At 38.9% G+C, this 539,878-nt stretch overlaps 5 protein-coding genes across 12 annotated transcripts in view; 1 reads left to right on the top strand and 4 right to left on the bottom strand.

The window, feature by feature from the left end:
* Positions 1–25,820: 25,820 nt before the first annotated feature.
* Positions 25,821–49,184, bottom strand: RAB38 (RAB38, member RAS oncogene family). The gene is made up of 3 exons (XM_021280140.2): positions 48,779–49,184; positions 41,563–41,843; positions 25,821–30,071 (listed from the first exon to the last, which is right to left on the bottom strand). The coding sequence occupies exons 1-3, from the start codon at positions 48,981–48,983 to the stop codon at positions 29,919–29,921; spliced, it is 639 nt and encodes a 212-aa protein (XP_021135815.1). The 5' UTR covers positions 48,984–49,184; the 3' UTR covers positions 25,821–29,918.
* A 20,472-nt stretch (positions 49,185–69,656) lies between these two features.
* Positions 69,657–87,201, bottom strand: CTSC (cathepsin C). The gene is made up of 7 exons (XM_065034762.1): positions 86,948–87,201; positions 85,720–85,865; positions 77,400–77,566; positions 76,821–76,976; positions 75,063–75,178; positions 71,527–71,658; positions 69,657–70,797 (listed from the first exon to the last, which is right to left on the bottom strand). Exons 1-7 carry the CDS (start codon positions 87,114–87,116, stop codon positions 70,295–70,297), a joined length of 1,389 nt encoding a protein of 462 aa, XP_064890834.1. The 5' UTR covers positions 87,117–87,201; the 3' UTR covers positions 69,657–70,294.
* A 49,183-nt stretch (positions 87,202–136,384) lies between these two features.
* On the bottom strand, positions 136,385–403,908 carry GRM5 (glutamate metabotropic receptor 5). 5 transcript variants are annotated; one of them, XM_065035055.1, is made up of 12 exons: positions 403,683–403,908; positions 403,155–403,316; positions 394,557–395,438; positions 288,146–288,395; positions 201,506–201,741; positions 187,153–187,399; positions 181,783–181,951; positions 178,136–178,262; positions 166,452–167,391; positions 151,538–151,633; positions 149,794–149,955; positions 136,385–144,019 (listed from the first exon to the last, which is right to left on the bottom strand). In XM_065035055.1, exons 3-12 carry the CDS (start codon positions 395,233–395,235, stop codon positions 143,197–143,199), a joined length of 3,729 nt encoding a protein of 1,242 aa, XP_064891127.1. In that variant the 5' UTR covers positions 395,236–395,438; positions 403,155–403,316; positions 403,683–403,908; the 3' UTR covers positions 136,385–143,196. The 5 variants fall into 5 exon arrangements, with proteins under 5 accessions (XP_064891127.1, XP_064891192.1, XP_005513000.2 ...); XM_065035120.1 differs by lacking the exon at positions 403,155–403,316; XM_005512943.3 differs by lacking the exon at positions 403,683–403,908 and having other exon boundaries at positions 403,155–403,676.
* A 31,443-nt stretch (positions 403,909–435,351) lies between these two features.
* Positions 435,352–485,985, top strand: TYR (tyrosinase). Its single transcript, XM_005512944.4, has 5 exons — positions 435,352–436,377; positions 446,205–446,421; positions 457,382–457,529; positions 476,699–476,880; positions 485,507–485,985. Exons 1-5 carry the CDS (start codon positions 435,535–435,537, stop codon positions 485,728–485,730), a joined length of 1,614 nt encoding a protein of 537 aa, XP_005513001.3. The 5' UTR covers positions 435,352–435,534; the 3' UTR covers positions 485,731–485,985.
* Positions 485,986–505,676: 19,691 nt separating this feature from the next.
* The window catches only part of NOX4 (NADPH oxidase 4), a 107,981-nt gene continuing 73,779 nt past the window's right edge, over positions 505,677–539,878 (bottom strand). For all 4 annotated transcript variants that reach the window (XM_065035531.1, XM_065035359.1, XM_065035443.1 and 1 more), the window contains 5 exons: positions 519,703–519,822; positions 515,544–515,652; positions 514,889–514,957; positions 512,720–512,820; positions 505,677–506,292 (listed from right to left, as the gene is read on the bottom strand). In XM_065035531.1, coding sequence (XP_064891603.1) covers positions 506,172–506,292; positions 512,720–512,820; positions 514,889–514,957; positions 515,544–515,652; positions 519,703–519,822 — 520 coding nt within the window. In that variant the 3' untranslated portion in view covers positions 505,677–506,171. The remainder of the gene's footprint in view (positions 506,293–512,719; positions 512,821–514,888; positions 514,958–515,543; positions 515,653–519,702; positions 519,823–539,878) is intronic.

Below are 539,878 nucleotides of genomic sequence, written 5' to 3' on the forward strand. Positions count from 1 at the left end.
CCGGTGACTTTGCGGAGTGCCTATTTCATTTGTTGACTCCAGGCAGTTACATATTACTGCATCAAAAGAACATAACTTCACACAAGAGCAAGCCTCACAACAAGAGCTGACTCATCACTGCTCAGCTAAAAGCTGATTTTTGACATCAGGAGAATACTTCAGGGAACTTGAAACTCTTCTTGGTGTTCAACCCAGTGCATAACTCTGCAGCAGTATGTCTTCTTTCCTCCTTTCTAGTTTTAATTTCTGTGTATAACAGAGAATATTTCTATGACATATACTAATAGTCAATACATGACATCCTAATGTGTATTCTGCAGTTTTCCACATGTCTGTGTATCTGTCAGACCATCCATCCATTCATCCATGCATCCATCCATTCATTCACACATCCATCTGTGGTGATGGAAGCAAATAGTTACATCTTGGAAAGAAAAAGCTGTGGTTTTCCCATGTTTACAGAATATTGTTGCATTTACATATGACTCTGACAGATATGAGTTCCCAACCACTCAAGATATTTCATATTGTATCACAAAAGATAAGTTATGAGTGGCATTTTTTAATCCACTACTCATACTCATACAATCATGCAGTTTTCATGTAGTGAAGGCTTTGTAATATGTTTGAAACAATAACAGTAAACTTAAAAGTAAAGACATGAACACCTGAAGTAGCTAGAACCTGAAACTGAAAAAATTAAGAATAGAAAAAGAAGGCAGAGAAGAAAAGAGTTAGGAAGGAATAATACATGAAGAATGGGAAGAACATATTTTGAAATTCTGTAATATTTCTTCCTCCTATTAATACTCCTGTTTTAGCAAGGTGAACCACTTATTCCAGGACCAAAATCTATTTGCTTTTCTATTGGCAAAACATATTCACAGTCTTTCAGTATAAATAACTTGAGATATTTTGTTCAAAGGAAACAACAGTAAAGAAAAAAGATAAACATCTGCAAGAGACCATAATAATGTATTTAATTTTGTAAGCCTCTTCGTGAAGCCTCCACATACAAGTACGTAATGCCTAGAAATGTAAAAGGTGACTAGAAAGGAAATAAAAATACCAAGTATAACTTCCTTACAGCAGCTAATGAAAAGAGTTGCTTCTGACTCAATAGGTTCAGGACAGGGAAGAGAATAAAGAGAGTGTAATATGAATGGCATTGATAGAACTGTAAATCCTTTAAAAGCAAACCAAGCTAGCACAGCCAGAAAAAAAAAAAAAAATGTTGCTGAAGTAGAAAGCCATTTCTAAAAGTAGAAATAACATTTTAGATCCTTACCAACCTAACCAAACCATTGTTCTGGCTTCCCTTAATTGTCATAGAGCAGAGTTGTTCTTCCAAAAGCTCGGATCTTTCCTCATATCCAGAGGTCTAAGAAAGGGTAAGGCAATGTGCCTAGCCTGAGGCTCCCAGAAAGCTGTTGTTGGTCCTAAGGTAATCCTTTTGCAAGTCTCAGCAAAGTTAGGATGAGGATCTAAACTCCTGCCAGCTGCTTGAATTTACTAGGGATGCTGCAATAGCCTTTAGCCCTCCAAAGCTAATATTATTGAAGTGTGATATCACTATTAACTAATTATATTCTCACCATCAGCCTGTGGCATACATAAGCAAACACGAGAGCCTTTGTTTTGTTGGAGGAAAACCAGACTGTAGGGGCATAATTGGCAGTCATAAGTTTAGATTTCAGGGCTTCACAGTGAGTATACCTATGTTTCTGCTAATTTACTGTTGCTACTAAAAAAAGAGAGAAAACAAACGTTCCACCTTCAGGTCAAACAGCTCGAGGCTTTTCACAGCCCTCCTGGAACTTTCTTTCCTGACTTGCAGCTGATGTCTGTCTCTGAGGCACAAAATGCTAAGTTCACTTGTAACTCCTCAGTCAGGTGGGTTCAGAATTCATTGGTGGCAATGACCAGCCCACGTTAACAAAAACATCCTATTGTTCCTTCCTACAGAGTTCAACGAGTTTTTAGAGATTTTTTTAAAGCAACAGGAGAAAAAGAAAAAAAAAAAGGGTTTTTTTATTGTTTCAGTGTTATCATGAACTTCCTGAGAGAACTGCAAGGACTTGAGACAAAGACCCACTTTACCTTTTGTTTTTCAACATCTTCTATTGTGTCTAAGCAGCTTCTAAAGCTTTGGGAAGATTAATGTTTTTTAATAAGTATTCATTTCTTCCTCTCAAGTGCTGTGTTGATAAGCTTTGTAGATAAGCAGATAATGTAAAGGACTTCAAAGGCTTATGCAGACATTCCCAGCTGTCTTCTGGAATACCGCTGGGAGTCAAACTAATTGGCAGTCTACAGTTTGGCAATTAGCCACAGGAAGAAGTAAAATGGAGACAGAGACCTAACATTATATATGCATAATTACTTGAATATGTGCTTTGTTTTTTGTGAGTGAAACTGCTATCAGAGCACTAAGATAGTTTTAATACACAAATAATCAAAATTCATCTAGAGAGGTGAAAGTACTGAACCCCCAGTTTGCATTTTTTAGGTAAAGTGGCCATCTAAGTTGTGTAGAAACTATTTTTTAAAAAGGCTGCATTTGCACAGCAGACTTCAAACTTAGTAAACTAGTAGTAAGCAAGGGGACTGTAGGAGGTCCTGATCTCTCTCACAGAGTAAAATTCGAAGTTCAAATGCCATCTCACTTCTTGCTAATACAAATCAGAAATTCCTTTCATAGCATCAGAAGTGAGATCAGCTCTTCTACTCCATCTGGAGAACAGCCCACTGGAGCCTGGAGCAGCAATTTTTCCTGTACTTAAGAACTACTGGAAAGAAAATTAACTATATCCCAGCTGAAACCAAGACAATAAATACATTTTTTCTGTGGTAGATACTTGCAGTAAGATAGCAGTACTGCTTCTTTCCTTTTTTCTTCCACCAAGACCACAGGGGTTGCAGCAAACACTCAAAGAGTAACATTCTTTTATAAATGTAAAAATGTAGTGGTGTCATTCAGTGTGAAAGATAAAAGGATTTGAAAAATGCCGTAAGAGTGAAAACATTTTCACATTATCACCAACATTTATTCATCATAATTGTTCTGTAGTCTTTGGGGAATTGCGCTGTGGTAATTTGTAATGAGAAAAAGGATAGCACTCATTGCTTGGAGACTGGACAGCGGAGTGATTGGACTCGTTACCCTGAATCATGTGGATTCAGCAAAACAAATCACCCTCAGGAAACATAATCTCAACTTGAGACCATTGCAGAGGCTCAAAGGAAAATATTTTTTTGACCACGGAGATTTTGTAGGACATAAGGAAACATCACTGCTATGCAAGCTGATTCCATGGTGCTCAATTGCTTCAGCTTCTCTGGAATAACATTACTGTTTATTATTAGTTATTTGTATTTTCCGTATAAAGAACTTTACATTTCGCTGGTAGGTGAGGTGCTTATTGTGTATGGTATGTACAGGGACTCATATGTATAACTTTCCATGAGACAGAGGAGAGTCCAAGGCTTTAAAGTAATTTTCATCAAAAGGAAGGAGACATCATTGAACCTTGACCATTAAGCAAAAAGGCTACAAATCCAGAAAAGGAACTTTGACAGTAGCCTACAGCTGGGAGTGTGAGGAACAAGGCTCTGCTCAGGGGGCTCAGTGCCAGAAGATCAGTAGTAAGAACTTCCTGCTTACTTATTGCTGAGTTATAAAGAGTATTTGCTGCTTCTCTTACAACTTTACAGTGGCTCACCTCCAAAAGAAGATTTTGTGTGAGCCAAATTCTACCTGTTTAGTAAATAGAAATATGTGGCTGAATATATGTTTCTAAGCACTGGGCTATAGTACGGAATAAGTTTGTTGCTGCTAATCTTCCCTCTCCTCCCACGCTAAGCTGAAATGAAGTACTCTTTTTGTCCTCTACCTTCAACCTCTTGGTCTCTCTGTGTGTACTTCAAGTATGTATTCTATCTCTACCTCTCTGAAAACGGTTTGGCATCTTAATACTATAAGTTTCCAAATGTTTTTAACTATCTAAAAAATAGCTGTTGTAACTAGTAGTGAATAAATTCATTTTTTAATTCACTTTGCCAGTTTAAGTGACAAAAAAATAGTAAAATAAACACAATGAAATGTGGTTGATGAAATTATGCACTACTTTATGGTGACAAGTGATATTATGAGCTTGTCATCACCAGGAGTTTAACTGGGTTCATTAGGTATTTTTCCACATTTGGTTTGGAATTGCTCTCAAGTGGCTACTGCATTCTGAAATCAAAGCAGTGTAAACCTGAAACAGTTGCCCTTCTCATTAAGTGGGTTTGTACATTTTTGAATTAATTACTTTTATTTCAAAGCAGAAAGCCTACAGGGGGATTACACAGAGAAGGCCAAGCTGGTTGCTTTCCACTATTTATCGTTAATACCCTCATTGCATTTTGCCACTCACTTTTCCCCCTTGAACTGTATTCCATCTGTTTAACAGGGTTGCTAGGGATGATTGGGAAATCTGGTAGAGTATTGGCATAGCCTTGCTGCCAAAAATAGGAAGTCATTCCTTCAAGTTGTGTTTTGTCCCATGGTGGACTAAACTTATCTAGAACAGGACAATTCAGGAGGAACACTGTGACAGGTCATCTGATGTAGATGTAGTGTCATTCTCAGAAAAGAAAATTAGTTTAAGAGTATAAAACTCTTTACTTATATTTGGCTCCAGAAACACAAAAAGTTCTTTGCAGGACATTATGACTACAAATTAAATTATGTCTCTCTTGGCAGCTGTTTGAGTTCGGGACAGGACCATGCAGACCAAAAGTTAAAATACTTTGGAGAAAAATCCTATGATAAAATAACAGAAAGAGTAGACAGGCAATGCTTTAATGAAACTAAGTTGGCACCATCACTATAGTTCTGAGGTACCTGCAGTTTAAGTCCTCCAATTTTGTCATTAAACACACAAGGAAGACATCAGCTCTGCCACTTCACTGGCTTTTCAACAGCAGTTCAAGGGTTCTGGTTCTCTAAGCTCAGACAGTTTTAGGCTTGTGAAGGAAACTTAAACTTTGAAACCTATGTACATTTTCTCAAATACCAGATCTTAATCACACAAAAGGCAATTTCTGCCTAGAATTTTCAGCCTGATGGGAAGGTGAAGATTGACAATTCTGGCAAAATTTGTTGTTCAAAAGGTAATCTCTAATCTCTCCACACATTCATGGCTTTTGTAACACTGAATTTGGCCTTTCTAGGTTTATGTTCCTCCTAAACTATCACTACAATATGTGTATCATCAGTATGTTACTATCTAAACCCACTCTACCAATCAGATAATTTCTCATTAGGTTTAACTTCATTTATTAAAAAGGCAAATATACTGTTTTCTTTGTGCCTTTGAAAATATTTTATTCTTCCCTGAACACAGATATGCCATATGTGGAGTTGTGCACATTAAAGGTTCAAATAGTAGATTAACTTGTGCTACATTTCCCCATTTAGCTTTTTAAATATTCGTTTGGATGTTTGTTTCTGCAGTGAACAGGATTTAAAATTATATAAACCCAATAATGAAGCAATAAAGTATTCCCCTGTGCAGAGTTCACACTGCATATAACTGGCACAATGGAGCACTTTATGGCAAGTATTCTTGGATGTGTGAAAGTTTACTGTTATTGTGCTGCAGATGTTTCTAGGTAACCTTTAATAAGAGTGGGAAATATAGAACTTTTAGATTGCTGCTTGTGTTTTATGACCATATTTTATAGAAATCTATAGAGGTCAGAATGACACAACATAATGGTAACATTATTGCCCAAGAGCAGGGCACCGTTAATGTGTCTCAAAGGGAGTTCCAATAAACCTCACAGTCTTGGTGCAGCTTAGTGTGAAAATCAAGTTTGACTTTTGCAGACATGGAGACTTGCAGGAAATCAGCAGAAGAAAAGCATATGAAAAAATTGACAGGCAAGGCTGGAAGAAGGAATACTGAAGCTAATTCATAGACAGGGTAAAAAATTTTTCATTTGATCTATCAGTGACTATTATTCTTGATTTTGTTATACATTTGAATCAAGATAAGATATGTATATTTTCTGCAGGACTAGAGAGGTCATTGTGTTTAAAATACTGTCTCCCTGCAATGACATCTACATTTCTGTTCCTAATTTGCATCTGGGAAGTTGAGTTAAATTTGCTACTGGAATCAGTCACGAAGGTGTGCCAGCATCTCTGCAGAGTAATTCAGGAGAGGATTCCTGAATGCATCCTAAATGGTCTTAAGTGTGGTGATGAACATGAAGCCGCACTCTTTTCCAATGTGCACAATGAAAGATAAGGAGCAAAAAACACAACTTTAAAAAAGGAAAATTTCAAAGTGAAGTGGTAGAATTGTCGTCCTTGAAAATTTTCAGACTTTGACTAGACGAGATGCGGAGGATCCTCCCCTAACTTTGCAATTTGACCTTCTTTGTGGAGGCAGTGGACTAAATAGGATGCAGAGGCCACCAAAATTACTCCAAGTAAGAATCCAAACCCTGACACAATGGAGATGTTTGCTTTAGTCTGGGTTAGGCTAATTACTTTCTTCTTATTATTATTCCCTTCAGAATTTCATAGACCTCCAAAGATATTGCAGTCTGAGAGACCTATGTGCCTACTTTGAGCATTATCATACAACTGTCATACAGATTTTTACCAAACAGTCCTGTTCTGCTAATTTTTCAAAGCTGTCATAGAAATAAGGAACTTTATTCCTTATAATATTCTATTCCTTTTCTCCAGTACTTTCCAAACGGAAAGTCTGTGAAAGGTTTTATACATATACGTTGCAATCACAAATTTGAATGTACAAGTCAATTAGAAAAGGGATTGAACAGGGTTATAGGTAGTAGGAAATAAATTTCCCTTAATAGAAACTACAGACATTCATTGCCTCAACATGTCAGGCTCGTTACTGAACCTCTTTCCTGTATTATTTTGGTTCTGCATGAACATGCACTAACGAGCTAGATCAACTCTGTGCTAAACATCATGGTTTAACATTCCTCCTTTTGTTTAAAAAGTTGAAGCATGCATTATTTCTGTCACTTAGACATTTGCAGTAGCTACCTTTGAAGAGTGAACAAGAATGAGTTGTTAAACATTGATGATTGACTCCCATAGCTTCAGCAATGAATGTTGTATTTTCTCCGATGCCTGTTTGTGTTTTATCTTGCTTTTCTCTCTCAGAGGTCAATTCATTCTCTCATGCTGAAGAATTTGTTATCCTAGGGTCTACAATATTGACACTGATTTTTTTTTTCCCCTTAAATCATTTAATGTACATTTGTTTTCCTGGGAAAAATTAGGCATTTTTAAATATAATTTTGTCTAGACTTTTGTTTGTTTGTTTGTTTTGTTTTGATTTGGTTTTGTTTGTTTGTTTTTTGTCATTGTTTTGGGGTTTCATTTGTTTTTGATTTTGTTTTTTGCTTTGCTTTGCAAATGGGCACATGCTATATTCAGTGAATACACTCTATGTATTCTACCTAGAATAGCATTTCAATCTGTCTGGCCAAGGACTGTGACTTGGAGGTAGGATCCCTGGGTGGGACTGACATTAATTAGATGTGACAGCGACCCAACACTCAGGCTCGGTGCAGATCCCGCAAGTGTCAGGAGCTCAGCACATTACAGCAGGAGCTTCTGTCCTTGACAACTGAGAGTGGTGAATACTAATCTAACATTCTTGAAAACGAGTTTGCAATATTCATTGCTTAAAATTTATGGGAGAAGTACCATTCATTAAGAGTGGGATTCTTTAATTGTTTCTTGCATTTTTAATGTGATAAGTAAGGCTCTTTCCCACAGTACAGCAAAAACACAGCAAGGTGAGGCAGGAGTGTCTGGCTCTGAGTCTGTCACACATCCAGCTATGCAGAACAGGCAAACTCAGCCAGATGTTAAAAATGCCTGTGCAGGAACACAGATACGAACACCTCAGCAGGAACTGCAGAGGAACTTACCCCAGCCCAGTAGACTTAATTCAATGAATTATTTGGGCATATGATGTCTGGGGATGTCTCCAAATTAAGCATCTGCTCTGGATCATCATAAAATAATTGAATTTTAAGCGTAACTTTTTGAGTAAACACATTTAAAGTCACTGAGAACAGGGTTTGGAAGGAATGAGAGGAGGAAATTAATGTCAGAGAGTATAAATCCTGGAATCTTGATTTAGGAGAATTTAAGCACAAGCCCAAAGCACTTTTCTGCACAGTATGTGTGGGATGAATCCATGCACTGCAAAGTATAGCATAATGCTTAGTAGAGTGTGAAATTATTAAGAGAACATTACTATTTCGCACTTGAAACAAGTGGTTTAATCTTTTAATTCCAGTATTACTAATGGCCTAAATCTTTGTAGGCTGGAGTGGTTCCTTGCACTTTAGACTCCTTTAGTTTTCTAACTTAAGCTAAGGAAAAAAAAAATGCTAAAGGGAAGACAGTAGCACACCTCCTCCTATTAACATTGGTCAAAGCATCTAATATTGTGTTAACAATCTTGATAAGAGTAAATATACATGAATAGTCAAGATCAAGCAGAAGACAGCACACAGTGTGCAAGTCCTTCATCTTCCCAAATGTCGGTTTAATCAACTTTATTTAATATTTATAAAAGGGGTAAAGTGTTTTATGTTTTTCATCTGTGACAACTGGTTTTGGAATTTAGGAAAACTTACCTTTAAGAAAGTTAGGAAGATTCAATACTGGATAATGAGAAGGGTTTTCTAGTCCATCACAGTGCAGACAGTTCCTTCCAGAAGAAGCTATCATGAAGGGGCGACAGTGCAGAACTGCTGGTTGTTTTTCCATCAAGCGATGCATGATTAGGCAAATAGAAGACTAGACCTGCACCTTCCTTTGAGATAAAAAATGGAGGATTTGGTTGATTTTGAATGGAAATGATTGTGTTTAGGAGCAAGAGTAAGACTGGGTATGAACAGCTGAACAGCTTTCCTTCCATATTGACTCCAGTTTTCTTTTGAGGAGGTCTAATCAATAAATGGTTCTTCTTTGGCAACAATGTCAATGTAAATTATCTCCTCTTTCCTCTACAATTTTTATCAATTTAATTATTTTTTTTTTAGCTTTGAGTCAATTACAACATTTCCAATTGAAGTTTTTAAGGGGGGAGGGGTGGTTTTTGGTTTGTTTTTCAACTACTGACAGTTTGGTGAGAAAAATGTTTTTGATTGCAGGTTACTTTCTATCACAAATTAGTTTCCAGGATTTTTTACCAGTTTTACTTCAGCAACTATGCTGCAATACTTTTGCTGACCATGTTTTCTCATTCTCTTCATAGACACACAGGAGGAAGAGAAGGGACATATGTTCATGTGTACTGTAGGAATAATGTGAAAGATGTATTCTGCATTTCTGCACCCAACTTCTGAAGCAGACTGAAAATTTTGTTTGTTGCTCAGACAACTGAATATAGATACTATCTTTCACCCAAGACTGCTGTGAGAAATCTTTGAGCTCCTTTGTAGAGGAAAGTGCTGCAAATATTGAGAAATCCTCCGTATGGACACGTATGTCCACTCAAATCAGAAAGCAATGCATGTTCACTGAGGAATTTTAATAATCCTGGAGAAGATCCTATGGTTCAACTTGCTTCAGGGTAGAATCTCTATGTGGATGGAAGGGAGGAGGTCTAGGAGGACTATACAGCCACGTCAACCACAGACACAGAAGGATAAGAAAAAAGACCTTGAGAAAAAGCTTGGATCTGGGGAACTGCCCAGATGAATTGATTTTGTCCTGTTTCTAAGACAACAGGAACTTAACCATGAACCAAAATATTCCTATTATCATCATTTCCTGCTAACCAGCACAGCTCACAATTTCTGTATTGCCACTTGGGCTTTTCAAAGGGCCTGGTGTGAAGCTCTGTGTTGGTATTCAGTGTAATGGAGCAATCACCCAGAAAGTGCTCCAGAATAAAAGCAGTGCATGGTTAGAGAGAGAAAAGTTCCCAGCAGTGTCCTTTGTGTCTGACTTATCATCTTTGATTGCAGACCAGCCTCAAGCTCCCAGGGCTGTTCACTGTGAAACTGTTCCTCTGCCAAACCAGATAAAAATGGAGGATACATGAAGATGACTAGTACTACACGGAACTAGTCTTTTGATTGTCTCTGTGATTAATTGCTATTTCCTTTTTTATTAGAAATACTGTAAGACCTGTCAATTCATGTGCAACATTTTTAGGGGGAGAAAGAAGCAAAATCTACTGGCAGATCCAGTTTGTCTTGGTTAAAGTGAGGTAGGATCTAACACACTAGGGATGATGCCTCTTGTGAAGTCTCTATTGGTTCTTCTGATACTGATGACTATATCACTAGGGGTATCTGTTGATCTGGGTAGCTATCCTTTTCCTCAGAAAGCTTGTCTCCAACCTTTGTTTCTTTCCTGAGAGGTTTATTGTCCCCTAAAATTCAAATATAACATGCCCACAGGAAGGCTCTTGTGGAAGTGTCAAAACTCAGATCTCAAAGCATTTGTGCTTGTTCCAACCCTTCCCCATGCAGCTCAGAGATAATGCAGTACAAGAAAAAAATACATTCAATTCATTGCAAAAATGAAATATTTCACTGCTTAAAACCTGTGGTGAACATAGGAGTGAGCTGAGCTCAGTGCTGCTATGTGTCGTAGAAAAATAGCTCTTGCATGCAAAAATATCCCTTTGCAGGAGTAAAAGGTGGGAAAATTGAAAGAGTTTTCTTTAAGACTTCACCCTAAACAGACATGGGCATTTAATTCTGTCACATAATGAGATTTGTCTGTCAAATCCATCTTGTGCTCTTCATGACCCAGTGGGAACCGGACAGAGTAAGTTGTGTGTGGGTGATCAAGGCACTTAATGAGGCAGCACCACCCTTTCCAGTTTAACGAGGGCAGAAAGGAAAACCTTACAAAGTAATCAATGTGATGGATGTAGTGAGAATATCTTTTTAAAAAAAACCCACAATATTTCTTGCTGCTAAGGCATCGTGGGAGTTAAAAATAAGCATTTCAATGTATCTTCGTAGATCATTTACAGTGTCAGCATTTCTTTGTGTATGCTCTGTATCAAGATGTTTTTCTGACACTATGCTTTTCATCTTTTTGAGAAAACCACTACGTTTTACAACAATGGGTTAGATTGATGACTTACCTAGGTGCACAAGTATTTCCAAAACCACATTTCATAACTTTTCTGATTTTCTACACACAGCATACACACATACAAGATATTTTATTATCAGAAAATGCACTGAACTAATGTTTTTTACCATCCTTAGGATTTTTGTAGGAAGAATAATAAAACCAAATAATTTCAGGGAATTATCCACAACACTTGCAAAAACATTTTTCCCAATCAGAAGGCTCGATAAAATGCTGAAATATTCATTTTCTTTCAAATGCCTCTGTAAGAGTAGCTCCATTATAAGACCTGCAATACACCAAGCAAGAACTGTTTATCTTAAGGACACTTATAATTGAAATAAATTAGATGTGTAAGCTTACTGCTGTCACACTTGTGTGGCCTCATACTTCAAGTACAGTCAGTAATTATACCACAAGTCCTTTTAGACGAGACCTATAACTTTTGATTAACACCTTTTAGGACTACCTCGGTTGTGTATAGATGAATAATATGAGAGATTTTAAGCCCACAACAGCAGGCCTTTGGTCCACCTGCTGAATAACACTGTTGTGTTTGTGCATGAGTAACTCTTGGATCTCTGGAAGATCAACAGATTTGTGAGCTTCGAAGTTTTATTGCAGAGAAATTCTTAAAATTACCCTAAATAAATCAATATTTTAGCCATTTCTTTCTAATTCACTTAACATCTGAATGGTGGAGTGTGATGGTAAAAAGGTGGCTTTCACTACCTATAACCCAGTTCTTTCCAAATCTCCCCTTAACGATACTACTTCTAGGATGCCTTGGCAGGCAGAACTCTGAGCATTGGAGAAGCCGCAAAGCAGCAAGATGCTAAATCCGAGTGAAGAAGTGGTGTTGAAATGCAGGATGAAGGCAGTGAGGTTCAATATTGTGCTAACTTGTCTATGTTTCTGTCAGGTACCTGAAGCATAAGGAACATCACATGTCTGCTGAGAGTGTAACTCACACACCTGAGCTGATATTTATTAATGTAGTGCAAGGACAACATATGACTTCTGCACTAATTATGAGATTAAGTGGTGCTGAGATTTTGTGTTGTTTTTGTGGGAAAGAGTGCATCCCAACTGGGATTTTCATATGCACTTGTCTTGAAGGCCTTATAAATCAGGCAGCTGCAGTACAGACCTATGAATCTGAAAGACAATCTACTTGCAAAAATAAGCAGTCATTACACTAAACTGTGGCATCACTACATATAAATTGTCAGAAAGCTAAGACAGGAAAATGTTGATATTCTTAACACAATTTACTGTTAATAAAAAGTCCAATAAAAAGAAGTCTGAATTGCTTCACATGTCCACACTGAAGACTTTTCTTTCTCGTTTCTATCTCATGGAATGAGAGGAGGCAAAAACATTTTCCAGGGTAAGGTGAAAACTGAGCACATTTTTTTTCACCTTGATAAATATTCCAGGTCATTATTAGCACATGGGAAAAGGAAGAATAATGAAGCTCTTCAAGCTTGCATGCCATTGTTCTATACTTCTGACTTCGAAAAAACTTACAATTCGCATAAAGATCTACTGTGTTCATTCCATCTGCCTGTGTTAAAATGAATGTTCTTTTGGCATGAAATGTTCATCTAATTTGGTTTTAACTTGGTGGAGGGGAAAAAAAAAAAAAAAGGGCTAATTCGCTAGAAATTAGGAGAAAAGAAATGGATTTTGGTGGCTAAGGCTTTAGCTGAACTGATTGTTCAAAGGAGATTAACATGTGGATATAACTTGCTAAAGGATTTCCCAGAAGGCTAATATGGTAAAAGAAGTCTGATGTGTTACATGATTAATACAGCTACTTTGTTATTGTAATTCAAGTGGTCATCGATTGAATCAGTGTAATGAGGTCAACTACAAACTGTCAAAACTATACAAAACACAAGAAGGACAACAAGTGAGACAAAGTGGGGGAAAAATAGAATGCAGCAAATGAAAACTTGCATCAGGTGTGGGCTGGTAGGCTGAATTATTATAGATTGACTAGCTAAAACCTCACAAATGAGTTGTGACAAGATTAATATGCTTACAGTAATTTAGAAGTGGTAGTACACCTTCTACTAAATGACCTGGAGAGAAACATTCACTGCAGCATGAAGATTAGCTAAAACTGGCTAAAATCTCAGACTGGAAAGGCAAAATTCATCTTCATCATCTGTTACTGACTTTGACAAAAGATAAAATATAGGAAAGTAAGATATAACCAAGAAACAGCCAACTAACTATTAACAAAAAAGAAGCACCAGTAAACAGATGCCTCATCTTGTTTTGTAGAAGGGCATCAGAGATGATGCAAGCAAGACAAACTATTTCAAATACCAAAAGATACTAGGAACATATTGACAAGAAAATGGAAATCTCAACTCCTCTGCTTCATCATCTCAACTCATCTGCTTCATCATCTCAACTCATCTGGGGAAAAGAAAGAGACAATCTCAAAATGCTAAAATATATGTATATATATGAAGTTTAAATGCCCTTATAGAAGTTACTGTTAATCTAAGATTATTACAAGGCACAAGATTTTTTTGTAGTAATATGTTATCTACTTTTCCAAATTTATACTGTACTCCTTACATTTTAAAACATTTGATAGTTAAACTTTTCTAGGTTTCAGTTTCATTTGTTGTAGGTAGGTTTATTAGAGCATGTGATAATGCACCTCATCTAAGTTTTTGTTTAAATGTCAGCCAGCCCTTTACACTGCTTTTATGTGCTTCTGCCACAGTCAATATCAAATCATACCCAAATACTGCTCATGACTCCCTAAGACAGATACCTAAACAAGTGAGATCTTCTCTTGAGATGTTTTTCTTCCTCTCCACAGTCTAATGACAAAAAAGAAAACAAGCTTGAATTAGAAGTCGACATCTTAGGAAACAAGAATCAGTTAAGATAAGTCCAACTGCTCATTGCAAGGGAAAAAGAAAATACAGCTTGAGCCACTTGTCATGTCAAAGACAGGTTTATAGGGTTTTGTGGCAAGGTTTTGGTAGCAGAAGGGTGCAGGAGTGGCTTCGGTGAGAAGATGTCAGGAGTTGTCCCCATGTTCGACAGATCCAATTCCAACCAGCTCCAAGACAGACCTGTCGCTGGCCAAAGCTGAGCCCACCAGTGATGCTGGTGGCACCTCTGGGATGGCATATTTAAGAAATGTTAAAAAAAGCTGAACAGCAGCTCTGAGAAGGGGGTGAGAATATGTGAGAGAAACAAATCTGCAGACATGAAGGTCAATGAAGAAGGAGGGCAGGAGGTGCTCCAAACACCAGAGCAGAGATTCCCCTGCAGACCATGGTGAAGATCATGGTGAGGCCGGCTGTCCCCTGCAGCACATGGAGGTCCATGGTGGAACAGATTTCCATCTGCAGCCCAGGAGGAACCCATGCTGGAGCAAGTGGATACCTGAGGGAGGCTGTGACATTGTGGAAAGCCCACACTGGAGCAGGCTTCTGCCAGGACCTGTGCCCCAAGGGAGAGAGGAGCCCACGCTGGAGCAGAATTCGTGTTTGCTGGCAGGACTTTTGATCCTGTGGGGACCCAGGCTGGAGCAGTCTGTGTCTGAAGGACTGCACCCCGTGGAAGAGACACATGCTGGAGCAGTTTGTGAAGAACTGCAGCCTGTGGGAAGGACCCATGTGGGAGAATTTCATGAAGGACTGTCTCCTGTGGGAAGGACTCCATGCTGGAGCAGGGGAAGAGTGTGAGGAGGAAGCACCAGCAGAGACAACGTGTAATGAACTGACCACAGCTCCTATTTCCCATCCCTCTGCTATGCTCAGGGGGACAAGGTAGGGAAATTGGGAGTGAAGTTGAGCCTGAGAAGAAGGGAGGGTTGGGAGGAAGGTGTTTTTAATTTCATTCTTTTTTCTCACTATCCTACTCTGTTATTAAGTGGCAATAAATTAAATTAATTTCCCTGAGATTAATCTGTTCTGTCTATGATGGTAACTGCTGGGTAATCTGCCTGTCTGTATGTTATAGATTGGATATTGGAAAAATTTCTTAACTGAAAGGGTTGTCAAGCACTGGAACAGGCTGACCAGGGAAGTGGTTGAGTCACTATCCTTGGAATTATTCAAATGATGTGTAGATGCGGCACTTAGGGACATGGTTTAGTAATGGAGCTGTCAGTGTTAAGTAATGATGACCTTAAAGGTGTTTTCAAAACTTAATGATTCTAGTTGCACCAGGGAAGGTTTTGATATTGACTCATGAGCTTTTTCATCATATTTTCTCCCACTGTTCTGTTGACAAGGGGAAGTGATAGAGCAGTTTGATGGGCATCTGGCAGCCAGCCAAGGTCAACATATCACAACATGTTGTGCAAAGGGACATTTTACATGAGGCTAAGAATTAAAATATAAATACTCAGGATGTCAAATTGCTTCACTCCAAGTGGTTACCGAAGAACAATTTTCCTAACACACGGTATGATTCTTGGCAGAACACACGCCAAAAATTTTCACATGATTACCCTGTCTATCTATTGAATAAAGGCCTGTAGACCCCCAAAAATTCTACATCTGACTTCATTTCACTTACCGTGTGATATAAAAAAGAGTCATCCTGATTCAGATCCAGTGCCCAATTTCCACAAATCATCAAAAGCAACAAGGGGAAAGCAGGAAGAGTGCAAGTCCTCAGCTACCAGCTATTCTTAACCGAAAAACACCTCAAGCTGCATGTGGTTCTTCAGGAGATTCCACTTCCACTAATTTGTCAGGTCTCTGAGTAGATACAAAGCTTTCCCTGCTTCTCACACAGTCCTGCTGGCCTGAGATTCTTGCTGTGTTAGGGAAAAGATCTGGGAAATGCTAGAAGAATGATCTGAGAAAAGCTTATTTTTGTTGTCATCGTTACAAACAAATGAAAAGATTTCTTATTAATGACTGCAATCTTAGACTGCCTAATGACTCACTTTATTGCAGCGATTTCTGTGGCTGCCAGGCCACCGCTGGTTTTAGTGAAGATTCCTGAGAGGCCAGTCATTTATCGGTGCCTTACATGGCCCAGCAAAAATAGGCACAAGAAAAGGTGAGAAAAGGGATTCAGCTGCTGGGTTGAAGTGTGGCCCCAAAGATAAGGAGATTTAAATACTATGCTGGAGATCTCTGAAGGAAGTGGTCCATGCGCTGCATGGTGGGTGCAGTTCAGTAGCTCAGCAGCTGAATCTTTTCCCTTGGTATTTCTATCTTCCTTACTGACAGAAGAAAAATACACTTGGGATTTAATCTAAGAGGATGGTTTTCTTTGATCTTCACCCTCCTAAGGGCATTTCTTTTGTATAACAGTCACCAAGAAACAGGAAAGAAATTATAAACCACCATTTCTGTAGCATGCTGAGACTGATAAATCCCAACAGATTACAATGAACTGTTCTTCTACACATTTTGTCAAGATACTTTAATCAGTGTGCTATAATGTAAAACACTAGCTTCCATTAATCCACCATATATCTGCTTTTCATTTTTGGGATCTGTCCTGGTTTTCTGCCTTTAGAGGTCTGTCTAGCTGACTTTAACAAGTGCAAACTTTTGCTAGGGATTTTTAAACCTGCCACAAGAATCACGCTACTAAAAGAAGCTAGGGAAGACAAAGCTTGGCTACCTTCTGTAGTCAGTGAAAGATCAGCAAGCACTGACCTACTGCAAGAGTGCAGAGCTGGGGATCGGGTCTACAGTGTGGGTGGTGGCTGTAGAACTGGGCAGAGCAGCAGAGGATACTGGTGCAATGGGCTGTAGTAAGGGCAGCACTGAGGGAAGAGGAGAAGTAGGAGGAATGAGGAAACTGTGATGTGAGGAAAGGTGAATACGAGGATTATTTGATTTGGGAATGTATTGGGCCTACGTGGCAAAGCTTTGGTAGCAGAAGGGCCTGCAGTGGTGCCTTGTGTGAGAAGACAACAGAGAATGTCCCTATGCCACATGGAACCAGTTCCAGCTGGCTCCAAGATGGACTCACCACTGGCCAAAGCTGAGCCCAACAGTGATGCTGGTGGCACCTCTGGGATGGCATATTTAAGAAATGTTAAAAAAAGCTGAACAGCAGCTCTGAGAAAGGGGTAGGAATATGTGAGAGAAACAACTCTGCAGACACCAGGGTTGGTGCAGAAGGAGGGCAGGAGGTGCTCCAGGTGCTGGAGCTGAGATTCCCCTGCAGCCCGTGGTGCAGCCCATGGTGAGGCCGGCTGTCACCTGCAGCCCATGGAGGTCCATGGTGGAGCAGACCTCCACCTGCAGCTCAGGGAGGATCCCATGCTGGAGCAGGTGGATGCCCAAAGGAGTCTGGGACCTCCAGCTCCCATGCTGGAGCAGGTTCCTGGCAGGACCTGTGGAGAGAGGAGCCCATGCTGAAGCAGGTTTGCTGGCAGAACTTTCTTTCCCTTTGGAAATTTATCAGCCATCTATCTACGGTTTCACACATATTTCTATCTCCTGCTATGTGTTGTAGTACTAAGTAAGCTGTATAGATGACATTGTCCATAAATTATATATACTATATGTATGTATAGTATTCTTTCTATAAATACTACCTGTATTGGACTATGTATTATACTAAACCCAGTATTTTCAGAAATGACAGTTTGGTTTGGACAGTCAATCAAAGGAGCTAATTAACACAAGTTAATGTCAATCCTTCTGCTGAGCTTTTTCAAGTTTGCAGTTTCTGGAATCACATGGGTCTGTGAAAATTTTGTCTTTCATTGTCTCTTTTAGAAAAATAATTATTCTAGATCTTGTTTGATGAGAAAAGCTGGGAGGAAAATTTTATGAAACCCTCAGTGTTCAGACATCAGAAAAGAAGGTTTTATTTGTGGTTTTTTTTTTTAATAATCATATGACTCTGAAACCAGCATGCTGTTATTTGGGGATGGATTTCCTCATGACCTTTGAATACTTGAAAAACATTGTTGTAAACTTTGTATTTCCTGTGTGTCCCTTGTATAGTGGACATACCCACTGAAAGTTCAGCGGGAACTGCAAATCTCCCATAGTTCCAGAATTCAATCTCTTTTGACTTGAATTCTTTGTTGTAGATACTTCATTATATCTATTCTGTGGTCATTAAGCATATACGAATCTGAGACCTGGTCTAAATACGTTTGATATTTGGTGTCATGTGCAATCCTGATTTCCCCTCTTATATAAATATCATACGCCTGCAGTAATTTGGTATCACTGATGTATCTTCACTTGATGTGTCAGAAGAGGGGCTACAATACTTTCTTTTTTTCATTGTGAATTTGCAATGTTGTCTTTCTTTCTGTTTAAACTGAAACAATTTTATCATTCTATTTCCTACTTTCCATGTTTTCTCTTAATTGTCTCAACACATTACTTCACCATGTTCTTGCTGACAACCTCATCTGTTTAACATGTACATTTATTCTGAATTGCATTTGATTACTCTATGAGAGTATTATTTTGTGAGTCTCCATTGCAAGATTATCTTTTATATCTTCCTTAACACTTAAAAGACATTTTGCAATTAATTTTTCCCTGTTTGCATTTTTTAATTTGCATTTTTTATTTCCCTCCTCAGTTTTTTGTTAGGTGATAAATCACATCACAGATGCATTTATTGTTATCAGAGCAGAAGATTGATGTGCATCAAGATATATTTATAACTTTTGTATCTCTCAAATCGAATCTGGCTTTACAGAAATGCAAATGAAGCTGTTTTGTTTCTATGCACAAAGTTTACCTGTAATGCATAAACACACAGGGGCAATATATAAAAATGACAAGAGACAGCTGTTGTAAAACCACAGAGGATATTTTTATAGATTTTATAGAACTTGCACCTCTAAATCTTAGACTTGATTCTTAGCTCTAGTTCCGCAACAGTCCCAAGATCACCAGGCCATGGGCTTCATGAGCTGATGTGTAAGACTTATAAAAGCTGTGATTAAGCTAATTCACTCCCCGTCAAACAGTTCAGGATTTATTAAGGCAAAGGAAAACTGTGGCAGTGTGGCTTTGTATCATGTTGGTTATTGAATCAAGCCAGGAAGTGGAGACATAAGAGTTCTGCTTTTTCTATTCATTAAGACAAAACAAAACAAATAAATCAATCAAACAAACAAACAAACAAACAAACAAACCAAAAAACCCAACATGAGCTAAAATGGATGAAATTGTGTTAAGCAGAGAAAGCAATTTAAGTCTTTGCACACCTTCCAAATGGGTGCTTTTTCTTCCGGAGTAGATAATCTTTTGACTAAGTCTAAACCCTGGTCCCCAAATCCTTTATTCTAGGCAGGCAACATTTCTACTGCTTGCTCCACCTCAGGGCAACATGAGATGGGGCTTTGAACCCCACCAGGAAGAGAAGGTTGAACATTTTAACTGGTGGGTTATTACACAGAAAAGAGGGTGGCAGTAACACTTTGAAGTTGTTGTTTAAAAATTCATAATGAGGAGCTGTGTAGTGGAGGAATACTGAGAAATAACTGGGTACGAAGCTGCTCAGCCTTATCACCACAGAGGAATCTGTGGGCACACCAGGAGCAGAGCTGAGGCACCTGGAGCACTGTGGCTGCCAGGAACTGCAGAGCTGGACATGGTGGGGCTGGCAGCTGCCTCTGTGTTCTGAGGACTGCAATTTTGGCTTTTGAAAGGTGTCCCCTGTTGAGTGCTTACGTCCTTTTTCAGATCTGGCTTTCTGTTCTTTAAAGAATTCAATCAGCGGTGGACAAGACTGCATTTAAAGTGATATGGGTCAGTGATAACAAAGCACAGGTGGGACTCCACAAGAGTTGTAAATTGCTGATGTGTGTGACATGTTGAACCCATTCCCATGTGCTGGCTCCAGCAGGAAACAGGAGTAATGTCCTCTTCAACTGCATGCTTGAGTTGAGGTTGTGTGGCATCTGTCCTTGTTCCCGCTTGCCAGGAACCCAAAGCACTGCCTGGGACTTGGATTTCCACTAAGAAAGACAGGAGATGAGCTACAGCACAGAGGATTTGCCACAACATCTTGAGGCCCCTGACTATCCCCAGACATGGTGTTTCTTGCTATGCTGCTCTGTCATCCCACACCAGACTGCAGCTTGTGGTGCAAAGATGGAGGGTGACTCAGGCAAATGGTGAAAATGAGTTTATTGAGATGGAAGTCCTAAAATGATGGTAATTTATATATAGTTAGATGAGTAAACATTGCAGGAACAGGCACATAAAATGAGTAGACAGACAAGTACATCTAATGTACATGACAAATATTCATCCAGATTTAGTAGCCTAGTCACAGAGTTCACTATATTTCCAGTCACTGTTGATACTTTTTCTAATGTTTAGGTTATAAGCCACTTTGAGACAGGGGATTTCACTTTGTTTTGTTAGTCTGACTTCTGTACTTGGATTGACATGGGGATATGAGGAAGAAGCATAGCTCTTGGCCTTGGACACCTTAGGACATGAAAGGCATATATTGTAATATCAGCTTCTTAATATTCTCAACTATGAGATCTGTGGAAGGGCAGACTTACTCCTACTTTGGCTATTTCCTCTATTTGTGTAGTTTTCTTTAATCTCAGGCAATCTCACTCAGCAATTTCCTTGAAAGCTTTCTACTGACTGTATTTGTTACCGTCTGGTGTACCCGAAACTGAGAGGTTTCTTGGGTAACAGTTTGTAGAGACTGGCTCACTTCCTTCTCTCAGCTCAGCTCCTTTCTGAATTTCATCAGCAAGGTCACTGGGAGAATTCCTCCCATTGCTGTTCCACTGTGTCTGTGTGTTGAGGGTGTCCCAAATTTGTCACCTCTCCCAGGCAGTGGTTTTCCGAAGCGAGTATTTTCTGATAGATGGAAGTTGAAAAGACAAGCAGAGGCATAGCCAGCAACCACTGTTGACACGGGACAATTGCTCAGAACCACTGATGCAAAATAAAAAAAAATTGATCAGTCTCTGAAACTATTTAGTACTGTGTGGACACTAAAAATGCAATGCAACAATTTCTCAGTGCATTAATATTTATCCAGCAAAAAGTCTGATGTTACTATTAAGTAAATATTAAAGACACCACTATGTTGTATATTTTTTTATTTTGTTGTCCTTTATTGTCTCTTTTTTTCTAACTGATCTGTGCCCCCAGATTTCCCCCAGCTCTCCTTTCTTTCCATATGCTAGTTCTCTTTCATAAAATTGTAGAATAATTCAGGTCAGAAAGGACATGAGAAAGTCTAGTCCAGTCTACCTTGCCTGTTTTCATTACCCTTGTCTGCCCCACTAGAGTGTCTTTTGATTACTGCTAAACCCTGTTGCCTTTTGGGAGTCCACATCATCCCTAAGCTCCCATGTCTTACTCCTATAATGTCCTCTCTTCTCCCACTGCCTACCTCCTGCCCTGCAGAAGAAGGGAGTTGAACTGTGTGAAGAATCCTAAATCACTCATCTTCCAAACTATCACTATCAACATGGCATTTTCTAGCCCTAAACGAGATGCTTGATAAGAGAGGGTACTGTCTTGTGTCACCATTGGACTTTTTCAGGTCTGCTATCTCAATATTAGCCCCACAAAGCAGTGTTCAAGGACCTGATGAGATCATATGAGACAAATCTAGGTTTGTCTTAGATAGTACATATTTTGAGACATCAGCAGCCAATGAAGCTAAAATACAAACCAGACTCTGAGGTTACGGTAAAAGGAAGCTGGAGTGCCATTCATGGAAGGGAGAAGCAGCATCCATCTGGAAAGATGTGCTCCATATATCCCTGTGCCTCTTTGCTCCTGGGATTAGGTGATTCAAGAATTCTGGATGGTGCTGGTAGAGTTGTCACTGCATCCAGACACCAAGGATGTGCCAGAACTCTGCCTCAGCATCTCTAATGAAGAACAACCCAGTCAGTACCACAGTGTTCATCCATGCTAGTCTGGAGGAAGAATGAACATCCACATCATGTCATAGTGAGGAATATAGATTGCTACATAGGATTGCTTCTACCTGTTAGACAGTTGCTGTACAAGCACAAAACTGAATAACTGAATTCCTGATGAACTTCAGCAGAGATGCTGCACTCCTGCAAACCTCCCAGAGCAACATCATCAACTGGGATGCAGCTGGAGGTGCCATCCTTCACCATGACCCTGACAGAAGTCTGACTGGACAGTCTGCCCCAGAATCGAACAAAACCTCTTTCTGTGCAGCCGGAGAATCTTGCAGGGCAGGCTGTCTCCTCTGCATCGGGCACACACAACACTTCCCGGCTGCATAAGCAGTAGCTGCCCATCAAGCAGACTGACAAAACAACTTCTTTTGACCTGTTAATTTCTCTATCCCCTTCAGCATTTGCTTTGATTTGCTTTTCATTGAAATTTCCCCTTCATTCCAAACATCGCTGATTCTGTTTACTTTGTATGTCTAAATAGCTGATATACTCACAGAGCCTCCAAGGACACCTTGATAATTTGTTTCATTTTAAAGTCACTTAGACCTAAACTGTGCCTGCCTAGCCTCCAGACAACCTTTGCACAGATGGAAGACATGCTTTATTATATTCTGCGTTTTCAGACTGGTAAAGAAATTGTGGAACTTTCATATTGTGTATAATGACAGAAGATTCACACTCTTATATGTTACAGAAAAGGTCTGTTACCAAGCACGTTTATTATTCATGCTGGCTACTTGCATAGTCCAAGGCTTGGGATTTTATCTGCCTAGGATGCATGTTTCACCCTGTATAACTTATGGATTACATACATCTTGTTTATAAAATATCTAAAGGGAATGGGATAATCTCATTGCTTATTAACCCCTCTTCCCACTACAATATTTAGGTGGAAAATACATTTTATCCTGGCCCATTTAACCAATTCAGGCTATCTTTTAGGAAGAGAAATTATTGCATTTGTCCATTAATGCTTCATAAAAAGCTATGCTTTATGAGCTAATTGACCAAATAAGCTAATAACAAATTTATTTAATGGGGAAAATAGTAGGTTGTAACTCCTGTAACTCTTCATCTAACCAATACAACTAAAGCAAAGTCAAAACTAAAACAAAATCTAAAGCAAAGTCCAAACTGTTTTTTCTCCAAAGCACAATAAGATACCAGGAGGAGTTTACTCCACTGTGGCAGATATAATAAGCCCCCATAGCTTCCCTTTCTGTCTTCATTAAAAATGGCTTCAGAATTCAAAACCATGTCTGCCCTAAATAGCTATGTAGTTTCTGTCACGTGTAGATTCTCCCACTGTATAATAAACAGATAACCATCAGCCAACAGGGAAATAAGGTGCTTTTTAACAATCAGCCAGTGGTTTGGCATGTCCTTCTGGGCTTCACAATATATGCTATAACTGGCCTCTCAGAGATTTACTTCTGTCTGGAAATAACACCTTTTATGCATGCGGTTCCCAGGGAAGACACAGGGTCCTGTCAAACAGTCCACTTCTGTCAATATATTGCTTTTGCCAAGAAAAATTGAAGAAATTTATAAAATAACACGTTATATTTAATACTGCTGCTTCCTTGCCCATGATGGCTGTGTGCTGTTTTTTCTGATCTCTACATCACCCTTAGGTGTGGAATCAAGGTTTTCCTCCCAGACTTAAAAACTCCAGTGTGAAATTGCCATGCTGGCCTGGCTCTGATGAAGCCTTAAATACCTGTTACATGTATATCACCCAGCAGCAGACATAAGCTTTCAGGCACAGTTATTGCCTTTGGGAAACTTTTCTTTTTAGCTTCTGTCAGGTTTCTAGCTTTTTCAGTTTATTCAAATCCCAGCTATGCTCAGACAAGGCAAATTATCATGCTTTGTCTGCATACTGGTTTATAGATGGTTTAAAGTACCTTTTGTCTTGATCAGCCACGTGTTGCAGGGCTATCAACTGTCACAGGTGGTCAGAAATGCTAATGTAGGATGACAAGAGGCCCTTGGAGGCATGATCTGGATGCAAGATGCATAAAGACTGCAGCATGAGCTTTAGTCCTAATGAGTCTGGTAACAGCTTCTCACCGAAGTGTCAAGACCAGGAGATGAGATGTCACCAAAGGCCAGAGAGAATTCCTGAACAAAATTAAGCATTTTTGTCAATGTAGCCAGTAAGGAAGCAAATTTCAAGGAACACAGGTAAATGCATAGCTCTTTGCTCCCTAGAAAATTCATAGATCTCTAAGTGTTAAAAGCTTAACACACTGCCAGGATTTCAATATGTCATTTCTGCATTTTGTTGATGAGGTTGTTAAGCATCTTTCACTGCCCTTGAGTGCTTCATGAATTGGTCCTGGCCCAGTCTCAGATGCTCTTGTCCACCCTGACTCCAGCTGTATTCCTTGCCTTCCTGTTCATTAGGTTTATCTCCTTTGCAGGACTTTGGATATGGCTGAAGCATCTGCTAAAAGAACATTTTGCAGTGGCCCTTTCCTTGCACGGTTTTGAAAGTCAAAGGTGTGAATTCACAAAACCAGAAGATGCATGGATAGATTAGCATGGGAGCTGGATACCCCAAATGACTTTTAATACACCTGAGAAAATATTTAGTCACCTCTGACTTCTAATCCTTTAAAAAAATACGCCATTTCTGAAAGAAATTGTAGCTTGTCTTTTAAAACTACCTAAACTCCATAGATGCCGGGTGCAAATATTACCAGTTGCTGTGGAATCGAGCTACTACGGCTTAAGTGAAAGCTCATTTCCTGGAAGAGAGCAGGCAAATATCACACTAGAACAACTTTCTTCCACTATTGACATGCAGAGAAGTCTACCAGGACATGTTCATTTGCTCAGCTTCTACTCTGGGGAGTTGTATGCTGTGGCTTTGCTCAGTTTAATATCTTATCTTTCTAAACTATTATTACTGCATTTGAAACATAAAATGTGGAAACTCCAATCTTAATTAGGCAGCTGATGCACTGCAATTGTAAATGAGATGATTTTCAGGAAATTAGTATTGCCGAATTGTGCAGTAAAAGATATTTCTTCATTATAATCTGCTGCAACAGCGTCACTAAATGCTGGGGATGCACCTCCAGCCACAGGGTGTGGGAATGTCTGGTTGCATTATGAAAAAAGGCAACAAAACTAGAAAATTTCTTTTGTTGTTGTAGAAAAGCTAAAAACTGTAAAATAAACACCAGACTCACACTGCAAGCACCTGCTTTTTTAATTAATACCACATGAAAGGTCACGTGTGTAACACTGCTGCAGGTAACAACTTGCCCTGATTGCTGAAGACAAATGCAGTTACTACACCCTAGACGTGCAGCTACTGATTTGCAAATGTAGGTCATTTGTTACCCACCCAGACTTGCAAGAATTGAACATGTGGTTAATAATGAGCCCCAAAGCTGAGGATGCATCTATTTGTAAGCCAAAAATTCTGCCTGTAAAAATCAGACTTTGAACTGAGGTTCTTTGAAGAGCTGAAGCCACAAAAGCTGCATCTGGAATTGCATATCAAATAGGATGATGAAGGGAGAAAAGGTGGAAAGTTCCCATCTCAGATATGTAACTCTTTAATCAATGTCAAACACTAACTTGGATAGTTTAAAAGAGGTTGTACAGAAAGAAAACAGTCTAAATTAAACTATTTATATATGTATATATATCAGAGATTGGCTACATATGAGGAAAGCTGAATTAACTTCTGGTTACTTGTGTGTGCATACTTTGGTTAATGAATTAATTTTACAAAACACTCATAGTCCATTTTTTTTTCAGAAAGATCATCTTTTATTACAATAGAGCCTGCGGTCACATGCATAAATATTGGTGCAGTAAAATATCTGTCGATTATTTCCTGGCAATTCACATAAAGTTGCATTTCCCACATGTATTTACCAATTTCACTTCATCCAGCTAGACAAGCTGTTTTAAGAAGTAAAACAAAACTGATGTTTAAGCATGCACCTTCTGCTACCCTCCCGCTTTTATATGGTCAGGTAGGTTAAAATAGAAGCCAAAAAAAAAAAAAGCCTGAAGATAAAATATTGATGTACAACAATTCAAACTGCATACACAAGGTACTGTTGGGAAAAACTATTCCTGAATAGAAAATTTAAATGAAAATATATGATCTAAAAAAATGGTGCATAAGAAAAACAAAGCCTTGTTTTCAGAGTTCAAATGGCTTTCTGTTGAAAGGTCAACTTGGGTGAATAAATTATGATATCTCTGGAATAACAGAGGAATATTTACCTTTCACTTCATCCATTTTCCTATTAGTACAATGCATATGCTTCCCCAGGTATTAAGGATCATGAGATTTTGTTTGTATGGAGTTTCAAAGATGGAAAATGAAAGACATCCAGTCATTACTGGTGGTGTGGCTGAATTGGTAAATGAAGCCTTGGGGTGGAGATGCTCAACTACCATTTTTCATGAGAGTTTCGGGCTGATTCCTCATGCCCAGCACCTCACCACCTCAGCCTGTGGTTCTAGACGCTGGGACACCCCGAGGAGAACCACAATGAAAATTAATTTTAAATTTGTTTTGCAGTATCTTTGCCCATTAGGAAAGCAATAGAGACTCATGTCTTTTATTACTTATTGCAAACAGAAGAGGAAAATGTTTCATTTTGAAATGGCCATGCAATTAAGATTCCTGGTCTCCAATGACCAGCAAAGAGGACATAGCACAGAGTGTATCAATAAAAAACAAGGAAATTCAACCTGTCAGGGACTGCCACAGTATAATTAAATTTTACATTTGTTCCTGAAAGGGTATTGGCACAAAATGAGCTCATTAATTCTTAATTAAAGTTTTTATTCTGGTCTGCCTACAACGACCCCTTCTAAAAATGCAGTTTGCTTCATACCCAGGTGGCATTCACACATTTATTGCATTACAGAAAGAGACTTGACAGCTTCTTATCACTACAGCACAAATAAAAATGAACATTTGGAATTATGTAACTTCCTAAGGAGGCCTGATTCTTCATGATACTGTTCTAATTCTTATGGTGTAAATATGTATGACTTTAGAACTTATACCTCATATAGTCTTTAGTCTAGAAATTGGCCAAATTCTGTGCACCGCCTACCAGAGGTGGAAAATCTGTCCAAGAACTGTGACTGCAATGAAACGTGACACAACGGAAACAAGGGGAACAGATGATGAGTTTGTAGTGCACAGGTTTATAAAATACTGTGAAACTAACAAACAAATAAACAAAAATGATCTATTAGTCCTTTGAGTGTGTTCTTTATGTGTAGGGTTTTTTTAAATTACTGTTATACTAGATCTTTAGCCATAAGTCTCAAATGTTTGTGAAAGCTACCATTGTGCTTAATGACTATTGGCAAGAAGCCACCAAAGACAAGTAATCTGAAGATAACTAAAATACATTAGCAACTGCTATGTTCCTTGCAAGTTGATCACAAAATATTTTTTGGAAGAAATGAGAACTTCCTCTGCTTCACCTGAGGCATCCAGGTTTATAAGGAAAGCATGAGGTTCACTTCGTATCTAGGTGCTTGTGTTCCCCACAGTGTTGGCTCAAGGTATGAATAGTTATCCTTAATAAGGCATCCATGTGACTTGACTTAAATAATGCTTTAAATTTGAAATAGCTGACCTGGCTCTAGTTCTGAATTGCAGCTTTGTTGCTGAGATTATTAAACTAGTAACATGACATCTGTGCAGCCACAGTTTCCATTTGCAACCCATCTGCATCTAATCTAATCATCCCATGCAGTCACATGTTGCTTTATAACCTCGCTGGGTTAACTGAGGTGGAGTAATTGAAGATAATTGTTGCAGCAGAGACAAGCCCTGGATAGATTTAGAACATCAAGGCATTACAGCACCATGTGTTTATGCTAGAGGGCACTCATATTTCATTCTGAGAAGTAATAGTGCTTGGCGTTTGCATAACATACATCTTCAAAGCACGGTGCCAATGGCAACTTTCAAGGAGTGCTGTGAGGTAGGTGTGTACATCAATCCCTATTTGACAGATGAGGAAACTGAGGCAGAAAGGTTAAGGTATTTGACCCAGATCACAGCAGGAGTTAAACGATGTGTGACACAGGTGTTAAAGGATAACACTGCTAACAAGATAACTTGAAAATTACTCTCCTCAAAAAAAAGCCGGTTCAAGATATATATGGATCCTTAGATCTATGTGTGTGTGAAGAATAATTTGGGATGTGGATTTTTATTTTTAAAACCACAGACCTTGCTTTCTTATTCTAGAATTCTGGGACAAAAATATATCAATTTAAGTCTTTACAAAGAACACGTGTAGAGCTATGTCTCTGTCCTTGGCTCTTTTCTCCTGTGCATATATAGTAACAGATAATTCAGTAACAGAATCATTATTTATTAGCCTTTGAGAATTTCACTCAGTCATTTCCAACTAAGTGTTTAGTGAAGTATTGTAGTGGTGTCTGCAAACACAAGACTTCATGAGATGCTGCCTCCTCCCCTTCACTGTCTTACACTTCTCTAAGGAAAAAGTCCCATCTCAGAAGACAGCTCCTGCCACTGAGAGTTCACAGCTTAGGAAGGAAAAGGCTGGGCAGGAACAGAAAATGAATAATTTGTCTATAGCAGGAGATAAGCAAAGTTTGCTTTGCAGGGTCGTGCGGCCGCATGTCAAGGCTATTTGTCTAGGCACACTTGTCTGAATGATTCCACCAACCTGCATATTTTGTGAGACGCTGAAAATCAACAATTTCACTCCCACAGTACAGCTCAAAAATTTTTGCACAGATTCCAAGAGTGTTTCCTAGGACTGTTTCATTTTGCTTGCCATGATCATTCATATGATTGTGGTTTTTAGAAGAATGTTCTCAGAAAGCAAGTACCTTCTTATTCAACACATACATTCCTGAAAAGTTCAGCCACTACATTATCATGTGGATAGTGAATTTTCACATGAGAATCAACATAATAGAGGGATGCATGCAAAGACTTACAGAATACACACGGTGTAAATACACAGGAACATCTGTGGCATGGAGAATGGAGAGGTAGGAACAAAATGAGTGAGTGCTTTTCAGAGGAAAAGCTGGCTTTACAGAATAGATAACCTTTCTGAAAACTCCCAGCTGCTTCACCTGTGAGACTGTACCCCTGATTACCTGTTTTGTCACTTCTCCCCCAAACTTGTTCCATTTTGCTTCATCTGAAGAAAATGCTAATAACCATAAGAATGTAACTCTTCAGAAAGTGATGGTCAATACTACATCAGGGTTCAGTCTCAGAAGCTGAGATCTTCTGAAGAACTGAATGATGTGAAAGGTTGCTTCATGTTCAATCCTACCACTTCATCCAAGAGACTGAACTTGCAATGGGAAGATTTTGCTGTGAGCACTCTTGTTATCTCTTTCTGAACAGCTATAATTTCATTATCATAATCTTCCTCATATGAAGCAAGATTGTTCACGTTTGAGGGATGAGAAAACAGTGTAATGATGATGGCTGCCTGGTCAAGTTATTGAGAAGACAGGCTGGAGGACCAATGGACAAGCTAGGTATTGCTGCAGTTACATCACAAATACGAGCTTTCAGAAACCACATTGCAAAGAAATAGGTTTTGATATAATTGGTGGTGGTACTCAACTGGAAAAACACAGCCATCACCATGAGTCTTATTTGACAAGTAGCCAAAGACAGCTTTGAATAATTGCTATCAATGAACAGCTCATAATAAATTCTAGCTGTCAAAAAATCTGTACAAATTTAAGTATATTTTTGAGAAAATATCAATCTGCTTACGGACAATCTGGGAAGTCTGGGTATGTTGGATAAAGTATAAATTGTGAATCATAGTTGTTCAGCTCTTGCTGTCTGGAAGTCTCTTACGATTTAAAGCAAGCTGAACAACTGACAATCTTGGAGGAATTCAAGTGTGGTTTTACAATATCTGGTTCAAGAGACTGAACTGGATCACTCTCACTAGCAATTATGTGTTTCACCAAGCATCTGGAAGCTTCATTGATGTTTATATTTTCCTGCAAGTGAAGGAGAAAGAGAAGTTGATTAGTCAATATTAATTACACCATGCTGCATATTTCCTGTGCATAATTAAACTTTTCTCTAGGCAACATCAAAAAGTTTACTTTCCTTAATAAACAGTCTTCAATAACTGACTATATTAAATAATGCTAATGCCTACTGTAGTTTTTAAGTTAGTTAAGTTTTATGCATATTATAATTCATATCTAAATTATCCACAGGGCTCACTTTAAATTACCTGAAACTCTTGGTAATTTGATTGCTTCAATAAACTAAACAAACAAATGCCAGAGGGATGTTAAAGACAGATGCCTGAAGTAAAGCTCCAGAGTCCGTATTTCACTGCTTGAATAACGGTTACTCTTATTTTCAAAATATAAATTACCTACTACCAATTACAGCCATAAATAACATTTATTTCTAAAGCCTTTACCACAGCTTCAATAAGATTTCTATATCCTACATGCACCATGAAATCTGTCATGAACCAGATTCATTGAATAAATGACACGATCTCAAGTTATTCACAAAACAGTCAAAAAACTTCTATGATGTCTTTCAGAGTCCTCACTTATTTTTTGTTGAGATTGACTTATCTCCAATGCACTGTTTCAGAACACTCATATCACCATTAGTTTCATTTGTGAGACAGAAATCCTCACTCTAGGGGTTTAAAAGGAAATGCAAAGCATGTCTTTTTCTATATGTGTCTTCAGCAGCACATTTGACTTGCAGCAACCCTTGCTCTGCCTGTAGAATAAGCAAAGCTGAAACAGCCTGATCAGTGAGACACAGCTCAGCATAGAATATAAAATAAGCAGTAATACGGAGTAAGGTTGGGGTTTTTTTTAATGACATGTTTGGAATGAAAAGTCAGGTTTGCTGGCATAAAAGATGTTGTTCTACTCTGACTATTGGCATTGATTACTTATTTTATATGACAGGAAACGGAAACCTCATTGTAGCTTCAATTTTCGGGGAAAATATATCACACACCCATATACATACAAATAGAAGTGCATACAAATATATATGTATTTAGTTACATATATGCACATCCTCCTCTTGCTCCATAAAGACTATGCTTTTCTTTGCAGTGGAAGTTTACCCAGGTTTCCAAGCTGAATCTGGAGCCTGTTGTACTGATACTATGAACACCCATGCACACAACATCATGAAATCTACCTTCAGCAAATGCCAGCATCAATTCAGCTTCTTTAATAAAATAACCTGTGAAGCATTTTTTTTTTCACGTGTATGTTCAAATAAAACTCAGATGAGATGTTTAAGTATGAAGTTCAGCTATGAAAGAAAACAAAGTACATGTATGTGTGTTTCAGTAGAGATGGTACAATTATCTGAAGATCAAAAGCTAAAGTAATGGATTCTGTGAGGCTGATTTCTAATCTCCTTGAAATTAACAGCAAAGCTCCACAAAGTCCATTGACCATCCCTTGGCACCAGAGTAAAGAGCTGAATTCTGCAAATCTAACTGAAAATGTTAATTAGTGCCAAGATTCCACAGGTTTCTTCAACTACACAAGTGTACTCAAATATTTGATCTTTGACCTGTAAAGAATATTGATTGGTTGTAAAAACCTCAAATCTTTAGACAAGTCATTTACATACTAACCCCCAGAAAGTAATACAGAGCTGGGAATCAGCTCTGTACTGAGATGTTAAAAAGTTACTGTATCACATGGGTCTCTCAGACCAGACAAGCAAATTCCTCAAGCCTGCAACAAAAGTCATTTTCAGAACACTGTGAAATTTTATTAGAAAAAGTAGACAAAGAAAAATATCTCTCAGTACTGCTCAGAAAGCTGGAGGTAAAACAGGATTGTTAAATGCACAAAAACATATGTGTAAAAATCTTTTGAATTGTATTTTCCTTTATTAATGGACTGATAAGCATTTTATTTACCCATGTGCTGATTCTCTCTTGGCATGGCAGCATGTCTTTTTTCAATAATGTCTTAGGGACTATCTGAGATTGTGCCTAAAATGATTGATGTTCCGATGTGGTAACAGAAACCCTCTTTGTCAGAGGCTTAAGATCAGCATTTTATAAGAGTGGGAAAGGGGGAAGGAACCCAAGCCCACAAAAGCATAAAATGGGCATAGGTTGACATTCCTCATCCCCACTGGTGATGGATGAAGTCCATGTGCCAGACCTGAGCCTAAAAGTTCAGAATAAAAGAAAAAAACTGCTAGTTTACTTTGTACAGAACTCAAACCAAAGTAAAATTTGATTATTAAACTTCTTTCTAAACCTCAATAGCTTTTTTTTGGGAAGAAAGCCAAATTTTAACATGAAAGTTTTGTTTTGACATAAGAAATCAAAATATTTAGTTTTGGGAATATGAAAATGAAAAGCTTATATTTTTCTGCATTGGCCTTTCTCCTTGCTAATGAAATTATTTACCAAATTTCACCCATATTCCTAATTACACTGTTAATTACATTTTAGATTGAGTTTGCTGTTTCCCTGCTAGGTGTCTGCCCACATCTACTGAATATCTGTGAAGCGGGATTATATACAGATAGATACCATCCCCAGCTCCAGCCATTCCACCTGAAAAGTCTTGTACTTTCAGTCCATACCCCCTTCCTCTCTGCCAGGGCACCATTCATTCAGATGTGTCTCCCAAAGTTTATGTGACTCAGCTCTTACTTCTTCAGGCAAAATGTGCAGGTTTGTGAGGATTCACTGTTTAAAGCTTTTGCACCCATGCAATTCAAATTCTGCCTTTTGTTCTGTGTAAGAGGAAGGGAATAAAAAGTCCTGTCAATAGCACGTGTTGGATCAGAGAGGTATTTTCTCATCCTGAACATTTATATGAACTTCTAAACTTTGTGGATGAAAATTTCTGCTGGACTACAAGGGGAGCGAGAGAGGAAGGGTGACCTTGTCAGACAGAACAGCTGTTTTTGAGTTTCTGTCTAGCTCCAGCCTTCTCCTGTGTTTCAGATGACAACTGGTGTGTGGTATGGATGAGAAGTGAAGTGTTAAGTTACTTGTTGCAAGGAGCCTGTGCTCATGTCAGCAAAGCAACTCCTGCCAGAACCTGAGGGAATGTCAAGAAGATGTGCCAGGGGAGGTTTAGATTGGACATGAGGAAAAGGTTCTCCACCCAGAGGGTGCTGGACACTGGAACAGGCTCCCCAGGGAGGACTGGACTAGATGATCTTTCAAAGTCCTTTCCAATCCCTAACATTCTGTGATTCTGTGATTCTGTGTGTGTATCATGGCCCCAAACCTGACAGTGTTCAAGAAGAGACTGAGCAACACCCTCAGACACACGGTGTGAACTGCAGGGTTGTCCTGTGCAGGGACAGAAGTTGGACTGACAATCCTTGTGGGCTCCTTGCAACTCAGAACATTCTGTGATTCTCTCCCAGCTCTGTGCCTTGACTGCTTTCTTTCTGACGCTACTGTTGCCTTTTGTTACAACCCTAATCCTGTGGTGTCTACTCCATGTCCTAGGTTTGCAGATCAGACATTGCTGTATTCTGGTCTGTCTAATGAAATATTGATTTCTGCACCTCTCCTCCTACAGTGTGTTTTGCAAAAGAAAAATCAATATTCTACCAGCAGCAAAGCAGCTGCAGATGGTAGAAGGTGATCTGCTATCCAAACACAGACACCCAGAGACTTGGTAATTTTAGAGAGCAGGAGGTGTTGAAAGGCAATCTGGGGAAGGACAGAGAAAAAGGAGCAGGTGAAAATCCATCTAACAAATACAAAGAAACCAACAACCAGAGTGAAAGATTGGACAGGCAAGAATAATCACAGACACCCTACTAATTGCACTGAAACATGGAAAAAGCCCAAGTTACACCTAAAAATGAAGTTAATTATGTTTCAAAGAAACATTTTCAAGAAAGAAAATGTGAGACAACAGAGTGGAGCAGAGTGGACAGCAGAGTGGAGCAATGTCTTTCATTGGGTCTCTATGTTGAAATGCCTTAAATGTCATCTCCCTTATGGCTTTTGTTGTGCACAAAACACCCCAGGAATTGTGATGACTGCTGAAGTTCAGACCTTTTTTTTTTTTTCTCTTTCCTTTGCCTCGCTTTGCCTCATCTTTTGCCTCCCCTCCCCTCTCCCCTCCCCTCCCCTCCCCTCCCCTCCCCTCCCCTCCCCTCCCCTCCCCTCCCCTCCCCTCCCCTCCCCTCCCCTCCCCTCCCCTCCCCCCTCCCCTCCCCATCTCTCCTCCCCCCTCCCCTCCCCATCTCTCCTCTCCCCATCTCTCCTCTCCTCTCCTCTCCTCTCCTCTCCTCTCCTCTCCTCTCCTCTCCTCTCCTCTCCTCTCCTCTCCTCTCCTCTCCTCTCCTCTCCTCTCCTCTCCTCTCCTCTCCTCTCCTCTCCTCTCCTCTCCTCTCCTCTCCTCTCCTCTCCTCTCCTCTCCTCTCCTCTCCTCTCCTCTCCTCTCGTTTGTTTTTGTTTTGTTTTGTTTGTTTTTACTAACTTCCTTTCATGTTTGGAGCAAATTCTTTAGGTCATACTGGCAGTCCTACTGTACCTCCTCGGTGGAGTTACTTCTGAAAATTAAGATGTTCAGTGTTTACCTCACTCTTGACATAGTACTAGGTGCACCTGTAGTGCTATAGCTTGATTTCCAGCCTCTTCTGAGGTCACTTTTGCCTTCAGTTCTTTCCAAACAAGAGGGATGGCCTGTTTACTGATACTACTACTTTTAAGGTTGCTGTTACTCATTATCACATTTTTGATGTGTTTATCTACACAGCACATTTCTGTGATAGGAAAGTGCTGCTATGGCCATTTATGAAATAGAGAAAAAGAAGAGTCCCAAACAGTGGAAGCTGCATGAAACCTGGTCCAGCACATGGTGGCTAGTTGGAAAGTGGAAGATGGCATAGTCTGAAGTTTTCTCATGATAATATGGGAGCACAACACCTTTCTTTCCCAAAGCTGGGGCAAGACTTTCTACTGCAAGACAAAAAAGAAGCATTTTTCCCATATTATGGTGCCTTTGTTGCTGTCGGGCCTCTCTTCCTGCTTTTGCTCTACTTCTCACATTAACATCCTGGTCTAGCTTTTGTGAAACCCTTTCTCAGGCATCTTCACTTGCCCTGTCCCCTGAAGTACCTAACCCATTTCTGTGATTTCTGTGCTTCAATAAGCCTCAGCACTTGAAAACACTATTGCAGTCAGCAATGCAAGAACTAAGTTGTTTATATGCCAAAGCCTGACAGAGCAAGAACATGAACCCAACTTCTGTGATGATATCTGGGTACTTGACTCTATCTTTCTCTTGACCCCATCAAGAAAGAATGAAAAAGTGAAAGTCAGAACATGCTGCTCTCTATTTTGTTACCAAACAAAGCAAGGCAAAGAAAATAACTCTGAGAAAGTTCTGAAAGCCAGAAAGGAACACTGAAAGACACAAACAAAATTACCGTTTGCTTTGTAGATCTGTTTCCTTCAAATGTATCTTTTCAAAGGGCAGTTTTATAGAAAGGATAGCAACTCAGGTCAGGGAAGGACAGCTGCATGATTTAAAACCTTTGAAATTATTGCTATGGGAAATAATGTCATTTTATTGTAATGCAACAGTCAACTGACAGGAAAATAAATGCTTTATTGAAAGTGTCTCAAAGCAGTACAGAAGTTCAGCAAGCTTCTTTGCATTCTGGATTACCTTTCTCCTTATCTGTCATCTCTAATGCAGATGCAGAACATTAGCATTTAGAGCATTCCATTTTAATATAGGAAATAAATCCTCTCAGACTACACTGGGTCTTAGCTCTTTACAGAAGAAAAAAGGCCTTTGCTGGTTTCATGGGCCTGTCTCACTTCCAGATGAAACATTTCTTTGATATGCAGATATCCTAGATTTGTCTGTCTTGTTTTCTGGTATAAAACTGCTCCATTTCTACATTTGGGTAGTTTCTTTCTCTGACTGAATGTGATGTTTCTGAGTCTTACCTTGAAAGTCAGGGTGAAGAACAACTTCTATGCAGGCACAGCTACCCAACATGGGCACTTGGGGATGTCTTAGCCAGCACCACTTAGCGACATGAGTCTACTACTGGACTTGAAGGAAGCTGACTTCCCTTAATATTTACAAATTCTGAACTATTCAAGTATTAGATGGGAATCTAGAGAAAATTGCATAGCTTCCACATTTTGTTTCTATAATGCACTAAAATCCAGGAGCAGGGAAATGACTTTAAGGGTGTTGTAACCTGCAATCCTCTGGAGCAAGCAATCTGTGGGAACAAGTCCAAACACTCCCTTAGCAGAGCTCCCTTGGAAACGGCTGGCAGTAGAGCCTTATTAAGATGTGCTGTACTGTTGTGGTTGTGTTTCTAGGAAAAAACAACCATACAGGTTAAAAGCCCTCTGGATGCACCAGCATGGAATTCATGGATGTGAACTACTATAACTACAACCCTTAGAATAAGATAATTCCTGTGATTTAACCAGTGATTTTCCAGCTTTTGGTCAGCACTAAATAATTTATTTCACAAAAGTGATCTGGAGAGCTATAGGATAGCTCTGATACCTCTAGGATAATCTGAAACAAGTCCTCTACTTTTAGTTACAGGAAACAAGCTCTGCAGAGGAGTCTGCACAGAGTGACTGTATATCTAAACTGAAAGCTTCTGCCTAGGTGTCAGCTCCTTTTCGTGGTGTATGGCAGAAGCTGAAATACTTTCTAAGGCTCTGTGCTGTGAGATTAGTTAGACTTTTTTTTTTTTTGGTAAATTAACAAGACAATATAGGGAGCCCTACATTCCTAACTGGTTCTGGCAGCCTTTGGTTTCAGTTACCAGATCAGCAGGTTAGTTGTAGTGTGTCAGCCTAATTCAAATACATGTCCAAACCTCATTTGTCTTTATGGAAAACAAAACCACATAACCTGTTCCTCTGCAAGTCTACCATATAGCTTGTTTTCTTTCAACTTTTGTAATATTTGTTGAGTCAGAAGATCTTAAGAATTCGTGATTTAAACAAGGGATAGTAGAGCTTGGTGTGTTCACAGAGCTCACAGAAGAATTGCTGTTCTTGCTTTGTGGAAGAAGAGGCTGGATCAGAGGAGAGTGACTTTATGAAGGTCAACCAGTAATTCAGTGGCAAAGAAGACTCCTGATTCCTAGTCCAGCATTTGGGCACTAATTCACACTGTTGACTGCCTGTCAGACAACAGCTGGAGAAAGGACAAGTTATTCACGCTTCTGAGAGGAAGAAAGATTCTATAACAAGCCCAGAGACTCAGTGCTCATTCAGTCTCCAGGCCATGATGATCAGCAGACAAGGAGCTGTGTATTGAGCCTAGATGGTTAAGGTTTTGAAAAGCACAGCTACCGGCCCTTCCTGGCAATTTGGACAAAACTTGAATGTCTTTTTATCTTATTCTATATTGCTGACAGCAGAATTTCCTCAAGGAAAAGAGAAACTCAGGCATAATCACAGCATGGCTATAGTCAATCATGAGGTATTTCAAGTTATTCCTGAAGCTGGTGTTTTCAAGCACATTTAGTTTTGCCTGACTTGTCTGTTTTGATGCACAAGTTCTGTTTACATTTTAAAGTGATAATAAGATTGAAATTTCTGCTTTTCTAATCCAAGTCAAAGCTCACCTTTTTGAATTAGGAGCGGTAGTGAAAAGAGTTCAAATGCTTTGAAATGTGAGTGGAGTGCTCAGCTACCCTGGCCACATGCTGGATGATCAAATGTGTGACAGGAAGAAGAAATTTCCTGCCTTCAAAAAAATGCATCTTTCACAATCGTTGTGGCCATGAAATTTATTAAAGAAATTACTACTAAGGATAATTTCATTATTATCTGGAGATGCATCTTTCACACTGCAATAAATACGAGCAAACTAAATATATTTACATAAAAGAGACCAGGCTCTCCAACAGATATATGGTGACATGTATAACTTGTGACTATACTTCCTGTTGCCCAACAAGACCTTTCTTACATGGCAAACTCTCAGAACAAATTATTCTTTCTTTGTAGGGAGTATAAAATTGGAACAGACTATTTCCTTTAGATTAATGTAAGAATAAAAAGAAATACATGTGAATGCATTAGGTGGCTCAAATAGTTTGTATTGAAGTTGTTAACAAAAACAGCACCAGTGAATAACAGTGATTTTTTTTTTTTTAATAACCTACCAGTGCTACAGACGAAAAATTCAAACTATTGACAGCTTGAAATATGGTAGGTACATATATAGCATGCTATTATACTTTCTGCAAGACAACCAGAACTAAAAGATGTATTTTTATAAGTAATCACCTTTGTTTTTCCAAAACACATAAATCATGTTCGGTTTGCTCTGAAGGTTTTAACATTTCCAAGCACATCTCCAAAAATCCTCTGGAGATCTAATTATTCCAAGATACTACAGAAAAAGAGTTATTACTTATTTGAACTGCTAAAAGTGCTGGCTGGTATACAATGACTTCTCTGTCAGTGTTATTCAGTTTCTGTTCTCTACAGCAAACATAGCTAGGTTTTTTATTTTCCCCAGACCTGGGTTCAATTATTTAGTATGCCCTAGGCTGAAAGAATACCAGGTACATTTAACATCTAATATTTTAAAATAGCAGTAATAATAACTTCTGTTTTTAAAAAAAGGCATAGATTTTAGTTCAGAACTTAGACCAAGTGAGAAAATTATTCCGATCTAACTTAGGCTCAGTGTTGTGATTCTATCATCTCTAGTGGATTTACTCTTCTTTGCATCATTTTAAAGTCAGGAGCCTCCAGTTCTAGATGGAAATGAGGTGTGGAGATTGTAGAATAGCAGATGCTAACCGTTAGTCTATAGCAGCAGAGAGCAGTCTGTTAACAGTCCTGTGTCCTCAGCTCTCATTGCTTCCTTCACACTGGCTGTTGAAGACAAGTTTTGTCAAAGCTGGATTTCTTTTTGTTCCCACATAATTGCTCTGGTAACCTGAGGACTGTTTGGGTTTCTGAGTTAAACAAAATAAGAAGAATCTAGATATTTCCTTTGTTTAAAATAACTCTTAATCTTAATTCTATGTGTCTCAGTGAAGCTTGGAAAACTTTTCCTCTGTTGTGACTTTTTTAAACTTCACATGTCCTTTGTACTTCCATAGTTCTGCCCAAGACTGGCTTCATCATCATTGTAAAACCTCACTGTGACATTCAAAATTGTTTGTACATTCGTTCTCTGACATGACCTGCAATGGCCCTTGGCACAATAAGTGTAGTTGTTCTTTTTAAGAAGTGGACAGGTGCTTGCTGGGGACTGATGTATGGAATTCATGGTACAGATTCCTTTCTCATGAAGAGCAGTGACTAACTGCATGAGTTCGTTAATCCAGACCTAAAATAATGAACCTATAGCTCTGTATCCTTTACGCAATAGTCAATCCTATTCCCTCTTGTTCTCCTTGAAAGTATTTTAGATGCATGTATTTTCAAACAATTTGTTATGCATTTCTCCACACATGATTTTTGTGGTGGTTTTGCACTCAGGCTTCAGTTTTCAGTGAATTAGTTCTTGTTTTCAGGAAATGTAGACTCAAATACATATCAGAAATGAAGAACAAGTAATTCTGAAGAAAACAGCCATACACGGTGTTACACATCACTGATTAAATGGATTCCAAAAATAGTCACAACCAGTTATTCCATGTTTGTGGCCTGACAGTTAGACACCTAATAGAATGTTGGAAAGGGCCAGAATATGTAATCCTTATAGAAATAAGAATAGTTTGTCCTGTAATAATCTTCTAACTCTCCATATCTACTACTGACAGCAGCTATTGCAAATGCTTCACTCTCTGTGTTTTCTGTTTCTTTGGTGTTTGTTGTTCATTTGATTCTTTGTTTTTCTGGAATAGTTAGCTTTCTGACACAATTCTTATGAAGAAATTGATGTAAGGGATCTTGACCTCTTTCTTAAACCAGAACTAGACATTATCTATAGTAAAATTTAGCTTATCCTAGAGAGGAACATTGGATTCTAGTGGCCTTGCCAGCACAAATCAGAAGAGAACCACAGACCTGAATTCAAATCTGGTCATGTGCATACAGGAATGGTAAGTGCCACGTTTGTAGAGCAAGATAATTTACAGACTGACCTAGACCAAAATGTGTCCCTAAAAATGGCATTTTGAAGAAACACTGCCTTGTTTTGGGACTCATTCAGCAGGAAAGCAAAGACACTGTTCGCAAAGAACAGTGCCCCAAGGATGGGGTATCTACCACCTCCCTGGGCAACCTGTGCCAGTGTTCCACCACCCTCATTGTAAAAACTTTCTTCTTTCTATCTAGTCTAAATCTATCTTTTTTATTTTAAAACCATTACTCCTTGTCCTCTCACAACAGGGCTACTAAAAATGTTGTCCCCATCTTTCTTATGAGCTCCCTTTGAGTATTGAAAGGCGGGAATCTCAGCCTGGAGTTCATGCAATGTTTGAGACAGTCTAGGACATGCTGCTAGTCACCTGTGTTACTTCTGCAGATTACAAGTGTGACCTCTTTTAAATATTAATGTTTAAATAATTATTCAGAAAAGTAAAATATATGTATACACTCCAAAGATTCTTCATAATGCATTTAAATTAAACAATTGAATGCAGCATTTTTTGCTTCAGTCTACTAACAATCTAGGTCAAACCAGAGCCAAACTGTTTACTAGAACATCCAAATGTTCCCCAGAGCTGTTAATGATGACACCAGCTTTCAGAATTAGAGAATACAATAAATACAATATCCATTGAAGCGTTGTGTTCAAATTAATATTTCACATGCCAGCTCCCCAAATCTTGCATGCACTGAGATTATCTGAGAAATCTGAAATTTATACACAGAACCACTGAACATTGGGTCTTTGTACTCTGAAAGTCCCTGTGCCCTTTCTTATTATTTTTTTTTTCTCAGTTTTCTTAAAGTCACACAGGAAATCTGTACCAAGGCAAGGAATTGAACCTCAGATCAGCTCATGTGGCACTTTGACCACTGATCTTTCCTTCTTCCCCAGATATGTGGTTTTTCTTGAAAAGGCTTTTGAGAATGTAAGCTTATAACAACAAGCATTGTACAAGCACTAAAATAGACCGACTTTTTCTCTGGAATCTAATACAATAAAGCTGTTGTCTCAAATCATCATTTCTCAGGCAAAGTGGGTATATAAATATTTAGAGATAAGATTCACTGTTAAGTATCATCCACAAGAGGCAGCTTTTGTGCTTTCTCAAAGGTCATCTTTCTCCCCAGGCTATTGTGCAGCAAGTTGTGACCAGTTACATACTTTATGCTGGCCTATCGTATTATTTCAGAATGTTGCATATATTTTGCTTTGCAATAAAAGGCATAAAAGAAACAGGAATGTATTAATTGACAAATTCACCTTTAACAAATCCCACCAAGGGAGGAGCTTTGCCAGGTACACATTTTGGCCAAGTTAAATATTTCAGGAACCAATTTTTCTGTATTTGAAGAAACATTTAAAAAGGAATGGAAACATTTACCTTAGCTGATGTTTCAAACCAGCCTACGAAGCCATTCTCTTTGCAGAACTGATCCATCTTGATGCCGTTGTTCATAAGAACATCTATTCCCTGGTCACACTTGTTTGCTAAGAGGACTGCTGGCACAGGTTTGCCATTTGGAAGAACCAACTTAGAGTCCAAATCCTCTTTCCATTTTGTCACTGCTTCAAACGTTGCAGGTCTTGTAATATCAAAGACAATAAATGCCCCCATGGCCTCTCTGTAATACACCCTGGTCATGTTTCCAAATCTCTCCTGACCTGTAATGAAGAAAGTAGGAGGGGAAAAAGTCACCACCTTATAAAAAGTTACTGTTTCCAATTGAGGTCAATATTTCAAATACCAGATTTGCTAAGAGACTATTACCAATGGTAGAACTTCATTTTTTAAGTCTCTGGAAAGCTACTCTCTGTCTAAATAATGATGAGTACCATACTCATTTGTATGAAAATGCAAAAGAGTATAGCATGAAAAAGAAGCTGTAAAGCAAATATCCAAGAAAGTTTAATAACTTCATGACAAGCTTGAACTTCAGTGTAGAGTCTTACGAAGCTGGCAGATTGATCTTGGTATACATTACAGGACTTTAAACTGGAATCAAAACAAATCCGTGTTCTAGATTGGAAGCTCCTTGATACTATGATACTTTGTGGGAAACATCTAATACAAGTGGTCTGCTCATGTATGAAGAGGATCCTGCATATTCTCATGCAAATAACATAAGTAAGCTCTGGAGCCATACTGGCAGTTAGAGTAATCATTAATTTACTTTTACTAGCAAACTAAAACACAGGAGTGAGAAAGGTGAGTTTAAAGCCTTGCAAACATGCAAAGTATTCTAAGAAATAGCCTATCAGTTATAATATGAAGAGCTGTATTGCTCCAGTAAAATTTTCTGGGAGAAGATGTTTCACATTAGATCTGTTCAGAAGCTTTATGGTTTTACTTGCTGAATTCAGAGTGTTTTCTGGGAAGTTATTTACAGTATTTTTGTAAGCTATGAATGACATATTGTTATATTCAAACATGAACATTTGTAATTATCTATCATTTTATATGTTTAAGATTGTAAAAAATTGACACATTGACATCAGGATGTGGTATGTTGACCAGCTGTGAGTTTGTTAATATATATGCTGTTTTCATGGGAACTTAGAAAAAAATGTTTCAAAGAATGGAAAAAAATTACACAGGATTTTTCTTGAAGTGAAAACAATATAATTTACATTGATGTCTACTGCTGAGCTGTGATCTGAAAATGAAGAATTATAAATTCCTGAAACATCTCACAATAACAGCAATCTTTAAGCAAGATAACTCTTGTATTTAATTATATCACTCCATAGCTGAGAAAAAGTGCTATGAAAGTAGAAAACATACAATGGAAACCTGTTCCTAGCCTTACTTTCTCAACGTGAATAGCTTTGAGTAGGTTAGGAAGACAAGAAGATTGCTAAGTCTGCCTTTGACCCCAGGAAGGTTACCTGTGGAGGTTTTATCTGATGGAAATTGTGCTGTCAAATGCAAGGTTGGGTTGAAAATTGAAGAGTGCTGATTACTGGGCTTCTAGACCATGTAGTTTCATTTAACGGAAATAGCATTGAATGCACTTATGGAGTCAAAACCATCTGTTTGTGATGTTTATCTTTGGTTTTATGCACTAGCTGTTGCAGCAAGGTGAAAGTCATTCACATGATACAGAAACCGAAAGTGTGTATCTGTCTTCTCCAAATTCATGTTAGATTTTTTTTTTTACTTTAAACAAGCACTGTGTCCCATTGAAGAAGCAAGATAGAAATTTATCATTTCTGAGAGATGAAAATTTCTAATGGTTGTGCTTTACTAAAATGTCTTATGATTCCTATCAGTGGGCTAATCAGATGAATGTCTAAGTCATGTGCTATTCAATAATCTCCTTGTTGAGAAATTATTTTTTCATCTGCAAGAAGGTGCCTTCAAACAAAAATCAAGGTCTGATTAGAAACTTAACAATGAGGCAAGCAGCAACATGTACAACTAGGTTTTAGTGCATATTCTGTGTTACTTTTTACTTATCCTGCAAAGTTATTGAGATGCTTGCACTGTAGCTCACATGTAGATGATGTAAGAACAGCTAAACTTGGGCCTTACACATATTAATTGAGACACAGATCTCTAAGATAGGTGGGCCATGTTGCAGAACATTAACTAAATTATTAATTTGCAGCATAAAATCATTCATCAGAAACTATCAAAGTTATTAGAGAAATAAAAGGCTCTTATGACGTGATCTTTTGGCTAGTAGTGGCCCACAAAGTTCTGACAAAGGGTATGACACCTCACTACAACCTCCTTTCAGGCAGTTGCAGACAGTGATAAGGTCTCCCCTCAGCCTCCTGTTCTCCAGCTAAACAGCCCCAGTTCCCTCAGCTGCTCCTCCTGAGATTAGCATGCCTTTGTCATCAGAGTTTGAGAAGAGATATCTAGAGGGCATCCTCTCAGCAAGGACAGATGTTCAAGAGTGGTCACACAAGCTTCATTATGGAGGTTTTAACCTTTGCCCTCAGGTCTCTGGTAAGCCCAGGGTGAGTAGTTTATACTCAGATGGTTCAGTACAAGATATTTAATTGTGAAACCAGATGAATCCTACCCCACTTTGAAGTGAACCCAGTGAGAGCAAGGTGCCAAAGCAAAAATATTTCCATGAAAGACAAGGACTCCCTGTCTGAATGGCACCTGCCTGTACAATTATCTTGACCTCAGTGGCACCTCTGCAGCATGGGAAGGTATCCTTTCATGGGCTTAAAGTAATGAACAGCTGAAATTTCATAGTTTATAAAAATGAACGCCACATAAATTTGACAACATGACTTGTAAGGAAATCTACTATTTTCACTAACCATTATAATCTCTGATGAAGTTATAAAAAACAATTATAAAGTGCTAAAACTCAGACAATTTCTATCATATCACCTACAGTATCTGCAATATAGTACAAGACAAAAAAAAGATTAAAACTTCTTAATGCCCAGTTTTACAATGGGCTTTACTTCTTGCCACCATCCCTTATCCTGAGAAGCAAAAGCTCCTGGCAACCACCATGCTTTACAAAGGGCCTTTAGCCAACACTGAGAAGTTTGAAATAGTGGAGAACATGGAAACATCTTTTACCTTTCACTTCAAAACATCTTTCAGGATTTTTACCCTTGAATTCACGTCATTGTCTTCATAGATTGAAACTTAAGCAAGCCTTGAGGTGCTATTCACCACTCCAGAATGTGGAATAGCTGACTATCAGCAGGATCAGGCCCATGCATCCCACCACAAATCAATACTGAAATAAACCCACCACAGCCAGGGACTTATTTATGTTTGCAGAACAGTAATTTCAGGGTAACTTAGCCTAGAAATCACCATGACTATCTTATTTATGCATATGTACTGCAATGCATAGCAGCCACTAAAAGCCTAAACCGCTGAGGATGTGCTGTGCCTGGCATTAGTGAACAGTCCATTTACTCCTTCTGGAAAATAACAGTCTTAAAAACTTCACAGCTGCAGTTTTGCCTATATCTGTGCAAAGATTGATGTTTCTGAAGGCAAAAGTTGCAGGGAAAGGAAATGAAACTGTTCTTTCACCACTGGTATGGTCTCCAATGCATTGGTCCATCTCTTTACGAGATGAGAACCAGACTGTAAAAGCAAATCAATGTATTTTTGGTAGCAGTGAATAATCCAGCCCACACATAGACAGCTGGAGGGATAAGGGTGATGCTGACAAGGCTGTGAAAAATTAGCAGGGAAGGGGGAAGGCTCTGAAGTGCTGCTCTCTGCCCTTCGCTGCGCTCGCAGAGATGCTCCCTGCAGTAAATCTGCAGCTCAGACTGGTCTTCAGAGAAATCTCAGCCTGTGCAGACATGAAACACGAGCAGTAACACTGAGAGCAGACTTGCAGAGATGTGAGTAGAAAAGACACACGGACCTGCAGGCTGCAATAGTTGGTTTCTTCAAAAGCAGCCCCAGCCTGCGTCTGCAGAGCCACCCCCACCACAACAGCCTTGTTCCAAATACGATTAAGAGTTTCTTTTAAAGCTTTCCTTATAACAATATGTAAATTAATTTCAGGAATACTCCTACAGAGGCAGCAGAAATATACGGAAACAAACAAAAAATTGACTGAGGAGTGAGATTTAAAGATGTGTGACACATCTGTATAGGTGATGGCACACTTAACAAGGACATGAACACCAAAACTGAAAATTTGGGACATTCGATGAAATAAAATGGAACTGTTGCAAGGAAATTAAAGACAGTGGGAGTTTTACCATGTATATCTCCTCCCAAGCAGAAGAGTGAAAATTCAGTCACTTGAAACATAGGCACTTCACTGAATCAGATGTAAATTCATAGATTTTAATGCCAGTGTGTTGTTACAGCTATCATAACATCATAAACCATGAAGCTTTGTCCAATTATTCCTGTCTAACACCCGTAGCTTCAGGAATATATTATCTGTTTAAAAATCCCTAGTCTTAATGTAATAATGTGATGCAGAACCTACCTTATCCCTGAATTAATTTTTCTAATGCTTAGTTATCCTTACTGCTCAGCATTATCTTTCATCTACATAAATACAGTTTCAGCATTTAGCTACTAGATCTTACTATAGTTTTGTTTACTAAATCAAAGAATAAAGAAAAATATGTTACAGATATATGAAATTAAATGGTGCTAGATGACATTTGCTTTTTCTTCCTATGTCTATAAGGGTAAACAAAGGTAAACTTCTTCGTCCTACCATGACCAGAGTATGTCACCCCTGCCATGAAGCCACCACATATGTCAATTCTACTAATAAGGTAGAGAAACTCAACACTAGTTTTACTCAAAACATTTTAATAAAGTTATTTCTAGATTGTTAAACTATTTACTACCCACTGATCCACATAGTGAAGTGCCAGGAAGAGTACATGTTACACTGAGTAGTAAGTTTACTTGCTGTATAATGGAGGGAGAGGAAAGGATGTAAGAGTTAAAATGAAACCTGATACACACACAAACACATATATATTAATATATTGATACATTTGTAGCATTTGCTTCAATTCCAGATGTCCTAAATGCTAAGCCAACATCCTACAGCTTGGTTAGAAACTGAAAATTTATTGTTTTTATCCCCAAAGTAAACATCACCAGAGATCCTACCAGAAGAGAGAGGATATTCTGAGACTAGAAATTTTATTTTCCTCATTCTTATCCTTTGTGTTTTGCAAGTGGTGGTATGTGACCAGCCACAGCCAGGATAAAACACTTCCATTCCTCCTACATTTCCAATCAGTTTTACTTCACCTTCATTTTTAAATATTTTTTTCTCACTAGTCAGATGCCTTATGGGTGACAACTTCTATGCCAGCAACACCCTGATCTGAATTCAGCGTGTTGCTCACAGAAATTATTTTCTGTGTATAGCCATCAGCAGCTAAAGCTCCTCACACAGAAGCCATTAAAACTGAGACAGCAACTCTTTTTATCACTGACCACTGTCTTGACCTTCACAGAGATGCTTTGAATTGAGCAATTCATATGAAATTTAGTACTACGCTGTAATTCTCTCCGTCATGTGTGATAACTCAGAAAGCATGCTAGTCATTCAGCACTACAACTTGGTGTAATTGCTTCTGCAGCCTGACTGAAAGCTACATCATATGATCTGCCAGCACATGATTAGTAGCGTAATAAATCTCTGAAACAAGGCATGCAAAATACATTCTTTAAGTCCCTGATGCATTCAGAATTTACTATTAAATGTTTTTTCTCACGCGGAAAACTTTTGCAGGATGTGTATGTATTTGTTGTTCTAATCAGTCACTGGTAAGCAATAATGCCAACGCTTTCCCCATTATTCCAACTTCATAAAGGAAACTGAACATGTATGTATTTAATAGCATAAATCCATGAGGCCATACTGATGTGTGAGAAAACTGAGGTTATGCACGTTTTGCATAAAGCAGTGTTGTTGCATAAATTTTAGTACCTTGGTGCCAAATTCGGAGCTCAGACATGAGGCAGCTCGGTGCAGAAGAAAGGCACTCCCTCCGCCAAGAAGAATGTCAAGAATTTTTTCATTTCACTTGTTTTACTGGGTGCTGTTCCAGACTAGATCACTGAACCCACAGCTCAGGCCACAAGCTGGCACAGTTACCTAACAGCTGATATTATGTTCACTGCTATTCAGTACTTAACGAATGTAACTTTTTAAATTAATTGAGTTTTGAAAACACCATCCTTTTTTCTGTATGCTATTGTGGTACAGCTGTACTTGGATTCCTATGTACGCTATATGAAAAATCATTACTTATAGCATGCAAACTATGCCTTCAAGATAAACTTCTATTTTGTGGACTGAGTAAAAAAGATTAATTCCTAGTAATGACAGCGGCAAAAATAAAAAGTTTTGGTTTTACTTGGAAAACAAATCTAAAAAATCCAAAGCAGTGAAAATGACAATGTCAAATACTGTGGTTTTAATTATGTAAGCATGCAATGATAGCTGAAATTCTTTATTCTTTTTCTCCCCTCACAGAGTAAATGATCTTTTTTTACTTGATATGGAATAAGGACAAGTCAACGTAAATAAATACATTTTAACAACCAGGATTATTGCCAAATGGAAACACTTCTCTTTTCAAAGCAGTCAGAAGTTGTTTACATTTCATTGGGCTGAAGGAAGGTAGGTAGGAAAGAGGAAGGAAAGGAAGAAGGACGATATTTTGATAAAGTACTTCAGTGATTTTTAAAAAATTTTTTTCTTATTTTTTAATTATAAAAATAATTTCAACTATCTTATTGAAACCCTCATCTCTGCCACCAAATTAAATAGATATAACTGGAAATTCTTGTCACTCTCCCTCCCGTCACAGAGATCTGTTAGTCTAATGAGGGAAGAACTGGGGCATTTGGAGAGAGGTGCCTGTGTCCCTACATGTATCTAAGTGCTTGAGAGAAAAAACAGACAGGGCAGGTTTCACTCTGACACCTCTTGTTTGGGGTTCTGCTGACTTTAGGGAAACTCCAAAATTTCAGTCTGTTTTCTCTCCTCAATCTCCTCTCACTCACTGCACAGGCACTGGTAGTTTCCAACTTAAAGATTAATACAGTTTGAGTCTATATTTTGCATTGTCTCTGGCTGAGTTATGGGGTTCTCCTCTTTACTCACCCGCAATATCCCAGAGCTGCAGCCGTACCACAGTCTCAGCATCCCAGCTCAGCACCTTCAAGGCAAAGTCCACCCCGATGGTGGCCCGGTAGTGGGGGGAGAAGTTCTGGTGGACATAACGTTTGATGATGCTGGTTTTGCCCACTCCCAGGTCCCCGATCACCAGCAGCTTGTAGAGGTGCTCCTTCTGGTTGTGCTTCTGCATCTTTCCTGTGGCTGCGGCTGCTCCCTGCAAACTGATTGCATGCTCTGCCCGAGGAATCCTGCCAGCCCAAGGGGGAGAGAGGGAGTGAGGAACTGGGGAGGGAAGGAGAGAAGGTAGGTGGAGGCTCTTTCCCTTTGTATGGAAGCAGGATCACCACGTTCAGCAGGCAGCGCTGCTGGGAGATGAAGTAAGCAAGGGACTGGGGGGGAAGAAAGTCTCCCAGAAAGTTTTGTGCGTAAGTGTGTAAAGGTCAGCACGAGGTGTGTCTGGGATTAGTCAGGCTGCTAAAGACTTTGCCGGAAAATTCATGCAACAGTCCTGTTCCCTGCTTTGGTCCTTGCTGGAAGGACAGTGTTTCTGTTGTGAACTAGTTTTACATACTTTTTTTAATCACTGTCTTCTTGGTGATAATTTGTCACTTTATGCTTGTTTCCAGACATCTTTAAAATGCCAGTCACTGCAAAAAAAGCAGAAATTGCCTTTCAGAGGTTTCATGCCTCCATTAAAGTGCACAAATGAAACCAGCATGAATTAAACTTTGGATGTGATTTGGTTTTAATCAACATAAGTCACTGTGAATGCAGTTAAATCACTAGAAGTGACAATTGTAGCAATATAATGCATCTTTACGTGTCAACTCTATGAGGGCTCTATGAATTTAATAATAATAACAGGTACATATTTTTAAATTTCATTAACATGCTCACACATGCTGAATGCAGCACACAGCTTCTTGGGTTTTTGGTGTATTTTTTTTTTAATACAACTGGACTCTAAAATGCAAAAAATCCAGATTTATCCCATGACTCCAATAATAAGAAGTTATGAAAGCATAACGGCGCTAGAGCATATGAATGCCAGTGTCTCAACAGTCCTCTGTTTTCCAAAATAAGTGATATAAAACTTGCAAAAAACTGAACATATTTGAGTAAATCATTCCACTAACATGATTGATCCTATATTTTAAATGGAGAACACAGTGAGTGTTTCAACTTGGCAGCGTAGCTGGAGACCACTATCTATTGCTTGGAGGTGTTTGATTCCTTTCATAGCTCTTTTAGTAAACCCCCAGAATTTTAATATTGTGTGAAAGTCATCTGTGAATGATTTTTACATTTATTGATGATCTTGATAAAATAAATTAAAAAAAACCCAACACATTATATACTTATTGAAATGTTATTTTGTGGAGTTCTTCTCCAACTGTGCACTGAAATGGTATTAGAAATTTGTCATCTATCCAAAAAGCTGGATTTTAGTAGACAAAGAATTCAGAACACTTCTGTTATGCAACCTTTTATAATGAGTCTTTAAACTCAAACTTTAGAGTTTGTATATATAAACACCCACAAAATGGAAATGGATGATTTGAAGAGGAAAATGCCTTATTTTCCTTAAAACACTTTATTTTTAATAAGAAACAAATTCTCTTTCCAAAAAACAACTATGCTTTGTATCCTTCTTTTTGGAGACAAAGATTTAAAGAGCTTACCCTTGTTAGTTATGGACATTATAAAAGACTGCAATTTGAGAAGTAAACCAGTTCACTCCATACTGTCTTCGCATGATTCAAGCTTATTATTGTTGCTACTGGTTGTGTATGGTCTGTGCATTTTTGGAGAGAACTGAGCACCCCAGCACTTCTAAGCACTCACAATTCCCCTCTGAAGTTGAAGATTTCCCATTTTAGAGATTTAAAAAAAAGAACAGGCTGAGACAATTTAGCAATTTAAGTAATGACAAAATTGGCGTTTTGGATAAGGTTGAAGTTATGTCTGATCTTTTATCCTTCTTTTATAATGGCCAATGCACAGAGAACGGTACATGGAAGATCACTGTAAGCAGATATTAGGTAACTGGAGGTCTTAGGCTCTTAGTAAGCGTAGTTAGAGATTGGCCTACACCCAGAAGCATGAGGCTTTACTTCTCTTCCAAAGTTTTTGTTAGCATTAGCTATAATAGCTCTGGATAATCGTGCTACTTGTTTCACTTTCCCATTCTTCTTTGAACCTGGCTAAATTCTTGACCCCAGCAACACCCTGGTACAATGAGTTCCAGATAGGCTTAATCAAGGTCACCCTAGCATAGTAGGGCTACAAACAAGGTGTTCAGTGAGGTGTTCAGATGTGGGGTGAGCACATAGGAGGCTTCTTTGCATTTAGCGGGATGATTTGCTGAGCTGAAGTGAAGCATGGACTGAAGCATCTTGGTGAGTGAAAGCCATACCCAGATCTCTGAACTCCACGGTGAACTGGCTTTTATAATCAACATCTTCTGAATGCTCCTGAGGTAGGAGAAAGCCATCAGCCATCCCTTGCTCCATCTTAGAATCACAGAGTGCCCTGATTTGGAAGGGACCCACAAGGATCATCGAGTCCAACTCCTGTCCCTGCACAGGACAACCCCGCAGTTCAGTTCACACCGTGTGTCTGAGGGTGTTGCCCAGTCTCTTCTTGAACACTGTCAGGCTTGGGGCCGTGACACCTCCCTGGGGAGCCTGTTCCAGTGTCCAGCACCCTCTGGGTGAAGAACCTTTTCCTAATGTCCAACCTAAACCTCCCCTGGCACATCTTCCTGCCATACCCTTGGGTTCTGTCATTGGTTGCCAAAGAGAAGAGCTCAGCCCTGCCCCTCCTCCTCCCCTTGTGAGGAAGCTGTAGCTGCCATGAGCTCTCCCCTCAGTCTCCTCCAGGCTGAACAAACCAAGTGAGTTTAGCCGCTCCTCATACAGTTTCCTCTCCAATCCCTTCGCCAACTTCATAGCCTCTTCTGGACACTCTCCAGTAGCTTTATATCCTGTTCATCCTGTGGCACCCAGACCTGCACACAGTGCTCCAGGTGAGTCTGCACCAGTGCAGAGCAGAGTGGGACAATCAGCTCCCTCAACTGGCTTTTTGGAGGTCTGTTCCCACATCCCGAGCTACGTGTCTGTACTGGTTTGGCTTCATCAGCACCTGAAGGCACCAGGGCAGGGAGGTGCAGATGTGTTGCTTATTTGCAGCTCTGCTGCAGGAACAGGCAACACTGCCATGGGGAAGGCAGATAATTTGGGCTGGTCATGTATTAAGCGATCACTGCAAGACTTGTTTGATGATGCCAGCTGATCCCTTCAGGCATACAACCAGGTCACTGTGACTCAGAGGTTTGCTCCAGACAGAGATGTCCAGGGAAGCGCCCTTAGCCTGGAGCTGTTGAATACAATCTGTCTTAGCTGAGACCATGGTTAAAGACAGCTACCATAAACCATATTAGTTTGCATTTGCCACCCCCAGGTAGGTAGTTAGCAAGGCTCAGCTGACACAGAGTAACTTGTTAAACTGGGAGGACCAGGTGATGTCTCTGAGCCTTTATTCTGCTGCTTCAGGTCCTTCAATAATGTCCAGGCAATAAGAACATGTAAACACGTCACCAATTTAGTTGATATTTCAGTTTTTATATGTTGTTTGTCTGTGTTTTCTCTGGTAAAGACATACATTTTGAACTTTATTAAATCAATGTAAATAGTAATTGAAATTCCACATAACATTATGCATATCTATGCTGTTTTATTTTGTATTTCCTGCCTATCCACTATGCTATTTGTGACAACAGTGTCACAAATATGATGCTTTGCTATTTCTATTTTAATACCTATACTAGTATTAATAGATTATATTAACACTCTATTTTAATTGGCAGGAATTAATACAAACTCTACACATCTCTCTTGTGAACAATAACATCTAAGAAAATTCCATCAAATTAAGGGATTACAGGCTGTGTTGGCCTCAGCATAAAAGTGAAACTCATTTTACAGTGATAGTTTTAATTATGTTGACAGGAATCAAGGACAGCATATCTACATTCTGGATTTTATCACTCCTCTTTGCATGGTACATATCACAGAAAAGGACATCAGTCCTGACTCAGCACCATGATTGGTACTAACATATCTTTTCAAATTATGTTTCCTGAGATGCTGAAAGCACAAGCTAATAATTCTTGTCCAAGGAAGCACATTCAGATTATTAGATATTTATGTACTTAAAGGACTGCTATCTAATTCTCTAGGGTTTTTATACAATAGCTGTTAATGTTCTACCTGGTAGCTTTGAATGAATTGAGGGGATTGGCCCATGCCATCATATTGGTCTTCCTGAATATTATATAATCTAAATGACATCATAAGCCAGATAAATGCTAAATACACATCTGTGTGTGGGTATGCATATATATGTATATACACACACACAAATTAATATGATATATTAGAAGATTATTTTATGTCCTGCTTTAAAAAGAATTCAAAACATTGACATTCTACAGAGGTTTTTTTTTTGCCAGGCTTCTCTATCCCAATTAATCCGGGATATGGAATAAATACTAAATTGTTAGCTACACAGAAGACTGTTCATCTTTTATTAATATATTGTCTTCCTCATTTCAGTCTTAGCATATTCTCTGACTTCGCTATGGGAATAGTCAATCATGGCAAGAATAATATTTTACAGAGAAATACATTGTTTTAACAAAATGTTGCATTTCCCCCAATTTTATTTTTAGACTAGAAAGACTTAATTAGTTTGGATTTTCCCTTCTTCCATTCCAACAGTTCCTGTGATTAAGACATTCAATTAAAAATTATTATGGGCTCATCAAACGTACCCATAGTGGAACAGTTATTGACTTGTCAAACACAGCTAGAGTTATCTTTTGATTAAATTACAATCTTAAGTTACAATTAACTTAGTGTAAAATATACTTTATCCGGAAAGATCCTTCAAGGAATATCTAAACAAATTTTCATGTAACCAATAGCTTTTATGGTCAGATGTCATGCTACTGTTCTGAAATGAGTTATAACTCCTGCACTCAATTTTTCTCACTCATTAAAGGTTCAGTCTACACCGGGGCTGAAAGCACTCTATCAGTAACATAATACCATGGATTTAACAGGTGTGCCCAAGTGTTACCTCTCAGGAATTATGCTCTAGCTGTCCTGCAAAACAAGATCTGGTTAGCAGGAACAGTCTATGGCAGTGTCTGTTTTATCTCAGAAACGACAATTCTCAAAAACAGCTAAAACCTTACAGCTATAGCCCTGTTATAAAAGTGTTAAACAGGAACAAGTTACTGGTTGAGGGTACAATTTTGCTCCTAGAGCAATGGATCTGTTTCTAGGGTTACAGATCCTGAAGATCAGACCCCAGGGCAAGATAGTATTCAGGGCAGAGAAACAGTGAAAACACAGGGAAAGAGATTCCAAATGTTAACGGCTTATGGGTACATGAATCATTGTATATAAGGAGTGAGAGTTTGTGACTCCCTCACAATTACAAACTTTAAGTCTTATAAAGGGACGCAGCTTGGCTCCTTATTCTACATTATTCTACATATACCTTTCATGTCGACCAGCCCTTAACAGAAGCCTCCAGACATCTCAGATGGTTTTGGTTACCTGTGTGAGCACAGTCAGTACTCAGATGCAAACATGTTTCTATTCCATCAGACTCAAAAAATAATAATGATTTTGTGTAATTCCCTTTCTAAAGGCTGATTTTATCAATTTTTTTAATAGATCCACACTGCCTAATAAAATCCAAGTTAATGTCTACCCTTTGGAGCCTGCGGTGAAATCTTAGATGGGTTGCAGTGTATTTTACACCAGTGCACTTCAACAGTCACCTGGGAATACATAAGAACAGTGCAACTCAAATAGCAATAAGAAGAAGGACCAGAATGTCTACCATAACTAAAATCTAATAACAAGGCATCAGTAATACTCTGGGAAAAGTAAAGTGGTTTGTCTCTGAAGCCAGATAGCAGTGGAAGCATCACACAGCACAGAATTAGATTGAAGTGTGCTGGTTCAAAATGAACATCATTATGTCTCATATTCAATAAGCAAAGTGTAAGAGGTTGTAGACTGACCCACCACTCATTGCAGGGTGGCTACTATGGAGCTCCCAATAAAAGCCTGGACCAAACTGACAGTGCAGCAGTTTTAGCCGTCTTCAGATACTGTGAATTATTTGTGTGATGAGCATCAAATAGTTACAGTGTTACAGATAGGCATGTTTAGAATCAAGCTAGAAAGTTTCTGATATTCAGTAATCTGTGTTACACCATCCCATGAGGCTCCATATGCCATCCGCCACAGAGAAAATCTTCTTATGAACAGGGCTGAATCACATCAGCAAAAGTTTTGTCTGATGTGTGGGGATTTAAGACTGATTCTTGGAGGCTATCAATCTTTAATGATGCTTCACCCAGCAGCATCAACTTCATTTGCAGGAACATTTTTTAAGAGTACATCCTAAATTAATATGCATTGGCCTAAATAATTTTCCTTGAAACTGCAAATTTAAACCATGGAACAACTATAAATGATAGTCCCTTTACCTCATAAAAGTTCATCAGGAGTATATTTTGTAAGCTGTATTCAGTAGAATTTACAATATCACAGAACCATTGAGGTGGGAAGGTACTTCAGGAGATCACTGAGTCCATCCCCCCCCGCTCAAAGCCAGGACAGTAAGAACAGGTTGCTCAGAGCCATGTAAAGTTAGGTGTTGAATGTCTTCAGGGACAAAGACTTCACAATTTCTCTGGGCAACATGTTCCAGTGTTTGATCACACACAGAGCAAAAAGATATTTTTTTTTATGTTTAAGCAGAATTTCCATCTTTTTTTTTCTGTCTTCTTTACTCAGCCCATCAAGCATACACATCTATAAGACCCTCATGAGCCTTATATTCTCCAGGTTGAACTATGCCAGCTCTCTTGGCCTCTCCTTGATGTTCCAAGCCCTTAATCATCTTTGTCGTCCTTTGATGGACACAGTTTTCCGTGTCTCTCATACTGGGGAGCCCAGCATTGGACACAGCACTCCAAGTGTATCTCCCCAGTGCTTAATTAGAGATGAAAGATCACCTTTCTCAATCTGCTGGTCATGTTCCATGTAATACAGCTCAGGAGAATGTTTGCTTTCTTTGCTGCAAGGCTGAGGTTCAACTTGTTTTCTACTAGCACCCCCCAGGTCCTTTTCTGCAAAACTCTTTCCAGGTGGTTAGTCTCCAACCTGCACTGATGCTTGGGGTTATTCCTCTCCAGCAACAGGATTTGGCACTTCCTCTTGTTGAACTTCATGAGATTCATCTGTGCCCAATTCTCCAGCCCATCAAAACCCCTCTGAATGGCAGCACACCCATACTGTGTATCAGTCACCTTGCGTCATCTGTAAACTTGCTGAGGGTACAGCCTGTCCCCTCATCCAAGTCATTAATAAAGACTTTGAACAGTATTTGTCCCAGTATTGATCCCTGGGATACACTTGTAGTCAGTGGCCTCCAGCTAGGCTTTGTGCAGCTGATCCCAACCTTTGAGCTTGGTAGTTCAGCTAGTTTTCAACCCATCTCACTGCTGATTCATCTAACCCTTACTTCATCAGTTTGCCTATGAAGATGTTATGGGAGACAGTGTGAAAAGCCTTGCCCATCTTCCACTGTTCTCCCCTTCCCCACACCCAATCATTACATCATAGGTAGCAGGCATGGTCAGGCACGATTCCCCCTTCATAAATCTCTGCGGACTACTCCAAATCACCTTCTTGTTCTTATGTTTTGAAATGGCTTCCAGGATTATTTGCTCCATCTCCTTTCCTGGGATCGAGGTGATGGTTACCAGCCTGTAGTTCTCTGGATTTTCCTTCTTGCTCTTCTTGAAGATAGCAGTGACATTTGCTTTCTTTCAGGAAACTCTTCTGCTCACCATGACCTCCCAAAGATAATCAAGACTGGTCTCATGGTGACATCAGCCAGCTCCCTCGGCACTTATGGGGGCACCCCTGCAAGCTCAGACAGTGAGTCTATATTATTCCCCAGTTATCTGTTCCTGGTTCCACCTCGTACATTTCTTTTTCATGTTTGAGTTTAGTTAGGAGCTCCTTGTTCATCCATGCAAGACTCCTGTTGCCTTTTTTTATTTCCTGCATGTAGGGATGGGCCATTCTTGAACATGGAGGAGGCAATTCTTTAATATCAATCAGCTCTCCTTGACTCCTCTTCTGTCCAGGGCCCCTCAGATAATTCTTCTAAGTAGATCCCTGAACAGGCTGAACTCTGCTTTCCTCAAGTCAAGGCTCACAACCCCACTTTTTGCTTTTTTCCCCTCTTCTCAGGATCCTGAACTCTACCCTCTCACAGTCATTTCAGCCAAAGCTGTCCTTAGTTTTCAAATTGCCATACAGTTCTTCCTGGTCACCTCAGTCACCTGTGTCAATGCACTTCAGAAACACCCCAAGTTGCTTGTGCCTTGTTGCACTGTCCCTGCAGCAGATATTGGGGTGACTGAAGTCCCCCATGAGGACCAGAGTCTGAGAACCTGAGGCTTCTTCCAGATGTCTGAGGAAGGCCATAATATGTAAGAATATTTCTAATACTAAGGAAAAAAAGATATTCAGGATTAGATTCAGTTTGAGGAGTGGGTCCCTCTAAATTATTTAGGTCATTACAGATTAGGAGCCTTACAGTAGTTATGAATTGTATGAGAAATCAACCAATTTATTCATACAGCACTGTCAGCTACAATCCTCTTTGCCTCATTTGTCTCCTGCTGCAGCTGTCTCAGAGGGGTTGGTGTGCAAAGCAAAGCTCCCAAGAGCTTTACTATACTAGAATAGGCTATAAAATAATGTTTGGCATGAAATAATTGATAGCCAAAGGGCCTGATCCTATGTGGTCCTGACTATTTCACTAAGAATCCACAGTACCTTGCCAAGTCAGAGAAATTAGAGACCTCAGGATATCTGAGAAGAAGAGCTCAGAGTCTTCTAATAGCTGACTGATACGCTGAATTAATCAGATTATTGGTGCAATGGGTTTATACACTAGTTCATATTGTAGTCAAGTCAAACTCGTACTTCGTTGTCAGTACTTTTTGAGTCTGAAGAGTCTGAAAAGCAGTCAGGCACAAGGAGATGCTTAATTATGAAATTCCTGTTCATGGACATGATGGTGAGCTGTGCAGTAGTACATGGGCTCTAAAACCCAATGGTATGCTGGGCAATTTATCTGTGCAAAATATCATTATCAGTAAATGACACATGCAGAGATGGTAAGGAATCACATACTGTTATGTTTGCAACAGTCCCTCCTCTGCTGTTTCTGATCTGTGTTTCTCTTTCTAATGTCTCTCTGTTGCAGACTACAAACAGGATTGCTAAATCCTTCAACAGCCAACAGATCATACCCTGAAACAGTCCTGTATGAAGGCTTTTGTTCAGTCTGAGCAAGTCTTTATTTTCAGTTGAAATTAAACACCAACTTGGGACTCAGGTGATGAGGAGAAGTGTGGTGGGTTGACCACTCTTGGTGCCCACCAAGCCACTCTGTCATTTCCCTCCTCAGCAGGACAGGGAGGGGAGAAAAAAAAGATGGAAAACAAAACAAAGCAAAACTTGTCAGTCAAGATAATGGCAGCTTAATAAAGAGAAAGCAAAGGATGAGTGCAGAAGCGAAGAAAATGAAATATTTATTCTTCCCATCATCACGTGATGTCCAGCCACTTGCCAGCAAGTGGGGCTTCAGTACATGTAGTGGTTGCTCCAGAAGATAAACATCATAATAACAAGAGCCCCTTCTCCTCCTCCTTTCTCTCAGCTTTTATTGCTGAGCAGATGTATGGAATACCCCTTTGGTCAGTTTGGGTCTTGCCCACCCCCAGCCTACTGGGTGAGGGAGAATGTTGGAGAGACAGCCTTGATGCTGAGTGAGCTCTGCTCAGCAGCAGCCAAAACACTTGTTTGTTATCAATGTCTTTCTAGTTACCAATACAAAGCACAGCACCATGAGGGTTGTTATGGGCAAAATTATCTCAGCCAGACCCAAAACAAGAAGAAAAACTGATATCCTCAGGTCTCATCTCAGCCACAGGTACTGCTATATCCAGCATAGCCGAGCTGTGGGAAAATGAGCAATGACTTCGGCTAGCTTGATAAAACTCGACAGCATCTAGCACTGGATGCGTTACATAGAAACCAGTGGCTAAAATGCCATCAGAGTTGCATCACTGGTGACAGGAACAGTGTCACCTTGATTACGAAAACAAGTTTGCAAGAACAGGGACAGGGAACTGCTGGAGAGAGTTCAGCGCAGGGCAACTAAGATGATGGAGTGGAGCATCTCCCGCATGAGGAAAGGCTGAGGGAGCTGGGGCTCTTTAGCTTGGAGAAGAGGAGACCGAGGGGTGACCTCATTAATGTTTATAAATATGTAAAGGGTGAGTGTCACGAGGATGGAGCCAGGCTCTTCTTGGTGACAACCAATAACAGGACAAGGGGTAATGGGTTCAAATTGGAACACCAAAGGTTCCACTTAAATTTGAGAAGAAACTTTTTCTCAGTGAGTGTGACAGACACTGGAACAGGCTGCCCAGAGGGGTTGTGGGGTCTCCTACTCTGGAGACATTCAAAACCCGCCTGTTAATTTCTGCTGCCTGTGACTATTTGTCTACCCAAAACTGGAGGGTAGATCCCACACTTACTCATAGAGATTGATGTTTTGTGGGCTGAACAGTTGTACTGAAATCATTGACATTGTTCAGGGGGTCAGGATTTGCTCACTGTAAGTAACATTTATCTGCCCAAGAATAAAGTACTTGAAAATTATGGATGATTTCTTGAACTTCCACCCTGTTTTCTCCCTTCCAGTGACAATTGAATATTTGTAGAAATTCACTCAATTTTATTGAAGAATTTTCCATGGTTCTTCAAGATTCAGAATCACAGGTGGACACAGTGGTACCCAGTCATTACCGATGCTTACTGTGTCTTATCAGAGACCAGCCCTCAATATTTAGGTGTAAGAGCATAACATGCACATGAAATGCAACATGAGTAACGATCCAGTTTAGAGAATTTCTAAATAAGCAGCAACCTCTCCCCCCGTTACTGATTGCAGAGAGGCAGAGACGTATTGAACTGCATACTTACTACCTTTCGGTGACACATCACGCTGCCATTCGAAGGAGCAGCAGAAACATTATTATTGCTCCCTTCCAGAGAAAGGTCAAGAAAGAAAGGAATTACTTTATACCTGCAGAGATGAGATTTGGGGCTTTTTTTTTTGGAAAATAAAGCTTTTTTTGTTCCCCTTTTTCTTCCTAAGAAAGTATAATGATTCTGGACATTTTGACACAGCAATATATTAGCACCTATTGTTAATAATAGTAAAAAATCATTTCACAAGGCACATTATAAATGCATTGCCACAGCATTTCACTTGCATGAGGAGCTTTGCCCAAGATCTGACTATATGTCCATACTGTTCCCAGTCACAGCAGCTTTTATTAATGACATAGCAAAGCCCAGAATCCTCATTTGTACACATTTCTAGACAGAACCAGGATCTCATTTTTCATCTATACAACAAAAGAACATAGTGTTTCCCTAGGCCTAACATCTCCTTGCCCCACACAGAGAGAAAAATGATCTGTTCTCACTGAAGACTTCTCCTGACTTCACGTGGTGATGACATTGCTGCAATGGCCAAATACTGCCCTCATGCAGCCCACACAAACCAAACTTGCAAAACATTGCCACAAATGTCAAACACCAAGAAAAGCCATATCCTGCTCAGAACAATCATTTTGTATAAAAGCGGTGGACGTTTTCACCCAATGAAAGATTTAACTGAGTGTGCTCTTCACCATAGAACCAGCTCCTCACCTGGTATGTCCCAGCCAGGCTACATCAGAGTTTCTGCCCCCAAAACTCTCTTTGCTTTCAGACATGTAATGGACTCAGTGGAGCATGTAGATCTGCATGTGCCTCCAAGAGCAGGACCAGGCACCGAGCTGATTATTGCATGGGACAGGACTCCTGCGTTTGCCACATCAGTCAACACAACTGCACCTTTTCTCAACCCACTGAAAGGAATTGTGGAAAGGAATTGGGATGTAAAAAGGCAGCTTTCAGTATAGGATGTTTCAAAAAGATAGACCCAATTGGAAATCACTATACCTCTGCAACCATGAACCACTCTTTAATGAAACTCCTTCCACTTGAAAGTGCGGGGCATAGAGTTTTCAAATCTGGGTGACCTCACAAACAGAATCACAACAGCAGTGACCTCAGTAGAAGACGACACTTTGAGAGGAGTTTGGGATGAACTCGACTATCATCTTGATGTTGTCTGTAAAGCAGGTGGAGGGAACATAGAGAATTTATTAAAAGGTTACTAAAACTTGATTACTCATTAAACCATAATTTTGTGTAATTGTAACATGTCACCATTGTGAAAGATACTGCTTTGAAATTGGGTCCATCTTTTTGAAAAATCCTGCACAACAGGATTTTGTGTGAGGCCATGGTTTTGGGATTTTAGAGAGATGAAAATACACCCACTGTCTACCTGCAGCACAGGTTCACATCCCTTTAATCTTGCTCACAGCAACTCATTGAGCTTTCCCCACTCTCAGCGACCTTCATGTAGACGCCTTGGGACACCAAGAGAAGACCTTTTCTTGCTGTCCTTCCTGATGCCTGGCTGTATTGGCCATGTTTTGCCCTTTTCATCAGACCCCTTCATCTTCCACACTCTCTATCACTTCTCCTTGTCACTCCCCTTGCCCACTACCCTTACTCGACCTCCAGAGAAGGAACTCATGTATCCTTCCAGAAGGAGCCACTTGACCCCAAAATAGCAGCTAGAAGGACACTTCTCTTTCCATTGCCCAGAGATAAGACTTTGGAAAGGTGATAAGACACAATAAAAGTGTTTATAAAGATAGTGATGGGCTTGAGTTCCTTCCAGATTTTATTGCTTGCAGCACAGCTCTTCAGGGGTCAACAAGAAAGGCTCCTGTGTGATGAACACTGCTCAGACTCTGGATGGTGGCTAGGCCAGGTCCTGGAAGCCTTATCTCAGCACGCAAGACAAGTGAACATTGGGGTAAGGAGGGTAAGTAACACTGCGTGGAGCTCAGGTGAAGGGTTTCCAGGCTGGGATATTTGGCCACATGCTGAACTGTAAAAAAGAGAGAGGAAAGAAAAATCCTCCCTATTTGTGTGCATATATCTATACACACACACACACACACTATATTCATTTTCTATATACAAAAGGAATGCCGGGACATGTTGCTGAGCAGCTGAAACTTAACATTTTTCTCAAATCTTCCCTTTCTGTAACTTTTTAAACACATTACAAAATAAGAAAAAAAATCACTAAGTAATTCAGAAATGCCAGGATAGGTTAGCTTTTTACATTTTTCACCAATATTATCCTTTGTTTTTTTGCACTCTGTTCAAACAATAACAAAAATACCCTACCCATTCTGGAAGTCACTTTAACAATGAGACAGCTGCCCTTTCCGTTGGGAACCAGAGTCCCAGCTACAAATTCTTACTTGATCCATAATACATGTAACAGGGCCACCACTTGTCATGGCAAAGGCAGCATTTCTTTTCTTTGTGGAAGTGGGTTTGCAGAGGAGGGTGTACGTGAATTAGAAGGCAAACATGAGCTTTGCCATACATAATTGTTCACAGGTTCGAAACAACACACAAGTTAATGCTGAGGAAGGGAACGGTACTTGGAGACCTGCAGTTGAACTCTTAAGCCAGAGATTTTTGTATTATAGTAATTAACATTGTTTCTCTCTAGCAGCACCGTAGCAAATCTAAATGCAAGAGCTATAGGAGGGGAAAATAATTTTACTTTATAATATACCGCAACACTCTCAGACCCACCTTCTTAAAAGTGCCAAGTTGGATGTTCAAATAGCCTCTACACCCATATACATCCTAGTGCTTTGGCCAGATTTCCTTGCAGCAATAGGAAGGAAAAGAGATGCCAGCTACCCAGCCCCCATTGTCTCCTCATCTATAGCTTAGGCTTCAGGCACTGGTTTTGGATGGGTCTTTCTTGTACAGTTTCAGATCTGAAAATCATGGTGATCTTTTGCCTCTCCATTCAGTCCCACTTCTGTGAAGTATTAGGACTTGCAAGTATGTAGTGGTTTTACTTGAATGCTACTGAAAAGGATCTGTCCTTTCCTTCTCAGCATCACCTCTTAATTGCATAGGTAGGTTGGTAGGTGATCTATCCTTTTTTTTTAAAAAAAAAATTCTCCTTTTAGGCTGTTCCTTTCTTTAGGTTGCCCCTTGGTAACTGTTCTGGGTGTCCTGGTGGACTTAATGCAGATGTGCTGGGAAGTTAATCTGCTGCTGCAAACCCAGGTGCCATTGGCACCTGCCTTTCCTACAGCCCATCTCCTGACATCCCTCCTGGTTCTTCCACACCCAGACAGTCCCTTTCATTGTCCTTTTGGAACAGTTTTAATGCTTCTATTACAAACCTCCGCCATCCTCATGGATAATATAGAGCTAACATCATGTTCTGTTTCAATGGCCTCTTTAATCAAAAAAGAAAAAATAATACCCTCTCAATGTCACAGCTGAAAAGTCAACCTCCAGCAATCAGGAAGATGCAATCGCCCTATTTCTGACTCTTTCTGCAGGGCATCCCACATGAAAAATTGATATGTTCTGTGAAAGGAGGCATTGCATTACTTCTATTTTATCATCCCACTGCTGAGTTTTATGTATTTGATTTGGCCTTTTAGTCAATTTATTGTAAGTGATTTTTTTTTCCCCACCACAATCAGGTGCAGTTTCCTGCAGTTGTTATCCTGCTGAAATTTAAACTTGTGCATGTGATCCCAAGGCTAATAGAGGGCTTCAGGAGGGAGGCAGAAACATAGCTGAGTCACAAAATTCACCACCTCAGCATCCTGATTAATGTATGAGATATAGAAGGAAATCTTTGCGTAAAGCTGTATTGGGTTTGCATGGCAAGGTTTTGGTAGCAGAAGGGCTACAGGGGTGGCTTCTGTGAGAAGCTGCCAGAAGCTTCCTCCATGTCCGGTAGAGCCAATGCCACCATCATCATGATGGACATGTTGCTGGCCAAGGCCGAGCCCGTCAGCCATGGTGGTAGCACCTCTGGGATAATGTATTAAAGAAGGGAAAAAAAATCCACTGTGGAACAGCACCCAGGAGAGAGGAATGTGAACATACGAGAGAAACAACTCTGCAGACACCAAGGTCAGTGCAGAAGGAGGGCAGGAGGTGCTCCAGGAGCAAGAAGAGAGATTCCCCTGCAGCCCGTGGTGCAGACCATGGCGAGGCCGGCTGTCCCCTGCAGCACATGGAGGTCCATGGTGAAGCAGATCTCCACCTGCAGCCCAGGGAGGACCCCACGCTGGAGCAGGTGGATGCCTGAAGGAGGCTGTGAGCCTGTGGGAAGCTCATGCTGGAGCAGGCTGAACTATCTGCCTAGTAAGATGCTACTGTGACAGAGAAAGATTAATTTACTTTGTGCATCTCATACTAAATGGCATCTGTAGGATCAAGTCAGTTGATCCAAATGAAGCGATGGCAGAAGTACATGTCAGTGTCTTTCCTCTTACAGATACAGACAAATTCTGCATATGCACATGCCTGTTTATCTAGAGCCTGTACAGAAAAGCTTCAACTTCTCCTCCTACCCCACCTGTCATTCAGAGAGAACAGATAAAAACTGATTCTCTGTTAATGTACTGCACCTGACCACCTCCTAATTTTGCAGGCCATTAATAACTTTCCAGCTGCCATTAAATGTTTCTTTTTTGGAAAACTGAACATACACACATACTCACACACTGTTTGATCTGACAGCACACACAGAAGCCATAGCAACCAGCAGAGAAGCCTCAGCTGGCTTGAGCTGCACCCCCCACACCTCCTGCTCATTGTACAAAATACTCTGACTCTCCTGAGCCTTTTCACTTAAAACCCGCTGTTCAGAAGGAGTAGCCAAGCGTTTTCTTATTCCATACTGTAGTCAGAGCTTCCACCTTTTCTTTGGATATCATGTGTTGCTCATATTGTTCAGGATATGGAAAGGAGTTGTGTTTTTTTTTTTTAATAGAATTGGGATCTCCCTCAAAATTTCAAATTCAAGGTTCAAATTGAGATCAACTCTTTTAAAACGTTTACAGATATGATGCACCATGGTAGGGGAAAACAGAGTTAGCTGTGACTCAGTCTGGGTAGATGGGTGTTAGCACCCACAAGCTTTCTGATCTGTCTAATACACTGTACTTCACAATTTGAATGTTATTTTGCTCTCAAAGTGGTGCGAATGAGGGCATCAGTAAGGCTGTGCTGTGGGACACTTGGCAGGCACAGGCACCTCTGCACAGCAGCTCAGGCCCCCTAAAGTCTGAACCCCACAGCTCCCACAGCACCCTGGCAGACCTGGGCACAGAGCCCCCCAAACCTCTGTCCCCACCTGTTGCTGCACCACATCCTTGAGATGCTCCAGGTGTTACACAGCGCTCTTCAGCACATTCTGGAGCCCACAACATATCCTAAATTATTTCAACCCAAAAGTGAGACACTCCCAGCTATATCAGGTGGCTCTATCCCTGCTGGTTGTCTAGAGCACAGTTGAGTGAAATCAATGATAGCTTTGATGTTTTACAGGGAATTTTAACACACCCCAAAAAAGCTTTTCTGAAGAAATTAATTAATTGGTAGGGAAAAGAAAACATACTATGGCATGTGGAAGGAGTGAGGAATGCAAAAGTGAAAACTGGAAATGTTGGTAAAGGATGCTGTTTTATAGACTGAAACTACTGAGTAAAACATTCCTTAGTTAATATTTTTTTTCTCCTGAAAAAAAAAACCAAACAAAACATACACCACAAAAAACCCAAAACAAAACAAAAAATCCCCACCACACCACAGCATTTGTCCCTTTTCAAATATGAAAATTAAGAACAAAAAGTTAAATAAGTTTTTCAAAATTCTCCATTTAACATATTTATCTATCCAATTAACAATACCTACAACCTTGTTTTAATCACGCCTTGAAAGTCAAGTAGTTGGGAAATAGAGATTAAGATCTTCTGAGGTGGTAGGTAGTCTGACATTAGCAGGAGAACCTTTTAAAGCAGTACAACAATATTAACTCCACTTTATTATACAATTAGTTCTAAGCCTCCAGCAATGGAGAGGGAAACAAAGGATGAGAGTGCAGCTCATTTGAAAAACAAAACAAAACCAACCAACAACAACAGAACACAACGAAAAAAGCAGCAAAGTATAGTATTCTCCCAGACTTGCTATTTCAATGATCTCATTGGTGCACACTGTGGTTTTCCCTGTCTTTCCAAGACCCCTGGACCATTACAACTCTAAAATTACTTAGTCCCAATTTCAGCAGTTTGAACAAATATAGGAAAATGCCTCTGCTGTCACTTTATATTCAGTTTACTGTGCAAAATTAGATTGACAACTTTGGAAGCTAAAAGTCATGTTGTGTTTCAAGCCCTCATATCACAGAGCAAGGAGTCATGATGATCCAGCCAGGTCTTCATAAACCAACCACAGGATTCCTCAAGCAACTCTTGTGCCAGGGGATGTGCTCAAAGCAGAAAATCACCCAACTCCAGTGATGGAGACTCCACCACAGTCCTTAATAGATTTTAAGGATTTATTACGCTCACTATTAAACAGCTATAGCTCATTTGTCCTCTGTATATATACATTTTTCGAAACACCGAACTTTCAATATCTCTGTTTGCTGGGCTGATGATCAGTTCTGTTTCCCCTGTAAGTGTTTATCAGCCGTGACATTATCTATTAACCTTCCCTGATAAATTAAATACATTGGGCTCCTACTCGTTCACTATAAGGCATATTTGCCAAACTTGTAATTACTTTCATGAGCGATAGCTTGTTTCCCATTTTAAGCTACTCCGGATAACTCCATCATTTATATAGGTAGAAGCCATCTCAGAAAACTACAGCCTCTTGAAAAAAAAAAGGTGAATTGAAGCTGTGGAGACCCACATCTCTATTCTATTTTATAGACAGTAGTATATTTCCAGTCTTCCCTACTCTTTACAGCCAAGCTTAGCCCTGCCCACAGAATCACGGAATGACAGAATGTCAGGGATTGGAAGGGACTTTGAAAGATCATCCAGTCCAATCCCCCTGCCAGAGCAGGATCACCCAGATGAGGTTACACTGGAACGTGTCCAGGTGGGTTTGAATGTCTGCAGAGAAGGAGACTCCACAACCTCCCTGGGCAGCCTGTTCCAGTGTCTGTCACCCTCACTGAGAAGAAGTTTCTTCTCATATTTCAGTGGAGCCTCCTGTGTTCCAGTTCATACCCATTGCCCCTTGTCCTATCATTGATTGTCACTGAGAAGAGCCTGGCTCCATCCTCCTGACACTCACCATTTAGATATTATAAACATTGATGAGGTCACTCCTCAGTCTCCTCTTCTTCAAGCTAAAGAGTCCCAGCTCCCTCAGCCTTTCCTCGCATGGGAGATGCTCCTCAACTTCCAAGAGCTGGCAGGATACCAGTGGATGAAGCTGCATCACAGGCTGCACCATCACAATGTGGAGTGGTACCTTCTCAGTTCTAAGGTTTACCGACTCTTGCAGTTGCATCCCGGATGGCCTGTGGAAACACTCTGGCTTCAGCCTGTGGCTCTCAAATGTACTTTCTGTACTTGGCCCACAACCCCAAATAAAACTTGAGAATATATATATATATATATATATATATGTCATGTCAGCTACTTAAGTAGCTCCGTCAGGCTGATCAACATTTCTCTGTGCAACTCAGAAATACAAAAAACAGGGACATTCTCATACTGCAGTCAGCCAGAGGCAAACAAGTACATCTGATGATAGTCACTGGAGGTGGTGACAGTGAGAGACTGCTCTGAGAATTCTCCCATCCTCACCTTAGCACCAGTGCAGCTACCACACACAAGCAGTGACAGATGGACACAGGAATTTCTAAGAAAACGCACAATCTTATGCAAAATACATGTAGCTAACATGATACCAGCCACAGTAAATAGCAAGTACTTTTATACCAGTAGTGCTATGTCTGTAGCAGTTTGGTGATAATAAATTGATTTCCTAACGGCTGAAGGATACTAAAAATAGTAATAAATACCCAACTTCTATATCCTTATTCTCAAGCTAATCTTGAGTACTACAGATGTTAATGAAATCAAAGAACCTAGCACATCCATATAGAGCCATAACTTCACGAAAATACTTCTTATTAAGTACTGACACTTCAAACTGCGTTGTATCTGTGCAGTGAAATCACAGACATGGGTGGCAGGACAAGCCTGCAGATCACCTACACAAAGACCTTCTTCTGCACCTCATGAGAGTTTATACTGGTGTCAACATGGCTGCTTGTGTAACAGAGCAGCTGTCACCCAAATTAGATCAAGTTGGGCAGCTGTAATACCAGCACAGTGGGAAGCTTGCTCCTGGCATCACGCTGCAGCCAACATCATCTTGTCTCCTACAATGAAAGCACAGGTGATGATTTCTTCCATCCTAGATTGTTTCAAGCAATTTTCAGCTTTAGCTTTATTACTATAATTCAAATCAATACCAGGAAAAAGGGTAGTGGGTGACCTACTGATAGCACATAAGCTATCACACCCCTATTACACCTGATAACAGAGCAAACACAAACCACACACAGATACTGTTGGGAGAAAGCAGCATTGCTTCTTCCACCCCCGTAAAACCTCCTCCAAAGTAAGCAGAAGTATGGGAAGAGAAGGGGAAGAAAGGGAGAAATGCTAGAGGAAAGGCATTTTGTGCACTTGGTTGTGTATTTCAGGCAAATAGGTGTGTGGGAGAATCGCAGCTGCTCTACCAAGGGATTATGTTCCCATGGGACTCTCAGTTTTGTATCAACCCCAAGTAATCCAAGCGGGAATGAACAAAGTGAAGCACCCTGCTCTCCCCTCAGCCAAAATGATCTAGTCCACAATATAAACTACTCTGGATGTTCTCAATCAAATACTACAAAACACAGGGTCTAAATTTCCAAACACGGTTCAATAGTTTTTAGCAGGGATTTCAAAAAAAAAAAAAAAAAGAACAGCCAAAACCATGAAATGATTCTGCCCCTGCCCTTCAGTTTGAGCAAACTAGAGCCAAGCAGTTCTTGTGAAATTCTGATACTAAAAAGGAAGTTTTCCCTTTGAAATTAAATGGGATATTTTGATTAAAAACAGACAACTTTTCCACTTTTCTGTATTATATGTTTCCATGTACCCTAGGAAAAAGCTTGTATTTTGTATATAAAAATACTAATTACTTTTGTCACATTATTTTAAACAGAAGATTACCAAAGAATTCATTTTCTACCCATGAAACTAGGACTTGCCTCTAAGCTACTCCAATCTATTCATGTGAAGAACAGCAGAGTGCTGCATTAACCAAGTCCTATGTTGCAGGTGAGTTACATTAAAAAAAATTCCAAGTCTTGCAATCCCCCCTCAACTCTATTTTTCTACCTTGTATATTTGAAAGGAATATGACAACAGATTAACAGAGAGAATTTAAGCAGGATTACTGGGGAATTATTCAATTTACTCAATGAACTGTCCCATAACCACAGCAAGGACTACTAGACTCCTGGACAACCTTGCTTGATCCTGTCATGAGAATCTTGGCCTGAGCTAGATGATTCCTCCTTCTTCTCCTCTCTTATCCTCCTCCTCCACCAGTTTAGATCCTGCTAAAATGTAAAGTTCTTGACAGAAAGTTCAAAATTTAGGACAAAATACTGAAATAATGAACCAACTACTTCCACAAGTACAAACTCCTATAGGAGCATGGTAACTTTTATTGAACTCTGAGATGATCAACTGCAAAGCGCAGCAATAAAATCCAAAACTGGAACATTTAATAACAGCCTGAAATATAAAATTGATTTTTATTGTCCTAAGTGTTTGACATGCAGTTTTTTCAGGACAGTTAAAGCTTTAAAATTTCCTTTTAATCAGTGTGATTGCCTATTGCCTCCCCAAAAGACAGTAATGTTCTAAATTGCAGTGACTTCCTGATTTCTGAGAAGTAAGGCACTACAGTGTCCTTTCATAGTTACAGATTATCAAAGCAGATGCTTCCCTCTGAGATCTGAAGTTCATGATGGTCCACAATAAAAAATTAACTGGTGAGTGAAGTTATTCCAGTGATGAATAACTATCACCATGATTACCAAAACTGCCATTGCATTCTCAGTGATCTATTGTCAGACTTGAGAGGAAGCTTTCAGTGCACAGAGCAAACAGTCTTCAACCTCTCACCTAGGGAAACTGTTCTGTTCTGGAAAATTTCATTAAAGCTCCCCTGTACAAGCTGGGGAAAGAATTTACCTGCAGTTTCTAAAAACCAGTATGTTCTTATGGCTGGGGACAAGGCACCGGATGGATGAAGACCTCTGCATTTATAATTTTGCAATAGGAGTTGCAGACACCGCAATACTTTCAATTGCACATTCATCAGTGCCCCGGCGGATTCGGAAGTATCCATTTTCTCCCCACAAGATGCCCCAGCTGTTCTTCACAATCCAGAACTTCTCGCCACTTTGTGGGTCTGTACCATAGCCCACCAGCAAGACAGCATGATTGGTCAATTCAAAAGGATTGAAGTCATCCCGCAGCCCGGTGTGATGGTAGATCCCCTCTTTATAATGGATGAAATCATTATAAACCTCAAAGGCAACAGCCATTGGCCCATGCAGAACAAGCTCAAGTTTCATTAGGGCTTCATTGCAGCCTCCATAAAAACCACCAACATAGTGGTACTCAGAAGTGTAGTAGTGGTAACAGCTGCGCTTGAACAAGCATGGAGAATCTTGGGCTGTGTAAGGGAAGCAGTCTTCTTCCACCACACCAAAGTCTTGGACATACTTTCCAGCAATGAGGTATGGGAAGCCACCATCGCAACCTAAACAAAAAAAAACCCAACCATCTATTTATTCCTTTGGAGAGTTATCTGAGGTGGGAGACTTTCCCACTCAAATCTTTCGGAATACTTCTAGATACAGTGTTGAACACAAACTGCAGGGACCCAGACAACACTAATATTTCCAGTTAGCTACAGCAGGCTTTCTGAAACACACAAGACAAAAATCACATTGGTGGGAGCTATACTGGGAACACTAATGCATGAACCACCTTCTCATCCAATTTCTCCTGATACTTCCCATCAGGAAAAACAATTAGTTATGTGCAGTAAAAAGACCTGTCCTAATGTGGGTACCGTCCTAGTAGAAAGCTTTAATGGCTGTTTTTGCTCATCTCCCTCTCCCAGTTGCACATCCTCCCTCTGAATATGCTTTTAAGAGGATATTTAGCCCCACACTTTCTATATGCATTGCAATTTAGCTTTATTTTTGCCCTATCCCTTAGATATTCCCCATCTCCCAGCTGGATCTAACTAAAATCCAACAACATCTTGAGCATCAGGCCACCTACTACTGGTTCAATCTGAACTCTGCAGTAAGGTGGGTTGACAGCTCTGGAATATTTTCTCCAATCTTACAAAAAAAGAAGTACTATAAAGATGAAGCTAAATGGTAGGTCATCAGGAAGACATGGAAGTTTTTAACATACAGTTTCCTTCTGCCACATGATCATTAGTGAAAGTTATGTTTGTATACACCAGCATACTTACCCTGAGAATACTGGCTGCAAGACACAACCTGCTGGGGACTAAAGATTGGTTTCTGAGTGTTGTTTGTGAGGATACGTATTCTTGCTTCCAGCATGCCCATGGAGGAAAATGCGTAACAGCTGCCACACGAGCCTGAGTAGAGGAGAAAAAGTAACCATGAAAAGCAGTCAATATATACACACATGGTAAGTCACCTGCATGTACAACTACTGCTAAAGAACACCAAAAAGAGTCAAAACCTACCAGACAGTGATTAGAAATTAAACACTGATAGAACAAAAACTTTAAATATACATTTGATTTTTAAACATGCAATTCAAAAAACAGTTCTAACAACTTCTGAAGGAACGCTGAACTTAGTCAAGAAAAGAGACAATATATTGCTCTTCAGTGTTCTCCAGTAGTATCATTTAAGAGCTAGGCTATTCCTTCAGAATGAACCTACAGGGACCACATTACCAGAGCTGAGAAGGCCGATAACCCGCTGCCTCAGACTATAACCCTTTATGGAGTACATGTGCTAAGGGGCAATGAACTATTTTAAGTGAATGATGACAATACTGTTCCAGACTATTTCAACTCACCAACATATTAACACTGGAATTTCCAGTTAAAAGATATTCTACCTTTAAAACTACCACTAAAATATGTGACTTTGGAGAGTCTAGCAGTATAAATAACAGGTTTCATATAGTAGATTAATCCCAGCTCCCCTTACTTCTCAAGGGCATGTAATTGTATGTTGTTTTTTCAGAGGCACCCTCCTGTTTCCTGGCAGAAAGATAAGTCTCCTAACTTTTGCATCAAAATTTAGCACTGCTTCTAGTTTTAGGCCTCTTCACTCCCTTGGAGCTTCCTGTGACACATTAAAAACCTCTGGAAGTGGTTTTTAATGCATCACAGGGAAGGACAATTACTTGCATGAGGTCCTATTTTATCTACTGATTGTCACCCTGGTGCCCAATTTCTTTTTGTTTCCTGACAGTGGGTAAGCCAAATATTGCAGAGCTATGAAAATGAGGGAGGCTTGAGGAACAAAACAAAATACACCTACACAGTTCAGAACAAAGTATAAAAGCTATTACAAAACCAAGACTTTGTGAAATTGCACCTTCACTCAGACGTATCTCTGAAGAGAAGGGACAAAAATCAGCCTGAACATGAATGCTCTTTACCCAGCAGGGAAAACTGAAGCAGTGAAAGGTGCCTCCCACTCACTGTACAGTCACGGCATCCAAGACAGGCCACGCTGCAGAACACTTTGTTGCATTTTATGTGCAAAAACATTAAAAAATATAATTAACACAACCATTTCAGTCTGAAGCCTCCTGTGGTGGTTGCTAAACTTCTTTCCTGCTACCACAGTGGTATTTGTGAGGTCCATGGCATGACAATCACACTACATCAGCAGAGAGCCCACAGCTGCAAGAATAGTAGTTACTCTTCTGAAACTTTCCACAAATTCTCTTCCAGAGTCAAAGCTTCAGCCACATCAAATTCCACTCACTCTACTGCAAAGGCTGTTACATTAGGAGGAATAAGCAGGAGGCACAGCACACCTAGTGAAGAATCAGCTGACCAGGCTTTTCATCTACTTTGATTTGCAGAAAAAGCTTGCAGAAAGAAGTCAGTAAGAAATTGGAACCATGCTCTAAGGCAGTTAAGAGTCTGAAATCTGTAGGTTTCCCTCTTCTCCTCATTGTAAAGTTGATAACAAGCAATGACAGGTCTGTCTTCAAAGACAACACATCTCTTGGCTCAAAGACAAAGATGCTCTATAAACAACCTGAGAACTCAATCTTCACTTTCTCGACTACAGCAAATGCTGGCAGGGATGCTTACATGCTGTCAGTATTACAGTCCAAGACAAATACAATTGCATGAAGCCTGCCATTCCTCATGGCATTCTACAGAGAATGCACACTTCTACCTTAAGTCTTCTCCACTTCAGATAACTTATTTTTTTCTCCTTAGCTAAAGCGCAGTGACTCCAGAAGCATGTGAGATCTGGGAATCTACGATCTTGTAATTCATACAATTCACTCTACATGTGCCAGACACTTTGCATCTTACTGCTTGCAGACTTCTCATCCATGGACTTTCCTAATTAATCATCTAATAAGCTTAATGATATACAACTAAGACTTTCTAATACCATCATTTTAATGAAGCACTGATATGCAGTGCCTCAAAAATCATACCAGCTATCATCAATAAGACTTATTTTGTGTGTCAGCACTATTTTGCAAAAGGTCATCCTCTTATTTTTTTTGTTTGTTTTGTTGTTTTTTTTTTTTTTTCCTTTTCTTTTTTCCCTTTTTAAAGCCTGAAAGCTATTTAAAAGAGCATAATGCATGTTCCACAGATACTTAACATACTCAGCATGGATTCTCAGATTACAGGAAAAGTGTAGGCAGCTTTATTATTGGAAGCAACAGACTAGTTCTCATTTACAGAAACTCTGAGGCAGCACAATGGAGAAAGGGTAAGTTTGTGACCAAGTGTTCAACTGCTTGGACAGCAAAAGAGCCCTTGGGATGATGACAGTTCACACCAGGAAAAAGTACAGGACTTGAACCTACATAGGATTGTATGGTTCCCTGTTGCCATCTTTCAGTGACACCATGGGTCAGTTTGTGAACTGAGACTCCCACAAGACTTCCTATGCTACTTCTGCTACCTGGAATCCAGCTGGCAGAATTAGGCAGAAGAACTAAGCGATAAATGAGGGACCAGTGATTTAAGTCATCCCTTCTTGACCTTGTGAATGTTATGTTCCCTTCCCCTCAAAGTTGCAACCAGATAACTCTCAGCAGATGCAAGTCTGTTTGGAAATGATGGAGCAGGGAAGGGACATTTCAACTGAGTCCACTCCTAGCCTCCAGTATGTAAACATCCAGTTCAGGTATCTTCAGCCACAGTGCTATAAAAGCACTCCCTATAGAATAAATATATACCAGAATGGTATACTGTTAAGTCTATTTTGAGCTAAAGACACTACCACAGGGGTAACAAAAAAAAATATACATGTAAAAACTATTATCAGTGTCTACAAGTTTCACAGTGACTAACTCCTCCTCTTGCAAATAACTTTAGGAGTTACCTAAATGGCTATCAGGGTGATAAGATTTGGAGGCCGTATAAACATTTTCATGGTTTTATTCATTAAAGCTGCACGGTAATTTGCCATCAGCAGGAATTAGGGAAATAATTAAAGGTACATCAGTTCTGTCAGCATGCAGAAAACCATGACTGAGACTGTTTGGACAAAACGTGACAGCTGTCTTTATGCAGGGCACTGTGGTAACTGGCCTGAACTCCAGCAAGAGACACTGCTGTTTGAATAAGCCAGCACCACTACCTATTTTGTCAGTGTTGTCAACCAGGGCTCCACCCAGTTTCTGCAGGTTATTCATAGCAAAGGTACCATCTGTCAGCTGCAAGACACTAGACAAAAATCTTGTTGTCAACAGCAAATTACAAAGTGCATCAAAAGAGCTCTAGAGCAATTCAGAGTTTTGATTAATTCTTTTTACCTTGATTCCGAATAGGGCTGACATAATTGACACCATTCACATTTCTCCAGTCCCAGGAATCTGGTAATCCTGAAACTTTCTTTAGTAACTCGGCTGTTAGAGGTGCAGGCTTCGGTCTAAAGAGAAGAAAATATTTCTGAGTAACACACCACACTCCAGGCAAGAAAACAATCATGTAACTCTCAGTTGTCATCTTCTGGCTTCTACTAGTTGCTCACACTTCATACTAAGTAGTTTGAAACAGCCTCCATTTAAGCTGAGTGGGTGCCAATCTCAAGAGATGAGTTTCAGCAGGATGGAAGACATACTCAAATCCCTCCCTGAGTGACCTATATTACAAAGTATCCACAATCTGGTGAGGTCAAATACTTTTGAACCAATCCAAAGTGCTGAAGTAACTCTCAGTGACTGTAGTAATGCAGTTCTACAATTGCTATTTTATGTCTTTATCATCACAAGGTATGCAGGATATTTGACTGCAGAAGGCACCTTGCCTTGGCAGCACACACTGACAGCAACTACAGACTGTTTAATTGCAGACACAGCTCACAACAGACGTTTCAATAACTGCAGTACCACTTGCCCTGGAGACTTCCCTGGAGCAAGTTTTTACTGTGACTATTGAAATAGTATTGAATGTTACTTGTCCTCATCTACCACTTGCAGTCAAGTGATGATCATGTATAAGCAAGCCAGGTTTTGTGCATTCCGCTTTCACATAACCTGATACTTGTCTCGTAAGTCACACACCAAGTGCCATTCACAAACACCAGACACTGGAATCTGTTCTGAGAGCACAAGAAGGCCAAAAAGTGTCATGGCACTGTATGGTGCAATAGAGCTTCCCAAAAGGTTACTGCATTTAAGATCATATGATTGTACGATTCTGTCTATAGGATAAAACCATGATAATCTGCACAATACCCATACAAATCAGAATTTTGATTGCATTGCAGAATCTTCCTCTACAAACAATTTTTATGGTTTGGAAAAATATGTGGCATTCCTATCCACAGGAGTATCAGAGTAGAAAAAAAATACAAAGGTAAAACACTTGTTAAGAGGGAAACTTCAGACCAAAGAACTCTAGTCCTCAAATTAATGCAGAGGACCACATGTCCATCCCATTACCATTTCTCTGCCATGTGATCTGCAGGACCCTGAAGGCACTCTCAGGGCTATTACATGCTGCTTCATTCTGCTCCTGGTTGCAGACATGGCAAATTATCGAAGTAATCAGGGAATTTCCTTAGAAAATCTTTATTATTCATTTTTAAGATCATAGAGTTAACATAACACATAACAAATAACATTCTGTTATTAAGGGTCCTTTCCAACCAAAATGATTCTATGTGGTTCACTGTTGTTTTTAATTGCAATTATGAAATAGCAGAACCAGGAAGACAGTCATGAAAAAGCTCATGACTACGGCAAGCAGTTGATGGGTAGACAGGAGAGTGAGATGACAACTGAGTCTGTCCAACTACTTCTCTGCACATATGAATTCAGCAGTGAGTTACTGGGCAAGATTAACAGGTAGATGATCCTATTTGTCTCAACCGCTTGAGACAACAGATGGTCAGAATAATAATTCAAATGAAGAAATACATTGGCACACAATGAAAATGAGATGGAAGTCCTGGAAACTCGATTAAACATATGAACTACCAGCCAAAACACAGCTAGGAAGAGCCAGGACAAATCCAAGCAGATTCTTTGAATCAGTGGGGTTGACAGCAAAACAAAATACCTCAGTACCTTGGAACTCTGGAATAGAGACCCCCAGATCTTCTTGTTAGTTCTTCCAGGGCAAAGTTCTCATACTCCTTGTATATTGTTGCTTTCCAGGACTTCTGGTGAGCATTGATAGCATTTACAAAGTCAAAGTTGTGCACATAACGTCTGCTTGAAAGACTGTAAACAAAAGCAACCAAATGAAACAGTATGAAAAGGACAGGGATTGAAAAATAGAAGTGTTCTCTATACCGAATATGGGAGAAACTAACTCTGGAACAGTCTTCTGGTAGGTACTGACAAAGAAACATGCAATTGTTGGATCAAGGCAAGGTTACTGAGATTTGAGGCTGACTAACTAGAAGGATATCACCACCTTTAGACATGCCAGTTTTGTAACTGGCCTTTACCACAGACTGAGAGAGCATCTGTGTGATGCAACTGGCACATCATCCTGTCTTTGTGCATTCAGGCTTATTCCCAGTGTTATCACTGGTATTGACTTTGCCCTCAGTCAGAACTGGTCCATAGGATTTTAGATGAAATCTGAAGCACAGTTAACAAATGGTTTACTTCAGTAAAAGGTCACTGTTTGTTCCTTACCTTCCTCTGGGCTTCTGGAGAGGCAGCTCATTTTTGTGAACATCTGAGGGAGATGAAGAAATCTTGCGTCCACTGAAACAAGCCCAATTGTGGCCAAGTACATCATGTACCCATCCTGGTAGAGTCTCGTTACAGTAGCTGGTTACGTTCTGGCCTTCCTTTTTGTACTGTAATGTGAAGAAGTTACGCACATGTTGAGTTGATGCATTTGTAAGCATTGAAATACTCCCTACGCACCCAGCTTCTTCCTGCCTGTGTTTCAGAGGAAGCGGTCAAGCTTACATTCCAAGCCAATCATTTTCATGTTTGACTTCAGGATAAAGAAGCACCAAGAAAACATTCAGCAGATGAAAGAAACAGATCTTTATCAAATTGCTAGAGGAAGACAAATGCACTGTGACTTGCACTCTTAGCAAGAGAGCACACATTAGTATCAACTAAGAGGTGTTAATTGGGTTCAATAGTTACTTCCTAGGCAAAATGTAGAAGACCTCCTAATACCAATCCTTCTCTTCAAGGCCCTGTGGCTTCTTGCACCAGATACCTGACTAGCTAAACTAACCCTGGACTGCTGCAGAAGTTTGAAAAACAGACGCGTGGCAGCCTGAAAAGCAAACACAGGGAGGACAGCAATTTTCTCACCCAGTGACCCCTCTGGGAGAATGGCACTACAGCATTTCTCTTTCAGAAGTCCAAACTGAAAACGAGCCATCCTGCAATTGGTTTAAGTCAGAGCTGCAGTGGAAAAACATCAAGAAACTATTTCACCTGAACTATCAAAATGAGACAATAAGAAAAGAGCCATCAAGAACAATGCATTTGGAGTTGGTAGTGAGCAGAGTGTTACTAAAGATTCAAATCCCAAATCCTAATAATTCCTTATTCAGCCACACAAGTCTTTGTTTTACCACTGAAGAAGACTAATAAATTCATCTATATTTAGTAAAATGTGTCTTCATACTACAATTAGCACTAACACTTTGTCCAGCTGCATTAAGTTTCCTGGATGAGCAATTCTTTCACAGTAGAATGTCCCAGGCATTTTAAGGTTAAAGTCTGTTTTGTATTATGCTACACAGGAGCCTGAAAACCTCACACAACAAATGCTTTAACTCTACTCTTTTCATCACACAGAACATCTAAATGGAATACAAGTTTCCAACAATACTTTACTAAATCCTATACCATTTGAGTTGCACATGTACAATGGTACAAGGGTTTTTCACTGTGTTTCAACAGAAATGCTGGCTCGGCCTCTTCACTGGAGAATGTGGTGGCTTACAGTGATGCCAGCGCCTCAAGATGGAAAACAAAGTAAATAAACGGACTAGGACATTTGTGACTATGTCAGCGCTCTGGGGAGAATTTGATGGGGAATACAGAGTGAAATAATTAAGTCTATCAATCAGAGGGATAAAATTAAAGGTTAATTCTCTGACTGTTTTAGAACAATAGGCATTTGCTTTGTACCCAGTCAGGAAGTTGCAGAGGCATCACATCTACACCCTTGCTTGTCTAGCAAGGCAAGCATGTTTGCTGACCAGAGCAGCATGGGGGCACTAGAAGGCTGAGCTATTACCTTGTTCTATTTCTCCTATCTTACTGTGCAAGATTGTGCAGCATGGGGAATAACTACACTTGGCCAAATACCAAGGGTAAGGTCCAGAGATGACTTGAGAAATGCCCTCTTCACACGACAATTGCTAGAAGTCTAGACACCGCCAAAAGCAACAAGTTACTCACTTTATCTCAGTAAATTACTGAGAGAGTGCTTTATTTGGCTCTATATGACAGTGTAAATTAATACCTACTCTTGTTTTCCACCTAAAAGCTGCCACAGATTATAACAAGACAACGCACAATTATTCTTGATAAGTACAGGCCTTCAATCTGAATACTTGAATACTCAAGGAAGAGACCTGCTTCCTGTAGCAATCAGATGCAGATCCTCATCAGCATGGATTATTGAACCAAAAAAATGGAACAGACTTGGAACTTCTCTTCATGGAAAAAAAGCAATGAGCTATCTGACTTTGCCTAGTGCCAAAATTTAGCCAAGCAACACTAATATTAGCAAGCTTCATGCACCTAAATTTCAAGGCTTGCTGTTAGATACCTGAACCTAGGTAAACTTCTTGATACAGTGAACTTTTAGTAAAGTCTTTGTGTTAGTCATCATGACATAGTGTAATTGCACATACCATTACAGTCCTAGTAAAAAAAAGTAATTGCTTAAAGCTTTTTTTATTTCTTTAATCTCCCTAAGAGGAAAGCAAGGACAGAGACCTTATTGGACACAGCACACTTTAACAGGGATTCAGCAGTGCTACATCAACAGGCTGCCATCCCATCCTCTTTTACACCTCCTGTTCTCAACTGAAGCAATGTTCAGGTAATAAGCCAACTCTAGCTCCAGGAGGCAGAACTACCCTATACATTAAGCCTGCTGGAAAGACTTAACTTGTTTGTCATCAAATTTACAAGTATGCATTTTAACACGGAAAGCACATTCTTAATTAGAACAGAATTGCAGACTTGCAGATGCCCTACTGTACAAAAACAAAGATGGTATTATCAGAACAAACCACTTCATCTTGCTAGCCAGTATAAAATGCAAGCAAATATCAACTACAGATGCATTTTCCTTCATCTAGGGAACATTCTGCAATTTAGAGATTTATGCTTTCAGATTTACACTTCAGGGAGGTGGCAGTTGCACACTGCCAGTTAAGTAAGCCCAACTAAGATAGAAATTAACTTTCAATTGATTTGCAGGATTATCAAACAGCAATAGCAACTCTAACACTTCTATTTTAGCAACACAGAATAAAATGCATATATTTTTTTTTTACTTTTTGAAATTAAAACATTAACTACTGTCACTTGTCTAGGCTGGCTATTTCAGAAACAAAGTCCTTGGTTTTAACCAAATTTGGGGGTATTGGGGAACAGGGGAAAAGATGTGACAAAGATGTCACGAAGTCAGATGGAAAAGATTAGTAATATGAGTAGCAGAATATCCTGTAGTCCATTTCTTTAATTTTGCTGAAGTAGCACTAATGTTTTCATATGAAAAAATGCCAGACTTCCCTTTTCTTGCCAGAGGACATCTCAAAAGTCACAAGCAGTACCACTTAGCTTAACAGACAGAGAGAATCTTATGTCACTGCCTCTCTTCAAAGTAGTAGTCTTAACATTAATAAATACCACAAAGCCACCAAATAATTGAAACAAGTTAGCCTCAACTTTCTTTCCAGCCTCACTCTAGCTTTTTTATGTTATGCTGTCCCTATCTCTTTTGCCATCTCTTGAAGAAAAAAAAAATCTAAGGCCTTATATCTTGCATAGCCCTACAGAATCATTATATTATCCAGCAGAAGCACATGCTCAAGCTTCTGCCAAGAGTCAGGACACTAACTTCACACCCATGTTCATTATAGGGATGTTTCAGCAGCACACATTAAATAAGAAGCAAGAGCATTCCCATGAACAAACAAGTTCTTTCGTGCTACAAACAAATCCCAGGCAGAGTAACTATGACTTGTAAGAATGCAGTAGAATGCTGCATTTAACTTGACGAACCTCAAGGGACAAGTCTACATACAATGATAGTTAGAAATGAAGCAGAGCATCTTTACTCAAGCTATTAAAGCAAACTGAGGAAAAAAGACATTGATAAACTCACACAATCCACTCCTTTGGTCACTTCCTCACAGTCCCCCGGTAAAAGAACAAATAACTTGTAAATGTAGCCAGGCCCTACAAAAGTTTTAGTGGGTGTTTGTTTAGTAAGCCACAGGAACAAAAGGCTATTAAAAGCCTCACTGAAACATGCATCATCCAACAAGCTGTGTCTATATCCACACACTACAGTAGCTCTGATAAAGCCAACATTTAGACAAGCCCATAGCTTCATTCTTCAACTTTAAGCAAAAATACCCTGCAATTCAATTAGCACCAGTTGCGCTTCTATGCTTGAAACGCATGAAGTCAGGTATTGGTTGAAATTCTGCTGTTCACTTTGCCCAGCAACTCCATCCTCTCCATGCAACAACAGAATGAGGAAATTATTAAAGCATCATAGCAGGTAAATCAGGATGCTTTATCTGCCCTGTAACCATGATGGGATCTTAGTGACAAAATTTAACTTTAGTGCAACATGAAAAGAACTTGAAATTTATGAGCAGACCTTAAGCAACAAAGATTTTCCTGACAAGCCCAAATCCACAGCTATGGAAGAAGATGTGCAAGACTCTGTGTTATGGCTGTATGCCTGTAAGCAATTTTCAGAAAAGCAGAACTCTTCAGCATGGTATGAGATCAACTTCAGAGTTTTCTGCCTCATTATTACATTATAACAACCAAAATATAAAAATGAATATTTTGAAGTGGAGACTAACGATTTTGCTCTGCTGATACAACACAACAGCATGAAATCTTTCTTCTGGAAACCATCACCACAAACTGCTGCATGAACCAAAAAAAATATAATTCCAGAATAAAGCTGTTAAGTCCTGAAGAGTGTTCACATTGGAAGGTTACTTCAGAGTGAAATTAGGTAATATTACCAAGTAGTAAAAACAATAGCCAATTACTCCATATTCCATACCTTCTTGCTGTAAAGCAAGAGATTGTCAGCAAAGATAATTACTCCTTCCCACGAATTCCACAGGGACTTAATCTAATGACTTCCCACATTCTCAATAGCAATCAGGGCTAAGCAATATTCTAAGAGATTAATTTTGTTTTTCTTTCTGCATTTCCATGGAGAAGGGGCCTCAACCGTCAGCACTCTGGTTTACTCTATTTTACTCCAAGGGCTTCTAGGTTATGACCAACACCAAGCAAATGAAGTCTATGTTTATGTTACTTTCAGGTGCAAATGGTAGGAATACTTTAAACAATAGAGAATCCTTCAAAACAACCTCTGAAGCATGTAGCAAGCAGAGTATATTACTTGTGTCCTAGAAACTTCAGAGTAGAAAATTAATGAATAAGTTCTGAAAGAGCCCAGAACTGCATTTGATAGAAGAAATCACATTTTTAGTTTATACCAGGATTAGATATTTTGTATTTCTATTTCATATGTAATGCAATATTTACTGGATTAAAAGTAAACAGATATGCATATGTAAATATGTTACAAGGTCAAGCAGCTCGTAGGGAACCAATTCTTCCCCACTGACAATTGTGAAATAACAGTTTTGCAGACAGACAGTATTGCAAGTTGTTGCCTAACAAAGTCAACTAGTTGTCTGCAGCAAAAAATGCACCTAGTAAGTGCTGTGGTATTTCCTTATGCTTCTCAGCCATTATACTTGCATCCTGGTAATCTCTTGTTTTCCACAGCAAAACCATAAAGAGGGTGAGCAAATCAGGCTCTAATTCTCTGTATAACATTAAAGTAAGGAAGCCTTTAACCACATCTTGTTGATGAAATCCCTACTAGTGACCGAGCCAAACAACATGTTTTTCAAATCCAAAAAGCAACTGCAAGCCTAACAATTAATCCATTTGCCTACAAAGGGCTAAGACACATTCATGACCATGAAATTCAAGGTATTGTGCATTGCTATGACTCAGGTGTATATTCAACTTATTTTGTTTTGAGCAGGAAGTTGGATCAGTTGACCTCCAGAAGCTCCTTACAGCCAACATTATTCTATAACACAGTTTTTGCATATTGTTTAAGAGTACTCTAGCAAACCAACACATTTACATTTTCATAAGCACAGAGGAATACACAAGGTCAGTGCTTGTGAGTCAACTGCTCATCTTTCAGGGATGTATTTTACAAGGTGTTGATAGCAGCAGTAGAGCCTTCAGTGACTCTCAACTATCTTCAAGTTGGTGCCTAACAGCTCCATTTACATTCCAGAGCAGGCCACTCACTGCTTCTATGATTAAATTCCTCACATTCAAAAAAGAGCTTGATAATCAATACTTGTTTCAACTGCTCTACCATACTGGTTCATAAGGTAACTCTGCATTTCTGGGTAAAATATCAGCTTAAGAATTCCAAGTCCACTAGTTCAACTATATTTCTCCTCAGATGAACCCACCAAGGCCAGTAATAACTGCTGGATTATACCTGTTAGAGATGACACCTCAGGCCTGAGTTCATGGACAATACTACCACAATACAGTGCTCCCCTGTCCTCAGGGAAGCTGCAATTCCTGCCCCTTTGGAGGCAGGCACTCCCACTGAGGTGTTCCTGCCTGAGAAGTTTCACACTAACTCTGCCCAGCTAGAGCACACTTCAGCCTGTAGTTTTTGCTGCATCACCTGCTGAACCTGTGATGAGTGTCCATCATGACAATGTAGTGTCACTACTCTGTACAGATGTGAGAATATCAATCAGGTATTTCTCTCTCACACTTTGCTTCTACATTAGACAGTCTTATACTTGAGCAAAAGCATTCTTAAAGTTCACAGTTACATGAGTTCACTAGTTTTGGCAGACAGTTAATTTTATTTGTAGTAACTCATATAGTGCCATGTTTTGGATTTGTGATGAAATCAGCATTTGTAACACAGGGGCATTTTATTCACAGAATCACAGAATGGTTGGGGTTGGAAGGGACTCTGGAGATCATCTAGTCCAACCCACTTGCTTAAGCAGGGTCACCTAGAGCAGATCACACAGGAATGTGTCCAGGCAGGTTTTGAATGTCTCCAGAGAAGGAACAGTGCTTACAAAGCATCAAGACCTCATCTGCTTCTCACACTGCCCCACGAGTGAGCAGGCTGGGACTGCATAAGAAGTTGGGAGGTGACACAGCTGGGCCAGCTGACCCCAACTGACCAAAGGGATATTCTATAACATGACTTCAGGCTCAGCTACAAAAGCTGAGGAAAGGAGAAAAGAAGGACATTCAGAGTCATAGTGCCTGCCTTCCTAAATAACAGTTACACAGGATGAAGCCCAGATTTCCTGGAGATGGCTGAACACCTGTCAGCCAATGGGAAGTGGTGAATGAATTCCTTGTATTGCTTTGCTTGTGTGCACATTTTTTACCTTACCTATTAAACTGTCATTACCTCAACCCATGAGTTTTTGCACTTTTACCCTTCTGATTCTCTCCCCCATCCCACCAGGGTGGAATGAGCAAGAGGCCATGTAACGCCTAGCTGACTACAGGGGTTAACTCACAAAGAGCATGCAAACAACTCCACCATTAGTCTTGTGAAACAACATACAGTCCTTTCCCTTAAGTGAGCTCCAGTCAACAGGAAAGAAGCAGCAGTTAAATCAGAGCCCCGTATGTCATTTCTGTTCAGTAAGGATCACAGTTCTCCTGGAAGAATGCATCACTCTTCTTAACATCTGAAAACACTGACTTAAAAATAGTTGCTGTGAAATAAACCATCTATAACAGCTCCCAGAAAGACAATTTAAAGCAAAAGTCATTTCTTCACCCTACTTACTGCTAGCCAAGGTTCAGAGATTTGATGCTTGGACAAGGCCTGGGTGTTTACTATTGACTCATGTGAAGCCAGACACAAGCTCTTGCTTTCTGAAACAACCAAGACACTTGTTCAATGTTCCTGCTGATGACTGCACTCATCACCTGAACATTCTTGCTGCACAAAACATCTGTCTCCCAGGTAGCAAAGTAGCAGAAATTAATCCAAGTCACCCTCCAGATTCACAATACCACTCATCAGGACAGCAGCAGAACATTCCTTAGCAAGTGCGTCTTCTGTCTGCCCCCTGCCTATAAGACTGTTTTCAGATTGATCTGAACAAATTAACACAAACTGGAGATAACAGTATTATTCCAAAAGAACAACTATAGGTAGCAGGAAAGTTCCTTAGATTTTAAAGCAGTATTCTGGAATAAAATGTAACGACCCTAGAAATCCTCCGCCAAGGAGAGCAGATGGCCTTTCTAAAGCTTTCATGCATTTGAAAATATCTTTAAGGAAAGATAAAAACAATTTGCTATTTCACTTGGGTCCAAGGTGTCAGAAAGAAAAATAAAAAAAATATATTTTCCAGGTCAGTGGGAGAGTTAGCTTAGTGAAGCTTTAAGCATGTCCAGAAGGAAAAGCAGCAGCATCAGTAACAGCTTTTCCAGATAATGCTCAGCGTGGAATACAAACATCTCTTCCCTCCCTCTGCTCAGTACTCAACCACTGATAACTGTTTCCTCATGTTAAAAAACATCCTGCATCAAATACTGCAGGCAAACCTTAGAGCTAAAGATAACCAAGTGTTCCCATGGCCCTCCTCTGGCACATACGGATTAAAAAGAAACCGAGGTACTGGTCATTTCAACCACAGCCAGTGATGTAGAACACACCAACTTCACTCACCTTAAAAAACGCAAACCACTTGTAGTCATTTATCACGAGTTCAAAGCCTTGATTGTAAATCAAAGTGAAGAAACCATAGTTGCCTAGACTGTCCTGAACCACATCTAACTTCTGAAAATTCACAAGCACCTTTCTTTCCACAGGCCCTGCAAGAAATACAAACATTATTGCATGATTATTGCGTGGAAGAGATCAAAATAAAAATTAGTATAAAGCATATTGTAATATTTATTTTATTCTAAATGACACTAAAATATACTTGTTGAATACAGACTGCAAAAAGGCATCCAGCAAGCACACTTCAGGAACTTCACCTATCTGTCAGTGGGTCTACATGCTCATTTTTTCCACTGCTAGACAGTACTTGCACATTTAATTAGCAACAGCACTGAACAGCTGTTACTGGGAAACATCAACTTATTTAAACATAAGTTACTATGCAGGTACACAGGAGCCAGAAGCTGTGTCACTGCATCTGCAACACATCTGGGACCAGGTATCAGTCACCCCACAGCCCTTCACACCACTGCTCTGACACCCTCCACCGCCAGCCTCATCGGATCAAAAAGCAGATGATTTGGAAAGATGCAAAGTATCAACTATTTTTTAAGTAATATTGACACACAATGATCAAGTAGTAACTTCCCACTACTATTATCCCCCCCGAGGGAAGCAGTATTTCTATTCCTCCTGATGCTATCAGGCCCCAGGCCTGGCAGCAAGCTCCCAAAGCTGGTGGCCTCCCAGGAGCTGTCCTGCTGTCACACAGAAGCACAACCACACTCTGCTGCTGGGAACAGCCGCTTTCAGACAGGCTGAGATGCGAGGAAAGGCAACTGCGAGGAAGGAAGAAGTGAACCGGCATGAGCCAGTGGTGCTCATAAAGAGGCCTAGTTGAGTCCAAAGACAAGCAAAAACCCCTGAACTGAAAGAGTAACAGGGCTGCCTGCAGTGATCACCCAGAGCTGGACTAAACCGAGTGTTTCGCGTTGTTTAATTCCAATTAACCCTTTTCTGCCCCAAGCCCAGCAGCACGGGTCGGACCCGCAGGTGCGGGGGCCGCTACGGCCCAGACAAGCACCGCTTCCCCGCCGCCCGCTTCGGCTTCAGGGCCTCAGAGCATGGAGCAGTCCCTGCCCCCGCCACACTCCTCCCTCACGGGAACCACCCCAGCGAGGCCGGGCCGACCCCGGGGAAGAGGAACGGGGCAGGGCCGCCGCGGTCTCACCCTCCTGGGAGCAGTTGCCGTGGCGGCCGCCGCTCGTTCGCCAAACGCGGAGCTCCCAGGCGCCCAGCAGGTCGGCGAAGGAGCAGTTGGCCGGTGTGTCGGCCCGCACCGCCGCGGGCAGCACCGCCAGCAGCACCAGCCCCGCGGCCCACAGCGCCCGCCCAGCCATGGCCGCCGTTCCCGCCGCCGGCCGCTGCCGCCGCTGAAATGGGCTCGGGCACCGCGGCCACCCCGCCCCGCCGCCTCCCCGCCCCCGGGCCCGGGCCCGCCCCGGGACGGCCGCGCAGCGCCGGGAGGGGCCGGGCCTCCGCACCTGTCCCGCTGAGGGTCCGAGCGGGGCCGGGGTAGTGGCGTGAGGGTCGGGATGTGACTGTGTGTGTGTGCGGTTGGACGTGCTCTCCGCTGTGTACGGCGGTGTCCCCTGCGGGCAGTGACAAGGAGGTGGGTCCTCGCCCAGCTCGCAGGGTTGTTCTCTTCCCCAGAGGGTGTCCTTCCTGAAGGGTGTCCTGCTGAGGGCATCTGCCTGCCCAAAGAAGGACTGGGCAGACAATCACAGGGTAATTTTGGCTGGAAGAGACCCTGAAGATCGAGTCCAACCATAACCTAACTCTAGCACTAAACCATGTCTCTAAGAACCTTTTCTAATCGCCTTTTTAAACAGCTCCAGGGATGGTGACTCCACTACTTTCCTGGGCAGCCTGTTCCAATGCCTGACAACCCTTTCCAGGAATATTTTTTCCTAGTATTCAATCTAAACCTCTCCTAGCACAACTTGAGTCCATTTCCTCTTGTCCTATCACTTGCTACTTGGGAGAAGAGATCAACCCCCTCCATGCTACAGCCTCCTTTCAGGTAGTTGCAGACAGTGATAAGGTCTCCCCTCAGCCTTCTTTTCTCCAGGCTGAACAGCCCAGTTCCCTCAAGAACCTGATGAAACTCAACAACGGCAAGTGTAGGGTCCTGCACCTGGGGAGGAATAACCCCAGGCACCAGTAAAGGTCAGGTGCGGACCTGCTGGAAAGCAGCATTTCAGAGGAGGACTTGGGAGTCCTGGTCAACAACAGGTTGACCATGAGTCAACAATGTGCCCTTGTGGCCAAGAAGGCCAATGGTACCTGGCGTGTATTAGGAAAAGTGTGACCAGCAGGTCGAGGGAGGTTGTTCCTCCCCCCTACTCTGCCCTGGTGAGGCTGCGTCTGGAGTACTGGGTCCAGTTTGGGGCTCCTCAGTTTAAGGACAAGGAATTACTGGAGGGAGTCCAGCAGAGAGCTATAAAGATGATTAGGGGTCTGGAGCATCTTTCTTCTGAGGAGAGACTGGGAGAGCTGGGTCTGTTCAGCCTGAAGAAGAGGAAGCTGAGAGGGGATCTCATCAGTGTTTATAAATATCTCAAGGGTGGGTGTCAAGAGGATGGACCAGACTCCTTTCAGTGGTGCCCAATAACAGGATGAGGGGCAATGGGCACAGACTGAAGCACAGGAGGTTCCATCTGAGTATGAGGATACTTTGAGGGTGCCAGAGCCCTGGAACAGGCTGCCCAGAGATGTTGTCAAGACATTTAAAACCTGCCTGGACACATTCCTGTGTGATCTGCTCTGGGTGAACCTGCTTTAGCAGGTGGGTTGGGGCTGGCCCCACATGTTATTTCAGGTGACCACTTTGCAGCTGTGGAGGATGAGGCCTCTTGTCCACCACGGGTTTTACCAGCAGAGAGTGACTCAGAGTTCCCTCAGCAGCCACATGTCACAGCCGGGAAAGCACACGCTGGCAGTCCCACATGGGGCGTAGACCCCAAAAACCTGCGCCCATTTTGAGGCCTTTTGTACTAAGCAGCAGTCAGCAGAAAATGCAGAAAATTCCCCCTGAAGATAGAAGCTTTAAGTGACATGAGAAATCTTGCATTGACCAGACTGTTTGCAGGGGATGTCGAAGGGCAGAGATGTCTCTATCGAAGCGTGAGCCTCCGAGTGCAGCCAAGTGCACAGCTGAGTGTGCAGGGAAGTGCTGCTTGTTCCACTGTCTCTCCAGATTCAAAATGTGCATGCTTTCACATCCTCAAAGTTACAAATGCAAACAAGAAAGCTAAAAGACTAACTGATGGGTAAATATACACTAACTAAAAAAAGTTGTCTAAAAAAAACCCTTTCAGAGGAACAATAAAGGTATATAGTACTATTTTAGCTGTGAAAAAGATGCACTAGCTTAACTATGGATATAAATTTAAAATAATTTTGTTAAACTGGTATAAATCTCCATGTAGATACTCTTACTACTGATTTCAACAGTTCAGCTGTAACGAACTCACTTATGAGCTAAACCAGGTTTAAACTATGAGTGTCCTATTTTTTTGTATTGGTTTAAATCAGATTAGGAATTACATCAGTAACTTTTAACTGGTTTAAGAAATCTGTTATCACCATCACTTTGCTTTTACACCATCTTCTCAGCCTTTTGGGGAAGGATTAATTTGACATTTTGTTTATGATTCTCAGAACAACCAGCTAATAGATGCTCTTACTCAGGCCGACAAAAAGATATTATATAACCATATTGCATTTGTTTTGGGACAGTCTTTTAAGGATTCTGAAGCACTGACTTGGTAGGAAAAGCAGAATTTCCTCCATGTTACAGGCAAGAAAATAAATGCTGTTTCATTTCACTAAGATTGTGTTGGCCAATAGTGTTGTTATAGGCATTAAAAAATAAAAAAGAGCTCTAGAGATTGTTTTTTTTCCCAAAGGCAGGTACATTTTTCTGGACTTGCCATACAAGTGTATGTGTCTTGCCATTCCTGATCAAGCCTGTCTAATGAAGTGTGACTCCACAGCATCATGCTTTCTCCTTTCTTTAATAATGAGATTTTCTTTTTGGCTCCACACTTTTCAAAAGCAACCCAAAAGTTCCCAGTTACCTTAGGAAACCATGTGTGTTACAGTTCTTCACATTTTATATGCAGGAGGAGAAAACATCTGTGGTATCTTCGCTTCATCCCTGTGGTGTTGGCTGAGTGATCCTGCCTCTTTGCATTCATACTGTGCTTTGAACCTCAATTTTCAGTTTCAGTTTGTAACCACTGCAGGCTATCATTGTAGAAAAACATAAGGGTTTCTCTTTAATTGACTTGGAGTCACAAAAGATTATTGCAGATAAGGTATATGATACATAATGGGGTTGTAAAACCGTCGCTGAGACCAGGCAGAGGTGGTCTGAATTCAGCCTGCCCTGTTGAGTTCACTCCAATTCTGTTCTTGAGCTGTAGTTTGCTTTGCTTGTTTAAGCAATGTAAAAATTCCCCATGTCTTGTCTCCAATAGTAGTTCTGAGTTAATTACTTCCATGGAAAAAACCCTCCCTGGTTCACAAGCACTGACAGACCTGGGTTTGTCAGTAAAATTCAGCTTTAGATTAGTCCCACTAAGCATGTGAGACCTCTGTGTTTGGTGACAGACTTATCCTTTATTGTTATGCTCAGGTAAGATGTTACCTGCTCTCTTGAAGCCAAAATGTTATCAAATCTCTTAGAAGACCCTGTGTTTTATCAGTGTTTTAAAAAACTCCTCAGACAGAGGGCAAAGTCACTCAAGGAAGAGCCAAGTCAATGTGGTGGTTTATTGTCTCCAAGGGACAGATAGCTTTCGTCTGCACTGGTCTCTTTCATCAGGTAATTGAAGCCTCTATGGTGGGGAGGGGAAACCCTCAAAAATAAACACTGAAAATCCTCCAGAAGGTGAATAGCTGTCTGCTGGTTTTGTGAGGTGAATCAGCACAGCAAAGGATCCAGCTCTCACCAGAGCGAGCTCAGGGATCGGCACAGCCAGCAGCAATTGCACGGGGAAAAATATTTTCCTTCAGTGTCAACAGATGTGAAGATTAGCTGTCAAATGCTTATAATGAGAATTTTGACAAATAATGCCAAATGAAGCATTTATTTCTCATCTGTCCCGATCCTGGCCACTTTGACCTGTCACTGCCCATACAAGTAGAAATGTTCTGTGACTATAGTGAAGTGATATGAGAAAATGATCTGACTGAAAATATCTCAGGAGCAAAACCCCAGGGGTAGTTGTTATTCAGTCAGGTCAGTTCCCCAGTCTGGGAGCTAACCATGACCCAAGTGGTAATGAGACATCCACAATTTTAAAGGAGACAACACAAAGCTTATGTATTCTGGAGTGCTTCACAAAAAGCTAATTTTAGGGAAAACTGAACTGCAAAAAGAAAGGATCCTTCTGCACAAAAGCTATCCACTTATTTCAGATGTATTAAATAAAAATATGGTGTCTCCTTAACAAACCTGCTTCACTTTCATCAGTGTTATCATCAGCCCTTCTGCTGATTAAGCTATCAGCACAGTATAACTGAACTAATTTTAAAAAATACAGAACCTAAGCATAACTGAGGACTGCCTTTTCCTGTGCTTGTTTTGGAAAGGTGCAAAAATAACATCATTTTTATGGTCATGTGCAGGCTCTGAAATTAACTCCTTACTGAGACAGTTGTTGCTGTTCTGCAGATGGCTGTCTTCAAGAGAAATGTCCTAATTACATGCCTTTAGAAAGTGAAGAGCTGTACTCAAAGACATTTTTCAGAGCATTAATTCATACATGATCATTATCTCACTATAAAATTTGATCTTTTGTTTTTTTTTACTACAGGGTACTTAAGACAGCTTAGCAGTATATGCTTTTATGCATGGCTGAGCTTGTCCTATTTACTTTGCAGTGAAACTTCAGAGCTTTGCTTCTGGAGGAAAATAATATGTATTCATCAGTTACACCTATAAACTTGGGGTTTTTTAAGGGAAGACACTTGCTATATTGAACAAACCATACAGTTGCTAGCAATTATGGGAAGTAATTTTGTGAACAGAACAAGGTTTCTCAACCATGTACATATAATGTGATGTACAGTACTTGACTTAGGACATATAAATTCACAACTGAAGCTTTTAGCTGTCTGGAAAAGAACTGTTTTTCAGAAAGCTGTTTGGCTTTGTTCCCTTGTTTTGTTTTTTTGGTAGTCCATGATTTATTCAAATGCAGGAATTAATAATAAAACAAACAGAAACAATGTGGAAAAAATTCTATTTAAATTATTCTTTTTAGAAATAGGCAATGTATTTCCTCAAATACTTCCAGTGTTATTTTATGATTTTCTTTATTGTCTCTAGCTGTCAAAAAGGTAGCTTTCTCAAGTGCTAACACTGTCCAAAACCTAAATAATAATAGTCATAGCAATAATAAATAATATTAGGGTGGCCTTTAAGCACAGTTTAAGCCTGTGTTTTAATAATCTGGTGGGTTCTCTGACCAAGAGCATCATTCCTCCTACATAAGACAACACACCTGTCTGTGATGAAGCACCGTGAAATGCACTGGGAAAACGATACAACTCTCTAAAAAACTTGCAAAAAAAAAGGAGAATGGGAGAATATCTTTAATTCAGATCAGTTGACTGAGTTGTACTTTAGCACTCCCCCAAATCAGTTGTGTTGGTCAATGTGAAAGACCATCTTGCTGAAGCACAGGGCTGGGAATATCTGGGGCTAGGGGGGAAGAAACTGTTCACTGCAGTTGCTGTGAAGCACCCAAATTGTAGAAGGACATTGGTGGAGGCTGATTTTTCCTACAGCACATTGCAAGGTTGGAAATTGTACTGGAATCTGATCCCATAAGTCAAATATAAATATCACCTTTCAGTTAGTTTGCCTGGCCTTTGTCCAGTGATGACTTATTTATTTCTGCCAATTTTTTCTGAAAGATGATACACAGAATACTTGACTGCATAGCCTCTGTGTGTGTGTACAAATATATATCCCTTGTTCCTAGAAAAACATGTCTTAATTTAAATGGTGTTGAATTTGCACTCCTGTTTAGAAAGTTAAGAAATGTGGGTGGAGGCTTCCTGGAAACAATTGCTTTGGTTATTGTAATTGCTATTAAAATAATGATGCTAATTCCATGTTGATTAAGACACTATTAAAATATCCAGCTAATGTTCCAATTAGGGCAGAATAACAGGAAATATTGCTGTAATTAAAATCAACATGAAAATCCCATTATCTTCAAAACTGCCAGAAGCTCAGTAAATTTTAATAGAGAGAAACTTGACTTTAAAATCTGCATTCTTTAAGGTATTTAAATCTGTAGAATATTACAGCCTCAAGGAATTAAGGAGTTGTCAGTCAGATGATTGGATGCAGTTTGGTGTAGCCACTCCCAGAAAGATTTGACTGAGCTGCTGAGAGCCCAGAAACATCTCCCCAGAGCACATCCAGCCTGTACTGGAAGTCATAGACTGGTACTGAGTAGATGGTGACCTCTTGGAGAGCCCTCCAGCTCTATGGTTCAGTGAAAGAAGGTAAAGAAGATCATAAAATTAAAGTGACCTCCTCAGAGCTGCCTTCACTGAAAGGAAATGCCATTTTTTCTGAACAGTTGCATCTCATATACAAACAGTTTTTTCTGTCTGAGTGCTTGGCACATAAGAGCATTGAAATCTTCAAAGGGTAAAGGGGTTTGAATACCTGAAATAATTTATCTACACAACCCCATAGGTAAACACTATTATGTTCAGTTAAGAACCAGGGGGGAAAAAGAGAAGTTAAATCAATCCAGTGCCCTGCAAGTTGGTGTTACAGTGTGTGGGTCAGGTGGGAAATTGAATGGCCATGAAAAGTAGGAATCCTGATAGCAATACAGCTGTACCGTGTTGAAATAAAACAGCAATAGTCCACCCCCTCCACGAAAATCCATTATATTTAGGCTTTCCAATCAACGTTCAGATAGGTAAATAGTGAAAATGATAACTCATTTCCCTTTCCTGGTGTTCGTCTGCAGTTTGATGTCATGCTTTAGCTGTTGTAATTGCAGGCTGCCGATGGAAAGAATGGTCCTCCTCTGCCTCTTCCTTCCTCCCTCTTTCTCCAGGCCCAGCAGGTGCTTTTTTGGCATCAGAGACTGAGCAGTCGCAGGTGAGCAAGGGGATCAGACAAAAAAAACTCTAACATGCCATCCCAAAAAAAGGAATAATTTTCCATTAAGTTGGCTCACTGAAACTCTCACTGAACCTGTGTCTGGACAGTCACCGGGTCTGATAAAAGGCAGGACAGGGGCAGGCAGGAGCTGGAGGAAGGCAACAGCAGCATCTCTTTTGCTACAGTCACAGCAGTGGATTTGTTGGAGTGCTGAACTGCACTCTGTAGTGGGACTAATTAATTCCTGATCTAACCCACTTCTCCCAGGCTTCTGGCACATTTTTGTATTCCGAGGTGCAAGTCATCATTTTGCTAAAAGCACTGCTTTGCACAACGATCTGCCTATTCCAGACAGAAAGATCATCCCTTCAATGCTGTCCTGAGATAGGTGGGGTTCATGTCCCAACTCCAGAGGCATCCCCTGCTGCCTGTTGCAAAACCAAATCAGTTTGTACGGTGGAGTTGAGCACTGCCTCAATCATGGTGATGCAAAATGTGGTCATAGAACACAGGTCCTCTGTGTCTGCACCCATGTGACTTCTGGGATCATCCAGGAGGCTGTTCCTGGTGCTTGTCCTGCCTGGGTGAGCTCCTTCAGAAATGGGCAACAAAGACACGTTCAGTGCAGCAAGGGGTGCTACGGTCTGTGGGGCACATTTACCTGGCAGGTGAAAGGTAGTTCCAATGCACCGTAGAACACTGCTCCCTGTCTGGAACTGGTGAACTAAAGGCACCATAACTCATTCCTGTGCTTTATCAAACTGCTAAACTGAGACTAAACAAGGTAAGCTCCCACTCAAATACCAATGCTTCTGTTTATCGTTGAATGTTTCTGCATGCAGACCATGAGAAACCTTCCAGTACTATATCAGGTATGCTCCTATTTGAGAAAGAATAAAAAAAGCAAAGGATATTTGCAATTACAAGTCCTTAGTGGACATCCTTTCTATTATTAGTACACATAACTCAGCTGAAGTCCTTTGTAGTTTTAAAACAGGGTTGCATTGGGTCAATACATATATGGAGCTGTATAGTGTGACCTCAAACCCAAATATCATTTAAACTCTGTGTGTAGCAAAGAACTATGTGCATATGTCAAATATTCATTATTGCTTTTATTGCTTTTCCACCCCGAGTTTTGAAAATGAACACTGGATGCTTTTTCCTTTTTTTTTTTTCTTTTATTTTGTATTTGTTACTCCAAGCTACCTTGTGGATTATACAACTGATGCATTTTAAAGTGTGTCAAGAGCTTGTCAGTTGGTAGCACTTTTTCTGAAATGCTGCCAACCGAAAACATTCAATTTTTCCATCAAACCTGAAGGCTGGCAGGGAAAAATGTCTTCTCCCAGAAAACTTTCTGTAATTGCCTTTCTGTTTATCACCAACTTGAGTCTCTTAATTGATTTTACTCCTTTGACACCAGGGCCACAAAAAATGGAGTCTGTCTTGGACTCTTTCACCTTGTTTAACATATGAAATTAAAAAGCTTTTTATCTAAGGCAGTTCCTCAGCTCTTTGGAGATGCAGATGCAATCAGACTTCAATCCAAATCACGGGTTTGCAAGTGCACTTTGGTCATCTCCATTTAAAGGAGATAAATAAGTTTATTATCATCTCTGCCATTCCCTCCTTGCATCCAGGCAGTTACGAAATGCAGGACACACCATTACTGGCTCTTCGTGCACTGCGGGCGGTGACACCAGATGCAAGGACCTGTGTAACCTGAAGCCAAATAGCTGCTGGTAGAGCAGCAAATGGGCACATACTGGCCAGGTCAATATTCAGTGTGGAAACCAGAAGGCAGTTCCTAACTTGGAAGCAGCTGGGTTATCCCAGAGAGGGGGGGAAGACTGGGAGTGCTCTTAGGGTGGAGCAGAGTGAGGGATTATGGCTGGACAGGGTACAGGGCCATCTTCTCTAGACCAGATGATCATTAAGGTCCCTTCCAAACTGGTATTCTATGATTCTATGATTACAAGGTGCCCATTTTCCACTGCCCAGGCTGAGCTCAGTGACCTGGAGGGACATCTCCAGTCCTACAATTCTGCAAGAATAAGTAGACACGTATAGAAAACATACTGAGAGCACTTTAAGGAGCTTCATTTAGACCCCTGTTTTGAGTTATTCTTTAAACAAACCTCTTCCTTCCTGTTGCCACTGTTTCCCACAGTAGGACCCTAAAGCAATTGCACTAATATATGCCACCAGTTTTAAAACTGACTATTTTATGAATGATGTGAAACTAAGAAGATAACAACACTTGGTTGCTCATTTTTGCTATTCAGTAGGGGAACATTTTCTTTCTTTAAAGAGACCAAAGTTTCTCTTTAGTGAAAATCTTAACAGAGTTAGTGCTGGCTTTAATATAATAGATTGAGTGTCAGAAGCTGCTGCTTCTGTTTTTAATCTATAAAGCTACTGAGTTACTTGTCTTGAGTCTAGCTCATCTTTAAACATGAGACTTTTAGCTATGAATACATTTGAGAAACTTGCACCAAGCCATTCAGTGCATATTCATTATTTTTTTTCTTAGAAAAAAATGAAATATTCCCATAATTTTCAAATGTAATTTTCTAATATATTGTTAACAAAAATGTTATGTCCAAGATGCTTACAAGGAATTTGGACCTATTTTGAGATGCCTTAAAACATGCCAATGCTCTGAGATTCTGTCACCACAGTCTTTGGAACATCAACATGCTAATACACAAAATTTTGGACATCATCCCCATGAACAGGGGATGTGCTTTAGCTTCTCTTAAATGTGAAATTACAAGAATGAGTTGTCTTGTGATACTCTGAATCGGCACACCTGCTTTGTATGCTCTGATGTAACTAAAAAGAGGCCAAGGTGGTTTGCTCTGACTGAAGTTGTCATAAACACAAGCACAAAAAGCCCGTCTGCTGAAATGAAGTGTTAATTAGTCAGGGGACAAGGGGACAAGCAGAGGAGGCTCCTAGGCTCCAAATTTTAACCTCTTCTCTATCTCCTGTCAAGTGCAAGCCAGTTCACATGGGTGGAAGTGGTACTATGCTGAATGCAGAATATACGTCTTAATCACCACAAAACAAATGTGTCACCCATGGCAAACTAGGTCTTCTCTGTCTTTTTTGCACTCATTTTTTAGAAACAAAGGTAAAAATTATGTTTTTTTGCATGTAATTTTCTGCCAGTAGTTGGAATCACATCAGAGCATTGTTTGAGCCTTCAGAATTATCAAACTATTGTCTCAATTTTTTCTCCCTCTTCTGCCCAGTGTATTTTTTCTTTTTTTTTTTTTTTTTAATATATATCTTCTTGTTCTCAGTTTTCACCTTCTTGTTTCTGTTTTGATTCTCCTCTGCTTGTTCCCTCTTGCAAGCAATTTTTACTTTATTGAAAGCAATATCAGGCCTGTTACAGAACTGCAGGGCTCACTTGCATTAACCTTAGGACTGCTTCACACCACTTTGGGTAAGAAGCTGAGGGCTAGTTTCTCATTATGTCTTTGTTTGTACTCCCCATCTATTGTCTCTAGTTATCGTCTCGTCTGGCACGTGGATAATCACAGGGGGACAGATCACAAGGGTTAGGAGCTGTCTCTTGATTCTGCTTTGTTGTTTTTATTCTGACTTATCTCAGTAGAGTCCTACAACTCCTAGGTACTGTTGCATTATAAACATTACATTGTTTAGTGCATTTGGTTCATTGGATAACCTTGTGCAAGTCTGCAAATGCCAAAGCAGGTAAAGGAGGCTTCTGAAAGACTGGAGATCCACATTTTGTCAAGCATTTAGTCCTGCAGACCTGACTGTTTTCATAGTAATAACATTCCTGTGTTGATTCACATTCAATAGAGACTTTGCGTGGTATCACACAGTGGAAACCTCAGCTGGATTCCTCTGGAGTCATGCACAATGATGCCTTCACAGAGAAGTTACCTTTATTTTCATTAACCATAGTTTCTAAGACAGCAGTGCTGAGATGTGAGGAGAGGAATGAAGCCTGAAGCACTGAGCTGCACCCCAGTGCATGAGTATAAACAGATGCATAAAGCTGCAATGAGGACCAGGGTCCAGCCCATCTGTTTCAGATGCTATATAAATCCATCTTCTCACCCTGCCTCACAGCACATGGACAGTTTGGATGATAAGTTAAAAACGCAGAATACATTCATGCAATTCTGAAGAAATTACCACGACCGAAACATGAGAAAGACACTGGAGAGGCTGTCTTCCAGGCTTTCATCAAATATGATGATGATGATGACATCTGTATGGTAATTCCAAGGTTGCATCCAATTTTGGCACACATGAATACAGTGGTGGAAACTGTTCCTTTCTGAATGCTGACACTATTTTATTTTTGCTTTGAGTACTGATGAAACCAAGCCTTTCTTAAATTACATGGACATCATTTCTAGTTTTGCACTGTGTGTATCAAAATACCCCTCTGGTCTCCTGGTCACTGGAGTAGTACAGAATTATTGTCATTCTCCTCAGATAGTACACAATATTGCTCAAAAAGCCTGCCCAGAGCACATGAGAACACCTTCCTTTTGTGGTGCTGAATGTCTATTGAAAGGGCACTTTCAGATTTTGATGTTATTTGGAATAATTTGGAAGCAAGCTAACACTCCTCAGATTGAGAGGGGAAACCTTGTGTCTTCCCTGACCTGCTAAATACTCCTTAGCACCTTCTCAAGGCAGTCTCAACACCTCTTCAAGGAGGTATCAATGAAACAGCAAAGATACTCGGTGTGCCAGAGCTCTGGGACATGCAGCCTGAAGTGTCGTCACTGTCTTGGACTCCTGCTTCACAGCAGCCAGGAGCCAGCACAGCCGACACACAGACTCACAGGGCTGGCGATCACACTGCTCCGCTCTGCAGCAGGTGAAGGCTGCCTTCTCACCTTTGCTCCTGTGATCCTACTGCAGTTATCTCATCTTACTTGTAGATTAGATGTCTGCCATTTCTTAGCATGGCAGACATAGAGCAATGGGGCCAATCTTTTCTAGTGTCCTCAGGTGATGGGCTGGCTACCTGATCATCCAATTCAAGACAATGGCTAGAAGTTCACATCCAACAGATGTAATTTCTCCCTTAAGCTGATGTGAAGCCTGATAGGATGTATTTAAGAAGTGACCATTTGAAGCTTTATTTGGGTTTTCCTCACTGGGTTTCACACTGTTGATACCACAGTTTATGGGTGTGATAATTCCAAAGAGCAATCAAGCTCTGCTCACAAATTATGTGCGTACAAGGAAGCACCTGCTTGCTAAACAGATGTATATTTACCATCTCAGAACAATTCTTACATTCTCATAGGGTAAGGATACACCTGTACTTTTTGCAGTTGTGGCCCAAAGCCCTTGCCATTTGTGGGAACAGTGAGTCTCTTTCCTAGGGAAACACAGAAAGCAAGGAGAAGTTACGATCCCCTCTTCTTCCTCTGAAAACTTCTGCAAACGTCTGCTGAATCTACTGGCTTGGTCAAAGTTGGCCTCTCCTTGTTCTCCCTTCTTTCCCAATGTATCAGACAAAATATATGTAAGCAGAGACTTCCCCAGCTTTATGCTTCAACACCATGGTCTCCATGTCAGATAAACAGGGAAGTCTTTAACAGCAGGTTCCTGCAGGAGCAGGAGAAAAAGTCCCTGCACAGGGATGCTCATGCTCTTGATCAACAGCATGGAGCAGGGAGAACTCAGGCTTCAATGAACAGCACTTGGGGACTTGTCCATCCCTCTTCAAAAGAAGAGGTCCAAAGTGTGTAGGATCATAGGATCAGTCAGGTTGGGAAGGACTTTGGCAATCACTACTCCAACATCCTGGCCAAAGCAGGAGAAGCTATGAATGAGGTCATGTTGCTGAGTGCTTTATCCGGATGGGTCTGGAAAACCTGCAAGGACAGAGTGCAGAAAATCTCCCTGTCCCACTCACTGCCTGACTGCCCTCATGGTGAAAAAAAAACCTTATTCCTAATATCCAATCTGAATATTCCCTGTTGTTTCTAGTCCTCGTACCATGCACCGTTGTGAGGAGTTTGGCTCTGCTTTCACAATGATACCACAGGGAAATCCTTACTATTTATCCCCTAATGAATGCATGTGGTATATGATGCTTGTCTGATTTGTAATTGCAGTCACCTCTTTGCCCCATATCCATGGTACATGGGCAGGTTGGATACAGAAAGAGACTGTGAGAGGTCTTGTGAGTTTTTAACAGCTCTGAAATATCCTGAGGACATGGGAAAGCAATCAGTCTGCCTTCACTGGTGGTGTCCTCTGGGCAGGAGAGATCTCTCTCCAGTGCTGGGAATGGAGCCAGCAGACACCCTGATGTCCACCTGTCCCGCTGGCTCGGCTCTCTTCCCTTTCTGGGCAGCGAGGAGTCCATCTTGCACCTGAAGCACAGCTCTTGGAAGGGAGGTAGTTTGGCTTGGTCTGGGTAAGTTGAGGTTCAGCTGAAAAACAGTGGCCTGTAGTTGTCAGAAGACAGCAGAGACGTGTGGTCAGCAGAAATGCTTCTGTTTTCTGGTATGTCCTGTCAGCCTGGTGGTATTATCTTGCATGTGCTGCTTTGCTCTTTGGTTGGCCTGAGGCCTTGAGGTGGAGGGGATGTTGTAAGGTTCACACTGCCAGGGTTTTCTGCATGACAGTGAGTGCTAGCAGCTTTGTGCAATTGAGAAAGGAAAGGTTAAACCTCCATGTGACACAGTTGTAAGAGGAAGAAAGAAACCCAGCAAGGAGGTTTGTACTGAGATCAGCAGCATCGTCAACTGTGAAACCACAGCATTTTTGCAAACAGAGCCCTGGTCTCTCAGCTCTGGGGCAATATTTCTGCTACAAGGTTGTTCTCCCCCATTCGCAGGAGAGACAAAGTGCAGTCCATGCTCTGAAGTCTCCAAAGGCTCGTTTATAGCAGAAGGGATAGAATATGGCTGAGTGCTTCATTTTACAAAAATAACTGACACTTCTGTTCAAAGTGTCAAGTGATCGTATCACTTTTTGCTTACCTGCAAAAGGAGTCAGAAGCGTTTACCAGTCTCTTTCCCAGTGTGAAGTGCCCATTCATTGCTTTTCACACCTTGCTCTTGTTTTGCTGCTTGTTTCTCTGCCTCCCGAGTTCACAATCTCTCTCACATCCTCTCCTCTCCCTGCCTGTGGAAGAGCGGTTGAACGCAGACTGAACGCTGCAGCAAAGAGCTCCCATTGCTGAGTGTGCAATGATATCAAATCCTATTGCAAACTGCAGGTTAACACAGAAACCCCAAAATAAGGTGTGCATATGTGAAATATTAGAATATTTAAGCATTCAAGCTTGCTTTTACAATCCTGTGATTGTTTCTTACGTAGCAGGAAGGATTTGTTAATCATTAACATTGAAAGCTAAAATCCGTGAAACCCAGCACTTGTCTCCATTTTAGAAAGATTGTAAAGGAATTTCTTAGCCAGTTGGACAAATACTAACTGAGCAAGAGCCTGTCTAGAAAAACAAGCATATTGCACATGGAGGACTTTCTCATAACTCATTTCACAATATATTTGATTTGTGTTCTACAGGATGACATTACATTTGGTGTTTTCACTTCACTTATTTCACAGCAGCTGGTTTTGTTCTGAGTTTTGCTTTAAAGCAAGCATGAAAAAACAAAATCAGAAGACACAGAAATATATTGTCAACACTAGATTAACTCCTGCTTTACTGGTCATCCATAATTTTGCTAGCTATAAACTTATGGTTGAGGTTTTGGCGTGCTGGTTGGGTTGCATCTCCTGCCTAAGTTGCCCGTGTAGAGATCTCACCACATTTCTCCAAGGAAGAGCTACTAAGTCAGTGTCTGAGTGGTTTCATGAGACACAAAATGAAGAAAAACAGGAAATTCCATACAGACAGAACAAGAGAGACCAGTAGTTTTAGACATACGCCTCAAAGAATTTTGAAGATTGGTTATTAAATTCTTGACAGAATCTGGAGGCTGCAGGCAAGCTGATGTGCTCAGATACCTCATTACCTGAAAAAACATTTGGGTCAAATAACAGGTGGGAGAAGAAAGGCAAAAGGTATAATGTAGGGCTCTGACAGATCTCACTGGTGGTAATGTTGCTGTCTCAGCTGAGCTGGCAGGACAGAACATGTAGAAATGTGTCCAACACATGCAATACAGCCTTGCTAGACCACAACCTGGCATAGGAGCTCAGGCTGACGCTGGAGGTGCAGAGGTAGGCTACCCAAGGCAGAAGGTTTGCCCTGAACATCTGGGAGGGTGGCTGTAGGTCTATTTTCATCAACACAAACCATGGTGTTCAGACAGACCAACTGCATGCTAAAATTTGCAGCTCATCAGCCTCTGGGATTAGTTTAGAGCTTCCAGATAGATGTGAACCCAAGCATGTTTCCATGGATACAGTGTTTAACATATCTTCTCCAGAAGGGGGGGGCTATGAGAGGTTTGTTATCTTAAAGCAGTCAATAAGAATGCTATGCATTTTTTTTCCTCCCTAAAAAACCTCTGTAGCATTAACTAAAATGCCAAAAAGTTACTGAATGATACTTGATATCTGAATTCCTGAGTTTTATGGACAAATTGCTGTGCAGCCATTGAGTAGCCTACTGATGTTTATGTGAGCAAAGGATTCCCCATGGTTTATGGGCTCCAGCTGAGGAGATGTTCTCCCTGCCTGACCTGGGCTGTACTGTTGCTCCCTCCTTTGCGAGAAGAGCCTGGCACATAAAACGCTAAAACTGAGTGCTGTGCCAAGCACTGTTCAAAGGTCTCAGGAAAAGCAGAGTGCATGGGGTTTAAAATACTGTCCTCTGACTGTGGAGAGAGCTGCTGTTGAAAGGGACTAAGCAACAATTCATCCTGTAACACCCACTTCTTTTGTGTTCTTGGCTTGCAAGAAGCAGCTGTCATTACGCAGCAGCCAGGCTGGACAAAGTCTGTTAGGTTAACATGAAGTTAACATTAATGATGTGTGTGGGTGGGAGAACAAGGGCTTGGAATCACTCATTACCACCGAGTGGATCTCACTATGAGGACTAATCCTGAAAGCCTTTTACTTTTTGTACACAGAAAAAATAATAATTCTGAAATAACATGAATTCTAAGAATCTTTGAATTTATTTCATGCAATCTTGCCAAAAGGTTTTCTGCTCAGATTGAATTTTGTCAGGATTGAATACAAACTTAGAAATGAAGCACACAAAGAAGAAGAATTTGGGCTATTTATGGTAGAACATCTGAACTCTTTCTAGTAGTACATGAAAGCATGTAATTAACCTCTTCCCTGAATTTTTGTTTCTCTTTCTAGTGATTCTTCTTCCTCTGGCATAAAGGCTAACAGTGGATGTTTGTTTTGGTAGAGTATTGGTTTATTTTATATGGAAAAATAGCACTTGTTCGGTAAAAAACTCTTGTTTTTTCCTTTTGCCAGTGGAGAAGGAATATGAAACACCAATCCAATGATATTTTATGCTACTATTGCTCAAAAGCACAACCAGAACACAACATGGGTATTGGATATCTGGTGCAAATGATCAGACTTTAAATTTCCTGTTGGTGCCCTGCTAATTTACATCCATCTCATTTTGGGAAGACTCAGAGAGCAGCGTGTTTGTGCGGCTCATGGACCTTGCTGAGGTCTCAGCGCCCTGTTTGTTGCTGGATCTTTGCCACATGGAGTTGGACTCAGATCACCAGCTGACTTCTGGGGTACTAACAACATGCAACTAGTCCCCAGGTACAACTGGGAAACACTGTTTTCAGTTTAATATATTTCACTGGTTTTATTTCAAAAAAATGAAAATGAACATATGTTTTTCTAAAGAATGGGCTGCCAACCAAGACTCTGATGACAAAATGATCTAGTTTTCAGATAAAACATGCAGTAATGAAACACAGAAAGAGTCATTTGGGTTTTTGGAAAACAAATTGGAGATAAAGCCTCAGGGGGTTTATTCTTCCTCTGTAGTACTCATGCAATTCACATTCACAGTAGTGAGAGCTACACGCACCTGGCAGGGAGATGTGTTTTGCAGAGCACAGCTTCCATGGCAACTTCGTATGTAGTGAAGTCACCTAATTAAGACGGGTAGAGGAAGTGGGTAGTGGAAGAAGTAAGTTTGGCTCAGCCACAGACTCAACATGTGACTTTGTGCAACTCATATATAAACACCCAAGTTCACCATCTGTGGAGCTGGGCAGTGCTTTAACATTTTGATTCATCAAGGGAGAAACAAGAGTAACTATCAAATAGAGATGTTCTTGCAGGTGGTTGCAAACAGAGGAAAATGATAGGGGAATGTGGTCTCTTCCTGTTGCTTGAGAGCCAAAATCTCCTCCAAAGATGTGTATTAATTTGTCAAAAGCATAGTCATCCAGCTGCAGTCCAGCCCATTACCTATACCTCCCAGAGACAACACTTAGCATGTATAGTTACAGCCAAAGAGCCAAGCTACACGCATTCATGGCATCTCCACTAGCCAACTCTGTTCAATACTTTTAATAGATTTTCATGAGCCATTGCCTATTTGTTTTTCGAGGAGTATTCAGCTGTTTTCTGACTGTGCTAACATAAAAGATGATGAAATTTACTCATTCACCAAGGCTTCATGCATATACACGAGCCTAGCTGCACATAAAATATTTCTTGGAACCTAACAACTGCCTTCACAGACATGTTGTAGTGTAATAATACAGAGTGGAAAAAGGAGCAAGGGGTAAGCTTTAAGCAGAAAATAAAGAACAGAGGTTTATTAAAGTAGCTTTGCGAAATGAGGGTTTAGTAACGAGCTGGGAAAAGAGGCAAGGTAATTGCAACCAGAGAGCAAATATAATAAATAGGTTAGTGTTTCTTTTTCAGATAGCTTTGCAGTTTTTGTTCAAAAAAGAAAAAAAATAGTGATGCATGCATTCTACAAACCCTACATTTATGATCAATAGATGTAATTACATTGAGCATTACTTCTCAAGTCAAAAGAGTTTGAGATAGGCAGTTAGCTAACTAGCAGCCAGGATTCAGAAAGGACCTCTGAGCTGAGGCATTCAAACCACAGCATAATGCCTCGTGACTTCAGGAGCATGATTAACTCTTGATTCACAGTTCTGAGAACAGCAGCCAGCAGCCACTTCCTCTTGAGCGGGGCTGATACGCCATGCGCTGCCTTCAGGCAGAAAGCGCGTCTTGTTTGTGCTTTCCCAGAAATTTTGCAAGTGCTTTCTGCTGTCCCTTGCACTGGTTCTGCTCATACATTTAGATTTAAGAAAGTCTTTCTTATGTTTATAGTAAGACACAAAACTGGCAGCTGGTTGCATATCCACTCCAGTGAATTTGCTGTCTATGAATGTGATGAACATCCATTAGCAAAATGGAGAGATACAGATACACTTTTGCTAGTCTATGCCTACAACATTATGAATGCCATATTCTAGGAAGCTATAAGTTTGTGTGCTTGAATGAGGTATGTAGGTTAGTAAAGTACATTCCTACCTTTTTTCAGGAGAAGAAACCATCAGATGACAACTCAAAACCTAGAATTCAGAGTTCATTATTGACCCCTGGGTAATCACATGCCTAACTTGAGTGCATAAATGAAACTGAACTGCTAAATCAATCATCAGTCATCAGTTGCTAAGACATTTTCACAATGTTTGGAGTTGGCCTTCTCTGTAGCAGATGTTTCCTGGGGAGAGGTGGATGGAATGGTCAAGAAAAAACCCAAACAAACAAACCAGGAAGAGAACTAACCAGCAGTTCATTATCCTATGGGACTGTGTCGTCCTTTGTCTAGGTGTAATGTTTGCAAGTAGGTCCGTTAAGGAGTTTCTTGCTTCTCATTGAACTCTGAAAATGGTGCTAATAAAAACAGGATGTTTCCATCCATCAGAGGTTTTCCAGGGTTTGTTCCAGGGGGATTTCTAGAACATTCCCTTCTAAAGTCTAAGTACAGTACTAGTTGTTCAGGTTAAGGAGATAACTTCGTGGGGCTAAATACTCTTTGACAGCCTGTGTGGGAAATGCAAAGGTGATACAGCCATTGTGTTGCCAAACCATGAAGAGCTTATGTCAGTCCTGAAGGTCTTATTACCTGATTATTGATCCTGCTACTGCAGGACCAGACAGCAAAACACTCCATGCAGTCATGCTTCAGCTGAATCAACCCAAAAGCTCTTTTCGATGACTTTTTTTCTTTTCTTTTAATGGTTTAGTCTGTGGAAGCCACACAGTAAGTAACTGGTAACATCATGATATTAGTGATGGATAGACGTGCACAGATGCCACTAAGAGCCTGCTGATACAACACTAGCCTACCAGTATTTTGTGAAGAAATTTTGTGAAGAAATGTGAAGCCTGAGGCCATGCTGGTTGTTGTCTGATAAGAGGAGTCTTATAGCTGTCTTCACGTGACCTCTAACAGCACTTCAAAGATAAAAAGAACAGAGAAGTGACACACAGTAAGAGAACAACAGAAGTCCTAATCAGTGGTTTTATGGTCAGGTTTTAAGTGATTTTATTGTTCACTGACTTTTTTTTTTTCTTACCAGTTTCCATCGCATGTTTTTCTCAGTTCTAAATCTTCGCCCTAAAAAGGACAAATTGCAGTTAAAATCTTATCTTCTGATGTCAGAGAGCTTTGCATCAGACTCTGTCTCATTTCTAAAGATTAACTTAGCTTTGACCCTCCGGAGAGGCCAAATTAGCCCTCTTTTTGTTGACTTTTAGAAATAGTTCCCCCCACTTGCTTCCTTTATCTTGAGTCCAATGCCTAGAAGCTGGTAATTCTTAATAGATGCATTTCAAGTCTTACACATTCTGGACTAAAAAAAACCCCAACCCAAACAAAAAGAAAACACTAAACATTAAGACACATCACTCTCAAGAAAGCCCCAGCAAAAATTATTTACAAAGTGAGCATATTCATTCTGTGTTAACAGTGCAAAACATATTGGTAAAAATCAGTTGCAAAGTGTGTTGACCTATTTTTCTCAACACCACAGGTACAGGTGATTCAGAGTTCAATTTGGCATGAAAAGAGTTTGCAGTTCTTGCTAGATTTCTAATTTGGCATGAAAAGAGTTTGCAGTCCTTGCTAGATTTCTAGCTCACTTGGCCAGAATCATGTCCTGTTGATGGCACAAGACAGTCTCATCTACTACTTGTAGCAGAGGATACCAGATGAGAACAGAAGAGGGTACTCAATGCTAATGGCATCAGCAGAACCTCACCCTTCATGAATCTTACCTTCCTGTACATTTTCGAATTGCTGAATGCCCAAATCAAGGAAACAACACAGTGATTAAACACCAGGATCTTGTGGATTCATTTCTGTCTTCCCTCCAAATCTTGTATGTCATTGCTTCAGATTCCCAGCTGTAAGATAAGGGAACAATCACTGATTAATTATGATGATGTGAAGCTGTGGCTCACAAATTGATTAACTTACAAGTAACATGCCAGGATCCAAAAGTCTTTTGGTAGGTGTGAAATTTTTCCCTTTCAAATAAAAACTTTTAAAATGAGCTGGAAAAGGACTAGGAGATGGGCACGTCTGCCTGAAGGAAACACTCATCCACAAATTCTCAAGAAGAATTTGCCTGTCATGTTTTGCGAGGAGAAGTACAGCTTTATCTTCTAGGTATGTGTATTTTACATTCATATATTATGGCCCAGAGATAAGTGTCACTTATGTTTGCCTCGTTGTCCTAATGACGGATGCAGAGACACTAGAGTAAAGAAAAATCCCAGACAGTGGCTTCTCCCAGCCACCTATGTCTGTACTGGATGACAAGGAGAACATTAATGTTTCAGGTAGAGTTAGCAAATGCTTTATTGGGAAGACTCTCTGACTTAGGAGTTCATTTGGAAACTCTTCCAGGATGCTGAGCTGGAAAAGAGAGAAAATTCTGTGACTTCTGGTGTCAGGAACTTGGTTGAATGTGCTTTCTGGCTTTATATATTTTTTTCCTTCATCTGACCTGTATTTATGAGCTGAGTTGTATTTATGAGGTGGAGAGAGTTTATCATAGCAAAACATTAATGGTTTAAATCCTGAACAGAGATGACTGAGGAAAAAAAAGAACTCTGTTCTGCATGAAATTCTGGTACTTTGAATCCTTTAAATCAAAAATTGGTACCAAAAATTGTTTCTACAAAATGAAAATTCTGAAGTCATTAATTTTCTGAATCACTGACATATATAAAATAAACTAAATACTAATTTAAATATATATTTTATAAACATTAAGAAAAAATAATATTTTTAGAATATTAGAGTAAGCAAAATAAGTCTTAGTTAAGAGGCACTTTCTAAATGTCGAGATAAAAATTGCAATAAGGGCCTCAATGGCCAAGGTCCTAGCTTTTTGAATATGTAATTTTGATCATGTGAAGGATAATCAAAAGTGCTCACAGCTATAATTATTTGGCTGACTTTTCATCTTTCCTGAACATCCCTCTAATGTCTATAGTCTGTAGTCACTTTGATTACAATCTGCCTACCCTGGAGGGTCACAGCTCACTTGGGAAGAAGTAACTTCACAAGATAGAACTTTTGCTACAGGCAGATCTGCTATTTTTGTTTCATGTGTCCGGATCGAATTATTCACAGTCACCTTGTATATTATCTGCAAACTCTGCATGAAGCATTTTCTATCAAGCATGGTTACCATATTGTTACTGTAACCAATGGATTCATTTCAGTGGAGTCCTTTTAAGCCTGAAATGCAATTCCTCTTTTTAAACCAAGTATTATAAGAGTTCCACTGTGCAAGCAGTATGAGTGCTCAAGATTTATACCAAATTATTCCTGCAGAGTAAAGAATCTGTGAAAAATTTTGGGAGGGTCTTTCAAACCTGAAACAGAAATAAAATTCAAATGATGAATCACTTAACTTGAAAATCTCGTAACAGAAAATGACCTCTAATTAATATTTGCAATGATTAAGGTAATTAATCAGTCCTGAATCCACTTAGAGTTGAATTCATTGCACCTGAGATCACCTACAGAAAATGTGTATGTCAATGTAAGCTCTTCTCAGAAGATTAATCAATGCCTCTTAGGGTACTGGTGTTGGGATCAAAACAAATCAGAATTGTCCATTTTTCTTCATTATGTCTGAAGAATTTACAGGAGTCACCTGGATTTAGCCCACTTTGATGACTTACTTCTGAGTATTTAAATTTAAGTGAAATGAGTATCACTCTTACTATAGTCATTTAACCTGTACATGTCAAGGTTATACAATAGTACTCTACACAGAAATCTACCTCCAGAATAATCTTTGTCCAAAAAAAAAGGTGATAAATAGTGAGAAAATTAATCCTGAAAACTGACTCTTCATCAATAAAAATGTCCCTGGTGAGGTGGGCAGGCTAATGACTAGACCCTGGTCTTAGGCTTAGCTAGCTGAACAGACCATGAGAAACTGCTGTATCTAACAATTTATAGGGTAAGAAGGTGACAAACATCATGGATAGCACCATGAGGGGTGAACAGATTTTACAGGTGTTTAAGGGTGAGTTGTGTGAGAAAGAGACAGACCCCACTGACACTAGGAGGGAGGCACTGTGGACCTCTGTGGAATGGAGGTGGCAAGGCCTGGGAAACCACTTCAGCAACACCAGGTAGGGCTGAGCTGATTGAGGTAACAGCATCAGCAAGACCAAGTTTGGGTAGAAAGATAGCAAAAGTGGGACCAAGAAGGAAAAATAAATGGCAAGTTTGTTTATTTGGGAGGATACAGGGCCAGAACAAGTGAGACATTGAGATGGACTGGGCAAGAACAAGCTTGGGTATATGTGAAATATTCATCAACTTCATTAGCTGGTGAATAGGATATGAGGTCTTGTCTGATTCTAAAGAACTGAAGATGTGAGCCTAAAGAAAAGGATGAGGTGAGTCAGCTAAGGTAAGACCTATAGACTGCTATCAAAAGGCAGCTCCTACTGCATATGGACTTTATGTTACACTGGGGGTGGCAGCCCCAGGGTGCCTGGATCACTCACATTGTTTTCTGGAGCTGAGTAGGCACTGTCTCCATTTTGAGTTCCTTAAAACATAGTGTACTACAACCTCAGTCAACTGAAAATTCAACTTTTGATTCTACCCATTCTTCAAAGTCTGGCTGTGCTTCTGAGAAAATCTGTTTTGTCAGGAAGTTCTGCACTTTCTCACGCTTTGGCCAATTCTGATCCAATAAATAACTTCTGTGAGTCATTGCGATTTAGGAATTTGTCTGTTCTGTGAAGTAAATGAGCTCTCATGACAGTAAAAGAACAACTGGAAAGACAGCGAAGTAATTTAAAGAATGAAAGGATCTCAGTCTGGGATGGAATAAAAGTTTAACAATTTATCTCAATATGTAGTCCTTTTTTTTTTTTTCTGGAATATGCAGGTTTGAGTCTGACCTTGAGAGAACTAAAGAAAAGCACAGAGGAAAACATGAAAGAGCACAGATGAAGTTTATAAGGAAACAGTGCCTCTATCCTAAGCCAGTTGTTTTCCAAGACAGCATCTTACCCTTTGGCTTCTTAAATAAAAAAGCCTATTGATGCAGCCAATGAACTATTTATTCTCTATGGGTTTATTTCACCAAAGCTCTTAAAAATACTTTGGAACTAATGGAACTAATTTTCCACTACATCCTGCATGCAGAGAGGTAGTACCTTTCAGAGGCTCTGTGTGGCCTTGGGCTCTTTAGAAAAAGAACAGGACTTGTGGATTGTTGCTGGATTGGGAAATTTATTTACCTCTTGAGGAGGTAACCCACTATGACTGAACTCTAAGCATTGACTCTAACTCATTATTTGGTCCAGCTTTTGACATATAAAATACATTTCAATTTCAGTGCATTGTGTTGTCCAGCACACAGGCCAGATTTACTTCACTGTAAAATTGATTTCAGAGACTTGAGATAAAGCCTTATAAAGATACTCCTAATTCACGTCAATGATTATACCACCAGCCTGGGACACAGGCATTCAAAATGCTCTGACTGTCTTTGACAGATATTTTTGTTGAAGCTTACAGCTAATACGCCATTGAGCAAAACAAACATCAACAGCAATCACTTCAATTAAACTGAATTTATAAAAGCAAGATGCTCTCTTATGTGTCAAGTCCATGTGGATACTGACATATTCCAGTGGGAGCAAGAAATACAAGGCACTTTCTTCCCAGTGCTTCATGTTTCAGCTGCAGACATGTCTTTTTAAATTTTCTCTTCAGATGATGCTCAGTTTGAAAAGAAAACACAGAATTGAAATAAAGTGGTTCTGGGTCATCTTGAGGGGTAGATATCTTGCCAAGAAATTAGGAAATGTGCATAACTAAATATGAAGGACAATGACAATTCGTGACAGATTTATTTGGTCTATGACAACTCAAGCAAATGAATCTCACTCTTTTGAAAGCATTCTTAAGTTGATGGCCTATTCACGTTTGAAAAGTCAAGGCACATAACAAGGAGACATCAGAACCTGTAAAAAACAAAGCCCTGTTTGATGAACGTTGGTAGGATTTTAGCTTTGGCCCAGGGTTTTCTCGTACAGGTAGACTGACTTAAGCACATCTGCTTAAGCACTGAAATACAAATGATCTGATACTCTGTGCTTACTTAGAACTCTCATTAACCTAAATGTGAGACCAAACAGACCATTTGTATGTTAGGGAAAAGTTCATGCTCTTTATGAGCTTTAATTTTAATGTGTCTCGGTTTCCTGTTGTCTGGTAGGACTTCTTACCCAGTTTTGTTTAATGTGTTGAATAAGTGGAGACTTTGTAGTGACTATCTTGTATTACAGATACCTAAAACTAATGAATCCCACCTATGGGGTCCAGGGCTTCTAGAATCACAGCCACCGTGATAATGTCCTGAAGAATTTACAATATAAGATGAACAACATGTGGACATAGCAGATGGGTAGAATGCAATGTGCCAATGAGATCAGTGTGTATTTCAGCTAAGTGAGATACAAAATGTTTCATATGTAGAGGTGACCTTTAGCAGAAAGCTTGCCACACTTCTGATGCTTTACAGAGAATTGATAGTACTTAGACTTCTAAAGTTCATGGTAAAATATTGAGGGTTTTCCTGTATATGTTAGCTTTAGAAACCAGACTTGCAATAATCATTCATCAAATGCATCTGTTCGCCATCAATATTTTTCTATCACATTCAGATTTCTTAATTAGTGGGACTGACTAGTAGAAGAGACAATATGTTTATATTGTTTTCCCCGAGGGCTACTTATCATCCCTTGATGAGCATGTAAAACTCTCATTGGTTTTTGCGATAGCCATTTCCTATCCAAGGGTGTAATTTAGCCCAGGGAATTTATCAGCTACAAAATAGACATTAGCAGCTCAGAAGAGGCATTAACACCATATTTTAACTCATCCCATTGTCATTATGCTTGATGAGCTATTTCGAAGTCTGTCACTAAGGGAAATATCATTAAAACAGAAAGGTTCCAGATGTTTGGAGCTGCTCTGTAAGATAACTTTAAAGAACTAAAACAGTCTAAGCATTATGGGGTGAAATTCTGTGGTACCTTTTTCAACAAAATTCTTAGTGAACCTGAAGACTTCCCCCCTCTCTCCCCCAATCTATCTGTGAAGAAAACTCACTGCTTCTGGCTTCATCAAAGAAGAGCCTACAGCTCAGACCCTGGAGCAGACAATGACACAGCACAGACACTCCCCTTGATTGCATCTGGCTGCAGTTCCTGTAAGCTCTGAACAAAGACAGTTGGAAACGCTAAAGCCAAACTTCTAGTCTTGCAGGTAACAAAAAGTAGAGAGTGATTTGGATACACTGCTGGGATCTAATGAACACAAAGAGAAAAAGACTTCTGCAGAAGTGTCAGTAAGCTGCCTAGGTAGTAGAAATGTATAGAAAATAAAGTGATTTCTCTATCAAATGAAACTGAGAGCGGGAATAACTGGTGTTAAAATAACCATGAGAGAGCCAACCTTTTTGGCTTCCTGGAGGTGCAGGTTCCAAAGTTCACCCAATCTGGAAAATCATCTACAACTCAAAAGAGCGTGTGTGGTTAAAAGAAGGTAAGCAAGGTATGAGAGCAATTGTGTTAGCTTGACAAACATCTATGGTACACAGAGAACAAAGACAAGGGTAAGAAAGTATATGTGGTTCATGATCGAGAGTCCCAGAAAGACCTTTTTTCATCTGCTTTTTTATGACCAAGAGCAAGATGATATGGAAAAGATTTTAAGGATGCTTTTGAAGGAAAATGGAAAGCTAAATCTGGGATAATCATTCAGTATAAAGAGCATTTTACTATACCTAAGACTTTAGGGAAGACTAAGAAAATAGAGTACAAGTGATGCAGTCATTAGTGAATAGTTAAATAGTGTGTAAGAACAACACAAACCAAAATATTCACTCTTGGCTGCTCAGTGTCTAGAACGGCACTTAGAAATCTGGTCAAAAAAAAGGTGAATTACTTCCTTTCAGAAATGCTAAGTTATGTCTTTCAAGGATGTTTCACCTCAAAGCCTGTTTTCGTTAGTGAGGGTGAAAGGGGTCTTTGTGTTTTTTCTACTCTACACACCTAAAATCAGAACAGTTGACATGGAAAGACACCTCTGTATATTGCCTAGTATAAATCCTTGCTCAAAGAAGGATCAGCTAAAGCTGGTGTCCCAGGGCCATGTCTAGTTGGGTTTTGAATATCTTCCATGATCAACACTCTACAACCTCTGTGGACAACCTGTGCCAGTGTTTGACCACACTCACTGTGAAACAGTTTTGTCTTCAATTAAGTGGTATCTCCTGTATTTCAATTTTTTCCCACTGCATCGTGTCCTGTCACTTGATGTTACTGAGAAGAATTTAGCTCCATTACTTCTCCCTTCACTCCACATATTTCTACACATTTACAGGATTCCCCCTGAGATTTCTCATCTTCAGGCTGACCAGTCACAGTTCTCTCAGCCTCTCCTCATATGTCAGATTCTCCAAGCCCTTCCTGGCTTTTTCCTGGACTCACTCCAGTATGCCCATGTCTCTTGAACTAGGGTGCCCAGCACTGGACACAGCACTGCAGATGTGTCTGACATGCCTTGTGACCTGCGGTGACCCTCTGCCTAATTCAGCCCAGGAGTCAGTTGACCTCCTTTGCTGCAAGGGTCCATTGCTGTCTCACGTACAACTTGGTGTCCGCCAGGATGCCCTGGTCCTTATCTGCAAAGCTGCTTTCCAGATGTCAGTCTCAGATTGCCCTGGTGCCCGGGGTTGCTTTTCACCATGAGAAGGACTTGACATTTCCCTTTCTTTGGTTTAATGAAGTTATTATTGGCCCAATGCTCCAGCTAGTAAGGTCCCTCTGAATGGCAGCATCAGCCACTCCTTCCAGTTTTGTATTGCCTGCAGACTTGCTGAGGGTGTGGCCTGCCCCATCATCTAAATCCTTAATTAAGATGTTAGGCAGTGTAGACCCAAATATGAACATCTGGGGTAAACCACTACTGACTGGTCTCCAGCTGGGCTTTGCACTGCTGATCACCACCCTTTGAGTCCAGCAGTTCAGACAATTTTCAGTCTACCTCACTGTTCACTTATGTAGTTCTTACTTCATCAGTTTGTCTATGAGGATGTTACGGGAGACGTGGTTGAAAGCCTTGCTAAACTCAAGGTAAGCAACATCCACTGTTCTCCTTGCCCATTGAACCAATCAGTTCAGCCACCTGAATTATTTATTTTTCCTTTGCAAAATACTGAGTCTTTCTAACTGACAATTAAATGGACTGGAAATTACAGTCAGATTTATGCATTCTCAGTTCCATTCCCACAGATGCTACTGTCAGGAAGAAACTTGATTTTGAGAAAGGCTACTTTACCTCCCACTGAAGACTGACAGTAAAAGTAATGCTGCTCCTGTAATTGTAGATGTCTAAAGATGAGTCTTTATACTAGTCATATATTTTTCCTGTTACATAGAATGACAGAGCATGAGATATCTCTGGACAACAGCTTTTCCTGACCTGGTATAAGTGTCTAAGCTGAGAGGAGAAAATTTCTTCTTAGAAGTAGTTGTCTATTTACATCGACCATCTATGGAGTCCAGATTAAATGATACTTATAGCTTTTATAAAGATTAAAAATGCTTTCATCATGCCCAAATCCTTAAGGCTTTACTGATGTAGAACACCACCATGCTCTACACATAGCCAGGGCAAATCGGGAGAAAGGGGTAAAATATCAGCCTGTGGAGACTTGATCCCAACCACTGGCATGGACTTCTGCTGCCATAAAGGAACTGTTTTTCATCCACGACTGACAGTATGGAGAATAATCCTTCCCTTTATACCTTGGCCCAGCCCTCTGCAGTGCATTGGAACAAAGCAGCAGCAGCAAAATGTCTCCTTGCAGGGCTGATTAAGAGCATCTACATTAGGGATGCTGCCAATGCAAGTGTAAGTGGCACGCTAGTGATGCTTCTATGTTAGCAGAACGACATCAGACAGCCTTCATCAACAGAGATGCTCTGTATATATTTGGATCCTTATCTGCTTGTTTTACTGCTTATTGCTCCCTCTTTTCTCCTCTGTCTTACTAAACTCAGGACTACCTCATCATAAACATGTTCTTCTCCGATGATATTCATGGTGCAGCACAATTGCACCAATTGCAGCATGATTATCATCAGAATTCAGCTCTGGCAGAGAAATGATGAGAGCCCTCACTGCAGTTAGATCAATTAATCTGCAAAGAAATGCTCACCCTGCAGACTGAGAATGGAATACATTAGCACAAAAGAGTCTGTAAGTTTTTGTCAATATAACATGTAATAGTTCATTATTCAGAGGAATTATAGAAAGGTTTTTACCAATTTCAAAAAATCCATTTATACTTTACATAAATGCATGAGATTGCATCTAGTGTCTGTTATAATAGGTCAGCATTATAGAAAATTTCTCCATTACAATAACGGTATGCCAGATCTGGAATATATTATTCTAGAATAGCCAAGACTGGAACACATTAATACATAAAGATGAAAGAAGGTATAATACCTAAGGTATTTCTATCTGCTGCAGAAATCTGTCTTCCATATAAAAAGTAATGAACCGTCTTTCCAATGTATTAGACTTTAACTGTCCTGCAAGAGATACTTTTCACAAGAGTGTTATATGGATGGCGGTGTCCACAGCACACTCCCCCTTGTAGCAGGAGTGATTTCTGATTCTGGTATTACAATTACTAGTTGCATTGCCTTAATTTAAAGTAATTACAGGATCTCCAGTTCCATAGACATGTAAACAAAATTTTGCAGTTTGATTGTCTGAATAGGACACTCGAGTCATGTTTTTGAGTGGACATATTCCATACATTGCTCTATGCCATGGGCCAAACATCACTTTTGAATATTTCAAATTTATCATGAGGTATTTCATAGACATCCAGTTATGTTTTTCTGTGCATTCTTGTAAAAAATATATTTACATTTAAAGTTTTTACTGTCCATTTTTTATATGTCTCAGGGCACTGCTGGCACCACAGTACCTTTTGTAATTTTATTGTTATCTTTCACTACCTACAGGCAAGTGAGTGCCTGATGATCTGAGTGTGAGCTACAGTCTCAATTACTCATAACTATAATAGTTTCAAATAGTCCAAAACAGTGAGGCAGTTACAGAATCACAGAACCACAGATTCACAGAATGTCAGGGATTGGAAGTAACCTCAAAAGATCATCCAGTCCAATCCCCCTGCCGGAGCAGGAACACTTAGATGAGGCTACATGGGAAGGAGTCCAAGCGGGTTCTGAATGTCTCCTGAGAAGGAGACTCCACAACCTCCCTGGGCAGCCTGTTCCAGTGTTCTGTCACCCTCACTGAGAAGTTTCTTATCAAATTTAAGTGGAACCTCTTGTGTTCCAATTTGAACCCATTACCCCTTGTCCTACCGTTGGTTGCCACCGAGAAGAGCCTGGCTCCATCCTCATGACACTCACCCTTTATATATTTGTAAACATTAATAAGGTCACCCCTCAGTCTCCTCTTCTCCAAGCTAAAGAGACCCAACTCTCTCAGCTTTTCCTCATAAGAGAGATGCTCCACTCCCTTAATCATCTTCGTTGTCCTGCGCTGGACTCTCTCCAGCAGTTTCCTGTCCTTCTGGAACTGAGTAGCCCAGAATAGGACACAATATTCCAGATGTGGTCTCACCAGGGCAGAGTAGAGGGGCAGGAAAACCTCTCTTGACCTATTAACCACCCCCCTTCTAATACACCCCAGGATGCCATTGGCCTTCTTGGCCACAAGGGGACAGTGCTGGCTCATGGTCATCCTGCTGGCCACCAGGACCCCCAAGTTCCTTTCCCCTACGGTGCTCTCTAATAAGTCATTCTCCAATTTATACTGCCCAGCCGGTATTGACCGGTATTGAATAATACCGGCCCCAGTACCGACCCTTGAGGCACTCCACTTGATAGAGGCCTCCAACTGGACTCTGCCCCATTGACCATGACTCTCTGGCTTCTTTCCTTCAGCCAGTTCACAATCCACCTCACTACCCAATCATCCAGACCACACTCCCTTAGTTTAGCTGTGAGGATACTGTGGGAGACTGTGTCAAATGCTTTACTGAAGTCAAGGTAGACCACATCCACCGCTCTGCCATCATCTATCTACCTCCTTGTGTCCTCATAAAAGGCGATGAGGTTGGTCAAGCATGACTTCCCTTTGGTGAAGCCATGTTGACTGCCTCTAATGACTCTCTTATCCCTGATATGCCTTGAGATGTCACCAAGGATAAGTCGTTCCATTACTTTCCCAGGGATGGAGATGAGGCTGACTGGTCTACAGTTACCCAGGTCCTCCTTCTTGCCCTTTTTGAACACTGGAGTGACATTTGCTTTCTTCCAGTCCTCAGGCACCTTGCCCGTCTCCCAATACTTGGCAAAGATGATGGAGAGCGGTCCAGCAATGGCTTCAGCCAGCTCCCTCAGCACCCACGGCTGCATCCCATTTGGACCCATGGATTTATGGATGTCCAGATTGCTTAATTGGTCTCTAATCCAGTCCTCATCAACTAAGGCAGACTCCTCCATTGTCCTGACTTCCTCTGGGGCCTCAGCGGTACGGGGCTCCTCAGGACAGCCTCCGACAGAGAAGACAAAGAAGTCATTCAGTATCTCTGCCTTCTCTGTATCTTCTGTCACCAGGGCACCCACGCCATTCATCAGTGGGCCTACATTGCCTCTGGTGTTAGTTTTATCTGCCATGTATTTGAAAAAGCTCTTTCTGTTGTCTTTGACTTCTCTCACCAGGTTTAATTCTAAGGAGGCCTTAGCTTTCCTAGTTGCCTCCCTGCACTCTCTGACAACAGCCTTATATTCCTCCCAAGTGGCCACTTCCTCCTTCCATGATCTGTAAACTCTCCTCTTCCACTTGAGCTTACCCAGCAGTTCCCTGTTTAACCACCCTGTGGGAAGAGATTGCTTTGCTGTTATCTGGACTGCAACTTCCACATGGACTTACTTTTTTAAATTCAATTGTTTACCTTGAGAAATACTGCTGTGAAATCATTGCCATTGGTATTGACCTTTATAGTAACCTACATTCTTAATTAAAGCTAAGAAATAGAGTGTAATTACATTTATTAGCCAGATATTTTAAAAAACATATTTTTCCTGACCTGAATCCACTGAGATTTTAGCTATCTAGTTCTACAGCCAGTCCATAGGAAGGAGAGTGTCAGCTGCACCAAGAATAGTAAATTTCAAAGTCCTTACAGTTTTTTTGCCATGCTGGGAATAAGTTATGTATTTTTACATATGCTGCATCCTTAAAGATGCAGTCATTTCAAAAGAATCAGATATTTAAATGTTGAACTCAATAAAAGATGAAAACACATCATCTTTTCGTTTTATAATTACTATTTTAGCAACCATAAAATACCACAACTCAGTAGTAAAGAATATTCTTCCTGGCTTGATGCTGGTTTTTACCCAAATTCAGATTTCTAAAGTTTTCCATGGAACAACTTATCCTTGGTGCCATCTCAAGGCATATCAAGGATAAGAGGGTCATTAGAGGCGGTCAACATGGCTTCACCAAGGGGAAGTCATGCTTGACCAACCTCGTAGCCTTTTATGAAGATATAACGAGGTGGATGGATGATGGCAGGGCAGTGGATATGGTCTACCTTGACTTCAGTAAAGCATTTGACACAGTCTCCCACAGCATTCTCATAGCTACACTGAGGAAGTGTGGTTTGGATGATCGGGTAGTGAGATGGACTGCGAACTGGCTGTAGGAAAGAAGCCAGAGAGTCGTGGTCAATGGGACAGAGTCCAGTTGGAGGCCTGTACCTAGTGGAGTGCCTCAAGGGTTGGTGCTGGGGCCAGTACTGTTCAATATATTCATCAACGACTTGGATGAGGGAATAGAGTATACTATCAGCAAGTTTGCTGATGACACGAAGCTGGGAGGAGTGGCTGACATGCCAGAGGCTGTGGTGCCATCCAGCGTGACAGGCTGGAGAGTTGGGCAGGGAAAAATTTAATGAAATATAACAAGGGCAAATGTAGAGTATTCCATCTGGGCAGGAACAACCCCAGGTTCCAGTATAAGTTGGGGAATGATCCATTAGAGAGCAGTGTAGGGGAGAGGGACCTGGGGATCCTGGTGGACAGCAGGATGACCATGAGGATGACCACAAGGGGTAATGGGTTCAAATTGGAACACAAGAGGTTCCACTTAAACTTGAGAAGAAACTTCTTCTCAGTGAGGGTATCAGAACACTGGAACAGGCTGCTCAGGGAGGTTGTGGACTCTCCTACTCTGGAGACATTCAGAACCCACCTGGACATGTTCCTGTGTAACCTCATCTGGGTGTTCCTGCTCCGGCAGGGGGATTGGACTAGATGGTCTTTCGAGGTCCCTTCCAATCCCTAGCATTCTATGATTCTATGATTCTATGAAAATTGTTAATTTTTATTTGCAACTGATATCTTTGTAGATTCCTAGGATGAGATAATTGGGCAGATGGCAGTACCTTATGGCACAATCAGATTCAGGTCCTGACTGAGTTAAATAAGAGTATTTCTGAAGAGTTAGGTTCTAATCGTGCTTTGTTCTTAAATGAGAAATTTTTCTGCTGTGATGGAGCTTTGGTCAATAGTTCATCACAAATTCTGACACAAACAGAAGCTGTGAAAAGGCCTCAGATTAGAAGGGGCAAGGTGCTGTGATCTCAACAGAATTTATAAATAAGCATTTAAAGTGGAGAAAAAAACACATTAGAGGGATCGCCAGGCAATTAATCTGCATGGCCATGGCAGGAACATTGACTGAAGCTGGCTGACTGTAAAAATAGACTTGTGGGTAGAGATTCAATTTTGGTTTACATGCTTGGAGTCCACATGTTAGTATTTATGCATGCACTCATGTATCCTGAACCTGATAATGAAAATAACCCGAAGAGAAGAAATGATCTAAAGTCAAAAGGGAACAACTGGAAATTGGTTAAGAAAAAGGCATAAAGGGACTCAGATTTCCAAATATGGTGGATTGCAACCCAAAGATGAAAAGGAAAAAAAAAAAACGAGAATTGAAACTATGTCATCCATGAACAAAAAATATGAAGTTAGAAAAGTTAGATTTTCTTTGTTTCATCAAAGAAACATGAGGAGTGGATGAAACTCTGCTGTCAAGAATAATGCATAACATGCTGGAAGAGCCAGAAAAGGTGACTAATGAGTATTGCAACCACATACATGTGAGGCTTTAGAGAAATTTAAAAAAAACCCAAACAACTAACCAAAAGCAAGCAGCAGAAAAGAGAATATATACCAGAGTGCAGAACTTCTGCATCCACATGTACCTTTGGGGGCATTCCATGTTATGGCAATAAGGCACAACCTTATTAGGGGCAGAATTATAGGCAAGGCAGTTGGTTCAAGGTTTTAGAACATGCTTTTGAGAGAAAGAGATAGAGGTCCAGAGAGACCTCACCCACTATCAAGGCCAGAATAATTTGTCCACTGAAAGACTGAAGACAGCCATAGTCAGAAGCTCAGAATAAGCTCACAGGACTAAGAAAAAGAGCCTTCTTTTTGGACAGGGACAAGAGCATCAGGAAGATAAATAGCACAATCCAGTCTATAAACCATACAAATCAACAGGAAAATGAAAGTAAAAATGCCTGAACTATGGCCCCTGAAGTAAATAGGGTTTGAAAAGAATCATTTAATGTCCCGTTCTAAGAAAGAAAGAAAAAAAGAAAGAAAGAAGGAATGAATGAATGAACGAATGAACGAATCTTGCTTTCTACAGTAACCACTAATGAAGGGAGCAAGCCTGGCAGATCCCAAGGTTCTCGCTGCACTGAAAAAGAAGGATGCTGCATTTTATATTCTGTTTTTACATTAAAGACCACTTTGTTTCTATCGATGGTGCAGCTGACCAAAATATCAACCCACTAAAATGATGAAAGGCAATGTTAGGCTACAAAAAATGTGGTCAAGTAAAGGGCATACACAACACAGGCAAGCTAAAGCTGTTAGTAAAAGAAACAAAGGGGACAAGCAATAAACTTCGTTCCTTGGAGTTCATAAGAACTGTAATGCAGGAGTATCATTGGACACAAACCTCAGCTTCAACTTATCTCCTTAGTAAACTTTCAGTGTAACTAAAATCCTGGTATGAGAGAAGAGGAAGAAAAGTTGTGGTGAACTTGATCACCATTTTAACAGATTATGTCCTTTAAGGAGGAAATTCAGAGACCAAAGAAAAAGTTAAAACTCCACAAAGTGTCACTGAGCTCACTCACATGCACAATTCCTTTAATTTTCAAGGAAAGCTTGAAGGTCACATTAATACACTTATTGAATTTAGCACTGAGCATGGTAGCCATGTAACTTGGCCAGGTTAGCTGCATTGATTGAAAGACATTTAGCATACAATATGAAAGAAGTCAATGCTTATAATGAGTGACTAAAGAAGTTCCACTAGATTTACCCAGGGTGAAAATCATGCAGTACTCTGAGTAACATAAGCTTCCTACTCCTCTGAAAATCTTTGAACGGGAATAGCTGGACGAAGTCTTTGGATCTCCTCTTCATTGCAGAGGTGGTCAGTGTAAACTGAGGGACACCCTCAGCTAGACAAAATCCTAAGTGCTGGGATTTTTATTGGTGGTACTTTTACCATCAGAAAATAAATGGCATGTTGCTGTGGAATGTAGCTGGCATCAGGAAACTGAAAGCATGCAGAGCAAGGACAAGCATATTCCAGCAATCCTAATGAAGCAGTGAGTCACAGAACCTACCACTCAATTCAAACTGTTCAACACCACATGGGAACATGAGGACAAGATGTCCTGTTCTGTGTACTCGCAAAGCGACATGGAAATGGCATTGATAGTAAAGTGACTGATGGCAATGGCAACACAGATAGGAATGAAGAAACAGTGTTGACTCATCTCTTAGGTTAGAAAACACAGAGAGTAGTTATGTGGTTGTCTGCTTCACATGATGGACTGTCTATTGCTGCCAAGGAGAGTTGGAGCCCCTGAGCACTGGGGATGACATCAAATAAAAACAAAATTCAAGAGCTGCCATCCAAATGCTGTGAGATGCACAGCAGATGAAGCAGAAGCAAATCAGGCAACAGTAGGGACAACACTGAAGATGGGGATTTCTGTCTGAAGATTGATTTTCAATTTTTTTAAACAAACAGAGTATTGACTAAATAGAAGATAAGGAGTTGAGCAAGACTACCACAGATGTGTTAGAAAGAAAGAGGCATATAAGTAAGGCTAACACTATAATTAAGGGGCTGTGAGTCTTAATAAGGGTTTGGAATTACCGTTAACTCACATCTCTTTTGTGTGACGTATCTTAGTGACTCCTGGCTTTCACAGTTCAGCTAGTGCTTGCACTGCTAACAAATCAACTGAGCTGTTACAAGAGAAAAGGCAATGATCTCTATAATATTTGGAAAGAAGGAAACAGACTACAAGAATGAACAGTCTGGAGGAAGGGCTAGAAAGTTTATACATGGCTTGAAAACATTCCTCAGTTGCAGCACTTCTATAAACAGTTCTCTTTACAAATGAGTTTACAAACAGTTCTTTATACAAACATTTACTGAAAGTGGTCTTTCAGTATTTAAATGGGGCTTATAACAAAATATGGGGACAAAATTTTTAGCAGAGCCTGTTGTGATAGGACAAGGGGTAATGGTTTTAAACTAAAAATGGGGAGATTCTAGACATGAGGAAGAAATTTTTTACAGTGAGGGTGGTGAAACCCTGTCCTAGGTTGCCCAGAGAGGTGGCGGATGCCCTATCCCTGGAGACATCCCAGGCCAGGCTGGACGGGGCTCTGAGCAATCTGATTTGGGTGAAGATGTCCCTGCTCATGACAGGGGTTGGACTGGATGAGCTTTGAAGGTCCATTCCAAACCAAACGCTTCTATGAATCTGGTTCTATGATTCTATGATAAGGTTGGTTTTGCAAACGCTGTATCCTGATATTATCCTGGATATACTATATGCAGTGTTGCAGATATTGCTTATAATAAATTTTAACTCATCAGCTGTGTCCACTGTAGTTTTTTTTTATGTTATCCTTTTTTGAGATGCCCATTACCACTAATTCAGAAGAGCTCATCAGCTTGATTATATACTCCAGAGCTGACTCTTGGAAGGTTTCAGTAAAGAAGACATGCTGCATTCATCTAATGTATGTTGAGCATATATCTTTCTTGCCTTCATCACTCTGGCAATGAAAACTTGTGTTGGCATGGTGCAGTGACTTCAAAAATCTTATGAGAGAAGGTCAGCACCTCTGATTCATTCTCAGTTTAAGAAGTGGTAATTGCATTAGAGTTTATTTAGGCATTGATTATGTATATCAGTGATTACTTGGAACAACATGCTAATTTGGAGAATATGTTTTAGCCAAACTTTCATCTTTTTCCACAGGAAAAAAAAAAGATCTTGGAGTCGTAGCAGAGAAAGACCAGAAAAATAGCATCAAGTTCTCCAGAGCATCTCCCTAGACAGAGAAGGAGGATACAAGGGGCAAGGAATTATGTCTAGTTTTGCAGCGTACAAGGCCTTTAAACTCTTTTAGATCAAATAAGGCTCACAGTGAAAGGTGTCTCGGATTACACCTGACTTGCTCTACACTAGCTCCCTCCCAGAGATAACCTACATTGCTTGCTAGTTCACCTGTGGCTTCGTAGCAGCCATTTGTACTTAAGAGAGGCCTATAAGAAAGATGGGGAAAGACTTTTTAGCAGGGCCTGTTGTGACAGGACAAGGGGTGATGGTTTTGAACTAAAAGAGGGTAGATCCATGAAGAAGAAATACTTTGCAAATGAGGGTGGTGAAACCCTGTCCCAGGTTGCCCAGAGGGGCAGTGGATGCCCCATTCCTGGAGACATCCTAGGCCAGGCTGGATGGGGCTCTGAGCAACTTGATCTGGTTGAAGATGTCCCTGCTCATGGCAGGGGGATGAACTTAAGTTCTCCTAAAATATTTTATTCTGTGTAAGGTTGCATGTAGCAGTGACATAATAGTGAAAAAATAGCCATTTTACAATGATATTCTCAAGCATATTGTCCTTTATGTTCATAATGTGATATACGTAAAAGCTGTCTTTCTTGTTCTTGGCAGTAGATATATGTAATTGCTTATACAAGTGTTTTCATCTGCAGAGTGTTTTCCAAACATCTTTGTAATGCCTTCTAAGGGTGGTAGATACATAGAATCATGGAATCATAGAATAGTTTTGGTTGAAAGGGACCTTTTGGAAATTAAGAAAAGAAGCTTTAGGATATAGGATTTTGAATTATAGAATCATAGAATCATTTTGGTTGAAAAAGACCAAACCATAACCTAACTCTGACACTAAACCGTGCCCCTAAGAACCTTATCTTTATGACTTTTAAACACCTCCACAGATGGTAACTCAACCACTGCCCTGGGCAGCCTGTTCCAGTGCTTCATAACCCTTTCTGTGAAGAAATTTTTCCTCACATCCAATCTAAACCTCCCCTGGTGCAACTTGAGGTCATTTCCGCAAGTCATATCACTTGTTAATTGGGAGAAGAGATCAAGACCCTCTGTGCTACAGTCTTCTTTCAGACAGTTGTACAGAATGAGAAGGTCTCCCCTCAGCTTCCTTTTCTCCAGGGTAAAAAGCACCTATTCCCTCAGACCATCCTCATAATACTTGTTCTCCAGACCCTTCACCAGCTCCGTTCCCTTCTCTGAACTCGCTCCAGCACCTCAAGATCTTTCTTGTTGTGAGGGACCCAAAACTGAACCCAGGATTCAAGGTTTGGCCTCATCAGTGTCCAGTGCAGGGGGCCGGTAACTGCCCTGGTCCTGCTGGCCACGCTATTCCTGCTACAAGCCAGGATGCTGTTGGCCTTTTTAGCCATTTGGGCACACTCTGGCTCGTGTTCAGCCACCGTCAGTCAACACTCTCAGATCCTTTTCCACTGGGCAGCTTTCCAGCCACTCTTCCCCAAGCTAGTAGTTTTTCTTGGTATTGATTATATTTGATGTGTAGTTTTAGTGAAGCATATTTAACCCAGGAGAACATGCTCCTTATCTCTCTTCCTTTAATTTAAATCCTCAATCAGTTACATTCTTGATTCTCCTAACATCTATGACTTACTTTATGACAGTATATACTATGCAATGTACGACCATGAATTTTCAGTTTGTTTTTCAATTACTTCATATTTCCTCGTTTGCAAGGAAGACATTAAATAAGCAACAGCCATCTGACTTCTCTCTTCGCTAGATTTCCTCATTTCTGAATATTTTTGATGACTGTTGTGAAAATTGTTAGTTGCCTAGTAGCGGAAATGAATAATTGCATTTGGTTTAATGATATGGAAGAAGAAAACAGAACCTGAAATCTGCTACAAATCTTTCTTCTTTTAATGGACAAACCCAACTCTTTCTTCTATACAGAAGTATTAGTGTCATGACATAAGGGATCACTTCTCAGATGGAAGGCATTAATTTCTAGGAACCAGAAAAAAGATGCAAGAATTGAGCCTTCTAGAATGCTTGAGCCTCAACAAGCATTCTTTGTTTATCAAAACCAGTTGAATTCCACACAATCCACATTATAGTTGAAGAAAAAATATATTGTAAGTTAATATTGTATCATAATCAATAGATACAATACTGAAACATTAACTTTTAGCAAATTTCCTGGCAGGTCACCACTTGCTTTCCCGCTCCTAAATAAAATAAGTATGTGAGCCAGCATGTTCTGCTTGGTTCCTGGATCACAGAGTGTTCTCTGAAGCTAAGAGAAACAGTATCTCTATATCTAAAGTGACAGAAACTCTGATGGGGTACATTGATTGCTTGATGATGATGCACAAACTTCTGGAAATTCTGAAAACTGCAAAGGCAAATTAAATGGGGCTCTTTCAATTTCTCTGTTAGTTTTAACAGACATTGTTATTAGAGGTCTGGGATCTACCCATATTATTTGTCAAAACACAATTGCTTTTTGTTTGCTTTTTTTTTTTTAGGCTTTGAAGGTGAAAGTGATAGTACATGTGCAAAACAGCAGATGGAGGTAATAAGATGTGAGATAACACGTTGTTGTGGATGAACTTATACATTTCTGTTGTTGCAGGGAAAAGAAGTGGCATGGAGAAATCTACAGCTGAAAAATTTTGGATAGCTCATATTGTTCAGGATTTTTTTTTATAATTGTGTTTAAAACCAAAAATGTAGCAGGTTGGAGAACAGTCTGCTTCTTGACATAGCAGCTGCTGTTGTGATTGGAATAGGAACTCACTGCTGGTGTTCAAGTATCTTGTTTTGTTAGGTGAGGGAGAATCTCCTTCAGATGAGCACTTGTGGTGCAGAAAAGGCAGGAAATCACACTTCAGTTTTTAAAGCTACTCAGACATCAGTGTTTGTTGCTGCTGAGGGGAAATAGACCCCACCTTATTTTAAAGTGCTAAGGTCCTGAGCCCTGTGCCTGTAGTTCTTGGTACTGTCACCACTGTACCCACAGTGAGGTGCAGATAAATCTGCCCTGGCCCTAAACCACCCAAGGTAGTTGTCAATACCATATGAGGCATAGCAATGAAAAACATGCCATAAGCTGATGTCTAAGTGTTAGCTAAGGTCACAGGTAGATCCTGTGGTACCTCTAGTGAACTGCTACCAGTCCACGTGCTGGATCATTTAAAGTGTTCTCAGATACAGCAACACCTTAATGCTGTGAGCAGTGTGGAGCCTTAGTGCTAAATGCAGCTCTGCTTTGTGGCAGTGGACACGTAACTTCCCTGGTCTGAGCTGTCTGTTTCTCCTCCTGACTTGCCCATTTATGTTTTACAGTCTTTCAATCAAGCTGGCTTAAAATAAATGAAAGTCAAGCTGTCTTTCACTAGGATTGTTAGCAAAATCGAGCTCACTTCCTCCTCCATTACCCAGCTGGTGTAAATCAATACAGCTCTGGTGAATTCAGTGGTACTTTATGCCAGTTGCTGTAGTTACAAACTCAGTCCAGGATCTTTCTGATAATGTCATGAATAAGAATAAAGAATATCAAAAAAACAGCATTGCAACTTGTATTTCTCCAGTGGAGAAGGTTTCCTTCTCAACAGTTTACATATATATATATATATATATATATATATATATATAAATTCATTTCTTTGCCCCATTCTATTGCACTGCAACTTATATGGAGAACAGTGATGTAATCTCCTGTTGTTACACTGGCCTTATGCAGAGTTATCCTCTGCTATCAAAGCAGTAAACTAAACAAGTTCCAGCAGCACTTGCTGCTTGATAACTGCAGAGGTTTGAGTAATGGTTTTAGACAAGAAGGAAAGAAAAGGCTCCTTGAATGCTAAATAGCTCCGTGTGGTTTGCCACCCACCCGCTCTGCTGAAATGTCCATTAACTCGGTAGGGCTGATGCAATTTGAAAAAGGGCATCAGTTCACAAAGCAGTCTGCGTCTGCCAATAATAACTTCACAGATGCTGGGAAAAGAAAAAAAAAAGTGGCACAACATGATGTTGTGCAGGAGTACTTCTAATTCACTCTGAGAAACATCTGATACTTAGCAGTGACTTTAAGGAGCAGATGTCTTCTGAGGTGCATATCGTAGCCTCTTCTGGACACCCTCCAGTAGCTTTTATATCCTTTTTATCCTGTGTTCCCCAGCCGTGCACACAGTGCTCCAGGTGAGGCCGCTCCAGTGCAGAGCAGAGCGGGACAATCCCCTCCCTGCCCGGCTGGCCATGCTGTGCTGGATGCACCAGGACACGGGTCCCTCTTGGCTGCCAGGGACGCTGTTGGCTCATACACAACCGCTTTAGTGGGACATTCAGTGATAGTTTCTAGCTGGCTCTACACCACCAGGAAGAGCCAAAGTATAACTGATTTATTGGGGTGAGGGAAGATATGTTAAAGATGTTGTCTAGAATTTGGGAATAGTTAGATTTTTTTTTCATCATAGATTTTATAGGGGATTTTGGAGAAATCACTTGCACTGTAGTATCTCATTAGAGGTTTGATTCAAAGACAGAGAGGAGTTGCTGAAGCTAAGGATCATCTGAGGCACAGAAAGGAACAGAGCAGGTTGGAATGAAGTGTATCACCTGAAAAATTTCCTGATATTTACAGCTTTCTCTACTCCATAATGTATTGTGGGGTTTATTTCATTTTTATATTTCCTGGTTTATAGCTTTTCATTTTCTTCATTCTTATGAAGTGAGTTCGGGGAAAAAATAATAGGATTATCTCTGATGTGACAAGACAGTAAAATCCACAGAGCTGACAGCCACCACCATTCATGCTCCTCCAAAGGGATTTCTGACATTGAGAAGTAGGGCTGTGCTAGACGGAAGGAAAACAGTGCTTAAATAACCCTATTTGGAAATGAAACCCTCAGGAAGATTTTTGCAAATATATTTTTTCCTTGCAGGCTTTTCTTGCAAATACTTTAACCAAGTGGAAGTTGAGATGGGAAGTGTAGAAATGGCAAAACTAAGGTTCTGTCTCTAAAATCTGTTGCATTGGATCAGAGTATTTGCCTGCAGAGCCTAAGCTGAATGAAGCTGTGCTGAGGTAGAAGGATGGATGAGAGGGTTTCAGACCTTTTAAGCTGACCATTAAATCCTTCCCATGACAGAACAAGACTCTTTTTACAAGTCATATAGATAATTAGCAAAATCCCACTGAGTACAAGGCATGAGGGATGGTTCACAGGGAGTCTTTGGGGTCAGCCTTAAATTATGCACCATGGATTGACCTTAGATTTGCTGAATGGCACAAAAAGCAGTCACTGCCTTGTCTTCACTAGGATTTTGCAATGCTAAATACGTCAGTGCAAAACAAAGTTTTATTATAATTTTTAAATGTGGAAACACAGGTAATGGAATTAGAAAAGCAGAAGTTACATACCATGTTTTTTTCATATATTTTTCTCATGCTTCAGTCTCTTTTACAGTGGATCAAAATTCTCTTCCTTTAGCAGAATCATTAGTTTGGAACTTGGTTCCTCTGTCAGCTTTCCATTATGCTGAATATTTAAAGACAGACAATTTTGTTTAGTTAAGGGAATACTAAGAAGAAGGGAATTTGGTTGTTTTGTTTTTTTTGGGGGGGATTGTCACGTACCACGCAGCTTTCTGGGTTACTGTATTTTGGCTGATGCATATCAAATCATTCATCTGCTTTAAGCTTGTCAAAAGTGAGGCAAATATTATATAGTTTAAAGTTCAGTGAAGAATGTTTGAAAAAGTACATTTTACCCCACAGTTGTATTAGGTCATCAACATACATTAATTTGGGTGACCACGGGCAACTGATTCAGTAACTCTGTGTATCGATGCCAATAATGAAGAGATCTCTCAAAGAAATGAACTGAACTGCATTATCCTTTCTGTCTTTATGACTGAGACATATTTTTAGTAAGGCAAAAATACTAAAATGATCCTAAAACAATTAAGTAAAATTTCCTTTCAAAGTCTGTAGCAGTTTGCCACAAGGGATCCACTTTTTGTGTCTCTCTACTTCTCATACAAAAGTATTTATTATTAAAAGTTATTCAGACACAATATGGATACAACTAGTCAGTGAAAATGCCAAACTCACTTGTTATAGATAGTGGCTATAGACACTAATTGTTATAGACAGTGGCTTTGAATATCAGAAACCTTATTATTGTCTGTCAAGTGTAAACTGACCACTAACAAACAGAAATATTTGAAGAACGAAACCATGTAATACAACCCATAATTACATTTGACCTGTTCTGTGAATTTTGCTTTGATGTGTGAGTAGAGGAAAAAAAAAACAGTCTTATTGCCTTGTGCAGGTAAAATACTTCACCTGTTGAGTGCTATGCAATGTGAGCTGACACACCACAGAAATACATCAGAGGTACCGATCTGCTCTGGAAGGAATTCGTAAAGAGAAAAAAGAAAACAGAGGCAATGAGCAATCAGAATATTTTTACTGCTGTCTAGTGTTAAAGAATTAATACATAAATGGCATCTTTAGAAAACACAAAGTGCTGTGAGAAAGAGTAGCCTTTATTAGTTGCTGACAACTGCATAAAATTCTACCTTAACCAGTCATGTACCAAACCTCCTAATGCGAAAAGCGTGTAATATATACAAAAAATACATGTTTATTATCTAGCCAGTGGGTATTAGGAATTAACGTGTTTAACTCAGCTAAATACCCTTCCACTGCCTGATAACTCCATTCAAACCATTTTCATCACCGAGAATGAGATTCAACCATTGGATTGATGACTAGGGTTTGATGTTCCAACAGCCATGTAGTAAAAACTATTTGGGGTTGGGTTTGCATATTGATTTGGAGCTCTTCCCCTGTAGAACAGAAGGAGAAATGAGACTTGACAGTTGTTAAATTCAGAAAGATTTCTATCACAAGGTGATCATTCTCTTCAGTTTTGATTTAATCGTGTTGACGTCTTAGCGTTACATCTTGATTTTTTTCATGTTTGAAGTCTGAATAAGTCCTAAAATAGAGATCATAACTTTATATCTGGTCTAGCCTAGTAAATTTAAGATGAATGGAAACATTTTCTGGCTCTGAGTCTGACTGGCATGATGCAGCCTTTGACTATCCCAGTGAACTTACTCTCCTAGAAAACTAGCTTTGTATCAAAGGTAATTGGTGTAGCATAAAACAGGATATTAGTCAGGAGGAAGTCCAGCTCTAGTCAGGAACTCTATTTCTGTGAACACGCAACCCCCTTCAGCTGTTATTTATCAGGAATGCTGCCATTCCTGATGGGTATTTTTATCAGCTCCAACACAAATAGGGTTAACAAGAAACTTATTCACTGGATAAGTAATTATATGACTGAATTCCCATTGCCTTAATTAGAACTGGGATTTGTTTTTCTGGGTTTTAGTTTAAGGAAAAAAATAACCAATACTGTCAGTCCTAATACAAAATTACCAAGGATTGATCAAAACTGCAAAAGTAAAAGGTTTTAGGAGATTTCCAATGGAATACAGGACACTTTTTTGTAGACAACTTTTTGAGAAAAATTCAAAGTAAATAAATTATTGAAAATTATCAAATATAGAAGGTGGGAAAACAGATACTAATTAACAAAAGCTTCACATTCTCTGGCAAACTTCTACTACGGAAGCAGTTTAAGAAAAAATAAATACAGCAACTATTACATTGCCAGTTACTCTGAACACAGCCTCAGCCCCTGATCTGTTAAAAACTCTTAAGTCTCATTCACACTCATCACCAGTATTTTCAGTGAAATTATTCAGGATTTATATTGCTGTAATCTGAGTCTTTATTTTTACCTTGTTTGGTAAAACGTATGTGGTGCTGTACTTCATTTAGCCAACTGCATGCTCCCTCTCAGCCAGTGTTGACTCATTGCTTGTATCTCCCAATCTATTTTGAAGACAACTGCTATCAATGCAGTATGAGGTGATTGAACATCCCCTAGAGGTTATAATGTTGTGAATTTGTTGTCTGCTTGGGGTAGTGGAAGGATAATGAAGGAATTAAAAACTCTATCCCATGGTCTGTCATCAGCAGATAAGAAAGGAATAATAGAGCAAAAGAGATTTCCTGTAATTTAATGTAATCCATCACAGCAGAGTTGGCCTTTTCTATGCAATAATTTATTTCCTTCCCCTTGGTATTCAGTCCATTATATCAAAGCTATAGACAAAGACAGTCCAGTGCAGGGTGACAAAGATGATGAAGGGAGTGGAACATCTCCCTTATGAGGAAAGGCTGAAGGAGCTGGGGCTCTTTATCTTGGAGAAGAGGAGACTGAGGGGTGACCTTATTAATGTTTACAAATATATAAAGGGTGAGTGTCATGAGGATGCAGCCAGGCTCTTCTCGGTGACAACCAACAGTAGGACAAGGGGCAATGGGTACAAACTGGAACACAAGAGGTTCCACTTAAATTTGAGAAGAAACTTCTTCTCAGTAAGGATGACAGAGCACTGGAACAGGCTGCCCAGGGGGGTTGTGGAGTCTCCTTCTCAGGAGACATTCAAAACCCTCCTGGATGCCTTCCTGTGTAACCTCATCTGGGTGTTCCTGCTCCTGCAGGGGGATTGGACTGGATGATCTTTCGAGGTCCCTTCCAATCCCTAACATTCTGTGATTCTGCATGGTACAAGGAACGTGTACCATTTGGACGGAATTCAAGCTGTCATTGCCTGATGAGCTATCTGTGGTTATGTGCAGCAGAAGCGACTTCTCTGTAGCTGTGTTGAGCTGTGGGTTTTTCTCTGTGGTTAGGGATTTTTAATTCACTGAAGACATACCTGCCTTATTATACCTGGGCTATCATTGTGCTTTTCCCCAGCCTCAACAGATGTTGTTTGCTGTTGGAGCAGCAGTGCAACCAAGAAGCATGGTATTTTTTAACCTAGTGAAATCATCACTCCAGTCCTTCCCGGGCTATTCGTAAGGCCGCTGGGATAAACTGTAAGTGTCACAAGCCAAGCACTCTTATATTGCTTTAAGATGGAGCTTGGTGAAGACTGCTGCTTGGCTGAATGGCTTAATGCTCTCCTGTCCACTTCATGGCAATGTGCTACTTAAAAGTTTTGACCGATCTAACTTCACAATGGCCTATTTAGTTGCTTCCTAAATTCATAGTGTGATAATTACTCTTCTAGTAATATCTCAGAAAGCACTTCTTGTAGAGTCTTGAATTTTGGGTTTTGATGTCTTTTTCCTTGTTTGTCTTAGTCAATTTATCTCAATATTCTACCTACTACTTTTATTCTTTCAAAGTAGATACAGGACATTTGTATGAGGTTCACAAGGCCAAGTGCTGGGTCCTGCACTTGGATCACAACAAGCCCAGGCAGCACTACAGGCTAGGGAAGAGTGGCTGCCTGGTGAAGGATCTGGGGATGTTGGTCAACAGCAGCTGAATATGAGCCAGCAGTGTGCCCAGGTGGCCAAGAAGGCCAACAGCATCCTGGCTTGTATCAGAAAGTGTGGCCAGTAGTACCAGGGCAGTGACCATTCCCCTGCACTGGATACTGATGAGGCCAAACCTTGAATCCTGGGTTCAGTTTTAGGCCTTTCACTAGAAGAAAGACCTTGAGGTACTGGAGAGAGTTCAGAGAAGGGAACAGAGGTGGCGAAGGGTCTAGAGAACAATTCTGATGAGAAGCGGCTGAGGGAACTGGGGCTGTTTATCCCAGAGGAAAGGAAGCTGAGGGGAGACCTTATCGCTGTCTACAACTACCTGAAAGGTTGTAATGGGGTGGGGGTTGATCTCTTCTCCCAAGTAACAGGATGGGAGGAAATGGCCTCAAGTTGCACCAGAGAAGATTTAGATTGGATATTAGGATAAACTTCTTCACTGAAATGGTTTTCAAGCATTGGAACTGGCTACCTAGGGCAGTGGTTGAGCCACCATCCCTGGAGCTATTTAAAAGATGCATAAGTGAGGTTCTTAGGGATGTGGTTATAGGTGGACTTGGCAATGCTAGGTTAACAGTTGGACTTGATCTTTAAGGCCTTTTCCAACCTAAATAATTCTATGCTTTTATGATGTCTCCTTCTCATATTTTGACTTGCTGGATTTTCTTTTATAAGCTTGTTGTTGACACCTTAGTTGGTGAACACCCTGTAGTGCTTTTTTGTTCTTGGAAGCCAGTCTTGTCCTCTCAGTCTTAAAATAATATTCTTAAGAGTCCATGTCCTCTCTGCATTTTCCTTTCCAGACTCATCAGTGCAGTATCTACACAGGCCACTGTGTGTTTAACACACTGCAGAAATCTTGTGACAAGCACTTGAACCTACTCTTTACCTTACCAAACAAGCACAAATCTGAAGTCTCACTCTTTTCATATACGTGTGAACACATATATGTTTACAACATATATGAGAAAGAAGAAGTTAAAAGTGGTAAGTTATGTGGAGGAAGTTTTGAATCCTTATTACAAAATTATAGTGAACAAGCATGCTGGTTGCTTTGTTTTAGCCTAAAAAAACCCCTAAATTCTAAGACCTGGCTTACAAGTAGACAAACAGATAAAAGCAGATGGTGGTTTCAAGCTGAACTTCCCTGAAATAAATGTAGGTAAATCACAAACCTCTCTATATATGTGAAAGAAACCTGGCCTAACCCTTTTGCTGTAACAAATGCCTCATGCACTCGACTGTGGTTTGGTCTTAAACACCTATGACAGGAAAACAAGTCATGAAACAGCCCCAGAACAAAGGCAGATTGCTATTCTTAAAATTCCAGCTTTGTTCCCAAGGTTCATCCTTGCTGAGAGCAGAAGTAGGATGGAAGAAGGAAAAGATGACCCAGTCCAGGTATTAGTTCAGCTAAGTAGGACCTAGAGGAGCCATGAACTTGCTTATCTCCTCTTGTCATGTTCTGCCTCCCTTTAGGACACTTTTAGATTATTGCTGCTTCATGACCTAGGTAGCTGAAATAGGGTGAATATGATCATGAGGGCTTTTTTGAAAAAGCGATCTTCTACACTGAAACCAGTGATATTTTTGTCTCTGTTATCAGGTAGCATTTATGGACCAAATGTGAAAGGAAGATCATACTCCAGACAGGCAGAGAAATTAGACTCCAAACTTTCCAAGAAATTGAGCTTTTACTTTTCTCACCATTAAGTGCCCTGATATTTCTGAAGGCATATAATGGAATTGTAAACCTTTCCTCTTATGTAAACCCTATTTTTTTATTAAATCTGGGTTTGGATTTATAAGTTTATTAGTTTCTGAAGGTCATCATACTGTAGTGATAATAGAAATTCAGAAGAAATACAGCTGAGAGGTACTGATAGACCACGGAATAAATTATTTTTTCTTGCAAACAAAAAAAATTGGATCCAATGTTCTAGAGAATGCTTTAAAAATATTCTGCAATGAAGCAAGCTATTGCATATTGTTTTCAAAATCCATGTCTCCAAAGTGCAATGTAATTGCACCCTTTCTTTTGCTAAAACTTTCTACATTTAGAACAATGCATTTTGCTGAAACGGCTGCCATGGAATTCTGCACTGAAAGAATTAACTTCAGGATATGGAGTTTTAGGTGGTTCAAAGATACAAGGTGAATTCCCATTATTTTTTGCTGGAAATGGGCACTTTACCTGCCACTGCATTATGAAGTTATTACCCTTAGTTTTTCAACAGGAAATAAAACAAATCTGCAGTCTTTAGAAGATGTGTTTAGAAGATCATGTGTGTGATAGTCTTTTATCTGAGGGCTGCAGTTCGCATTCTATTCTTCACTGCATGAAATGCAATTATTCCAGATTCATGCCAGTCCAAGTAAGACCTGATTTTGCAATGGGACGGAGACAATTTCTAAAAATGAAAGTGTGTTTTTTTGTTTGTTTGTATTGTTTTAGTTTTTGTGGGGTTTTTTTTTGAGGGTATTGCTGTTTTGTTTTGTTTTCCCATTTAGCAGGGAAAGTAAACCAAAATTAATTACCTGGAAACAGAATGTAGCCAGACTTGAGGTAAGGCATTGATTTCTAGTGGTGGCAATGGCAGACCACAAGAAACCATATTATTAAAGGATATAGAAAATTTTCTCAGATGTTCTGTTTGCAATTTGAGATTAGTTGTGAACCTGCAATGGTACAAGTAATGTGGTATCTTACAATATCTATGAAAATAATACTTTAATATCTGAATTCTCAGCTGAACAACTTTGTTTTCTGTTGTTCAAGACTAGGTTATTATACTATTTCCTCTTGACCTGAAAACCATCTATACCTCATCAATGAGACTGTGTTTGTTTCAAAAGACAATGATCAAACTAAACTAGAATGTATGTAACTGTTATTTATAGATGTAAAGTTAATTCTTTGAAGCAACAGAGAGAGAGGTACTATCATTGAAGAATTTGTGTATGAGCACACCAGGTTTGCAGAAAAAAAAGCACTGAAAACATAGCTCTAGGCATTTCAGAGAAAAAAAAAATCAATTTTTCAGTCATATCACAGAATTTTTTTAATACTGTTCAAAAAGTACCTGACTCTACATAAACACCAACTATAACATGATGTAGACAATCGAGAAACGAGCAAATGTATTTTTCAATGCTAAAATAAATTACATTTGTACAGGTAGAAAGCAAAACCAAAGCTGATGATAAAAATGTTAAATTTTATGAAAAATCATTTTCAGTTCACATCAAAAGAATAACTTTACATTCTCTATTTTTTTAATTGTATAAGCAGCAACAACATAAAAAGAACACTCACAGAATGTTTGAAACCAGTTGTTCATAAGTTATTAGCAAATTAAAAAAAATAATTACAAGCACTTTTAGCCCACACAAATCTTTTAGAATTGGCACCGTCTTTCTAAAACATCTATATTCTATATAGATTTCTAATTACAAATACCACCAGCAGCTGCCATATAATCCTATTAGTACATGTAATATACATAGTATCTTTGTTCCCATTTGGCAGAATGGAGTGACTTAATGATTACTGTTTGTTTTTACTGTCATTACTCAGATGAGACAAAACCAGCCACAAACACCAATTCTTCACCTAAATGAATTTACTTACCTTTATGCTTCACTGGTCTGTAAATTTTTTCCTTTTCACAGTATAAAATTGTAAGTGGCAATTGCAGAGATTTGAACAGAGGGTATAATAATAAACCATAGCAAAAAAGGTGAATTCAGATAATTCAACTGAAGCCTTTAATATGTGCAGTGCACACTGAAAGGAGTAGCAGATGAATTATTTTCTTGTTCATGGTGAGTATTGACTTCCTTTTATGAGATTGATGAAAACTTCCAGAAAACTGTGACCTGTTTCTTATTTTTGGACATGTTCTCTCACATCCCTTAACACATTTAGTCAAAGTAAGATTGTCCCATTGGGGTACCTGCTAGAGTAGCAATGATAAAGAATGGTGGGAAGGTACTATTCACCAAGCCTAGCAAGTAGCTTCAGGAGCTAACCTACTAAAACACATTTGCTCTTTGATTCGTAACAAAGCGGGAACAGCATCATGTCATTATCTTTCTCTGCTGAAGCAAACAACAAAGATCTAGGCTTGGTTGGCCAGTATGAAACTTTTATTTTCTTTACATGGATATTAATCTGGAGTGATTCCATTGACCTCACAAAGTTAAGGGCCACTGCCTGTAAAGGACTTAAGCACTTGAAATTGTGCAGTGTAATACCTATTTTTTAATACTCTTTGGTTCTACTGTGTAGTCCAGAACCCTTTATTAAATGCCTAACCTTACCGTGAACAAGGAAAGAAATGTCTGAGATTACTCAAGGCAGTGTGAAAATGCAGTGTGCAGAAAACACTAATTGTCATCTGGGACAGACTTCTTTTCATGGCCATACTTTTTCTCTCAAAGATAGGTCATCTTTGCAAAAGTTGGGTGGAGAAAAATGAAATTAGTACCTTTTTCTTTTCTGCAGCCTCAGAGAAGTGGGAACCCGAAGTTTAATTCCTTCACCTACCCAAGAAGACTCAGATTCCTCCTTTCTGTGGAGGGGCCTGAGAACTCCAGATGGAAGACAAGATGGTTGCAGACAAAGGGGTAAGGAAGGGCACATTCTCCCCTCTTGTCACTAAAGCACTTTTCAGGAAAGTATCAAGGGGTTTTTTGAACCACACATAGCACAGAAAAAATGTTGTCTCCACATCTTTATAGTTAAAATACTCACCTTGTCTCTGCTCCTGAGATTTTTAAAGTACTTTGTATCAAATGGTCATATACCATCCCTAATTATATCCAGTGTATGTCCTATCAGGGTGTAGAGTATCTGTTCCTTTTCTGCTCTGGAATTCTTTGTTTCTATCTTGTGAAGCTCTTAGTGAGATGAACAGAAGGTGCCCCAACACAGAGTCTTTAGAGTACTTTCCAGGCAGGAGGAAGATTTCAATCATCTCTGGCAATGGCTGGTCTGAATTTAGGTGCCTTATCTTTTACCTTTCTACTCTTAACCTCGAGGCTATTACAAAAACAGCAGTGTAACCAGACCTATAGCCTTAAAACAGATGATGGTTTCTACTTCATTTTGTAGGAAGTATGAGCCTGTTGGCCTATGTGCTGTGCACTGTTAGTACTCACTCATGGGGTATACAGAGGTTTAAAAGAGGAAATGCTCTTTTCTGGATCCCTCATCCTTTTTAGCATGAGTATAATGTGTCAAGATCAGGGGAGTTTTGAGCACATGCAGATGCCTGAGTAAAGTGACAGTTGAACAGTGGGTTTAAAATTGATTTTTAAAGGTAGGTATTAAATTCTGCTGAAACTCTAGGCACAAAAGTCTCTTTTTTGGGGGGGGGTCAGCCTTGACACTTATTTCCAATACAATAAAAAAGTCATGGTCACATTATTCATCCTGAACATAGCACTCTGATTTCCCCTAAGGACCCAACATTTTCTGTATGCTGTCTGTTACTATCATGTTTATTTCCTCTCACCTCATAAATGATGTGTTATAAAGAACAGCAAGGTTGCACACTATCCAATACAGAATTTACACCCGCAGCTATGCTCTCTCTCGGTTTGGACTTGGTTTCTCTGAAGAAAACATCCCCAGGTGAACTCTGCTATCATCCAGTGTTTAAACATGGACTAGCCCCCCCATTTACTCTTTTTGGAGGTCTTAGTGTCCCAGTTTTGTTCAAAAAGTTTTCCTTTTACAAACATAGCAACTGAATAAACATCCACACAAGCTAACATTATTTTTTTTGCTTTTAAAACCTTTGACAGTTCATTTTTAATTAACATTGAACTTTTATTTCACTTTTGTAGCTGGAAATCAATGGAAGAAGCCAGCACTTTGTGATCAGCCAGGCTCCCATGAAAGATCAGCAAGTGCTTTGTGGACCGTGGTCTAAAGATCTCTGGTCTAAGGTATCTGTATGAGTCTAGGCACCAAATGTTCAGATAGAAATACAAGGAAGCACATCTCCAGTCGTGCAATTATTCTTCAGAGCCAATTAAAATATACAGTTCTTCTTCAGTATTGCTAACACTTTTTCCCAACTGGCCTGCCAGAGTGATTTCAAAAGCACAGATTCCAGAGTGGTTACACCTTCATTCTTCAGGGTTGGCCTCATGCGCAAAAGAAACAAGTGATTTTCCGAGGTCCCTGTGGCCAAGAATGACAATAGTTTCAACTCCTTTAATTCCCTTTCTGGCAGCAGAACTGAATTGGAAGGCAATTTCAAGCCATTCAGTTGGTACTTGCACATTCTCCAGTTTGACTGGAAAGTGTTCATGATTGTAACCTTTGCTTTTATGGCTGAAAAACTCTGCTTTTACATCTTAATGTCCTAAACAGTGACTAGCACACAAACAGCAGAATGTCTGTCATTAATATATATATATATATTTATTTTTTCTTTTTTTCTTTTTTTTTTTTTCTGTACCAAACCCAATGGCAAAGTACTTTCCTGTCTTGGAAATCTCCCACTGGGCTCCTTTGAATTACTGCTACAGTCACTACATAATTGTTATCTTCTTCCCTAAAAAACCTTTCCTTCCTTTGATAAAATCCAAACCTATCATACAAAGGTGACACTGGTGCATTCCAGCCTGTACAATTAAAATGGATTTCGCCTTCTTTAAATGCCACTAAGGATATCTTTCATTAAAGACAGACCAACAACAGGGAGGTACAATCTCAGCAGGGTCTATCCTTTGTTCCTTGTGCAATTAAAATTTCTTCTGTAGCTAATGGATATACAAAAGATGCATGACTCCTCCCAAAGTGAGAGTGAGCAAAAGTATTTAAAATTTGCATTATGTCACATTAGTGTTTTAGCCTCTTAAAACTTGTATTCAGGTGTCAGACTGAGAGATTTTGGTCTGTGTGTGCATGCATGCACACACATATGTATATATCATCTTGGCAATCCAAATGGAAGATGCCAAGAAGCTCTGAGAAACAGCTGTGGCCAGGATTGTGCAGAATTGCAATTTGGGAGTAGAAGAAGTATATTTATGCTGAGTCATGGTTTGACAGTTTCTATTTCTCACTCCTTTTAAGTAATTTTATTTTTAAGGAGAAGTTTTTTATGTATGTCTCTATAATTTCCACTGTTGATTATTTCATAGTCTAGTGAAGCCCACAGATTTTAGCAGAAATATGTAAATATTAAGTGTCCACCAACGTAAGACAAGACTATGGAAATGGGAACCTAAAGGAGTAGGTAAAGATCAAGGTAGAGAATGTTCCAGTAAGGACATTGGCCAACAACTTAAAGAGACCAAATAGAATCCTTTTGAAATTCACACCAACTGTCCCACTACTCTCTGTATATATCAAAACAGTATTGCACTGATGGAAAACATATATTATGTCTTTCATGAACAACATTTAAGTGATCTAGACTCGCTAAATGAGAACATTTGTGTCACAGACTGGTTGGACATGCCCTTCCCTTAAATGTGGGCTTTAACCTGCGGAAGATGTTTTCCCCTAAAGATGTGGGCAGCCAGGGAATGATGAGACAGGCTAGTTCTGTGAACCAGGAGGGCAAAACCAAGCTCTCGTCTGGAAACCGTACAGCTGCACAGAACTGAGTTCACACTAATCAGTCATGCGAGGAGGCAAGAACTACATACAAGCAACAAGGACCTACAGTCATGACTTGGTGTATCTACCTGCCTTCTGGAGTAGAACTGTTTTGTGACCTGGCAGTTCATGCTATAGGCATAGCTAGTAAGCGACTGTACCTGGCAAAATAAGCATGCCCACAGACTGCACTTGGATAATGCTGCCTTGTGCAGGATGTACAGAGTCACTCGAGTAACTCTGTGAGGTGCTGGCCTGGATTCAGTCATCTGTTTTTGTAGTGTTGTTGAGCAACAAATTGGGGTGCAGCACATAATGGTGAAACTAGCTTCCTAAAGGAATAGCAAATGCTCTTGGCTAAAGTATGTGCATGTGCTTTCATAATTTTTTTGTTTGTCTGTTTGATCAAGTATTTGTTACTTTGGACATGGGGGAGAAAAAGTGGGTATGAATTTTAATTACAAAATATTTGTTATCTTTGAATAAATAAGATCTAGAGGTTTTGAAAATGAAACATAGCAGCCTTATTTCAAGGCTCACTTCCATGAGGCTGTCTTCTATATAAGGCTATATCAACTCAACTTTGAATTGAAGTACATCACTCACTACCTCATACTATCCTTGAATAAAATAAAACAAACCCATAAAAGTTTGGCACCTGAGGACAGCTATGTCATGAAGGAGAGAGCCAATACAGTGTGCGTTTAGGGCCTGACTTACAAGTTCTATGTAATTACACCTATCAAAAATTATTTATCTTCTATTTAAACTTTAAAACTCTTCCCTGCCTGTATTAAAAAAGTGCTGTGACAGTATGAAGTGCACTAATCTGTACTACCTTGATATAGGAAAAAAACATGAGGAATCCCCTTGCTTCTTCTGTGAGTTGCTAAGAAACAAAGAAAGACTCCGTTGGTTCATAACTCATCAGGTCTTCTCTGTTTTAACTTTTACTTTGTATTGCTTTGAAAGTATTTTTTTTGTCACAGTTCATAGCTGCAAGACATCAGCAGCTAAATAAAGTTAAAATTGTTGCTTATTAAAGAGTAACTAAATCACTTCTAAGCAGATTTTGACACAGAGTGTTTTTCCCTATAAATAAATTATGATTATGACAACCTTTCCACTGACAGTTTTCATCATAATCCAGATTGGTCTCCTAGAATACTGTCATTCAAAGTATGGAGAAAAACATTGGAGTTTTTACCTGATCCTTACAAGCAAATATTATGGGAGCCCAAATAAGTATTTTAATTGCTGTTAGCATGAGAACGTCCATAAAAATGTGTTAATTTCAGTAGGGAGTGCAGCTATAATATAGCTTCATAGTGCTGCTAGAAAGAGAATATTCACCTCAACAACTTGCCCTGATAAGGGAATTACAAAACAGTACTCCAGAAAATATTTTTTGCTACTTCATTATTAGTTGGCAACATGGTGAAATAGTCAGGAAATCTTCCTTGGGTTTTGTTGCTGTGAAGGTGAATCCAATGTCAGCAAATTGAATTTTTGATACTGATAGAAGAGAATTTCATAAAGAAATGTGTAGGTTCAGAAGTCATTTGTAAAGCCCTCCATATTGCAGTCACTCACTGCAAAGCCTCAGCTTAGTGTTATCCACGTGTAACGTATCACGGACACAATATGCTTCAGCATAAAGTTTGGTAGTTAGTGAACATACATTACTACTGTTTGAGATCTTCATAGAAAAAAAAAAAAAAAGAAAGCTTGACAGGTTGGTCCCAGATTTGAGTCTGTTAGAAAATGTACATTCAATGTTTGGTCTTCTATTCTTGATAAAAGATCAAGGTTCACTTCTGGGTAAGGAATCAGAGTAAACAAACAAACCATTGTACAGTTGTTTACAATCTAGTTTCCCCCCACCCCGTATATTGTACACACGGTTCATTGTAATACTAAAGCAAAGCACTTGGTATGTAACTGATTTAACAGACTCCTTATAAGCCCTCAAAAATAGATTCAGTGTTTCTGAAAAGCCCATGTTTTTTTAAGGCCACGATAATCTGCCAAGAGTCATTTTGTCTTTAGAACAGCATGATCAATCTGATGTTTCTGTTTATCAAGTAATTCCTCCTCTTCCTCTCTGTTTCTCACAAGATGACCCAATGCCTCTCTATCTGCGTAAACACTGGAGATCTTGAAGGCTCGGCTGTCCCCTTGCTTCTTGCTTGTAGTCATTGAGATCCAACATTGTCTTGAACTACATTCACAGCGAAGACGAACTTTGAGTATAATCTCTGATAAGGAGTGTGTCATACTTTGGGGAGGATGGCATACAGAGAGCTGATTCGGAAACTGGAGAGCTGGGAGATGCACTTCCAGAATCAATGGAGTCTCTAAAAGGAGAAGGAGGAGTTAAAGCTACCAACTCCTCAAGGTCTTGCTTGGCTGCTGGGGTCTCTGAAGTGCCTTCTTTGATGCTGCCACTTGAAGGTTTCCGAGCTGACTGCGAAGCGCCATTGACTTCAATGGCAGGAAGCGGTTGGACCTCTGCAAATGTGGTCATTGTCGTAGGGAGCTGGATTTCCCGTGGGATCAGGTATGAAGAGCAGAGAGGAGTGGCCACCATTGTCCCTGGAGTGGCTGTTGAAAGCATCATATTGTTCAGCTCACTGATGTTGGCTGTAAAGCGAGTAACCACACTACTGATCTGCTCCATAAGGGAACCTTGAGAGGAGCTACTTCTCTGAGGAGGCTCTGACTGGAAGGTAGGGGCGTCATCTTCTGTTCGGCTAACGGAGGCAGTTCTGTGGCTCAAGGTGCTGATAGGTGAGGGAGTCTGCGGTCGGTACTGAGCTGGGTATTGCTCTTCTGCTTCCGAAACATCGTAAAGTGTTTTGGCACTGGCCTCAGGAAATGTAGCACTGCTACTATGTCGGCTACTATCTGTGCTTTTAGAAAAAGGCTTGATCACTGCAGTTTGATTGGGGTTCTCTTTTTTGTTGATGTGAATTGACAGTCGCTGCCACAGGTGTGCTCCTCTGCTGCTTTTCTCATTCTGGGCCCAGGAAACTGATTTCCCATTAGAGCTGTAAACAGAAATGAGATAAGATGGTAACTTGCATCCAAGCTAAAAATATAATCACTGTAGCTATACCATGGGTATGTGGCATCCCAGAGCTTATATTGCTCATAAAGCTGACTGTAATTTCATCTATATCTGTGTGTATATCTACCTGCTGCAATATATCTGTCTTTTATATCTATATATTCTAGGAAAACAAGCAGAGTGTGCCAGCTCATTTCACAGAACATTTGTACATCCAGCCGTGACCTGCTCTGTGCTACCTGATGGGCACCACTGCTGCCTCTTGCTGCCCTCAGGACATGGGCAGTGTCCATCTTGGAGGAGGGAACAGCCTGATGGTTTCCCTTCTGTTGGATTGGTGTCAGGAAGGGGAGCTGTGGGACTGAGGGATGCATGGAGCAGTGAGGAAGAAGTACATGACTGAGGGGAATAGATAAGAGACCTGGACTGTTTGGGTTGCAGGGGGCAGGTATTTAGGCTGGCCTGGGAACATTCAGTGGTGCAGGGCTTGGTGTAGGGTGGTGGCCACGGATTCCCGGTATGGGGCAGGGAGTATAGACTGTGAGATGGAGAATTATAGTCTGTTATGGTTGGAGAAAAAAATATCTGTTTATATCCCAGTACTTGGAAGTACTGGAGCAATACTCAGAAAGGGGCTATACTTGTTGTGGGTAGAGAGATCCTTCTAATGTCTGATCTCTTCTTCATCAAGATACTTGGTAAATTAGCCACCACTAGCTTAAAGATTTTATTTTGTTTTGTTTTGTTTTGTTTAATTACAGGTCAGGTCAGAGGATAAAACTGTATTAGTAACAGGAAAGAAATAATGGACAAGCTATACAAGCAGCTCCTCATGGTGACCTGAGTTTGGAGACAGAAATAAACGTTTTGCTCCGCTCTCCTGTAAAATGAGTCCTCTTAGGGTAATTTATCTTCAGATCCCATCATATCTTGATCTCTATCAAAGTTGCTTCTTTTTCTACTCTTGCTACCTAAGGAAAGCCGACTGCAGCACTTATAAACGTAGATAATGAAACCACTTCTTTCACATCTTCCTTAGGCAGATGAGCTGGTATTTATATATATATATATTAACCTGTGGTTCTTGGGATTAAGAAAGACCATTAGAAATATTCCTTAGCTGAAACAGGCAGACTCTGAAATGATGTAAACAGGAAAAACATAGTCTCCACATACAAATAAGTGTGACTTATATACAAGATGCAACATAGCTTTAAACAATTCACTTTAGTTTCCAAAACATTTGCTACAGCCATTTAGGAATTTTGGAAAGACAACCATATTGGAGACCCTGGCAGAGTATCACAAATTTGCTGTTTATTTGTTTGCTTTTTAAAGCCTGAAATAGATATACTCACACATGTTAGCCTGCAGTGTAACAGTTTGCAAGACACATAGTTTACTAAACACAGATGACTTTATACCAGCCTTCACGTTCAGTTTAATAGCTCTTCTAGTCATCTAAAAACAAAGTTGTGTGCTAAGCATAAACAAAACCGTCTTGTCGGTTCACGTCCGTGACTACAGTACATGGAGCTGCAATGGATCATGTAACACAACAAATGCCAACAGCTTTCCCCTTCAAAAGCAGCATGACAGAATCCAGCAGACAAACACAACGTAAACCAGTGGGTATTTTAAGAGCGGCTAGACTGGGAGATGATCTCTATGAGCATATAAGGGCTCCACCTTTTCCTTGCGGTGATCACCAGGATTTTATCTGGATCTTGGAAGTTAACTACTATGCACCTACCCCCAAAATGCCAGGCAGAACAGAACAGCTGGTGGCTTGTAACCTGCTGTTCAGACAATCCCTTCCTTTTGCTGTACCTCAGAGCAAGGGGGAAAAGCAAAATCTAACCTGTTGCACTGATCAGTTTGGCTCTGTCAATGTGCTTCTCAGCTGAATGGAAGCTGGGACTAACCTCTTCCAGAGGTTGCCTCTGAGGATTGCATGCTCCTCTCACTGAAACACATACTAGGTGTGTGTTAAGAACTGTTTGAGAGTCCTGGACCCTTGGTCATGCTGAGTCTTGAGCTCAGTGGGAGCTCAATGCCAGCAACAGAAGCAGGCTTTGGATCCTTTGGGAGCTGAGATCTTGCCTCTAGTTCTGGTATGATGACTATGAGACCTTCTCCCAGCACTTACTGAGTTTGAGCTGGACCAGGAGGCTGGGTGACCTGGCACCCTCGACCTTGATCTGGCAGAAAGAGAGGACCTAGTTCCAGTCCTGGGTGTCCTACCTGGTGGGGTTTCTTAACTCCTGCTGAGTTCAGAGCTCAGAGGGGTCTGTGACAGACCTGCCTACCACAGAGGTAAAATAAATACCATTAAAATGAAGGATTAGCCCATGTAAATAGAAACGCTTGCCTGAAGAAGTAGGGATACTCTAGCACTTCTCCTAGCTTCAGGCATAGGCGTAGTACAGATGTTCAAACTCTGCAGCTTTAAGTGTGTACATGAACACTAGATGCATGTAGTCAAATTCAGTTGTTTGAAGGTCAGCTTGCAAAAGATTGTGAAGGGAACACGTTACTCCCTCCCTAGTCGCCATTCAGATGACAATTATAAAGCAGCGATATGAGGCTGAGGGAAAGGAAAAGGACGAAATCTGGGGATATGTCCTGCTCTGGGAAAGGACAGCTGGCAGTTAAATCTTCAGTGGAGCATCTGTCACCATTCCTCCTGAATTCCAGTTTAGTTTTGGGTCAGTCTTGGCTGATGCAGTCTTTTACTGCCTTTGTACTGTGCCCAAGAGTAATTGAGCTGCATGTGTGGCTCTCATAGAGATCCCAGGGCTTTAAATGAGATCCAGTGTCTATTTGATGTAAATTTGATGCAAAAGCTTGAAAGACTCAAGTATTATTCATTGCAAATTCCTTGATATAAAAAATTGAATAGGAAATAAGCAGCAATGTATCAGTAAGGAATAAACCCTATAGTTAAAAATCCTAGTAGTTTGCCCAGCAATAACTGGAATTGTTATTTCAGAAATGCATCATCCACTTTATCATGCTGCACCTACTTACTATAAAGTCAACACTCCGGACTGAGATGTGGATTAATTTATCACCTCTTTGAAAGGAGCACCACTTGTTTTTGATATATTGTTATGAAGCTGGGTTACTGGTAAATTCCTGTGATAGTACTTTACAATTCTGCTCTAATTGCATATTGCTACTCTGTCAACTGGAAACCACCGCAATGTGTGCAGTATAAAAATAGACAAATAAAGATAGACCAGAGACATAGACTATGATGTCTACTAATGGAATTGTTTACATTTATTATGCCCAGCCCTGCCATAACCCTTTGATGATGGGAAATCTTAGTTCAGCGAAATTTTAAGGTTTTCTTGCAAACAGATTTTGGCAGAATTACACTTTTGATCTCCCAAAGGAATCCCGCTATTAAGTTTGGTTGAATACACATATATTTTTTATCCCACTCTGCTTTTCTGCTGGCACATTGCACTGAGTAGAGCAGAGCAGAGTACAGGTCGTATCTAGAGAGAGGCAAACTCCAATCAGTGACATAATTTCCAAAACAAAATACTTTTTTTTTTTTTTCACTATAGGTTAGTTATGTTCAGTTTTATGTATGAAAAGGATTTCCTCAGAACAAGTAATACTAATTGTTTCTCCAGACTCTTTACTAAAAGCTGCTTTGATTTTGATAGCTAGGCTTTTTCCCAGCCTGCTAGACGCACAATGCAAGCACAGGTGCATGTGTGTTTTGTTTCCCTAGTCTTGTCACTTGAGTCAAGATCAGATCAATATGCACCTTGGTTGTGGTGACCCAAGTTCTTCAACCTTGGGAGAACAAAAGGCCTTGCAACATGCTAAAAACATTGAAATGAAATAAGAGGCTGAAGTGTAGAACTCCAGTTTACCTGTGTAAAAAAGTCATAGTTTCTCCTGGGATTGGTTAAAACAGATGTACAAGTCTAAGGTGTCTAAACTAGATCAGTTCTACCACTGTAATGGTTTATTTTGTTGCCATTTTGAATAGCTTTTAAGGAAACCTCTATGTGCCTCTGTAACTGTTTCCCTGGGTGAAAGCCAATTCTGTCACACAAATAGCTTGCTAGTGATATATCACTCAAGTCATTTAGTTTAAATTATTTCCATGTTGCTTGTTCTATGGAGATAAATAACAACAAAACACAAAAGAAGAATGATACCTTGCAAAAAATCATTTTGTCCTGTCCTGAGTTCTGGAAGTAAACAACATATTTTGCAATTATTATGCATAGAGAGTTGTTTTCTGTGAACATCAGCAAGGGCATTTATTTATATTACTCCACGAACTGTAATCTGTTGATATCTCCTTTCCTTATGAAAATCATAGCTGGCATTTATATGAATGACTTTAATCTATAAGGATGAAAGAAACTACAAAGTGAGAGAGAGCTGATGGACAGAAACTTTGCCAATGACCTCCCAGCACAGTCACCAGCGATGCTAATGCTGGCAGCTGTTTCAGCAGCATGCCTGGTTAGAATGGGAAATTAAGTGTCTGGTGTCTGAATGAAACATTTCCAGGATGCCTATTATCATGACCTACAATGCAAAAAATTATTTTGATACCAGATGTAACTTCTTTCCTCTATTCCTGTGACCTTATTGCAATTGTTAATTAAGGTAGCTAGTGCTGGGTTTTGCTTCTCATCTGAAAAATGTCAGTTCAAGCACCTCTGAGCACATCTCTGCTACACTGGAGCATCCTATTCACAGGATGGAGAGAGGACAATGCCACCTCTTGAACTGCGAGTTCTGCTTCCTGCTGCACAGAGCTTTAAGATGCTTTCAACATTGCTTAGTCAACATGTTTGTCAAAGGGTTGATTTGAATTCTTTTCTCTGAAAAGAGCGCACAATTGGAGGAATTTTAGGTGTTTGGCATGCCTGATAAATTATTACAGAGATATTTATGCACATGTGACTTATCAGCAGAAAAATTACTCTTGTGGATTATTGAGTAGTTTCTTATTCATTGCATTTAATCAAATCAGAAATGCAAATATGATGGAAGGAATGCAAAAACCCATGATGATGTGATGTCTACTTTGTGAAAGCCTCATGAAACATCCCATTCTAGGACTGATTTTATCAGATATATGTGAATGATGCTCACAAGTGATGCAAGATGTAATACCTTGTCTTAATCAGAAATAGCCTTTCAAAACATCACATAGTATACCCATCACTGCTATTTTATATCACTTTCCATCTTGAAAATTTCCAAACCTTTTGTGACACTAATATACAGAGATAGTTAGGCCTTAATGTGAAAAATATCCACGCCAGGTTTTCAACACAAAACCAATATTGTATGGGGGATCTGAAAACATGAGCTGAACAATATCCCCCAGTATGAAATGGCATAGCACTTTTTAGGCTGAAAGGATGTAAATAAGGTTTGGTCAGTACCACAAGACCACTTCATCCCAGGAGATGACGAGATTTTTTTATCATTCACAAATGATCAGACATCTGCATCTGTTGTTTTCCATCTGTGCTTCCTCCCAGTGACTTCTAGCACTGGTCTGATACTGAGACAGGAGAACGACACCTACTTCCCTTTCTGCAACTACTACACTGTCTTGGGGAGGTTGCCAGGCTATTCAGTGACAACTCTATGTAGCTCATGAGATTTGACAAGAACCACTGGCCAGGACACTGCGGCTGGAGACAACAAAACACAGCCATCAAATGCAATTGCACTCTCTGTTAAGCAGCAGGTGTTCTTAACTGTTTGAGTAGGTCTTGTAGCTGACAGTCTTGCTGTGGAACTATTAGACTGACACAGTTTCCAGTCTTTTTGACTGTTAGGGCATCCTCTTTAACAGGAAGCTTTTTCTCCTCTCTACTTGATTCAGATCGATTACAGTCTGGAATGCAAACAGATTCTTCACTGTGAAGATATAAAATATAAAAAATAAGTTTTTCAAGTGTATATATATATGGCCAGGCAAAACAGACCTGAATACTGTACAACAAAATACAGTTGTTTGACATTTACATGTACTTTTCTACTCTTCAGAATTCTCTTATGTAGTGACTCCAGATAGCTTTTAAATGAAGACTAAATATCACTGAAGGAAATGCAATGTAGTAAAAAAAAAATAAAATCTAGACAACACACAGACAAGAAACAGAATCCCAGCTGACAAAAAATAACAAGGGTGTATAAATTTTGTATGACACTCAGCAATGAATGTTCCTGATGTTACTTAAACAGCAGGAGTTCCCCAGGTGTGTGATATGTGGCGTTCTAGCTGATAGCCTTTTGTACATGAGTGAATGTTGTTGTACCCAAGGGGAAAGTAACACTGCACAAGTGTTTTACCAAACACCCTCCTACAATGATAAAATTCACCTGTGATGCAACACTTGGGAAAAGTAAAGGTATAATTTGGTCATGATGTGTTCTAAGGTTACACTTGTAAATACCTTACAGGGGTCAATAAGTAGATCTTTTAATAAACAATAAACAAAATGCTTTTAACTTGTAGCAGAGTGTAACATGATGATAAAATGCTTATTAAGAGTATTGTTTCATGGCAGATTTATAACCATCAGCTTTATAATATATGAGGCTTATTCATTTATTAATGGAGATGTCTGGAGAAATTGATTTTGTGCCCTATGGGAGAGTTCAACATTTGGAAATCTGACTGGACTCAAGATTAGATGAATACGTGAAATCTCCAAGTATTTCACAGAATTAAATAGTTTTAAATATTTCAATACAAAAACATATTGAAACAGTTCATCCCAGTGACACCCAAAAGATGTAATATTTGATATTCATTAAAATTGTAACATTGGTGTATAATGTCATGCAATATATAATAGCCAGAACAAAATTGAAAATAAATATATAAATTAAATTAAACTGAGAAAGCTATGAAAAAGATCTTCTGAAATCTATCTAAAATAAGTATGAAACCTTTCCTTAAAAACACTCTAAAACTCAACATTTTCCCCCAAGATATTTTGGTGGAGAACCAGCATTTTCATATTTAAAAAGTTTTCATCAGTTTCTCTCTTCATTTTGCAAAAGCTCTTTTTATTCTGAAAGCTTCTTTGGTTAGACCTACTGTAACCCTCTAATGTGTAGTGGGATCACCATTCTACAGGCATTCTGGAGCTGCTTACTCCAATTTTGAATGCTTTCCTGCTTCATCTGCTCTACTAGTTGAGTCAGGTGTAAGGCTTCTCCTACCCAAAGCACCATATTATGACAACATCAAACAGGACACGTGGTTTGGATCAATCGAATGAACATGGTGCAGGTTTTTTTTTTGGCAGTCAGATGGAACACAGAAATCAGCAGTGGCCATGTGTTTTCTTTTGCCTTTTTCTCTTCTAAGCACACTATATGGGATGCACAGGAATTACAGACAGAGGACCTGGCCTGGCATTGTCCCAGGGTTGCTCCTCTTGTTCACAGACATATCACACTGCCCTAAGGCCACTTGCTGTTTGCTTACCTGGTCATTGTAGCTCTCCCACCATTCCCCATACTCCCTTTTGGGGTGAAACACTCTATTTCCGACTTGTGCGGGGCCAGTCTCCTGCCTTTGTACCTAATAAATCACGACAACAACAGGAGCAAACAGAAAGAGGTGATTGTGTGCTCAGCTTTCTGTGACAGCTGCTGTGAAAAGGGCCATGCACATAAATGCTACCGTGGCAGTGGTGGGGTATAGTGCAAAGCAGCTGTGGGAGTGGTGGAATTACTGCATAAATCCCCAGACCTGTGCTAGAGCAAATGAGGCTATGCAGGAGAGGTGCTCACTGTTTTCTTTATATATATATATATATATACACATACATATATAGGAGGAGCTAAAAAAATCTACAGAATAAATAATATGCTAAATTTTTGTCTTCAATATTTTTTGGAGTTAGACCAAAATGTTTGGCTCAACAGTTTAAGGGAAACAACACTTAAAGTAAGGATCAGTGAGAAATCAGCTGGTAGCCACGTTCTCAATCCTAACTCAATCTCTTTCTCTGATTCCTCATTCCTGAAACAATTGACTTGTTCCTCTGCCTGTCAAAGCAAGAACCAATGTAGCTGATTGCCTGGATAAAATTTGTGTGGGCTAGCAGTTCATGTAATGAATGGGCCTTCCTCTCTCCACCAGCAATAAAAGGAGGCTAGATGACTTACTGAGAGATGCAGACATAAATTCCAGTTAAATCAATCCAAGTCCCAGAGCCCAGTGCAGTACTGTGAATGTTTTAAATTCCATACCTTGCACTTGGATGAAAAATTCACTTGGATAAATGGTTTAAATCTTGAGGATCTAACTAATCCCTGAATAGGATACCAGGATAAGACCTGGTCATTGTTTACTCTCTGAACAATTAATTGGGATGTGAGCATTGAAGAGGTCTTATGTTGGCTCTCTTCCCAATGGTGAATTTCACCCTAATTGTACAAATTATCCTGCTAGATATATATATTTAAATGTTTTAATGAAACTTGAGGAAAACGCCTACAGATGTCTTCTCAAAGTGTTTGTAGTATCCTATTCCCACATGCTGTGGGTTGCATTGTGGATATTGAACACAATTCTGTATGGAAGCTTGCACATTTTAAGACTGCTAACATCATGGAATAAATTACTTATTTATTGCTTGTCCATTAACCTGATCTAGATAGCAAAAGTTACCTTGAAGTGAACAGCCCTGTAAAAGAGAAATGACCTGAGTGCACACAAAGTGAGGCTGAACTTTGGATGCAGTTATAGCAGATTCTCGGAGGCAGTGTATATTGCATAAATAACTGAGGAAGAAGCTTAGTGAATCTGAGTGAACCAGACACAGTAAAATGAGGTGTGCTCAGTGCAAAGAAGTCCTTTAATTTACAAATTATAACCTTACTGAAAGGAGGAACAACAGGAGCTTTGCAGACTGGCTACCAAGGTTTCAGTGCAATCCAGAGTGCAGTATATGCAGTGCTCTCAGATAGGCATGAAGCTTGCACAGGGCACATAAATATTAAATAGAAGTCGATTCCTAGAGCAGAGGAAAAACTGGAGGAGCTTATAGAGCAGATGAATTAACTGGAAAATACAAAGGAAGTCAAACTGGATCATACAAATTCAACTGGGATAGACAGGGAGAAAAAGCAAAGAGAAAAGAATGTGTAGAAACTTCACAGGAAAGAAAAACAAGTTTGGGTGAAGGTGTTAGACATCAAGGAAAGTAGACTTTAGGAAAAGTAGGAAGGAGAGGGTTACGTTTAGACCCAAAAACCAAAAGAGATACTTTGCGCCCTGCAAGACAGAAGGAGAGTAAGACTAAGGGAAGGAATTTGGAGACTCTAAATGCTCACAATAAGAGGAGCACTGAAAAACAGCCAACAGAAGGAAACAAGAGGTGAGTGACCTTGGTAACTCCATCATGAAGAATCCCTGGTAAGGGTGCATGTGACCCAGGCAGAGAAACCCCTCAAATTGTCCATTCCCCAGTCATTAGCATAAATTTCACTGCCATGAATGTCAGCAGAGAGACTACTATGAATTTCCCAAGTTTTTCCATCCATTCAAGAGCAAATTCCACCATCAGAAATCATACGTTGCCACAGAACACCTCAAAGCTTTGAACCATAGTAACTGTTCCACTGCCATTAATTCAGTGCTAAATATCCATGTGATTATTAAAACAGTGACCTAACTCTAATCAATGATTCTAGTGTGCAAAGTGCATGTAACCAATGCATGGAATCTGCGGAGTTCTTTGGGTGACTATTCTGGAAGGAACACCAGAGATTCTGCAGAAAAAGGGCTTTCAGACCAGATGAAGGACATAATTTTGCTTCAGAATGTCTTGCATTAGAAGAATGTCCCCTTCCTGGTTGTTAAAATAAATTATTGTTTTAAAATATTTAATGTGAGGAAAAAAAAAACAAAACACTCTCAAACATTTCTTCACAGTTGCCACTAAAAATGCTAATGTGAAAATTAGTTTGTTTTTTCGGCTGGTGTATGGAGGAGACATAAAACACTACATTTGAGCAGCCTTTGCAAGAAAAGATTTCTCTTTGTCAATTCGAGGACTATACATTGGTTAGAAAAGAGAGACATTTCTGTACAGAAAGGCAGCTACTGAAGTCTGTTGAAGGATTTAAAAGATTTTGTGTCACTTTTAGTGTTTTTTTGGGGTCTTTGGGTGTGGCATTGTGGGCTATGTCATTTTTTTTGCACAGGGTGAGTTGTCTTAAGAAAAATGCTCAATATGTTTATTAAGTAGTGATCAGTGATAGGACATTTGGGAAGTAATCCCCAGTAATTCAATCACTGCAGTGCTTGTCCATTAGTCAAACACTGTGTCACATCACTGTCTTACACAGCAGCACCCTGCACTCTCCAGGGCATCAGTAGAGAGAAGGAAACTTAATCCTGCGCAGAGAGAAACCATGTCTGCACTTGATGTATATGTGATACATGGCAGGAAACACCAGTGGGACTGCTCGGGTTTGGAGGATTTTCCTTGCCTTCTCACCTTCCAACTAAACTCCTCTTGTAGACCAAAATTAATAGATGCTATGGGAAATAAAGGGGGAATATGGGAATCATCATCCTGAATGAGACCACGACAATGTTGTGGAAACCAGTTTTAACATGCAGATCTTTTTTCTTTTTTTTTTCCCTTTCATTGAAGGTGTGTGTCCCTGTTCTGACAAGAGCTTTAGATATGGATTTTATTGAATTATGCTTATACTTTAGAACCAGGAGCTGGTATCCTAGTGGTCCTTCTCACTCTAGCTTCATGTTAGAGTGAGACCCAAGTGTGCTCATGGCCCCTTCTGGTCCTGCTCTCTCCTGGTTTCCATGCAGAGGGTCCTGGATGCCTTGACCACCAGTCCATTCTATATGGCAGTAGATGTCCTATCTGGAGGATGTTGCTGGGCCAGACGTAGAAGATGTGCCATAGCCCACATTTCTATATAGTTTGGTCAAAACTTGGTCAAATCCTTGATAAATAGTCTATGGGTAGAATGTTGTAGTGGTACACAGTTCCTGTTAAAATGTCCACACTACACTGTCTGAGAAAGGCTGCCCAAAAGACAAATGGTTGCAATAGTGAAAAGTAGTTGCTTCAGACAGTCTGTCCTCTGAAAAAAAAATCTAGCAATAGGAAATTGACTTTTACTCTCAGGCATATTTTTTTAACTCTCCCCTTTTTCAGTACAAGTTTAAAAGATGTCTCAGAATACTCTTTTAAAAAAAAATACAGTGCAAAGCAAAGGTAATTTGCTGTGTTGAAGATGGAGAGCTGTCATCAATCCATATTTCAAACACAATCTCATACTGCATTGCAGAAATGTTATTAATTATTGAGCACCAAATGTGTGTTTCGCACTGCTAATCCCAGAGGAAGAGTGTAGCTCTAATCAACACGGGAGCAGTGTCCTAATGAAACTGCACCTTGCAAGGGAGGAAAAAGTGATGTTTCCACAGAAACACTTCAGGGGAGGGAGTTTTTACGGCCATATCTCATTGTAGGGCAATGGTTAATGGCATATTGGGAATATAAGTTCAGCATGACAGTGACTAATTCCTAAGATCCTTGTTAATTAATGGGACTCTAATTTTTGGTCTGAGATACTGAAAATGGTATTAAGTGTCTAAAACTCTGAATCAAGCTTTTTCCCGCAAGTTAACAATAATCAAAGCAGGTAATATCTATTACAGATTTCAACCCTGAACTTCTTATTTTGGCTATTTTGGAATAAACCTGAAACAAGAATTTTTTAAAGCCCTGAAAAATGAAATTAATGGAGGATAGAAAGGGAGAAGAGAGGAGACAAGAGGAGATGGGATTCAGAGCGGTTTACGGTGTAGTGAGGAAATACTGTCTTTTTGCTTTCCATGATTTTCACAGAGTGTTTTCAATGTGAATATGCCTGGAACTTGGACAGATGGCTGAACATTAAAAAGCCATTGATGTTTCTGGACCCAGTTAAATATTTTAATTATCAGATCTTACATACAAATAGTATTATTCACCTGCAATACTACTTGGTCTTGGTATAAAGAAATGATGAAGAACTTGCATTTCATAGCAGACGAGATAAGGCTGGATTTTAGACTGGGTAAGAAAAAATATGTATGAAAATTTCTGCATAAATAGTGAAGAAAGAAATAGGAAAAATATTTAGCACTGTAACTGTATGGGCTGTTTTGAACTGCAAAAATACCATGTTCATGAAAATGAGTTCTGTGAGACTGGTCACGCTCTCTTGACATTGCATCACGTCACACTGAATACTTTTAAAGGAGTCTCAGCTTATTGTGTGACTTTTTCCCATTTATATAATGGCTAAAATAAATTATATATTATTAAGCATGGCACTTTTTCTTCCTTTTAAAAAGAATCATCATAAAAACATTGTTTGCTTAATAGCACAATTTCAGCCAGCAAAATTATGATAAAGACCAACCTGCAATGGTTTTGTTTTTTTTTTTCAAGTGCAGCATAATATTTTCCTTTCTTTTTCTTTTTCTTTTTTTTTTTTTTTTTTTTTTACAGCTTATTCTAATTAGACAATAATATGTAATTGCAACTGCTGAATTAAAATGACATTGATGGAATTATATACAAAGCATCATACCATCTCAAGGGAAGATTAGATATGTAGCAAAATATTGTCAGAATGTTTATTTACCTTCTGCCAAAAAGAGTATTTCTGAAATGTTGGACAAACCATAGTATAGAATTTTTGTACATTAGGGTCTTGTTTACAAAACACTTATTGTTCTATACATTCTTTTCATTATACTGAAATTCTGTCCTCTCTTTTTCAGGTATATACAAATAGAGATGCCATAGGAAGATCTCATTATTTTATTCATTATGTTGAAAAGAGGAGCTACAGCTCATTTGCTCTGAAGCATTTTAAATGTTAGAAACTTCTCTAGGTTTGTGAAATGGATGGATAGGGGTCTGCTTTGCAATGCCTTACCTTGACATTGTTTTAACATGACATTTTTCAGTTTTGCTGGCTTACAAGAAAACTTTCTCTTTTCCAATGCTTTTTATTACCTGCATCTGTTACGCTATGCTGTATATTTAATATATTAACTCTTTTTTGTTTTCTAATGTTTTACATCTTTAGTGCTTGTCTATTAGATTTTTAACCTTTCTTTTTCTGCTACCTCAGTATTGCATTGTGGCCTGTAAAATTATTTGTTGTTGTTGTTGTTTTTACAATGTGTAATTGTATTATAAGTCATCAACTGACAGTAAACGGAAAATCACCACAATATATAATGCTATAATCAAAACTGCAGCAAGCTAATAGAGAGTTTTGTGTTTATGTGCTTTAAAGGACACCTGCCTTGAATTTCAGTCCCAGTTGTTAAAAAACATCTGTAACCAAATGCAGCTAAGTCAGCTGAAATTACAGCTCTACCAGTCCTCACGAACTTCCAGTATTCAAATACAAATACCATTCTTTATAATTCATACAGGTATTTCCATAGTGACAGCCTGACCCATGTCTTGTCTGGACCTCGGAAGGAGAGTGGATGCCCCAGGCTTCCTTTTGCCAAATTAATTAGAATGCCAGTTCTTGTCAAAGTTTATGCTGGAAAGAACCATAAGTTCCTTCAGTAGACAAACCTGGGCTCAGGTCTGATGACATTTTGCAACAGGATCTACATCAAGCATGTTAATGGACATCAGACTATCTTCACAGCTTGTCTGGGTGCCCTTCAGCATGACTGAAAAGAAAATATTGATGTAGTATATGGTGGCATTTATTTGTCACCAGAATTTTAGAAGACAGACTTGAAGATGAAAAAAAAAAGGTAAAAGGGGTAGACACTGTTATTAAAAAACACAAATTCCTCCTGAGGTCTTTATTCCCCTAAAAAACCAAACCAAAGCAAACCAAAGCAAACCAACCAACCAACCAACCAACCAACCAACCAAAAACAAAACCAGAAACAAACTGCCAGGTCCCTTCTTCACCATTCCTTCCTTTTCCTTTTCCTTTTTTCTTTTATTTTTTTTTCTTTTTTTTTTTCCTTTTTTTTTTGTAGTACACTAGCAAGACAGCATTTTGCAATCCAGATCATATTTGTGTAAGAGTAAGCAGGGAACTGTTTACAATGTAGTTTAATTTGTACAGTTCACCTACGATATTTAGTTCAAAATGATGGAGACACTGTTGTCTTAGTAATATAAATAATGGCAAAAATTAAGCTAGAATATTTGTGCTCAGTTAATGCAGCCAAACAATTTATATCAGTCAAACAGCATTTCACTTAAATTTGAGGGCAAAATTAAAAACAACAAGACTAGCACCGCACAGAAATTAAAAATCATTGTAATCAGGGCATTCAAGAATATCACTTCATTATACAGATGGAATGTTTTAACAGCAATTTATCAAAATCTTTCAGACTTTGTACCTTTCACTGAGTTTCATAAAATATTCTTCAGTCATTTCACAATACCTGAAGTTTAATTAATCACAGTATCAGGCGTGTCCAAAAAGACAGCAGGACTAATTTATTTAGGGAAAAATGAAGGACTCAAATTATTCAGTAATCTTGCAATCTAAATTTTTGTAGCATATTAGATTAAAATAGTTCTGAGTGATCCATTTGGGAACTGTTTCATTAATAAATGAAAACTAATCAGTCAAAAGGATAATGACTTCCTTTTAAAAGTCAAAGATATTTTCCTGCATGCATGAAAATTATTTTCTATCAAGGCTATGAAGCAAACCAATAATATCTTGTTGCGTCATTATGGATATCGCTTTTTTTAAATAAGAGCAATACCCTTTGATCCAAACTTAAATTGGTACCTGCTCTAACGAAATGACATTGTGTAAGAAACTTAACCCTCACTTTTTTGCCATTGTCTCATAGTACAAAGACATCTTAGCACTTCAGTGCAATTTGCAGTCAACGGTTCCCTTAAATAGCACCTGTAGAAATTAACATTTTTTGGGGTACATGATGATTTCTCAGTGACATATTTTGCCTTACAGTAATCTCTAATCTTGTTTTCTTCAACACTTTAAGTTTTCAGCTTTCACAGGAATTTCTTGCATTGAGATGAGCAATGTCTAGAAGCTGGTCACTGCTACAGTGCAAAGCTAATAATAAAGGCCTGGTGGATGAAGCACTTGTGGGTACAAGAGATGCAGGTTGGAATCTCTCATCTGCCATTATCTGGCATTAAAAGTCATTGTTCTTTTCACCAGGTTAGAAAATAACCCTCTGCCTTTTCCAATCAGTGTTCATTTTCTACAAGACAGAATGGCTCCACCAGGCTCCCTTAAGAAAGGAATCCATGCTGGCATAACTGACAGGCTGCTGATATAACTCTGTATGAGGGGTGATACAACAGTCCTGAGATCAGTATCGTGAGGTTATAACCTCTTCTATATTCAGTTTCATAATTCTATGAGTAAACCAATGCAACTACCTGCAGAAACTGCAGAACCAATGGTTTTTATGAAGTTTGTGACTGCCATCCTATAGAAAGTTGTGTTTTCCTTTGTTTTGCGAGGCAATGGACTGAATGGAGTGTTCTTAGTGTACTGTGTGACCATCAGATCAGTAGGGGTATCTTAGCCCCCTGGCTCTGAAAAGGGTGAATATGAACCTATAAACCATGCCCTGACAAAGTCTGGTAGGTAAAAAGTTTTAACAAATTAGTTTGGAAGAGGAGTATAGTGTTCTTTTATCATCGTTCAAAATGTGTCAAATAAATTGTTCAAGCTGCATAAAAGTTAAGTCAAAACTGGCACTTGTACTATAAGAAATGTGCCCCAGTAGAATATTCTGTAGCAGAAACTCATGATCAGTATCTTTCTCAATGGGCGTACATGTGAGGAATGTGAACCAGCTTCAGCTTTCCACAAAACTCCCCAGTTTTTCTTGTACTCCAACTTCTTTACAGGACTGAAAGCTTCGTGTTAAGTAAGAGCCCTTTTTCATCTCTCAGGCAACTTATCTTCCTGAGGCATAGGGAACTGGAGTCTCTCACATTTACACCTGAAATCCTCATGCTGATAACGTACAGGCATATTCGAAAAACATTTGATCATGACTTGATGGCCATGGATTAAAATTTATCCACTTATTCAAAGATGTGGCTTTCAACTGGTCAAAATTCGGTATCTGAGCAATAGGAATTTCATTAATTGCATCCTGGAGTCCCTTGGCATAGTGTGTGTAACAATGGCAGAGGTTTATTCTGATGGGGATTCCCATTTGTCTGGGAACTCAGTGTCTTCCTGGGGCTTTCTTAATAATGTAACATAGCAGTCATCAGGCCTTGAAGAAGCTGTTTAAACAGCTGAGATTATTCAAGCTCATTCAAGCCTGAAATTTTCAGTTCATTTAGTTTTTCAGTGCTTTAAATGGATTCCAATCAGATTCAGAATTAGGAATGTTTGAAAAATATTCCTGAGGAAAAAAAAAGGTGCTTGATTTTTTTTTTTTTTGAGAAATTTCAATTCAGGCTTCTGAAAAAAATGTTCTCAAAATTATGATGCTGACATATGACATGCTGATGTATGATATAATATTTAGACTGCAATATTTTTAAACCATGAATGGCAGCTTCTAGGCTGATCCAAGCATATTTTTCTTATTTTGTGGATCAAAATAGCTCCTGTTTGAATTGTAATGAAATAGATACAGTCATAAGAGAGAAAAAGAGAAGAGAGAAGGGGGAAAACCAGCTGTTCCTTGCAGAGAATAGAGTATACAGTGTGGTGATAGACACCTGTTTCCAAAATATTTCATTATGGCACAGTTTGGGTCTGTCTGATATAAACACTAATTTTAGCCACTGATGGTCTAGGGCTGGATCCAGTCTGGTGGAAAAATCTGCCTTACTTAACATGTTTTCTTTTCGTATGAAACAGAGGATGGTGTTTAACAGCACAAGAGCTTGGACACCTGAATGCTTTCTCTGATGCCTGAGCAAGGCAGACACTTGGTCCCTCAGGCTGCTATAACTGCACCAGTGCAGTGCTTGAAAGGGAGAAAAAATGCTCCCAAATGGCACCTGATTCTAAGGTGGATGTCTGAGCATCTTTGTCTAAGCTGAGTAAAGATAAACAAGACTAATGGTGATTTATGCAACAAAAATTCTGTGGTTCCCCTGAGGGTGAGTGTTGCATCACTAGTGCAGGGAATCCCCACTCCTGACTGAAAACTGTCAGTCCTATCACTTCTGTGGATGGATACATAGCAATGCCCAGTTCTGGAATCACACAGTGGCAGACAAACTTCTTAAGAAGCCAAATTAATACATTAAAACCAAAATGAGTAGTCCATTTGCTTTGATAGCCATAGTTTATGGTTAATTACTTAGGAAATACCACATCATGTAGTAAATCCAGGTGGAAGAAAGCACGGCTGCCACACTGAGCTATTAAACTTTAGTCTCAATGAGATTTGTTATTTCCTGTGAATAAGTGTCTATGATAAGGTGCAGAAATCTATGTCGACCTTTCTCTCTTTTGTCTAGTATTGCGGTTTTCACATCTGCACAGAGAAATTATATGCAGTACCACAAATATCCACTGTATCTTTAATATGGCTAACATTATCTGACTTTGCTGGTGATGTTTCTTTCCTGTTGAGTGATCATATCTACATGCCTGGGCAACATATTGAAAATACTGCTCAGTCCTTTTGCTTAAATTAAAAATGACTTTTAGCAATCTTAACTCATTTAGAAGATGATAATGTCTTATATTGTTTCAGGAGAGTACTTTTGCCTTGTACTGGGCACCTACCAGCTTCTGTCTTTTGAGAATGTCATAGAAGAAACCTGAATGCCTCCCACATCATCACAGGGACCATGGCCAACTGGCAGTTAAAAAAACATGCAGCTACCTAATTCCTTTCTTCTGCTTCTCACTGTCACTGAAAATATAAATAAATAGGAAAGCATATGAATTATATCCCTATTCTGCAAGCAGAGAGCCTTACCTGGGGATTGCAAGTATTATCTGACTGTGGGGGACTACGGTGGGTCCGAGGATTCCCTGACAGAGGACATGGGAACAGAAATTAGCCTTGAAGATATCAAGGCCTACCCGTGAGAAAGATGGGAGTAAAGGAGTATCCGGAGATGTTAAGGATGTACCCATGACAGAGAAGGGAGTAGAAGACTAACATTGATGATATCAAAATTAGCCAATGAGATGTTACTGCTGTAACTTGTAACCAATAATGAAGAGACACATTAATTGGTAAAACTGTATAAAAATGCACTTATGGCAATAAATGGCATCTACTACTTTCATCCTGGAAGAACTTGGTCTATGTCGTTTGTTCATCTCAACCACGACATCTAACCGCACTCTTCTTTCAGAGGTTCCTACCCCACTGCCTGAACAGCTCTGCTGTTTGTGTCCAGGTCACAGTTTGATATCTGGAACGATGCCAGGTTCCTTTTGTTTTTCCTATGCCATGTTACAGCCTAAAACAGTGCAGAATTTGCTGCTGAAGCAACTGAACAATGCTGAAGGTGGGTTAGGGACCTCTGAAAAAGCAGCTAATGGCAGAAACCGTTGTGGCATCCATGACCAACAGTGACTTGAGAGGAATTTAAAGGATTTGTAGGATTTTTTAAGACTTCTTAGTACATATATGTGGGAGAGACAGAGTATTTAGGGTTGTTTTTAACACTTTACTGATTGCTCAGAACAGTTAATTATCTACCTTAAAGGGAAGCTAACTTTTCTATAGCTAGGTAGAGGGAGATGAATGTACTCAAGGAGTCAGTATATGTAAGCTTGGGAAACAGAGCATGTATGGTTTAGGCCATTTAAAGACATGTCCCAGAAAAGATAAACACCTACAGTTGTTAAATTCCTGTATGGAATCCAGGGCTAAGATATTAAAAATGAAAAATAAACTTTGGAACACCTGTTGTATCTCCCAGGCCAAGTTTAGCATGACTGAGACTTTTTCATGTGCTGTTCTGGCTAGAAATATCATAGTAGCAGCAGGTATTGTAGCAGAAATATACAGTCCTTATCTTACCTGGGATATAGAGTTGTTTGAGAATGAGGAAAGGATAAATTAGCTTTGTTTTGGACTCTTGCAAAAGGGCTGTGTAACATATATAATAATAGTTCCTAGGACATTAAGGTAAAATTTGCTCAATTTATTTATGACCTTATGAAACTATTTGGTAACATAACTGGGAACAGAAGGTCTAGATGCCTCTCTACTCAAGTTGTGTATTGTTGACTCCAGCTATGTAATGTTCAGAATTCTCGTCTGGTTTGGTAGACTTACTTTTAAATCAGGGTAGAAAATCTTTTGGTGAGTACTGCTGAATCACAGTAGCCTACGTGAAATGGTTTTCGTTTCACTAGGTAATTATTAGTTTTACTCTCTCTCTCTCCATATTTCAGTATGTGAAGATTCATTCCAACACATATCCAAAGCTTGCCTGAGTTTTATTAATTGAAGAACACCCCATACAAAATGTCTTTTAGGACCCTAACAGATGCATTGCTTTATTTAGGCAAAAGCAATCTTGTTATCTGTAATTTTGCAGCTGATGTGAAAGCTCTGAATGGAGCATTGGCATTATCTGTTTGACAATGATTTGATGCAATACTACACTGTGCTATAAATTAGTGTCAGGAAGCAAAATGCTAATGATAGGGGCTCTTCTATGCACTGGTGACTTAAATAGAATGTTTCTTTAAAATTCAGCAGTGACTCACTCTTTTAAATAAAACCTCTCTGAGCTATTTAAATAATATCATGTAGCTCTACTGCATATTTCCTTTGATTCTGAGTACTTCACTGTTTACTTGAATAACTATCCAAACAAAGTTTTAAGCATTTTACTAAATAATACCTCAAAATATATTGCTTTATGCTACACAACTTTTTAAAACAAATGTTTGAAATTTAAGTAAAATGGTCAGCCGCTGTTTGCTCATGCTCTACAGTGAGGAAGAATTGAAGCTGAATGTGGTTTTCTGTTCTTAGAGATGATATCAGACATAGGTGAAGTTCTTAGAAGCATTTTAAATTTACTCAGCAAATTTCAGGACTTTGTTTTGTTTTCTTTCATGCAACCAAATAAGCATTGATTAGAGAGACTTTCCCATGACTGATAGAACCAATTTGCTACTGGATTCACAAATCCTTCAGGCACACATTGACTGAGCACTGCTAAACTCACTGGCACCATCACAGTTTAACCAGCTGAGGATTCAGGAGTGTTTATGTTGCAGTTCTAAGTATTGATGAACACTACTGATGACATGAAAATGTTTTTCCAGGTTTCAAACAAAATGCTCTGGCTCTTTATATCTAGGCAAATAATGTCAGTGTATCAGCTTTGTGCTGCCTTTTCATTCCTACACACACATATTGGACACTTTCAGTGCTCTTAAGGATTGAAGACATTTCCAAGACAGTGCTATTGAAAAAGAAACCACTGTCGATGATGACTTCTTATGTTATGCTAATAACTCTCTACCACAGGTGTTATCTAGACATTCAGGGATATAAAGAAATGGAAACAGAATCCTCAATAAGAAGAAAATACACTTTGTCTTTTAGGCTATTTAATATCAGGGTACAGTCTTTATTCTCAGAACAAAACATAGAACTATATATTTAAAACTGGACCTTAACAGACGACTGACAAATCCTTCCCAAGCCCAAGATCCTCCTGTCATCTATAACTTCAACTTGTTCAGTAAAAAAGTTGTCAGATGGAAAATGATCTCTGCAGCAAAACTGAGGAATAATAATAATGTTCTAAAAGAAGAAGGATGCCCTCCTTTTGAGGACATAGGAAGAATGCCTCTTTCAGCTGGCCCAGAAATAGTTATAGGGCTTCTAACTTGAACATCCCAGGTTGTTCAGGCATACAGACAGAGGCTGCAGAAAGAGTCATTTCAGGTAACCATCTCTTAAAGTAGTATAGGATTTATCATTTTAAAATAGCATCCTACTCTGCACCTGGAAATGAACTGGAAGATACAATTATTAACAGATCACAGGTATAAAATATCTTGTAATAGGCTAGTAATTTCTGTACCAATTCAAAGTCACTTAAAGATGAGCATTAGCAATAATCTGACAGAAACAAATCATCACTTTGGCATAATCTGTCCTGTAGGTATTACTAATAAAGTCCTCCCTTGAGTCTAAATTGTGGTTCACACAAAATGGAAGTACAAATTTCCCTCATTCCATGCCAACTTCAGTTGTGAACAATGACATGTCTGGAAATAGTCATATTATGAATGCTAAAATCCATGCGCATTTCAGGGAGGAGCAAAATCTAGCTATTTGTCACAGAATCTAGCTACTTGTCACTTCCAGGCTAGACATATATAGCTGAGGAATGACAAAGCTCTTTCTCTGCACTTTCATATAGGCAGAATTATTTGTTTATGCCAGCAATTAAACAGCAATTAAATAACCCAAATCATCCCCGTAGCACAGTTATCAAAAGTAAAAGGGATCAAAAGATGAAAATGAACCATTGCACTGAGTGCACTTCTATGTGTTCTGTCTATGAAGGAAGACAGTATTTCCACTCCAGAGTTCTCCTTTCCCTTCAGTATTTGCTTACTGTAATTTTTATATACTGAGCATACAAGTTGTCTTCACGATCACTGAGTTCAAGTAATTCCTTGGGAAGAAACAAAGAAATATCTTGCAAGGAACTATCTGTTCAATGGCAGGAAGGAAAGCAGGAGCAGGGCCTGTGAGCTCCTGAATTTGATGGAGTTAGGACGATGAATACAGAAAAAGGTACCAAGAAAGGTAAAGAAGAGAAGATAGGTGAGGGTAAAAAGAAAGAAAGCAGGAAGAGATAATACAAGAAAGGAAAATCAAGGGAATAGGAGAGAAAAGTGTAACAGAAGAGTCATGTGAATTAAATCCTCAGATGCCTGAGAGTAGCTGCTCATGATGCCACTTGCGTTTATTACTCCATCTTGATTATGTAGCGCTAGCAGCAACCCTATTGTCTTACTGCTGTGACTAGAGGCAAAATACAGACACTGTGCGATTCATTCAGGGGGGAGAGCTTGTAAATAGGTGCATTTGGGACAAGGCAATGAGTTATATTTCTTGTTGTGTTGGGTTTTTTTCTGCTAAGATCTTGTTTTCCTCCCTGCATTAAGTGTACAGTTGACACAGCCAGTATTTACAGCCTTATAATTGTTTTCCCATTGCTCTGTCCCCAGTTTTTGCATGGCTTTTTAACTAAATCAAACCCGAAACTGTTACAGATGTGGGAGAGAGGAATCATTCTTCTCCTGGTGTGGAGAATCAATATATTTCCCTTTGTCCTTCCACTATTAGTAACTCTCAGAAGACCATACTCGCTTCCCCACACTCCCACATTAGCAAGCTTTACCTAAGGGTTTCGCCAGATGATCCCCTTCTTTTCCACAGGTTCACAAGGCTGCTTGAACGGCTTGCAGCTGAAGATGATTTTCCGTCCCCTACATGCATGCGGACCACAGTCGACGTGGTGAATGCACTGCGTACATTCCTTTCAGGCTTAGCAAGAATGATGTAGACCTTGGGCACAAACATACAGCCAAGGGCCACCGTGGCACTCAGACTCACTGAGAAACACATGGTGATTATCTTGTAGTTGCTTCCAAAATATATTGGCACAAAAGCCAGCCAAATGATGCAGGTTGTATACATTGTAAAGGCAATATACTTTGCTTCATTGAAATTAGCTGGGACATTTCTTGTCTTAAATGCATAAAAGGTGCAACTCAAAATTAATAATCCATTGTATCCAAGGGGAGTTACAACACCCAAGTTGGTGGTGTTACAAATCAGGTAGACTTCTCGGATGCTTGGGTAATCATGCATTATATCTGGTGGCTCCATTATAAAGAGGGCAACAATTATGCCTAACTGTATACATATCAAGATAAACGCAATAACCAGTTGGGCGCAGGCACTCATGAACCTAGGTTTCTTTGTACAAATTTTCTTCTTGCTTCCAGCCAGGATTCTTGCAATACGGTTGGTTTTAGTTACTAGAGCAGAATAACTCATAGCTGGAGAGAGGCCGATGCCAATTCGTTGAAGATAACAGTAAATCTGTTGAGGTTTTGCAATCAGGCAGAATGTGCACAAGTAACCCAAGCAAATGCCAGCTAGAATGATGTAGCAAAGTTCTCGGCTGGATGATTTGACTACTGGAGTATCGCGGTACATTATGAATATAGCTGTAACAAACAGGGTGGCCAACAGACCCAGACATGCAAAAACAACTGCTGCAATTGGTTCAGGATCACCCCATCTGAGATATTGGACTGGGATGAGGTCACAACCTACAGAAGAAGAAAAAAATAAGGTAAGCTGAAATGCATAGGAGTAAGATTATTTAATTATATAGTTACAGATTTTCCTGATGTTTCTCTTCTTTTTGTCTCTCAGGAAGGTGCCATTATAATGAGTGTAGGCTATAATTACATTAATATAATGTCACAATAAATACTTTTCTCTGACAGCTTATTTCAGTTATACGGTTTATCTGAAATATAGCATGCTGACTGAAAATATGGCCAAACCGATTATTATAAGTCACCTTTCTTCACAGTGAAATTTTATTTTAAAATTCTTTTAAATATAGTCATTTATGAACAATTTTCAGAATCAATTTACATTACCATGGTGCAAAATGCTTCAGAGTTGTCTGCATACTACAAGCACTTACAGAAGCAAATGTCAGTCCTACTAGTTATACTGTATACTATGAAGGATGTTGACACTTATTAAATAACTATGGAGGGGAATCATATAGATTCCAGCTGTCAAGAAAAACAGTACTTCTTTAACAGTCATGCTACCTTTTTTCTAAAAAAAAATTTCAAGGATCAGAGTTGCAAATGATTGGTAATTTGGGATGGTGCACCCTGCTGTCTTCTTTATCTGTCATTCATCCTTTTGGGACTTCTGAGGAATTAAAGCCTCATCTAACTCATGAAATCAAACTGGAGTCAATAAATTAGTGTCACAGTTCAACTAAAAGAGTGCAACCCCACCTAAGGACGCTTGTTTTTCAGTCTCTGTATAGATTTTAACAAACCATTCTATATAAGCATGTCATAGAAAGCCAAAGTAGCTTCTCATTTCACAGTGTGCAGATCAACAGACACAAGTAAAAGCTGGCAGAAAACTTGTTGCTGACCTCCCTCATCCATCCCTCCTTTCCTTTTGCACTGTAAAGACTGGATAGCTCTGGAAGCCAAAAAGAATAAGGAGAGAGGACCTTAACCCTCTGAACTGCAAGTTCATGACAATAGTAGACATGTTGGCATTGCTAGCCAGGGCAGGACTGTTGGAAGAAGATAAACAAAAAGGAGGAAATGCAACTATACTTGTATTAAGCTTGACTAACCTTGATGGCAAAATCAAAATGATTTCAAAATTTAGGACTGTTGTAATCAGGTTGCTGACTTCTGGGTAGGTGAGACAGAAGAGTGTCAACCTGACACAGGGTGAGTGGTGTCAACTCACCCTAGGGTGTTGGAGCACTGTGTTCTCATATCTGTATTTTCAGCAATGAGGGTAATCAGGATGAGGCACTGTCTGACGGGCATCTGGATGCCAAGCAATCCAAATTAATTAGGGAACCTGGGACCTCAATGACTTGATGAATGAGAGTAAGTGTAGACATCAGGACTATAATTTAGGAATTTCTACATGCAAGATCTACTCTTTGTCTTTTTCTTTATTTTAAGTAGAGTTTAATTTTTTTTTCCAAAGCTGTCACTGACATTCTTATTAGTAAAAATCATTCAATGAAACAGTATGGGTATATAGTAGGATTAGCTCCTCTCTTCTCCCAGTATTTCTGTATTCTGTATCTCTACATAATTAATATTATCGAAAATATAACACCTAAAATAAGGTGATATACTCAACAGAATGTGTGGCAAAAGTACAAGGCAGATAGTTTTGTATTCTTGCAGAAATATCAGAAAGGTTAGGGTCAACCAATCCTTGACATTAGTGCAGATAAAGAATACAAATTTTCAGTCACTCCAGTGTAAAGTAATTTTGCTCTTTGTTACTAAATGCAGATTAATTTGCCACCCATATTTTGACTGCTTTGGTGTGCAAAACTTTCTGTTGCAATAATAAAGTTATTGCCATGTCTAAATGTAAGGAAGACATTTAGATTTTTGTGTAACACTCTCGTTAGCATTAGTTGATTATACCTATTTGACTCCTGTTGGCTTTAAAGGGTTTACTTATTCAGTGTAAGGGAGACATGGTATTTCATTCTGACTTCATCAAGATTAATGTAACACAGGTATCACATTATTAAAATAAATATTTTATACTAATGAGAGTGGTGGAAGAAGAGTGTGTGGAGATATCCCCATGTGGGTTCTCCTCCAAGAACTTTTATGAGTAAGTGACTTCTAAATATATTTCTGATTTTACCAAAATGTATTGAATGTTTTGGGGCAAGTATAGATTCTTGGACAGGAAGTTTGAAGAGAAAAGGTCTTTATCTGACAGCTGGCCTTTACATGCAGACAGTGATATAGTGGCTGAATTTTGCTCAGGTGCTAATGTTGCAGAAGAGATGAATAGTAACCAAATATTTCTCATTATTTTCAGATTATTTTATGCCTTCATTGCTTTATTACTCTTTTTATATTCTCTTAATAAAATATCTGAAAAAAAGAGTTGAATACTTTTCCCTTTCCCCCCTCCATTGCTAGGTATATTTTACAAGGAATATGCTAAACTGGGCAATGATTTCTTCCTCCACTGAGATTTAAGGACTGAATAGTCTTCATAAATCAATGATTGATGAGGCTTTCATATAATAGTCTTCCAGCTAATGATTTTTGACGATGGCACTTTGCAGAAAGGGACAACTAGATCAAGTAGAAGAAATATGGTAAAACAGCACTGTGAGTGTTCAGGTTACGTTGATGGACAGAATTATACCAAGGCAGAAGCTAAAATATAGTTACACAAGATGAACTTATCCCTATCCCCTAAATATGTATATGTTCAATCATCATTCGGACAAGATCCTGCCCCACAGTCCACCTCTTACACTTCATCAACATCTCCAAGCACCTGGAAAGTCTTCTCTCCTAACTGGCTCTAGAAATCCAGGTGAAACAGAGCCAGCAGCCTTTCCTTGTGGTCCGTGCAGTGCAGTGAGGCAACCTTTGGCTTGTGGAAAGGCTGTTAGGAGCCAGTCCAATTTGGAGCAGGTGTACAATTGTTCTATTTTGTCCTCAAGAGTTCACTGTTTCTGGGACTGGAACCTCAGTAATATTGACATAAAACTGCTTCTCTGTTTTTCTGGCCAGAAACATAACCAACGGAAGGAAGGGACTAAATATCCAGGGGTTTAGCAAGATGATACAAAAAAAAAAAATCGGAGTCCCATTTGGCTTGTGGGTACTGGGGAAAAGATTTCTTAGAAGAGCATCAAAAATCATTAGAAAATTACAGATAAGGATGTACAAGGATTTTCTAGAAAAAAAATAAAAGTTCTGATATTTTGGAAAAACAATTGGCTGCTTCAGTGGTGGGCTAAATAGTGCCATATATGAGGAGATGAGAACTCTTGAGGCCTTGACCATTGTCATCAGTCTTTTAGTACCCTGTGCTCTTTATAGAGCTAAACTTGTAATTTATTTCTGATCTTTCATATTGCTTTAAAATTAGTTCTTTGGGAGAAAGAGTTCACAGATATGGAACACTGTATTATAGTCCATATTTTCTGAGGATATGATCATGGCACTGTTTTGCTATGATAGCCTTGACAAATAAGAGACCTTACCATGGCCTCAGCATCCATATAACTGTAGTAGTTTAGCACTGAAAATCCCTCTCATGGTAGGAAATATTAAATATATAATTAAACTAGTCCCAAAGGTAAACATAACAAACTAAGGCTTGTCGATAGGATGCGCTCTGGAGATGGAATTCAGTGAAATCTCTTAAGTCAACATCATGAGCTAAAGCTCACTGAATCTGAACACGGAAAATAAAACTGGGAGAAAATTACTGCTGGTTAAGTGAGTTCTAAATATTTTCCAGTGGGCCGTGGCATCCTGGGCAGCGATTTAAATCCCTTGAAAAAATATTTGGTAACTTTTCACAAACCTTTCAAAGAATAACAGGAGTCCAAACACCAGGACTGAAACTTAACCAACAACCACATCTTGGTTGTGAAGTGGACTCTCCCCATAGGATTTAGCCCACGTTATTCAAAGTATATTGATGCCATGCCATTAGATAGTTTTTTATTAATGCTCTGAATATTTCCCTATTTATAGTCCCAAAAGATGAGAGAAGGGATATCTTGACTAGTAATTTGGGTTTTCACATATGGAGAGCTGAGATGCAAAAATGTAGGAGTCAGAATAAAGATCTACAGGAAATCAGCAGGGTAGCTTTTATGATGACAATTTTATTCACTGTTTGGTTTTTGTTTGTGTTTTTCTGTTTGTTTATTGTTGTTGTTTGTATGGGTTTTTTTGGATGGCTGTATTTTATTTGTTTGTGTTTGTTTGTTTGTTTGTGTTTTAATGATTTTTTTTTTTTTTTAATTACCCAAACTTATAAGGCAAAAGTGAGGATTACAGTCTCCAGAGCCCTGGGTGGGAAAGCAGCCCTGTGACCTCCATGTGAAATGTGGACAAACTGAAGTAAGAGAGGACATCTTTAACATTTTGGTGCTAAGTTCTGTTTTTTTGATAAACTGTTATGGTCACCAATCCTTTCCCCTGTTCTGGTGAGACCTTCTATAGCTGCTACAATAGCAGCACATGTAGAGGTGACCATATGCTCATTTCTTAGCTGTTGTAGCTCCCAGGCTGACACATTTACTGAAACCATTCATGAAGGCAGGTGTGCACAATCGATGGATGCAGCTGAAGACTGTGTATGTCTTTGTTCTGCCACCTCTGCAGGTCAGGAGTTGGCATGGGTCACATCTTAAACTGTGAAAGCTGGGACATCTCTAGCTCAAGAACCTAAAACAGTTCCTAGTAACTCAAATATACTGATTTAGCTGTACATTGCAGTAAAAGACAAGGCCATGAATCTTGGAATAATACGTTAAAATTACTCTGTGACCACATGGGGAATGACTCCTTAATTACACAAATGCGCAGAATGACTGGAACAACTGATGAATTGGAGTAATTAAGTCCATCCTTATGTTAGCTCTAATGTTTTGATTTAAGTTTCACCAAGAAGTGCTGGCTCTGTGTGTTGTAAATGTTTTGTTCAGAATATGTTGTGTTCAGCAAACTTTCCATAATGTAAGGCACAATTATAATTGGATCCTTCTGGCTTTGTTGGCAAGTTCCCCTTCATCTAGCTCTGGAGCCTCCAAGAGCTGTTCATTGAACTCATCATTCTTAAACCAGCTCACTTGCGCCTGAGGCATGTGTGTCTCATGCTGAAGACTTGGGGTGTAAATGGACTGGAAACTTGAATCCAGGCCTTACCTGGAACAAGCAAAGGAGGGAAGAAAAGTCCACAAACCCAGTAACAAGGGAAGGGAGTAAATGACAGCCAGAGACCCTCGTCATAATATCACCACCTGAACCCTTAAGTCATCCTCATCTGCTAGTGTGAGAGTGACTTATGGAAGCGGTTAAATTTCATTTGGAATAAGAAATGAAAAGGAAAGAGAAATACAGGGCAGAGAAAGTCAGGGAGAAAATTGGACATTATGTCTGCTGAGGTGCATTTTTAACATTAAAAACAGCCAGATAAAAATTGTGTCCTTCTTCTACCCATGGTCTGAATTCCAGCCTTAACAATTATGGTCAAAAGGAAGATCCTAGCCATGTTTCAGCAGCAAAATCAATGTCAGCACAGGCTAAATTGTGTTCTGCCTTGTTCTCAAAACTGTCAGACAACTGCTGAAATTACCAATGGCTGTTACTTTATTGCAAGCAACAATACAAGAAAGCACTTTGATGGCAACAAGCAGTTACCGTTAGAAAATATTTCAGGCATGAAATGAATGATTTTTTTGCTTGGAGGGGTGGGGGTCAGGATCCAGTTTTATGAGACTCCTAAGCATCAGAGCCCCATGGCTTCTGCCACCACCCAGAGCACCACACTGCAGGGAGAGCCAACCAAGCCCCAGTAGGGATTCCTCAGGATGTGCTGTGGAACATCGCCTCTGCACTGACCTCCATGGGTGTTTTTCACTAACTGTGGCATTGTGTTGTCCCAGTTGGTGTCCAGAACCAGGACAGCAGCAGTTTCCATCACCATGTGCTCCCTGCAGCTCTCATGAAGAGCATAGGCAATGCCCTCGGGATGAGGGAGGCACTCATCCTCACTCCTAGTGAGGAAGCCAGATTGGCATTAGCCAAATGGGGTCCAGCATCAGTGTTGTCAGAACCCGTTCAAATGGCTGGTCTGTTACTTAGAGGTGGGGTGTCTTTTTTTCAGTCCTTTCCATTCAAGGGTTGTTTGGATACTCCAGCTCTTACCTGACAATTTCAGACATGCAGACAAGATCATGATGTCACTGTTCTGGGTTTACTGCCCTTTATTTGGTGAAAGCATTCTTGTAACTATAGTAAAAATATAGATTTCTGATATTTTACCTTATCCATGAATGGCAAATAAAACATTTCATCTGCTATAAATTAATTCAGCTCCTATTTTCTTTGGAATCCAATTAAGAAAATCAAATGGCCAGCATATTTGGAGTACATAGAGAATGAGAAAAATGTCAATACAGCCTGAAGAAAACCCTTCAATTAAATTAATATAATCTACTTTCCTTGCAGTCCCTGAGGTCACTAGACAAAACTTTGTTTCTGTTACTGTTGTATACTGCCCCTCAATCACAGAAAGAGGGAATAATTGCCTCTTTCCCACCTCAAAAATGTCCCTAAACAAGCACGAGGTATAGCTGTACCAAGATGTTCCTGCACCCACTGAAAAAGTTATGTGATGTTTCAAATGCATCCTTTTCAAATGCAGAGGCCATGTCCTCAAAGTTACTTGAGTTTCTTGAAGAATCAAAAAGCCACTCTCATCAAACTACTGACCAGTTCATTGCATTGAAGTTTGATCCTCAGTGTTAAGAAATACCCTTTATTTTTGTCTAAAAGTGCCTGGCATCTTTTACATTTCTCTTCCATCCACTGTGAATGTAATACAAAGAAAGGCTTTGAGGAAAAGTGGAGTTGTTGACATACACTTCTGGACTTCAACCCCTAAATTTCTCCTGCTCTAATTGAATATATGACTCAGCCACAATGGCCATACTATTGTGTGAAGTGTTACTGTGATATATGGATGTTGCTAATGCAATGCATGGGGAAGAGGAGGAGTTACAGTTACATCTTGTTACTAAAGCAGGAGGAAGAAAATTACTTGGGATGCATGTTGGGATGGTACAAATAAATTTGGAGAAAAGGAGGAGAACGACTATTTTTTTGTTCCAGGAGGAGCCTGGTTCCTGTGGAACGTTGTATGCACAAGCAATGAGGCTGAAATTTGTGAGGAAATAAAATATGGGCAGCTGAACATTCCCTTTCTCACCTCAGCTTTACTTCTAGATGGAGATATTTTCCAGTAACTGATTTAATAAAGAGAAACTCTTCTTCCCACTTGCCTTTCCCACTACCTTTGGACTTCCTGTGCCTTTCTGTACTTCAGATATCAATGTTATTTTTCTTTTCTTAGAATAACTTTGTTTTCCTACATATATTGCATCCCTTCTGTCTTCTCCTCTCCTGCATCTGAATTCTGATATTCCACAGGTGAGTCTCTCTTCCTTTCTCTGAACAACTTCCCTGCTGTTACACATTTTATATACTGAAGCTTGTGGCACAAAACTTATGCTGGTCATTGAACATAAGAAACATGGAGCAATGTTTTGTTGTATGAGCCAAGAAACGATTCCAAAAGTGTTTTTATCCAGTTTCAGATCTCTGGCAGACAGTGAGGTGCAGCTCCATGTTGAAAGCCTTCTCACGCACCTGGCTGATACATTTACAGCACTCTCATCTGAAGGTGATCAACCAAGGAAGAATTATTCCAATGAGGTTTTTTATATATCTAGCCTTGTGGAGCTGACATTACCTAAGACTTGGCTTTATCAAGCAGCAAAGAAACATTGGCTGCTGCAGTATCAGACTTAGGGATATTTCAAGGAGACTTTATAAAACTGAAGGGAAATTTCCTTGCCAGAATACAAAATACATCTCCCTCTCCTTACCTTTAATTCACATTTATTACCAAATCTTATGCTGTAAACAAGACCAAGAGGCAATTTCTTTACAAGCTACAAAAATTAGGACTACAAATATAATCATTAAAAATACAGCCCAAAATATTTTATGGATTAGCAAAAAATAGACTTTTTAAAATGTGCTTTTGATACAAAGCAAAATAAGACAAGATTCAACCATCATGTGAATGTTAGGTGCGGACAACACAGCTGTGAAGCTGTAGTGATGGGAGTTCTTTTTACCAGGAGTGCATATTGTAACAGCTGTGCTTATGGAGGCCAACGGTGGTTTCAGTTTCCAGATATCTGCCTGACATATTTGTGCCTGGCTGAGGAACAAGGGTTAGATCTCCTGAGGCACTTTGCTTGGAACTGATGTCAAGGGGTTGTTTTATGTTTACATCAGCTTTGGTCTCTATAAAGGCTTATATAATGCATGTCTAAAGCTAGATGAATTGTTCACAAATGTAGCAGCTCATGTACTAGACAAAGCAAATTGGGTTGACTAAAGACAGCTGCTGTCCTTTAAAACCATGAGAGCTGGGTGGAAAATCATTGACTCATCCTACAAGAGCTTTTGAGATGCCACCCATACCCGCTCTTCTGTCGTGAGAACAAAGTAAGACATTCAGAGGTTAAACCTCCCAGAAGCCCAGACTGACGCCCTTCATGAGGCACGGCAAGGCTCTGGGGCTGCTGGGGGGGCAGGGGCAGCCCAAAGCACAGAGCCCAAAGGCAGTTCTGGTGGCTGTTCGTTCCACTTTCCTTTATGTCGAATCATAGAATGTCCTGAGCTAGAAGAGACCCACAAGGATTATTGACTCCAACTCCTGTCCCTGCACAGGACAACCCCACAGTTCACACCATGTGTCTGAGGACATTGTCCAGTCTCTTCTTGAACACTGTCAGTCTTGGGGCCATGACACCTCCCTGGGGAGCCCATTCCAGTGCACCAGCACCCTCTGGGTGAAGAACCTTTTCCTAATGTCCAACCTAAACCTTCCTTGGCACATCTTCCTGCCTTTCCCTTGGGTTCTGTCACTGGTCACCAGAGAGAAGAGTTTGGTGCCTGTCCCTTCTCCTCCCCTTGTGAGGAAGCTGTAGCCGCCATGAGGTCTCTCTCCCCTCAGTCTCCTCCAGGCTGAACAAACCCAGTGAATTTAGCGGCTCCTTATACAGCTTCCACTCACATATGGTGCATACATTCTAATTACCCAAACTTCACCAGGTCAATAGGCATTTCCCATCACTGGTGTTTCAGAAGTCCTCTGTAGGTTGATGAGGCACTTGGAGCAAGTTCCCTCCTAACTGAGTCATGGCAGCTTCTTTTTCAACTGATCTACATTGAATAAGCTGTGATCTATCACAGACAAGACCCTTGGTGCTTAAAGAATTGACCATTTGCAGCAGTGACCTTCACAAACTGACCAGCCAGACATGGTGGCCTAGTCCCTGCAGTGTGAGTTTAGGAGGCTCCTGGATGGCCCAGGTGGGATGAGAACCTGAGCATGTACCAGACCCTCAGCACTCTGCTCTGGGGGAAGTGGACACATGGGACAGAGTCTCTTTTTCTCCCCTTTTTCTCCTGGCACAAGAAAGCTCTCCATGAAGTGAGAGGGCTTTGCTGGTTGATTGCTGAGTGCCCAGCGAGGCAAGGCTGGTGGAGCTGGGCTGGAGGAGCACTTGTACATCCATTTCATTGTTGTTTCTGTTTTCTCAGTTAAAAGGTTTGTTGTTTTTTTGGTTTTTTGTTGTTGTTTTTTTTTTTTTTTCTCAGGGAAAGTTTAATGTTTGACATTTTCTGAAAAATGCCCCATCAGTTTTGTGGCTAAATTGTATTTTTTCAGAATCAGGCAACCTAGCTCATGTATTATAGCAATGCAACACTCCTTAGCAGAAAGGATTAACTTTATATATATAATCTGTCTATAGGCCAAGCCTTACCTGACACAGTTTCACTTACACAAACTGTTTTCCTTTGGTCTTTCCTCTCTTTCGCCTCAGTCTTTTCTCCCCTCATCCAAATAAATTATACATAAACCAAGTTTGTGAGCTGTTTCGGAAAAAAACACCCTGTCTCTTCTTCCCTCATCTATACAGAGCCTGACACAATGAGAACCTGAACCCTGACCAGTGTTTTGAAGTGGTGTGTGCTCCGAGCATTTGAATACTTGAATTCTGTTTATTAGTCATAAAGAAGAGAGGTTGTGGGTTACAAGTGCTGCAGTAATTTGCCTGTAAAGATGCTGAATTGGTATTCTGCAAGAGCATAGAGATTTATGCTATGGCAAGGAGAAGAGGAATCCTATATTCTAGCAGACTCACTGGTGAACAAAAGATAATTGCAGACTTAAGTCCATTTGGAGCACTCATGCTTTTAGCAGCAGTAGCCACGACAACTAGTTCATATATTTTCAGATTAAAAAAGAAAGTATTGCATGACTCTTCTGTCTCTATTTGAGAGAAAAATAAAACTCTAAAATTTGATGTCCTGTAATAATTTATCTGACAAGGACTTAATTTCTCTGCCTGTTTAGGAAAGGACAAGATCTGCACTGCTGCTTAGATACTAGTACAAGGTTGAATACCAAATGAGGGCTACTTTTTAAAAAATTTCTAGGTCTAGTAACTCAGATCTTTAGAAAACAGCTGAATTACACCAAAAATTCCTGGATCAGGTTGCGGCGAGAAGACAAATACCAGCCTATCCCTGTGTTCAATATGACCCAAACAGTCCTCATACTCACTTATATCTGGCATTTGTTTCTTCAGCTCAGTGAATGAACATTGTCATTGACAACAAAAACATAGCCACAACTCACCTGTGAGGTCATCGTTGGGCCAGGAACCGAGCTGGCAGGCTTTGCATGTATATTCATCAAATACATATTCATTCTCTTTACAAGGAGTACAGGTCCAGCAGCAACTCACTTCTCCTTTACGGATCACCTGAGACAAAAATGGACATTTGACTTAGCAACATAAAAGTACATTCATGCTGCCAGTTTAATTTTTAATCATTTTTTTAAATAGAGGTCTTTATTATTATTATTTTATTTTATTTTAAAAGGATCTTCTTTTCATTTTGTTTGCTTTTACAAAATATGACCCAAGTTCTCAGTTCTCCCATCATGTACGTAGCAGAAGAAAGTAGCCATCAGCCCCACAGAATTATAAGTAGAGGTACAGAATGATGGTAAAATATTTTTTCACCTCTTAGAATGAACAAAACTCAATATTTCATAGATGGCAGTGTGCCTACAGAAGGCAGTGCGTGATATTCAAGGCATATAATTCACTCCATTGTGGTCCATACAGGGAATCATGTCAATGGCACTATATAATGATTCATTACTAAAGATTTTTGGGTGCTTATTTGTCATCCGCTTGTGAGTGATTTGTTAAAACTGATTTTTTCCAGACAGAAAAATGAATATGCCTTTTCCAGAATTATTTAATTACTGCAGTTCCAATTAACATTTAGGAGTGAGAATGTTATCTTTATAAATTTTGACATCTGACCTGATTTCTCATTTTATAATTTACTGTCAAATGTTATTGCAAGCTTATGATTGAGATGCAGATTTTTCAAGATCCTTATTTATCATCTCTGGGCACTGAAAACATCGGTGCTTCTTGTCAATATGTCTTTTTTTTTTTAATTTAACTGAAGTATTCCCAGTCTCTCTGCTCTTTTCAAATAATTTATAAGCAAATACTTCCAGTTATAGCATAGGAAGTAGGTTGACTTACGTATCTTTTGCAATGATGAATTAGAAAGTGGCTTCAAAATCAAATGTCTTAACTGTAATTTTAATAAATGAAATGTAAAGGAGTTTAACAAAAAAGAACTAGATTACTCTCTGCAGTGCCGCAGTGAATAAAGTATAAATTATACCATTTTCATCAGCAATATGGGAACTCAAAAACTTTAATTTTTGGTTTTGTTTTTTAAAATTGTAAAGTATGAAAAGAAAAAAAAAAAAACACTAATACATCTGAATATTTAAACTGGCAGAAAGGCCATGGAAGCTTATGTGATTTGCTCTACAAGTGTTAAGACTACAGCTAATTAAAAAAACTCCAGAAGAATTACCATATTTGGATTTCTTTCATTTTGAACCAGAATGAAAAGTTGAACAACTGGCAAAATTTCTTCTGTCTGGGAAAAACCATTCTTAGAAAGCTTGTGCCAGTTTTTAGACACACATTTTGGTAAACTTGATGTATTTTAAAAATCCATAATTTTACAGTGTACAAAACACTCAAGAAAATGAAATGCAAAACAGAAACCATATGTTATTATCAAAACACCTGAATCTTTTATCAAAACAATTCACTTACACTTTTCTGTTAAACTTTTCACCAAATCAACAGCTTCTATAAAATACTTGGAATTTGACAAGTCTGTCAGAAAACTGGTACACTGATTGTTTCTTATGTAACACTAATTGAATAATAATCTAGGAAGGATTCTGTATCCTTCCCTAGGAATCAAAATAATTGTTCTCCACTGCTCAGAATCAGGTGAGACTATTTTGTGTTTTTATTGCTTAGTCAGCTGTTTATTCATACTTTTATTTTTCATTTCTTGAACAATTGTTTGTTGTAGCACTTAGTTAAAAAATAATATTTTCTGTCCCTTTTAACAAAAATAACTGTTCTTAAAACAAAAATATTTTCTCTTCCCCTTGTCATCTGGGCAATCCTTTGAACCTGTATTTGTTTAAATAGATGTAAGTCTGCACTAATTTAAATGTATAGAGTTGGGCTGTGCTTGAATTTTATCATGTCCTTCAGATGGATGTACCAAATGTTGCTGAGTGTTGGATATCATCACAATGAATGTTTCAAATTCCTGCATAATAACTCAGCCCCACAGAATTCTGTAGGAAACCACCACAGAGGTTGGCAGAGTAAAGCTCTCTCGATCATCTGTGGAGACCATGAAGATAAAAGCCTGTGAAATAAACTGTGAGATTTATAATTAATAACCTAATGAAGAGCATAAATAATATTTCAGACACTGAACATCACGCATGTGTCTAAGTGAATTGGCTTCACAGTGAAGAATCCTCTTGGGAGAATCATGGAGAGGACGAGCAGAATGTGGAAGGAGACTTATTATTGAAGGTCACAAGATACTGCTATCACCTCTGTTATAGCAACAGACCATAAAGGAGCTCACAGTCACGCAGTTCTGAAATTATTATCTGTTTATCCATCTCTATCCTTTCACACGTATGACTTTGTGGCTGGAGCAGGCTAACATCAGACCCCTGTTTAGTTCCCATGGGAGCAATTCATCCCACTTTTATGTATCTACAGAAGGCATGTTCTCATCTGAACCAGCCGTCCTGACTGGGTGCCTTTTACCATCAGTGAAGAGAAACACGTGTTTCTATGTCATCTTAACAGTTGCCTCCTGATATGGAATAATATATTTATTTCCATTGACTATTAAAAAAGTTTGGAAATTTGACGTAATGGTATATGCTTGCACTGAAGATGTAAACATTTGGTCTGATGAAACTCACTGACTCTCCCAAAGACCAGTTAGTGAATATAAGACACTGACTGTGTCCTAAAACTCTGAAAAATTCAGACTGAAGAGTTTCATTCTGTCTTGCAGAGCATGGTCAGCTCCATCAGCCCCTTCCCGCAGCTGCTTTCCCGTTTTGCTGGCATGCCTTGTTAACACAGGGGAAAAGTGATCCCATTCGGGTGAGAAATGACAGAAATTACAGCTGTTTTTTTTTTCAATCTGAGCCACTCTGTTGTCCATGCCCATCCCCTCAGTCCACAGGCTTTTATTTAGATGACTGCAAAGTAAGCTGAGGATTTGCAGTATTTTAGCTGTTCTGTATTAAGTGTCAGGGGATGCTCAAGGATAATAGAGTACAATTAATATATGACAGATTAATCTACCATTCTTACTTACTGCAACACTGCAAGGGAGGAAGAAAAATACCTGGGAAACAAAGAAGCAATAAAACAGGGATGATTTAAAAAAAATATGTTACTTACATTTCCTGAAGTTCTAAGTAGCAGTAATTATCAGTGCTCTCTGATGATACCACAGACTTAAGGTCTGAGTAATAATGTTCCAGTTTAGTTATCTATGTCTAGCATTGAATTAGTAGCAATTATTATTTATAATTTATCTGCAATTGTACTGACATGTCCTAGTTAGGGATTTGCACTCCACTGAATCAAATGCTGTAAAAATATGCAGGGAAAAAAAACCAAACACCTGTCCTAAAGCATTTGAAATACAAGTGTAAAACAGTCAACAATCCACAGATACGGGACTACAAGAAAACAGCAATTTATGAAAATAGCAAGATAACTGACATGAGTAAGAACTAAATACATAAGTCTTTCTCCATGTAAGAGTAAGGAAAATCTTGCTTTCAAATGTCAAGGCTATGCATATTGCACAATTGAAGTAAATGGAGAAAATATTTACCTTTATCTGGCCTTTTTCACAGGGTTCACTGCACACAGATCTGATGATATTATTTTTCTCTGACCATATTTCGTCGTCATCCATTTTCAGCTCACCATTGTCCCAGCTGCCAACATTGATATAATCAAAGTAGTCCTTCCCCATTTTCTTGAAATTCATTATTTCATATCTTTGGAAACACAAAGAGGAGGCATAGCTGAGTTGAGGAGAACATCACAAAACATTTCAAACTAAAGGAACACTATACAGTTAAAATCAAGCTCGTTGAAATAAAGAAGTGAAATTTCAAGCATTATGCTTGCCCTGGAGTGTCTCCCAGTAATTTTTGTGATATCGTCATCTTTTTTTTCTTTTCTAATTTAATTTGTTTTCTTCAATCGCTATGAAATTTTCCTGATCACTTTGGGTTTAAGTGACTGAGCTTCTGAGCACGACAAGGACAACAGTGAAACGAGCCAGACAAGACTGATCCTGTGTAACTCCCAGGACTGAAGCCAACTGCATAGGGAACCTTAGCTGTCCTAGGCTCCCTCTATAGCAGATGCAGATAAATCTAAACCTATAATGCTGGTTCCCAATGCCAAGTGCTCCACACTGTCTGCAGGTGCTTATTCACTTCCTGAGGAAGCCTGAAGACTGCTGAGCTCCTACAGTGAGGTAGAAGCAACCTGGGCCTGTGGGATCAAAAGAAACTTCCTGTGCTGTAGGACTGGAAAATACAACTTAATGTGGCATCCAGAGAGGAGTCAGGCACAGACACCAGGGCTCTGGACTTACTGGAGGCTTCAGGGAGATCAAGAGACATCTTGTAGTCCAGGCATTTGAAGAATGAAGATGGCTTACTCTTTTTTTTTTTTTTCCTTTTTGCCTTTTTCTTTCACAGCATAGCAGCAGCAAATGCTGGTTTTGCCCATCCATACAACCCTCTTCATTTTTAAATAATTGCTCTGCAATCAGAACACATTTAATTCCTTGTATAGTATGGTGTGGAAGAGAAAGAGTATTTTTGCTGCAGTCCCAGGCTGCTTTTGAGTCAGATCATCTCATCATCTGGGAACAGAATCAATAAGAGCAGAGACAGAGCTGATCAGAGTTTTCAGGTTCGTATTCCTCCTTCTTCCTCCTACCATCTTTTTAACTCCCACAGAACACTGTAAAAAGTATATGGAGCTGTCTGGGACTCATCAGCCTCCTACTGGCATGTTCAATGCCAGGCCTGCTGTCTGCCTTACAACCCAGTTCTTTCAGCACTTATTTGTAAGGTGCACATCAGGCAGCTCCTTAAGTGCTGAAGTTATCTTTTCCTTTACCACCTTTTTAGTGGGTTTTGCAGTAATCTGATTAAGCAACATGAAATTCACCAATGAAAAATAAGCAAATGATATAGACTGAGAAGATGATGAACACAATCATAGTTTTAAAAATTGGCCTGGTTCATAAATGAGGAGCCAACTTTTTCCTGGCAGCAGGCACAAAATTAGTCCCCAAGGCAAAGTAAATGGACAGGGTAGGATAAAGAGTGATACTGTTAGAGTGTAATTTGTGAAGTACAATGAACAGATAAGTAAAAGAACCAGCTTATTGAATCAAACAATTTCTTAAGTAAGATACTAAAGCATCTCTCTTAGTTTTGAACAAACACTTTTAAGACTCAAGATCAGTTGCCATACTATGTGTAACATCAAGATTTTTCCAAGGCTGACGTAAAAAAATACGGTATAACTCTTTTAAGATATACTCCATCCATGGATATCAGTATGCTTTGCATGAGGAAACAGTCTAAATGTCCCAGTGGAGAAACTATGGTAGGGATTCAGTGCCAAAATCGCACACAGGTCAAGGTCAGGACTGCAAGCAACCTGTGAAAGAAAATTAAAGCGGAGCTTGACTGAATGGGAAATATGATCTTACCCCTATCGCATGATTCTTGAGTTTTTCCAAAAGAAGAAGAAATGACCAATGACACAGCTAGGAAGAAAAATTTATGGTAGTCCTAGATTTTGGAATATTTAACTTTCATTCTGTATAAAGGAAATGTCCATGGCTTTGAGGATGACCTCGTTGATGTTGGAGATGTGAATGCCAGACTGACCCAAATTAATTGAATCCAGACAATACACACACAAACCCAAATAAATAAGCTTTTATACATGATTATAAACCAAGGTGTTTGTTGTTGTTGTTGTTCTTTTGTTTTGTTTTTGTTTTGTTTCGTTTTGTTTTTCTGAGGTTCACAGGCATATTAAGAGTCTGTTCAAAGATTAAACAGACTAACCAAAAAGTTAGCCCAGAAGCCACTGTGGGGTCTTTATTCAGCATTATCGGGACATTGTAACACTCCTCTGATTATCGCTTTGTTAAAGCTGTCAATTCAGAATTTCATGGACAGATGAACAAAAGTACTCTCCATGCTTAACAGGCCATGGGAACTAGAACAATTGTCCCTCTAATAGTAATTCCATGCTTATATCCCAAGGAAAATACCGGAAAGAAACCTAACAAATTAAATTGACTTTAATTAAATAAACTTTTGCCTTAATATGTTTTGTCTTTCACAAGCTTCTTGTGCAGAGCAGCATTGGTAGACTGATAGTAATAGCCAGACTCAGTAAGTCCATTGCTATAGTGGAGGTTCATGAGTCACTGGTTCCCTGGAGCTTCCTTGAGATACCACAGGGATAGTTTGTCACTTTAGGAAATGAGAGCAGATGGTGTGATAGCACATTTCCAGCAGAGCCCTAATCACAGTGCAAACCCCTTGTTTCAAAACAGAAGTGCCATGAAGTTGCTGAGAATCCGTATTCTATTGGTAGCACAGCCAAAACATCAGCATCTTGTTTTTCTTGCATTTTCTTGCCTTCTCAATTTGTTCTTTGGAGTTTTGATAGTATTTACAGATAGTTGTTCTCTTCCTGAGAAAACGTGTCTGTCTCTTTCAGACTCATTTGGTTTTTCCTTGTCTTCTGTCTCACCTAAAACAAGCCTTCCACTAGACTGGTTATCTGCTTAAAGCTCAACATAAACATAAAGAACATTGGAATAGGGCCAGGATTCAAAGCGTCTTGTGGGATTAAACATGTGTTGTATAATATCAAAACCCTTTTGCTACACATCAAAATCCTGAGCTATCTAGGTCAGAAAGGCTTTTTATGTCCTGATTTCCTGCTTAAAACTAACGCCAACGTACAGCTGTGAGGATTTAAATTTGCATTTTATGAAGTGAAGATGCTGCTATCAATGCAAATGAACAGGGAGATGATTTGTTCCAGTACGACCACACCATCTCCCAGCTGTTGCAAATAGTGTCTGACAGTGCTCCAAAGACTATAAACTACTCAAAACCTTGGAGTTAGATATGGAACTCCATATAAACCTTTGACTCAAAGTTGGCTACTTTAAGCACATAGACTGGTTTTAATAATATGACTATTGTAGGAGTAAAAGGAACAAAGAACTATATTTCAAAAATAAATGATCTCTGGGAGCATTTTGTTATCACACACAGTCCATTAGTCTGAGCAGGCAGATCAATACTGTACCTCACACAAATCCAGTGAGGCTGGACTTTCTGAAAGTTGCATTTGCCAAGATGCACAATCAACATGGTGTCCCCATGGTCTTTGGTGAAACACTGATGTCCTACTCTGACTGAGCAAATGACTGCACGTCATGTAATTCCTTCATCATCTTTCTTAGAACTCAATTTTTAAAATGCTAAGATGTTCCGTTAAATTGCTTGCAACAAACAGTATTAAATCATTAGTGTTAAGCATGCCAGCATGAGGAAAAGTTAAAATTAAAGGTCTCTTTGCAACATTTAGATATTGTCATTAGTGTATTGTCATGCCACATATAATTTATTCATAGCAGACTTCAGTCTTTTTGAAAGAAATGAGTGAAACAGAAATTGGAATAAGGTAGGATGCAGTCCACTGCATCTGAGCACCATAAACCAAATGGAAATCCTTTAAGAGGAATCTGGGATGAGTCTTTTAAAAATAATTTGGTCAGAAAAATCCAGACTTACAATTTTTCTTCAGAATTCAGCTATTTGTAAAAATAGAAATGTTTGGTGGAAGACAGCCTTGCTCACCGAAGCAGTGTTAAAAATAAATTTTCATCTGAAATTTTCCTGGATTTCTGCCAGTTTGTATCTTAATTCTCTTACCAACTCACAGTGAACTTCCTTAGAGCCTAAGTCTGAAGAGTTCTAAAATTTGTGTCTCCAGAGACACAACCAGATTGCTTTGTAGGTGGCTGCCCCGCTGTCTTTTGGGAAGAATGCTGACTTTACAGGTTTTCAAATAAAAATTTATTTGGAAACTTCAGAAAGTTTTGGAAAAGTCAAAATATTCTGACTAATGGATTTACTTTACCTACACATCTCTACTCAGAAGTTAACATTTTCCTTTGAGTTCACATTAGTGGGAGAAGACAAAATTGAAATGAATGTGCAGGATGAACAATTTTCCCTCTAGTAATCTGTTTATATGTTGCCATCAGAAAGATGTTAAAACACTTCCCAATATTGTAGACAGAAAAGACTGTATCAGCCGGACTAGAGCAAAAGCAGGGAGTGAGGCAGGAATCTACCCACTGAAAAATAAGGAAAAATATACTTTGAATGCTATCACACTTGCTATTCATGTTCTGACAGTTCAGTAGACAGAAACCCGGAAAAAAACCTCATCACTCTTTGATGTGCATTTACATGAATACTGCATATATGTCTCAGAAAAAGAAAAAATTATCTTATATTTCATAGAAGTATGTATAAGCTAGCAGCAAAAGAAGCTTTGTTTAAATTCATTTTGGTTTATAGCAGCACAGTATGAATTAATGGCCTAGTCTGTTACAGAAGTGGAAAGTTTTTATTTGGAAAGTATGGAAGCACATTCTTCACAATTCTGGTGGAAAAAAAAATCCCAGAAAATTAATGCAATATTTTTGCTATTGTTTTACTTTTATTAACAAAAGAAACATGTCTACTATGATTGCCTATTGTTCAATCGAACACATGCACTTAAACTACCAAAGAGAGACATAGCAATACTGTGGTGGCCATCATGGTATATGAACATAAAGTTGGAGGTCTGGTGGTTTGTAGTGAGAAGTACCTTTTAATAGTACAGAAGAAGCAAATTAATACAGGAAGATTGTGTGCCTGAAAGTTCATGTCCTTTCTCATCACAAAAAATGCACATTAAAAAAAAAAAAAAAAAAAAAGTTATTTTGAAAAAATAAGCACAGAAAGTCAGGAAATGTGAAAATAAAAGTATGAGATATTACTTCTGATGTGAAGTCCGCATGTATCTACTGCGGTCAGTTAAGGTGTCTGGTACCAAATAGTTTGACACATGTTAACATTACCTTCCTGGTGAGTCGCCATTCTCATCAAACAAGATCATGTCCCCAGAGACGCCGGTAAAGTTAGTCTTCATGAGGGATTCCAGGAGCTTCCGACCATCTATGGGCTTCATGGCATCACAGAGGCCCACATAGCCTGGGCAGAGCGAGAGCTGCATGTTGTGGAGGCCGTACGCCATCGAGTATATTGCATTGATCACAAAGCCCATCTTGGAGTCCTGAACGTGTTGCGTCCTCAGGGTCATCTGGCCTGCCGGGGAACATGGCAGAGCAGGTGGTTAGTGCATGGGGCTGGAATACCATCAGCTCTTATGACATCTGTTGTTGGGTTGGTTGTTAGTGGTGGGAAAAGTATTTTTAAGTATTTTAAGCAGTATTTAAGTATTTAAGCATTTTAAGTATTTTAACATATGCTCTTACTGGTATGCACACTGACCACGTTAGAAAAAAAAAAAAGAAGAAAGAGATTAAAGAAGAGGTTCTCTTCAAATATTTTACAATCCAGTTGATGCCTTTCTCTGTGCGGCTCCACACCTCACAGACTTTGTTTTTCAACTACTTTTCCATGTGTCATGAGCATTATAATTTAGCATTTTGAAGAATCCAGGAACTTCTCCCCACCTGCAGAAATCTCTTCACATCCTCAGAAATGTTTTGTTGAGGTGTAAATGCTAACATGGGGTCTATTTTGTAGTGACCTTGTAGACAACACTTTTGTTTCAGAGACATGGGAACCAAACCAGTGCGAACAGACTGACCTAGGCACAACTCCTTTACTGTACCAAAAGCTTCCCGTGCTAATAACTCTCCTAACTTTATATCTCTTACTCCTCTCTGTTTACCAAGCAAGGATAATGATGCAATGCAGATAAATGCATTAAAGTGTCTGTGAACGGTTTGATGATGTGGGTTAAGCAAGAACTCTCTTCAGCAAAAACTGGTTAACCTTACTCTGTTCAGGTTTTAAAACATTATGTCTGGATTTCTATTTCCTATTTAAGTTTCTGTAAAATGCACAATAAAAATTCAGTTAGCAGCACCTTGAAAGTCTTTTTTTTTAATAGCACAGTTTTATTAATGGCATAGATTTGCTCTGCTGGCAGCACCAGTCCAGCTAAGGAAGAGTAGACTGGAGGTTTTCTGCCTCATATGTCATCAGCAAAGCTGCCAGCTGCACTCCAGCCACCCGAACTTTAGCACTGGGAAAGGAGAGGAATCAGAGATAAAGAAACTACGTCAGTGCTGCTGGGAATTAGTCAGACACCTTGGAAGGATTTGGCTCTGGAGGGAGAACAAACAAAGAGCTCTACTAGAATATTTGGTCCCCTTTTGTCAGTAAAGCAGCAGTCCTTAGGAGCTGGGGAGTCCCATGTGTGGGCAGCTAGGAGCAAAGAGAATGGAAATAACCCTCTCTGTCCACTCCATGGGAGTCTCCCATATGTGAGCCAACAGCTCACCTTTCAGGCTGTGAACAATATCACCACACAGTCTTAATCACTGAAACATTTTAGAGTACTGAAAACATCAGGAAGTGTAGCAAAAATATATAGTTTGAATTGAAAACCATGGTGTGGAGTTCAGTAAGTGAATGACAGTACTGAAAGATCCCTTTTTCCCTTCTGTGCTGGAACTGGTGCTCCCGGTTCTGCTCAGCCTCAGAAGCAGTGATTAACAGTTTGGATAGTTAAGTGATATGAGCTTGAAATGTCTGAAATAGAATAAAAATTTGGAAACAACACATAGTGTTGCTCATTTGTTCTGTTCTACTAAGGTATTGCTTTTTCCTAATTAAAAATAATAGGCACAAAAACTGCAACAGTAGAGTACACGCAAAACCCAGATTAATTGAAATTAAGTGGAAAATTGAACAAGCATATTACATTGCAATACACAAAACTTGGTTTAACTAATTATTCATCCTCAAAATTAACAGCTCACAAACCATACAGTTAATTATAGTAGCCATTAGAATGAATCAGATTCACATCAGCAATAGTATTTATTATGAAACGATACTTCAGCTGCTTTATTTTGTATGATTGCTTAAAATATAATAACTTAATTCTTACAGGAACACTCTCCACTGGGCTTTCTGCTTCAGTTTTATAGAATTATACTTTCTTTAAACATTGAATCTCATTCAGTTCACCTGATAATTTGTAATGAGGCTGCTTAGCTCTTCATAGAAGCTGCTGGCAATTGTCAGCGGAGTTGTGAGAGAATTAGCTGTTGTGAGAATTTCAATATACTTCCCGCTAGTGGAGAAAACAATTCCCTGAGATGTTAACGGTCTGAATTTGCTGTGTAGGGGAAAATCCAACCGGCCAAGTCTGACTGTCAGCATGTAGTACCTCAGAACTCTGTAGTTAAGGGGAACATCTCAAAAATTTAGACAAATATTTTGCTCTTTAATATACAGTGATATAGTCTTGAAAAATGCCAGTATTAAGGAAATAGTTGTCTGAAAGTGATTTTTAACCCATTTCACAGAGCAGTTAGGCACATCAGACTTGAAGCATCTAAGTAACCCTATTTAGTTCAGTGGTATTAAGATGTGATTTTTAAGGGAAGGGTGAATGCACAAACTAAAAGGCAGTCTTTCATGAAAAAAAAAAAAGAGAGAGAAAAGCATAAAAATATTTTAAATCTATCCCTGCAACAAGTATGATTTAGGTAGCCTTAAACACATTGTTCGCTCTTGCTGGAACTCAGATACATATTCTTAAATTCATCCACAAAGCGCCGTTTTCAGACAAGAACTTTTCCTGACACAGCGTCATCAAGAGATGGAGAGGTGGCAAAAGTGAATTTAATGATGATACCGCCAGTAATGTTCAATGGAATTGACCTTACTGATTAAAATCTCAATCAAGAATAATGAAAAAAAATTAATAAAGGTTGAGGTGCTACTACAGAATTACTGAGCAAAGAATAAATATCTATAGACTGTAACCCACATGCTTGTTTATGATATCCATAGTACAGCTTTTTTCTATTAGATTTTTTAAAAGCCCCTATCTATAAAAACCTGTTTTCCTCCATCTTGCACAGCCCCATATGAGAAAAATTTGCAAAGAAGGAAATAAGAATGTCTTGCTTTCCTGTGGGCTGGGAAAAGCCAGCGTGATGCCATTTAATGTTGGCATGTTGGATAAGCAGGACATATTCACATGAAAGTTTTAGTTCGGTTTAGGTGTGGGCTTTCAAAGCCAATCTCCAAATCATTCCTTCTCACTGTGCTTTGGTTTGGACTTGGTGTCACAGTTTTAGGGCAACATATCAAATTTGTTTTATTAATAAGAGACACTAAAACAGATCAAATGCCCTGGGAAGGCACCTAATGCATCATAACTGCAAATGGGTGTTCAAGCCTCAGGAGCAGACTGCAGCCAGTTTAGAGTAAACTTCCACTGAGCTGTGAATCTTTTGTGTCTCACAGAGTTTGCAGTCAGATTTAGCATCACTCCCAGGATGCTGCAGTCATCAGGAGTTGGAGATACAGAGGTGACAATGTGCCTGGGCCAGGTATAAATCTGCATTTCATATGTCTCCAGTCGATTCTTGTTGCAATTTTGACAGGCTTAAGTACCTTTTCTGTGGCAGGACTGAGCAATTTTTTCAGGACGTAGCTCATATTCCCACAAACATTGTTTGGAAAAATATCAACCTGTTTATTAATCTGTGCTGAATTTGGTGGTTATTTCCAAATTATTATAGAAAGTATTCTGTACTGCAGTACCTCAGGACCAATAAATATTAACACTGCATCATGATAATTGCTGCAGATATAAAAAATTCTGCCTCCTGCAATTAAGAAGGACAAGGCAATGGGAGAATGCAGGGTGAATCTAATCATACCTAAGGAGGAAAATGAGACAGTACTTGCAATCATAAGTGATCAAACATTGTTGAATTCTTTGAGAAAGCAGGGAATCTCAGTGCTTAGTGGATGTGCACAGATATCTCAGTTCTGTCCTGTTTATTCCCTTATCTTTCTTGTTCAAGTAATTTTGGTAAGTAAATAAGGGCTTAACCTATTATTTTCCAAGCTCTGAGATCACAAGGCAATTCCAGTTTCGAAGTCATATAGCCATTTCTGTCTACAAAATACTGTAGAGACAAATCCTATCCTTTTGGCAAATCAGATTACCCCTCCGTCTTTCAGTTTCCCATCTAATAATAGTTCCTTTCTACTACTTTTTATCTGCCATCTTTCTTTAGACTAAATATCACTCAGGAAGAGGACTACTTCACATTATCTTCCTGTTTGTCCTCTGCCTAATACAAGGGGCTGGTTATTTGCTGGATTATTTAGACGCTATCATGCTATCTCTGAAATGAAAGTAAAATTACCCTGTATTTCATGGGAAAGATAAGTATGCAAATATTTATTCTACAGAACATTTAGGAATCTATACATACAGGATTTAGGTGAGCCTTTGCAATATGGTTAAATGCACTAAATATCAGCTTAGGAATTTGCTGCCACTGGAGTAGGTGGTTAACATCCATGCTTTTTCCTACTTAAATATATATACTGTTTGTGTGGATTTATCTTTATGTTCCCAGGTTTATTATAAGACTGTGACTATACCAAAGGCAAGAAACAGTCTAAGCATGTTATAAACTGAGATCATCATAACATGCACCCTTTCTGGCCACAGTGCTGGGAGTGACCTAGTTTGGGACACTCCAGCAATATTGCAGCAGTAGATAAACATGGGCTATGCAGGGCGATCGCAGTCCAGCTCAGCTGCACTTCATGAAACAAGGCTTGGAGCCATGTGAAGGCAATTTCAGGGATGTCTACATCACAGCTATGGAATATGCACTGAGGCCTGTGACGTGAACCTGGGAGTTTCATAGAATCACAGAACAGTTTGCATTGGAAGGGACCTTCAAAGCTCATCCAGTCCCACCCCTGCCATGAGCAGGGACATCTTCTCCCAGATCAGGTTGCTCAGAGCCCCGTCCAGCCTGGCCTGGGATGTCTCCAGGGATGGGGCATCCACCACCTCTCTGGACAACCTGGGACAGGGTCTCACCACCCTCAGTGTAAAAAATTTCTTCCTCTGTCTCACCTGAATCTCTCCTCCTTCAGGTTTAAATCATTACCCCTTGTCCTATCATAACAGGCTCTGCTAAAAAGTCTGTCCCCATCTTTCTTTAGGACCCTTTTAAGTACTGAAAGGCTGCAATAAGGTCTCCCTCCATGGGGAGAAACCTTTTCTTCTTTCTATGGGGAGCTGGGCAGGGGTGGTTCTGAAAGGAGCCAAGAAAGATTAACCATGCAGAGACTGCACAGCCCTAAACTCCTGTTCCAAATTTGGTCTTTTCTGTTGTCACTTCTCCAAAACACAAATATGTAGATGATGGAAGAGAAACATGTTCTTTCACCAAAAATGTGATTCCAGCTGGCAACACTTCATTCCTTGGATCTATTTAAAAAACAATTAGTGTACTTATGGGCACTGAGCCAAGAAAGGACTTCAGGGCCCTCACAGTCCCAGTGCCAGGTGAGCTGGTTCTCGGCAGGGGCAATGCGGAGTTTTCCTCATGCCCCAGCATCACTCCAGCATTTCCCCCATATCCCCGAGCTCAGGCCACCCAGCGATGGCTCCACCAGCTGGAGACGGCTGGTAGCAGGACTGGCAGGAGCTGACTAAATAGCCCTCCTCAAACTGGCCCTCTTGTCCCCTAAACACGGAAAAAACAAAAAAACCCCTCTAACTTGAAGGAAATTCTGAAATATTACTTTTTTTTTTTTTTTTATCCTTTCCCTTCCTTACTTTTTATCCTCAAAGAATACGAAATACAATTTTTTCACTTTACCAGCTGGTAACGTTACAAAGCCGCATCAAACAGGGATGTTAAGGAGTGCAAAATTACCATGGTTCAATATCCTTTCTCTGCTTTCTAACTTTTCCAAAGCTGAGAATACTTTTAATTTTAAAGAATGGAGAAAGGATAAAAAGAGGAGTGAAAATACTTTACATTCCAGACAGCACCCCTCTTATTGCATTCTTAAGGAGAAACAAGAGAAAAAATATGAAACAGAATATGGGAAAACATTTTTTTTCAAAGTGCACGGCAGTTTACTATGCAATGGTTTTAGCACTGAAGTAAAGGGAAATTGGTAGTGTTTAATTTTGTTTTAATTTTAAATTTTCTCAGTGATCAAAAGGTTTTTTAAGACCAAATCCTAGGGGACATCACAGAGGAAACCAGAAATACAACTTACAGTCTCCAACTATCTCATGTTTCCTCATGACTAACTCACAAATTAGTTTCTATACAGTTTCCATGTATTTGTCATTGAAGATTTAATGAATTCTTCTTAGGTTATTTTGGTTTGGTTTGGTTTGTTTTTTTTGCTTTGTTTTTGTTTTGAGAGACAAGGGGCTAACGGAAGTGAGTTCTGGTTTTGCTAGCAAATACATCCCATGTTCACAGCACTTGAAGTTCAAGCAGACCAGCAAACGTGGGATTTTTTCTTTTTTTTTTCTTCTTTTTTTTTTTTTTTTTTTTTTTTTTTTTGTCTTTGCCTTAGTTAATAAAAAATCAGGACAACAGGCTAATCAGCTAATCTTTGCCACAAAGACATGGTAGTGCCTGTCTGCTCCAGAATATGGTGTAGGACTTCTTAGGTCTGTCCTGGGTCCATGCTGTCAAAATTGTGCTCCTTGGGAACACATCCGTAACATCCCTTGGACCTGCATGTTCTGCATGGTACATCACCAAGTCAGTCCTCCCAGAAACATGCATGTCTCTTCAGTGAAGCAATGAGTGGAATCTTATAAAATGGAGGAAAGTTGGTATATGTGAATCAAGTTAACGCATAGTGTTCATACCTAATTAAGTTAACATTGTTTAAAGACACAGAAATTACTTATTTTTATTATACTTATTACTTATTACAAAATCTGCCATCAGAGCTTTCTGTTAAACCAATGCTATTTGTAAGGTTCTGCATCTATTTTTTTCGTTTAAAAATTAAATGTAATTGTTTATTTATTATTATTTTCCCTAATTTTAGTTTCTTACAGGCTCTTGGACTGACAAAAATGATTTCTGCTCTATGGGAAATTTCATGTACTTCAAATGTCCTTTTCCATTCAAAATGAATATATAAACTCAAGATTGGATTTTATCTTTTCTGAAAAGGAAATTCAAAAGGAAAAAAAAAGAGATTGGGCAACACTTGAAAATGTCATTTTGATGCTGTGGCAAAAACCTGGCATAACACTGAAACAATGTTAAAGCAAATTATAAGCTTGAAACAAAACACTTCACTGTTATTGAAATGAGAAAACAAAAAAATTACTCATTTCAATGCTTTTCTTTCAAAGTGTGTGTCATTGAATCAACATGCTGCTATGGAACGCTTCGAATTTGAGAAGGAAATATCTTCCAGTACAATCCACTTGCTAAATGTTTTTCACCAATTCTAACTTTCACTTTTTGCACCTGAAAGCCAATAATAGCACCATTACACTTCATGTGGTGATTATCAATAAAATGTTAAATTTGAGAATGACTGAGGGACCAAATTCAGTGTCCCAAAATGCAAAGACATTCAACATTTTTTTTCAAGTATGTAGTTGACTTTGGTGTTTTATGTCTATTTAAGCCTACATAAGCAAGGCACATTTAGAGCTTTTACAAATCTGACTAGATGTTGACTTGCATCCTTGGGAGCCTATGTATTGGTGGTGGTCTGGCTTCAGTTGTCAAGTTCAGTAAAATCAGTGAAAAGAGTTTTAGTGACTGTAAGTCCTAGCAGAAGGTAAGTCAATGGATGATTTCTTCACACCATTCTCTTAACAACATTATTATCCTTTCACCTTTGACAGAATTCAATTTCTTTGGTCATAAATTGCAATGAAACAAAACCACTACAGATGCAAAAGCACATTAAATACTGGCATATATCTTTCTGTACTTGCAAGCACACATATATGAAGTATCTGAGTCTATGTAGGAAGCTGAACTGCTGAGAAAAAAGAATGACAGGAGCTACTCCAATTCATTAATCTAATAAGAACTGTATATAATCTGAATACATTTAGTGATAATTTGCTTTTGTTATTAAGCCTGAAGGGACATGGTATACCTGTAAAATGGTATTAATCTTCCACATAGTTTTCAAGGTTCAGAAATGCAGTGAGAAAAGGAATTATGATAAAAAGAACAAGGAATTATAATATAAAGAACAAAACCACAGTAGCACGGTATATACTCAAATATACCTAATATATAGAAGGAGGAAGGCAGGTAGCATAAAGTGAAAGAGACATAGCTTTGTAGTCAAATTTTGGAGGAATTTGAATTCCGTAACAGCACTGAGAATGAAGTTATTCAAGGGTTGAGTTACAGGTGTATTAAAATCAGGATCAATGTATATCAAAAAGTCTTTCAAGTAGATGTAACAGAGCATATAGCAGTTCTTAGTGTCACACTGCTTCTTCCTCTGTGTCAAAAAAATAGTGATGAGTCTGTGTAGGCTCCTGGCCCAGATTATATGGCTCCTAAAAAATTCAGATCTAGATCTTTGTCTTACAGCTGATCTGCCTTGGGAAATTTCTGGACCTGACCCAGCATCACTGTAAGAGTAGTGATAAACTGGTTTTGAGCTCCAGATCTGAAATGTGGCCCATAAAAATGAGAGCTGGACCATCACTCAGCTTGCCAGTGTCCAATTATAAGACATAGTATTTCAAGTGTATTGATATTATATTGATCAAGTATAGAAACTCAGCATTCCTACACTTTTGGTTTTAGATTGCAAATGAAAACAAAACAAATCAAGTTAAAATTATTTTCTATTTTTTAAACAGTAAATTAAAAGGCATTTTAATTCTCCTGAATACAACTTGTCTGTCGCCCAGTTCGATACTTGAAACCATAAAAACATAGAACAGTTTGGGTTGGAAGGGACTTTGGAGATCGTCTAGTTACAACCTCCTGCCATGGGCAGGATCACATTCTGCTAGATCAGGTTGCTCAAAGCCCCACACAGTGGAAGGTGTCAAGGTTTTACATTTACATTTTATGTGCCCTTCTGTACCATTAGCCATAAAACTTTTCTCAATTTTATCCCTAATCTCCTTTACCTCCCTTTCTGTAAATAAACTCTTTCACTCTTAATCCTATTCTTAATTGCTTGGAGATATATTAGTCATCCTTCTTCTAAGTTCACTTTTGTACCTTTGGAAAAGTGGTTTTATCTCAGAGAAGCCACATGGTTAAATCATGAATGGAAGATTTGGATTTCTGCATCCTGCTAAGACCCATCCAGAATGCTGCTGCAAATCTCATTTACCCTGTTCATAACCTTAAGTATGTTATTTTTTCCTATAAACCCTGCCACTGGCTTGTTTCTCCCAAATATGTCAGACATAAGTTTATTTCCTCGCTTTCAGTGCCCTCTATGTTCTGTCTGTGGTTGAACATTGTCTGTGATTACCCAGCCTCCATCATTTCCTTTTCTGTTTTCTACCTTCCTGCTTTGAAACATGGTATTTAATGTCTGGACCCTGCCGTAAATACCCGCACAATTCCCCCTTCACCTTCCTTTAGATTCTTTTTTCTGTTTTTCCTTTTCAAGAAACTACCACTTTTCTCTGAAGTCCCTAACCTCTGCCAGTCAAACTAAGATGTTGAACTGCTTCATCAGCATCAGCCTCAGTGAGACGCCACCTGCAGCTCTGCATCCATTTCTGGAGTCCCCAACAGAAGAAGGACATGGACCCTTTGGAACAAGTCCAGAGGAGAACCACAAAGATTATCAGGGGGCTGGAGCACCTCTCCTATGAGGAAAAGCTGAGAGAGCTGATGATGTTCAACCTGGAGAAGAGAAGGCTCTGGGGAGTCCTTAGAGCAGCCTTCCAGTACCAAAAGGGGACCTACAAGAAAGCTGGGGAAGGACTTTTTACAAAGGCATGTAGTGACAGGATGAGTGGTGATATCTTTAAACTGGAAGAGGGTAGATTTATATTACATATAACAAAGTCTTCCCCATGAGGGTGGTGAGGCACTGGAATAGGCTGCCCAGAGAGGCTGTGGATGCCCCATCCCTTGAAGTGTTCAAGGCCAGGATGGACAGGAATTTGAGCAACCTGGTCTAGCGGAAGTTGTCTCTGCCCATGGCAGGGGGATTAGAACCAAATTATCATTAAGGTCCCCTCCAACCCAAACCATTCTATGATTCTATGATTCTCTATTTATTTGCTCTTCCTTGTCTTACACTTAGATCACAGATACTTGCAATGTGTATGCTGGTTTTGCTCTGTGTTTAAGTAGCACCTCAAAAATACGGTTTCATCCATGTCTCTGGCTTTTACACAACATGGCAAAAGTAATATAATTTAGCAGCAGGGGCAAAAGAATTCATTTAACAGACCGGTAATTGTAATTATTCTGGTTGTGCCCCAATGACCTTGAAGACTTGACTTTTCCACTAATGTTGGTTAGGCCAGAGTTTCACAACATGTTTCACTTGCATTGGGTTTTGCTTCTGCTCTGTCTTAAAAACACATTTGTAAAACAGCCTCACTAAGAGGAAAAAGGACCAGGAATTTGAGTTCTGGTGGTGACACTTGTCTGTAAAACAGCAAGTACATACACACTTGGTCTTCAAAGGTCCCAAGGCAAACAATACCGAAGGACTGGATTAGCCTTTTACGACCTGAAGATTGTCATTGAGTGGAGTTACTAATTTGAATCAACTTGTACACATAGTTACAAACTTTGCTGAATTGTGTCCTTAGATAATAAAAAAAATATCTCACTGGTGCCAGAGGGGAAACCAAATCCAATTTTTGTAAAATCCCTAGTGTTTGAAGGCCATTACATGTCTTTTTAAAGATGTGTTTAAAATTCTTTGTTCTGACTCTTGGTGTTCAGAGGTGGTTTGTAGCGGCTCTCCTGTGGCATGGAACTGATTAAATTGAAAATCAAGTCAGATAAGTCTGCAAACTTCTTACTTTCTGTGTTGCTCCAGCTGGGCAGAAAAATCAATGAATTTAGCAACAGCAGTGACACCCATTTAGATTAAGTAAGTATGTTCAAATCTGCAAACGAAAAGTGGGCTTGATGCTAAAATGTTCATCTGAGTGTGAACTAAGTCTATGGGAAGGGATGGAGACCTTTTAGTACTTAGAAATGAATGAAGAAAAAATATTTTTGATTGCTTTTCACATTCTCTTTATTCCACAGTTTTATTGTGCATATCTTATTAAGTCATGTCTTCATTTCATGATAATACGTGCTTGGCACGGCCTATGGATAACTGATATTAAAAAATGAAAGTAAAAAACCTGCAAGTCACTGGAGCTCTCTTCATTTCTTTATGACTTAATGTATTTTCTGTCACAAAAGTAAATGTAGACTACCATTTTACTAGGCAGGGATCAGCAAAGCAAACACAACGGTTTAAACAACTAAATTCATACTTGTGGCACCGGTGAAGTCAATTATATATTCAGATTTCAGCCCTATCTCCTTGTGCTTATTTTCTTGCTGTTTAAATAAGCTGTTCATACTGTTAACCATTGTTTATTTTTTCATGATAGTACAACCAGGTTGCGGAGAATAATCAATTTTTTCCGCTGGTTATTGCTCTCTGTATAGATACCTTCATTTAATAATGACCGCATCTATCAACACTAATCAGCTTTATGTTTATCTTTTTATCATTATCCCAAGAAGTAAAGAATGGCTTGCCTTTTGGTGCAAAAACAGATTTTTATTTCACTCCAGCGTTTCTCAATAAACTCAATCTCTTTAATTGGAACACTGAGAAACACCCTTAGTGCTTTTTTTTTTTTTTTCCCCCTTTTTATGCAGCTGCTGGGGAAGACAATGCATTCAATTAGATTAACTAAAGGGCACTGTCCTGTTTCCTTATCAGGATAAATCTGAAGCAGCACTATTATATTCATCATTGTGCAGAAATTGTCAAGGCAGTCTATGAAATGGTTCTGACCATGAAGGGCAAGTATTATCTTTACAACTGAGGGAATCTAAGACTCAAAACTTTGAGTTCTTGAAGTTAAGAAACCAAATATAAATGTAAGAATCAATAGAAAGACACAATTTTCAAAGTCATATGGAAGACAGGAAATGAGGTAGAGGCAAAAACTACCATTACAGTCTCAAAAATTAGTTTTAATTTTAAAGTTAAACTCCCAGCATCAAAATCTCTCAGTCTTTTAATTCTCAGAGAATAAATTTATGTCTTTCCAGATGGTAAATCCACAAAGTTGTCCAAGTTTAATATTTCTTCACTTTATCATACACCCTTGCCTAGTTTTGGGGCTATTATGAGAAAAACAGTGTGTCTTTTCAATAATGACACACAAAAATGCCATTAAATAAATCTGCTTGTAGTCTTTTTGGCCAACCTTTCAGTTTCCTTTACATTAATTTTGACAGATGGTCTAAATCAAAATCAAGACTGTAAAACTGAGTAAAATGATGGCTAACAACTTACTGTGTCAAAAACCTGATTAACTGGGCAGTTTTAATTAATTGTTGTGTGTATTGTTGTTAATCTGGGCAACTCCACAACTGAAGCAACGTTTTCCACTCTATGGCAATGAGAAAGAATTAAAGCCATCATAATCTGGTTTTTGTTCTTTTACTATGGCCATCATGGCCCAGCACTGAATATAACAATAATGATGAAGGAAAAGTAATTAGAACAACCTGTTTGGGAAAGTAATCCTTCTCTCTGTTCATGGTTTGAAAATCAGCAGATTGTGATCCTTGCACATTTCTTTGTGTATTTGACATTCCTGAGTTTTAGGAACTTATTTGAGATGTAGCTCATTCAGGATCTCTTTGTTGGAAACCTTCCAGTGATATGTGCTATTCAAACCAAGCTAGTAAAGCTTTATGATTAAGTTGTCTCATATCCATGACTGGGTGACATCACATCTATCATAGCATCTCCCTGCACGCCCCGAGATATTTTTTGTTGTACTGGTGAATTGTATTTTGGGCGCTATAAAAGACTATAGGCACCTATATTTCGCAGTTCCCAATGTTTCATATAAAACAGAAACTAGATTCCCCCAGTGTTGGTAAAAAGTAAGTAAAAAAAGAAACCCAGAAAAGTCAAATTGAAATGTCATTGCTAATACAGCACATTGGTAGAAACCAAGTCTTTATTAGCCTGTATCCTGCTGTTCCCACTGTATTGACATCTCAGGAAAGAGAACTACATTATTGTGGGAAAATCAATGAAGTTTACTGTTCCATATGCTGTACCTGTCATTAGCTCAAATAAAACCTGTGTTGGAAGGATAGAAGAAGAAAAATAATGGAGATAAATCAGTTGAATATTAAAGATGTGCACTGAGATTTTGGGATTCCTAGATTCCATTTCTATCTCAGCCACAAACTTCCTCTATGACCTTGTCCAAATCAAAAGAAAGATTCAGAAACATTAAGTGGGACTTAGGTTGGGTTTTGTGTTGTGTAAATCTAAGACTTGTATCCTTAAAGCCATTTTTAAGTCTCATGTGTGTGTAAAAGATTTTGACATTTTAGGGAGGGAAGGTCCCTTTGGGCTTAGAGCTGTGGTTGGGCTAATGCTCAGCACAGCACCACCTTATGCCCCAGCCCCAGCAGGACGTCCACAGTCTTAGTACTTCTTGATATCTCATATAATAAAGAGTAATTAACAGAAGCAATAAAAATTAATAATAATAATTAAAAAAAAAAAAAAAAGAGAGAGAAAACTGTACCAAATCTTTCTGGGAAAAAGGGTTTTGCCACTGTTTTACTAAACTGACAAAATGTTGTGGCAGCTTTGCTAAAATCAGTACAATTTAATGAAAAAGATCAGCTCAAAATGGCATTTTCTGAAATGACTCATGGTTGAAAGAAAACCTAATGAAATCTTTCAAACCAGTCAGTCTTCTATCTTAAGTACACAAATAATCACCATTAACATATGGACTTCAGATGACTTTTAGCATATTAACTCTCTCATTGCTCCTGTGAGCTAGAGCAATATCATTTTCACTGTTTCAGAAAAGAAGCATTGAATTTTTGCCTTACAACATTTTTTGAAGTGTTTAGTTGCCTGTGGAGGTAGAGTAGAATCAAGTTTTTCAAATATAGAGAGGAATTAGGTACTGAGGCACTGTTTGTTTCTTTAGAGATGTGAATACTTTTAAAATTGTGGTTGTCGTCATTTTGGAAAGAGCAAGGATTGCAATTCCAGCCTCTTTCCTTCCAATCCTACTCATTACTCCACCAGACCAGGCTGCGTCAGTCCAACATGAGGTGTTTACACCAGACATTCAGTCACACTGGTTTATACAGCAGAAGTAATAAATTCACTTACTTGTGCAAGTCTTGTTATATTTTGGATTCTCTTGAGGAAAGCCTTCCAACCGACATTGGAACCTGTGCTGCCAAAATTCCTGAAACCATGGATTTCGGTGATTGGTTTCTGGGCGAAGCTGTAGGTAGTAATCATCAAACCATTTAACGTCAGGAGACTGGAGCTTGATTGTTATTCCACCGACAGCTTCACGCTGGTACCCGTCTGTCACGTCATACCTGTCTGCCCAGCCATCACTGTAAGGATAAATGAAATGGAGACAACATTAACCATTCAACAGAATAAGAAAAGAACTTCCTTAATAGTAAAATTTGAAGCCTAAGTGCACATGCTCACACCTGTGATTCTGAGTGGAGTTTAGTAAAACATCCGTAATACTTATAGCAGAAGAACTAAGTATTTTCCTTTTCCTTTTTTTTTGCTTGTCACTGGCACCTTCTGCTTAGATGATATATTCTTCATCCTCCACTTCAGGTAATTGAAACAATATTAAAAATCACAGATCCTAAAATCTGCATTGTATAAGCACATCTCTGCATCACATTAAGCCTCACTGTGCTTTAGGGAGAAAATCCTGGATTCAGTGTTTTACTGACACCTGGGTGATACTACTCTTACCTGAAAGGAGGTGACATTGATGACAGGACCTCTTACAGTGTGAAGGGCAAGGCTGTGTTGCACACCATGCCTAGACTATACAATGGACAAAGAGACAGAAGCAAATTTTGAATGGACTGACACTGTTCAAGCAGATATACCAGCTCGGAGCTCAGATGCGTTACATCTGAAGCAATAGATTCTCTCTACAGACATGGCTAATTGTCCTGGTTTTGCTAAAAACAAGTTTCTCTTTTAGTGAATTTTGCCTGTCAGCTAAAGCCTTCATATTAACTGCATTTTCCTGGAGAACCAGACACATGTTTTGGTAAACCTAGCAATGGAATGCAAACTTATTGATAAGCACGGATGGACATCTCGCGAGAGGGGCGATGAGAAAAAAGTGACCAAGAAACTGACCAACTGTGTATAACATCCCATTCACGTGAATACTTCATATAAAGTGGGAGATCACGAGGATCTTGTCCCTTTGCCCTTTTTCCTTCTGCTTATGGCTGACATTAGGAGAGGACCTTGCTAGTCGTCCCTGCAAACTGAGGCCTAGTGAGAGACTGAATCCAGCTCCGATTGGCTGCAGAGTCTAATCCAGGACTTCAGGTGCCGGCTCTGCAGTTGCTGGGACTTTCAAGATTGGTTTTGTATATTTTATATTATTTTCTCTATTCTTATTAGTAGCATTAGTAAAACATCTTTAATTTTTTCCAACTCTCTTCACTCTGTCCTTCTTTTCCTCCCAATCGCCTCTCCTTAGTGGAAAGGGGGAAGAGGGAGGGGGAAGTGGGGGGGGGGGGGGGGGGGGGGAGAGGGGGTTAACAATACATCTGCCAGGGTTTTATTGTCACCCCGCAATCTTAACCCTCGACACTAATGAAGCTGGGTGAAGCATCATATAGATCCATGTGTAGCTTCTGTTTCTTGGTTGCTGATGGCCGGAGTATTACAATCTTGTGTGACACTGCACCACATGCAGAATTTTAACCCCCTTCTGTTAACCTTTCTGCTTGCAACAATCTGACCACAAGTATCCAAAAGTGACTGAAAACCCAAATCAAACAAAATTTCACAAACCTCTAGAGGTAATTCCCCTCTCCCCAGTTTCATAATGGATTTTTTTGGAAATACTGGCATTTATAAAGTTTCACTCCACTCCACTAGAAATGTATATATCTCATTAGAGCATTGCAGACTGTTGTATTATAAACATTATACTTCAGTTTTTCAAAAGCCCCAGGTTACAGAACTGTATAGGAATTTCAGATTGGTTTTTCTCGTCCTCTAAAAAAGCACTGATGTTAATGACTGTAGAGAGAACCTTTAAATCCTAGAGGTCGAATAACTGAAGGAGGAAAAATAAGCTTAATTTGTCTTCTTTTAAAACTTCATGAGTTGTTTAAAGCTAGCCCTAACAATTTTAAGTCAGTCATAGTGTAGCGGATACATGTGACCTTTATCTGTGTGGTTCTGTTGCTCTTTTTTGATCATCTTATGTCTGCTTTAAATGCAGCAGATTCCCTGTTCTCTACAGGGGGACTCAGCTGTCCTCACACAGTGCAGAAGTCAAGACCTCAGACAGTAATTCCTTCTGCACAAGACATTGTTTTCCTTGAAGCCTTGACTACATCTTAGCACAGCTGCAATGTCAATAAATACAAGCTTTGCCAGTGGCAAAAATAATATTCAGTGTCTGGGGTGAAAATGAAGGGACCATTAAACATGCTTTGGATTTCAAATGCATTGATTTACTCAGCACAAAAGATTAAAAATATACATTAATGGAAGGAGAAAGATAAGCATTAATGTTCAGCTTAAATACAGCACTTGGAAAATTTACCTTCAAGCTTAGATCCAATTAGGGATGAACACGGGTGTTAATGCTCCCAACCGCACTCAGGAGGATCAGTACAGGTAAACACTCCCCACCTTCCACCACTACCATGTACTGGCCGAAGAGTTAGAAGCATTTATGGCTTGTTTTGTGATTAAAGCTGCATAAGGGTTTTTTTTAAATTTATGATTGATTTAACCTTTTATTTGCAAGATTTGTCTTAATCTTTGGCAAGTTTTAAAGCAGTTTTATCCATCCTCATAAAATATAAAAGGTTTTATGAATGCAGGCTGTGATAGATTTGCTGTAGTGTGTTTTGTTGGTTTGTTGTTGTTGTTGTTTTTGTTTTTTAAACTGAATAGAATTTAACAGAATTGCAGTTGTGCTGTCAGTATCCCAGCTTTATTGATTCTCTCATAAACAACTTAGAAAGAAACTGTTTTCTTGTAATTAATTTCTTCATAATTTTTCAGAGGAACAGTTTTGTAGATCTAATCAAGCAGACTGCTGTAAAATGTATAGTATTAGTTTATAAATAGCTATCCCCTTTAAGAAGGCTTGCAACAGAGATGTGATTTTAAAACTTTAAGTCATTTTAAAAGATAGAAATAACCACTTCATATTACATAACCCTTCTTCTCAACTTTTTCACAGAAGGCCTTCTTAATTCGAAAGAGCTTCTTTTAATTCAGATAAGTATTTCAGCTTAGCTTCTTGGGCAAAAGGTTTTTAGGAGTGTTATGTAAAAGATGTACTCAAAGTGTGTATTATAGAGACAACAATATAGAGATAAAAAAGCCTTGGATAGACAAGGTGGCAAAGCAAATGTTAAACTAAAATTCAAAGGCCAGTGAAAGTGGAGTAGCAAAAAAGTTTTGCTAGATACAAAAAAGCTTCACTGGTGTGTGATATTTGAATTATGCACCCACAGTAGAGTAACGATACTTATGGGTAGTCAATGACAAGCTGATATAATGTATTTGGGATACTAGACCTCTGTCATCCTCTGAACTGAGTAAGGGGTGGGAAGGTGAGGGAGAAGTGGACAGACAGGGAGATAACTGCTTAATTTTGTAGTCTTCCCTGTCCCTCCTTAGACTTTCTTTCTTGTCTTAATTTTACTGCAGTAGCTGGCAGTATCTTTGTTCTCCATTGGTTGTTGCATTATGAAAGCTTCCAAATGGTATTGCCCATTGTTAGAATCTACTGGTTCAACTGACAAAAGGTGCTTTGGTACAAGAAATTGGGTGTAACAAACAGCTCCAACAGAAGTTCAGAATGGTCTCCACTCTCATCCACAGAAGTGGTGAGGTGCATAGGCTACCACAAATGCAACACAGGACTGAGTGACGGTGAAAGAGATGGTTCTTCATGTTAGCAGTAGAGTGTACAGGATATTTCAGTGAACAAGTGGTTAAGAACAGCTTCCTCACAGGTAGTAAAAGAAATCCAAGTGAACAGTATTTCAGCAACAGTTATGAAAGAGCTCAAACAGATTAAATGGGACATGGATATCCTTAACAGATCACTACACAAGTTCATTTTTTCTCCCTTGTGTGGACACTGTGCTTTCCAATGTTATTCTGATAAGTGATTGCGTGATTTTGATTACTAGAAATAGGTGGTGTTGCTTTTTAACAAATGGAAAAATGTCCTTAGAGTGATCCCACAAAGACTTATATAAAGACAGAGTTGCACATGGAGAAACCTTGCTGTGAAAGAAAGCAGTAGTTGCACAGCTGCAGCATCAAAAGTAAAAGCCCCTTGTTGAGATATCTATCTGTTATATGCAGCAAAGCATATATCTCATTCATAAGCAAGCCAAGGTAAGAGGACTATGACGTGCAGTTCTGGCTGCCTTCAATATTACACTCAAATTCAACACATTGGAGAACTGTCTTTCAGGATCGTGATGTTTTTTATCCACATCCAGTTCTTTTGTGTTAATATTCTTGGCTGTCACAGGCTGGCTATATGATATAGGATAATGTTCATACAGTATCAAACAAAATATATAATTGTTAATGACATTTCTTTAAAATAAAAAAAAAAGACATTTCAGAAAATTCTTGCACATCAAAGAAAATAAGGAATGACAGGAGGAAGGAAAAAGGGCCGAATGGATACATGGGTTTTATGGTTGCAGCACTAACAAGAGATGAACTTGAAATAAGAGGGCCATTATCATAATGTTCTCTATCTGTTATTAGATATTATGCACATGTGTACATTGTCCCAGATACCACTTTTTGTAGGATATGCCAGGGTGATGGACATTTTAGTTGAAAAAATATCCTTCAGCAAACAAAGGGGAAGAGTTCTGCTGCTTTCTTGAAGGTGTGTTTAGTTTACTCACAGTAAATCACAACAGTTTAACAGAAAGGCTTCAAAAAATGACACGACAGAGCCACAACATTTATAACATTTCTAATGAATAAAGACAACAATTAATGAATGACTATAAATACACTAACCTAATTCAATTGTGTAGATCACAACTGTACATACAATTACTTTTAAAAATCTCAACAGAAAAGTGGAGTCAAAAGAGACCCTCTTTAAATTATTGTGTTGCACAACTCTGATCACAGATAGTGAGTACTCTGCTCCTTCCTCTCCCACAACCCTGGATACTAATGGTAGTAGTAGGGAATGAGTCTTCAGAATTCTGTAACTCAGCATACCTGAACAAATAGGACTGTCCCTGTAGGACCAGTATGTACTGTTACACTGTATGTAAACATATAGATAGAGCTGCAGACTTTTTAGGATTATATTTGCAACCTTAAAATGTGAGAAACATGAATATGGATTCCTGGATTTTCTATGTTTTGTCCTTTCCCACCTTTCCTATCTTTCATATGAAATAGCAAGCACCAATAAGAGCTTCTCCAGATGGGTGGCACTGATGTGCCAGTTTCAGTCCACATTGCCTATTATATGCAGGGATTGTGGGAGGAAGGAAGAGCAATCTTTGACAAGAAAGTGTTGATCTCCAAGAAAGATGAGATGCAGGATTGCATCTCTTTTAAAGAAATCTCCACCTGTTTGAATGAGGTCTTTTTGTTTCTTCTGGGAAGAATCATCATGGAGTTAAGAGAACATTCAGGTGAGGAGCAGCACAGGAGCAAGCTCATGCTTGAAGCATTATGAAGAGGTCATCAAAAAGACACTTAATGAATATAAAGATCATTCAATATGCATGATGGTGATGGCTGCTTTGGGCTCATGCAGTGCAGTCAAGAAATTGCTAGCCCTCCTGAAAAACATTTACAGAAAGGTAAAGTTAGTCAATCCCTGTCAACAATGACTTAAGCATTTAATTCCACAAAATATCTTCAAAAATACAAGACAGACATTTCCCTGAGAGTACTCCACATCTACTTGGTAAGTAGCATGACAATCAACAGCATGGAGAATGCTACTGATGTCAATCTACTTGTCAGGGATAACAAAGATTTGCAGAGCTGATTGACACCTGCTACAGGACTAGCAAATGATTAGAGTTGGACATCACTGTAAACAGGACAAAGGAAGAGAACTATTGTCAACTTAAATTAGGTAAGAGAATGTGGAAAACTTTAATTTCATGGTAAGATATGTGTGAGACAACAGTTGCTCAGAAGAGATCATTAAGCACACATAAATAAGTAGACAAAAGAAGATTAAATGGGTTCAGGAAAAGCAGGGAAATGGAGGGGGAAGGAGGTGTTGCATCAATCATCAAGGTCTCTTTTATGTGTTCAGAGATGTATATGGAAGGAATTAGGTCTATTGACTACTGATCATGCTTACAGGTGATAAGTATTTGGTCCTTCATGTGATAAGTGTTGATTAATGCTGTCAAATCTGGAAGATGATATGGAGAAAGCTTTTTGTGAGCTGCTACCAAATAATTCTCCAAAGAACAGTAGTTTGTCTATCAAGTTCTTGGAAAGCTTAGGTTGCATTACTTGGATACAGGCTATACCTAGTGACAAGACAGAGGAGGCTTTTCTATAGGTGTTCGGTCAGTAGGTGGGGACTGTTTGAGAAGGTTAAGATGAAAGGCAAATAAGGTGGGAACAAACACAAAAAAAATAGCATTTGTGACTTTTAAAAGAGTAAAGAGCAAAAATAGCAGACTTCATTAAGCCTACAAAATTTTATGGTTAGATCTGTTGTAAGGAGTGTCTAAGGAATTGAAGAACTTAAAAGTACTTAATTAAGAGGTACCATGCAGAGGAAAGACAGAAAATATGGTAAGACATTCATGTAATCATCTCAAAGTTGGAAATATATGAAAAGAAGAAGCAAGCTCAGATTATCAAATATCAACATGACAGAAAAGCATTAGACAGAGAGAAAATTTGAAAGGTCAAGGCACAAAACACATTGCAGTAAGCAAGGGACATTGGAAGTAACACAAAGCTATTCTCTAACTACTTTATTATGAGAAGAATAAAGAACATGTCAGCCTGCAGCTCACTATTGGGAGAAAGCTACTAAAGACAAATTCAGAAGTTTTTAGTATGAGACTTCACAAAAGGGAAAACCTGTGGTTAGCAACAGAGGTAAACTGTCAACCAAAAAGTTGGAAGAGGATCTAGAAAGCAGGCTTGATGGAGTTAACTGAAGAACCAAACACAATACTAGGGGATAGATGTGATAACTTCCTTCAGCTAGATAAAAAGCTGCAGTGAAAAAAGATCATAATTTGTTTATCATGTTGATGTAAGCATTCACGACTTAAACTGGAAGTAGAAAGAATCATTTTAAATACCAGGAAAATATTCCTCACAGTAAAGAGTATAAGGAGTTAGAATAGCTTCGAGACTCTTGGAGGTGTCAAACCACAAGTTAGACAAATATCCAGCTGATATAGATGACCCTGCCTTGGCAAAGGGAGGGCAGTAGGCTACCTGACTTCTTGACATCCACTCTGCCTTGTATTTGTACTAGCTTATGTCGTGGTATGACATATGTCTAGGAATGATGATTGTATAAAACCCAACGGACTAGAGAAAGAATGCAAAGAAAGTTGAAATAATACCCTTCCCTCATGATTTCCCCAGCTTCTCATGATGTTTTACCTTGCTTCTTTTCTCGTTATTGCATTTTTCTCCCTCTGCAGTCATTATGGGACACATCGACAAACAACAGAAATTGATTTAGGATTAATTATGTGTTTGACTGTACACACAGCTAATTCTAATGATGTAGCTGGAGTACGTAGAGGTGTGCAGTGGGTCACATACCCAGCAGAATCAGTATTCCTGTTCTAGAGGGGAATCATTAAAATGAAACACGCAGAAAAACACTTCTCCATGCACAAGAGGAAAGAAATAGGTGAAAAAAAAAGTCTCCTAATTAGAGCTAGCTAACATTTTACAAAATCAACATATTTTAAATGAAAAAACTTTTTTTTCTTATCTGCACTAGAAATGCTTGTTTCTGTTACTTTTTAAATTCTCAGACTTCTCAAAATTACCCTAAATGAAAATGATACTAGGTTTTATATATATATATTTTTTTCCTGTGTGTGAAAGAAAGGGTTTTAGATAAATAAATCTCTCTGCATAGTTAAGACAGTATTTTGTGTTTTTAAAACAGAAAAGAAATTTTAGGTTCCTTAATTCAGACATTTTGGCCAACAGTCTGAAGTAAACATAGGTTTGGCAATTTAAGGCCACCCAGATTTGAATACCCATAGCAGCAATTCTGTATTACCGTGCCTACACATAAAATCTGTTGCTTTTGTAGGCTAAATCACCTCAGACGCAGGAACCGAAAGCCAATCGGTCAATGACAACGCATTGTATCTGAACAACAGCAAAGTGATTGCACAAGTTGACATGCCTACATACAAAATGGATGCAGGTTTTAGTTTAAATGTTACAAGCTTTTTATACTGCTTAAGATATTTCTTAAATCTCAACTATAGGTTTCAGATCTTTCTTTATGACCTTGACTTTAATGAATGTTTTCAGATTCTTGAGAAGCCTTCCAAAGAAGCAGGGAAAGTCTGCAACTTTTGAAGCATGTGATATTTGGAAATAATTTATGTACTTTTTTTTTGCTCTGCATCACTGGAATGGCTCTAGGAATTTTCTTTTTTTTTTTTTTTTTTTTTTGGGGGGGAAAAAGGCACATAGCATTTCTGACAAACCCAAATTCCACTTAGATTCCACATTTCTTGGTTTTAAAGCTAAGATTCCTTTTGATACCTCCCTTTTGATACCATTTGATTTTGATTTTACTTACCTAGGATGGTAGAGTGTCCTTTTCTCAGCTGCTTCTAAGCCTGAGTGGGAGAGGGGAGCAGGGAGAGGACTAATGCTAAACCCACTACAACTAGGTAGGTGCACACCTGCACTGCCAAACAGAAGAGATGTTCCTACAACAGCTCCTCACCATGTTACACATTTTCTCTACAGTCAACATGATGGATGCTCTGTCTTTTTACACCAGTGGGATGCAGCATAGAAAGCTGGAGACATGTCCACTAGTTCAGACCATTAGGTAACTCATTATACTAAAATTAACTTTCCAGTTATTGCCTCTGGACAAATTGTGATCACAGAAATTTCTTGAGTCAGTAACAGTGAGATGGGGAATGAAGCTTTTGGATCCCTGTGTTCTAAAGCACTATTTCTTAGATTAGACAAACTGCTAAGAGATACATGTATACAAAAAAATAAAAAAAAAAGAAATTGACTCCCCACTCTCCCCTTTGCAAACAGTTGCACTTATTTTCTAAATTGAAAATGCAGTAGTATCTTGGGATCAGTTGAGCTGATTTCTTTTTCTCTGAAGTCCCTCCTGCTTCAATCTGTAGCTAAAACTATTACAGTTAATGAGTGCATTCATTAGGCTCTGGAGTGGTCTTCTTTTGTTATGCAAAAATCTGTTTGTGGGCCACATAATGATGATGGAAACTGCAGTTCTGCCTACGTGTAATCACATCTCTGCCAAAAATCTGACCGATAGCATTTGAGTATTTATTTGAGAATTTTTCTCCAGCTGTGTAGGAGTTTGTTAACTGCCATTGGTTGTCTTTAGTTTTTCTTTCATTGTATTTATCTGCTATTTCAGTTTTATTTTTTTTTCCTGTATCTTAAAAGATCTAAAAATATTTAAAAGTCCTCAAGCTCTTCTGCAAAGTGCTGCCAGTCTTGCAAAGGTAAATTTGTTTGGTTGTTAATGGGGGGCTGGAATTGCTTTTGGTGAGCAGCTGTAAATTGTCGCATTTAGATGAGTTCATTTTATAATGAACATATGTGTATGTGTGAATGGCGATTCTTGTCTTGCTGCCTGGCTTTTTTTAGATTGCAATTCCTCATCTTTGTCTTCTTTTTTATGCGTATTGTAAAGCTAAATGAATTTAGGGGGTAATTCAAAGGAAAGACATGAACTAATTATTTTTAGGCAGTATGACACACTGTTTTCACAAGATGGTACCTAGAAGTGGTTATGCAGTGAATTTGGCAGATACCTTGCACAGGGGATTACTGGTACTAATTACTTGCAAAGTATCCAAACTTCCCCAAGCTGAGAAAGGTTGTGATGGCAATTTGAGAGATTGGTAGTCTATAGCAACATCTAATTTGCACGAAAAAAGAGTTTTGTTGCTGTCTGCATCTGTAGTTCAGAGCTGCAAAACAATTCAGCCTGACTGTAGTCCAGTCTACAACAAAACATAGTCTATTAATATGATAAAATATAGTTTCCAACGTGTGATGCCCCCTCTTCACACTTGAAATCTCTCACAGCTAATCAGACTAATTGGAGGAAGTTATATCTATACATATAAATTTTGTGGGCTGTCCCCTGAATTGAAGGGAAATTTGACTGAATATTACCCCTTAAAACTCCAAAGATATTCAACTCATGCAGCATTCTCTCTTGATTCCCCAATAATTCTTTAGTAAGGAAAAGATAAATATTCAACATATTATGAGGAAGGAAGACATTTTGGATGCCTAGGCAAATTTATAAGGTCTTAAGTTGTTTTTCGTAAGACGCAATGTAAATCTGTGCTACAATTTAAGTCCCTCACTTGTTAACTACCTTCATTTCAGAGCAATCATTTGCATAGATTTTTATATTTTTCTAGACTAAATAAACCCGGTTGTTTCCAACTTTACTTTTGAGAGCTGTTCTCTAGACTAGACTAGACTAGACACTCTAGACTGCTGTCATTCTGAATCTCATTCTTCCTCGAAGTGCCGAGCTGGTCTCTGCAGACTCCGTGCTATCTTGGGACGTTCTGAAAGCACTGACAAATAGTGTCAAGGATGTGACCGTGGTGTAGCTGCCAGTGACCACCAAAATGACAACTCTGGTCTAAAGATGAGAGGGCAGTGATGGACTGTCCTGACGTAGGGTTATTTTGTCCAAGCTGGGGACCCTGTCATGTTTGTCCACATTCCCACATGGAAGTCCGCAGGCAGTTCGCACATTGTCTGCAGTCTTCTCCCTGTAGTTATCAGGAGAAACTGCTGAGCTTTTAATAAAGGGGTTGAAAGAAGAAAAATTGATAATCGTTTATTTTCATGAAAACATGTTTGGGAAAACTGGAGCAGGAATCATTTTTTTCCAGGTTTTGCATTACATAAGGACTGCCAAAAGAGAGACTAGAACAGAAGGATTGCACGTGTACTGTAGAAAAACATAAATTTATTTGAGAAACATCAGAACTGCTTCCGTCACTGCTTTGTTGTAGGGTAGAAAGATTACTTCACATCCTAAAAGCATATTTTCCAAATATGGCAGTTTTTCTTTTCAACAGTATTAATGTTGTTGACTCATATTTATAATTCATTCTAAGCTCCTCAAACTGCAAACTTCTCATAATGACAGCCTAAAAAACACCCGTTACATAATGTCAGCAATAGCAGAAAAACAGGAAAGAAAAAAGCAGTTCGCCTCTAAAACATTTCAATCAAATATGTATTTTCACTGTGAAACTACTGATTTTTATCTTCTCCAGAATGCCTGCCTTCAGTATAGCCTCTCAGACACTAAAATGTAATGTACATTGCAATGCAATGCTGTATACCTTCTAAGCCTATACAAGCAAATACCAAAGAAAAAAAAAAGTCGTGTACAGAAGTCAGGTCTTGGCAGAAATTATAAGCAAAAACCTATGGGTGAATAAGCAAAAATCTACTGGTGATCATCAAGTCCAACTCCTCATAGGTGTCTTCCAACTTGGGACATTTGACATTCTATAATTTTATGATACTGTCTGGAAACACTATCACAAAGCTATTTTCTGTGTGTCCCATTCACCTGAAATGGAATCATCTCTGGGATGACCCTGAGTGCAGGAGGATCCTCTATTCTACAGCAGCATAATGTGCCTGTAAATACAAGCAAATGCTATTTTTCTACTCACAATTGACTTGTTTGCACTGATTGAGAGAATTGTTCATTATTTCAAATCCATTGGGAGAAAAATAGCTTATTCTGAATCAGAATTATCTTGTATCAATGATTTACTGGGGTTGCCAGTAATGAAATTATTCTCCGTAAGATATCCAGGCATCGCCCTCATGGATATGCAACATCAATGTTTATGAAAAATGCAAACATAGTCATATGGATGACCAGATAACTGAGATAGCCTTACTACTTGAAAAATACTTCTGAAGTGGGTAGAAAAACTGGCATAAGTGAAACCATTCACTTACTTGACAGAAAATGAAATACACGCAAGCATACATATACACATATATGTATGTATCTATATATGTATGCATAAATATATCTTTATTTTCTATGGCTATATATTTATAATATTTGTAGCCTGAAAAAAATAACATGTAATAGAAATTATCATATGTCTATATGCCAGCTATTGCGTGCTTTTTTGTATATATTTGTGAAATTATTAAACCTATTGTACCACTATGAAATATAATTCAAAACAACATTTGACATGTTGTATCTTATTTTTCCTGTAGAAGAATACTTTTAATCATAAATAATATACTTAAACTTTGGATGTATAAACAAGAAAACTATGAGTAAATCAGTATATATGGACATATCTAGGTATTCTAAGGAGGTGCAAACGTTAAACAAAGTGAGTTAAAAAGTCAGACAACAAAAAATTATATTTAAATAAGCACAAATACATGTCATATTTCAGCAGTTATTTTTAATAATAACGCATATCTTAATGTTAAACTTTATTGCTCTGTAGAGAATTTGTTAGTTTATGACAAATCATAAGCTTTGGGGTGAAATTTTAGTATTGTATTCACACACAAAAAACCTGAACATGGAACAAAAAGATGAGGCTATGTTAACAATATTATTTGTATTTTTACTTCATATATTAAAACCAAACATACCTACAAAAGTTCCTTTGGTCTAACAGTACAGAGTTAAGCAGAATCTTACTTTTTTTGGTGATCAGAAACACAAGTCTTAAATCACCAGACTTCAGTGTATGTTCTACAGTAATTCTAGGCAGACTAGTATAAAATTTGTAGTTGTACAAAGGACAGAAAATTCTATGTGTGCAAAGATTTTAAAGTGACAGATGTTATTTAGGGTCTTCTCAGAGAAAGAAAAAGTAATTTCAGCCAATAATTGCAACAATTAGCATACGATCAAAAATATTCATAATTAATTAATATTCACAGTCTCCCAGGGAATCAGTAATGTCAGTAACTTTTAAAAAGTCCTATTCAGCAAACTGAGCCAAATACAAAAAAAGAAACCAAGTTAGACCTAGAATAATGACCCAAGCAGGGTAAATACACTAAAATCCTCCTCCTGCTGAAATCAGATGAAGCTTTGCCCCTGATAACAGTCAGAATTGCCTTCCTAGCTCTTTACTCAGATCAAGACATATCTCTCTAATTATAATAATTCAGTGCCTGCCTTCAGATAATATAATGTGTGATGGCTAACTCATCCCTTGCGCTCATGCTGATATTACCCGTAGATGTCCACAGAAATGAACTGTAGAACAGCTTTATAAGCACTTCATCTTCTAAAACTCAGTTAAGAATAATTCAGGTGTCATAGAATATAAACATGAAGTTCTTTCAGTCAACCGTTTGTGGAGGTAGACACACTTTAATGATTATCAGAGGAGGGACATCACTAGAAAGGTTTGTTGTCATCAGAAGGAAAAAATTGTATCAAAGACCTTGCAGCCTGATGATTTCATCACTTGCTCTACAGCATTCAAAGCCAGCTTCTTCTTGATAATACTGTGCTGTAATGAATGTGCTGAAATGACAGACCTAATCTATAATATATACATCGCAAGATTTAAGAAGTCTGGACTAAAGGATTGTTTGCTGCAGCAAATCACAAATCTCTTACAAGACTAGAGCAGGTGTCTTGGTTTAGCCTCAGCCAGCAACTAGGGCTACATGGCTGCTCACTCATTAATGTGAAAACACAGAGTGATTTCCTTCACTGTATTTCTTTCGCTGAAGCAGCTTTTCATTTACACAGAAAACAGATTTAGAAGCATCATTTTCGAAAGAGAATGCATGTCTATGCACTCAATTCATTTTAAATCAACTACCTGAGATCACCAGTGTTTGGAGTTAGACATTTTAAGTGGCTATAATTCCCACAGTGAGGCATTTCCTCGATTTCTGTGTTTATGTCCACACAAGCATGACAGATTTAGTATCGTAAATATACAGAGCTTGCTTTACTACACTGAAACAAAAACTCACCAAACCCAGCGTTCTCTCCCTCATGGTGTTCAGTACAAAATTCTTATACTTGGTCGAGACCCAAAGTGGAATTCGAATGCGTTTAGCAAACACCAGCTCACATGTTCTGCCATTTTAATTGGTGAGGATTTATGTCAGTAACAGAAGCCTGATCTGAAGTGGTCTTTAAACATAAGGGATCATTCCAATTTTGGTGAAGTTAAGAATGCAAGTCATACAACTTTTTCCTAAAACACTTCCAAAACATAATAGTACATGAAATCTTAAAAAAATGTGCAGCCAGTGGCTTCTTTACCATCTTTTGGTGTTTTGGTATGTCACCAAACTAAACCAAAAAAGCCAACAATAGCAACAACAACAAAACTTCCCTCATCATTCCCTGTGGAGAAGGAATTTTAAAATAACATGAGAAAACTCCCAGTTACAATGACCAGAAGAAGCCACTAGATCAGGATCATTATATTTTTGCTAGTTTCTCTGCTCAAGCTGGTCTGATTCTCAGTGAGTAGCATTTTTATGGCTCCTCTATTGTACTGAGGTGGCAGAGATTTGCCTTAACAAAAATAAGAACAAGGCCCAGGGATGGATGATCTGCACCCTAGGTGTGTAATTGTCTTCTGTATAAGAAATATACTTAAAAATGGAAGTAGCCAATGTATAAAGTTGAAACCAAATGCAAAGCTGAAGAGAGAAGAAGCATAAAGATACAATGAGAGGATCATGCTTTAAGTAAAAATGTGTCGTTTAACACATTATCTATATCTAACTGTAAGACTGCAGAGAAGAAAGGGTTAGGATTGGACTCTTAAGCCAGTTTGGGTGAAACTACTGAAAACAATGCTTATATGCATGCAAAGCCCTTAAGATATCGTAATCAGGCTTTAGGTTTCAGACCTGTGGCTATGGTTAACACGATGGAATACTGCATGTGAAATTTGTCAGCATCTGTATGTTTGTCTCTGCAAACACAGGTCTATCATTAAAACCACACATTCATCTACAAATGAGGTAATGTTTGGAGTTTTTTGGCTATAAATCCAGTGTAAAAGGCTTTGAAAATAAATGAATGTTAATGTCATACAAAAAAAAAACAAATAGCATTTAGGGGTTATCTAGAAAACTTAAATATCTGTTCTAGGTTGTTATTTGACAAGATCTTTCAAAAAATTGCACTGCAAAATACATTCCAAAGTGAAATTATACACAGATGAACATGGATGACGTAAATTTTAGGTAACAGTGATGAAAAACCAACACACAATTCTCTTTTGTAAAACAAATTGTAACTTCATGAAATGCATGCTCCTCTGTCTTGCAGTCATATTTCATAGAGGTTGTTTGATAGGTGACATTTGAGAAATATCTTGTTAACCTTTCAAAGTGATATACATGACATAGGGCAAGGCAGTATGATTCCATCTGGGATCTGTTATTACTTTTTTTGGTGTATCCAGGCCTTTGATGTCTTAAACCAATGATAGATTAAGATACTGGAGCATAACTTATCACGATTTATTAGTTAACCCACAGCAAGGCCCTTCTCTGTCGCATCTTGGCAATTGAAATGTCTCCAAATAAAATGGTAAATTATGTGGCTCCTGTATGCTGATATATTTTCTAACTAATACTTTGTAAAAGGCACAATAATTATATAGATAGATCCCTTATTTAAAATGTTATATATACATTTCCATTTAATATCCTCTCATTCAGGGTTTATAGTGAAGCAAAGGGTAACACTTTTAATGACTTCCAATATTTATCACTAGCTTCATGGGCAACAAAACCAATGCTTATTGCTGGGGGTAGCTTAATGAATTAGAGTGTATTTGAATGAAACCCTAATCTTAATATTCCAGGTACTGGAAAACTGAATCCACACTTTATGGATAGAGAGTATATGTTTCAGAAATTTGATTGGTATTGATCAACATGAACTAAGAGCAATATAGGCTGTAACTATATGCTTAGTTTTTCTACATGTTAATATTTAGTCCCATAATTTAGATACATAATTTAGTTCCCTAATTTTAGTTCAGCGTCTACAATATTCCAGATATTTCCGGCAGGGGGATTGGACTAGATGATCTTTTGCGGTCCCTTCCAATCCCTAACATTCTGTGATTCTGTGATTCTATTTCATAAAAGTTTATGGGAACATTTGTGTAACGTTACAAATACTGGGGAAATCAATCAATTTGTCAAATGAAAAGTAATCTTTCAAACTACTTACAGTATAATCTGCTGAATTCATATCTATGTTGCCAAGCAACAGTTCACAACCAAGAAAATGTAAATATAAAAGGAAATGTTAGAATCAAGATGAGATCTATTCCATGAAATATCACTGAGGCATGTTGAGGATTGAAAATACTTTATTGAATGAGAGTGTCAAGAGATATTCTTCTTTTTCCGTGGCATAAAAGAGATAATTAATGACATAGATTTTCCTTCCTAACTACAAGAAGCATGAGAAAAGGTAAAGTGAGAAGTAACTATGAAAAGGGCTAAAATTAGTAAGGTTATAGTGCCTAAGTGACTTTGGAATACAATAACAAATAAGTGCCATGGGAACTTTTAGTCATGATGGCAAATCTCAATAGTATCTTTTCTCAGCACCGTTATGTCATTTAAAAATTGTGATAACAGGCTGGCTGATGCTCTATATAAAATAGAATTATTCTAAGGAAAAAGAGGAAAAAAAGAACCTTTTAATATGATTTAGTTTGTTTATTATGCTTACACATCCTTTCTGCCATGAACTAATGCTAAATCGCTTGGAGTCTTCAGAGGTACCTGACATTTTCCTCATATTCAGATGGAACCTCCTGTGCTTCAGTCTGTGCCTGTTGCCCCTCATCCTATCACTGGGCATCACTGAAAGGAGTCTGGTCCATCCTCTTGACACCCACCTTGAGATATTTATAAACGTTGATGAGATCCACTCTCAGCTTCTCCAGGCTGAACAGACCCAGCTCTCTCAGTCTCTCCTCATAAGAAAGATGCTTCAGACCCTTAATCATCTTTATAGCCCACTGCTGGACTTCCTCCAGTAATTCCTTGTCCTTCTTAAACTGGGGAGCCCAGAACTGGGCGCACTGCTCCAATGGACTTACTTGACCTTCTCAAATAAAGCACACAAGAACTTTTCAAGAATACTCCATATAGTCCAATTCTGTCCCGACTGAAGTCAATACTAGCATTTTCAGTGACTTCAAGAGGAGCAGAGGAAATTAAGCAATGTGAAGAAAAAAAAAATCTTCCCAATTGTTCACATTGAGGAGCATTTAAAAGTTTAGTAGAAAGAACCTGCATGCCAATTTTAATTCATTTTCATTTCAAAGTCTGTTGGAATATGTTTTCTGGGTCATTTAGTCCTGCACATTCTTGACAAACCAGAGTAAGTTCCCTTGTTAGCTTCAGGTCAAAGCTTGAGCACCTTAACAAAGGATGCCGAATTTTAATTGGATAGTGAATCTTAATATTATTGTAGTCATCATCCTGGCATGAATATTTGTTTATACTCCTTAATAAAATGAATAAATATTAATGACCAGATTTCTCTTGGCATTCCTTTTCCTATAAGTAACATGTTGGTATTGTTTTTTAATAAAACGCTGCCTGAAGTAATTTATTAATTGGGCTAGAAACTGTGAATGGACATGACTAAACAGTTTGATGATTAGACCATTAAACTGGGAGATGAGCAATTTAGAGAACATTTCAGTAATTTCTATGTAGTAGAATGGAAGTAGTGAGCAGGCTGGGACTTAAGCAGCTCAGAATAATTTCTGAGGAACTTATTGACAGCTCAGTTTAATTTATATCCTGAGTAGTCAGAAAGAGAAGCTGAACATGCTTTCCACGAAGGGTCTGCAAGTCGGGCATGATAAAGGGTGGTGCAAGCACAGTCTCATGAATCCTGGTTTGTTACAGGTGAAAAGAACATTCTACTGCAAATGGTTATTTAGCATGTTTCTCCAAATATGTATGTTTCTTACTATTAGGTATTCAGTCCATCTATCCCTCCCCACTCAGTAATATCTTGTGAATCTGTTGACTTGTATCAAGCAAACACAACACACCTGTAATGGTCTCAAAGACATGAAGTTTGAACAAACATTTTGAAAAGGAGCTGTCTGAGAGCGGAAAGCAGGTATTTGTTCTGAATATACTATACAAGGAAACACCATTGCCACTGAGCTGCTTATGTGGTCTGTGAGAGGATAGTTACCCAGAGCTAACCGCAGTGTTTGCTGACACTTGCCCTGCAAAGAATGCATATTCATAGGAAAACTATCTTCTCCAGAGCAGTGGGATAGAAATTCAGCAGTTGTATTTGCTTGGGGGTGGTTTTGGTTTTCTTGGGGCTTTGGTAAGGACAGGAAAGAAAAGAGGAAAATGCTGTTGGTTAAATGACAAGTATAAAAAGCTCAGCTTGAAAAAAATATTGTGTTTGAAAAGAACCACAGTTCATGTTTTGAAGATGGGTAGGTAGAGACCATGGTGTGTGGACTGCAGGGTACCCAACATAGAGGAGTGGCTGTTGGAAACACAGCTTCTTCATTCTGTAACACGTAAATACCAGAAGTGGACAGAAGAGAACTATAATTGAGTCAAACTAGTTATGGTGCATGAGGTAAAATTAGGTCCACATGGCAATACGACCAGTGAAGGCAGAATGTTGGTGTAAGAAAGCAGCAACAATTTTGGATCTGAATATATCAGCAGAACATTTTCCTTAAATGAGTAGGCCACATACTGTATTATTTCCCTCTTTTTTACATCTCTTAAGAAGTGAAACTCTACATAAGAAACACAGCATGAGAAAATGGAAGATAAATGTGCAATTAATACTGTGACAAACAAAAGACAAGTGATTGCAGACATAGAGGTTTTCAGGAAAAAAAATAGTGATCCACAGAATAGTCTGACTTTGATACCTTCACAGTGTTTAGGCAGACCACGTTTCATGGGAAGGGTTTTATAATTTGGGAGGAAATACCCTAATACAAAACACTATCAATTACAAAGCACAATCAGAAGTGGTCTGAAGAGCCATCATGCAGATGGCTCCATCCAGCATTCAGGCAAATGAAAACAAGAAGCTGCTCGTCCTCCTACAGGTTACACAAATACTTGGGTTTTTTTCTGTGTTTCTGACAATAAAGAAGAGTATCCATAAGACTGGACTAGTCTAGGGTGTTAGAACTGCCTGTCTACCCACACGGCACTGACGTAACAGAGAGTGTGAACTATAACTCCAGTGAAGCAAAAATAAAGCAAGTTGTGCTGATAATTTCATAGCTCTTGAAAGTTTTGAAATTTATCAATATTCCTATGCTGGATGCTAAAATATTATTATCTTATCACCATATTTTGGGACACTTGAGTTTTTTTGAGCTCATATTCTTAAAACCTCTGCTATGCTGTGGATCATCCAGCCTTATATATATTTGGAAGAATGAGATTCTAATTAGTTTTAGCTGGATAATACATTTGATATATTTAATGAGAAAGTTAATTAGAGACAGCGATGATCAGAGGACACTTAGGATTAAGGAACTGAAGTCTGAAGTCTTTGTAGTCTAAGGATCCAAGACTCATGCTTGTCTGTATTTGTCAAACAACTGTGTTTATATCCATCTCTGTTTTTATAAGTGGTTTAACCACTTGAAGATGAAAGATGAGGAAGAGATGTGGGGAGGTGAAGAGGCAAAGCTGCCTTAACCAGCACCTTCGGGGGAAAAATAAAAAGAAATCAGAAGTCCTTTTCTAGTAGGACCTTTCAAGATAGACTCAGCAGACACAGATAAAGATTTCTTACCCTTTGATCTTTTATAGCCCAGACTTCCTTCTAAAGATCTGCCAAAAAGATTGCAAAGGAAATTTAAGTAATTGGTGTAAGTAAGGATTGCACAACTCAGAAAGACTTCTAAAATATAGCCACTACATTGTCTAATTAGCCTGCAATAGTCACAGAAAATTTAGACTCATAAATCTGTTTTTGCAATAAGGTGCCAATGTGAGGAGGAAGAATTAGGCAACAACAATTAAAACATACACACAAACAAACATTACAAGACAAATAAACATAGTTCCTCAAAATAAAAATATAACTTTAATTAATAGAACCCCCCCAGCTTAATTATCTGAAATTTATAAAGAAAAAAAGAATACTAGATTTCCATACTCAGTGTAATTAAAAGTTCCAAAGGTTTTAATTGCTTTTAAATTAGAAAATGAAGGGAATGTTAATATGATGAACTGTTATAAAAATGAGGGGGAATAAAAGACATGAAAATAAATGAATAGATGTCATTTTCTTAATCTAGGGTAGGGGTTCCCAAACCACTTAGGTAAGAGCCAAATATGTGGACAGAACCCAAACCAATAAATTCTACTGAAGTACACTATCTCAGTGGGATCTATTCTGGGTGGTATGAAATTGGGCTTATAACAACTGGAGGTTATTGATTCAGAACATTGCATGTACAACATCTGCATGTTACTCAGAAAGCTGTACTTCATTTTGCTATAGCAACAATATTCATTGGAAAAAAAAAAAAAACAACCAGCAAACGAACTTCTGACAGAAAAATCAAACACACGGCTTTGATCACAGCTAGTGTGATAGGGAAAAGACAGAGGGCATCTGGAATGCAGGGAAGATTTTATTTTGATTCTCTTCTGTTAATGTTTTTCTTATTATTTTCTAGCAGAATGCTATCAGCTGTCTCGAGAGTCTTTCATGGGACTGTGTTTGGCAGTAAAGACTTGGATCATCCTCTGAGCAAAATTAACATTTTAAGTTATAGTTTTTACTCAACCAACCAAACTAATACAACCCATAATATCTCCTGCTCCAAGGTCTCTGCTTTGGCTCAAAGCACAGCACTGCCAGTGGCTTATAGGAAGACAGCAGAGGATTCTCTTTTCATTTTAATTTAAGGTTTGCTGATCTTCAAAGTATTTCTGCAGGGAAGGAGGTCTTGGCTGTAATAACACATGTATGAAAGTGAATTTAATAATAGAGCAAGAGTGCATCGCAGTGCCAGACTAAAAAGAGTATAACTCGGGAACTGTCCAACCTGGAATATAAACCGCATATGTAACATCAATGAAAATAGGAAGGAAGTAATGACTGAAGACTGCAACAACAGAAAACAATAGGGACCCCTCTCTCTCTCTCTCCCTTCCCTGCCTCTTTGGTTGTGGAACGTGCATGCACACCCCCACCCTCTTCCCCAACACCTCCTGCCTCTCCTGCTATGGGGCAAGTTAACAGCCCCTTTTGTTTAACCATCTGTGGGCTAGCTAGGAGAGGGGAAGAAACATCAGAGAGTTGGGAAGTTTCTGGGTGCCCACAGCCAGAGTGGGGCAGCAGAGAAGCTTCTAGAATCCCACAGCCAGATCTGACATGACTATAAAATGGGACTACCCACCAAGGCTGCCTTGCGTGTGTATCCTCTCCGAGCAGTGGGCCAAGAACGCTGTCATCAAGAGCCCTCCCGTTAGGCAGTATTGCCACCTGAGGTAATCTCCTGGGACTGGGACTGTCTCACCGCACTGTGTGGGTGAGTGATAACTTACTAGATAATTCCTCTCCAGAGAAGTGAGTGTATTAAATAAATCCTTGCTGCTTGCGTGAGTGTTTTTTCTTCACTCTACAAGTGAGTGTATTTTTCCTGGGGTCAAGGATGGTTCTGGCGATTGTTTTTAGTGAGCCATGCGTATGCACACTGTGGATCTCCATTGTTATTATTTGCTACACCCCAATAATTCCCTCAACTGATTCTCGAACCTGTATTTATGTTATCGGAGGGCTAACTGATTGTATAAACCCTGTTTCTAATTGGTTGTTTTCCTGGACTTTCCTGAAGAAAATAAAAGTTTGTTTTGCACTTTGTTGTCTGCCTAGAACTAACTTCGGGGTCCCTCCGTGACACATGTAACTGCCAAATGACAGCAGAAAAACATTCTGGCACAGAGGCAGCAGTGGTGCCAACTCCGAATCTAAAAGGCAACATTACAGAAGTGCTATTTGTATTAGCAGATACATGGTGGAGGATCAGTGCTCAAGAAACAGAGGGTTTGGATAGGTAACTATAGTCACTGAGCACCATTCAAGTGACAGTCTCCTGTGTTTTACCTTCCTTTAACATTATATCTTTTACTAACATTTATTGCTTTTGCAATAGGCATCTATTCTGCCATGAAACAGCATGGTGCCATCATGCCATCTCTTTGATCCAGTGCCCTTTCCCAGCAAAACATGTCAGGTTTTGTATGATGCGTTTTGTTTTCACGCTTCCTTGATGTTTCCTTGATTAAAGCCTGGGCTATTAAAATGGAGCTCTCAGTGATGCTGGACATTCCTTGAATTTCAGAACTCCCTGCACTTGAGACTTATAATGAAGCAGTTGGGTTTTTTGTTTCTTTTCAAAGATTCATTCTTGAAAGACAAAGATTCCTACTGATGTACGTACAGGTGTGCCGTGTAAGATTCTGATTCATTAGAACCAACTGTAAAAGTACTATGAATTTGATTTAAATGTCTTTTATATAACAATTGTAATTCCATTAATCTGTTTTAAATTGAAGGGTAATTAGAACTGCCTACTTTATTATAACTTAATTCAGAGTATGCAAACTAAACTTCTTGTCCTAATATTTTATAAAGAATAAAGTGTTAAATTTATTCTATTCTATTCTATTCTATTCTATTCTATTCTATTCTATTCTATTCTATTCTATTCTATTCTATTCTATTCTATGAAACATTTACTGTAAATGGATAGAGCGATGGATAGTGAAAACAATTGGGTGAACCCAAATAATATTTTTTCTGTACATAGCAGTGTGTTTTCAGAACTTAAATTAAAAATTTATCAGAAGTACATTTACTTTTTCCTTTTATTCAAAAAAAAAAGGTGAAAGGTGTCTAGACTGAAGTATGTAGATCTCACTTGCACTGAAATAGATGTCAGGGAGTAAATCTCTGTCTCATTTTATCAAAAGACTTGAGATTCTGTGAACTTTGTGACAGACAATTTCATTTCCTTTCAAAAGACAGACAGTCCTATTGGTTTGTGTTTTGCTGCAGGGTACAGTGAAGTATCAGTTCATGACTGTGGCCTCTAAGGCATGAAATAATTAATAGCTGTCTACAGTATTGAAGAGTGAGACTACAACCTTCTATGAGACAAATTCAGAAACATCTTTAATTTCTGCATTTCTGTCTAGCTTACTTTTGCCCTGTTCTTATTTTTTGTAACTAGAAGTAGATCCAGAATGGAATTTTATGAAGAATCACTCACTATGAAGAAAGAAGATGGCTGTTCCCTGGTCTTTCCTTTGACAACTGTCTCACGTAAATTACAACTTCAACCCTGCCAGTAGTGCCAAAAATCCAGCCAACATACTTTTGTATTCTCTCCAGGCACCCTTTCCACTGGGGGTTTAATGTTCTCTCCCCATCTCAGTGTAGTCTGTACATCTGACAGGATGTACACCAGACTAGATGAAGGAGGCGTAATGAAATCCTCTTAATGTTTTTTTTCAAATCTAGCTCAGGTTTATGATATTTTCTTGAGAAACATAATTCCAGTCTACCTTGGACTGTGGAGAGCCCAGAAGGCAGGCTTCCTCTCTCCTTACCAAGTGCTGTAAACATTAAGCCATTACACGAAAGGTAAGTATTGTTTCTGACTATCTGCCTCAGCAGAAGTCATAATGGTGACTGTTTTTTGGAGGACCAGTCCTGTAACTGTTGGATTTTCTATATCATGTTGCCTAGTTAAACCTGTGAGAGGACTGAGACACATGAACATCTAGCTTGCAAATCCCTGTTTGGGCATGGGCTGTCATGATTGTGTTCAGATCTGTGGAAGTGGAATGATGTGCCCTCAAGAAGCCTCATGGCACAGATGTGGGCCTCTCTGATCTCTCGAGTCAGTGGTCAGATAGAGCATGGATGACAACAAAGTGAGTAGCAAGTGCCTAACTCTGCTTGCAACCCCCTGAGATCTGAAGGACTTCAGTCAGCTTGAAGTCACAGGAACCATTGTGCAATAGGACAGGACCAGAACAGAGGTGATTAAGAGAATATTACTTGCTCACTATATATAGATAAGGACAATTACAACTTAAGACTCTGATTCACTCCTATACTGGGCTTCTCCATGCTACTCTGCTGATATTTAGGGACTTTCCATGCACAGCTTAATGAACTGACTTAATCAAATCTGCTAGGATTCCTCCTGTGAAAAGCAGTCTGTAATCAATATGAAATCATCATACCAGCTCTGTTCTGTTCTCCATTTTGGCCATATGAAAGAAAACAGCGAGCAATGCAAAAAGAAAGAATAGCATCAACTTCTGCAAAAAAACAAATACATTATTAATTTAGCAGTGATGCCTGGGGAACGTAAATAGAGTTAAAATCACTGCTCACATTGGAGTTGTGCATCCAGGAAATTCAAACAGCAAGTATGATCTGAAGTCCTTGTAGTGAGTTCAGCTTCATTTCACTCGACATTTCTGAAAACTGCAGTATGAAGCATAGTCATCATGGCTAGGGTTTAACTCAGCTAATTCTCCTCATCTAACATGAGGAAACTCGGGTTTACATCTCTGTGCAACATAGCAGAAAGCTTGTTAATTTTACTGTTGAAGATTTCACCTCAGATGTGAATGAGCCTGTGACATTCAGCAGACCTGTGAAATACAATAACAGGTAAACACCTGTTATAAGAGAAGTAAAATAACTTCCATAAAATCTGTGGTTTGTAAGCAGATTTCTTTAACCTCCTGTGTACAGTGACATGATATAGCAACTTAAAATCCCACCCTGATTCAGTTATTGGACCTGCAGTCACAGCCTGGAAGCAAGGTGCCAGAGCTGTAAAGTAAACAGTGATTTTAAGGAATATTGCATTTACTATAGGCACCGACTACAATACCTGGCCAGACACTCAAAAATGAGTAGTGACAGCATGTGTTGCTGGAAGCCCTAGAGTAAGGATGGTTTTAAAGTTGATTGTTACAAAAAGAGCATTAGGATGAGAAAAGAACAACGCTGGTTCCAAATAATATCACACAGTCCCAGAACAGCCCATTCCAAAATAAGACAACTTAAACTCCCACTACAAATTAAGCAACAGGAGCTAAAAATGGAGACCAGAAACTGCAAGATGTATACAAGACACCCATCTCAAGGAGAACTCACCATGTAGGGAGTATGATAAGAAAAACATTGACATGTCACTTATGGTTTGGACAAAATGCAGGTAAAGATAAAGAGGGTTCCTACTCAGGATTTTGAAAAAACAAAACAAAAATGTCCCAGCTCAAAGAAACTAATGGAATAGCATTTAATTGTATTGCTCAGCAGGTTGGTAAGCAGCACCTTCAGATGCATGGAGTAGTGGCAGTGATTGAGTTAAACCAGTAATTCTGTGAAATGGTAAAAGATGCTGCTCACCAGAGAGCAGCCTTCAAATCCCCATCACAGGGTACAAGAATGCCAGCAACTGACCAGAGCTGTGGTGTGCTAAGTACTACACTACTGATGAATAAAAATAAAGTCCTTGTCTCAGACTATCTATGACAGGAAGAGAGAAGATTTTTAAAAAGGTGAGAAAACAGTTACAGAGACCATTTGACATGCTGTCTCAGAATGGACAGCAATGTAATATTGCCACCACGTATGAAATCCCTTCCAAGGTAAGGTTGTTTCAGGTATGCAACTTAGTGATGCTTTTGAAGAGGCTGCTAAATGATCTTCTGGAAAGAATAGTGGGCCGGTGTGAAGAAGTAGATATTATGAAGATATATAATGGCAACTGAGTTTGGAAAATGTCCTTTTTGTAGCTTAGCTACATGCCAATAGCCATTCTGGTGCATTGCAGATTATTAAAAGACCAAAGACCAGGCCCCACTACTTCTGCAAAATCACTTACTTGGGAGCTGTAATTTTGATTTCACTCAGACTCACCACATCAGTCAACTTGTCTCCTTTTTCTTAATTCAGGAATCAGACCTAATTCTTTTAAGGTATGGATCTGTTAAAGTAATACTGCATTAACTAGGAGGACAAAGAAGCAATTAGTCCTTCAGGTAGCTGTAATAAATTAGATGGTACCCTATAGCTTAGTTTTCCATATTTAAACATTGAAAAAGCAAAGGACAGCAAACAAAGAGACTAAATTTGTTTTTCTGTCAGTCTCTTGATGCAATATATCAACTTCAACTCAACAAATTTAGAAACAAAACATTTTTTTTAAATACAAAATCTTGATAAGCTATTTGCCAAATCGTCTTATAAAACTTATAAAGGATATCCCCATTTGAAGCATTTACATGACAATTTGACTGAATAAGTACCAAGTAACTCATGCTCCAAGTTCTATCTGCATTCAATTGAACTTGATTCTTATAGTTTCCTGATATTTGATTAAATAGTTTAACACTATTTTAACCTCTGAGAAATAATATTTTGAACCTGAGTTGTCAAATAGAGAATACTGCAAGCTATGTAAACATAGTTATTATCAGCAAACATATTCTTTATCCCTCAGGATAAAACTGCATCAGCTGAAAGTTTTACTCAGTAAAGAAAAAAAGCAAAACAAAAGAAAACAACAACTGAACACAAAACTAATTACATGAAAAGATTTATTTATTTATAAAATGTAGACAACAACAGCTAATTGAAATTACACTGCATTAAACTCTTGAGTCTATTATTATGTGCATTGAAGGCCATCTAGAAAGTTTGTTTGTTTAAATATAGGGCCGAACAATAGTTGTTCTGAATAAAAGATTTACCAATTTTATTTAAATGCATCCTGGAAGATTATCAAAATACTTATAATCTACGCGAAAAAACCTGCATCAAGAAGACCTCTAGTCTCTCTGGCAAGATCCCTGGGAAGCTAAGATAATAACCGATTTAGGGATTTTATCAGAAAATAATAATAATAATAACAATTTTAAAAGTAACTTCTACAAATAACTATAAACATGTTACTGTGCAGACTAGCCTAGTACCATAAAATGAAGATAGCTCCTGTCACTGCTACTGATGGATTGGAAACCCCTTTGCAACACCACCATGGTAGCTGGCTGTATCCAGCTTCCAAAGTCTAGTTCCCTACTGGAAAATCTGCAGTTTTAGCAAAATACCTAGTTAAATTACTAGGAATACAAAACCTAAAGAATACATTTTTACTCCTAAAATGTTCTGAAGCCATTCCCTTACACTGCTGACAAACAGCACTGTGAAACTTGCCAAACACTACGTGTTTTCTTTCTCTGTCTCCCCTCAGCAAGATGGTCTCATCCATATTGCCCGCAGAGAACAATTTATGTGTGTTATTTCACCAACTATGCTCCTGTACAGGGAAGTGTTGCTGAGTTCAGTCCACCATCATGCCTGGGAGTGTGCTAATCATGTAACACTTGGGACAATGATGAATTTGTGTTAAGCTCCATGTCCTTAAGCACTTTCTTAACTAGTGCAAAAACACATGAAAGCACCTTCTGGGTTATCATATTCAGCTGCCTTTCTCATGGGCAACAGCTCCCTGTAGCTGAACACAAGCTCCATCCTTAAATTACTTGTGTTTTCCTGATTATTCTTCTCTGGGTGACTGCTCCAGAACCTTAGAGTTTTTATTATTCGGAAAAATTCTGATTTGTAGCTCTTCTTTACTCATACCTAACAGACAATAATTTCTTCTATTTTTTTTTTTTTTTTAATAAATTGTTCTTTCCTTATGATTTTTATTTAGAATCATAGAATAGTTTGTGTTCAAAGGGACCTTCAAGGCTCATCCAGTCCAACCCCTGCCATGAGCAGGGACATCTTCACCCAGACCAGGTTGCTCAGAGCCCCGTCCAGCCTGGCCTGGAATGTCTCCAGGGATGGGGCATCCACCACCTCTTTGGGCAACCTGGGACAGGGTTTCACCACCCTCATTGTAGAAAAATTTCTTCCTCATGTCTGACCTGAATCTCCCTCCTTCTACTTTAAAACCCTTACCCCTTGTCCTGTCATAACATGCCTTTCTAAAAAGTCTGTTCCCATGTTTCTTATAGGCCCCTTTTGATTATTGAAAGGCTGCAATAAGGTGTCCCCAGAGCCTTCTCTTCTCCAGGCTGAACAACCCCAGCTCTCTCAGCCTGTCCTCACAGCAGAGCTGTTCCAGCCCTCTGACCACTTTTGTGGCTCCTCTGGACCCTCTCCAACAGGTCCATGTCTTTCTTAGACTTTTCTTCTTTCCTATCACTCCCACTCAACCCTTGGTCTCACTCTTTCAGAGGGAAAAATTTGACACTCTCCCAGTCTGTCAACTCAACAGAATGATTTCATCTAGCCTCCCTATAATACAGGATCTTCATTTTTTACTTAATAAGCTTTTCCAATTTAAATCATCTTTGTGGAACCAAGTAGCAGAGTATGAACTACTACCCAGAACTTTGTACATCAGTATTTTCCTGGTCATAGGAAAAACATGTATTTGAGGTGACCTGACTCTTCTCTGATGCTCATTCAAATCCAATCAAAGTCAATAGAAAGAATGCAATTGGCTTCAGGAGTAGCTACAGTCTAGTCTTCCGTGAATTGTGGTCTTTTCAGAATGGTTGCTTTAAAACTGGTGATAGTCTAAAATTAATTATTTTACAATTTATTTCATCACTGAATAAATTGTTTTAAAATTCCATTGTCGGAAAGTGAATTCCTGTGTAATGACTCTTGCTGTTTATGACAAATTATGTGGAAGATTCTTTTGTGAGTATAAACATTATATCCTTCTCAGTGCTAGCAAGCATGGGCAGTACCTAGATGTGGAAGAGCTATGTTGAGGATCTCCCTTCATAGAACACCTTGTTTTGCTCAACACCATTCATCTTGTCTGCATGGCACTATGACATTTGTTTGGATAGATTTAAAGGGTATGAGATGTATTTGCAGCCAAGAATGCTGTCACAAACTTCTCTGGAAGGAAGACAAGGAGGCTTGTTCACACACTCCTTTTCACCATATGTTCCCATCAGTTTGATTCATTCCCTGTGTCAACAAGCCTTCATGGATTTGGAACTGACACTACTTTTATTATGTTGTATAATGTCACTTCTTGTAATTGGGTTTCTTCTGGATTGGATGAAAGGATTCAGCAGTTCCATTTTGAATGGATTCCAAGTGAGAATTGCTCTCTGATACTTTCCTGCTACCCTCAGATCAGAGCTAGCTGAGTTGCACATCCAGGTTTCATATATCACTTTCTTCCCCTATTAAGCCAGCCAGTTCATTGTAAATTAAACATGATATATATCCTTAGAATAACAAGTTTATGCATGCTGCTCTATGCCAGTTATTGGAAATAGCACATACACTGAAACACTTATTTTGAATTCTCCTTGCACAGTAATTCATACATCAAAAAAAAAAAAAAAAAAAAAAAAAAGAATTATTTATAAGTTATATTGCTTGACATCCCACAAAAGGAGATTTTTTTTTTAGTAGCCTCCCATTATTATCTCAATTCCTTGATAAATTTGATCTATCTGGAGAAAGAACTTAGAACTAAATTAAAATCAAAAGCTCTATTTTCTCAACTGCCTCTCAGTGATAGCTATGTTTCAGAAACAGTAACTCTCCCCTTCTGATCAGCAGATAAGCCATAATATTTTTCTGCCTTCTAGACATCTGAATCTACTCAAGCTCAAACCTGCTTTGCTGACTAAGGGGAAAATTCTGGGTATTTGGAATATTTTTTCATTCTCATAAGACAGGTTTTCAGGTCTTCACCTGCCTGATTTTCTTCTACCACATCAGCTATAGGAAGTTCAAAGAGATGTGAAGGTTTCGATAAACACATTCTAATGTGATAGGGTCTCACCAATAACCTTGAGAAATTACCAGTATTTCTAACTACTCATAACTCTGCACACAGAGAGTCACTCTATCTGACCAGACCAGTTTCTCCATAAAGTAAAACATCTTATCTTAAACTGTTCTGAGTAACACAAGGGACTAATTTCTCTGCCCTGCTCTAACTTCTTTCCTTCTGCTTTCTTCTCTTGAGCCACCAGCCATTCCTGTCCCAGTTTCTGTTGGTATCGGAGTGGGGTCATAGGAAGTGATTTCTGTGTCTGGGACGGTTTCTTCTGCTACAGGAGGTCCTCCTCCTGGTTAACATGTCCAGGAAACACATAGGTTCTCACTGGGGAATTTGTATCCATTGTCTTTACTTTCCACTCTTTCTTCAGGTCTCAAGCCCCCCCTTTTTTTTTTTTTTTTTCTTTTAAAGTTTGACTTATATTACTGGACAAGGTCCTGACCAACTTGATTGAAGTTGACCTTGTGGTTGGGAGGTTTGGATCAACTGATCTTACAGAGGTCCATTCCATCCTGTATTATTCTCTGATTCCATGTCTACAACCATCCAATACAGCTATACGACAAATGATTTGCATATATTTCATACCTTTGAAATCTTCCATGCCTGTCTCTCTAATGATCTTTTTTTGGTGTATAACATCAAAACACTCTGTCTACAAAATGGGATGTTGTGATCTATACAGACTTGTCCTATTTTTAAAAATATTTTTTGTGAAGAAATCCCAGATACTTCCTGGTGAAACTGAAGTACCCGTGGGTCTTTTACATGTCTAAATCATAAAATTAGACAACTTGAAAAAAATAATTCCTTTATCTGGAATAGAAATACTCTGCCTATTGGTTCTTCGCACTTAATAACAGAAGACGTTCATGAAGTCCTGTACAAAAGGATATGTTGTTGGAAGTTTTCTCAGAAAATCAGTGAGCTTTCTGGCATTGATTAATATACAAATTTCAGATGAGACACTTGCATATCATAATTGTAATTGATACTCAGACTGAAACAGATATGACTGTAGCTGTAGTGCTTGAAAATTTACCTTTCAGTAAAATAAGATATAGGAAAATGATAAAAAATCATGCAATGATTTCTGTATTTAGATTTTTTTTTTAAAAAATAGTAATATCAAATCAGGATAATTCTTGATCTTCTTGCTTTATATACTAAATCTCATCTTTCTGGTGTTATTTATATGTGACAAATATTTTTGTTGTTTTAATATACTTTCTGGGGATATCTTTCTTTAGAAGTTTTTGTTTCATTGGTTTTCTGTTTTGTGGTTTTGTTTGTTAGTTGTTATTGTTATATAGAAAAAATGCATGCCTCAGTCTTAAACATTGGGAATAAAACCTAATAGTTTATTTTTGGCAGATTCATACTTTCGAATCTAATTTCTGTGTTTTAAAAGGGCAAACACACTGAAACTGCAGGTATTCAAACACCTGTGACTTACTAACCTTGAAGTGTTACTTCAGTTAGGACATCATACTAGAAGCTTCCAATGTCTCAAAATGAGTTACAGAAGTATGGATTTTAAATTTTGCCATTGCAAAATATAGATTGTTGTTTTAAAGTATATTAGCTACAATTGAACACTTTAGGTTTTCTCCAATAATACTGATGGTCTGTAGTGATAATAATAGAAATAATTGTGGCAGTCATATTGCCAAGAAATGTTTTAGTAGAGCAAGTTTAGGAGGCCTGTGATTTCATAAACTAAGAGGAGTGAATAATTTGATTAGAAAGTACCAGTCAACACATATGGGAAACTGTACCAGAGTTCTGTGAGAAGATTTATATTATACAGAAAAGCAAATGCTTCATTTGTAATATTACTTGCAGCTTTGGTACCAAATGTGGTTTGATCAGGAACATGATAGTGTACAGAATATAGAGAACAATAGTGGTGATATTCAAGCGCAGTGGAAAGTGTATAGATTTAGGTTTCTCCATGTAAATGTCTATGTGTGAATTAGGCATTTAGATGACTGTTGTAATGAATCAACACCAAAGGGTTATCCAGTTGCTTAAGCATATGTATCTGGTGTTAGTTCAGGCACATGAAAAAATGACCAAAGAATGACTCTGGTTATGGGATTTCACTCAGTGTCTCATACATTGCAATATATGTCTTGTCTCAAGAGAACACAGTCAGGAACATCAGTTCAGCAACAGGAGGTGTGAAGTCATGTAACTGGGAAAGAACAACACCATGCACTAATATATGCTGGAAAGCTGCTTGGCAGAAAAGCACTTGGAGGTCCCATCAGACACCAGGTTGAGCATGAGCCAGCAATGGGTCTTTGTAGTAAAGAAAATGAATAGTACTTTTGTCTGCATTAGACAAAGTATTGCCAGTAGGTCCAGGGAGGTGATCCTCTCTAATCAGCACTGGTGAGGCCTCACCCAGAGTATTGTCTTCAGTTCTGGGCTCCCCAGCACAAGAGAGATGTGGGCATACTGGAGAAAGTCCAACAGAGAGTCACGAAGGTGAACAAGGGACTGGTGCATTTCTACTATGAGGAAAGACTGAGGGAGCTGAGTCTGCTCAGGCCAGAAAAGAGAAGGCTCAGGAAGGATCTTATTAGTGTATATAAATACCTGAAGGAAGGGTGCAAAGAGGATGGTCACAGGTTCTTTAGAGTAGTGCCCAATGCCAGGACCAGAGGCAAAGGGCACAAGCTGAAACACAGGAGATGTTGTCTGAACATCAGAAAACATTTTTTACTGTTATGGTGACTGAGCACTGGCACAAGTTGCCTAGAGAGATTGTGGAGTCTCCATCCTTGGAGGCATTCAAAAGCTGTGTGGACATGATCCTGGGCAACTGGCTCTAGGTAGCCCTGCTTGAGCAAGAGGTTGGACCAGCTGACCTCTGGAGGTCCCTTTCCCACTTCAAACATTCTGTGATGATGTGATCCAGTGATTAATGTAGTAAAATATATTAAAAGCTACATGATTCTTTTTATATGGCTCAGGTGTAAAGGCGGAGCCTGAGGTAAGAACACGGAGTTCATGAGCCTTCAGAGCACAGCAGATGGTAACATTTGCTCATAGGCAAGACACTCAACTCAAGATCTTTCTTTGCCCCGATGCAGTAGTAGGAGATGGAGGAAGAAGCAGATCAGAGAATTCAGGATACTGAGGTGTTGCTGAAGCTGTCTTAAACGTGCTGCAGAAGGCTGAAGGTTGTATTATGAGATGTGTCATGAGTTAAGAAAATTCATTCTAGAGGTAAGAAAAGCTTATTAAAATTAGGGATAAGTTGGACAGAAATAGGCACAAGAGTGTTGGCCAGACAGTGATATATAAAAAGCCAATCCATCCACTTATCTTATTTGTTAGTGAAGAATGTGTCAACCTGACACTGAAGCTGTGAATGCTGATGAAAAGAGTCTCAGCCAAGGATTGAGCTGTAAGTCAACTGTGTCCTTCAGCACTTTCCCTTAAGCCTCTAGAATCACTTCTGTCTTCTTGGCTTTGGACTTCTCTGGCTGACTGCTGTCCTCATCCTAACCTTGCCACAATACCGGGAAAGGCTCCCAGATGAACTCTCTCTATCAGATGAGACAGTGATAAAATGCTGGAAGACATGAATCAGCTAAAGACACTTCAACCTCCTTCCATCCTTCTCCCTAAGTCTCAAATCAGCCTTACAAACATTGAGAAACATAGGCAAAACAGATCAGTTTGACAAGAGATGTGATAGAACTCTTGGGGCTGCAGAACATCTTTCAGCGTTACTGGATAAGTTTTTAGGCAGGACCAAAATAAGCCCTGAGATAGCCCTGTTCATTCCCATTAGGGACTGTAAGTCTGTCAGCATCTCTGTGTCTGTCTGTATATGTGTTTTCATCCAATACCCAGTACATTATACTAATCTGTACTGCACGTGTCCATCAAATACAGGAATATAGGCTCTCTTGTCCACTACAATTTTGTCTTAGCACACAGAAACAAAGAATTCCAAGGGCACAGAAATGCACCCTGTTTATTCCCAGCACATAGACCTAGAACAGCAATAAAATTGCTCAACTTGAGTTGGAAGAGCATTATGGCTGTTGGCAAGCAGGGAGCACAGAAAATATCTTACTTCAACTCTAAAGTTCCCATATTCAGAGTGCCTATTTGCATACCAATAAGCAGAAAGCTGTTTCAACTTCTAAGAAAACTCAGGCTGTGCTTAAAAAAAAAAAGAGAGAAAGAAGAGCAAGTATCTAAAAACATAAGCACTAACGCAGTGGGTCAGAACAAAATTACATGGAGATCAGTATGCTGCCTCTGATGTTTGCTAGAAGTGGTTATAAGTACACAGTTATCTTTCCATTGCTAATTTATGTTTGTTTTCTTCTACTGGCAATTTAGCAGCTCCCTGAACCAGAAGTTGTATTTCGACCTACTGTACTCAATAATGACCAATGAGATTATGTTTCCTAAATGTATCTATTTTTTTTTTCCACCAGTTTAGGTTCAACTATCTTAACTCTCAGTGCTCTTATAGTGTTTCGATTGACCATGCAGGCAAAAAATGTGATTCTAACAATTTTCACTACCTTGTGGCTCTTAGTACCCGACTTTTTCTTATAGTGGCCAACACGTTATATTGGTATATTATGCTTATTTTCTAAATAATATCAAAGAAGGTCACTATTTTGGTATCTACATTTCCTTTTTCACATTTTTATGAAAGACATGCCAGGGATGATGTAAGTACTGACCACAGAATCAAACTTTGTGTTTAGAGGAAGAAAGTCAAAACAAATGATACTTCATGTTCATCCCATACTTCTTTACAAAACACTAACATTACAGTTAAGTGTAGATTAATAAAAGATGATTTTTACTATATCAAGTTCTTAAAAGCATGTTACAGTTTATGCGATTCTATGTGAGAAAATATCTGAAGCAGTCTCTACTTTACTTTCTATACAGTGCCAAAGAACCAATAAATTATTTGAACGCATTAAATCAGGAGAACTTGACCTACATCCCAGTTTGTTGTTTGTTATAAAGTCGTAAAATACTCATTCCATTGCTTCTTTGTTACATGGTGCTGGTTATAATAAATTAATCTGTGCTCCCCCAAGAATGATCTCAAAGAACATCAACTTTGTTCAGTATTGTAAGTATCAGAGACAAAGAAAATACAGAAAGTTGGTCCTGTGAAGACCTTTGCAGCAAAGAGAATAGCATGCTCAACATTAGCCTCTGCAGAAAGCAAATAATCAGAAATCTGTGGTTTTTGGGAACAACATTTTTGTTAACTTAATACAACTGCTAAAAGGCAACAAAATGCCAAAGATGAACTGGGAGATTTGTACAAAGGTAGTTAAAGGCAGCAAGAAAATCATGGCATATAATTTTCTATAATTTAGCTAGAAAATGCAGTACACACTATAAATGGACCAAAATAACCTTCACTTTAGGCAGCCTTCTTTTCAAAAAAGCAATTACAAATTGTTAGCCTCTGAATTTTCCTTCTCCTTAACAGTATTAAAAAGAACATATTTTTTTAGCTTCAGAGGTCTAAAATGTTTTATAGAAGCTTTGTTATAAGGTTGTTTCATGTGCCAAATGTCCGCTATCCAATTTTAGAAGAAAAAATTAAGCTCAGTGGTACATTTTTGATCTTTCATTTCCAACAGCGACATTCTTCATATCTTCTCTGTTCTTCTATATTGCATACACTAATATGATATATAATCATGTCTCAATTTTGCACTGCAATCTGTTATCACAGACCTTTATGCTGACACAGTCCTATCAACTTAAATGAAATTCTGCATGGATTGAAGTGACTTCTGTACTGAAGAAACAGATGCTAAGTTAGAAAGAGTAAGAATAACTTTCTCATACAACATGTGGAGGTTAGGGAGAGTTTGTAATGCACAGTTCTGCCTGGAATTTAATTCAATGGGTACTTGACAGGAACTTTTCTAACATCCAGAGGCCGCTCTTGTTTCTCATACGTTGACCAGACTGACATAAAACAATGACTCCAGAGATTAATGTGTAATTACGTGAAATAACAAGTGAGAATTTCAAAATAACAGGGAGTAGAACACAGTAAACAATCCAAAAAAGAACAGTTTTTCTGGGACATGTAGGGAACATTATCGATTTCCCCTTGCACAGATGGTTTGGATCACCCTTAATGGTTGGGCCATGACTTAACAGCTCTCGTGCAGATCTGTGAGACACATGCAATCTGAAATTCATCTTCACTGCACTTCTTAGTGTTAAGGGAGGTTTTAAACCCAATTATACCACTCTTAATTAAACCTGTTAAAGTGACTACAACCTTGACTAGGATATAGCCCTTTACTTTGTGGAGTTCTGCAGTCTTTTGTCCAAGTAAGTACCCATGAATTAGGATGGATGTTTATTCAGACCCTTTCTGAAGAACATTCTCATGCTCATTCTGCTTCTCCTTACAGCACAGCCCCTACACTCCTTCTCTGTATAGTTCAACACAGCCTGTCACTAACTTTAGGGTTGTTTTTCCCTTTGACTAGTGCTGTCTCCCAGATTTAGACAGTTTGCCTCCATCTTGGTGTGGTTGTCAGATTTGTTGATTGTGAGGTACTAAGTGCAGAGGAGGTGACAAAGCTGGTGAGGGGCTTGAAGCACAAGTCTGATGAGGAACAGTTGAGGGAACTGAGGCTGTTTAGCCTTGGAAAAGGAGGCTGAGGGGAGATCTTATTTCTGTCTACAGCTACCTGAAAGGAGGTTGTAGCATGGAGGTTGTTGGTCTCTTCTCCCACGTAGCAAGTGATAGGAAGAGAGGAAATGGCCTCAAGTTGTGCCAGAGGAGGTTCAGATCGGATATTAGGAAAAAATTCTTCACTGAAAGGGTTGTCAGGCATTGAAACAGGCTGCCCAGGACAGTGGTGGAGTCACCATCCCTGGAGGGGTTTAAAAGGCATTTAGAAGAGGTTCTTAGGGACATGGTTTAATGCTAGAGTTAGGTAAGGTTATGGTTGGACCTGATGATCCTGAGAGTCTCTTCCAACAGCAATGATTCTATGATTCTATGATTCTATTTCCAACCAATCCAGGACAGTTTATCTGTGGAAACATGCCTTTAGTCCTGACCTGGATAGTCCTGACCCACCACACTGTCACAGTCTACATGCTGCTCCAAAATTGAGTAGACAGAGCTGTGTGAAGCCCAGTTTGCTCAGTTATGGATGTAGAACTAACATTCCACCTTTGCACTGTCTGGCTAGCTGGCCACAGCTACTGATTGTTCTAGTGACCTCAGATGGGCACTAGCAGTCTGTATGACCAATTAATTTATTTTTCCCACAGATCAGACTCTTAATCTCAGATTCACTTTCTGTGTAACGACAGTGGAGCATAATCGCAGTCATAGTAGAGAATAAGCATGCTAATTTATAAATCGGAACCTAACTGTAGGTTAATATGCTTCCAGGTCGAATAATAAGTTAGGTGTGGCTGCCTTGTGTTTGCTAAATTGGAGACCTGTGGACCGTGACTACAGATTCAGTTGTCTCTATCAAAAGCTATATATATATGTATTTCCAAAGAACTGAAATGAAAGACAATAAACCTAGCAAGAATTGATGCTGTTCTTTATTCTGAAAAAAAAAGAAAAAAAAAAGAAAAAAAAAAAAGTGAAACAGTTGTCTTTATCACAGGCTACCTGTTTATTAAACATTCATTCCTTATCTCCTCATAGCAAAGGGAAGCAGGAGTTATTTAATGACAACAAGTGGTACAAAATCAGAAGTGTGCTGTTTTATTTTTACTGGACTGATGACCTCTTCTGATGTTAGAACTTCACAGAATCTCCTAAAAAGTGAGTGTAATCCAGTGCTTACCGTTGATGCATTATTCTGTTATCACCAAATTGGACACAAAGAACAGGCTGAGAAATCAGTGGCCAAGAGGAAGATCAGTGCTTGACACAGGAAACTGTGTAACACTGAAATACAGTTCACTTTTATGATGACACACCTCATCACTTTTACATTAGTTTTGTAAACAAACAAACAAAGAAACAAAACCAGATTGGGGTTTTATTGTATATATTGTCAACAACTGATACCTCATTATCGCAGACAGATCCTACTGGCTGAAGAGAACAGCTGGTCAACAGGCATTTCCAAAAACAGAAATGGTCTGAGGAAAATGGAGATGTAATGCCTTTAATGTGATGTAAATGTAAAAGTCTGTAAGTATGATTGGTTGCCCTTTTATAATGGAAACAAGAGAAAGAACAATACCAGAAAAGTGGTAGAATTCTGGTATTGTTTTCCTAAGCATAATTATATTCCTAGCCTTTTTTTTGTAGAAATGTGTTAGAGACCTAAAAGGTTGGATGCTTGACAGACATATTCTGCTGAACTGTTGAGATTAAAGTTTAGCTGCCAGGAATATCATCCTCATTTTAGTACATGCTCTACCAACCAGGAAAAAAAAAAAAAAAAGCAATCATTAAACAGACTTGTCAAATCTGTTGAATTCGACAGATTAAGACAGCACACTAAGGCATATGGTTAAGGAAATGAAAAGTGCATTTATATTTGGACAGGTACCTTCAAAAACTAATTTTATTTATTTTTCTCTCTCTTTTTTTTTTTTTTTTTTTTAGTTTTTCAACTGATTTAATTTCCTAGTAAAAGTGTTTTACCACACATCTACATTGTGAGTTGATATGATCTTTGTTACAGGTGTTCATCAACTGTAAAAGCAAACCACCAGCCAACAAGGGAAGAGGTCTTAAAATTTTGATTTTAACCTTCCAACAGTCTCCTATGAGGACAGGCTGAGAGAGCTGGAGTTGTTCAGCCTGGAGAAGAGAAGGTTCCAGGGAGACCTTATTGTGGCCTTTCTGTATGTAAAAGGAGCCTTATAAGAAAAATGCAGACAGATTATTCACAGGATGTTGTAACAGGACAAGAGGTAATGGTCTAAAACTAAAAGAGGGTAGATACAGGCTAGATGTGAGGAAGAAATTTTTTATTATGAGAGTGGTGAAACACTGCCCCAGGTTGCCCAGAGAGGTGGTAAATTCCCCATCCCTGGAGACACCCCAGGCCAGGCTGGACGGGGCTCTGAGCAACCTGATCTGGTGAAGATGTCCCTGCTCATGGCAGGGGTGCCACTGGATGAGCTTTGAAGGTCCCTTCCAACTCAAACTATTCTATGATTCTGATTAACCTGAATCAGAGATCTGCACTGCCTCTGCATCTGCTGTGCATAATATTCTGAGGAAGACACCTTCCTGACCGGGTACAACACATAGAACTGAGGCTGCTTGCTTGTCTGTGAAATACTGATACTCCCGATTCCTCCACTAAGGAGGGAAAGACTGCGGTAGTGCCGAGCTAAGGAGCGTGCATCTGGTATTGCCACCTGTGCTTGCATAAGTGCAGCCAATAGGATCTGAAGCAGGTTTTCATTCATGGAGAAGAGTACAAGTCCTGCCTATGCTTTGGAGGTGTGAGCAAAAGCTACTGGAAATGGCCTTTGTGCTTATGTTGAGGAGATGTTCAAGACTTTTGTTAGTGCCATGGACACTTTGATAACACCTCTTCCTTCTCGCTAAATCCCCACACATAACACACCTCTTTTCCCTCACAAAGGGTAGAAGTTGGATAGAGGCTCCTTAATGCTAGGTCATCACAACACTGTAAATATTTATGTTTCAAATATTAGGGGTCCTGCAGTTACTGCTTGACAAGCAGAATTTGTATTTGAAATAAAAAGAACATCTAGAAGCCACAAATGCTGCATAATTTTCCAGTAGATGTTGTTAATCCTCATTTCTTTTATGACTGTACTGATTTGAGTGGATTATGAGGACAGCTCACTCAGAGAAAGCTTAGCCCAGCTGGAAGTCTCATCGAAACAGAGCAGGCACAGGGAGACACAGCTTTCATGTTTTGAGCTGCAATGTTCAAAGGTATCATCAATTTTAAATCACATTTCTGTCTCAGATTGTTTTACTGGCTGCTATTATGAAAACACCTCGATTTATCAGAATTATAAACCATTATTCCTCAGAAAATTTTTATTTGCATTAGTTTGTGCATTTGACATCACATTGTGTCTAGCCTGCACTATTTCTCCTGTAAAATCAGGCTGCTACTGTGCTTTTCATTTGTTTTTACAGCTGAGATCTACAGATGTAGTTAAGTGTAGCTAACTGTTCCTGTCTATTTGCCAATGTTGTCTTGACATGCTGCTTCCAAAGCAAAGAGAAAGCAAAACAACCTTTATAAAAGATATGAAAAAATGACTGTAAAATAACTGTCTTTGGGCAACTGGTCATTGGTACACAGCTAAAACAGATTTCTACCTAAAACATCATTTTAAACTTTGCTTATGTTTCCTTAGTTTTCTTTTTTTATTCTTGTCCTATGGCCTTCAATATTTATATTATATGTACTCTAATAAATTGCCCACTTCTGTCTGTTATTTGAAGCGCTCTGACTTCATGTATTTTTGTACCTATGCACTAACTTCCATAATGGCTATTTTATAAGTACTAATTTAAGAATGCTGATAGAAAAGAGTGTTGTGTGTTAGCAGGGGATATGTAACCTCGTAAGAGTAAAGATAAGATAATCTTATGACCGCTGTTTGTGTGTTGGTCAGTAAACAGCAATTATAGAACTGAAATATAAAGCTTTTCTGTATCACTGCATTGATTTCACTTTGAAAGAACCACAAGAAGAATAAACAGATAAACAAAACAATGGCTAGCCTAATGACCATACTGATCTGAAAGATGCAAACACACTTTGTAAGAAAAACTTGCTGGAGACAGTCTGACTCGTCTGAATTTTTAAGATTTCAGAATCTTTTTTACCTCTGGAAGGCTGGCCACTGGTTATCCCTATCAGCATTCCCAGAGGGAGCAGAAAATATCAGTATGGGAAATGAGGCTACCTACCAAGATAATAATCTCATTTGCTATAGGAGGATAAGGTGCTTAGCAATTTTCCAGAAAAATTACATAGATGATTCATCAGAAGCGGGTATTCTTCAGGAAGTCTTTTCTGGTCAGAGTTTCAACAGGAAAGATTGGTCAGCTTCCAGTACTCAGGTCAGAGGAAAGAGAGCTCATTTTTTTGTCTTGAGACAACCAGTGTTAAGGGCACCCTCTTCAGATATGGAACAACATGGTTTAAGTCCCTATTCTTTTTTTTTTTTTTTTTTTTTTTTAATAGCAAATATGAATTCTCTGGCACCTGCATTGCAGTCTGTCTGAAGGTCATTATTTTTGGAATTGTTACACAAAAACTCTGTACATAATCATTGTCCCAAAAAGGGAAACTGAGTCAGGCCGATTTTAAATACAACCAATGTTTAATACTTTGTTAACAGAAATAACTCTTGCCAGAGAAATTGGTTATCCTCTGAACCTCTTCCATGGTAGTCAGCCAGTTTTATGATGCAGCGCTTGCCTGGGTCTGTTGGTGCAGTAACAGCCACTTGGAGGAAAATATGCTTCTCTCCTTTACATCATAAAAGGAAACTGAAAGTTTTATACAATCTCAACAGCTTTCACAATATAATAAATATATTCCTGACTAGTGCTGAGCAAGACTTGTCGATTTAGTGCCTCGCCTAATACTTGCAAGATTTCTGTCCAGAAAAAGGGCTGTGTTGGGAATACTCGACATAAATGTCTAGAGCCATTTCAAATGCTCTACAACCTATCTGCATAAGAGTGGCAAATACCACACAGGTAAGGTGGGAAATTTGTGCCAGTGAGGAATGACTGCAGGGGGTGGGGGAAGACAGGGTAATAAGAGATATCTGAAATAGAAGTAGAACTTTTGCGTCTAGGTCGTCCCTCAGTGACTGAAAAAGCTGGAGACTCATGCTGAGAGTCTAGGATGGATAAGCAGTAAAGCAGTGCCCTGAAACTCTTTAACTTTTCTTTCGTATTTTCCTACATAAATATCCACAGGGCAGGAGTCATTTGCATAATTACAAGCATCTAGTTCTATTTGTGATGCCCAAGGGTATCCCACCCATCTTCCAGCTGCTGCTTCAGTAGGAATCAGTAAATCCTGTGTCACATATTCCAGCTCTGTGAGGATGTCCTGGATATCTACAATAAACACATACACATTAACACACAAACCTAGGGTCTGGATGACTTACCAGTAGCTAAAGTCATAATCAGCCCATGAATTGCAGAACTCTAATTGACAGATGTGGGCAAAGGTATTATGTGGCAGCTTACATTAAATAATGCACATTTGCAATCTGATTCTGTCTTCTAGTGGCCAAATATTTATTCCATAAAATTTTCAACTTAATTTGAAACCGGCTTTAGCAGACACAAGGGAGAGATAAACATTTCTTTCTCAATCTTTCTTATTATTTGTTTAATATTTGCTGCATTACCCAAACTGTTGTTATTGGTGTTTGGAGATGTGATATTGTCCCATCAATGTCACTGAAATGGTGCTGATTAATAATTTTGGAGAATATTGTCTCTAGTGTCTAACTTTGTGTCTGACTCCATTAGGCCCTGTTCATGCAAGTAGTCATTCCAAGGATATCAGTGTAGACACATCAAAGAAAAAGTAAGTCAAGATTAACATGGCAAGTAATGTCTACAAAATAGATGTCAATGACTGACTAATGACTCCCTTACTAGTCGTTGGACAGAAATAGAAAAAATATCCAATCATAACAACTCTGAAAGAGCCTGCTGGGAACAATTCCACTAAAATAGAATATGATACCCTACATCTGGTCCAAGGGAACCAGCAGAATGCATCTCATTTCTAAGGCAGAGAAGATAAATCTACTTGTGACATCCACTTAAAGAATTTTTAGGACCTTGGATAATTTTGGAAGTCCTGTCAATCACAGTAATAATTCTTTAAAAATATTAAAGTACCTGAGTTTATCTTGAATTTCTCTACATGTATAACCACATATACCCTGTCTTCTAGAAGCACAAAAGTCAGTGATTCTGCTAAAGCCTTTGGCAACACTCCCAAAGTTTTACTCTTACATTACTTAAGAAGGGGGCTAATCATGTAGGTCATATAGCCCCTGTAACAAAACCTGTGACTCTGCCAGCTGTGTGTGCTGCTCTCTCCCTGTGCCTTGGTTGCTGGGAGAAGCTGTGTGAGATTGGTGAAAGAAGAAAAGATGACGGAGGCAGGGTAGCTTCCCCTCACTCCCTCATTCACAAGTATTTTCTTGACAAAACTGGTTAAGGTCATCAGCAGGAGAATGAGGGCAAAGCAGAGAAAGGATATGGTGGTTCATTATTGGTGGTGCAGAGCGCTCTTGAATAAAGCTTTTGTGTTAATGCAAGGTGTAATATTGCTTCCGACTACCGTGACCCCTGCACCCTCGCAGCTCAGAAAAAGAGAGCCAATTGTTTAAAATTTATATACAAATCACCCATATGTGTTGACATATGTAGATTTGGAATATTTTTCTTCAAATAAAATCCTATTTTAGAAAGAAAATTATTCTCTGTCTTGTGATTCCTGGAGTCAAACCCACCCCTTTCTTCCCCGAACCCACACGTTAAAAGCAAGAAACCACTATTATCTTTTTTATGTGACAAACAATCAACAATGCAATATTTTTTGATGTGTCAACCAGCCCATGATTTAACACTTTGCTTTTAATTATCCACGAAGTCATTCTAACAACTATGGCTTGCTGTACAACGGTGATTTTCACAGTATCGCAGTATTTTCAGGTGCTTTCTAAAGATCTACAGATTACTGTACTCAAAAAGTCTTCAAAACTAGGTTCTGCCCTGATTTCAGCTGGGATAGAGTTAATTTTTTTCTCAGTAGCTTTTATAGTGCTGTGTTCTGGATCTAGGATGAGAATAATATTGATAACGCATTAATGTTTATTCATTTTCTCTTCTGAAGTATTACTCAGTTCCAGATGCTCTTTTCCCAGATGAATCAAAAGCAAGGGACCTTGTACCGAACTCTCATTTTTCAAATAGAAGGTTCAGTTTTGATGTCATTGTGTTCTTGTTCTAAGGTTAAAAAATTGCTCATTTTGAGAATTACTTGTATAAACTCCAATCATCTTCTGTTCTTTCAGAGTTCCAAAAATTAATTCATTTATTTGGCTATCATCTTGTAAAAGAAGACAGAATAATGGTAAAAGTGACTATATTTTTTTAAAGAGAAAGCAAAGTTGTTATTCTATTTCAGCAGTGCACAAGGTGTTTCTGTTTTATTCTGCAAACACTCCTACAGATTTATACATATAAAGTAAGACATTTATAATGGTTGGTGTATATAGCAAAGCATTATAGCTAAGGTTATATTAAAAAATCTGCTGAATAACAATCTTCTTTCTCCATGTTAACTCAGTGCCTTCCATTTGTTTCCAACTCCTTTCTTAAATGGCACTTGACCAAACTTGAGTTCTGTCACAGCAGCACAGAAACATCCTGAAACTGTAAAAACTTAAGATGGTGCAGGAACTTGTAGTTTGCCTCATTAAACTTCCTGAGGTTCTCATGGGCCCACCTCTCAAGCATGTCAAGGTCCCTCTGGATGGCATCCTTTCCATTTGCTGAATCAGCAGGGAAAACAAAACTTGGAAAGGAAACTTGTTCTGCTTTAATGATCAAAGTGATTTCTGTTCAGGCTCCTGCAGGTTCAAATCAATGTGCAGCATCAGTAACTTGAACCTGAGCAGTCCAGTGGGCAAAATCCAGGGAAAACACTGTCTTGCTCAAATCTGTTCAGGAGGATGAGACAAGTCCCCAGATGGGAACATTTGTAGTTTTAAGGGACATTTTGCAACTGAATTTTTTTTCCTTTCTTATCTCACAGATGGTACAATGCCATTCAGTCATACACACCAAACTATCAGAGGGACATGGTTTGCTGTACAACACTTCTGTTCAGAAGTCAGAGCTACTGGTGAGCTGTTATACATTTGGTCAGGCTCCTGGAAATAACTCCCATTTACTTTCCATCTGCTAATAAAGAGAGAAAACCAAGCAACCTGCTTCTTCATATTCTTTCTGTAGGAGTAACGGCTTAGTAAATCCCTTTGAAGCAGATTACTTAGTCCTTTAAACTAGTGTCCTTAATAGTTCCAACAAGGGATGTTTTAGGTATGGAAGTTAATGAATTTCAAAGGAGAGAAACCATCACAGACTGGACTCCAAACACATTGTGGAGGGGGAATTCTAGGTTTGAGCATGATTGAGGGAGCATGAAGCAAAGTGGGAAGAGCTGTTTCTTGAGATGTTTATTTCCAAGTAGAGGTGACCACGGTAGAAAGAAGCAGGCAATACGAAAGTCAAGATGTAATGGGTACTGTGCATGTGAGATTTAGTCGACTGGATCCACATCCAGCACCACCCTCCTGAGACCATGAGCTGGGAGGACAAATTGTCACCTCTACATTTCTTCTTATCTTAGGACAAACATGTATTAACCATACCGCTGTCTGGAATTTGTGTGAGAAGTGAGAGAGGGCAAGAAGAAGGAGGAAGAAGAAACAAAAACAAGAAAGAGAAGTAAGAAAAGTAGAACAGAGGAGGCACAGAAAGAGATATAGCTGATGTCAAGCGATTAGATGGGACTGGCAAGAATGAAGAAGCATGTAGCGGCATATGGAGAAGTATCAATATACTTACAGCAACAGCAGTAATGTAACTGAATGAGATTTGGGTATGAGACTCACATGCTGGTGGTGTGTCAGTTTGACTTCTTACACGTAGCCAGTGAACCAAACTGCCTGCCCAAAACAGAATCAGGGCAACACAAGTCATACTACATCATATGTACATTAAAAAATGAAGAAACAACAATGAAAGAGCTCCTATTGTTCCTGCCTAGTGGAAGGGCAGATACATGACAAAAAATGCCAAACCATGTGAGCAATTTTCTTCCTCAAGTTCTACAGATCAGGATGATATTTCTGCTTCTATCTTTCACAAAATGACATTTTTAAATTGTTGCTTCTTTCATACCTCTCTATTGCTTTCCTGGAAAGTTTGGGTTGCAAGTATGGGACTCAAGCAGTAAAATTTTCAATGGGGTATCCAGTTGCCCAGGGAAATCGCTCTTTCTATGTTACTATTCTATGACATGTCAGGCAAAGCCTTTGTAAAAGCAGAGTAGTCACCTTGAGTCTTTCCTTAGCTCTTGTGCAGTGTTGACTAATTTAAAAGTTTACTAGTTTTTTTTTAAAAAGATAGATTTGTAAAAGGAAAAGCCTGCTGAAACAGAAGCATTCAAACCAGATGGAAAATACAGTAATTTGCCTTTGAGATGAAGAAAGAACGGCTATTACCATTCAAGTAATAAACCTTGTGGTGGGTCAATTTAACACAGTTTTCCTTTAAAAATATGTATTTATTTATTTATTACTTTAAAACACTGATGTAAGACTAAGTATAGGTAACATTACCATTTAGCTTCATGTAAATGGAAGTGAATTTATTTTAAACTGATAGAATGTGACACTATGAGCTTACTGGGAAATTGCGTACACTACAATGATAGAATCATAGAATCATAGAGTCATAGAATATTTTGAGTTGGAGGGTACCCACAAGGGCCATCAAGTCCAACTCCTGACTCTACACAGCGCAACCTAAAAGTTAAATCTTATATTTAAGAGTGTTGTCTAAACCCGTCTTGAACACAAACAGGCTTGGGGCTACAGACACTTCCCTGGGGAGCTTGTTGCAGTACGTGACCACTCTCACACTGAAGAACTTTTTCCTAATATCCAATATGAACTTCTCTAAATGCAGCTTTAAGCCATTCCCTCATGTCTTATTGAGTGACACCAGAAAGAAAAGATCAGCACCTCCCTATCAGCTTTCCCTCATGAGAAAGCTGTAGAGAACAATGAGGTCACCCCTCAGACAGTCTCCTCTTGTCTAAAGTGAACACACCTTCTATCCTCAGCTACTCCTCCTAACTTACACCTCTCTAGTCCTTTTACCATCTTTGTTGTCCTCCTTTGGACACATTCTAATATTTTTAGATCTTTCTTATATTTTGGAGCCAAACACTGCTCACTGTACTCAGGATGAGGCCACACCAATGCTGAGCATAGTGGGATAATGACATCTTCTGACCAATTAGCTATACTGTACTTAATGCCGGATACATTTGACCCTTTTAGCCACCACAGCATATTGTTGACTCATACTGAGTTTACCATCAACCAGAACCCCTAGATTTCTTTCTTTGGGGCTGAACTCCAGCTCCTTGTCCTGAGTCTTTACATACATCCAGGATTACACTGTACCAGGTACAAAATCCAGCACTTTTTCTTGTTAAATTTAATATGGTTGGTGATTATCCATCACTCGCCTTGGACTTGGTGGAGAAATTGAGGCACTTATGGCCTTTTGTAGTCATTTTTAGTTGTCTTTTATAGAATGAGGTTAGCCATATATTTTTCTAATTGCTGATATAAAGTAAATTTGGAGAACCAATTCAGATATAATGTCCTTATTGTGGATAATCTGCAGAAAGAAATACCACTTTAATGACAGCAAATTACTAAAAAAAAAACCTAATTCTACCCTACCCTATCCAACTACAGCCTGTCTACAAGAAATTTAAAATAAACAGCACTTTTTTAGGTTTTTAAGTATGTAATTAGGAAAAAACAAAAAAAAAAAAAAGATTCCATATCAGAGAAAGTAAATAAAAAATATTTATCAAAATTTTCAATTATTTTTTCAACTTAACACTGAAGCTGCTGCAATTTGTTTCCCTCGTTAGTCTCTTCAGCTTTCTCTCCCAGAAGCAGAACTTTGTCAAGTGTTCTCTGAAGCTGAAGAAGGCAACTTTTGCTGTGTACTCAGGAAATCCACCAATGCATATGTGGCCTTTCCAGTGTTTCCAAATTGACTTTTTCATTACCTGAGTTTTCTTTTTATGAACGAGTGTAGTATTTTGGTTTCCTATCACAATTTCAGTGAAAAACACAACAAACCAACCAACCAAAAACCTTATTGCAAATATTAACATTTTGCAAAGAACAGTAACAGATTTTTTTAGTTTATTTAATAATAATGTACTTAATAATCAGTGAATAGAGACTAAAATATAAGTTCTGAAATATTTTGTACTTCAGGGATATTTGTAAACAAAATATAGAACCAGAGCATTAATCTGCTAATTGATTCCAAACACACAATTGAACTGAAGAAAAATCCTTAATCTAGGGCCTCATCAAGATAAACTAAGTAAATCGAAGTAATAAGCTTTTCTCTAAGAGCAGTTGTTGATCAAGAACATCCATCAAAGTCAGAGTGCATATGCATATATTCATGAGAGGCCTATTTTATCACAGGTATTTTAACAACTGAAAGAACAGACTTCTGTCCCTATCTTCTCTCCAACCTGAGTTTCTTCTTCTAGCCTTTGGCATTCTCTACTAATCCCTCTCAGCTTCTTGCCTTTTGCTAACATCCTGGACATCTTCCCTTCCTAAGGAGTAGCAAGCTTAGACTTCGCTGTTTCCCTGAGAAGGATAAGGAACATAATACCATGACTACCTTAAAACAATATTTTTGGTTTAACAGCGTGCAGATCACAGTAATATGGAATATCTTTGGTATCATACCCCCAGTTTGATATTGCTTGAAGATGATTTTACTGCATGTGGCCTTTGACATTTTGTCATTTACACCTACTTCATCAACACGCAGAAGCCAAAGTCTGTAGATTTAACTTTTGTGGGTGCTACTGTGTCAGCAGCAACAAAGATTTAAACCACTTATTGCTTCTATTTCTTCACACCTGAGCAGCTCTTATAAACCTCATTCTTGTTCCTGGCAGAAGCATCTTGCTCAAAAGTCTTTTCTAAATAGGTGAAGTACTTTAAATATGTCCTTCATTGAAAAATATTTTTAAATACACTTCTCCTGACATCCAAAGAGGTTCTACCTTATGCCTTGATAATTCAGAGAAGGGGTCTGAAATGTCTCCTGTTGCTCTTAACAACCAAACAACCTTTCTCTACGATAATTAGAAGAACTGCTTCCAGAAGAATTTACTACTTTGTGTGAGTAAAAGCATCAGATTCTGTCCTTGATTAGTATCTCCATTTACAAAGTATCTGTCTTTCAGAAAAAAGATCTTCAGAAACCTAAGAAGTCAAGCACTATTGTTAGCAGAGAGAAGATAATTAAAATTATTAGTAGTTTCTTGGTGCTAGAAAGTGCCACTGTAGGCAGTGAAATAGGACAAGATGTTCAACTTCTGTTAATATATTCCTGCACTGTGGTTTCATGGACCTTTGCAAGATCTAATGCAAATTGTACCCTATAGGTCTGCCCCTGATGAGCACTTTCTGAGCTGGCACTGGGATTCCTTTGAAGTTTCATAGCTCAGCTGAAGGTGGTATCTATTTCTGTGCAACCAATATAAAACCTAGTGATAGATTCTAATTACTGAACAATTGTTGGTGTACATCCAGACGTAACTATCTTAAATGCTGTATAAATTCAGCTTTACAACTCTGCTAGTAAGCAAAGTTATCAGAGATTTGAATTTTGCTTTGTTTAAAAAAAAAAAATAAAAAAAAAAGAACAAAAGACAAAGGAAAAGGAAAAGGAAAAGGAAAAGGAAAAGGGAAAGAGAAAGAGAAAGAGAAAGAGAAAGAGAAAGAGAAAGAGGAAAAAGAAAAAGAAAAAGAAAAAGAAAAAGAAAAAGAAAAAGAAAAAGAAAAAGAAAAAGAAAAAGAAAAAGAAAAAGAAAAAGAAAAAGAAAAAGAAAAAGAAAAAGAAAAAGAAAAAGAAAAGCTTGCTGGTACTAATATTCATTAAAAAGTGAAGTAATTGGCAATTTGTACTTTTCTATGATATATTTGAACTCTAAACCTATTTCAGCTTATTTTCCTTCCTGTGACATGGTCTCAAAATCTTAGTTTGGTTTGCATTTAGAAGCTTTCCAAGATAATTTTGAAAGTTAGTCCTAATATATATGAAGGCAGCTGTATGTGAGCAGGTGGTGGGCCTTAGATGTACATCACAGAAAGGCAGGAAAATAGACAAATACAACAGACATTTGGCACCTTACTGGTTTATTCCATATTATCTTTTATTCACCTCTGTGGCAGATGCATTTTCTTCAACCCTGTTCAGTGTGCTGAGTGTTTGCAGTGGGACCTTCTCCAGCTGAGGCCAACTAAGGAGTAGTTTTCCACATAAACAACAGTAGCTTCTCCAGTAAAATAGCAGAGAAACTGGAGAATCACAGAGTCTTTCTAACATCTTTGTTGTTGCTATATGCTATCTCTATATGGCTACACCTATATGAGCTTTGAATCCTTGGGTACAAACTGGTCAGGTTAAGGATAGACAGCACTTGTTCCTGGGTCCTATCTGTGCTCCATGCTAGAGTGACTATGACATAAATATTATTTTTATCATCAGTAAGAGTCCTTTTACAAAATATCTAAATAACAAAATTTCCAACTTAAACACATCATTTAATGCTCTATTTCAGTAAGATAATTCCAAGTCATGGATATCCACTTTCTGAGAGGAAGCAAAGACGTTGCTATGCTGCAGGTGCAGATCAATAACAACTACATGACTACTATTAAATGACAGAAAGCAAGTCAATAAAATCATGCTCTCACAAGCCATTTAGAGGCAAACTTCAATGCACAGACAAGTCACAGCATTGTTAGTTAGGTTTATTAAAAAGCAAGAATTTGAAAGGGAGCTAGTTCACTCTGTAGGCTTTTATTGGGTTTTATCATTGCAGTTTCTAATGATCTAAGTTTCTCCTTCCCCTTACTATTACTCTATTTGCTACTATAATATTCCACTATATTTTCTTACTCAAAACGTGATTTTCACATATCTGTTCCTTAATTTCAAGTTGTGATACCACTAAATTGATGTGGTAACATTAAGAATCATGTTCAGGTGAATTGAAGGTTGAATCTTCTCTTCTTTGGTTTCTATCTTAATTTTAGAAAGGTCCCAAACACCCAGGAAAAAGTATTTTCTTTTGGCAGTATTTTTATGATGGTATGGTGTATAAAGCTACCTGTGATATCACAGTGGTGTTTAGAGTGATGTTCTGAGACAGAGAAAGTTCAAGTCTTCCAGTTCCAAAAATATCTAGGGTAGAAAAAACCTGCTCTGAATCAGAATTTGAGAACTTGTCTTCCAGGCTTCGAGTCTTTCCCACATTAAAGAAGTCAACATTTTGATCTGGAATCACTCAGCTGGACACACGTTCCACTTTCATAGGAAAATACATTTGTCTTGAGGATTATCACAGTGTGAAAAGATTAAAAAAAAATTGAAATTGGAAAATTTCTTGTAAGAAGCATTACATTTTCATCAGCTTGTTGCTTTTTCTCTGGCAGCAATATGGGTACAGGGCAGAAACATAAAAAAGTGATGAAATCTGAAAGAAGAGATCATTTTCTTCTATCTACCAAAAACACTATGGCCAGATTTACCACATGCTCTGGCAAAATCCAGGCCAAGAGCCCAGATACAGAAATTCTGCCAACTGTGGAGGAGGCAAAATGCCATTGTACTTTGCAACAGGTCTTCAGCCAAGCAGTGAAAAGAGTTGAAGTGCTTGGTGCTGGAATGGGATGGGATGCCCGGAAAATGTGTTGATTCAGAATGATTTACAAGAAAAAGCTCTTGAATAGCCCAAGGTGAGGCTTTAATGCCTCTCATGATGTCTCTGAGCGTTGTCTTAATTGCATTTTTAGCAGGCAGTTGGCTCAAATAATGCTTACATTGTTATTATATTGCTACCTTGTAGGGCCCTTGCTATGTCTGTAACATTCAGTCTTTAGAGCAGGTTGCACTGTTAGCTTTGTGATGCAAGTCATTCCAGAAGGAGCTGTTACAAGAAATAAATTTTAGCTTTCTACTCCATCTCAAGAGATGAAACACATTTTTGAGGTAAAATTTCTATCTTGGATTTTTCACTATTTTTTTAATCAGTCATGAGAAATATATATATTTTGTACTATGTATATCCACACTACTTTTGTATCCAAATCAAAGGGGGGCTTCATGTTATCATTCTTCACTCCTTGTGAAGAGTGAAGATAAAATTGCTCTTCATTATACTATGCAACTCTGGAAAGGAAGCATCTGTGCCTTTATGAAGCCGTGTCACCAAAAGCATAACTTGGCCTATGATTTGTTGTGTGTTTTGGAATAAGAATGATTATACAAATGTAAATTGTTTTTATTGCTATTGGCATTGGCAGTACTATTATGGCAACAAGAAAAAACAACAGTCTATGTATCCAACCTGTTTTCTAGTGGCATATGTTTCTTTCTATTCCAGCTCATGATTATTTCTGTTGCATTCATAGTTTTGCATGATGTTTTAATGAAGTACCAAAGGACAGGTCTGTACTCTGATGTCCGTTCTCATACTACTTATTTTTTATGATGGTTTAGGATAAAGCCTGCAATTATTTCAAGTGCAAAACCAAATAATAAATACAGTTGCTCCTGTAGGGCAGTGGTTTCTCATGTTTCAAAGGGTTAACTTCACTTTATTTTTATTTTTTTTTATTCTTTCCTGAATAAAAGACCTATAGAAGGTCAAAACTGGCCAGGAAAAGCCTGAAATATCTTACTCTCTGCTTCAGTGATCTTTAGTGATCATAGAACGTCCTCGGTTGGAAGAGACCCACAAGGATCATTAAGTCCACTGATATAAGCATTATTGTGTCTGTTAAGAACAACTAGCTCATGGCATTTCAATATTTAAGGAACTGATGAGTAACCCATGAGATACCACAAAAAAAGGGAGCCCAAAAGGCCAAGATAGCACCAGTGTATATGAAAAGAGATTTTAAACATGTGATGATTTTACCTTTGTGGCAGCCAAAAACCCAAATGACAATTTGAAGAAAGAAAAGATAACGATCATGAAATGCTATTTTTGAATAAATATAATTTTGCGTAACATGCTGGCAAGAGGATTTGCTTCAGACTCAAAATCTGACATTCACTTCATGCCGCTGAAATCCAGCTCTGATGGCAAAGTTTCTTGCTGGCAAAGGCATGACCCATTCCAGATCCAACAGAATGTGAGCTTATCTTGACTGTACAGAAATTCCTTATGAAACCATCAGAATGTAAGTCACAGACAATCCTCTCTATAATACACTTTTTTGACCTGCAGTGAGATTTCCTGTACTGAGGGAGTGCAATCGGTTTCCGATGGAATCAAATCAGTTCCTTCCACAAGGTTTTCCAGAACTTTAATACACCATAATGAAAGTGTCGGTTCTTCCTCTGCAGTAAGTTTGCTTCCCTTTACTACAAAGATGGATAATTCCTGTTTTACCACTCTAAGGAGGCAGAACATGAAAATCTATATTATTAGGTATTTCAGTGAGTTAAATCAGACATCCCTATGTGCTTCCCCTCCTCTTTCTCACTGCAGAGGTAAAGTACTATAAAGCACAGAACCAACTGCTGCTTGAGGAAGGGCTTCTCTACAGAAACCTACTATTAGTTGTAGCTAAGGGAGAAATTAATGCTATGGTAGATTTGCTAGGGTATTACATCCTTTGAGGAGATACTGTTCTATAACACAGAGTCACGAATGGGAGGGAGGAAGGGAATAACTGCAAATTAACAAAATTGCATGAGAAAAACACCCCAGAGAACCTGCATCACAGAGCTGAATGTCCATACAGGTTTGTATCTGTAGTTCATTCTGATAGAAGGTTGAATGAAAAGTAGACAACACAAGGTAAACTAGACAAGCATAACCTGATGGCAGGAAAGACACTTGTTTTCCTCCCAGGTGTTCAAATGACAGGAAAAGCAGCACAGCCATGGTGAAGTTTCAAATGGTTTTTACTCATCTGAATTAAATCCCACACTTGGTATTCCTCTCCTGTTTGGAGAATGTGACATGGAAACACGTGACGGATATCAAACTGGAGTAGGGACAATGCCATGGTCTGGCACGCATTTATCAGTAAAGATGTTATTCTTCAGTCTGAAGTGAAAACTGCCGCACCGATCAACAAGACCAAAAGTGTTTTGGCTTTTATTTGTGGATTATCTGCAACAGTTGGTTTTAACAGGTGTATGTCACAGTTCAGTCAAGAGCTGGAAGTGTGTTGTTATAACCTCTTAGCTCATATGGAAACTAAGACTGTTCTTGGCTACAGTGGTGGCAAGCACATTTGATACTTGCAGATGGTATCCTGGCTTCCTAAACTCATGTCTGTTTATGAGGCTGGTTGTGTGCTCCTATTCACTCAGCCTTTTTATTTCATGAGCATTATAGAAGATGCCAAGTGAACATGATCTGATATGGACAGCTTTGATGCAAATGAAATCTTTACTGCAAGGCAGCTCTTCCAACATTACCCTATGTCTCTGATGATGATACTTGTTGATACTGATGCCCACAAATAGCAATTTTTCACTTAGAATGGATGGAAAATACAGGGTGCCTGGGGACATCCTCCGTGGCCATCCTCGAGACCACATAACAACATCACTCTCAGAGGATGAGTGCTTAGTATTTTCTGAAAAACAACAGAGACACTTTTTAAGAATGCTGTTCTATTTGGTTCTAAAGTTTCAACTATACTGAAAATATAAATTAAAATTGTGTCTTACTGTTATACATAATTTAGAACAAAAATTCCCTTTTTTAAAACCAGTCATACCATATATTTTTCAGTTTCTTGTTTGACTCATCTTTGTGCCTCAAAGTCTTTACCACATACTGTTTTACTCATTTAGCAAACAGAAAGTGACTACAACTTAAAACATGAAAAGGAAGGGACTGTGTGTACTGGATATCAGGACACACTTCATAAAACTTTTATAGGAAAATAAGCCTTGATAGTAAAGACTTGTGAGACTATAAAAGTGAGACTACAATGCAGATAGGACTCTAATGAAATACTGTATTAGCAAACTGGCAGGAAATAGGTATCCTAGATTTCAAAAACTGTTGAACACTTTCTTGTATCTCTGAATGTTTTAATTCCTTGAAATTGAGGCCATTACATAAGTGTTTCTAAGTAAAAGGCTGTAACTTTAAAAAGTTTCTAATAATTTAGGATGGGATTGTCTCATATTATTTAAGCTGCATAAAAGCTAGCAATGATATTAATGGAGAGAGATGAATCACCCACCCATGAGACAGGCATTTAAGCCAGTATGTCCTGAGTCCTATGCAACTTTAAAGACTAAATGACCGTATTATACGAGACAGACAATATGTAGGCAAAGTGGGAAAAATCCTATCTTTAGGGTCTACAAATCTACAGAGATTACATACAAATGGCACATAAATTGTAGTTTAGGAGCTTGATGAGAACAGACTAGTGCTTTATGAATTGTCTTTTTAAAAAACTCAAAATCCTTGAGTAAATAATGGAAAGATTTAGTTCCTGAGGGATGAGATTAACCTGTTTTATTAAATTGTCACACTGAGTATTTTGATTATGAACATGGTCTATATATAAATGCAGCATAGCACATAGTGAAGACAGTGCAGACAGTATACTACAGAATAACAAGACCCTGGAAGAATTAAATTAGTTCTTTCGTAACAAAATGAAAGGCAGGACAAGATTATGAAAAAAAACAGGTTTTTCATACAGCAATTTAAATAACCACAAAACTTCCTGTTGAAGTTGTGAGACAATTTCAGGGTTAAAGAGAAGACAAGAAAGAACCTCATTAATTTTTAATCTTTGAAAAGTTGTCAGTCAAAGGGATTATGGATTCATTCTAATTATAATTTGTTAAATGTAAAAAAAAAAAAAAAAAAAAAATCCATTTATTTAGACTTCTTAATTCCCTTCTGGGTAATAAACAATTTCGATTATTAGATTTGTCTGGATGATTGCAAGGGAAGATCTTGGCCCTGAACACTTTTGAAAAATGCCAGATATTCTGAATTTAACATACTGTCTTTTCTCTAATTACTGGTGTGACTGGTCAACACATATGCTTTAAATTTGCAGACTTACATATTGTATAGGCTGTTGCCTAAAAATAGCCAAATAAATATCTTTAATGGGCTAAATTTAATGCTTTATTTCATGCCTTAATTATACTTAAATTTCTTTTTGTTGTTGTTGCAGATGTGAAATTGTACCAGAGTTAATCTTTATAGAAAACACAAAACTAGAAATTAAATCCTGAACAATAAAAAAAAAAAGAGATACCTACCCAGAGAAGAATCTAAATGACTGAATTAATAGTTCTTTATTTCAAATCCAACGGAAAAATACTCTTTTTAGTTATTTTCAAATCTTTTTCATCCATTCACGTCAGTCAATTACACCTCAGTTCAGCAAAGCACTTCAGCATCTGAAAAACTTAATGACTGTGAAAAGTGTCACCAAATATTTCCTGCAATCATCTTTTCCAATTGTATTCTAGTGTGTAACTTTGCTGATGCATTTAGAGGTCATCTAATTTATCCTCTAGCTATAACTTGTTATTCCCTACATTTTTTTTTTGCTTCATTTTATCTGATTTTTAATCTTTCAAATGCTAAGATTTCATAATTTTGTCTCATTTTACAATGGAAGAGTAACTGAGGTTGCAGAGAAGGGCCACATGCTCATAGTTAGGCAATGTGTCAGTGCAGGGAACATGGACAGATGTGTTTGAGTGTAACATGTCAACCTAAAAGCGAACTTGACTATGGTGGGTACTTGACAAGACATCCTTTCATAGGGAAGGGTTGTCATATCCTGTAGCAATGCCAAATGTAGCTCACTGGGACCATTATTGTCCATTGCCATATTTTGAGTGCTGTGAGGAGAGGAACTTTAGAAGATACAAATGTTAATTACATAGTTATGTGCTGTTGACTTTAAATGGTCAAACCTGCTAAAGACAAAACTGTCAATGTCAAAAAGATACTGTAAAATATGATGGTGTTACTATTATGGGTTTAGTCAATGCAATTTGCGTCAGATTTCTCTCTTCCATTGTGAAGCCTGTCCAGTTCTGCTTGAGGTCCTTCTTTGTAAAAGATCCTTTCCTCTTCAAACATTTTAATATCTTTGTCTATTGTATTTCCTAAGCAGTCAAGGTAGCTTGACAGAGTGCCTTTATTTTCTCACGGTAAGTATGGTCGAAACAACCTTAGAGCATTTGTGAGTATTTATCATCATTCTCCTTGAAAAGCATGAGTTCACATAGCTGCTTCTCATGGGATAATTAAGATGATTGTAAAACAATGACCATCCCCCAGTTCTGATGAAACCAAAGTCTCTGAAACTGTATTGGAAATGTACTTGAGTAAGCTTTTACTGTGGTCTCTGGCTTGCTCCTGCTGAGCTGCAAATAAGCAATTTAGAAGGCTTAGAAATATGAGTGTTCATGGCAAGTCTGTGACTCATTGCTGAACAGCCTCACTAGAAAAAAGCATCTTTTTCATTTTAACATCTCAAAACATAAGACTGGGAGGGTCATCAGGGAACTGGTCTTCCTTGCTCACTAAGATCAGTTCCCTGATGACACAGATATCATGTGTTATAATCCCTTTCATTAACTACTCAAATTGTCTCGGAAAACTTATTGGGTTTTGGAAGCTTGTTTTTTGCTGCCACTACTTTGTTGTAGAAAAAATGTGTAATAAATTGTTCAGACAGGAAAGCCCTGCACTGGACAGTCCAGTTATTTTTCACCATTACTGCTGGCAATGCTCTTCCTAGTGCCATCCAGAAAATTGTGGTCTTCTTTGCTCAAAGACCTATTGCTAGGTATTGTTGTTCTTGAGGAAAATCTCTCTGTCTTCAAGTTTTGCTGACATATTGTATTTATGCTGACATATTGTACTTACTGAGAGAATGTCATCTCTCTTCCTTCAAGGAGAAACACTGAACCAGTTTTCAGTCTTACAGTTCCCTGAAATGGTCTTTTAATGCCTCAGACCACACTACAGTACTTTTGCATGTGTGTTCCAATTCTACTGCACTTTTTATAAACACAGGGGATGCTATAGAACCTTCCAGATGAGACTGTAAGAATAATCATAGTGGATCAGAACAAAGGCTCTGACCTATCTATCCAAGTATCTCATCTCATCTCAGCTGTACCTTAGACACTGGCTCCATATATGGGAGCAGTGCTACCTGATCCCTGCTGGAAACACCATCAGCTCATTTGAAGATGAGGAGAGCACAGTCATAGAACATAGTCTTCTATGATTAATTACTATGTGCGCCTGTTTAAGTTTCTTATTAACTACATGCTTACAGTGAATGTCTTCATTGATGGCAAACAGCAGAAACACTCACTTCAGTCAAACTATCTAAAAATTAAATGGTATGGTGATGAACACTTTTGAAGATTGTAGCATTACATTTGTCTAATTTGAATTGCTACAGCCTTCTTTGCCTTCTCATGCAGTTTTCTGATTCTTATTTGTTTTGGCAGAGTGTCTCAATATTGACTTAACAACAACTTTCATTAATGCTCTTTTATTTTTTGTGCCATATGCCGATGTGAAAATAATAAAATTGTCCCCAAGACACATCTTTGCCTTTCCTCTATTGAAATCCTTTCTCTTTCAACAAAGCTAGTTGTCATGAAGTCTTGACCTTTTTTAAAATTTTTATTTTATTTTTCAAGATGTTTACACTTTGGTTTGTTCCAGCTAACATTTTTTTTTTCACTGGCGCTATACCAGCCACCGTACAGAAATTCAGGTGGTAGATGGAATACATTCAGTTCTGTCAGAGAGTTATATATCTTTGCAAAAGTTACCAGGTAATTTCTGTGCAATCTACCTTTGGTAAGTATGTTGAATTTTATTTAATTTTGTTCTATTTTCTGTTTAGCCCTGTATACTTTGGAGCAAAACTTACAATTTCTTCATTATCTGAAGGACATCTCCATTCTTAAATAAGGCATTTCATATAACAAGAAGCATTGTCACTACTCTGTCAACTTCATTTACCAATTTCAGCAATGTTTTGGGATGGAAAACTGCTAGTCTGCATCACTGGCTGCATTGGCTACATCTCAGTCAAACTGAAAGGGCAGCCTTCACAGTGGTAGTGTGAGCACTGTACTCCAAGTCCTCTCCATTCTCTACCTTAAGCTGCACCACACGACTGCTTTGTGCAAACACAAATAAGCCTTTACTGGCATGTCCAGCTGTTTGTTAATCCATTGAGCGTGTTCAGACATGTTTTCCTGTGCTCTGACCGTTGCACTTTGACCATTCAGGAGTCTGCAAATTTTCAGACTAACAGTCAGTGTAATCCAGACAGGATAATCTAGTCTTGACATAGTTCTAAGCACAATTTTTATCAAAAGGATTAAGATACAACCTCAGTTTTAGTCCCACCTCAGATGGTTGAGTTCCAGTTTCATATCCATTAAAATAATGGATGTCTGTTTTTCTGATATTTGGAAACCTTATTCTTACTGAAAGTGAGAGGAAAGTATTTAAACAGGTTTTGGACCGTAGCTAGATTACCTTCCATCACTGTTGCACTTCAACTGTATAACAACTTTACATCTAATTTCCTCAGGTTTCTTTTGCTTTATATGGTGGAGGGACCTTTCATTACATGTTTTCAATTGCACTAATACTTTTACAGCATTTTTTTTGCTTTATTGCTACACTTAGAGATATCAAAGTCCTAATTTATCTTGTTCATCTTTTTTGTCTACTCATTATTAAATCTCTGGATTTTGCCATTTTGGGTAGTTCTGTTGGGTCCAAAACAGCCTTCTACACATTTTGAGACACAGTTCTGTATAATTATCAGCCACTTTACCTAAAGCTCTTAGGTATAAAATGCTAAGCATCCTCCTTGTTTATTGCGAACAGGTCTAAAATAATTCACCTTTTATTGGCCAAGTGACAGCCGTGTGACAAAATCAGTTGCTTTCATTTGCAGCAGAATATAAAATGTGATTTAAATATAGGCATACACTTTTGTATATAAAAGAATGGCTTGCTGCTGCTGCTGTTAGTAAAAGTTAAAGATTGTATGATCATTAATTAGGGTTAATCTTACTAATCTTTTAGCAAATTGTTGTGATTTCTTCAGGCAGAACAAAAATAAACAACAAACAACCAAACAACAACAACAAAAACTTTAACTTCTGCCTCAGATTAAAGATTTTATTCATGAAGTTTACTAAAGTATTAGAAAAAATGAATCTTAGTCTTCCGAAAACTTCAACTAAATAAATCTGGGTTTCACTTTCCCCTTCAGAAGTATCTGAGAGTGTATATAAAACCAGGGAAGTCTAATGAAAACTCATTCCTTCCTGACTGTGAGATAAAGGCCACTCCTAAGTGTAAGCTAATCTATTCCTATGTGTTTAAACATCTAAGTTGTTGCTTCTACCATTTAATTTCTTTAGGTAAATTTATGACTTATTCTATTTCACCTCGTGTAGGTGGAAATTAATCATTATTTAAATTTAAATGATAAAACAGCAACATCTGTTACTTAGTAACACAAATGTATGATTATGTTCTGAGGTAATTAACTATTTTCATAAGCCCTTTTGAGCAAATTACATAGCTCATTAGATTTAGAGTCACCTGCACCCTATAAAGACTCTGTGCTAGTGCAAATTAGTACACAAATTGCCTTGGGGCATGTTTGCCCTAAGCTATGCCTGCTGGGCCTCATGTGACTGGAAAAGTGGTGGCACCTACGTGAACTGCTGCACCATGACATGTTACAGCTGGATGCAGGACACGTCTGCACATTGCAGCCTGCGATGCTACATTTGCTGTTGACGGAGATTCAGGCCTGAATGCCTGAAATATTTAGCCTTATAAGCAAGCGGATAATGAGGTGTCTTGGTTGAGGGAGAAATAGCTAGGTAACGAGAAGTTGGTAAAACACTGGGAATCCGTATGACATTTAAGAAGTGTGAGAAATACTTATTCATAGAAATATGGTCCTTTAAAAAAAAAGGAAAAGTAAATTTAGAGGGCTCCCTGGAGTAAAATAGTACCAAGAATTTGTGGAAAGATGGGACAAACAAGATAAACTCTTGATTAAATAGGTTTCTAGGCTCTATAAGAATGCTTACCTTTGCTGGACATACAGTGGCACATGGATGGCATTCCTACGTGGTTTGCAGCATTTCAAGTTGAATCATAAACCACTTGTTTCTTCTCCATTATAGCTGATGAGAATGATGACACTGGCTACATGAGGCTGAAGAACCATACACGAAGTGCATCACAAACCCCAAAAACACTGCATAACTGATTGCTGTACTCTCTGTGTTACAGATAGATGTGTAAAAAGAAGACAAGACCTGAAGTGATATGAGAATGAAGCAATTTATATCATTGCAGACCAGGAGTTGGATGTTGCCTTCTGAAAGAAGGTGTAAGCAGGAAGAGAATTACCATTTTGGGCCCTAGTGATTTATGTATGTTCTGTAAATTTTCATAACTTCTTTATCCTCTTCACTGTGTGCATGTGTTACCCACAGACATCCATTGCTGGCAGCAACATCTGAACACTGAAGTGCCAATGCATGCTGAAACATTGCAGAGTATTTATACAGAACCAACCACTGTTAAGATATTTCTGCCTATGATACTGTTTTCTGTTTGCTAGTGATATTTTTTCACCAATCTTTTCCTAAATGTTTTTAATTCACATCTTGGATTTAGAGCTTAATATCGAAGGTTGACATGGATAAACATAAAAAATATTGGAAGACTAACTGATGCAAGCTAAAAATAAAACACGGTCTCAGTTTTCCTTCTTGTGCTCTATTCTACAATTATTGTGCTCTATTCTATCAGGAAGTACTGCTAAGTCAAAACTATTTTGTCATATTGCAACAAGTAGAAGTATTTAAAAAAATCCTTTTTGAAGAGGCACCTTCTAAAAAATAGCCTCTTATTAATAATCATCTGTTAAAAACAAAGACAAAATAACATTTCCACTTAAAAACAAATCTCAGAAGAACTAACACTTTACCTTAATTTTGCATTTGACCTTCAGCTGATTAAAGTCCATTATAATCAAGATAAAGTGAGAGATAAATGACACTGAAAGTTTCTGTCCTCCTGTAGGCAAAACTCTCCTTAGCATGTATAAATATTTAAGGATAGGACACATTATATTATTTAGTGCAGCAAGGCCCCAATCTTCACTCTGTACTTACAGTCAACTCTAAATATTAAAATTTAAAAAATTAAACACATTTAACAGAAATATTTTATGTGATACACCTCAAAGTCACCAAAATATCTAGGGCCATAGAAACCATAGAGGGAAATCCATTCTGGGCCATAAGCAAACACAAGGACTCCCTACCACTCTCAAAAGATGTTTTATGAGTTACTTTATATGAGTTACTTTTTAACTCAGCATTATTGTAAAATATTTGAAATAAAGTATTCTAGTAAAAAAATCAGCAAGCGCTAGACATAGCTATCCTGTGATTAGACACTGAACAGACTGAGTGGCGTGTCTTGGAAAGCTCAGACTTGCCATCTGGCTGTGGCTTTTGTTTGTTTATTAATTAATGTTATGTTGTTCTTTTAATGGGCATATTTTAGAAATGTATAATAAGATCTTGTGAAGACATTTGACACTGTTCACAAAATGAGTACTGCACTGTCTCAAGAAAATGAAGGGCTCCATTAACCTGTGGCTGCCACACCTCCTGTGTGGACTACCCATGCACAGGAATGGGTTAGGCAGGCAGAATCAGACACTGAGATTAACCTCCCGTTGTTGTACTCAGTGGTGAAAAATGGACATTTGGTCAAGTGACTTGCCAGCAAGCTAAAAACATCAGTAATTGTTGCTTAAAACCCCTCAAACACAGTTTGAAGGTCCCTCAGCTCCTATCTACAATTAAAATTAGGCATATGCATAACATTTTTCAAAGTCTGTGTTTGAATTTCAAAAATGAAGATGAGTGTCAAAAATTTGGCTTAAATCATGTAAATGTTTAGAAATAAGTAACTGAATATATTCAAAATACTACCCATAACTCCTCAAGCCCACACATACACATAAGCTTTCCAAAAACTAGTTGTCACATACCTAAAATGTTTTCTAATATCTTCTTGAGCTATAGACTGAAAAATAAAAAAGCAGAGCAAATATTATATGCAAATAATCATATATATCAAGAATTCTTGGAAAATAAATTATAGAGTTGGCCACACATGATGGCCACTATTCCTGATGACTATATTCTTATACATTTTGCTAACAAACAAACATATATAAAATTTTATTGCTCGTTTCATGAAAAATGGAGTCACTTCTTGTATTAAAGCCACTGACGATTATGCAGCCATGTGGAAATGTATTTATTCACTATATTTTTTTTTAACTACTTGCCTACTGTTTTTCTGAGACTAGGCAAATTAACACCCATCCTGCTCATGCTAATCACATATCTAACCTGAGACTCAGGACTCAAACACTCGGTAAACAGATCCACCATGGAAAATTACAAAAATATATTAAAAAAAAGACCCATTACTAGGCTAGATGATAACTCTCCTGTATGAACTTCCTCCTGCATTCTTTTTCTACTTTATACTATGCTGTGTGCATTCCTACATACCTGGGACCACACAGTTTTTCTTTTAGTATCTATTTTACACAACATTCAGGAAAAAGAATTATCTGAATTTCTCTGATCATGAAGCTGACACTGTGCTTCTCTGAAATAGTGTTATGTTGAAGTAAGTTTTATTACTACTTTGCTGATTATTGCAGATCTACAGCTTCTTTTAGGGGACAGCAGGGAGAGTGAAATTCTCAAAACCTTAGGGGTGAGGTTAACTTTTTAACATTAAATCCCATGTAAGTGGTTTATTTAGCCAAATGTCATCAACTGCAATGTGATCCAGTTGCCTATATATGGCACTGTACCTTATAGTGTATGAGACATCTTCAAAAGACTAGCAGATACAAAACAAGACTTGAAGGATATCCATAGGCTTTTGCATCGGCAGCTATAGGCCAGACAGAGTAAGATATAACATCTGAATCTGACCAATTGGGTTTCTTCTATAAATGGTGGAGAAACAGAAGGAGTCTATTTTAGAGGATGAATTATCCTCCAGAAATGTCTTCTTCCATTTATGGTAGAGCAAAACCAATTAACCAGCTTGGGTCAGATCCCCAAAATTATGAAGTCCAGTCCCAAGGCATTCTCAGTGCCCTCACATACCTCTTCCAAGGATCAGACATATGTTTTACCTAGGTGAAACAGTTCTAGTATACATATCATGCATATAATATTGCCTCAATGGGTTGACTAAACTCTTTCCTCCTAACTTGTAAGTCTGTTTACTTTAGCTTATGCTACAGCTTTAGTTAAAGAATTGATTCAGCCATCTTCTTTGCATAACTTTCCACTAATATGAAAACTGCATCTTAAAAGTAATAGTTTTGTCTGGACCTGTTTCAAGTCACAAGGATGGTTTTAAACTCACATTTCTACAAAATTTGTGTGATGAGTGGTCTCTGGGAATTGTTAGTTTCAACAGTACCTAATGAATACTCGCATGCCTACACAAGTGGAAACTATATTCCAAACCACATCTCTTTTTGTCTTTGAGTCAAAATGTTTGTCTTGGCATAGGGATTACTACTCAGCACCAATTAAGACTTTTGGACACATTCATCATTATTTATTTTCTTCAAGTTAATGGAGAAAATTGATTGATAAAAAATGAAGTGGTATTATATTATTTTCAGGTAGCCTTTTACAGTGAATTTTTGAAATATTGTTCTGGTTAGATGAACAATTACATATTGAGAGTGCAAAATAAATGAGCTCTTCAGATTTATTCTTGGCTAGCAGAGGCACTTTGAGCCACCAGTTGAATTTGTGTGAGTCTTTGGGGTTATCATATAGATGTACAAAAAAGTCTGTCTTATTTGTCAATCCTCAATATATTTCCTTGGTGGAAGTAGGATGACGGGAATGGCCTAGAGGAGTGAGTTAAGGAAACTTTCACTTCCTGTTAAGGAAACTTTCTTTCCAAGTAGAGGCACAGCTGATGATCTGGTTCACTACCACAGTAGTTGTCTTGGTTCCTTAACATCATTTCTCTTCTGTACCTTCTTTTTCTTTTTTCCTTTCTATTCAGTTTAACATTGTTTACATTCTTCTCATTATATCAGTTTTTCCCTCTGTCTTCCAATATGCTATCATACTATGCCTTCCTCAATTTTCAGATACATTAGTTCCATTTATCCCATTTATCCATTTATCCCATTTATATTTTAGTTTATCCCTAAATATCAGAAGCTGTTATCCCTCATTATTCAGAGAATCAGTAACATCAACTTGATTTATCTGTGTAGTGGCATGTAACATCAGATCTCCCCATCATGTTTCTCTTTGATTTTTCTCCAAAGCTTTTGAGAACAAAAAGAAAATTGATGTGCTATTTAAATAAATTTTTACAAATCTTATTAGCTTTATTCATGTTAGCTGAATTCACACTTTAAAGTTCACACATTTTTAATATAAGTAATAACAATATTGTGTTCTTACTAGTTACTATGAGCAAGATTTTGCAAATGGTTGTAAATCTATTGTTGTAATTAATTATAGGATGAAGGATAAACCCCCAAACCTGGCATTTCTTTCAAATCAAAGAAGGGAAAAACAGTTTGATTGGACATTTTCAATGGGGAAGAAAAAGAGAAAAAGCTTTTGGATTCTTTTGCAGTTAGAAAAAATGTCACATACATAACTAATCTTTAGTGTTATTTTATTTATTATTGAGTCTAAATCTCCAAATGTCTTTTGAGCAATCCAGAGACATAAAATACAGCTGTTTTACTTACAGCATAAGTAAAAACAACTTAAGAGCATACTCATATTGTAGTAATTTCAGAGCAAATAAGCCCAGGTGCTTGACACAGCAGAAGAGATGGCACTGCCCCACCTGAAGCCTTCCAGCTGTCCCAGGACCCTATACATCAGACATGGACTCCCACATGAAAAGATAACACCTGGGACAGCTAGACATAGCGCAGAGAAGGCGACGAGGCTGATGAGGGACCTAGAGCACAAGTCTTATGGGGAGCAGTTGAGGGACCTGGGGCTGTTCAGCCTGGAGAACAGGAGGCTGAGGGGAGACCTTATCACTGTCTGCAACTGCCTGAAAGGAGATTGTAGCATGGAGGGGGTTGGTCTCTTCTCCCAAGTAACAAGTGATAGAACAAGAGGAAATGGACTCAAGATGCACCAGGGAGGTTTAGATTGGATATTAGGAAATATGTTTTCACAGAGAGGGTTGTGGGACAGTGGAACAGGCTGCCCAGGGCAGTGGTGGAGCCATCATCCCTGGAGGGGTTTAAAAGTCTTTTAGACAAGGTTCTTAGGGGTGTGGTTTAGTACCAGTGTTAGGTTAGGTTGTGGTTGGACTCAATGAACTTGAGGTCTCCCAACTGAAATTATTCTATCTGAAAAATCTTGCAGATTCAAAGAATGGGAGACCATGGCACAACAACAAAAAAACAAGCAAGCAAACAAACAAAACCAAATCCACAAAAAATAACAAAAAAAGATTAAAAAGAAACAACAAACAAACAAACCAAAAGGTATTCATAAAATTCAGCAACTTTTCCCACCCTGTTAACATGTTCATGTCCCTGCAAAATAGACAGCCAGCTCAAGATTTTCAGTTCAGAACAAGCGCCCCTCATTTCCCTTACAATGATACATCACACTTGCACAAAGCACTTTGGTATTTTTAACCTAGTGACTCTCCATTACTGGATTTTTCAGCCTACTTGAAACTTCCCTGTGCTGTGCATCTTGGCATGCTAGGAATTCAGCTGCCATAAGAAAATACACAATTTTAAAGAGCTTGTTTTTAAATTGGTGTCATCATGAGATATTCATTCGTAAAGTGCTTATTTATCATCTGACATAGATTTCCATGATAATTCTCAATTACTTCACTTATTGTTTTTACCGGATGATGAAGTCATCAGAGAGATGATGCACATAAACATAAAATCAAAGAAAAATGTCAAAAGTGAGAAAAAGTATGCAACACGTATATGCTTCGAGTATCCAAGAATAGCACTCTTATCAGGATTATACGATGGAAAAAAATCACTTTCACAATGGTTAGAACAAAAGATTTGGTTACTTCAATGAAATTTGTCCCTTAGGATCCATGGTCCAGGTTCTTTCTGAATGTGGAATTTTTTGTCTCATCAAAACTTGAAAACCTCCCCACTTTCCAAACAGAAGAGAAGTTGAATATTCCCACAACATGTTCCAGTACCTCTCAACTTCTGATGTAGCATGAAAAGCTTATTTTCATTTTTCTGATTTAATTTCAAATGATTACTGATATTTTGTAAAAAGAAAATACAATGTCAATATTGGAAAAATATTTCAAACACAAGTCTCTTCATCAAAATATAAGTGTGGAAATCTGAACTTTTAAAATATCTTTCAAAATACTGAGAGGAGATCAGAAGTAGGAAAATCAAAACAAAACAAAACAGATACATTCTTACAATAACTTTTTAATTTCAGCCTAGTGGATTTTTTCTTTGTTACTTTTTTCATTCTAGAAAGTCCTAATTGTTACTGAAAGTGACCCTCCAAGCTTTTTTCATACAAATCACATAGGACTGTTAAAGGAGGCTGTACAAATTGGTTTTGCTATTGAAGCACATAGCACACTTCGACTGCTTATTTAATGCATTTTAGTAGATCAAGTACAAGGGGATCCAGATTTTATTTTTAATATTATTCAGAAATACTGCCTTACTTCACTTGATCTTTTAAATTCTATAGTGCTTTCCATAATGATTTTAATGAGTGAAATGAAAGATCGATATAGAAAGAAATCAGATTTTTCTTTAAATGTTTTACATTATTATTCAGATAAATTAATATTAGTTCCTATTATTATTCAGGTACCTGTTGGTCTTAATAAAAGCGTGCATAACTAAAGTGAGTTTATTGATCATAATGACCTTCTGTGGACTTCTTGAAGAAATCCATGAATCTCATAGGTCTCCAAAGCACAGGCTGAAAATAGTGTGTATCACTGTACAGTCCTTAAAAATGTGGATGCTGTGAAGAAAGGCATGTAATCAACATCTGGAGACAAGAATTTAATAACTCAGTTTCACTTATGAATCTATGTTGTTGCAGTATGTCTTGATTCCCTTCTGTCTTTTCCCACTTGAGATTACTTTTGTTCCAGGTACCAAAATTAACTCAATTTCACAGAAGAAATTGAGTACTAGGTTTTTTAACTATGTAAGAATATATTATGGAGATCTCCAGCTTTCTCATTGATGTATGGTATTCGTGAATACAGTGTTTCAGGTTCATTTTCACTCTGTAAACACAGGGAATGAATTTGCTATTTACATCTTTTTACTGTGCATATTTAATTATCTCTGGGTTAGTGTTTGTGAACTTAAAGCTGGATGGAGGCAAAACAGTAAAATATCACAGTCCAACTGTTAACTAAAACCCAGTAATGAACAGTGTAAATAGTGTGTCCAAAATAGTAACTTTAAATATATGTTCAACACCAACAGAGCTATCTAACCTCAACACATTTTTAGAACATTGAAATTGAACTGTTAATTAATAAATGACAAATTCTTCCTAAACAGTCAGCAATAATCTGGCACAGTAATTAGTCTCTCTAACCTCCTACTTGAAGGGCATGTCATACAAGAAAGGTAAGCTGAATTGGTGGTGTAAAATATGCATAATTTTTCATTTCAGAAAACTAGTTTTAAGTAAAGACCAAGGAAAATGCAGCAAAATCATGTTTTTGCACAGCATTTAGTTTTAGGTAAAGATAAAACAAGGCCCCAGAGAAGTTTCCTTTATCAGCATTAAGCTAAACACAGAATGTGTTTCAAATGCAGAAGAAAAAAAACTTTATCAAGATACTTGTTTCAATTCAATGGATTTTTTTTTCAATAACCAGATCCACTAGGATACAAAATTCAATTTAGAAATCCATTTACTTTGTCTTAATTAAATACCAAAAACTGTTGGAACATTTTTTTTGAAGATATAATAACAAGATAACCAATTCAGATGTTAATTCTGAAATAAAAGACAGCTTGTGCCCTGTGATTTCCACAGCATCTCTGAGTTTTGGCATTGTTTATGTGAGTAGCTGAGAACAACCTGTGATTTAAATGACTCATTTACCTTTCTCTCCTGAATGCTCAATTTCTCCATGTCTTTTTAAGCAGGTGAGAAAGGTTTCACCTGTCAGACAGGAAGTAAATGGACTAAAATATTTTGATGCCTGAAAAAAATAGATGGGAAACTACTTAATTAGGAGCAGTGAGTAGAATCTATCGCTATTACTTTAAAACTTAAGATTCACAGACAGTCTAGGAGTCTGGGGTGTTAAGACCTTCGCAGGCACAGGCCACATAAAATCCTTCATGAAGGTAATATGACAGTTGATACTCTTAGTATGCTAACTATTTCCATGCTTTCAGAAGAAACAAAAATATCTGAACAGAGATTTAAAGGAGGATGAGACATTTTGTAGATCTTGATAGGAAGCAAATCCCATCTGTTAATAGGCTTCCAAGACAAAAAGTACCTTGCAGAAATCATATATCTCCCTGAAATACTCATGAATAGAAAATTAATTAATAAACATTACTTATTACAGTTCTTCATGGTTTGGCACAGAATAAGATAAGCATTTCATCTGATTTTTTTTTTTTTTTTTTAATTGAGGTGAAAAAAAATTAAAATAACAAAAAAGAACCACAACACAAAACATTCAAAGAAAAAAAATATTTATTGGTATTGCTTACCATTGCTGTGTTTGATTTGATAGTCAGTTTAAATGCTATTGTTAGAATAGCTATGACAACTACATCCCTAGTGTGATAGACCCATAATGAATCAAATCACAAGACAGTAGGGTAATATTCACCAAACAAAAAAAAAGCCTATAAAGGCAAAATTTTCTAGTTGCAAAGTTTTGTAACTGATACTGAAAATTATTTAATTTGCAGAACTCCAGAAAGTTGTTTTTTTTTCCACTCCTGGAGATATTTTTCAGTACTTTGAAAGAATAGGGCTATTAAACTGAGGACTTCTCTTATAAAAGTTATTTTCTATCAAAATAAAATCTTGCATTTTTTTTCTAAAGTGAATATTTTAATGAAAAATTGTTGGTAATAAACTTTCAATTAAAAATATGTAGTAATTTCATTAATGATCAGTAAATTTATTTAAAAAAAAATTTAAACACTCCAAATGATGTTTCCTAGTTCTTGACTACCAAAACAGATTATACAAACAAAAAAGCCATGTGCAACCTTGTAAAATTCAGTTTCAAAAGTCAGCAACTCAAAAAACATCCTTGCAGACAATTTGTAAGAGTCTAGAACTAATCTGAAAAGTAACGTTCCTTCTGATATTAAATAGTCACTTGCTATAAGCATATAAATTGTTAGATACGTTAGCACTGCATGAGACTGGGGATTCTGTCTTAAGAGTGCTGTGAGAGATGGTCACCATCATAGTTGCTACATACAGGGAACAGAGAACAATCTTAGAAGCTGTTTTTAAATTTTTTGCATCCAGATTCACCTTGGTCTGTCTCTGAAAACTTCCAGCCACACAAATCACTACAAATGCCAGCATGTATCATCCCCAGACAGAATCACTGCGGCTGAAATAAAAGCCAGAAATAAAATTTCTTCCTTAAAATTTATTTTTTGAGATCCATGAATTGTAAGCAATTTAAACTTTTGAAGTTTATACCCTCCAGGATAGGCCTGGATGGGAATTTGCAAAGCTTGAAAGATTTTCAGGCTCTTCATTCCTCAGTCAGTGAGAAAACATTTGGGCTGTGTTTAGTAGGCTCAGCTGTCCCTTGGCACATCTATCTGACAGCTCCTTTTCAAGGCAGAAGGGAGAAGAAGACACCAGAATCTGCCTCTGGGGGCAGTGAGAAGGTGCAGGAATGAGAATTTACTATACTGTTTCTGGAAAAAAAAAAAGGATCCAAGGTGAGTAATTCTCTTTCTTGGATGTAAGTTCCTTCCTTTGAGTAGACTCCCTCCATAGACCTCTCCCACTTTTGGAGGACGGGTGTTCATTAAACCTGGACCCAAGGAAACACTTCACATCTGTACATGCATTTGAAGAATAATGACACCCCTCTTTTCCCTAAAAGCTAGTATACCATCTTAATAAGGAGAAGTACCAGGAGAGAGGGATATATTTGTTGGTCAAGGTTTTTGCCTGATTCTCAGCACATGACAGATGCTTGGATGATTTCACCCCAGATCACCTTTACTGGGGACGGCAGAGGAAATTTTACCTTACTGAAGATCTGAATAATCTTGTATACATTCCTATACCTCTCCCCCAGCTAATTAAGTCAGCTGATAGCAGTTTAGCACTGGCCTTAGGTGAGATCAGTCTTACTCTTGTCCATCATTGTGACAAAATGTCCAGATAAAAATCTATGCAAATGAAGAATTAAATCATGATGTAAAACCATTACCCCTTTATTTTGAAGAGAAATAAGTCCTTTTCTCTGATAGGTATGACCAAAGATATTTTAAACAAATATCCATCTCAGAGAATCAAAGGAGCTTTCTCTGGGATGCATCCTGAGCTCCAGATGAGCATCATTATTTGAGAAATGTCTTCTGTAAGAAAGACTCAGAAAATAGCAACCGTTTCACTGTCTTGGATCTATAGGCTGTCGCTAGGTGGATTCCTGGGACTGTGTTAGAAACGCCTTGACAGCTTTCTGGTGAGTGTGACTTTCCATGCTTCTCAACTGAATTATTGTCGTTTAACGCAATGCAGACCCTGTAGTACCTGCTGCTGTTTGTTGCTGCTGTTGTTCCCAGGGTGCTTCTTTGTCTCTATTGTTTTCAGCTGGGAGAGAGGAGTTAATGCTTAGTGGAGTATGAATCATTTAGTCTTCTGGCTACAAGAGTACAACCAGAATGAAATAACAAATTGTCATGGAGCTTCTGGCTGTCAGTAGATGAAATTGTCATATTAAGTTCGAAGTAGTGTAAAATAATGGGGGGGAGATTATTATAAAACACTAATTACCTTTACCCAAGCCCTTGTACTGGGAGATCCCCCATGACAAGGACTTATGGAGCAGCAAGAAGTAATTAGATTCCTGTCAGAGCAATTGCTGTATAAGTAATTAAGTTATCTATTTTTTTATCATCACTACAACATCAGTTATATAGCTTGCAGTAAAAACCAAAAAAATATGTAAACCTTCTAATGTTTCAGCTAAGAGATAACAGCTTCAGAAGCAGGCCTGTCTTTGGTATATTTTTTAAAGAAAAAATCTAACTATATTCTTGACTGTCCTTCTGTGTAAGGCAATTTCAACTAACCAGTTATCTCCAAAACCAGATGAACAACCTGGAGTTAGTGTTTTCATTTCTGGACATTCACTTCTATGCAGGAGTTTCTAAATGTTTATACAAATATCAGTGGTCAGAGCAAGTAACTAAATTACACATTTTAGTATATTACTTTTGCTTAAACCCCTCAAAATCTCTATTAAGTGTACAGCTAACAGCAAGCCCTGCATTTTGTGACAGTCACTCTCCTCAAGACATTGCTGAGTTGACAATACTTTACAGTAAAATTGTCATCATGTCAGAAATGCTCAGGTAAAATCAGGGTTTAGGTGGTTAATATACACTTCTTGTTACTCAGACAACCTCCAGGTGATGCACATTTGGCTGTGAAAAGTGAACTGATTTAGCCAAACCCTGAAACCTTTTAAACACATGCATATTTTGGAAAATGACTCCAACAGAAACATATTTAACTTACTTGTTTTAACTGCTGGGATACAAAGAATAATTTTCCTTTTGGTATGTGTTGATAGAACTATATTAAAAATAATCTGAGTCAATCATGATTGAAAAGAGTCAGCATCCAACAATAACATTGATTTATACATATCAGCACTTAGACACAAAGAATGTTTAACAGTATACTAGTTAAATTGTATTAAACCACCGTGTATTATAAGTATATGTTTTCCCGAGACAGAGACGACTTACTCATTATGATTCAGCCAGTCTCTGATTCCTTCACAAAGGAATCAACACGAATGAAGGCTGAAGGATATGGGCCCTTAGTAAATATAGATTATATGTTATTAACTTTGCCTTCCTAATTAAAATATTGTTCATTTAATCTGTTCTGTTATTACAATGTTTCTAATTAATAGTAAAAAGATCAACAGAATTCAGCTTGAGCCTTATTCCTTGAAACAGTACAGGGCGTTCTTATCTGCTCCTCCTGAAAACAGTATCTTCTTGCCAAGATTTATTATGTCTTTTCAAGGCAGTAGTGAACTGAATTCCACCAGAATGAGGTTTAGAGAGTTTTGGTATTTCATCCACGTTATCAGTTGCCTTCAGCCTTAACCTCTGGAGACACAACAGCTTCACTAGAAACTATCAATTCAGCAATAGTGAGTGGAAAATGCGCTGCTGTGTGTGCTACTTTGTCATTTTAATAGAGTGATAGAAAAACGAATTACACCACAAGTTTACAAATCAGAAATTTTCATTAGTCCGGGTAAGATTCTTCCATAATCACTCGGCAGTGTTAGTGAAATGGGTTCCTTGGTATAAACCTCTTTCACATGGGTAACGTTTTTATGTTTTAAGTACTCTCAAACCAGCTCAGATGTGGAGTTAGATAAATCATCTCTCCTCCTTTCTGTTTCCCACTCTCTTTCTCTAATGAGAAATGGAGCACGCGTAACTATAGCCACAAAGCCAGGACAATTGGATTAATACAGTCCTAGTGATCAAGTATTTTTTTTACCTTTATCTGCCACACACTTTTCTTCTGTTTATCTACACACAGGACCTCTGTAAGATGTGAATAGAATTGATGGTAGATTTGTTGAGAGAAGAGACTGTTCCTGGACCACATGATTTGGAACAGATGTTCTTTATCAGGATATGGTAACATGGAGCTACAAACTCATGGGTCTTCCCTTCTCACAAACACCATCTCTGTATCCAGACGTGTGTGGTTTGTGTGTGTGCAGTAAATCACTATTCCTAGGTGTAAAGCCTGGGATGAAGCAGATAAATCACAAAAACAATGAGAAAAAAAGAAGGCATGGAAAATAACATACCCACACACTACAGAGGAAGATAATAGAAAAGACACAAACCTTAACCACTAATCAGTACCTTCCAGCAAACCTCTATTTGCTACAACATTAATTTTAAAGCAGCAGAAATAGGTTTGGGGATTTTTCGGACAAACATACGCCAAGCATTTAATGGAGTTCATTTTAGGCTCACTTAACTTTGTTAAAAAAAAGTGCACAGCTGTTCTATAGATTAGAAAATCTCAAGGATAATACTAACTTTCATCTGTTCTGAATACCTTTAAATCTTTCCAGCAATATATACTGGATCACAGGCTCAGTTTCAATGTTTTAAATACTTACCTTTTATTGTGTAGCCTAGTCAGAATGGTGGAATGACAATGCTGAAATTTAAGATCTTTGTTTCTTTTCACCTCTTGAATTCATGTTTTTGAGAAAAAAGCATCTCATATTTCCTCAAGCTTAAATAGAAAATATTTTCATTATTCCAATACTATTTTTAATCCATTTTCTTAGACTTGGAAGAGTCTCTTTCATCCTCAAAATAGCCTCACGTCACAAAATTCTCTGTGGGCATTGCCTATCACTCCCAGAAGACATATTTAAAGAGAATGATCTTAAGTGAGCCACCCGTAGACTTCTCCCATTCTGAGTTTTAATAAGCTGTTTGGTAGAGTAGAGCTTTAAAGTTAAAAATTAAAATCAGAAGCACATATTTCTTGTGGAAGAAGAGAGTTGCACCCAAAAATGGACACAATTTGCCAGCAATGCCACTGACTTTATTTCATGCAAAACTGCAACTATGGGCTGTTGGCAATACGGAGCTGGCTTTGAGGTTACACATAACGGTTACTTGGGAAGACAAACATCATCACTCTGAACATCCCACCTTCTTTCTTCTTCCTCCAAAATGTGTACTGAGCATGACATCGTATGATACGGGATATTCCTTTGGCCAGTTTGGATCAGCTGTCCTGGCCATGGCCCCTTCTAGCTTCTTGTGCATTTGGCACAGCGTGAGAAGCTGAACAGTCCTTGACTACTTGGCAACAACTAAATATCAATGTGCTATCAATATTATTCTCATATTAAATCCAAACCAGGGCACTGTACCAGCTACTGTGAAGAAAATTAAGTCTATCTGAGCTGAAACCAGGACAATCTCTTATTGACATAAATCGAAGGTGTGCTCACTTAATATGTGTACTAGGAAATTCTCTGACATTTGTTTGACACTGTGTTACACCTGTGGGTGTGCATTCCTGCAAGGCCAAAATGGAGGCATTCTTCCAAACATCCTTAGACCTTTACTCCCTTCTCCTATTACATCCATCCATATCAGTGACTGTGAAACTGGACTGAAAGATGCAATAGTTATTAGAAACAGGTCACATAGATTTTTAAAAATATAATAATTAAAAAAAAAATAAAGAGAGAAAAGAAGATTAAGAAAATTAGGTTCATTTATTTGTTTTCAGTGTAGATATTTGCCTTACTCGCCTCCCTGAAATCCTCAAATATAGCTTGTGAGGTCCTAACTTATGTTAATCTTTTGTGGTTCCTACCACAGATAGAAAATGATGCTACTATCAGTTATTACACAAAGTTCCTTGGCCAGTCACTCTTCTTCTGTCTGCAGCAGGACACAGTTGAGAGCTGCTATGGCTCACCTTGAGGGTCTCTGAGCTACAAGGCTGCCAGGTAAATGAAGACCACAAAGATCCTTTCCAATACGAAGTTATTCTTCACCCTCTAGTCTGCTTTACCTCTAAGGACACTGTTTGGACATTGGAGGGAAGACAGCTTTTCACTTCCCTAATCTATTTTACAGCTCTAGAAAAGCAAACCTTTGTTCTATTGTTCTCTGTCTTTTAGGTGACAACGAAGATTCTGACTTAATGCTGCTAATTACAGTGCATTCGAGGTCCCTTCCAATCCCTAACATGCTGTGATTCTGTGATTCTGTATAATATGGTTGCTGCTTCCTTTGGTTACTCGTTGAACCCTGAACAAGAGAACTGAGAGATAAATAAATGAGTGACAGTCGTGTCAGAGGAAACATCATTCACAGAATCACAGAATCACAGAATCGACTGGGTTGGAAGAGACCTCAGAGATCATCGAGTCCAACCCTTGGTCCAACTCCAGTCCGTTTACTAGATCATGGCACTAAGTGCCATGTCCAATCTCAGTTTAAAAACCTCCAGGGACGGCGAGTCCACTACCTCCCTGGGCAGGCCATTCCAATGCCTGATCACTCTCTCTGTAAAGAATTTCTTCCTAATATCCAGCCTAAATTTCCCCTGGTAGAGTTTAAGCCCATGCCCCCTTGTCCTATTGCTAACTGCCTGGGAGAAGAGACCAATCCCCACCTGGCTATAACTTCCCTTCAGGTAGTTATAGAGAGTGATGAGGTCACCTCTAAGCCTCCTCTTCTCTAGACTAAACAACCCCAGCTCCCTCAGCCTCTCCTCATAGGTCTTATGTTCAAGTCCCTTCACCAGTCGTGTTGCTCTTCTCTGGACCCGCTCCAGCACTTCAATGTCTTTCCTGAACTGAGGGGCCCAGAACTGAACACAATACTCCAGGTGTGGCCTCACCAATGCAGAGTACAGGGGAAGGATCACTTCCCTTGTTCTGCTGACCACGCTGTTTTTGATACAGGACAGGATACCGTTGGCCTTCTTGGCCACCTGGGCACACTGTTGGCTCATGTTGAGCTTCCTGTCAATTAGCACCCCCAGGTCCCTTTCTGTCTGACTGCTCTCCAGCCACTCTGCGCCCAGCCTGTAGCGCTGCAGGGGGTTGTTGTGACCAAAGTGCAGCACCCGGCATTTGGCCTTATTGAACTTCATCCCATTGGAATCAGCCCATTTTTCCAGTCTATCCAGATCCCTCTGCAGAGCCCTCCTGCCTTCCAGCAGGTCGACACTCCCTCCCAACTTGGTGTCATCAGCAAATTTGCTGATGATGGTCTCAATCCCCTCGTCTAAATCATCAATAAAGATGTTAAACAGGACTGGACCCAACACTGACCCCTGGGGAACACCACTAGTGACTGGCCGCCAGCTGGATGCAGCCCCATTCACCAGCACTCTCTGGGCCCGGCCCTCCAGCCAGTTCTTAACCCAGCGTAGAGTACACTTGTCCAAGCCATGGGCTACCAGCTTTTGCAAGAGTATATTATGGGAGACAGTGTCAAAGGCCTTGCTGAAGTCCAGATAGACCACATCCACAGCTTTCCCCTCATCCACCAGGTGAGTCACCTGATCATAGAAGGAGATCAGGTTGGTCAGACAGGACCTGCCCCTCCTAAACCCATGCTGGCTGGGTCTGATCGCTTGTCCATCCTGAAGGTGCTGTGTGATTCCATTCAGGATGATCTGCTCCATAACCCTGCCAGGCACCGAGGTCAGGCTGACAGGTCTGTAGTTGCCAGGGTCAGCTCTGCAGCCCTTTTTGTGGACTGGGGTAACGTTGGCCAATTTCCAATCATATGGGACCTCCCCAGTGAGCCAGGACTGTTGGAAGATGATGGAGAGCGGCTTGGCAAGTTCTTCTGCTAGCTCCCTCATCACCCTAGGATGGATCCCATCTGGTCCCATAGACTTGTGAGGATCCAGATGGCTCAGTAAATCACCAACTATGTCCTCCTGGAATACAAGGGGCCTATTTGGCTTCCTATCTCTGCCAACCACCTCCAGAGATGAGTTGTCCTGAGGGCCACCTGTATTACTGGTAAAAACTGAGGCAAAGTAGGTATTAAGTACCTCAGCTTTCTCCTCATCTTTGTTAACTATATTTCCTTCATAGTCCAACAGAGAATGGAGGTTTTCCTTGCCCCTCCTTTTGTTATTAACATATTTGAAGAAGGACTTTTTATTATCCCTGACAGAATTGGCCAAGTTAACTTCAAATTGCACTTTTGTTTCCCTGATCTTTTTTCTGCATGATCTAGCTATTTCCATAAATTCTTCATAAGTAGCCAGCCCTTTTTTCCACAGTCGGTAAAGTCTCTTTTTATTTCTGATTTCATTCAAAATCTCCCTGTTTAGCCAAGCCGGTTGTCTTCCCCGCCGGCTAGCCTTTCGGCACACTGGTATAGCCTGTTCCTGTGCACTCAAAACCACCTGCTTGAAGCATGTCCAACCCTCCTGGGCCCCCTTGTTTTTAAGCATTGTTTCCCAGGGTATGCTCTGAACTAGACTTCTGAATAGGCAAAAATCTGCCCTCCGGAAGTCCAGCGTAGAGGTTTTGTTAATGGTTCTCCCTGCATCTCTGAGTATTGAAAATTCTATTATTTCATGGTCGCTATGCCCCAGGCGGCCTCCAACCACCACATCTCCCACCAGCCCTTCTCTGTTTGTAAACAGTAGGTCTAGCGGGGTCTTGCCCCTGGTGGGCTCATTTACCAGCTGATGAAGGAAATTGTCCTCTATACACTCTAGGAACTTCCTAGACTGCCTCTTCTGTGCAGTATTGAGCTCCCAGCAGATATCTGGCAGGTTAAAGTCACCCACAAGAACAAGGGCCGTCGATTTTGAGACATCTGCCAGCTGCTTGTAGAATAATTCATCTCCTTCATCGTCCTGGTTGGGTGGTCTGTAACAGACACCCACGAGGATGTCAGCCTTGTTGGACTTCCCCCTGACTCTGGTCCACAGGCACTCAACCTTGTCACTGCTGACCTCAAGTTTAACAGAGTCGAGTGACTCTCTAACATATAAAGCCACCCCTCCACCTCTCCTACCCTGCCTATCTTTTCTGAAGAGCTTGTAGCCACACATAGCAGCACTCCAGTCATATGAGTCATCCCACCATGTTTCTGTGATGGCAATTATGTCATAGCTTTCCTGCTGCACGATGGCTTCCAGCTCCTCTTGTTTGTTGCCCATACTGCGTGCATTAGTGTACATGCACTTCAAGTGGGCTGCTGATTTCCCTCTTAATTTGGGCTTTCCATCCATAGGCTGATTTTTGGAGAGCCCAGTTTCAATCCCTTCCCCCTTCAAACCTAGTTTAAAGCCCTCCTGATCAGCCCTGCCAACTTATGGGCTATAGTCCTCTTGCTCCCCCTAGAAGGATGAAGCCCATCTGATTTGAGGAGACTGGGTACCACGAAGCTTGGCCCATGGTCAAAAAACCCAAAATTTTGACGGTGACACCAATCCTTAAGCCACCTGTTGATGAGATGGGCTTTTCTGCTCCTCTCTTTATTTAGTTCCTCATCCATCCCAGCTAGCACAGGAACTGAGGCAAATATCACTTGTGCTCCCGTCCCATGAACTGACTGACCCAGTGCTTTAAAGTCCTTCTTAATTATCTTGATACTTCTTCTGTTGATGTCCTCGCTGCCAGCTTGGACTACTAACAGGGGATAGTAGTCTGAGGGCTGAATTAGCTCCGGAAGTCTTCTATTAATGTCCCTCACCCTGGCCCCAGGAAGGCAGCAGACCTCCCTGTGGGATGGGTCTGGGCGACATATAGGGCCCTCTGTTCCCCTCAGAAGAGAGTCGCCGACTACTACCACTCTTCTTTTTTTTTTTCCTCTTACAGCTGCAGTTACGATTCTTTTTGTTGATGAGGTCCATCCAGAGGGCTCTCCAGGTGGATCTTCTTGGCTATCCTCTGCCTGATTTTCAGGGTCCAGGGCCTCATATCTATTTGTTAGGGGCACCAAGGGTGGTGATGGAGTTCGAGAGAGGGTTCTTTTACCTCTCCGATCAGGGACCTGTTTCCATTCCCCCTCATTAATTAGATCTGCTGTATCCGCCTTATGGCAGGAGGGACAAGGCTTTGCCATCTCCTGTTGCACACCCTTAGGAGTCAAAAGAGCCTGACCCCACCAGTCTATTTCTTTTTCACTCTCCCTAATGCTCCTTAGTCTCTCCACCTCTTCCTTAAGCTCTGCCACTAGGCACAGTAAGTCATTCACCTGGTCACATCGTACACAGGTGTCTCCCATACCATTCTCGGATACTAATGCCAGGCACAGACACTCTGCGCAGCCAGAAGCCTGGGTGGCTGCATCCTTCTTGGCAGGGAGTGTCTGTGTAGACACACTCTTTGTATTAACGGCAGCAACAGCTTTCCTTTTTCTAGAAACCATTGCTACCCTTAGCTAAATTGGGGACAAGAAAACAAATGTAACCCCGGACAAACTCACCTACAAGAGCTAGTTGTGTCCAGTCTACTTGCCCTGCCAGGTGAGTCTGTAGCAGGCTCCTATTCAGGTGAGTCTGTAGCAGGCTCCTATTCACTATGGACTGAGGCTAAAGGGAGCAGCCTGGGGTTGTATGATTGCACCCTGAAAGTATTTTTTCATCTGCTTATTTTGTCTCTAGAGAAGAGATCTGCACACTTATATTAAATTTAGCTTCCACAATTTTGTCAAAGGTTATCCGTTTAGAACTATTCTAGAGAGAAGAAATTTGGCTGATTAATTTTTCCCTGAAGCAGCAGAAATAACCAAAAATGAATTTAGAGTATATTTCAGGTCTGTAAAATATCATATTCTCATTTATTTCACAAGAATTCTGCCAGTTGGACTTGTACATACACAGAAAAAGGCATGTTAACCCATACCACACAGCATATTTTCAGAAGGGAAATTATTACATCCTTTGCAGTGAGATCTTTCTTCATCCAACAGACACTTCTACAAGTCTCACGAAAGATCTCTTTTTAAATTATTGAAAAGAACTCATTTCCCTTAGATCATCTGTCTTGCTTTAATTTTCCTTCAGCAATAGTTGTCTTTTTTGGTTTCTTCATATATTGCTGAGTTTTCTATCAGCTAAATTACTCTAGGGAGTTCCTGAAACCAATGGTCATCCAGATTTTATTGTCCCTACTTATCCTCATCTCTGCTACTTACCTTCTATTTCACCTCTTTTGCTGCAACATCTGTGAGACTCAGAATCGATAACAATTTCCTCCAATTTATCTCCTCAGAAGCTAAGCAGGTATCTTTTATTAGAAGAGGTGATTTATAAAAGTTAGAGAATAAATGTGCTGTTCTGGGAAGAAAGGGTGTTGTTTCACTGGGCCTTCTGCTCTCTTGCAGAGCCTTGCTTGAACCACTTGTGGTCATCACAGTGGGAGATCTGCTGTCCTTCCCTCTTCCACTTTCAGCTGGACATACTTTGCCAATGATGGCATGCTCAAGAGGGTTCCCTTTATCCTAAGGCATGGCCTTTTGAATAGCACAGAACAGAGCGAATTCTGAAAATCCAGTGTGTGATTATTAATCCTTTCAAGGACATTTAAGGACATAGTCATCAAGTTCTGATTGCACTTCAAGTAAGCACAGAAATTCTGGGCTGCTCTGTGGTTCTAGATTTCCCATCACTTTTCTCCAGGTATTGCAGCCAAGACACAGTTTTATATTGTTTCTGTAAATCCTTGAGTAAATAAGTGTCTAAGAACCATGCAGAGATTAAATCAGACTGATCAATTTCAGCCATTTTTCTCCAACTGGACAGCTGAGAATCAGAATCGGTACTAAAGCCTAAGGAAACACTTCCATTTCTGATAGTTTTTTTTCCTAGTTGTGTTTAATTTTGTCATTTTATGCAAATGAAGTCCAGATAATATTAATCAACTTCTCTTTAACCAAACAAGGTAGTTAATACCAGAGTAAATCTGACACACAACATGCACACAGGAACATGAAGCACATGGAAGTCTCAGTAATTCTTTGCAGATCAATACTGTCTATGGAGAAACTGAGCAAGTCATTTTATCTCTCTGTGTCTCTACTTTCCTGTCTCTGCTCCCTTCTCCTCTCCTTAAGGTAGGAGAAGTTTTACTCTCTTGCATGTGGAGTCACAAATCCTTGGCAAAGTTTCTGGTTTTTGCTCTGCAGGTTTGTACAATAACTACTTTTATATTATTAAATAAAACAAACCAGGGGCAGTTCTCTTGTCTGGAAGTAAAGAGTCATGCAAGATTTGTATTCATGTATGTTGACATTCTTCTACCACAAAACAGAATATCTTGGTACAATCCTTGACAGAGCTGTCACCAACATCATGCCCAAGTCCCATTCCCAAAGAGTTAGTTGCTAAAGAATAGAATAATACCACCAAGCAGAAAAATAAAATAATAAAAGTAAAGTAAAGTAAAGTAAAGTAAAGTAAAGTAAAGTAAAGTAAAGTAAAGTAAAGTAAATTAAAAAAAAATTATTCAGTACTGCAGTACTGTTGTCTGAACCCATATTATTTAGGACAGTTATAGTCAATTTCAGTTGTGGCTAATCATTTCATTGTATTATAAAAATCATTTGACCTGATATTAAAATACCTATTTATTCTGAGGGATGTTTTGGAATAATTGTAAATGAAAGGCATCAGATAAAATTATCACTAGAGGGAGTTATCACAGAGGTTTTATTGAAACATCAGAAATGAGAGTAGTCTAGAGAAGCACAATGAAGGTGTACATACCACATGAAAGAAAATTTCAGCTTTTGGGGCTGATTATTATGTAAAATGTGGAACAACTGAAAATCACCTACAACCTAATTGTTTTTATGTACACAATTAATACTCCGTATTTCTTTCTGAATGTGTTCCAAATTTATTCTGTTATGCAAATGTGTTATTTATTTTCTAATAAACTTCAGCGTTAAGGATATCTCCTGGTATATGACCTGTGGATGACAGAAGCAATAAGGACAAACAGATGAAGACTGGTGTCCACATCTCGATTAAGTTGGTTAAGGTTAGGTAAAAATAGCACTTTTTCATACTTGAAAGTCAGCACACTCACCTTTTCATTTGAGGTTAAGTCCAATTCCTCAAGGTGCATGAGGTAAATATTTGCTGAGCATTTAAAATGTTTTCCATGGATCCAAAAGCTCTGGAATGCTACAGTCACTAATGACTTGCTATCTTTCATTTCTGTTACAGACAGGCAATGCAATTTCAGGAGCTGCATAGTATGTTAAGAGTGGAATGTTTATTGAAGGATATCTTTTCTCTTCCCCTTGGGGCTCTAGAGGTGATTTATTTGATATTCACTCTCCTCGACCATTCAATTTTCTGTTTAGCTGAGCATAAAACAGGTGCTATGAAGAATCCATAGCTTCCAAAAGTCTCAGTATTTTTGCAGTGCTTCACATTGGAAATATTAGGGGTAAACTCAAATTAGAAAAGCAACAAAAAAGTTTAAGAGGAAATGGAAATGTTGATCACTTGTTGTTTCCCATAAAGATGCTGTGTGGTTTTGGGACTTCGGTGCTTTCTGTGCATTTGGAAATAAAATAGTTCCCCACTTCACAGAACAAGGTGGGGGGAAAAGCATTTATAGGGTAACAAATAAGCAAACATTTCTAGATGAATTTTTCCATGTGAGCGTTCCAGTGACAGGCACACTCTCTACAGTTGGATTATCCTTTTATGACCTTCACAGTCGAATGGGCAGCCCAGAGCAACTCCAGGATCAGAGCATGACTGAAAGTATAAATCTTATCCTAGTCCATTTTCCTTCATAGCTTCACAAAATAAATTAGTTGCATGAATCTTCTTTTATTTCAGATGTAGCTCTTTCCCCTTTGAGTGCTCTGAAGAATCTGTTCTTTTCAAAATCTTGCTAAATGCCTTTTCTACCCTATATAAATGATGCACAAAAAAAGTCCCCAACATAATCTGCTTGTAAGATTGGGTTTTGTCCTCTTGTGACATCCATCCCAGGTCAGTGCCTTAGGCTGTTCTCCATAGACTCAACCAATAAGCCTATCTTTGAACTAAAGCTTAAATATTCATAGCCACCAGAGACAAAGAGTTGAAACCAAGAGAGCACATGACACATCAAGGTTCTGGAAAGCAGAGCCCTGCAGGAACTCAGACCATCCATGGACAATGACATTATTGACTTGCATCCTATCTATGTGAAGAAGCCTTCCTGCAAGTTTCATGCTTTTTCTTTTGCTTTCTTCTTTCCCCTCTGCTGCAAAGCCTAGAGATTATCCCACAGCAGAAGAACATTTTTCTGGAACATAAGCTCTCCACAACATCCCATACTCTGCACATGAGTCTTGCTGCACTGCAGAGACGTAAAACCGTCCTCTCTCCTGACTAGGCGTGACTCAATGCCAAACAAATCCTCAGTAGGCAAAACTAGGTGTTTCATTTCCAGCGTATAGATGGTTTTAATATCAAATCTGACGCAAATCTATTGAAGGGAGGTGGGAGGCCCTTAGGTCCTTGGGATCTCTGAAGTGCAGAGCCAGATGTAGATAGACTGCATCACTCCAGCTGTCCTCAGCTGTCTCATACAGCCGTAAGAATGCTCTGGTTAGGTTGCAATTAGTTTACATCTGTCCCCAGTAGGTACTGGCTGTGTACCTATGTCTGAGTAGCCACTTATTAGCCATTACCTTGGAACCTTTGTTGGCAGATAGGATAGAAAAAAAAAATTGCTACACTTCTCTTTTTATTTCTTTGTAAACACTTGCAGTTCATGCTACATTTTTCACAAATAAATTGTATACTACTTCAACAGGCATGAATACACATAAATTGGTCTGGTAGAGTTAAGGATTTTTGTTTTAACTTCAAACAGCTTACAGTTTAAACTTATGAGAGAAGTTTTCCCTTTCAATTTACTGAATGGAAGTCATACACTGAATAACAACTTTCTTATAATTAGGCAAGACAACTCCCACTGCAGCTAGAAACAGGTACTTTTCACTTGAAAAAAAGCAAAGTCAGGCCTCTCTAGACCTTGTTTTTTTTTGAAGAGCTAAGCTGTATTGCTCCATTCTTATTCACAAGCACCGGTTCCTGAAGTCCTTATTTGTAAAAGCATGTCAGAGAGCTAAATTTAGCACTGCTGTGCATAAACAAATCCCATACAAAATTAAGTATGGTTTGGATTCTGGAGGAGTTAAGGGCTAACATGTCTTTTGGAAATGATGCTTATGTTCTTCTAAATTTGGGTGTTGCTGCATAGAATTTACAACTTCTTGTGTTTAGGATAAAAGAAGACAGCAAATGTCATGTGGCACCACATTCAGCTAGATATGGTGAATGTGACATTGGCTCCATTTTATTGTAAACAGCTGGTAAGTAGGTTTTTCCACCAAAGCTAGTCATCAAGAGAGTCTTTGTACAAGCCCTTTTCTAGAACATGATTTCTCTGAGTTACTTTAAATGTCCATATTACGTACAAGTGACCTAAGAAGGTCCTGTTCTCCTCCATTAACTATAGAGGGAACTGTGATGACCAGCCCACATAGAAGTATTTAAATTGTAAACATTTAAGTATGTTTAGATAAATCTCATCCTGAGGGCTGTGGTCCCTTTGGGTGGCAGTCCAGAAAATGATCAAGATGATCCATGCAAGAGCCTATAGATATAATATATTTGAAAGGAAGAGTAGGCACATTTGCCATAATACAGAGAAAATGACTAATGGGCTCACATCTGAAATGGCCAAAATGTGGGATGATGCCAAAGAGTAAGGGCAGAGGCAGGAGTCCCTCTTGTCATCTGTTTGCTTTCACCTTTGCCCCGGGGGGAATGGCACAGGGTAGACTGGGAACAGAGGCTGGTGTCCTACCAGTGGGACAGTGGCAATGTCCCAGGTTCTAAAACAGCTGGGCAGATCTGCAGTCCTTGCACGTGTCCCTGAGGGTCTCACCAGGACAGCTGGTTTCACTGATACCATTTTATTCATGTTACTGTACAGTTCATGCTTGGGACAGCATCAAGTCATCCTTTTAAGGATGCACTGGAAAGGCAGGAGGCCACATCAGCTAACTCCTGGTATGCACCATTTTGTGGTCAAGATGCCATTTTTCTCATCTCTTTCAGTGCCCAATTGATGAATATGTGACAAATACAAAATTCCCAGCAGGTTTACATCAATGTCTTTTACTTCTCTTCCTCCTAGCCCAGGGTCTTCTCCTGCTTGGTGAACACATCTGAGTGAGCTTTTCATTACCCCTTTGGTAGTTAGGGAAGGAACTACTGATATCATTGAGATCCACATAAGAGAAAGCTTTGCCTATACATTGCCTTTGGGACAGTAGGCACAGGTCAGCACAACAGCTCAAGAAAAAAAGGTGATGGTAAACAAACTGTTTTGGGAAGATCTATTTCATGTCCACCCAGAGGCCACATCAGTGATTCTTAACACAGTGTTACCTGAATGAGGCATAGTTCAGGTTGTATGTGTACACGGCACATTTAAAACTGCAGTGAACAAAATGGATTATACAAATCAAACATTTTTGTGTCAGCCTTCCCTTACACAATGTTACTAAGACTGGCCAAGCAGTCTTGTGGTTACCCGGCATGTCATGAGAATGATACATGTTTTTGTAGAGTATGTATCACTATGACGTGGTTGACGTTACTTTCTGTCTTTTACATATGCCCATGCGTAAGAAAGTGTTTTACACATGCTTGACTGGACTGTCCTATTTTTTTTACTCTAACCAGTAAAAAGGATGGCTATAATTGCATGGTATTACTCACCTGCCCAGCAGCAAAAATTCTCCAGCGAGTCCCAGGCGTCTCATGGCCATTAAGAGCCCTCTCACAGTCATGCCTTCACAGAAGCAGGCAACCACTCTTGCCTTGGGCAGGTGGCTCCGAAGCTTTCGCAGCAGCTTGTCAAAGCTCTGTTCACCAGCATTGCTATAGATCTTGTAGGAATGTGCAATGCAGATCCCTTCCTTGGCTGCGTTATCTTTGAAAGCTTCCATTCCACTTTCTCCATAGTTTCCTAAATACGAACAGAAACACATATGCATGTATTAAAATTTGCAGAAGATTTTCTTGCTTTGGAAACAGCAAATATTTTAAAGAATACAGAACATATCTGCACAAAAATCAGTACCAAACTTAACAAAATAACAGTAACACTTAATTCAGTCCATTTTTCAGGTCAAGATCAACAAATTTTCCTATAAACTTCACTTCTATCTAGGAGCCTGCATCTCTGCTGAAACCAAGGTCTGTTAGGTACTTCTATAGCTGTGAGGATCTGGCCCACAACATGTACAACAACATATATATGAAATTTAGTCTCTTCCGATTCTGATAAGTTGGCTGAATGTGGTTAAGTGCTCTGGGGCTTATTGCAGAAAATTTGAAAATATATGTTCAGAATAAATTTTGGGGTGTAGTATTTTTAATATAAGTAAAACAAAACCATGACTCGTAAGAACATGACTTTGTTCTTAAAGCAATCTGAAAAACAACAATTTTTTTAAAGTACACTGAAAGGTAAATCTTATCTTTTGAAGGAAGGAAGAACTTCTGGTGACTCAAGAAATTGAGTGGTATAACTGGATTGCCACCACAGAGATCACAGGATCACAGATGGATAACTAATTGTACTCATGTGATTTTTTTTTTTTAATTTTTTTAACAAAATATCTACCAACTGAACAGGAAAAACTTTGTATTTTCTTTCAATTTATTTTTCCCCTGTGGGATAAACTGATAATAATTATTAACAGATAGATATAATACATTTATTGTTATTTATTCTGTCTCACCATGGAAAAATTCCTCATTACCAGGCCTACACCAAATTAACAGTGCTTAAACAGTTGATGTACTGATGCCAGTGACAATCATCCTGACCAGGGCTGTCTCTGGTTCCCTGTGCTCGTCCTTCTTTTTGTCTAAATTTGTTTCATATCTCGTTCAAACAGGAAGGCTTTTGAGTCAGGAAATCTTTCTCCAAAGTCTTGCCTTAACCCCTCAGTAATATTCCACAGAAACATGGTCAGTACATTAATAAGACTGAGAGTGTTAAAGTAATGCTGTTGCAAGGAACTTCTGATCCTTCACTTATTTCTGTTACTTTGTAAATGGAAGAATCTGTAAGGAAAATGTTTTCTTTTACCACCACTGTACAAGAACATGAAAATCACTGTCTCCAGTTTGAATATCTTACCATTGAAACAGCCAAAAGAGATAAAGAGCAGGAGAGGAAACACCACCAGTTTCTTTTCACATTGGGAATGAATTATCAAGACCTTGGATTTTCCAAATGGCACCCAACCAGAACAGTAACCTGGATGCAGATCTCCTTACCTAATATGACTTTCTTTTTCCTCCCTGCTGTGATCAGGCCTGATGGAAAAGCCATTACTACACAAATTGTGCCTGAACAAAATGTCATAGGACTTTTAAACTCTGTTGTGGCAACACTTCCTGGGAGATGTAAATCAGGTGCCAAGTGCTTCCCCATGTGTTACACTCTTATGGCAAGCTCTGTTTCCTGTGATACGTGAGCATCAAGTAACTCTAATGAGATGCTGAGACAGTTCAGCTAGACATCGAAAATACGGTGCCTCATGAAAGATATTTTAGCCTCAGAATTCAGTCTGAAAGAAAAATGAGGGTCAATCACATATAACTCCCACCGAGCTCCAAGGCCATTTAAAATAAAATTAAGCTGTTTGACAGGAAATGCACAATTTCTTTTAAAATTATTATAATTTAGGTCAATCTGGATAAACAATAAATGTTCTGTTTCATTTCTCCTAACAGAAAATAAAAATTAAAAAAAAAAATCATATGAAACTTTGTCATAGAGTATAGAAGTTTGAGGAAAACTGTTCCACAGTATATTTCAAAGATATTGAAATTTGTAAGACTTCATTTTCTGTCAGAAAACTGTCAATGGGAAATTCACAGCCAGGTCTAATTGGCTTACAGAACTAGATCTCTTCAATGTTCCAGATACTACACTCTTTGTTTGTAAGTGTTATAAGTGTACAATCTATTAATCTGAGGCTTGCTATAAAGCTGAGAATAGGTTTAATTACGGTACTGAAAAATAGTAGGTCTTGCAATGAATGTGAATATGAATTCCAGTCAAATAAATGTTGCTCTCACACAAATGCCATGGACTCATCATGTATCAAGACAGAGTGACTTTGTGAAACCATGCAGAAAGCAAGGTGTCATCCAAAATGATAGTAAATATTAAACTATCAAGACCACTTAGCAAAATTCTACATTCTCAAAATTTAGACAAATAACATCCTAGTAGTCCAAACGTGATAGTGACTGAGTTGTCCAGCTGGGAAAACTGTAACTGTATGGCATGAGCTCGAGGGAGATTCGATGAAAATAGCAGCTTTGCTTCAAGACAGATACAGCAGTAGAGCTCTTGTCATGATCATTGCTGATTAAACTCAATTAATCATTCATAGTGAATTTCCCTGTAGTGCAAGAGGTTTGATGAGGTATGTATATTTAATTTGAGCTATACTGTGGGAATAATGAACACTCCTTGATGGAAAAATAAGTTGTCTTCTACTAAGCTCCTCTGAATCACATATTAAGATGAATTTCCTCTGATTTGTCTTTCTGTGGAAAACCTGTGCATGCATGAAGGTACACATCTGGCACTGAGCGAAAGGGACTGGGAGACTGGGGAAGTTACATTACATCATTTCCTTAGGGATGAGATGTGAGGTTCACAGTGGAAAAGCATCTCCATGCTTTATGTATGGAACTGGACCCCTCATGGACATCTGGTTCTTGAACTGTGGCACTTCAATAGTAATATGACTAAAACTGTCACAGCAAGAGAAAGTTTCCACTGACAGGGCAGTTTCTGCTCTTAGGCCATGTCTGTGACACAAGGAGAAAGATACAGGAACTTTAGGGCTTGCACACATGAATGGACAATGAGGAGTTTGTAGTTTCACTTTCAAGTGAAAACTAATTCAGAAACCCTACACTGGAACCATAGCAAAGCCATCTGTGAGTACTCTGTGATGGAAGCTTCCTACATCCTGGCAATTCATCTGTGGAGCTGTTTTGTTTCCACTTCTAAATTTTAAGAAAGTTGCTAAGGAAAAGTTAAACGGAAGGGAGAGATTGAGTTACTTCTGCTTGGTTAGTTCCACTCCAGCAGAAAAGGCTCAGCAAACAGAAGCTGGAAGTATGATCAATTTATAAGCATCTTCTCCTCCCCCACCAAACTCCATCTCCATTTCACTGTTTGGAAACCAGTACCTCTATATTGTGATTAGATATATTCAGAATATATATGTTTTGCTGGGGAAAGTATCACAATTTTTTACTGGATGTCCATCTCCTCTTGAAAGTTTGTCTGTTGGTGGCATAATCAGAGCTGCTAGATGGTGATGGCTTTTGTAAATACATCCTATACTCATGGCAACTGGCAGCAGGATTCTTTTAAAATGCCAGCCTGAATCCTGTATGTTGCCTACCTGAATGTCTGGCCTTAAGCCCAGTTCAAAAGCTATTCCCATATGTCACTGTATGTTTTAAAAAAAAATCTATTACATCATCATGTAAAAGACTTATCCCTGCTTTAGAGTTGGAAATTTGTTCGAAACTCAAGCATATGCATCCCCACCTACAGTCTAACTATAACAATCTGTCAGTTCCACTTCCAATGAATCAGTACTAGAAACTATTAAGAAGCTTAAAAAGAACAGATTGTGCTTTTTTCCAGATGAACCTTAATATAGTACAGTACATAATAATACTTCAATCTGATAGGAAAGGGTCAGGAAAACTACAAGCTGCTCTTGCTGCTCCTCCTGCACAGCAATTGAGCCAATTGAATATCTAAACATAAACCATTAAGATCTTATCTGCATTACACAGAAAAACAACGGTTTTAATCTTAAAATGCTAAACAAAATACGCTGACATCTACTGTATCACACTAAAGGCTATAAATATGAGATGAAAAGGATATAATGAACTATATTTCCTCTTGCCCAGGAATTTTTGGGATGCCACACATTTCTTTTTGAATGCAAGAGCTTTTTTATCATTAGCTGCACACACAAATTGTTATCAGGTAATTGGTTTACAAGAGAGTTTCAGTGAACACATATGGGAATCAACCTTTAGGAGAGTTCTATGACATAAAATTGCTTCAAGCAGGATGAAGTGAAAATTCACAAAATAAAAGGAGGCCCAAGTGAAATTGAAGAAACACATTATGTCATTCATTTAGCTGGTAATAATCCTACCTATCACAAAGCATGTTTATTCAAGCAGAAGTGCCACCATCATTTTTATAGTCGAAGAAGAGCAAAACACAGAATAATAGTCTATGCTGTATCTGAGACACAGAAAAGAAGCCAAGCCAGTTTCAAACTCTCAGTAGATTTTTGAAAGCAATATAGGGAATATAGAGCTTATTTTTTAATTAACTTTCATTGTCATCAATAGGATGAACTTTGCCAGAAATACCTAAAAAATCTAAGTAGGTATAATTTGAAAATGTTAGTGGGAATAATGGAAGATATTTAGGAAAGGTAACATGTTGATGATTAATAGGATGATCTTCCTGAAAGTCAGGGTTATGGGAGTGTAGAATAGTTTCCCAAATGGAAATGTTAGAAGTCTCTTTGAATGTTACAATTCAAATTAATCATGGTAAAACACCAACAATACCTAGTACTACTGGTACATAGTAGATATCGTCCACATTTAACTCCCGTGACTGTATAAGCCTTTTAGTTTCATTACTACTAAGAACAGGAACATAATACTAATTCTCTTAAGCAACTACAGCAACCACATGCCACTGATATAACATTATGAAAGTCGCAGCCATCCTGGTACAGTTATGCCAGCAAACAGAGGAGGACAATAGAGCCTTGTTTCATTCTGAAGGGTACAAACTAAAAGAAATCAAATCATACACGCCTGAAATACTGCTCTGGTGAAAGGACACCAACCCATAATAAGTCCCACTAGGCTTTCCTCAGCATGACACCATATTGTATCTCCAGCTCCATGTCTCCTTTGGAGCTGCATATTAAAATAGTCATTATGAATGTTCTTCATCGAGACACTGCAGAGCTGTGGAACAGCACAGTATAAAACCAAGAAAGACAACCTCTTGATGAAAATATGATCTGTTATATACAATTAGTTTTCACACAAGAGTTATTTTCCTATGATATTATGCTCTTTGGCAGGAGTTGTCAAGGTTTATCTGTTGCTTCTCATGCAGAACCAAATGATCATGTTGAGGAAAGGTTTCTCCGAAGAAAGGACTACTCAAGCAAAGCAGCCAGGCAATGTTGATTGGTCTTGGAGAAGTATCAGACAACTAGAAAACAGCAAAGGAGCAGCACAGGGCAAAAATTCCCTCTGTGATTAATTTAAGAGAAATACCTACTTTGTTCTTAAAACTGCTGTATCTGCTTTCCTTAGGCACAGAAAAACTCAGTGTGATTCAGAGTGCATGATCTGACAGCTGAGGCTTTATAAGGGACATAAAACACTGATAACTGCAGTTAGGACTCTGTCCTTAGCTACCTACATGATCATGGAGACCTCATATATCTATTTCCTTGGATGTTCAACTTTCTTATTCAATCCAAAAGCTCTTTGAACAGCACTTATCGATTGCTAAGTGTTCATAAAACTCAGACCCAAAAGGATTGTCGGTGGCTTGATCAATGAAGATAGTACGAGATGTGTCAATACAAAGAAGCTTTATTTATCATGACATCATACTGGCTATGAACTTAATTTCCTCTTCAGTTAACAGTTTTGAGATTTTCAGAGTTGTGCATTTGAGGACAACGAATGTTTTCATAATCTCAAAAACACTAACCAAGCAAAAAACCCCACTTCTAATCCTCTTAAAATTCAATTCAATCTGATTGAAATAATTTGTTTAAGTGATCTTATAATATTTAATTTCAATATTGACCATTTTAGATTTTTATATGTCTCAGATCTCCTTCTACAATGTAAAAAACAAACAAACAAACAACAAAATGTGTATTCTAAATCAGGAAATTTATTTTTGAGAAAACTCAAAAATAAATAATTGAAATATTTTGAAATTTTAAAATAAATTCAACATGCTTAGTTAAGAAAGTCTGGAGAAGAGGAGACTGAGGGGTGACCTTATTAATGTTTACAAATATATAAAGGGTGAGTGCCATGAGGATGGAGCCAGGCTCTTCTCAGTGACAACCAATGATAGGACAAGGGGTAATGGACTCAAACTAGAACACAAGAGGTTCCACTTAAATTTGAGAAGAAACTTCTTCTCAGTGAGGGTGACAGAGCCTGGAACAGGCTGCCCAGGGGGGTTGTGTAGTCTCCTACTCTGGAGACATTCAAAACCCGCCTGGACACCTTCCTGTGTAACCTCATCTGGGTGTTCCTGCTCCGGCAGGGGGATTGGACTGGATGAGCTTTTGAGGTCCCTTTCAGTCCCTGACATTCTGTGATTCTGTGATTCTGTGAGTGATTAAGCTCTTTTCTGTGAGTTTTATAAGTTTTAGCTACTAGGTGTTTTCTGACCGGAAGTTTTCATTTAAACACTTTTAGACCAACTCCATTTGTTATATTAATAAAAAAAAAAAAAGTCTAAATTAATTTTATGAGGTAATATGCAATGTACACAAAATATAACTGTTCTGAATTAAATGAAATATATAATTTACTATAACTTTATCTGAGAAAGCTCAGAAGTATCGCTTTGAAAGTGAAGTTTCTCTTGTCTTTCTCATTTTCTCTTGGCTATTTTGAAATAATAAATTAATTCCTCTTAAGAAAACTATGACCTAGTTTCACAGTTTAATGCACCTCAGTTCTGTTTATTTTTAAATCATCACTTCATAACTTTAAAAGAAAGATTCATTTAAACTTTGTTGTTATGTGAGAAGAGGGAACAGTCTGGAAGCAGCCTATTCTGTTTTCTTCCTTTGATCCATTCTGCTAACTGGCACACCTGCAACTCTGTGGCCTTGTCCACTGAGCAATGTTTGAAGTCCTCTGTGATGCTAATGTCTGCTAAAGGATTTGACAGCTTTTGCAGAAACATGTTGCCATGTCTGTCTGCTGTCCTTGTTTTCAGACTGGAGAGATTAAAAATTTTCCATACTTCTTGTTTATGAAATTGCTCTATCTACTTAAGAAATTTCCCTTAGATATTTCCTGTATTTCATAATTTCATTTCAAAATCAAATCATTAATAAAAGCACAGTTCCTAGTAGACGTCAGGGATACTCTACCTTTTATTTTCATTTAGGCATATACTTTTCAATTTTGTCCAATTTTCAGGTAGAAATGTAGACACATGAGACTCACAGTATTGGACTGTAGGTTGTTCCTTTCAGGAGATAAATGCTGTGTCAGAAAGGAGAGGTCTTTGTGGTGAGAAGACTTCAGTCTATGATCCTGCATCCTTCATTGTGGATTCCCAAGGAATGCAGCTTGTCTGGGGTTTCTTCACTGGTACTTGGATCCAGTCCCAGATCTGGTTTAGGTTATTAATTATTACGTTTCTCAAAAGACCTGGCCCATTCTACAAGTGAACAACATCACACTTCTGTATATTCATACCCTCATACATTCCTTCATATAATTTAAATTATTAACTCTGCTGTGGTATGCAACTGTTCTTTTCTGAAATACACTTGGTATCCTGTTCTGCTGCTGCAGCAGATGAGCTTTGCCAGAACTTATGCAGCAAAAAGAAGCATAATTCAGGGATTAGATAGACTCAGAAGGCTTTCAATTAATCTTTTGAGTTTTCTGGTAAATGTCTCTCTTTCTGCCCTATCTCCTCATATATGATGTGGAGGTAAAAACTTTGTCCTGATTGTGTTGTTAAAAAAATAGGTGTATTATATATTGAGAGAAACTCAGATAACTACAGAAATGAGGGCTACATTTGTGTTTAACAGACTGAATGAAAACTCACAGTTTCGCCTCACAAATCTCATATTTTTTTATTCAATACAATAACTACATTGCTTTTATTACAACAACAATCACCCTATATGTCTAATATATTTTTCAATAATAGCAACATCTAATATTTCCTACAATAATTGCAGATGATGGCAAGGTTGCTCCAAAGAGAGTACCTTAATTTCACTTTGACTGTGCACATTCATGTTCAGCATGTTCATTTGGGAGAAGAGCAGTGCTCATGACTCTACCGATCTGAACTCTGGGGACAGCGAGGTCCATCGGGAATCCATGAATATTTAGAGTAGTAACTGGAAGGCAGATCTATGACTTCATTTTCAAGATGTGCTTGTCAAAAGACTTCAAAGGAGATTATATTAAGTTTCCTGGGGCATATTAATCGTTCTTAAAGTATACTGTGTATAATGAGAAGGCCTATACTGTTTGACTGACTACTTTCTTGGAGATAGTCTCATTTTAGGATCATGTTGGATGATTGTTTCCTCTGGGCAGATAACAAAGATTGCATCTTAGAAGAATATTTGAAAAATACATTTGAATATGGTAGGGGTAGAGGTGGTTTTTGAATTGTAACTTCAGAGGGTATTACCAAGAAGGAAAAGATGGTCCTGAGCTTTAGAATGTAGAAACTGAAGAAGGAAACATAGTAATAGACCAGGATTGAAGGTAAGAGTAAAATCTCCTGAATTTGCCCCAGGGCAAAAGAATAGTTAGTTATCAGACAATTACAGAATATTTTTTCGTTTAGAAGCTCTTTATAACGGTGGAGATGTCATGGCTACCACGGAGAATCTGTCCCAAGCCAAACTAGTCTTTTCATGAGTTTCTTTTCCTAGCTCTTAATCTGTTCTTCTATGTTCTCTTTCAAGTTAACCTTAGTATTTCTTGTCCTACCAAATATGAGTGAAACTTCTCAATTTGATGTTTTCAGAAGTTCTTAACAGTTTTGAAGACAACCACCATGTCTCTACTTTTTTTTTTGTTAAGGCTAAACAAGTGCAGTTTTAATCTGATTATCCTGATTCCTGTACATCTTTTCATTTTTCTGGTTTTCATGTGGTTAATCTCCAATTAATTAATGCTGTCCATCCAGGATGATGTACAATTTTTCTGAAGATATGGTACTTTTTCATCTTGTACCTTGCCTGAGCAGCATAGAATTTAAAGAATCTTTAATATTTTTAGAACATATTACCTCTCTGTATACTTTCAGTATGATATTTACCTTTTACCACAATGGAATGACATTGTTGACTCAAGTTTAACTTGTGATCCATTTTAATCTTCTGAGTCTTGTTTTCTACAGAGCTGCTTCTCAATTGATCATTTCTCATTCAGTATTTAAGTGACATATTATTCTTTTATAGGAGCAGCTTCATCTAGCATGGTATTGTTTACAGATTTAATAACCATACTCTGTTTATCATAATACAAATCAGTGATGGAAATATCAATTTAAAATGGATTCAAGGAAGATTTCTAAGAAGGCTGTTGGAAAGCTAACAAGTTAGAAAAACAGTTTGGATAAAATTTTAAAGTCAGTTGTGCACCTAACACTGGGAAGTCTAGATTCAGATCTTCTTATAAGAATGTTCATATGCCATAATAAAAAAAAAAAAATGATTTTAAGATACGGTCACTCATTATTCAAACATGCTCTAGATTGGACACTAGATTGGCTTGATACTATTTTTTTTTTTTTTTAGAGAATACACATTGACTTTTATTTATGACACCAGGAGGAAATTATTCATTTCTTAAAAATAATTGTTTATCTGTTCAGAAGAGAAATTAGTTAGGCTGTGCTCTTTCCTGACTTTCTTTTTCAAGACAGGTAGTTTTAATCCATTTCAGTTTGTTAGAACCTTATACATATGCCAAATTTCTCCGGGAGAACCATTAAAGTCTTCAACACTCTTTCAATCAATTCAGCAAGGTAGATGAAACATACATTTTGAGAATTTTTCATTATCTAATCTGTATAAATTTCTGTAAATTTTGAATTCTTTTATACTTATTCTAGCATAACATAGAGTATAACAGGCAGAATTTAGGTACTTGAGAAAACCATAATCCTAAATTCCTTAAGCATCAGCTGCCTAGATCTGAAATTGTCACCATTTATCAAGTCTTCACATTCAAGTCTCCAAGTACACATAAAATGTATCTATGTCAAATGAGTCACACATCCTGAATTATTTTTTGACCAGAAAAATCACTTTATTAAGATGGATAGATTGTGGTCTCACTTCTTTTATATTTTGTCTTTTTCACCCTTTTCCAAGAAAAATAGGTTATACACTGAAGAATATAGAACATTTTTTGAAACTGAAGGATATGAGTTTGAACACACCCAGGTTAATGAGGGAATGAGACCTGAAATTTCAGTATGTCCTGGGAGCATATAGTAGGCTATGATGTGAAAAAGCTAGCCTCCTCCTCTACTGATGTTTTAAAAGAAAATAAAAGTCTGTTTCTGAGATAATGCTCCAGCTGGAAGCCAAGTGAACAGTAGTACTTAAAGATGATGTCATCTATATGTATCATGTTCTCTTGTGCATTCTTAACACAAAGATTTTCTGAACCACATGATTAAGCATCTTGGTCTATTCAGATATTAGACAGAGAGCTTGGGTACCAAACACAGAGTTAGGCTTTCCATGATGAGGATCAGGAACCTAAAAGCACAGACTTGGCAATATATGCTTCTGAGATAGATACATTCTTTAATGCATCTAGCCTGAAACCTTTCTGGAAAACAACAGCTGTAGCTGAACATACTTTGATCTTTTGGCAATTTAGGATTTTATTTGAGTCTCTGATCATCTGCTTATAACAATATCAGTCTCTAGCCTCCATTTTTATTTTTTTCCATACTTTTTTTTTTTTTTTGCGGGGGAGGAGGGAAGATGGGAATGCTTGTGTAATACATGACATAATAAACTGGAAAATAAACTACACAAATTATAGAAATTGTAGAATAAATACTCAGCTGGGGAAAAAATTGAGCTCGAATTCCTGAATATTATTTATATTTTTTTTTCATCTATAATATCTAATGTCTGATCCAATATCAGAGTAGCAAACATAGCACACTCATCTAATGAAAAGAAAACACTACTGAAAAAAGCCCAAACTGTTCTGCCTTCAGGCAGTGAAACAAGTGGGCAAACTAATCTATCTAGGCATGGAATGAAATAGCCAGGCTGTTTCACATGGACCATCAAATGATCATAAAGACATTCCTCCTCCAACCTTTACTACATATTACACTGTTATATTAGCAAGAGAACTAGAGACTCTATGTCTCTTCGTTCCCTTTTGCAATAGTATTTGCTTGAGCGTGTTTAGGAGTCATGTCACATTTTTCATCAGCAAATGTATTTTCTTCAAGAAGGTTCTCTGTAATCCGAATGCCAATTTTGGGAGCAGGGATGGAGAAAAAGGGAACAGATCCTATAGTATATTTGACATTGGATTGCAAGTTTCAGCATTTGCAGGATCAGCATTGGCACTTGGCATGGCAAATTATTGAGTGTTAAGAGCATTCAGGAAGATCAGTCTGTACTCATTTAGCTGGATCTCCCTTTCAAGTGCTCCTTAATTGGCATGATTTCAAGGGTGCCATTGACAGTAAAGGAAATGTGCTTTGGTCACCTGCTGTTGAGGCACATAATGCCATTGTTTGCCTAGATGTTGGAAGGAAAACCATCACCACAACGCTTACAGACAGCAACACTACAGGTGATAGGTTTTGTCTAGGGGAGGCATTTGAAAATATAGGAAGCTATTCTAGAGTGCTGGGCTCTCCTGGAAGGACAAGGAGTAGAACCCCTTTGGACAAAGATCTAATGGCAAAATGACCAGAGGACATTAAATTCTCTTTGACTGTGAAATGTTCAAGTGCAAAGATGATGGTGTCATGTGATGTGCTAAACACTGTCATCTATCATATTTAGCTTCTTCCTTAATGATCTGAAGTTTAATGAAACTTGCAAAACACTTTGAACTGCACCATGTTAAGAATTCCAGACAGGATACAGAAACATTGCAAAGGTTTCTAAATATATTGTTTACTTTGCTAGAAATTTAAGAAAATAAACAAGCTCACTTTGTCACACTTAAACTAAAAATTCTGGACTGGGTGGAAAGTAAAAGGCAATAGAGAAAACAGAAAGAAAATAAGGCATAATTTTACAATGAGTTATGATTAAGTAAACATGTAAGCAACATGTCTCTCTGTATATCATTTTAGTTTATTTTTTTTTAATTGTTCGCTCAGACTTTGGGGAAAAATGTGATTTCCATTAGCCCAAATTTTTTGCAAGACAGTTCATTTTTCTGAATGTTTTTACTCTGTAAAGATAAGCTAATTATTGAACCTTTATTCCCCAAACTGCCAGTAATGTTGTTTCATTAAGACCTTTAGAAAAGATGAAATGGAGAAACTGGCCACTCATGGCTTGAACAGGTGTACTCTTCGCTGGATAAAGAGCTGGCTGGATGGCTGGGCTCAAAGCGTTGTGGTGAATTGAGTTAAATCCATTTGTATGCTAGGCATGAGTGGTGTTCCCCAGGGATCAGTATTGGGGCCAGTTCTGTTTAATCTCTTTATCAATGATCTGGATCAGGGGATTGAGTGCACCCTCAGTTAATTTTCAGATGACACCTAGTTGGGTGGGAGTGTTGATCTTCTCAGGGGTAGGAAGGCTCTAGACAGGGATCTGGGCAGGCTGGATCAATGGACCGAGGATGATTATATGAAGCTTTACAAGGTCAAGTGCCGAGTCCTGCACTTGGGTCATGTCCTCATTTTGTTAAAAACAAGTTTCTCTTTTAGTGAATTTTCCTTTCAGCTGAAGTCTTCTTAGTAACTGTGCTTTTCTAAAGTAGGATACATGTTTTGGTAGACGTAACAATGGAATGCAAAGTCGCTGATAAGGATGCACATCCCATAAGTGAAGGGGCCAAGGAGGAGCAGGTGACTAAAACTGATCAACTAAGTATTCCATCCCATTCACGATACTACATATAAAAGTGGGAGCTCACAAGGGTCTAGTCCCTTTTTCCTCTTCTTCGACTGTGGCCGACATCTGGGAAGGACCCTGCCTTCCCTCCCTGTGAACTGAGGCATAGTGACAGATTGAATCCAGTTCCAATTTGCTTCAGAGTCCAATCCAGGACTTCTGGGTGCAGGTTCTGCTGCTGCTGGAGCAGTGCTGAACTTGCTGGGACTTTCAAGATTGGCAAGATTGGTTTTCTTTATTTTGTATTATTTTCTCTATTTTATTAGTAGCATTAGTAAAACTCTTTTTTTTTTTTTTTTTTTTTTTCCTTTTCCCCCCAACTCTCTCCCTCTGTCCTTCTTTGCCTTCCAATCACCTGTATTTAGTGGGATGGGGGTGAGGTGCTAAGAGGGGCTAGCAGGGAGATGGGGTTAACAAAACATCTGCCACAGTTTATTGTCGCCTTGCAATCAAACCTTGACAGGTCACAACAACCCCAGGCAGTGCTACAGGACCTGGGGATGTTGGTTGATAGCTGGATGACTATGAGCCAGCAATGTGCCCAGGTGGCTAAGAAAGTCAACAGCATCCTGGCTTGCATCAAGAATAGTGTGGCCAGCGGGACTAGAGAAGTGATCGTGACACTGTAATTGGCACTGGTGAGGCTGCACCTTGAATCTTGTGTTCAGTTTTGGGCTCCTCACTACAAGAAAGACTGGAGCGAATTCAGAAAACAGAGCTGGTGAAGGGTCTGGAGCACAAATCTTATAAGAAGTGGCTGAGGGACCTGGGGCTATTTAGCATGGAGAAAAGAAGGCTGAGGGGAGACCTTCTCTCTCTTTACAAGTACCTGAAAGGAGGTTGCAGCATTGAGGGTGTTGGTCTTTTCTCCCAAACAGCAAGTGATAGGACAAGAGAAGATGGTCTCAAGTTGCACCAGGAGAGGTTTAGACTGGATATTAGGAAAAAATTCTTCATGGAAAATGTTGTCGGGCATTGGAACAGGCTGCCCAGGGAAGTGGTTGACTCACCATCCCTGGAGGTGTTTAAAATATGCATAAATGAGGTTCTTAAGGACATAGTTTAGAGGTGGACTTGACAGTGTTAGGTTAATGGTTGGACTCGATGATCTTGAGAGTCTTTTCCAACCAAAATGATTCTATGATTCTACACTGGAAATACTCTTTCAGTTTGCTCTGACTGAGGATTATCTGATCTATATCTTTCACTGTCAGTAGCCTATGTACTTTCTGAAAACATAATCTGGGATGGGTTCTCTTAATCTTTTCTGAAGGCACTTCCTCATTTTTTATTTAAAATTATGTTTTTGCTTTGCGTGTCCCTAGAGTTGATCAGCAAAGCTGAATTTTGTGATCCAGAATTATCCCCATAACTTTTTCTAGAAAAACTGTATCAAACTTCTAACTTTGCACATGTAATCTGTTATAAACTACGGAATATGATACATAGGATGTTCACTCATAGCAGGCCAGAATCTGTCATAGAAGTTGATATGTTAAGTATCGGAATGAAAATTCAGAGCATAGAATACCATGCATTATCCAAAAAAGAAGGTACAAACGTAAATATTTTAAATATACAAATAACTTGAAAAAACATTGTGGCAACTACCAGCAGGAAAACAAAAATATAATTTCCAAGCTTGAAAGTAATATCTCCTACATGTATAAATCATAAAATACAACAAGGGTCTTAAGAGATATGAATTAAGGACAAAGTTTTGGTTTAACATTTGCATGGTATCTAGCTTAATAAGATCAGTGCAGGAGTAGTCATAAGTCCTGGAATAATAATAATAATAATAATAATAATAATAATAATAATAATAATAGGAAGAAGATGAAGAAGAAGAAGAAGAAGAAGAAGAAGAATGTAATCACTAGTAATAGTACTTAAAACAAGAAACAAGGAAAAATAAAGAACACTACTTAAATTGTTTGCAAACTACCTCTGAAATGCCTAAATTAAACATTTATTAAAAAAAAAAAAAAAAAACAACTGTAGTTTTTACCGTATATTAACTTTGACATCACTTTAAAAGGGAAAGTTAATCTTGTTGCATCAGAAATTTCAGCCTGTCCAATTTTGATTCATTTCCTTTAGACAAAAATAACATATAGGTTTTGTTGTGCATTATAATATATTATACATATTGCAGGCAAAAATAATTTAATTTCTAAAATATGTGTTCCTTTTCCATACAACTGAAATTAGATATGTTATAATTAGGTACAATTTACTTACTCCAAATTAACTGAAACATTCAAAATGATTCCATAAAACAAAACATTCATGTAATGTTAAAGCAAAATATTCTAATGGTTAGTAGTCTTTTCCTTTAAACAATTTTCTTCTGTTAAGGAATTAAAAAATTTTTCTTTTCCTTCAGAGCTGGAATTTAAAACAATAAGAAAATTAGGAATTTGATTCCCATCAACCTCTGATGCTAATTTTCATCTTAATTCCAGAACAGACATGTACGTTTTAGAAGGGTAGAAAGTTCTCTAGGTATACTCGAAGGTCAAAAGACCATGGCAGGAGACTTTCCCTGTGTGCATTTATTAATTAACCTGAAATCTAAACCTGCCAGGATTTAGTTTAATTTGAACTGTAACTAAGGAGCACACAGAAAGAAGACGCAGGGAGTAGTCTGAGGTATCATAGAGTTTTTTTTCTTTGTCCATATTTATAGCTTTCTCAGAGCTTCATTTTCATTTTTACCTTTTCAAAACCACTAACTCACAAGGCTTTTGCAAACTTCATAGACCTGTTTAAACACCTGATACTGAATTAGGTTACATTGTTCATCAACAATAAGCACTTCATTATAAAGTGCCTTTTATAGAAATCCCCAGGGTAAACCCCAGAAGGATGGAGAAATGAAATAAAATAAAATAAAAAATAATAAGAGAACAAAACAAAACCAGCCACAGTCTCTGTTTTCTTTTTAAGTACTGCATACAAAGAAACGATAGCATTCTTCAGGATTTCAGGCCCAGGTTAGATTTCATCTGTGCTCCCCATGAGACGCAAGGCTCAAGGCTGACTGGGGAAGTCAAAGTCCTTTTCATCTTGTATACACTCAGCACATTGTATTGATTTCAGATATTAATGGAGATCATAAAAATCAAGCCACACCACAGGAGAAATCAGTTTTCCGAATAGTCTGACCATGGTGCACTGTAACAGCAGGTGTACATTTGAGTTGATAATAAAAGGGAGCTTCTCAAAAGTACAAAGATTGCACAGATACGTAACAGAGAACAGAGAAAGAGGGAGACAAAAAGGATGGGGGAAACTTTTTGCTAATTACTTCATTGCTAAAACAATGTTAAGCATTTATATCCTTCAACTGCTTATCTTTAATTACTATTATTACAAATACAACTGCTAGTAAGTATTTATTGGAGACCCAGATAAGGTCTTGACCTCACCATGTCAAGCATGACACGAAGACAGGGTAAGAAAGTCTGTTTTCTAAAGCAGGTAATTTTAATCACATTGCTGGTTCATGTCCAGCTTTACATTCACCGATATCTCCAAATCCTTCTTTAAAACTGTTATTCAACACATGAAGGAAACAAGTGTTTAGGTTGCGGTTGTTCCTTCAGATCAGGCAGGGCTGTGCTCCTAACAAAAAAAAAGCCCATCAGGAAATGAGTTGAAGTATACCTTCTCCTGAATGATAAGTGATTTTGGGTTTACATTTTTTTGGGAAGAGAAGAGGGGTCTTCAGCCCAGATCTCCTGCTCAGCTGTTGAGTACCTTGACCACTGAAGCACTGACTAAAATTATACATCTGTCGTTCCCATTTGTTAATATAATTCCAAGAAAATCCTCCGTCTCCTCCTCATAGGGGAAAACTTCCTCATTTGCAATCTATTTTTGAACCAAATATGCCAAGTATTTTTGGAACTGAGAAAGATTGTTTCTCACCCTCAAAAATAAATTTCCAGCTCTAGTAAGAGCTTCATCAAGGAAATTATTTAGTCTCCCAATTAAGGCTAAGAAACTGAGCCAGATTGCAATCCCAACACTAGGTTCCGGAATTTTTAGACTAATAGGTTCCAGTAAAAGAACTGCATTATTTAGAACATCTTTGCTTATTTTGGGAAACCTCACCCATGTGAGTTTGCTTGTTTCCATTGGCTGATTGTGTGTTACATTAAAAAAAAAATAAAAAAGTCTTCTCATGGATATTTTGTAAAGAATAGGTGATAGACTACTGCTTCCTTTAACTTATTTTGGATGGCCCAGTACCAGCTCTGAAACTTTAATGAATTTATTATGGAGTGACTGGTATCCCCTGTTAAAGTTACAGCCAAAACTGTTGTTAATTGAATTTTGATTAATTGTTTAAGCTGAAGAAAAAAACAGATTTCCCAACTAGAAGTTATTTAGAATTATCAGTGGCAAGTAGACATGGAATAATTTTAAGTGAATGAGATTCTGTGTATTGCTTATTTGTGACTGGGTTTGATAAGGAGTGTATCAGATCAGATTTTCCCAACAAGTTTGTGTCAATAGATAAAGCTTTCAGGTGAGGTTATTCTTATCTACTAGGATTTCAATGCTATGTGGAACTCGTGTAAGCATCTAGTGCAAAGATGAATTTTTCATTGTTGATGCAGGTAATAAAAATGTTTGATTTGAAACATCACTGAAATACAGACACTACTCAACCCATAATTTGAAAAAAATTAGAACAAAGACATAGTTTCATCCTGGCATGTATCAGACACAGTGTGGCCAGCAGGACCAAGGAAGTGATGGCTCTCCTGTATTGGGCATTTGTGAGGCTGCACCTTGAATCCTGTGTTCAGTTTTGGGCCCCTCACTACAAGAAAGATCTTGAGGTGCTGGAGAGAGTTCAGAGAAGGGCAATGAAGCTGGTGAAGGGTCTGGAGCACAAGTCTGATGAGGGGCAGCTGAGGGACCTGGGGTTGTTCAGCCTGGAGAAAAGGAGGCTGAGGAGAGACCTTATTGCTGTCTACAACCTGAAAGGAGGTTGTAGCATGGAGAGTGTTGGTCTCTTCTCCCAAGTGACAAATGATAGGACAAGAGAAAATGGCCTCAAGTTATACCAGAGAGGTTTAGATTCGTTATCAGGAAAATTATGTTGTGGAAAAGGGTTGTCAGGCCCTGGAACACATTGCCCAGGAAAGTGGTTGAGTCACCATCCCTGGAGCTCTTTAAAAGATTGTATAGGTGAAGTTCTTAGGGACATGGTTTAGTGCCAGTGTTAGGTTAATGGTTGGACTCGATGATCCTGAGGGTCCCTTCCAGTCAAAATGATTCTATGCAATTTCCTTTCAGTACCCCTCCAAACAGTAAAGAAATATACTTCTTACTCTTCAACTGCCACTAAGTAACTGAACAACACTATTGACTTGTTGGACCATTGGTAGATATTATTTAATCCTTCATTATTGTAAACTTACAGACTAGGTTTTGTTTGTTTGTTTGTTTGTTTTAAGTAGCCAGGCCAATAATTATCCTCTTATTTCAGTATGATTTAGGTGCCTGTTGCCTTCATAGTCCTTTACATCCCTGTGTCCAGATCCTAAGCCTCTGTTAAACATTTCTCCTTTCAATTTACTCCATAATTGCAAAACTGATTGTAAACTATGTTATGCTGTTTAGACAAGTGTTCACTATAAAAGTAAAGACAGTATTTCCATATTTGAGGAGCGTAAGAGAATTTAATCCTGTATCTTTCCCTTGAGTCAGTTACATCTTTAGCTCATTTTCGATTCATATTTGAGGACATGAAGACCCTATTGCTTTATTTTGCAGTTTGCCCCCATAGTTATTAATCCTCAGACTTAATCAGGTATTTGTCCAATAGCTTTTACATTGTCTTCAAAATAAATTAGTATTTCTCTTGTCAAATTCAAAGAAATACTAGTTAAAAAACAGGGAAGTTCTTGTGACAAGCCTCTCTGATTTTTCAGACCTCTTCACTTTTCTAATTGCCTCATCAACTGTAATAGTGTGTTTACTTAAAAAAGGCCACAACAGTGTTGAATGTTGATGTTATGAAAGGTATTAGCATTTCAAACTGAGCAGACTGAGAGCTGAATACACCACAGCTGACTGCCCAAATGATATGAGAACTAATGGACCACAATGAGCAGGTATCACAGCATGTTAATTTCAGTGTAAAATAGATTTGAGTTTAAATAATGATGCTCCCACTTGGACCAGATTCCAAAATTAGTGCAGAAAGCAGCAAGCTTTCTGATCTGGTGCCAGGTCATCAAGCTCTGCCTTGAACAGATGTTCCCTATGGAATTTATTGTAGGAAAGAAAGAACACCAGTTAATCTGATTTACAAGGTTATGCATAATATTTCTGCACCACAGATTTCCAACTTGTTATAAGCAAACAGCTTTAATTCTCCAATAAATACATTTGAGAAGATTTGCACTGGGCTTTGTTGGTATGTATAGCAAGAGCTGCTTTGCATAGATCTGTATCCCCATTGCATGTAAAATGATTTGTAATTCTGAAAAGTACTTGAATAATGTGGGTAATTTTAACCAAAGGCTGCAATAATCTATATAAATTAGGTTCATAAGTAAAAATAACATTAACAAGGATGTCAGGTGGCAAACTTCTGAAATGATGCCTGCTGGCCTCCAAATAATTGCGTGAACACACAAATGTGTGTTCATGCCTGTTTGTCAGCTTATCTTTGCTATATATTGCAGCATGAATGACAATATTTTGCTTTTGGATATGGTTCCTGCATAAAATGTAATGATGTTATGTTTATTTCCTCTCAATATAAGCAGTTTAAGGCAGAAATTCCTGATTGAAATTCTGCAAACAAAATAAATCTGTCTTTACTGATTTTGTTTGTGGGGTACAAAAGAAAAAAATGAAATTCTATGTCTTTATCCAGGTGGAAAAGCAAATGTGATTTTGGTCCAACTCCATTTATTTAATGTTCCTCAAGAACCTTTGGTCCTTACTGATACTGCTTTGAGCATCAACAGAACTCTAAAAGGAACCTCAATAAAGCCAAGTGAAACTATAAAAATAAAATTAGAACACTCTTGAAGTGAAACAATAATAACTCAAACTGATAGAGGAAAAAAAATAACACCCAGAAACATGGGACTTGAACTAATTAAACCATGAAGAAAACAATACTAAATCTATTTCCCCAAATTGATAATAATTTATAGTAATAACGTTCACTTATACTGAATGAGTCACCCAAGGATTTCTAAGTGCTAGTTAAAAATGAATGTTAATTTTTCCTCATGCTCACTGCTTTGGAACCTGAGACACAATATGATTAAGTAAATCCTCCAAACTTTCTCTAAGCTGTTGACAGAATACAGAAACTGTCCCAGTCCACTGCTTCCAAGATCATTGCTCTGATCAGTTGTATGTTAGTGCTTTACAGAAAATCAGAGAAATCTTGGAGAATGATCATGCACATAAGCTACATAAATGTAGCATCAAGGCCAATGCAGTACCATATTTTGTATTTTTAGCAAATATGAAATGGTGCACAAAGTCCTGATTAAGTGGGGAACCCTCTCTTCAACTCTGCTGCCCTATGGCTTTGTATGAAATAAAGGTCTAGTCATTAATACGCATCAGAGAAGTTGGAGAAATAGAGGGGCAGAAATAGAGGGGCATGTGCTTATTCTAGTCACATAGCACCATGAAAAGCAAAGGGTAGCATTGTGGTTTCAGAAAACTGAAGATAATTGCTGCTTATTTCTGCTCATTATTCAGGTGAGACATGACTGGCCCTCAAAGGCCATTCCAAAATATCAGTTACAATAAGCCTTAAATAATTCATCAATCAACTGTATAATGCATATTAAACTAAGCTGTTTTGCAGTACAACAGAAAAAAAAAGAAGTGCCTGAAGAAAAGCCTAAGGGCTAATCTAACAGGAACTGCTGAAAACGCACACTTCAGTATGCATTCTCTTGTTCTGTACTTTAAGAGGAGAAAACAACTGCCTGACCAGAAAGACTATTTGAAAGTAGTCTTGTAGGGTTTTTTTTCTGATGTTTGGCCTTATTTACAAGCAAAGCTAATCCTGGTGAAATATCTTATTTCCTTAATTATAGATGAATGCAAATAGTGGATTTAGAAAGTCGAGCCTCTGTTGTATCATGTTAATGGCAAAACTCTTAAAATTTTGGGGTGGCTGAGTCATAGATGTGAGTTTGAAACAGGGCAAATATCCTTAGACTTTTTAACACCATCCTCTCAGAACAGGTTGTACCTTTGAGTACAAATTAATGTATCTGGAAACTTAGTCAATTTTATGAAATTGTGAAACTTTTTCTTAAGGGGCTAATGAATATTTTGTAGAATTTGGCAATAAACACAGAAAAGCTGGAAGAGCTGGGGTTGGACTAGATGATCTTTGAAGGTCTCTTCCAACCCAAACCATTTTATGATTCCATGATACTATGAATTAAACTAATTAGCCCCTAGGTATCTATATTAAACAGAACTACTCAGTCTTAAAATAAATATGCACACCCTCTTGTATTGCTTAATGCCCTGATTTTTTTTATTTACTCCATTACAAAAACATGAATTACATTGAAAAATGACCAGTTGTGACCATTATGGTCAATAGTCATTTATGACAGTCTAACAGTTTTGCATGTGGCTGGAATTTACTCATTTTTAGTAATTCATAAAACCATTGCCTTAAAATTTTGTCTAGCTAAATGTTTTTCCAAATGCACAACTTTAAATTATCTGTTCTTCACATAGTTCACCGTATCTGGCATGATGTGACTCAAGTTACACTGCATTTCTCTGTAGAAAAGGATATAGAGTTCAGATTTTGTGTGTAACAAACTTAGGCAAAATTAAGCTTCACTTCAAATGTCATCATTGAGTTTATGAAAATATATGGTAAAATTTCACTTAGGAAGTCTGAATACTGCTTTGGATAAAAAGTCTTCTAGAATTATAATTACATAACTATACACATGAGAATGTATAGAAAAATAGGTAACTTCGTATTAACCTGAAAATTCTTTGCATTCATTTCATACTGGAAATATGTTGAAACCATTGTTTGATACATTGTTGTACAGGGACTACTGGGAATTTATGAGATCACTGTATATTAATGTTGATGGGCTCACTGTTTATGGTCTGAGGTCTCTTCTGTACCATGAAACAGACAGAACGTCTCCTGCCTCCTCCCTTTCCCAAGGCTGTGACAAAGTCATATTGGTCTCCATTGCTTCATGGTTGTCCACAATACAAAAATAGAGCTAAAGAATCACAAAATGTGTTTTCCATTGGTCATTGTTATAAGTCAATTAAATCTAAAAATGCATTACTATTTCTAGACAACATTCGTATGTACCTGTAAGAACATATATGATGCCTTGCATTTAAAGCTATGAAAGTACTTAAAATATTCAGTATGCCTTTAAAACTCTATAAACCCCATATATCAGGTTTAAATCCATTTCACACACATCCTATAGAAACCCAAAAAAATAAATCTCTTCAAGGTCATATAAAACTATTTAATAAACAAGACAATCAATGCTGCAGTATAAAAGTCTAGATTACGTAGTCCATATAGATGTTTCTAATCGCTGGCCACCTTAGCAGCAAGAGTTCTAGAATAATAGACCACAAAGTAAATTCAGGACAGACTGTCAGCCTTCACACTGAATGAGCTGTCTTGCGTTACTGAGTCTGTCAAATCTCTGTTATTTGAGCTCAGCTTTTGTGGTTGCATATCCCTTTATTCTGTTATTTGTTAATATGTATTGGCAGGCGTCACCTTCTCAGATTTTGTCAGCCTCACTTCAGAACAGCTGCCAAGATAATACATCTAAGTCTGAGGGCATTTCATTGATGTGGACACACCATCCTCAAGGGAGTCTTCTCAGCAAAGATGCTGGTTATTAATGCAGACATGTCTTATATCTATCGTAGCTAAATGTATCTTTCCCTCTCTGGCATCAGAGAGATTTAGAAATGTTGACATTTTCCAGTAAGTGTCCTTTCCTGCAACAGAGAGATTCTGGAAGGACAGCTGGCCTTTTAGAAGTGCAAAAGAATACAGCAGAATTTAGAAATACAGGTTCCAAATACTAATAGATGTTCAGTAAGTAACTCTAACGAATTAAAAAGGAACTGTCATGTTCTTATTTTTTTAACTATTTCTTCCCCCCAACAACCCAGGAGAGTCCAGGTTCCTAATCCTTGTAGCTCCAAATTATCCAGGTATTCATGGATATGCTTAATTAAGGTAATTCCAGTAAAGTAAACTGGATTATTTGTTTTAACAGTTAAAGATGTACTTAACTACATATTTCCATTGACTCCCTACCAAATTACTTCTTTTCACTTCCAGTTGTTATCCCTTCCAAAGCTGCTAGCACTTCTCCTCACCTGCTCTATCATCTCTCGCTGCATCCTGAAACACCAGTTTCACTTCTGATCAGCCTGGGATGTCAACCTCCTTTACCTGCTTGTTACATTTTTAAATAGGCACTTCTGTGCAATCTGTCACTCCTGGGAGAAGACCTTCATAGATATCTTCAAGCTCACTCCATTGTTCTCTTTAAACTTCTTAAATACCATGACACACCCAAAGCTCAATAACGATTTGATTGCTGGAGCCCTGAGAATAAAGTATTGCCTGTCATGTTGTAAAGTCCCATTTTCTATGCGTGTACATGTTTTATACTTAGATTGTAACATACAAGCAGTTATTCAGGGAAGAAAACCTCATGTGCCATAGAGAGGAGTTCCCTCTGCGCTTCATGGTGTCTTTTGACTCTTGCCTAACCAACCCAAAAAAAGTGGAAAAGTGCTGTCAAGCCATTACCTGGCTAGGTGACAAGGACATATTTGGTGATATTTGAATGGATTCTAAGCAAACAAAAAAAAATATGGACGAAGATATTGAGTATGTCCTATGCTGACTTGTACTTTTGGTGGAACATGAAGCTCCTGCATGGTTTTCAGAGACTTTCACCTTCTTTATTCCATCCATAGCAAATAAAAAAGATCAGTGAAACATATGGACTAGATAGACTTTAAAAGTTTTGTGGCAGGGTTGGACTAGATAAACTTTAAAGGTTCCTTCCAACTGAAACTGCTCTATGATTCTGTGGATGTCCCATCCCTGGAAATATTCAAGGCCAGACTGGACGGTGCTCTTGGGCAACCTGATCTGGTTGCAGATGTCCTTATTCATTGCAGGGGAGCTGGACTAGATGACCTTTAAAAGTCCCTTCTGACCCAAACTATTCCCTGATTCCACATTCTATGACAGCTTGCTTCAGTATTTCAGAGGACCTTGCCTCTTTCTTTGAGTGTATAGGAGAATAGTGTATACGACTGTGTTGTCTTTTTTTTCAATTAGGAGCATAACAGGCCAGCTGCTCAATATTTCAATGCCGTTTTGCCCATTTGGGATATTTAAATCAAGCAGACTGGATTCTACAGTAATATTTTACAGTCTTTAGGACAAAACCATCTTTCAGCCCTGTGCTTGCACAGCTCCTAACAGCATAGAGTCTCATGTGCAAAAGAGTGCCATGTAAATGAGATATTCATAGTGTAAGTAAACAAAACATCATCTTTAATTTTCATTATACAACCAGCAAGTATATTATTTAGCCAGAGTGTGAGTCTGACTATGAATAATTCAATTAAACTTTTACTACTGTATTGGAAGAAGGATCAGGCCATTTAAATACAAACTTTTGGGATCATTTATGGGAACGCATCAACTTTCATTTGAAAAAAATAGCCCACTTTCTACTCTCAAGCTACTTGTGAATACAAACCAAATTATGAAAACAAGTATTTGAAACTGTTTGCTAAAGAATTAATGCAAAGTGATGTCATCTTTCATGAGGCTTAAACTTTTTCTGCTTATGAGATTGACACAAAGCACATGTATCTTCACTGAATCACACAAGTGAAATAGTACAAAAATATATGGAAGGGATAAATATAATTTAGGATATAATTGGACGAACTTGTCAGGATTCATGACAAGTTGCATGAACAGGCAGATGCCAAAACACATTTGAGGAAAGAGTGATACAATCACAAATAACTGACCTGAGCTGACCATATATTTACAAAAATGTTTCAAAAGTACATTTCTATAAATTCTTTATGATTGGTTTTTAATATTCTCTACAGCAAGATAGCAATTTTCAAACTGATAAGAAGGTCATTCAGAGTTTAAAATTTAAGGTGGATTTCTAAAAAAAATTGAAATTAATAAAAAAGCATAACTAATTACAGTTTCACTCCATTAGGAGTCATAGTAAATTTTTCAAATTAAAAACATGTGTCAAACTAACTAAACCACTTGACTGCTATTGAAGTGCATTCTCAGCTGTATATTCATGACAATCACAGAGGAAACTAAGTATTTTGTGTACCTGTCTTACTTTATTTACTTTCCTTTTATATTCCAATTTTTGTTTCAAAACAGTTTATTGACAGATTTAAAGTTTTAAAGCTCCATGCAAGAAATTTTGCATAAGTATTTGCCATACAAGCAATTTTGATGTCTTCTTTTGGAGGAGGAGATCTGAGTGTTTTCCTAACAGTAAACACAAATAAGGCCACATGGCTTAGTTTCTGTGTCATTTATAGACTCCTCAGAGTGGTGAAGGTAATTGGTCAGAAACTGAAACAGATGGCAGTGGTCAGAAGGAGATACAGATACAGATGGGCATGGGATTGACTGGAAATATAAGCCCCGTTATAACGGGATAAAATTTTCTGAACAGATCAACATTATGTGAGATAGGCTGGATGACATCTAAAAAGGACTCAAGAGATTTTCAAAAGCCCAGAATCCAAAGGAATTAGGAAAACCTAGCTGGAGGAGCATAGATAAGTGTATGAATAAGCACATCAACATACAAAAAAACCCAAAAAATGGCATTAAAGTGAGGCAACAGCTCAGTGTAAAAACCACCTACCACCTTTTTCTTGATAGCTGCATATTTCTTCCTGCCTCCACATTTAGGACATTTGAATGAAGGCTGGTACTGCATCTACATGACAGACACAGAGAATGGAGCAGTTCTCATCTTCTACATGTGCTGGCAAAAAAAAAAGCTGGGAAACGTTTTAAGTTAGAAATAGCCTTCATGGTCACTCCAAAACTATAATCCTGTCCCTATGGCTGCCAAAAAAATTGATAACATAAATTATGATAAAAGCTGACTTCAATATCATCATTTTCTTCTTTAAAATGGAACTAATTCATTTTGCTTACTCTGATTTTAAAACTCTTCCAACTTCATTCACTTAATTCTGAAGGTGAAAAAATAAATCCTGTTGTTTGGGTCGCATCTATCAAGATTTGTGTCGGAAGGTTTGCATGGTGACTGACTAATCACTGTCTTATATATCAGGATACAACATAAATCCAGTCCTGATATGGCAAAAAATATATTTTTTCAAAGAAGAATTTACTGTCAGACTGTCTGGAAAAAATGTCCCACTTAAAAAAATTGCATTTTTCTCATGTTTTCTATCCTCTTCTCAAGTGAGTCAGACAAGCTCCTGTTATACTGATAGCTGGAAAGACAAAATTTACTTCTGTTCTTCATTTTTAAAAATCTATTTCCTGTGAAAATATGTATATTGAAACATATTTTCCTATTGCCCCCCCTCCTTTTTTTTCCCCCAATAATTTCTTTAACTGTATTAACCCCAAATTTTATCATGAAACAGAAATTCAAATCTTCTAACAGCTTTATTTCTACTACATCAGTCTTGAGTAGTTTCTGAGAAAGGACAACCTGGCATAATTTTATCATCAGGTGAAGAAGTTAAATCAGCTGAGTAAGTTGTTTGTTGCAATTAGCTTTGAAATGCTTTCTTTTTAGCTTTCTTATATGATCAAAAGCAAGTCCAAGGAAACATCACGAAGTTGTTAATATATGTTATACATTTGAAAGACCTGTTAGGTTCTAAAAGATTCTCAGTTTACTCACACATCATTTAGCTGCAGCAAGCTCTGTTCCATAGATATCAGACATTAACTAGTATCCTGCTTTCTCCCTAGTATCTTTTTCTCTGTATGAAACTTAATGATCAAAGAATGCTGCAGTGACACCCACTAATAGGGAAAAAAAAAACAACAAAACAACTGTTAGCTCCATTATGAGTTACTTATGGTCATTGCCAGTCATGCCTTTTCACCTCCTTCCTTCTCTTTCACCTCCTTTTTCTATTTTAACCCTATTGTTAAAATATTATCTCACAGTTCTAGAAATGATCAGTGTTATTCCCTATTACACTGAGGAGACAACACCATTCAGGGAAACCTTAAAACAAGTTGGACCAGTCAGACCAAAGGATGTCACAGGAGCCCTTTGACAGCTTCCTTTCTACTTCACCTGGTGCTTTAAATAGCCCAAAATTCAGTTATCTGCTGAAGGGGTGCCTCTAGAGGCATATGAAAATGGAGGCATCTGAGGGTAAAAACTTCTTTAAATTATAAATTATTCCTGCTACACTGCTGATGCCTCACCCTAGAGCTAGTCCCTTTCCCATGCTGTAGATCTGAAATTCCCACTGCACTGCCACCACCTCAGCTGACAGAGAGTCATTGCGTTTCTCCCCCTTCCTCTGCTCCATAAAAAATTCTGATCAAGGGTCAACCTGACCCTCCCAGCTTCTGCCAAAAGCAACTTAACATCCAAGAAAATATTTTTAGATTGGCCCCTTCTGGGATGTGTCAGTTATCTTAACTTTATTGACTGAAAATGCTGCGCAAACAATCTTAGCAAAACATATTTTGTCGGCCTCTGAAACAAGTTTTTTCTCTTGGCAACAAGCCACTGCATGAACTGAGAATCAACAGGTCTGGACAAAAATTGCAATATTCAATATTTACGAGCTACCCTATTGAGAACCCATCATTGTTTTGGGCTTATTTAAACTGAAGTATTGTAGTAATACATAAACACCACAAATCAAATGGAATTAACGGACTTCATGCATTTTGCAGTACAAAACAATTTGCTACGTTTTTTTCCTTTTTAAGGGAGTCTCCATCTTCTTTCTTTAATGCTTAATTAATGATAATGAATTTAATGAGGGATTTTGATACAAAAATACTTTGAAGACATTATAGATAGCTCACATCCTCCTTTTAATGAATACACATTGTATCAATCAAATGCACCATGATAGAAAAAGAGACTGAATAAATAGGGACTTTTTTTATCATAGTTTCATTTAATCTCAGAATCTTCTCACCCTAATATATTTAATATCCTTCTCTGAATGGAAATAAAACTATTCTGCAATTTAATATCAGTGCTGTTCTTCTCTTGGTTCAGTAAATATCAATTCTGATTTTGACAGTGTTTATTGGACATACTTTTTACCATTTACACTTCCTGAAAAAATCAGCTGCAAAACTAAGAAAGGAAGCAGTTTTGTAGAAGATGAAAGTACAGTGCACATCTTCCTGTTGTTGTAGAAAATGAGAGAAAGACAAATACAGAAGTGTCTGGATATTGCTAAGAAAATATATCTCTCTTTTTATGAACAGAAATGTGATAGACAGCAGAACTCCAACAAAGAGTGTTGTAGAGTTCGAAAGTATTAATATGTATTGGGTTTACACAGCAAGGTTTTGGTAACAGTAGCGCTGCAGGAGTGGCTTCTTTGAGAAGACGCTAGAAGCTGCCCCCAAGTTGGACAGAGCCAGCTCCAGCCAACCCAAAGATGCACCTGACACTGGCCAAAGCTGAACCCATTGTGGATGTTGGTAGCACCTCTGGGATAACATATTTAAGAAAGGGGTAAAAACTGCTAGAGGAAAAGGCAGCAGCAAGAAGAAAGGTGTGAGAATATGTGAGGAAACAACTCTGCAGGCAACAAGGTCAGTGCAGAAGAAGGGCAGGAGGTGCTCCAGACACCAGAGCAGAGATTCTCTTGCAGCCTGTGGTGCAGCCCATGGTGAGGCCGGCTGTCCCTTGCAGCCCATGGAGGTCCACAGTGGAGCAGATCTCCACCTGCAGCCCAGGGAGGATGGAGCATGTGGATACCCAAAAGACGCTGTGACCCCATGGAGACCCTGCACTGGAACAGGCTCCTGGCAGGACTTGTGACCTCGTGGGTCAACCCATGACATCATGTAATTCAAGAATGAAAAAATAAATTAGATACATTAATGGAAGAAAAGGACTGGTTCACTAATAAGAAATAACTGCAGGACCAGGGGGTCCTAAGCAGAACTTTGCCAAAAGGTGAGAAAGTACAGGAAAGAGAGCATTGTTTGTCATGGAAGAGTATTTTGTGTTCTTTCCAAAAATATCTGACCATACTGAGAATAATAATACCAGTTAAAACAGATATTTCTCTGGTCTGCTGCAGCTATTTTTACACTCCAGTCAAGGTATTGCTGCTATTTCTGGCCATGACTGTGCAAACCCATCTGATTTTTTTAACCCACTACTACCCACAGTAGCCATGTTGAGCACATTAGGAAGAAGCTGCAGGATTGAGACCTTGTGAGTGGTTCTGCTCTCTTCACTAAGGATTTTTATACAAATTAAACACAAAATGCTTGCCAATCTATGCCCTAATAGTGAAAAGGTTGACTATTATTTCCTTGTCTGGAATCAAATTTCCAAAACCCGATGTTGCACATTCATGAAGTCAACCAGCCAGTTGTTTTTATTTGACTTCACAGAAACTTCACACGAGAAAATGATGATTTTTAAATTGGGTTTTAAAAAACCTAACTGGAACATTTTCATCTCAGCAAAACATTAATTGTGGCACTTTTGTAATGGAATTTCAATGTTCAGTCTGAAATGTAAAGTTGCACAAGTATACCACATTCTTTTATAGCATAGAAAATAGTAAACATACTGTGATACTGTGATAGAAAATGTCAGCAATGTGAACAATTTTTGATTGATCCAAAATAAATTGTTTTAGAAATTGCAACTTGTAGACTTTAAAAAAGGGTAATAATTTATTCTCTTTTGGAATGAAAATAAATATAGAAGTTGAAAAGACTCCTTTAAAATAAAACTTGGAGTTTTGTTATTCATGTGAATTATTTGCTTCATAGACATCACTGAACTACCCAAGTGCTTAGTCATTTTGTACAATTGGAGCTCTTTTGCTACACTGTTTTCAGTAAATCTTAAAATAACATAAAGTTTGTTAAAAACAAATTTAGGGAGATCTGAAATAATCTAGTTACACAACGTTATGACCTCACATTCTTATGCTCTTCTCTCTTCACCCCTCTTGCTTGTTAGATACTTGTACCAAACTACCTCCTACTACATTTATTCGTAAGTAAGTAAACTCAAATCTCTATGAAAGAGCTGGGTAGCACTGTGCTATAGCTAATAAATAGTAATCAGTAGGAAAGCTTGATTGCAATACACAAATAATCAAGGTTATCCTAGGTCACAAATACCCATCTGCAAAGTATCAGTTGAATCATATCATTATTTGACTACCCATTTAATGTATTTGTAGTTAGCTTTTGCCAAGATATGAAAACATCAGTTACTGCCTTCCAAAATACACAATATAAGAGTAAAGTTCATTTAATGAAACTAAATTGGTGGGAATAATTAAAGACCTTTCTTTTTCCAAATAAAAACATTGAGCAAATGTATTATTGATTCAATTGACTGTTCATGGTTTATATCCAAGAGAAAAAGGAACACTGCTGTGCAGTTTGTAATTTGGAACAGATTTTATTTTATTTGCAGTGTAGCTACTTGCAAGGAATATATCAAAGGTAATACAGAACACAGGGAAAAAAGGTCATATTTGAAGAGTAATTGTTAGGAAAAGGGATGAAGCTATCATAGAATGCTCACAAAAGATTGCTCAACAAAGATGAAGGATGGTGAGTGAGGTTGTGGGTCACTTGTAGGAACGTTTGGTTTCTTAACTTCCCTTTTTAGACACACTGCTCCCAATCCTTACTATTTCTGTGTTCAGTATGATAAAACCTGTAGTCCCAGCTTTGAAAAACTAGTGGTGCAAGGTGAAGGTCAGATGAAACCTGGAGGAATGGAAGAAGAAGTGCTGACTATTTGCTAATTACATCACACCTCTATCAGACTGTTAACTGGCTACTCAGGCTTTCATTCATGTTAATTCGTTTGAGATTAAACTTTTACTTCTACTCAGACCACTTTTCATTTATGAGTAGTGCATCTTTTAGACAGCTAGTGGAAAAAGCAGCTTCTTGAAACACAGACCTGTTAATGAACAGGTTTTTAATTCCTGACCAAAGCCCTCCCAAATGTAAGTGATGTGTGACCTTTGTGTTGTGACCCTTAAATGTTCAACCTCATTGATGAGCTTTCAGAAGGAACAGAAGAGAAAGGTCACCAATACATATTTAGCAGGTTCAGTTTCATCACTATGTACAGTGTTTTGATGTCATGCTGGATGTGATAACACAGAAGACAGCATCTACATTTTAATATGAGATTGGAGAAGAGTAAAGAAAAACACTCACTTATAATTAAGTTTGGTTTGACCTATTATAGCAGTAAAGACTATATTGTACCATCTAAACTTGGGCTTGAATGTGAAACATCCCTCAACATAAAAAAATTCAAGTTCAAGGTTTAGGTTCAGATCTTCATGTGGTATGAAATTGATTTTGAAATAGGACTCTTAACAGAATGCACACTTCCCAATTAGAACAAAAATACTTTATAGCCATTTCATATCAAATGAGACAGATTTTGATTCTCAGTGTTCTTATAAGAACAATTTCAAATTCCTTTTCACTTATTCTTGCCAGAAGTCTTGACTCTTAGAAGTACATTCAAGACAGTTGAGAGGAAGAAGGAAGTTGAAAAGGAATATTGTCTGTCTAGGAGAAAGAAAATGGCTTGGGATAAGATTTATATTTAATACTGAAATATTTTATACTGAAACAAATATATTTCATCTTCATTTAGCATAGTTATAGGCACCCTTCTGGTTTCAAATTATTATTATGTAGCAATGATGAACCCTCCAGTGAGGTGTCATTTCAGTAAGGTATTTTGGAATCACAGAATCACAGAATGTTAGGGATTGGAAGGGACCTCAGAAGATCATCTAGTCCAATTTCCCTGTCAGAGCAGGAACACCTAGATGAGGCTACACATTTAACACATCACTACTTTAATCCACCACCATCTACTGATGGGACATCAGAAAGATGACAGAAAATGAATTCCAATAGTGGAGAAAGCTCATTCAGGGGGATCCACCTGCAGCTTGTGTGGACCATCCTTGAAATATCCTTTAAAATCCAGGTAGGTTGTCTGAATTCTTAACTGGTCACACTCTACTGTTGGGAGTCTTGTAATAATTTCATAAGGCCACAGAATCATTAATGTGTCCTATGATGCAGTATTTGGCAATGAAAAATCTAAAGGAAGAGTTAATTATGCTCTCAAAAACTCAAAATGTAATTTGAATTAAGATTTAAAAAGGGATCATAATTCAAAAGTTGGGAAAGTAAGAATGTGGTAAATGGTAATAGGAGCACACAATATATTGATCATTGATGTAAATGGATATATGACTTCACAAGAAGATTGGGAAGTTTAATTTACATTTGATCTTCAGAAAAGAGTTCACCATTAACTGTGAAGTGTTATTGTCATTATCTATTATCATTGCTAATGTTAGCTCTAAGGATCAGTGATAGAAGGCCTGATAAACCCAGAAGGTATCTTAATAATTTAATTATGTAATTGTCTCTTTAAAAATAATTACTTTTAAGCTGTGAAGCTTCTTAAACAGAATGTTCATCAGTCTTCACACACTTACTTTACACTTACCCTCAAAACTTTTTGCTGAAGAGTCTATACTTTTTGGCACCGTGATTTTTGTAGTATTAGTCATCTTAAGACTCAGAAATATGGTGCTGAAAAGGAAATTCTGTCAGATAAAAAAACAAATACAGGATGGAACTCAACTGATCAAATACAGACTGTCATCTGAATTCTCTTCATGCTGGAATGATACCTGCACTACTAAGGTAAAATCCACCTCATTTTAAAGGTAACATTTTGTACTGGTTGGAGAAAATGTGGCATAAAATGCTTATTTCTCTGGACTTTTTAAAAGAATCTTGCAGAGGGTACAAACAGATGTCCTGTGTTTCAAGAACTTTTCAAAAAAAGAAGACGCATTAGGAAGGAGAGATATGACAATAATTATTAATGTATCTGGATAGCTGGAAAATCCAAAAAATATAAACTGCAGGTGAAGTTGAATTGCTAGCATAAAATAAATCATATGTATATTTGCATACTGATTTTGAAAATTCATTTATTTCAGCATTATTTTATCTCTACACACGCCATGCTAACTGGAGTGCTCACAGAGAACGGAGTAGAGTTCATTCAGTGTTGGTGGTGGCAGTGCTCACTCTTTCTATATTTGTATCTCACCTGAAATGCTTCTCTCAGAAGTGTGAGACTTAGATTTAATTTGGTCTGCAGCTACTGCCATTGAAGAGTGACAATGCTAGTTATCAGGTCATATGCTATCGTAGTTGGAAACATTCTCCTCTCTTGGTGAGACATATCAGTGGGTGTGAAAAGGACCAAGTAAACAAAAGGGATTCTGAATTTCTGTTCTTTTCTCTAGAGAAGTAATTTAGAAGTCACTTTGTATAGCAATGTGTTTAACCCTGGAAAGCCTTTTGCATGGTCAGTAAGCCTTTCTTTTTCCTTTGTTTTCCATCTGGCATTTACCTACCATAAAGAGCACAGAAAAGCAGATGCCTTCCCTGAAGCTTATTCAGACACTCAAGGACTTCCTATTCCATATGGACAGACTTAGGTAGTTTCCTGATAAGTGTAGTATCTCTGAATAAACCCCTTAAGGACTATCAGTGCTTCTCTATCATAAGGGAGCACCACCTACATAAAGAACTATTAAGTTTAAGTCTGAGTGCTCTAAACAATCCCATTAGATGAGATATTTACAAGATTAGTCTTTTTAATGCCTAATTTACTGCTCAAAGTGAATGATCTGACCATGCCTCCATCACCCCATTAATGTTTGATAAATTTTCCAGGATTCTCAATACCATTTAAACATTTTGGTTTTCCTGTTTCAGAATTTTTTTTTTTTTTTCCTAGGAATATGTGTGGTAGTGGTATTTTTCCTCTAGGAAGCAAAGAGTTCTTATAAATGCTCATGTTCCTGATTCTGTCAAGACACAACTCTGACCCTGATTCCATGTAGGAGTAATCTGTGGGATTGAAAAGAAGAGCATAATCGTGGCCGCTGACCATGTCCTCTCTGTGCTGCATAGGGAAGAAAAGCATTCTCTGTCAATTTTAAATTGCTTTCCACTGAGAATGTTCTGACTTACCTCATTAACATTTTGTAATAGAGGATGTGAGAGGAGTGGCATATATTATCCTCACAGGAAAAAAAAGTCAGTATGTAAATTTGAGAAATTCAACTGCTATTTTAACTACAGAAAAAAAATAGAAAAAGGTCTAATTAAACTTTTTTCCCCTTTTGCATGCCTTGCTACTATCTATGGCAAGAATGGAAACAATAACACTGAATTATTTAGAACCTTTTGTTTGGATACAGCAGGAATCTGCTCTTGGGTAATAGTTGCAAAGGTGTTCATCTGACAGACTCCCAAATGTACCTTATTTTCTATTACACAGTATATTACTCACTTCAGCTGATGCTTTCATATCTCTCCCATGCCCTCTACATTTCCGTTCTGTTCTTTTGTTCTTAGACTGTCTATACAAATCAAAGTATGCACAATGAGCCCAGGCACCACTACCTACTTCTCTGCCTTTAACCTCTGTATTTTTTGCACTCCCTCTTTGTAGATCTCACTGTAGATCTAGCAAATAGAATAAGCTACATGTCCCTTCTCTTCCACACCTATACATTCAGCATAAGGAAATATTTCATTATTTGTAAGAATATGTATCCAGATACATATTACCAGAAGAAAAAGAGATGAAGAATGCAGCCAGCAGGGAATTTGTTGTAAGATGTCCAATGTGATCTCATCTGCAACTCCATTTTGAGGGTGCAAATCTCCCCAGCCTGACAATATAATTTAGAACAGAGAAAAGACTGGTATAAAATGCTTTCTAGTTAGAGTCAAATTCCATTTTACGTGCAGTTTTCCTATTAATGACTAAACCAGGGGCAAATAGTGGTGACTCATGCCCTAAATGCTTATGTATAGCGTCTCAATTACAAAACTATTACAATCACAAAACTATAGTCTGAATGCTCATTTGTGGAAAAGGACATTTTACGAGTTCTGCCACATTTATATGAACATCTGATGGAATTATATGGATGCATACCACAGTAAGCACAGCATCTGGCAGTGCTCATAATGGCATGGGTCTAAACCCCCCAGACTGACCAGTGACTCCAGGCTGCAGCTGCAAACTCTGTCCGGTGTGGGAGCCATGCAACTTCCATCACTTCTTGGTGATTATTCCTCATCTAGCCCTCTGTTTCTTTACTTTTTTTCCCTTCCCTTACTTGGAACTCTTGTCTTTCTTATGAAATACTTAATTCCTATTGCTAGCAAGCAGATTAATCAATTCTGCTTTTCTCAAAGTGATCAAAACACCTCATGCCATATTTAATACAAACGAACTGTTTCACAGATTTTTATCACATGAGCCACTGACTGAATTAGGTTGAGCTTCCTGCAGCTTCTTTCTACTGCTAAAGTTATTTTTTCCATGCCTTTAGCCTGCTCAGTATATTTAGTTTCTGACTCATTTCTTTAGAGCTCTGAATTCTTTTCTGACTCACTGGGAATCATTTATTCTGTTTTGGTTTCACCAGGACAGGTTTTCAGATTTCATCTCTCAAATGTCATCACTAATGTCTCAAAGTTTGTTTACAAATGACTTTTTGTCTCACACAGAGGAATACTGATGTCAGATGGTGCTTCACCAATCAAAGCTGTTCCAAGGCCTCCATGTCCTAAGATATTCTCTCTCTCTCTGCAACCTTTCCACAAGTTGCTAATTAATTTTTCCCACAGTGTACTGATGGTTAGCGCTTTCCCCTAAGGAAAGACGTTACCCCTATGCTTGCTTTGAATAAACACAATATCATCAACTATTATATAAGTATACAAAAATAGCAGAACTCCCACTTGTACTGGCTGTCAAAATTAAAACAAGAATGAAACTGTTAAAAAATATGAAGTGTCACTAGTGAATGTGGGGTTCTCAGAATGTAGGATGTACTTGGCTGATATTTCCACGTTGTTCTCTGCAGACATAAAGGCAGAATTTTCATTTCAGTTTTGAAATGTGAATTTTTCCTCAATTTGTGCAATGGAAGGACTTGGAAAATTTAAAAGAAAACATGCCAATATTATTATCATTATGAACACCCTGAGAGAAAATACATCTGTATTATTAAAAACAACCACTACAAAAATCAGTCAGTGGCTCCTGGTGACATTTATATGCCCTAAATATCCAAACTGTCTGCACAGGGTTGGCACAAACAACACAGGCTTTACAGGAAACCCTTATTCTTCTGGAGCAACAGCTGAAGGCAAAGTGAGATATCTGTCAACACATAACACTGAATATTTAGAATTAGGCTACTGAATCCCAGTACCTGTGTCTACAATGCAGGGCAATATGTCTTCTAAGCCTCACATGCCTATGTCACAGTGGTGCTTTCACAGCATGACACTGAGGATGTTTATCTATAGGCTGATAAAGCATAAGGGTGCATTCAGTGCTTTGCAACACAAGGTCCATGGAAATAGTGGGTAGGGTAGAGGGAACTCTTATGTCCCCAGCACTGCAGCTGGTGTGGAGACGACACATGACATGACACATGTTGCGGTTCATGTGATTCTGTAGGAGCCTGGCAGTATCTAAGGCACAGCATCTAAGGCTAAAAAATATGATTCAGGACATATAGAATATACATATCCTTTGGGACTGGCAGCTGGAGATCAATCAGGACAACACTGGCAAATTTCATTCTGGCCAAACTTTTAAAAGGTTTCCTCAAAAAGGCAAATTAATATATTGAAGAATTATTAGTAACTTGGAAGCATGTATAAATTGCAACGGGCAATGAAGTAGCATCCATAGCAGCAAAAAGTAAAAGCTAAGCAGAAATAAGAATTTCTGTCCTAGCTAGCACTATTTCACTCATTAGTTCCTCCTATCCTGAACAAGAGTTGAGCACTGAGATGTCAAGGAAAAAAAACTTAGACAAAAATTTTGAAAATTTTCAATTCAGAAAGTGTCAAAATAATATCAACTGTTAATTCAAAGTAGTTTGATCATTTTCTTATTTGTTTTATTTTCTGGCCTGTAGATTTTTCTCTTTGAAATAACAGTATTTTGTCTTTCTTTGAGCTGAGAACAATGACAACAGGTTGGAAAGCATCCCTTACTTAGACGCAAAATGTGAATTATGATCACCTTTTTGACGTTTCCAGTGGTCCAAGAATTATTTGGACACCTGAAAATTTTCCAGATGAAAATAGCAAAGGTAGAGATTCAAGATGCAAGAAATATGCATTGAATCCCTGAGTTAGGATGGGTTTTCTCTGTTCTGTGAGTTACTCACTACAGAAAGTGAACAATTAGGATACATATTTAAAATAGGCCACTTTTTGATAAATATTATGTCCATGACATGCAAAATAGTACAAAGAAGACTGTTTTAAGGAAGCATGAAATAATCTCTTTTAATAACAAAATAACAAAAAAGGATTTAAAAAGCCAAGATCTTAATGTCCTTCAAAAGGATGTAGTTTGCTTTGCAATTAGGTTGCCAAATGGCAAATAAAATATACTTTACTAAATTTAATGCGTGTTGGCCTCAAAAATAAACACAAGTACCAAATGAATAGATCAAACAATGTACAACCTTGAAAACTTGAGTTAAAAGGTCTCATTAAAATCCCTCTTTCAAACTCTAGTTACTATGTAGAAGCAATTACAGGTATTTCTGGGTTTCAAAACAATAGCAGTAAAAACCTTATTTATTTACATTAATTTTCTTTTCAGTGTTAGATCTTTTTTTCCTAAGAAGTGGGGCTGCGCATGCTGCCTATTGCAGCTGAAGAACATTTCAGGCTTTCCCGTTTTCTCTGTTTCAAATTTGTTTCCCAGTCTGTTTCCAAACCAGTAGCATTTGGCTGGGTCAGTTTTAAGATGACAGAACAGGCATATCTTTTTGATATAAATCCTAACCTAAGTTTAACCAACTAAAAAGAAATCAATTCTGTAGTATCACTAATGGGATATGAAAAATCGGTGCTATCAAACCAACATGATTTTGTAAATTAAATTAAAAGGTTGTTTGACAAAGTTAGTAGTGTTGATAAGATTCATTTTAACCTAGTTATTCACAGTATTTTAATTAAGAAACCTGGAAAAAAGAGTATCTTACATAAATGAAACATCACATTAAGAACTGACTAATAGTTTCTAAATCATGTAAAAGGGAAATTAATGAATGTAATGTAGCCAGATCCTGCAGGGAGTAATTCTGGACCTTCTGGCATTTAACATTCCTATTAAAGGCCTGAAGAAAAATAAGATGTGTTAATCAATTCCAAAACCAGCATGAAGACAGATTAACTGCAAAATATAAACAAAAATAGACCCAAGTTATGGAACATCCTGAGTGATTCAGCAATTTGGGCATAAACTAGTGAAGTGTTTGAATAAAGCCAAGTGTGAAGTTAGATGTCTAGGAACAGAAGAGGAGGGCTGTATTTGTAGAATGGAAATCTCTATTCAGATAGTCAACGGCTCCTGAAAGGGTCTTGAATTCATCAGCTGAGTATAGGTTGCTGGGCAATGGTATGTTCAAAAGGCTCTGTGTAAACTGAGGTAGACTGAAGCAGAATAAAGTGTCACCCTACCTCCAGTTTTGGCTTTGATATAACTGCTACTGCTAGGTTAATTTTGTATAAAATAACAAGGAGAATGAAAAATTGATGATCATTCAGATAAAAACCATCAAAATAATTGGAAAACATGATGTATAACAAGAGTGGAAGGGTTTGATCTGTTTAGCTCATCCAAATGAATAACAACCTGTGTGACTCATTCACTGTGGGATTTCTAAACACGGAGTAAGAGATACAAACGGGCATGCAAGGTGGGATTATTTCATTTAACTTCAAATGTCTACCATGTAGATATCTCTATCTTATCTTGCCAGAAAGAGATCCCTGTGTCTTGAAAAAAAGGTTAACACAAGGAATCCCTGAAACTTGTGTTAGAAGATCTTCACAGCAAGCCCTGTCTAGCATCAGCTAGAGGTGCCATTTTAGTGAAAGAGTGAAATGTGCTGCTAACTTTAATTTTTATTTAACTATAACAAACTGATCAATTAAATAATTATGCTGTTAGTCTTCACAGAGGTTTATAGGAATAATCCAAACATGTTTCTCTCCACTGGGAAGGTATTGGTGCTATTCTGACACATGTAAGACCAGAATATGGTCCAACAAAAAGCTAAAATGGTATTTTCTTGTTTAACAGCCCTCATTCTGACTGGAGGTATTGTTGTGAATAAGTATTCAAACAAAATGATCCCAGATTAAATTAATCTTTAAACATCAGTTCTTAGAACAACATTGTGCTTACATAAAGATCAGTTTATTTGTTGACACTGTAAAATGTATGTCTAGATAAGGTTACAGGAAAGTACTCAAAATTTCAGGCAATAAAATTACTGTAAGATTGAATTTTTATCTTCTCATATTTGCTGTACAGACTTTGTATTGCTTTGTCCATTTTTTTTTTTTCCTGTAATATTCTAATCCTGTGAATGGCAAAGGAAATCAAAGCCTTTTATTCCTCCTGGGCACCTAGACATCAATTTTAGGTTCAACAACTCACAGTTGTTATTATCTGGTAGCAGTCTGCTGGGCTGATTTTAAAGAGATAGTTTTACTGAAGATAAGTCATTCTGAGAAGTTACCATTACATTTGGCCTGCTGTTGTATGTCTACATGCTGGCAGCTTCAGGCAAAAGACTGAGAAATCAAATAGCTCTCATCGCACTCCTGTAAATGATTTCTTCTTGCTCACAGTCAAAGATGACATATTCTGGGAGGGATAATCATATTGACTTTCATTTATTGCAACTGTCCTGTTCTTATATATATAAAAAAAGTAAAAAATTGTTCTCCAGAATTGTCAGTAAGTCATTATTAAGAACAATTTTCTATTTTAAAAAAAATTAATCTCAGTCTTACATAGGTTGAGAGTGTGTAAACAGTTAGGTTAATGAAACTGACCAAATGTCATGTTGTACATTTGACTTGAAGAGAAAACATTTTTGAAGCAGAATATCTCATGCAAGTCAGCAGCAGGCTTTGCCTGACCTTATTTGCTCTAGTTGAGAGGACCAATTTTCTCCTGTATTAGAAGGATGGAAAAAGGTGCAGAGAGAACACTTGCTACCGGGTTTGAAATTAAGGACATGTCAGAGAGGCACTCAGCCAGGCATGACTTGTGGTACAAATAGGTCCTCGTCCAAGAGAAAAAGGACTTTTTCAAACTCAGAGGAAGAAGCTGAGTGACTCTACAACTATCAAATGAAGGGCATTTTTCAAAATGCTCATGTTCTAAGTTCGTTTCAAGCTACCCTCATCTACACTCCCACTATGTACCTGTGGCAGATAATGAGGAAATCAAACTGAAATAAATGTCCATACTGCGGCCTGACTTAGGCAGAGAGAATCAAGTAAATTAGGATTTATGGCTGACATGCTGTCCTTACCTGATCTCATTATACATCAACACTGTAAACTTCTCCACCAGCAGGATAACCATTGCACATATAACAATATGTGGACATTATAAGTGTGATTTGAAGATGGAGCTTAAATTTTAATTTGGAAATTTTTTGATTGTGTGGGTCTAAAAGTGACTTGCAAGTGACTTGATAGAGAACCTAGTTAGCTAGAGATGTAATGCAGAACACCACCTGTGTTTAGGGTTAGTTTGAAAGCCCTGGGCTGTGACTTGTCCGATTCTGCTCGTTCTCAGTCAGGTCCAATGAGAAACTTGAATTTTTAGACTAATTTTCCCAGCAATTTAAGATTTATTCCACAGCTATGAATATCCTCAGCTTCCATAATCACAAAGAGATGTGTGTTTTTCTGGGTCAATAAAGATTATAAGATGCAGCTGGTTGCAGATTAAGTGAAAATTAGAACTTTCTCACAAGTGACAGTGAAGGAAAAAACTTGACAAAGCTGGATGAATCGAGTGTGTGATCACCATTAGGAAGAAAATTGTCCAATAGAATAAAACTTCCCCGTTATAGGCACAACAATGTCACAGCGTTCATATATCCTGCCACTTCAATATCAGAAGAGGTGGGCAATCCATTTCTACGTAGTGAAATATACCAGTATTCTAATTTTTGATAGAAGAGTGTATAAACCCACAGGAGGTTTTCAAAGGCTCAAGAAAATGCCTTGCATTCCAGACCAATTAAGATTAATCTCTTTAGTTTGTGGGAAATAAGACTTAATTGTGATGCATAACAAAGTGACTGATGTTAGTATGACACTGGGATTTTGGGAGGACGTTCACAGAATGGGCTTTTATCTGTAGGGTGGACTAGTGTAACAGCAGACCACATGGGAGTGGATTTCTGTCTTGATTTAACCTACATGTTGGCAGCTGGACCATGCTGTTTTGAAGGATGGAAACCATCAGATGTTAAATGTCTGTTTATTCTAGAAACTTGCAACTGGAAGTAAGATTTTTCCTATGATTAGGTTGATCAACATACAGAACAAAAGAACAGCTGAGTCAACCAACTATGGATGTCTTCACATCAAGTACAACTTACGTGTTGCATGAGGGAATGTGAAATTCATAGGCCATGTTAAAAAGAAGAAGCTAGGTGAGCAATTCTGAAGACTCCTTGTTCTAAAATATGCAGAATTATATTCAGAACAAAAATCAACGGGCAGTAGAGAAGGAATCCCCTTTTAAAATTAGGTTACATCTGCATTAAGATTTTCTCCAGCTGGGACAAACTTTACACAGGCCATAAAACAACAGACCTGAATGTTCACATCAAAGAAAAAATCAGATATTACTTCCACATTTCAACTTGCAGTCGTATTTTTAGTTATATTCTCTTTGAAATGTTATGAAACAAAAATTGGTAAGTTTTCCTCCCCTGTTTCTTTGCGATTGTTATAAAACAACAAACCTCACTCATCAGAGAAAAAGTAATTTCTAACTGCTACTGACTTTTTGGATCCTTGCTTTTTATCACTCTCCTGTTTTCAGAAACTCTGTTTCTAGTTTTTGTGGGGTCCACATAATTTCCTTTAATTTTGTGCAAAATTTGGGAGACTCTGCAGGTGGATACACTGCCAGCAATATACAAATAAGTAGGATTAACAGTGGGAATTTAAACTATCCATTATGAAACTATCCATTATGAAACTGTCTATACTATTTGTTATTAAGAACTTCAGGCTTTTAAAGTTTATCGGAAGGTTTCAATGGGAAATTATTAGACTCTAAAATTATTCCATTATATTAAATCAATGCAAGAGACACCTGGAAATGAGGAAAAACTATATTGCTTCAATAAAGGAACTACTTGTGAAACCAAGAGACTGTAACAGAAAGAGATGGAAAACAATTAGGTAGTCAATTTTTAAAACAATAATTAAGCATTTCAACACTTTTCAGACTGAAATGGAAACTTAGTGTAAAATGAAAATTTTAAAAACTGTTGAAAATTGGTTACTTTGAAAAAAAAAGAAAAAACTTCAAATGAAACTTGACATTTAAGATATGCTTCTGGCATGGAATAATGTTGCCATTTTTTGTTATTTCACAATGTGTAAATAGTAGAGCAAACTGATACATCATTGTATGTCAGATTTTGAGATTACATTCAAATCATACACAAAGACTAAAATGTCTTGAAAAATTGTAAGATTAGTAGTTGTGAAGAATACATCAAGTTTCCATATTCTGAAGTGATGTGATGTCATTTTGCTCTACTATAACACTATTGACATACCATTGAAATTCTTTATAGGTAAAACTATATGAAAAAAAATGGTAATATGGATTTTATCTTATTATTGTATTTTATTTTTTTCAAAAAGTTATTTTCATGAAAAGAGACAAACAAGCAAATGGAATTTTCAAGAAGAATTTCATTCAACTCAAGATCCTACCACTCCTTTTCTCTGCTATTTCTGATATCCTGTATGTCCTGAGGAAGTATAGGTAGGTCCATCAAGCTAAAAAAATAATAAAAATAAAAAGTCCATATAATCTAAATGTCATCCTAATTCTGTCAAAACCCTTTTCAGCTAACTTGAGTGAATCACACACTTGATTATATTTGTTTATACTGGACTAGAACAAAATAAACTGAATCTTGTTGATAAATCTAATAATAGCCCTTTCTACTACTACTCTCACTAGGAATGAGTTCTTGTGCAAGATAAACAAAGGGAGCTCTCCTAGTAGTCTTCAGATTGCTCTTCTGGGAAGAAACATGATGTTTTCTATCTCGCCTTCCCTTGATTATGAACTGTACTGATCCCTTTCACAACATCTCTTCTGGGACACACATACCCATTCCAAATGAGGGAAGGAAAAGTAGTCGTGTACCTCTGGTAGTATTACATGCTTTGTGAGCAGACACTACAGCTCTGGGAGGGAAGGGGAGAGGAGGAAAGCCACCTTAACCTACCCTCCCCAGTAAACCGCAGCTAACTGACACATCTCCGCTTCTCAGTGGTGAGTGTTCACAGCAAACAGTTTGTAATCAATCTGTGCGGTGAAAGAAACAGAACAATCTCGGAAAAAAAATATTGAGTGAGGTAGAACAAAAAAAACTCCATGAAGAAATCACAATTTTTACTTGAATGCCCTATATGCATAAGAAGAATCTGCTGGTGAATTATTCTATTTAAATTGTTCTCTCAGATCCTGTCTGCTGATTTCTGAGTACTTCATTGTTGACAGTTCCAGAAATAGTTTGGATAATTGGAACTGATTAAGCAGACCAAAGTCCTTGAAATCATATACGTATTAAGAATAGGTCTAAGCTGTGACATTTACAGGTCTTGCTGAAACCTTCAACATAGGACTGTGGTATGCTAACTGTAAATAATTATAATCCCTGTTAAAGATGCTAATATCTTATTTACCCTTTTGAAATTGAATATTCTAGTGTTGGTTAAAGTTCTCTTTTCCTGAGTTTGTATTGAAAATTATATGGAAATACATTAACAATCAGTTCATAGAAACTAATGTACCAGGTACTTTAAACGAAGCCATTATTTGTTTCTTGGTGGTATTTGAATCACATCACCAGTCCAGAAATAAAGATACTATTTACATATAAACAAAAGAACTAAGCTATGTATAGCAAAGCTATTTAGAAGTTCAGCAAAGCTTTCATTTTCCTCCACATCTGTCAATTTACTAGATCAATCTGATAGTAACAAATCATAAATACATATTATGAAAGATTTAATAATGAAAAAAAAAGCCTTAATTTATAAAAGGTAATCAGGTTTGCAGAATGTTCACTTAAAACATATCTGAGAGGCTTTTTGTTTTCCAAAATGAGCTGATTCAATTCATTGTATTTTAGTTAGCAATTTTGGGATACTTGCTTGGGAAATTACAATGAGACTAATAAAGACTGGTATTATACACTCTTACATTACCACCCATTTTGAGTTTTGGGACATCAGAGAGCACAGCATGCAGCTTTTAAATAAACCAAATAAATTTTGGGGTATTTCATGTCAGAAAATTACCAGTTAAGTAAGCATTTCCATAATTAAACTCAGTAGAATACATAAGTGACAGATGGTTTTTCTCCACTTTTCTCAGAGGGCTTCACGTTTTTCTAGTTTGAAGAGTAATAAGGCAATGACAACAAAATCATCAGGAAAAATCTATAAACAAGCTGCATGTTTATATATTAGTATGGTGCTTTGAAAGGCTTGCTGTAAAGAAAATATAGACAGATACTATTCTATTCAGAACATGTTCCTAAAGTAATCAGATCTCATTATTGTGGGTAAGTGTAACCTGTGTTTGGAAGCATAGTGCTGTTTTATGTGACAGACTTGCATTATGTGACCTCACATCACAACATCTGATGAGGCAGGCAGGGAGGTTCTGATCTCTTTCTTCTAAGAAGCCAAAACATTGCTAGGAGAAGCAAGAAAGTCTCCCTTAAATAGATGAGTTATTGGAAATGCACCAAATTTACCTTGCGTTTGGACAGAAGTGCTTGATGTCAGGATTCACAGTATCACAGTATGTTTGGGATTGGAAGGGACCTCAAAAGATCATCTAGTCCAATCCCCCTGCTGGAGCAGGAACGCCTAAGTGAGGTCGCACAGGAACATGTCCAGGCGGGTTTTGAATGTCTCCAGAGAAGGAGACTCCACAACCTCCCTGGGCAGCCTGTTCCAGTGTCTGTCACCCTCACTGAGAAGAAGTTTCTTCTCAAATTTAAGCGGAACCTCTTGTGTTCCAGCTTGATGCCATTACCCCTTGTCCTATCATTGTTTGCCACCGAGAAGAGCCTGGCTCCATCCTCATGGCACTCACCCTTTATATATTTATAAACATTAATGAGGTCCCCCCTTAGTCTCCTCTTCTCCAAACTAAAGAGACCCAGCTCCCTCAGCCTTTATTCATAAGGGAGGTGCTCCACTCCCTTAATCATCTTCGTTGCCCTACGCTGGACCCTCTCCAGCAGTTCCCTGTCCTTCTTGAACTGAGGGGCCCAGAACTGGACACAATATTCCAGATGTGGTCTCACCAGGGCAGAGTAGAGGGGAAGGAGGACCTCTCTCGATCTACTAGCCACCCCCCTTCTAATACACCCCAGGATGCCATTGGCCTTCCTGGCCACAAGGGCACAGTGCTGGCTCATGGTCATCCTGTTGTCCACCAGGACCCCCAGGTCCCTTTCCCCTACACTGCTCTCTAATATGTAATTTCCCAACCTATACTGGAACCTGGGGTTGTTCCTGCCCAGACGCAGGACTCTACACTTTCCCTTGTTAAATTTCATTAGGTTATTCCCCGCCCAACTCTCCAGCCTGTCCAGGTCCCGCTGGATGGCAGCACAGCCTTCTGGCGTGTCAGCCACACCTCCCAGCTTAGTGTCATCAGCAAACTTGCTGATAGTACACTCTATTCCCTTGTCTAAATCGTTAATGAATATATTGAATAATATTGGCCCCAGTACTGACCCCTGAGGCACTCCACTAGATACTGGCCTCCAACTAGACTCCGCACCATTGACTACCACTCTCTGGCTTCTCTCCTTAAGCCAGTTTGCAACCCACCTCACTACTCTATTATCTACACCACACCTCCTCAACTTAGCTGTGAGGATGCTGTGGGAGACTGTGTCAAAGGCTTTACTGAAGTCAAGGTAGACCACATCCACCGCTCTGCCATCATCCATCCACCTTGTTACATTCTCAAAAAAGGTTATGAGGTTGGTCAAGCACGACTTACCCTTGGTAAAGCCATGCTGACTGCCCCTAATAACCCTCTTATCCTTGATATGCCTTGAGATGGCACCAAGGATAAGCTGTTCCATTACTTTCCCAGGGACAGAGGTGAGGCTGACCGGTCTATAATTGCCCGGGTCCTCCTTCTTGCCCTTTTTGAAGACTGGAGTGACATTTGCTTTCCTCCAATCCTCGGGCACCTCCCCCGTTTCCCAAGACTTGGCAAAGATGATGGAGGGTGGTCCAGCAATGACTTCAGCCAGCTCCCTCAGCACCCGCAGATGCAGCCCATCTGGACCCATGGATTTATGGATGTCCAGACTATTTAATTGCTCCCTAACCCAGTCCTCATCGACTAAAGCAAACTCCTCCATTGACCTGGCTTCATCCGGGGTCTCAGGGGTACAGAGCTCCCCAGGACAGCCTCCGGCAGAGTAGACAGAGACAAAGAAGGCATTCAGTAATTCTGCCTTCTCTGTATCTTCTGCCACCAGGGCACCCACCCCGTTCATCAGTGGGCCTACATTGCCTCTGGTATTAGTTTTATCTGCTATGTATTTGAAAAAGTTCTTTTTGCTGTCCTTGACCCCTCTCTCCAGCTGTAATTCTAAGGAGGCCTTGGCTATCCTGGCTGCCTTCCTACATCCTCTAACAGCAGCCTTACATTCTTCCCAAGTGGCCATCCCCTGCTTCCACGACCTGTAAACTCTCCTTTTCTGCTTGAGTATACCAAACAGATCCCTATTCAACCACGCAGGCCTCCTGGCTCCCTTTCTTGACTTCCTTCGTGTGGGGATGCTCTGATCCTGAGTGTGGAAGAAGCAATCTCTGAATGCAATCCAGCTATCTTGGGCCCCTTTTCCTTCAAGCAGTCTTGCCCATGGGATTTCCCCCAGCAACTGCTTGAAAAGGCCAAAGTTAGCCCTGCTAAAGTCCAGGGTTGCAATTCTACTTGCTATTCTGTTCCTGCCACCCAAGATGCTGAACTCCACCATCTCGTGGTCACTGCAACCCAGGCAGCCCTCAACCTTTACTGCTTCGACCAGACCCTCCTTGTTAGTGAGGATGAGATCCAGCAGTGAGCTCACATTGTGCTATTTCTGTCAGTAAAAGAAACACTGAAAATGAAAATTATTTAAAAATGAAAATTATTTGTACAGATTTAGCCCAATCATTCTGGAAAACATGGAGGATAAGTAGGACACAACAAGGGAACTGAAGAGACCTAAGTCATGAGATCTCCCTGATAACATTCAGTGAAACATCTCAGAACAGGTATTTGCACAGAGGAGGATTTGTTGCTGTACCTGTCCCAGGGAGGGTTCACAGAATCACAGAATCACAGAATGTCAGGGATTGGAAGAGACCTCAAAAGATCATCCAGTCCAGTCCCCCCACCAGAGCAGGAACACCCAGACGAGGTTACACAGGAATGTGTCCAGGCGGGTTTTGAATGTCTCCAGAGAAGGAGACTCCACAACCTCCCTGAGCAGCCTGTTCCCATGCTCTGTCACCCTCACTGAGAAGAAGTTTATACTCATATTTAAGTGGAACCTCTTGGGTTCCAGTTTGCACCCATTACCCCTTGTTTTCCCATTGGTTGGTTGTCACCCAGAAGAGCCTGGCTCCATCCTTGTGACACTCACCCTTTTTGTATTTGTAAACATTAATAAGGTCACCCCTCAGTCTCCTCTTCTCCAAGCTAAAGAGCCCCAGCTCCCTCAGCCTTTCCTCACACAGGAGATGCTCCACTTCCTTCATCATCTTTGTTGCCCTGCGCTGGACTCTCTCCAGCAGTTCCCCATCCTTCTGGAACTCAGAGGCCCAGAAATGGACACAATATTCCAGATGCTGTCTCACTAGGGTGGAGTAGAGGGGGAGGAGAACCTCTCTTGACTTACTAACCACCCCCCTTCTAATCCACCCCAGGATGCCATTGGCCTTCTTGGCCACAAGGGCACAGTGCTGGCTCATGGTCACCCTGCTGTCCACCAGGACATCCAGGTCCCTTTCCCCTATGCTGTTCTCTAACAGGTCATTCCCCAACTTATACTGGAACCTGGGGTTGTTCCTGCCCAGATGCAAGACTCTACACTTGCCCTTGTTATATTTCATTAAATTTTTCCCCGTCCAACTCCACAGCCTGTCCAGGTCTCGCTGGAGAAGTTGGTATATACTGGTAGAGATATGCATGTGGAGAAATATTGCCATGTTGTTAACTTATTCAAAGCATTTCACACTTAACTCACTGTGCTAAATCTAAACAATGTTACTGTTATCTGTAAGCTAAATATGCAACTAAGGTCTTTAAAATGGGATCTGTTCTGGGACCCGTGCTGTTTAGTATCTTCATCAGTGACATAGACTGTGCGATCAAGTGCACCCTCAGCAAGCTTGTAGATGACGTCAAGCTGAATGGTGCAGTTGACACACCTGAGGGATCGGATGCCATCCAGAGGGACCTGGAAAAGCTCAAGAAGTGGGCCCGTGTGAACCTCATAAGGATCAACAAGGCCAAGTGCAAGGTCCTACACCTGGGTCGGGGCAGCTGCCAATATCAGTACAGGCTGGGGGATGAAGGGATTGATAGCAGCCCTGCCGAGAAGGACTTGGGGGTACTGGTGCATGAAAGATTGGACATGAGCAGACAAATCATAATAATCTGTTTTATCAGCACAGAGTTGGTTTAGTTGCAATGTTGGTGCTGCTTACGGCGAGATACAGCTCAGAGCTTGACATAAAATGTCTTCTTTCTCAAACAACCTACATCATTTCCCCACAATAAACTGCTGCTGTTGTCAGCTGCAAGGTTTCAACTACTATCCATCAGATGAAACATTATTACTAGCCAGTTCCAGACCCTGCAAACTATTGGCAGCAGTTAAGGCAATTGATGTCAGATTTAACACAAAGGAGAACTATACAGTTGAAAACAATGTGATATATCAATCGTTCTGCCTTATATACATGCTGCAAAGTGAAGAGTAATTGTTAAAAGACAAGCTGAAAAAATGCCAAATCCAAGAACAAGAGACATGAAATTAAGCTGAGAGAGAGACAGCTATTAAATGACTTTAGTTAAAATGCCTTTCCAGGTAGAAGAGAGGCAATACGAAGTAAACCATCAATGTCAAATCAGGAACAGTGGGCATACCTGTTTCTTTAAAGCTGTATTCAAAAAACATTTGTATGAAATAAATATGACAGAGTAAAGCTGTTGAAATAAAGCTGTGTTTGTTTTCCTTTAGCTAACACTCCTGTTCTTCTGCCTTTCAGATAAATGTCAGCTCAATCCAGTTCTAAAGTGATTTATCTGTGAGCTTTACCAATATAAGGAATAAGCATAAGTGCATTGGTGATGACATTAGGTAGATGGAAAATGGTAAACAATAATGCCTGTGATGTCTTTAGTTCTTGAGAGAAATATGCCGTAATACAGGCCACAAGGGAAACGATACAGCAAATGTAATGAGACTTTTTCATGTGAATTATCAACAACAAAGACCAAAGAATTTTTAAATATTTTAAAGATAAGAAACCAAGTCCCATGGGTACCGGCAGGCAAGGGGATAAAGCAACAAAATTAGGAAGCTTCTATAGTCCTCCCAACTAATTAGGTGCCCATGAACCCCATCCTTTTGTCCTTTGACTGGAGAAGGGATTTAATGGGCTTCCATAAGAGTCAACAATCTTGAGACAGGGAAGTAAAAAAGGGGTTTAAGTGGGTGTCCTCATATACCCAAAGTGCTCATGAGTCAACCTCAGGGGTACAGGTTTAGAGACTAAAGTTCAAGAAAAGACTGTTGACATGACTGATTGTAGATTGTTAGTAGCAGCACATTTAGAGTACTTGCTGTGTGAATTGCTAACAGCTCAAATGCTACAGGAGAGCTTGTTCACCTGTTGACAACTGCTTACAGTAATCAGTGTCCATAGCCTGAAGCATGTGCTATTCATCTGGCTATAAATGCACTAGTAATGGCTGAGAAAGGCCAAGAAGTTGAAGGTTCAAGGCAATGCTGAATCCTTGCTTCCAGGAAAGAGGAAAAGTTTTCCATGGATACTTCCCTTAGAAGCGATGTCTTTTCCATTGGAAATGTGCTGGACCATTTCAGTTTCAGAACCCTTTCTCAAACTCAGAACCACTAAAAGTTATTTAGTACTCAATAAATGGGAACTGGTACTACTGTGCCCTGAGGGGGTTGAAACTTTCTGTGATTATAAAGTAATTTTCCTTTTTATGGTCAGGAAAACAGAGTATGTTTGTAATCACATTCAGAAAGATGTTAGTAGAGATAAGGTGGGAGCTGAAAATAGATATTAGAGTACTAGAAAAATATATGTATCCAATATACATCTAAAGAACTAATGATAATTATATTTAACTAATTTGTGAGTATCAGAGCTGAGTGAATCTTTCTTTATTCATTTGTACATAAAAGCAAAATATGGGCAGAAGTCACAGCTGTCTGGATTAATTTGGTTTGTAAATAGAAGCAAGATATAATAGTTTGAGTAAACGGGATACACAAGTCTTTCAAATAACAAAAAACTCCTGGTCTTTGATAGCTATTAGAAGACAGTAATTTGAAAATTAACAGATATGTAGTCTTGTATATAAACCTATTTATATTGAGATTATGCAATGCAATAAGCAAAAACAATCTTTACATGGATCAAGGAGCACTTTTTAGGGTAATTTGAACTGTTTTTTATGAATGATTGGTTCGCATGAGGGATTTAGTTATAATTCTGCAAATAATTCAATTATATTTTTTAAAAAATACTCATTATTTTATCCACACATTTTAGTTTTTTGCTCCAGGTACTACTGCTTTCATCTAGCTACATGTTTTTCCTGGTATAAGGTCACCTGGACTGAGTTTCATTGTGTTTGTTCTTCAAAGATTTCATTTAGAAAACTTGAAAGGAATAAGGCTTTTTCTTTTCCCATAAATAAATGTCAATCAGTGTTAAAGTGCTCACAAAAATATTGTATATATCAACAAAGCAATCCTGTGGATAAACATTCTTAAAAATATTGCTTCACTTTCCTGTTCTGCAAATGACAGTATGAGAGAACACCCTGTCCCTAAGCTCGCAACAGTCATTCACGATCTGTTCTCAGCTGCTGAGCTGAATGAAAGCCTTGAGAGCTCAAATAACACAACTCCACAGAACTGGAAAAGACCAAAAGACTCAGTAGCCTGTTAAAAAGCTCAGTATTGGGTGGACAAAGATCCGCACACTCCTACTGTACGATACTTAAAGCACAAATATTGTGGAGAGTAACCTCTTTGTTTTCAGTGATATGGCCATTTGAATACCCTCCTACACGAGTGGTTTTTTCTTGCTAAGGATGTGTGGAATCTAAGTGGATTCTGCCTGGCTGGCTGTAACTGAGTGAATTAACAATATTGGGGATTTTTTCCAAAGCACTCATTTCCATTACTGCTTTCACTGAAATAAGATTTTTTTGTAGATTTTGGGTGGGGGTGGGGAGGTTTGCAGCAATGGAAGACAAGTTGGTCCATTGGATACCTTTTACAAGTCTCATTTATTTGTAAAAAGTTCAATATATCATGAACTTAACAAATGTAGATAGGATAAATGTTACCAAAGTCTTGAAGGTGACAGGGAACTGTTTTCTGTTTACACAACGTTGTCCTGCAGACAAGAATATGGAAGTCATTAGGCTGGGTAGAGAAAAAGCAAGAAATACCAGGTTTCTGCTTCCTATTACTTAGAACATGGGTGTCAAACTCATTTTCACCAGGGGCCACATCAGCATTGCAGTTACCTTCAAAGGGACAAATGTAATTTTAGGACTGTATAAATATAACTACTCTTACACGTGTATGTGTTCCTTCAAAATCTATTGTAATATTGAGGAAAATACTTCCTGTTTTCCACCATCTATGTGTTTACTTCCATTATATTTAAATATCAAGTTTAAATTGCATATAAAAATTCCAATGAAGATTAAACAACTTTACTTTGATTTTAAAATCCATTGTTCAAACTGACAGACTGTACTATCAATTTTATACATATATATATAAATTCTCCCTTTCCCTTTCCCTTTCTCTTTTCTTTTTCCTTTCCCTTTCCCTTTTTCCTGCTTTTACTTTCTTTTTCTATTTCCCTTCTTTTTCCTTTTTCCTTTTTTTCCTCTCTCCTTTTTCCTTTCATTTAACTGAACCTGCTCCAGGACTAAGAAGCATCAGATGGAAATAGTTTGAGAGAAGGCTATAACTACTTCATAAATGTGTCACATTTTCTACTTTGCTCAGTCTAGATGATGAAGCTTTTTTCTGTCTGTCTAAATCCAGAGAGAATTCTTTATCTCAGGCTTCTAGTTAGGGATGCTCTTCTTCCCTCTGTCAGTCCCAAAAATGATCATTACATATTAGTCTCTGCAACTAATCCTGAAGTAAGGGATCTTTGTACAGCTCACTAGAGTTCTTGCTACAAGCAGCTGATCATTTACCACAAAATCCGTGGTAATGGTCATTAGCAAATCCTGCTGGCCTTTCCAGGACTACTTGACAACTGCAAAGAAACTTGCATTTCCTTTTTGTGGGAGACTTGATTTAAACACTTCACATAACAGATAATGCATCATTTCTTTGGTATTTCATGGTACATCTTCAAGGTCAAAGTAGTGGTGAGCAACCCAGCAACATAGGAAACACCAGTGGTGATGTAGGAGACAGAGGTGGCAATGTAGGAGACAGAGGTCTGTGGCTCTCCAGACTTTGCCTATAGTTGAAGCAGACTGATACAGTTCTGACTAGCCAGAATATGACACAAAATCACAGAACAGTTAAGGTTAGAAGGGTTCTCTGGAGGTCACCTGACCCAACCCCTTTCCCAAGTAGGACCACCTAGAATCAGTTGGCCAAGATCATGTCTAGATCGCTTTTGAACATCTCTAAGGATGGAGACTTCACACATTCAATTTCACACTGTTGATAAATGAAAAGCTTAAAAAAAAAATTGCAAAAGAAGATAAGCAACACGAAATCCCCCACAATTCCCCACAAGTATTGATTACATTTAGTTAGTGCAGAAAGGGAGTAATTTTCTGATTTTTTTTCTGAGTACTTTTTGCTGTTCTTCATAGTACATAAGCTGTGGATACTTATTGGTATGTGGGCGTACTACAGAGAACTTTACCCGTTGTCCTGAAATGGACTGTCTGCTATACAGTAACAGCTTTAACAGGGTTAAACAGTTCTATACAGCCCTATTTACAAGCAAGCTTTACTTAATCAGCTTTTTATGGTTTTATTTTATTGTTTTCTTCCAGAAAGGGTAAAGGTTGTACAGACATTGCAAATCATAGTTGATAATCTGATCAGGTTTTATTTTAACAGTTCCTTTATAATGTCCATCACAAATACACATAGTGATTGGAAATCATTACTAATTATGTTATCTCCTTTGGGACACAGTTTGGATCACGAATTCTGGGTTCATCAGCGAAAAGTATTACAAACCAGGCATATAAACTGAACTTTAGTTGTTTCCCAGTGATAAATAACAGGAAAGAAAACATTGAATGAAAAAAACCCTGACTGATAATCTTTTTTCCTAGGGAAAAAAAAAAAAAAGTCAGGTACTTTAACCCACACTGAATTAGGGAGGTATTCTGCAGCAGGTCAAATAAGCTCTAGATTATAGCCTTTTCTATCAATATCCAAACTAATCAAAACATAGTACAAACACAGCTGGTTTGTGAACATCTTCCCGAATCTCTGAATCCCCTATCTGTACCTGTTTTGACAGATTTGCTTTTTCATCTGCATTTCTAAGCCCAGATGAAGAAACTGTTGTTCTCTTCTCTTATTTTTCTTTGCACAAATGATAATGATAATTTATCAGTCTCAAATCAGTTATTACTTAATAAACATGTCTCCCTTGCAAAAGGGCATTATCTGTATATCTTGTGAAAGATTAGGACTAGAATTCTTGAATACCTAAGTAATCCCTTTCTCTTATTTTCTCTCCCTTGTTGATGGTGTGCAATATAAAAAAAATCGATATTGTGATTAGCCAAGGAACAATTTACTGTATTATATTAAGTGTCTAAACGTATTTATTTTCTTTTTTTTGTTCTTATTAAAAGAGGCTTGGACTAAATTATTGTGCTGCTGATTGTATCAGAAAACAAAACTAAACTAAACAAGAAAAAAAAAACCCAACCAACAAAACCCAAACTACCATGTGAGAGAAAAGTTCATTCAGACTTTTCTCTTCCATAACAGTACTTGCAAATAGAGCCATCTATCTTTGTGGATAGACTGTTTAAACCACCTTTTGTATGTAGATTTCTCCTAGCTGTCTTCTGGGAAAATCTGTTTTTTTGAAACTAGTCAGCTTTGACATACGTAGACTGGCACCTTCCCATTCCTGGTAGCTCCTGAAAATGAGACTTTTCCTCCCTCAGAGTGTCGGGTTGGTGTCACTAGCTTGAGACGGTACCTTGGGCAGCTTGGTACCTCATCCACAGAGGACCCTATGATCTCTTAAATCCCTCTCTATGTCCTGTGATTCATTTTTGCACAGTATTTCCTGTTCCTGACTCCACATGTCTTACCATATTATCCTAAAGAACTACAGTCAGATGAGTCCTTTCAACCTGATACATATTCACGAAGGGATAGTTTTTCTTCTTTCATTGAAGATGCAACTGCATGTTGATCATATGATTCTCCAGATATAGGAGAAATCTTCTGTGAAATCTTGTATAAATTTGTCTGCCTACCTCTCTGTATCCTTAATGAACATCTCTATATCCCTCCCCGTCCCCAACATTAGCACAGTTAGGAGAGAATATCTGGGATTACAAAAAATTATCATAATTGTCCTCTGGCATCACTGTCAGCACAACATAGGCCACTGAATATAATTCCCTTCATGGATCCCAGAGGGTTTAACTGATTTATGCAAGCAGTCTTAGTTCAAAAGCACCAAGGGGTAGTGACTATTCCTCCTCTGTAGACAAAAAGGTCTAGTGGTTAAATGACCCTGCTGGTCAATACTGCCACCAACAAGATATATTTTAACGTCTTAAAAGAGTAAAGAATACAATATAATAATCAAAAACAAACAAACAAACAAACAAACAAAAAACAAACAAAGAAAAAAAAAAAAAAGAAAAAGAAAGATCCTCAGGCTGAAATCTCAAAGTCTGGCCTGAAGTTTGTGCATTGCCAGCAACATCAAAGCATAAAGGACTTCAGACCCAGCTACCTGCTATCCTTATCAAAGGATGCCATCCCATGTGCATCACAGCAGAAATGAGCATGCATGATTCCAGAGAGCATGGACCAATCAGTCCCACAGATCCCCACATATCTGAGAAATTGAGTCAACTGCAACTGAGGCTGAGTGGGATATGATTAATGCTTTAAAATATTCATTTTTGTGAAGAAAAATCAGAACTATTCAGCACATCATCTGATGGGCAATTATGCTTAAATAATTCAGTGCTATCACTTAAAGGTGAAATCAGCATTTTCTTGCATCTGAGTTCCTGAGTTGTTGTCAGTAGGTTTCTATTAGTAGGTAATGTAGTCCAGAAATCCTTGTTCATTAGATGGATCTTATTAAAGCACTTCATATTACTTTTATATGTCATTTTTCTTCACATGATCATTTTAGTAGTTACCTGAGGCTCTACTAACATTCATCTTCCATAATACCACTGGCAATTGAGACAAAGACATAAGGAAATTATACTTTAACATAAGAAGTACAGACCTTATCCATTTTGTGAGGGATCAATAGCTTCAGTGTGGAATACATTATTTATAATAGCCAAATGCCTTCTGTTCCAAATACTAGGGAATGTTTTAAGGAGGAATCATAAAATCCAAGAGCAACAAAAAAGTAAAAGAAACAGTCCAGCCTGATAGCCATTGTTTTTACTTCTTAAATATACTAAGCCTATTTATCAAAATGTCTTTTGAATGGATTTCAACTTAGGGGTTTCTATGCAAGTTATATACAGTGAATTCCATATGACATGGTACATTTAAGTTAGGAAATTTTGAGGTCTGTCAGTAATCAGCATTCTCCTTGCTTCTCAATTTAGGTCAGACAGCAGGCTGCTAATAATACAGATCACAGTCTGCATGGTAAATTTTCTTCTTTTAATTCTAAAATATTTATCAAGTTCTCAAATCTCTAGACGCAGCAACGGTAACTTCATTTGGAAGAAAGACATTTTTTAGCTGAAACAGTGTTCTCTGATCATATTTTAATCTCTTTTCTTCTTAGTAGGAGAAAATAATGATTCTAGAAGCTAACAGTAAAAAAAGCTCTACTTAAACCCTCAGCTGAATCAGGACTTTATATCTTAGACAAATCACGTTATTAAATCCCAGTTTTTCAAAACATTTAATTACTGTTCACGCTTCTTCATTTACTATGGAACTTAAAAGTACACTTTCCTGTGTCAAGGTCACAGAGGCAGTCATTGATATCCCTTTAATATCACCATTATACAAGCTTATTTAAACCTTCAGTAAACAAAGGAAGTGGACTCTAACCTTGGTTAGTCTTCAAGAGCACCAGAAGAACGGAAAACTGTCCTTTCATGCTCTCATAAAAAAAAAAAATCTGAACTTTTTCTTTTCCAGCTCCCTTATAAGAGGTTTTCAATATTTAAATTAGCCAGAACATAGCTAGTGTTTGTATTAAGAAAAATTCACGCATTCAGTATCTATATACTGAATTGAAAAAATGTGTTTAAACTGCTACCATTACTCTCCTTCCTTTTTGAGGATCAGGATCTATGATTATGAACTTAAATTATTTGAATTAAAACATCATTAGCTTCTGAGAATAACATATCAAATGAGAGATGGCATTTTGTGAAAGAGGCAAACACACCATTTCAGAAGCAGCTTTGCACGTGTCCTGTGGTGTGTACCACCATAAATTCAGTGAAGGAAATGTCACTGAAGGACTTTTACCATGTTAAGCACAGCAAAGGAGAGACGCACTGGAGGGCAGATCAGAGCAGCATGTATCAGCAGGATACACAGGACCTTGATTAATGCAGAAAAATTAGAATCCTGCACAGTTATAAAAGCCACCTTCATGGTGTGACTCAGCTTTTAGAAGAGAAACTCTGCACATGCATTTTTCAACTCTCTGATTTACTGTCAGTAGTTGCCACTGCTGCACAGACTGCCTTGTTTTATGGGTTATTAGGTAAGGCCAAGCTGATTTTCCCATTTCTCCTAAGGTCATCACAGTCATGGCCCTCTGGACTGTACCTGTGGTGTGGGGCATGGGATTTGGAATATAGCTACAAATGTCTCAACCCATGTCTTTAGACTTTGAAATCAAGTAAAAGAGCAGTAAGAGAAGGCTCAGCTTTTTTTCCTCCAGTAATGGCAGTCCTTGTTTCACAGAATCAGTGGATAATTGACCTCTGGGTATCATGTGGTTGAATGCCCCAGTCACACTTAGATCAACCGGGTCTTGTTTGGTCAAGCGTTAATCTCCATCAGGAATGGAGATTCCAGGATGTTTCTTGGTAGCATCTTATGTTGTCTGATCTGTCGTTAAATCAGAATGTTTTATTTCCTGTGTTTTGTTTCTTCAAGAGCCTCATTGTTCTGTGTGGGGCTTCATGTCTGCGAACTTCTCTGTAGAAAATATGTTTTGTGCTGCCTCAAATTCTTCATTCACTCTCATTTCTACAACTGAAATTTCTACATTTAAGCAAAGTTTTGTCTCCCTCAGCACCTTTCATTTGAGCTCCTCTATGCCAGTAAGTGAAGTAGGGTTAAGTCATGGACTGAAACATGGGCCAGCTGTTGACTATGTAATTTGACTGTAACCATATTCTCTCACATGGTTTTGTTCAGGTTAGGCAACAGTGTTCCAGGCAGGCATGGATTCACAAGATGGCATGGGCCAAGAGACATTCTCACCATATTCAGTTGTTATGAGAGGAACACGGACTTCTAATGATAAATCTGACATGAAGGGGTTTTCATCCGGTTAGGATTTCCTGCTGAAAATTGCAACACATTCCATACATATGAAACGATAGTGTAGACACATGAGTTATACAGACAGGGATGACAAAATAGCTTAAAGGCTATTTAAAGACCTATTTAAAGCACCTGGACCTGATCTTTCATGAAGTAGGGCATAGGTTTTGAATGTAGGTTGGGGACTGACTTTTCTACTGAAAGCATAATTAGGATCTCAGTCTGAAAGAAGCAAGAAGTTCACAGCTTAAAAAACCCAAATCCTATAATATTTTGTTATTTCAATTACAGTTCTGCTGAAATCTTCTTAGGATTGTACTCACTCATTCAGTAATTGATGACAGAAACTCTTGTGAAATGGTGTCTGATTTCTGCAGTAATAGAATGCATCAGCAGTGACCAAATGTATGAGTTCTACACTTATCTGTAGAAAATATTGAATGCCTTGAACATGACTTCTTTTATCAGCTTTTGAATCTTCTCAACAAAGTATATTTTAAGGAACATACAGATTAAAACAATACAAATTAATATGTGCATCCTCCAAAAAAAGGGCATTATAATTTCTAATAACCTAATTGTGTAAATTTCTGTCTTAAAAATTAATCTGGCCAGAAAGAGTGAATTATATTCACTATTTCTTAACATTATAACTATTCAGATTTGTTGGGCATTCTCAGGGACACCATTTCTTGGGATCAGCTAAACACTGGGGCTGTGATACAGTATTTGTGAAAAAACTTTTTAAACCACTCCGAACTCCTTTAAAAAAGACAAAAATACACAAATAATATTTGGATTTTTTTTTTTTTTTTTTTAAATTTAGAGGCTTTTGCCTCACTACACTAAAAGAGTGATTCTGTCTATTTTTTAAGAAAGTGCTTCTTTGGAAGGCAAAAGAGGATGAATTGCCACTCATTAGTTTTTCCTCTCCACTTCATGTTTTGAAGATGCTTTTCCATTTTAAACAAATTCTTATTTATTTCCAAGGAAAGATGAAGGCTCATCATTAAATTCTGTGCTTGTTTCTAAGTCACATACTGCAGTAACACTTCTAAATAGGTGTAAATAGATTTGGCGGTATAAGTAACATTTTCTTCACACTACCCTCTCCAATTAGAAGCTGATATACTAATCACGTTTTTAATAAACTACATCTTGACAGAATTTCTTGCATAAACTTACTCTTCTCTACAGCCTTCAGGCTAATATCAACGGTATGTTTTCTTTCAAACAAATTCCAACAGCAGGTTAGCGTATGTACCCATTTACCCCCATCACAAACGTAGGGCTAACGGGGTAAAAATAAAAATCTGTTTAGATCACAGTGCTAATAACTCTCACAATTTAGTGCAAATCACAACTGATTTTTTTTCTTGAAGTCCCATGTCCTGAATTCATGTGTTTTACAGGGAGACATACAGTCTCTTTTGGAACATAGAAGTTCTTAGTCTGGTACACGCAGAAGAAAACTAGAAAGCACAGCCAAAGTGTACCTGAAAGGCTCATAAACTAACAAGCAAACAAATGAATGTTGATTACATCAGTGTCATATCAGCTGGAGGAACCTGGCAGGTTTGGAATAGCTTGGCTGAAAGGCTGGGGTTGCCTATGAGGGAGGAGAAGGGCACACAAACTATTACTTTATCATATAGCTCCTTAGTGCAGAGGTCCCTAAATCTATTATAATTCCAAAGCATGCAGCAGGGTTGTACATAGGGCTGGTAAGGGCACTCATTTGTTATAACGCCATAGATACTAACAGATTTTATGCTTATCAGTGATTGATTGAAGGCAGTAGAATGTCATTCAGAGATCAAGAAAATTAGATGTGACAATTTTTCAGTTGTCGGAACTTGCACTTTCAAAGACTGATGGAGCAGTACAACGAGTAGACAAGGATTGAAGGATGTCCACTGATAAGATAACCTCATTTCCACAGTTATATAGAGGTCTAAGGAAAGAAGCTTAACCCTAAACTATCTTCTGCTTTCAGAGTGTTTATGTGAAACCTTCAGAACATCACTGATAAATTCTTTATATGTTCATACTTACCTATTTTACTAGTTCCAAACCACTGGTAAACTATTTGGTCTGAAAAAGGCATGGCATAGTGGCGCTGGACAGGGCCAACATTTCTGTTCTCCTGAGACAGATACCAGTGTGCTGTGTTGCCTTGAAGAAGCAGTAAATTGTTTTATGCTTGAAGACAGTGTTGCAACTTTCTTTCCAGAATTGCAGTATTTTGAGATCTTCAGATATGATATATTTTTTTCTAAAGTATGAAATTGTTAATAGTATTTAAACAAGTCAACTGTCAACATTTTTGTATCCTGAAGCAGAGCATTGTTCCAATGCTTGTTGCCATAGATATTGAACATCACAAATAATCCATACAATGTTATTCACTTATAATACAGTCAGTGGGCTTTTCATACTAATCAGCACTTATTTTGAAGTGTTTAAAGAAGTATTACACCAACCTGTGAATATGGAGATGGCAGTATTACTGAAAATGGTTGTGTTTTCAATTCAAGAAAAAAACATGGCAACTTGAAAATGGGAGGCTATATTCCTGTAGTGCAAGAAAATAAATAAGTTTGTTTCTTTATCTAATTCAATACCACTTTTTTATTTAGATCTTTTCAAACCACAGATACTCAATAGAACTTTTGATTGGGGTTTCTGTTAAGTAAATATTTATTAAACTTAAGTATGAGCTAAATTAAATGTAAATATGTCTTCAAGATAAAGGAAAAGAGAATTAGATTGTGTGAATATCTTGGTAGTATTTCCAGAGTGGAAGTCAGAGAAATGGGGACCCACCATGTTCTTATTTCAGCTTTTGAATAGAGCTGCCTTTTCTCACATAGCCTCTTGGGGGCATTTCTGCACATCTGCTTTTCCTTATCCACAAGCTCTCACAGTTCTGTCACTCTCTCCGACTAGCCTCTAACTTCAGCAAAGACATCAGTCGAGTGTAAGTCTGTCAATCAGCACGGCCTGACACCTGCAAGATTTCCTTTCTGAGATTTGTGGACAAAGCCAATGTACAGCAATAGAAGCTTTTTCTAGAGAACAAAGGCAGACTCAACATTCTAAAAGGAATACAGCGTTCTGAGGAAAACCTGAGAACTATATTTTACTAATTTTTTTACCCTCTAGGCTTTAACCTTTTACCTTGGGATCTTCCATTTGCTTATCATTTCAACAGCTATTTGTGAGCTACAGATCTCTACAACAGTTCCTCAGCTGTAGGACAGGATTTGGCACCTTTTCCTTCCTTCTATAAGACCAGCAATCTTCCCCTCAGCCATTATCAGCAGTGTTAGGATCAACCACCTTCATGGTTATTAGTTTCAAAAGATGGTCTACATTCCTGCTGTAGTTTTACTATTTATGCTTGATTTTGACAAGGCCTTTTTATCCATCTGTATGAAATCAATCTGGGTGACATCAGACTGACAGACTGAGGTGTATGTAATATTTATAGATAAAACACACTAAATATTTTTGTGCTCTCCCTAATGTATTATTGTCTTCCCCATGATTGTCTGGACTGTAAAGAGAAGCAGGATTTCCTGTCATGAGTAAGACGTGTTCACATCCTTTTCATGATCATGTAGGTGGGTTAATTTCCCAGCTCAGGAGGATGTAGCGTCTGAATGCAGATGCATAGTATTAATTTGTTAACTGTGATGTTGTAGCTCTCTATATATAAATTTGCCACAGTCTTTTTATTTGGGTTATAGTGTAGGATATTGTCTTGGCTTGAGCTGATTTTAGCTCTGTTATCTGTGATAATAGCAGTGTGGCAAGCAGTTGACAATTGCCTGAACTTGTTTCAGTTTTTGTTTGGCTTTGTAAAATTGTGTGGTGTAAACCCTAGTGTCAATTAATAAGTAGTGGAAAAAAAAAAACAGTTTCCTTATGTAGAAGGAACTATCTATGACCCTAGAATAAAAATATGAACACAGGAGGCAATTATTGGTCCTTAAGTGAGTGCAGCCTTGCGGGTCAGGCAAAACCAGTTTCAGGGCTAACAAAAAGGACAGAAAAACAAGTATGATATGCAACTGCAATTCAGTGAGGAAAAAGTTAGTAGGCAGATTGTGTTAAAAAAAAAAAATATAAACCAACCTGAATCAGATGCCACATTGGTAAGAAATGGGGGAAGAAACCCCTGCCATCACCATCATACTTCTCCTGATGAAGAACAGGGACTATGATACGTTGCAGTAGGACACCTCACATGTGCGCACACACACACACACACACACACATGCACACACTTTCTTGTCAAAGAGGATTCTCCACAGGACTTGGCAGAGGAAGGATCAGTAAAACATCAGGGAAGTTGGAGAGATGCTAGGAGGTTTATGCATAATGATATTAACTTTATTAACAGAAAGTTTCTGAAATCATTAGATAATTTAGAGTGTGAGTATTGGTATCACTGTAACTGACCTAATACTAATAGCTCTTTGCTGTATTTCAGTTAGACTGCTAATACTTTAATTAGGCTAATATTGAGTTCAGGGCTTTGCTTGTCAGATATGTTCTTTCTTTGCCCATAAAACAGTGTTAAGCTGAATACAGTATCCAACTTGGTCATCAGTGCTCTAGGATGGAGTGGCTGCCCTGTAGCTCTCACAATAGATCTGTAGGCCACATTAAGGTACATTGCATGTCCTAGGATGCCTCAGTGTCAATCAGAATGCTGTTTATGTAGCTGAATCCCATCCTCGATATCCGTTTCTTTTTCTCCTCTCTCTTCCAAACCACTCTTTCAGCCAAAGAGGGAAATCAGCATGGAAGTACCTTTCAGTCACACAAGCTGTGCGTGAACAGTGCCAGCTACATCTGGCAACCATCCTAGCTCCAGTGAAAAGAAACCATACACAAAAGCTCACTACAAAATGTTGTGTCTCTGTTCTCCTCCTGTCTTACAGTGGAGTCAGACAGAGATGATGAGTAGGCCAAAAGGAAGACCAGCAGGAAGTCAGGCAGGTGAAAGTTAGGGAGTTGACAGGTACCTCTAGATACACAAAATCTCCAGCAGAAAGAAATTCTGGGTAGCATACGGTGAAGTGTAATGGTTATGGCACAAGATTTAGATTAGCAGTGTGAAGGACTCAAAAAGAAGGATCAAAGAAAATAATTTATTTCCATGTATCAATTCTGAAATGGAAAGAAGTTCTAATGAGGCTTAAAAAAGCCCCCAAAAAAGCATTCTTGCCCAAGCAATCTTGCAGTTCATTCATCTCATATGATCAGGGGTGAGGCAAATCAGAATGCACAGATACATCAAGAGAAACATGATTTCTATGGTGTTTTTATCTTTGCACATTAACAAACCCTCAAGGGATAAAACAAAAGTTGCCACAGTGTTTGATTTCCTTATTTCATAAGTACATGTTTGTCAGTGAGACAGCACACAACTGCATTTCTTAGTTGTTATTTAGCAAAGTTGCCACCAAGTTCACCGGGAGTTTGGCTGAAGAATTTGCTTATATTGCCAAAATATGAGAGTGCTACTTCTTCCGCTAATACAATCTTTTTTGGCAAAACACAATGATGGCTTCTTTCTGTTCCACATTAAGTTTTCTGCATAAATTTAATCAGTACACCATGGACCACCCACAGGCTGTCACATAAAGCTCACTGTACACCAAAACCCTCTCATCTAAATTCAATTCATCCTTTAGTCAAGTATTTGTTGTAATCAGTATCTAGCAATCTAGATCATAAAGTTTGTTTCCCCTGTAGTTTACCCAGAGAAATGAATGTATTGATCTAAATAAAAGTAACCATTTAATTAATGATTCAATTCTGCAAACCTACAGATCTAAGTTTCTAAAAGGCAGATCTTCAAGTATCAAGGGAGTATGCACTGAATATACATTTTGATTTTTTTTAACATTTTGAAACATATGGTTATTCAGATATACTAAGACCAAGCATCCATCCATCCATCCTCTGTAGTCTCTCACCTTCAGTAGCCAAAAGATGATGTGTAGAAAGGACATAATAAAAAAGTGGCAAGCATATCATGATGGTAAGTGATTCTCAGTTTTTCAGCTGAACACAAAATATTGTTTTAACTTTAAAACAATTCTACTAATATAATGTACTATATTCAAGCAGTAGTAAACTGTGGTCCAGGAAAATAATTTATCTGTGTAATAATCAGTGAATTGCTCAGCTTGTCTCTTTGAATGGCAAGTAGCTGAGAAAATCAGCAATTTTCTTCACCTCCCAAAACAGACAGCCAATTTTAAAGTGGCATGCATTTGCTATGCGACATAGTCAATGTGCTTTAGATGACAGATAGAATACAGTTATGATTCCTGTGTAGATTACTATTGAGACAACTCCATGTGCCTTCCTGAGAGCAGAGAAAGCTGGAGAAAGATGGTGCTGGGAGTTAGGTTTTGGCAGTGAAAGTGACTAAGGGAGAAGAAGTCAACACAGGACTACTCAGGGTTCACCAGGGTAGTCTTGCAACTGTTATGGTGTAGTGGAATGGCTGGAGTGTTACTACAGCTGGATTAATCTTACAGTGAAATTAAATGAGCTATGAAGTTGTCATGATGGTCACTGATAGCTGTGGTTGTGCAGAATAATGTTGAGATCTTTGGGCAGGAGAATAACTAGGATGTAGAGAGTGGTGAATGGGTAGGGATGGTGGAATAGCATGACCTGAGGACTGGGTACTAAGGTGAGAAGTCTGAGGTGATACGATTAGGATATGGAGAATGTGGAAGACATTAAAATGGGGACTGAGATATCAAAATAGTGCTTGAGAGACATTGGATGTGATATAAATGAAGGAGCTTGGATGGTAAGAGGATTAGAAGTCAAAGTTACTGGATATGAAAGGTGTATATGATACTGGGGATGGAAGGACTAGAACAATCCTGAAGACATGAAGTCTGGAGATCTGGCCTCACTCAGCAGAGAAGGAACAACGTCAGGGAGCAGACAGGCCCAGAGACATAAGCTGGCTTAATGAAACAGAGGGTACATGTGTCTGAAACTGTACCATCAGAACCATCACCTCCAGAAGATAAGGATGAAGGACACCTCATCTTCCCCCTCAGTGTTTTCCTGTGGTGAGAGACAGGAGCAGAGACAGTGAGCTCAGGAACCTCACTGCTCCAATGACATCACCCTACTTGAAATCTCTTTGAGCTGTTCCCTTAGCAGTTTGAAACATTATCTGATGCTTCATCTTTCTCATCTGTACAGTAAAAGCAGTATCATTTCTATCTGTCCTACAGGCATGCAGCTAGGCTTAATTTCTGAACCACTTGGAGACTCTCAGATGAAATAACTGCCTAAATGCATATCACTTAGAAGAGTGGATACATGTAAGCCAGTGGGCATTTGTTAAGTGTGCTTATAATAGTGTGAGATCTATATTGAACCATGTGAGGCTTAACTAGACATGCATGATTTTTTTCTTACCCTAACACCATCTAGTGCTGCAACTGCCTAATGCCAGTGGGGTTTGCAGAACTTTGTCTTGTCAGCAGTAGTTACAATATATTGGTGATATATGAGCCTTAGGGAAGGGCTGGGAATTGTATAAACACCAAATACATCCTGGTGATAATAACTTGTCAGTGGAGCAGATTTCCAAGGAAGGTAGTTGAAGGTCTATTCCTAGGGAAACTGAAGAACAGGTGAGACAAATCAGTGTAGAGAAAGCAAGGGACTAGACTTAACCACACATGGATTTTTCTGATCCTGTTTTGTGATATATTACCATTTTTTCAGCATTTGTTTATTAAACATATGAAAGCAACAATAATTACAATTGACACTTCCTAACAAGCAGCCTGAGGGCACTGAAGGCCTTCCACTCTTGAGTAAAATATAAGTAACAGTAAGGTATAAACTACTCAGATATATGTGATTTGAGTTTATAAACATAGTCTGGGAGAATGGTAGATTCTTAAGAAATTATCCAGACTTTAACATCGTTATTGCTCATGATAAGTTTTCTGAATTGCCCTCTAGAAGGGAACATAACTATCTGTGTAGAAAAGAAAGACACAATAACAGGGATAGAGGGAAGTCTGAGAACTCAAAATGTACATGGCACTAGCAGATGATTTGGAACTATCAGAGCAGAATAAGATTCTTAGATGAATTTATTATCATATATTTCTCCTTCACCAAGATAATTGTCTTGTTTTTAAAGTCTATATGGAAATTATAGTCTGTATGACTATTTTCACAATTTATCTTAATTAACAGCCTGAGCCTTCACGTACATTCTGGATATTTTAATATTACACAACCAATTAGTACTATCTTTATTCCCTTAACTTGTCAATGGAAATTTCCTTGCATATAAAGATAATTCCCAGCTTGATCTCATCTGAAGATAGAACTGCAAAGATCTGGAAACCAAAAAAGGTTTTGTAAACGCAGGCATTTTAAGAATTCTGATTGAAGCATCTAAGCTATACAAATTAAAGAAGGGGACCATTTTTGTACCAGGGTAAAAAAAGCTACCATCAAGAGGTGACTTCAGCAGTTAAAAATTATGTATCAAGGTGAAACCATGATGCTAGAACTCACATCCATTTAGCTGTCATGTTCCTTGCAAGCTCTAATGTTTCTCAGTGTTATTTTCAATATTTAAATTAGAAATAAAATGTATGCTCTGAATACTGAAGGTAATTAGCAACTTCAACAAGCATCCAAATGAAGCAATAAATCCATTATAACCTGGAGTCTTTGAATAAGTTTTCCCCATATTAGCCACCAATTGGAATGATATAACTTTGTTTCATTTTAGCAGAAAATAATTCCCGCAGTCAGAGTCACTGCTACTCAAGGTGCTGTACTATACAGGTTGGAGAGAATTTGAGTTTTCCTTTCTAAAAATCTGACTCCACAGGGGAAAAAGCAGTTAGATCTTTTACTTCAGATTCTATGTTGCAACATCAAAGCAAAGCAAACACAGCAATGACCATGAGCTTTCAAGATCCTGAACTTGTTTACACCAAACATAAACCTTGTTTTCAATGGGTTGCCTATATATACTAAGCATCTTAACTTTAAAGGCTTTTGACATCAAAGTATGCTCTGTCTGGATAAAAATAAGTTGTGTCTCTGTTCTTGCAGCTATTTTTTCCTATTTAACTCAGCATTTACATTTTATGTAGTTCTTTTTTTCCCCTGGTATTAGTATGACCATTAAGACAAGACAAAAATTATGGACTAAAATTGATTGCATACTGTACAAAACTACAAAGAAAAAGATTTAACAGTGTTAATGATGTGTAATTTGTTTGCCTCCTGGTGACAATGGGCGTTTATACCCTTTTCTGAAAGTACATCTCTCTTGTGGTTGAAGATATTTAGGTAATTGGCATTATCAGAGCTTATATTAGTATTTTAGCATATTCAGTGTTTAGTAAGTATACATATAAATGAAAGGCTGTAAATACTAATTACTGCCTGTTTGGGCTCATTAGCAGTATAAGGACATATGCTCATTCTGGTAGATTAAAACATGTTACCTTTCACAGTGAAGCATCTCTAGTAGCATATAAACTCCTTTTCAGACATTTGAATTTCTTTACATCATTCTTCAACTAAGCAGAGAATGATTTATAGAACACATGAGAGTCACATATCAATATCTTTATTAACAGAAATCTGGCAGTGATGAAGGATGAAGACACATTCTACACTTTTTTTATCTAAGACATTTATGCCAGATCCATTTGTATAACATTGCAATGTTTCACTACCAGTAGCAGTGTCACAATTACTTTGAAGACTAGGAAATTTTAAATTTAAGTTCACTGGGGCAGTAACATGCTCACATATCAACATGCAGTAAGACCACACCTCGAATCCTTTGTTCAGTTTTGAGTCACTAACTGTAAAAAAGACCTTGAAGTGCTGGAGAGAGTTCAGAGAAGGGCAACAAAGCTGGTGAATGGTCTGAAGCACAAGTGTGATGGAGAGTAGCTGAGGGAACTGGGGCTGTTCAGCCTGAAGGAAAGGAGGCTGAGGGGAGACCTTATCACTGTCTGCAACTGCCTGAAAGGAGGTTGCAGCAAAGTGGGGATCAGTCTATTTTCTCAAATAGCAAGTGATAGGGCAAGGTGAAAAGGCTTCAAGTTGTGCCAGGAGAGGTTTAGATTGGACAGTAGGAAAAATTTCAGGAGAGTTGTCAGGCGTTGGAATAGGCTGCCCATGGAAGTGGTGCAGTCACCATCCCTGGAGGTATTTAAAGCATGTGTACATGTTGATCTTAAAGATATGGTTTGGTGATGGACTGTTAGGTTTAGCGGCAGTTTTAGGTTTATGGCCAGACTCAATGATCTTAATGGTCTATTCCTAAATGATGATCATTTCCAAGTTAGGGTCCAAACCATTAAACCATATTCAGATACAATTATTTTCTTAATAAAATCTCATAGCTAGATGTATTTATCCATGTCTATCACTTTGATTGGGGGTAGCAAGCAGGATGATAAATTCTTTATGCTGTTGTTTACTTACCAACATAAAGAAATCTATGGCAAATGTCTATATCACATGCTTATAGTCTGTACACTAAAATACAAAACATCTCATTATTCCTTACAGAAACACCTATTTTCTTGATGGTTGTTCTGGAGAGCTAATTGTGAGGAGGGAAGTGATAATGAGCAGTGCATTGCCACAAATCCAAAGGCTCATGGGCAGTTTGTCTCAAATCTAGAAGGGTAGCTTTATGTAATTTTCCCAGATATCTTTTCCCCTTTGATGTTATTAACTATGTGAGCACACTGCATTAAACACTGGGTTATTTGCTAACTATTTGAACTTAAATCAAGTGGGTTGTTGGGGGGACAAGTTGGAAAATAAAGTCATAATCCAGGAAAACTACTGCAAAGGGAATATGTTTCAGGACTGCAGAAACAAAGACTGTGAGGAGACTGACTTGACCTTCAGACTAGCTTGCCAAATTGTCTCAAACTAGCAAAGCCAAAAAAAGAGAAATGATGTCTAGACTAATAGTGAAGAACGTTTCAGGTGAATATCCTGGACATATGAGGATGCCAGAAAATCTGTTTTCTTGGCCCACAGATCATGTGCTTTTTTTTTTTTCTTTTATTTTTTACCTAAGTGCTGCATTTTAATTGATACAATTACTTCAGCTTAAGAAGGCTCTTTGACCCTCAGCTCTTCACCAAAATGGTTCACAAAGGTAAGAACTGCAGGTACCAAACCATACAGTAGCAATGACACAGGACACCTTTGAACCAGGCAACAATGCAAAACACCAAGTTGACTAAGTTAATGGAGAGCAAAGCTAGAAAAATCCACTCATAACAGGATAGGCTGACTTTCTAAGATTAAGGTTCATACAACTTAATTTGACACTTCACCTTACCCACAGCTGTATGATATTGGATGAACTTAGAGCTACAGTGCTCTAGGTCCATTATAGAAACAGGAAAAAATGTGTAATTACAGTCAAGAGGGGAAAAAGTAAAGGATCATGACTTGTAAAGGAGAACCAAGATTAAACATATACTATCTAACCAGACAGGTTCAGGGCTCGAGTGAGAACACCAGCTCAAACAGCATTCACCCATGCTATTTAATCATTATTGTTGTCCCTATCAAGTTTTTGTCCAGGTCAACTAATACCGTTCTAAACAGTGTGTGGCTATGTCTCAGAGACGAGCATGGCCAAAGACTATTTCCAGTAGATAGATGTATGTGGCCTCCTGTATAATGAGAGTTTAGATGTAGAGATGGCAACACAGATGTAGCCAAAGAAACTGGTGGATGGCAAGGGTCGTGGGGGAGGTAAGATGGATCCGGTTGTCTTTGTGACATAGTGATTTTCCCTATAATACACTGAAAAGGACCTGAGAAAGAGTATTAGTAATGCATGCCAAAACTCTGCATCTTAGTTTAGTGGAATCAAACAAAATAAATCACTTTTTACAAGGTAATGAATTGACTATCAAGTTTTAGAACCACTGGAGAAAATGCATGTGTAGGAGACAATCAATGTCTTGTTGAAAAGATGAGATTGACACAGTATCGTTACAAAGAGAGACATACAAGCCTGACTGAAGAATTAAAATTATTACACAATTCCTGCTGTAGGAGAGAGCCAAACTAATGGACGAGGCTGTGAGTAGCAAGGCTAAGAAAAAGACAGGACTTGAAACTCATTTCCTGCAAATTTTCAATATGATTTTCACTGTGTATATACATCTCAAGTCTCTGTGATTCCATATGCTGCAAGTCTAACTGTTACACATAGGAGAAAAAAATGTTTCCTTATGTAAACTAGAAATTGATTAATAAATTACCAATGCAACTGCAGGAAATGCAGCCAGAATTACACAAAATGTGGTTTTAAAATAATAAATGTAGACTCTTTCATGAAAATTCTGCATGTATAACTCATGAAATTAGGAGTAAGTATACACTGAAAAATGTACACAGAGAAAATAAACCAATTAAAGCTGATTTTCTCATCTTGCTATAATTCAGTCAAAAAAATGTTTATGATATTAGACAAGTTTTGATGACAGACTGTAGTTATAGGGAAGTTTCACTGAGTCTGAGATTCCCAACGTGTCATAGAAGTTACATGTTTCTATCTCTGCAACACATTCTGCTTGAATTAGTCTAGCTGAAAAAAATGGTAAAACAAAATAATTGCAAGTCTTTTTGGAAGTGGAAGGTGGAAATTGCGTTATTTTGAGTTGAGTTGAAACTGAATGTTTCCCTTATGGGTCAAGAATAAAAGCACAAAGCTATTTGAGATAGCAAAATACGAAAAATGCAGTTGGACGCTGGGAGTTTATAAATAGGTATGAGGAGTCAGGGAAATCAGTATCTTTGAATTCAGTGGGAACCAAGCCTCTGACTCCTTTACGTTCTCTTGAAAATCCTAAGCAAAATTAAAGTTTTAATTTGCAAATGTGTCAGGCAGCTTTAACTTTAACTGTCCTATTTACTTCTAAAGAATCCGTTGTGTCTGAATCTAAATGCTACTTGGAGACAGAAGCATAACTGCTCTTAAAAATGAGACCTATACTATCTTATCCCACATCACCGTATTACAAATTACATTGATGTCAGCATCTGTTAAGAACTTCAATCTGTTCACAAAGAAGTCTCAAAAGCAAAGCCATCAGCAAGTTAGTAGTTATCTTGGTTTAGCTATAATGAGGAAGGAAAAGAGGAGAACATGACAGAAGGTAAAGCAAGGAAACCAAAGCCAGGGCTACAGACTTCTAGGGATGCACTCTAACCTGAGATCATGTTGATACTGGAATTACCTGTGCCTTGGATCATTCTCACTGGGAAAAGTGACACAGGGCATCCTTCATCCCTATGTTTTACCCTCCAAAACAGCGTGCCCAGAGTTTGACTACTTATCCTAACCACTCAGCTGTGTCCTGGACTTTCTGTAAAAGTCTTCATTTGACTAAGTCAGAGACTCTTCTAATGGTTTAACAGGATGGATGATCAGATTTCATATATTTCAATACAGGACAGAAACAGACTTGCTAGGTAGTAGCTCTGTAGGAAAAAGTCCTGAGGGTCCAAGTGAACAAGGATTTCACCTGGTTCAGGTGAATGAAGAGTTCATCAAGTGTGCTTTTGCAGTGATGGAAACTAATCACATCCTGTACAAAAGCCTACCTATCAAAAGAACAGATTTTTCCCTTCTATTCAGCATTTATGAGGCTTCGTTGTGGAGCCAAGAGAGACAAGTAAGATTAACAGGCGAGGGAACTTTTTATTGATCCCTGGGGCAAAGAATCTGCTTGTTTTCCTCATCCTTTCCTCCCAGCTAGTTTTCAGCCCTGCTCTTCTCTCTCAGCCATCCCAGAATCACTCATGACTTGTGATAAACTTGGCTCAATTAATCTCCTGAATCTAATTAAAATAATGGTTCAATTGTCCTTTAAAAGTAATGCTCATGCTCATTTATTAATTTAATAGCTTTCCTTTGTTACTTTGAAAACTTCAATATCATAGACTACATTGAGGAGCAATTCAGTTTTACAACAATGAATTACTTTTTTCACCCTATCATATTAAGATCTACATTTTGATTTTTCCCTTCATCATGTGTAAGGCAGGGATATCAAAAAAGAGCATGCAAAGTCAAAAACAAGGTAGGGCACCTTTTGCAGGAAGCAGCATAAAATAATCAGCATATGTGAGGACAGAAACAGGTAATAAATACCTGCTGGTGTAACACAAGGGTTGAATGGTAACTCATCAGGTGCCCACTTTAAATTTTTTTTAACTGGCTTCAACAATCTCTCCTTGAATTAATAGGAGTTGCAGAGTAAGGACTTAATAAAGAAAACCGGAAAGGCCTCAAGATATGACCTGTGACCAAAACATGGTCATTCTCTTAATTCATTGAATCCCCACTTGGCAAAACTACCGAAAGAAACCTTGGGAGAGTATGTTTTTTCCTTCTCTTTGACATGCCAAATATTCAGAAAATACTCTGCCAAATGAAGATGAACTACACAGAAGTTTTGGCTAATATCAAGTAGTTGTATGTCGGGAGAGGACAGAAAAATGGTTCTTCGCTAGGGTAATAAAGAGCAGCTGAGGGGGCTGTAACCAAATGCACTTTCCCTCTGGTGTAGCACATGAGTTTTTATGCAACATAATACGGCAACAGTCATGCAACTCCCCACTATTAGATCCATCTCTGTGGATTTAAATACTCTGGATGTCACTTAATTGCAAGAGTGTTTTATTAATATAAACTTAACGTGTTGAAACTGAGAGCAAGTAGAATACGTAACAGAACTGAAAGCTGACTTTGCAGCCTGCTATATAATGGTATTCCATCATTTGATGGAATTTGATGGAAGGGTCACAAAGCAGACTCAAATTGTAATGATCAGAGATCATATATCACCTCTTCCTAGAGACTTTTTGGCTGAATAACTACTGGCAGCCAAGTTCTCTTGCATAAGCACATCTGTCCTGCTGTGCTAAACATCTGCTGAACCTTGGAGAAAAAGGAAAAGGCCAGTTCAGAAGGAGAACAGTCTAGGGATAAGGCCAAGAAATTCACTGATACTTATTCTGTATACTACTCTCACTTCCCTACAACTCATAAAGCTAGTTTACCAAAGTCATCTGAACAGATATTGCTGGCAAGATTAGCTTACCATTTTACAATATAAAACCAAGGCTCTCATTTTCTACTGTCTGAACAATACCTCTAATAAGTACAGAAGGAATTGGTTATTTTTTCATTCTGTAACAGATATTTCTTAGCAAATAATAGGTGTAGCTACAATTAGTTCAGACTAAAAGTGCACTTCTGAAGTAAATCTTTCAGTTTTCCCCTGTTATTACGGTTTGGTGATATGCTCAGAGAGTGCCACAGCTGGGTTCCTTTTGAGTGAAACTAAACTGGAAGGTTTTATCCAAAAGTACACCTATTGTACACCAGTACAAATGAGCATCAGCTCTCTGGGACCAGACGACAGCTACTCTCAAGTTAAAAAACAAAACAAAACAAAACAAAACACCACCAAACAATCAACAAAACAAAACCAAAACCAACCAACCAATCAAACAAAAATAAAAACAACAACACCACAAACAAATTGACATTTTCAGTGTTGACATCTGGTCTGTAGTACTACCGGTCTTCCTCTACAGATATGGATGTTGTGACTCTAGTCCGTCAGTCTCACCACTGTGTCAGTACTATCAAGAATTCTGACAAGTAACACCAGTTGAGCTGCACTTCCTCAGGTTGAAAATCAGAACATGCACAATTTGACACAATAATGACTATTCACCCTGCCAAGAAACAGAACTGCAGTTCACGGAGCCTTCAGTATCCTTTCAGATGAACTATAGGGAGGTAAGAAAGTTTCACTGACTAATGCACAAGCTGTGTGTATAAAAGTCAGAGGTTTGTGTCCAAGAGCTACATTATAAAGATAATTTTGGTGCAGAAACTCAGACAGTAGCAATTTTCCCTTTCTCACCTTATTTAACAGATAGTATATCTTTTGTTTGGCTTATTTCACTTATCAAACTGCTTTTGTTAGTGAAGAGAACATAATTCTCAAATAACAGTTTGATTTCAGTTATCAAAAAACAACTTACAGTTTTAGCAAGTTTTCTCTTTCTCTACTTCATTTTTAATCTTAAAAAAAGGTGAAATGTCATGTATGCTATTAAATTCATTTCCTTTTACCCTGACAATGGATAGATGCAAAAGATGAGTGAAGATATAACTGAAGATTTGTGAGTCATACTAAAATCTGTCATCAGTTTGGACAAATTAGAACAGTGTTTATAAGTTTTCTGCATGGTACCATGTTTGTTTAGTGCATACTACTGTGACCGGATGGATGAAAAGCATACAGAAAATTACCCAGGAGCCTGGAATTTTAAGTCTCTTTGTTCTTATAGCTATGTGGCAGAACAGGAAATCCACTTATCAATCAAAAAGAGCTGCAAATTAGTGTTTGAATGGAAAATAGGGATCCAGATAAAGAACAGGGTTATTTAAGCTTCTTACTCCCTAGAAAGTACCCTGTGGGAATTTGCACTGCTTCAAGATACCTGCTTATTTTGTGGTACTTAAAGGTTTTTTGTTTGTGTGTTTTGAATAGCTCTGTAAGAAACCTGTCTATAGGGTTTGTTTGTGGTTTGTTTGTTTGTTTACTTTCTAACAAAAATGTTGTCAACTGCATATTTGATGAGTCTACTCGACCATCATGAGGCCCTCACCTGGACTACTGTGTTCAGCTCTGGGACCATGAACATAAGAAAAATACGGACCTGCTCAAGCAAGTCTGGAGGAGGAGCACCTCCCATATGAGGAAAGACTGAGAGAGTTGTGGTTGTTCAGCCTGGAGAATAGAAGGCTCCAATGAGACTTTATAGCAGCCTTTAAGCACTATAGCAGTGCTTAAAGGGGTCCTACAGGAAAGACAGAGAGGGACTCTTTATCAGGGAGCACAGTGATAGGACAAGGGGTAATGGTTTTAAGATGAAAAGGGGTAGTTTTAGATTAGTTTTTAGAAGGAAGTTCTTTACCGTGAGGGTAGTGAGACATGAGACCAGACTGTCCAGAGAAGTCATGGATGTCCCATCCCTGGAATTTTCAAAGCCAGGTTGGTTGGGGCTTTGAGCAACCTGGTCCAGTGGAAGGTGTCACTGCCCATGGCAGGGGAGTTGGAACTATGTAATCTTTAAGGTCCTTTCCAACCAAATCCATTCTATGATTCTATGACGGATAGCTTTGGATTTGAGAATTAAAGAGAGAAACGTATTTTGATTCTTTTCCCAAGCCACCTAAACAGTAAAAAACTTAAATGAAGGAAACAGATAAATTGACTGATATTGTATATGATTTCTCTTTTGCATACAGCCTTAATCTATTTACATGAGGACAAAATAAGGCTAGAGATGTCTGAGAGATGATTTGGTTTATTCTTTGGTATCAAAACATAATTTTTATATTACTTTTATAGTAGCTAACATAGTATTTCCCAAAGTCAGAGTTTTGCCCTCATGGGGAAAGGGAAGGACTAGCTCAAGGCAAGTGTTCTAGGAAGCTTCTCAATCATTTGCTAGTGTCTCTGGGTTTTAAAATTTTGCTTCATTTATAAAAGATAGTTTCCAGCTGATATAAACTTGAAGAATGTTTTCAGAGTCTGCTTCTGAATCTGCAAAGAGCCTAAGGAATCACTTCAATGTATCAAACTGAGACATTCCTTCCAGGGATTGCTAAATTCATGTACCAGTTTCTCAAGTATAATCATAGTAATTATTTTACTATAATCACAGTATGTGACAGAGGACAAGAAGTGTCTTTTGAAGAATATCAGTCTTAAAATGGGTGGTGAAAACTATGTCAGAAGTTGTGTAGTAAGGTCATTGAAATAGTGTGGTGGATTTGTATCTGTTTGGTTTGGTTTCCCACTGAAATACATGTTTGGTTTGCAAAAGGTAGATTGAAAGCATGGCTGTAATGTGCAATACTTTCACAGAGCAAAAATACCAGGTACTTGTGACTTTAGCGATGAAAGGCATAAGGAGGCAGTAGCTGTGAATTGTAGCTGGAGACATTCCAACTGCAGATTACACATGCATTTCGAAGAATGAGGGTAACTCAAACCACCAAGAGATTCTCAATCTGTTCATTTTTCAGTTCAGCCTCTAACACCTTTTTATAAGCTCCTCTTTAGCTTGTAACCAGCTTCACGGCCCAGTGCAAAAAAATCCCAACCTGAATACATTGCAACAGTCAGGCATCCAGCCTAGATCATCTCATGGTCTCCTTATCCTTGAACACTCTAAAACTTGCAACTTACAAAAAGAGATCTGAGAAACAAACCTTGTTTCATATAACTGCAACCAGACAACTGTCAGCTTTCTTCTGTTTCCTGGCTGCCTTTTTGCCATTTGTTTTCCTCTCTCAGCATGTCTGGACTTCAGATAGATTACTTGGCCTTTGAGAGGGAGGCTGGGGTACCCAGTGTGTAGGGATGCATGCAGAGCATCTGCAACCATACATTGGGCTCTGCTCAGTAAAAGAAATACGTGAAATAAAAACAGATCTTGCAAAGGGTATTCAAGAGATGGCAGTGTTGCACTCACCATCCATCCTTGTTGCTGGAGATTTCATCTCAGCTGGTCCCGTGTCAGTGGAAGTTTTCCAGGCTTTTCAGATCTCTTTTTTTTTCCTTCTCTCCAGTCTTTCAGCTTCTGTTTTGCTGTTTTAAATTCTAATTATGCAACTGAACCACACCCATTGAAAAGAATGTGTAAAATGCATGGATAGCAACCTCAGGATGAGCAACATGTTAAAGGCCCTCCAAAGCTCCCTGAATTGAGTAGCAGTTTTCCTAACAGCCCCACAATGAGAGAAAGCCATTTTCCTTTATCTGGAAATACCCACCTGTGCCCAATCCTGAACATGTGTTCAGTACCAGGTGTATGAGTGACTGTTGAATGTCAGAGCAGTACTCCAGTGAGCAATGTGTGAGTGTCCCCAAGAAGAAGCAGAGTTAACCACTTTACTTAAAAGGAAAGAAGAAACAAGGGCTGACTGATACAGCCAACAGTCACTGCTGTTGTTATACCAGCTGCTGCCAGAATGCTGGAGCAGAGCAGAATTATGTTAACATCATCCTGATGATATTTGGCATCAATAATGCACAGCAACAAGTAATGCAGATCGTCTTATTGACTCTCTTATCTTAGTTTGCAGCACTGTGAATTGATACCTGGCAGTACTGCCCTTGAAGCAAACACTCTAGCAATTTTTCACTATCTAAGGTGGAAATCTGGTGCCAGTTCCTGCAGTATCTGGCTGGGAGCCAGGGGAGTGCCTGCAGGGAGGCTGAAACTTGGATGACACTGGTGAAGACCTGGGTGGTATGACTATTCAAAAGGGTACCCCACACAATACACGTCACAACATCTGGGACAGAAAGAACATTTTCTCAAACTGAAAAGATATCAAAGCCTCAGCTACACTCTAAGCACTGTTTAAATGTAAATGGATATGTCATCTAGAAGAAAGTGGGAGCTTCACAGGGATGGTTCCATTCTCCAATACTTAATTCATATATTCAGGATCTTAATTTATATGTTGTTCCACTACACCACTTGTCATCCATCAGCAAGAACAGCTGAGCTATGCAGCTGGGACTGGCATCTGTGCTGACAGGAGTCTTGTATTCACATGTCAAGTGTTGGCACAGGGCACCTCTTTTTTGACCTTATTTGAGGCAGAAGTCTAATGTAGAATATCACAGCGCTGTCAGAAGCAAACCATCATGCTGATTTCAAGGTACAGAGTATCTTCAAACAGAATTACAAACAAAAGCAGTTTTCTGTGCTTGAGAACTGGATGGATGCATAAAATACATTTTAAGAAATAACAGTTTTAAGTGTGTCTGAGTTTTTTCAAACTTTTGCCTAACCTCAATTTTGTAATTCTCAGAAAAATTAAGTGCTTTTGTTTCTTACATTACATTTTTCTAGATACATCAGCTTTGTCTACACAACAGGAGCCAGCAAGTGTGTGTAGAAATGATAGGGAAACCCTGCCTTGGTCAACGTCTTGGCCTGTGCTGAGCACTTGCTGTAAAGAATAGAGCTTTGCTCTCTTCATTCCCAGGGACTTCACAGGATGTTAGTGGCTCCCAGTCCCTTTTAGCACTAACCCATGGGTGTGTATCTTGCTCAGAGAGTTTTTTAAAAGGTCATTTTTAATCTTTACAATTCTCTCTTTGCCATCAATCAAACATCATAAAATACTGCTCTACCTATTCAGTAAAAAATGGGTGAGCACGTCAAAAGCGGCGCACTCTAGAGGCCAGCAAGAGAAATGGTTGTTTCACACAGCACACAGTGAAGTCACGCAACTACCTAAATCAAGCCTCACTTAAAAGGGAATGGATATTTGTTTTAAGAGAAATTCCCAACATCCTCAGGAATGTTGTATGATGTTTGCAGTGACTGCAGCACAACATCATAAAGACAGTGTTGTCAGGGCAGGGGGCAAACCCAGTGCCTGAAGGGGTCAAAGGAGGTTGTCAGTGGTGTTTAGATAAGACTTCTAATCTCCTCTAATGTGTAGATGTGTCTACTGTGACACATCAACACCATTACTCTTTATGTCCTGTACTGCTGTCACGTTTGAACCCTGGAATGTGGAAACTACGGGTTAGACGGAGGTAGCATCTGTCACCATCACCCAGTCTGCAAAGATGTTGTCTGTCACCCTGACAGACATATCGGATGTGCAATACAAGGAAGGGCAGAAAAGATGGAGAGATTTAGTTTAAACCTCTGTGCTCAGTTTCCAGAATATTATTAAAATGAATATGGGTTTTCACTCTTTTTCCTCTCTACAGGCATCCATTTTGTGGTGATCTGAGTGTCCAAGCTCTTTCCAGAGAGAACTAGAGGCTGAAAAGTCCTGTTAGACTGACTTAGTAAGCACTGGAAATAGAGAGTTCTGGTATATATTTGGGTTACAATGCATAGTTGTACATGAACAATGAAAGACATAAAAGCCAGAGTACTTTATTGATGGTTGGTTGAGATCATAACTCAGTAAACCACCATTCACTAAGTCAGTACATTCTGAGAAATTCATCATGCATCTAAGTGGAAAGATATTAGTCTGCTCTTCGTGTCTGTGTCACTACAGTACTTAAATGGGAAAAGAAACAACAAGCAATTAATCTGTTTTTCTTCTGCAAAAATAAGTGTATTAATAATTCTTTAACAAAATCAAGAGATGTAAGTGTGATTCTAAATTATAGAAAAATGAGCCCAGCAAGGGACTTGCATGGGAAAAGTAAATGATATAAATATTTTCTACTAGGAAATGGTATGAATAGCTGGGGTGGTGGGCTATGGGAGGTGGTGGCATCAACACAGCTGCTTCTATCACCAAAAAATGAGATAATTCAATAAGAGTCTGTGTTTTGAAAATAGAAGATGTATTGCAAGACACAACTGAAATTCAATATGTCAGGTAGGCTGCTTTTGTAATTTCTTTTACTTTCTATTATATTTAACAGCAATATTTATAAATAGTATCTTGGAACATACAGATCATTATCCAGGAAAATAATTCTTACAATTCTTACAAGTCTACAATAAGCTTTCTAGCTTTCACTAAATACACTCAATTGAAGATCTGACCATTATGATACCACTGCCTTTCCACATGATATATTTGAGATCTGAGCAAATTAAAAAATGTCTCAGATGCATATGTATTTACTGTGATGAAAAAGATGTGATAAATATCAGTGCAATAAACCTTGAAATGAGTTGCATGGAAAACATCCCCATTTTTATTAAGTAAAATAGAAGTGGCCCTAAAGATAAATTAGTAGAAATAAAGTAACACACTCTTTACCTTGTTTCTGATTTCTAAGTATTTTTTATGACTAGTCCCCATGGAGTTTGAAATAAAATGCAAATCAAAACAAACCCTAAAATATTCAAGTAGAGAAAGACAGGATTAGAGGAAAGGAGGAAAAGGGAGAAAAGGTGGATCAATCTTGTCCCTCCCCAGGTCAAACTTAAGTGACATTTTCATGTCCAAAAAAAAGTGCCTATGGATGACATAAGAGATGGAAGACAACTTGTTGGCAGTACCCAATGTTGGTTCCCCTCAGTTCAAGAAAAACTGAAAAATTGGAGCTCATCCAGTGGAGGGCCATCAAGACAGTTAGAAGTTGGAGAATGTGATACATGAAGAAACATTGAAAGAACTGGATTTATTCAGTCTAGAGAAGGGAAAGCTCAGAGGAGTGTGGGGGGGGAAATAAAATATCTGGATGTGCAATCAGACCTTTTTGGTTCCAGGGTTCATAAAGAAACTTCAATTACAATATCAATGCTGAAAAAAAAAAAAAAGAAAAGAAAAGAAAAATAAACAAACAAACAAAACACCAAACAAAAAACCCCAACTTTGATTACTCTACCTTCTCCTGCAAACAGCTCTGGTGTTCACACTCCTGTTTTCAGTAAGGAAACAGAGATAGTTTCATTGAGTACAGCCTCCTCAGGTTCTCTATTCACCTCCACTGCTGCTTAAATGTGGAGGCTTCACACAATCTAACCTCTGAAATTTTCACTGTCTTAAGTCCTCCTGACTTCTTTTGTATGTTCATACTTTCCTGAAGCCTTACACAAGGGTAGGGAAGACCTGAAAAAACTTTCATGTCATGTTTATTATTTTAGACACCAGGGTCAAGAGTTTCATGAGCTTAAACTAAAGGCTGAACATCTGTACAGAGAACTAACAGTCAGAATGGTCATACTTTACAGAAATCTGAAGATATTAAATCAAACAGAGATTTTTCTGATAAGCTGACAGGCAGAAGGGGCTTTGGGGTCACTCTAGTTCTTTCAGAGCGTGCTTCAGGACAAGCACTGCTCTTTGCATTTTTCTACTCTATCTTTGTATGTGTGCTATGGCTGAGTACACCTTGGCATTAGATGATTTCTACCATTTAGAAACCAGAGGAAGACCAAGAAGAGTACAGATTATCCAACCACAGAATTCCCTTGAAAAATGAGCTGTAAGACACTATCAGACATGACATCCTGGGACAAACAGACTTTCGTTTACATGCTGTGAGGCTATTCCTGATTCTCTAGACATCTCATCAGGACTGGTGTTTTTATACTGCTGTTGCTAAATGTTGACCAATTTGCAGACTGGCTCACTCAGTCTTAAGAAGGGGTAATATTTTACTCAACGTCTTTGAAATCATTAGTGAATTAAGATGTTACGTGAGCATGGGTGGTAGAAGTCAAGCCTAGACTCTCCTACCACTCCAATTCACAAGTTCCCTGGATGTCACATATGTGAGTCAATATCAAACCACTTGTCTTCATGAAGAGAAAGCATGGAATCAGGTGTGATGAAGCTGTAGAATAGAGCAAATGAAAGCACCTCCATACCCTTTCCAGCACAGGATCCAAATAACCACTATGCTGCTGGCTTTAAGGTCTTCTCCTCATGCGAACAGTAGATGATGCTTGAGTAGGAGTAAATGCAAAGTATATTGGTTCTGAACATCTCAATAACTAATCAATGCTATCTAGTGTATCCCAGGTCAGTAAAATCAGATTTTAAAAACACTGATTACATTTTTCATTATTCTAGTATTTTGAACAGATTTTATGAAGAAGAAAAATATGCATAGTCAAATATTATTGTTTTGGTCATCTTAAATCAGAAGCAGACATATGTCAAAGCTCCTAAGTACTGGATTGCATACATAAAGTAACTGATTTGGGCTTGAACAGAGTGCAAGTGTGTGTTTGGGAGTTGCTGGCAACGAAAGAGAAGGAACAGTGTGTCACAGACTGCCTGGAATAGACTTTGGCTCAGAATACCAGATTTCAGAACCTTACATAAGTGATGCAAAGAAATCACCTACAGAAAATAAATATATAAAATAAAGGGGTCAATCTCTATTTTCAGCAGGTTCTTCATGCCATCAGTACTGATCACTGAGAAATTGCTCCTTGACATCACAGCATAATAAAATCAGGTTAGTATCAGTAAAAGGCAACCATCTATTTGATTAATTTGTACTTCAATATGTCTTTTGAGAAGGTGAAACCTATGCTATTAACAAGAACACCTCCCCCTCCCTAAGTTGAATGGAAATCAAAACTGGAAACCTTCACTAACTTGGTTCTGGAGAAACCAGATTGAAGCACGTTTTTGCATTGAGCTATAGAGTAGCATCTTAACTGCAAGAGCAAGATTTTTACATCCCTCGTACTCATGTAAGTCTGAAGCAGAGTTTTTGCATTGATTAGAGGAGTTCTGTATTTACACCAAGATATCAGGACTCATCCATCAGCTGGGACTATTGTAGCCTGAGATTAAGACAAACAGTCTACAAAGACAGACAACAAATGGAAACCTTGATGCAGAAGGAGGTCACAGTGCCTTATTCTTTCCATAGAAGAACGTCTCCATGGAGACAGACACATTCAGATTGGAAGCAAGACAACTTTTAACAGCAAGAGTAATTAACTGTTGCAACATAATTAAAGGATGTAGCTGATTAATCATCTCCTGGAGGCCTTACATTTAGACCAAATGTCTTTCAATAAGATATACACTGGTTTAGTCACAAGTTCTTGGGCTTGATAACATTCACATTAAAGGAATTATTTCTTCCTCTGCTTGATTTACTGCATAAAATTCTGTGGCCTATGTTATGCAGAAGTTCTGAATGTCTGAGAAGAATGGTTTCTTCTGGCATTTAAAACTATAGACCAATGTGAAAACTCGCAACACACAAGCTTACCCTAAGGTAAGCAGGTGAAGTGACCACACATATTCAGTAATAGACAGAAAACAATCTTTAACGTATTCTCTACATTGATTAATTTAAGCAGGTCTGCTCATGGGTGAGACAAAATTTGGCCTTATGCTTTCCTTCACACAGGTAATTGATAACCTAGGAAAGAGGTAACTCTGCCCTCGCATTTGTAAAACTGGACAGCAGAAGCAGATGAGGGAGTGGAAAAATAGGCAGAATATCATTACTTCCTCTACGCTTCCTTTTTCCTATATACATTTATATTTTTTTAATATTTCCATTTGGATATAATAGTCCCATGTAATTAATTTTAATTTTGGAATAGACCCTGACAATTTCACATAATAAATATGTGAATATTTATCTATTAACAGTAACGTGCATATGTGGGATCCACAAAAAAGATGTGCCCCTCCTCTTACTCATAAAAGTCAATTAGTTTACAGCTACTGGATTATTTAAATCTGCTCTTCATAGATGAACTCAAATACATATTTGCTTTTCTCTAAACAGCAGTTATTCAAGATAGAATCCACTTTAGATCTCTTGAAACTATGAACATTCACTTGCTAACTGCATTTGTCAGGGGAAAAAAAATCAAATCACCAGCACTGAATTGTTGCAACATACACAAAGGTGGCAGGTGCCTTCAGTACAGCTCCTGGTACAACCACTGATAACGCCTTTCATCTAAGAATGTGGATGTCGAGTGTCCACACATTCATTCCATGTAGCTAGAGAGTTAGATTACACACATGTATGAATGAATACACATGCTGTACAGGCTTCCAAACAGACATGATATGAAAAGCTTTTATGCTGCTGCGATGTCCATAAAAACCCTGGTTTGTTTTCCTGAGAGAGTTAGGGTTGAAAAATCATGCTCTGCACCAGTTTGATCAGTGTCTGTAAGCACACAGCGTGATTCTCATAACACAGATCTATTTAAAATTAGCAGTTAAAAGTAGAGGGTTTTTTTTTTTTTTCTTCAGTTTCCAGTGTTACAGAAGATAATCAAAGGTTAATTTTTCAAAAATACTTAGCAACATATTAGCATCGCATATCATCCCACAGCCAATATGCTTATCTCCCATCTTGAAGTTCTTTTTAGCTTTAAAACTATTGTTTGATATGTAGGAAGGATACCACAGGCCTGCATAACTCAGCACCAATTATATTCACATGCTAAGCTCTAAAGGAACAAGTTCTTTGTCTTGACAAGAAAAAAGGAACATAGACTGCATTTTCCTCCACCTACCTCAAGCTGGCCAGAGTTTGTTGTGAGGAGACCTTTCTGGATCTGATGCAGGAAGTTCATATTCTGCCCAAATTAATTCAGACACAGTTCAGTGGGAAAGATAGGGGACTTGCAGCCCCGTCCCTCTTTGACACAGCTCAGTAAAGCATGGCCATTCCCACCCCACAGTGTCAGTGAGATCAGGACTCCACCTGCTTCTCATTTCTATGAGTTGTAGTTATATCCTACTGCCTGAAACAAGGGCTGATCCAGACTTAGTTTGGGATTAAGAAATCCTGCTCCACCAGCATGATTTAGAAATATTCAATGACTACTGCCTCATCCTGTGTCCCTCCATCCTGCCAAAAAGAGGGATCCCAGATTCTCTATCTCATAAGACTGTTGAGAGAGTACTATGATGTCTGAAATACCATGTTAGAAGAGAGGAATAAGATTAAGATGGGTCAATATGCACTGTGGTCTACCTCCTTGCTTTTCCCCCATACAACAATTAATCCAGATAATAGAATGAAGTTGGAAGAAGGTTATTGAAGTCACCTGGTCCAAACCCTTGTTCTGAGAAGGGGCATCTTAGATTAGGTTGCTTAGAAACTTTTCCAGTTAAGTTTTGAATACTTCCAAGAATACTTCCAAGTGAAGACTTTACAACGTCTCTGGGGAACTTGTTGCAAGGTTTACCATCCTCTTGGGAAAAATGAAACAAAACAAAATAAAATTTAAAAAAAAAGTATTTCCCCTTGATAACACCTGTGATTCCATGCAGATAAGAGAACCAACAAACAAAAAGGGATTCAGGTATCCTGCAATCTGCTATCCAGTTACTCCAGCCTAGAATTAGCTACCTATACTTCTGCAGTGCAAGGAAGAGCCCACACAGAGCCTCAAAAAATCAACATTTTGCTTTGTCCTTTACCCCAAATAGACAACATAAAATACTATAAAGGGCCTGTCCTGCATAAGGATGAAAGTGTCTGATTTAGCTGAATCAAAACCCTTCCTTCTACTTGAAAGTTGCACCTAAAACCTTTACCCGGGGTTGCTCACTTCAGCAGGATCAGTCCTTTTTCACAGGTGATCAGGCTTAATAATCTCTGTGTGAGAAGTGAACTTCCATTTCCCTCTGTGCTTGACCTGAAGCAGAGACTGCAGGTCTCCTAGCAGTGGGAACTCTAAGGATTTCCTACAGTTTCTCCAATCAAAGATTTTAATTTTGTATATATTACTCAAACATTCAGTGAGGCCAGGGAGGAGCAAGAATACAGCTTTCAGGAAAGCATTCCAGTCTCTAATGCAGTCAATAGTGTAGATTTTATAAAATCAACTGGCTAGCTATTTAGGAATACACCAAGATATATCTCAGGTGTGTAGGGTTTGTTTGTTTCTTCGTGTGGTCAGTTCCCAATTGGAATCTATTCCTATACTGAGAAAACTTCACTGCTCAATTGATTTTTCCTCCAATTTGTAATTACCATACTAGGCAAAACAAAACCCATTAAGTGATTCCTTTAGAATTTGCAGATTCCTCTCATGTACAAAACTACATGCCATTCAATCCTGCTTTCTTTTTTTATTGCACACTGAAGTTCAAAACGAGAAGGGGATGGGAAAATGAAGAACAAGCCCCAGGAATTACCTCTGCTTAAACTGACTTTATTGAATAAAAGGCCATTTTTCTTGCCTCCTTATCTAACTTGAACATGGCATAACCATTGGTTTGTTTGAATGACGGTGTAGATTTTAACATCAGGTTGTATACCCTCTGTTTCATTTATCAGCATGTATTGCATCCAGTTTATAAATTGCTTTTCTTCCCCTATTTACAGCCATGTAGCTCAACTCATTTCCACAGTCATTGAATGCCAGTGTTTTTTCTGGGAAGTGAAATTAAGCTAACCTGAAAATTCATTATGTCTCATTGTCTTCATCAAGATTAAAAAGGCCAATGTTATAAGTATTTTCTTCTCCTAGCTGTTATTTTCAAAGATTCTGGGGGTATGCTTTCAGATGCACCTTAATTCAGTTGTTTCTTCCCAAATACCCATGCACATACTGCTGAAGATCATACATACAGTGTAAGTGTAAACTTGGCATACAGCTTCCCAGGATGACTCCAGCTGACGAAAGTGACACAGTGACATATGAATAACTTTTCATAAAATTATTATATTTCATCTCAAAATGGGATGCAGTTTGGACAAAAAAGTGTACTCACCTTAGGGTTGGAAATCCTCAACCTACACTTATTTATTAACATTTTTCTGTGAGCCATCATCATCATTCAATGTGAAGTATTTAAAGATCATAATTATATTATTCTGCCTTCCTTTTGCTCCACTAAACAAAGTCTTCTGGGCTCCTGTTTCATGATAGGCTCTTCAGATTACACTAATAACCCTTCTCCCCAGCTGTCCCCACTTTGATTCTCTCTTCCTCGGACATCAATGACTACCAGTCTGCAAAAATCAGAAGATGGTTTACAGAATCCTGTACAACACTCTCTATTCTGAAGTGCTAAACTCCCAGGAAACTACATAAGTGAACAATAATCAGTAAGGAAAAAGGAGTGTTTGTGGCAGGCAAGACAGGAACTTCATCACTCTGAGCTTCACACTTAGTCAATAATCATTCTGCACTTCAGAACTACTCTGGAAGCCACTTAAAAACTTGAGTCTCCCTTGGCAGGTGTCAGAATTTCTTACTGATTTACAGATGAAGTTTAGGATGACTATGCTTCTGAAATAGACTATTTAGGTTAGATACCTAAAAACAGGGAATATTTTAAGTGCCTGGTACAATTTGTTTTAACCTAGTCTCAAAATCATGTAATTCTTCTTGTGCAATTGCTCTTGTTCTCCTTCTTACTGGTTAACAAATTTCCATCATTAAAATATGCCAGGGATTAAACTAATTATGCTTCCAGCAGTTACAAAAGCATTACATAAAACTAACCCCAGTGTTGATCACTGAAGATTTCTGTGAAGAACTTTACACAATGTCATATCTTCTTTTTCCACATCACCCAATTTCCTGGGTACCTTAGTTTCATGGTAGCATTTTCCAGCTACTGGAAAATCTAAATACTAACTCTAATTTCCTCTGTAGCACTATATCAGCATTTAACAAGCCCGAACAGAGATTTCTCTCTTTAGAGATGGAAAAAAATGAAATAAAATCCATAATACCATTAAAAAAAAAATCTTATGCTTGCTTCCATACCCGTTTCATCAAATTTTGTTTGAAAGCAAGCATGCTACAGAGACATAGTCTGTGGATAACAAGGTCATTCCACCCACACAAATACGCATTAAATTATGATCATTGTCTATGCTATTCTCCAGTACTACACTGCCACCTCTGAAACAATGTTTTCTTTGAAGAACCCCAAAAAGATGTTCTAAAAGTCCCTCTAAAAAAGACCTTGCTGCCAAGTTTATTATTTCACTGATAACTAGTCTTAATCCTCTGGGATCAAAATTATCCAAGACTCCTTTTAATTTTACTGAAGAGATTTTCTTTCGCTTCAGTTGTGTAATTTCCACTTCCACATTCTCCTTCCTGTTAATCAGCTTGCCTTTGGCTTCCTATTCTACAGTCTTTTTCTTTATGAAGACTGTTATTCAGCACACATAAACTTCAATACTTATCTAAAGTTCCCGAGTTAGGAAGGCAGCAATCCAAGGTCACTAAAGAAGAGGTTAAATAAAATGGAGAGTTGAATCACCCCTTGGAAGCAACTCTCCATTGAGTGGATAGGATCTCTGGGACAATTTAGTTAGCAGCTTGAAGAAAAATGAAATAAAGCCATCTTTGCCACCACTTCTGTGCCAAGAAATGTTTGTTTTGGCTCAAGGCCACGATTGAATTACTTTTAATGATGACTCAATCTGTTCTTCTTCATAACTTTGAACACAGTAATGGTAGATTTTACTGATCTGGTTTTATTTACTTTGTGAGATTTAACTCGTCTTGACTTTTACAGTTTTTTCTTTACCTCTGTTAGGGATACTCAAGATGCATTATCTAAATAAAGGGATTTCTGGGGGTCTTTAGATCTCTTCCCTCCATTCCCAATGGGAAAATCCAGCAGATCCCATTCCAATAGATATCATTAACTTGGACTAAAATGTTGGATAAGTAATACATCTTTGCCTTATTGCCCTTTCTTCTTTGTATTTGACTGTCTGGTCCCGAGTAGTTTAATTTATATAATTCATTAACTTTCTTAATTTCTAAAATACCTGTTCTTTTGAAATTAATTCTCTTTTAATAAACAATAATGTTTATATAAAATATATTCATTTAATTAAAACTGAGTGAGCTCACAGCTAGAATTTTTTAGTGTCTCATTATTCACTCCAGTAAAAAAACCCACATTTTATAACAACACAGTTTCGAGTATTAAAAATTTCAACAAGCTGTAGAGAGCTGCAAAGATATTAAAATCCTTGGAAAACAAAGTGGACTATGCAAAGATCAAGTGAAGTGAAGGTTTATATGTTTGTACTTGTGTTCATAACTGCTGTCTTTAATACACACCTGCAGGTATATATATATTTGTCAGGAAACAAAGGTAATATTTATATCAGTATATTACAGCAGCACCAGAGAATATTCCCTAGTACTGAGACATGATTCTCTATGGCATTAAATTGCTGTAACAGTGCCTGGGATATATTTTTCCTGAATCAAATAGATCTGTCCTAAATATTTCCCAGGCACAGTTGGAGACAGTATGAATCATGAAGTATTCAAAATAGGCAGGTCTGGTATGATCAGATTGTACCAGCTTTTCAAGAACAAGCAAATTAAGATTCTTCAGGTAAAGCAACTGAAAATTCAGAATTACATAACATTTACTACTGTAAAGCTCACAAGAAGGGTGCTGCCTCTTTAGGTTCATACAAGGCAGGGTTATTTTCACCGGGGGCCACACCAGCCTTGCGATTGCCTTCAAAGGGCTGGTGTGACCCCCGGTGAAAACAAGTTTGTCACCCCTGATACAACATCTTTCACACAGTCGAAGACTGGACAAGGACAAGTAACATAGATTAGTTTACATCTGCTGCTTAGGTCCAGATCTCATTATAGCAGATTTACCTTGTATAGGGATCACTGCAGTGGTCCAGAATAGGAGCAGTGTGTGAATCAACACTTAGTGCAATGTTTAAGCTCAGACCATGGTGTTCTAATTTTGTGATGTATACATATCCAGGAAGATTCTATTCCCTGTTCCAAACAGCTTCAGGTTAATCTACTCCGAAAAAAAGACTAGAATTACTCTTATAAAGACAAGGTCTTGACACCAGAATTAGAATAGTGTTCAAAGTTGTATGTGGGTACTTATAATTTTCAGATAAAATTTTGAGCTACCAGCATATTAGAAGTACAATTTTTCATATCAACAACACAAATATGTGTAACCAGTTTATTCCAAGGTGCCAGTCCTACAGAATTTACAATAACATAGAATCATAGAATAGAGTAATAGAACCGTAGAATCATTTCAGTTGGAAGAAACTCTCAGGATCATTGAGTCCAGCCATAACCTAACCACCTCTAGCACTGAACCATGTCTCTAAGAGGCTTGTCTAAACACCTTTTAAACACCTCCAGGGATGGTGACTCCACCACTTCCCTGGGCAGCCTGTTCCAATGCCTGAAAACCATTTCCAGGAAGAATTTTTTCCTAATATCCAATCAAAGCCTCCCCTGGTGCAACTTGAGGCCATTTCCTTTTGTCTTATCACTTGCTATTTGGGAGAAGACACCAACACCTTCCATGCTACAACCTCATGTAGTTGTAGACAGCGATAGGGTCTCAACTCAGGCTCCTTTTCTCAAGGCTGAACAGCCCCAGTTGCCTCAACTGTTCCTCAGACTTGTGCTCCATGCCCCTCACCAGCTCCACTGCCCTCCTCTGCACTCTCTCCAGCACCTCAGTGTCCTTCTTATGATTAGGGGCCCAAAACGGAACACAGTATTCAAGGTGGGGCCTCACCAGTGCCGAGTACAGTGACACAATTATTTCTCTAGTCCTTCTGGCCACACTATTTCTGATACAATCCAGGATGGTCTTGGCCTTTTTGGCCATCTGGGCACACTGCAGGCTCATATTAAACAGAACTGGCCCCAAGACTGAGCCCTGGGAAACACCACTCATGACTGGCCACCAACTGGGTTTGGCTCCATTCACCACAACTCTTTGGGCCCAGCCCTCCAGCCAGTTCTTAATCCATCAAAGAGTACACCCATCCAGGCCATGAGCTCCCAACAAAGCTGTTTCTGTTTCAGTCAAGACAGAAGAATCAAGAGGCTTTACTCAGAAAACAAAACCCTTGAAAGGAAGAAATGTAATAAACTTATTGCCATACACAGCAAAAGTCTTTGACAAAACATGTGATTAAGGCAAACAGGCAGTTCCTTCATCAGCATTGTTCTTGTTCTAGCAGATAATGCTAAAAAACTTGTCAAAAATGCATTCAGAAGTCTTTTGTCTGTCACCAAAGGATACTTTTTGATTTGCTGCTTCTCAGCTGTTTGAACTGTTCACAATAAATATAGTAAAAGGCTTCAGAGCACTTGCTGAACCAGAACCCTGCAGAGTATGTGATGGATTGAAACTGCCATCTCTTTTTGTCCAATTCCATTGCACTCTATGGACCAAAGAAATAAAACAGTCGATGAAAGAAAAGGACTGAGGCTTTAACAGTAAAGTAAGTCAAGACTGCATGTGCTACTATTTGGGAAAAGAAATTCTTTTCATAAATTACTTATAATGACATATATGGGCACTCCAGGAGAGTACCTTGGTGCTAGATGCTATTCAAATGCATAACAAGAGAGAGGAAAAGCTTTCATTGTAAATATAATAAACAGACAACAGAATCATGGTGATGCACAAAGAAATACAGAATGGTAGGAAAAAAATAGTTCTTGGCTTGTGAGAGAAATCGTCATCTTCCTATTGAACAAACTGACAATGCGACGTTTGTGTACCCTAATGGTGCTGTGTAGAAGTACATGCTGGCATGTCATGCAAGCACAATATTGAGTCAAGGCTGTGTAACTCAGACCAAGAATCAGTCTGAGCACCCAAGGGGTGCTTTTTCTGCAAAGGTTTTATCCACAGGTAGGTCAGGTCAGATATCTCTGCTTGTTACTGAATACCTGAAGAACTCAGGAGATTGCTCAGCTGCAGGATTGGTTATTTCAGTCCTCCTGATTTTCTGCAAGAAAGGTTAGGCACTGAAATAATGTGTAGCTTGTATGCAATCAATAAACTCTTATTATTTGTAAACTATTCATAAACTTGAAGGAATGCATGACTGGAAAAAAGGCAGTAAATATCCTTCCTTGCTACAAAGTCGTTCCTGTCAAAAAGTGTCACTTGGTAATTTTTTGGAGGCTTTTCACTTGAAAGGACTGTTCTGCATCAAAAACCTCACTAGGGACTTCAGAATAGTACAGCATTTTATATATTAAATATTTTCAAACAACACTCATAAATAGACCATATACACAATCTGATCAACTCCCTGAGATATGTGATTACTTGCTATGTAGCCCCAAATACTTTTTAGATTATATTTAAACCCAAAGCAGTGTATATCTCTATTTATTCAGTGAATTTTACATGCTAGGCAAAATGTGGATCTCTGAAGTCAGAGCATCTTCTCATTCACCCATGCAGATGGACAAAATAGTTTCACCGCAAATGGCACCATTGCTATTTTAGAGGACAGCAAAAGCAGCCATGGAGCATATGTGTGGTGTGTTGGTGGTAAGACTAGAGAAAATTCCACCAACAGAAAGTGACAATGCACAAGCACCCCTTTTGAAAAGCATTTTTCATTCAAAAACAAAAACAAAGAAACAAACAAAAAACCCTCTTTCCCTTTCCTTATAAATGTTTAGCTATTTTCTACAGAGAAAAATGAAGGGATATGCTATAAAAATATTTTTTCACACTGCAGCAGAGAACAAACACACACAAAAACCTTTCAAATGTTGTCATAGTTCTAGCTGTGATTTTTTTGCAAACTCTTTTACAGAATTGTGAAGTAATTACTCATTTCTTGCTTATGTAATGAAAGTGGTAGCGCCTATACCATGATCATTTAGAAACAGCATATTTATCTAGCCAGGGAGAAACCATGAACTTACGATAAGTTATCAACATGATTTATCTGAAAGAGACATTTTATGGAGAAAGTTCAGTCATTTCTACTTGACATATTTAGGACAAATCAACTGCTTATAAATGCAAACACAGGTTTGAGTTACTGCCGTATTCCTTAGTTTGTTTTTGCTTTAAATTTAGCTATGTCTGCAGAAATATTTAGTTCCTTGAGAGTACCTCGCTGCATTCTCACTTCTTATCTGAAGAACAACTTCAGGCCCTGTGACCCCCACTGAATTTACACAAGCAACAGGTGAAATATGCAACATTGCACTTTCCACACAGTATTAGGTTATGACCATCAACCATGAAAGGTAGCCTAGTACAAGGGAGACCAGAGGTCTGGGGGACAAAACAGCTGCCATGGTGGACCTCCAACACAGCATGTCAGTTTTCAGTCATTTGGTTCCCTAGTAGTAAAATTATATTTAATTTGTGAAACATTTCAGAGCCTGTAGATAGCATGTTCTAAATAAGGTCTAGGCTGTTTTAAATACTCAGATATAGAAACTGTATCAGTGAAACTGTTTATTTTAAGCACCATTGCTATTTCTGCACTTTGTTTCTCTTAATCTGTACTCTCATCTTAACCTGTACACTCATCTTTCCCTTTCACCTAGACCTTTGATATTCTGCCTCCTCCCCTCTTGCTAAGAGTCCTCTGGGCATTCATACCCAACCTGAGCAGAGTTCACTCCCACCCTTCCACAGACCACCTGATCAAATAATTCATGATGAAATTGCTGATGAATAGCATTACGTAGTGCTCATGTCTTCGAAACGACATCCCAGTGAGACAAACAGGGCAGGGATAGCACAGCCAAATCCAGGCCATTTTGTCCCAGATTGCCTGTAGACAGAGGATGGCAATGCTCCATTGTTTTAAGGACTCTGGCTGCCCTTGGCCAGTTTTCTTTATGTACACAAATGCAAAATGCTGAAATGCTACTCTCTGGGAACACCTTGACAACATTTTTCATTTATCAATATGCACACACTGGTAGTGCCCCTTCTCCCCCAAAGCCTTCTATCTTGTGAGTAAATACTCCCCTTTTATTTCAATTATATACTAAAGTTTAGGCTCTACAGATCTTGATGGAGCTATGGGTATTGCAGCCTTCAAATGAGCTCCCTGATTTATGTAGGCAAACATACTGTAATTTCTATAGGGCCCATGCACATATAACAAACAGATCATTCGGGACTTGCACCTGTATTTTATTTGGCAGCATAATTAGGTCCCATATGGTTAATGAAATGTAACGTGTCAGTATTTTGTAGGCTGAGATTTGTCACATGGAGGTGTTGGATGTAACACCCACTCTACCAACTGTTCAAGAGTAGAAAAAACAAAATCAGTTAAAAGCTTGTGTGTGAAAGAGAAATAGGGATCTGCCTTCAGGCTTTCAGTGTTCCAGGCTTCTAGCGTCCTCTGTCTTTCTGCTTTCCTAAAGGAAAGGTAATTTTCTCAATAATGTTTCAAAGTAGCTTCTCCAAGGGCACAAACCCACAAGTGGTCAATAACAGAACATGTACACAAACTTCATGTTCATGAGCTTCTCTGTTCTACATTGACAGGAATGCCTGAGCATCCCTTACTCTCCAAAGAGTTGATCCTCACAACCACATCCATCACAAATTTGAAATGTGGGTGTTTGGATCAAATGCTTCAAAGACACCCATGTGTGCCAACTTTCAGCCTACAAAATGCCAAACCATATAAAATCATTAAGTAAGCCCCCTTAAAGATGGCTGGAGGCATGTCCACCGCAGGTTACAGAAGGGGCTGCAGGCACAACCAATGTAGCTCTGATCTAGTCAGTTGTGCTGAGCCACTAGTTGAGATCCTCAGCTCCACAGTGTCATGTCCCAAGCTGTATTTCCCAATGGACGGATGAATTTGAGACAAATGCCATAGTGGTACAGCCCATTGCAGCCTTGGTGTATCTGAAGCAGTCATTCCATCATAAGGCATTACAATGACCTCTATAACTCCATTGAGGCCATGTGGGTATTCCAGGAAATCGTAGAACCAGGTCTCTCACTTCCATGTAAACCATCCCAAACTCCCTGTTCCAGGAGGCACCATGCTGTCCTGCTCTCCAAAGCCAGTATTCTCTGTCCAAGATTTCTAGTTCTGGTGATTTAATTTGACTCCCACTCTTGATCAGAGCAGTTGAATGGGGCTAGAAGAGCAGATAATGCTATGTTTCCAGCCCACAGAGACATAAGCTAACCAAACATCAAAGGCAGATCTACAGCACAAAGTCGAGGACACAATTGTCTTACCTCTCATTGAGTGACCTAGTGTGATGCGCACTCTATCACATATGGATGGAGGCTGCAGCATTAGCCTGACATGGTCATAAGCAACCATGCATGACTGAGAGCTTCTCAGCACCTTGTCTCCTGGGTCAGCACCATTTACAAGTCACTCCTCCCACAGAGCAGTGCCCAAAGGCACCACCTAGCCCTGCCTGAACAGCCTGTGAACAGCTCGCGTAGCAGAATTTGTCTACATAAACTGTTGGTTGAATACACATGAATAATGCATAGAGCTGTAATAAAATCAGCCTGGGAGCTGGTAAAGAAAAAGACCATGTTAGCCTGGATGATTCAGACAGTTCCAGCTACCAGGCAAGAGGCTGGAGAGAGAGGGAGGGGGACAGCTGAAGAAACAGCCAAACAGGGAATGATGGAGGGAAAGAGAAACTGGTACGTCTATAGGTCAAGTAAACTTAACTTTTTCCATAAAACCTGATAGCAGGATGTTGTTATAACTGTAAAGCTACATTCCTTGGTTGAATCTCAGATAGCTTACTAGAAGGAACTATATTCCTAGCCTATCCCGCTGGTTACATAAGTCCAATTTCTATACAAAATCTGTAAGACTGAGATCCCCGAATGCATGCTGTACCAGATGCTTCATTTTGAGCTACTTAAGTATTCTGACATTTAGGCTTTTGCATAAATGCCTTTGGATTCAGAGAAAAAAAAAAAATTCCTCCACAGAAATTCTGTCTGAGTGAAGAAAACTTTCGGTCCTCTATCCAATAAGACATAGACTGTCTACATTTCCCTTTCTTTTCAGTAGACATGGAGGTGCCAGGAAAGAAGTCAAGTATTCAAATACCATGTACAGTGGCCTTTCAAGGGGGAGATGCAAATCAGAAAAAGAGAGCATCTGTTCCAACTTCAACATTTCTATAGATCCCTTAAATTTGACCTAGTCTCACACTTTCCCTTTATGGAAAGAAATAACTGGGACAAAATGCCTGCCTTTTTTGCATATGCATGAAAATGAACAAGGCAACTTACATTCCAGAGTGTCATTGTAAGGAAAAAAAAAAATGAAGAAACCCTTTATATGCACATCAGTTATAGAAGACATGAGAGAAGCTTGTATTGAAAAGATAATATACACTCATATTCTCATTTTGGGAACATATCACAGATGTTTTCAAAGCTTCTGTAATGTGAAAAGGATTTGAATCCTGTGTTTTTGTGTGGCAAAAATGCAAGAAAATGGAAGAACGACTTACCTATGAAATGCAACATTAAGTTCTGTTCTACTCATAAAACTAAAAGCACGGCATCTGCAGGTTTTTACTAATTTCCCTCCCTGGACTTCTTCAGAAACATATGATAAAATTATTCTCTGAGTTACAAAGCTAACATGGAAAGGGGAAACGAATTGAACCTCACTGCTCATTCTCTGTCAACAGAAGGCATAAGATCCTTTTACCAACTTCTTGCTTTTGTTCCTTTACCATGCATATAGTTCCTCCCGCTGTCAGGATGCATCTCTGGTGTCTGTTCAGCACAGGTCTGAGATCACAGCCATCTACAGGACTTTCTGCAAGCCAGGGAACACCTGAGTTTGTCAGTGTGATCCCTGACTGCTCGCTCATCTTGCTTACAAAGACTGCCTCTGAGGCAACCTGGTGGAGAGAAGGTGGATGGAACATGATGTTGGGTTCTTCAGGTGTAACGGATATTTTGGCCCAGAACCCTATTCCAATGTAATTGAGACTGAAGTTGCATATGAAGATTGTTGAAACTGATGAAGGTAAAAGGGAGGAAGAATTTCAGCTTATCTTTCTCTTCTAAGGTTTTGCTTGCAAATGAAAACATGTGCTGTTTTTCACTAAATGTCAAATCTGCAAATTGAACAACTGTGATACTCAAGGCTCTAAGACAAAATAAATATAGAATTGCTGAATAATATATCTAGTGAGAATTAGATTTTTAAAATGAGAATCTGGACTTTAAAACCTGAACTTTAGAAGGCATCTAGATTGAATCTGGATTCTTCAGTTGAAAGAACTTTAGCAATATTGTGCAATTCCAATGGCCTTTATTTTTGCCAGGGCTCAGCTGGTATCAGTTGATAGCCGTGATCACAGAAGCCAAAACTTTTAGAAATTTCCAAGTCACTACATTCTATATTATTCATACAATTATCTACCTCAAATAGCTTGGTAAACTTGTTTTGACCAGGGAGGGATAAGGGAAAAAGAAAATAAAGTTAAACTTAACTGGGGGAGAGAAGCAAGGACTTAATGTAACCAGAAATAAAGATGGTAGGAAAAAAAAATCACCGAACATTGAGGAAGGTGAGATAGTAAGGCAGATGGGCATAAGATGAGTTATGACAAGATGGAGGCAGATAACTGTACAAGGGAAAAACAAATAGTACAAGTATATAGGCCACCACTGTATTGGTTTGCTAATAGGGTAAGAAACAGCAGCTTGTATGTTGATCTATGGAAAACAATTTCCTGCCTGACTGCAAGTTGGAGAAGTAAATGGAATACCAATCTCTCTAAAAAGGAGCAAAAAAAGGGATTTGACAAAAAAAGGATTTGACAAAACAGGAAAGTTTTATACAAGATCTATAACAATAACTTACCATCTGGAAAACCAATTTTACAGAAGCAATGGGAGAACTAAAGCTCTTTGGTTTAGCCAAAAGGAAGATTAGAACAATGCCTGGGAAAAGAAGCTCTGAGAATATATCAAGATAAAGGTGCTACAAGCTGGAGCAACACAGTCAGTTATTTCATTTGAAGAACAGATAATTCGCAGTCTGAATGGATTACCCAATGATGAAATCAACTCAGTCTTTACATGAAGACCTTAAGTGAAGACACTCTGTGTGTATCTTTGTAAACAATATGTTTTAGCCTGAGCAATACCTATCAATGACTATTTGTAATGTTATTACCTATCTTACAGACCAAAAGTAAGATATGGAGAACGGACTTGTGCAATTTTAAATCAGGGAAAGGTGAACATGTTCTGTGACTCTGCCATGCTAGATCAACTGTAGTTCACGTATATTTGGCTAAAGCTTCATGCAATCCAAAATAACAATGTGGGACAAATGGTTCACGTCCTGTAACTATCTTGTTCACAAAAAAACTTAGCACTGAGGTAAGGTAATTTCCTAGATCCTGATCGTAGTCTTCTCACTACAGTTTTGCACCTTTATTTTGGCAGTACTTCCATTGATCTTCCTCCTAATGCCTGTAACTTCATCTAGGAAATTAGAAGAAATCTATAAATCTATCTCATGAAGAAAAGGAAAAAAAAAATAAAAATCAAACCCTAGTTAAGGACAAATAAGAAGTATTTGACTAGAGTACAACAGACTGAGGAAGAGATAATTTTCCACTGTCCTCAACAGTTAAGTTGGATTTTGGGCATGGGATTCATTCAGTGTACTAGTTTACAAGCCTCTCAGTGTATTATCTTTCCAACTTATCTAGTACATATTGCACTTTTAGCAATAGCCATTCCCAAAACAGTGTTTGTCTGCCCTTTGACAATGTAATTGATTTTATATGGAGGCTTCCACATACCTGGATCATATCTCTGGCCAGGCATAAGTTTTGCCAGACACTTCCAGGAAAGAAAAAACAAACAAACAAACAAAAAACACCAACCAACCAAACAAACAAACAAAAAGGAAAAGAAAAATAAAACAAACAAACAAAGCACTGAAAAACCCCACCACAGTCAAACTCCTCAATTAGAGGAAATCTTAAATGTGTTTTTTCCAGTCAGCATATTTAGAATGATGAGTTAAATTGTGTTAGTTTGAAAATAAGGCTGTGATTTAAAACCAACATTTTCTCAAAATTCAGTTGCCAAGGTAGATGGTAAGTGTTCTGTCAATAACCTTCGCAGACACTTTTTAACGTATACACATACAATGTATTCATGTCTAATATTCTGCATTACAGCTATGCCTCCACACCATCAGGAGCCTGCAATCAGATTTTAGTGAGACGGATGCAATGTTACCCTCTGTTCAGTGGCTTCAAAATTTAACTAAAGCAAACTCTAGAATATTTTATTCACCTCCAAGACCTCCTGTGTGATTGAAGAGTCAACTTGTGAGTGCTACCTTAGAGAAGACTGTTAAAAGATCCAGCACAGGCCATTTGCCTTTCTTAGCTTTCAGAGAAAGCTAAAACTGATCTGTCCAAACAGGGACTGTGCAGCAAAACCTCATTTCCTGAAAGACTTCCAAATCTCATGAGCTTGATATATCCCTCCCTGATTGAGGAGGTGAACCCTGGGGATGGAGACAAGAACTGTGCCATTTCCAGGCCTAAGGCAAAAGGCAATTTTAAGATGAAGCTGAAGGATGCTGAACTCCCACTGTCTCTACTCAGTGAAGGTAAGTTTCATGTCACTGAAACTTCTGTTGACTAACTATAGTCTAAGTGACAGAAAAAGTGATATTCAAATGCTTAGTCCCTAAAAAAAGGAATAAAAGTGACATCTTGAAGATCCATATTTCCTGCATTTAGCTAACTCCACCTTGTCATTCCTTTCTAAGTGAGGCATTTTTTTTAAACTTTAGAATAGTACACCTCCTTGCTCACCTTCCCTTTGCTGTCTTATAGTATTTCCCCTAACAGTCTTTATCCCCATTACACTCAGGAGTTATGACCCTCGTTTTGAGCTTTTCTGTCACTCAAGACACTTCACAGTGGGTATGTCTGGCCTGAGCAGTCTGCCAGCAATGTTAAAATGCTGTCCAGTTAGTCAGTCACCACCAGACAAAATAAACATTAACTTGTTGCTATTTCAGTTTTCTGTCTCAGTATTCCCAGCTGATTGATAACATTTGCTCACTTTTCACAATTCTGATGCTACAATAAATATTTGAAAATGGGGGTAAAAAAGCCACTTCTGTTATAGATGTTAACATTCAATAAAAATGAACAAACATCTCAACAGGACAAGACAGGAACTGGGTTTTCCATTTCCCATATTTTCTTTCAGATGAGAGGTATGTTTTTTCTACAAGATTAATGAGATTGAGAGCATATCAAACTGTGATCATCCTGATCTCAACAATTATGTTTGAAAGAGTTCAAAAGTCTCAAACAGTAAAAAATAAAAGTAATTTTGAATTTTTTTTTAAAAGCAATTATTTTGCCGAAGGGTAAAAATGAAACATTGCAGAAACAGGAAATTCAGGAAATTCTTCAATTATCAGAAACAGATTTTTAGAAATAATTTTTCTTAGAAATTGAAAATATTTTAATGCACTAGAACTGACCACTTCTCATACATTATTTCTATGTGTTTTTTCCTGCATATTAAGCATGAAAATGTATCACCTGTGCTTAAAATAAAACTAATCTAATTTTCATTAATATTACTTTTTGAAGAGAATATAGTATTTCTGACCATGATACAGCTTTTGTATCTCACTGAGAAAAATCTAAAGTCTGAAAAAAAAATCTCCACAGCATCATATAAATACAATTTGTTCCATGCAGCAGGATTAAGGTCAACTTCTTGCAGCTCTTTCGTTCAGTTCTTCATCTATTCTCACAGACTATGACTAATTTTCGTTTTGCTCTTTACTTGGTAGCAAAGGATGTAAGCAGCAATAGTCTTGTAACCAGGCACATTTGAACAAATATGAAAAGAAATGTGTGAAATAACCCTTAACAGCAAAGAAAGGAAGTTCTGCTTTTGTTACGTTTGCTTGGGTACATCCTGAGAAAACGAATGTGAACCACCACTTTATATGCACTTATGATAAATTTAAATGGAGAAAAGTCATTTTAAACAGAGAGGACTTATGAGGACGAGTTTGATCCAATGTTTACCTGTAGAGCTGTCTAAAGAAGATGTTAACAAAGTGGCTTCTTTCTTAAGGTTATGTTCAAGAGTAAACCAAACCTTTTACATAACAGAGTGAAATTTATACCTTGTCACTCCCAGTAAACTTGAGCTATTGTGTTTCTATTGTAACCCTGTGCAGTTCTATTTTTCCAGCACTCATCATGTCTTTACTCCATTCAGAGTGGCAAAATATGTGATTTCCAATAGCAGTGAAAATTGCCTTTCAAATTATTAATTCATTTGACCCCAGACAAATTTTAAACACAGACTCTCAAGGACCGACCTTGTGTCTGACTAGGAAGGCCTGATCCAAATGTCAGTCTAGTCAACAGGACAGTGTTGACTTCAAGTGGGCTTTCAATGAGACCTTCATACTCCAATGATGGGAAAAGAGAATACTGCATATATTTTTCTCTGATCTTTCAAAAAGACTGGGGAATGCTTTCATATGAGAAATAAGGTAAACAGACAGTTCTTAGTTTCTTGTAGTAGACAACCAGTTTCTCCCTGGTTTCCTCAACCATTTCCGATTGCTTGTGGTGTCAAGTGGTTAAGAAAGAAAGGTTACAAAAAAGTCAAGGGTGCTTGAGCTCCATGGCCTATCTGCATGCCAACCACCACCACCCAAAACCAAAATAAAAGCACAACTTTTCCTCTCTATACTCTTCTACAAACGTTAGTTTCCTTGTGAGTGGGAAACAGTTACATAAGCTAAAAAGGGTCCCTAATGTGCTTTGAGAAACTGTGGGATTGAACGAGAGGGCTTCCCTCTGATGAGCTACTTCGCCTCAGAGAGTGACACAGACTGATTTCTCAGCTGCCTTGTTGACTGACTGTCTATGCGCAAAGCTGGTTTAAGAAGTGAAAGTTGGTTTGAGTTTACAGACAGTTTGTTTAAGTTCTGCTCCTATCACAGTGGTGGAAAAAACACCCATGAGGCTAGCTGAAAGAATTGGATGAATGTGCAAACTTAAAATAAAATGACCTTCAGCACACCCTGCATACTTGTAACAATCCATAAAGTTGAAGGCACTTGCTTCAGGCTTTAAGTGTTAGGTCCTCAGTACAAGGAGTTTCCCAGCACATTTTCCTTCTTTGTCTACTCACTCCTACCTCCCTGACAAGCAGGGATAACATGACTGTTCTTGGGGATCACAGTATGATCTTGATTCCGGAACTGATGAGGCTGTTGAAGGTGGGGTTTTTTTTAAGTACCTTGATGGTGGATGAAAAAGGTTTATTTTAAAGTCAGATTGGCTCAGAGTAGAACTTCCCCAAATCATTAAGCAAGGAAGAGTTGGAGAGTAAGGGAAGATGATGCCAACGACAAGTGGTCACTCCTGACAGAGCTGAGCAAGGAGACTCACAACCCAAGACTAAGACTTGCAAAAATTTCTGATTAGCGAATGTAAAATACACTACACTAAGTGGAGATTGTTGTTGTTTTATGAGAAATATGGAATTATAGAATAATTTAGTTTAGAAAAGACCTTTAAGATCATCAAGTCCAACTGTAGTTGGCGCAGCCAACTACACCACTAAGCCGTGTCCCTAAGCACCAAATCTACACATCTTTTAAACCCTCCAGGGATGGTGACACAACCAAAGCCTTGGGCAGCCTGTTCCAATGCCTAACACCCCTTTTCATGAAAAAAATTTTCCTAATATCCGATCTAAACTTCACCTGGTACAGCTAGAGGCCATTTCCTCTTGTCTTATTGTTGGTTTCTTGGGAAGAGACCAACACCCTTCACCCTACAACTTCCCTTCAGGTAGAGGTAGAGCATGAGAAGGTCTCCCTTCAGCCTCTTTTTCTCCAGGCTAAACACCCCCAGTTCCTTCAGCCAGTCCTTATAAGATTTGTGCTCCAGACCCTTCACCAGCTTCATTGCCCTTCTCTGAACTCACTCCAGCAACTCAATGTCGTCTTGTTACTCATATTTCCTATTAATTGGATTGCAGAAACTTAATCCTTAAAATTACAAGAGCTCCACTGACAATAGTGTTTGTTACCTTGCAGTTCTCAGGAAAATAAATTGCTCTTAGTGGTTACTTTCACACCTGAAGACATCACCTAGATTAAACTGCGATGCTAAATGTCAAAGGAGCAAAGCTTATGAAAATCTCTTAAAAATCTTGCATATTTTAAAACTGTAAGTCTTGAATAAGGATTTAACAAGAAAACTTCAGATAAACCTCCCAAAACATAAACCCACTGCAGACATAGATGATTAGTACATGCAGAAGTAAAGATTTCAACGGGAAGCTTTTTATTGTGAAGCTACTGTCTTATTCCAAGCTTTTCCTATACTAGACCAAAAAGAGACCTATAACTTTGTCTGCTGTGGGAACTACCAAAGCAATGAAATAACCAGACTTTTTCTGCCTCTTCTCCCAGTCTGTCTTTGAAAGAGAGAAGCCTTCCTCCCATTGGAAATCCTTCCCAGAAATCAAAAATCATATTTCAGAAGAATATGGCTAATGCATGAAGACTAGTTAAAGATAATGAATGTAGGTGGCCAGAACTACTGGAGGCACTGAAAGAAGGTCCTCTCTCAATGGGTGGGCAAGATCCTAAACTGACAGAAATTACGAGAAGTGGGATTTAACAATTTTTTTTCCTATTTTGAAATAGTACCTATGAATGTAGGACACTGAGTATAGGGGCATATTTGGAATGCTTACAGGTAAACAGATGCTATAGTAAGATGAAAACTAATTATAAAAATAAAAATAATATAAACAAAGAATATATCTTTTGCTTGTTTACTCAATTCTTTTACTTTAATATTCATCTGTAGGAGTACTTTGTGTTGTTTTTTAAAAAATATCTTTCTGTTCCTGGAAGGGTGAACATCTCCCATAATCTCTGGAAAGTGTCCAGAACAGCAGACACCATCATGTTTCAAAGAAATACCTTGACCAGTTTGTATTTGTCTATCCCATTATAAATACCATCTGTTCTATTGTTAGAAAATATTTGTGTGATGTTGTTTAACTGGAGATCATATTCATCATCATGACCAGACCATGCAGATACATGATAGGATCATAAAGTCTTCAGAACCCAAGTTTAATGTTTGTTCACTGAAGTCCAGAGTTATGTTGCCATAAACATTCTATGAATTATATGAGGCCTCAAGTATTAACAACATACCACCTATCTTGTCCACTTTAATAATGGCAGAAATAGGCACATGTATTAGATATACCAATCATTCATCATTTCTCCTTCTTCACGTTCAGCTCCTCTGTTACCTAATACTCTTGTCATGCCCATAGGAGCTACCTCCAGCTTCAACCCTTGTGTCCCTATTCCCTTCTTTCCAACGTGCAATGCAATGTTCCTCTGCCATAAGATTGACATGCCATATGTTACCATCTGCTCCAAACAGAGTGTCCACGGGAAGTGGTAAAAGTGAATATTCTCACTCTGTGCAGATTCAGACCTGGTTATAAGCTTAACAATTCCCACACTGAATCTATAAACATCTCCTTTCAATAAAAAAAAAAAAAAAAGTGTAAAAGTTGTTCATAGCAAAAATTATACGAGTCATCAAAAACAGTCAGGATATAAAATCTTACGCTAATGTGATGCATCAGTGACATTATTTTTGACTATTATATTATTCATACATATTTGTGAAGCAAAGGCTGCACATTAAGCCATGCCAAAGACATCAGCTGGCACAGAATGCCTTCAGTACATGATGTGACATAGGGTGATTTATACGCTGCTATATTAAACTGCTAATATATTCATGCATCCCTATACAAAAGGGCTGCAGTTATGTACCAACTCTTGTTATTGTGATGGAAACAAGTTTACAACAATCTGCAGGTAAGTTCTAATACTTTTTTTTTTCTAAATACTGCAGAATAAGCTCTGTACATATCTGCAGAAAAATGAAGATGTCTACATACTAGTATTGGACAAGCATCACCCCAAAAAGGGCTTTGAATAGAATGAAGGCTGCCAGAGAAGCATACTCAGTGTGTGGGAAGGACAATCTGCTTTCAATTGGTTGTAATAAAGCCAGCAGCATCTGCTGCTGTTCAGAAATGCCATCACCACTACTCAATCTCTTCATAACATTTTTCATTCCCAGAACATATTCTGAGCCTTCCATTCTGAGTTTGTCTATTTGAACAGAGGTGACCCGGTGAAATCTTAAAATTCATCACAGAACCTAATTCCAGAAAACTCATTAAATGGTGCTGTCATTAGACAGGGACTGATGAAACCTGCTTTTAAGGCAGTATGAAATTCTAGTCACTTATAACAAGATGAACCAGCTCAACTCTGTCAACACAAGGAATAATGAAATCAGGTAACATTTTCCATAGCTTTTCCTTTTAATCATATACTCTTCTTACACTGGCTAAAAAGCTTAAGCTCTGACTCAAATTAATAAAAAGAGGAAAGCGATTTAGCACACAGTTCTGATTTCCTGGACATCTGATGGAGCATGAGTATGTGAAGAAAAGTCAAGAAGACTTCCCTTGCTCAGATCTGAAATCAATAGCCAGACACAGAGCAAGAAGTCACTGTAATACTCTGTGTGGTATCATAAAAAGGAAATAAATAGTTCTGGTCTCCCGGCATTGGGACAACCCGCATTCGAGTATTAGCCAGAAGTACAGGTTTTCTAATATTTGTGCCTCAGATATTAAGCAGGAACATGTTTTGACTAAGCCACAGTTTCAAATGAAGATTTAGCTGTCTTCTGCACTAGGAAGGCCAGGTGCTTTCTCATTACCCATTGATACCAATATAGTCAAAATGATTATTCTATGTAAATATATTGACTGGTAGTTTAAGGTAAATAATAAATGTTGTCTAAATTCAAGTCACTTAGGAGACTTCAGAGAAAGCACTTTTAGCAACAAGAGGGCCTAGGGCACACACAATCCTGTATTTTGAACTTTGTTTTCAGCAATTATCAACATAGTGCTACTTCAGCCCCATAGGGAATGCGTAATTATTAAGTAAATGTTTATAATGCTGACAACCGGCTGGCAAAAAAAAACAACAGCATCAAACTGTCATCTATTTGACCACATGAAAGAAGTTCAAAGGCATTCTTATATGGAAAAAATAACCTCTTACCTTCAGTATGTACAGCAGAAACATAGGTCCAGTTATAGCGCTTGACAATGTCCACCATAGCCCGTGCTTGCTGTGCATCAGATGGCACGACTCTCATAAAATATTTGAACAGAGTTTTGTCACTTAGGTCCATGCTTGTGGCAGAATAAGCGATCTGAGGTATATTGAAAAGCTGCAACAAGTTCTGGACCTGGATAGCAACTGAGCTAGAGCCAGGTCCAATGACACCAACAATGGGTTTCTTGGAGTGGAAAGACGATGAAGATCCATCGACACATTTCACCATTCCTTCCTCTTCTTCTGATGAAATAAGAGAGTCCCTTATAAACTCAATGCTCTGCTCCAGAGCCACAGCAGAATGCCAGCAGGAGTCCCTTATTTCACATCCTAGCGTTATATTTGGCAACAGTGTGGGGTCCAAGTTAATTCTGTCAAGGGTATGTAGCATTGCCTCCACTCTCTGAATGCCATACTGCTCTCTTACCTCTCCACATTTCCTCTCATGAACCTTGTCAACTGTTGGTTGATGGTGGACAGAGAATAGAGCTCCAATGATAATATCACCAGGCATGTGTGCAACCACCCTTCTTTCATTGGCCTGTGCAGAAACCAAAAGCCCAAAATTCCCACAGACATCTTCCTTCAATAACAGGATTGCAAGGAACAGCAAAGGGACCATTTTAGGAAATGGTTCAGGCTGGTAGAGATACCATGATGGAACAAAACTGGAGAGCTGGTGAAAAGCAGTTACCAGATCTTTTGAATAAAAGGAGCACTACACTGATGGTTAACGAGAAGCTTGCGTATGTTCTCTAAGGAGTCACCATCATCTCCAAGTGGACAGATATGCAGAGCTGCACATGTGGTCATAATCCTCATAACCTTAAAAAATGAAAAAAAAAATCGAGAAAGAGCTTTAAAATCATTTACAAAGTCAGCTTTGTAATCTGTTCTAAAATCACACCTATTCCTACTGCTGTCAATGACTGTAATACCTTGTCTCCTATATACACTTGCTTCCATCATGTTTCAAGCTCAGCAACTTCATTGTATTTCAGTGTTTCACAATCTTAGACTTGTACTGCTGCAGGTATAAAACCCTGTTGTTTTCTTTGACACTCTTGGTTAAAAACTTTTTCGGGAAAAGTTTTCAAAAGCACAGAAATAGACAAATATTTAATTCTAAAGAAGAAAGATGTTGCTGTTTCTAATGTGTGTTTTCAGAAACAATTCCCTTTACTTTCAGACTCTTTCTATATCACAAATATCTACATTACATTAAGGTACCTTGGGCTGTACTGTGTATCAATTACAGCAGCAGAAAAATACTGTTAACAGAGCTGTTCTTGAAATATTCTAAGGAAAGCAGAATCCGGTTCTTCAAATCTGTAAATCCATTTTTTTCTTTGTAAACCACAATAAGAAACAAATGAAAATTTAAATTGTTAGGATTAAGAAAATTTATGTCATTATGAATATTTGTGTTTGTTTTAAACAGTGCATGTTTCAGGAGAAGAACAACAATTCTTAAACAGCAGAGCAGTGAAATCTTTTTCATCTTTTTATATCCCTAGATCAAAAGTCGTCAATAAGCAATTCGACAAATCCTGGTACTGTGGACAACTCTACAGACTTCGCTGATAGAAAGAAGTCAACACAGAGACTGTACAGATGCATTACTGCCTAAAATATTTGACCTGCTCTGTTTGCTGATAGTCTGCAATGCAATCTGCACTTCACCTTTTGGTGAAGGATTGGTGGAGGATTAAAAAAAAAAAAAAAAAAAAAAAAAGAAAAGACGACTCAGCAAAAGATTCATGTCTTCAGCTGTGATTAATCAGACTTAAAAATGTACTCCAAAGTGTTCTGTATGTCATAATGGATTTGCAGAAGGATACTTCTGGTTTTGAATATAGCGCTTAAACAGTAGTTTGTTCAGGTCTTTATCCTTGAGCACATATCAAGTATCATCTATTGCTCTACACCTGCCAGTTAATCCATTCATAGTACAGAAAGCTAAGCACACTCTTAAATCTAGGAAGACGCTGAGCTAGTTAGTGAACCACATGCCCAGACCATTATTGACACAACAACTGCAATATTCTGGGGCAGAGTCTGATCTCAGTTTTACTGACATAAGTCTTTTCATGTAATAAAAAAGAATGTAGAAATTTCCATGTATTTCGGACCCTCCATACATTTCTAGTCCATTAACAATGACTCCAACAATGTTCTGATGTTTTAAGTGAAAGAAACCCTTGCCATAGGAAATCTGTCTCTGTTTCTTTCAGATTGAAAATCTGGCAGTATTTTAGTCTTAAATTTACCACTCACCGCTAGGTCACTCAGTACAGTGCCACAGTGAAAATTTTCCTGATTCTGAAGATGAGACAGACAAACCTAAAAAACATTTTGTGCTTGATGTTAGCCTTGTTTAATTATTATTTTACTTAGACATCTATAAATTATAAAGTATTTATACAGAGGAAATTATGTAATAGTTTTAGTCAGTATTCCCAAATGAAATCCAAATCTTTAAAAAGAGAAAACATTGAATAGAAATGGTTTTGTAATATTAATTGAAATATTAATAAGTTCATGTAATATTAATTTATAGTAATAGAAAGTGTTAATAATGAAATAAGGTTCAGACAACTATAGAACTTTTTTTTTTTCCAGTCTGTGAAAAGTTAGCTTATCAATACTGCAACCCTTTGCCACAAAGGAATAACAACAGTTCAGTTCAGGTTAATTAGTCTCTAATTACAGAATATCACTACTGCTGATGTCTTGCAATTGCTTGTTCCATGACTCTGAAGACCGTATTGTATAATTTGCAGGTAGTCCAAAGGATGCATGACAAGGGATAAATTTGTACAATAGCACAACTATTAAATTCCTATATCTCCTATTAGTTTAATTATCATCAATTTAAAAAGTCTTTAATTATTTACTAACTTATTTGTATTTGAACATAAACAGTACTTTCTTATCTAAAATCATGGATGCTTATTTTCCCAAACTTCTCAAATTAAGGCTATATGTACAGAACACAACTATATGGAGACAAACGCCACCTCTGCCTCAGACTGTAACTGCATATACAGTTAGATTTTTTTTTATAACCTAGCTGCCCGCACAGCTGCATATGTACAAATAGAGAGAGTTCAGAGGACTGGGGTGAGCCTGTGACACAAAAAAAGAACCCAGCCCCCATTCAGTACAGACGGACCAGGGTTCTGGTCGAGTTTAACAATATTGTTATTGTTATTATGTCTACGGATTAAACAATTTCCGTGTGGGTTATATGGGAAAGAGAGGGAAGCAAGGCCATTTTTATCTTCTTCACACTAAATAACAGCTGCTTTCTCTTCTCTGTCTAGAGTTTTATCTGTGAGTATAAAATTACACGATAAAAAATGACATAAAGCTGAAGGTCTCCTTTATATTTCTGGTTCTGTAATAAGATCAGATCTCATGGATAAGGAGTTCCTGTAGCCCAAAAGCATGTTTTGAAACCAGTCAAATCCTCCCACTCCATTACACCCAAGGAAAAAGAAGGGGCCAAATACAAACTGCAGTTGCTCCAGAATTAATTAACTTTCTTCATATACTTCATTGTGCTAAAGTGAAAGTCAATTTATTTGGGACTTATAAAGCTGTTACTAATTACGTCAAGAAAACCGCTTGTGTTTTATGGTGTTAGGCTTAGGACTCATATCCAGAGCATCTGAAGTCAATGCCTTCTATTGGCTTTTGTGATACAGTGAAACAACCTGGAATTTATAACGATGTGGTTAAGTAAGCCCCTGCTAAATTACAGTGGATCTGCATTTGTATAATAGAGATCTCATTCTGTGGGCTTACTCTTGCTCTCAGAAACCTAAAAATCACAGAATTGTTGAGGTGAGAAGGCACCTCTGGATGTGCCTGGTCCATCCACCCTGCCCAACACAAGTTCAGTTGGTTTCACATGGTCATGTCAAGTCAGGTTTTTACTACCTTTGAGGATGGAGACTCCACAACCTTTCTCGGCAACCTGTTCTAGTGTTTGACAACAACCACAGTAAAAAGTCTGATTTTTTATGTTTAAACAGAATTTCCTGCATTTCAATTTGTGCTCGTTGCCTATCATTCTTCCACTAGATACTGCTGGTTATGCCATTCAAAGATGACATTAAAGTAGTCAGGTAACATATCCCACTTAAAGACAAAATGGCTGAGCATAGAGAGCTGATAGACTAAGCACACTACATTTCCTGGAGAACATCTTCCTGAAAAGTAGATGGCCAAGGGAACTGTTCATATATACAATTTTACTGTTATTCTGACCCAAGAGAATCACATACAGTCACTCCACAGTTTGATTACCATTCTTTCCTACTACAAGAAGCTTGTTATTACAAGCAGGATGAGTACTAAAATAAAATCAAGCAAAATTCCTTAAGCTTAAATATAACTCCTGTTTTAATTGCTAGGGATAACCCTAAAGGGAATTTGACATACTATAACCCTCAGATTGAGAATAGAGGCATCAGCAGCATCAAAGACAATGAAAATATGCACACATGCATAAAGTCATGAGAAATGTTCTCCAATTAATGATTTATCTGCATTTACTTTTTTCACTGATGGACAAACAAGTCAACATGCACAGCACTTAGGGTCAAATTTACTTTTCACACTGTTCAATTTCTTCATCATGGGACATATTCCTAATTTACTGCAACACAGGCAAAATGGAATCAGGCACTTAATTACTGGTCTATCATGGTTCCTGGTTTATTTCAGCTATGTATCTAACTATAAGTTAATCCTGAAATCACATACTTTTAACAATAGATGACAAAGACTTTGGTCCTGGTCTTCTGGTGCACTAGCTTCACACTTGGAGAAACTGCAGCATAATGAGAGAGAATGATAATTCTGCCTCTCCATCCTTTGCTTAGTCTTGCCTTAGACAAAAATTTAAGGGTTACTCAAATGACTGAAAACACAGAACTGATGAAGCATTCGACATGTTCTTATAACCTCTAATCTCCCTGACAGTAAAAGCTTTATGCCGATCTCTTGTCAGAAGTTCTCAGATGTTCCTTTAGGGCAGAGCTCCAGCTAATTCATGTTGAGGTTTAACAGACTAGAAAATTAGCATCTGTAATACTCTATGAAATATCACACAACTCTTAAAATTATTTATTTCAACCTCAAATGCAAGTCCATCTATAGTTACAGTCTGTACAGACCAAAGGAAAGAAAAAGAGCCTTATTATCTAATGGGATTCATTAAATCTTGATCAAAAATCAAACTATGAAGAGTAGTTCACAAAGGGCTGATTTTCCACTATGTACGTGGCTGATAGTTTATACGTGGGGCACATATGACTTCTTTTTAAGGGTTTCTACTACGGCAAGTGTAACTGTGTTGGAACCTTAAGAAAGAAACCCTTTCCCCCTCCGACTTACATTGTTATAGCAGCGCCCACTAGTGACCCCAGAGTGAGAGACCCGTCTTTTTTTTGCAATCTGAATTCTTTTTGTTGTGTGGCTTTTAATAGGTAAAACACTTACTCAGCAAAGGGAAGTTTTTGATTTTGCCTATTTTGTATCAGAGAGGAAAAAAAAAAAAAGAGAGAGAGAGAGGGACAGGGCAACACATTTGTTCAGGTTTCTTCTTTGATACCATTTTTTAAGTTCATGGTCTGTTAGTTCATAGTCTCTAAATCTTAAGGCAGATTTAAATAATAAACATTAAATGTCAGATTACTGAACTGCAGAACAGTGTTGCAATGGAGTGAGAATTTATAGTGCAAACCATGAAAGTACTTAGGACTATGCTCACTGTTAAGCACATGAAGAATACTATTAGTCAAACATCTGCAAAGACGTATCCAAAGTTTAATATGTTTTTAAAGAATTTTCTGGATCAGAATAATTGCACAAAATTAGAGTCCAAAAATCCATTGATTTTTAGTAACAAATTTTACTTACATGTTATGTTTGCATAGCCTACAACCATGTACCTGCTGATTAAATGCTTTCCAGGCATTCGTTTACACCACATACCACATTTAATTCAATGCCATCAGGTATGAGAAAACATATGTTGATACAGATAAGCATCAAATCAGTATATCCCAAGGGACTAACCTAGGTTTCATCATCAGAGAAGACAAAACCTTAGCAAGCAGCAACTAAATTACTGGTCCAGAGTGAGTCTGGCCACTTATCTCACAGTGAAGATCATAGGATAGCAAAAGATGGAGCTACTTAGAAAAACAATTATATAAGGAGACCTCTCAGCTCATCTCAATGGCGAATGATGTGAGGAAAAAGTGTACCTCCAGGATGCTAAGCCCTTGCTCAGTTCTGCTGGCTATTGGCATTGCAAGCTCTAAGCGCTGGGTCCAAGCTATTTTGGCAATCAACCTCCCAATGCTATGGTGAGGCTCAGTTTGCAGGAGGTCACACACACCCGTTCCTCTGAGGTAATTCACTTTGGTCACACAAAACCTGATGCATTCAAATGATCTTCAGTTGAAAATTAGGAATTTGAGTACACTGTTCTGTTTTGAGATTTCTACTGCCATTTAAATTTTCCATTTATCAAAAAAAAACCCTCGAACAATCCTTAGTCATTGCATTATTGTCTCTGTGAATTTCAGCAGGCATTGGATCAAGCCCTTTGACAAAGGAAACAGCCTTATACAACAGGAGAGGCTATGAAGCAGCTTTCTGTAATTCCATTTATAAACTGGAAAAACCTAAGCAGTACAGAAAAATTTTAACCATTTGGTCAGAACAGTCCCTGAAAATGACAGATTAGTGTGCTGATCTCACGCCTTCATAGATAAATAACATTGAATGATACAATTATCAGCAAGATACTTAGCAATACCAGGAAGTTCTTCTCCATATTATGCTCACACACACACACACACACTCTTTCTGATTGATTAAACAGTTTTGGGTTTAGTATGTAGGTGCTTAACTTCCCAGCAAAATTTGCAATGATATCTGCAATTCCACTAAATATACTACTTATTGCTGCTGTTACCAAAAACCTATCACACCACATGATGCAGGAACTAGTAGCTCTGGTGTGGTCACAGCTGTGATCCTAGACATTTTATTAAGAAAACTGTGTGATCTTCAGGAGGTGATCAAGAAAAGCAATAGCAATTCCAAAAAAATCCCCACTTTCTAACTAGTCGCAACAAGAATGGTGTTACGGTGGCATTCCAGTAATACCATTATACTAAAGAAAGCCGTAAACATGTTGGCAAATAAAATGACAAAGAACCTCTACAGAGACCCCAAAAATATCCTCTGAAATGATGACTGACCCTGGCATCCCTGATAATGTAGCATAAATACTAGCATGTAGTTAAAGTGTTTGAGAATGCGCAAAATATTAGTATGTGATAGCAATGTTCAGGAATACAGTAATAATAATTAAAAAAAAAAAAAAAAAGAAATCATAGAGAACAAAAAGAACCAGGCAGTTAATTCCTCTATATATCTTTCCCTTTCAGGGTTATTCAGAGCCATGTATTTTCAAGACAATCCTCCGCTTTCGAGATGGTCCCACAACTTGGCCATCAAGACGAGAAGAAATAGATGCCCGGCCTCCTCCTGTACCCAGTCACCCACACCTCCACCAGAAAGCCCTTCTCGGGGAGGAGGACTAATGGAAGTGGGGCTGCCGGAGCGGCGGAGCCCCGGGGTGCGGGACAGCGCTGCCTGTGGGCTGCGGGCAATTGGAGCGGGCGGGCGGGCGCTGTCCCTGGTGCTGAGCACCACCAGTTTTAAGAAAAGGAATTTAAAAATATCTAAAAATCAACTACTGACACAAATTGCCATGGTGGTGGTCACATTTGCCATGCAAAACCACATTAAAAAAAACAATACATGGAGCTAGGTCTTATAGGAAACTATTGAACAAGGTTAACTCCCAGCATAGCTACCTGTGCTGCTACAACCAATTGGCTGTGCACACAGACGTGTGCAGTGGTTCGCAGGTCTCTGTCTCCCTGCTCCGCTACTGCTATCGTTGTCACCCTCAACCCTTAATGAACCATTTTTGCACGCAGAGACATTAGCTCTGATTATTAACTGAGGAACAGACGGGACTCGCAGAGCAGAGCCAAAGTGATTTGTCCCAAGGTCACACAGAAAAGTCTATGGCTGAGATAAGCCTGGCTGTCTCTGGAAAACAAATACATCCTCATTTCCATTCTCCCTTCCCGGCAAGACAAATCTCCACTGATGAATGAAAGGACTATATCACACACATCACCAAGCCCAGGTATTGAAGTAACCCAGTCCCCCCCCAGCCTCACACCTCTCCTGCTCCTGGGGAGGTATCAGTGCTAGCTGTCCTCCAGCACCCGGACCCACTGATGCCCCAGCAGCCCCTGGAAGTGCACCCCACCGGTTGGTTTACTGGCCCCCCAGGAGCTGTGCTTGTCCTCTAGCAACCAGGACACAGAGCAAAAGCAAGAGGGATGGAGGGAGGGGAAACAGTTCCTCCTGTATCCACAGGGTTTCTGTCCCGCAACCCAGGGCACATAAATCCCTTCTCCCAACCTGCAACGTTACCTTGTTGTTGGCAGCAATTGCTTCTTCCTACGATGATGGCAAAGCAATGCTTTTGGTGGCAATAATCAAGATGGGTAGGGGTAGGCACCTCCTATTTTCAGCCACGGCAGCGATAACATTCCTCGCACAGACCTTCTGGAGCTGAATAATCCTCAAATGCCTCTGCAAAGATCACCAGCAGGTGAGCCCCAGTCGGCTAACATTGTCACTCCTCCAGCTTTGGGCACATCCTGTTTTCTTCTGATCACAGGCAAATGCTGAGGAACGAGAATCCTACCCCTGCGCATGCATGCACATACACACACACCATGCAACACGCTGTTCTCTCAGTATCGCCCAAGTCTCATTTGCAAGCGACGTGAATGGTCCCTGGATTTAAGCGGGGGGGGAGGGAGGGGGGATGGGAGGAAAGGGGGAGGAGGTGTGAGGAGGAGAAATAAACAAACAAACAACGAAACAACAGATGGGTCTTTACTCTCTGCCACCACAGCCCTGATCTTCCTAAATACTTGCTGCAGCTTGACCCACCTGCTTAAACACCTCCTCCCCTCCTCACATATGCACGGCAGTAACCTCTCTGCATTTATAAGGGGCTAACCCCGCATTCTGCCCTGCGAGGAAAGCTGTCCAGGCGCTCTGAAGATTGCAAAGTCCCCCTATAAACTGACACCTCCTCCCCGCACCATCCTCCTCCAGCAAGTAAGAAAGCGGTGCTCGGTTCAGAACAGCATCGTCTGAAGGAGAGAAAAAAAAAAAAAAAAAAAAAAAAAAAAAAGGCGCTATTTGCTGCGGGAGGATGAGGTTCTGTTTAAAACCGAGGCGCGGGGAAGAGTTTACCCCTGCGTTCCCGGTAGCGTTTTGCGAACTCGCTCCGCCAAAGTATCCCTGTCCCCCAGGGGTCGCGCTGCGGGGCGGCCCGGGCGCTCTGATGCCGCACCTGCGGGTCTGGCGTTGGGGGTCGTGGGGTCCCTTTGCACCGGGAGAGCGCGTCAGGCTTCAGCGCAACTTTTTAGTGCCACCAAGTGGCATAATTCCCTCTAGGAAACCAAGCAGCCTGCCAGCCCTGGGCTCTGCCTGATGCTCCCTGGCAAGGGGAGAGAGTGGGATGCGAGAGCAGCAACAACCTTCCGCTACACACACACATACTAGCGATATCAGGCAGAAAGGAGGGACTGTTTGCTTCTGGAAGGACAGGTTGCCCTCTCCAGCCCTCACCCTTTCCCTTGGTTGCAGGACGACAGCACCGGGCACAGCAAGAGAGGAGCGATGCCCCTGTCAAGGGCGCCCCGGTCTGCCAGCCACGCCGGTGGGATGTGTCCCTCTGCTCCTCTCCCCCGAGGGCTGACCACCTCCTGCGCCAGCCCCCCCGGCAGCTGCCACCTGCAGCCCCCCCTCCTTCCTGCCGAGCTCCCTCCCCACTGCTTCACCCGGGCTTCCTGGACCCATAGGCACTGCAGTTTCCTGACAGACCCCCGGCTCCGCAGCCAGCATCCCTGGACCGTTCTGCAGACACAAGGGCAGCCTCTTTATTTGCCCACAAGCTCAGTACCCTACCCTACCCTCAGTTCCCTACCCTACCACAAACCCCACAGCACCTCTTTCCCCCTGCTAACTACCTGCTTCCCATGCACACACCTTTCCTTGGTTAACCCTCCCTCCCGAAGCCAGTCGAAGCTTTACCTTCTCCTCTGACATCCCTGCACCCTCCCTAAGCTTCCCCCCTCCTTCCCCCTCCCTCTCACAGCTCAGACCTACACACCCAGGTTCCTACTCTCATTCACACTCTGCCGTCCCGCTCCTCTCCTGCCGGCTGCTCCACACCGTCTCTCTGCCCCTGGTGGGCAAGGACCCCCGGCACAGGGCCGGGCACGACGGTCCTGAGCGTGGGGTGGGGGGTTGCAGAGGTGTGGGTACGCGTGGGTGTGTGGGAGGTAGCCTGAGCCCTGACAAACTCAACACCTCCCTGTGCTACTGCAGCAGCAACCTGTACTCCTGCTGCAGCAGCAACAAGAAACAATAACAAACCATCACAACGTAACACTAGACAGACATCATCTCTTTATTCAAAGCTATTCTTAGTAAATAAAGACAAATAAATTAAATAAATAAATAATAAAAGCAAAATGCCATTTAAGTAAGAGCTGATCTGGCATTTAAAAGGCTGCTGGGTCCGACCATTTACCAGGCTGTATTTGCAGGGGAGGATTAGCTTGTGCATCCATTTTCGAGAATTAACAACCATTCTATGCTGCTGCTTCACAGCTTGGCACTCTGTACTGGTTCCCCCCATTTGGGTTGCTGCTTAAAATATTATCTCTTTTTTTTTTTTTTTTTTTTTAAACAACTACTGAATGACCCAAATCCTAGCTGTTACTTGATGTAGCTCCTTCAGCATGACAGCATTGAAACATCAAACCTGCACTGTGTCCTCTTCCACACACCTGCCCATATGAGGTAACTTTGAAGAAGGTGTTGGGAAACAGAGGAAGAGGGACAGTCTTGCTATGTCTCTATCCATGCTCCTAATCCCCAGTGATCCCTTTACTGCTGTCTCTCCTTCCCCAAATGACCAGCTTGGCTGCTGCTTTTATCCCAAAGGGTAGAGGATAGGAATCCCATGTGTCCTTAACAGGTGTGGAGCCTGGGCTCTTTTTCCTTCACATCTTCCTTCAGCCACAGCCTGGGACTGTCTGGGAACCCATCAGCTGGCACCTGCTCCACATCCTTCCAAGCTCTCCTGGGTTCTCTGGTAGCTGAAGCCCTGGCAGAAGCCAGTCCTTAAAGCAGAGGGCACTGTGAGTATGTGTACATGTGGCTCTGTTTGTTCCCTCTACTCAGCTCCAAGGGCCTCTGTGCTGGTCTTTGAAGGGACAGAGGTAGGTTACATGAGAGGGGAGAGCACACTGGTTACCAAGGGATTCCTCATTCCTGTCACTGCACTGGTAGGAGGATGGGAAAGGAGCATTCTTCCTCCCTATACCCACGGTGCCCTCAGATGTTGTCATTCACATTAATCATGGGCTATGAAATTACGAGAAGGTCTGAAGGATGGAGAAGAGGAGGGGATGAATATCAGTAGAGAAAGCACAGATTAGAAGAAGGAGGGGAGGGATGTTTCTGTAGAGAGGAAGGGTGAGACTGAAGACAAGGTAATATTACTGTACGCTGGATCCCTGGAAGGAAGCAATGCCAAGGGATCAGAGTAGGAGGGAGGTGCCATTGCTTTGCTGAGCTGTCAGAGCAGTTCTCTGCCTTCTCCAGAGTCTGTGTGTGTGTGTGACAAGGGAGTCAGAAATCAACCACCTCTCATCAGCGACAGAGGCACCCAGTTGCCTGACAGGATGGTGGGTGGCCCACAGCAGATGAAAGAGATGATCCCCACACAAGCAGGACATGCTGTATTGTATGGATACACCTATGCTGGATGCAAAGCAGCTCCTACACACGCATCCCCAAGGACTCCCCATGAATTAGATCCCAGTCAGAGTTCACTATGCCAGATGTTTGGAGCAGCTGGATCACAGACTAAAGGAGGCAAACAGAATGCATGGGGGTGGCCATGACACATTCCTAATGCCACTCATTGACCTTTAAAACAGGATCCTAACAAATACATATATATAAAAGGCTCTTTTCCTTTGCTCTCTTCCTTTCCCTTTCTTGCCTCCTCCCTTCCTATCATTCCAAACGATTTTATAGAACTCATAAAATTAGTCACTGTCTTCTTCAGTAATGGTAAACTATTTTTACTCTACTGGGAAACTTCCCCTCATATTTTGACACAATTTTTAAAGTAAATAAAATGAAATATTTGTGTACATGTTTGCAACAGTATCAGTAAAAAAAAAAATAATAAACCAGTACCTGAAAAAGGAGATAATGACTGCTTTTTATAAGCCAAATACTGGTAATTCTGTGGCAGTAGCACCTATAGATACTAACACATCGGACAAGGATGAACATGTTCTGAATCTCTGCATTCTGAGGAGCTCACACATACAGAAAATTGCAGGGGTAAAAAGTGTATAGATAAGTCTCCAGATATGATGGATATCTCCAAAGAGCAAGATAATAACTCCACCACTTTAAGACAGAAAATAACAAAACTAAAGGAATGTCAATTTGCATTTTCCTCTAATCCAGAATGAATAAACCATGTGGGACACAAGTAGCACAAAGATGTTGTGGACAAGACAGTAACATAGTATTGACTAAGATCAGCCAGGTGTCTGTTTTCTTACAAAGCAGTCTGCAAGATATGCTCAAAAAGAAAATGATATAATGTGCTCATTTATATTTCTACACATATATTCTAATAAATACAACAGTATTTACTCCCTACTAGACAAGATGGAGAAAATGAAGCAAGGTAGTAGAATGCTTATAGCTCATTACATAATTCAAATCAAGGTAATTATTCTTGCTTCCCAAGCAAGTATCCTAATGACAAGTCTAGCATGAAGGAGGAGAGTAAAAACATGCAAAACATGACATACAACACATTTAAAAAAAAAATAATAGCCTGTCAGGGCCTGTTAGGATATAATAAGGGTGTTAATTTCATAATGCTTACTTGATGTTTTCCCTCCAACCTTGAGGAATGCAAGGGCCTGACTTCATATGTCTACTTTGAAGAGATTTACATATAAACTTCATGTTTTCTTCAAAGTGAATACATAGAAATTGACTTTTGAAGGGTATAATTCAGTTGAGTTATGTTAAACATTTTGTTTAGGACAACAGAATCACTAAGATGTGCTCTATTTTCTTCATAGATTCCAAAGTGCACCTATTCCTCAGAGGTATATCTATATTATACCAGGGTGCTTTTAAGGAATCTATGACTAATTTTGGGGTCTTGGCTGTGCTTATGTGTTAAGGAGGCACTGAAATGCCCAACACTTCCAAGACTGTTCTAGTTCTGTACAGAAAGTGTCCCAGCTCTTAGTAACTGGGAGAAGTCAGAAATCCCAAATTGAATCTAGCTGTGAAACTCCTTCATTTTGCAGCCCCTGGGTAAGGATTCTTGCCTTAGATTTAGAATGTACAACTGGAGATGTCTACAAGCTCTTGCTTGGTTCAGCCTTTATGCTCATCAGTGGAATACAGGACATGAAAGAGGAAGACAGAGTGCAGAGCTCTGAGGAGGATGCTTGCAAGAAGAGCATCAAAGGGAACACTAACTCAAATGTATCTATGGAGATTTATATAAGTAATGGAGTGCACCATATGTACTTAAAAGATTGTGAAAAACAGATGCCTTCAGATTTGCCCATAAAACTGTTTTAGGGGAATGAAACCAGCTTGCAGGTCATCTGAATTAAAAAAAAAAAAAAAAAAACGTAGGGAATTGTTCTAGGTGTACCCCCTGTAATTCCTTCTTTGTGCTTTCCACACAATGAACTTCATGTCTTAAATGGCTGTACTTGTCAAAAGGTGCAAGTAGCATTTTGCATTTTGCATTTTGCAGCATTACAACTCTGATTCATGGTAGTAGAAGCATTCAGGGTCAGTAACTACAAATGAGGAAATTTGACTTACGTTTTACCTTTTTGAATAAAGTTATTATTTCTGTTATTTAAGGTTATAACGATGTTATTTTAATTGTTATAAGTATTTTCAATTTTATAAAATTAATAAAAGTAATTACCTTCACATAGTTTCTTCTTGTTTCCTCTGTTCTTTCCAATGTCTTTACGTTAAGTATGTAAGCATCTTACATTCTTACATCCAGCTACCTTCTCCTATGCAATTGCCATCATCGTTTTTCACCAAATAATTCCAGCACAGTCAACAATAGACTCAAACCTGTTGTGTGAGGATCTTGGTTATATGCAATCAGCATGCACAGAGTGAAAGGAGAGCTTAGAGTATAGATAGACCTCTGTACGGAAACTTGTAGAAATTTACTTGAGCCTACATTAAAATAAATAAATAAATAAATAAATAAAAATCAATGACACTAAGATTCTCAGAAAATCCCATACCTTCCTAAGACTGTTTTCTCTGTGCTGGGGAAAGTGATTTAGAGCTCTTGTATCATTCAAAATCTGACGCTGGTGCTCTTATTTCTACTCAGCAAGTTCCTATCTGAGTGGAGGAGTGTTTCTAATGAAGGCTGAAAGAATGAAACCTCCAATTATGCTGCCATGTGGTATACTATCTTCTCTCTGCAGTGAGAGTGGAGTATTGACTGGGTGAAACTCGACGGGTAGGTTCCTTTGGGGATTTGATCTCATCCCTGCTTCTGTCTGTACCCCAGACTGGGATCTTCTTCTCAACAGCAAAGGGGCAATGGGAATGGGATTGTTTGTTCTCAAGCCCACCCAAAGTGAGATCAGATCTGTGGCACTGTGATTGATACATAAGAATACAAGGCAGGGGAGTTTCTGGCTCTGAAGTGGATCCTTCCATGGGAACTTTACTCATTTCAGGATCTAGACTTTGCTCTAATGAGAAATATTGATATCAGATATCAGATATATAGAATATTCTGACAAATCCACTTCATTCCCGTTGTGGAGAACTGACCCTTGGTTGGACAGCTACCCTCAGGACTATCCTGCACAGAAGCAAGCAGAATATGCTGAATGTGCAGTGAATTTAACCTGAACAAAACTATGTCCTCCAAATGAAAATGGCTGCACACTAGTCACTCTACTGATGTATTTCAGCTGAAACACTGTTATTTCCAGCTATTCTTGGTCAGCTAATTCCTCCTGCTGACATTGTGATCTGATTCCCATTCCCTCCAGAAATAAAGGAGGTTGGCAAAAGTCTGAGAAACACGTAGCACAGAACAACCTTGTTCCAGCAGTGACACAGGCTCGGATCAGCACGTGGCTGTTGGCAGTCAACCTACCACAGGAGGTGGCTTGGAGCCAGCTCTGTCTCCTTCCTTGTAGCTCTTTCAGTGCAAAACTTCAACTAGGAAGGAGAACCTGTAAAAGCGCCAGGGCTCACAGCAGCAGAATAATTCCTGTCCCTCACCTTCCTGTAGGACACCAAAAAGAGAGAAAAAGTGAATTAAAGTAAGCGGTAACTAAAAGGTGCTATGTTTGGTATATAGCTTTAAATTATAAAACCTCAACATTGCTTTCCTTGGTAAACAATTACTGTAGTTACCATAGGAACACTGAGTGGACAAAAAGCTCTTTATATTTTGAAGATGAGTACTTTTTTAAGACTCAACAATGAGAATGGAGATTGTTCACAGATTTATAGTTTCTGTCAAATTAAGTTTTTGCATGGCCTGCTGAAGAAGCAGGTGCACCTCAGTTTTTTCTTCGCATAACTTCAAGCAGCAAGCAAGCTCTTGAGTTTGCAAAATGGATTTTTTTTTTTTTCCAGATAAGGAAGAGGTTGAGTAAGAAAATGAATAGATAAATTACTTTGAACTATAGTTAAATACCAAATGTAATTGCCTTTACTTACATATGATCTCTTTTTCCTTTGGGTAAATCACCCAAACACCCAAAAAGTTTGGGTACAAACACCCAAAAAGTTTGCTCTGTCAAACTGTATGTTTCTTACAATAGCCAATCTTTCCTTATACAGTAAGACAGATTTTTTTTTTTCTTTGACTACCAATTCCCACCAAAAAAATACAACTAAAAGAAAAGGAACTTTGTTGTTGGAAACTGTATGACACTGATGTCTAAGACTGCCTTATTAAGACAAAAAAAAAAAAAAAAACAGTTGAACAGCCATATTTCATTTATACGTCAGGCTTCCCCAATATCTTTTCTGGCTTCTTCACTGAAAGTTCGAAGAATTGTGCCATGGTGGTGTGCTGGCTGAATAATCTCTCTGCTAATGGATCAAAATTATTTTCAGTGATGCACTACCTTGAAAGGCTTAGGTATTCTGAGTAGGTACACAGTGTGATTGTCCTCATTAGACATAGACTACTGTAATGTGATATCCAATGTAATGAGATACCCACCTCTGGTCATCTATACTCCCTTCACAACCATTGGAGAGGAACTGGCAACGGGGCGATGCAATCAGGGTCATTCCTAAGAAGGCTTCAAGAGACTTTACCTTAAGATTGACCAATTTATGGAAGCAAGACTACCTAGTTGATAGGCAGATACCCACTTTGTGAACTCTTACAGTTAGCGGGATGGACACATAACACAATTTTCATTAAATAGGAAAAACAGCTTTTTTAAAAAGTGTCCATTTAAGTAATTGTCAGGATCCAGGTGTAATCTTATTTTTTGGGAGTGAGGGGAACAACTGGCTGTTTCTCCCGTTATGGGCCACTAGCTGAATATGAAGTTTAGATGTTCACTTCTCCAGGATTTTTTATGTTTAAACATTAGGCTGTGCATTAAAGCAGCTCAGAGACATTGTGTGCTCAAGAACACTCAGTGCTATTCATTTGTCAAACCTACCCTATTGTACATATTTCTAATGCAGCTACTCCCACAGCATAGAGCTGACAGAAATGCTTATCACAGTGCAGCTCCACTGAGATTCCCAATATGAATTCTGACCTTAAGAAGCCATGTGAAAAATCCCATTGTAACCCGAAGAAGTTCTGAAAGATAATTTCAGAAATAAATAGGAAATAAAAAAAAAAAAAAGGAAGTAAGTGAAAAAAAAAATGGCTAGAGTTCTGTCTCTGAAGAAGGCCTGATGGATAAGCAATAGAAGTAAAAAAAAAATATATAAATAATGAGTAACGAACAACTAAACCCTATTTTTTTTCTTCTTTTTTTTTTTTTTCCCAGCTAAGAATACCAGTAAGGAGCTACTCTCCTGATATTAGAAAACTCCAGTAACTTCTCCATGTTTCTAGTACATCTCTAGAGAAGGCTAAATGTTTGCTTTAGGCAAATGAGGGCATGCTGCAGGGGGGTAACTGGGAAAGATGAAACATGCCAAGTCAAAAAAATGCTCATAATTTACATTTACAATTTTCTATCATTTAAAAACAAAATCATCATTAGTCTGGAATGACTCATTTTTTGCATTTAGTGGCTAAAGTTTACAAGAATTGCTGGACCCTGGTATAAGGCCATGTGTATACAGTTGTATGAGGTAAATAGGTTTTTGCACTTCTTGCTTCTTACACTTTTCTTGTTAAAAAATAAATAAATATATAAAAATTAGGAAGTAATAAAAATCTGCCATTCCCTACTTACTGGATGTGAAGCTGGAATGAGAGGAATATAGGTCTGGTAAAAACCATATAATATCCTAAGCCTGCACTACTAAAAAAATATTACTTATTCCTATATTGACGGATGGTTTACTGATTGGTCTTGAGCAGTATCCACTGAATGAAGAACATAAATGAAAAACAAACATTAAATAAAAGGCCAGATCTAAGAGAGCTTGATCGATTGGGAGTCTGGAGGACCTAATATAGAAGACCAATGGTGGTATGTAATTTCAAAACTGTAGTAACGTCTATGCATATTTTACTCAAGAAAGGCAAAGACATATTGTTTTCAGCAGAGATAAAACCTTGTGCTGTACAGAAGAAAGAAGCAACCCACAGCTCTCACCAAGTCAAAGTTCATATATAAACTGGCCTCAAAACTTTGCATTGTCCACTGGTCTATTAATCACAACAGAGGAAGAGAAACAAAACTCTCATTAAATGGTCAATTAGTTTGTTAGAGTCTGAGCAGATGTCTCTCTTCTGAGGAGATGTTAGTGTTTTCCCAGTAAAGAGTTGCATTTTTTCAGTCTGTTGGGAAATACCCGCACTAATTCTGTTTTCTTGAGACTGTTCTTTTCTTTACAAATAAAGTAAGGTGATTTTGCTTGCATGGAGTTTAACATCTTTAAAAACAAGGAAATAAGAGCTTTGAGAGTACCAATTGCATAAGACATATCAGCCTAGATGTTTGTTTGGTTTTTTTATGAGTTTTGGACACAATACATTTGCAGCCTGTCTTTGAGACTGACACTACTGATGTTAGTCTTTCAGCAGCAAGAGGACACAAGTGGATTCCCCAGAAATACCCTTAAAAATTTCAGTCAATAGATCATTCTGAAGAACAGGAGTTAAATATGGAGGAAGACTGTGAAGAAATTGCAGAGAGTACAATCAATTAGGTAACTATTTGTTAATTTAGAGAAGAGTTAGAGAATGTACATTGCCATATTTTCTTTGTGATCATATTCAAGAAATTATTTCCAAAGTTAACAAGTTTGTTGCTGGTCTTGACTGATTACTCCTGTAGTCAGAAGAAAATTATTCTAAGACTGTTCATGTAACAGGTAAGAAAGTTTTAAAATAACATTAGGAACATCATTAACATCACCCTAACCATCAAAATATTCAGGCCTTTATCCTTACAATTCAGCAAAGTACCTATACATGCTATCAGATCAATTGATGTGATAGGCAGTATTCATCTCAACTCACATTAGAGATCTATCATATAGATTCACTGCTATTTTCTACAACTCCGTTCATAGCAAGATGTAAAGTCAAAGGGAAATTTAACAAACCGCATTCTCTTCTCAAAAATCATGCTCTCTAAGACATGGAACTTTGCTCTGTTGCAGTCCTGTAAACTGCAGCACCCCAAGGTTTTAATATCTCAACTGTCCATGCAAATTGAGTTTTATGGGTTTGCTACCATTCCAAAGCTCTGCAGATTACCACCTTGCTGTATGACTTTCTCCTCATCCTGTTAGAATAATCAGGATTTTGACACAAGTAGAAAAAGAACATGAGAAGTAGTTAGCTCTACATGTTTTAGAGCTTGCCTTTTCCTCAGTTTCATGTAATTTCTCTGTCATTTTTATGTGAAAGAGAAGTTGAGCAGTCAATTTTCCTTTTCTTTTCTTTTTTTTCTTTTCTTTTCTTTTCTTTTCTTTTCTTTTCTTTTCTTTTCTTTTCTTTTCTTTTCTTTTCTTTTCTTTTCTTTTCTTTTCTTTTCTTTTCTTTTCTTTTCTTTTCTTTTCTTTTCTTCTCTTCTCTTCTCTTCTCTTCTCTTCTCTTCTCTTCTCTTCTCTTCTCTTCTCTTCTCTTCTCTTCTCTTCTCTTCTCTTCTCTTCTCTTCTCTTCTCTTCTCTTCTCTTCTCTTCTCTTCTCTTCTCTTCTCTTCTCTTCTCTTCTCTTCTCTTCCCTTCCCTTCCCTTCCCTTCCCTTCCCTTCCCTTCCCTTCCCTTCCCTTCCCTTCCCTTCCCTTCCCTTCCCTTCCCTTCCCTTCCCTTCCCTTCCCTTCCCTTCCCTTCCCTTCCCTTCCCTTCCCTTCCCTTCCCTTCCCTTCCCTTCCCTTCCCTTCCCTTCCCTTCCCTTCCCTTCCCTTCCCTTCCCTTCCCTCCCCTTGCCCCTTCCCCCTTGCCCCTTTGCCCCTTTGCCCCTTTCCCCTTTCCCCTTTCCCCTTTCCCCTTTCTTTTTTGGGGGGAGAGGTGCATACTGAAATCAGTTTAAAAGGAAAGTATCAAATGCAAAACATTCAAATGAACTCTCAAAGAAATTTCTCTCCCCTCCCCCTCCACACACCACCCAAATGTGTCAAGTGCAGATAACAATTCCCATGAACACCAAGAGGAATCAACCTTCATGAAAACCTAGAGACTTATCAGACAAGAGAGTATGAAACTTTTGATTCAGGATTTTGCTTATAATCAGGATGAAAATATCCATAAATTAAATCAGCAAACTTCATCTTCTCAAACTAAGACTATAAAAATGCCTGTATATTGAAATCCTATCACTTCTTCCATGATGCTTAGCACTATTGAGAATTAATTTTACTTAAATTTTTGACTTAATTGAAATAGAATACACATCAAGGATTATCACTGATTGGCTCTTTAGAGGACATGATGTGAAAGAAGTCAAGAATTTCTGACAATGTAAAGGTTTTTATAAACTTTCCAATAAAATATTATGTTTTTTAAATAAAAGCCTATATATATATAGTAATAGTCCACAAAAATGGAATACAAGATAATAAATGAAATATAGCATGTCAAGAATTCAGAATCTCTTTGCATATTTTCAAAACTTCCAGACACTTTAAATATCGGAAATAAAAGAATGAACTAAAAATTCTAGCAAAATAGTAAATGGCTGTTTATTCTTCTTTTCATCTCTTTATCATCTCCTGCAAAAGACAGCAGTGTGAAGAAAATATCTTGATGGATTTTTGGCATTCAGATACTCCAGAGACAGGAGACACACTTGAATGATATTCTGCTTTGAAGAGCTTTCGATATCTGCATGAGAAAACAAGATGGGAACTAGAATTTCTACACCTCCATACAGATACAGATAGAGTACCAAGAAATAACATCTAAAAGGTCTTCTACTATTTAGAAAGCTAGGAACTGACATTTCTTGCTCTCTCTTCCCTTCACTTACCACAGAAAAAGCAAACAAACAGAATAAAATTACTTTTGCCCAGAATGAGTACCGAGATGCGAACTTCAATATGTTTTTATCCCCATGTGTATATAATCAACAAGCTGCTTGTTCTACACGAAAAGCTGTTTGATACGTTGCCTCAAAAGCACTACAAAAAAGGCTGATAACATACTTCACCATTTTAGAGGCAGCAAGGACCGCGCACGCTCAGTGCAGTTGTCACCTAGGAAACAAATGATTGCATCTTATTTTTGGCATAAGGCTGTAGGTGTACAAAAGATCTGAAATACGCTCCCACACAGCGTTGAACTCATTCCTCATGATGCCAACAAGAGTAATGAGTGGAGCCACTGGGAAGCACCTCCTCGAGGTAGCCAGAGAACCACCCACGAGCACTAGACATGATGTCGGACCTCCTCACTGCGTGCACCTCCCATCTGTTACAACTGGTGTAACGCACAAGTCAGGCCAGACTATCATAAGAGGTTCTTCGGGACCGAAGATCTCCTTGTAAAATCTTTGAGGCACCCAGAAGCAGCATGCATCAAGATGTAAAAGCATTCAAATGGATTTTAATGAAACAATTCATTTAAATGCTCTTCAGGTCTTGATGTAAATTGCCTCTGCAACACAGCATTACAGTGTGTTGCTTAATAAAATGGTAGATTTTAAGGCCAGAAGGGACCATTATGATCATCCAACCTGACTGCTTGTGTAGTAGAGGTCAGAGATTCCCACCCAGAAATTCTGTAAATAAAGCCCATAACTCTAGATTAAGCAAAAGCATCTCTTCCTGAAAGCCTTCCAAACTTATTTAAAGACTTTAAATAATAGAGGATCCACCGCAGCCCTAGATAAATAGCTTAATGGGGCATCATCATAACTCTTAAGGTTTTGCATCTTATTGTTAATCTTCAGTTTCCAGACTTTTATCCTATGTTGTTTTTTATGCAAGCAGCTTGCAATGTAACTGTGACCTACTTGGAAAGAGCTTGATTGTGAAATCTTATGCAGCTTCGTCAGTCACAAGGTATGTACATAAAATTGCCTTTCCCTCTTTTTTCCCTCTCCCTGAAAAGCCACTTCTATAACATTCCTAAGATAGACAGGCAGTCCTTACCTTTGTTCTGTGGATCAGCATTATTCTTTGCATCTGTTACGTGACAGTATTTGCTGGGAAGATGTAGCTTTTCAAAAATAAACCTTTGGTTTGATTCTGGTGTCATTACACAAGGTTTTCTGAAAAGGGGAATGTCTGCAAAGCAATATTTATACAGAAACGGATGCTTTACTTTACCTCTCCACATGGATTTGTTTACTACATATTAACAAAAAGGTGACTACAATTTTTTTTTTTTTTTAAATGAGTTCCTGCAAGATCATTAATACACTACAAGTTCACTTTACACCTTATTTCACAGTTGCCTCCCTCTGTAGAAAAACCTAGAGTGCACACATATGTGCAACCTCATAGGCAGCAGGAAAGATCACTTGTGATTTATACCCAGAAAGGAAATTAGAATGACCTCTTCTAAAGGGCTGCACATTAAATGAAATCATAGAAATATGATGGTTTCATTAAATCTGACAGAGTAATATTGATATGTGCCATTTAACAATCTAGTCTTCCAACATTATGGCTTGTAGCGTTCATCTTATTTGTTCTGTGATGGTCCCTTTCTAGCACTAAGATTAAGTGTTTATTTTTGTCCGTACAGGGCCTTGCACAACAGGGTCCATGGTTAGGGGCACATGCATGTTACTATAGCAGAAATAAGAAATGTTAACCATAGTTCACTTCAATGGAACTCAGTGTGCACATATGGTCTGTCCATATGGAGCTGATTTCAGAATGGGTTCCTCTATGTGCAGAACCTTATGGGTTCATCAATAGAAATGATGAACCTTTCAATAAGGAAAATAAGTAGAGAAGCAAAAAGAAAAGCTGATGGCCAGAGGCCATAATATTCTTTTTCCTTTCAAATTTCACCTATTAAAAACAAAGAAAATATCAGCCACACAGAAATTAAGAATCATGATTGCCTAGACTTGAATTGCTTGTTAATTCTGGATATCATTTTGTGTCACACAATGTTAACACTATAGCAAAGATACATGCTAATAGAATTAACAGTTAAAAAAAGTGATCCTGTGTGGGGAGGGCTGCTTCTGTTTTTTAGTAAAATTATGGATAGCTCTATCTCAGTCTGATGATGTTTTGCAGCTTATAAACTACTTTTTGGTAGGCTGAGGTTAAAATGATCATCTAAAAATTCCTTGTCCTGAGACATCTGCAAAATTATTGCATCTTTGCAAAGGAGAATGCACACAAATCGGTGTTAATTGCCACATTCATATTTCTGACTTAGTCAAATGCCTTTAAAGCCTGATGATAGCAACAAAGCTGAAATCAGCAAAGGGAGTGTAGCAAGATGGAGCTGAAATAAGGATCAAGTGATAAGAAAGCAAAATATTTCTGGCATCTAAGCCACTACTTTGGAAGGCTCTGTCCATTGAAAACAGCTTGAGCTCCCTCCAAAACATCTATTTTTGAAAACAACTCTCCAGAGAAGATGTGCAGCCTGGTTGCCGGCAGTCCAGTTGCTTCAATATTGGGTCTGTAATGAAAAGTGCTGCAAATTGAAGATTAAAGATGGTATTTTTACTTGGACAACAATGACTTCCTATGATGTAAAGGCTACAGGACAAAAAATGAGCTCTGTAGGTAAATTTTAAGAGGTGTAGATGTACTTAAATGGATCACAGCTGAACTGTCCATCTCTGTAGCCTTCATTAGCATTAGTGTGAGTTGCTCTATGTGTCTAAGAGAAGAGCAGATCCCAGAAGTCCCATGCTAGGACTTCACTTAGTCCTATAATTACTGGGTTTTGTTCATTTTCATTCTGACATACTGAAGTCACTGTTTACAGCAAACTGTCTTACCTCTCCTGCGTTTTTTTGCAGTTTTCAAACTGCCTTACTGCAATTCTGTTAAGATTGTGTTAGTCTGAAAAAAAGTCTCATGTTCTTTATTCCTGACTTGAATTTTCTTCCAAGTTCCTTGCCTACAAGTTGCTCACCAGGATTATTCCGGAGCTTCTGTCCTTTACATGCAGCTTTCAGAATCCATTACTTTTTGGGTACAATAGCTCCAGAACTGACCACCTGCTTCTCACCTCCAAGCTGTTCAGCCCACACCTGCATTCCACAAAGAAGCTTGTGTGGGATACTGGGAATGGGGAGCATGTGGAAGACACTACATATTTTTCAGGTATGTGTGTTGTAACAAATTCAGGACTGCCTCAATTTCTTATTGAGTTTTATAGTTATAATATTTAATCTCTTGTTGACTTTCTGCCTTTGTAAAGGAGATGGATTGTAAAATGAAGCCTCTACAACAGCGAGACTCATAACAAGTATTAAGTGAAATGATTGATTACACAGGCCACAATATGTTAAGACTGAAAGTGTCACTTTGTAATTAAAGTGTCAGAACAGCTGGGAAGATTTATAGGGGTGATATAATGAAATTATTATTCTGAGGTTTGTCTGTTTCTTGTAAATTTTGTCTGCCACTGGCAGGTGCATTAGACATGTGGTATTTATAGCATGGGCTTTCAAAGCATAGTTTCAGGGATTAACGTGTGAAAAATTAATGTATAAATCTTTGAAAATCAGATTAGTGGGATAAAATAATAAGAACATTGTCAAAATAAGAATAACAGCCTGACTTCCCAATGTCTTAATTCTGTTTCATAGGTCTCTGAAGACAGAGCACAGGTTTACATGTCCTTTACCTTACACATAACATTGCTGGACCTTGCTGTGCACAGACTCATCGCACCCAAGGGCATCCTCCTGGGGAGCACAAGCTAAAAGCATTGAGGACATGGACAAACAGAGGGAAATTTGCGTTCAGAAATGGTGATGCTTATTGCTCATAATGGTGCTTCAAAGCCACAAAGATAAATAAATTCAGCCTGCATCCTTAACGGTTTTCAAATTCTGCTGTGAACCACTCTTTCATGTAGCTAAACTCCAGTTCAATGTACATATAAACCTGATGTTTGACCTATGTAGGTATCACAACATATGAATACTTCCAAATGACTTTTGAATACTCATTTTATTTTGCACTCTTTATAAGCACAATTTGTTCGGGGTTTTTTTGTTTTGTTTTGTTGGGTTGTTTGTTTTGGGTTTTTTTTCTTGACTAATTACATAAAAGTGATCATGAGCTTATTCAGCAAGATTATGTTTCAGATCAGGAGTCATTCATTTAGGTATCGCAACAGAGGTATTGACACAGGAGCCGAGTGTCTAAGCCTTTTCCAAACTTCTGCTGTGGAGATGTAGGGCAGGAAACACTTGTCTCGGTATAGATACCTACTGACATCTGGGATGCAATGGGACATTTGATACTGAACTGGGCCAGCAAAACAGCATGGGAGCTGAGAGAGACTTGCAGCTTTTAGGATTCTGAGGTGGGACACTCTTGGGATATCCTCAAGACTCAAATGTCACTAGGTGCCTACACTTCAACGGCTGAATCCCTCTCCTAGTCAACATGGTGGGTGGCACCTGGAGACATGAATCCTCCAGGTAGATTCCTTCTTCAGTTGCTCAGATAAATTACATCTAGAGCCATTTGAGATGCCTAAGGCTATTTGACCAGGTTTCCATCTGCCATGTGCAGAAGGTGCCAGTCTGTTTGGTCATCTAGAATCTAGACCTTTCCATCTGCATTGGCTCAAATATCTATGTTCAGAGACCTGAACTAAGTCCTAACTCACCTGTGACACCTCCATGAAGATGCTTGCATACAGGTATCTAAATTTGTGCAGCTTAACTCCCAAAAGAAATTGTGTCTCTCAGATACAATTTGATTTTGAATTAGTTTCACCTTTTGTTTTTCATGAGGCCACACAAAGCCTCTATATTCTAAAAAACAAACATTGAAAGAAAATGTCAAAATAAATCCAGTTTAATTTTCAATGTAGCAATTTATAAAATATTTTGCACATATGAGTTTTCCTGTGTTTGTGCATGTTTGTTCTGAAGACAGATTGTGTGTTTTCAGATCTTCAAACAGATATTTAAAAGAAAGCAAGCCATTTTTTCATTAATAACTATAGGTTTGATCACTCCAAACCAGAAGCAAATTCAGCTTCAATTCAGCTAAAAGCATAAGAGGAAATTGAGATAGATAAAGATTTACTTTGAGTGATTTTAATACAATACATGGATTTTTCATTTTAAAATGGCATTTCAGGTTAACTTTCAGTAAGTTAAAATAAAACAAAAATTAAAACCTTTAGATAAATCATGTTGTAAACTCAAAATGTTACTAAAGATTTGGATATTTATGTGAGAAAACGAGGTTTTTTTCTTCCTTTAATGTACAGTTATTTTTTTCCACTTTGGGAAAAACAGAAGAAGAAAACTGTACTGAAGAAAACTGTAATAATTATTATTATCCAAACCCAAAACTTTAATATATATTAAAATAGGGTCAAGAATGAGGATCCTCAGTCTTCTCTGTATTGTTAGATTTTCAGATGAGACTGTTTCTCCTTCCTTCCTTTTAATTGTACTCAAATCCTTCCTTCATCGCCAGACAATATATGCAGTAATAGCAATTAAGCTCTGAAAACTTAATGGTTCTATGCTTCAAAAAGTGGCAATACAGCTATTATTTCATCTCCTGCATTTCCAAGAAGTATATAGCAGCTGCAAAATCCTTCTCAAAATCCCTGATTACTCCTTGGTTCTTTGCAAAGACATACATTTAAAAAAATTATTACTAGACATATTTTTTCGCACATTGTTTAATGAAAATTACATCTTTTCATTTGCAAAATTTTTATGCCAACTAGTATGACTTATTCTATACGTTGCGAGCTTTAATATTTTCTCCCAACACTATCTTTCACAATATAATTTTAATACATTAACATTTGAAATTTCTGTGATATATTTTTATTTCTGCTAAAAATACATTTTTAAACATACATTTTCAGTAACTGGAAAAAACATTTTGATTAATAAAAGGCTTGAAACACAAATTCAAACTGATCAATAAAAGAAAAAACCCTCTGGAAGATTCCATTTTCATTATTTCTCAAAATGCTAATTAGTTTCCAAGTTTCTCAGGATTTTTTCTTCACCTTTCATAATTCTTTTTAGAGTGGGCTGTTTGTCAATGGGGAAATAATCTGGGAAGAACAGATTGTCCTGTATGTGTACCTACTATATGTGATATAACACGTAATAATGCAGTTATGTTTAGCTATGTGTTCATATATACAAATGTAAATGTGCTGCAGACTCCCTTTACAGTAAATAGTAAGAAATAGCTGCTTATAGTGTGCAATTCAGATCATTATGAGGCAGATATTTATAAAGGTCATATGGATTGCAGCTAAAACTGTCCATTTCTCTCCCTTGATTGTAAAAACCTGGAGTGACATACCCAGATGCATACACCTACAGTGCTAGTTTTACTTGGTAATTTTTGAAAGTGAAAAAAGGTTTTAGTGAGTAGATGCCCCAAAAATGTGAGCATTCAAAATTATTAGTCTTTAAGAAAAAAATTTACGTTATTCATGCCTTGTTATCAAAAAAGAGAAGGGAGAAGTTGAAGAAAGAAAATAACATGCTAGAAGACTTTTCCTACAGAATTCAGCCTGAAAGCCTTCAGCTGCAGGTCTCAGCAAGGAAAAGATTTGAAATCAGTCCAGGCATGATTTTCAGCTTGGCACACACTGAGATATCTTCTTTGTTTGCTGTTTCCATAGTAATTGCGTTCCAAAGTCAACATATATATAGCCTCCTTTATTCAGAACTGGATATTTCATTTTAAATCATTCTGCTTTACATCTTCAGTAATATTTTTCTAGAAAGGGAGAAACACTCCATGTTATGCATTTGCTTATAAATCTGATAGCAATGAACTTTTCTTTCCGTTTGTAGAAAATATAGCGTTTGCTGTTAGAGGAAAGGCTACTTATCTCTTAATATTGTTTCTATTTCAGAAGGTGGTCTAGAAATATAATATAGATTACAAAACAACTGATATTGCAGGAATCTATCTCCTCTGATTTATGGGTACTTAGAAGTATATAGGTGACACAGGTCACATTTAAAGGTATGAGCATTCCTCTAGCCCATCACTTTGTAAGGAGAGTTTGTACAGAATGAATGTAAACTTATCAGTACAGCTGAAAAAATGCATAGGCAAGTTCATTTTTGTGATACATGTCTTTGGCAACTCAATCAGCAACTCATTCAAGGCTGGTTTTATTTCTGTTGCTTTTCAGAAATCAAAAAATGTTTCAGTGAGGCTTAATACAAACCAGTGCCATGCTGGCGGGTACCACATGGCATCTCTGCTGGGTTCAAGGGCCACTCAGGCTTACTCTGGTGAGGCAATGCACGGTCAAATGCAAGGTTAGAATCACCTTGCTTACATCTCACTCTGCTTCAGATGTCTGTGTCTGGGCTGGTCACCTTGTCTTTTCTTTGTAGTAATGAAGAGAAAATGGCACTTTATGCAAGTGATTGAACTGAACTATCTTGGTCCCCTATTTCAGGGTGAAATTACTGTAGTCAAGACCTGCTGGAATTTCCTCTGAAGGAAACCCACTGTTACTAACTCAAGTGTATAAAGCTGAGGTTAGGGTAGATGAGTTCCACTTGGAGTTTCATTCATTTTTATTTACTCATTTATCACATCTACTATATAAAGCTCTGCCTGTGTTATGTGCTGTTTCACTATTGGCAGGAAGCAGAACAATAAGTATCCCCCAATTTTTCAGCTGAGCCTATATCTGTGTGTTTAGACTATACAGAAAGGAATAAATAAAGTTTTAATTCATCAACTGTCAAATACAGAATATTTGAATACTTAAGATAAAACATTCACTGTCAGCCACATCTGACCAAATTTTAGATTTCTACAATGTGGATATTATATAACTTAGTAAACTAAACTCCCATAATAATAAACGGAAAGGAACAAATACTTCAATTAGACTATTTTAGGTAGCTGCTTTGCTTTAGGATGAAGTAATTTACGTCCTAAAATTTTTCAATTCACAGAAACACACGACAGTTGAGCTGGAATGGACCTTTGGCCATCATCTGTTCCAGTCTCTCTGCTCAAGCAGGGCGACCTAGAACCAGTAGCCCATGATCATGTTCAGACAGCTTTTGAATGTCTGCAAAGATGGAGAGTCCACAGCCTCTCTGGGCAACGTGTTGCACTGCTCAGTCACTCTCGCAGTGAAAAACTGTTTCCTGATTTTTACAGGGAATCTCCTGTATTTCAGTTTGTGCCCATTGCTTCTAGTCTTGCTACTGGGCATCACTGAAAAGAGCCTGGCTCCATCCTCTTTATGCCATCACTGTAGGCATTAATACACATTAAAGAGATCCCCCCAGAGCCTTTTCTTCTCCAGACTGAACAGTCCCAGATCTCTCAGCCTTTCCTCATAGGAGAGATTCTTCATCATCTTCTTGGCCCTTTGGCAAACTCTCTCCAGTATGTCCATGTTTCTCATGTAGTGAGGATCCCAGAGTTGGACACGGTACTCCAGGTGTGGCCTCACCAGTGCAGAGTAAAAGGTAAAGGATCTTCAAGTAACTTCTCTCCAGTAGCGTCTCTCCAGTAACTGTAAATCAGCCCAGATGAGTAGCTCAGATTCAGGTAGTTCCATTTGATTAGAATAATTCAACATGAAGGGTGGGCTCTCTGTTGACGACAATGAGGTTAATCTGTATCCTTGTCCTTGGAAGATTTTTTTCTTCATCATAGTTTAGTCCATCAGTGAAGGCAAAGGCCTTTCCTGTACATAGGACAAAGACAACTTATTGACTGAATAAAGAGAAAGATAGATACTTGCTGCAAATATGTCGGGTTCATTTGTGACATGAACTTTTCTTAATGCTTAAGCTAAACTAAATGAGGAGATAGAGAAACTGACAATGGTACTTCTGCTTTATGTTTTTATTTAATCTTGTTATTGTTAGTTTTGCTACAAATTCTCAAACACATTAAAATAGGCTTTGTGTGGCCTCAGAACAGGCTATGTTATTTCTCTTGACCTTATTTTCTTTACCTGTAAATAAAGGCAAAATCCCTAATTATATGTCATACGAACACATGAACCATTTACAGTTCTCTGGGCAACATAAAGTACTCAAAGCACAAGATGTTCCACACAGAAACATATTGATCACACTGAAATCAAATGCATGCAAGGGCAGCTTAAAAGTGTGGCATGCCAGCAGATCAGTTTGTTTCCTTGTCTTGCTCATTTAAATAAGTCTATTAATAATTTAGCTAATACCAACTTTGGCCAAAACAGAAAGAATTTTTGTTACCAAGGTTCCGTAGAAGTTCATTGTGATGGACTTGCAGTGTATTGTAGACTACTAGACATATTTCAGGAACCAAATAGGTACTGTTCCTTTGGGGGTTTTTATTTTTTGCATATTTACAAGAATTATCTTTGGCCCAATTCCACTGCAGTTCCTTAGAGGTGCAAACTGATTCAACATGTCAGGGTGAAAGGACTAGCAGAGTTCAGCCCCAGGTTGTTAAACATGATAAAAGAATCAAGGTGTCATGGCCTATATGAGCGAAAAGGTCAGAGTAGACAGAGACTTTATCACCACTTTAGTCTCTAAAGTGAAGGAGCTATGAGGTTTTCCCCATGGCATTGACTGTTTCTCATAACAATTTCACATCCTGCGTATGTGACACCGATGATGAGAAGGAGGAAAACAGCCACAGTGAGAGCAAGGAATCTGTGCTAACCACCTCACTGCTGTTACTACCTGTGTCCCAGGAGAAGGAGCTTTCATGGGGCATGGGAACACATTTAGTGAAAGGAAGGAAGGATACGGCCCTTTATTCTCCTGAAAACCCATCTCAAAAAGCCTGTGTGTTAAATACAGTTGCAGAACTAACATACTTCTTGAGCAGTTGAAGTCTATCCATTCGTCTTTTAACATGAAATACAAATAGAAAAATCAGAAAATAAAGTCATCCGTAAAAGCCATCTCCCTGCAAAACATCAGTTACCCAAATAATAAGGCTGAAGTCCAGAGTTTTTCGATCACTGAAAGAGAAAACTAGAGTTTTGTCCCCATGAAATAAAAACATTCCCAAAAGTAGAGCAGAACTGACACTTCCTTCTAGTTCTGGGAGATCCCAAAATATCAGACCTAGAAAACTTGAGACATCACTCCATATAGAAAAGCTACAGGCAAATGTTTTCAGGAATTTCTGTGCTTTATATCTTTTCCATGGGAGAATCTGATATCAGCTCATGCATTGGGGCAGTGTTTGCTTTTAAGCACAATGTGCGAAATAAACATAAAATAATCAAAAAGTAGATTCCTCAAGAAAGAATTAATATAAAAGTGGTTGAAGTCCAATCCTCTCTTCATTTCTATTTGCTCGGTTTTGTGTAAGGGACAACTAAGATTAACCATATGCACATTGTCAGTAATTTTCACACTGTGACCCACTTTCAGTACTTTGCTCATGCTGTCGTCATCACTTCTTAGTGTGATGAACCCATCTTTGATCACATTGACAGGCACATGCCATCAGGATGAACAATACTTTCCTGCAGTTTCCACATATTTAAAAGCATTTTACCAAACATAACATGTGGCTTTGGTTTTTGTGAGTGGAAGACCAAGTTCAAAATAAACTCATCTGTGTTTAATGCTAGATCACATTAGCATTTACTAACATACACAAAGCTTCTTCTAGCAAAGCCTTTTTTGTGTCTGACAGTGAATTTATTTTAAAAGTGTAGCTATTCGTTGTTGCTGGTGTGTCAGTCCAAATCTCTCTAAATGCCCAGCTTTGCATCAGTGCCAACTGCTAAAATTTCACTGTCACTGAAACAATATCCTCTTACCATATGACACCACATTGTACCCGCTTGTTTTCCATGACCAGCCAGCATACATACACACACAAAGTAATACCTGTACATTTATAATGTAGATAAATATTTCTTGTAGAGAGATAGGCACATTGTGTTATTGTATGTGAAGACAGGCAAGTGGGTGACAAAAGAAATCCTGGCATTAGCATGAGGGCTGTTGGTATTTTTATGTATTCTTATAAAAAAATGTAAGGAATTGTATAAAGTTCCCTTTGGAAACTCACTCTGAAGCTTTCACGTCTCCCACTTCCAAAGTGATCTGCCAAATCTCTGCCCTCAGAACCCAGTCAGTCCTTCACACTTTATGAAATTATCCTTCTCCTCAAGACTTTTGACATTTTATTGGATTTGTTTTTTTGATGAAAGCATACCTTGACAAAAAGATTTTAATGAAAAAATTGCTTAGACTAAGTCCATCCAATGTGACTAAGAATAACTGAAGCTTAATTTAAACACTCTAGTCACAAGAATCCCTTTCACTTTTGTCAGAAATACAAAACGTATATTTGTTCATAAATATCTTCAATTTGTCTTGGTTAATACCTTAGTACTTTGCACAACCAACACGTTGTTTGCTTTTCAAACTATTTATTTTTGGTAACTTTTACATGTATGTTCTTAGGCTTGGGGAGAAGAAAGGACTTCCAGGAACATACTTGGCCATTCATTTATTTCAACTGTCTTTCTAGGTACATGAGCAATCCTAGGACAAAGGGTGCATAGATAATGTTTGCAGTATCCATGTGAATAACCTTGAAGAAATCTTCTTAATAGTCTTTTTTCTTCTTCTTCTTAATAGTTGAAAACAGGCTTAATTCTTAATTTGTAAAATAAACCCAAAATCTTTTGCATTTTCATTTCTAGTTACTCTGGGATCCTTGCTGTCAAATACCAAGGAAGTGTTATAATATTTGCAAGCCCAACAGTAGAGACCAGGGACTGCCTGGTGACATCTGTGCTAAACATATCACTGGCTGCAATGGAGCAATATTTAATCTTAGGAATGGTCAAACCAAAGGAACATGTTGTCCAGTATCCTGCCCTCACAATGTACCATGGCAGATGCACTTACAGGTCTGCAAACAGAACATGTCTATAGAGACATTTCCCTAGAGTGATCTCTCATCCTCAAGTAATTTAGGGTTCAGAGACTTCTGGAGCCAGAGACGGTGTGTTCATACTGAACATGCTTTGACACTTTTGCTTCCTGAATTTGTCTGGTCAGTTTTTGAACCTATTAAAATTTTTAACCACAAGGGATCTAGCACCTTAACAGTGTCTTGTAGGAACAAAAATATCTGTTTGCTTCTTTCAAACTTACTGCATCTTAATGGCAAAAAATAAGGAGAAAAATGAGAAAAATAATTTTTAGTTCACTTTCTCTGTGTTACTCAAAACTGTCAGCTATTATCAGAATCATTGTACACTACTTTGGAAGGATTTTTTCCCCATTTTCCCAGATGCTTAGTGTCTTATCAAGACATTTTGTTCTTTATTCAGAGTTTGCAGCGCAAGAAACTGAGTTTCCTATCCTCTATTTGCATTGAAGTGAAATTGAATGTCAAGGTCTTATTTATATATTTATTTAGCTGTGGATTAATTAGCGAAGTTCTACAGAGAAAGTCAAGTTCAGTACAATTTGATTCTTCATGACAGTCATTATTTAGAAGAGGGGGGAGAATCAGAGACTACATCTGATAGTTGAGTCTTTTGTGTTGCGGGGCCTTTGAGTATTGTCAGACAGTTACGGAAGGTTAATAAGGTTTTTTGAATTCTAAACAATGTATGTCTTTTCCCCTTATCTTTCATTTGCTGTTGAGAGGTTTAAATTAATAGAAATGTGAGTGGAGCTATTATAATTGCCTACTTTATTATCTGCATTTTCTGCCTGCAGTGATCTGGGACTGAAGAACTGCGTGATGTTCTCCACTCTGCAGAGTGGGGGAAGAAAAAGGAAGATGCGTGTCCTTCTCCTGTGGGTGTTTCGGACTTGCAGGCCATCTCTTTACTGTCCATTGCAACACACGAGGACCTTTCTTGAAAAATATACAATAATAAGCAGATACACAGTTAGCAGTCTAGGAGATTAGGGAACATTTGCTTTCCACAGCTTTCTTTCTCCCACCATGTCTTATGGAAAAAGTCTGTATATAACAGTCTCCATTAGCCTGGTTTTATCTAGATGATCTTTTGAGGTCCCTTCCAATCCCTAACATTCTGTGATTTGCTCCTTCTACCAGAGTAACCAAGATAAGGGTGTTTCGGCCAAAGCAAAAGCTGCAGATTTTAAGAACCCATTAGCAATAAAAAGTCGTGGTGTTTAAGGGGTTCTCTGAGGTATCTGAAAGTCTAGCCAGAAAAGCTGCTTTTCAGACTCAAAAGAGGTAAAGCTTAATTCTGTACATGTTTTTCTGACAGAACTATCCACATTTAATCACATTTTTTGTGTTATTTTTTGTGCTAAAAGTTCTTCTATAGATACGAAAACAGCAGCTATCTTTCCTTGTCCACAAAGTTTTGATTTACCTTAGTGGATAGGATACACTTTAGAAAAACTGTAGCATTCTCCTCACCATTTTTGAGAAAGGAAAGGCATTTTTAGTAGTATGTTAAAAGGACCAATTTATGACTTAAATAATGTTTTCTTAAACATAAGAGAAAAATATGCATGTGAGCTGTTTATCTGATGCAGATGTCCCCTTCTGTCTACAAGCAAAGGTAAGGTTTCATGGAAGTCCAGCTGCTCTTGGCTCAGAAGTGATTATATGAGGTGACCTCAGCCTCAGAGGGTCACAGCTGGTTTATATACACACACCTGTCCAAACTGACTCATTCATTCCTTTTCCAAATTTAGTTTTTGACACTGCAAAGCCGTGTTTGCCTTACCATCAGAATCTTCTGAGACCCACTCGGTGTTAAATGTCACTCTCATGTTTTTTAATACACTATTTGATTATCTGTTTTCCAAAGCATTCACACACAGAAAACCTACAGGCAGCTACTAGGAGTTGTTATTAATCTTCTGTGTCTACAGAGCTGGATAAATGGAGCAGGACAAGTCTGTGAGAAGGGCCTAGAGGCACTCATTAGACACAGCTGTTTCTGAAGAGGAACCAAACACAGTGGGCAGCTCCGGAGGAAGGTCCACCCCTTCCAGTCATGCTGCAGGGAGTTAGGTTTATCAGAGGACACTGGAAAGGAGGAAGGTTGTAGGTTTTTAAATACAGGAGTAAGACTCTGCAGTTGATTGAGACACAGCTGTGGGGTACCTGCCACAAGGACTCAGGACACAGCTTTGCAAAATGGGTGACAGTCCAAGAGGTCTTCAACAGAGCAAAGACTGGCCTTGCTTCTCCCATAATTGTTGTCACCACTCATTTTGCATGAGTTAGAGTACTTGTCTGATCCCTGAGCATGCCAGTTCCCCTTGGAAAATGAACAGAACATTAACCTAGCAAAAAACTATGAATGGTTTCCTTGCAGGTTGCTGAAAAACTTTACGTGCTTTCAGTCTCAGGGAGCTGTTAGATGAGACAGGGATTTCCCCAACCAGCACACTATTATCCACCTAGTTAAACCTAGTCCTAGACTGCTATCAAGGCCAAATTCACATATCAGCCACACAGTAGTAAAATATTATATGGTACTTTTCCTCTGAAAGGTGATAAGAAAGAATTCAGACCCATTTACCGAAATTTCTACTCTGTTCAGCCTTATCCCAAAAGCCAGAAGCCAGGCTTCCTTTCAGCAAATACCTGAAAGCAGATGTGAATCATAGGATGAGTGTAATAGAACTACAGAAATTATTGCTTCAGCATCCCCCTAAGATGTTCTTCTGTCATCAAGACTGATAGACATCAGATAGGTATTGTGTCACTTGCAGTAAAAACCCAAATCATTCAGATTGTAGATGGATAAGTCGGTAACTACTTTAATATAATCTTCGCCCTAAATATATACTGAGCATGACATCATATGGTATGGAATATCCCTTTGGCCAGTTTGGATCTGTTGTCCTGGCTGTGTTGCCTCCTAGGTTCTTGTGCACCTGGAACTGTGTGAGACACTGAAAAGCCATTGACTACATAGCAACAACCAAAACATCAGTGTATTATCAACATTATTCTTATACTAAATCAAAAACACAGCACTATATCAGCTACTAGGAAGAAAATTAACTCTATCTGAGCCAAAGCCAGGACACAAGATAAAACTGCCTTTTGTCTTTTGCTGCTGCTTGCATACTTTCATTGCTCTGATTGCATCAGTGCCTCTTCTTTCTTGCTTTGGACTGCAGATCAATGACTTTTTCATGCTCCTAGGTGTTGCCTGTAATATTTAGCCTATGTTTTTAGACCAGTTTCAATATCTGTTTTCTGGTGCACTAAGTCTGTCTTTATGGCTCCCAATATCAGGTCAAAAATAACATGGCCTCATAATATAAGCACCGATCCATCAAAACTCACTGGTTCAATGTTGTTAAAATGGATAGGCTAACTTTGTTCCAGCAGGATTTGTAACTGATCAAGTGTTATCTGTTCACACCTTTATGTTTTTGCTATAACAGGTATTGCTCCTCTTTACATGCAGTACAAAACCCATAAAACTGTAGCAGCGTCCTTTGACTGATTCAAGAATGCCAGGACTGGAGATTTATGAATGGACCAGGTTACATTAGGATCAGGAAGGGAATTGATTCACCAAAGCAAAGATTGTTATCCATAACCATGAGAACACAATTTTAGCCTGGGAAACCAACCGCACCTGTGAATTCTTTCTGCAAGAGTTCAGGGCTAAGGCTGGCTGGGGTGACAGGAGAGCTTCGAACTGCTGCACAAGCCAACATTAATTGAAACTTGTACTGAACTTCAGATTGGGGGCCCAACATCCTACTCATGGCTGAATGTGCCCATGGTTGCTTATATCAGACCATCAGCTGTGTGGACTACAGATTAGGTATGCTGCTTCTGAGTTAAAAGTTGATTAAATACAGCATTCAAAAAAATTTTTCAGCCTGGAACTGTGCTACTTTAGTACATCTAACAGCATTTTTAAACCTTATCTTTAAATATCATACCAAAAGGTGTGGAAGTCTTCAGCCTAGACAAAAAAGCTTCTGGGAATTTCTAATCTGCTTCTTAGTAAAAAGCTTTTATTAGTAGGAATGAACTTAATAGAATTCTTTCTAAACAGGAACTTGATTTTCTTTCCCATCTAAGGATAAAACGTTGATTATAAATAGAAATCGAATATTTTCCTCTTCCTTCTATAATGTTTAAAGACATAGATGCTTCATGGATTTTAATGATAAGCAGGACACTTCCTAAATTAATCCTCCCCTTTTATTAGTAACCAGGAGAGAGATTTTCCATTCTGACCACAAAATAGTATCTATGACGTGTCAACATCCTACATCCACTCCTGTTTTCTTCCTCCTGGAGGCTAGGAGCCAAATTTGGTTCACTGGCAAACCGCTGAGGAGTCTGATAGCTCCATCTGGCACATGGGTCATGGGGCAAGGGAAAACAGTGATGCTTTGTCCTTCTGCTATGTGAAATGCGAGCTCAGCAGGAGCTCAGGAAAACACCTGAAACCAGGTGCTTTGTGCAGTGCATAAGGATGCTGATGCTGAACAGCAAGTAGCACGTAAGGATCAGAGAGAGCACAATCTGAACCCAAATGGTTTGTCAGAATGCATTTCCTGGCTGGTTAACAGATTGTCTTCCCTTCAATTTTTTCAGTGCTCTCTCATTGTCAAAAGGTCTTTGTACTTATCCATCTCAAATAACCATGTATTTTTTTCACTTTTTCTCTTGTCAATTTTTTTGTTCCACTGGAACTGAGTGGCACCAACTTTTTCTATCCAGACTTTTTTTCTTTAGAGTTCCACACTTCACTTTTAAAATAATTGCAATAACATTCTTTTCCACTTTACCATCCCAGGTTTCATTTTTTTCTCCACTCAACACAGATAACTGGACCTCGAAATCCCCACAGAATTCCTAAAAAGTTCTAACAAGAAATATTGAGAGATACTTTCTTCTTGGTGTTATCCAGCTACCAGAATTTTTTTAAACCCACTAATATTACTTGAAACTTTGATTACTTCAGTATCAGCATCCCAGAACTGAAATTTTCTGTAACATCTTCCAAAAGGAAGAAATAATCTTTTGAAGATCAGCCCAGTCAGATCTGAGGAGACCAAGAGTTACTTTTATGAGGTAATACGAACCCCTATTCAATGCCATGGTTTTCTATTTGGAATGTCGCTTTTTTTTTTGTCCATAACCATATCAGAAAGCAGCAGGCTGTGTACATGGTTTACCATTGCAGCATGGTGCTGAAAATCTGATCCTAAGGCCACAAGCAAGTCAGTATGTGAACTTCAGGGAGATATCTCACTACTTTGTGTCTGGGGTTTTCCCTTCCAATAACTACTGATGTCTTTATAAAGCCCTTAAGGACCTCGTAATGAAAATGTAAGTTTTATTTTAAATGCTGTCATTACTGTGTTACTCTACCAGACCAATACTTTAACTAATCCAGTTGCAAACCTTGAGGTGGAGTTGAGATTTAGGGACATGAGGCAGAGCCCCATGCTGATTTGTTGTTGAATGTTGCCTCTATGAGATGCAACTGTGAAGTGATTACTGGTCATTTATGCTCTGGAATCAAGTAAATTTGCATGTGGCCACCAAATCCTCATCTTTCCTGTTCTTGGATAAAGAAAGTGGTTTTCCTTAGCCGTGCTGATCTTATTGTCCACCTAGCATTTGCAGACCTTAAATGAATAAGTCTTGACCTATATTCAGATGTGAGGATCCAGGTGTGAGAAATGGGTCTTTAAGAGCATATAGCAAGATTATGCCAACCCACTGGCAGAATGCACGGGAAAGTGTTCTCAGTCAAAAAGACTAAATTCAACTCATGCACAAACTCCATGCAGATATGATCGCTTTGTTAGATGAACAATGAAATAAAGAGTGCTGAGTTGAAGCACAAGAGAGGGGGAAAGTCCCATGAGGTCTTTTAGCGAAGAAAATTTTGCCCAAATGAAGCATGTAAGGAATGCCTGTCTCATGTTTTGGTGACGCTACAGTCACACATGGAAACAGGAACACGTTTTATTACTTGTTTAATGCTTATGGTTGTTGATATATGAAAAGGTTGATTTCTCAAATAGTATCTGAATCACTGACAGTTATTCAAAACAGGACTCTGATCAATAGTAGGTCAAGAAGAGTGTGTGCTGATCCTCAGTCACACTCCTCATCCAGAGTTTCTCATTCATACCATTTCACAGAGGAGTCTTCTGTTAACCAGCTGCTTCAGAAACTTGTCACATGACAACTGTCAAGGCTTGGATTCATATTTTTTAATGTTGAACATAAAATCTCATTTGAATATAATATTAGAACATTAAATGTATTTGTGTGTATGACCATTTGTCTAAATATATACTTGAGGACTTTTCTGGTTCACTATGAGTCTGTACCGCAAGCCTTTCCCAATCCCTGCAGCTTCCCTATGTAGTTTTGAACTATATTTCATGGGAGGAACAGTAAATGAAATAAATTGCAAAGGCTTCCCAAACAACCAGATACAGAGAAAATAAAATCAAACAAGAAACATTTCTATGATTAAACCTGGTTTACAAACCTAGCATGGAAAGCAGGAGAATCAATCAAGCAGTAGTGATCATCAGCCTGTGGTTAAAAATACTTTCTGAAAAAGCAACTCTTTTTCCTTTGCAGCTCTTTCTCCAAGCTCCCCCATCACAGGCTCCCTGGCAGTGGGACTCGGGGATAATCTCCTGGAATACCTGACGCGTAGAAGCCGCCAGGATTAAGGCACCTCGTGCTCCTCAGCACAGTCATGTGATGACCTGCTGATGCCAGCAAAAGGCATCATTTCACAGCAAAGTTCTTGCTTCCTCTGCCTATATGTTGTTCCTACACTGCTGGGATTCTCCCATAGCATAAGGAAATAATTCACTACAAAACCATTCTTAGTAATAACAGTGCTAGCTGAAGAAAACTGTGGATAAGTCATGTGCAATTTGACCAGCTATAAAATAACTGCCGTCCCTTTGCTTCAAGGGGCAACTTCAAAGGATGTAAATGCCGTCCATAGAACTCTATTAGCACTGATCAGACTAATGTATAAGAAGAAAGGCACGCATAGTCTGGAGGCTCCCCAGTAACTTGTTGAGTAAAGAACATGGTGTTTGCAAACTGTCTGATGGCAGAAAAAACGGAGCTGAGGTTTGTTTTTCAAGTCCAGAGATGACTGCTTGAAGTGCTTTCTGAAAATCTGTTGGCAGATTGCCTGTATTCTCCACAAAACTTCAGAGAAGATGTGGGTGCAAATTTCAGTATGTCATTAACTTTCAAAGGGCTATGTATTCTAGAAGAAAAAGGAATTATTTTTTTCTGAAAAGTTTATCTCTTCCCTTGTGAAGTTACTTTGCTGGATGGTGACCCAAGACAGGTAGCTTACACTGAAATATAAAAGTGCCAGGCCAAACCATTTACTCTGGTTCTATCATTTGTTCACACTTAAACTGACCACATTTTATGTTTGCTTCCTCTTAAAAACTGTACCACCAAACTGTGTATTTTCTCATTTTTAGGTTCACTGTTCTTATTTAACTCTTCTGTGTCTTTTTTTAAACCATTTACTCTGAATCATATTTAAAAGAAAGAATTCAAAGAGCTGACAATTGTTTCTGTGTCCAAATTTTAATTTTACTTCCTCTTGAATTGCCAGAGGAAAGCAATCATGTGCTAGGCAGAAGACGAAAGTTTATAATAATTGCCTGTATTTTGAAACATGTAGGAGGTGGGGAAAAAAGTCACTTGCTTTTCACCCAGAACATGTGATAATCAGATTAACCCTGAAGAGTATTCTGTGTGTAAATGCATCCAGGGTAGGAATGGGGGTGCACTGGAGGGTGCACTGTAGCAGAAGTCATCAGTGAAGCATTCCTGGTGGAGGGAAGGAATTTCTTTCACACTCAGGACTTTGGAGGGGTCAGAGAGAGTGCTCCATGCACTGAAGCGTAACGTTGATGCTCTCCTGCTGCTCTGTGAGGATGTTTCTCTTTGCCATGGGTTTTCTGCTAGTCATCCTTCAGCCGTCCACCGGACAATTCCCCAGAGTCTGTGCAAACACACAGAACTTGCTGAGGAAAGAGTGCTGTCCCCTCTGGGATGGAGATGGGTCCCCTTGTGGGGAGCTTTCCAACAGAGGGTCCTGCCAGAACATCCTTCTCTCTCAGGCTCCACTGGGACCACAGTTCCCTTTCTCAGGAGTGGATGACAGAGAGGACTGGCCCTCTGTATTTTACAACCGAACATGTAAATGCGAAGGCAACTTCATGGGATTCAACTGTGGGGAGTGCAAGTTTGGTTTCTCAGGACTCAACTGCACTGAAAGGCGACTGAGAACAAGAAGAAATATCTTTCAGCTCTCCACCACTGAGAAGAACAAGTTTCTTGCCTACCTTAATTTGGCAAAGAACATTCCTAGCCAGGACTATGTTATTGCTACTGGCACTTATACTCAGATGAAAAATGGCTCCAATCCCATGTTCAGAAACATCAACGTGTACGATCTCTTTGTATGGATGCATTATTATGCCTCTCGAGACACACTCTTAGGTGGGTCCAATGTGTGGCGGGACATTGATTTTGCCCATGAAGCCCCTGGTTTTCTGCCTTGGCATCGGGTCTTTCTGCTGATGTGGGAACGTGAGATCCAGAAGATAACAGGAGATGAGAACTTCACCATCCCCTACTGGGACTGGCGAGATGCAGAAGACTGTGTGGTCTGCACTGATGAATACATGGGCGGCAGACACCCCACCAACCCTAATCTACTCAGCCCAGCATCATTCTTCTCCTCGTGGCAGGTAAGGACAGGCCAAGGGGAAGGGGAAGGGAATTATCCTGCCTGACTTCAGGCACTTAAGTGAGGTGCACAAGCTGGGCAATTAGCCATACTGCATTTCCTTAGACATTCCTGGAGATGAAGTAAGCACTACCAGAGAGAAAACTGGATTTTATATGGACTTGATAGTCATTTAGAGCTGTTTGTCTCTTTGTCTCTTCTGTCTCTGACTGTAGGATTTAGGCTGCTTAATTAAGAACCTAAAGTTAAGGTGGAAGGAGGAAAGTTACACATTTGTGTCCAAACACGGCCTTTAGCAGGCTAAACAGGCTTGGGTCTGTTGGAGCATTCAGGTGAGAAAAAGCAAGATTTATGTACACAAATTGCAAGCACACAACCATTGCAAGACTATTGGTAACTGAATTGTGGCAATAGAAGCAGAGATTTTTCAGACATGTTACTTCTCTCCCAGTGCATTCCTCCATTCAAGAGTTGAAAACTACTGAATTAAGCTAGTCTGTTTTTGTCTTTAAAACAAACAAACAAATAAAATAATTCTTTAGAGCACAGAAGAACCAGATGTGTAATTCACATTAGTATTTCAAAAGAAATACAAAATTAATCTCTGTCGCTTGAAGGAACCAAGAAGTATACTCAGTAGCTATTCCTGCCAATTAAAAGCACTGCAAATTACCCTGTAAACCAAAGTAAATTTACATATTTACATAGCTGACATGCTTTTATATAGCTGAACTATGTTGTGGTGTTGTAACACTGAGAGCTTCTAGACTTTTTTTATGTCTTCCTCATTACTACCACGTCATCTAAAACACAGTGACCAAGGTCTATTGGCTTCTGCAAACACACTCCATCCTGACAATAGCAGCAGTCACTTCTGGCTCTGAAGTCTGTGATTATGGTGGTGTAAATCCATTTTTGTTCTGTATATTTCTGTAGCAACAGCCCTAATGCAGGCTGGGCAGTTTCAGTGATTTGATGGAAAGTGAAAGAGATACAAGCTGCAGCAGCTCTGTGAAATCTGGCATTATAAACCAGCAACTACCTGGGCTTACTGGGCTGGTTGTATTGAGTTTAGTCTTGATTTGTGCCCTTTGAATAATATAAACTGTGTATATACCTGTAAATTCAAGCATTCCCAGGTACTGTATCAGATCTATTTTAGGAGATTCTCTGGCATACATTTTGTATGCATTGTCTAGTTCTCTCCCAAACAAGTAGTTTTCAGGGACCATTCTCAGGAGAATGCCTGCATACTGCCACCCTGTTTGGGAAGTTAAGGTGACTTTACCGGCATAGAAATGGATTATTTCATGCTATTTGGCCTCAATAGCAAAGAAATTTCCTGACCACATTTTAATTTACTAGTGTAAGCATACCCACAAAATAAACATTGCTACAAACATGTAATTTCATCCCATTTTCTAAGATTCTGCTCATTTCTAACAGTATTAATCTGGATGAACTCTACTAACTTAATTAGACTGTATTACCAGAATGAAGTGGATCTGTAGCTGTTCTGCACTGAGCTGAATAAAGAGTTATGTGAAAATGGCACAAGTGTTAAAGTGGATTAAATGAAACTAAAATTGCACTGGTTACTTGTGTCAAGTGGAGCTATCAATACAGTATATTGGATAAGATCACCGAGGTAGCAGGAGGCAGTTAGTACAAAAGAATCAGCAAGTTGTTAGCAGAATTTTCTAAAATACCTGGAGGGGTCAGACAGTTATGTTTAGCTTATATTTTCAGAACTATTATTAATGATATGCAGATTATTAAAATTTTTCCATCCTGTTAATAAGTACCCAGAAAATTTTTGAGTAGCAATTAATATATTTAAGATACGGTCAGGTTTATAGCTTCTCATTTAAGGTCAATTCCCACAAATATATTCTGAAAAGAAATACATTTTTTATGAAACAAGTTGTTTTAACAGGTATTTATGTATAATTCAATAGGCGCGACAATAAAAAATCTGCTATATTTAGAACACATTCAATGTCAGTGTATGCTGAAGTTTTCCAAGCAATTTCTGCAAATGGGTCCTTATCACTTATATTTTTCAGCTGCTTCTGGACGTTTACACACTCATCAAAATTTCCAAAATAACTTTATCTTCAAGAGGTATTATTCCTCTTTAACATCTTCTATCTATGTATATCTCTGCTGTCTTATCTAGAGAAAGAATGAAAGATTGAACAGATCTGCATTTTCAGTCAGTGGTTTAGGATGAAGATACAATACAAAGTGATATTTCTTTATTAGCCTTGAATCCAAACAGTTGCTTATGATGGAATAACAGTAAATACAGTTCCTTCAAGTAGCACAAAGTAAGAATTGAGAATCTCACTCCAGAAAATCAAAGGGAAACAAAAATAGCCTTATCTGGAATCGGAAAACAGCCACAGATCTGCTGCAGAATATGATGATTATCCAAGCCCTGTAGCTAAACACACAAGATAAAAAAAAAAAAAAAATTAAAAAAAAAATCCAGAAATGTAAAGGAATTTAGGCTTTTAATAAACACTCAAAATAAAAAGAGGGTGAGAGAAACCTTTTGGATAATATTCCATAATATGGTGTCCTCTTTAGAAGTTTAATTCTCTTTCCAAAGCCCAGTATGTTCATAAATAGTTATAGATTTATTAAAAAAAAAAAAAGGGGGGGGGGGGGGGGGAAGTGCCTATTTGCAGAACAGCATCTCTCTTTTTTTTTTTTTTTAAATCCCTAAAGAAAGGAGAAAAGACTTTATTCCATTGAGAAGTTGCCATGGCAACATGGATATCCATGAATACATGCTGAAATTCTTGCTTTTGCCTTACTTTTTCTCCAACAAGCTGCTGTCATCACTTAGCTGAGTGAATTATCTGTCTACATTTTTCCCATCTTTATCATCTAAGTGAAACTTCTGATTCTCACCTCTGTTTTTGCCAGCAAGGCTATCAGGAATCTTCAGTGTTTTTATTTGTTTGCTTGGCTCATGTTTTAGGGTAGGTGGGAAGGATTTTCTCATGTTTTCAGTTACTTGTTTGTGATGATTCAAGCATTATATTCAGAATTAGGACTGCATGAAACCTACTAATGCTTTACCAATTTTTGTAATTCTATATTGACTTAAAAAAAAGCTATATGGGAAACCGAGACCTTCCATGACATTTTGAGAGCTTTTTATTTTAGTGCCCGTTTCTATAACTCAAGAAAATAGATTTGCTAAAAAAAAATATTATCACGCCTCACTTAGGTGAAATTCTGCTCTCCTCCACACCAAAGCTAGTTTGGAGAAATAACTAAAATCAGTGGAGTTACAAATGCATAAAAAGCCTTCTGCAAATAAAAGCAGAATCTTTCTGCTCGTAGTTAACATTAGAATTTGGAGATTCCCACAGCGTGCTAGACAGATGATGAAGAAAATAAAGCAGGAGAATGTAAGTGCTGTTTTAGTCTTGTAATTGTGGCAAGCAGGCTATACCACCAACTTTAGTCCCCTGTATTTTGTCTCTCCTAAAAGAAGAGTGACATGAGAGAATTGCATAACGTGGAGAGCTGTCTGCTCTCAGATGTGCTGGTGTAAGCCTGCAGCCAGTTCTTTGTTGCAAGCACCAAGAATTTCCCTCAGCACTTCATTCTGTGTCACTTTCACAAATGCAAAGCTACTGAAAAAGAGAAACAAGTTACACAAATAGAAAATGCATATAATGCTCCTGAACTGATAATGACGGTACTTTAGAATCATTACCTGAACATATGACTTCATAAGAAATATAAAATGTAGCTACTCAGACACATTTAATTTTAAGCACAGTTTATCGGGGATCTGTATTGTTAGCTGGATAGTCTGAAATCATTTGGAGCAGTATTTTCTGTGCACCTTTAAACACTGCAAGAAATTTTCAAAAATACAAACACCAGAAGCCAACAGTTCAGATTCTTAAATCAGTCAAAGACTTACATGCATCTGCTTGTGGATGCCTGTGTATCTCGTGAACTCAGTTACTTTATTTTTTATCGCAACTTAATAGATTTTGGTGCTTTAGTAAATTGAAACAAACAAACAAAAACATCAATAGCCCAAATGGTAACTGTAAAATTGGAGTCTATCAAGACTGGTCTCCTAATGATATGCTTACATGGATTATAAATTTGAAATGTTCTCCCTATGTCACATCTCAGTACCACAGCCTGAGGAAATCAGGATCTGTGCACAGCAGGAGCAGCCACTCCAGTATCCTCAGTAACTTTGTGTCACTGTTACCTCAAAGTGATACCCCTTCTTCCATGGGATCATGAGTGGGTGACAGCAGAGATGTTGCTGGGCTGCTCTCTAGTATATAGCTCTGCTTTCTCAGGAGTCATGCAGTGTAAAAGATAAACATCTTCAGAGGTGTATAAATTAATAGCTAAGGAATTTCATTAAACATTGGATTGTGTTAATAATTCACCAGAGAAGGAAGCCTATCTATAGAGATGTGAATTTGCAGTAGACATGGAGACAGCAACGCTAACAACACAACAGCACAGAGACAGCCCGAGAGCAGGAATATTTCAGCAGTAATTGAAAATAGAGTTTCCTACTCCATTCCAACACCATTTTAAGGTGCTGAATGGGGTGTATGTTACCCCTCAGTTCTGGGCTGCCCCTGAGCAAAGAGATGAAACTCAGCCAGCTTTTACTGAAGGCTGAGAAAATACCTTGAAGGCTCTGGGTTTGTTTCAGTGCTGTCACTTCATGTTTGTCTCATTCGCTTTTAGCTGGAGTTTCACAGCTCCTCCAGTTAATGCATACACAGAAAGATAATTAATGACCTTATCCTTGCTCAAAGATGTTTCTCAGAATTTCTTTGAAGCTTTGCTTTCCAAATTTTCTTCTCTTTATTCAGTCTTCTGCCTATTTTACCTTTCCTGCTAATATTCAGGAATACATGAAGAACCAGGTACAAATATGCACAACTTCTTAAAAACCTTTTGGTCCACTATAGATAGAGCACCTTTTAAATTCTGTCTATAAAAGCAAGGTCCCAAAGTACGCTTTGTTCTGTTGTGGGTTATTTGGGGATTTCCTTGAATTTTCTCAGTTTGGTGAGAAAATAGTTTCTGGATGTCACTTAATTAGGATTAGATTATGACAAGCCCCAATGCATCCAAAAAAAGTAAAAATTAAACCTCTTTACAATTGCCAAATGTTTTAAAATCTGGTGTGAGGGCTGTACTTTAATGCTGTTCCCAAGCAAGGATGTGAGAATAATTGGAGAAAGACAGAGAAAGGCAATGAATCAGTGCAAAATCTCTTTTGGCCATGTAGTGGGACCCAAGGCTCCAGTTCAGTAGTCCGGACTTCATGTAGAACAAATGGAAACATGAGGATGTATCAAGGAGCCAGGAAGTTCCCACATGACCCCCTTGGGAGAGCTGGCATGGGCAATATGGAGAAGCAAGGCATGTGGTTTCCCTGGCTGTAGTCTGAAGTGGTTCTTTTAGGCTGTTTTAACCTGGAGAATAACACTATGAAAACGTGCTGATATAGGTTCTGGATGGGGGTGGGCTCCTGCTACGTGGGGTCAGAAGAGGAGCAGAGCAAGGGACCAGGTCTGAAGGGAGCAGAGGTGAGGATTAACTCATTGAGTGGCTGTACCTCCCCATCGAACTGAGGAACTTCAGATCACTTTGTTGGTGAGCAGCTATTTCAATAACATACAAAAGCACCTCTTTCCAAGTGTTTAGGTATATATTACTTCTATTGCGTGCCCCTGTGAGTGCAGATCTAATAAGACCAAAGCAATCACAAAGAATTTGTCACCAAAACCCCCAAAGCTTTGCATTTTAAAATAACAGACAAATGACTAAAGACTCTCGTAATGCAATCCACTTTATTTAGGCATGGGGGCTGGTCTGTGCAAGCAGCTGCAAACTAAAAGAAGAAAGGCTTTCCCATTTGTGAAAAGGTGTGAGACAGCAGCAATGCTTCTGCACACTTACAGTCTGTTTTCTAAGAAATGATACAAAGAGCTGTGCTAAAGATTTCAACTGCAGTGCACGAAGGGATTTATTTTTCGCTGGATGCTAAGAGGTCCAGGAGCGATGCTGTGTATTCTGGACTGCCATCTACTGGCAATTGCTCTGCTAAAATTAATACTTACATAAGCTTTTCCTCGGAGTATCTTCCTGACAATTTCTGTGGAGCCAGTGAATTTACAGATGCAGGAGAGCAGGCACTGGGTGCAGTTTGAATATGAAGCTTTGTCCAGCGTGAACTGAGAAATTTGCTCAGGACTATTCTGAAAAGAAAACAAAAAATCTTGTGTTGAAACAGCATGCGCCTAGTAGAAAGTCCTCCTGCTGAATGAAAAGAAGGCAATGATGTGACCTATTTTGAGTGTGTTTTATGCAGATTACATACAGAAAGAACCATTTAACTGGCCTATGTTCTGTTTCCACTTACACATCACATGACTGATAAAACAGCAAATTACAGTTTCAGGATAGACCCATAATTTATATTACCTAAGTTACACCTTTTTGAAAAGCATATTGGCTAATTTTATAGCCAGACTTTAATTTTTAACTCAGAACAAATAGTAGCAGAAGGTCACAGGTAGCATTTTCATCCCTGCCCCTTATGTTGGCATGTCTTGACCATGAGTTACCAGGTACCATCTGGCTTCTTTTTAGGTTGAATTCTGGTACTCAGACAGTAAATGAGGGCTACACTGAGACATAACTGGAAAAAACAAATAGCACTCTAACAATTTATAAGTCTCACAACATTAATAGTCGTATTGAATCCCACTGAAATAGATAAACATAGCAAAGGGGAAACGTTTCTTTATTTAGATATGTTCAAGCTCATGCTTGAAGACTCCCTGTCTGGATATCTGAAAAGCAAGCCGGTCTTGAAGGCAGCACGTGCTTCATCTTTAGGACCCAACAAGGCTATATCCCCAGGGCAATATGGAGAGGATGAAAAGATAAGAGAGGGCAGAGCAGGGAAACCAAAAGAAGATGTGGACCTAGAGAAGGTTCATAGGAAACAGAGCTGAACAGAAAATCCACGTGTATGTATTTTCTGAGCCAAGTGCCAACTGAGAAATGGGTGTTCTTCTCTAATGCACTTCTAGGGACATAGGGCTGTGCATTTTTAGGCAAATAAATTACTAAAGCATCGCCCTCAGCCTGAATCATCCCCCTTTTTTTTCCTTCTAATGGGAATAAACTCTCTCACTAACACAAAACAATCATAAAAACAGCACTGCAGGTACCCTTTATGTTTACACCTGTAGGTCTTTCCCTGTCACTACCTCTCCCATCTCAACGAAGATTCTTAAAAGGGACTTCTTAGAGACAGTCCTGACCTTGGCCCTTCTTAGAGGCACAATCCTGACCCACTCAGTGAGCTTCTGGGGAGAAGATGCATATGAAACTCTCTACTGGACAACTACCTCCAACCTCCAAGGGCACCTTCATAGTTTAATAGACTAGGGCAGATTGCAGCTAATAGAACAGTCTCTAAGGATAAATTTCTTTGATAAGCTTTCTTATCTCCTCAAAACAAAAGAATAATTTATTCATGAGATTCATATTCATAGGAAATTTATCACCTAAGAACTCCAGATTCTTAAGACATCTAGGTTATATCACCAGCTCTGCCACACATTTTCTGTGAATTTATGGTCAAATCACTTAGAAAAGGATTCATCTCAACTCCTTCCACTCGTTCAAAAGTTAGTTAGGCAGCAAAGTAACTTGCCTTTGGCTCTGTCTTTAGGCACTTCAGAGGCACATCCGTGCCTCCAGGGTGCGATTCATTCCATCCTAATGCAGAAGCAAAGCATTAAGTTGAACACTCCTAATTTTGTTTCCCTTGCTAACTGCAGCCTGTAGACAGTTTCTGCATTGATTTTTTTATAAATTTTCTTTCATTGACTAAGTCAATGGACTGAGTTAGGCACCCCTAGAGGTGAGTACATCTCACTTACCAGACATCTGGCTTAGGAGGGCTGAATCACACTCAGGAGATACTTCTCTCTCTATTGCCTGCAGAGGTTGTCCTGAAGTGTTGCTTCAGTCTGGCAATTTGTACACAGCAAGTGCTGGTGAAATTAATTTCACACTCACTTCCTTCATTAGATAGAATTCAGTGTTCTTCCATCCCATTCACAGCAGAGATGATTGTTTTCACTCACGTTGTCATTCATTCTTTTGGTCCATGAAATACAAATATGTCTCCAGGATGAAAGAAATCTGGAGGTTTCAGTGTTATGTGTTTTCTTCTGTGATACTTCACACAATAATGAGACCTGTTTCTTCTCTACACAAAGTTCTTATTAACCATGCTGATTACCTGCTAGCTACAGTGTATTTTGAAGGGCCCTCTGTTGGCTTGGAGTTCTATCTATTTTGGTGTTTTTTCAGAAAACAACAACAACAACAACAACAACAAAACCAAAACAGCAATAACAAAAAGCAACCAACCAAAACAAAGAAAACCACCACTACAACAATAAACAGTTTTGGTTCAGAGCCTCAACCTCACCTGAAAGGGATACAAGACAACTCCTGGAAGTTTTGAGACACTTTTGCTCTGTCTTGTTTTCGTAGATCCATCAGCTGTACCACTATACACACACACACCAAACCCTCTACTCTGATCTACTGGTCATTGTGTCATTATATTTCTCTCCATCTTCTATCCTGACTACATGTCAGACAGGTTCCTGAATATAAAGCAGAAATATGAGTTAGTGCTTGTACTAACTCCCTGTAGGTTTACTGTACCAGAATATGAACAAAAAATCTCCCTCTCGTTCTCATAATTTCTCTGGCCAAGTAGGAGTTTCAGTGAGACCTACTACAGAAGCTCATGATCATCAAAGCACCCACGTCTTTAGGCAGCAAACGAGTTATTGTGGCTTAAAAAGATACTGAGCAGCACTTTAGTGACACAGTCTGCATGGGCACTTTTAACCCACGGCAAATGTGAAGGAGTTTGACTCAGCTAAAATTAGCTTGAACTACCTCGCTCTTTCAGGAGTCTCAAACTGGACTGGCAGCTTCTATAGCTCATCTGACAAGTAATGACTTGTTATGCCATGGTAGCCAGACTTTGCTTGTGAGTCCAGAACGTTCATATAAATGATGCTGGTTTCTGACAGTATTTAATATCTGTGTCCATCTGTCTGTTTGAGGTCCTTTCCCAAAATGTTTCATGATGGTATCTCAGCTTGTGATATATGTTCATCCCCACAACATTCCTCTGAAGTAAAGCAGTGTCTTTTCCCATTTTGTACAGGCAGCATCCTCAAGACATGGTTAAACTAAGTGCCCATTTATTCTGACAAAGCACAGACAGATATTTTCAGAATAAACTATTTCTTTTTCATATTCTAAGTTAACAATTCCCCCTTTTACTGTGTGGTGAGAAAAATCTGTGATTATGGCTTTGTTCAGCAGTCTGTTGAAGCGGAAAAACCTCCATTTAGCAACTGCAGTAGCAGATTTAACTCCATTTGTGTCCTGCTGCATTGGTAGGTGACACTGAATTTAGCCTCAGTGAGTTTTCAAGGACATAAATGAGAACTGATGCTTTAGTCGACATGGGTAGTTTCAGATAGAGACTAGTGTACTATTTCAAAAGATGTACTGTAGTAGAGAGGTGTCTTCTACAAAATAACCCATTTTATATTAAAATCACACACAGAACATTTTAAAATTAATATATGGTTTTGCAACAAACATATTACATTGTACATTTTCTTTGTTCCTTTAAAAGAAAATAATTGAATTACCTCTTTTGTTAACAAATGTGACTCTGCTAACATAAGGTGTTTTATACAGGTAATTTGCACTCGATCTGAAGAGTACAACAGCCAACAGACTTTATGCAATGCCACAAGTGAAGGGCCTATACTGCGAAATCCTGGGAACAATGATAAATCAAGGACCCCAAGGCTCCCATCTTCAGCTGAAGTTGAATTTTGCCTATCGCTGACTCAGTATGAATCTGAACCCATGGATAAAATGGCAAATTACAGTTTTCGAAATACTTTGGAAGGTAATATGTTTTATTCTATTATGCTCTTTCCATCTGTAAACTGGTCTTCTCTGGGGTTAGAGTCCTTCAATCCTGAACAGTTCGAGCTAATCTCACCAAACATCACAGTTATGCTTTTTCCTGTAATAGCAACAGACAGAAAGAACCACATTAAAGGCATCTTATAAGAAAATAGAAAGTGTAGACTAGATCAGATGGTAAATCCATTTATTAGAGACATTTTGTTTGCTGCTATAGTCAGTGCCAGGCATAGCAAATAAATGTAGCACTGCATAAAAAAGAGATCATCTAATAATCTACTCAAACATGATTGTAAACAGATTCCTGTGGCTTACAGGTTTGCCTTGGAATCCACTGTCTCTCAGAGGCCAGGATAGACAGCAAAGGAGAAAGAGGATGCTGCCAGATGGCATGTTATGTCTACAGGCCTACTATGAACTCAATAGTAGTCTTCTCCCCAAAATCTAAAGAGCAGGGACTGAGTTATACCTCAAAAGTGACCCTTAGTATCTTTTCCAAAAAGATTTTGTTATTTATATTAATTACCTAACTATCCAACCTGTTTGAATGTTTCTAATTTGATAATAAGCAAGGGTTCCTTGCTAAAAGGAACAGTTATTCTTAATTAACTATCTAACCAGTCTCTTTTGAATATTATTGAATTGCTAATAAACAAGGATAGCACATTATGTATCTAGCAATAAATATTGTTGCAGTATCATGTAACAGCTGAATCAAATGGGATGTACTTTTATTGATGTCCCCCAAGATTTTTTGCTTGCGTGGAACTTTGCAAGGGCCAAAACAATGTGATGCAGGAATTGGTGTGAGGATAAGAAACTAAGCTGTTAATATACTCAGTATTCCTCTTAAAGCAGTGTGGAACGCCATAAAGATTTCACTGGGGAAGAAAAAAAACAAAAACAAAACAAAAAACAAAACAAACAGTGGAATTTCTCTGCTGAAGCCAATAAAGAATCCAGACATTAACTACATTAACTGATTGGAGACACTGGCCCAGAGAGGTGGTGGATGCCCCATCCCTAGAGACATCCCAGGCCAGGCTGCACAGGGCTCTGAGCAACCTGATCTGGGTGAAGATGTTCCTGCTTATGGCAGGCGTTAGACTGGATGAGGTTTGAAGGTCCCTTCCAACCGAAACTACTCTGTGATTCTGTGACTCTAGCTCTGGACACAGCTGTGCTTTCTGTCTTTGAAAACAGAAAACACATAAAGTATGGGAAAGAAAAAAGTGACTTAACTGAGTAGAGGTTTGCTTACATTTGTCTCCATAGACTAAGTGAATAGATGCAAAGGATGGAATTGGAAGAGTAGATAAAAGGCAACAGAAGTAAACAAGTAATAAAATAATAAGGGTCTACCATCACATGGCTCGTATTGTAAACAAAGTTATACAAATTTATACAGTCACATATGGGTTTACTGTGAAGCAGAGTCAAAGTGAACTGCTCATTTACAAAACTTAAATTTCAGTATCATGACTGCTCATTAAGTAACAATAATTCACTGAGTACTTGCAGAGAAAGGGCAAAACTCACTTTTTGTCGATGCCAGGTCTAAACTGACAGCTAAACGGAGTCATAGATCAAGTATACCGATTTGATACAAATGGATACATTTTTCTACTGAAAATAACAGTAGTTATTTGAAAAAAAGGCAACATAAATATTCGACATAATTTCACAGTGATCAGGAAGGCACCTGTGGTTCTCAAGGAGCCTGGAAGAAATTAATTTATCTCTAAAATCAGAATAGGTTTTTGTCTGATTAACCTATCAAAATCTATATTGCTGTCTCTTTGTCACATTAATTTCATGGCTGGCAAGCACAGTCACGGTTGGTGTTTCTTAATACCATAGTGTCATCTGCCAATCGCACTTGAAGCGCGTCAAGCTTTAATATGAGTAATAGCAATGTAACTGCATGTGAAAGTAGCTCTTCTGGATCAAATTTTGCGCCAAGTGAGTTCTTTTGTTCTCTTAACAACTCTTCAGAAGCTGAAGACTGTTCACCTTCCACCCAACTGAGGTTATGAAGATTCAGCCCATCACTGTGGTCATTTAGAGCCCTACAAATGCCACACAAGGCATGTCATGTTTGCCACCAATAGATTCTAATGGATTTTGTATGATTTAGATAGTTCTTCCAGTATGCTGGGGAAAAAAAATAAATGTTGTTGAGGATATATGCAAGTTAGATATTATTCAGAAGCCATACAGCTTAGGTAGCTACAGAAGCAGCATATATTCTCTTGGTCATAGTGCTGCATGGCTTCTGGACACATCCAGCTAGCTAAACACAGGGGCAGAGCATGTCTGTTTTATCAGTCCATCCAGATGTACCCTCCCTGACAAGCACCACAGCCCTTTCAGAGCATCCATAGGATCCCTCCTATGTGATTCTAAAAGGCAAGAAAAGAGACTAAGCAGTTCCTTTTCTCCTGGGAGTTAAGGTGGACCTTCACAAGTCCTAGGATCCATGTAGAGCTATCCTGGGGATCTGTAGCACAGTGAGGAAAAGACAGAGTAAGTGAGGAAAAGACAGAGTAAGACTAAGGCAATGAATGTCCCCTCCTTAGAAGCTCTGTAGACAAAAAACAAAACAAAACAAGAAACAAACAAAACCCAACAAACAAACAAAATAAAAACAAACACAAACAAACAAACAAACAAAAAAAAACCATCACCCACATAACATTAGATCCTCTCTAGGGGAAATCCTGTTAAGGAAGCAAATGTTTGCTCATAATCCAACTCCCTGGGCAATTACCAGGTCCTATACTGTTGTCTAGCTTTTATAACCTAGCTAAAGGAGATCTACAGCATGCAGGAGCTGGTATGGAGGAGAGTAAAGGTCAACAGAGTGATGTTACCTTTCTTTCCATAAGAACATTTCATTAGAGCCAGAGATCACCAGACTGAAACTGTCCACAGCATTCCATGATAAGTGGCTTTTTTGGTGAGGAATCTGTCTAAATGCGAGCCAGATATAGTTCAGTAGGCATTTATCAATATTACTATGGAGATGGAGCTTATTCCATCATCCATAGTGTTATTCTGAAACATCTTTTTCTTTTCTTTTTTTTTTTTCCTTGAGGATATTTTATTTTTTAACCTGAATTATTTCTACACTCATCTTTATACTGCAGGAACACTTATGTTTCTGTCAACTAATTTATTTAGCTAACAAGACAGTGCACTGCAATGCAAAGCCAAGAATACATGGGTAATGGAAAATATGATGGAAAGTTTTTAAAGTAGCTTTACTGTACAATGGCATCCTCACAAACCTGCTAACACTCTATAGTTCCTAACATATACTTCTTTTTCTAAGAAAAAACTTTTGAATACTTCTTTACTTGCTTACACAAGTTTGTGCAAATACACCTCGGGTCATATTCTAATCTCTTTTAGATCCAAAGTAAATCCAAAGTAAGTTCCTTGACTTTACTGGGGTTACTCTAGATATACAAAAGATAACCAGAACCAAACCAGTGACAGTAATGAAGTAGTTTCTGATTCACACCAATGTGAGATTTACTCCTCAATTTTAGTTCTCTAATGGAAAACAACTGTGATCACTTGGAAGAATAAATCACATAGAAGAACTACTTCTGGGCAAAATTTTATGCTCTTCCATGCTTGGGTGTACTAGAATGAAGACAAAATCTCTTTACCCTTTGAAAGGGTAGGTATTATATCAGCATCGCTATAAGCAGACACCAACAACACAGGCTGAATCCATGTTTGACTAATAGAAAATGCTTCTATAGAGACCGAACTTATATCACTGAAGAGTAACCACAACAATGATAAACAGCAATGATCAATATTATTCAATAAAACAACACGCCCTGAAGCTGAGCCCCTCTCACTCTGGAACAGGCTAGTTTCTGCTTTGACTGAAAAGCAACATGTTAAAAACAGTTTGCACATTTCTCCTTGAAGTGAAAGCAATTATTTTAAATAGGATTTTTTGAATAGTGGCTCTAACTGGGCGATAATGTTGGCTTCACTAAACACTACATGGACACAAGAAGACAACAAAAAGTCAGTCTCATTTATAAGGAGCAGGTGAGATCAGAAGTGGATTAGCTGGCTGGAAATGAAATAGTTGGTTTTCATCTTCATGCAGTTCAGTTTTTGTGTAACACCTTGAATACTATCTCCTTAGGAAAAGAATTGGCTGAACAATGTAGAATCTCTTTTTTCTTTATGAGCAAATTCCACTTTTGTAATTATTTTATTCATGGAAACCTCAAACGAAAACCAGTGTCTCCCAAGTTTTGCACAAAGTGACAAAGTAACATTTTAGAAAAATTCTAAAACTCTATATGCCTTTCATTATTCTTGAATTAACTCATGACACATGGTATCAAGTCAAGCCATGTCATAGCATTCCACTGTCTATCACAATTATGTATTGTTACTGTTGTTCTGTCATGAAATAATGGAATAAAACATCAAACACTTCAAAATGTAATTTCATTCTAATAGGACATTTTCCCTTTTTTCTGAAATGAGAGATTTCCATCTGCAAATTTTTTCTCAGTATTTTCACTGTGATCCATATAGCTAGTGAAAAATGATTTCTCAAAATGAAGTTTGCCAACAGAAAAATTCTAATTAAAAAAGTTTTAGCCTACAGCCAATATTTCTCAGTCTGCTCAAACTCTCAACCTCTGCGCACTGTGAAAGGGCTGACAAGTTGCAGAGGGTCATCACCAGAGAACTAGAAAAACTGTTCAGCCCAGACCACAGTGAAGCTCTGCAAGAGTCATTTTAAGAAAAATACTAGATAGTGACATGGTCTAAATTACATAGTCACAAATGTTCATTTACTACAGTCCCCTAGGCCAAATTCTGCAGATCTTGCAGCTACCTCACTCTAAAGAGATTACAGTGATAATATAGCTTGATAAAATATGAAAGATTGAACCCTGAAAAATTTATTGTGAGATTGCCAGTGGCAGAAAAACTCCACAAACATAAGCCAGAATAACATCACTAACTTCAAAGACCAGCAAGGGTATGGCTTTAAAATTCTCATATCTGTATCTTCTTTCTTATTTTATAGTAAATACTTATATCTGAACTGACCTTCTGTGAAATGTGAAATCCTTATTAAAGAAAAAATCATCCTCAGGGAGAGTGGGAATAAGTTTATCACCCAGTTGGACTCAGACATAGGATCAAAGAATAAGTTCGGTTGGAAAAGACCTTTAGGATTGTCAAGTCCAACTGTTAACGTAACACTGCCAAGTCCACCACTAAACCATGTCTATAAGCACCACATCTACATGTCTTTTTGAAACCTTCAGAGATGGTGACTCCACCACTTCCATGGGCAGCCTGTTCCTATGATTGACAACACTTTCCATGAAGAAAATTTTCCACATACTGAGTCTAACCTTCCTCCGGTGCAACTTCAGACCATTTCCTCTTGTCACTTGGGAAAAGAGACCAACCCCCACCTCACTAAAACCTCCTTTCACGTAGTTGTAGACAGCAATAAGGTCTCCCCTCAGGCTCCTTTTCTCCAGGTTAAACAGCCCCAGCTCCCTCTGCTCTTCCTCATCAGACTTGTTCTCTAGACCCTTCCCCAGCTTTGTTCCCTTCTCTGAACTCTCTCCAGCACCTCAAGGTCTTTCTTGTAGTGAGGGGCCCAAAACTGAACGCAGGCTTCAAGGTGTAGCCCCATCGGTACTGAGTACATTCAGATGATCACTGCCCTGGTCCTGCTGACCACATTATTTCTGAAACAAGCCAGGATGCTGTTGGTCTTTTTGGCCACCTGGGAACACACTGGCTCATATTCAGTTGGCTGTCAATCAACACCCCCAGGTCTTTTTCCTCAAGGCAGATTTCCAGCCACTCTTCCCCAAGCCTGTAGCATTGCCTGGGGTTGTTGTGACCCAGGTGCAGGACCTGGCCCTTGGCCTTGTTGAACCTCTACAAGTGGCCTCAGCCCAATGATCCAGACAGTCCAGATCCCTCTGTAGTGCCCTCCTACCCTTGAGCAAATCAACACTTTCACCCAACTTGGTGTTGTCTGCAAACTTATCAAGGGTGCACTAGATCCCCTCAAAACACAACATACAAAGCAGAATTTGACCTTTAAAGTCCCTTCTGTCTTAACCACTGGTCTATAAAGTTGTACAATATTACAATATTACAATATTACAATAACTTCTTTGCAATACAGTTTTTCAGTTAAAAAAAAAAAAAAAGCAACGCCTGCAAAACTGTTATGAATATGTCAGTGATGTTAGGGGTGCCACAGATGTTAAGCAGTGCACTAAAACAATCAGAGGAGATAGGCTTGTTGAGGTGATTCCTCCATTCCTGTAGCACTGAAGGCTGCTAATGCTCTCTGAGCTCAGGACTCCCTCTGCTCACTGTCCTTGCAGCTCTTAGTGGCAAATGAGCAACTGAGGAAAACAGTACCTGCTTTCAAAATATAAAGCTTTGCACTTGAGTGATTGTACATGGGCTTCTGTGGTCCTCTTTATTAGATTGTAAAATTTGCAGTTAATATAATTCAATACTCTTTTATAATCCTAGAAACTGTCAAGCAGCCTTAATTTTGAGAGGTATCTTTAGCTCCTCCTATAGAAAACTTGGGGCTAAATACCTATCTGATTTAATTTGGCTTGGCTTCAGTGAAGCTACTTCAAATCCACTGAATTACTGTTGCTGATTTACAGTGCTCTGAGCAGGAGCAGAATTAGGTTTACAATCTCTTGAAAATGTGAGTTTTCTCTTATTGAAATCACTGGTAGAACTTCCATTCACTTCAGTGATGTATGCCCTGATGGCTATTTCTAATGCATGGTAATTAAATGAGGGTTTAAAAGGAAGTCTGATAGCTACAGCTTCCTATGCAGGCCTGATGATTTAACAGCACGCTGCTATCAGGGAGAGTTCTGTTTCTCTATGCAACCTCCTCCATCAAACAGCCAGGCATTCTCCCTCCTTTTTTGGTACCAACACTGATTTTCATCATACCCTTACATGAGGTACTGTATCTCAGTAGCCTGGAAAAATACTGACATCCCACACTCCAGATTAGTTTAGATCAGCTCACAGAAGGATTGATGAGGGGCAGTTAATGCTTAGGAGAGGAAGGCACAGCATGGGGAAGGCAGGTGGAGGAAATGGAGTTCCCCTTTCTGGAGGTGGAGAGCTCTTATTTCAGATCCCTGCACCTGTAGATCTCCAGCCTCACATTTGCTGTAGAGGTGATGTAAATGCTGCAGCCACCTCACCAAAATTTTCTGTACTCTGCAAAACTCCTCATGTTTTCACATATTCTTTTTACTTGGCTCTGCCCCTTTTCACAGTACGTCATCCTGAATAGCTGATTCTACCGAAGTATTTTTAAAAGTCTGAGAGAAAATAATAAGACCCAGGTTAATAAAATAGAATGATGCCACACTGTGGTTTTATTCCTGCTAACTTTACTATTTATATGGAGTTATCATAACTAGAAATCAGATATTAGAACTTCTCATGTGCATGGTTAGATATGAAGTCACCTTTGACACTGACTGAATGCACCTCAATTAACTGGGAGCTGGAGGGTGGGGTTGCTAAAGCTGTCCCAGTTACAGTGATTTTGATTATTAAGATAAATTGCTTGTGTTCGGTTGTTCCATGAAAAGTTTTCCAGAGCCAAAATGAATATTCTGTATATTTTTATAATGAATGATTAGATCAAGTGTTTGCAGACCATTGAGAAATGTTAAGAAGCATCCAAAGTCTGATATAAAACATCTGTCTAGATTCTGCATAAGTTTATCTTCCCTTAAACATACTTATAATGCTGCTGAATATAAGTGAAAGAGTCGATTCAAAATTACATACAGATAGATCTTTTCCAGTTAATATTCACAGAAATTTCCTTGTATTGCTATATCAGCTGACCTCAATGATCATGTGCTGTGGCCATCAGCAAAGAAGGCCAAAATTGCTGCCATCAGTTCCTGTGAGTTCTGGCCAGACTGTCAATGGACATCATTCTTCATAGTTAATATTTAACTCTGCTCTCCTGATTGACAGCTAGGTAACACAGCATTCACCATTAGGCAAATTTCAGTGGCCAAGATTTTCCCTTTGAGAACTCATTGCTGTTTACGTCACCATGCAGCATCTTTGGTAATCCTGATCCACATCTGATATACTGAAAGCCTGCAGTTATCCTTAGGCATTAGCATGTTCCTCTTTCTCTCCTAAATCTAGACTCACTCCACCCTGAAGTCTTACAATTTTCATCATAAGTCAACTCTGCCTTCTCCAGCTGTACCGATTATCTTTTCTACTCTGACTTCTCTTTAATTTCTCAAATTTTTTGCCATACTATTACAATTAGAAAAATGGATGGCTATTATGTCATATTGGTTCCTAGATGCCACAGCTATGATTTTACCCTTATTATAATTATCAGTGGTTTTATGCTAGATGCTTTTCCCTTCTTTGAAGTAACAGAAAATGCAAAGCCCGATGAGGGAATTTAGCATGACAAAGTGCAATCATTTCACACAGATCAGAGTTCCAGTGGGGTCTAAAACTCAAGTTTCCAAGTTCACAGAATATGACTCTATTCATAAGGCATCTCTAGCCACATCTCAATTAATACTTTGTGTGACTCAAAGAGGAGCAAATGCAAAGAGTGAAACAGTTGGTGCTGAGGACCTGATTTCCATGTCATGCATGTGGGTTTTGACATGGAAGGGGTTCTTTGACACTAGCTCCGGTTCACTCCTGTGAACTGAATACCCACTGATGGCTGATACATTTTAGATTTTCTCCAAAAGGAATTCAGCTTGCAAAGTCAGAAACTGTCCTGTGATGTGACTCATAGCATGAAGCAGAATGACTGTTGGGAGATTCACTTTAAAAGTATATTGCTGATCCTCTTTCAAATGCTAGTTCTTGGTCCAAATAAATAAATAAAGCAAGTTTTCAAAATGCGTGAGGCATTTCCCAAAGAGAAGAGCTGGGCATCCTGGAGAGTTGGGCAGGGAAAAATTTAATGAAATATAACAAGGGCAAGTGTAGAGTCTTACATCTGAGCAGGAACAATCCCAGGTTCTAGTATAGGTTTGGGTAATGACCTCTTTGAGAGCAATGTAGGGGAAAGGGACCTGGGGGTTCTGGTGGACAGCAGGATGACCATGAGCCAGCACTGTGCCCTTGTGGCCAGGATGGCTAATGGCATCCTGGGGTGTGTTAGAAGTGGTGTGGTTAGTAGGCCCAGAGAGGTTCTCCTTCCCCTCTACTCTGCCCTGGTGAGACCACATCTGGAATATTGTGTCCAGTTCTGGGCTCCTCAGTTCCAGAACGACAGGGAACTGCTGGAGAGAGTCCAGCGCAGGGCAACAAAGATGATGGAGTGAAGCATCTCCCTTATGAAGAAAGGCTGAGGGAGCTGGGGCTCTTTAGTCTGGAGAAGAGGAGACTGAGGGGTAACCTTGTCAATGTTTATAGATATACAAAGGGTGAATGTCACGAGGATGGAGCCAGGCTGTTCTCAGTGACAACCAATGGTAGGACAAGGGGTAATGGGCTCAAACTGGAACCCAAGAGGTCCCACTTAAATTTAAGAAGAAACTTCTTCTCAGTGAGGGTAACAGACACTGGAACAGGCTGCCCAGGGGGGTTGTGGAGTCTCCTACTCTGAAGACATTCAAAACCCGCCTGAACACCTTTCTGTGTAACCTCATCTGGGTGTTCCTGCTCTGGCAGGGGGATTGGACTGGATGAGCTTTTGAGGTCCCTTGCAATCCCTAACATTCTGTGATTCTGTGAATTTTCTCCCTCTTGCAGACCTGATAAACTGAAACAATACTGGGAAAATGCTGAGGATCAGCACAACAAACATGTCATTCACAGCCCTTTTTTTTTATTATTATTAAGTTGTAAAGATGTTTTAATATGTCTCAATTATGCTCCCTCATCCTACAGCTTACAAAATCTGTGAGAACAAGACATCTCCAGGAATCAAATCGAATCAAAGAGAGAGAGCAGAGAGGTTTTGCAGTGTGGGTTAAATAGTAGAACTAGCAATAGGTTAAGAAATAGACTGAGAGGACAACAAATTTTTCTGCTTTTATTCTTCTGGAAAAATCCAGAGATGGATCAGATGGTTGAGCTGACTTTCATTAGGAGTCCTTACAAGTCACAAGTAAGCTTTGTTGTCAGCAGACTGAGAAGGACTACCAGCATCAGAGTTGAGGTATGCACAGATGACCAAAATAAAAACTAATGGAGAGACTCATCTTCCAGTATTTCCTATTTTGAAGCTGACCTTTGTGACCTCTTCTCAAAGCCGATACTTTTAGTGCCCTCTAATATAACAGAAATCCACAGACTCTCATCCTACAAGTCTGACTGTGAAAGATTATTGATTACTTACCAAATCTTTTTGTAAAGATTGCAGCTTGTATTGTGTTGGCTCCTATCAATAAAATAATATGTTCTATAGTGACAAACAACATAAAGTGACTGATTATATAATGAGATACAATAGCCTGTTTTATCTTAGGAGTGTATATATACAGAAATCAAAAATGAAAATAAAGTGAATACATTTTCTTAACATGAATAAATGTGTACACATAAATGTTTGCAGGGATTACGTTGCCTTTTAACAGACAGACACAATGGACAAAGAAATTTAAAAATATAAAGAAATTAAGCAGTACATTTGCTGACATGCGGCATTAGCTACATGGCAGGAGTTTTAATTTAGCTTATTCTAATTTCATCTTTGCTATGCCTTTGAAATATATTAGCACTCCTTTATGTGTTTTCCTAAGCCCTTGTCTAAAAAGCTGAACGTAAATTAAGTGAAAGTAGGTACTTTGATCTTCCGTCTTACTGGAAAAAGAATGAAATGCATTGTCACATCAGCATGTGATTTCCTCTTAAATACACAGGCTTTGCTGATCCACGGACTGCAATATCAAACATATCTCAAAGTGGTTTGCACAATGCACTTCACATCTACATGAATGGCTCCATGTCCCAAGTACAAGGTTCTGCAAATGATCCTGTCTTTGTATTACACCATGCATTTGTTGACAGGTGAGTTTAATTCTTCTTAGTAAACCTGAATTATTTCGTGTTTTTACAGTGTGTTTTTCACCTACATTTCAAAACTACAAATATTTTACATGTCTTTACATGCACAGCTTTTTCAGACATGTACAATTGAGGTCTGCTCTTATTTGAGAACAAGTGTCTTTCCTAACCTGTCTGTATGTTCACTGGATTAAATATAATTTGAGAAGTTGACAAATGCATTCATCTTTTATTACCAAGGTAAAAATAGTTCTTCAGTGATGTCACAGTGATTAATATATATGGATGTGCATGTCAGGAAGTTTGGACCAAAAATGTGTGACTCATTTTCACACGACAATAATAATTTGGAGCAATTCCTTGACATTCTAAATGTCAGTGCTGTTTTAATTTCTATTCCATAAGGAAGAACTGAGTGTGTTATTCATAAATAAAGAAGCAAAAAATCTGTATTTCAGTGTAACAAACAAAATTGTGACTGTTTTTTGATGAAAGAGAAGAGTACAGCTGTGCAGACTGAAAGGAAAGCAAACAGAAGAATATCATGTTTATTAATAAGAAAGGGTAGGAGAACACAGTTTTGCAAGACAAGAGTGAAATTGCTATGTTAAGAACCTCATGACCAAGATTTAATGGTGACCTTAAAAATTTCTGTGTCACTATAATATCTGCAAATGGATTCAAACAATCTACTGTAAACTGCATTACACTAAACTGTGATGACTGAAGAGCTATAAAAAAGAAAGTTAGCTAAGCAAAGGACAGCAAAATCACACAAACACCACTTGTTCTGGAGCAGTTATATTTTCTTACCCATCTTCCTCTGTGTTCCCACGTGTACTGACCATGACTTGGCTACTGCAATGCTTAGAGCAAAAGAACTATCACTCTTGACAAACTTCTGAGACTTTTTCATAAACACTCAGAAACCTACTGACTGAGACCCTGCCTGCACACAGCAAGGTGCTTATTGAGATGAAAACCAAAATGTTTTCGTTATTGTATTTAGCATTCTGGAGGTGTCAGTTTTGTAATTCTTCTATGTGAAAAGCTTTTTTTTCAGTACATTTTGAAAGTTGGACAGTGTACCTTAGCTGTGATTTAGCATCTCAGCCCACTGACTGCTTGACAGGATGGATGTACAAGGATTTCAGGTGTGGTTACAAATTTTGAGTTTGGCACCTGGAAATTAACTTTCCAACATCTATGCTATTAAAAAATGGATCATTTGAAAATTCAGAGAAAAAGAACACCAAAGAGAAAGCATTATGCTCTGCAATATCAAAAGAATTGTTTTCCTTAGACACTCATATTTGTATAAAACCCACGCATCTCTTAGCTCCCACTCATTGCAGGGCTTAAGTAGCACCTTGGTCACCATGCTGACCTCTCCCACAGAGGCATTTCAGTCATAGGCATTATGAGCCCCTGGAAATACTTTTCATAGCTGTAGCTGTTAAACCTTTTATAAGGCAAAATTAATTGCAAAAGATAACATCATTAAAACCTACTAGTGTTGAGGGAATAAATCACTGCACAGGCACTGTGGGGGCAAAAGAGATAACCATGATGCAATCTCATCCCATCTGCGGCAGAAAGAATATTACAAGTGCTTTGCAGCTGCTGTGTATATGGGCTTTGGTACACACGGATGTAAAAACTGATAATAATGCTTCCTTTTGTATAAGTGACAGAAATGCATTAACATGATTAGGGTTACTTAGCAGCCTTATCCATGACAGATTAATCATGCTTTTAGTTATAATTAATAAGTAGGTGACTGATAGGTACGTACAGTACCTTTAAAAAACCCTGTTCCTCTCCTACACAGGCTTAAAATCTGAAGGGTTGTGAAGTTCTTTTCTGAGAGGCAAGCAAGAATACAAAGAACAGAGTAAATGGGAGAAACAGTCTCCACAGCAGCAGAAGTACTTTTTTTGGACCTTATCAACTGTTCCCTTTTGGGCAGAACACTTTCAAGCTGATTGCTATCACTACCTTGGGCTATTGGCCTTTTACTAACTTTCTGTTTAAATATTCTGCCAAGGAGAGCATTTGTTCCAGGCCTTGGGGAGGACATGGAGAGTTGTGAGATGGGGATTTACTGGTAAAAGGTGTAAAGACTGGACACCAGCAACCACAGGTTTGCTGGGTCTTGCAAAGGCAGGGAACAGCTCTGTGTTAAGAAATCAAGACTGGATACATTTCAAGCATCCATGTAGGACCCAGAAGAAGGATTCCTCACTCCACTGAAAACTCCTTGAGTGAAATTAAGCATGTAGTTTGCTGTCCCAAACTCACATCTCCTGTAGATGTGTTTTCTTCCCCTTGATTTCAACAAGAGGTGCTGAAAGGCTTTTGAGGAGCTGTTGATCTGAGCTTCAGCTAACCCATCTGTAAAGTGGGTGATATTAGATGCCTACACAACAGGGACGCTGTCAGGGTAAATGCATTAACGACTGTGAAATGCTCAGTTATGACCATAATAGGAGTGATAGAAGTAAGGCAATAGATCATTGGAACTCATTTTACATAGAAACATATGGTACAGAGGAGGATAAACAAGTGTATACGGAGTCTGTTGACAGGTGTGAGCCAAATGTTAGGAGCTGCTTTCCAAACTGAGCAACAGTCAGCCTCCCATCTGCTGTTCCCCTGCCTTTCTTACATGGGTCTGATGCACAAAATGAGGGAAGGATGGACTGAGCAGAGGTGTAGTTGAGATCTCTCAGGTGAAAAGCAAAGAATTTGCTTACAAACTTTTCTGTTTTTTTTTTTTTTTTTTTAAGGACATTCTCTTTCAGTAGTGCAAAAGTATAAAACTACCCAGGCAACAGCTTTCTCAGGAATGATAAATCAGGCTCCTTGCCTTCTCGTTTGCTACCTAGAAGATGTAGGGATCAAACTTCAGTGTTTGGTAAAAGCAGCTGACCACCCTGAAAATTATTAATTGTTAATTGAATAGCTAAAAAAAAAAAAAAAAGCAACAAAATATACATTCAGCAAAAATGACTGTTTTTTTAGCTCTCTGAAGCATTTCCCTTAATTGCAAATCTCTGCTATTCAGATGTGCTCTACAGTCAGCACAAGGGAATAACAAGGGAGGAGTCAACCCACTCAAGCTGGAAGGAGCAGCTGCAGAAGCAGTGAAAGCACGGACCCAGAGTTCCACTTGAGCTCACCAGGGTGTTTTATTTGCTCTGAAAAGGAACTCTTTCCTCTGTGCTGACTCTTTCAGACCCTCCACCCCTATAGCCACATAGTATCTTCTCCTGTTCCCCCCACACTTGTCCTTTAAATATTTGTTTCATCTTTATTCTCATTTGTTCAGTACCTCTCCTCCCCTTGCCTACCACATGCTACTGTAACAGTTCCCCTTGTAAACCGCAAGAAAAACTAAATAACAACCGGGAAAATAAGTTGCCATTCAAGATCTTCATAATACTTTATCCCTATACAGCAGCTAATGCAATAGGGACCCCAGCCTGACCTTGTTCATAATTTCTGCAGTAACGGAGAGGGTTTATTAAATAATATGGATGACTTTCAAAGGCCCTGATTTTACAACAAGCAATTTAGAACTGATTTTGTACAGAAACACAATGAAGTGTAGGCTTCCAGCCTCTGGCATCTCTAAAGTCCAGTCTTGTTAGACTGTTTGTACAGCTGGACCCAGATTGTCAGTTCTAGTGGTTCCACTGCTACAGGACCTTTTTCTCCAGCTTTCATGAGTAATCACACAGCTCAGAATACTGCTGCAACCACCATTGCATTAAGTTAATTCTCTGTCCAAGTGTTCCTCTCTGTTCATACCCTTCCACCATTTCTTCGCCCTCTGTCACTTCAGATGAACTGCTGATCTCTATTTTCAAGGCCCTCCGCTGCCCAACTCCAAATCATCCCTTATTCATTGCTAAGGAATTCACTCACCCCTCCGATAAGTTTGTGATATTAGTCTCTGTCGTATATCTGTTTGGCATTCAGGCGAATCCCTCCATAATCCTCCTCGTTGGCATTTGCTTGCCCTACACATCCATAGATTCAATTACTGTACTTCCCTTAGACATGACACTTGCAAAAAAGCTCAGACATTGGTAAGCTGAAATCTTTACTTAGTGTGTGGACTGCTGCAGTCCTACTGCATGATTGCCTAGTCCTCCTCACATCTGTTTGAATCCATCTGTTGGCCTTTGTCCTATGTGTAAATTATAAGCTCTGTCGTTAAGGGACTGTCTAATTGCCATGGTCTGTGCAATGTCTGACAAATTCTTAGCCTCTGACTATGACTCTCGGGTATCAAAGCAACGTGAGCAATAGGAGATAGCAATTTCTTCATTTATAATTATATGAAATGGTAAGGACAAGGGACTGTTGGACATCCCTATGCTGATCTTGTTGCTTCAGTTACTCTTTTCCTTGCTGTCACACAGGACTAATATCTTGCATCAAAACCACAAAACATTTTGAGGGGGTGTATATGTATTTGTGTGTGTGCACACACACTCTCCCAAAAACAATCCAAGTCAAGCACAAGGTCACGTAAGGAATGGAGACACTCTAATTTACAGCCACATACATGCATTCGCACTTCCAAGCAGGTGCAGGAGAAACTGTCCTATATACCATCTTCAGAGCCCAGTGAAAATGCCACTAATTCTGTCTGATCAAGGCAAACATCTCTGTGCTGTTCAGCAACATCAACTGCCATAGATTTCCTCTGCAGGATGCTAAAATGACCCTTCTGCTTCAGTGGCAGGCTGGAGCTGAGACCTTTAGGAAATGCCAGACTCTGTCTTATCTGAGGATCTAACAATAAAATGTTCGTTATTGTATTGTTTATCAGTAAAGTGCCAAACTGAAAAGCATGTATGGGACAATTTGTTCAAAAATATGCTAGAGCCCAAAATCTACACATCCTGATTTTCATGCCAGCAACACCCCATTCCGTAAGCCAACGTTATGAACCCTGTCAGTCCCTGTGGACTGAATATACTTGTGTTCATGACCGTCCCTTCTCCTTCCACCCAAGAGAAAAAAAAAAAAAAAGCATTATATTAAAAGTTATTTTCTTGGAAAATACTTTAATAAGAGGAAATTTGATTTTCACTCCCAGGAGATGTCATAATAAAAGCTTCTTATTTTTATTCTGTTTTTCAAACAGAACATTTACTCTTAAATGTCATCTCACGTTTTTAAACCAAAAAATGGCATGAGAAAAACCAAGTTGTTCTCTTGTTTTGAAATGTTGACAGGAAACAGGGACTTTTTTTAGCAGTTCAAAACTATTTGCTTCAAGAATTTGGAACATTTGGAGTGAAAGCATTCAAGAACAATCATTAGAAAATCTTGTAGGGCAACACTAGGTTTCCAGACTTGTTTAATAAATGAAATAAGAGCCATTCTTTACCCTGAACTGTCTCCAGTGGGAGGCAACACAGACACAGCACGAGACCAAGGAGGTATTATCCCTATTTGGTACACAGAAACTTAAAGACACCAAAATAAGTGACTTGAGCACAGCTGAGATGGATATTTTAATACAATGATATATCAGCTAATAATAAAGCAGTGTAAAAATGGAGAAATCACTGCATAAACACGAAGTGTATGATTAATTTTCTTCCTTGATAAGAGTCTTCCACAATAAGAGTCTTACTGCTTTCTGAGGTATCTTTGCAAAAAAATGATGACACAGCCTAAAAGTCACATTTTTCTGAAGCTGAATAAAATATGGCTCGGAGCCACATGAAACCTGTTAGACAAAGGCAGGTCAAGAGGCTGTCAGTAGCATTATACCCATCCTTCTTCATGGTGTCAGCTCAGGATCTTACTGTCTGTACCCACCCAGCACTGTACCCTCCCAGCTGCCTATGTAAAGGTAATGCATGAGGTGAAGTCATTGCCATAATTGTCCTTGGCACGAAGGTGAAACACTATTAAAGTCCATCAGCTCTGCTGAGGCACCTTTTTGTCTTTTGATTGGATAAATCTATTCAAAATACTTCTTTTTACCTCTGCACAATAGGTAGCACAGAGTGTCCATTTAAATTCATGTTCAGAAAATACTATAAATACAAACACCCACAACACATGTAATGTGCATATAACCCATTACTTGTGTATGTAGTAAGACCAAGTCTGGGAAACTATCGCTCCACCTCCAAATCTCCGGGGGGAAGTTAATTTTATTTTTGCCTTGCATCCTGGGTGGCAGTTGCCTATCAGTCCTCTTCTTCCTTCCTTGTGTGTATTACATGGCTCCTACCTGGAAGAGATCTCTGGTCAGCATTCACAGCTATATCCCACCATCAGGCTCTGCAGCACAGCAGCAAGGCAGCCTAGCTCTCAGCCTTCTCTGATGCTTAATAAAATCACCTCATTACCAGCAGCTGCTGTGCTGGAGGCTACCATATCACAGAAAACAACTCTTTCTTATCAGGAGGGACATCAGAGAAAGAAAACTGCTTCCTAGCAAAGCATTTCATAGGAGGGTGGGCAAGGAGAGACTTCGGTCACAAGACTGATTGGCACACAAGCATGAGATATGGAGCATATCAGCACTGAAGGGATGGGAAATTGAAGCATGGAAATTTTTAGAAATTAAACATGGAAGAATTTGTCTTAATTTTGTTTCTCCTTGGGGATGTCCACAAATGTGCAGGAGAACACACACTTACTCTGTTGCCACAAGCCCTCAGCTGGTACTGAACCGGAGCTGCTAACCTTCCCCTTTTAACCTCTCAGGCTTAGTAGCATGTTAACCAGAGCTACTCAGCTTGTTTGATGGAGATGACTCACTCAAAGTGGGCTCAGTATGTGGGTAGAGTGAGTTCACATCTACTGCAAAATACCACATAAATATATCCACGGAAAATAGAGTGTAAGTGGGAAGGTTGGGGTGTTGCTGAGAAACACATCTCCCCAGTATCTTTCCTCTGATACTCCCATGTCTGGGGCTGAAAAGCAGATAATACCTGGAGATACTGAATCTGGACTCCTAGCATGTATCTCAGCAAGGGTGGGCAGTTCCTTCTACTGCAATTGCATAGCAACAGAAGAAATGCAGGAACAGCCCTGGAGGGTTACACCAAGGTCCATCTAACCTGTATCATGGCTATAGTGGTGGCCAGAAACAAAAGCAAAGGAGTATTGGTTTAAAGGAACCCTCCTCCAGAAAACCTCCCTGCTTTGCCTATTGGACAGACAGGGGCTGTCTCTACATAGTACACTTGAGGTTGCAGCTGCACCTGCACCTGAAGTAACCCACACTCTTAAATAAGTTCTTTAGCAATGCACAGATAGACCATACAGAATCAGAGACAGAGAGAAATAAGGACAAGGAATAGGCTCTGGAGAGAAATGTTCTTTTTGTTGATTAAGCATATATAAAGCCTATAATGCTGCCGATCCATCTTGCTTTACGGGAATGGCAAGAGGAAAGTTAAACAGACCTCTTCTGGATTATACGTGAAATACAGTAGTTGGCAATCTCACCTGCTATGCCATTTTTCAGGCGAGATGTTTGTAATGACCCATTCTGCTCTTAAAAATCAATAGTATAGTAGGAAGTTCAGTTCAAATAGTCCCATTTAAAGTATATGTTTCATATTACTCTTACTGCAAGATTTTAGTTCAGCCAATGCAGTTATTAGAATGAATCACTTCGTACACTGCAAATTATGCAAGCGATTAGTGGCTTTTAAAAGGAAAGGTTACTTTGCCCTGAAACTTGGCAAATGCTGCATAGTTAGTCTTCACCTATTCTCCTAAAGCTGGAGGAGGAGAAAGCTCTCTCTGTGACACAGCGATCAAGACAAGCCCTGATGCAGACAGCTAGCAGAGCATTGAATTTCCTTCCTGCAGCACTTCTGCAGTAATAGCTGCTGTAATTGTCCAAATTGTAACAAATCACAGGAAAACATGGTACTTTTCTCACCCACATGTAGCCACCTTCTATTCATCAAAAGAAATTATCACTTTGCTACCATAGATGTGATTTATATGTTACATGCCCTTGTGAACCTCAATAATGACAATCTCTCAGTCTCAAAAGAATTGAATTACAGAGCACAGGAGTGGGTTACAGAGAATCAGTCCAGCTACCTCCACAGCAGCCCATTTTAATCTGCTTGTTATCTTTCTCTTCAGGGGAAACTAGTTATTAAACTTTGGAGCAGCTGGTGTTTGTGCTATCTCTTACCTCAAGTGATGTTTTCCCGTTAGCTGCAAACCATGACAAAGATGATTCTGAGAAATTTAACACAGGATATACAGTCCAGTAAATGTTAACTTTTTTTTTGTATCCATGCAACACATAGTTGCCTTTGCCTTTGCATTTCCTTATTTACAAAGCACACAGGACAAACCATCATGTCTCATCTATATCTTGGCTCTTGCAGTGTTGGACAGCAATGGAGACCTAAATTTGAATAAGAAACAAATATTTCTAACCAAAAAGTTCCATGGTTTGACAGCAGGGGGTGAAACAATACACATGATGATAACCATTTTAGGGAACAAGAGTTTATTCCCTGCACGTAGGGAGAAGCATTGACAGCTTTGATAGGTATAAAACAGGGGCTGACTTGACCATGAAAAGTGAAGAGTTTAGGTCAGATATCTGACTGAATCTCAGCCCAGCAAAGCCTCACATAAAGTCATCATTTCTTTCCAGCAGAGATGCAGAATAAACTTCCATGGGATTTAGCTTGCTTTGTCAATAGCTGCATTACGATAAGGCACTACCCAGTCCTACACTAGAGAATATTCACATTCCTCTGCACAGATTCCTACAAAATTTCCAACACTCAGCTCCTCCCTTTAGTGTCATGAGCAATGTGTCATGCTCAGCTTATCCATTATCTCCTTCTCCAGTAGGAATAAAGCTCTTTATGCTGTAATCCATCAGCAACTGAGCAAACATAAGCTGGGCTCAGCATTTGTTTGTTCATCCTACCTGATTTTCCAAGAAGGCAGAAAACGAGAATATTTCTGTGAGGTTCATTGACTGGGAAAGTGGGATACAGGGCTGCCCAGCAGGTAACGCTTCATGGTACAGGAGCCATGTCCCAGACTTACATGCAAAGGGGTTGAAACTGAAAGCAGCTATATGGATTTTCTGGGAAGAGTTAGGTGTTTTGCTGTGCAACTCACGGAAATCAGCATAGCACAGGGAGAATAGAAATCCAGGACTTCAGCAGCTCTTTCTAAGAGCAGCACTTGGTCCTATGCCATCTGCAGTGATCCCTGCTCAGGATTGTTACATCTGAATCCTCTGTAGGACTCAAGTGCCTCAGCAGCTTTTTCTCACAATGGAGGGTGGAGGAGCTGATGCCATTTTTATTCCAGAGGAGAAACAATTGGAGCAGTACATGATTACTGGAGCAATGACTGGAAGCTGTGTAGCCCTCTGCACCCAAGTGAGCACGCTGAGCAGCAATGAGAGATCCAACTGTGTCTTCTCCAAATGGCTACAGAAGTTTAAATTGTTTGACATAAAGAGGAAGAGTTTCAGCTGGAAAGGCTGAAGACTCTTTCTCTTCCCCTAATCCTACACAGGTGTTTAGGGCATTTTAAAGAAACGGGGAGGGGAGAAACTGCTCTAAATCACATTGGTAGAAAGAATATTAAAAATAACTTCAGTAGCTGCTGTAACCTTGAAGCTTTCAACAAAGTGAGACATGGGCAAAGAAAGCGGCATTGGTTGTCTCTTAGATGGGATTGATTGTGTAGGACCATACTTTTACTGTCTCCTTCCCTTTTGTTTCCTTTATCTGATAGTTTCTAAGCATCCAGTTTGAGCACTACCATAAATAAAAACAAAGGAGATGGAAGGAAGTACAGATGCTTATAGTGGGATGGTGAAGAAGAGCTGTGCCAAGATCCTCAGGCACCACATGGCTCTCCAGCTCTGGTGGTACTTTGTAATGGGTGGGAAGGTGTCAGTACAGTGCACATTATCATGCCTCATCCAGAAAATGGTTCTTTAGGGGGCAGCTGCAGCCAGTGTCAATCTGGCTGGAAAAGTAAGGGGCTTCAGGTCATCTGCACATTGCTCCTCAGTGTTGCAGATGGTCTAGTCCACTGGGGTCCACAAAAACAACCTTTTTGTTCCGAAGGTGAAGTAGAGGAAAACAACAATGTAGGCCAGACATTTTCTGCAGAAGTATATTTGTACTTCAGAGACATATAATCGATATACATAGAATCATAGAATGGTTTGGGTTGGAAGGGGCCTTCAAAGTTCACCTAGTCCAATCCCCCTGCCATGAGCAGGGACATCTTCACCCAGATCAGGTTACTCAGAGCCCCGTCCAGCCTGACCTGGGATGTCTCCAGGGATGGGGCATCCACCATCTCTCTGGGCAACCTGGGACAGGGTTTCACCACCATCATTGTAAAAAATTTTTTCCTCATGTCTAGACCTATGTGATCACAGAATCTCAAGAAATTACATGCTCCAAGAAAAAAGTCAGGAGCACAACCTTATATGAGGGAACAGCTCCTCTGGGCTAAAGCATCCTTATTTGTCTGTTTTGTGCAAGTCTGTTTTTAAAGTGTTAGGTGTTGCCGAATCTGGTTGCACAATCGAGGTAGGGATACCACAGATCCAAGGTATCAGGTTTAACCAGTAAGGAAGCTGAGCAGGTGTTCCCAGTAGGCACACATAAACACAATAGTTACATATATTCATATGCATATATGCACATGGGGTTGACTGGCTACACAGATTGACACAAAAAATGTAGCACCCACAAAAATTCCAACAGCATCAACAACCTCATCCTCTTGCCCACTTTGGCTGACTGGGATGAAAACCTGTTATGGGAAAGTACACATACATCTATAGATACATATACATTCACAGTCTGGATTTGCTAGTAACCGGCCTAAGACCATTAACTGGCCATGGAACCCCTGGTCTCCCAGTTGCCTCACCCACAGGCAGACACACACATGCACAAACAGGTCTCTCCAGCAGCTGATTCAGTGAGTGGCCCAGAAGAAACCTGACAGTGATAGTGCAAAGGTCTGTGGAAGAGGCATTGTGTCCGAGGATGCTTGCTGCATGCTGCAGCTTGGAAGTGATGGTGGAAACCTGGGTGTTCCCCAGGAGCTGACACTGGACACAGAGCAATCACTGTAACCCAGGACAGTCCTCAGCAGTGATTCAGCAGCAGGAGAGAGACATAGGCTCAGAGGCCTTGGGTGAGTTTCTCACAACAGTTGAGGGCAGCATCTTAATTTTTAATCAAACACTTGGTTTAAGACCAGTGTAATTTGCTTACAACCTGCCTGACAGTCCCTGTAGCGTTTTTAGCCAACTTAAAAAGAAAAAAAGGGCACTGCAATATAACCGCATACATTGGCAAACAGCACATTGCCTTGACTTTACAACCTCAGCATCAGCAGCTCTTCCAGGACTGAAGCACCGATGTTTCTCCCAAATGTTTGGGATGGGAATTACCTGAGGTGACTTTGTAATACCAGCTGACTAGTGCCAACTTTTAAAGTGATGACTACTGTGTAATCGCAGTCCTTGGACTGGCACTTCAGCTTTCCCCAGTTTGTTTCCTTTTCCCTTTCTTTCTAAATGCAAATACATGTTGCTTGCCAATTTCTTTTATAGAATCTCAGATCTCATGTTACTGAAATAAATCATATAAATGAGTTCTAAGCAACAATGCTCCGTCTTCCTTGTGCCATAGTTAGCCTGATCTAGGCTCAGTCTCACAACTGTAGATGAGGAATGAAAGTCTCTGTCAAATCTGGCATAACTAGTGACATGGCTTCATATTTGAACATGATGAAGTTATTAGCGGTTTTCAAAATTGCCACCTAGCAGGTGAACCATTAGTACTGTCTGTGTGCAGGCTTTCCTGAGGCATGGATTTATCAGGCTTCTAGAAACAAAGGGCAGAGTTTCACCGCTGCTTTAAGTCAGTTTAACATGGCACCAAGGTTAAAAAGAAGAATCAGTCCTGCTCACTGATTAGTGCTACCCAGAGGTGCTCACTTCTGTTTCTCCCTTGTGCTGGTACTGTCTGTCACACAAAAGCATAATGAATCAGGTCCATGACTTTATCTCACCTCAGCTATCCCAGAACAAATGAAAATAAATTAGATGTTTGGTTTTAAGCTAAACCAGTTCCTTAATCTTGGTTATGGCATGGTTGTGCAAGTGCTTACAAGGAAAGTGAGGACATGATAGGAGGAAAGCAGGACTGTGCCTTCTCTAGTGGTACAGACCAAGACTGACCATGACCCTTCACCATAACAGGACGGTAGTCCTCCCACTGGGGACACCTGCAGTGTCACACATGTTCCTGGTTGCCTGGCAGAGGAATTTATATGGAGGTACCGAAATCTTTTCTTTCCCCTTTCCCTATCTCCAGGTGTCCTTAATAGCAAAGCAAAATGCACGAGATTAAACTTCTCCTTGAAAATCTTCCTGAAGGGCCATAGATTTACATTATGTGTCAGTGTCTCTGCAGTAGTTCAATACAAGGGAATCTTTAATAACAGATATTTAAGGTCTGGTTTCTCCTCCTACACGACAATTGGTCAAGTGCAGCTCTGCTCATGACGGGGGAAGGCACGCTGTTGGGAAATGGCTCTTAGGAGAAACTCTTCAAAATTATAAAGAAAATGCCTACTTTCATTGTTTTACTTTACTTTTTCCAGGTTTTAAGATTTCTTTCCTGTGAGCAGCATCTTTTTTCAGAGTACACAACACTATCTGGAACAGTATGAAGTTATCCAGCTTATATACAACAGTGCTCTCATACTCTGCTTGATATTTCCCACTGGCAACATACACCCATTTATTTCTTGACTCATCCTTTCACTAGCTATAATCCCATTGCATATATTATTCATAGAATAATATGAATTCAGAAATACATACTGGTGGCCTTTTTAAAATAATCTTCAAATGAATCTTATTTCCCTCCCATTCTTTAAACCAAGGGGTTTTTTATCAAATTAATTTTCCACTAAGGCTCATTTCATTTCACTTTGTATAATCCAGTATGTACGGCACAGAACAAGGAAAACATTCATGTCTATTTATATGCAATTAAATGGAAGTTATATATCCATTTCTTTTATAGATGGCTTTAATTTTCTCTGTAAAAGCACCTTATCACACTACAAGTCTTTGCAAAAGCAAAATATATTTCCCCAGAATGAAAATTTAAACTACCAAAGCATCAATATACCAGGTGGGAGACTTTATTACTTTTTACCACATACCATCTCTTTAGACCCATCAGTGCTGGTACACACAAGTGTTAAAGTCACTAACAGTGAGAGAAATCTGTATACAGACACATAGAAAAAAACTTAAATAAAATTGAGACTGTATGTTTTGCAGTGGTATAACCTGACTGCATGAGCTATCATAGTTTGGTAGGCACAAAGTGGCCCCATAGTTGAGGTCACACTCCACCACAGCATGTCTAGTCTGAACTTAGGTAAGTAATTTTGACTCTGTGCCTATTTTCTCTAAAGTAAAGTGGGGCCTCTAACACTTTCTAAAATTCCTCTAATGTGCAGAAAGAATATTCTTTGCCTTTATGACTTTATGGGGATCCCTCTGACCAGATAACCTCCTTTAGCTATTTCTGCAACAAGCAAGTGGCTCCTGACTGAACCGGAGAGTTTAAGTGATAGTGAATTTATCATGTCCCTAACTCAGTTTTTCCATTGTTTAACTACAAACACTGAGCCTTATTTTAGCTTAAATTTGTCTAAATCCAACCCACTCTACAATATTAAAATACTGTTTCTTTCCACAAAAAGGATCTCTGCGTAGACTGTTGATCATTATAATCTAGTCATTTTAAAACCTTCAATATTTACTTTGATTAAAAAACCACTACAATATAGTTTCTACTTCAGAAGTGCAATATAGAGAGATTGAGCCTTTCTGAGTTATAAATGTGAGATAGGTCATCTTTCAAAATTCAAATTATTCTTCTATCTCTTTGGTTCCTTAGGCTCCTATTTGGGGCATGCAATTTTGATTTCTTCAAGCAAAGAAAGAAGGGTTCCAGATGGAAACAGTCTTTGCTGTAATGTAGATACAATTATTTTTTAATCTATCCAAAGCCTTTAAATAAAAGCTGTTTCTTCTGAGTCACTTTTGCTTGCTGCTGAAGAAATACAAAGGGCATTAGGGCTGTAAGGAGACTGATCTCCCTCGCAGTTAGTCCATTTCCATATTTTAAATTTCTGTTTGTTAAGACCTGATCGCCCATAATCCTTCTAGGTAAGTGTTGTCACCCTGAAGGATTTATGGTTTTTTCTTGATGTATCCTAGGTTCAGTTCTTCCCATTTCCATTCCCTAAATAAAACTCCTGATGACTTTTGATTAGGTCTTCTTTCCTTTATCACTCCTTGTATTCTCCACCACACTTGCATCCCATCTGCTCTCTCCAGCTCTGCCAACATGTCCCAAATGATACCAGTCTAGCTGGGATTGCTATACTGAAAAGTCTCCGTGACTGGAAAATGTCACTCCTACCTATACAAATAACTAATTATCTGCTTTCTCTCTTTGTCTACATGCTGAGTAGGACAGTAACCAAACAGACTGTAGTAGGAGTCAGGCAGATTTCTCACTCTCAGAACTTCTGTCCAGTACTTCTTTTACACAGAAGAAATATGGAGACTGGATATCACAGAACCCTAATCTGGTTCTTTAGCTGTCTTTTTGTCACCTTTAGTCTCATTACATCAAGAAAGGGAGATAAAGTGGAGTAAAATGACTCTTCAGTTGCCATTTAATTCATAGTCCTGCTTTGCTAGGTTCTCAGGGCCAGGGTAGGACGTGGAGGTTCATATGAAGAGCACAAAATAGCAGTGGTTTGCCAAGATAGCCAACAATTCTAGGGAGTTTGGGTCTGCTGCTCTGCCGCAAACTTGGCTTTTCTACCAGGAACTTACTCATTCCACAAGGCAAGCAACTAATTGTATCAGCATTTTGTGTCTCTGCATGTATCTTTAATCCTGCAGCCTTAAGCTCTTCCAATTTTGTAGCTACTGAGCAAAGCATAGAAGTCCGTACTTTCAAGGTACTAAAAGCAAATAACTTACAACATGGCTGCTTCTCAGGAAAGAAAAGAAAAACTTCTCTCAACAGTAAGTCGATCAACAGTTATTGATGGGAGTACTGATTGCTCTCTGTCACAGAAAACACATGCCCATTATCAGATAAAGCAATCATTTCTGTAGACCAAGGCACATGAAAGAATTGTCAGATGATCCATCAGAGCTGTTCAGATGTTTCTCTTTGCCTGCAGGAGAGAATCACATTACATGAAGGAGAGCATATTTGATGATAACTGCCTTAAATGCAGCCAGAGATTGAGAAAGCACCTTATTTGAGAGAAAAAGTATCCTACAATGCGTATTTCAGTAGTCCCAGCACTCTGAAACAAAAGACAGTGTGATTATTTTCTCCAGATATACCTTTCCTTTTTGGCCCAAGGTTTTCACTTAAGGAAAATCCCCCAGGATGGGAGCACTGTGCTAATGTCACTACCTGACCGACAGCAAAAACCATAGGCTACTTGAGGATTTCAGTTTTCCTTTAAAAAATGTATTAAGGGAGTTAAGAGCCTCAGCTAGGAAGTCATAAAATGTAACTGTCTGATATGAAATGGCCTATGGTACCCAACAAGAACTATTTGTACTTCAAAGAAGAGATGTAGCTTAATTCATGGATTTTCTCCCCAACTAGATGCAACTGGGAGGTTTCTTCTTCCACTCAGCTGTGAAACTTTTCCTGAAATAATTTTGTTTACAAAATATGAGCAAGGCAGGGAAATGGCAGTGCCCCCCTTTTAAAAGGAGAAATACAAACAGGTGAGAATGTGAAAAATACTGCTGATATATTAAATCTGTCAGTTTTCTCAGGCAAAAGAAGAAAAACATTACTATCACCATCATACATTATCTTGCCAAGGCAAAATGAGTATTGTGAACCCATCTTACTGAACAAGCTGGGAACAAGACTTTAAATGAAAAGAATAAATGTAGCTTTACCCAACTGCTTTAATAGCATAGATAATATGATTCTAATCTTTCAAAGTGTCCAAATACATGCACAAGATACATGCACAGGGCCAGCTCTTCTAAAGGGAGCAGTAGAAGGTGTGTTTCACTTTGACAGATGTTTCTGAGATTTCTACAGTGGCATACAGACATGGTAGAAGAAAGAGATTTCAGTGAAGATTATATGACTTTATGCTGGCTAAAGGAGAGAATTGTTCATAAACAACTCAATGAATTGTGCAATGTATCTTGTACATTAACACAACTCATCAGTATCAGAGGCATACAATTGCATCTAAATCTAATGATCAGCTGCAAGGATAGACAATTCAATTCTCCTACTACCACTAAGAAAAACTTGATATCTAATATGGGAACAACACTGCAAAAGGGGAAATTCAAAAGTACGTATGTTCATTTCCATGGAAATGCTTTGCATTTGCATCCTGTTTGAAAGATTACTGCCCTAAGGATTCTTCTTGAAAGTGCTTATGAAACTGCAACATTTAAGTCATCCAGAGAGGATGTTGCATTTCAGGGCATGCCATACAAAGCTATTTCAGGCAAATGACGACTTGCAGCTCTGAACCATGTGCTCGTCAGCCCTTGAGATTTTCATAATGTCGCTTCTCAGCATTTTCAAAAAAATCAGACCCCAAGAAGTACATTTAAACATTCAAAGGTTAGGGTATGGAAGGTCACAAGATTTTGAAAGCCTGATCCAGGTCCTGTATCTGCCTTCTTCTAAAAATATTACCATGTCCCCATAATCAAAGTACCTCTGTACCTCTAACAGCCCTGTAATGCAGAGGAGAACTATCTCAGCTCACATCTACAACTGCTGGGAAAACAAGGCACTGACAGTCGGGGTGCCCAAGACATAAGTAAAAGCCAGGCAGGGAAAGGACTGGGTTCCAACACACACAGTTACTTCCTTCAAGCTACACTAATGTCCTGATTTCCTTTTTATTCTATGTCTTTTTTTAAATATTACTGAATTTCTCTCTGTTGTTTTCCAAAGATGTAATCTGATTACAGAGTTTCTATTCAAAGTTTCTTGTGGTAACTGCAGCTGAAGCCTTGATATCATTGTTTAAATTTATCCATCTAAAAGCTTCAGCTGAACATTATTATTCTGACAAGAGTTCTTCTAGACAGGGCTGATGAAATTAACTGAAGATGAGAGCCACAAATGAAGATTTTAATCCAGATTAATACCTGCTTTGTTAAGGGCTGACAAGGTGTATGAACATAGTGAGGTTTTAATCTATTAAATATTTTGATCCTAAAAAAAAGAACCAAGGCTTTGGCCCTACCTCTGTTTTGATGAGTGTGAGAGGGCTCTAATTTAATGGAGTAAGCATTTCTCAACATTTCTGTCTGAAGACAGGAGGTAAAATTTTACCAGCAGAATCCCTGGATGCTCTGCAGAGATCCTGATACTGCTGAGCACTTGAACTTAGGATATGCATTTCTGAGAAAACCTGAGTCCCTGAACAGCTGGTTATTAAATCCAAGATGGGGGGAAAGTCTGTGTCCTCCACTCAGAGGTGAGTGTCAGGGAGCAGCAACTATTGAGCCAAGATCTCGGTTAAAGTGCAATCTACAATCTCTTTAGACCATTTCCACCTCTTGTAACAGATAAATTAATTCAGTGATGACTCCCTGAGCTTGATGCTGATAATTCCCTCCTACCAATATCTTCTGATCAAGCATGAGATCACCTTTGTTCATGCACCTGCATCTGCTCTCCTTACAGCATCTTCCCACCTCTTCTTTTCCAACCTGGCACATCAAGTATCTGCTGTCAAGCCAAGGTCACCCTGTAAACAGCAAGGGATCAGGGAAAGGATCTAAGGATTGAAACAAAGTGAAGAGTTGAGCAGACAAAGCCCAGACACAAAGCAGGAGAACTGAGAATGTTTTGGAGGATTAATTTTGCTTTCCAAACAGATACACTAGTTGACTTGAAAATGTTGATACGAACTCTTCCCATACTGCAGCCTTTGAGCTTTCTGCCTTCAAGTTAAAGAATAGACATACAGCTCCACAGACAGCTAATGGGAGAAACTTTGGCAGAGAAAAATGAAAGGAGCAGCTGAGGTCAGAGGTATGGGTAACAGCTTCTATGGGGTTTATGTGGCAAGTTTTTGGTAGCAAGAGGGCTGCAGGTGTGGCTTCTGTGAGAAGATGACAGAATCTGCCCCCATCAGAGTCAATTCCAGCTGGCTCCAAGACAGGCCCATTGCTGGCCAAAGCTGAGTCCATCAGCAACAGTTGTAGTTCCTCTATGAAAATGTATTTAAGAAAGAGTAAAAAACCAAATCTGTGCAATCATAGCTGAGAGGAAAGAGAATACGTAAAACAACTGTGCAGACACCAAGATTAGTGAATAAACTATAGCTGGGGAAAGACTCTTTCCTGAAAGGTGGCCTGCTTCATGAAGTTTTTGGACTCATATAGCTAATAACTTCTTCGTCAGATGTTTCTACCTCTTTGGTGATGTCAAACAACCATGGTGTAACCATACTTTAATCATAGAATTGTTTTGGTTGGAAGAGACCCTCAGGATCATCGAGTCCAACCATAACCATGTCCATAGGTACCTCCTCTAAATGCCTTTTAAACACCTCTAGGGATGGTGACTCCATCGCTTCCCTGGGCAGCCTGTTCCACCCTTGGTAACAGTGGATAGAAGATAGAGTACTGAGCAGCTGACAACAGGACCATCCAAAATCAGCCATAAATGTTTCAGAGGAGGAAGGACTGAGGTCTTTAATCTTTCTCTCTATGCTTCACAAACATGTGAATTGCCAAACAGAAATTGCAGTCAGGTCACAGCGAGACAGCAAATCGCATTTGTGAAATTTAAAAGCATATTCAGCCTTTCTGCAGCTCTGCAGGCCTTTGCGTTTTGTAGGTTTGAGTAGGAACTCAGGACTGAAGTAGCTAACCCTGAATTATTTGGAAAACACTATGCACAAATAAACACAAGTCATTGCATGCAATTCTGTCCCCAGAGTTCATGAAAAAAAATCTACACTTTTTTAATCTTCAGGAAGAAAAGTTCTGGCAATCTCCACTGTTAATAGATATATTTTTTCTTCTACAGCATTTTTGAGCGATGGCTAAGAAGACACAGGCCCATGCTAGAAGTTTACCCAGCAGCCAACGCACCCATTGGGCACAATCGAGAAAATTACATGGTCCCCTTTATTCCCCTTTACAGAAATGGAGAATTTTTTAAATCCTCAAGGGAGCTGGGGTATGACTACGAGTATCTGCAAGAACCAGGTAATGTTACTGTTTGGGGTAAATATCTTTTTTTTTTGCCTATAACCTGGAATATGTCTGTTAAATAAGAAGATATTAAAAAATCTTTATATTCCAGATTTTTCCCTGAAGAGAGTCCCAAATTGTACATGCTTGTTTTCGTATTTCTGGTCTGATGTAAAGTCAAGACAGAATCATTGTGGTTGGAAAAGACCTTTAAGATCATGGAGTCCAATCATTAACCTAGCACTGCCAAGTCCACCTTTAAACCATGTCCAACCAAAAATCAGTAACTGACATCAATCCTACCTATACTAGCCTATTAAGAGCAGAATCTGACCCAAATGTTCAGCTCATGATCAGAAATGGAGAGCAAAAGCGCTGGATTTGAGTCTGCCATTTGCCCAGATCAGCTGCTGCTGTGCAACACAAGTGGGAATCAGTGGGATTTTCTGATTTCTGGATATGGTTTAAAGGAGGGTAGATGCAAAGCTCATTTCTGGTTTACAAACGTAATCTGATGACTTAAATACCCAAAGTAAAATTCACCTCTGTAGCAAAGGCCAACGCAAGGTCTGTGCAGCATTTAAAACACTGTTCCATTGACTTTGTACTTGCCCTATGGTTATTCACACAGAATGCAAGTTATTCATTCATAATACTTATTTCATTCAATCAGATGAATTTTGCACTATTTAGCGATGGCTTTGACTTGCATTGCTGTTCAGAGGTAGTTTTGACTTGGGCATCTTGGCCAACCACAGGTACAAGGAGGACAGAGGCCATTGGGACTAGCTAATGTGGAACATCAGGTAGACCAGGTCTCATGCTCACAGTAGCGAACCTCATAGTTTTGCTTGAGTAGTACCAGTTTCCTTGTAGTTTAGGGAAGGTTTACATTCTGTTAAAGATAAATCATTACCTGGAATGGATTGCTCAGATACTTTGGCCTCATCCTTTATAAATCTGGGCCATTAGAATGATCTTACACTAACCAGTGCCAAAAGCTACCCAGGATGTGGGATGCAGTTATCTTTGCAGAGCATTGGCCACTGAACAAGTAGGTTACTGGACATGTTTGCTTTCCCTGTTTGAGGCAGAGAACTTTCTGTGAACCTGCCTCTTTGATTAAAAGACAATTATGAGCTTCAAGTCCAATAACTATATAGGAAAAGCACCAGGGACTTTTTGACTATGCTAGCATTCTCATAGCTTGCTTTTTATCTTTATCTAAACAATTCCAGTTTTCAGGGCATTTCTGCTTATTAGATAGACTTTGATTACTAATGGGGGTGTAACGTTTATGCATACTTGACAAACTGTCCAGTCACGCATTTGTCTTGTTCTTTTACTTCTCCAGTAAAATCTAGCTAGTGATTTGCAGTCATCCAGAAAGCACTTTTTTGGACTATTTTATATGTAATGAAAAGAATCTGTGAATCTCTTGTATAATTGTTAAGGCCGTTTTAGTGCTATAACCCAGAGACAGAAGTCAATATTTCTCCTAATACGCCATAAACAATTTGGTTGACCCCAATTATTCAGACAGAAAATAATGTAATAAATACATCAAATATATTCTCCAAATTATTTTGGTCTTATTAGTAGCAGTTTTGCCTTTTTGTTCTTGTTTCCATAATTTAATGCCTGATCAAACCAGAAATATTCACAAATATTTTTAGTGAAAGCCGATAGTTTATTAAAATAATATTATTCCTAGAATTGTAACACTTTAAAAAGTGCAAAACACTACATCTTCAGAAATACTCAGTCCTGAATTGGTACTGCAAAAGGAAGCAAGTGGTAAACCATTTACCATTTAACAATTCACTTCTGTTGCCTCCTGGTCTCTTCCCTTTTCCCAGGAGAGCACACAGTCCTCAGAAAACAAAATTCTTACTAAATTCTGCCCATGTAGAACACAGAGATTAGGAAAGTAGTTCCTTAATTATTTTGAAAGATCAACACAATTCAGCCTCGTTTAGAGAGCCCAGATAATCCTCGGAAGTCACTCAACTCCCTGGTAATCTCACTGAGGAGAGTTTAAGCTATTTCTTATCTGAAGAGAAGAACTGGTTACAGATGGAAATGGGCTGGAATCTCAAAAAGCAGATTTTCTCATTACTCCAAGTGTTTAAACCCAGAATTTTGTCCAGATAGGAATGATGGGTTCCTGTTCAGAGGAACACAGGAGTAAACAGGAGCTTCTTGGTAGAGCAGATGATGCAGGAAAACCTGCAGACTCTTCCCAAAAGCTCCCGTGTACTCAAGGGAAATTCTGTGACTGGCAGCCAGGAGTTACTGGACAAATAAGAAAAAGTTACAAAGGGAAAAAGAATTAAACCATAGCAGTGAAAATCTGGGTGGTTGAGAAGAAGCAGCATGTCTGCAGATCTTCCAAATGAAAATGAAGAGGAAAGGCAGAGGAAGAGGACAGGACAGAGTGAGGAATGAGCACACTAGCCAGAACTTGTTTGCTTATAGAGGAAGGAGATGGAGGAAAGCATCAAGGGCAGGAGTTCTGAGTTACAGCACCAGCGACTTGGTAGAGATGAAGCAGGACTATGCAGAGCATGCTGAGGCTCGTTATAAGAAATAAACCTTGGAAAGAATCCAATGACAAAATGGCATTTTAATGCTAAATTATATCATTGCTGTTCTCCAGAGGAAAAGCTGATGCCTGGAGCCCTGCTTTCCACTGGAAAGCAAATCAGTGTGTGACAGTAAGTGGTTATTTTAATTGCAGCTTCATTTATTTTTATACATATGACAGCCCTGAAGCAGAAGTGGTCACAAACAGTGTGCATAGAAATCCATCCCTCAGGAATCAAAGGCACATGTCAGAATCTAGTTACTGCAGAGCTGATCTGAGCAGAAACTGGAGCAGACACCCAGCTTTCCTTGACACGAGAACCGTGAACTGTAAAACTACCACAACTCGGACAGCTTACTGAAAGCAAACATTTGCTAGCATCAATAAAAAAGATTGGGAAGACTAATGGCACCACCTAGCAATAGCTGTCAAAACAATTTTCTATGAAAAGAGCTGTTCCAAGCACTTACATTTCAGGGCCTGAACTAAGTATTTTCTATTCTTTTTTCCTTCCAGAAATAGGAATAGATAAATTCATAGACACAGCTTTGACTTTTCCCCAGAAAATCTCCCTCTCTCAGTGGGAACAATTTGATGACCGCTACATGTGTACCTCGGTGATTCACAAGTTTTTTTTTTTTTTTAAGAAGAGAGCTACACAATTATACACCCAGGAATCTAACCATCAGTTGCAATTTTTGAACACATTAACTAGGGATCTTTGACACTCAGGGCAAAGAAGGGATAAGAGCATTGTGATTGCAATGCAGAAGGCCAGGTTGCTCATGTGTGTGTTGCAGAAGGAGAGCTCAGACCCAGAGTCTGACAGTAGCTCATTTTTATTTCTGTTGTTTTTGTTGGTTTTTGTTGTTGTTGTTGTTGTTTGTTTGTTTGTTTTCAGCTATTTCTTTAAAAATCACATTAATTTATGTACAAATATTGTTCCACCATGGAGGGACTCCATTGAGTCTCCCGACTTAGGAGCACACACTGTTGGCCACAACATGAAAGGGCAATGTTAGGCATGTAAAAGCAATAAATAGTGACAATAAAATAGTGACATACACAATAAAATGTGGATGTTAGGACAATAAAAAGTAATTAAAGGTGGCAGTACTTGAGAAATGCTACCTTGGAAAGTGGATTACATCTATGAATTAAATGAAAGAAAAGAAGAGAGCATTTTTGTCTCTGGGTTTTCTTCAGACAAAGATAAGGAGGTGTAGATTAAGGTTAATTAAAACAGAATGAGAGAAAACAGGATGCAAAAATATATTTCTCAGAAAGAAGAGTATAAGCTGGTATTTTGACAGTTATATAATGATGCTTAATGGAAGAACAGAAATATGGATTTTAAAAACTGAGTTTTTTTTTTTTTTTATCCTGGGAGCCATTTAGGGTTGGGAGACTATATTTTGTTGAGTTGTTAACACCCTAGTAGCATACAGTGTGGTGATATCAGGTATCCTATAGCCAGATCTCACCTCTTTTTTTGAGAAATTTATATAAGCAAACCGTGACAGAGTGCTTACGAAGTGCAAGTCTTAACTGAAGTTGTCAGAAAGTAAAGAGTAAAGCCCTATAAATATACTCAGGAATATTTGATTTATCGCCTTTCAATAGTCCAAAGTAATCAATTTTTGCTAGTTATCCTATCTGCAGATGTGCTGTCGTTGCCCATGAGTGGGCAGGACTCCACAGCAATGTTACTGCACAGACAGTAACAGGCAGAGATAACTCTAATCAACTTCAGCACTGAAAAATGTATTATAAAGCTGTTGTTAGCCATGCAGAAATGGTCTGGTTCTCACTGTTTCTAGAGACAGTCACGTGATGAAGAGTGTGTCATAGTTTCCTGATTTACCCACCTTGGGCAAAAGGCAGAACTGAAAGGGAGCAGTTTGAATTTACACCAGTAGATACTGTAGTTCTACCATAAACAATGCTCTACCACTCATTGCAATCCAGACATAGTGCACTATGGCCGACAGCCTTCTCCAGGCTTTCTCTCATTCTTCTCAGAAGACAACATTACAAAAGTCTTTCCAAGGTGTAATAATGAGTAACCCTTGATTAAGTTAGTGGAAGCTGTGAACTTTCCATCACTGCAGAGAAAAGTGATTCTGCCTTAAGACAGACCAAGGGACTCAATAGCTTGAATCCCCGCCAAGTTCACCTTCCTAGTTTTTGATTGTGGAAGTCTCACTGGTATTTCCTTTGACCACCCAGTAGTGCAGCATACACACACAAGAAATGGCAGAAACCAAATAGAAATAACTTGCCCACCAGGATAAGAAAAAAATTGTAAGCTTGACCTAGTAAAATATGTTTGTGCTGACTCAAGATTTGCTTTAAAATCTGTTTCCCATTCACCAACCATGTTAGGGGTAGAAAAACATGTAAAATCAAATAGCAAGACTGCCAGTGTATCAGTTAGGTTATGGCAAAAGATAAATGACAGAAAATTTGGTTTGTTTATTTCTTGACTGGCCAGAGTTTTTTATTTCTAATTTGTGGAATTAATCTTGGAAAGACTTTGTCATCCTCTAGTTTACATAGAAGGAATATCTAAAATACATAAACATTCTTTCTTTTTAATTTTTTTATTATTATTATTATTATTTTATATACTATGAGGCTTTTTTCATCCTTGGGATCCATGATATCAATAATGCAGCTTGACATTTCCATAAAAGGAAGATCTCAGGATGCCCAACAATAGATTTGCCATAGTACATTTGTTTGACCATCAAGGAAAGTCCACATTATTACCCTAAATAGAGGAGACACACATTGTTTCACCTTAAAATTACACTGTTTTTGTTTCCTACCCTCTCAATGACATCCAGCAACCCAAAATGGATTTCTTGATATTTTAAAATTACGTTAAATATATATATATGTGATGTATTAAGACTAAGGAATTATTTGTTGCTGCTAGCTAGAGCTAACACTCTCTTTGAGAAGAAAGAGTATCTCAAGAGTTGAACACTAAGACCATGGCTAAGGTTAATCACCCATATTTTCCTGACAGAAAGAGCAAGATGAGGAGATACTGGTATTATTGACTAGTGGGAGGGTAGATATCAAGCAACAGCCTGACCTGGCTTCTTCTTGTTTTGTCATGAACCTATTGAGTGAAAGGGCAGTTTTAATCGATGTTCGTGGCCATTTCCAGGAGAGATTATAATTTCAATCAAGCACTGCTATAAAAGGAAGACGAATGGTGTCATCTAATGTCTCCCACAAAGCAGATGTGTGTTGTCCCCACCATCACCACTCTGTTGACACTTTTTTCCACAATTGCTGCAATCTTGGGCCTCGTACAGTTAGAGATTGAAGAATTACGACAAAGGAATATTTTGAATCTCAGTTTGCATTATTTTGGCTGGGCAGCCAGTTCAGTCATAGTTCACTGCTGTGTTACATTCACAAGTTAACATACTACAGGGTGTCTTGGGGTGCTCCATCCTCTGACACCCAAGAGTTGCCATGACAACTTCATGATAGCAATGTCAAACACCTTTTGTGCAGCAAAAGATGCACAGTAGATGCCAGGAGGTGGCTTTTGGCTTTGAGCTCATTAGGGAAGCTGTACAGACTGAGGCTGAAAGCAAGAGAAGGGCATGTTTCATTGTTTATCAGGCTACTATAAAAATATATTAATCCCTTCTGAAAGAGTCTGATGTAAATTGTGACACTTCATGATCTCAAAGTCATGTTAAATTTTACCAGGGACAAGACAGCTCAGACCTCCAACTGATATTGATGGAGGAGATGGTTCAAGGATAAATTATGAATTTAAGTTGTCTCTTAGAAAACCTTCATCTCCCAGACATATTCTGCAAGGAAAAGAACTTTGTGACAATGCTCTTTTTCCATAGCATTAAAACAGTATCAAATTCTTGTTATGTATCAGTTTTCCTTTACTATCTGCATACTGCAGCTTAAATAGCCAGATTGTTTCTAATTGAGGCATTTTTGCAATATAAACATACAAGAGTTGAGGTAAAAAAACTTAGGAGTTACAAGGTTAAGCACACAAAATTAAAAAATGCCAGCATTAAAAGTTGTCTCTATAGCCATAATTCATGCTCCACATTTACAGGTATGCATTATCTTCAATTGCACACTATTTTTCCCCTTACTCCCACCTCATTCACTACACAGAAGAGACAGTATTCATTAAGAACCAGGTGCCAAATCCTTTTTTACTTATGATTTTTGTTTTCTCAGGTAAGCAGCCTGTAGCCTAATGTATGATTTATTGCACACTTTTAAATTGCTACCCTGAAGATGCTTCCTCTAACATTTTTTTTGGTGCTGATCACTGTAGCAGCTGAATCCTGCAGAAATACTAATTTATATTCACAATACAAAGGATTTAGTGAATGGTACTATCCTCATTTGACAGATGAGAAATGAAAGATTAAAGAGATAATGTACCTCATACCCAGAGGTTTGCGGGGTTGACTCTGAAACATCGAGAACCTAATCTTTTTTTTGTAATTCTTAGTGTTACATAGCATTTATATGTCTAATGAGGTCAGAAGCAGAAGGCTGAACATGCAGACTCTTGCAAATACAATCTCAGAATACAAAGTTGGATTAACTGGAAAACAAGAACCAGAGAAATAGTAACTAAACATTCCCCAAAGTGAAGCTGAATTGGAAGGATGAACAAGCTATATTCAGCCTAAATTTTAATTACATCTCAGGAAGTGCTTCAGACATCAAGTGCTAAGGCTAGCTTAACCTTAAAGGTGCTGCAAACCAAAACCATCTTTTCAGAGTACAGTGCACATAACAGCACAAACTCAGAAGCACCATGATCCAAGAAGATATATGGAATTACTTTTCTGGGCACCAGTGAAAATGCAAGATAGCAGGATGATATTTATAACCTTTTGGGAGGGGGTATACCACACTAAATAAGGTTGAATGCATCTAAATCAGTCCAGATGCATGAACAGTACATAAAATAAACCATGTTAGGGCTTCCCTCCATAGGGGTCCCCTTTTCTTTCCCTAATAGATAGCAATTACAGCTACTAATAGTAATACCAGACAATAATCGGGAGGAGTGGATTTCAAATACTCCTTGGCCCAAGAGGACAGGTATTCTTATTTCTCAAATTCAAGCCAACAGCTTCCTGAGTGCATTGTGAAGATGTCACCTTTCAACCTCTATTGTGAAGTGCGAGCCCTGTATGGCAGGGTTTTTGTAACTCATTAAGCCATAGTGAGAGAAACAGAGACACAGGCATATAGATTTGTATCACAAAGGAAAAAGGAAACTCAATATCTAACCAGTGAGAAGCTGCCCTGGATTCATCAAAGAAAGAATTCTCCAATTCTTTCTTTAAGGATTTCTTGTGCAGAGAGTGATCAGAGAATAATTGTCTACTGCATCAGCCCACACAAGAACTTTTGAGCAGGTGGCAGGTTCAAAAGTAGTGAAAGGAAGCAATTTTTTTCCACCCAACATGTGGTTAAGGCAAGGATCTCTTTGCTGCAAGAAGCTGTGATGAAAGTTCAAAGAGTAGCTAGAAAAGCTGATGGAAGGAAAAAAAAAATCCCTAATAACTGTTATACACAACGACACCACCTCTGGTTCAGGAAATTCTGGAGCTGCAAATTGTTGGAGATTGGGTAAGTATTTTTCTGACAGAATCATAATAGGCTTGACCTGTTCTTAAACTCTTCCTAGTACTCTACTTTGGTTATTGTTGCCAACAGGATGCTGAGCTAGCAGGAACTTTGGACACACTATATCAAACTTTTTGGGTTATAGTCTTACAGTTTTGTCAATACCATGAAGAGCACTGGGAACAGTGAACTGTATTCTTGCCCCTAATAGAATGTTTGAGAAACAGACTATAAGGATTTAAGAGATTTGTTTAAAACTATTTGTGACCTTCAGACAACTTTTACCAAGGTAGTCTCTTTTTTCATTCAGCTTTCCAGTATTATCTGTTATAAAACTTCTAGAAACTGACAGTACATTGCATCATGTAAAAGGACCTTTATTTTTCTGTTTATTTTTTTTCCCAGCACTTGGGTCTTTCCAGGAGTTTTTAATACCCTACCTTGACGAAGCCCGTCAGATCTGGGCTTGGTTGGTTGGAGCAGCTGTGATTGGAGCCATCATTACTGCTCTGCTCACAGGGCTCATTCTGGTCTGCCGGAAGAAAAGACAAAGAACTTCTTCAGAGATACAACCCTTGCTCATAGAAAGTGAAGATTACAACAATATGTGTTATCAGTCCAGTTTCTAGAGGCCTCCAGTAACTAGGTGATTTACTAAGGTGCTAATCAAGCATGCAGTGTTTGATTCACGTTTACAAATGCCTTGTTGAGGTGTGCTGCATAAGCAGGATGGGCAGTCATGTTCCTCAAGTCTCTTGTAACCTCCAGTGTTGTAGTATCTTATCAGATCCACTCCTGCAAAAATCTCCCAGATCCAACCACACCACCCAAAGAACTCAATGTATTTCCTATGCTTGATTAAATAATGCTCCTGTGAAACTAGACCAGCTTGTGTGTTGGTGGCTTTGATGTAGAATTCTCCGCTCTTTTATTTGCTCTTTTTCAACTGCAGGCTCCAAACCTGCAGCCCAATCCATGTGTTCAGTGCATGGATTTAGTAAGAGGTGCCTGCATTCACTTTGTGTTTCAATGTAACAGCAGAAAGAGCTCTTTAGTGTGCTAAAGATGTGGTGCCTCTGAGCAGAGTAAATGACCCATAGGTATATTTTTTCTTCTAGAATGGAAATATTTTCCCTCCAGCTCCTGTAATGTCCTGTTTGTCCTTGATTAAATGCCATCAGCAGCAGAAAGCAGGCTCTCAGATACCACTTCTCTCTTGTCTCAAATGCTCTAGTTTGCTGTCTTCTATATCATCTTGCATTTGTCTGGGGAGCTGAGTGTTTTTTAGAAGATGAAACCTAGTCTAACCATGTCCACCTCTGTTCAGTTTGACTTGACGATTGCTCATATTATAGTTGAATTTTGGTTGCTCAATATTCATGTATTCCACACAGATAACCAATACATAACAAAACAAGGTCTGGTGCATTGACCTTGGCTGGATGCCAGGTGCACACCAGAGCTGCTCTATCGGAACTTTTCTCAGCTGGACAAGGGAGTGGAAATACAACAAAAGGCTCATGGTTCAAGATAAGGACATCGAGATCACTCAGCAATTACTGCCATGGGCAAAACAAACTCGGCCTGGGAATATTAACTTAATTTATTGACAACTGAAAGTCAGAGTAGGGTAATGAGAAATAAAACCAAATCTTAAAACACCTTCCCCCACTCCTTCGTTCTTCCTGGGCTCAACTTCACTCCTGATTTCTCTACCTCCTCTCCCCGAGAAGCGCAGGGGGATGAAGAATGGGCGTTGTGGTCAGCTCATCACACGTTGCCTCTGCTGCTCCTTCCTCCTCAGAGGAGGACTCCTCACACTCTTCCCCTGCTCCAGCGTGGGTTCCTTCCCACTGGAGGCAGTTCTCCATTAACTTCATCCAATTAAAAGGTGAAGAAAAAGCCTCTGATACACACACAATGAAAAACACTCTGGTGCTCAGTGATTCTTCTAAAAACATTGCTTATTGTATTCAGTAACTGTGGGTTGACTAAAATGTTTAAAACTATTATGGAAACACACAAACGGTGGGAATTCACAGTGGACCTAGGATATTCAGTCTGTGGGGGGAGAGTGGAAATCCCAGGAGCTAACAGGGGCTTCCCAGGCAGAGAGGTGTCTCCTGAGGGAGTCTGGAGCTGGTAAGCTTTGGAGGGTCCCAAGTCCTGAAGTTAAAATGTGACAGGAATATGTTGGAGCTGTGCACCTTATAAATGCCAAATGTCCATCTCTGAGACTGCTGAACGGCTGCATCAATCTGAGACAGACTTCAGCAGAGCCATGATCCCTGGTTGGGTGGATACCCTGGCAGGAAGATAACTACTCTGTTTCACTGGGAATTCGTTGAAAGAAATGCCTTTCTGCAAAATATTTCCATTTCACCAAAGTGATGCTACCCTTTGAAAAGTTTTCCTGATAGAAAAATCCTAACTATATTAAGAAAATTTATCTCAGCCTTTGCAATATTCCATGGTGACAGAGTTTCATTTTCATATCGGTCAAGGTAATTTTTACCAAATGCCGTGCCCTTGCAAAGCACACAGGCAACAAGTAATTTCTGATTCAACTCCTCAGCTGTTGGTGTCTTTGCCACAGAAGATCTTCACCAGTGTTCCCTAGGCTTTCCTTCTTTGGTCATGGCAAATCATCATGAGTGGAAGGATGAAAGGGGAGCTTTGGCTCATCGGGTCTTCTCAGTCCTACTCTTTGCCAGGTCTTGATCACTCCTTCTTCCCCAAAAGCATGGAATGCATAATTCATACCTTGTGACCAAATGTCTGACCTATTAGTGGAAGTCTCTTCATGTTCTACTCAGATCACCTACCCATTCCCAGACAAGCTTTCTCATAGAAGAATTATTGTAGAATCATCGAACAGTTTGGGTTGGAAGAGACCTTAAAGATCACATACTTCCAACCCCCCTGCCATGGGCAGGGACACCTTCCACAAGATCAGGTTGCTCAAAGCCCCATCCAACATTGCTCAAAGCCCCATCCAGCACTGAACAACCTAACCTTGAACTTTCCCTTTTCTTCAGCAGAAGATATAACAGCGTGTTTTCTTCCACATCACAGAGAACTCAACCTAGCTCTAACTGGTGAAAGGGAATTTGTATCCTCTTCATATTTGTAGGCATAGCCCCAAGCATTTTTGGCCTTTAATTCCCACTCACCATATGACTTAGAGACCACATCTGATTTGAGAGGGAATAAAGAACACAGTAGCCCTGTTTCAAACAGTCAGCATGATCTGTGGTAGGGAATGATAGTACAGTGTATATTAATCTTAGTCACTATGTCAAAATTGATACAAGCAACACATGCTGGTTCTTTCCAACATTGTGGTTTTCTGCTTAGACCACTGGCTTGGTGATAGTTTGGAGTTGAAACTCTTCAGAAGTGTACCTGACTCTGAGCATATGAAAACCCAACTGGTCATCTTTTCTGATCAAGTCGCTTGGGTTTCTCCACAGTGTGAATGGAACACCACTGCCAGGTGGGGATTGACTGTACCAATCTTAAAGCAACTATTTTGGGACGGGAGAAATTGTCCTGCGGACATGCCTAATCCTTCTCATTGATTCTTTGAGGACCCCACATGTTAGCTTGGACCAGCCACCTAGTTTTTACATGGGTCAGAAGGATGGAGCAGACTCTTTCAGTACTACAGCACTAAATGTTTTCTTGGCACACTTCACTTGCACTGACAGGAGACAACATGCTTTCTCTCTGCAGGCTACAAATGCAAAGGCACATCATTTTTCTTTCCATAGTCATGTTCAGGGTTGTGCTAACTCCTGTGTTTGGACATATGAAAGTTAAGTGTTGAAGGACTCCTTTTCTTCATAGATACTTCCCTGAGATGCAAGCTGGAGATCCTGCGTTTTTATTTATTGGGAATAATGTAATGCCATGAAGCTGTGCTTGCCACATAATCTCACTGAATCAGAGTGGGCAGAGCTTGAACACGACCTTGATTTTGCCTTTTCCTCTGTCTGGCCAAGGTGACTTAGAATCATAGAATCATTTTGGTTGGAAGAGACCCTCAAGGTCATTAAGTCCAACTATTAACACACAAGAAATGTCCCACTGGCACTAGGCAATTGGTTCAGACTTGGGGAGTCCATTCTGACAGGATTAATCCCCAAAATGGGACATTACAGTGCTTGGTGCCATAAAATCTAGATCCCTTGTATGTCAACCATGCAATCACATAAACCTTGAACCTAGTGAGCATTGAAGTCAGGCTCATCTGAAATTACTTGCCAGATGAGGATCCCACCAACTTGAGCAGCCAGGCATGTATTTGCAGTACCAACACCATTTGTTCCACATAATGAAAAAAAAGATTGCATTCAGATTGTGTTCAGAAATCTTCTACAGGATACCTGGCAGCTTCATCATAATGTACTGAGTAGTGCATGTCTCTGGCCTTGGCAGGAGACTGTTACCCCTGTGAACTCTAATTTCCTAGCCTTGTCTCTTTCTTTCCTGGATTGTTAAGGGTTGCATTTAGTCAAGGCAGGACAATGGGCAGATGTCAGTCTCTTTTTCACTCTGTTCTCCCTTCCACATTTTACCCAAATTTGTATTTTTAGCACCTGTCCTCTCCATTGAGTTAAATCTGTAATTCACCATCTGTGTATACACATGTGTGTAGGGATGCAAGTCATTTAGAATCAGTCTCCATAGAGAGCTGAAAATTGGCAGCAATGAGACCTTGTCATTAAAAATGGCCTTTTACTGTAATTTCTGTAATAAGCTCTGAATTAGATATGAAGTAGCTATTATAATGACAGAAAACCAACTTATTTCTGCACATCCATCTTGTATCCATTAGGCTTTCTGATGGCCCACTTTATATACTGACATTTCCTCAGGAGTCTGACTGTTACCTCCTTCTCTTGAGGGCATCGGGCACGCAGAATTTACACAGTGCCAAAAAGTTCTAGAAATCTGCTGGATTAGTAAAATATGCAGAGAAACTAGTTCTTTTTCTGCATATGGACAAAAGCCCCTTTGAAACAAGAGTTCAGCAATAAACATTAGTTCTGAACCCTAACAGAGGCCTGGCACTTTGGATCATCTCCCTTCATGCAGCTTCAATCAAGCCTCAAGTAACCTCCCTCTCCTACCACCCCACACTATGTTGTTTTATCCATCAGGAAAAGGGACCATTGAGGCTCAGCAGTGTGTTTGTCCCACTCTATAGAGGCTGGTGTGGTGATGGCGATGCAAAACAGCCCACAGGAGTGGTACCTATCCTTTTGCTGCCTGAGTGCGTCATACAGATTTTAAAGGAACTTGGCTGTATAAAAACAACTCCCTGATTTTCCTCATTGTTTTCTAGTAAAAGAAACATGCTCAGGCAATAAAAAGCAAATAAGGTATTTTCAGGTAAATTACATGTTGTGGAAAAATTTTCACGCATTTTCCTGCAATCTCAACAACGTTAAAATGTCCCTGCCATGAATTGCTTCTTGAAAAATCTACACGTAACCATTTCACTGTGTTACATTTTCAAACTGCTGTACATCCTTCCAAGGGCTTCTGGCGACAGTGCCATAAATATGAATAAAGTAGTCTGCAGAACCTCTTAACTCCTAGGGCAGAGCCACACACCAGGCTTGCCTTGTCTTGCATATCAATACAGCCCTTGTTGTAATCAGATTCTGTTTTTCTCCACCTGTGACTGGTACTGATGAGCGTTTTTGCAACATTAATGTCATTGCTACCTTCATTCCTCTATGCAAGCTATTGCAAACAAACAGTCCATACTTGCCACATAAGAAAACATATTTCTGGGAGAAGTACTAAAAGCTCAAGTTCTTTGCATGTGACCCCTTCATGCAAAGAGAAGAACACTGCAAAAATGTGCTCGATATTTTTTTTCACAGAGCTGAACGTGTCAAGAAAATCAGCTAATAAGGACTGAAAGGCCCGGACTGTCTTCTCACTAATTTACCGAGGGACTGACAGGGTGGAAAATACTGGTCTCTTAATGATGGTCTGCTAAAATTACTTCGGATGGATTCCATTGTCAGATGGCCTGCCTGTATAGAATGAAATATGTACATGGTTAGATAGTTGGAAAAATATCAAATGACCAAGATCATGACAGTATCTGTACACAAAACAATTTATTGGTGTAATTACGAGAAAATATGATTTTTTTTTTAACTGAAACACAACAAACACCTCAGAGAGACAGAGATATGGCCATTAGCTGATAGCAAAATACAAATATTAATGGCAAGAGAGAGGTGTTATATAACTATATTCTTACTATAGTAGTAGAAGTTGTACAACATGTGTATATATTTGTGTAGACAAGCCCTATTAGGACCCTTTTTCCTGTTCTCCTTTAATATGGATGACATTACAGACATTTATATTGAGAGCAAGTTAATATATTTGTCAAATCAGAACATCAGCAATTTGTTTTAACTTTGATCTTGTCAGTAAATGATACATATCACCAGAGAATCCGGGTTCCATGCCCTCTTTTATAGCATCATGGACTTGAGATGCTGCTTTTAGTCTTTTAATGCATTTTAGTCTTTTAATTCCGTAGCCTCTGGTCTCAATTATTTAATCCAGATAGACGACTTTCAAAGCATCAGCCTTCCTATTAACATTCAGGAAGAACCAGGCTCTTGACAACTCTCATTTAAGAGCCTAAATGAAAATGAGGCATTTCTGTCTTCCCTACTGCTACCAGAAAAGGTGCTTGTCACTTCAGAAAATCAGATCACTTCTAGACTCTTCCCTCTCAGTGGAACAAATATGCTTAAATCCACAAGTCTAAATACCAAGACTTAAAAATTATGGCTTCTTGTCTCATCCTAGAAGCCGTGGCACTCTAGAGTACCAAACAGGGATGGCTGCAGGGAGGCTGTCACTTTAGAAATTGTGTTTAGAGGTCTGTATACAGAAGACAGATTGGGGAACTACTGCAGTCATCATAATTAAGGTGGCATTCTCTTACAAGGAGACATACTACTGTAAAAAGTTACAGGAAGGCTCATTTGGAAAATTAATCTGTAGAGAGATCATGAACTTTGAACTAACAAAAACAATTTTAAGGAAAGGGAGACAGGATGAGTTGCTGGTTATTCAGACCATCAGTCATCAGTCCACAATGCACCATTTCAGATCAGAAAGTGCATTGTTCTTAAGCTCAGTCTAATGCTTATGCATATGCTAAACAAGACAGCAGAAAGAGTAATGAAAAATCATGGAGCCATTAAATTCATGAGAATTAAATTTGTGAGGAGTTGGAAAAGGGAAATGGATGAGAAGGGCAGATTATTTGAAGCCATCTCGCATGCAAAAATGATGACAGGTTTTCAGGAGCAACAATGGAAGTTACATTATTAGGAATTATGGTTCTCTTCAGCCCTCCTGTAACATCCATGTGGCTGTAATGCGCTTTATGACACACGTAAGGTAAAGCATCAGTTTTCCTGCAGTGAACAAAGCTCTAACTGGATTGTACAGCTGCTCTCCAGCTTTCAGGAGGCTGATGGGACCAGCAATGGGGCATCTATCCCTTTTACCCCAAAATTCAGGATCAGAACCAGGTAAGAAAACATCTATGTGTGCTCCTCAGATGGTCTCAGTTTTGTAAAACACACTTTTTTGGGTGGTCCTCCAGCTGAGATACCCTAGGACAGGGGAGCCAGTTCACACCTAACCATTACCCACATTTGCAGCCCATAATGTGCTGTGTTTTCCAAATAAAAGACTATGTTCCTTATAACCTTGATGGAGGCTAAAAGGAGCTTTTGAAACAGATTTTGTGTGCTGAAATGCAAAAATCCGAGTCAGGTGAACTGGATCTCTGTGGAAGTCTCTAAAGGCTTTCACATCTCCCCACTGATTACATGAGAAAGGTGTTCATTCACTTGAGGAGATTTGGTTCATTAAATAACTGAAATTCATGAGAGGTTGGTGCCTGGATCGGGTGGACAGTTGCTGCTCAGCCCACAGCTGCTGTTTTTCTCTCTAGAAAGGCTCATCTGGCAGCGGGAGCAGTCTTTGCCTGCCACTGCCCGCCCTCCTGCTCCCCTTGTTACGAAGAATTTATCATGATCAGTGATGCCTACACAACGCTGAAGCGAGGAGGAAGAAGCACAGTTTATCTGTTCTGCTAGGAAATCAGCAGACTGCAATAATTCCCTAGATTCCAGCGTGAGGAGTTTCTTCTTTGCTGCAGCATTTTTAGCCAGGTTTTGTCAAAATAAAAAGCCCCCCCGATTTTTGTGCTCCCTTTCCCCTACTCTTCTGGAATGGACAATGAGATTTCCCTCCTGATCAGACTAATTTGTGAAATGTATTGTTTCCCATAAAACCTCTCCAAATATCAGACAAAAAATCAAAGCTCATGAGCCAAAACATGTTTGGCCAAACCACATTACTTGGCCAGGGGAAGGTGAGTGGGAAAGGATACTCTTCTTAATGAAAAACACCATAATAATTTTTGAAAGCATCAGTTTTTCCTCTGATAGCTCTGCCCAGTGTGTCACTGAACCTGAACCAAGCATAAATAAACACCTTTTACATTTCCACAGCTCAGGAGCTTCTCTGAAGTGGAGGCTTTAACTTTCTGTACAGTTTTTTTAACTTAATGACTAAAAATAAACAAGGAATATACAGGTTTGCTTGCTGGGTTTTGTTTGTTTGTTTGTTTTCATGTTGCTGCTGCAGTTGAACTCCTCATTCCAGAGAGATGGCACCTTTTGCCATTACTATATCAACACCACTCTGGAATGAGAAAGCAAAAAATACAACATTGAAATTAATTTATGCAGTTTAATTGTCTATCCTTACTTCTCGAAAATAAATAATTAGCCAGAATTTTTGACAGCAGTTCTGAAAAATCTCAGAGAAGTCTGTACACTTGTATTAATTAATGTTTCACACCTAATTTTCCTAAAAAATCCACAACCCTGCCAAATGCAGATTATGTGGACAGCTAACAGGACATTTAATGATTTGCAGGAAGATCGAGTGGGTGCTTTGGTCCGCAGTGCACCAGAAAGGGCCCAACCACATTATGGGGAAGTGGATTATGAGTTTTAAAACAATTGTTTCAGATTTGCTGTAGAATCAGTAGTGTCTTGAAGATCACAATAAAATATCAGGTCTACATTAAGATCTGTCAAAAGCAGTACAGTCTGGGCAGGTGCTTCAATAACCCGCTGTAAAATATGGGGTGTTTCAAAATGATAGACCCAACATGTTACAATTGCACAAAAAATCACAAATGGTTTAACAAGTTAACAAATTTGAGGAACCTTTTTATAAATGCTCTATGTTCCCTCCACCTGCTATATGAACTGTAAGAGTTTCCTTCATGGGTGGTTTGTGGTTACAAAGATTTAGTGATTTCAAATTGGGTCCATCTTTGTGAAAAACCTGTACTCTACCAGGCTGAGGAGACTAAAGTAAATGCTCAGATCACATTTCACTCAGGTTCTCAGGTGCCCATCTTTAAGTAGGAAGGATTTCTATACACTCCTGGGATGGGAGGGAACTTTGTTCATCACTGATTTTGGTAGGTTAGGGTCAGACAGGTGCTGTTTTCTGTTCACACTGTGCTCTAAAGAGCGTAAAGAATGGGTGTTCTTCTAAGTTCAGTGGTGGGATGACTGTGTATGAGGATGAGATAATATATTCTGCTTCCGAGACAGTCTCATAGCTGCAGATACAAAAACAATGTATTTGTCACTGTCCATTTTGAATGGTCTGGATTTAACAGAAGTTTCAAGAAGCATGTGCCTAGTGTTTTAAGTCAGAAAATGACTCTGGGTGGCTAAATGAGGGTACTTCAGGTATCCTATCCAGCTTCCTGCTGTTGTTCCAGACGATCCTAGGTCTCCTGTAGCATATCTGCCAACCCTATGTGGATGCTTCAGCTAGTTCAGGGCATCTCAAACAGTGTAAGAGCCTCTGTTTAAGCAGTGAAATTGCAGCTTCCCTGCCAGCAGCAATATACACGCACATATGCACATACACAATGCTTCCACGATTAAAGCAGTATGTCATTAATTAAAATGAGGTCACAAACAGCAACTCAGCCACATTTTGTTCAGTCTTGGAATGGTTGTTTATTCCAAAGTCATGAAGCTTCCTGTAAAGTAAATACCTTGAGAGTACAGTGCCATAATTACATGATGAATAAATGTATGGTGCTTCGTCAAATACAATAAGAGACATAAACTCACATTAGGGAGTCCTGCTAATATAACAGAATGCAAAAATAACATCTCAACAGCAACAGAACTCAGCAGTCAAATATTTCACCTGTGAGGACTGCCATTAAGACAAAATGGCTAACTCAGTCTAGTATCTTTGGTAAGACGTTACATACTGCAACCAGGATTTTGCAATTTAATTAAACAAATTTGAAATGAAAGACTACTTTCCAAGCAAATCCGTAAAACTATTTTCAGGTGTGACTGTCCCCATTTTACAGGTAGGCAAAAAGAACATGGTATTTAGAAAGAAGCTTAATGCAGTTGGGTATCAAAACTTCAGTGAACTTGGATTCTTTATGTTACTCTGAAAATCATAAGCAGAGTGACTCGTTTGTAAGGAAATTCTGTAAGATGATGGGATAGAGCCCAGGATTCCTCCCTGTCTGATCCCTTTTTAGCCAACAGTTTGCACCTACCCTCACGACACTGTATAATTAAGAAATGGACACTATGGGAAAAGATTTCTGCACATGAAAAAGAGAAGAAAAAAACGCCAAAGGACTTAGAGCAGGAAAAAAACAAAACAAAACAAACAAACAAAACCCCAAAAAACAAACCACAAAGCTTTTTTTATGATAATTTTACCAGCTCTGCCTTATTATACAGTTAAATGCTTCATTTGATGGGAACCATGATAGAGCCTAAAAGACTACCGCTTACTCTTCGAAGGTTATGAGGCATTTACAATAGTGACCTATATAAATCCATCCACTCAATGAACATAGTTCTTCTGTTGTGTTGGGGGGACAGGAAGCTGAAGTTACAAAATGGGCTGTTTCACATGACAAGAGTATGATTTGGTACGGGCAGGAACTCTGTAAGTATTATTCTTGTTCTTAAAGTCAAGCCTGGGGGAAAAAATTAAAAATGAGAGTTCAGGACCAAATTTTGTTTTCTGTTCCACTTGGAAACTATGCAGGCATTTATCTTCAAAGAACTGTACCACATCCTGAACTATAAAAACATAAGAACAGATTGGAATTACGTTAATGCAAACAGGCATCCCTGAAAGGAACACTGAGTACTCAAAATTGTGGACATTTATGTTAGTACTTTCCAAAACAGTTATCTTGAATATTGTATAAAGATAAAAAAGTAAAGGCCACTTTTCTTTGTAATACACTATTTTCATTTCAGCTCTAGTGGAAAAAATATATAATTACAGAATTGGAAAAGCAGCACAAATTGTCTGGACTCTTCAGACAGGAGAGAGTGAGGGAAGAATGTGGTCAGCAGTCAAAAAGTCAAGACCTGCAACTACGGAAAAGACAGGGCCATTCATTTTTTCTACCACACTATACACGTTAACTGGAAATAACTACTTCCAAGGCTTATTTCTTAAAAAACTGGAGAGTTGAACTTAGTTTATTGCTTTTTCCAAATTTCAAGGATGGCAACAATTACATCTGGGGTCTGTATCTTCCTTACTGAGACTGGATATTGATTAATTATTTTCTGTCTGTGTAGCACTCTGGTTCAAAGTCCTTTGATGAGAGGGAACGCACGCTAAGGTCTTTTCAGGATACCCACACTCGTACCATTGTGGCCAGCTCTTGGACATTTACCATGTCAAACTCTCACATGGCTTATGAGCCCCAAATAACTGTCCAAAGTGAGATAAAAATGGATCGTTTGTCTTCTTCCTTTCCAAGACAACTCCTGACTCAGAAACCATTATGAGACATGAGCTGAGGCTAAAGATGGCTAAATGCCCAACGTGCTCTGGGCCCAAGTTCTGGAGCAATCCAGGTCTAGACGTGCTACAGACATTGCCTTATGATTCAGATGGCAGTTTAGGCATGATCCTAGAGAGATATTTTTCTTTAAAAGAGAGATATTCACTTGTCAAAGCTCAGACTATGGTAGTATTGCTTAGTTTGAACAGTATTTTCCACTAATGAAGGTTGAAAAGCAAACTCTAAGAATGCTTTGCTATTAGAAAATAATAGTTTTTCCAGCTAGTTTCCACTCTCTTTCTAAGCATCTTTGAAGACAAGTTTTGGACATGCTACTGTTTCCCAAGTAAAAAAAAAAAAAATTGTTTGGGTTTTATTCTTCTGCTTTTTTGTTCTGAAATGAAAATACATTTATATAAACAATATAAAAGCATAGAAGCTGAAAGAAAAAATCCCAAACAAAAAAACCACATATGCACATTATGGAACTAATAAATCTGGCCTAGTCAAAATATCTTTTTAGACAACAGTTTGAAGAAAAATGTCACAAATATGACTTTTCTCATAAACTATCACAGACCAAGGGAACCATTTCTTACCCAAATATGCTCCATCAAATTTGTTCTTGCAAGTGCTTAGAAGGAACACAGGAAGAGAAAAACTCAGCAGGACTAGCATTTTGCAACCTGGCATGTATGGGCTAAGGCTTCTTGTTTCAGTAAAAGCTAATTAATAAGCTCAGAGCTTCATCTACATATGAATCCTGGAAGAGACTCCTGGCCACATCTGAATTTCAGAGAAAGCTCTGCCCTTCCACACCCACAGCAGCATCAGTGACTCCTCCTCAAAGATGCAGGGCAGAACATATGTGTTGGGAGTTCTCTGCTTAACACCACAATCCTTCATCTTTCCCTTTATAAATAAGGAGCTCTCAAGCTCCCTGAAGCAAAGAAACAAAGCAAGGAAATATTTAATTAGTGAAAGGAGAAATTTATATGCAGTTGATAAACTGGGGGCTGTATGGAACTAGAGAATGTAACTGAAAAAAGCAACCCGCTTTTTACTGCCCGCTGTCCTGAAATGTCTGTATGTAAAAGCAGAAACATGACTTAATTTCAGTGATGGCCAGAAAAAAGCCGACTTTCACAAAACCAGATCCCTGACTCTCATCCAGAAGATGCCATAGTCTTTGCTATTATGAGTTTTCCCCATTTTCTACACAGTTTTCCTTGTGGCGGTGCCCCTTCTCTCATTCTAAAAAGCACCTCCAGAACTAGGATGCTGCAACCTATCACTTTCCTAAAGCTAATCAATGTGACTACAGGAGGCCCACTGGTTTGTGTACATTAGGAGTGCTATAAAGGCTGGTGTACGCTATGAATAAAATTGAAGACCTCTGCATTTCCCAAAGTGGCATTTTCCTGAGTTTAAGGGAAGTAGAGGGTGAGAAAAGCCTCTTGATACAACATCTACTATAGAGGGAAAGAGCAGAAAAGGAGGACTATGTGACACACGGATGATGCTGTTTCCGGTGATGCAAAGGTTAGAACATCTCTGGATAAAGGCTGAAGGTTTACAGAGAGGAAGAGCTGGAACTGAAATCTCAGCTCTTACTAATCTTCCACAGAGAGGGAGCAGACTGAGATTAATGAAAGCACCAATGCATCCAGCTCCAACAGACAATGATACTTCACTATCAGGTTGAGACTCTTTGCCAAGTTGCATCTCAGACACATTTTTAAGCTCTGCTTGGGGACATTATGCTTTTCTCGAAAAGCATATATCAAACAGTAACAAGTGCTTAAGCAATAAAAAGAATAATGCCATAGGTGAATCTTCACGTTCTTAGCAAATATTTTTTAACAGTTATTTATGTTGTTCTGACACTATAAAGGAAAAACACAACACTTGTGTCTTCTCTGCAGAGATTTTGCCATTTAGTCTTCATGAACACTAGTGCAGGGTGTAGGCATCTGTCAGCGGAAGCTGGCATTCACCTTTCTCATCTGTTCTGGACAGCACATACTTTCAAGCATCTAACACCTCATGACTATGTATATTAACATGCTCTGCTCCCCAAACCCTGAACAACATACCTCTACAAAGCTACAGAAATACAAAGGGCATGTCTATACCATTGGCTAACCAGACAACTGAGACTCCACTCAAGAGTCAGACCAGCTCATTGTCTACACAATTCACCATTAGATAAGACAGGTCTGAGCTCCAAGCTAGAAAGTGCACACAAGTGGCTGCATTTAAACCTGCTTTTATCTCATGCTGCAGACTCTATCCAAGAGCTCTTGCGGTTCTCTGCTGCCAAACGGTACCTTTAGGACAGGCTCTGACTCAGCACCATTTAGAGACATGACAGCCAATGTGACATGGCCTGCTTCTGACTACAGAATCATGTATCACTGCCATGTTTCTCCTTAAAACAGTTGTTTTCTTCTTTGCCTTAAACTTGCTTCTTCCCAGCAGCTTGCAGAGTTCCTGTGCTGCATTCCTAACCAGGCTGCACTGGGTGCAGCTCAGGACACAGTCCACTCTGTATGCTCACTGGTATTTTGCATTTCTCTCAGATTAAAGGGAGAAGAAAATGCTCGGAGGCATTATTTATTCAATTCAGAAGCAATCCCTTATAACTATGTTACATTTCTAACATGCAAACACAACTACATAGCACCAGAAGAGAATCCGCTATCCCTGAAAAAGAATTGACATGCTCTTTTGAAATCAAAAGAAATGCCCTGCTGTTGATGAATGTCTTCTTGGTTATAGCACAAGGAGGAAGTTTTTGCTTTTCCTCCCCCACCTCTCATCTAAATTTCTTCCCCACGGTTGCAGAGTATGAGATGAGCAACGTGACCTTGCAGTGACAGAATTTTAATGTGTGACTGGTGCACCAACAGCAATGCAGCAGCGTCTTTCTTCTCAGTGTTGCTATGTACACTACACATTTATGTAACACTGCTTCTCATCCTCAAGGCTGTCCTTACCTAGGGTCACCAGCAACGACTACAAAATCTATTTAGTCAACTGTCGAAGCTACTTACAGCTAGCATGGTGAACTACACACACCAGCATTTTGCTAAAGAGGAGATAACATGTAAAGCCACTCCCATTCTCAAAGGTGCAAAACAGGAGTAGATGTATGTTTGTTTATTTGGTTGGTTGGCTGGTTTTAAATAGGTCAGCTAGAAAGAGTCAATGGCAAATTTCGAACAAATTGCTTATTTCCAAGGTTTTTACTAAAATGTACTAGTTTTCTTCTTTGTTTTAGCACTGAGTTGTGCACAGAAAAGCAATGCCTTTGCATATGTTAGTTCTCAAACCCCACAGAGACTTCATAGCCACATTCAATGGGGCTTGCTCGTAATTTCTAGAGTTGAGGAGCCAGGAAAAATGTCGCACTCCTTCCCTTTTGCTCCCAGGTTCTAAACACTTCACCCTGTTCATTGCTGGCATTCCTCATGCTCTCCTGCCCTCCTTGGGTTACTACTCAGTTGACAGCAGTTTACCTGAAGCTTCAGGAACTGCTCTTGGCTTCCCCCTCCTGGTTTAACAGTATAGATCATTAGGAAGAAAGTGCAGATTTTTGGACTGTGGGATGGACAGGCTTTACCAGGAAGAAGCGGACAGCATGTAAGTATTTTTTGGCAAGGTCTGACATGCTCAGAAATACGGGGGCTTTGTTAAGAGGCAACCTACAACTGGGATGGGTGGCCTTCTCCAGCTGTCTCTCTGTGCCCCTGTAATAATGGGGCAGATCCACTGCTGGTACATCAGCTGTCTCCTACAAATATGATTCTTCTAGAGAATATAACACTTCAGGCATACCAAACCGTGAGCATCCACTGCAGGTCTGGAGATATTTTAACCTCAGAGGAAATGCTGTACATTCCACAGTACCAAAACAGATCCCATCCCTCTTACAATGTGGGTGATACAACTAGCAGGATACTAAACCTTCACGAATGCTAATCCAGCCCTTTAAGGAGCAGCATTTGTGTCAGCCCAGCAGAGGACTCAGGGTTCAACCCTAAAAGATGCTGGTTAATTGATCTACTGTAGCTACAAAGGAAATTCTGGAGTTTCTGGGATTCACTACGATTAGCACAGGCACTATAATATATCAGGCTCTTTAAGGGAATGAAGTCTCATTTCAGCTCCATGTGTTTCACCAGTGCATCACTATAGTGGCCTTAATGAAATATGCCAGCAGCACAGACAATGCAAACCCTAAATCACTATTCTGAGTCCTCAGCTGTGTTCAATATACCTTTGAAAAATGTACATTCATTGCAGAAAAGCTTAGTTTGGCCCAGGCACCCGTGGCATTTTGATTTAACCTTGCTGTTAGATTCTGTCAAAACAATAAAAACTGGTTCTATTTGTGAGGGCTGGGAAATCAGCAGACAAATCAGATGCATAATCCAGAGAATAACAGCTCCAGCTTTTCTTAAATCACACTGGCATGTTTATGAAATGATTGCCAGACTGAAGTGAAAATTAATGTCCCTAGAAGCCCTTTTATTTTTTAAACAGGTAAACATATTGCATTTTAATAACAAGGTCTCTCCTCTGACTTGTGGGGCTTGAACTACTATAGGCAATGACTAGTTAGACTCCCGCCTACTTCTCCAAGCAACATCTTGTAGTTTGGTACCATAGCCTGGTGCGTTAGCGTTGAGTGGAGGCTCTTCTCTTAGGCCGCTGTTCTAAATGCAAATTTCTTACCAAATCATTACTCCTGTGCTCTGTTAGGCTGTTATAGCTGAATTACTGTTCCCAATGCAGCTGGTCTGCCACTCATATTATCTGCCCCTTCTCAGTCAGCTCCAAATCACTTTCTCACCTATGTGCTAGAAGCATTAGAAACAAAGGAGTGACCCTGTACTTGCTTGCACTGGCTGCAAAGTGTGCTCACAGGTTGCTCCGTGCTGGTATCAGACTCTGTGCATGGGTGCAAGCACATGCAGTATTTCGCTCACTTGCAGTCACAACTGCTAATGTGATAGCTGAAGATCTGCAACCAAGGAAAAAGATGAGGATTCCGTGCCGAAAGAATCAGCCCACAATCAGGACACGGTGTGTGCAGCACAGTGTTAGTGGAAGCTGAATGTGCACAGTGCTTTCATACACAACTTCACATCAGGCTTGTGTGGGCTGAAGTCTTCAAACAGAGAGAGGTTTTATCTCTTTTCCCTTTACAGCAACTGTTCTCTAGTTTGCTGTGGCCAAACAATCAGCATTTTGTAGAAAAATGGATTTGACTTAAACTTTCTACCCTAAGCAGTGCAGTCATTGGCTGTCTGTGGTATGCACTGGTGTCCTCTCCCCAGCCCAAGTTCAAGGCTGTATGTAGTGATCTCTCATACCCTTTCAGTCCCACCTCCTAGAAGAACAGATGAAAGACCATGGAGGAACTCACATGCTATTAGTACCGTATGCTGAAATACGCAAGTGTTGCTCTGATCTCAGGACTGGAATAATCATCATGTAGGGATGGGCTGTCCTGCGGACTTCAGAGTGGAAGTTCACTCCTCATCAGCCCTTCCCACGTTCCATCGGGGCTCACTTCCGCAGCCCTTTGCTACAGCAGTGACCATTTATTTGCTCACCCAAGTAACCTCAGTGCTATGGGAACAGAACTGCCTGGGTAAATCTGGTTAATCCAGCTGTTAGCTGCATAAAGCCCCAAGTCTCACACTGCTGTACAAGGGCTGGATTCCCATTGCAGAGAAAGGGCTTGTTTTCCATCAGGGTATGAAAACACTTCTGGTTTTTAAGTCCTGAAACATTTATGATGAATAAAACACCAAGATCCCGCTGAGCAAACACTGAGGTTGTCTGCAGTTTTGTGACAGACTGAGCAAGAAGCAGCAGAATACATGGTGGGATCCTTCCCCTGCCAGCAGGATGCTTATGACAGACCCACTTACAGGACTCAAAGCATAAAGAAAGGTTCAATTACGTAAATCTGGTTGATCTGTAAATGTGCAATTAAGTGTTGTCAGCTTTAACTTACTTGCCTAGCACAAAGTTATATTTTCATGTACACTTGGCTTACAGAAAGCTACGGAGTTTAAAAGAGGGCTCGGCTCGGTTTTGCAAGCTGGTGTTAGACACGCAGAAGCAGCAAGGACAATGCAGCCTGCAGAAAGACCAAGTCTATCATAACACATGCCGCTGCTGAAGCCAAGTCACAGTCACTAACCCTTAAAACCTTTTGCCTTTCTGAAAATCATAGCTCAAAGAAAAGCTAAAAAAGCAACCAAGGCTTTTAGCCTTCCTCCTAACTCACCCTTGCCTGGTCAAGCAACTACTCACATCAGCAACAGAGAGGTTTGGTAAGGTGAAGCTTTACACAAAATAAAACACAAATACAGTTGTATAGCAATCAGACAGACCTCTTCATTGCAGGTGCACTGAAGTGATCCTGAAACATTAATTAAGCCTCACAACACTCCAGAAGGGTAGACAGCCCCAAGCCCAGTTTACATGTGGGTCAAATGAGATTAGTACAGGAAAAGGACAGAAAGACTGTGGGTCTGCTTGCATCTTGCTCTGACAGCACTGCCTAATGCAACAACAGGCATTTAACAGTCTCAGCTTCTGCTACAGTGCAGAACAAGAGCATAGTACTAGTATTATTATTTTAATTATAAAGCACTACCTCTAGAACAGCTGAGCCAGAAAATATAATCTGTTTTAGCACAGAGCTAACTACAAAACTAGCTGCTCGCTATACAGTAATGGAACCGATATCTATCAGAGAGATGTCAAACCACAAACAGCATCGTGATTAGATGACTCTAAACAGTACTTAGAAAACATTAGATACTAAATCCTAAAAGAAGAGGAAAAAGATCCCTGTCTGGTTGTGGTTAATAGATGCAGTCATGACTTCAATCATGCTTTAAGCTAGCTGCCAACAAACAAAAAAAGCCCAGAGCATCAGGAATACCTGATAATCTATGTATTTTGTCATCAATTTTATGTTTATTATAAAAAAAAAATCCATGCAGGCAGTATTAGAAATAAATCTTAATGATTAAAAAAGCTCCAATCCTTTTCTGCATACCTCCAGTTTTATAGTGACAGATGAATGAGACCCAATGGGAAAATAATGATCCTTGCAGCCTCAAAAAAAAATAATAATAAAAAAAGCACTAGCTGCAATATAGGCTCCCATCTCCCACTGCATTTCTATTTTGGCTTCTCCTCTAGGCTACTTTGAGAATTCTCATCAGTAGGACTAAGTCCATCTCCGTCTCTTTCCTTCCCCCTTGAATTTCAAATTGGGCAGAGCCAGAGGCAGAAACTTCAGTGCCAAGTCCAGATACTAAGGAACGTGTCCCCACGTGGCTTCGCTGCTGCACCTCAACCTGCTGCTCCACTGAGGGCAACTCCCGAGGAGAAGCTCCCAAGGCAAAGACCAAACTCATATTCACTAGTTACACATGCAACATGCCTATACACCACCTACTAGAAAAATGCCTCCCTCTCAATGCTGATACCGATACTTGTAGAGCCCTGTGCAGAGTTTGTGTTGTGAGGTGAAAATCAGTGTCTTTCTGACTAAGATAAAAAAGGTCTTCACTGGAAAGATATAAACTGAGTCTAATGCATTATGCTAAACACAGGTGAACCATGGGCATGATAAATGCTGGGCCATCTTATGTCTCTGTGTGCTGCAAATACTACAGGGTATTGCTCCCAAGCTTGGGTTGGAGATTAAGGGGCAGGTTTTGGGGATGTATAAAGTGATGCTGCTCTATTAAGATGCACCAGAGTGATCCCTATTTATGCCAACTGTCTGACTCCTGCTTAAATGTCTTCTCAGCAAGATAAGGTAAAGGGGGTAAAGAAGAAATAAAGGAAGTTGCATAAGCTCTTGGATTGAAGAAAAAAAGTTGCTTCTCAGAATTAAGAAGTTAAAAAGTGCCTGTTTCACCTTCCTGCTACTACGAGCAACTACGAGCAGACTGGAAAACAGCTGCAGGGAGAAAAAGGGAAGGAGAGCTTAAATTTGAAAGGTTCAGACCCTCCCCTTTGGAACATACTGAAACCACATGGCAGCTCCTGCAGTTTCTGTCTGCACACACGAGGCAAAGCACCACAGTAATGAGGGCTTTTTTCTTACTCTGCTGTAGATCTGGCCTGATCCTGCTTTCAGTGGCATCAGTACATGCATTGTAAAAGAATCACTAAGAGCATCTGAATGCTTGAAGTATTTGACATTCAAGGCCTGTGAGTGCAGAATGAGTGCAGCTTCCATAATGAGAGTCTGGTATAACAAAACATCATATCCTGTCTGATCCCTTTAATCGTTTTTCTTGCTCCATCTTTCTGGCTGCATAAATCACACTTCTTTTGCAAACTCACTGAATGTTGAATTGATGCAAGATAGAAAGTTCTCCATGCACAGCTGTTTGCTTGCCAAAAAGCTGTGATTTGCATCACGGGAGAGTCTCCCCTCAGGTGCTACATAATTGTGCTCACTTCTCCATAGGTTAACTTACACCTTTCCCCATATTCTACCATCTCTTGCATTCAAGGTGGGAACGTCCACAGCCATTACAGAGACTAGATAGAGTAACACTCTATATTTTAAATACAGAATCCCAATTCTGCAATGTATAAAAACTTTATTATGGAGTGTTTCCACCCCAAAGCCATGAGATTTGTATACTAACAAAAACAATAGGTCTTTGTAATGCACTATGTTTTGTTTGGATTAACCTGGGGTTTTGTTTACTGACCCAGCTTCAGAGGACTGAAGTGGACGAAGACCAAACATGCCACAGATTGTTCTTCCATTGGCTTTTAAAGCAACTGTGTCTCTCCCCAACTTCTGCACTTTTTAATTAACAGAAGCAACTCCAAAGAATCACCACTGCCACCAATATTGTGTGAGTGCATTTGGCTTTGAGTATAAGCACTTACTATTTGTTGGTATACTGCTGCATCCATCATTTTCCAAAGTCTTAAATAAACATAAATAAGAAAATCTGTGTTATTCTTTGGTACATTTCTGTCTGTTTAAACCACAGCTGAACTTCTATGTTGTACAAACAAAAAATTGCACTTTTATCTTCCAGAGAGTCTTGCTAGTCCAACAGGCTTTCAGCTGAAGGATTCTTTATTATACTCAAACCTTGTCCCATAAGGATTGCTGCTGTTGCTCAGTTTATGAAGTATCTTAGAGATTTTGTTTGGTCCACAACAGAAAACTCCAATGGTCTTCCTGTTAAAAAAAAAAGAAAGAAGTTATGACATTGCAAATAAAGAGTAACTTACAATGATAGACTAAATTGGATCCTGGCCTCATTGTATTGCACATAAGCCATCTATGCATAGATTTTAAGATGAGAACAGCTCACTAGGTCATGTAGTTAGTCTTACTGAAGCCACCAGATCTCTCTCGAGTATCCCCACAAGAAGTCCTATTACTTATTTGACGAAGAGAACTCTTAGAAAAAAGTACCTCATCTTAGTCTCAAGACACCAAGTGACAAAAAATTACTACTTCCTACTCTAATTTTTTCCATGATTTATTCCTTTTTTTTTTTTTTGTTGAAAATGTGTCTCACTGTAATGACTTCATTAGTGTAACTCGTGATTTACACCGGCAGGAGACCTAGTCACTAACGGTGATTCGTTACACTAATGAAAACAGAACATTACTAACCCATGATTATTTCTGGCAGCAGCAGAATAACTTTACCACTTTTGTTTCACATTAGCATGTAATCCTACAGCAACTGTATTGAACAGTCTTATGAAAAGCCAAACACAGAATATGATCCTTGTTCATCATCCACAGCTATCAGCCTGGGTTCATTAGTTAACCTGACTATTTCACTCCACTCCACTGAAAACAGCTCTTTGTTCTCCAGCCAGCTTACACACGGACTGTACATCAGACATAAAGTGGTGATTCATACAGCACCTAAGGGCTCAGAACAGGAGCCAGCATCAGAACCGGGCACATCCGTAACAGTAGGACTGAGCCTCTCATGATATTAATCACCTCCCTTTTTCTGAAAGATGAGAAGGGAATGGAAGGAGCATGGAAAGAGGATGTGGTGCTGTCTCTTCCGTATCATGGAAAAAAAAATGCCTTATCTTCATGCTGAAACTGTGCCACTACAAAGAAAGATCTTAAAAAGCATCCAAGAGGGAACACGGCTTTAGCTATTGTGATCCACACCACTCACCAAGAGGCTGGAGACTTGAGTTCTGGTCCCTGCCTCCAGGTCTGTTTCAGTATTTTATCCAGTAACTATTTAATATAAAATATCTTAGCACATGCAGGATAATTACATGCACAGTTTAAAGCTGTCTGCATATGTGTTTGGAGAGAGAAGGGAACTAACACATATAAGAATAAATCTTTGCTGCATGCTGTGAAATGTCTGCGCCTGGTCTTCGTCAGCAGCTCAAGCAGCATGGCCATCCCCCCTGCACCTGTGCACAGCAACATCGGCACAGCACAACTCAGGACTCAAACATCAAAAAGCATCACAGAGTTACGCAAGTAACTGCAACAGTGCTCTTGTGCAGGCACCTTACAATGCTGACTTTAATTGCCTTCAATTGCATCATTTCTCCTACCAATCTATGGCAAACATTCATAACTCATACTTTTCTCACCCTTATGTATATCTATTAAACTTTCTTGTCCTGGCAATACCTCTTTTAATGGCAAAGGGTGTTGTGCTGGTGGTTGGATTTGCAGAAATAATGAGAACACTATTACTCATTGCTCTCAAATAAGATTCCTCAGCACTTGCAGACTCTGAACACCCTCTAATCTGTGCACAGTAGAGAAAAAGGGTGCATAGCTGCCACAAAGAATCTGTTTTCTACTATGTATTTAATTGACAGAATTAATGTTGTTGTTTGTTTTCATTAGTCTAATTAGTACAGACAACTGATAAATAAAACCCAAGAGTTCATCTGTTTCTCTGACTTTCATTACATATATCTAACTGCTGAAGCACAGACATCTAAGCAGCACATACTGCTAATGTATTCTCATCCCAGCATCATTTGTCCATGGTACAAAGAATTTTTGGCTAGCAAACATCAGAGAAGGGTTAAATGATTTGCCTGAAGTCACACAAGAGACCCATGGCTGACTAAGGTCTCCTGAAACCCAACTGAACCACTGCCCTGTACAGTGAGCCAGATGCTCTCAAACTTCCTTCCCTGGATACCCACCATCTATCTGGGACATTCCTCCATGTACCATCTACCTCTCACAGTTCACACCCAAAGTCCTCGCTCACCTATGCCCCCCACTTCCCTGCTTGCAGGGGCTTTGCTCCTGCCTGGATGCTGTGACACAAGCAGGCAGGCAGCTAAAAGTAGCTACTACATGGAGCAGCATGCTACTACCCTGAGGTGATGGGCTTTACCTGCATATTACTCATTTGGGTCAATGGCTCACCTTGTTGCTCAGATGAAAACAGGCAGCTAAGTAGTGCTATGCCTGAAAATCTTTATAAATGCCATTAACATGTTTACAATTAGGGAAACTATGTTATGGGCCATTCTTTGTAATAATGATAAACATTAATAGAGGATTTTATTCATTCAGAGCACTAAACAAATAAATCCTCAGTGTTCCCATGGGATGAGTATCCTTGGTGCCTTGTTCATCATCCACAGCTATCAGCCTGGGTTCGTTAGTTAACCTGACTATTTCACTCCACTACACCGACAACAGCACTGACTTATCCTTGGTGCCATCTCAAGGCATATCAAGGATAAGAGGGTCATTAGGGGCAGTCAACATGGCTTCACCAAGGGGAAGTCGTGCTTGACCAACCTCATAGCTTTTTATGAAGATATAACAAGGTGGATAGATGATGGCAGGGCGGTGGATGTGGTCTACCTTGACTTCAGTAAAGCATTTGACACAGTCTCCCACAGCATTCTCATAGCTAAACTAAGGAAGTGTGGTCTGGACAACTGGGTAGTGAGATGGACTGTGAACTGGCTGAAGGAAAGAAGCCAGAGAGTCGTGGTCAATGGGGCAGAGTCCAGTTGGAGGCCTGTATCTAGTGGAGTGCCTCAAGGGTTGGTGCTAGGGCCAGTACTGTTCAAAATATTCATCAGTGACTTGGATGAGGGACTAGAGTGTACTATCAGCAAGTTTGCTGATGACACCAAGCTGGGAGGAGTGGCTGACACGCCAGAAGGCTGTGCTGCTATCCAGAGACCTGGACAGGCTGGAGAGTTGGGCGGGGAAAAATTTAACGAAATATAACAAGGGCAAATGTAGAGTCTTGCATCTGGGCAGGAACAACCCCAGGTTCCAGTATAAGTTGGGGAATGACCTATTAGAGAGCAGTGTAGGGGAAAGGGACCTGGGGATCCTCGTGGACAGCAGGGTGACCATGAGCCAGCACTGTGCCCTTGTGGCCAAGAGGGCCAATGGCATCCTGGGGTGTATTAGAAGGGGGGTGGTTAGTAGGTCCAGAGAGGTTCTTCTTCCTCTCTGCCCTGGTGAGACCACACCTGGAATATTGTGTCCAGTTCTGGGCCCCTCAGTTCAAGAAGGACAGGGAACTGCTGGAGAGAGTCCAGCGTAGGGCAACCAAGATGATTAAGGGAGTGGAGCATCTCCCTTATGAGGAAAGACTGAGGGAGCTGTGTCTCTTTAGTTTGGAGAAGAGGAGACTGAGGGGTGACCTTATTAATGTTTACAAATATACAAAGGGTGAGTGTCACGAGGATGGAGCCAGGCTCTTCTTGGTGACAAACAATGGTAGGACGAGGGGTAATGGGTTTAAACTGGAACCCAAGAGGTTCCACTTAAACTTGAGAAGAAACTTCTTCTCAGTGAGGGTAACAGACACTGGAACAGGCTGCCCAGGGAGGTTGTGGAGTCTCCTACTCTGGAGACATTCAAAACCTGCCTGGACACCTTCCTGTGTAACCTCATCTGGGTGTTCCTGCTCTGGCAGGGGGATTGGACTGGATGATCTTTCGAGGTCCCTTCCAATCCCTAGCATTCTATGATTCTATGATTCTGTGATTCTATGGGATGACTAGGTCAGCACTTATTCTTACATCCATTTTATGAATTGCAGAAGGTGAGGGAGAGGTGAAATACTTTGTTATCTAGAGAGGACAGAGTCAGGACTTGAAATGCTCCTGTTTTAAAACCCACATTAATTCCTAGAGAGAGGTTTCTCCTTTATAGTGCACGAGAAATATACCATGGTGCTCCATGCCTTTCTGTCCTATGGATATTCACGGTTTTTTTCTAGGTCATCCTCCATCTGGAAGAAAGCACATGTCCATTTGAACTAAGCAAAACTGAGAAAGCGTGGCTGCCAAGGCATGGTATAAACTTTTAATCCAGGAGACAAATGAACAGAAACAAAGCCGCTGCTCCATCCCCAAAAAGGGAGCACGACAAACAAGACCAACAATTTATTATATAAACTGTCCAAACGCACATCCTTGGGGCTGCAGGTGTCATATGAAATATCAACAGTAGATGGCACACGTCTGCTCCTCTTAGTCCAAAGGAAAGAATCAGGAACCTGATGCTGAGTTGTCCCATGTCAGGCTCTGAAGGTCTGGCAAAGCTCCGACACTTGCAAATACACTTTGCGTATTTGGGACCCAAACAGCAACAACAGCAACAATTCACAAACCACAATCCAATCAGATGGCTAAACTGATGAGATTTTGCCAGCTGTGTGTTTATTTTTGCGCAGTTTTTACTAAAAATCACAAGATAAAAAGTGGAAAATATCTTGGCTGCCCACAAACAAGCCCAAGGAGATGACAGCAAATACATGTGGAAGCCTGAACAATGGCACCAGATGTTGGAAACAACTTTGTTACTCCACTCTTTTTTAAATTTTCTAATTTTTTTTTGGTCTCTGTATTTCAACAGGGTCGTTTAGGTGGAAAGTAACAGAGAAATAAGAACCAATAAAATTAGCAGGAGCCCAGGAAATTGGACTATAGAGAAAAATGGAAGTCCCAGTCTCATCCAGGGAAACAGGTAAGTTTCTGTGGGATAGATGAGTTACAAGTTGCAGTACTATCTATCATGTTACATGTAATCACATCTATAGATACAGATCTACATCTCTAAACACTGCTAAAGCAGTGACAAAAGGTGAGGAAGCCTACATGATAGCAAGCTGCAAGATAACTGAACGAGTCAGAACATTATTGAGGTACTAAAAGATGTCTTGCTTGGAAATGGTGGCACAACTGAAAGACCTGATGTGAAAACACAGAGGAAATGGTACTTGAAGTCTAATTAGGAATAACGCAACGGAAAGCACAAAAGAAAAAGAGAGTATGACTGCCACTAATAGCTTTTTCTGTATTATGTGCACTTAAAGCCTTGCAAGGAAGTGGCAGAAACCTCATCATTTTCGTCTTTTAAAATGGGATTCACACAGTTAAACAAAAAAGACATCAGAATGGAGCATAAAAGGTCAACAGTCCTCTATGCATGAGCCTGAGCCAAAGAGTAAACTTGGCTCTCTGACCTCTCTAATTCCCTTTCTTCCACGTGGTTCTTCACTACAAAATCCTTCTTTAAATGATAATCATTTGCACAGTGTGAGAATTTTACTATGGATGTACCTCTGTAGCAGGTTTTGGGGCATCCTGGCAAGAGACCATGTCCACAACATCCTCTAGGACCTGAATCCAAGCTACATATTGACAGCAGCTTACACTGTCAACAGTGATACACACTGGTGCTCAATATCTCTCAAGTGCCAGGGTTCAGTGTCCCCTTGTCATGCCCAGTCTCCAAAGAGAAGAGTCAATAAGCCATGGGCAGATGTTCACTTTGCAAATGCAACAGAGGACAGAAAGTTCTTGAGGTAAAGTTCTGCAGGTGACCGTGAGAGCACCTCTTGACCTGGTGCACCCAGATTACTACCAACAGTTACTGAGGGTGGTTTGCTACCAGGCCAGAAGTTGAGGGGGGAAGATTCATACAAGCCCTTTTATCAGATCAGCTTCTGAGGCTGAAAAACTGCCAGTGTGGGGCAGAATAGTCAACCAACAAAACTGGGTCTGGACAAAGACATTCCATAATGCATGCCTTCTCTGGTTTAAAACTGTCTTGCTTCAGACCATAATATGTTAGTCAAGCAGAATAAAAAGTCATTGTCAGGTCTTTACAAAGAATAAAAAAGTGTCAGGAATCTCCAAAGATAATATATCCTCTGAATAAAAGCAATACAGGACAGTCAGATTCTTCCTTGTGCGTTCTGTTTGTAAACCAGCACTATAAATCATTAAAATTATAGGAGAAATCAACAATTTTTAAAAATGCAACTTCATATATACAACCAGCATATGTTGCAAGCAAGATACTGCCAGAGATAAAACCATATGCAATCTCTGTGTAGTGAGATGGAAATCTATTGCTTTTATTTTCTAGACCACTGACCATCCTAGCTGCATTAGAAGATGAACTGTTCTGAGTGTAAAAAAAAAAATAATAGTTTTAGTTTGTATAGGCTCTCACAGCAAAAGATTAGCTAATTTCAACATCAGTAGCTTAAACATTACACTCTAATATAAAACCCAAAAAGATATTCATACAAACATAGCTACAAACAGACAATATTCCCAGTCTCCAAACTGTGGTATTCTTCAAGTGGACTGGCACTTACCGCCTGTTACACTTCGCTATTTCATCAAAAAGGAGTTTCCACGGGGGTCGTCCAATCAAAAGCCTTGAGTTTAGGGCTTGATATTTTTCACCAATTATTTTCTGCAAGAAACAAAAAATTCCATTCTGCCTGATTTGCAAATTGCCTCATGGCATCCAGGGCTCCCATTTCTGACATTGGCTGACTTACCATATCACTGAGGTGTAAAACCTGATCACAAGTATCAGATAGTTGTGATTAACACTGCAGCCATTTCATGCACTGATATCTCTGCTCACTGCCTTTTCAATGGCTCTCCTTGGCGTTCATTATACATTGTTCCTCATGCAGCTGCTCATTAATTTCCCCATTACTTTTAAACCAATTTATTTAAGCCATAAAACAATAACCATGCTCCTATTATTCATTCCCTCATTGGCTTTTAATGCTAAGCTGGAAGAAGCACTGCTGATGCAAAAATCATATTTCTGTCTGAAGTCTTTTTTTTATTAACTTTGCACAGGTAACTATTAAGATGACTAAGTCTGAAAAAGTAACAAGGGAAATCTTACATTTCTCCCTGAGAGTATTTTGCCAGCTGTTTTGAGCTGCCTTAATGGCAGAAAGCAGTCAAAATTGCTCCCTGAATGGAACCCGACCCATTCCAGCAATGCTAACTCACCAGCATTTTGATAAGGTCAAATGCCCTTCCACTGCAGGGCATTACCCTTCCTCGGTTTTCTCTCCTAATGTGATAGAAAGGCACAGAGAAGTTACATCTTATCGAGGCTTCCACGTTGACTGCACTGCTGAACAACCTGAAACGTTGCTCATACCAATGCAAACACAGAGTCTTGGCCAACTTGGCCTTTCATATTCAAGAGGCATTTGCTGAAGGATGAGGTTGGCTCCCTGTTGTCACACAGGCATGCTACTTCTGAGCAAAGGGAGCATGAAGCAAAACTGCCCTAATTTTGGTAGCAGTCAGCACTTTGGTCTAACATCAGTGAACACAGAAGCTGTATGGCAGCGGAGAGCTGAGTTTAACAACCCCTTGAGAAATCACGAGCAGCATTATGTTTCGTGCTAGTTTTGTTCAAGAGCCACGAAAGAAAAGTGACTTTAAAGAAAGACTTAAAACAAAGTTGACTTAAATTAATTCAGCAGCTACTTGATACACATTATTAGAAAACTTGCTTTGAATTTTCTATTATTACACTCCTGCTGTGCCATTGCAATGCAGTCCTGCTTCAGGTTTTATTTTAACCTAACAATAGCATACCAGGTTCATCAATTAGGTATTTTCAAGAACCCCATGCCAGTTGATGTACATCATCCAGGCATTAAATCTGTGGAGTACGGTTCATAACTACTGGAGCTATCATATTATTTAGACTATTATTTAGACTAGATAGAGTTCCTACCAGAGCTGTGAATGTTATGCTGTCTCCACCTGATACCAGGCAGATCAAAATCCTTTGGGCAGGGTTTCTCACTTCATTTCATGTTTTGTAGTAATGGTTAAGCTTGGCTCTGGGCCCACTGCAGTCATTGGAAAGCTTCCAGATGCAGCAGGGTAAAGAATCAGGCCTAGCTCATGTGCTAAATAATGTAAAATGAAGATCATAAGCGTAAATAGCTCCTGGAGATGCCAAGATCTGAGGAATCAGCCCAGCTTTGGGGCTGGCAATACATGACAATCAACAGTTCAGTATAATTTCCTGGCTTAGACATAAAGAGATTTGTAACTTTTTGTCTATATTTGAGGTAAAGGAATCCAAAGCTTTTAAAAATAGCTAGTTTCTCTCAAAATATTTATTTGAAATGAAGATTTGAGCTTGCAAGCTCCTCTAAGTATTCTGTTTTGATTCTTAGCCTAGAAATGACGCAGATTTCCCATAAAAGACGGCCAGCTGTCTGGTCCGTGCCCTGGCCTGAAAGGACCTCTTTCCTAGAAAAGGAAGATATGGATTTCTGCCCACATCTAATCAAGTTCAGGCTACTAGACTAGATTATCTTAATGTTGTGTGGATGCACTTGCTCTTTTGCCCTAGCAATGAATCAGTCACTTGAGTTTATGGCCTCGTTTCCTGTTTTTACCATCTGCAATAATTCCCTTTTGCCATTGACTGACAGTTTGCACAGTCTACTACCCCAAGATCAGTTTACAAACAGCATTTAGCCACATACCTGTACTCCATCTGTTTGACTGAGGTACAGCTGGATGTTTACATAGTCCGGTCGATTTTCCTGCCAAAGCTGCGAGGTTGATAGAAAAAGCTGGTGAAAAAATATCCTTTCTCTTAATGGAAGTGTAAAGTCACTTGCGCCTACTATCCTGAGAGATTTAGGTTTCAGCACCAGCGAAGTAAGCTTTTTAATGAAGAAACGCTTGCACAGCACCCCTTTGTGCACTCCAGAATGTTGCAAATCATGCTGTGTACATAATATTATTTTAGGAAGCTACACTTCTCTTGAAATCTACCTGAAGTTGTAAATCTCCCTCTTTTCTCAGTGTGTTTGCTAGCCAAAAGAATGCCACTAAATGCCACTCACACTCCCCAGCCTGCACATTCTTCTTCCTTCTCATAAATTTCACAGATAAGTGTCCAGACCACTGGCACATGGCAACACTGTGCAATGAAAGACTGGTGACAGCTACCCAAACTGTTTTGTGCAGTTCCAAGAATAAATGGAGTCTGGATCAGGCAGCCAGAGCACAAATACTGCTGGAGCTTGCCTGTTTTCACCAAGGCTGCCTTTCTCTATAGCATGCCAGTTGCATGATGTGGATGTACTTTGCATTTTTTAAGTTGGCAGTATCCCTCTAAGCAATACCCATTACCTTGTTATGCAACATACAGAGCAGATCTGCAAACCAGCGGAAAGATTCAATGTCCCTGCACACCCAAATGAAGTAGAGTCTTCTGAGCTTGTAGCATTTCCAGCCGTCACTTGAAAATAAAATGTTTGGATAATTAAAAATTATAATTTAAAAAGGAAACATGTTTTATATCCATTAGTAGAAATGTAAATTTCCATTAGAAGCTAACTGCTAAGTTGTTCTTTATTCTACGATACATCAGACATTGAAATGACCAACACACGCTATTAGGATGATGCTGAGAATATTAAATCTCTAGCACAGACCTAACACCCTTCACAGATACTGCTTCCACATTAGGGAACTGCCAGCTCTACAGATTATTTGGGCAACAAATATGGATTCATGCATCATCATCAAACTTTTATTTCAAAGTAAAGCAGACATTCTAAGTTCAAGTGTATTATGTCAATTCTTTATTAGGTTTACAAAGCAATCCATAAGAGGAGAATATTGACAAATGCAATAATGTCAGGACTTAATTCTGCCTTTATATGTGAAAGGCTCTGGTTGATTATAATTAATACTGTGGTGAAATCACAAAGACTAAATCAAATCAGAGCTCCATTGTATTAGGGAACTGAATGATATATTATAGTCCTCAGAAAATGCTGCTGGGTAACATGCAGTCATGGGCAGATTCTGGTATTGCCTTTAGAAAAACAGGACTCTCCTGTCAGATTTCTAATGTAAATAAAACACAAATATAGCACAAAGGAAGGGCTGGAATGAACTGGGATAGAAAACAGGAGTGAAAAAAACCCTGATGATTAATAAGTACAAATATGCAGAAGTATCTTCTTAGTTGGCCAACACTATTTTCTGTTGTTCTGATCACTGAAATGGTCAGTGCATAGATTGTTTCCTCCTCAAATAATTTTTCAGATAGAGAAAGCCATAGACTGTCAACTTCAAATGCTAGCCCCAGGAGCCAACCCCAGCCAAAAAGTTTCATGGTATACCTCATCATACCCATTGTGCATTATTTCAAACTCAACTGTTGCTGGCATATCCAGCAAGGGTATTGTATTAATAAATCTACATAAGTCATTATTCCAATCACTGTTTTACCTTCCCATATCCCCAACCCCCACTGCAAGACTGAAGAGCAAGGATGGAGACATTCTCAGCAGCACGTAAGGGCTGAGCACTCCTTCTCATGTAAACTCCCCACAGAGAAAAAAAACAACGTGTTTTAAGACTGGAGAGTACAGTGTCTTTCAAGTCCCAGTTTCAGCTTTTTTCATTTGTAAACTGTTGACTTGCAGAGCGGGATTTCCTCCATCTTTTTCTGACTGCCTATACTAAGATAAGCCCTCAGGAAGGGTCACAATCTGGTCAGACGTGACAAGATAACTATGGGCAGTAGCAAGGAAAATAAGTGCCTTTCACCATGAAAAAAGGATAAAAGAGGAGAAAAATGCAAGGCATTTTGTACTGAGCTGCTGTAGCTCAGTAACAAAATACCACTTGGTGATGAAACATTGCAGCTGGACAAAGAGGCTGGACTGCACGACTTCATGAAACAAATCAAGCATAGATTTAAAATAGCATCTCAGAGAACATAGGCTTGGGTCTGCCTCCAGCAGGGTATATTATGCAATACAGGTGCAATCCCCCATTACAACGAAATCCACATATATATAACACTTCTTGTGTGTTTCTGTCTTACCACCGCCCATAATAACAGCCACTATTTGTAGACTCTTCTGCATGAAAGCCACTTGCTTTCCTTAATGTAAGTTATGTTTTTTAAAAAATAGGGCATAGGGTTCAACTGTTAAATGAAGGGAAGAGCACGAGCAGGAATTAAATTGTGTACATACAACAGGACCATAATTGAGCAGAAAACAAATGACTCTGCATCAATAGGCTTCTGATTTCCACATGACCTGCATGTCCTTGACACAACAGGATTGGCTGTTCATAAGGCAGTTTTGCATGTTCGCACCTGCCAATTTCTGCTTCTAAGCCAGGGCATAGACAGCAATCAGATCATTTACTAAGCTGGTGCTTTATTGATGTTCAAATACTGAGAAGGAAAGCAGGGTAAGACTTACTTTCTTCCAGCATCACAGAATGATGCCCCTGTATATTGTACAGTATACAAAGGGAAGATTGGCTATAATGGCACATTATGGGATTGGCTGCTTGGAAGCCAATTTATTACTTTATCCAGATAAATGGACATTGCAAAAGTTTTTCAACACTAATCTTTTATGGCAACGTCTGTGCAAGTTCCTACAGCCTCTGATAACACACCGGTAGAGGCAAACATCTCATTACCTGCTGTTGGCCCATCATTATATTATGTGACATTTTTGCTCAGCACTGTAAAGCATAATCCATCATAAGGAAAACAGTCACCTTATCCACCTGTGCCCCAGGTTTTCAGGAAAAATCTACCTGCTTTTTGAGAGGATAATCAATACACCCTCAGGAAAAGAAAATAAGGGAGCCTAAGATGGTCTTTGATGGCTGCAGCACTGTAAGAGAGGTGGGCCTGATGATTTTCAGAAGCATTGTCAGGTCCAGCCTAGATCAAGGACAGAAGAATGTGCACAGCACCTAAATTCCAGGCTTTAACTTTGCTTTGGAGTTAGAGCTGGCCGTTGGCATGTTCATATTACAATAAATGCTTTGGTTGTGCATTGTAAAACCCTCCCAAAGCCTTTCAACACTTCAGGGAAGGCTTGCTGCTTTGGTGGGCTCTTTATACATTGCCTGTGAAACAGGGGTGCTTAACCTGTGACTGGAGCTTTTAGCCAATACCTTAGCAAAGAAGTTCCAATAAAAAAAAAAAAAACATAGCAATCATAAAACAAAAAGAGTAAAGAAGAAGGCATATCTAAAATCTAAACTTCAAATGGAGTTAAACATCCAAATCGTATCTGAATCCAGGTTGATCCCTTTCCCTTAAAACCTTAAGCATTTCTAGCAGAAAGAGTGTCACAACTTTCTGACTCTTAAAAACTTACTATGATAGTCCGTAGCTCACCTAAGCTCAGACTAGAGGAACAGGTCTATCTGAATGGTTTTATATAGCTGAATGATGTTGTGCTGTTCTAACACTGAGAGCTTCTATTTTTTGTTGTCTCTTGCTCATTACTACCACATCGCCTAAAATACAGTGACAAAGGTCTATTGGCTTCCACAGACACACTCCATCCTGACAATAGCAACAGTCACTTCTGGCTCTGAAGCCTGTGATTTTGTTGGTGTAAATCTATCTTTGTTCTGTGTATTTCTGTAGCAACATCCCTAATGAAGGCTGGGCAGTCTCAGTGATTTGCTGGCAAGTGAAAGAGGTACAAGCTGCAGCAGCTCTGTTATATTTTGGCATTACAAAACAGCAACTACCTGGGCTTACTGGGCTGGTTGTACTGAATTTAGTCTTGATTTGCATCCTCTGAATAATATAGGCTGCGTATATTTCAAGCATTCCCAGGTAATGTATCAGATCTATTTTAGGAGATTCTCTGGCATACATTTTGTGTGTAGTGACTGGTTGTCCCCCAAACAGATCCTTTCCAGGGATCATTCTCAGGAGAATGCCTGCATACAGCCACACTGTTTGGGAAACTAGGATGATTGTGAATTAGAGCCTTTGTAAACTCAGTCCACTTATGCGAGGAAGGCAGAAATCCAGAAGAGAAGCACTGGAACAGGCTGCCCAGAGAGGTTGTGGAGTCTCCTTCTCTGAAGACATTCAAACCCACCTGGACACATTCCTGTGTGATCTGCTCTGGTGAACCTGCTTTAGTAGGTGGATTGGAACAGACGATATCAAAAGGTCCCTTCCAACCCCAACCATTCTGTGATTCTGTGAAGGGCTGTGGCTACATTAATCACAGGCTGGGCTGGTGGCAGAATTTAAAGGCCAATGACACTGTCCGAGCTCAGGTGCACTACTGGCTCAGCTCTGCCACAACTCTGGGTTACAAAGCATGAGATGATTTAAGCTCTTCAGGGGACATCCCAGTCCCCTACCTCTCTCCAAGGAACCATTCACTTATGTTATACAATGGAAGTTTTTAAGTACTCTGAAAGCCTTTGTGACATGCACTACTACAATAAACTAGGGAAAGAATGTCTTTAAAAGGCTCAAGAGCTCACTTACAGCAGCGTGTTGAGTATGGATGCAAATGGTGTAACTCCAATACCTCCAGCCACGCAAAGGCTGATCTCATAGTTCAGGGATTCCTCAAAGGGACTTCCAAAAGGTCCATCCACATACAGTCTGCATAAAAAGCAAAAAGAACACTTTTAGAGAAAGCTGCTAAAATCAGAGGAGACAGAAAAAGAAAAGCAAGCTGGAATTAAAACCCTATAAAGAATTTGTTTTATTTTTTTATTAGTCTTGGGAGACAGAATATGAAAACCTTTTTCCTGGAAAGCTTTATGTGGAAAGAAACCAATGTACAGGTGGTATGAAAAACTGTTGTGTAAAAACTCTTGGTACGTCCTATGATTAGACAAGTCATTTCTTAATCAAACAAGTGGAGGTGACTGAATTATGACTGCCCTATTTCTCTAGCATTAGAGAGCAAAGAAAATGCTGCACTGGAAACAGTAACAACCTGGTGGGACGTATGCAGGGAGACAAAGACTTTGGCTAGTCTTCCCTAGGAGATTAATCTCTTGAACATCAGAAACAGCTGTGATGGACAAAGAGTTGAAAAAAATCTAGTTTTCCTGGCTTCTCATAATGCTTTCCAAGGGCCCTCAGGGAATAAAGAAGATGGGACACATACCCCTCCTGCAACATGCAAAAGAACAAATTAACATCTGACTACTTCTTCACTTCATGTCCAGACCCTTGGGAATGTGAGTGATCCCAATCTTACAGGCTATATGAAGAGGGAGAAAAATTGCTGAGTTGTACCCCCTTCATTCATGCCTCTCCTTATTGTAACAGTTCTATCCACCTGTTTTTAAAGATAGTTTAGGAGACTGAGTCCCATTTCCAACCCATTTTGAAATATTTCAGATACCGCTGGAAATTCAGTTGAGCTACAATGTAAGAATAAGCTTGTAGGCATCCAAAGGTCTGACCTCCAAATCTTTCCTACAGGAAAGGTCACCCATAGACAGCTTAAAATTTATAGACTGTAATTTTTCTAATAAGATTCACATTACCCTTATTCTACTGCTGGAATACCAACTGTGTATCTTACTTCAGTAACAGATTCACCTTTACAAACTATCATGAAGAGAACTTGAACAGTGCCTTTAGGCAAGGTCCATTCTGTGTGCGAGCAGCTCACTGGATCACCACATTTTAGGTAGTGAGTGAATACAGCAAAGTGTGATGGGACCAGCACAGCATTCAGCAGCTCAGTCACTAGGTATTTGCTGGCAGCAAGGCTGCATCAGCTTTTGGCCTGAGTCCACAAAACAGTTCCAACATATGTATTTTTATGCACACACACACATGCTGGTACTAATATGCAACTAAGCTGGGCATACTATTTGTCTAATAAAAGGGCATAAACTTGCTCTTTATACCATCAGCTAGAGAACTAAAGGCAGAGGAGATGCCTCTTTTACCAGACAAAACCTTCCAACCCTCATCTGATTCCTTCTTTTTGAGGCTGCATCTTAGCCATAGCTTAAGATGTCAGTCTGATCTAATTTCTTTTAGTTTTGTGGTTTGACCCTTGGCATCTTACTAGTCAGGACAACATCTTGTCTGGGTGTCTTTTGTCAATATGGTCCTTTCTAGCAAATTTCTTACAGACCCTTTGCTATTGCTGACATCTTCATGTCTCACATTAGGCTCCTTCTTCTACAAGTGTCTTATCTAAACACAGATAAGTACCTACTTTCTGATGGATCTGGAGGCAAACAGGCTGATCTTTAACAATTCCCTGTCTTATAAACTCCCTTCTTGTCTCTTGATGTCCTACCTGGAGAGAAAGGGAGAAGACACTGGGCCAGCTACAACCATCATCAGAAAGCACTGGAAGTATTGGCAGTAGATATTTTAAAATAACCAAAATTCCTCACTGATATTCATAAATAATCAATCTGCAATGAACATACACTTATTCTCATTTCTGTCTTTGTATTCTGAAGTCACTACGGTATTCTACAAATATTCTCTTGGAGAATCTCAGCTTTTCAGTGACAGATATGTTAGTACCAGCATCATGAGAATACTAGAAAAACAGCTTCACTCTCTGAATTCTTTTGCACAATGGGGCCAAGAAAAACTTAGCTGGAGATTTGCATACAATATAAACAGAACTTTTAAGTGTCTTCTCATTAAATGTTTCCTGTTACATAGCACTTTATACCCCATTTGCTTAACAAAGGTTTATTTTCCACTAATGAAATGATACCACTGCTGGTGCAGAGTGCAACAGCAGCTGGTTTAGATGTTGCACCATCATTTGACTGACTGAGGAGGTAAAGGAGCATCTCTTATTTAAATAAGCAGCAAGGGAAATGTAGAGAAGCAGGTCATTACTCTGAAACAAATCTGGTCCAGGGGACATTTTGAGCAAAGTTCTACAAACGTTATGGGTCTCAGATGTGTATCACAACAGAGATCTAATTCTGGGATATCAGTGTAAGGCAAAAAGAAAAAAAAATACTGAATAACGAAGACAAGCAACTGAAGTCCACTGTCATTCCTGGCATACCACTCATACATATGTTGCCCTAACAGGATCCTGCCTTGTTCATGAAGTTTGGAGAATTGCTCCTAAAGGTATGAAAGGCATAAGAACAGGCCTGAGGGAAATTCCTTGCATTTTGTACAAGCAGCACAAACTTTCATTTGGATATACAGACTAAAAGCCAACATTTTGGGGGAAAAACACAAACAAGACAAACAAACTAGCAAATGAGATTTTTCCAGATATTACCACAGTGGATGTGACAATAGTCACATACTGTAGGGGTGCCACTTAGTGGAACTGCACTTAAGCCTACTTGAGGACTATCTAAAATATGCCTGTCTGACCTCAGAAGAAATTCCTGGAAAGTCTGAGTGACACTGAATCCCACTGACATGATCAGGAGTCAAAACACGCAAAACTAGACGTGGTCACCGCAAACCAGTCAATCATGGTGCATAATTCCACACCAGAAATTCAAGAAACAACCTTAAATTAAATACATATTTTGGTCAGATTACTCCAGTTTGTGGCCCATTAGCCCCATCTGGCCTGCAAAATATCTATCTGCTCACTGTATCTTTCTCAGAGGGAGAGAGGAGCAGTTGTTTGGACAGCAAATGCAGCCAGAGCAGCCAAGAGACTCCTGCTGTGCTCGCATGTGGCCCAGCACAGAACAGCCAGAAGTCACCGCTTCCAAGTGTGAGAAATGGAAATGGGGAAAAAGCTGGAGAAATACTGCTACTGCATTAACCCACTCCACAAGACTGCCTGCAAAGGCTGATTCCAAGGATAACATGATCTCCCTGGAAGATTTTGTTGGATGTCATAAACACGCACTATTTAATCCCATTTCACTAAGGGGATAATTTATAACTAAAAAGAAATGTGGCTCTGATGCCTTGATGGAAGTGGTCATTCAGGAATTGATCTTTCTTTTTATTCAAGTCAGTGGAATAAAGAAACCTCCTGATGCCGTATCAAGCAGCGCAGTGATGAACAGAGCAGCAATTCAGTCATGGACTTTTGCAGAGATTATGCGACTTTCACTTCCTATCAACATGTTCCTCCTTTCATTTGGTAGTACTGAAAAGTTTCGCATAAAAGCAGTTCATTAACGCAAATGAAATCACACAGCGTTCAATAACAAGACAGACAAGCCAAGGGGGGTAAGATGACTTTTTGTTTCTTGAGTTGTGCCCCATGCTATGCTCTCCTATCCCCCCAGCTTTCATTTAATTAACATGACGGAAGGGAGTGGAATTTTACTAAAAGTTTAGAAATTCCCCCTTCAGGCAAACTGATTCAAATAACAAGTTGTTCTTTTTACATTTCTTCATTTGCAGTCTCAGGAGTGCTCAGTTATTCTGGCATGATTTCTTAGCTCACAAACAGAAAAAAAAGCTCCTCAAAAGAGAATATATCACAAAAATTAGCAGAGCACATTATTAAAAAGCATCTTAAAGATAGTTGGCAAACATATTTTCTATTTAAAGCACACTTACATTCTACAGTACAGAAATATCCCAGCAAGCAACAAGAGAGCTTGTTCCAGCACTGAGCAATGTAACTGCACTAACATGGGACAAACCAAGGGACACTGTCTCGGGGACACATGCAGCTGCTCTGTTTTTGAGATCCAAGTTATTATCTTCCATAAGGAACAGCACTGTGGTGTGTAGAGACACCTGCCCACATATCCGTTAGACCTGGACCTCACTGGTTTATTACAGGGTGTAGGTGCCCTTAGAAAAGTTTAATGCTTATATTGTACCTCACTACCCAACTGTAAATGCTGATATTATATTTTTTTCCAGGCTCTTTGGGAGCTACTGTAAGACATTATCTGGGATATTACTGCAATAACAGATGGATAGCGGAGTTAATTCAAGAGCTTGTAGGAAATGTTAATTAAAAAAGTATCACCATTTGCAAGCTGAACAAAACGCTTGGATATGAAGTATTGCATAGAGCACAGTAAGTGAAGCCCCAGTCTGACTGAAGTTTGTGGCAAAACTCTTTGTAATGTCAACAGAATAAGGATTTCACCTAGTATGAGATTCTACATCCTTAGAGTAGTATTCGGTTTGTTACTAAGACCCAGGTTTCTTTGCATGAGGACACCAAGTCCCCCATACAGTCAAAAGAGATGCAGTCAATCTGGTTAATGAGGTCTAAAGAGAGATTCAGGACATGATGACCTGTTCTCTATGTCTACTGACTGTACTGACTCAGATCAACAGGACCTTAGAGATCTGCGTCCCTCTGAAAGGCAGCTAAAGGCCAAGCAGGACAGAAGTGGCACTAGACACCCAGCCAGAGGCACCTGAATCCAGACCCAGACTTCCACTGATATATTTGGAGCACTGATACCTAGTTCACACACAGACACCTACATTTAGATGTCTTTGGTTGGAGATGAATCCCTCACACTGTGAGAAGAATATGCCATTGACTTCAAGAGATTTTGGATAAAGTTTTCCAAAATCACAATAAAATAAACCAAACAACTCTCCTACACTCATTCTTCTATTTAACTTGTCCTACCAAAACCACAGCTCAGTATTGTGCATAGAGCCTGAGAACACCAAGGAACCAAATGTCTGATGGCTGAAAATAGTATCTTTACACTCTTCTGCCACTGTAACTCTTATGCACCAGAAAGATGCCATCACCTCCCTTTGATAGCCCACAACATCAGCCTCCAACCCCACGTGATAAATATTCAAACAAGTGCCTTCATGTTCTTCCCACACTGCCCTTCATGCCTGGGAGGAAATTTCTGTGAACATCTGCAGAGCTATTTCATTATCTCCATTTAAATTCCTTCTTAAGACTTCTCTTTTCTTTAATGCCTAAAAAAACTATAAACCAAAGGTTGACAGCAGTTAGCCTGATGATGTGGTCACCTTAGCTCAGTCATATTCTGGCCCAATACTATCTCAATGTTTCCCTGAACTTTGCTGTCTGATTGTATCCATCTGCTGTCTCCTGTTCTTCTAGTTCAAGTTGGTTTCGTCAGCACAGTCTCTCTGCTGTGTGATTGTGTGTATCGAGATGGTTTCCTGACGCATGACTCGTTCTTCATGGCACTAGGATAATACAGATAAATGAAGAATTACTGGAAACCATGCGAATCTGAAAGTTACATCAGAGGCAATCTTTCATATGGTAGAACTGCAGAAACCAAAACTGACTATGGGAGTGTTCCAGACCACTTTGGAGTCCAAGGGTCAATTCAGTTTTCAGTAAAAACCTAGTTGCAACAAATTACATTATTTCATTTTTTCAAAGAAGCTGCACTTAGTACTATTGAAGACTTTGAAATACTTTCTGCAGCAAAAATGAAGACAGCCACTTTATCTTTTGAAGTCGACACATGACACTTGATGTCCTTATTTAAACCTCAATTAAGAAGTGTACACTCTTGACAATATTTTTCCAGAGGGCTTGTGATTATTAACAGTATTTCAGTACCAACAGCCTTTTACAGGCGAGGAACCACCACTGAACAAAGCACGTCATCTTTGGTTTGTACGTATTTCCAAAACTACAATGGCTTTTAGAGTTTGAAAGTGTAACAAAATGTGACATCTGACATGTGAGATCAGAGATTCCCATGTGTTCCCCTGACATTGTGAAGGATGATGTTTTCATTAAAGAGAAAAGCAGCCCCTTAGACAAGTAAGCTTGTAAAACCCAGTGGGTCCAATTAACTTTATATACTATTTTGCACAAGATTGCAGAGTGTTATTATTCTAATTCAGACTTCATTACACATACTCTGCTTTTTTTAACAGCTTGAGTTTAATTTCTGATTGATTATTCACATTTTCTTCTTTCAACTTCAAACATATTCTTACAATACATATTAGAGCTTGTAGAAGTTTCCTTCTCTCTCCCACAGAAGTTGCTTCCTTTATCACTTGGCACAACATCCAGTTATAACAACATAGATGGCTCAAAATCCTATAGAATCAATTAGCATTGGATTTTCTCCTCACAGAAACATTCCAAATTATTATTCTTTTAAAGTATCTAGAAAAGCAATTTGCTACATCTCAGATCCATTTATTTCTCCCTGACTGGGCAAAACAAAATGAAATCACCCATTCTTCATCCTATTATACTCTTAGGGCCCAGAGGTGACTGAAGAAGAATTTCCATTTCTACATCACCCTTAGCAGGAGTTAATATGTTCAAGGGATGATGACAAGGGCAAGAAAGTGGAAAAGCAGAGCAGGCACATGCATTTTCATGGATAAGGCTCCTTCTGTAGACCCTGAACTGAGATACATGGTTGTCCGAGACACAGTGCAGGTTCAAGGAGAAGATCCCACTGCAGAAGGCTGGAAAAGCTGTACAACTACCTATGGGAAGCTGGACTTGTAACAGAGGAGCAAGGAGGATAGTGGAGGAGGAGAACAGAACCTCATAACTAGGAATGAAAATTTCAAAAAAGTGTAGAGGTAGAACTTCCACCAAAGGCAACAGAAAACAGACTTGCACAACCGACAGACACCATTGTAAGCATTGCGCTTCCTTGTTCAGGGCTCCTAAAGCAACCTGAAGGAAATCTCTCAGACCAAGTTCATTTTCCTCAGAATTGAATAAAACTGCCTAAATATTGCCTAAAGTATTTATGGAGAGCCCATGTTTGTTGTTACTCATAGTTGACTATCATGGGAGAGAGCTAACAGTTTAGACCATGCACTTCATTAAAAAGGTCCGTAAAAACACTATGAGAACTATAATCAAGTATATTTATGTATTCAGACAACTTTGTTCTCTGAAAGTACATGTAGTTTTTGTACTAAATTTTGGGGTCATTATTCTTAATGTTGTATCAGTTCTCCTCCATGGCAGTCCTTTTACTGTCATTTTTATAAAATGTTTCCAAAATGTATTCCTTTGATTAAAGATCACATGATTTAATTTTATTATAACAAGAAATCCAATTTTCCACTTATTTCTTTTCCAATTACAGCATCTATTTTGTGAAGTGCCTTTCTTCCTTGTAAACTTGTCTCCTACCAATTTTGACTCAGCTAATAAAGTAAAATAAAGAGTATTTATAATGACTGCACCATCTATTGTAACCAGCCTTTTGAAAATTTAGTTTATTATTAAGTGACAAGATGCTGCAGACCAGCAATGACAAGTAGGTTGAGTATGTTGGCCATGTTTCTCCACAACTCATTCACTGGCACAGTAGGTATCTGTCCATTACACCGCAAACAGTGTGTCTGCTTTAGAGTAATCCACTTCCATACTCGATCTTTTGTCTCTTCCAATATTTACAGAAAGCTTTTTTTTTGCCTTTGGTGGTCATTTCCAAGTTGTCATCTAGCAGATGGCATGGGTCCTTCTCACAAGCAGTGCTGATATTAGCACTGAGTCCTCTTCCTCACTTGGTCAGTTATATTCACTAAGCAGGATATCCTACATCCCCATGTCACTGGAAATACCTGCAGCATCAGTACCTCAGGGTACTATGGGAAACCTGAAGCAGCTGAAGCACACTGATGCAACTGGATTGTATATTCCAGATGTGGAATCAAGTTTTTCACACCTCTAATTATGACATATTAACCAGCACTGGAGGTCTAATGCAGTTCCCTCAGCCATGGCTTGGGTATTTTCAAGTTCAGTAAAAAGTCTACATGGGAGTTTAGGATTCAGGAAATCCCGACAGTTGGTACATATATGAGATGTAGTCATCACCAACCCCTAACAGCTGCTTTGCACTTACAAATATACTCATGGGGCATATTACACCAAAAGTCAAAACACTTTTTATGATAGTGTAAGCTGGGGGAAGAAGAAGACCACTCTAACCAGACATCCACACTGCCAATAGGCTTTCCAGATCAAGCTCCAATAGACCTTAGGGCTGGGGAAAGAAAAGTTGGTGCCTGCTGACAAATCTCAAGGATGACAAGTGAAGAAATTAAAGACGTAGCTAGGTATCTGCAGAAACAAAAGGAGAGGAGAGAAGCTAACTTGAGTGCTGGAAGCTGTAGTTGGCAGTAGATCAATCTGGAGACAAGGCCAGGCATATCACAATCTGCTCCAAAGGTAGCCTGCTCAGGCTCTTTGGACTAGACTAAGTAGAGATGACGAGTTCAAAATGAAGAGAATAAGAAGAAAATAACAAAGGAGGACAAATTGCACAACATATTCTGCAGTTGGAATTAAGTAGTCAACCCTGTAACAAAATAGGCCCCTCAGTATATAGCAAGCCTAAGCACAAATATGCTACCTAAAATGTAATAAACTCCCAAGAAAAATGTGTCATGTCTCATTGCTGACTCTTCTGTCTTAGGCACTGATAAGAACAAAGGCTGGACATCCCAGCAGAACACATCTGGCACAGAGTCAGGGTCTAAGCTGAAGCTTAAATCCAACACCAGTTCATATTGACCAGGACCCTGAAGTTGTTCTGTGTATACAGAGAAAAACCACACTGTGTGTGAGTGGTCTTGTCACTCTAGAGACACAGCAAATCTTGACTCATGACACTTCTTGCACAAAATCAGCATCCTGCAGCTCCACACTGCTCAAGCTGATCCTCATCATGTTTATTGTCATTGTGAAATGCAGATCACAGGACTGTGCCTCAGGTCTGACCTCAAATGCCAGTTTTCATGGGTCAGAGAGGAAGAGAAGCCTGGTGGTTTAATCCCATCTCCCTTATGCTCATCCACTGTCATTTCTAGAATGTCATCTGCATCCTCAGCTATGCTCTTCCTTTTGGTGAAACCAGGTAGCAACACTTTCTCAGATCTCCACTCAACAAGACTGGGAATGCTTAATTTAATAGATTTAATACTCTGATACACGCAGGCAAAAAACTATTATAAAGTGCTAAGTACGATCCTAACATTTCCCTCACCCATGTCACTGTTTCTGCTTTAATGATGACAATTTGTCTCTTGGTGAGCTGACATTTACGCCTATTCTAACTCATCTTCCTTTTCTTAAACCCACCTCGTGAAATTTGCCAGATCATTCAGAAATTTCAATCCCATCTGTTCTGAAAGATTCTGTCCTCCCTGGCCCAATATCGTCAGAGGATTTAATTATCTTGGTGTTTATATCTCCCTCCTTTTCATTCACTACTTGATACATTCAGAAGAACAAGGCCAGAGATAAATTACTGCATATTTGATACCTCACTTCTTTTAAAACTGTCTGCTTTAAAACTATTTGCTGTTTGCCACGTGTCAGCCCTGAGTTTTTCATTTTCTCTTTTTCTCTTTTTTCTTTTTTTTCTTCTTAATATACTGAGCTGTATTTTTATTTAGACACTACTTTGCTAAATCCTCTCTAGGGAAAAATAAAAATCTGATTCCAGGACAAATCAAATGGCAAAACTACCACTGAATTCCACAATACCAGGATTTAATTCCACAGAACTGAAAGATGCATTGACAAGTAGATATCCACTATACAAGTGCATATATGCCATGTCTACGTTTTATTCTTTATCCTGCTTTGGCACCTATATTTGCAAGTAAATACACCAGGAAATGGGCAGTACACAATGGATGAAATCCCAATTCTCTAGGCTTTGTGTATCTACAAAACCTCATTTTTTGAAGAGCTCACTCTGTATCCAGCAGCTGTGATAAGTGGTTTAGGCATTCCACATGCAATTTCTTTCTGTTTAAGGGTTCCCTTAACAGCTGTAATTTAAACAAACCATAAAGCAAATATGGGACTGAGAGGTGAACACTTTCTGGTTTATGCTTTCTGAGATTCTGAAACTGCATTTATGTTTTTCCTAATGGTTGCATTCATCAACCACTTGCTAAACCACCACCACATGTTTCTGATGTTATCACTGCTACAGCTATTGTGAAAGTACCCAAAGGCACCTATTTAAAAGGCACTTTGCCCTCTGGAGTAGGAACTTTACAAAGAGCATAAAGAGAAAGGATAAATCACAGACTCACACAGAATCACAGAATGTTAGGGATCGGAAGGGACCTCAATAGATCATCTAGTCCAATCCCCCTGCCAGAGCAGGAACACCCAGATGAGGTTACACAGGAAGGTGTCCAGGCGGGTTTTGAATGTCTCCAGAGTAGGAGACTCCACAACCTCCCTGGGCAGCCTGTTCCAGTGTTCTGTTACCCTCACTGAGAAGTTTCTTCTCAAATTTGAGTGGAACCTCTTGTGTTCCAATTTGAACCCATTACCCCTTTTCCTATCATTGGTTGTCACCAAGAAGAGCCTGGCTCCATCCTCATGACACTCACCCTTTACATATTTATAAACATTAATAAGGTCACCCCTCAGCCTCCTCTTCTCCAAGCTAAAGAGACACAGCTCCCTCAGCCTTTCCTCACACAGGAGATGCTCCACTCCCTTCATCATCTTCGTTGCCCTACGCTGGGCTCTCTCCAGCAGTTCCCTGTCCTTCTGGATCTGAGCGGCCCAGAACTGGACACAATATTCCAGATGTGGTCTCACCAGGGCAGAGTAGAGGGGAAGGGGAACCTCTCTGGACCTACTAACCACCCCCCTTCTAATACACCCCAAGATCCCACAAGGGCACAGTGCTGGCTCATGGTCATCCTGTTGTCCACCAGGACCCCCAGGTCCCTTTCCCCTACGCTGCTCTCTAATAGGTCATTCCCCAATTGTGCTGGGATCCAACCCGCTCTCTGGTGTACCTTCCTAAGGAGAATGTGGGCAACTCAGTTGGACACCATGTGACACCACCTACATGTTACCCAGGAGTAGTTATATTTCTCAGAGAAGAGCACTGCAACGATAACGTCATTAAAAGGCTATGAGGCCCATAGATATAGCTGTAATAGCAGTCATAAACCCCATTAATATACGGATCACAGTTCTTAATGAGCAAATAAAAGGAAAGGAAGGCCAACATTGCACAAAGGAATATTTCTAGAGATCCATTGTTTTATGGTTTAATCTGTCTAACTGATGGCTTTTATTTGCACAACTGACGGATACACAGTTTAAAAAAGAGTAAGTGATAGCTTTGTATCTCACTGGAGAAGCCTTGCCAAGACAGACAAGTGAAAGAAAGGGTAGAGGGTAATGATGACTTCAGATAAAGACACCAGCCCTGTTATTTCCTTGCTAATTCTATTTCATTGGTTTGGTTTACCTTACATGACAGTCTTCAAATATTTGAGTGCACAGCGTGGGGGGGGTGTTTGTTCTTTCGTTTTTTTTGCCACCAGCGACCCAATGATAACACAATCATACATGATTGAGAGAACTTTTGATATATTTTTTTTCCGTGAACAAGTTTCATGGTCAATATCCCTTGAACTTTCATATATCAAGGGACCTTCAAGTGTAGACAAACACAGACCTCCATACTCAGCAAAATCAAGGCATCCTTTTTTTTTAATAGATGCTGAATATTTCAGTCATGAGTCCTCTCCTTGGATATGATAAGAAGGATGGAACAGGGAAGCCAGCCAAACTTAATTGGTTTTTAATTGCCAAAACATTTCCATATGGTGCAGATGCTATTCACTGCTGCCAGAATCTGAGTGCAGGGCCAAATACCTAAAACCGGTGTTAATTCAGTGAGGAGGGTTCATCTGACCATGTATAGCTTGCATATCCAATGCAGAGGTAAATGGATTTCTTAAGCTCCATTGATGTTCTTTATAGCTGCTTGCAGGAAACCTGCTCTGTTTTGCTATCAAATGACTTCAGAGAGCCAGCTCAAACCTTCATAACCACTGTTTGCACCAGTCCCTTAAACTGGGTTACTTAACTGTAGTGCAAATCTACACCAAGAAAAAGAAAGGTTAACCACCAACCATTACACAGCTACTTATTGCCATCTAGTAAAATGCAGGCAAAATGCATATAGACACACACAAAATGCATTCAAACAGCAAAGTACTGCTGCAGATGGGGCAGGGAAAGCTAGAGAAGTTCCCCATCTCAGAAGTGCTGCTTGTGCTGACTCTGAAAGCAGGAATCAGGGGCTGAGCCCCAAGGGACAGCCCTTCTGCTGCACTTAAAGCTTGGAATTAAATGCTCAAGTGGATGTGAATGGCACCATGGGTGACTGAAGCCTTGGAGATACCAAAATCACAGTCTGCTTTCTTCTGGGGACATAGCAATCTGCAAATAAATTAACAAGACATTCCTTACACCCTCCTCCCCAAAACAAGACAGAGCTCAAGTTGCCTGTCAATTCCAGCATTGCTTGCCTGTGACAGCAGAGCAGAGCCCAGAGGATTTCATTACAATCAGACCTGAACAGGCACTTTTCTCTTTGCTCTCCTGATCCTGTAAGGTAAACCTGTTATTTTGTATTAAGTTATCTTTCTCCAGGTAATGTGTGGGCTGTGCACAAAACAGAAAGCTACATCTGTCTTTTCCTCCTCTCTTCTCTCCTTCCCGCCATCCAACCCCCCAATCAGACCATAGGATATTCAGCAGCACTGCTCCCTTTCAAGCTGTTCAGAAAGCAAATCAAGAGTTTTTCCTTTTTCTTTAGTTCACCAGCAAGTTTGACATTTCACAAATTTTGCTGAAGCAAAACTTCAGGTTGTCTCCTGGCAACAAAACAGTTGACAGGGAGTCTGGCTTGTAATGACTGGCCCTCACAGAAAGTTTGCTCTTTTGGAGGAAAAGCAGAATAGCATTTCACTGGGACCCAACTGAAATATATAACCAATGGCTTTTACACTCCTCAGATCATCTGTGATTCTTCAGGACAGCAGCTGCTACCCTCCCCACTCAGAAATGCTGGCACTGCAACCTAAGCGTATAGTGTATCACCCTAACTAATGGATTTTGGCACTTTCTAGTCTTTTTTGCAGCTTAAATGAAAAAAAAAAAATGTGGAAAGCCTGAGTTTGGTTCACAATTCTGCTAAATTTTATTTTACACCAGCTTGACCAAAGTGCCAGTTTCCTATATTTACACAAGTGGGATCTCTCCAACACACTTCAAACTCTTACTGATGGAGCAATTAGCTGAAATCCTACAACTGCTTCCCCTGAAAACTGTAGTGGAGATAGTTTTGGTATATTATTAAGATTATAAAGTTTCATCTTCACAGTGCCCAGGTGCCCAGAACATCAGGTTTATGACTCCTTCACAAGATAACATTGCATTTACATGATTTGCCTCATCCAAATTGAAAATACATCTGGGGATGGAGCACAATAAAATGTATGGCCCAGTTCTGCTACCATGTCTTTGGCCTTTTTCTGGTAATAATAGTACCACACGATGCAAAAATTGTCATTGACAAGTTCCATTGCTCTATTTTCCCTAACAACACAAAAAATATGGCACAAAAAAATAAACTACAAATAGCTTTCAAAGTCTTTTGAGATTATTGAGGGGATGCAAATACCTTTATTTTATAGAAAACACTGGAAATAAATGCCTGTGTTTCATATATTGTTTAGGAAGCTTTAGCTATCCATGCAAAAAAGGCCAATTTAATCTATTTTAAGACTTTCAGAGTTGGTTTAGTAGAGTGAAATCAATATAATAAATAAATTCAATCTTATTGTGATTTATCTAAAATAATTAATTACAACTGAAACATTCCAATATTAGAAATCACCAATAGTAATATATCTAAAAAAATATTTTATGACTTAAAGACATGGTATACAGTGAAGGGAAATACAAGCTATGATATCCTTAGGTAACATCACATTGCACCATGCAGAGGAAGACAAGACCCTAATCCTCAGAAATGATCAGGAATTTGGCTTTCATTAGACACTTTTAAATACTTTTTGAAAGCAGAGAGGGTACAGAGAACACTTACACTGACAACTGTATAGGTTGTAGTATAGGCTACCATTTCCATACAGGTCAAGTGGATTTGGGGTAGGGGCACAGACTCTATTCCCATGTTTTTTTGGAGCATGCAACAGTTCTGCCTTATCCAAGCTCCCAGAGGGATGAGGAAAGTTCCCTGAAGAGTTTGCTTCTAAATGAGTTTGAACGATACACAAGCTTAATTCAAACCACATATTACAAAGATACCTTGACAGCAGTAGATAATTAAGTCATAAAGCAAAGCGTTACATGAAAGCTATTAGGCTCTAAAGCAAATTATTTTAGTATTTTTTCTTTGTGGTTGGTGCTTATAGCACAGATTCTGTCATTGCTTTGGGGGTAAAAAAATGTCACTACATTCACAATACCAAAGGAAAAGCATGGGTAGTCACTTCACTTGACACATGTAATGCCTCACTTTAGGTGCAGGCACATCAACTAGTATTTTTCTAACAAATCTGTGACCTACAAAATTCTTATATTAAAAAAACCCAACAACCAGAAACTCTGAATATCACCAAATTTATCTTTGCCACCCAACAGCACGATACCTCTTCTATTAAAGCAGTTTTTGTGTTAGGACTTATCTACTTTAGTCTCCAATTCTGCTCATGAACAGCCTCAGCTGGCTGATTAGGCAACACTCAGAGAGGATTTGGCAGCTAATATCATGGGCCATTGCTGTTCTGCAGCTGCTAACTATGTTTTCCAGCTGCTAGCTGTCTGGCTGTTCCAAAGCACTTGTGGATCTTACAAACCACTTGACATGGTCATAGAACTTTGCTTGGGGCCACTGGGTACAATCTCCCAGGAGCCAACTCCCATCTCTATGACTGGTGATAATTAACAGCTAGAATAACGTACTATAGAATGAGATGGATTTTCTACCATTGCCATTTGACTTGATAGTCACTTCTGAGCTCCATTCTAGCCTCAATACTGAGACAACTTCCTCCATTAAATGTGGTTGATGTACATGTTTATTTGGGGATGCTCAGTTCAGGGTTGTCCAGCTGGCATCCCACAGCCCAGATCTCCTATCCATTTCTCAGGAGAGACAAGGGACAGCAGCTACATCAACACGGGCTTCTTGCTGCCCCTAACTATCACCAAGAGCTTAAAGTACAACTTGTTGCATAAAAAGAAATATGAAGTGTCTCTCTCACATATAGTGAAGAGCCTGGAACTCAGATGAACCACTCCAGCAGTGCTACCCACCACAAGGTTGCTTAAACTGAAATCTAGCCTCATATCCTGATGAGAACAAGCCATCCTTACCCATTTTATACAAAACTGGAACACCATTACTTTCTCCTTTGGCTTGAAGGTTCATGCTCCCCTCTGCTCTTACACAGAGCACACACTTGCTCTGCTACCTCAAGTGCAGCAGTAATGTATGCTGTTTTCAGAGTTATTAAAAACAGCATGAAGAGGGACTTGTGGCACAGCTCAGATGTTTATCCAACAGCCTTCCTTCTTCTTTAAACCTTGTTTGGGGAAAGGCCAGAACAGTTACGGGTGTTGCTAGACTTCTGCCTTCCTTAGAGACCAGGAAATACGGGGGTTGCTGATGTCTTACATGAAATATAACAGAAGACATGGTAGGCATCTCCTTTTTCTCTCCCAGTTTCTTTCACACATTTAGGGGTACAATATTGTTTTTTTTTCTCTTTGTTATAGCTGGAATCTTTTTTTTTCTCCCTTTTTCACCAAGGCTCAGTAACAGAACACCAACAAAAGATGCTGCCTCCTTTAACAGGTTCTATGAAAGAAACCAGCCTCCGGCGTCCCACACTGAAAGTATGGGGTCAAAAATTAAATTGCTAATGTTCAGGTAGGCGTGTAGGAGTGAATGAATGATGCTGTTCCCTTTTATCCATAGAGTGAAGAAGGAAGCCAGTACTGTCAACAACCACAACTATTTAGCACTTGTTTTACTTTTTCAAGAGTACTGGTGCTTGGATTTCTGTAACTATGGTAATTGTGAAACTATTTTTAAACTAACATAAGCCATTATTTTTAAAACAATGTTAAAACTGGATATAAGGCCAGAAGGGATCACTGTAACTCTCTCTTGCATAATGAATCAAAGAACTTCACTAATAATTTCTGTATCAAACTACTTAATTTCATAGAACCATAGAATTTCTGTTTGAGCTATTTAAAAAAACATCCTTAAAGACATCTGGTGGCAGATAATTCCCTACAGTCTCACACTGCTGCTCAGTAGTAGGCAGGTATATATCAATTAAATCAACAGGCTTTATCAAAAATCGTGCCAAGGCTCCCAAATAACAGAATGAAAAACAGCTGTAATGTTTCGTCTTATATCATTCATTATGAACAAAGCAATGATTTCATCTCCCAAATATTTTGAAAGGTTTAGGCATCTTTTATTTTTACTCAGCCCTTTCCCCCTTCTCAATTGGGAGTATTGCAATGTTTTGCATAAAACAGTTCATGACTGCTAATAAGCCAGAACTATGCAATGATAAACAGAGCTAAGTTAAAATTGCACTCTAGATTACTTGGTGCTTAAAAGAGAATATATATACACATGGAACTTTCATTTTGCATGTACGTTGCTGCACAAATCTCTCAGAGGATACAGGTTTTTCCTCAGATCTCTCTACATCTGAAAGATTTGTACTTGTTTCTTCAAATTTTCTTAGATTTCAAGTCTGAGCCCTGTTGAAGTTAGCAGCAAAATTCCCCGCAGCTTTAACAGCACTGGTTAACTCTGCTGTTGGTACTTGAGGCCTTTGGAAACAGAACAAAAGTGTCTTTATTTTGCCCTAGAAGTTACTGGGGCATTGTACCAATACTCTAAACAAATACAGCCTCTGTCTCAAGGAATTTATGACCCACATTTGTGCTTAATGTGCAGTCCTAAATATTTCAAGATATTGACTTGGCATTGTTTGAGATTATGCGGGTGTGTCCACATGAGTCTTTGCAGGATCTCAGCCCAAAGATGTAGGCCACAGTATGAATTACTGTCCTCTTGTCTTCCCATTTTCATTATGATTTCAACAAAATCTAGATCAAATGCTTGTATTTTTAGTGACATGATTACTCCAATAACATGACTGTTATTTTTTATACACAGCTACCAGCCTTTACCCCATTGCCACTGTTGTTCTTTCCATTTGGTAAAAATCCTAAATGACGGGAAAATGCCCTTTACTTATAGCAGAGGTTTTATTGCTATGGAGCTCAACTCTGCAGTTCTCTGCAAACTTTACAGGATAACCTGGTAACGCTGCAAGTCACAAAAAAAAAGCTATAAACATTATTCTCTATAAACTGCTTGATTTTCTTTAAAATGTCATTACATATTCTCTTTTAAATGTCATTACAGATTCATTAAGCAGGTGTCAGTAATCAAAATTCTCTGAGACTTAGGTTTTCTGAGGGCTTGGTGTTGCTGGCAAGACAGTTAGCTTCTAACCTGCATTTCGAAATAAATCTTGGAGCACTTCAAAAACAGTAATTTTCATGCTTAATGTACAATGCTACACAAAGCATTTAAAGTGCATGTGTGGGCACTTCTGAATAGCTCCTTCACTTGGCACTTTCCCATCTGATTTCAGCAATATGGGTAGGACATGTGTTTTTGCAGTGGAAAACAGGATGGATGTTATTCTAGATAAGAGAGCCAATTGCATACAACTGAAAGGATTGTGGAAGACCTGATTTCTATTTCTGGCCTCATCCCCAGGAGAATTGCTCCTGGGTGACACTGGTAACTCACATCAGAGTTCCATGCCTCAGTTTCTCCTCTGTAACAAGAGAACACCTTTTGTAAAGCACTTCACAGAAAGCCTTTTATAGAAAATCACTCCATGAAAGTTCTGCACCTCTCTTTAAAATTAAAAATCTCTTTGCCTTTACAATGAAGAACGAGTAGTAAATGCACAGGTCACAATTTTTTCCCTTGTTGAACACCAAGGGAGATGTTGCCTTTGTTTCTAATGTGAGCCGAATTGGGTTTCTAGGCCACGATCCTGCTATCTGCTCTTGTGTGTGCTTAAATCCGGGATTCAGGGGGAATTTCAGCGATGCACTGTCTGAGTGTCATCACTTCCAGAAGCCACAACTCACTACTTTCTCTCATTTAGTTAGACACAAATTATTTTTCTCTAAAAAGAAAAATATTCTTAAGACACTTACAAATAAGATACAAGTTTTATTCCTGGGGTATTATTTATGAAATATTACCAGTTCTTGGCAGAGATCTCAAGCTGTTGTAAATTGGCATGGATCCATTACAGATCCATTATCATTAAAATGAGTAGCAATTGGGAACCAGATGGTACAATGGTTTAGGGCACTAACTTTCTGCCGCCTATTTGTCTAGACTACTCCATGATGAGAATTAAATAACATCATTTGGCTTTGTTTGAGCTAAAACTTTCAGCAGCTTTTCAAGGATGACCTTGAAAAGAATACATTTGAACACATATATATAAATTAGGATCCTGCATTTTCTGTTTGCATTTTTGTGACATGAAAATTACCAATATTTCTGTGCACACAGAAGAAGTCTAGCCTAATTTACTCAGAATATACACCAAAGAAAGGTTTTAAAGTTTATGGCTGATGGAAAGCAAATGCTTTTGGAATACTCTGTTGTTTCATCACACCTGCTAGGTTCTAGGCTCATTTTGTTCTTCTCCAAAGTTCAACAATTTGCAGTCCATGCAAATGATAAAATAGTGCTCAATTTACATTGTCTCCCTAATTGACTACAAAGAAGAGCTGTTATTTCTTTATGTGTACAATATGGAAAGAGTTACTAAAATACTTTCATAATTCCTGTCCATGTTTCACCAAGGAAGGGGAAAGAATAAAGGGATAAGGAAGCGGGAGAGGAGAGGAAGAGGAGAGGAAGAGGAGAGGAAGAGGAGAGGAAGAGGAAGAGGAAGAGGAAGAGGAAGAGGAAGAGGAAGAGGAAGAGGAAGAGGAAGAGGAAGAGGAAGAGGAAGAGGAAGAGGAAGAGGAAGAGGAAGAGGAAGAGGAAGAGGAAGAGGAAGAGGAGAGGAGAGGAGAGGAGAGGAGAGGAGAGGAGAGGAGAGGAGAGGAGAGAAGAGAAGAGAAGAGAAGAGAAGAGAAGAGAAGAGAAGAGAAGAGAAGAGAAGAGAAGAGAAGAGAAGAGAAGAGAAGAGAAGAGAAGAGAAGAGAAGAGAAGAGAAGAGAAGAGAAGAGAAGAGAAGAGAAGAGAAGAGAAGAGAAGAGAAGAGAAGAGAAGAGAAGAGAAGAGAAGAGAAGAGAAGAGAAGAGAAGAGAAGAGAAGAGAAGAGAAGAGAAGAGAAGAGAAGAGAAGAGAAGAGAAGAGAAGAGAAGAGAAGAGAAGAGAAGAGAAGAGAAGAGAAGAGAAGAGAAGAGAAGAGAAGAGAAGAGAAGAGAAGAGAAGAGAAGAGAAGAGAAGAGAAGAGAAGAGAAGAGAAGAGAAGAGAAGAGAAGAGAAGAGAAGAGAAGAGAAGAGAAGAGAGAAGAGGATTGTAAATGATCTCCAGCCTCTTGTATGGAGGTGTCATTTCAGATGATATAGGACATTTCTTGTTTAGCAGACATTGGTATAGTGAGACAGCAGAAACTGGAAATTGAAGTTACAGAAATTCACATCATACATATGTGAAATAATTAACAATTGAAATAAGTTGCTCTAAAGGCTTGTGCATTTTCCAGTTTCTAACATCTCAGTTTAAAGACTGAATGCCTTTCTAAATTCATGCTCCAGTTGAACCAGAAGCTTGCTGCAGGGATTATCGAGTAATGCTCTACGGCTTATGTTAAGAAAGGACTCAAATTAGCTGGAACATAACAGCTCCTTCTGTTCTTAAAATCTGTGAATCATCAAAG

This window comes from Columba livia, chromosome 1, assembly GCF_036013475.1.
Source record: "Columba livia isolate bColLiv1 breed racing homer chromosome 1, bColLiv1.pat.W.v2, whole genome shotgun sequence".
Classification (NCBI taxonomy): Eukaryota; Metazoa; Chordata; class Aves; order Columbiformes; family Columbidae; genus Columba; species Columba livia.

What these genes read in the sequence shown, in the direction of transcription:
- GRM5 (XM_065035120.1), bottom strand. Translation starts at nt 395,235, where the DNA reads ATGGTCCCTTTGCTGTTCCTTGCAATCCTGTTATTGAAGGAAGATGTC. An exon ending in TCATCTGGCGAAACCCTTAG is followed by an intron (nt 151,634 to 166,451) that starts GTAAAGCTTGCT and finishes GTGATTTATTAG; the next exon opens with GTACAAAGGCAGGAGACTGG. An exon ending in GGGAGAGCTACAATGACCAG is followed by an intron (nt 149,956 to 151,537) that starts GTAAGCAAACAG and finishes ATATCTTCACAG; the next exon opens with TGAAGAATCTGTTTGCATTC.
- TYR (XM_005512944.4), top strand. Translation starts at nt 435,535, where the DNA reads ATGCTCTCCTGCTGCTCTGTGAGGATGTTTCTCTTTGCCATGGGTTTT. An exon ending in TTTTCGAAATACTTTGGAAG is followed by an intron (nt 446,422 to 457,381) that starts GTAATATGTTTT and finishes TTAAATACACAG; the next exon opens with GCTTTGCTGATCCACGGACT. An exon ending in CGAGTATCTGCAAGAACCAG is followed by an intron (nt 476,881 to 485,506) that starts GTAATGTTACTG and finishes TTTTTTTCCCAG; the next exon opens with CACTTGGGTCTTTCCAGGAG.
- CTSC (XM_065034762.1), bottom strand. Translation starts at nt 87,116, where the DNA reads ATGGCTGGGCGGGCGCTGTGGGCCGCGGGGCTGGTGCTGCTGGCGGTG. An exon ending in CTCCAGAAGCCCAGAGGAAG is followed by an intron (nt 76,977 to 77,399) that starts GTAAGGAACAAA and finishes TTTTGTTTACAG; the next exon opens with TCTTTCAAGCAGACGTTATG. An exon ending in TTGCAGCCAGTATTCTCAGG is followed by an intron (nt 70,798 to 71,526) that starts GTAAGTATGCTG and finishes TTTTTTGTTTAG; the next exon opens with GTTGCGATGGTGGCTTCCCA.
- RAB38 (XM_021280140.2), bottom strand. Translation starts at nt 48,983, where the DNA reads ATGCAGAAGCACAACCAGAAGGAGCACCTCTACAAGCTGCTGGTGATC. An exon ending in GCAGCTCTGGGATATTGCGG is followed by an intron (nt 41,844 to 48,778) that starts GTGAGTAAAGAG and finishes TCTTCATTACAG; the next exon opens with GTCAGGAGAGATTTGGAAAC. An exon ending in GGTTTGAAACATCAGCTAAG is followed by an intron (nt 30,072 to 41,562) that starts GTAAATGTTTCC and finishes CTTCACTTGCAG; the next exon opens with GAAAATATAAACATCAATGA.